The 576,716-nt window shown below is 41.6% G+C and overlaps 31 protein-coding genes and 1 long non-coding RNA gene across 40 annotated transcripts; 15 read left to right on the plus strand and 17 right to left on the minus strand.

The window, feature by feature from the left end:
- Positions 1-221: 221 nt before the first annotated feature.
- LOC126561546 (uncharacterized) lies at positions 222-4,578 on the minus strand. The gene is made up of 3 exons (XM_050217759.1): positions 4,479-4,578; positions 1,464-4,356; positions 222-264 (listed from the first exon to the last, which is right to left on the minus strand). Exons 2-3 carry the CDS (start codon positions 4,324-4,326, stop codon positions 236-238), a joined length of 2,892 nt encoding a protein of 963 aa, XP_050073716.1. The 5' UTR covers positions 4,327-4,356; positions 4,479-4,578; the 3' UTR covers positions 222-235.
- Positions 4,579-6,968: 2,390 nt separating this feature from the next.
- Positions 6,969-8,306, minus strand: LOC126562404 (RILP-like protein homolog). The gene is made up of 3 exons (XM_050218913.1): positions 8,033-8,306; positions 7,158-7,969; positions 6,969-7,086 (listed from the first exon to the last, which is right to left on the minus strand). The coding sequence occupies exons 1-3, from the start codon at positions 8,297-8,299 to the stop codon at positions 6,969-6,971; spliced, it is 1,197 nt and encodes a 398-aa protein (XP_050074870.1). The 5' UTR covers positions 8,300-8,306.
- A 2,921-nt stretch (positions 8,307-11,227) lies between these two features.
- LOC126562205 (ras guanine nucleotide exchange factor P-like) lies at positions 11,228-42,065 on the minus strand. The gene is made up of 5 exons (XM_050218648.1): positions 41,719-42,065; positions 25,703-25,925; positions 25,398-25,494; positions 11,928-12,082; positions 11,228-11,818 (listed from the first exon to the last, which is right to left on the minus strand). Exons 1-5 carry the CDS (start codon positions 42,048-42,050, stop codon positions 11,228-11,230), a joined length of 1,398 nt encoding a protein of 465 aa, XP_050074605.1. The 5' UTR covers positions 42,051-42,065.
- A 5,157-nt stretch (positions 42,066-47,222) lies between these two features.
- Positions 47,223-56,691, plus strand: LOC126561416 (JNK-interacting protein 3). 2 transcript variants are annotated; one of them, XM_050217547.1, is made up of 10 exons: positions 47,223-47,338; positions 47,903-48,842; positions 50,019-50,036; positions 50,178-50,235; positions 50,315-51,678; positions 51,860-52,074; positions 52,141-52,715; positions 52,805-52,965; positions 53,042-53,272; positions 56,588-56,691. In XM_050217547.1, exons 1-10 carry the CDS (start codon positions 47,261-47,263, stop codon positions 56,689-56,691), a joined length of 3,744 nt encoding a protein of 1,247 aa, XP_050073504.1. In that variant the 5' UTR covers positions 47,223-47,260. The 2 variants fall into 2 exon arrangements, with proteins under 2 accessions (XP_050073504.1, XP_050073505.1); XM_050217548.1 differs by lacking the exon at positions 56,588-56,691 and adding an exon at positions 54,324-54,475.
- Positions 56,692-65,228: 8,537 nt separating this feature from the next.
- On the minus strand, positions 65,229-78,165 carry LOC126561624 (dipeptidyl peptidase 4). Its single transcript, XM_050217884.1, has 17 exons — positions 78,109-78,165; positions 75,161-75,397; positions 74,960-75,063; positions 74,684-74,882; positions 74,531-74,605; positions 74,412-74,464; positions 73,946-74,160; positions 73,578-73,872; positions 73,356-73,485; positions 73,080-73,268; positions 72,894-73,018; positions 72,630-72,805; positions 72,351-72,561; positions 72,064-72,249; positions 71,058-71,215; positions 69,713-69,918; positions 65,229-65,380 (listed from the first exon to the last, which is right to left on the minus strand). Exons 2-17 carry the CDS (start codon positions 75,266-75,268, stop codon positions 65,243-65,245), a joined length of 2,568 nt encoding a protein of 855 aa, XP_050073841.1. The 5' UTR covers positions 75,269-75,397; positions 78,109-78,165; the 3' UTR covers positions 65,229-65,242.
- Positions 78,166-84,845: 6,680 nt separating this feature from the next.
- On the minus strand, positions 84,846-90,964 carry LOC126562488 (endoplasmic reticulum-Golgi intermediate compartment protein 2). The gene is made up of 6 exons (XM_050219006.1): positions 90,856-90,964; positions 90,635-90,790; positions 90,267-90,544; positions 89,982-90,168; positions 88,402-88,512; positions 84,846-85,111 (listed from the first exon to the last, which is right to left on the minus strand). Exons 1-6 carry the CDS (start codon positions 90,962-90,964, stop codon positions 84,846-84,848), a joined length of 1,107 nt encoding a protein of 368 aa, XP_050074963.1.
- On the plus strand, positions 86,594-88,007 carry LOC126563632 (uncharacterized). The gene is made up of 2 exons (XM_050220276.1): positions 86,594-86,883; positions 86,950-88,007. The coding sequence occupies exons 1-2, from the start codon at positions 86,595-86,597 to the stop codon at positions 88,005-88,007; spliced, it is 1,347 nt and encodes a 448-aa protein (XP_050076233.1). The 5' UTR covers position 86,594.
- Positions 90,965-91,708: 744 nt separating the features above from the next.
- LOC126563226 (60S ribosomal protein L22-like) lies at positions 91,709-92,776 on the plus strand. The gene is made up of 3 exons (XM_050219855.1): positions 91,709-91,799; positions 92,163-92,324; positions 92,425-92,776. The coding sequence occupies exons 1-3, from the start codon at positions 91,788-91,790 to the stop codon at positions 92,689-92,691; spliced, it is 441 nt and encodes a 146-aa protein (XP_050075812.1). The 5' UTR covers positions 91,709-91,787; the 3' UTR covers positions 92,692-92,776.
- Positions 92,777-95,054: 2,278 nt separating this feature from the next.
- Positions 95,055-96,825, minus strand: LOC126562405 (putative gustatory receptor 28a). The gene is made up of 8 exons (XM_050218914.1): positions 96,787-96,825; positions 96,520-96,706; positions 96,200-96,440; positions 96,009-96,128; positions 95,666-95,948; positions 95,459-95,584; positions 95,206-95,385; positions 95,055-95,142 (listed from the first exon to the last, which is right to left on the minus strand). The coding sequence occupies exons 1-8, from the start codon at positions 96,823-96,825 to the stop codon at positions 95,062-95,064; spliced, it is 1,257 nt and encodes a 418-aa protein (XP_050074871.1). The 3' UTR covers positions 95,055-95,061.
- A 4,927-nt stretch (positions 96,826-101,752) lies between these two features.
- Positions 101,753-106,106, plus strand: LOC126561378 (uncharacterized). The gene is made up of 3 exons (XM_050217488.1): positions 101,753-101,859; positions 101,936-105,254; positions 105,318-106,106. Exons 1-3 carry the CDS (start codon positions 101,753-101,755, stop codon positions 106,104-106,106), a joined length of 4,215 nt encoding a protein of 1,404 aa, XP_050073445.1.
- A 632-nt stretch (positions 106,107-106,738) lies between these two features.
- LOC126560798 (uncharacterized) lies at positions 106,739-114,380 on the minus strand. The gene is made up of 2 exons (XM_050216750.1): positions 109,389-114,380; positions 106,739-106,804 (listed from the first exon to the last, which is right to left on the minus strand). Exons 1-2 carry the CDS (start codon positions 114,378-114,380, stop codon positions 106,739-106,741), a joined length of 5,058 nt encoding a protein of 1,685 aa, XP_050072707.1.
- A 1,290-nt stretch (positions 114,381-115,670) lies between these two features.
- LOC126560799 (anaphase-promoting complex subunit 2) lies at positions 115,671-118,256 on the plus strand. The gene is made up of 3 exons (XM_050216751.1): positions 115,671-115,817; positions 115,879-117,730; positions 117,807-118,256. The coding sequence occupies exons 1-3, from the start codon at positions 115,671-115,673 to the stop codon at positions 118,253-118,255; spliced, it is 2,448 nt and encodes an 815-aa protein (XP_050072708.1). The 3' UTR covers position 118,256.
- Positions 118,257-119,924: 1,668 nt separating this feature from the next.
- Positions 119,925-120,481, minus strand: LOC126560801 (WASH complex subunit 3). The gene is made up of 2 exons (XM_050216752.1): positions 120,449-120,481; positions 119,925-120,398 (listed from the first exon to the last, which is right to left on the minus strand). The coding sequence occupies exons 1-2, from the start codon at positions 120,479-120,481 to the stop codon at positions 119,925-119,927; spliced, it is 507 nt and encodes a 168-aa protein (XP_050072709.1).
- Positions 120,482-121,054: 573 nt separating this feature from the next.
- On the plus strand, positions 121,055-121,978 carry LOC126560802 (RNA exonuclease 4). Its single transcript, XM_050216753.1, has 3 exons — positions 121,055-121,220; positions 121,289-121,667; positions 121,744-121,978. The coding sequence occupies exons 1-3, from the start codon at positions 121,055-121,057 to the stop codon at positions 121,976-121,978; spliced, it is 780 nt and encodes a 259-aa protein (XP_050072710.1).
- Positions 121,979-122,188: 210 nt separating this feature from the next.
- Positions 122,189-122,692, minus strand: LOC126563296 (DNA polymerase epsilon subunit 3). Its single transcript, XM_050219926.1, has 2 exons — positions 122,422-122,692; positions 122,189-122,352 (listed from the first exon to the last, which is right to left on the minus strand). Exons 1-2 carry the CDS (start codon positions 122,690-122,692, stop codon positions 122,234-122,236), a joined length of 390 nt encoding a protein of 129 aa, XP_050075883.1. The 3' UTR covers positions 122,189-122,233.
- Positions 122,693-123,326: 634 nt separating this feature from the next.
- Positions 123,327-124,887, plus strand: LOC126562055 (deoxyribodipyrimidine photo-lyase). Its single transcript, XM_050218466.1, has one exon. The coding sequence runs from the start codon at positions 123,327-123,329 to the stop codon at positions 124,884-124,886; it is 1,560 nt and encodes a 519-aa protein (XP_050074423.1). The 3' UTR covers position 124,887.
- A 3,203-nt stretch (positions 124,888-128,090) lies between these two features.
- LOC126563585 (E3 ubiquitin-protein ligase LRSAM1-like) lies at positions 128,091-131,861 on the minus strand. Its single transcript, XM_050220231.1, has 8 exons — positions 131,673-131,861; positions 131,218-131,460; positions 129,987-130,635; positions 129,437-129,924; positions 129,275-129,355; positions 128,470-128,887; positions 128,288-128,385; positions 128,091-128,213 (listed from the first exon to the last, which is right to left on the minus strand). The coding sequence occupies exons 1-8, from the start codon at positions 131,799-131,801 to the stop codon at positions 128,091-128,093; spliced, it is 2,229 nt and encodes a 742-aa protein (XP_050076188.1). The 5' UTR covers positions 131,802-131,861.
- Positions 131,862-133,111: 1,250 nt separating this feature from the next.
- LOC126562119 (uncharacterized) lies at positions 133,112-134,915 on the minus strand. Its single transcript, XM_050218542.1, has 6 exons — positions 134,910-134,915; positions 134,193-134,848; positions 133,875-134,136; positions 133,506-133,812; positions 133,284-133,445; positions 133,112-133,208 (listed from the first exon to the last, which is right to left on the minus strand). The coding sequence occupies exons 1-6, from the start codon at positions 134,913-134,915 to the stop codon at positions 133,120-133,122; spliced, it is 1,482 nt and encodes a 493-aa protein (XP_050074499.1). The 3' UTR covers positions 133,112-133,119.
- An 8,585-nt stretch (positions 134,916-143,500) lies between these two features.
- Positions 143,501-174,584, plus strand: LOC126563331 (ion transport peptide-like). Of its 5 annotated transcripts, none has more exons than XM_050219964.1 (3): positions 143,501-143,570; positions 170,853-171,070; positions 174,467-174,584. In XM_050219964.1, exons 1-3 carry the CDS (start codon positions 143,556-143,558, stop codon positions 174,576-174,578), a joined length of 345 nt encoding a protein of 114 aa, XP_050075921.1. In that variant the 5' UTR covers positions 143,501-143,555; the 3' UTR covers positions 174,579-174,584. The 5 variants fall into 5 exon arrangements, with proteins under 5 accessions (XP_050075921.1, XP_050075920.1, XP_050075922.1 ...); XM_050219963.1 differs by lacking the exon at positions 174,467-174,584 and adding an exon at positions 173,434-173,575; XM_050219965.1 differs by lacking the exons at positions 143,501-143,570; positions 174,467-174,584 and adding exons at positions 146,975-147,112; positions 173,434-173,561.
- A 4,779-nt stretch (positions 174,585-179,363) lies between these two features.
- LOC126562832 (cyclin-Q) lies at positions 179,364-180,657 on the minus strand. Its single transcript, XM_050219421.1, has 4 exons — positions 180,499-180,657; positions 180,274-180,418; positions 179,563-180,015; positions 179,364-179,487 (listed from the first exon to the last, which is right to left on the minus strand). Exons 1-4 carry the CDS (start codon positions 180,579-180,581, stop codon positions 179,392-179,394), a joined length of 777 nt encoding a protein of 258 aa, XP_050075378.1. The 5' UTR covers positions 180,582-180,657; the 3' UTR covers positions 179,364-179,391.
- Positions 180,658-185,094: 4,437 nt separating this feature from the next.
- Positions 185,095-208,392, plus strand: LOC126563504 (mucin-17-like). The gene is made up of 10 exons (XM_050220148.1): positions 185,095-185,347; positions 186,646-186,783; positions 187,192-187,334; positions 196,319-196,456; positions 196,639-196,762; positions 199,132-202,559; positions 207,494-207,826; positions 207,897-208,046; positions 208,116-208,200; positions 208,284-208,392. Exons 1-10 carry the CDS (start codon positions 185,170-185,172, stop codon positions 208,352-208,354), a joined length of 4,788 nt encoding a protein of 1,595 aa, XP_050076105.1. The 5' UTR covers positions 185,095-185,169; the 3' UTR covers positions 208,355-208,392.
- On the minus strand, positions 203,515-203,640 carry LOC126563704 (uncharacterized). The gene is made up of 2 exons (XR_007607075.1): positions 203,629-203,640; positions 203,515-203,574 (listed from the first exon to the last, which is right to left on the minus strand). It is a non-coding gene; the product is annotated as an uncharacterized LOC126563704 (long non-coding RNA).
- A 3,162-nt stretch (positions 208,393-211,554) lies between the features above and the next one.
- Positions 211,555-212,837, plus strand: LOC126560803 (uncharacterized). The gene is made up of 2 exons (XM_050216754.1): positions 211,555-212,574; positions 212,672-212,837. Exons 1-2 carry the CDS (start codon positions 211,555-211,557, stop codon positions 212,813-212,815), a joined length of 1,164 nt encoding a protein of 387 aa, XP_050072711.1. The 3' UTR covers positions 212,816-212,837.
- A 16,723-nt stretch (positions 212,838-229,560) lies between these two features.
- Positions 229,561-457,100, plus strand: LOC126563052 (40S ribosomal protein S9). 2 transcript variants are annotated; one of them, XM_050219662.1, is made up of 4 exons: positions 229,561-229,571; positions 454,246-454,493; positions 454,715-454,901; positions 456,902-457,100. In XM_050219662.1, exons 2-4 carry the CDS (start codon positions 454,271-454,273, stop codon positions 457,080-457,082), a joined length of 591 nt encoding a protein of 196 aa, XP_050075619.1. In that variant the 5' UTR covers positions 229,561-229,571; positions 454,246-454,270; the 3' UTR covers positions 457,083-457,100. The 2 variants fall into 2 exon arrangements, with proteins under 2 accessions (XP_050075619.1, XP_050075618.1); XM_050219661.1 differs by lacking the exon at positions 229,561-229,571 and having other exon boundaries at positions 454,189-454,493.
- LOC126562230 (protein rhomboid) lies at positions 310,527-350,677 on the plus strand. Of its 2 annotated transcripts, XM_050218676.1 has the most exons (9): positions 310,527-310,752; positions 310,901-310,924; positions 311,023-311,196; positions 343,614-343,726; positions 344,055-344,172; positions 349,625-349,767; positions 349,856-349,977; positions 350,090-350,236; positions 350,366-350,677. In XM_050218676.1, the coding sequence occupies exons 1-9, from the start codon at positions 310,528-310,530 to the stop codon at positions 350,674-350,676; spliced, it is 1,377 nt and encodes a 458-aa protein (XP_050074633.1). In that variant the 5' UTR covers position 310,527; the 3' UTR covers position 350,677. The 2 variants fall into 2 exon arrangements, with proteins under 2 accessions (XP_050074633.1, XP_050074634.1); XM_050218677.1 differs by lacking the exons at positions 310,527-310,752; positions 310,901-310,924; positions 311,023-311,196 and adding an exon at positions 329,211-329,233.
- Positions 439,490-440,161, minus strand: LOC126563277 (uncharacterized). Its single transcript, XM_050219908.1, has 3 exons — positions 439,936-440,161; positions 439,764-439,787; positions 439,490-439,665 (listed from the first exon to the last, which is right to left on the minus strand). Exons 1-3 carry the CDS (start codon positions 440,158-440,160, stop codon positions 439,507-439,509), a joined length of 408 nt encoding a protein of 135 aa, XP_050075865.1. The 5' UTR covers position 440,161; the 3' UTR covers positions 439,490-439,506.
- Positions 451,450-453,431, minus strand: LOC126561890 (transmembrane 7 superfamily member 3-like). The gene is made up of 3 exons (XM_050218252.1): positions 453,293-453,431; positions 452,095-453,195; positions 451,450-452,021 (listed from the first exon to the last, which is right to left on the minus strand). Exons 1-3 carry the CDS (start codon positions 453,429-453,431, stop codon positions 451,450-451,452), a joined length of 1,812 nt encoding a protein of 603 aa, XP_050074209.1.
- A 1,619-nt stretch (positions 457,101-458,719) lies between the features above and the next one.
- Positions 458,720-461,838, plus strand: LOC126561831 (cleavage and polyadenylation specificity factor subunit 6). Its single transcript, XM_050218162.1, has 6 exons — positions 458,720-458,850; positions 459,115-459,876; positions 459,948-460,094; positions 460,234-460,724; positions 460,821-461,126; positions 461,673-461,838. The coding sequence occupies exons 1-6, from the start codon at positions 458,785-458,787 to the stop codon at positions 461,836-461,838; spliced, it is 1,938 nt and encodes a 645-aa protein (XP_050074119.1). The 5' UTR covers positions 458,720-458,784.
- Positions 461,839-470,825: 8,987 nt separating this feature from the next.
- On the minus strand, positions 470,826-483,627 carry LOC126561822 (ran-binding protein 9). 2 transcript variants are annotated; one of them, XM_050218154.1, is made up of 9 exons: positions 483,218-483,627; positions 475,113-475,468; positions 474,746-475,043; positions 474,520-474,674; positions 474,299-474,429; positions 474,022-474,215; positions 473,732-473,889; positions 471,093-471,204; positions 470,826-471,013 (listed from the first exon to the last, which is right to left on the minus strand). In XM_050218154.1, the coding sequence occupies exons 1-9, from the start codon at positions 483,552-483,554 to the stop codon at positions 470,868-470,870; spliced, it is 1,887 nt and encodes a 628-aa protein (XP_050074111.1). In that variant the 5' UTR covers positions 483,555-483,627; the 3' UTR covers positions 470,826-470,867. The 2 variants fall into 2 exon arrangements, with proteins under 2 accessions (XP_050074111.1, XP_050074110.1); XM_050218153.1 differs by having other exon boundaries at positions 474,746-475,468.
- Positions 483,628-499,632: 16,005 nt separating this feature from the next.
- On the plus strand, positions 499,633-515,036 carry LOC126562172 (uncharacterized). Its single transcript, XM_050218606.1, has 3 exons — positions 499,633-499,699; positions 503,281-503,444; positions 513,825-515,036. Exons 1-3 carry the CDS (start codon positions 499,633-499,635, stop codon positions 515,022-515,024), a joined length of 1,431 nt encoding a protein of 476 aa, XP_050074563.1. The 3' UTR covers positions 515,025-515,036.
- A 1,621-nt stretch (positions 515,037-516,657) lies between these two features.
- LOC126562874 (serine protease SP24D-like) lies at positions 516,658-517,498 on the plus strand. Its single transcript, XM_050219469.1, has 2 exons — positions 516,658-516,887; positions 516,988-517,498. Exons 1-2 carry the CDS (start codon positions 516,658-516,660, stop codon positions 517,496-517,498), a joined length of 741 nt encoding a protein of 246 aa, XP_050075426.1.
- A 16,524-nt stretch (positions 517,499-534,022) lies between these two features.
- LOC126560804 (uncharacterized) lies at positions 534,023-534,979 on the minus strand. The gene has a single exon (XM_050216756.1). The coding sequence runs from the start codon at positions 534,977-534,979 to the stop codon at positions 534,023-534,025; it is 957 nt and encodes a 318-aa protein (XP_050072713.1).
- Positions 534,980-576,716: the final 41,737 nt, after the last annotated feature.

Here is a 576,716-nt window from a genome sequence, read left to right on the forward strand (position 1 = left end):
TAGTTTGTTTCTTATCGTTTTTTTTGTTTGTTTGTTTGCTGTGTATACATACACCTCCTCCCTAGCACTAGTTGCCTTTAGAATACTGTATATTGCTTTTTTGTTTTGCTATCTGCGTTATCACACGATCTTCTAAGCGAAGGTGTTACAATGTTTATATAGCGCCATGAAGAGGGGAAAGAAAGGAAGTAAAACAAAACCCCATGTAAGGGGCACCCATTGGTGAAATCTCATCTCAGCATTGTGTGGTTCTGTACTGGATACCTGCAAAAATCGGGGAGGAATATTGATAGGGGGGGATAAGATACGAGTGAGAACAAAAAATTACAAAAGCAATCAATATTATGGATTGAGGGACGCAAAGAGTTGTGAACCCTCCTCAAAACAAAACGAGATTTATATGGAAAACAAAAAGCATAAAAAGCAGAACTGAAATGCAAATTTAAGTGAAAGTATGATATGTAGAAGATATGAAAAAATAGGAAGAATTGAGATCCGGTTCAAGATGTAACTGAGAGCGGTAATTTTAAAATGTGGGATTCATTGGTTCCCCTTTTATCGGTTACCCAGTTCCAAAACCGAAACAAATGAAAACGAATTAGAAAAAATAAATAAATAAGTTCCAAAACACAATTAAAAGAGAGCCGTAAGGACGACAAGCGGCGCATTAGATAATGTAATAAATAAATAAATAAAGTCGAAAGCGTAGTAAGCAAGTCAAAAGGAAAACAAATAACCAGTTTGAAGAAACATATAGAACTAATTAAAGTGAGGTAGGTTGCATGACAAAACATAGACGAAATTAAACACGATCAAGCATTAAATGATTATGGGAACGGTGAAAAACACGTGTACATGTACGAGCAGCACTGTGTGTGAGTGTGTTGTGGACCCGACCATCACCTCTCCCAACAGTGGCATACACACGCAACAAGCTTACTTTCTGCTGCTCCAGCACGCTCTAAATAGTAAAAGCTGCCCAGGTAGGCCCATCTCTCTCTGTGTGTGTGTGCAAAGCAATATTCAATGTGAACCAATTCCGTATGTTAGTAGCCCTGCAACAAAGAAAGAAGTACCATTACTACTAGGCTGACCAGACGGAGTTAAGGAAACAAACGGGACATGGAGTATTTTTAAGGAAGACCAGAATTCATATTACAGTTTTCTATAGTTTTCAAAATATAACAAAAGCAATCGTACGAATGAGATCTGAGCTCGTAATTTTGTTGATTTAGAAGAGGACTTTCCGCAGTAATGAATGATTGTTTGATTTTATTTCCATAGAACTAAATACGGTACGTCTGGTCAGCCTAACCATTAGCAACAAGCAGAACCAACCACAACAGCTAATACCACACGGTGGGGTGATGTGCCAATTGTCTGACTTATCTTCCAAGGCGGTCCAACTTGCTTGCTTTAAAGATAGGACGATGGTATGAAACGGTTCCTCATGAATTGCTTACCATCTGGAGCACCGCGTATATTAACGTAGTCCGCCTCATCGATCCCATCCGGCTGTGGGGCCACGTGTCCTAGGCCATTGCTTGAAAATGTTACCCTGCGCAGGGTCGATGGAGCGGATGATTGTACCATCGATCGACGTCCGCTATGCTGCTGCTGCTCACCAGCAACACCGATCTGACCCATCTTTTTGTTCACAAAGGCGTAAATATTCTCAATATTACGCTCGTGCTGGTTTTGAGTTGGGCCAGTCGGAATTCGGCTGGGATAGTGACCGGGTGGTGGTTGTGGTGGTGGCGGTGCAGGTGAAACCGCTACCGCTCTGGTATAATTCGTCGAACGACCGACGTATGATCGTGGCGTGGTTAGGCTTTGTACTCGCTGCACACGCTGCCGTTCGATGGGAAACGATCCACTGGTGGGGACAATTTTCGAACCTGGACCACCGCTCTGGTACAGTGAGTGTGGTTCCGTTTGGTTCGAGTGCACACTCGTCCGGCTGCTGTTTCGTATCGATCGTCGACAGAAATCGTAGATTCGATGAAGGATTTGCTCACGATCGATCACATCGGAAGCGCGTCGCACCGGGGTCGATTGGGTAGACAGCGGAGAGGACACGTACAGTGGGCGTAAGCGACCGTACGTGCCACCATTCATCCCAGTAGTGATGACTCCTTCCTGCATACTGCTGTACGATCGACGGTCCTGTGGATGCCAACGATTCAGCTGTGTGTTGCTAAGGTAACCGATTTTACCATAAACCAGCTCACTTCGACGCAAATTATCTGGCGTTTGCTCGTAAATGTGATACCCGTTGTCCAATGCCGAACGGAATCCAGAGTCTGTTTCGTCCGGCACAACCATTGGTACTTCACGTAATGGTTCCGAGTAAAGCGGGGCGACCGTATTGGTGGAACCACCATAAAAACGAGCATCCGGTCGTTGGCGTAATGACTGATAAGCGACCTGATGCTGGTGCTTTAACGGGATTGTAGGCTCTTTGAGTGGTATAAAATCTTGATGCTGTTGTTGTTGCTGCTGCTGCTGCTGCTGCTGCTGCCACACACTGCTACTACTATGAGGTCTGGGAGGTTGTCGCATGGGAACTAATTGACTGTCACGTACCACTTGACTTCCTGATCCAATCGTAGCTAAGTTCACTTGTACTCCGGCATTTTTCACCGGACGCTTTAAAGAGTCCACCGAAGATAGGGACCTATTGGCAGGCTGTGTACGTAATTTCGGTCGTTCGAAATCATTCACCGATGCCGGACGACGGACAGGACCGACCGTATCATGCTTTGCTCCGTCATCTACCAACTGTTTAAAATTAACCTTTGGTTTACTACTACCGCCACCATCCGTCGTGAAGACGGATCTTTGTTTGTTGAGCGAACTGTCCCCATTAAAGCTACCATACCGTATTGGCGGGCGGACCAAACGAACGGGCGTGGAAGATCTACCGAACGTCGATCCCGAGTAGGCGGGATCGTTAGGCGTTTTGGGTGAGAAGAGACTGTTCTGAAAGAAGCGCGTTAGCACCGACGGTTTGATCTGCTGACGAGTGGATGCAGGTGAGCTACTGACAGAGATTCCTGACAGACGATGGACTTTCTCCTGCTCTTTCTTTTCAAGCGGCCCTTCGATCGCTTTCGGCTTGGCTGGCACCAGTGACAATCCTTTGCTTTGTAAATACTTCCGAAAGTCGGCACTTTTCACCGTGTTTGAGAAGGATTTCTTCACATCCTCGGCAAATGTCGTTTTTCGTCCACCTTCGTCCGGTTGATTCTTGCTCGGTGAAACGTTTTGCTGCTTTATCTGTTCCTCTATCACTACTGGACGCTTTTCTTGCTCCACCGTCTCACTATCAGGTTCCACCTGATCGCTTCCATCTTCTGTCCGTTCCGCAATCGAATCGATATCATCCTGGGAGCCAAATTCTACCTTCCTAAACCGGCTATCAAACTTGAGAGCATTCTGGACGACCTCGTTCGAATCGTACAGCGATTCTTCGGCTTCGGCCGATCCAACACGCACCTTCACCTCGGCATAATCACGCCGCGCACGAGGCACTGGTTTAGGATTACCACCGCGCTGTTCCATTTGCGGTGAACCATGTCTTCGGCTGTTGCTGTTGTGAACGGTCCGCGGTGCCGGTATTGGAGGTCTTACCGGCACCGGAGTAGTGTCAATCACCACCACATCGCGCACTTCGCGCCCTTTCGCTTTGAGTGCGTTCAATTTCTGGATTACACTTTTATCATAATTGAGCTGCTTATCGGGATTTTTAATGTAGGTCTTCACGTACTTCGACTGGCGCAATATCTCTTCCTTCGTTATGAACACGTTATCATCACCGTGATCGGTGTCGGAATCGTCCGCATCATTACCACCACCGCCATCGTAGTCGTCTTGCTCGATAAGAATCGCGGACTCGCTGCCGGGAAAGTATCTGTCAAACACTTCACGTTCGACGGTTCGGTCGTCTGGCTTGAACGGGTTCTTTTTGTCCAATATTTCCTCACCTTCGATAAACTTGCGCAGCGTGTCATCTGGGGTGGTGGTGCTGCCGGGTGGTGTTGTGGTTGTTGTTGTTTTCGTAGTGGTAGTCGTCGTAAATTGAACGCATTTTCGTTGCTTGACTTTTGTCGCTTCATGGTCATTCGATCGGTGTGCCTCCTCCGCACCAGTATCGTTCACTTCCGCTGGCTCTGTGTCTGGTTTCACGTTCACGCCTTCCGAAATCGGTTCACCCTTTTCGAGTTCTTGGAAGCCGACGGGTGACGACGATGATGATGCGGCCTCAACATTTGCGCAGCTTAATGACGGGGACACAGCTGCACATCGGGTATCATCGTCAGACATTTTCTTACTCACTCAGTTTGTGCGCAAATTCTGCCAATAACAAAACAGTTGAATCCAGTTAGCTAATTCTGATGCATAGGAAATCAATAAATCACGGCCTCAGCAGCACACGCGGACACCCAAAGCTAGTGAGAGGTTTCCTTCTGGCTTACCTTTACTTTGCGTAATATGTGTCCAGCGTTGCAGCGTCTAGAGTAAACCTTAATCGCAAATCGCTCGTACATTATACACCGCGGGGATTGCTATTTTTTCTCCATTCCATCGCGCACCACGGCACACTCATAACGTACAACCTTATCAGCGAACACCAGCACCAACAGAACAGAAGAAGTTTGCTAAAAGTCACACGAAAAATAAATAAACCATTTCCGATAACCGACTGCCTCCCACTTTGCGTGCTATCTCTATCTGGCACCGTTTAACAAACACATGTAACACTCTCGCATCTCCTCACACGCGTCGCTTGCTTTTGATGATTGCACAAACAGAACGCGCGCGCACACACACACACACACTTGCAGCGGCAGAAACACAACCGACAGGGCTGTACAACACCCAGTAGTAGAGAAGAGAGATATATATATTTTTTAAATATATGATACAGGATAAATTAAAATAAAATGTCAGAGCCTTGTAATCGTTCTGAAATAGACTTGTTTATTGTAAGATAACTGTATCAATTTTCGACAGGTTAGCAAAACAAGCATAATTATGATAAAAACTCGTGAAAGACAACGAGCGTATAAAAACCGATCAATCCTTTTGCACTTTGCCACCACTGATTGGAAGGATTGTTTGGAAAGGGGGAAATTGAAATTGAGAGCCGAAGGGGAGAAACGTCAGAAAACCAAGGTTATACACAACCACGGTATGACACAATTGCATCGCAGGCAGTTATGAACATGAAAAAATGAGGTAATTGCAATTAGCGAGTATAGCGCTCGCTGTTTCTGACCGGCAACGTTTCTGGTAGGGGGAGAGAACATCACTATTAATTGATACTGCGTTTACGTCATTTTCAACGACGACGAAGCATATGCCACACGTACGGTGTAGCCCAATTAGGCGGACAGTTTCAAACACTTTAGCAGTATCGCACGTGGAGGAGAATGAATGGAAGGGAACGGGCAGTCGCGATTTCTTTCACCTTTATGCTGGCATAACATGCAACTCACACTCAAACCAACTTTTCCTACATATGCTTGTTTGCTTTACTGCAAATTTATGATAGGTAGATTGGCTAAAAGTTTGGTTTTAATATAAGATTAAATTACAACATCGAATCCCCCCTCCTTTCCGTGTAATAATATCCTCTCTTCTAACACTGTAATAGTAATAGTACTGTCTGCTATTTTAGTTTGTCCTATTTGAGATAGAATAATCCTCACTAGATATGGGAGCTGCTAGAGCTAGAGGCTGCCTCTTTTGCATGGTGGTTAATAGTCGACAAAAACCGTCTACGACAATTCATCACATCATCACATCAGAAGTGTGGCATACAACTCATGTTTCAGTCATGTTTTTTTTTTCGAGAGGAAAGAGGGTATTTTATGTATCGGTAGAGAAGTCTGTAAAAAGAATCACCTAGTTAATTGATCATATTGTCTTGACCTTAATACTTGAGATGTGTGGTTCCCGCCTAGCCTTCCTTTTTCTGATTTCTGTGTAAATAAAGTTATTAGTGTTGTTGTAAGTGTTTTAAAAATACCCTAAATGTTTCGCTTCACTTTTTCACACACACACACACAAACCAGACTAATATTACCTGTTCCCAAACGTGTTTTATGATTAATTGCACCCTTTTTTCCTCTTTGTTTTACCGAGTTTCAAACTCAAATTTAACCTACAGTCTTAACGAAGGAAGTGTGCATGAAACTTAGATTACTGACAATTCGAGCTTGCGAGAGACAGTCTGTAAATGGAATGGAATGATATATTGGCTCCTGGCTAACAGCTACTAAATTGGCATCATGCTGCTACGCTTGGTAAACGATGACTAGAACGGGTCAAACATTCGAACCATATCCTTTCGCTCCTTTATCCCTCCTGGTTGGTCCTTAAAATGCTAATAGTAATGGAAGAGTTTGCAAATGTGGACTACGTATTTAATCGAAAAAAAGAGGTTTTCCTTTAAAAGTCTTGCTAATTCTTTAATCGCTGAGGGTAAAATATGTTTATGCTATAAAACAACGATCAAGTTTAGCTACGCGAAGATAACTGTACTGTATATATGCATTGCGCATTCTACTGGAAAGAACGGGTGGAAGAATTTGTAATTTGTTCGTGGTCCACCTGTGTGTACCTAACATACGCAACTGTTTCTTGCTAACACCGTCAAAACACAATGATTGTAAACATGACTACGAATTGGATAAGCTGTGTGTTGTTTGTAAAACAAGTTACAGCACACTGCACAGACTTTGCTAACAATATGCACTATATATGGCAATAAACGTTATTCTAATGCACGTGTTGTTCTCACCTGGTGTGTGACGACGTGGTTTATCAAAACTCTTGGTAAATCTAATCGATAAAACCGTTGTCCAGCTTCTGAAGACACGTGCTATCAATCCTTTGCCCAATCAATCCGCGGCGTATCATTGTAATGATCGTTTCCCGAAGCCACCAATTCTCTTACCAAATTAGATGGGTATATCACTGTGTGGTCCCGATGAGAGTGCCATTTTCGAGAGCGTTGACAACGAACGCTGCGAGAAGCTCGAACAATCAGACGAGGTTTCATTGAATAATTTGCGAAAGCTAAAATCAAAGTAGTCACTCAATTTCGATTCCTGTTGCAAGAAGGATTGCTTTTAACACGCCATACTTACAATTTTCTTATGCCACTTTCGTTGCTCTTTTTCCACGGTGCATCATCCGGTTCGTACGGCAATGGGCCTTGTACGGGTAGTTCGCTAAAATCAACCACCGGTCCCTCGTTGCTGCTGCTCGGCTCTTTTTCAAGCACACTCGCATTAACGTTACCGTTTTCCGCCCCAATTCCAACGGCTTGGCACGTCATTAACTCTTGCTCCAGATCACTTACACGCGCCTTCAGTTCATTTCGATCGGTAAGCATCTCTTTCAGCTCCACGGTCGAGAATCGGGGACGCTCGTCCTCGTTTACCCGATTCGCCAAATCTTCGTTTTCCTTTTCGGCCAATCCGAGCTTCATCCGGAGTGCCCGTATTTCGTGATGTTGGTCCTGTATTTGGGCCAGAAAATCGGCCCGCTCCTCGCACAGCGTAATGATTTGATTGTGCGAAAGCTTTTGCCGCCTGCGGCTTTCACTCACTACTTTCTTCAGGCGATCGTTCTGGCTAGACAAACTTTCTATTTCGGCCATCTTCTCGCACAGTTCCATCTCTTTGCGTTTCAGCTTTTCCTCCAGTTGCGATAGTTGCAGTTTGTATTCGGACTTTTTCAGCACACTCGTCTCCGTGTCTGACATGTTGGAACCGTTCGAAAAGTCATCGTTCGGTGCACCGTTTCGTGAACGTTGTTCGTCCGATTGATGGGTGTTTTCGCTGGCCGACTGTGCAATTCCTCGCTGTAGCTTACGATTTTCTTCCTGCAGCTTATCAATCACTTTGAACAGCTCTTTCGCCTCGGTGCGCCACTGATCTTCGATTGCCTCCAGTTCCTGCAACAAAAGAACAACTTTAAAGGTTTGGAGTTAAGCATGATAAATTTCTTTGTGTCATACCTTTTCGTAACGCGACCGCGATGCAGCCTTTTGCTCCTTTTCCGCTTCGAGCTGAGCGATCTTTTCCTGCAGTTCCTGCAGGGTAGCATTTACGGTCTCATTTTGGCATGTCAGCGTCTCCATCAACTCCAACGCATTGACCACTTTCGTAATCAAGCCCGAGACTGCGTTCACTCCATTCGCATCGATTATTGTTTCGAACTCTTTCCCAATTTCCAGTGCCAAATCATACACGTCCACTACGGTTAACTTTTCTGCTGCGTTCATTTTGCTGTGTTTTTTTAAATAGAAGCGTCTGCTGTTTGTTCAACTTTACTATCACAAGCACCTTGGTTTTGCAAATAATACGACAAACTCGTATCAATATGCGATAATGCACAAGCAATTTTTTTCTTTTTGTTGTGGAAATTTAATTTTCCCTTGGCACGAAATGACAAAAGCAGATGCCAAATGTCAAATGTATACAATGTGAACAGTGGGAGAAAGCGTTGCGAATATTGGTCAAATTTATTATGCACTTCTGAAGCAGCTGCTACACGTCGACATTTTTGAGTCGATTTCAAATTGAACGTTTGGAGTGCTTGGTAGTAAAATTCTATTTAATGTTTGTTGTTTATTTATTTACAATTGATTATTACGGTATTACGATGTTACCTTTAAAATGTGTTATATTATATTTTTACAACTATTTTACTTGCACTGCATCCGATACTGTTCAACTACGCACAGGGTGGCAAAGTTTTCAAGGCTGGAGTATTTGGAATCGAACTTTTTTAACATCGCTCAAAAAATACGTTTGTCTATTGATACTGATTTGTTGTTTTTGATTTATTCAAATGATCTTCACTTGTCGATTATTGAAAACATTACAACCTGCAGATCGCGAAACATGCAACACAGTAGCTTTCGGGTTCCAGCCAACAGATGCCGCCAGATGATTCAACCGTTTTCGTTCGCAGGCACCAATTCATGCGCATAATATTAGGTATACTAATAATATAATATTAGGTAAAATTCTGTATAACGTTCATCATCATCTGCACTATGTCAATAACTCGTCATGAAGAACAACTGCACGATCCATTTAAAAAATAGATTGTAACCATTTTTTAGAAATCCATCTTCCATCATGCGAGCTACTTAAAGACAAAAATGCATTGCATTATCAATTGATTTGCAGCACTTATGGTATACAACACGTATAGCGTCTAAAAATATTGTTTCCAAAATCAAATTTCGGTTGTATACTAGAAAGCGATTAGTGTAGTTGCTCAAAGCAGGATACTTTTTAAGGCCGCTTTTTATAGTTTAAGGCCACGATTATTCCCAATTTTTAAATTGCTGCTTGGAAAGCTGATCCGGCTGTTAAAGAACACCATGAACGGGGTGCAGTGCAGAGTGAGAGTATCGAACATGTTGTCGGAATCGTTTGAATCTCACAGGGGTCTCAGGCAAGGGGACGGACTCTCCTGTCTACTGTTCAATATAGCCTTGGAAGGTGTCATGCGAAGCGCGGGGTTTTTTTGGCTTCGCGGATGGCATTGATATCGTTGGCAAGTCGACAGCGAAGGTTTGTGCAAGAATTGGATATACCGCACACTGATTCGCTCGGAGGTCCTATATGGCCACGAGTCTTGGAGCATCGCTTCCTCCGGACCATCTTTGGCGAGCATGGAGTGTGGAGGAGAAGGATGAACCACGAGCTTGCTGAGCTATACGGAGCACCGGACATCCTGACGGTGGTAATGACCGGCAGGATACGATGGCTGGGGCATGTTATGAGGATGCCGTACTCATGCCACGCCAAGAAGGTATTCGTCAGCGACCCCCAGTTTGGCACGAGGCGTCGGGGAGCACAGCGAGTTCGTTGGCTGGATCCTATCCTCGATCCTGCAGCCAGGGATCGAGTTTCCTGGAGATCTATTGTTGACCAGGCCATGTCACGACGACGTGCTCTTTAAAAGAGCATGCCATAATGATGATGAAACTGCTGCTTTCGATAATAATATTAGGTATACTTTACAAAAATTTGGTATTACGTTCATCATCATCTGCACTATGTATATCAATTATGTTTTCGTCCATTATCTCCATATTTCATTGCGTAAGAATTAATAATCTACAACAAGTTTAAAATTTAGAGAATAAAAAAAGCTTTTTTTTATATCAGAGCTAACCAATTCTAGCATTGAAAAAAGTTAAATGGAAATGCCCAAAACAGCAAATTTTTTTGAATTTTAACATTAGTTTTTGGTCTTATTTTTGTTAGAACAGAGTAGTTTGAGGCGCGAAAAGATACGTGTAGTTAATACAAGGTTCTGATTTATTCTGATTTTATGAGCTTACTATGTTAATCATATAAACTCTTTTGGCTTCGTTGAATACTAGATGCTTCTATATCCAACAATTTTATGATCTTAAGTGGTTAGGTCATATTTTCTTTAGCATGGAAAAAAGAGATTAAGAATCGATTCAACGATTTATCTGATGACAGAAACATTTTCTCAAAATGTTTAAAATATGTTTAAAAACAAAAATAAAACAATTCGTTGAAAAATGGCTACTCAATCTTATTTTTTAAGTTATGTAAGTCTGCCGTGAATCTTAAACTATTGTCCATCACTGTACTTAATGATAATATCTTAATGATCAAGTTAAAATAATGTTAAAAAATAGAGACTGATTACAGGAACAGATTTAAAGTTTTAATTGCGTAGTTTCTTCAACATCACAAGGAGAAAATAAAAATTGGATAAACTTATTAAAATGAGATTAAATTTAACTTAAAGGGTTAAAGCTTCTTACAAAACTATTGATTGGCAGTCTAAAAAAGAGCTACTTCAAATAGTACATCAGCCAGTTATAATGCCAGTGTTTGCGTTATTTAAAAGAAACCTCAATCGATACTTACCATTTCACAAATAAATCCACTACACTACGTCCGGATCGGATCGTTTACCCGTTGTTAATCCGTCAAACTTAACAACTACAACGGAGTAAGTGGTTTCCAATCATGCTTTTATTTATCCACTTCTAACTTAATCCACCCTATCCTTAAATTTTCGTTTACCAAACGTCTCTGGTGGCCCGATTACCCCCCCCGACACACACAATCCCAAAGGATAGGTAGCTTACATTCTGTTTTACTCTTTTCCGTTCGTTTTACCGTGGGTTTTTTTTACATCTTTCCTTCGCTTACGTTACATAAGGCCGAAAACTTAAACCATTCGGTGGATCACATGCAAACAAAGCCGGTCCGACGCCAACGATGTCGTTGGGACTGGCCGCCCCACCACCACCACCACCGACCGTTTGAAACTGCTGATTGACAAAGAGGGCCGTCGTCGAGTGCTGTTTGCCGGTGATACTGCCGTCACGCTTATCCTTCGGATGATCCAGCAGGCAGGACAATTTGTCGCCCCGTCCCGGATCGCCAGCGGTTCGGCTGTGGTGGTGGTGATGGTGGTGCTCGGTGGTGGATGTTTTATTGGCACTTCCGAGCAATAGTGAACCACCACCACCGCTACCATTGGCAGCGTTTGCCGTAGCGTTGTTAGTGGTAACGTTACTCGACCCAAGCGTACCGTTACTATGGTTACTAATGTTACTACCGCTACTGTTAGTGCTGCTGTTACTGCTACTGTTGCTGCCACTGTTGGTGGTGGTGTTATTGTTATTATTGTTGTTGGAGCTGCTGTTGCCGCCATTGCTGCTGTACTTTTTCGACTCATTTACCTTCCGGGACCGTTTCCACTTCATGCGCCGATTTTGAAACCAAATTTTAACCTACAGCAAGCGGAGAAGGTGGAAAAATAGTAAACATACTTATCGTTTGCAAGTGACTAAAAATATCTTTCGCGAAGCCCGAGGTTCATTCGCAACGTTACCCGCCTACCTGTGTTTCGGAGAGCAGTAAATTGTTGGCCACCTCGTACCGTTTCGGGCGTGATAAATATTTGCTGACTTTAAACTGCTTTTCCAGCTCGAGCAGCTGTTGGGAGGTGAACGCCGTCCGGGGCCGTCGCGCCTTGCCGTATACTGAGTTTTGTCCTAAAAGTTAAACAAAAATACGCCGAAAATGAGGAACAAATAAAACACATCAACGGAAATGCTGGCAGGACTGGTGATGGTTTGTTGGTGTGCATTTTTGGTATGCTATTTTTACTATCTCTCCCTTCTCGCTGTGTTATGCTTTTTAGCACTTGGGACTAATTTTGTTTGCACATTAAAATGGCCGTCCGACACCAGCCGGAAGACCAGCCAGCGACTACTCCCCGTGGGCCATGGTATTTGCCGTGCTTGGGAAACAGTACGGGGTTAATGCACTGTTAATGTGGAGTGTTTAAATTGAACGATAATCACTTTATAATGCTATAGATATGCGCAAGGTGAAAACATGGCTCCAATGAGCGTTAGAATAAGAACAAAAGAGTTACATTTAAATGGTGATGAAAACCAAAATGTTAATCTCGATATTGGTTAGCGCTTACTTAAACTATTAACGTGCCTTTATTTCATTTGGTCTAAATTATAAAGCCAAACTGTAAGTATGGCCGGTGCGCATTTTTTCTCTCCTTCTCCAATTGACTTGCTGAAATATGCTGTATAAAAGACACACGCACAAACTTGTCATTTTACTTACTTCAATTACTATCACTAAAGAGCAATTACAAGTGCCACATATGAATAGAGCGATGCATTGCGTGCGGGCTAGACCGTCGGAAGTGATGCAGTCTGGAGATTGCGCCATAGCAATTCATTCGGCCACACCCACTTCATTTGTGATAGAAGACAATTGAAATGATCCATTCAGACTGCGCTTGTGCATGTGCAGCACATAGAGCCACTTGGTTCTTTTTGTACGGTTTGACTTTTTGCACGAGCGATGAAGTGCCGGTCGAAGAACGATTGTTAGTTTAAGAATATAATTCTTCTTCAAAAAGAAATATCTTAATACACATGAAAGATAATACATGAAAGATAAAACAACAGATGGTAAAAGGAAAAGGAATATCTGTTAATGTTAATTGCTTTGGTTTTTAAACAACTGCATGTAAATTCCAGTACGGTAGAGACGTTTTAAAATTAAATTTTAATCTATTCCGTATGTTGTTAGGAAATTTATTAAAAATACTCACACCTTATTATAGCGCTTTCGAGTGATTTGGAGCAATCTTGACCCAAAAGTGAAGGAAATTCTAAAGGGGGAAAATTTGTTCTAATGAGGCTTTGCACTGGGAATGTAGAAACGCCTCAAATTTTACGACGTTTATTTCCTTTCTGGAGAGAAAATACCTTCTAACCAATCAACCATGTTGTTTGACACTTCAAATGCTATTGAAACTGATGAAGAAATCTTAAGTCCCTATGATACTGTAAAACTTGTTCCCAGAACTCAAAGTTTTACTGGTTCAATGGTAAAGAAGATCCAGAACACGGCATACATTGCTATCGAAAATTCGATGTTAATGTCTAAGAATAAGTAGTTCATGTGAGAAACATATTTTTGACTGTGAGCGAATCAGCAATAGCCACGAGACTCCCAACTAACCTAAACCACAAGCTGTGTATTTTTTTTGGCAAAGCGCAATAACTTGTTTGGAAAATCATTTTAAAGAAAATGTATCAGATAATTGCCATAAAGTCACTAAAGACTGAAGGTCAGATATTTTTGAAGAAAGCCTCTTGGGTGTAGTATTCATGTACAGTGAGATGCTTGTGAGCTATCTTTGTATGTTTTATTCCTACTACCATTTAGTGGATAAGTGAATGACATAACAGGTTGGCTGATAAGTCCCCGGTCTAACAAAGAAAAACACATTTTTTTGTCAAAATTCGTTTTTATTATTCAACATTGTTCCCTTCAAGAGCGATACAACGATTATAACGACCTTCCAATTTTTTGATACCATTTTGGTAGTACTCCTTCGGTTTTGCCTCAAAATAGGCCTCAGTTTCGGCGACCACCTCTTCATTGCAGCCAATTTTTTTCCCTGCGAGCATCATTTTGAGGTCTGAGAACAAGAAAAAGTCGCTGGGGGCCAGATCTGGAGAATACGGTGGGTGGGGAAGCAATTCGAAGCCCAATTCATGAATTTTTGCCATCGTTCTCAATGACTTGTGGCACGGTGCGTTGTCTTGGTGGAACAACACTTTTTCTTCTTCGTTCTTTTTTCGTTCGTCAAGCAACCAAAAGTTGCTTGAAAAAAGACGCTCCGTCTCACAAACTAATTGACATACAGACGTCAAATTTTGACACGAATCATTTGAAGGCTGGTGCTATATAAAAATAATATGCATTTAATACTAGCGGTGCCATCTATGTGTCAGACCGGGGACTTATCAGCCAACCTGTTATTCAGTTCACTCAATTGAACAAGTATCTGCTCTGAAGATGTTTTTTTTACAGCTACGAGCAGAGAGAACTTGAATCTCACACTTTTTACTTCCTTAGTGCGGCAATGGTTTGTTAACCAGAAGAAGAATTGCATAATTTGCATGATTTTTTCAATTATTATGCATAAACAATAATAAAAAATCCGACGGCTATATCACAGCGTTTTGTCATTGATTTTCTAATATTTACTTCAATTTTCTTCAAACTGTGGTCTCAACGTTTGGTTTAATTATCCGTAGACTTCTCATATCATCTCATCTCATTTAATCTGCCTCCGGCAGTGTGTTCTGAATGATATTTCCCAACAACTTTGACTCTCTTCTTATCTACCATTAGGACATCCACCCAAATACGCATTAAAACCCAAAAGTAAGCTTTGGAGATTTTTCTTCTAGGCCTAAAGAGCTTCTAGGTCACGCCGGCCATCGTTCCTCCCTGGGAACGGTACGGGTAGGATTTACAACCCGGTCCTGCCGTGTAAAGACTGGCACCGCTGTCGCCTCTACCACTGAATTGCTCCGAGATTCATTTCACACTTTGCATCCTTATTTAATCACTTATATCATTTAAAAAAACAAACAATCTTCATCTTCAAATTATTTCCTCATCGTACCTTTTGATAGCATAGCAGATACATTTTTTTATTAATTAATACCATAATGTACAAAAGAAACACATATATTCTAGTGTTGGACAATAGTTTAAGACCACCTGCAGTTGTGCTTAACAAAAAAAAAAAAATATTTTGAAACTAATTTCCAACGAATCGACCTAATTTTTGTAGTTATAAAATTAAGTTGAACCTTTTGAGAAAACATTGAATCGATTCTCAAATTTCTTTTTTCATGTAGATGAAAATAAAGCCGTTTTACTACGGCCAAAACCATGAAATATGAGCACAATTTATTTATTTATTTACTTATTATTACATTGAGTTATTAACCCATTTTTGGCCTACAATGCTATCCTTATTTAACGTAATTAAAAAGAGGATCCCTAGCGAAACAAACAAAAATTACAAAATAACTTTATGAAGCACAATAAAAACCATAAATGAAAGACGAAAAAACAAGGATTCAATTGTCTCAATAGGTGCTACGCAAGATTAGTTTAAGATTATTAAACTTATAATCTTAAACGTTAAAAAAAAGTAAAAGTTCAAACACAAATTTCAGTATAGTTTTGAGCATCTCCATTTTACTTTTTCAATGGTAGAATTGGTCTTCTCTCATATTAAAGTAGTTGTAGTTGGGTGTAAAAATGTTTAAATTTTATGCAGATTATTAATTCTTCCGCAATTATTTATGAACTTATGGATGCAAAACATCATTATTATTAATAGTTCAGAAGTCGATGAACATTTTCATCAATTTTTCAAAAAATTATACTTAGTGGAAGTATCGAAAACAGCAGTATAAAAATCGGATATAAAAATGGTCTAAATCTATTGTTCGATTTTGTCGTAACTAATTCAAAATTTTGAAAATATCTTTTCAAGCAATTTCTATACGATTAAATGAAGTATGTAAGTATGCAAACGAAACTCGAAGCGATTAGCGATTCCAATATTAAATTCAGTATTTCAAAATACATTTCACTCATACGCCATTTGCATCAAAATGCACGGCTCTGTTTAAATATCGCCGATTTCCCTGTAGTATCATCGATGAACGTACAAATTAATTCAACACATAAAGTGTTAAGTGATACCACGCTCAAACTACTCTGCCACCAACTACAACTACTAACGATTTTACACACCATATCGAACACTAATCGATTCGCTGCAAACAAACAAACCCAACATGCGCAAAAGCCATTGGCAAAGTGCATCGGAGCTCGGGACGGCTCCGCAACAATTTAGTGCTTCAATGCATCATCATCATCGTCGTAAAATCGCTCCACTTGCGCTAACTTGGGTAGCTTTTGCTCACGTTCATCCCACCGGAGACGGTGATCCCCGGTGGACCGGTTTTATTTATCAAATTATCAAATTGATTGTAAACACTTAGGAAGCGCACCCCCTTAACTGTTAATTGGCGCAGACCAAATTTGCAGCATTCGATTGGATTCGATAAGGGAGAAAACGGGAGAATGCGAGGGGAGTGCGATAGTGAAGAAGATGGACAGACAGACAGGGACACAGGAGCGCTTGCCCACCCGTTCCCTTTACCAACACCCCTTAGAAACCCATGAATATAATTCAATTAGTACCTAATCAGATGATCAGTAATTTGTCTGTTAGCACATATGCGAGCAATTTTTGAAGCTACGCTTACCGACACCGAGTTGCGAACCCGGGGTGGGGTGGTTCGTGCGGTCGGAAGGCGCAAAATCGGAAGAAAACGGCATAAATCACAAACCGAAGAAGGGCACGGTGCGTTCGAGCATTCCAGCCCCGATGGTACGGTTGTAAGAGCAGGGAATCACGGAATCAACGGAATCGATTGCGGCCGAAAGAGATGCCCCGAATGCCCTCGACGCCTATCAGCGTGCAGAGTAAATAGAACAGATGTCATTGTACAAAGTTAATTTGTTTAATTTGATTGCTATCGTCTCTAATGGGAAGGGCGTTAAACGGCTACGGTGATACCTTTTTTTTTTTGTTCGTCCGAGTTTCCCGCTTTATTGGCGTGCGTGTTTTTGTGTTTGTGTTTGAGCGTTGTGCAATCAAAGAGCGCCGTGGCTTAAATGAGCACAGGCAAAAACATTCCCGGCATCCACGGCAGGGAAAGATTAGTGGCCCTAGTTAACTGCAATCAAATTATTGAAACCGAAAGTATTTACTTTGTGCGCCCTTACTCGGGGCGCCTGTGCTCTCTGGTCGGAACCAATTTTCCCCCTTGTGGTAGAAAACGTGTGAGTGTGTGTGAGCAGGGTTATCGAGGGACATGGTATTGAGGAACGCAAGGGCAAGCAGCTACATTGTGGCGTTGTCAAAAGAAATAAGTTTGTAGAAGATTTAATTAATATAAAATAAGAATAATTATCTTGACGAGTTTTACAATAATAGGAAAGCAAAGATATAGTCTCGATTAAACCAATTTAAATAAATAATTTTTATAAACAGTTATTCCATTTTATTGAGAGTATTTTCAAAAATAATTAAAAAAAAAAATCTTTCTATAAAATTTTCCAATACTAATAAATTATTTTCAAACACCAAACGCATTGCTTTCTGCTCCAGCAACTTATCAATTCACCCCACTACATTACTACCTACTTGCTGACATAAACGATGATGCTAAATGGGCGACAATAAAAGACCAAGTGGTCGTTTAAGTTTCCCCTGATTGTTGGGGATTGTCAACGAGGGATCAGTCTAGCAGAAAAAGGAAGCAAAAAAAAAAGGCAGAAACATCCCTTCTTTAGAGCAGGTTTTTCACCGCACTTGCTTAGCCGGTACAACCTCGCTGATACATAATCCCCGGGGTCGTTTTTCCCCTTTTTGTTGGAAATCTTTTTCCCTCTCGCTGGTTCACGCTGGCTTCAACGGATCGATGCTATATGGCGTACCATACCATGCCATACCGCAAAGATCGCAATACCTTATGGTTGAAATTTCTAAGCAACCACCAGCAGCAGCAGCAAACGCAACCATCGGCCCTCTTTGGGCGATTGGCGGTGATTAGCGGAACGGTTGTTTGTTTGGGCTCTCTGTGTGTGATAATCTAGTTGGCGATGATTTTCACGCAAACCTGCCACTTTTCACTTGATGCGTATGACGCGACGGCTAGCATGTGCATAAACGTAGGGTCTGTAGGGTGTACGATCAGAAAATAGTGTTTATAGTTTCCGTTTTATTTGTTTGTTTTTTTTTTTGCACGCATTTTGGTTCAATCGTCCTCCTACAGGCCAGGGGACTTGTAGGATGCGATTAATCGAAATCAATTAGTGTGAATTACGGATGAGTTGTGAATGGAAAACAAGCGACATGTGTGGCTGATGTACAGATGTGCTTACCAGTGCATATATTATCGTGAAATATGCAGCGTTTGCGGGAAAAGTAACTACAACTCCGATGTGGATTAATTCTTCGTTCACGTCTTACAAAGACCATTGAGATAATGTCTTGTATGACACATTTTGTTAAGGTGGAAAATGGAAACAACACTAGCTGTTATAGATTTTAAAAGCTGTTAAATGTTATATGTTATGACAATAGATTCTTGCCTGGCGCCCAACTGCACCTTAAGGCAATTGGCTGACGACGGTGTTGTTTCAGTCGCTAGCAACGACATCGTAGGTCTCCAAAGCCCTTTGCAAACCACACTTGACAATTTGCAGGTGCATCCTAGGTGCCGAGTTTTCGCCAGAGAAAACTGATATGCTTATTTTCTCGTTCCACTACGACACACCGAAAAACAGGTTTGTAAATTTATTCCAACCGAATTTTGACATATTTTTATATGGTAAAAGGATAAGAATTGCCCAAACTTTTAGATGCCTAAGCGTTTGGTTTGACACTAATAATGTGTGGAGGTCACATGTACAACAACTGGCAAAAAAGTGTGCCAAAAGAATCAACTTCCTCCGAACAGTCACAGGGTTCTGGTGGGGTGCTTATCCATCAGACCTTCTGCGACTGTATAAGACAACGATACTATCCGTCTTGGAATACGGATGCATCTGCTTCCATTGGGCTGCCAAGACGCACATACTAAAACTGAAACGAATTCAATATCGTTGTCTTAGGATTGCGCTGGGCAGTATGAAATCTACTCATACAATGTCCCTCGAAGTGATGTCCGGAGTGATGCCGCTAGAACTACGTTTTTAGCAGCTTCGCCTTCTACTGAGATCCAAAGTATCCAACCCACTAGTGATTGAAAACTTCAAATCGCTACTAGAGACAGGCTCTAAGTGCAAAATCATAAAATTATATCATGATATTGTATCTCTCAACAATACGGCACTGGACCGTCATAATTAATTATAAATAAAATATTGTATCTCTCCAGGCAAACCCTAGTACCACTAAAGCAACAAAGCGCGCCACTTCACCAGAGTCCTGCAATTTCCTGTTAGTAGTCGACACCTCCATGCGCGAAGACACGAAGAACATTCCAAATGATCTTCGCTGGAGGACAGTTCCCAGCATTTTTGTGGATAAGTATGGCCATCCAAATCCTCAACAGTACTACACAGACGGATCCTCTTCGAAGGCGGGCACGGGCTTCGGTGTATTTAACACGAGCACCGAAGCTTGCCGAAGGCGGCTTTACTGTTGGCGGAATGCGTGAGTTGGATGCTACTGTAGCTTCGCAAAGTTGCAGTGGCTTTCGGACTCGTGTGTTCTGCCGATGGTGGGGCCGCCAGCCACAACATCTAAATCCTTGCAACGACATGGAGTGGCGAATCACCACAAACTATCCGTAACAAAGGGGGTTTTCTTGGGAGCCAGTAGTCAGTCTCCACGGCACGATGCTCCAAAGAGGCGCTATCGGAAATAGCGAGGACAACATTTGAACCATACCTGGCAGTAACAACATCCACAACCGAGCTCACCCGAGATAAGATGCACTTGAATTGAGGGAGAAGGAAATGTCTACCCTCAAAATATTATCAAAATATTTAGATTTAAGATTAGATTTTAAGGAATACGGCCTGGCAGTCAATACGAAATAATAAAAAACCACAACATTTTATACCTCGGTTTGTATTTTTTTTGTACTATCAGCATTGCAGAAAATAGAGATCATCAGCTTCTTTTTTTTATTCATGAAGGACGGCCAGGCCGTATTGCTTACAAAAAAACTTAAAAGTAATATATCCCTTTCATCTTTGCTTGAAAGGGCACCATATCCCGGGTGTGCTCGGTTGAATAGAGATCACTTTATAGTCCATTGATTAAGGGAACCACCTACAGCCCCGTCGGCTGTATCGTATTCGAAGCAAAAGTTGATCTTGTCTCGCAAAAATTTATGATTTACAGAAAAAAAGGAAAAGCGCTGTTAAAAGTAAGTACTTTTGGAGAGTTAAACATTCCTGACTTAAGACCAACATTTGACGATTGTAAAAGTGTTTTCATCTGTCGGGGTAACTAAGTAAGGTTTGCAACTCTCTATTATCGCAAAAACAAAACAGTTATTTTATATTATTATACTAATTATGCTATCTTTAACTCCTGCGAATAAGATTTAAGTGAATTCGGCAAAAAGAACTAGCCGAAACTTTGATCGTGAGAAAGAAGTACTTCTGCCGGCCGCGAAACTAAGAACCTAAGGATCCGCCTTCCTCAACAGGGTCATCAGTAGGTCCCCTGTTGAATTAGGGCTCATTCCAATCTGGCCTCTGAAAGCCGTGATTTGCCAAAGAAATTTATCAATTCTGTCAAGACCTGGTTCTCCAGGATCTTGTGATTCTAATTCCAACTCGAGGTGTAATGATTTTACTTTTTCTTGAATGTACAAATATAATATTTATTTTACAAAAAATATTATTTAGTGTTTAGTGTTTACGTCGTAGTATTGTTTTTTTTTAATGTTCAAAAAATATGTCGATAGTACGCAATTTTTCTTGGACCAGATATTCCAAATGATAGCACAGAGCAGAAGTTAAACTGCCTTCATCAATGCAATTATGTTATACATTTTTTTGTGCTTATAGTTAATATATCTATCAATCCTATCTACACTATCTTACCAATTTTATGTTATGTACAACAAAGCAATGTTTACTAACAGGTTGGCTGATAAGTCCCCGGTCTGACACATAGATGGCACCGCTAGTATTAAATGCATATTATTTTTATATAGCACCAACCTTCAAATGATTCGTGTCAAAATTTGACGTCTGTATGTCAATTAGTTTGTGAGACAGAGCGTCTTTTGTCAAGCAACTTTTGTTATTGTGAAAAAAATGGAAAAAAGGAATTTCGTGTTTTGATAAAATACTGTTTTCTGAAGGGAAAAATACAGTGGAAGCAAAAACTTGGCTTGATAATGAGTTTCCGGACTCTGTCCCAGGGAAATCAACAATAATTGTGGACGCCCGAAAGAGGTGGTTACCGACGAAAACATAAAAAAAATCCACAAAATGATTTTGAATGACCGTAAAATGAAGTTGAGCGAGATAGCAGAGGCCTTAAAGATATCAAAGGAACGTGTTGGTCATATCATTCATCAATATTTGGATATGCGGAAGCTCTGTGCAAAATGGGTGCCGCGCGAGCTCACATTTGACCAAAAACACCAACGTGTTGATGATTCTGAGCGGTGTTTGCAGCTGTTAACTCGTAATACACCCGAGTTTCAGGGTTCAGGGTTTAAGGATCTCTACATTTTCCTGAATCTGATTGCTGATAAGAAGGCTCCCAGCTTCATTGTGAAGCTGTGCGATACCTTGACGGGTAGTTGGAGATCATTTTGAGAAATTTACTCGGAATCCTCAGTACATCAAGCATATTTCTGCAGGGGCATAACCATAGGCATAGGCTAAGTAGAAGGTCGTATGTTTTCGATTTTAAGTTTTAATGTGAGCTTTGAAGGCAAGGTAACGCCGAGATATCTTACAGCAGGGGTCCAGGGATTGTTGTTGAGTAGAACACAACACAGAACACACTTAGCATAGGTTTCACTTTACGTGAACCATTTGTTTTAATGTTGTTCATCAGTACCTTCCAGTCGTTTAAATATTTTATGTGACTGTCAACGCCTTTTTGAAGGAGGGATTGCATCGTTGCATAGACCGAAGGGTTATATTAAATTTTGCAGTTTTATCTGCATAAAGTGAAAGATGAGTATGCTCCTATAATTATTTGTTACGAATCACAATACAAATAAAACCTTGGTTGATTTTCTGACAGTTGAAGCCGAACAAAAGTTCTTGCACTCTACTCTAGAATGCTGAACTTATTTTTTCAGCGACAGTAAAAACGCCCTTCAATACTTTGGTGCTGCTCGAACCAAAATGGCAAAAAAGAAAAGAAAACCTGATACGTCGATAATGAATGGAAAATCAGAATCGAAACAAAAATTATACGATTACACATATTCCGGCCGCATTGTTTCCAATGCACGGTGGCAATCTCTTTGCACAAGCATACCAATGAGCTGGCATCAAATTTGCAATCACAACATTACGTGCCGCCCAAACGACAACAAGACTCCGCAAACAAACTTCTGGACCGATCGTTTCTTTTTGCAAACCGTTGGGAAAACAAGCCCACAGAAACCGTTTTTTCCTGCTTTTCTAGCTTGATTGTTGTTGTAGGCTTTGACCTACGATTGTCTCCCCAGCTTCCCTCGCCATACTCCCGATTCTCTTCTCTCACGTGTGTTGTCTATCTTGAAGATGAAACTACAAATAAAAAAACCTTCACAGAGCATCGCGTGGTGCCCTTTTTTTTCGTCAATTCCTTCCACCCCATCGAGTGACGGTCGGGTGGTGTCAACGAGAACGAATATCAATTCCTGAAGCGTGTGCCAGCACTGTTTGCGTTGGCGTTGGGTTGTTTGGAATCATGCTAACAAATTCGGAGATAACTCGATTTCTGTTCCCTCAACAGTGTAAAATCAATCACTCAACATTTTGCGTACCAGCAAAACAGGATGGCATGAAGAGAGAAAAATATATGCAAGGATAGATGGATGGAGGATCGAAAAATCGGCAATGCAAATAATATCACCGTCGTTGTTTCGTTACAAGCGTGCCTGATTGCGTTACAGGATTAGCTGGAGTTAATGGGTCTGAGTGAGGACGAGCGTGCTGTTTGGAAATACGAAAGGAAAACAATGCGTTGTTGCGTCGTTCAATAGAACGAAAGGATTCAGGGCTGGCTGTTCGGATTCTTGGATTAATAACACGGTAACTATGGATACATTCGCCATGAATGTTCGATTAAGACAGCTCGCACTGAGCGAAGCTAACAGATGTTCTCGATATCTCTTGTGGTTTGGCATGAAGGTCTGATCAACTTAATAAAAAATCCTGTATCAATCTGACAGATGCGTTGCAGGACCAGATCAATGTCACTTCATCCATGTGAACGGTCTAAAAGACTTAACGAAATGAGTCGTCCGGTGTCATTATCATTACATGACTAGTCCATTGTTCTCTTTCACACGGAAAAAAACCCTTCTGAGTATCATCGAATTGACTGCGGCTATGAGGGGCTTTGTGATTTTTCAACGATATCCATTTCTCGGCGGCTTGTGTGAACTTCTTCTTCTTGGCCTGCTTAGGATTGAGCACGTCGCGTCGACATGGCCAGGTCTCCAATTAGTTTCCAGGAAACTTGGTCTAGGGCTGCAGCCCTCCACGGCTCCATTCGATCTCCGACAGGTTAGACTCCACTTGATCCAGCCAACGAGCTCGCTGTACTCCTCTACGCCTCGTGCCGAACTCAGCTAGCTCGTGGTTCATTCTCAAAGATAGTCCTTAGCACCCGCCGTTCGAAAATGGCAAGTGCATTGGCGTCCTCCGTCAGCATAGTCCAAGACTCGTACCCGTTGGTGGACTACCGGACGTGTCAGGGTGCGGTAAATCGTGCATTTCGTGTGTTGTTGGAGTCTTCTGGATCGAAAGTGTTTGTGGAGTCCGTAGTAGACACAATTCCCCTGAACAATGCGCCTTCGCTGCGAACGTTGTCCGAAGTTACGATCGTACCAAGGTAGCAGAACTCCTCTACCACCTCGAGATCCTCGCCGTCAACTGATACTCTGCTTCCGAGTCGGGCTCTATCACGCTCAGAGCCTCCGGCAAGCAGGTATTTTGTGAACAGGCTTGTGTGAATATTTGAACTATAAATCTTCATTTGAACAGACTCCTCTTCGTCTATCGCGACCAGAGCTGTATTAAACCCTTCTGAGGTCCTAAGCGGAAATGGTGTCCCTTCAAAGAGGTTCTCCATCCCGCGACAGAGAGGGGGGGAGGGGGGGGGAATGGTTAGTGGCGAATCAAGCAGTTTGAAGGCCTTTCGCGGAATGGATCGGAACCCATCACTATCAAAATCAATAGTTGACCAGGAAGGGTGTGTTGGGATGGAGGGGGGGGGGTTGTCTTTTTGACAACCTGTGCAGAAATGTGACCGGGGGATGAGGATAGGGGGCTGCTTAGTTTCCTTCAACGGGATCCGTCGGGAACGGGAAGATCCACCTCTGATCACGACAGGTGTTTTGAGCGTAGAAGATCTGGATCTGGATTTGTAGGATCTGGATTGGCTTCTCTTCTATAAGTACCAAAAGTCTCTGACTCTGAGATAGTTCCTGCCTGCCATTTTGGTCATCGTTATTCTAACAAATCGATTAAACTTGTTCTATGCTGTCGTAGTTTTACAGGCTTTAGAGGAAAAAAGCCAAAGCAAGATCTGAACAGTTTTTGATTTTCTGTTTCAGAATCTTTACAGGCAGTTTCCAACTTTTATTTCAAAGCATGGAAAAAATCGTATGAAGGAACTTCAATGGCGTAACATCCTTGTAAATGCTGCATTTATCCTTTTCTTCAAAAGGTACCAATTTGCTATCAAATACTGTAAATCTTAATGACCAGTTGTTTTCTAAAATATACCATTTTAGATTGGCGTCTCTGTATCATTCCTAAATGTATAATTCAATCTGTGCTGAGCAGAAATCGTGTGAATGTAAGTTGAGTTTTTTATGTGTCTTCCAAGAGTACTTAAGCCTGTAACACATTCTCACAAGTATTTTCATGCGATATGTTTGCTTATATGCAAAATAATGTCGAAACATACCATCAATATGTATAAGCAGTTTATGGCCCTGTCGAGATTCAGAAAGTGTGAATATGTTTATATTTCCTTCATAAAAAGGAAATGCTAAAAAATCAAATCACTCAACAAGATTTACCAAATCAATTCGTCCTGTAGGAGCTGTTACAATGTACCTATGAGAACGTATCGCATAAAAATATGTAACGAACGAAGCCCATTGTGGTGGCCAATGTATGAAGACACAAGCGACTCGCCTATCTCGCTAGCGTAGCATAAATATTATAATTTTATCGTACCTGTAAGCTCCGTGATTCGAGGATAGTAGATGTTATGGTGCCTTAGAAGCTCTAGCTGAGGTAGCTGCATGAAATGGAACCGATTCCCAGCGTCGACCTGTTCGTTGGAACGAAAGCAAGAAAGACAGGTTTTTTTTCATTCCTTTTTGCTTGTGCCTCTGTTACCGTCATGTAGATATTATCATAATGTGCTCATGTGCTCGTACGCTTCGATTTGCATAATTATGTTTCGCACCCTACGCGTCCCTAATCTGGTGCAGAAGGAGGTGCGAATTGTGAGGGATTGTGGGTAAGGTTTAACCTACCGGTATGCTTTTATTACACACAGCAGGATGTGTGTCGAAGGTGGATGCGTTCGAGGTGAAGATCACCTGCGATGGGCAAAGATTGTAGAAGGGCAGATAGTCGTGTTGGTTGGGTGAAGACGATTTTGCCATTTGATTCATCGCACAGTCGTCTATATCCTGCGGTTCCACACTGCCCGGGTTGATCGATGAGCACGAGTCAGAGGAGAAGGTGGATTCGGATCTGAAATGAATAGAAGAATGGTGTAGGATGTAAGTTAGGAAATTCGTGTTGAAAGATTGCGATATGAGACATTTTATTTCTTGGGTTTTTCGTAAAGAAGTTCCCTAGAGCCTCGTTCAAACATTTAACGAATATTTTGTTGATAGTATGCGAAGCAGTGATACAAATGAATCCATAAAACCTGAACCTTAGGCATCTTCAATATTCAAGTTCAGTCAAGCATTAAACCCCTAAGCATAAACGGATCTGCATTAAGCTTAGTGATACACACGTAAATGCTTCTTTCAATAAATGAATCCTTGACCTACAACAATTCTCTAGAGTTTTTATTTATTTCATTTATTTCCAATATGACGGCTCTTGGCCGTATGGTCAATTCTTCACAGATAGTAGATGAAATAACAAAGCATTTGAATTAGAACAAGTAAATTATAGGCCCGGTAGTAAGGTGACAACAGCGCCGATCTTCATACGGCAGGACCGGGGTTCGAACCCAATCCAAACCGCTTCCCCGTAGCTACTGACCGACCATTCAACTACGTGGTTATCAGCAGTAGAGTAAGCAGCCGCGGGGGGCCCCGAGCTAGGTGATAAGGGGCCTTAAATTCGCCATGAATCAGCCAGGTCGGCAGATTCAATGTGATAGGGCCCCCTAACTTCTATTCCGCTCAGGGCCTCCGAGGGACTAAATCCGCCACTGGTGATCAGCAAGCCTTAGTAAGCCATTAGATGGCTGATGTGATCAAAGTAGGTCGTTAAGCTAAGGAGAAGAAGACTCTGAGGATAGAAATAAGGCCTGATTGTCAAAGCCAAACGGAAAACTTTCCGACGGAAAAATCTAACCAAACGGAAAGCAAATTCATATTACGGTTACCCGTTAGAGTCGACGAATCGACTTTTTGCATACATTCATCCAGCCATAGGTTGCTCAGTTCATACATTCAAAGATGATATCATTGGAATTAAATCCGTCCTTAAATTCTAATTTTTACTTAAATCAGTAACTAATGAATCAGTTTGATTTAATAATACACTTTTTGTATTGGAATTTTTTTCGTGGTTGACTCTCGTGGTTTTTGCTTCAGAACAATTCATGCAAACCACCAAATAAAATCACTAAAACGACTTCAAAACGATTGTCATAACATATCCACGTAAAATATGTACACTTTTCTATCGATTTACGCTTAAACATGGTTTTTATGAATGCAAACAACACTTTCCGTTGCACTTGACTGACGGAAAACTTTCGGTGTAACGCGCGTTTCCGTTTGGTTCAGGGCAATGCAAATTTTTGACTTTCCGTTCGACAAACATCTATCATCGACTTTTAAACGTCTGAGTTTGCCAAACGGAAAGTCATAACACCAAAGTGACAATTATGTGACGTTTGAGAAGACGTTTGTGTCCCACAATCAGGCCTATAAAATCAATCTAGCGAGAATGCCTTTATTTAAGCCATATGGAAAACAAATAATACAGTAAAAATGAAAAGATCAACATTATTATTTATTATAAATAACGAAGTTATTTAGAAAAATGAAAAATTACTTCGGGAAAAAGAGATGCAAAACTGAATATTAGAATGACCTATTGCTTTGACCACAGAAATGAGTCTTCTTTAAAAATAGTGGGTAGGATTCGCTTAAAGGCTAACACATGTGAAGTGCTGAAAATGCAAAAGAATGATCAAAATGTCAAAAGATTCAATTTTGATAAAATGATTTTTTGATTTATGAACAAATTATTTAATTTATCAATTCACTCTATACTCTACATAATCAACTACACTTTTTATGGTTTTTGAAGAACAATACTCAATACTTCAAAAGCTACCGAGAAGAGTCTTAAATGATCCTCTTAAGACAGAGAAACACTGTGCTTCAGATATATCCTAAGATGCTTTAAACTCCTTCACATAGGTCATCTTAGAGCGCCAGACGCAAAATATCCTACAGAGAATGTTTGTAAGTCTAAGATATTGTTTTTGAATAAAAAATACTTCATGGACACTAGCCACGATACTTGAAGGATCTGTGGATGATCAATGGAATCAGTGGAACGTTTAGAACACGCGGAACGCGAAAAACACTTATTATCCAAGGCATCAAAGATTAAAATTCTGATTCTGAAATCTGAAATGATTTCAAATGCATAATAAGATGCCTAAGCATGTGATAAACGAATCCTCATCGTACATTTTAAATTGGATATCCAAGTGTAAGATGTGGGATTGTAGAAAAGTTTTAGTTACTCTGCACGATCATGCACGTATCTGCACGTATCGTCTTCATGAGGGTGACAGAAAAACAATAATATCTATTTTATATTTGAATGTGAGTTAATGAGAAAAAGAAATTGTAAACAATTATTTTAGGTTGTAATCCCTTGATGTGTTATTAATAAAAAAGCTAAACTAAAATTCATTGAATTCTACGACTCCCCAATATCAATAAATACCTCCACAAAACATTTCATTCCTTCCTCCTTCTACGCTTCACAAGGGGTCATACAATCGATGTATCAAATTAGTTGCTGTGGTCAATCAAATCAAATCTGGTCATCCGATCGGTGACACAATTATAGCTCACTGTGATAGCGCCCAACAGCATTACATGGAAAACGGTCGTAATGTCCCCATCTGCTGGTGGTGACAGTGGTAGCAAATAGATAGCGTTTTTTGATAACAGCAAAGGTAAAGGGTTTTATTTGTACTGGTCGCGTGTGAGAAGCTGATACGCGTTGACATTCCTATCAAACTTGTAACATAACTACATATGAGTTGGCCCCGGGAAGGGGCCGTTCAGTTGGGTGGTTTGTTGATCAAGAATGTGTGTAAATTGTGGGGGGCTTTGCACCCGATTTTATAGTAGAAAATAAACTACAAATAACAAAAAATAAATAAGGTTTTATAATTGAAGGTTTCTAGAATCAAGATCTAAAATATAAGGACTCAATCCTACAAAAAATTAGCAACTGTTTTTAAAAAAGCAAATTACATTAGCTATAAGATTACATACTTGCCATAGAAACAAGTGCCTAGCGAAAATGGATCTAACAAAAACGGATTACACAAGATTTATCCTTTTCTGCTTCAATGCCACCTCCAGATATGCCTCCAGAAATAAGTCCAACAAACTCTCCAACTCGTTACGATCGATGTTTGCGATTACGTTTGCGATACTTGGCTCAACAAACAAATCACATTTTCTGATTGCGTTTGTCACGCTCCGGTTAGGCCAGTTTTGTTGATATGAAGAAAATTTAAACCGAAACACATTAGCTAAATCTCGAAATCAGATTTCGCTGAAGTGTTGTGTGTCTCGCTTACTCTCCCCAAGGGGCACAATACACAAACATAACACATTGAATCCAATTACCATCGATACGACTCCCCCCAAAACGTCGCCCATCGATCTTCGACCCGCAGTTCCGCTGTCACCATTACCACACCGTATAAACCGTTCGCTTCTAGTGGAGAAAACAATTGTTGATTGGCAAATGAAATATAGAAAGCACAGCAAGAGACATGAGACGTCAAACGAGCAGCTCCCCATCCCAACCATAAACGATATGGCGTCTTGATGCCGAAATCCGAAACCGAACACGAACAACGAACCGACGACGAGAATTGCAACAATCATCTTATGTGCCTCCGTTGAATTGCTTTCCTACCCGCCACTTCTTGCCAAAGGATGTGAAGCTCGTGTTGGTGGAACGAGCATCCGACTGCTCCAGCACCATACACGCCTACGCACGTACATAAAGTGGTCCATTGGCTGTGTTTCGAAGCTGCCTAACTGGCTTCCGGAAGCTTACCCACCGGAACGTAATCAAGCATCAAAGCACACAATCACAATGCGCATGTATCCGTTTATTGCGCAATGATTTGTTGAACTGTTTGTTGGTTGAATCGCTGTGTTCGATTCCCAACTTCCCAGGAGAGCCATTTTTCCTTTGCTGCTTCGGCGATACGTGATGGTTTATAGTGATTTTTTGGTGTGTGTGGATTTGGTGAAATAGTACAGGCGGATGGATGATGGCAGATTGACTACATACATAAATTGTTGACATGACGTGTACAGACGAATGAGTCGAACACAACAATGATATATGAGCACCGCTGTAAGCCAGATTAAATCACATAAAACGAATCTTTTTGGATGTTGGTATCCATTTGCAAGTTGATAAAGGTGTTAAAGTTATTAATAATTTGAAACAAGCAATATTTGAAACAGTTAGTGGATTTCATGCCTTTGTTGTTGACTCTTTTTAAACTTATTATAATTATTCATTAATCAAAATTGCTAAATAATTTGTTTTAATAATTCAATTGTTAAATATACAGTGATGAACAAAAGAATAAGTCCACTCTGATATACACTTTTGAACTACTTCTTTTGTTACTTATTTTAGTTATATGTTTTTTTCTGGGTATTAAAACATAATTAGCAAATCTTAAAGACTAGAAATCATTTTAAAAAATATTAAAAATTGTTACAAACTATACAAGTTTTAAAATAATACAGCTGGTCGGTGTTAAAGTAACAGGTTGGCTGATAAGTCCCCGGTCTAACAAAGAAAAACACATTTTTTTGTCAAAATTCGTTTTTATTATTCAACATAGTTCCCTTCAAGAGCGATACAACGATTATAACGACCTTCCAATTTTTTGATACCATTTTGGTAGTACTCCTTCGGTTTTGCCTCAAAATAGGCCTCAGTTTCGGCGACCACCTCTTCATTGCAGCCAAATTTTTTCCCTGCGAGCATCCTTCTGAGGTCTGGAGAATACGGTGGGTGGGGAAGCAATTCGAAGCCCAATTCATGAATTTTTGCCATCGTTCTCAATGACTTGTGGCACGGTGCGTTGTCTTGGTGGAACAACACTTTTTTCTTCTTCGTTCTTTTTTCGTTCGTCAAGCAACCAAAAGTTGCTTGACAAAAGACGCTCTGTCTCACAAACTAATTGACATACAGACGTCAAATTTTGACACGAATCATTTGAAGGTTGGTGCTATATAAAAATGATATGCATTTAATACTAGCGGCGCCATCTATGTGTCAGACCGGGGACTTATCAGCCAACCTGTTATGGGTGCCCAAATTAACATAAAATATTGTATAATAAATTTATGTTCATTAAGCATATAAGTAAGCACTTCAAAATAAGCAATAAGGCCAGGCCGTTCTACCAGAATACAAAATAATAAATAAATCTTCTTCTTGGCGTAACGAACTCTAAGGTCACGCCAGCCATCAAATGGCTTACAGTCCTCACTACGGGGTCTTGATGGGGTTTGAACCCCGGTCCTGCAGTATGAAGACCGGCGCCATTGTCGCCTAAACCAATAAGTAAATAAAGGGTTTTAGTATGTCGAAAACATATAATTACGTTGTGAACGATAACTAATAATAATAATTATTATAAAACACTACAGCAGCGATTCTGGCAACACGGCCAGAATCTTTCACAGCCTTCGAGGTCGACAGAACGGGCGAGCTCGCTCTCTTTGCTCTCAACTCTCGTGCGGTACACTTCGTGAGGAATATTTTGCATTAATTAGGTTTCTTTTAGGTTAGGTTTAGGTTAGTTTAGATGTAAAACAATTTAGTTAATAAATAAATTGTAATTGGCGCTGTAGACAGTTGAGGAAGTGCTTAAATACAGTGGAAAAGATTTGGATTAATAATCCATTCTTAAGTGGTTCCCGCATTTTGCACCGGCAGCTAAAGGATTACATCCGTTGTTTGGTTCGAGGACCCCCCGGCACAACCTTAAACTATTACCACACGTAAGTAAAACTTTTTTTATATTAAGTTTTACGTTCGCTAAATTGACACTACCAGATAGGCCGATTTTAGCAAAAGTGCGTAGCAGTGTTTTTACTTTCACTGAGAGCACGTGGTGTGAGACCTTGTATCGAGTCACGCATCACACATACATCCAATCAACACTACCAGATAGGTTGATAGGACGTTGATACTGTTATCAAATTTGAGAGTTACTGCCAAGCGAGAGTGTAAAAGAGAAAGAGAATTTGGATCAACGCAGCACCTAGCGTTCGAATACAACTTTTTCATACAGATTCGGCTTCGGAGAGTTTAGTAAACGCAGATACAATGGAATCGCAAATTTTGGATCAACTCAAACAGTTAAGCACTGGCTTGTTGGCCATAAACGAAAGATTAAATGTGCAAGAACAAGCAATTAAGTTTACACAAGAACAAATAATTGTTCAAAGTGACATCAAAGAACACGTGGAATCTAAGACGGGTATCAAGGTAGAAGATTTATTTAAGATACCCGACCCGATAAAATCGCTACCAAAGTACGATGGTAATAAAAAACAATTATCAGCGTGGCTTGAAACAGCTGATAGTACTTTGAACCTATTTAAAGAGAGAGTAGACAGAGAACTTTACGATGTATACGTAACCGCAGTTTTAAACAAAATAGAAGGAAAGGCCAAGGACGTTCTTTGTGTTGCTGGCAATCCAAAAACTTTTGATGAAGTAAAGGAAATTTTGATCGACGCCATAGGCGATAGAAGAGAACTTTCCACCTTTAAATGCCAATTGTGGCAAAATACAATGACGGAAGGTATGACCATACATAAATATTATCAAAAATCTAAGGAAATAATTCAAAATATAAAATCTATTGCAAAACAAGATCAGGATTACAGGGATAGTTGGACAGCAATCAGTAAGTTTATAGATGAGGATGGATTAGCCGCTTTTATAGCTGGTTTGAAAAAACCATATTTCGGTTATGTGCAAGCAGCACGGCCAAAAGATATTGAGGATGCTTATAATTTCCTATGCAAAATTAAAGCACAAGAGTTTAATTCACATAAAATGAATGGTCAACCACCTATTAATCATAACCCATCTTATAGTAAAAATGAACAGAGTAAAACAAATTTTGGAAACTCCTCACGAATACGTTATACGAATGTGGATAAAAATGATAAACAATATCCTACGCCGATGGAAGTTGATTCTTCACAAAGAAGTAAATTCACTTCAAATAACAGAACTATCAATAACACCGAAATCACTGCATGTAAAGAGAACAATACAAATTTTCGTCTGGGCAATTCAACCGAAAACCCGACATGATCAATTCGTTAGACTTCTTGCCATACTTAATCGTGTATGATAGCTCCAAAGACAAATCAATACGTTTGTTGATTGACAGTGGAGCAAATAAAAACATACTTAAGCCAGGCATTATTTCAAATAACGAAATGTGTTGTAATGCGAACATTGAAAATATTTTTGGTAAACAAACAACTAATAAAAAAATTAAATGTAACCTATTAGGACCTACATTTAAGGAGCAAGTTTATTACATTTTTGATTTCCATAACTTTTTCGACGGCCTTATAGGATCAAAATTTATGGCTGAAACCGACACCATTATAAATTATGCTGCTAATACTATCACTATTCAGGGTGTTGAAACACAATTCCACAAATACTACACTGGAAAATATTTTTGTCATACTGTCACAGTTATAACTGATCGTTGTGGAGATTGGTTTGTCCCAACCTACCAGCGCCTAAGTAATGATACGCTAATTGAACCAGGTGTTTACTCATCACAAAATAATAGATCAACTATAAACGTATTAACAACAAGTAAAATTACTCCTGAAATCCCCAAATTAAATATAATTGTCAATAATTTTGAAATTCTGGCACCAATTCCAGCTGATTCTAATACTGTGCCAAACAAAGAATTAATTCAACAACTTATACGAACTGAGCATTTATCAGCTTATGAAAAGGAAAAATTAATTGAAACTCTTATTGACCATCATAACGTACTACTGAAGAACAACGAAAAACTTACTAGCACAACAATTATAAAACACAGAATTAACACAAAAGATAATGAGCCAGTATTTACTAAGAGCTATAGATATCCACACATCTTCAAACAAGACGTCGAAGATCAAATAAAAGAAATGCTGGAAGCAAATATTATAAAACCATCAAAAAGCCCTTACGCTTCTCCAATTTGGGTAGTGCCAAAACGAAAAGATGCATCTGGCTTACAAAAGGTTAGAGTAGTTATTGATTTCCGTAAATTGAACGAGAAAACGGTAGGTGATAAATATCCCATACCAGAAATTGAAGACATTTTGGATAGCCTCGGAAAATCAAGTTATTTCACTACGTTGGATCTGAAATCTGGATTCCACCAGATCGAAATGCATCCGGAAGATCAGGAAAAAACTGCATTTTCAACTAATCAAGGCCACTTTGAATTCACAAGAATGCCATTCGGGCTCAAAAATGCACCGGCCACTTTCCAACGGGCTATGAACAATATCTTATCAGAATACATCGGCAATATCTGTTACGTTTATCTTGATGATATCATAATTGTTGGGAATAATCTCGAAAATCATTTAGATAATCTTTCCAAAATACTGAAACGACTTTCTGACTTTAACCTGAAAATACAAGTAGATAAATGTGAATTTCTAAAACGCGAAACGGAATTTTTAGGACACGTAATTTCTCCTGAAGGTATAAAACCAAATCCAGACAAAGTTAAAAAGATTTTGGATTGGAAATTACCAGAAAACGAAAAACAAATAAGACAATTCCTAGGACTATCTGGCTATTACCGTCGTTTCATTAGAGATTATTCAAGAATCACTAAACCTTTCACAAAATATCTGAAAAAAGGACAAAAAGTAAACCCAAACGACGCAGAGTACGTTGAAGCATTTTCTAAATTGAAACAGATTATAGCATCTGATCAAGTATTAGCTTACCCTGACTTTACTATCCCCTTCATATTAACAACCGATGCTAGCGACTATGCAATCGGAGCGGTTCTCTCGCAAATCCAAAATAATGTAGAGCGTCCTATTGCGTTTGGAAGCAGAACACTCAACAAAGCAGAGGAAAATTATTCTACCATTGAAAAGGAGGCACTAGCAATCATTTGGGCTATCAGAAAATACAAGCCATATTTATTTGGTAGAGAATTTAAGCTTTATACTGATCATAAACCTCTCACGTTTATTAAAACATCTCTCAAAAATAATAGAATATTACATTGGAGATTAGAACTCGAAAACTTTCAATACACAGTAGATTACAAACAAGGCAAAGCAAATGTAGTAGCAGATGCGCTAAGTCGAAAAACTAATGATACGGCTGACATTAACATCCACGACACCACAAACTTAGAAACAACACACTCAGCAGACACTTCAGATAGCTTCTATATCAAATCAACCGAAAGACCTATAAATTATTATAAAAACCAAATTATTTTCCGAGTGTCACAATCAGAAAACGATATCGAAGAATTGCCGTTTAAAAACTATAAAAGAACAGTAGTCACTAGGCAATATTATAACGAAAAAATAATAGAACATACAATCAGAAAATATCACAATGGAAAACAGACAGCTATTTTAGCCCCAGAAGAAATATTAGGTTTGATACAAGAATCTTACAGAAAGTATTTCACTAGTAGCGGATATTTCATAATTACACACTTACAAGTAAAAGATGTACCGAGCGAGGAACAGCAAGACTCATTGATTACGAAAGAACACGAAAGAGCTCATAGAGGCGTGGCCGAAGTAGAAAATCAACTAAAAAGGGCATATTTCTTCCCGAAAATGTACAACAAGATCGCAGCAGCAGTTAGAACTTGCACAATTTGCAACACTCACAAGTACGATCGCAAACCCTACAATATCAAAATATCTCCTAGACCTGTAACAGATCGACCAATGGAACGCGTCCACATGGATATTTTCTCCATAAACTCGAATAGTTTTCTGTCATTAGTGGATGCATTTTCAAAATTCGCACAAATGGTCCCAATAGAATCCAAAAGCCTCATTGACGTCAAAAATGCGTTAGCGAAATATTTTAGTAATTTCGGAACACCGACAGAAATAATTACCGATCATGAAACTACGTTCCGATCTATTCAACTGAAACAATTCCTAAGCAACTTAGGCACGTCGCTTAAATACGCATCGTCTTCCGAGAGCAACGGACAAGTGGAAAAGACACATTCTACTGTAATAGAAATGTATAACACGAATAAGCACAAATTTCCCGATACGAACACGGTTAATATGATACCAATATGCATCGCGTTATACAACAATACGGTACATTCCTCGACAGGCTATACGCCAAATGAGATCGTGTTTAACCAATGCAATATAACGAATCCGGAAGAGATAAATAGGCAAGCACAGGACATTTTCAACAACGTCAAAGTAAATCTGAACAGATCACTTCAAGCACAGACCAGAAGTAATCATAAGAAAGAGGATCCTCCAATAATAAATGATGGGGAAGAGGTTTACGTTAAACCCAATATTCGAAAGAAGTTGGACCCACGTGCTATCAGAACAACTGCTCATAACATAAAAGACAGAACATTCGAAAACACACGAAAAGTCAAACGTCACAAAAATAAGATCAACAGAAGGAGAATTTCGTAAACTGTATAGACAAACTCGAAAACAATCATACGGCCGGGGACGACCTTCCTTTACCCCCGGGAGGAATTACGTTGTGAACGATAACTAATAATAATAATTATTATAAAACACTACAGCAGCGATTCTGGCAACACGGCCAGAATCTTTCACAGCCTTCGAGGTCGACAGAACGGGCGAGCTCGCTCTCTTTGCTCTCAACTCTCGTGCGGTACACTTCGTGAGGAATATTTTGCATTAATTAGGTTTCTTTTAGGTTAGGTTTAGGTTAGTTTAGATGTAAAACAATTTAGTTAATAAATAAATTGTAATTATATGATAAAATGTAAATCATAATCAATTTCTTCATTAGAGTTTTCTCAAAATCGTAAAAAAAATAAAAAATAATTTTACTACATACTCGAGATTATACACTTTATGTTGTATTAGCTAGTCTTATTCTACAATCCGTCACTGTAAATCACTCGCTAGGGTTTCAAATCCCATCCAGACCATTCCACCGAAAAGAGGACTGACTTTACTATCCAATTACTTGGTGTATCATTGAGTCTAATAAACCACTAGTTGGCAGGCATGTCCTCGTATAGTACTTTAAAACAAAAAGGAGAAGACTTGCCTTGCTTTGTTTCTTTTCTCGATTGAAAAGTTTTTTCGTTCGATAGCTCTTTCGGCTTTCTTATTTTGATTAAGTTACGCTACAAATATGTAACATAGAAATAGATCACCTGCTCTAAAAAATGCCACACACTTTATTGCTCTTGGCACGATAATAGTGCACACAAATCACACCTTTCATCTGCACGGGCAGGGGCACCGATAAGCAGCACCGCTACACTTCATCGTCAATTAGTGTCGCCACACACGTTCTTATCAAATAGACTCATTAATTAGCGTAACCTGTGCGGTGGAAAAACATGATGATGCATATCGGGCGTCCGTGTGGAAATAATAAGCCAATCAAACTATCTGCCAAACATGGCCGTGTTTGCTGCTAGTCAGTCGGGCTAAACAGTGTCGCACCGGTACCATCGCTGATTGACGTGTGCGCCACATAATCAGCGTGTGGGTAAGGAAATTAATTTGGAATTGTCATGTAAGTGATTGCTACTGTCTACTGCACGATGATTAATCTGTACGATACGATGCTACGGTTATCTAGCTGTTCGGTAATTAAACGACTCAACACAACAACATTCATGCTGCTGTAGATGCAACGGTTTCCGTGTGGTTTGGTGATAAAAGCAAATACACTAAACTCATACACAAACACATTCCGACGTCATACCAAAATGTTTCGTCAGAAATGTTCCACTCCTGTGTAAGTGCGCGTGATGATGATATCGTTATGATTGGGAACTCTGGCGAATAAAGAGATGAAGTAAACTCATCACAACACTCAACGAATCGTAACATTCCGATAGTAGTTTTCTAATCTTCTTAATTAAAAATCACAATCATCGAAATATGGCATTGAAAATAATTTAATACATCCATCAGGCTATCTGCTGATAACATCAAATAATGGAGCTCGTGATTTACACTTATCAGATGGTAAAATGGAATTGAATTAATTATTTCGTCTATGATTTTAGTATTTTATAAATTTTACAACTATGTACAAATGAAAGGTGATAAATCGAAGGACTTCTAGTTTAAGGGTTTCTATTGATGTTTTAAGTGGGAACCGCAATTTGTGATCAAGAACTACCTTCTTGAAAAATCGCTATGTCATACCCTATATGACACCTGGCACAACCTAAACCTCACCAACAAACTCCGTCCCATCAAGCACTGAACACCGCTTCAAGGGAAGATACCGAATCCAGTCACAATCAACGAGATCAACACTCCTACCTCCTAGAAAAATCTAGTCCTCCACTCTGCAGCTTCTGTGGTGTTGACATCACCGTCCGCCACATCCTCACGGATTGTCATGGATACACGAAACACCGAGCCACCTGGCAACTAGATACCGATTTCACGACAATTCTATCACCCGACAAGCTTCATCAGAACAACCTCATTAGATTTTTACACATCAGTAATTTATACAAAGAAATTTAGGCAATAGTTTAAACTTATCCGATACCATAAACCACATATTTAAGCCACATATACGATAGTTTTGTATGAGATTAAACCATATTTTTTTATACAGGTAGAGAGGCGAATGTAGTCTCTAAGACTCAAAGCCTCTATAAATTAACGTAAAAAACCCTACATATATAGCCATAACGTCGTTTAAAACGTGTTTGTTGTTGTCGATGGATCTCTCCTGCAATTATTGCATGGCGTTGTAGAATAATGCTCATAATACACCCTACACTACCCTAAATTAGTCCCAATAAATACTCAGACTGATTTTCTCTCGCCATTTGTATTAGTAGTGCTTTTGGATGTTTTATATTGTTTAATATTTTTATTGTATTCTGTGTGGTTTTAATATCCCTTAATAGTTGGTATTTCTAATAAAACTAAGTAATTCCTTATTAAAAGAGAGTAATTCCTTATTAAAATCCTAATTTTTTGTGAAATAATGTTTTGAACAACTCGTAATAAGTCGTAGATTTGGAGGTCTTATTGTTATTTGAGATTTTATCCAGTCACGGTGTAGCAACGAACATTAATGTATGTTTTCAATAAAAAGACGGTTTTGGATTTGATAACACTGTGTCCAAATGATCCTGCCCATTTTTCATTGGATTTTGTGTAATTTTTGCTATGCACAGACAACTATCAAAAAATAGTTTAATAAATACTGTAATAACTGTTGTCTTTGGGACGAATCTGGGGTTTTTAGAATCCCATTAAGCCAATTGGCCCTTCCACGCAACCGAGGTGGACTCAATCTTCACATTCCCGCCATTACCACAACAGCATTGCTGGTGAATCGGTACGTTGCTGAGCAGGGATGCCTAAAAATCAATGCTCAGCACATTGATTGTGCTGGGAATCCCCAGAATATAGGCTCCAATGAAACAACGTATCCGTGCCTTCGGTCGGCAATCCAGCAGCTCGCATACCATCCGTTACCTACTGTCGCAACTAAAAGTTTGAGGCAATTGATGATCGGCAGACTTCCAGACTCCAAAGTGGCTATGGAGTCACCTTCCACGGATTGGCGATGGATCTGGGAAATCGTCACAAGCTATAGGCCTTCATTAAACCAACGCTTGATGCTTTATTTGCTGGTGGGCAACAAGGTGCCACACGAACTACTGCTCGACAGGATGAATTGGGATCCTTCAGCCTGCTCATTCTGCTCCCAGGCAGAGACTCTGGAGCACAAGTTTGCCCTGTGCTCTAGGGTGTCTAGTGCTTGGAGCATACTGATGCAGGTTATGGAAGCCATTGTTCCAAACCACAACCTCAACTTCCCTTCGCTCCTCTTACCTATTTTAAGTCAATTTAGCATAAGTACGAGGATTCCCATCCTACGTTTGTTTGCAAATTACATCATTCAAATTGTTGGAAACAACAATGCTGTGATTGATGAAAATATCCTTAAATGTTCTTTGTAAAACCTCTACGTCATCCCTAAGTGTACCCCACATTTCTTTTTTAAACTAGTTTTTTTTAAGTTGTTTTAAATAAACCATGTTTTATAAAAAGAAAAACTAGGTCTAGTTTTATGACACTTTCTGAAGATGCGCAAAAAATCGACAACGGGGATATCTATCCTCGTTGTCGAATTTATGGACACCCGAAAATGTTGCATGGCTTTTTAAATGCTGCAAAATCTGACGAGACTTTAATGGCTGTTGGTTTTACTGTCCCAAATCTTGGATATTGGATCATTGATCTGTCCAAATTTTGAAAAAAATTGTGAACAAAATGAAAATTACTGTACAAAAATCGGTCCTCATGTCTGTTTATGTCAGGAAATCGTAGAGATGATCAACACTCGAAATAAACAATCGGCGCTTAGACTTCCCAAACTTCCCTTTTGGAACTCCCAAATCCCAATAGTTAAGTAGTCTAGACAATGTAGCAACTGTTCGGCAAAGCACTGCTGGAAGCTTGTGTATTTATGACTTTTTTGGCTGAGTTCTAAGCGAACTTCCTAAGTGTCATTCGGGGTAATGTGTTCGGGGAAAATTTTTTATATTGTTATAGATCATCATCATCCTGTTGGCCTGCTCTTTTAAAGAGCACGTCGTCGTGACATGGCCCGGTCAACAATAGATCTCCAGGAAACTCGATCTCTGGCTGCAGCTTTCCATCCATGTAGGCAACCGATCTCCGACAGGTCTCCCTTGACCTGATCCAGCCAACGAACACGCTGTGATGTTGTTATAGAATATAGAACATTATTGATTTAAATATTTGATGCATTGCAAGACAAGAGTGCATTTTTCCAATGTATGCGGACAATCCAATAAAAACTGTTTACAAAATTCATACGTTTACATTGAATTGCTATCGATATGACTCTCTTGATCGATAAGATTGATAAAAAGATAACTTTTGTCGGGCACCAATTGATTTTAATCAATATTTGCAAACGACATAATTATCATTTTCTTACTACTAATACTAATATCTACTGATTTGTTCAATAAAGATAAGGTTAAGTTCTTAATATTGATCATCGACCAAGACAACATAAGTAATAATATCCACTCACAAGCCACCAAAAGTTCATTAATTTGTGCTGAATTGTGACGTTTCACAATTCCGTCAACTCCCCCACTCAAGCAACTCATAAACCTTTGGCTTCCGGGACACCCGTAAAGTGCAGCCATTTTGTGCCAATCAGCTAACATTCCGACAGCATTCCAAGCTCATTATTTACTACCAGCGAAAAGCACTAATCACCAATTAGTGCCAACACAGTTAGCGTGCCTTTTTCCCTTATATTCCGCCCTGAGTTTTCTTTCCCTCAACCAAGCCTCCTGGTATACCCTTCTTCCCTTCATATCGGTGAACCTCATTTCTCACTCTCTTATGTATTTGCTGGGTCTCTTTCGCATTTTCTTCACGAGAGTGATTAGGGAAGGATACGAAAAAATTGTAATTACATTCTATAATAGAAATAACTTTTTAGCCTCCGTAAGTTGTCTTTTGGGACACCGTTTCCCGTTTGACTCATCAATTTTGTTACGGAACATTAGCCAGGCCAGGCTTGGCGGGGCGATTATGATTATGACAAGAATATGAAACAATCAAGAGGAGCACCTTTTGTTGTTAACGTTTTTGTTGGTTCTCATCCAATATTATAAAATATATAATGATGCTTTATTATAGCGAATTCTTGAAGTGCAAAATAAAACTTTGTTTCAAATTGATTATCCTACCTTGAGTGGCGATCATCGCTCGCATTAAACCCATCTCCCCCATTCAAATCCACCGTGCTCGCCTTGGAACGTATCGGTGACAGATCCGTCCCTGTACTGTTGGTGTTTTCATGCTCCTTACTGGCTAGCAGTGCTTCAATCCGGAAGGAATTGGCATTGCTACTGGTTTTGGTACTTCTGCACACTACATCAGATCCCGTCGCTACTTCCACGCTGGACACAGCATTATTAATCCCCTCGCCACTATCCACCAAACGTCCAGCTGGAGCGTCTGGCGTTTCCATGTCAGCCATATTGTATGGCTGCAATTGCTGTTGCTCAACGCTGCTCATCACGCTAAGCCACTGCGCCGTTTACTTTAATTTGTTCACCACAACTAACGGAAATGTTTTCCAAAGACAATCTTCCGTTTTATCAATAACACACTGTCTCTATCACAAATGCACAATCTGCTACGGATACGATCAATCGTTGTATGTAAAGGTTAGCATTTTCTGTACCACTGCACTGCTTGTACGAATGCACATGGATCACGTGGTTGAAATGCTTGACACGCGCAATATTAGATAGAATAGTATCAGCCAATACACAGCAACTGCAACTATCACTGCTCCGTTCGACGACGTATACACTGTTCGGTGGTTAAAATGAACTGAAGGGTAACATTAAACACGACCTACTATGAACTGGATGCTTGATGCGATCCGAAATCTACCCTAATATTGTAGATAGCTGGATGAGAAGGATAGATACGGACGAGAGGGTGCTTCTCGCTCTATCGACGTTATTAACACAATACCAACCGGTATCTTTGCCTTTTCCATATCGTGGTTCATTCGATGGGGTTGAAAACATGTTCATTCAATATGGCACCGTTGTGGCACACACACTCAGTAGGCGTGTCGTTTGGTACATTTACATAACGTACATGCGTAGCGGTTAGTTTCGATCCACAGGAGAAGAACGATCCAAAACACCTTATTTTCCGGCATTTACATGCATTAAGGAGAAATTTCACGATCAAATGTTGGATCGAGATGGTCTTATACACTTCCATCATGCATTCTGCTCGTTATTTCCCCTAATTTTACTCAGAAAACAACGATCTTTCATGAGGAAAATCAAGGCTCTCCAGTTCTCTCCGGTGTTATTTACTAGTAAAAGCGAAACAGTGCTCGCCTCGAAACACAAGAGCAGTCGAAACAATTGGAATGGATTTTGAATGACCGAGAAAATGGGTTTTATGTAATGTTTTTCCTCCGTGCAATGTGGCTCATGTTACCGTAGTATGTGCCGCCTTCCTCATTTGTTCAGTCCTTTCTCTCGTGCAGGGTCGGAACATCGTTGCCAAACGATAAAGTCGCATGTGAAGCGCGTATATTGTCGATTAGCAGTTATTAGGGTTCCCGGAACTTGGCGCCGGAAGTGGGGCGGCTCGGGTTGTTGTGGTGGTTTTTATGATGGCAGGCTCGGGACGTATCGAGCTGGCTTACGTGCAGTTTGTAACAGGAGCTTGATTAAGATACAGACTGTTTGCTACTGCACACACACACACACATGGCCAGGCAAAATGGTTGCGAGCGGTGTGAGTAATTGGAAATAATCAAGTTTCGATACTTCGTAACAATTGTTGGAACAATTTGAGTTTAATGAGCGAATGCAATGGATAACAGTTGTCGTTTACGGGGGAGAAAGTTATCATTACGCACATAATAGCAAATTTGATACAAATGTTAAATCAGCTAAATGTATAAAAAATAGGTTTTACATCAAAATAGCTTTGAATTTAATAAATTCTATTTTATACTCATCAACACGATACGTATCTTAATATTTTTCTTTAGCAGAAAGCAGAATTGTTATACATCCTCGAATGTATATGGTTATTACATGTGACTTTTCTAAATACTTTGTTTATCTTATAATACCAGCCTAGCAGGTGATTTGATTAAAAAAAATAATACACTTCCGCTAGAGAATAGAAAATTTCATTATTAATAAGTCATGTTAGTTTTTTTTTTGCTGATAAAAACTTGTCTAAGACAACTGTTCTAACAATTCCTATATTTTATTCAAGGATTTCATAGCAAGTAGCCATGTATTCGTATGCACACAAAATGAGAAGTATAATGCAAGTAAAACGAATCTGAAAGAAATTGTTATTGTTATTGAATTATAACAAATATTTTTGTGCTGATTTTGCTCATATTCCTCAAGGCATTTTCTTATTACTTTTTTGCCTTATGCCTCGGTTAATTATCAAATCAAATAATTATCAAAGTAATTAGAATGGATTTTTAAAAATGCTTGATTGAACTAAGATTATATTTAGCGGCTTTTCCTTTACTTATCCATTCAGATCCTATATCTTGGATGATTGTAGAATGATTTGAAACTTTCCACAAATATTGGTTTGCAACGGAAATCTATTGTTTGCCACTGAATGGGTATTTCAACCTACAAAGTAATTTTTCTCCAGGATTACTCTTAGTTCCGGAATGTGCGATCACCAGAACTCACCAACCAGTTTTTAAATACAGCAGCATTTTATGTCTTACAAGACTGTTGTTTGGCTGGAACCTGAAGCCAATGCTTCTGGCCACTCAATACTGACCTGGCAATAACCTATCGACACAAAGACCCTTGCGATCTTGCACTTATCTATCGAAATAGGCTTATTTAACAAGTGCATGTTGAAGGTCAATGATTGATTAGTAGTTAATATTTAGCTCTCTTTATTATTATTACTTTTTGTTATCTTTGGCAACTACAGTACTATCATCACAAAATAATACTGAAAATACCCTAACTTTATGAGGCTCTTTGAAGATTTTAAGTGTATTTTGATGACTTAATTATTGTTCCCAAGTGTATTGAATTATTCTAAAATCTGGCCATTGTAAAATAAACCCATTTTTAATCGTGGTTTGCATAAATTTAAGCTAGTTATTAGAAGTCCAGTAGCCTTTAGCTAAATTATTAGTCCTGTTTAAGTGTTAAACGGTTGTGCCAATTTGTAAACCCAGTCGTTTCTACAGGTCTCTACATTTTAATAATCCGGATCCCTTGTCAATCTGTATAAAATGAATCTTTTCATTTTTTGTAACATACTCATATACAGAAATTGTTTCTTGTTATCAAGGAAAGCACACACAAATTATCGCTGTACATACATTTTCTGCTAATTTATGTATCGTATTATCGATTCATTTATGCACACTCCTCAAGCTTCAATATTGTAATGTTTTGTATCCTTTGTTCAATAAAAAATAATATAAAATTACAATTTTTGAGACATGAGTAAAACTGTAATGTAAAGCAATGAAGGTAAATGATAACTGTCTCTCCCGTAAACGACAACTGTTATCCATTGCATTCGCTCATTAAACTCAAATTGTTCCAACAATTGTTACGAAGTATCGAAACTTGATTATTTCCAATTACTCACACCGCTCGCAACCGTTTTGCCTGGCCATGTGTGTGTGTGTGCAGTAGCAAACAGTCTGTATCTTAATCAAGCTCCTGTTACGAACTGCACGTAAGCCAGCTCGATACGCCCCGAGCCTGCCATCATAAAAACCACCACAACAACCCGAGCCGCCCCACTTCCGGCGCCAAGTTCCGGGAACCCTAATAACTGCTAATCGACAATATACGCGCTTCACATGCGACTTTATCGTTTGGCAACGATGTTCCGACCCTGCACGAGAGAAAGGACTGAACAAATGAGGAAGGCGGCACATACTACGGTAACATGGGCCACATTGCACGGAGGAAAAACATTACATAAAACCCATTTTCTCGGTCATTCAAAATCCATTCCAATTGTTTCGACTGCCCTTGTGTTTCGAGGCGAGCACTGTTTCGCTTTTACTAGTAAATAACACCGGAGAGAACTGGAGAGCCTTGATTTTCCTCATGAAAGATCGTTGTTTTCTGAGTAAAATTAGGGGAAATAAAGCGCAGAATGCATGATGGAAGTATATAAGACCATATTGATCCAACATTTGATCGTGAAATTTCTCCTTAATGCATGTAAATGCCGGAAAATAAGGTGTTTTGGATCGTTCTTCTCCTGTCGATCGAAACTAACCGCTACGCTTGTACGTTATGTAAATGTACCAAACGACACGCCTACTGAGTGTGTGTGCCACAACGGTGCCATATTGAATGAACATGTGCTCAATCCCATAGAATGAATCACGCCATCTACGATACGGAACAGGCAAAGATGTCGGAGGTTGCGTAGTAGCCAAATTTCAATGTTGCTATTCAGTTTCTGTTTTCTGCTACTGTTTGAAGCAGTTATGATTGCAATATTATATCAAGAAGATACGTGACCTATGCTTTCAAGCAAATGAATTGGCTTACAAAATTATACTGATCCTCGGTTAGGTTTTTTATGTATCACACCAATGTTGTTTGTAGATTTTATTTACATGAAACAGTTTCATTTTATTTTGAGCATGACGATCTTCATCATGTCTGTCATACTGACTACCTACATTTGTTGATATCACGTGGTCGGAGAATCAGTCTTAAAAGGTATCAGTTTTTAAATGTTTGCATCAAAATCATCCCCATGTTGAAAACCTTCAATAAACAATGTAAATTAGCTTTAGTTTAAATTCTGTAGTGCGATACAATAGTTTTCCATTAAATGTTCAATAATTTTGTAAATTTCGCGCTTTTATTTTCGTCTTTGCATGGGTCATTACTATTGACAATAATGAATTATGAGAATGCTACCTAAACAGAAATCCGTAGTTTTTGAATTAGTTCCTAGTCCTATATCCAGTATTTTAATGCCGTTGCGAATCAACACTTCCAAAAATACATGCAAAATACGAATTTCCGTTGCAGAAACTGTTTGTTTACATCGGCAATTCAACCGCGCACTATGGAATGCTGCAAATCTCCCAATTGGTAAAATTTTGCTGACAGCTGTCAGTTTCCACTGTCAATACAAATTCCACATATGTCACTTCACGAGACGTGTGTGTGTTTGCGTGTGTGTGCGTGTTTTCTTCAAGGATGACGATGATAATAACGAGGGTGTTGTGAAAACGAAAAACGAATTACGGATTAAAATCTGCGTGTGGCGAGTTCTTCGCTGTTTGTGTCGTTTCTTTCTGTTGCTACTACATGTAGCAAAACAGTCATTCTTTCGTTAAATAGTGCAAAAGTCGCCCCTTTTTCCCGTGTACACAGTTCGCGACTGCGTCACATATTTGCTATGCGTGTATGATTTGTTCGTATTGAAGCGTAACTTTGTTCCAAAGCAAAGAAGTGTTTCGGAGCTGTGTGTGGCCACTCTGGTATCGGAGTGAAGAGAAAAAATGACAAAGGCGACGAAAGCTAGCACGGAACAGTTCGGGCAACAGCGATCGATTCCCGTGACCAACTTCCCGTCATGTTTCCCTCATTAAGGATGCAGCTCTGTGCGTAATCATCGTCAATCCATCTTCGTGTTTATTGTTGGTGCAAGCATAGGGTATAAAGGGGGACAAGGGCAAGTGGCAAACAGCATAACTCAGCAAGGATGGAGAGCAATCCGGGTGAATCGTCGGAGGTCGTGTACGGCACGCACGAAGACTCCGCAATGGTGATGTCAGAAAAGGTAATACATGAAACTCAATAACAAAAAGAACTAGACGGATAATGCCAAAAAGCATATGCAAGGGGACGACAAGTGCATTGGAAGATTGCATTGCAAGAGGAACACAACACGAAAGCATAGCAGCCTAGCTAGCTGGGTAAACGAGAATGACCGATTATGCGTTCCGGTTTGTGGACGTCTCCGAGCAGTTCCGCTTGGAGCATTGGCTAAAAGGAAAGTGTAGCTTAAATCTAATTAGCCTGCAACGTGCATATGCTTGGTCGGCTGACTTTTCGACTGCAATCTGGCACCAAACTGCTAGTGGACAGAACGGATATAGAATGAAATTGGACACCTTTACCGTGTTTTGTTGTTATGAATGCTGAATGACGTCCACAAATAACTTTAAATCAGTCTTTGGAAACGCTAAGCTTGCGTTTCAAATTCCTCCCCATTACAATATGGAATGGAAAACGAATTTTATATAATAAGCATATTATTCTAATAAGAGGCATCGTTTACTTGCCTAACATCTGGTAATGAATGAATGTTACTAATCTTTGTTTACCTTTCGATTTTGTGCAGGTGCAATCTTTAGCCGGGAGCATTTATCAAGAATTCGAACGTATGATTCAACGGTACGATGAGGATGTGGTGAAAACACTCATGCCACTGCTAGTGAACGTACTCGAATGTCTCGATTCGGCGTACCAAACGAACCAGGAACAGGATGTCGAACTGGAACTGCTTCGCGAAGACAACGAGCAGCTGGTAACGCAGTACGAGCGTGAAAAGAATGCTCGCAAACAGTCGGAACAGAAGCTGCTCGAGACGGAAGATTTGGCCGAGCAGGAGAACAAAGAGCTGGCCAGCCGTCTTGAGTCGCTGGAAAGCATCGTGCGCATGTTGGAGCTCAAGCACAAAAACAGCATGGACCATGCCAGCCGGTTGGAAGAACGCGAATCCGAGCTCAAGAAGGAGTACAGCAAACTGCACGAACGGTACACGGAACTGTTCAAAACGCACGTAGACTACATGGAGCGTACGAAGCTGATGATGGGCAATTCAACCCACTCGCAGGCGGGATCAGCCTCCGAACGGTTGGACGTTTCCCGATCCCGTCTAATGCCCATGATGCGCTCAACGGGACCCGTTTCGTACGGGTTTGCATCGTTGGAAAATTCTACCATGCTCGATACGGAAACACTTTGCAGCGAAGATGACAGCGGGCCCGATTCGGGACCACCTTCGCTGCAGAACGAAATCGAAACGAAGGCTACGGAAAAGGTGGAAGAGGTAGATTCGGCCACAACGACACCGGCCGATGGAATGGCAACGAGCTCAACCGCAAAGGTACTGCAGAGTCCATCCGGTGGCGGTGTGTCGGGTAAAACGACCACAAAGAAAGAGCAACGTTCGGCCAACACGCTTTATCAGGAGCTGTCGTTTCAAGATGATAATTTGGAAAGTGAAGAAAACGAAATTACCGGTGCCTGGGTACATCCCGGGGATTATGCGTCATCAGGTATGGATTGTTGCATGTTTGCATGGGTTGCAGTGTTGAGCAAATTGTGTGGAGAACAAAATTATTCATTGATTTCATGTTCACATACCATGCAGTATGTGGTGCGATAAGGGAAAAACCTGGAACAATAACGGCGTATGTATGATGGTTTCAGGCTCATTGCAATAATCAAATTCTTGGCATTTGTATCATAAATTTGAGCCTGAAAAAGGATACTGTTGAAACGGTTATTTAGTTTGCTGCTAATTCCAGAACATACCAATGAGATCAGCTAGTTCGTAAGAAGTCATTTGACCACAATTTATCGCATATCGCTCAAGGTCTCATGTGCTTCTTAAGTTTCCTCAGTTCCAAACACTGCCCGTACGGCAATTGCCAAAATAAGTTGTGAAAGAGACTAACATTTATTACAAATCTATACGGAGAAACTGGCGGCTCCACTATGAAACGACATTTGTCTAGAGAACTGATAATATGTAGTTTCAAGAAATTACTTCACCTGTTGAAAAAAGAAAAAGATATCTATCCTGTCTGTCTGTCCGATGAAAAGGCAACACAGATCGATTCAGAATAACAAATTAATTTTAGGATGTTTTGGAGTGTTGAAATTAGCATTGGTAGCATCCAGCATGAAGTTTATACCCAAAGGTGTGTCTCTCTTTGCCAAGCTATTTAGCTTCTGAAGCCTTTTCTAACGTACACATGACAGTCAATATTCTAGACTTCTTTATACTACAATTGAAAAACTTATTCGGGCGTTCGATGTCATCTGGCGAATACTTTTGATAAATGAAGCCCAAAATGTGGTTAATATTACATGCTACAATACTAAAGCTCATTGCAGTCCGGTTGAATATGGGAAACCTTTTATACAATTTAAATTTTCGCTGTTTTTTGTCCGCCGCACCACGTCATTCATCAAATTCTCATGATTGAAACATTAACAGTTCTTTCACATTCATATTGTGTGACTAATGTAATACGTTTTAGATAAGTTTCTTATTTTATCATGCGAAATAATATTCCATATTAAGCTCATTTTTGACCAAGAATCCGTCCTACTGATAATGTTCATGAAACACACATTAAAGTTCATTGCATGTCGCAAACCCTTTTAACGCTTTTCTTATTTTACTAATTGCTCCTTTTTTCATCCGCTTTTTTCTACCCTTGCAGCTAACGATAACTTTTTCGGTAAGTCACTCATTACACCTTATCTAATGTAAAAATTTATATATAGATAGATACATACACAAACACTAATAGAACCAAACATTATCGGTGAAGATCATTTAGTTCTATTTAAAAATGTGTTCTATTTCTAATTTCTCGCAGGTATGGGCAAAGAGGTTGAAAATTTGATCATGGAAAACAATGAGCTGTTAGCGACCAAGTGAGTGTGATAATGAGTATGATATTTTTTAAAAAAACATGATTTTTAATAATCATTTGTCTTTGTACTTTCCCCACAGGAATGCACTCAACATCGTGAAAGACGATCTAATAGTGAAAGTGGACGAGTTGACCGGTGAAATCGAAATCCTTCGAGAGGAGCTGAACGCGGTCATACTGGCACGCAACAAGCTCAAGGCAAAGGTAACCGAGCTAGAGGAGGAACTGAAAAAAACGAAAGCCCAAGTAAAGCAAGCCTCATCGTCGGCAACCGACCAAGAGGAGGAGGGTGACGTACCGATGGCACAGCGCAAACGATTCACCCGTGTCGAGATGGCGCGCGTGCTAATGGAGCGTAACCAGTACAAGGAGCGCTTTATGGAGCTACAGGATGCGGTACGCTGGACGGAAATGATGCGTGCCTCACGGGTCGAAAATCTGGACAAGAAATCCAAGCAAGGCATTTGGAAGTTTTTTAGTAATCTCTTTAGCTCCAACGATAGGCCAACGAATGAGTCCCCCGGGCGCCTTCATCAGCGCTATGGTGGCGTGAGTGCGCAATCGCAAGCGCACGGTGCCGCCACGCTGCTGCCTGCCATGCCCGAGGGACGAATGCTCATTGGGGCAGGCAATAGCGGCGGTGCGGGTGGTGGTGTAGGTGTTGGTATCGGTGGTCTCGGTGTGGTCGGTTCCTCGACTGCCCTTTTACGCAGTGGCCATGCAAGCAACATACTGGTGCTATCGAAAGAACCCGAACTGACGCAATCGGAGCGTGCGATGCAGCGGCGCCGGGACCAGTACCGGCAGGTGAGGGCACACGTACAGAAGGAGGATGGCCGGCTGCAAGCATACGGTTGGAGTTTACCTAGTCTTAAACCATCGAACGCGACAGGAGCGAACGGTGGCATTGGTGGTGGTGGTATTGGAGGTGTGGGGCGCCCGACCGGTAGTGGTGTGCCAGTTCCGGTTCCTGTATACTGTCGCCCATTGGCCGAGGCTAGTCCGCACATGAAGGTGTGGTGTGCAAGTGGCGTTAATCTGCAGGGCGGCTACACGAAGGATGGTGGCTGTATCGTTGGGGCGGCTAGCATTTTTTATTCAAAAGACACAACAACCGGCGGCGGCGGTGGTGCACAGATCACCGAGATAACGGGTGATGAGGCCACGGTAGAACCGAAAGATTTGGGTGAACTGTTGGAGCGAAAGCTTCTCGCGCTGGGCGGTCCAAACTCGCTCGATGCGGACAGTGAGCTTAGTTCGTACGTGTGGATCTGCACCAGCACCCATTCGGCCAGCACGGTAACGGTGATCGATGCTAAAAACCCGTCCGAAGTGCTGGACTCGTTCCCTGTGTGCCAGAATCATTTGCTGTGCATCTGTACGGTTCGTGGTGCACTTGAAATGGACTACGCAATGTTGGAAAACAGCGAAGTTACTAAATCGGGTGAGTGTATAACACATTTCGGAGACTTTTCTTTTTGTGCGATTCCTTATATTTTTTTAAATTCATCCCGTAATATTTTTAAAATGCTTTGTAATACACAACACGAACTCAAAATAGCGGAAAAATGGTATAAAATCTTACAGAAACATGTCTTTCTTTTGCAACAATCTTCCTTTTGTAGGCAAAATGCTTGAAAAACCCGGCGAATCTCCTGACGATATTGGTAAAGTATCGTATGAAAAGGTTGTCCGCACATCCGCCGAATCGGCGGCAGCTACTTCAGCAGACGAAAGTAAAGTTACAGAACAAGCTCAAGAAGCGGTACCACCATCCGATACAGGACCGGAACAAGCGACCGAAGCTAACAACGATCGTGATCTTAACCATAACAGTAAGGTAAGGCGATCGCTACTACTAACTACTGTTAAGCAAATTAATAATAAATAAATTCACACTTTTTAGCTGCCCTCGAATGAAACCGCCGACAGCCTCAACGTGGACACGAAAGAGATTGCGATCGCGGTGGACGGTAACGATAATACGATTGACGGTGAAACGACTTCCTCACCCAGCAGACAACAACAGTCTGCTGCTGCGATCGAAGAATCCATCTCTTCGATCGGACCGACGATGTGGCTCGGAGCACAGAACGGTATGCTGTACGTGCACAGTTCCGTCGCCCGATGGAACGTCTGCCTGCACAAGATCAAACTGCCCGACTCGGTGCTCTCGATCGTGCACGTAGAATCGCGTGTGATCGTAGCGCTTGCGAACGGCACGTTGGCAGTATTTCGACGACAGGTGAACGGTGAATGGGATCTAAACAGCTACCATCTGCTAACGCTCGGTTCGCCGAAATATTCGGTGCGTTGTTTGACGATTGTTGGCGATAAGGTTTGGGCCGCGCACCGTAACAAGATACATGTGATCGATCCAATCACGCTGTGCATACTGAAATCGTTCGAAGCACATCCACGGAAGGAAAGTCAGATCCGACAGATGGCAACAACGGGGCTGGGTGTGTGGGTATCCATAAGGTAGGTGATACGAGATAAAACAAAGGTGATCGTTTGTTTTTAATGCAACAATATAAATAATGGGTCAATTTGTATTCTTTGTTTACTAGATTGGACTCGACTTTAAGGCTGTTTTCGGCAGAAACGTACGATCATCTGGAAGACATCGACATCGATCCGTACGTGTCGAAGATGTTGGGAACGGGAAAGCTCGGCTTTTCCTTTGTACGTATTACCGCACTGCTGGTATCGTGCAACAGGCTGTGGATAGGTACGTCAAACTCCCTTTGAACCTCACGTGCTTTCTCATACACAAACGCTCATCTACCAACTGGGATTAATTTAAGGAACTGGCAACGGTGTGGTAATTTCCGTACCACTGACTGACGCTAGCGGCGCTTCCAATACACCGTACTCGCCGCGATTCGCAAATGCTCAACTATCGTTCCATGGGCACCGCGACGCAGTGAAGTTTTTCGTGTCCGTACCGATGAACCCACCCAACCAAGGGTTACCGACCACTTCGAAGGATATGCTGGTTATATCCGGTGGCGAAGGATACATTGATTTTCGGTTAGGTAAGTAGTGCGAGCGATGGTGTGCCGCTTTCCGGGAAACTCTTATTAGTTTAAGGCTTTCTACACAAATGAAATTATTAGGTCTGCTGACTTAATAGTTTGACTTTAATTTTGAGTTACTTAGGAACACAATCGTATACATCATTCGAAATAATCATCAATCAGGTTTTACGAGCTTTAGGTAGCATATTTACACTATCGCATGCGCGAAACTGTTTATGTTCATTTGTTAGAATAGTTTAAATGAATGATTATGACCATTTTAACTCAAAATAATGCTTGAATTATTTGCCACTACTACTAGGTGCATGCGTTAGTATGGAATGCTAATTATTTGTTATGTCCAATAACATGCCATACAACTTATAATTTAATTTTGTTGCAGTACAATCGAATTATATTGTTTTTTTTTACAAACGATTAATATTAAGTATCCTATTACCAAAATCTGCCTATTAGACACTATTTTGGCAGATTGGTATTGGCAAAAACCCTTAATAGTGTTGTTAAGGCAATTTTGACAATAGGGGAACTATGCTTGTTTGTGTGGATCGCACGGTAGTATATTTTTAAGCGGGTAGTACTCTCTGACAATAAGGTATTTTTGTGGATTTCTTTTAAGATAATGACATAAATACTATTCATAAGTATCTTCTGCCCTATTTGGGTCATTAAAAAATGTTGGGCCGTGAAGCTTCGAAAACATAGCACCGAGATAGTCATGTGCGATGTTTCCTATTGTTTAACTTGAGTGTAGTGTGCTACCCCCTTAAGTGCCTTTTCGTTTAAACTGTATGCTTGACTTGCATTAGATCAAACAATTAATTAGCACTGTGATCTATATATGAATTCGCTAATGATCAAATGAATGCAATGTGAACAATAGTCCTTATATTGAACGTATCCTGCGCACTTGTGGCGATTAATCGCAACATTGGCCACACAATGTACAACAACCTTAGTTCCACTCCATCACATTATTGTTCTCTTTTCCCTTTTCTCTCTTTTTTTCGTCTCTCTTTCTCTCTTTCTCTCTCTCTCTCTCTTCTAGAAGAAATAGTAGAAGATGTATGCGATGCCGCAACACACTTATTAGTTTGGCGTGTTAGTTCATCGTACGATGATTTATCTGTTTGTAGCTAAGGTTTATTGTATATTTTCTAAGAGAAAGAAAGTATAGAGCCACCTCCTACTACTCCCCTCACCCACCCAAATGCTACCGTTTCGGTTAAAACGGTCCATTGCGAATGTCCCAATTACGAAACAAACACGTATCGGCGCACGTGCCCCACTACCTATAGTTCTCGAACATATATTTGCGAAGGTATGTTGCTTTTAGTTTGTTTTTGTTTTTCTTTAATTGTTTTTTATAATGTATTTAATTTTTATTTTTTTGCTTATTGCTGGTTTTTCTTTACTCATTAGTGATTTCTCTTTAACAATACGGCACTGGACCGTCATAATTAATTATAAATAAATAGTGATTTCTCTTTATACGCTTAGTTAGTTTTTGCTTCATAATACAGTCCAAAAAGAACTTTGCTGTTTGCTTTCCTGATTTTTCTTTTGTGAAATTCCACTTTTTGTACATATGCTTTGTCTTCTAAAGTATTTGGGAGAAAGGGAAAATGGTATCGTGTTCGAGCGTATACAGCGTGCTTTTTTGGATTGGGCTGTGCAAGGTTTGGTTTGCGTTGTATTGTAGTAAAGTAAACAATGGTGTATTATATTTAAATTATTTTATGGGCAGAGGTTTATATCTTTTGTAGGCTTATTGACGTTCCGATTTATAATATTTGTAGTTTTTGGCTCAACGTTGATTATTGACAGAGAGACAATATCTAGAAGGATGAATTACTTTCATGTTTCATGGGCGAAACGGAGCAAAAGACAGCGACATGTCAGCCGAAATCAAGTTGTGTTGAAAAAGTTAGAAAAAATCCTCAAAAAATGGAAATTGTTAGCAGAGATCACGACAGGTATTTGGAACAGAGGAAAACTGAGAGACTTCAATCTACGCTACATATAATAAATAATTTAGCAAATACGGCCAGGGCGTGCTTAAAGAAGGAATCTCACGAGATTCTTTAATGCAGTACCTCCAGCAGCTTGCAAACTTTTAAAAAAAGTTTATTATATATTTATTATTAGAATATATTCTAATGTACGTAATAGTCTGCTGTGGAATCTACTTTAAGATTATTCTTGGGTCGTCAGTTCCAAGATACGAATCACGGTCATCACTACGACTGTACGAACATTTGCGACATGTTAAGCTTTTCAAGGTTTCAACAGCCAAACAGGATGCAAGAACTACACGCTATAGGCTAAGCATATCAAAAATGCGGTCTCAAAGGAAATTTAAACACCCCTCGCAAAGCAATATCGATGATTCGACATTGATTTTGGTGGATTTTTTGTTGTTGTCAAATACTCAAGAAGCGTATTTCTCAAAAAAAAAACCCTCGGATCAATAAATGTAGTAAGACCTAGTGATTAGATGGCCAGCATGACCTGTGGGACGTTAATGCAAGAAGAATATCTCATCTATTGCACATTATAGATCAAATTTTTGGTACTGTTCTGTTAAAATTTTAATCAGAGTTCCTTTAATCAGACCATCTCGGAACTGTTAGTTTATTTGCTTGAAAAAAAAATTAATTTAATTTTAAATCGGACTTTTGAACTTCAAGGTATATGTCGAGGGTGTCTGATCCAGCAGTTCTACGTAGTTAATGACTATAATATAATTAATGTGTGATATGTAGTAAATGGATGGGTGTCTTTTTCGATAATTGTATATCTGTAGGGAAAAATGACTGTTTTTTAAATTTTTTCTTTCATGATCGCTATTACAATGGAAGTAAAATAATGTCTTGCTTAATTTTTCATGAACTTTGCTTCGTTAGGAAGCACAGCAAATGGTTATTGATGATTAAGAAAGAAGCTTACCTTTATAGTAAAAATATTGATCTGTTATATTTTATCTTTCATTGCTCTACATTTACGAAATACTTTTATACTCAATTGAAGGACTTTTTTATCACTCGCATTTCCTTTCTATTCCACCATTTTACCGCTAATGTTCATATTCATTACAGGATTTTTTTTTTTGTATAAAATGTGCTCTACTTTCATAAATTAGATTGTGTTTGGCTTATTCTCTCAAATTCTTTTATAGTTAGTCGGATTTGTTGTGTTAGTTATATCTGTACATATGATGCTCTGAGTGAAATTAATCCTGTGCCGTGTGCACGCTTGATTAGCATACTGCTTCAATTTAATATTTTCTTATTGCGTTCCTTTACTTCTCAGGTGACGGCGACATGGAGGCCAGCGTCGAACTAGAACCGAACCAAACCATAGAGAATCGCAATGAAAAAAGCTACATAATCGTGTGGAAAGTCAGCAATCGCTGAGTCGGTACAGCCAATAAGCTCACACACCCCATGCCCCAACATGATCCATGCTTTGCTTTAGGCATTACCCTTTTTCCGAAAAGAGCGAGAACAAGTTTACTTACTTCTTCGTACTACAGATACACTAAACAACAACCAAAATCCATTAATCAGCAGCTGTGCATCGATGAATGGAAGACAAGCCGAAGAAAGCTACATAAAGATACATACAGCAGAAAGCATCCACATTGAAGTTAGCTCGAAGATAATGAAACAAGTATTCTAGTGTTCCAGGTTTGTGCCCGTTGTTCCTTTTAACGCGTTGTGTAGTAGTCAGTTCATTTTGCATAAAACAATACTGTACTAGGGAGTGGCTTACATCTCTCATGCGGTTAGCGATACACGATACACTACCGTAATACTTGTTTAATGAAACATTTCATGTACCAACTCTACCCGTGAAGTCCAACGCCGACCTCCAAGAGTTGTTTTGCGAAAGGATTTTGGCGATAGTTTTGTGTGAAGTTTTGCTTACGACAAGGTACGGAGGTTCATCATCGTATTATAGTAGCAAACGTGAAGCTAACTTAATTTTTATGTTTACCAGACATAAGACATGATGGTAACCCATCCATCCAACCAACCAACCAACCAATACTAATTCCCTGCCTCCCCGTTTCCTCCCCTAACACGCCAAAGAATAAGTTTAGTAGAGCGTTTTAGTCCCCTTTTTCGATATGATACGCCAAAAAAAAAATGAAAATACACTATTAATACACAAGTCAGACAAGCTATACACACTCATCATAACTATTATTACGAAGAAAACAACAACAAAAAAGTGGGATGGTTTTTGTTTTGTGTTATGAGTAACAACAATACCATTAATATTTATCACAAAAGCAGTAGTAATAGGGCGAAAGTAATTGCAAACAAAAACAAAATGGAACACACTTACACAAAGATGATTGCAAAAGCTAGCTTGTGCTACACAAATTAACAAAAAAAAAAACACGTAAAAAAGCATCGTTACTTCCTTTCCCGGGTTTAGTTAAGAAAAGTGATCCAATTTTAACTTGTGTGTACATATTGCAGTGTTACATATTAGTATGAGTTATATTTAATTTCTAGCGCCCGGTGTAAGTCGTTTGCACCTGCCGTCGCGTATCTTTAGTCATTTTAATGGTGTTATATTTTTAAGCTTGTTTTATTGTTTTATGTTTTATCTAGTTCTCAGAACCCTAAACACATAACATCGATCGTTCGATTAGAAAGAGAGAGAGAGAGAGAGTTTTAAAACACTGCAGTCAACAGGAGAGGTTAGCTAATTTTAAACCCTGTAAATGAATGTAGTAAGTGCAAAAAAAAAAGCCAACCAACAAACCACATTATTTAACAGTACACATATGTTTTAATGCCTTCAGTTGATGTCTGTTAACTTTCAACTTCCAAACTATAATAAATTCAACAGGTTAGGTAAGCCTCGTAAAATGTTGTTTGCTGCAGCGCCTTTACCAACGTTGCTGTGCTGCGTTAGCTGCTGCATGCATCCTTCTTCTAGCGGCAAGTTTTAATTGGTTCGAATATTACGTAAAATAGCGTTTGTTAGCGTACCGTACTCATGCGCATCCGAGACAAAAATGTAAAAAAATACCCTCCCCATTTGAAAGACAAAGCAAAATACAAGTAACCAATGCATTAATAATATTTTTTTTATGTATATTAATATTTGTTAATGGAATTTTTGTTTTACAGATATAGTAAAAGGTGTGTTCATGGTTTTTTAACGAAGGTTTGCCAACGATCACTTTCCTTGTTCGACTACGGACGGAGTCATAGAGTGCGTAAGTATTCATTATTCTAAAGTACTGTTCATTTAGAATTTAGTCACTCTATCTTATTTATAGTAGAGCCCCCAGTGGTGCTAAATGGAATTTGTTTACACCTATGAGTAGGTATTGGAGCACTCTTCCCTCTTATGGAGTGGTTTTGGCATGATCGTGCTTGTTTCAGTTATTGTTAACGATGGAGCTGCAACGTAGACAATTAATTGTGCACACCCACTTAGGAAATTCAGCTTGGTTCGTGAGAAAAATAGGAAAATCTTTAAAAACGCTTATTCTACCTTTGAATATGTTTTGAAATGGTTGCGGGAACGTCAAAGCATCACTAGATAGTTTCATCAAAAACGTCTTTCGGGAACAGTGGATCGTCAGCTGAGCTAGAAGGTGTTGAGAGCGTTACAGGCTAACCTTGGGCTTTCGGATAGTGATATTTCAGTGCAGAATACCGCTCTTTTCGTGCCTGAAAGCAACCAAACAGAACTCTGAAGCATAATTACATCGCACAAACCACGTGTTTCAAAAATTGTATGACCAGGTTCTAACGAGGTACGCGGGTTACGTTCTTATGGATGACGAAACGTACATAAAAATAGATTTAAGGCAGGATTCTGGCCAAAAAAAATTATGTTGCCACCGCGCCCCGTGCTATGATGTTCCCAACAATTATAAGTTCATTTTAGCTGACAAATTTGCCCTCAAACTCATGGTATTGCAAGCCATCTGCAGCAGTGGCTCGACAGCTTATGAAGATCAGTGTCTGGAAAAGTGTGTTTTGCTTTTTTAATAAAGCTCATAAAGGCTCAAATAAGCTCTCGCTAGATATGTTAACTGCCCAACACGCATACTATTGGAAAAAACAGCTACTGCAGTGGATAAACCAGTTAGCAATATATTTTTCTCGAAATTGTTATAAAAGAACAATGGAAAACCTTTCGTTTGAAGTAGAAGTTATATTTCTACGTTAAAAATGTCTCGTTTTACAGCCTGTGATGAGCGGCCGAATTCTAAATGAATGACACTTTATTTGTCTTTTTACCTTTAACAACTATACATGTAACATCCGAATGCTGGCGACACATGGTGTCTATAGCTCTTTCTGTGACTAAACAACAAAAATACTGTATTTCGGACACCTTCAGTGGTAGTGACACGCAAAGGTACCTGAACCTAACAGCAATCCGTGTACGACTCGTTGTGGGTTCGATTGCATACTCAACTTCAAAGTTTAAGCAAGTTCAACGCAATAATGCGATTCGAACTAGTTGCATCTTCTGCATTTATTATGGAAGTTCTTGTGAAGAAGTTACAGGACAGGATAATACTTAAGTTTCAGAGTTATGTTAACATTATGCTACTGTGCCCGGCAAATAAAGTGACTGCGTTTTTTTTTCTAAAATGTTTTTTGTTTTCATTAAGCCAAATGAAGGTCACCTTCGAAGTAATCCCCTTCCGATGCAATGCACCTTTTCCACCTCTTCTGCAACTCCTCGAAGCAGGTGGAAAACGCCGATACCGGGATGTCTTTTAGTTCCGCCGTCGCTGCGGCTTCTATTTCCTCGATGTGTGTCAAAACGGTGTCCCCGAAGCGGCAGTTTTAGCTTGTTGAACAGCCAGAAGTCGGCTGGTGCCAAATCTGCCGAATACGGCGGTTACGGAACAATACGCATGACAGTTGTTGCGAAGAACTCCCTCAAAATTTTGGCCGTATGTGGAAGGGCGCATTATCGTGGCGCAAAAACCAGCTGTTGTTTTTCCACGAATCTGTTGACCGAGGCTTTGGAAATCCCAATACTTTACGAAAGGTCTCGTATCGTCAACCGACGATTGTTGACCACCAAATCCTTGATTTGGACGACGTGGGCGTCGTCGGTCGAGGTGGATGGTTTCGCCGGACGGTCCTCGTCTTCGATCTTCTCACGGTCATTCTTGAAATCACTTTACCATTTGTACACATTTTTCTTCAACATAAATTCTTCCCCGAAGGCTATTTGTAACATCTGCAATGTTTCTTCAGCGTTTATTTCAAAATTTGATACATGCGCGCTGCTCCACAGACTTTGACATGGTCAATATGGACAAAAACACTTGGCGCAGCTCCGAAAACAAATTGTCACTCCTAACCGGGTTGATGTTATGACTTGACACGTATCAGTTCGGGTATCAGCTCGGTCGTACAGGTGTTTGAACACGATACGAGTAAAAAGTTGTTGTACCACTTCTACTCGTATGATCGAGGTCTGGTCAAGAACGGGAACGGGATGGTCAAGAACACAATACAGGGTTTTAAAACATGCAGGCTCCACTACCTGAGAGGTTAAGCCTGATCAGACCAAAGTATCTGTAAGAAGGGCTGACTATCCCCGAGACATGGTCATGAAACTAGTATTTGACGTCTAGGCACACTCCCAAGTCACGGACTAGATCAACTCTCTTGATCAGACAACCGTAGATTGTACGGAGGGAAGAGCAGTCACCACGACTATGGATAGGAAAGAGGATTTTGAGGTCATCGATGAAAAGCAAATGAAAGAGCAAATGAGCAAATGGAGGAAGGATTGAACATTCATCATTAAAAATAAGGAGGAAAAGGAGAAGACTAATCTCACATTTGTACATTGAAAGATAGGAATTCAGCCAGGACAATAAATCCTGGGAGAACCCCAACTTTCTTAGCTTTGCTACTAGAAGCGCATGGTAAACATCCGCTTAACCAGCATTCAACTTTTGCAGCACATTGGAGACGTAACTAATTCACTAATCTATCTAGAACTAATGCATGATTTTCAATTGAAAAAAGTGACTTAGTGGAAAGAGCTAGAAGATTGTGAGAACTGGCATTTTCTGGCTGGAAAGTAAAACTTTCTAAGGTCTTTGTATATAAGCCGCATGACTACGGAGTATAAGACACTGTACTGAGAACTGTTTTGTGGTAAAGCAAATAGTAGAATAAATATATCAATTAAGCACTTCAACAAAAAGCATGCGTACACTTATCAAGGACTCGTGGGAATGAGGCACCGAACTGATCGCCTTTAATTTCTTACCGAATCACACCCAAAACGGCACCGAAATCCAAATGTGTTAATGCGTTAATAAATTGGTATTTAGTTCATCCGGCAAAGATTAGGTCGCAGCAATAACACTTACCTGTCAGATCTGACTCGCGTTAAGCTTCCGGCCAGCATAAAAAAAAACTTGTTTGACGATTCCGTACTGTCTATATTTATTTAGCGAACACATTTCACCGCGGTTCTGTTCTGTGTTTTTGTTTACCTTCCCTTTTTTTAGTTGTTTCTTCCCCGTTTTTGTTTGTTTGTTTGTTTGTTTTTTCCTCTTCACTTTTGGACTATAAATATATTAACGTTTATTTACAAATATTAGTTGTTGTTTTGTAGTTTTTTTTGTTGTTGTAATTTTTGTTGCAGAATTTCTTCATCAGCTTTTTTCCTTTTTTTTAGATTTTACTGCTGCTGCTGCTGCTACTGCTAGCCTAGCCCTTTTGTTTAGCTAACAGTTCCACGATTTTTTTGTTTTGTTTTGTTTTTTTTTTCTCTCTCTCTCTCGTCTATTCTCAATTTCACAACCATTATGTAATGAAAACTTTGCTGGGAAGCATAAATTATGATTATCTTATTCCTTTTCTGTGGTTTTCTTCTCTTCCACTGTTCGCTCTTTCACTGCTTTTTTTCTTATTCTTTCATTGCTGTGTAATATCGTGTCGTGTGTTTTCGTTTGTTTCTTTTTCGGTGTATCGATTTAAAGTGTTGCATGTGTGTATATGTGTTTTTGACTGACGTGTCTAGGACTTTTCTAGTTTTTTTTTGTGTTACGCTCAAATGTTTACAATAGAATGGCACAACAATTATTTTCATTTCCTATGTGAGTGTGTTTTTTTTTTGCATTTTTGGTGTGCATGTTGTACGTGTACCTTCGTCCATCCTTCATTGTTTTACGTCTACTTTATTCGCTTGCTGATGTTACTGTTTTCATTATTGTTGTGTGAGTGTGAACCATCCTAATTCACACCATTTACTAGTATATCGAGAAGCATTTTTACCTCCTAGCTTCGTGATCGTATTGAATTCGTGGATTGCCGTTCAAAATTGAATGAAACACTTAAACTAGCACGTAATAGCGATTTTTAAAAAGGCAAAACAACCGAGAAAAAAGTCGACCACGTAAAAACAGGAACAGGAAGACGCGCAAGAATAATTTCGATGGAAGGAATACATTTTCTATTCACCTTTCTCACCTAGTGGAGAAATAACAGATGCAAAATTAACAACAAAAAAACCCCTACAAATGGAAAGCACCGGGGAAGCATTTGTTTCACAACATTTGCGAAGACTTCTGTGTGGCGGGGGGGGGGGGGGGGGGGGGAGTTTTTAGAGCTAATCGATCGATTTCGAAACTGACTAACACAAGGTAAACGGAAGAATCGGATTGCATTCGTTTGCTTGGATTTGTTTGGATCACACCGAACGTATTTAATTCAGTATCGTCACCCTAAACTACCATACAATTGCAGGCGCGCCCGAGCATCCTCGCCATGTATTTAAATATCTTCTTCTTTTATCTTTTTTTGTTGTTTTGTTTGTTTTGTTTGGGAACTTTTTTGGGCACCGTAACACGAAAAAAGTTATGACTTTTTGCACCATTCATTCCGATGACAAGTCATTTCGATGAATATATTTTACAACGTGTTAGCTGCACAATTTACACTATTTCAGTGCACCACGTGTATCCTTTTTTTCCCTCTCTTTTTTCCTACTTTCGTTTTTGCTTTTTTTGTTTGTTTTTTTTTTGTTTTGCAGACGGCCTCATTTCGACATAATTGCTTATTTAACTTTGTTATCTTTCTTTGTATTTTTTCCTCTTTTCTTTTCGTTTCTTTTTTTGTTTTTACTGCTGGATTGCTCTTCTTGCTGTAAGTAATTCTAACAACTATGACGTGAAATAACTATGAAAATTCCTCGATTTCCCCGTTGCACGCTCTAAAACGTTTTGTTCTTTTGTTGCCGTCTAACTGTCTGCTGCATCTTGCTGCAACGGACAACAAACACAATGCTTTTTTGCACCTACAGGACAAACACGCACACACACATAACCACATTTTTTATGCGTGTTACTTGTTAATGCTTGTTCTAACCATCTGAGTTCTTAATTGCAGTTGTTGTTGTTGTTGTTGTTGGTAAGTGTGGCTTCCGTTCGTTCATTCCTTCTTCCTGCCCGGTACCATGCTCACCATGCTTAATAAGTCGAATAACAATCGGGAAGAAGATTTGCTATGAGATACGCGAGCGCGCGCGTGTGTGTGTTTTGCTTCTTGCTGGGGATCCTTTTTGCGATTCATCTACATACTTCGTGGACTGCACGTGTGAGTGTTGGCATTGCCTTGAACGATTTGCACAGCTGTTTGTTTGTTTTTTTTAGCCTTTTACTTAGTTACTTAGCGAGAGAATAACGTTAAACTAAATCCCTAGTAGCTACCACTTGCTGTAGATACGTTTTGCGATGGGCGCAAATTTAAGAGCTATTTTGTTTTGTTTTGTTGTAAAGTTAAGTTACTATTAGTCGGTTGCTGTACTGTGTTGTGTGTTTTCAACAAATTTGCAATATGTTTTGGGTGGTGCCATGTGGTTGTTTTTTGATTCGCTGTTTTAGTTTTCGATTTTCATTGTTTGTTTTTGATTTGCTACAATTTTACACTTAAATAGAGACGTTAAAGGAGACGAAAAAACTCACTCATCAGTTTCGTTATTGTAAGTAGGACTGTTATTTTTTTCTCTTCTGTTTCTTCGTTTCATCAATTCGATTTGATTCGTTTGCTTTGCTATTTTAAATTCCGTATTTCACAATGCTTCTTATTTCGCTTTCTTCTCTTTTTTGTCTTCTTTTTGTTCATTGTTTTTAATCTTCCTGCATATACCCAGTTTGTTGCCATTGGATGACTTTAGTTTCAGTTTTTTTTTGTTGTGTGTTTTCTGTTTCATCTGTCTATTCCTTGCTTGCTTCTGCATGTGTTGTGTATATTTCTTTTTTTGGTTTTTTTGCAAACACGCATATGCGTCTATATTCATTGTCTTCCGAAAGCTCTCCTTTTAATTGTTGTTATCTCTTTGCCTTTACCTTTACCGGTAGCTCATTTTTTGCTCTTTATTTCTGCGCTTTGCTTGCTTTTACCATAACGATGTTCATAACGGCCCTCAGCAACAGAATTCGATGCATTTTCTACGCACACACACACACAGACAATTATAAAATGGAGCTTTGTGCCGCCATTGTATGTGTTTCCGCCATTTCTTCCACTTTTTGTGTGACGTTTTACTGTCTTCCGGGTGTTTTTAGCGGAGTGACATCGTTTATTTTCTTCGTGTGCTTTGTTCTGCGGTTGCGGATCTCTCCTGTTTTTTTTTACTATTTTTACCATACTTCTCTGATATGTCTATGTCTTTAGAACCTATCAGTTACTGTACGTCCATCTATAATGTGGTGAGAGAGTGAGAGAGAGATACACACACACATGGCAATCGAAGTCGTTAATAGCTAGCGCAATAAAGTTTTGCAAAATTCGGCCTAGGCGTGAAAACTATAACTATAACAACACAAAACACAACAACCTTTATGTTACCTAAACGCAGAGTGTAAACACAAGTCTCACAACATTTATATTCAATTTTCTGATTTGCCCGGTTTGGTTTTGCGGTCTGTTCTGCTGCCCTTGTGCTTTACTCATTGGGCACGTGAGATTCGGTTGGTTTGTCTTCGTCGGAATCGAGCGATAAACAGTTTCGCAGAAAGTCCTCCATCGAACGGTACACGTGCTCTATTACACCGGTCAGATCGTGACCCTCGTCGGCGTAGCTCTGGAAGGGAAGATGAGGAAAGTGTGATAGGAGAGAGAAGATGGTTATTTTTCAACCGTAGTGCAAACATATTTAATTTCATAACGGGAGGAAAATCTAATTAATCAAAGGCTGCACAAGATGCAAAAGAAAAACAGAAAGTTATTAAACTAGGTTTTTTGTTGTTGTTGTTTGGTTTTGTGAGTTGAAAATTGTTCAACAAAGTACTAAGGCTATTGTGGTTTTGTGTGTCCATAAATGTAGTGGAAATAGTAAAACATGCTCATCTCGTATGCTTGTAGTAGCTGTCAATCTTACAGTGACGGGCTTAATAAATGACCCACTGTTAATTATTTTCAATTCATCCCATATTTGTTGGTTACGAATGATGCCTACACTATGCAATATTTTTTATGTCTTCTTCTTCTTGGCGTAACGACCTCTAAGGTCATGCCGGCCATCGAAATGGCTTTTCTAGACTGCCGATACCACGTAAGTTGGATAGTCAGACCTCACTACTGGGGACGGTCCGGATGGGATTTGAACTCCGGTCCTGCCGTTTGAAAACCGGCGCCGCTATCGTCAAATATAGCAGTAAAAATAGTTTTATTTCAAAAATTCTAAATAAATGTCACAAAAAAACGAAGTGTTCACTTGAATTAGGATTTCTTGATCCTTGATAGTTATATAACAATTTTTTAAAAACGTTTTTATTATAATATTTTTTAATAAGTACTATATTGTTTATTTATTTGATTTATTTATCAAACCATTTTCGCCAAGGCTTCATATTACACTGCTCTTAACGTCTTAATATTGCATTTCCGAAAGAAAAAAGGCAATCAAATGCTCAAAGCGGAAATGAAGAGAAAATGGTCAATATTAATATTATGGTGGTATGGTTAATATTATGGTTGATATTTGACGCCCTTTCCATCTTATTCTTGCCATTCGTTCTCATATTCGTGGACAATGTTGCCATAGTTTCTCGAGTATAACCCACTATCATCGAGAATAGCTCACAAAATCTGCATTGGACATTGGACATTGGACAAACATGCATACTTGGATGTTTCACCACTGATTAAAACGTTATTTTTTAAGGAAGATTTCTCAAATGGTTTGCTAACGTTTTTCTAATGTCATTCGAATCTCTCTGTACAACAGTTAAGAACCATTTTAGAACATCCAAGTGCTTTTGACTTTTAATGCTGCTTTTTAATTTTAACTCGTTAATGAGGTATAGGATAGCGAATCGATGCCTTGCGATTGAACTCTTGGCATCATCTATCCCATATACAATAAGGGAGATATGTTGGACTGCAACAACTACAGGAGTATAACGGTGTTGAATACCGCCTGCAAAACGTTCTCCCTAATCTTTCAGGATAAGCTTGTACCATTCGTTGAACTGATAGTTGGAAACTAACAAAGAGGATTCCGAAACGGAAAATCTACCACTGACCAGATCTTCACCATGCGGTAAATCTTGGAGAATGAGCTCTTTTCGAATCCTGGACAAACTGATCACTGATCAGGCTTGTTAGAATGACCATGACCAACATCACGTGCCAGGTGAAGGTGGATGGAAAACTCTCAGGGTCCTTTGCTACCACCAAAGGCCTGCGTCAGGGAGATGGGCTCGCCTGTCTCCTATTCAACTTGGTGCTAGAGAGGGCCATCGGAGGTGGAGACTTCGGGAACCATCTTTTATAAGTTAACCCAAATCCATACGCTGATGGTATAGACATCATTGGTCTGGGGCTCTCCCAGGTAGCAGAGGCTTTCCAAAGGATCGAGCAGGCGGCAGAAAATTTCGGGTTGTAGATTAACGAGGCAAAGACCAAATTTATGGTGGCACCATCAGCGGCCCTACTAAGAAATCCGGAACTACGTGGGGGTGATGTACGGATAGGTGACCGCAAATTTGAAGTCGTCCAAAACTTCACCTATCTCGGGTCAAAAGTCAGCACCGAAAACAGCATAAAGACGGAGTTACGCGCTGGGATGCTGACGGCCTGCCGGTCATTCTTCAGCCTGAGGAAACATCTCACCTCAAAAAACCTGTCGCGACGATCGAAGCTGAGACTGTATCGTACCTTAAAAGTCCCAGTACTCACATACGCCTCTGAGACATGGACCCTGTCCAAAACAGACGAAGCCCTCTTAACCGCGTTCGAGAGGAAGATGCTCAGAAGGATCGTTGGTCCCGTATGTGTGGAAGGACAATGATGCAGCCGCTACAACGATGAGCTGTACAAACTTTATGACGACCTCACCGTCGTGCAGACCATGTTATACGCATGGCACCGGACGACCCAGCTCAGAAAGTCCTTTTAGGCCGTCCACACGGTCAGAGGAGGCGTGGTAGGCCCCCAGATTGTGGTGGGAGGATGGCGTACGCTCTTCTTACGCTTTTGAAAACGCTTGAAACTTGAAACGTTTCTTGAAAACTTCTACTTGCAAGTCCTGGCGTAAAAGCGAAATCGTTGCTAGCCGAACTTTGGACCTGGTTGACCCAGGAATAAGCCTATCCGTCTGATCCATGTAAATTAGATAACGCCAAGGAACTGCGCGATAGTTTAGGATTCGATCAGTCCTTCGCGTGGTCGATCCACCCAAAGGCGGATGCTTCGTTTTGTTCCCGTATGCAACACTATGCATTTTTTTTTTTTTCGTAAGCACGGCATGGCCGTATTGACTTATGAATACCACGTAGAGAGGTAAATCAGTCTTCACTACGAGAGGGACGGTCCAGATAGGATTTGAAGCCCGGTCCTGCCGTTTGAAGACCGGCGCCGCTGTCGCCTACATCACCATTTAATCTATTCTATTCTATTTCTGTATTTTAACTTTAAATAAGACGCTTATTTTTCACTGTTTTAGTTTTGCACCTTTAAGAGCACACCCAGAAATGAGTTATCAAAAAAAGTTGCACAGAAGCGGATTTTCTAATAAGCGGACTGAGCGGCGCTTGTCAGCAACATGTCTTCAAAAATATCAAAGGCACTCACTCCTACCCCACCGTTCAACACTTTCGGGTCCCGATATCCATTCCGTCAAAGGCCTTCAATTCAACTTTACACCCAGTCACAGGATGTTCAATTACAGAACACTCGACGAAAGGGTCATTTTCAGAACCATTTCCGCTTAGACTTAAGGGCTTAATCCGCCTCTGGTATTGCAATGTGATAGCTTCGTTTTCAACCAAAATTAAGTAGATAAATTGAAAAAATATGGGGGTTTTACTTTACCCGTCACTTGGAAATTGATGCAACATTGGAAATTTCAAAGAAGATTTTTTTAGTCAGTAATGGGACTTCACGCGGCATTATGATATCGTTTTGAGAAACTCCTTTGACAGCAACGTATGATGATGTTGTTACGATTCAGTGTTTCAGAATTGACTAAATATTTTGTCAGTATCTTGCAAAGGTCCTCCATTTTCGTCGAACTAAACTAATGTTGTGGAAACAAAACTGGGTTGTGAAAATAGTTGCTGCTATATTGAAAAAGAAGATAAATTAACCGGGCTAAAGCAAACTCATTCAAACTAGAGAAAAGCCTAGGGATAAGCACAACAAACTTAATAATTGATATGCACTAAAAACTATCAGAATCAAACGGATTTAGCTACCAAAAAGAGGGGAAAAAACAAAATCTAATAAAATGCCACCTATCGAAACACTACGGAATAGAAGAGGGGAAAAATGAAACAAAATGTAAGTGGCAGTTTAAAAAAGCAACGAAACAAAAAGAGCTTACACTGTCGGATAGAGCAATTAAACATTACCGAAAAATGATTCAACTTATGCATGTGATAGTTTAAAAACCGAAACAAAACAAAACTTGCGCTAAAATGTAATTAAGTCGCAACAGCTGCTGTGTGAGAGCATTGCGCGGACCTATGTTCGCACGTACACTAGTGAAAAATGTTGGCCAATTATCTAGAAACGCTAACTTGTTTGCTGTTGAAATGGTATCATCGTTTACGTATTTGGACTAAGGCTTTTGATAAAGGTTAACAAAATCTATTGCAATCGTATTGTTCACCTGCACCAGGAATCGGCAACACATTACGATGTCCTTGCCAAGCATTAAATTTCGAAGCAGTGCTCACGGTTACGCTTAATGGGGTCGCGTATGATGTAGAATTGAGTATCATTTCACTCAGAAGCTCGGTCAGTCATTATACTCAGTCTATAGCCGTACGTTATTACAAGCACGGTTTAACATTTGGTCGTATTAAAGGGGTAGCGACTCAAGTTATTTCCCAGTGGCGTGTACAGTTCGTTCAGTGGCAACCCTTAAAGGGACGCCGCGTCACTGCGGGACGGCAGCAAGCACACTTACCAAATATCGAAATATCGTCCCGGACTCGGAAAGGGAACGAGCCAGCTGGATACCGTGCTGGTACGGTGCAGTTACGTCGGCTAGGCCATGTATTAGGAAGTACGAATATGACGGGATTTGGCGCCCTTTTTGTGTGGCGTCCGCTTCGACGTACGCTTTATAGTTTTCGGCCGGCACGCCGAGAATTCGTTCGGTAAATATGGAATCTGGAATGAGAAAAATGTAGATTAGTTTTGCTGGACAAACAGAAAGGAAGTTTAACGTTCTAATGACGTATGACTTATGACATAAAATTGGTACAATTATCAGTTGGTTGGGCTAAACACAGTCTTTTATTTTGGTCATACAGAACAAAGAGATTAGAGATCCAGAAAAAAAACTGCGATAGCCATTGCAAATTTGGCTTTGGCAACATGTTTTCTCTTTTGCAAGAAAACAAATACATGGAGGGTTCTAGGTTTCCAGCAACTGATAATTTTGTATGATCGTAGAATTCAACGGAAGGGACGGAGTAGAAACTAGGATCTTGGTAACTGTAGTCTTTAGTGATGGGAAAGTACCGATGGACCTGGTGAATCGGAACCGTTACATTAAAGTAACGCACCTGACCAGGTCCAGAAATTTAAAAAACCTGGTTACATCAGGTACATGATCAGCACCAAAATTCCAAATAAAAAAAAAATCCAAAAGAAAACAGGTCCAAAAGTAACCAGTTACACTATAGATTTCAAGGCGACGACCAGGTCCAAAGTAACCAGCTACTTGTGCCTGGTAAAATAACACGTTTATCGTAAGCATCGGGTACAGAAGATCGATAGGATAGAAAATCTTTGGCCGAAATGTTCGTTTCCGAATAATAGACAATCATTTTCTGCTTGTATATTTGAAATTATTGCGTTATAAGTCAAAATATGACGCATTCGAGCAGAAAGCACGTAAATTTACACACCTCATTCTTCTTCTAGGCTAAATTATCTAAAATCTAGGTCGCACCGGCTATCGAATGAACTTACTAGACTTATTGATACCACGATAATCGAATAGTCTGCCATATAAAGACCAACGCCTCACCACCGAACCGCCGTTACAAACGTTATGCAATACATTTTATTTCGGCCAACCTCAATTGAACCTCCATTAACAATCATTTAATAGTCAGAAGTCAAGACAGAGCATTTAAATTGACTAATGCGCCAGCTAACGGCTGCAAGATCTGCAACATGAGTTTGGTACAACATACTTTTTTAACGAACAATTCGTCCAACACTAGCACCTCTAATTTGCTTTAAAAAGCATACTTTATATCGTTATTTCTGTGGCGTTACATGTTCAAATCAATACTTACTGTAGTACAGCCAATCGGTAATGGGCGATACCGAGATGCCACACTTGAAGACGTGCTGCTGGGAGCCGAGAATCATCGCTGTGACGTATCCCCCGTAGCCCCATCCCCACACTCCAACACGCGTTTCATCGAGGAATTTTAGCGTATCCAAGAGGTACCTGTAGATGTATGAAAGAGAGCAGGATTATGAAGAATATGTCAAACCATCTAGTTTTTGTCACTGAAAGAAATGTATTATTTGGTTTTGTATACCGGCCCAATGTCTAAAGGAAATGTATGTTACTGGAAAAAGTTATTAAGAATTAATGCAAAGTAGGATTCCCTTTTGGTTGTTTTCTAGTTTCGATCATAATAAATACAAGCTTAATAGATCTTCAAAATGTAGACCAATAATATTCTCATCCACAGTTTTACTCCACCACTTGCTCAAACCTTTACTTGTAAGAAGATTAGCTGCTAGTCGTGTAATTTATTTTTATTATAATAGTTGTCATCCATTCAACTCCAAACATTGCTTCAATGGCCATAGGTCTGAAAATGTCCTTCAAGATGTTGTTACGCATGTGCAGTAGCTGATCAATCCGTTTTTGAGGCCTAATGCGGATTGTATATCGAGGGCACTTCGTAACTGCTTTGGTTTAATTATTCTAGAACTAAATGGGTTTTCTGACCCGAGATTCCCCATAACTGGGGGGAAAAGCCACATGTCAACTACCACAGAACTAGTAATTCTTTAACATTTTTTTCTATCACAAGCAAATCAATATACTTTAGAATAATCCCAAAAAATAGATACCAACAATTGGTTAATGTTGGCGGGCTGTTTAATTTAAATTTCGCATCCTGTACGTTCAAAAAATCATTCGGACAAAGTTGTGTCACTACGCGGTATTAGCTTTTTCAGGTATTATTTCAACACAATCGACCATGGTTTCACGATAAAAAAATAAGTACAATCCAATTTGGTGCAAGTTAAAAATGTCCTCCACTGTATGTTCTCACTTACCTCAGCACTGCGATTTGATCTTGCACCTCAACACCGCCTAGATGGCGGTACAACGCCTGTTTGCCTTGTCCTCGGGCACCCCGCACGTCCAGCCGTATGTACACTACGTCGTTGTGGCTAGACATGTACGTACCCCAGTCAATTTTGAACTCTTCCGACACGGACGTCGATCCGGGCTTACCATTGCTAGCGATTGAAGGAAACAAAGAAGCGGACAAGGCAACACGTGAGACAATATTTTGCATTGCAGTGCCTCTCATCCGATGCACTCTGTCCTATGTACTTACACCTCAACCAGCACGGGAAAGGCGGCATCCCGAAGTTCTTCGCGCCAGCTCGGAGGCAATAGTAGCTGTACGGCCGCTCTCGTACCATGTGGTAGCGGTATTTCGAACGACCGTTGCGACGGCAATGCCAATTCTTGCAGCTTACTCGCGAAGAACGGTCTCGTGTCGTACAGGACTCGCATGAGCTTGTGATTGTGTGCGGCGTGTACCACTGCAAAAGGGATGCCAAGGCATAGTTAGGAGGTGGACTTTCGAGCAGTATCGAATTTCGCTACTCACCCGCTAGCGGAAGACCAGGGCCTTTACACTCGAGAATGTAGAAGGATATCCCAATGTGCTGCGAAACGTACGGTTGGGAGCTGACGAACGCATCAAAGAACGAACAGTTGCTGTAATAGTAACGACTGCCCCACAGAACATCACTAAGATCACACGTGATGCAGGTAGGTTCCGTCCTGAGTCACGGCAAAATGTAAACAAAAGATGGAGAATTCATTATTGCCATTTAACTGTTTCGAGCAGTGATCTGATCTGAACCAGTACCTTCGCACTTCTTCGCTGACAGGATCCTTCACCACGTACAGATGCTGCTGGCCGGGTTTCTTCTCGTGCGTACCTAGATAATAGACCAGGTGGTTGACCGTATCCCAGGCAAGAATGCGAATCACCTATCAAACGAAACATGATCGTTTAGTACCATTCAACGCCAATTTCATCAATGTGCCCCACCTCATAGCGGCCGTGGGAAATCACAGCCATGCGCTGCTGTGTGATTGTGATGTGCTTGATGTGGGTGAAGTGTTCCGTGCCCGTCTCCTGTATGCCCGCCATAAACAGAAAGCTGTCCCCATCGGGTGAGAATATCGGATGAGGTAATATATCCAGCCATTCGTTTTCTGGTGCCCGTTCCGAATGATGCTAGGAAGGAATGGACACGAACGATTCGTCACAGTTAGTTAGCATGTCATACAATGGGCAAACTCTGTCGTGTTTCACTTTACGCACCTCGACACATCTCCACGTGGGGCTGTAGCAGGAGGAAACGACCGTAATGTTCTGCGAGCGGGTCATCCACACCACCGACACGTGCTCGTTTAAGTTTCCTACCCAGCTAGCTGATATTAGATAGTGTTCTCTGCGTTCGGCGAAGGAAGGCACACGAAATTAACGGATATTAATCGACCGGAATAAGCGTTTCAATTGGAAAAGGAGTTGGGAGATACTTACTGTCCTTCGAGAGCAGCTGGACGGATTACTTCCCATTTTCGTATATTGCTTACATTACTTATATCCATCACCCACAGCGAAACTTCTGGATTGACCGAGCCCGGCGTTGGGTAGCGTATAGTTTTCGACACGGGGAAAAGCTCACGGTTGCCTTCGCCGCTTGCCGCAATGACGGTGTTCGACGTGAACCAAGGAAAAGTCATCATGCCAACTCGCGAGTCGTTAAACGTGGCGTACATGAGGTGCGTGCCATCTACTGAGGTCCATAAAGCACTAAAAGACTCAAAAATCTCCTCTGTGAAAGGGGAAGGTGGGAAGATCAAGTTTTTTTTTGTTTATGTGATTGAAGTTGTTGCAGCGTGCCGTACCTTGATATAACCAGTCAGGTACACCATTATAGACTCTGTTCTCTTCTCCAGTGAAAGTTAAGCGATAAACCTCTTCGTCTGATGGTGATTGTCTCAAGTATATATCGTTCTCGGCCACTATTATCATAGCGGTAGTGTTGCCAGCCCAGGACGCATGCTGAAGACGGGCACGTTGAACCTTGGGGGATTCTTTCAACCGCACCGGCATGTGATGGCTGCAAGATGTGGACATGATAAGATTCAATTCAATTCTTTCAAAACGATACCCTTCGCCACTGGGGGAGATTATGGAGGGTGAGTATAGAGGCAAAGCAATTGAAAATAAGAAGGTGGGCCAAACGAGGAGCATTATTGTTACCCTGTTCGGAACAACTCAGTAAGGGTATAGATAGTATGCGGGTATTATTGTTTCCAATAAGCAATTGCACCACCCTTATTTAAGTTAATCAAAAGGATTTATACTTACTCATTCGATACGTCATATACAGTATACAAAGCCGTAAAAGATAACCTATGATGCTGGAAATGGAAAACGAAGATTCGATTACAACACTCATTTACAGCTAATCCAATTATTTTGATTACCTTCTTTACATTGTGCTTAAACAAAACGTACTTCAAATCATGAGAACAGTGGTAGCCTTTAACGTTAATTTGTCTCTGCGGGTTAGAAGAATGGATAGAAGAAATTGTAAACTATACTGTACGCTTCAGACAAATGATCCTCCTAGGGCTTACCAAAGTATGATTTGTTACTAGCGTGGCTACACTGTTGGTGGCAGTGTCGAAAACAGCAAGGCCTCCATCATCCGCCTGGAATACAAATTTCTGATTGTTGATCCACACCGAAGGTAGCCTCTGAGGGGTAATATCTTTCTGCAGAAACTCGTCCAACTTCATCCGTCGCCCCGACCAGTAGAGTAGTTCGTCAACATAGCTGTCGTTGAAAGGCGTTAAGAATCAAGAATCAGCTCCCATTTGGCACCCATCCTATCAAGCCTGAACCCTTCTTACCCAAGCAGATATATTGCCGTTATTATACCGGTTATGACAAATCCTATCACTAGCAGCGAAAACACAATGCTTCTCCAATTGTGTCCTTCGGCAGGAAATAAATCCTAGGACAAAAGGAAAAAAAAAAACAGGCACACACGCACAAGATTCGTTTTAATAAAATTGGGTGCCTGACAGTGTCCATCTTCCGCAATCGCGTACCTGTTCTTCCTTCTGTTTCGGGTCGGCCACCTGCAATGTTTCATCTGGCGGCAGGCGCCACGATCCTCCGCCGCCCCCGGCCCGATCTGTATGCACATTTGCGTGCATTACAGAATTCCGAGGTGCTATAGTTTCGAAAACCCGCCACGATTTCTTCTTGCTTTGGTTTGATCGTCTTTGAATTCAGTCCTGTCGTACATTTATAAATTCTTCGTTTTTCCTACCGATTTGGTGACGCTAGAAGAGAGATGGGCAAGATGGGCAAACAAAAAAAAAGACAGCATTTAGGTTATTTAATGTGTTCCAATTTTAAAGGGCTAAGAAAACAGGATAAACAACGATTAAATAGAAGAGGTTTCTAATGGTGCTCGTTGTTGGAACGCATTGCATCGGTAAATAGCACACGTATATGGAGGATTTGCACCTGTCCAAAGTTTTTTGGACGAACGCCATCAGAAGAAGCAATTTTGGCCTAGCGCTGTGCTTGGATTTAAATAACTATTTAAAAACCCATGCTCCTACCATTTTCACCCATTCATTCTTCACACACTGGTTCTCACGTAAAAGACGAATGCAACCACACAACTTGCCTACTTTTGATCGATACTCTTATGCCACTCCAACTGGCCATTCTTGTCGCGAGGGTTATTGGAGAACTGATTCGGTCAAAAAGCATCACAAATTAAATTTAATGACACTCGACAGGCTTCTCTGCCGATTAGCACAGATTGTATTTCAACCTCTTTAATGTATAGCGCAAACATTTGCGTTTCCCTTAATGATATGTGCTAAGAGTTCCTTATCATTTGACGTAGACAAAGAAAAGAAGCAAATCAGAAGCGTGTTACCCAAGCAATTTTTTCCCTTTTCATTCATGCGCTTAGTCCACCAAAAACGGATGCACTTGGGAAAATAGGAAAACATTTTTTACGCGCACACATTCACTCATTTCCCATCTTACACAAGCATTCGCACAACGCTAATTAGCACCCGATAACAAATAACGATAAAAAGGGAGTCAAATGGATGTGTTAGTTTTGATAGGATTTGTTTATCACATTTTCTATATATATATATAGAATGTCCCGCGCATTAAGAACAAAGTCACCAACAATACACCACACACGTGCTCACGCAACTACGCTATTATGGGTCCACAAGCAAGAAGCAACTGTTTTCATAGCTCCGCATACCTCAGTAGGCTGGCTGCTCTCCTCCAACACACTAATAGAGCACCACCAAAAGGTTCCTTTACATAATATAAGCCTCGGTTTGTAATCTGTGTAAATTCGTCCATTTTCGGCAGGACATATGTGGAATTCCTATGGAGAACTTCAATGGCAAGTTTGTAATTTTTGCTCCAATGTTAAGAATATTACAGATAACAGTTGTCACATCTTCAATGAAATATGCACTAATTATACTTTGGAACTTGGTTAGCTTCATGGGTAACCACCGTTTGGGTTTCGTTCAGCTGGCTATGATGTGCTGGATGGAACCTTCTTTTTTAATGGTAGCCTTACGTTTGTAATTTATTGCTCGATTACCACCTTCGTAGCAGTCCTTCGTTGCTGGAGTATGGTGGCGGCGTCCGCGGTTCGCACCAAGTGAGAGGAGTGAAGTTTCCGCACGACTACGAACATCTCGGAAAGGAACGAGGCGAGGGAAAAATAATTAAAACTAAAATAGAACCAATTCCTATCGAAAACACCGTCCGCACCAGTCAGTCCACGTTGGGCACACACTGGTAACGCGCATAACTTCCCTTTACAATCCTGGCGCGATCAGGATTTATCGGCACTCGTTCGCATTAAAGAGCGGAGAATCCTCACTGGCAGAGAAAACCCCCGTACCAAAAAGAGTGGCAAACGGCAACTTCAGTGCCAAGCCGAGAGAAAGAATAAGGACAGAATGGGCCAGTCAGTCAATCACGCACTATATACACTTCTCAACAACGGGGATGGACATACACACACGCGCACGGTGAGAAAACAAATTTTCCCATCAATGTTGGCTGCTTCCCACAAGAACTCCGCACCTGTCACATACATATACACACGGTGAGCATAACTGGTTGGAGAGCAAATGTTGTCGTCGCCGAGCCGTCGTTGTTCAATGTCCGTTCCGTTTCGCCTAGGACAAAACGCCGTTCGGTATTTTCGACCCCCTCCCCCTCCCCTTCTCCCCTAACCACCTCGGCCCTTTGGTTCGGCTTTTGGGTACGTAGTTTAGGGTGATGGTGAAAGGGGGGGTTTGAGCTGAAGAGCACTAGAAGCACCGGACCTGCGCACTACACGCGGATAACCCCGAGTAAACCGACCCCAGCATAACGCGAAGAGAGCACTCCGGATTCGAGGACCGGGATATTCGCGGGACACACCACCTCGCTCCCATTTTCGACCGCTTTCTCGCACGTTAGCACGTTATTCTCTCCAGCTTGGGGAACGCTCTTGATGGAAAAATCGTAGTATCCTTTGGCTTCCTTGTGTCATCTGCACACCGTTTCCACACACCGTTTTCGTAGGCTGCGATATTTTCACTCTCTTCGCGCTTTGGAATCCTTATCGCTTTCTCGCTTGCACTCGCGTACGCAAAGCGGTGCCTCTCGTTTACTCAACAGGCAAAAGCAGCAGCTTGGAGTGTTCGTTTCTTTTTTTGTGGGGGGGGGGGGGGGGGGGGAACGATTACCGCAACCAAGCGAGGACCCTGGTGAAAGTAGATTTTTGCCCCTTTTCCTGAACACTAAATTTTCACACTGAACACAACACTTGCTTTACCTTGGTGTGGGACTTTGCGAACGTTAGCCAAAACTATCACTAATTTTCTTCACCCGAAACCCTGGGACATTGTGGGCCCAGGACCAAGCACGGCGTACGAAGGTCGGATGCAACAGAAAGAAATTCAAGGGGGAAGCACAACGTTTTTTCCATCACATTTTTTTCCTTTACCTTTCATGCAAGCACACAGCCAAAGATTGTTAGACCACGACCGCCAGCACCGTCATTCGGTCACCATTTAAAAAAAAAAAACCCGAACCCGACCGACAATTTCCCATCCACGGACTGCTCCGGCAAACGTAGCGACGTACGTCCGTCGATGGCCGGACCACTAAAAAGAATCACCTTCCTGCCAAAAAGGCCAACGGCGCGACTAACACTATACTACTACTGACACGCAACAAACAGCACGGCGGCCCTTTTGCCTCCTCAATCGGCTGAGTGTTGCTGCCACACTGGCTGCTGAGATGGATGATGGTGAGAAAATTTTCCCATTCCTCTCTGTACCGCCTGACCTCCATCCCTCCTCCAACCTCCCCCCTCCCCTCCCACTCACCTCCGTTGCCATCCGCAACCGAAGCCTAGCACTGGCTCCTGTCACATCCCGGGCACACACACACACATACACCAGCACACACACACAGCACGAACCGTTTTCGCCCCGGCATATAGCGTCGCTTGGTCGTGATGGTACTCCGCCAAGCGTGCGACTTTTTGTGGACAAATTTAAAATTGTCGCAGCGTCGCCTTGTGACGACACCAAGCAGCACCACCATCACTAGTCGGGATGTGTTTTTTTTTAACATATAAATGTGTGTGGTTTGGTTGTTTTAATGTTTGTGTCGTTCGTCTTCCAACGATGGTTCATGGTTCGTACAGCCCCGCAATAGGTCACACTCTCCAAGATAATGTTGACGTGCGAAGCGGCGAATGACGATGCTAAGTTGTGGCCGAGTACACACACCTTCCCGGTCTAAAAATATCCCCGTGACTCATCACGATCGCGATGACTGCCGGTTTAGATTTGACGCTTATTATCTAGTTTTATTATATACTTATTTTTTTCCTTTTGCCTTCCTTCTTTTTTTTATTTCTGTTTTGCACACAATAATATACAAAAAAAGTCAATGTTTCAAAATATGTCAATAAGACAAATACGGCACGGTTTTTTTTCGGTCCGTTTTGCGACATAAGACCACGTTCTAGCTTCTATAGTCGCATTACATCTAACAACAATAAGCGGTAAAATTAGAACAACCACCCCTCCCAAACCGCAGTCGAACATATATGCGAAAGGAGAAAAAAAAACGTATTACGGTCTGCAGTCATTATTCGTTTGTCCTCACACGCCACATACATTCGATTTCCTTAAGCTGGCAAAAATTATGGCATAAAGCAGCGAACGAAGCCAAACCACCTACAACTCCGACAGGCGACATTTCAAGTGGACCATTCATCCATCGGTAAGTTTTCTGCAGGTCACGCTGCAGAGAGAATGACCCCTCGGGACTGGCAATCGTAAAGAAACGGTGAACGTTTTTAAGCCCTCCGTACTGCGGTAATCGTAATGTTGAGTGGTATTTTCGAGTGGTACAAAAAAAAATTCTACAATTCTAAATAAAATTTTCCCCTAAATAATAGGTTAGCACGAGCATACGAAATTCGAATAAAAAAATCGTACACGTGCGTTTACACGTGGCACCACGTGGTGAATTTCAAATGGAGTGATCACTGTGTAACGGTTTTCTTACGGTTGCCAAGGTAACCAATGCACCGTGGAAGAATGATGGATTTCTTCTACAGTGCAACGAAAGAGGTTTCTCGCTTGCAAACTTCGGTTAAATTAACATGTTTTTAATTAAATCAAAAAGTTTCATAAACCTTCCTGAGTTGTGGGTGTTTAACAGGAATAACCTCTAATCCTCTCTCTCTCTCTCTCTCTCTCTCTCTCTCTCTCTCTCTTTCTCACTCTCTCCTATCCGTGTTGGGTAGGTGAAAAATCGTATGCCTATATTCCAATATACCTTCGCTATGGAGGCGCCTGGTATCTCATGTAGTGAATCATGCGAAAGATGAAGGAGGCGCCTGGTACTTCTGATAGTGTAGTAAAAAGGTGCTTTATTTCTAATGCTTGGAATTGTGGACTAGGCAGTGACTATAGTCAATTGTTTTTTTATAATGCTTTTCTTCACATGTTTCCATGACTTTATTGTACGCACTTTAATTATTAACGGTTGAGAGTGCAACTGAAGCAATAGAGTCAATAATTAACAGACAACAAATAATGTCGATCAGTTTCGGTAACGGCACACTTTGCTGACGGCAGTCCCAGATAAACTTGCACGTGATTAGCCCTACGTTATCTAGGCAATTTTATTTTTCCGTTGAGCATGTTTCATGCCGAATGGAAAGCACGTCTCAAAAAAAATACAAAAAAGTGGATTAGTTTGAAGCTAAAATTGTGTATCATCCTTATTTGGAATACTAATAAGACTATTTTCTTTTCAAAATTGCCCGATAGTTTAATCTCAGCCGGCATTGACTAAAATAGATACTTCAATCTCAGTAGACATTGAAAAAAAATATGTATAAAAGCTCGGATTGATGGGATTGGGAGTTAGTTGAATACAAGCTCTGATATTAAATAGTTAATCTGGTGTAGTGGGTCTGGTGCGTGATATTTAACAAAAAATTAGACATTAATCTTCTTGGTTGTGAAATATGTTATGCCTATTGTTCATTTTTGTTCAACCGCTAACCGTTGAATTACTTTGAATTACATCTTTTTTCAGCAGCGTTTTTTAAATCTAATACTTTATTTGAATTCTAATTTAAACAAAGAAAAACAGAGTTGTAATCAATGTTGATTTATTTGGTGTGTTTTAGACGAGATCCTATGCTCTTTGTGAGTGCGTACGCCAAAATGTAGGCAATCTTCATTACGGTGAGTCATTGAATTCGCGTGAATTGTTAGAGTAAGTTAGGAAATTAGACTACATAATAAACAAATACCACTGAACCTTTCATTGAAATACCGCAGACCCCTGGTGTAGTCTGGGCTCCTTCAACACTACTCTGGAATGCCAGAGTTGTGAAAGTGCAGCGGCTCTTTACTAGATGTTAGATGTGTTTAACAGGTTGGCTGATAAGTCCCCGGTCTAACAAAGAAAAACACATTTTTTTTGTCAAAATTCGTTTTTATTATTCAACATAGTTCCCTTCAAGAGCGATACAACGATTATAACGACCTTCCAATTTTTTGATACCATTTTGGTAGTACTCCTTCGGATTTGCCTCAAATTAGGCCTCAGTTTCGGCGACCACCTCTTCATTGCAGCCAAATTTTTTCCCTGCGAGCATCCTTTTGAGGTCTGAGAACAAGAAAAAGTCGCTGGGGGCTAGATCTGGAGAATACGGTGGGTGGGGAAGCAATTCGAAGCCCAATTCATGAATTCTTGCCATCGTTCTCAATGACTTGTGGCACGGTGCGTTGTCTTGGTGGAACAACACTTTTTTCTTCTTCGTTCTTTTTTCGTTCGTCAAGCAACCAAAAGTTGCTTGACAAAAGACGCTCTGTCTCACAAACTAATTGGCATACAGACGTCAAATTTTGACACAAATCATTTGAAGGTTGGTGCTATATTAAAATAATATGCATTTAATACTAGCGGCGCCATCTATGTGTCAGACCGGGGACTTATCAACCAACCTGTTAGACATTTATGAGGTTAATCTAATCGGTAGCTCCACCCTTACCACATTCAAGATTATGGGACACCACGGAACTCTAGCAAGCAGGCTAATTAGATTCCAGGTGTTATTCGTTGGTTCTTTCTTGATCAGAGAGACTGACGCACCACACCTACTATCCCGTGTTCTCTTGTATGTTCTACGATCGCGCGACCCTCGGTTTATCCCTGGTTGCGTCCCTCTAGATTCTCCCCGGGGCAACCGTTACACGTTAGTATGCGAAACTTTAATTCCCATTACTCTTGTTTTGATTTCAACACATCCTTAAATTTCTCCCGCTATCGATTTTCCTGTTCTATTTTAATCTTTATTTTCATTTATTTACTTTTTTCCACTCCCTATTCATTATGTTTCTTACAACCCCTTCGTTCGTTACTACTTTTCTGTAGATAATTGTTAAATGTGTCAGGATCAAATTTAAGTTTACTTTAGTTGAACACTGTGCTTAATTAGTATGTAGGATATTATATCCCTTAGTTACTTCACAAGATTTTTCAGCCTTTGCCTTATGTTTATCCTTAAGGCGGACATTTTTCAAATACAAATACGTATACAAATCATCATTATGATGTTGGCCTGCCCTTTTATAGAGCACGTCGTCGTGACACGGCCTGATCAACAATAGAGCTTCCCATCCATGTAGGCACCCGATCTCCAACAGGTCACCCTTCACCTGATCCAGCCAACAAACTCGCTGTGCTCCCCGACGCCTCGTGCCGCCTTTGCCACCGTCAAGATGTCTGGTTCTCCGTATTGCTAAGCAAGCTGGTGGTTCATCCTTCTCCTCCACACTCCATGCTCGAACACACCGCCAAAGATGGTCCGGAGGATGCCGACGCTCAAACACGCCAAGAGCGTTTGCGTCCTCCGCTCGGATGGTACAAAACTCGTGGCCATATAGAACCACCGGGCGATTCAGTGTGCGATATATCTCTCATTTCGTACGGTCTCGATGTCTTCTGGATCTCAGCAGACGGTGAAGGCCGTAGTAGCCACGATTCCCCTGTACAATCGTCTCCGGATTTCGCTGCTGACATCGTTATCCGAAGTTACGACAGTCTCAAGATAGCAGAACTCCTCTACTACCTCGAGGTTGTCGCCGTCGACTAACACGCTGCTTCCCACTCGGGCTCTATCACAATCAGAGCCTCCAGCAAGCAGGTATTTCGTCTTAGTCACATTGATTAACAATCCAATCTAATCCAATGTATACAACTAGAGAAAAAATTCAATAAATTCATTTTCATTTTATGAACCAAATTTAAATATGAGTTGTCACCAAAGTTTATATTGATTTATATTTGTAATTAGACTTAATAGTTAATCGGTGCACAGATAATAAACCCCTAATCTTTAAGAAAAATGAGTTTCATATCAACAATGGCCAATTGTGCAATGTTTCTGTCTGCATTTTAAAATTAGTCACTTGTAATAACGGAGTCTATTTTTGACGATGTATTTAATCGGTGCGAAAGGCTGTAATAATGATTTCTGCTGGCTGTATTTGTCCCTATCGGTGGTAGGTAGTGGGCAATCTGTTTGGCACGTTCCTTCTGATAAGGAGGGTTAGGGACAATAGATGCACCATTACTTCTGGTCAAGATCAATTTCTCAATCCCTCGTCACCACTTTTCGACACCATAGAAAGCTTCGCAAAACACGCGATACGCCGCAAACACACTCATAAGGGTAATGACACGTCGATTTAACGACTACTCAAGATACTTTGATTTTAACTAGATTTTCAGACTTTCATAAAATACTTTTTAAAGCAATTAAATTGTTCCATCCTCTGTCCAATTTTCTGCCAGCGAAGGAATGATCCAAACGGAATTCTGCACCCGATTAGTCTATGTGAAATACCGGAGCTGCTACAACTGGGACAACGGACTTCCTCATATTTGTTGTTAAATAGATATAAAACTAATTGAACATATTAAGCAAAATTAAGAGTAAATGAAAAGGAATGTATCATTTTCCATTCAAATGATTCGAAATTTCGCCAGAAAATGGATCATAAAAATAACCATAAAATGACCTCGACACTGTATTTCGACTGGGTCGATTGCATACAAACAATCAGAGTTGAAATGACTAAATGCACTAGCGCGGCCTAATCATTTGGAATTCTTTTCAGCCTTATCTTTTCGATACTATTCACAATATGATATCTACAAGATAAGCACCTATGATAAGGACAACGGACACAATGAACCTTTCGCCAAATCAATTTCTCATCCGGTGGCAAGCGTTGTTAAAGTCTTGCAATTATCCAATGAATCATATTTAACTTTTGTTTAAGTATCTTTTATTGTTTTTTTTTTTTTGTTAGATGCACTCGGTGAGCTCACAACGAGCTACAGCAGCTATATGATGTACTGGCTCTATTCAGCTTCTTCTTTTCCTAACGATCTACTGGGTTTGGACGGCCATCGGATGGCTCAGAGGAAGAGGTAACAACCGGGACGGTCTTCACATTTCGTAGTGAGCTCAGACTATCCAACTGCATGGTATTAACAAGTCAATTCAAATTCAATGATAATCGAAGCGAGCCGTTTAATCGAATATCTCGCACGTGGCTTAACGACCTGCTCTATTAATATACCTGAGAGTATTTTTTATCACATAAACATTCTTCTTCTTGGCTTAACGAGCTCTAAGGTCACGCCATCCATCGAATCCGGCTTACTTTTACTAGACTTGCCGTTACCACGTAGTTGGATAGTCAGTCCTCACTACGGGGTGACGGTCCGGATGGAATTTGAACTCCAGTGCTAACGTTTGAAGACAATAGTAATATAATAATAACTTAATTATTAATTTACAGATAATTTTACAAACGAAAATTATCTGACTACGGGGTCTCTTGAGCCAAAGGAAAAAAAATCTCCAAAAAAGTTGCAGGATTATGTTGTTCGTGATCGTGAATATAATAATAAGAATGTAAATGAGGATTGTGATATTTTTGCTTTGAAAGTAACCGTCCAAAATGAAAAACCAAATAGGTTCCCGCTGAATTAAGCATAAATATGTTTTACCGTCTATTATCTAAAACATTTATAGGAAGGTTACAGGAAAACAGTACCAAAGTTTACACATTACCACATCAATAAAATTTATTTCAGATCTCTATTCATTGACCCACCAAACCTTCCTCATCAGCTAATAATAACGGCCCCTTTACCCTTTCCGGACGTGTCATCGAGCACCAGCGGTTCGTGGCGCCGTCTGCAGCATGCATCCCCGATCAGATGCATACCCTTGCTCAGTAATCCTGAAATCACCACAATTCCAGCAATGATCGAGGAAAGGCGCACAATAAACTGAGCAATACTGTCCCGATCCTGCCGAACCAGCACCCGCAGCGCGGACATATCGTACTTGAAGTAGAGCCCCGCTACACCTTGCATTCCCTTATCGAGATCTGTGAAAGAAAAGAAGCGATACGAGCGGTGTGTTGTAATCTTTAAACCGTAATCTTCCTGCTACCGTCTGGTGCGTGGGGTCACCACCGAAAACGTGTCGCCCGCTCCTGCAACATGCGTCAATTGGTGGATAAAACAAAATAAAACGCGCAGGTCGTAAAATGCAAACGTGTGTAATGGGAATCGAAATGCGCTTTGTGCGGTACGGGGGTACGACGATGAAACCGATCGCGCGGCCCTTTAGCACTTGTTGCCACCGATGAGTTTATCATCAAAAAAACGAGCGATTCGCAATATCGATAGGGATTCGACCGAAAGCGCGACAGGGATTTGTCTTAAAGTTGGAGCAATGCGTGTGTGTGTGTGTGTGTGTGCATGTGCGTGTGCTTGTGTTTGTTTTTTTTCCTTTAAATGATGTAAAATTTATTTTTCTCTTCAACGTGCCGTCGTGTTCTTGCCCTTGCTCCGATATCTATCGGGCGGATAAAGATTAAAGAATAGATACGACGTTGTAGGCCATGCTTTTCATGCGCGTACGGTCGCTCCACCCTACCGAGGCCAACGCAGTTAGCTTCAGTGATCCGGTGGAGTTCATTCAGTCGTGTTCGTGCAGTGTACCGGTCCAGCATTGTAGTGTCGTTTTAATAAACCTGAAGAATCCCCCATTTTAAATAATGGCCGGGTTCGTAAAGCAACTGTCCTGCATTCTTTGCAGTGAGTGACATATAAAAAACCGTCCAGATCTACAGTGAACTCTCTCTAATCTGCTATCCGTTTGCAATTTGGAAAACGCGGCTTATTCGAACATTTTTAACAGTTCCTTCAATTTCAATGCATTTTTGTCTCTGAAATTTGGAAAACCTCTCTAATTCAATGGTGACAGGTCAATGGTGTTTCCATGGTGTTATTCTCATATGATTTTCTGGAATAGCAACCGACAGATATGAGCCTACTATATATGTTTAAATCCTGAGTCTTCAATAGTTATAAAGCAACGCATTTAAAAAAACTAAAATGAAGGAAATAGTAAGTTAATAAAACAATCCTTAATTGTGATTTGTGGTTGAAGAAATGGATGGAATATAGAATGGAATATTGCATTTAATTAGGGGAAAATTACAACACGACTGTGGAACTTTGCAATCAGCTGTCAATTTTCTGCCTCCCGTTAAACTGGCAAAATAAAAAAAAAAAGTTCAATAGTTTGTTTACATTAGTAGCATCCACATTTGAGAGGGTATTCCGCAAAAAGTTGGATTTTTTTTTATGCACCATGCAAATACACCTTCTTTAAACTGGAACCGATAACCAAATTCAACAGCCAATGGAATGATAATCTTCATTATATGCAGATTAGAGAGAGATAAATAAAATAGAGAGAGAGAGAGAGAGAGAGAGAGAGAGAGAGAAAGAGAGTTCACTGTAGTTTATATTATACCTCAAATACTCAAAAAGCGCATTACCACCCATCGGTTTCTAGGTATGATGCTTTTGTTTTGCGGAGGTATGCACATCGGTTGGAGCATAATGCATCTGTACATGAGCGGCAACAGATGGGCCGTAGGCATTTCAGTGGACGAGTTTCGGTTCGCAATCCTTTCCTTCTTTACCGGCTGTGGATTCATCATACTGATCGTAGCAGCCACGAAAACGCTGCTCCCGACACGCGTGTGGATAATGATGTCGGCATTCTTTTTCATGATCAATGGCGTCTTTTTCGTCGCCATGCCTACGTACTATGCAGCAACAGTGGCTACTAGGATAGTTGCGGGTATGTGTTTGGGTGGACCTTGCAAAGCACCATTTTAAAGTGACCATCTTTTTTTGTTTCACACAGGCTTTGGGCACGGAATCTGTCACGTCGTTTCGATCATTTACGTTGGCGAGATTGCATCCCGTAACCATCGTGGGAAATTGGTTGCCATACTTGTGTCTTCCATCATCGGTGGCATTGCGCTGTTTACCGTCCTTTCCATGGTAACGACCAATCCAATCTTCATCGTGGAACCAAACATGCATGCAAACCGTGCCGTCGGTATCGTGATTCTGTCGCTCAGCACCTTCGCCCTGCTTATGGCTTGGTTCCTGGTGATTGAATCTCCCCTCCATACGCTCACGACATCCGGCAACGAATCGCTCGCCCGTGCCAACTTGATCAAGCTGCGCGGACTGTCGATGGAATCGCCCTCCGTGATGGACGAGTTTGAGGACATGAAAACGCTCGCCTCGGAAAGCGAAAGTCTTTCGCCGTTCTTCCTTAGCCAGGGCAACTTTCCACCGTTCCAGCTGGTGCTGCTGGTAAAGCTGGCCAATCTGCTGTTTTTCAACTACTCCATGAACACGGCCAAGATGTCACTAATGTCGCTCATGTTTACGCTGACGGTATTTTCGCACAACTGGGCGCCTTCACTGCTGATGCTGAGCAAATTTGCTGGCTCGCTACTAGCAATCCTGATCATCGATCTCTTGCCGCGCCGATTCATGTACGGTATTTCATCCACATTTACCGGAACGTTCATGCTTGCACTCGGTATCATATTGGCCACGTACGATGTCGTTGAAACCTGGATACCACCCTTCCTCTACCTGGTGGCCGAAGTGTTCAATACGTTTGGCATGCTGCCCGTGTCGGAAATTATGCTCTCGGAAGCATTCCCACCTAAGAAGCGGGCCCTGTCCGTTTCGTCCATCCTTATTTGCGAGTACGTCGGTCACATGGTGGTGTACATCATCTACTTCAATGTGCCAAGCACGTTGACGAACACGTACATCAAGACGCTCGTGTTTTCGGGAGTGATTTTGCTCAAGTGTCTCATCGCGGTCCTGACGATACCGGACACAAGAAACAAATACCCGCGGGAGGCTGTTCATATGTACATGCATAAGAAAAAATAAAACACAAAAACTCCAAGTTCCAACCGAATGAATAACTTAGCACATTCTCAACGATAACATTCCATTTGTACCCCACTCCTTGTGTGTTCCAATAGTGTTTATCAATGTGAAAGCGGTTTCGGGTTTTTTTTTTGTGTAGCAAGATTAAATGGTAATGGTAAGTCTAGTCCAAAAGTCTATTTTCATGCGATTGCGTAGTTGTTATCGGCCGAATGCAACAAACAAATATCAGGGAACGGGCGAGCAAATCTGTTCTGGTTGTATAACGATAAAATTCAAACGAAGTAATGATAAACGAAACCCACCCCCACCCCACTGCTTCAAAATTGATGATGACGATGATGATAATGATGCATTATCACATTTATACGGCACGCGAATCGAACACACTTACCGATAAGTTGCAAATTTTCCCGCACGGTGTACTGGTACGTTTTGGAATGTGAGTAAAACTTCTGTACATCCGTCGGTACAACCTCTATGAAGTACTGCATCATCACTTGACCTCGGTGGGACGGACAGCAAAAAACGTACATTTAGCAACAAACAAAAAATACAGTCGTTTCCTTCCAAAATTTGGTCATAAGTCAGTGAAATTTTTGACTCAAAGGCAAGTATTTTTGACAAAGCGCATCCATTTTTGACTAAAAGGCAATAACTGTTGGCTCTTACCCATCGAATTTGAACACAGCATAAAATATAAACGTATGAAATATGAATATTTTCTTCACCGACATATAGTACTACAAATTGTACATAATACCAAATAAATTCAACATTACATCGGTCGATTTAAATCTTTCTAATGAATGACTTAAATAATCGTCTCACAAAGAGATGATGATAAGTTCCACCACGCACCCCACCATACGTTTGCGAAGGACAGAAATTATCGTTAATAACTCTAATCTTTCATAGACAAAGTAAGTCGAGAAGCGATGACATTACAAGGAACTGCTTAGAATCGATCGAATCCTACTTTTTCTCTAGTGTCCACGACATATGTCAACGCTTACCATTGATTGGTAGCGGTTTACTACTAATACGCCTAAGTGTGACCACGTACAAACACCAAAGAATTATTGTACAATGGCTTACCAGACTTGGAGAAAATTGATTCCAAGCGCACAATTTCTTACGATCTTACCGAACTCTTTTGGGATCCGAAACGCGGAGAGTGTTCCGAACTCTTTTGGGTACTGTTATTTTAAAACTCACTTCTAAGGAGTTTTGAGTGGCCAGAAGGACTCGAATCGCAGAGTTTTAAAACTCTTTCAAGAATCGAACCAACATAGATTTCTTTAAATTATTTTGGGGGTCGAAGCGCAGCAAGTTATGTTACACCGATTATGAGAAATGATACATCGTTATTAGAGGTATCGGTATCCCCGATCATTAAAAGTTAAATGAAGTTAAAAGTGGAAGTATGGAAGACATCTCCACATAATATCTTTAGCCCGCTCAGCACTTCAGTTTTGAGTTAGGGGCCACCTTCTGCCTTGTTATGATGACTTCCAAAAGAGTTACTTCTTTTTTATTTATTTAAGTATAATTTTTACGGCTCAGTGCCGTATTTTTAGCTCTTTTCGAGCATATTTTGTATACATTTCTGAAGGTTGTCTTTGTTTTTCCCTTATCCCAGAAATGCTCGATTCCACCCTAAAGAGTTGTCAAAGGAATTAAATACCAGCAAGGAGTTCATATGGATGATTGCATGAAACCCATTTTAGTTACGTTTTTGTGCTTCAATTTTCTTCAATCATTCCAATAATTTATGAAATTTTTCCTTTTTTTTTAGAGTCAATAACAGTTGATGAAGAGACAAAGATGTACGAAATAGAGACAAAATTTGATACCGCACGGACAAAAATTGATGAGTACTGTCCAAAATTCCTGACTTAATGACAACATTTAGCGGAAACGACTGTAACACCAAATACACACAAACACTCCTAATACACCAGCTGAACTTACCATTATCGAATATTTTTTCATCTCCTTCTAGTGGATGGATTACACCGGCGGTGTGATCTCCAAAACTAAATCGATTAATACGATGAGAAAAATTGGTCTGTGTGTTGGCAAAAATGCTATTTAGATGGATGTGACCGCGGGAGAAATGAATCGTTTTACCGACAGTGATATGGAAATTGCCTGCCACCTGTAAGTAAACCACAAACAGTGGAGGGAAGAAAGGTTAGCAGATGCTTTATTAGTAAATGGCACTAAAAGAGTTTTTCTTTTCTCTTTTAAGCAAACCTTGTTCAGTGTAAGCACACCATGAATGCGACATGCATCGTGCGGTTTGGCAGGAATTACTACACGCTCGGGCATGCTGTACACTACGGCATGATCCGATTTGTACAGTATCTCCGCTATCGAGTGATACTCATTCCGCAGATACGAGTTGTGATGCTGCATATAGTCAAAATGTACCCGTTGGCTAGGGCACAACTCAAACCAGGTGTCTTCCTCTTGCAGTATACCGAAGGAAAACACATTTTGATTGGTAGAATCTAAAATGTCCGCTCCGATCGCTAGAAAGTGAAATGCGTCCAAGTTTGAGCGATTTACTAACGTCACGCAAGACTGACCGTGTTGTATGCCAACGTGGCGATACCACTTACATTTGCATGGCATAGCGACTGTTAGATCGATGTGTACCTTTAGCTTCGATTGCAGATCCGTATCCGGTACGAAGGAAAATACAAGCCGAGAGTCCATGTAGTACGACACTTCATGGTAGATAAGAAACAAAATCATCAGTCGGCTGATCAACGATACTGTAACGAAAATACAAACATTACGTCCAAGGAAATCGTTTGCCGCCAGATCTCGTTATCATTACATGTTCCACCGACTCGTGTTGGTTGTACAAATTCTTCCTTTACTTTAGGAAAAGCATCCAGCCGCGATACAGCATCCAAAGCTTGTTTAACACCTCGGTAACGTAACATAGCGAACTTCAATACAGTTCTAATAAAGCTGCCGCCGTAAATTAGCGGCTTTTTCGCGCTATGTTTTGTTTTACAGCAATATATTGTTGGTTTGTTTATTTATGATCTTTGCGCTTGTCAGCTGTTAACAAGATACTTCAAAGCTATCTCTATACACCTTGGCTTTCTTCAATCAATTCGCATTGCTACCAACTGAACGAAACGTTCAACGATTTCCTTCTAGTGGTGGGGAAGCTTGTTTTTGGGTGAGGATTACATTCAAAATTCATATCCCAATGATTTTACAGATGTTCTGTGTAAATAACTTTTCAAATAAATTAAAGTATACCCCTTCATTACGGAAAATATTTGGTCTGTAAAAAAAAATAAGAAAAACTTAAGAAAAAGATTATTGCAAACGAAGCTCATCTTCAAGAACACAACAATCAATTCTTGAAAGATATTTGGTTGAAAATGTTTCTCTTGCATGGCAATGGTTTAATAAACAATTATTTTAAATTTAAGTTTCAATTTAACTTTTTCAAATTTATTTCTCAGCAGTTCGAAAAATTTAAAATTTTTGACAAATTTTTAAATTTTTGGTAATATTTTTTTCATGTTTGAACACAAAGATTTGTAATAAAAACATGCTACTTAATTACAAATCTTTGTTTTTTTAAATGTTTTAACCACCTTTTTACACAGAATCAAAATAATATGGAACAAACATTCCCAGGATGATGGGATGGGATCGATTTGAGTCGTTTGCTGGAACGGATGTACGATTCCGTGTTAGCATGCCCAACCCTAGCTCTTTCTTACTTCAACTATCACCGGAAAAGTCATGGCTCCCGTGGTAGGTTAAAATAAATATTGTAATTTAAACGATTTTTGCAATAATTTCGAAACAAAAAGTAGTTTTAATGAAGCGTGAATACGGGTGCAGCTCAACCTGTTGTGAAATGAATCGTTGCCGGTGCGCAAAGGGCGACAAATCGCACTTCTAATGTGCAACACGAATGCACGTGTCAATGTGTACAATTTTGCTTCACACGCTAGCAGCGGCGACACTGTCGCACTTTGTGTAAACCGCACGAATTCATAGGTTACGTTGTTGTGCGTTTTGTGTTTCGGAAGCGGAATGATGTTTGGAAAACAAAATTACAAAGAATGTATATGTTATGGCATTCCACTCATGGGAATTCTCTTTCGTTCATAGGATAAGGCAGCGAATGCGGTGAAAACCAAGCCTGGTGCACCGAAAGCAGGAAAGAATGTGCTTCGCGGCAAGAACCCCTTGAAGAAGAAGCGCGAGCACCTTCGATATGGAGTCGACTGCACCAACATCGCCGAGGATAACATCATGGATGTGTCCGACTTTGTAAGTATAATTCCACATAAATCAGATTAATCGAATACCAATGATGAACTTTTATTTAAACCTTTTTTGTGTACCTTCTTCTCTTCATCTCTTTCAACAGGAAAAGTTCCTGAAGGAACGCTTTAAGGTGAACGGTAAGGCCGGCAACTTGGGCACCAACGTTAGCTTCGAGCGTCAGAAGATGAAGGTGTACGTCAATTCGGATGTCCACTTCTCCAAGCGCTACCTCAAATACTTGACCAGGAAGTATTTGAAAAAGAACAGTCTGCGCGACTGGATCCGCGTCGTGTCCAACGACAAAGATCTGTACGAGCTGCGCTACTTCCGCATCAGCTCTAATGATGACGACGAGGAAGAGAACGAGTGAACCCTATCCGGGAGTGGAGTGATTGGTGAAAATATAATGTAAATCCATTTACGTGAAAACCAATATACGGAGGTGAATAATTGCAGGATGCAGGTGCAAATTTTATTCACTACAAAAAAACGACAACAATAGCAAGTTGAATGTATTTGTAAGAAATGTGAGCAGAGTCCGAAATAGTGTTTATGATTCTCTCTCTCTCTCTCTCTCTCTCATGTGTTGTGCGTTTGCTTTTTTCCCCCAAAGTTCGTTCGTTCCGTGTTTCTCAAGCCTCTGTGTCGACGGATTGTACTTAACGGTTGAGCTCTCCATAGGTGTTTACAGTGAGAAACGCGCGTTGTGGCCGAGGAATTGTTAGAAAAAAGTGCAGTTTTTTATACTCGTCCATACTAATCCTGTTGCATCAAATGGAATATATAGATTTACATTATCATAGAACTTCCTCGTTCGCTGGGAGTGCCTTCTTCTTCGTAGCCTTTCGATCTGCCAGGAAAAGGACAAGGATCGCCGACCAAAACCGCATGAATTTGTTCTAAATATACTCCAGATAGACATTGGCGCCAATCTTCAAACGGCAGGACCGAGGTTCAAATCCCATCCGGACGGCGATCCTTGTCCTTTTCCTGGCAGATCGAAAGGCTACGAAGAAGAAGGCACTCTGGATGGGTTTTTGAACCCCGGTCCTGCCGTATGAAGACCGGCGCCGTTGTCGCTTACACCGCCGGGCCACCCCAAATTGAATTGAAGCATCTGAACTTCAACTAACATTGGTGAAGCGCTGTCCGGTTCCGCATAAATTTATAGAGCAAAATCGGATGTTTGCTTCGATTGCTCTTTTATTTAATGCCTGTAGGATGATGATTTTTTGGAATGGTTGACAGAATTCAAAACGTTTTTATTGGTGTCTGTGTCCGACCAGGAACCTTGGAGTAGTCTATCTTGAGCAATATTACTTCCATGGCAAACTAGTCAACTTTCGCATATTGTTGCTATGGTTACCTGCCACGTACGTAGTGAGGATTGACTACCCAATTACGTGGTATCGGCAGTCTAGTAAGCCGCTTCGGCTTCGATGGCCTGCATGAGAGGTCGTTAAGCCAAGAAGAAGAAAAAGATGCTTCAATCTGGACGCATCGCATCGACGGGAATTCAGCGAAACAACGTGTTGGGCTGGAATCAAAGCAGCAAGGTAAGAAAACTTGTCATCACCCTACTGACAAATCGATACAAATCCGCCAACTTGCAACTTTATACGTACAAGATAAAAAACTTACATTCATTCACAGGAGAACAGCTGTACCACGCACAACGAACCGTTAACAATCTGAAACATCAGCCAATCTGCCACTCTACGAGTAACATAAAAAAAAAAACCTACAGTTAGTCAATCAATTTCGTTTACGAGCAAAAAAAAAGCTTTCCTTGCTACCTTCGGTGAACCGAGGGGAACTCCAAGCTTAAAATGCTGCAAGCGGCGCCTTCAATACCTTAAACAGTTGCGTAAAGCCGTGAACAACCTGGGTTCGTCCATAATTCGATGTTACAATTGTGCAGGAGCACATGGTTGTGAAGTTTTAGAGAAAAAAAACTCCTGTGAATGTAAAAATTGTTGTTCAAAAACACGAGATCTCAATTCGATCCGACCCGGGATTGTATCCCAGAATCAGATTCGTTTTTTTTTCATTAATAGATTATTACTAGATGGTGTGTACTTATAAGCGGAATACCTAAAGAAGGTGGGCAGCGGCTAGAATGGAATCTGCAGTGAGATTCGTGATTGAAAGGAGCACTTCGGTGGCAGAAACCGTTCAGCTGGACAGAACCGAAAGCTTATTGTAGTGTCTTCTTCGTCTTGGCCTGCTCACTTGAAAACTCGGTGTAGGACTACATTCCACCTTCCACGGCTGCATCTGATATCCGATAGATTTAACTTCCTAGTTAAAGCCACCGTTCTTGGCACCAATAATAAATAGCCTCTGATGAATTTCCAATCTTCTTCGTCAGTGACTGGGGGACCAGGGTTGGTATTGTATCAATTCACTTGGTTAACAGCAGCAAATAGGATATCTGGTCTGCAGGATATCTGGCACATTGAGAGCACCCCGTGGCCTCTTAATATGATTATATACTGATTTTATTACCAGACTGCAATACTTAGATTCTTTACATCACCAATTATAAAGATATAGACACATGTCGTAGTATGATTTCTTCAAATTAAGTTTGTTTTTTAATTTCAGCATTCAACTTAAACGTTCCAAAATGTGGCACACTATCGACTAGTTGCTCGAAGGACCGAGGTTATTTGCACGGCTTACTATGTTGACCAATCATAGCAATTGATGAATGATATCTTGGTTTTCCATCTCAACGTTAAACAACAGCCTTTTCTAAATCCTTTGTTAAGTCAAACTGAAGCAACACGATGAGATAAGATGTAGCAGCACTAAAAACCTGTACAATAAGAGGAAGGTAAAAAGGTCTTTCCCAACCAGAAAGCAAACGCAACGATTTTACCGAAAAGATAAAGGTAAAGTCCAGCCTAAACAAACCGCTACCATCGAACAGTGGGAATCGCTTCCTGTGCAACAGTTGCAGAGCGATCGCTTTCGATCGTTCAAACAGTGCCTGGTCGTCGATGAAATAGTTTGCCTTATACTGTAGCAGCTTGTGCAGCAGCGAGGCTGATTTGAAGAGCTGCAAAGATTGGAATATCGATTATGCGAATCAAGACATCTTCCCTAATACGTTGTTTTAGTGTTACTATTACCTCGGTGTGCGTCGCCGCACATACGACAAGCATGTTGTAGATCAGCAGACAGGCTGGGATGCACTCGAACGCATACCGGCAGGCGCGCAGTATTAGATCCAACATTTCGTAGTTCCAAAACAGAAGCTTTGGATGGATGAAAATCCAAACAAAACAAAAAATCAAGTTCAAATTCAAATCGAAAATCGGAAATCAATTGGCCAGTACCTTCGTTTCAATGAAAAATCCAAACAACGTGTTCACGAACGTCACCGTCACAATCGCAATAAGCTGAAGCGAATACGCTCGATTGATAAACTCGGCCAGCTTGGCTACGTTCTCGTGAATGACAAACAGATAGGTAAGCCGTTCGCCACTAATCAGCTCATGTTCCGATACGTACGGTCGACGGCTGATGGGGTACACCTTATTGAGGGCGTTCGTTTCACCCTTGGCCGGTACGATCGGGGTAGACTGCCTATGCAAACTCTCCAAGAAAGCGTCCAGCATCCTGCGAAATTCAAAAGAAATGTTGCTGAAATACCACGTTACCGCCTCCTTCAGCTATTACCAGTTTAGCTTCGTTACGATACACTCCGTTGATTTGACCAATGTAGTAAACTCCAATATAGTCACATGGAACATCCACAGAGGATACACGATTGCGATGATGGTGAAATAGTTCGACAGACTGCAACCAAACCGAGCAAGAAAATCCGTTGATCAACAAAACTTTACCAAGTCCGCTCTGGAAGTTCTTACTTGTACTGTGCATAGCCCTCACAGAGCGATAGAATAAAGAGCAACCCGATGGACAGTGGCACTAGGATGGATTGCTTGGCCGGTACCTGCATATTTCGAAATTGATAGTAACGATCGTTGATCTTCGTGTTGCTAGACTGAATTCCTTCAACGAAAACACATTTCATCCGATCAGTACGCCACAACGAAGCATAGCAGATGAACGTGCCAAGCACGCTCGAATAAATTTGTGTCATGTACGCTAGACAAAAAAAAAACACGACCAAATACTTCATCATGAGCAAACTGATGCCTTACAGACTACAGCCCAAGTTCCATACCGAATTTAAAAATGCTTGGACTGTTTGGATTAGGGTCGGGAAGCTCCATCATTTCGACTGTTTTATAGAAACCGACCAGATAACCACCGAATAAAATTATGCTGTACAGCAAACGTATGATGGAAAGCGAAGGTAAGCGACCGTCAGCATCCGCAGCGTACGAATTGTACAGCTGTAGTCCAATAATCTGTTGCGAAAAATTGAAACGCGTATGAGACTGAAATTGAAACTAAAAAGAAAAAAGATATAATCAATTGTTTTACAAACTTTAGACCAAACGGTCGTATGTGATGATGGCTTTTCCATGCTGAACGTAACTAACGCCGTTTACCGAACTGCTTTGAGGCGCACCGAATTGAGCCACTGGTCGTTATGCGAGAGCGGGACTACCAGTTGCATGATTAATGTACCCATTAGCTTATTGAATCATAAATAATTGTTCACATTCGTCTACTGTAGGTCGGTAGTGTGTGGCTAAGCCAAATGCTATGGGGAATCGTTAAATTAATTACACTAAATAAATGCTTGTACAGTTGCGGTTTTATTATGTAAGGGAGGGCTTGAATAAAAATTTGAATGAACTCCTTCACTAGACCAAGACAATAAACAGTTGGCTGACGATCAGTAAATAAATAGCTACGAGTAAGTAAAGCTTTGTGTGCGCTTGTTTAGCCAGTAAGTAATTGCCCGGGAAACAATCCCTTTTGGTGTTTTTCATTATCGAATAGAATTGTTTACTTTTCCGATCCAAATTCGCTCGATTCGGAAATGTTAAAATGTGTAAACATTTCAAAAAGAAAGGAGGAAGTGCTTACCGTTACCCTTATAGATGACCATTCTGTTTTTCTCCTAACCGGTGGAAAAAGCATCAATCAATCCTTTTCCTCCCTCCCGATCCTATCCTGCAGCTTCCCGATCCTATCGCCCGCTGATACTTGTTTTTGGACAACATATTAATAAAGAAAGAAACTGTAACCTGAGAAGCAAAGTTCGCTGGGAACAAAAATTAGTTTTGAGGACGAGACGAGAATCAGAGGTAGTTTTCTCTACAAGAAGTAAAAAGGAGAACAATTTCAATTAATAGTCTCGTAAGCCACTAGATGTTCGGCGTAACATTTAAACTGTTTCTAATCTGATCTGGTGTTATTTAGAGCATGTCTTGTAAAATTTATTATTTTGGTTATAAGCACAAAGCTTTGCCGGTGACAATGCAGTCCCAGTTAAACCGAGTGACCGAACCGAATTGTTCTTGAAGCATCAATTTGAATAGAATCGGAACGACCGCTGCTTGGGTTCTAGTTCTACATCCCGCTAGTAAGCGTACGATACAGGCTGCACACGTAACAATTGCACTGGTTCAGCTCTCGAGCGATTGGATTTTTAGGAAATTACACCTCACTCGACACAATGTGGAAAAATAACGTTCCATTAAAGATTTGGTATTAAAAATTAGCAAATCGGAATAGCTTTGAGGCAATTTTCCCAAACAAGTCTGGAACTGACTGCTAAAGGACATGTTAACTCGAGCGCAATCGGCACTTACTCGAGCTTTGCCGAAGACCCACGGTGATTTCGCGCAACAATCGGAGCAATATTTTGAATGCCACAGGAACGTAACGCTGGTAACGTTATTTGCAACCGATACGAAATGCTTGTAGCGGATCAGATAGCTTAAGACTTTAAGAAGGTAAGCTCGAGCCCAATCGATAATACCGAAAACTGTAAGTGAACCATAAACCATAAAGGACGTTAGTATTTGATAATTCACTACTAGCTTTTGGAAAAGTCTGGTTGAGAATTCAAATTAAACAGTTAATCCAATTAGAGTTGCTACATATTCGTGCGAAGGGAAAAGCAGGGAATAACTAAATTTATCACGAGAACGAATCAAAAACTAGGTTACGAGCTACTAAACACTTATATCAAGGAAATACTTAAATTAAATTCGGTAATAACTTAAATAATACAATAACAACTATTGAATGTGCCCGGATCAAGATTTTCGTCTTTCGTCTTGGGGCTAAAGAGTAATAAAGGCCCTCAAGTTGCACGCAGCAAACTTACATGCAAACTCCACAGTCGATTGTGAACATGGCTGAGTAGGACATATTAAAAATATTAAAAATTTTGGTTTATAAAATCCAAAAAAATCTTATTTTAACTAGTTTTAATAAATTTTTAGTAATTCAATAAATTTTCTACTCAAATCAAATGTTTAGATATTAATTTTTTCCGTTTCCGTGAGCCATTTAAATCAAAAAATATGACTCACTATACAGAATTATTTCAATTACAGTATGAACTGTCTCGTTTAAATGATGAAATAAGTTAGTGAAATGTTTTTATAAATTAGTTTTATTTAAATAATATTTTTATGTCCTACGCATAATGATTACAATCTACCGTGATTTTTCACACAAGCTTGCATGAGATGAATCCCGTACAACTTGAGGGCTTTTATTACTCTTTAGCCGGCAAAAAGCATTATTACTAGCGGCATCAGTTACTCACATGAAAGGGTTTTAAATCAACTTACTACCCAACTACATAATATTAGCAAGCCTAGTAAGCCATTAGATGACATTAGATGGATTGGTAAGCCCGTGTGACCTAGCAGATCGTTCGGATCTCATTTAGAACGCTTCTCCGTATGCACGACTCACGCAAAGAACTGTAAAAATTACGCCAAGATCTCTTAAAGTTGTAAAACCCAAGAAGCAGTAGGACCAACAAACTGAAATGAACTAAACGAAATGGTTTTTTGTACTGATTTAAGTACAGATTACAGCAAATGGATAGCACCGGACACAACTTAACGTACAAAAAAGCCATTATGAAAATTACTGAACAACTTCCAGCTAAATTTCATACAACCGTATTAATGCGCTAGAAAAAGTGCGATATATTTCATACATATTATTGGGCTATATCAGCTACAAGCGCCTACGAAATGTGCCAGTGAGTAAAAGAAAAAAAACCGGGTGATCCATGTTTTAAAAGCGGCTATCACTGAACCCGAAAGAAAGGAGATTTCGGTCAAAACGATGATATTTTAAGAGCAATTCTACGGCAACGGCTGCTTTATGGTTTATGTTCCCGTTTCCCGAGATCCGGTAGCACTCGAGAGCGAACGGGATGCTGTGCGGGAATGTGGGAAACGTTCCGTAAATCCAGGCACCAAATTAGCACCACCGAATGATTTGCTTGAAGATGTGTGGAGTCCGCACTACCGATACCTCCTTCGCACCAACCGCGATTAAATAGGTATGCATTTCCGTTAACGATTTGCAAGTGACACTTCACCTCTGAAAAAGGAAACGATACGATCGGTTCGGCGAATTACGGTTAAGTGTCCTCTCGCGTGCCTTGCGTGTAGTAGAGCAGGAGTGGGAAATTGGCCAGCTTGCTTTAAGCGGAAAGGGCACAGAGCACGGAAGCACTATTTCGCATTCGAATGGGCATCCCGCTGTCCCGTTCTAGACGAGACCATGCTTTCCAAGTTTCGAGCACGTATTGAGAGCCATAGTTTGGTGCGGATGGCGAATTGGATGGGGATGGTGCGACCCATGTGGAGAAAGCTTCACACCCATCGCGGAGCAGCAACATCGGAGAGCTCGTCGACTTTTATAGCGGGATGCCGGTCATCGAAACCGGTGGGAATTGATACAACGATTCATGCATAAATAAACCCGAACACCGAACCCCATCTCCCCCCGTTTACCGTGTGTTTTTTTTTTGTATGTGTGTGACTCACACACTACCATATAAGATCGAGGCGCGAGCATAAACGCCATCCGCTACACATGCTGGACGATCTTTTTTCTAGAGCACATGAGACTTTCTCAATGCGCGAATAGAAAGTGGCGAGCTCGATGAGATTACCTCGAAGAACGTGGACCAACACCACCTGTTCGGCCGCAGCGGGATGAGATCGAAACAAAATTGGGGGGGGGGGGGGGGGGGGGAGAAGATCTCTCCAGACTCGTGCGCCACCACGATCGTGCGGACGACTCCCGCGAAAGGTGGCTCTAGCGGCTGTTGGACGGCCAGCAGCGTGCTGGACGACGCACATGGGCAATGAGCGTGCGAGAGACTTTTACGTTCTCTTGCGTAGAGTGGATGCGTGAGCGCACATCTTAATCGGCAAGCATAGAATCGGTGGCCGCCCGAGAGTGTAGCATCCCCAGCAGTTCGGCCGTTTCAAGTTCAATGTCAGTAGCGTTGTGAGAGGTGATCGAGACAGAGGGTCGATTGGTTTTATCCGAACACTTTAGTAAGTGCACGCGAATTATATTTTAGTGGCTGAAGCTGGTCAAATTAAAATCGGATGGAAATACACGATTTTTTGCAAACACAGGCGCACACAAGTGCGATCAAGTTGCACCATTTGCGATCGTAACACTATAAAGTTCGGGGGCTATGGAAGTGGATTTTTTTTTATGGTTGATTGTCTTTTTGTCAACTTAATTTAATATTCAAAGAAGCCCCTAACGGGAACGCGAAGAGATTGGTCATTTAGGTGTATCGAAAAAGTGTGCCAAAGAAATCGCCGTTTGCGTCACGCGGAACTGCATCGATCGAATACAAAATTCCTCTGGGCGTTGTGTTTGTCCCCTGGGATCGTACCCACCTCACCGCGGTTCCATGTGTCCCGGGAAACATGCGCGCGACCCGAAGAACTCTACGACGCGGTTTGCGTTTAACGGTTTTTCCATTTTCTCATTCTGCCTGTCCACGTTTATCTGCCCACAAAAAAAAAAAAAGAATCTGACCTCGGCGGCAGAATTGTGCAGGGTGGGCATTATTTTACCGTTGCGAATGATCGTGTTCCTTGTTTTTCCTTCTTTTTTTGTTTTGTTGCTTCAATTATTTACTAAACGTTTCGTCGGAGGTTCAGAAGACGCTGGCGAAAAACGGCGAAACGAAGCGCGGTTTAGGAAATTAATGTAATTAAAAGTAAATATTCTTTTCTAGGCCGCCCTGAGAAACCGTGTGTGTATCTTTCCGTCTGCCCGTCTGTCGTGATAGCTGGCCGTGCCGAAGAGGAAGGCAAAAAAGGCGCTGAATGCAAGGTAAAGAGAAAGCTACTGGTCCGGAGGAGAACCTCTCCATATGTACTACATCGAACATAATCTTCACCGTCGGTGTTTTTGTCCGTTGCCATATTTTCTCTGCATTCTCAGCTTTCTTTTGAGTGTTTGTTTCGCCAATAACCTGTCCATTCGCAGCGGAAATGGGGCGGTCGGGAGGAATTATGTTGTTGATCTTTGCGCTGCTCTGCATACAGGCGCATGGTGGTTCCAAGCATGGCGGTGGTTCTTGCAAAAATTGTAAAAATAAGTAAGTTGGTGACGGTAGCGTTGCAGATAGACACGATTTCTGAATCCGACCTTTCTCTGATGCTCTTTCCATTTAGAAATCATATGGCTCACAACAGCCAACGGTTAATAGCGAGCCCCATTAATCTACTTAATCCCGACCGGTACGAGTTTTTCACGCTGGACGATAAAGGAAAAGTGGTTAAGCGTATCATGACGTTCAAGGAGATTCAGAGCATCGTAGCCGGAAGTGACATCACGGAGCTGAAGCTGTTTGCGAACAAAAACAACAACGATCGTATCGTATCTAGCGTCGTGTCGAACGTTAGAAACGTGCTGAACAATGAGCTGAACCTGATGAATGGGCACGATCATCTCGAACCTGCCGAGTTTCCGATATCGGACGTTATTAGTACACCGCAAGAACCCTCAGCTACCGCAACAATGTACGACGTGTTGAATAAGCTGGGCGAAAGTTTGGTGACGGCAACATCGAAAAGGACAACGATTAGACCAACGACGACGACGACGACGACGACCACTGAGCAAACGAGCGCAACTCCGGTGGAAGTCATTACGGCGAAACCGACCAAAACGACGGAACCGTTGACTACACGGTTGTCTCTTAAGACGACACCGAAACCTACTGAACGAACAACCCTACCAACGACAACGACAACCACGACGCTAAGACCGACAACAACCTCAACGGAACGAGCATCGGAGACAACAGCCAAACTGCGATCCTCAACTGCCCGACCTACGGAGCGATCAACAACCGAGCAGCCAGCTGTAAGGTCCACGATGCAGTACACACCTTCCAAAACTACCCAACAGCCAACGCTTACCACTACCTCCGTCCAAACGACCCGCCAGTCTACGATAAGTTCCAGTGCACAGCCAACAGAGACAACTGTCAGTGTGCAAACAAGCGTTACCCGTTCGACAACTACCGAAGCACCATTGCTTAAGTGGGCCGAAACATCCCTAGCTGCCGTACGCCGTACGACGGAAGCTCCAACAACGAAGCCTTCAACCACTTCGCCTCCAACAACGGAACAGCCAATGCTTAAAGAATCACAACCGACAGCTACCACAACGGTGGCACATACAACGGAAGCACCAATGTCCAGGACCTCGGAAATGTCGCTTCCGACCGTTAAGACAACAGCACCTACAGCTTTTACGAAACAGCCGACAAAAGCCCCATTACAACAGCTGCCAACATCAGTGATGGAAGTTACGGTGAAGCCTGTCGACCAGTCGGTGGTGGAACATTCTTCACAACGATCGGAGGAGGTATCGGAAAGTGATAACTTCGTTGAATATTCGACTGAACAATCGTCTGAAAAGTTGAGCGATAGTGGATCGAACGAATCGTACACAACGTCAGAGGAAGCATCCGCCGAAGGTACGACACAGAACGTACTAACTAAACTGGACGAAGATGAACTAGTGCCGACTGTTGACGCTGTGGTAGAAATAGTCACGACGGATGCATCAGGCAGCAGCAACGCAATTTTGTCGCTAGAATCGACCACCTCGAAGGAGGAGGATTCTGAGACAAGCGCAGACGACGAAAGTAGTTCGAACGAGGAACTGTACAAAACTACTGGTGGCTTAAGCACGTGGTTTATGGACCCTGTAACTCAGCTTACTACAACAGCACAAAAACCACAAGAGACAGCATCTAAACAACCGGAAACAACACTTGCCACGGGTAGTATGCTGGACGAGGATACACCAATTGCCACCACAACGTCGCTGGAAATCGATAGCTCAACAATTCAGCAGGATTCAGTTGGATATAGCGACGAACAGCAGCAGTTCGACGAAATGCCACTAACCACCCTGAATCTTTACAACAGTCAAGAATCGACGACTACATCCAACGGGGAGGAGGAATCCTTTATCTTGCAAAACGATCCGGAGCAGACGGTACCGCCGCAAGATACATCCACTATTCCTTCCGATGCACAGCACGCGATACATAAGATCATTGAGTCGCTTCAATCGATTAACGACGTTTCCGCAAGTGACGAGTCAGACGAAGCAGACTCGCAGGAAACCAACTACCCGGGAGATGTGCCCGGCATGAACTATGATGCACAGAGCTCGATCAACGCGATTATTCAATCGCTTGGACAGGGTGCATTGGGTGGTGGCGACAGTGCGATCTTTTCCATCACGACCGATACGATCACTACACCGGAAGAGGAGCTAACGACGGTAACGCTACCGGTTGTAAAAAATGATCCTACTACTGTGGTCATTGCTACGGAACAACCTTCGTCAACTAGTACTCTCTCAACGACGACATCTCAGTCATCTACTACTACTACTTCTACGACGACGACTACGTCGACGTCTACGACTTCACTTCCAGTGCTAAAAACATCCAAACCAGTCGTCGATGTGCCGGAGGAATCATCATCTGCCAGCAATATCAACTACAACACTAACATAATAGAAACGATTGAAAAGTTTCTAAGTTCTTTCGGCAGTCTTCCGAAGGAAAATACGTACTCAGCAAACCTTACGGATCTGAACATACTGAGCGACTACCCGTCAGAGCTCAACATGACCGATTACGTCGATCGTACGGCGACGGTTGCTTCAGTGCTTAAATTTCCCCAACCGAGCAGTCGGGAGGAACTGGCCGATGACGTTACGGGTGAGGTGGAATCGCTTGAAGATGCTGCAACTGAATCTGTGCTAATGCTGGCCGACCAGCCGCCGATCCTTAGTGATCCGATGGCTTCCTTTATGAAGCTCGGTGAAATGCTAACCATGGGTACGAAGCTCAGCTCTACCGAGATCCCGATACCGGTGCAGCTGGAGGTGAAAACCGTTGTCGATGAGGAGGAAACGGAACTGTTGCGTTTCTTATCGATCTGCAGCAATCTGGGCACGACCGTTTACGACTATCTTACAGACAGAGCGAACAGTGCCCGCTCGTCGATGAGTGGTCGAAGTTTGGTTTATTCTCCGTTTGCCACCATTACCACCCTATCGATGCTGTTTCTCGGTACACGAGGAACAACGGCGGAAAGCATCAACGGTGTGATTGGGCTAGACGAGATGACCTCGTTTAATCCGCACCTCTTTTTCAAATCGATTGCCGCAGACCTTACGCCCAAGTATCGTCGTACTTGGGCACGCGAGGGTAATGGTGGCATCACCGTTGCAGATTCAACGTTCTCGCGCACACTGTTAAGCGACGAGTCGCGTGGTGGATTGCAGCGTTTCTTTAAAGCACGCATACAGGAGATTTACTCCACGGTTGCGGAGACGGTAGACTTCCGGCAGAAGGACATGCTGCTGCGGCACATGAATGGTGACTTTCCGCGGGACTATGTGGACACACTGAAACAGTTGCGATCGCCACTGGTGTCGATCAGTCGGAATCGTTATCGGGTAAGCACGGCGTTAATGAGTCTTTAGTCCCTTAGCGTAACGGGTATATTCTCTATATTACAGCATGATTGCAATGGAGCTGCTACAACGTTTGGTACGATGCCGTTTAAACAACGATCCATTGGATCGATTGTTCCCAGTGTAACGTTCCGGTCCGGATTTTCAACCGGCTACTCGAAGGTGCTCGACGCCACCATCCTTGCGTTGCCCGGTTCGACCAGTAACGTGTCGGTGTACTTCATCAAACCGTCTACCTCTACCGATGTTTCCGAGCTGGAAACTCATCTTCGGAACCAGAGCATAGCGAACGTGCTCAAACTGTTCCCCGATGAAACGGTGCGGACCGCGTATGCGGAGGTACAGCTACCCTACTTTACTCAGACTACCATCTACAACATGACGGAAAGCATCCGGCAGTTGGGGCTACAGAATCTGTTCGAACCGAACGTGGCCAACTTTAATGGGCTGCAAGACTCGTCCACCTCGAACCTGCATCTGTCAGAATTCATACAGACCGATTCGTTTGCATTGTGTGGGGTGGCGGCTGGTGAAAATGCACCCAGAACAATTCCATTACGTAGCTTTTCTACCAATCTGGTGAAGCAGAGCGTGGAGCCTGTGTTCGCCAGTAGGATGAGCGACCGTACTGCGGGCAAATGGTTGCGGCCTAATGGCCGTAAATTAGCGCTTCGAAACAGGTCCACTTTCGATAGCGTGCCACGCATGGAAGAGAGCAGCAGCAGCAGTAGCAGTAACAGCAAGCTAGTATTTGATACACCGTTCTTGTATTTGGTTAGACATAATCCGACCGGAATGGTCCTGTACATGGGACGCTTTGTAGGTAATGCTTAATAATAGCTATAATAAATTATGCGTGTAAGATCTTATTTTTGAGTGAGGCTTACCCTTCGAAAGATAGATTCTCAGCGCAATATCACAGATGAAATGCGGATCACCTCGAATGGGACATGGATGCAGAGGCGAATTTTCCTCAAATCTTCTTCAAAATTACAGATTACTTCATGAAGGGCCTCAAACGCCATTTCCACTTAAGGGACCCAGATGGGTCTCTGGGCCCGCAGGATCCGGTAAAAGTCTTGCTAGCTGCTCCTTCTGTCTTTTTTAAGTTTTACTGTTGTATATTTCATCTTCTTTCATTGCTCCCACAAGTAAATCACAAAACCACGGTCACGGTAATTTCGATTTCGGCAACGTTGGTCACAAACAAGCACAATTGTACACGGTGAGCGGTTCCGTTCACTTTACCGCCAGTTGAATTTCAGCGACACAGGAACCGTTGACACATCTATCAGTGAGTGTGTTTGTATTTGCGCGTGTACGTTTGACAGTTGTTTGTTATTCTGCTGTCGGCAAGGGAAGGTGTCAAATAAAAAGAAATAAAGAGTGCAAATAGACTAATCTAGTGGAGCGTTTTAGTGCATATGGTGGTCCAGGATCCGGGAGGGGCCCCCCGTCAGTAATTACTACAGATCCTTGGAGTGGAGCGAGGAGCCAAAAAGAAAGATGGGGAAAAAATCTAGGCAGTTGGCCTACCAAGCGGCAGAACATCATGGAGAAGAGAGGTTTTTGATCATCCATTCAATAATCGAGGGCAAAGTAAAACTAGTAAAACTAACCCCTTCCTATTGTCCAAAATAATTGAAAACGCGATCAACCAAAAACACTTACAAGTAAATGGATTAAGAGGCGGAAAACTATTGGTAAAAGTGGCAAACATAAACAGCGCGATAAACCAAAAAAATAGTGCTTATCCCATACAATAAATGATATATCCTTGAAGAAACTACAGAACACGCGACACTCAACTCATCCAAGGTTATCATCAAGAGCCCTGATATTGAATTTATGGAAGAAAATGAAATTTTGGAAGGACTGAAAGGTCAAAAGGTGAGCGAAGTGAGAATTATCAAGAGAAGGATAAAGAAGAACACCCTCAATACCAGAGCAGCTATCATTACTTTCACTACCACTAAAGTGCCAAGGATGGTGAACTTTGGGCTTTACCCAATAAAGGTGGAATCATCGAAGAGACACCAAACTACAAAGGATTAAAATAATTGCTCTTGGAAAAATAGGAACGGAGCTAAATGACGTTCGCAATTTCAGAGTTAGATAATATAACAAATCAAGTCGAAAAACATTTTCTGCTGAAATTTACCAGTTTTGCCTTTAGAATGTACAAGTCTACAATAGAAGCAGTTGACTTACTGGTCAACATGATTAACAAGAACACAAGAAAGAAAAAGTACCCTGCGGTAATTTTCATAAACGTAAAAAAAGCCTGCAATAGTGTACTCACAAACAGTTTAATAGACATCATGCAGGCTCAACTGATAATCCAGGAGGATATTTGCTGGATAGGTAGCTTCCTAAAAACCGAAACCTGGAAATAAACGTTAACAAAGAAGTCATCAAAAGAAGGATATCAAATGTCCTACCACAGGGAAATCCACAACCACAGGGAAAACTAAAATCATCCAATATGCAGACGATATTGTCATTATAGAATCAGGTCATACCCTTAGAGCCGTTGAAATCCGCCGTTGAGCCGTCAATGCAACGCTCGACGGGCTGGCTAGCCAAAACATTAAACGCACTTAACCTAGAAGTTAACAAGCAAAAATGCATCTGTATGTCCTTTTCTAAAAATAAGTTTAAAGTAATAACAAGAACAAAAATTGACCAAACCAAAGAACATAAATTTCAAGGCAACCAACGCCTAGAAAACCAAAAAAGTAAAGCCATCAAAATACTAAATGCCATTAAAACCGTATGCAGTTATAGAAATCATATAGACCCCGAAAAAAAATTTAGGTGCACAGGGCAATTATCCGTGGGAGCATGGAGTATGGCATCGGGTTCAGTCTAAATGCTACAAAAACAAAACAAAAATCTTTTGAATCGATTTTAAATAAATCACTACGAAGAGTAACAGGATGCATTAAAACAATACCCATAAACAGTCTCTACGCAATCGTCTCAGAAATCCCGTTTCCCATCAGAAGAAAATACTTAGTAACCAAACAACTCGCTAAAACAATAGTATACACACCTGTGATAGCTCAAACTCTAGTTAAAGTACAAACCATAGGTGCTAAACTCTCCACCATAGAAACGACATATAAAGAAAACGCTGGCATGCTTAATCTAATCGCAAAGGCAAATTTTAATTGTTCCATAAGCAATTTTCAAAACATAGATATAAAAAGGGAGGTCCCAGGTCCCTGCTGCAGTAAAAAGGGTATAAATCTCGTAGCAGCCAGACAACTAAGTTTGGAACTTATAAAAAGCAAACAACTGGGAGCAAAAATGTTTTACAGACGGAAGTAGAAACAGCATAGAAATAGGTATCATCCATGAAAAAAAGGAGAACACAGATTTTCCTTCCAGCTAAAACACACGGTATCTATATGCATCACAATTTGCCCGAATAAAATAAAATAAAACACCCAACAACGGAATATTAAACAATTGCGAATATCTAGAAGCAAAAATCCAGTGGATTCCTAGTCATGTGAAAATTGATGGGAATGAGATAGCTGTTGTCACAACTTCCAAATGAATAGCACGGAGAATACTTGGTGATGGTTTTAGTTATTTATTTTGTCCAAAACTTTAAAACGGTGCCACCTATTCCCCGTTTATCTCGCTACTGCCGGGTTGACCCATCTTTGACAGCTACCTGTCCCAACCATTGTTCTGACAGCTGTCCCTCGTACGTCAGTTCCCCAACTGTCATTTTCCTTCCTAACATTCCCCCAGCCCGTGACCAACTATGTATGGTCACCCTGTATTTATGTCGAGTAATGCTAGTTTCGCTACCGGTCTTCTTAGCGTTCCTGTGGTGGTGCGAACCCACGCTTGTCGCACATGCCCATCAACTCCTGTAATAACTCCTTCTACCATACCCCTCTTCCAGTTGTTCCTAATTGTCCCTTCTACTATCAGTACCAAATCCCCTGTCCTTACCTCTCGGACATTTTCAAACCACTTACATCGACGCGTGATTACTGGAAGGTACTCCTTAATCCACCTTTTCCACATCCTATCTAGGATATGTTGCGCTAACTTCCAATTCCCCCTTAGGCTGTCTCTATAGTTAGTGGGTAGTACCGGCCGTTGTTTAACTCCCGAAGAACTTCCCAACAGGAAGTGATTTGGTGTAATCGCCTCTCGGTTCTCCGGATCTAACGGTACGTACGTCAACGGTCTAGAGTTGATCATGGCCTCAGCATCGTACAATATGGTCTCGAATGTCTCGTCATTCGGTAAATTCCTCACCTCCATTACCGTGCTGATCGCAGCCTTCACTGAGCGCACCATACGCTCCCATGCGCCTCCCATATGGGGAGCACCAGGCGGGTTGAAGTTCCAACGGGTGTGTTCATTGGTGAAAGTCGTTGCCAGGATTTCATTACGCTGCTCGATTTCTTTCCGAAGTTGTCTGCTAGCGCCCACGAAGTTGGTCCCGTTGTCACTGAAGATTTCTATCGGTGCACCTCGCCTCGCCACGAATCGCCTGACCGCCATTATGCATGATTCTGTCGCTAGGCTATGCACTACCTCCAAATGGATCGCTCGTATGGTCAAACAGGTGAATACGGCAACCCATCTCTTTTCATTCGACCTTCCTCTCTTTACCAATACCGGGCCAAAGTAGTCGAGTCCAACGAAGGTAAACGCCCGGACGAACGGTGCCAGTCTCTCCTTTGGTAGCGGTGCCATTGGTGGTACTTGTGGTAGTGCCCGCCGGATTGCACAGAACACACAATTCCTCACCGTTTTCGCAACCAACGCTCGCAGCCTCGGGATCTGGAACTGTTGTCGTACCTCGTTCACTACTGTTTCGTTATTGGCGTGGCGATAGACTCGATGATAACGCTCCACTATTAGCTCAGCCAATTTAGAGTTCCCCGGTAGAATTACTGGATACTTTGCGGAATAGGGTACTTCCGCCGCTTCTCCTATTCTTCCTCGCATCCGTAAAACGCCTTCTTCATCCAGAAATGGCAATAGCTTGTATATACGGCTTTGTTTAGCTACCGTCCCGCGGGGTACTTCATCGCCATTTTGGGTGCTCAGGACACGAATTTCCTCCGAGTAGAATGTCCACTGGGTCTGTTTCCACAAGATGATGTTAGCCTTATAGAGTTCCTCGTGGCTGAGAACTCCTCCCAGAACTGACTCGCTTCTCCTCTTCTTGTCCAGGTTGCCTACATAACGCACAAGCCACCCAATTGTCCGTTGCAGTCTCTCCAGCCTGCTAAACCGTTCATAAGGTATGAGTAACAGTCTGGTATCAGGGCCCTCGGTGTGAAGATTTACCCGCCGTATTTCTTCTCCCGTGCCTGTGTCGGTCGATCTTTGTTGCGGCCAGTCGTCCTCTCCGTTCAGCAAGAATTCCGGCCCTTGAAACCAGATTCCGTCGTAGTCGAAGTTCGGCCTACCCTTCCACTTCGTTGCCTCATCCGCTGGGTTGTGGTCTGTCGGCACCCATCGCCACTCATCCACTGCCGTGCTCTCCAGAATCTCGACTACTCTATGGGCAACGAAGGGTTTGTAGTTTCGGGGATCCGCTCTTATCCATGACAGAGCGACCGTGCTATCAGTCCAGAGCACTCGTCGTGTCACGCGAATTGGATGGTGTTCCTGCGTGTAGCGCAAGAACCGTGCGCCTAACACGCAACCTTGGAGTTCTAGCTTCGGTATCGTAAGGGGCTTTAATGGCGCCACCTTAGCCTTTCCTCCAACCAGGGTGCACTGCGGTTCACCGGACTCATCGATCGTGCGAAGATAAAGAGCGCATGCATATGCGTGCTGGCTGGCATCGACGAACACATGCCATTCGGCATTCTCGTACGTTTTCTTCGATGCTTCGGTAAAGTAACAACGCGGAATGCGTATGTCGCCAATCGTTGGGAGAAGTTCTATCCATCTGCGCCATTCGCTGTATTGGATGCCATTTATTTCTTCATCCCACTGCGTGCTGGTTCGCCATAGATCTTGTATCAGGATTTTGCCGTGAATCACGAATATCGCCAACAACCCAAGAGGATCATACAATGACATCACACATCGTAATACCTCTCTCTTCGTTGGAATCCGCTCTGCCTTTAGGAAGTCAGCTATCACCGTACACGCCCGTGTGCAGAATCCCAATGTATCGGATGCAGGATGCCAACGCATTCCTAATACGCGTTCGATATCATCCCCCATGGTTGATAAATATTTGATGTTTCCGCTGTTCTGCTCACCGAGGTGTTTAATTACCTCTGCACTATTCGAGCTCCAATTCCTTAGCTCGAATCCGCCATTGCTGAATACTTTCCGGACCTCGTTAGACACTCGACACGCCTCCTCCGTCGTCCCAAAGCTGTCTAAGAAATCGTCCACATATGTGCTCTCAAGGATTCCCTCAACCGCACGTGGGAATTTCTCGGCATGCTCTTTCGCGTTCCGGTTCTTGACATACTGCGCTGTCGCGGGTGAACATGTAGAGCCAAATGTCACAACGTCCACGATGTAGGTATCCAGCTCGTCCGAAGGATTGTACCGCCATAAGAAGCGCTGTGCATGCTTGTCCTCTCTCCGCACTCTTATCTGTAGAAACATCTCCTTTACGTCTGCACACACCGCCACTGCATACAGACGAAAACGGAATAGTACTCCAAGTAAAGACATAACCTCGTCAGGACCCTTAAGCAGCATGTCGTTAAGTGATGTGCCATGTGCCTTAGCTGCAGCGTCCCAAATCAAACGCACCTTTCCAGGTTTGTTTGGGTTAGTAACCACTCCTATTGGTAAATACCAAATTCGTTTCGGGTTAGCCTCCGACAGTTCCTGTTTCGTTGCCTTGTGCACATACTGTTTGTCCAGCAGCTCGCGAATCTGACGGTGTACCTGCAGCTTGAGCTGACCATCTCGTTCCATCCTTTTCTCCAAACAATCGAACCTACGTTTCGCCATAGCGAGGCTTGAAGGAAGCTCTGAATGATCCACCTTCCACAATAAACCCGACTCGAAACGTCTTCCAACACGAACCGTGGTAACCTCCAATAGATGTTGAGCACGTTGGGTATCCGGGTCATCCTGAACGTGTGTGTACGCCACCCCCATTTGCTCCAGTTCGTAGAATTTGCCAATCGCGTCGTGAAGATTGTTTGGGCTATTGCACTCGCAGATGTGCAGTAGTCTATCACCCCCCTGGTTCGTCGGCTTCCCGTAGATACACCATCCTAAACGCGTTTTGACTGCGATTGGATCACCATCTCCGCCCTCTACCGTCCTGAGGGAAACCGTCAGCCTCAGGTTGTCTAACCCAATAAGCATCTTGGGTTCCGCATCCTTATATTCCTGTATCGGCAGCTGCTTCAGATGTTCCCACCTCCCTTCGTCCTGTACGAAGGATTGCCGCGGTAGGTTCATGGCTGGAACCGTACGTACCGAATTGACCGCAAAACGCCTTGTAGAACCAATCGGACCCACCTCGAGATTTACGCGTCTGGACCCAGCCTCGACCCTTGTTGTATTGCCGGTCCAACGAATGCAAAGAGGCTCCACCACACCCTTGACACCTAATTTCTCTGCCAAATCCTCGTCAACCAACGTCATGGATGAACCTTCATCCAAAAAGGCAAACGTTGCCACCGCTCCAGCCGGACCATACACGGTGACAGGCACAATCCGGAAGAGTGCCTTCGACGAAGACGATGCGTACTGATGATGGTTGCTTTCCGCAATAGCACCACCATTGTTCCTTCCAACCCCGGGTTCCGAAGCGCCGATCTCATTGCTGACTCGCCGAGACTCCTCCACTCCGTGCAGCAACGCATGATGTCGGTACGTACACCCTTCTTTGCTACACACTGGCCTGTTGCGGCACGTCCGCCAGTTGTGCTTGCCCAGGCAGCCGAAGCACAAAGAATGTGCACGAGCCTTATTCCACCGTTCCTTAACCGACATTGCTACAAACTCAAAACATTTTCCCACATCGTGTCCCCTTTTATCGCAAATAAAACAACGCAATGATTTCCCTACCTGCGTTGAGTTATTCCCAGATGTTGTTGATTCCTGATGATCGACATGTGCGTGCACATAAGCCTTGGTGCTGGGCTTCTTCCTTTCCGCCGCCTTCCACGATGGTAACTCCCGGTTGGTTAACGTCTCCGCAGCGCTCTGCAACTCGGCCATGTACTCTGCAAACATCCGGAGGTCTGGTTCGTCGATGTGCCGTACAAATCGCACCCAATTATATTTCTCGGTCATCGGTAGCTTGTCCACGATCTCCTGTAGCAGCAACGGGTTAGTCAGATGCGCCTCTCGTCCAGCGGCCTTCATATGGTCCACCATGCTTTGCACCGCTTCACCGAACGCCACGATGGTGTCGGGCTTCTCCATGCAGGGTGCAGCCATCCTACGCACTTTCTCGATTAACGCCGAGATGAGATGCGTTGGCCGACCATAACGTGAGCGCAGCGTTGCTATCACTTGCGGTACCACTTCCGGCAAAAGTAAACGGCTACGCACTGCCTCTAGAGCGGGACCCTTCAGCGCCTTTTGCAAACGCAACATATTTTCCCAGTTGGAAAAGCCGAATTTGTCCGTAGTATACTCATAATGCGCGATGAATATTGGCCAGTCCGCCGGGTCCCCGGCAAACACGGGTAATTCGGTTGGTATGTTGCGATGCACATTCACCTCCTGCTGGGCATAACCGCGCTCCTCACGTCTCACACGTTCCATCGAACCACCCTCCGCACAGGATGGTATCACTGTCGATGTCTCAGCGGTCACTTGCACGCCCATTTCCTCAGCCAAAATCTGCTCCTCTTCCTTCACGAACCGCAGCTGCAACTCCAGTTCCACCCGTTTCTTCTCCGCTTCTTGCCGTCGCTTCATTATGGCTAGCCTGTTTGCCATACTGTCGGATCCCTTAGCAAGAGTGAGGTTAGAATTTGCCGCCACGCTGTCGGTTGTATTCCGTGAGTGCAGGTTGAAGCCTTCCGCCAAGCGTTTCGTAACCTCAACCAACTTGAGGTTAGGATTTTCCAACACGCTGTCGCTTGTTTCACGCGGAGAAAGATTGACGCTTTCTACCGTGGGCATCATAACCTCAACCCGTTTGAGGTTATGTGTTGCTGGACCTGTTGGTGCCGCCACGTGCTTGATCGGCGTCCTTTTTACCGCTCCAGAACGCTCTCTGCCCGTGCACGCGACGCACAACCACTTCCGCTTTTCCACGGCTTCCGGCGATTCCGTTATACCGACGCACGAAAAATGCCACCATGAGTCGCAACTATCACACGCCACAAAAGTTGCATCGTCCACTTGATCACTGCAAGCCTGGCAGCAATCCTTCCGATCCACTTCCATTTCACCTTTTTTTTACCGTTTTAAAGGCTTTTATGTTGTCACAACTTCCAAATGAATAGCACGGAGAATACTTGGTGATGGTTTTAGTTATTTATTTTGTCCAAAACTTTAAAACGGTGCCACCTATTCCCCGTTTATCTCGCTACTGCCGGGTTGACCCATCTTTGACAGCTACCTGTCCCAACCATTGTTCTGACAGCTGTCCCTCGTACGTCAGTTCCCCAACTGTCATTTTCCTTCCTAACAATAGCTGACAACCTAGTAAAAGAGGACACAAGTAGTACTCTAGTTGTAAATAATGCAATCCATTTAAAAGATGCCATGGGATTCATAGAGGAAATAACCAAAGATGCAGCCAACCAATGGTATACACAAATGTTTGTTGAGAAAGGTAAAAAATTTCAACAATACCGGGACAAATTCGAAAAAAAAGTGAACTAAATGAACCAAGCCCCTAAAGACATAAAACTATTAAATAGATTAATAGCAGGGCATGGTTATAGTAATTACTGGTTACATAAAATGAAAATAGTTGAACTACCAACAGAGGATGAACTTATAAAATGCTGGAAAAGAAAAAATAGAGATGGTATAAAAAATGACCAAGTTTATAATAGAATAATGTTAAAAAAAAATTAAAAAAGAAATAAAAATAACATCAAAGCCACAAAAAAAAGAAAAAACGGAAAATACTATAGAAAAATTCAAAGAAAAAAAACATCCAACTGCCAAATCAAAACCAAAACATAAACGTAGCTTACAACTACAAGGTATACACAGACAGCATAACACTCGGGAAAAACCAAAAGCAAGAAAGGTTCTGCAAGCTACCCTAGAAGCTGACTACAGATGAGTAGTAAAGTGATGTTAACTGGTAAAGAAAAGGACATATGGCCATAAGTAGTCGGTCCTGAAAGCTTTTAGAGGATCGTGTTTCACAACACGGAATAGTACCGGTGGACCCAGGAAGCTGTACCGAACTGGGGTATAGCCTCGAAAAGAAGAAGAAGAAAAAAAACCGGCATGGAAAGCATCCAAAACAACAGCAACACCATGTCGATCGACACGGATAGCTGGACTCAGCTAAAGTACCAGGATGAACCTCAACAAGGGATCGACACGGATTTACAGCCATTGGTGGACAAAGTTTTCCCCATTTTCCAGGATAATGTAAGTAAAGTTGTACAATATTTTCTTTACCAAATCATCGCGATTCATGTTTTTTTTTTAGCTTAAAGCCGAACCAGTTACTGACGACGAGCTGCACCACCTGCACCAAAGCCTGAAGAAGCAAAAGCAGTTGCTGTATGTGTACGAGTCATTTTTTGTGAAAACCGAGAGAATTATGCAACACATAGTAGTTCCGCAGTTTTGGGCCCGTTTTACATCATCCTCCTCGTCACCGAACGAGTTATCGCGGGCCAGCTTCGTACAGTTCCACAATGCCGTAAAAGAGCTGTACGAACAGTTTGCGTTCTTCCGGCGCCAGCTGAAGCGACTGGAACGGGTTTGTCCAGCGAAGGAAGTGCCGTACGCTAAAAGAAAACTACCGAGTGAAGTGTTTGTGTTTTGCAACCACCTGCACACTATGCTGCACTCTCAACTTCCGGATAATTTTTACGAAATCGTGTACCCGTTCTATGCGATCGCTTTCCGCGTCTTCATTTACAGCCACCTGCAGGAAGGGGAAGAGTATATGGAGGTGGCGGAAGCGAACCGCTGTATGGCATGCAGCATGCCGAACGGTGGCGATTGCCAGTGTCAGGCGATTGCGGACGCATTTACCAGCACGAACCGCTATTTGTCGATGATGGGAATTTTGGAAGAATTTTCAGGCTATACGCTAAACCAGCTGATACTGGAGCGTATCGATGCGAAGGTAAACGAGACGAAGGAAAATTACGCCACCTCGCACATGGAGCAGCTGGAACGCTGGCTTAATACAGTGGTAATGCAATGGTTGACGCGCATCTACAACAAAGGCTCGCTGCAGATCAATCCGGAGCAGACCAGTTTGCAGCGCAACATTGCCAAGATGCAGAGAAAGCTGTTGTTTTACACGTACGATAAGTATGCAAACATGATCGTCGATCAGTTCTTTCAGATTATTATCAATTTTCCGCTGTCCCAGCCTGCGGTGGATGATCTTAAGCTGTGCCTTAGTAAGATCAACATAAATCGTTGCTTTGTGAGCACCATACGTAATATGTTGTGCGAACGATTGTTACATACGGGCGTTGACACACCGGACATACTGACCGGATATGTGGCGGCACTGAAAACGTTGGCCCATTTCGACCCGAGCACAGTATTGCTACGCTCGATCACCAAACCGATCAAAGAGTATCTGCGGGGACGAAGCGATACGGTACGGTGTGTCGTTACCAGCTTTACCGGCGACGGAACATCCGATCTGGCGGAAGAACTAGCCAAAGGTGAAACGGTAAAGCCGAAACCACCCAGCACCGACCAGCTGGAAGATCCGGATTGGCGAAGATGGCAGCCGGATCCGGTTAATATGGCACCGGCTGCACTGAAATTCATCTCCTCCAACAGACGGGTGGACATTATATCGATGGTGGTCGACATCTATGGTAGCAAGGAAATATTCGTGAACGAGTATCGTAACCTGCTGGCGGAACGGCTGTTGTCCCAGGTGGAGCTGAGCATCGAGAAGGAAGTGAAGCAACTGGAGCTGCTAAAGTTGCGCTTTGGCGAAAGTTTGCTGCACAGCTGCGAAGTGATGCTGAAAGACATTACGGAATCAAAACGCATTAATGCACACATTCATTCACCGGAAGCGAGTGTCGGTGAGCTGGTGGTTCCGCACCAGGTGTCGGCGCTTATCGTTTCGTCCCAGTTTTGGCCAACGTTCCGGAAGGAAACGATGGAACTGCCCGACTCGATCAAAACAATGTTCGAGAAGTACACGAAAGCGTACGAATCGTACAAAGTGAACAGGACTCTGCAGTGGACGCCCTTGAACGGGAAGGTAACGATCGAGCTAGAGCACAATGGCAAGACTCAGGAGATGCAAGTAACGCCTGCCCAGGCCGCTATAATTATACACTTTAGCGAACAGCGTAAGTAGAGCTAAGACCTCGCCTTAACGCCTTTCAGCTAACGCTATGATAATCACTCTCCTCCTTTATTTTTCAGCGCAATGGGAACTGGATAGCTTAGGCCAGAAGATGAACATGCCACCGATTGTCCTACGCAAACGCATCGTATTCTGGCAATCCCATGGCCTAATACGCGAAACGAAGGAAAACGTGTTCGTGCTGATAGATAAAGGTGCGGAAAGCGAAACCGTCTCCGATACGATACAACCCCAACCGAACGACGTGTGCGAAGAAGAGGAAGCGGAAAGTGCGATGGAATCGGCCAGCGATCAGCGCGAGGAAGAGCTGCAAGTGTTCTGGTCGTACATTGAAGCCATGCTAACGAATCTCGATTCGTTGCCGCTGGACCGTATACATCAGATGCTGAAAATGTTCGCTTCCCAGGTGGACTTTACGCAGGACGAGCTGAAGCACATCCTGCAGCGGAAGGTCCGAGAGCACAAGCTCGTGTACGCGGGCGGTGTTTATCAGCTGCCAAAGTCGTAGACAAGGGGGGGGGGGGGGGTATGCCTGTTTTGGCATTGTCGTAAACTAAAGCGTCTTCGAAATCTAATATAAGGTCCGTGTTAGTATGATAGTTTGGGTGTATTTATTGCTTGTCGCTTTATGTGCCGCTCCCAATCTTGAGATCTGAGAGGAAATAGTTGGAAACTATTAGAAAGTATTCCGAAGCGGGAAATCTACCACTGATCAGGCCTTCACAACGTGCAGATCTTGGAGAAAATGGCGGAGCAGTTCCACTCTTTCCATCTCTTCATTAACTTCAAGGCAGCACTCCCAGAAAAAGAATCCGAGCTTACCATCCTAGTACGAAAGATAATGATCAACTTCACATGCCCGGTGATGGTGGAGAGACTCTCGCGGGGTTCTTAGCTACCACCAAGGATCTGCTTCAAGGAGATGGACTAGCCTGTCTACTCTTCAACGCTAGAGAGGGCCATCCACAATTCGGAGGTGGTAACTTCCGGGGCCATCTTCTACAAATCATTCCAGGTCCTGGCATACACTGATGGCCCACTGATAGACATTGGTTTAAAGCTCTCCTTATGTAGCGTAAGCTTATATGAGGAACGACCAGGCGGCGGAAAACCTCTGGTTGGAGACTGAGGCAAAAAGCAAATTGATGGTGGCACCACTGGCCGACTTACGCAGAAGTGACTTACGGATAGGTGACCGCTCCTTCGAGGGCGTCCAAAACTTCACCTAGTCTCGAGCTTCGAGTCTGCTAGCTGCCAACTTACTTACTTTAACTCCAAAAACCTGTCGTGACGATCGAAGCCGGGACGATATAGAACCGCCGAGTTCGAGAGGAAGATGCTCAGAAGGATTATTGGCCCCATGTGTTTGGAATGACAGTTGAAAGAGCCGCTACAGCATGCATTCACTATCGTACAGCAAATTAGATTCGTCACGGTAGAAGAGCCGTGGTTGGCCCAAATTGAGATGGTGTGTGAGATTTTAAAAATTGTCTCATGGTCAGTGATTTTGAGCTCTGGTTTGATTGAAGTTTCTAGTTTGCCAGCATTTGCTGAAAACTTGGTCTATTAGGGTACGATTCCGGTTGGTGATCCTAGTTGTAGTATTAACAGTATGATTTAAATTCACCGACTCCATCAGCAATCTAAATTTTTAAATCAGCTAATATTGAGATCTCTCATTATTACTGTTGTTTTATTTGAAATCATTCAACAGTTCAGCCCACTGTTCTAAAATTTCGATAAACCTAGCTTGTCTAGAGCTTGGAAAATGGTGCACTAACTCATATTTCCGTGCCATCATTCCCTTGGTAATCGAAATAGCAACAGCAACAAAACAGTTTCCCTTCAAGTTCTGCTCCAACGTAAGTTTAAATATAATAGATTCATGTACATATATTTCAACTCCGCCAGTATGACAAGAATGATGAGAGTCCCACGTTGTTACGTTAAGCCCGGTAATGTCCGGTTTTTTTCAAATTGTATATAATTAGTTGAAAATCCCGCAATAATCAATAAAACTGCAAAGCACTGCCTTTGTAAAATCAGCACAAGTATTCGCATTGGATTGATGATTCATCTTAGGCATTATGACCTAGGGGTGCAAAGTTTCTTTACAGCATTTTTATAACTTCTGTTGTTGGAGTACACGACGATTTATTTCTAACTTAAACTTATTACTATAAAAATTTATCGATATAGTTGGGGTCCAAGCCTTCGGAAGCGATTTTGTTTTTCACAGCACCGAGCGGCACACCGAAATGAAGCATCTTAAAGTACGGTTCGTACTTTGGATCTTTCTCTGGGGCAGATGGATTGGGTTGAGTCTTCTCTTCCGGTTGAGATTCTTTTTCTTCCACCAGCTGTACTGCCGTCTGTTGTTCGGTGGCCGGCGAAGGTTCACTTGTCCGTTTGTTATCCTCGATAGCGACCGAGCTATTGTCGGGATGTTGTTTTAGCACGTCAATAGAGGCCAATTTTGCTTCCACGATCATGAGCGAAGCTTCAAGGTTTTGTATTTTTTGCTCGTAAGCGACAAACCGCGTCTCGCAGTCGGATGCAAATTTGTTTAGGAATGTTACTGTGCTAACGATAAAATGGTTGATGAATGCTACCATACGTTTCTGATTGGTAGGTGGAAGCTGAAACGAAAGCTGTCGTTAGTTGTTGCTATCAAATTGAAGTTTTATGAGTTTCAAATTACTTCATGTTTTTGCACTGTATCCAACGTATCCATTCCCTATCGCTTGCTCTTTTGTTGCACTATCGCCGGTATTTTTAATGCCTACAGACAATTTCTACTGGAATGTAAACAACAACAGAGCATTCTACATCCAACAGCTGGGAACTGTCAAAACAGCTGTTTTTGGTGGATAGTGGTTGTTCAAACAGATTTACGACCATACAATTAGCCCAATAAAATTTGCAGTAACAGTTATAAACTTTTAAAATTAAACACATTAATCGAAGACATAAAAATAATCTACAAACATGTGATTCTTGTCCATTGGAATCATTTGAATGCAAATTATGCCATGTGTAGACGCGTACTGTTCATCCAAAATGATTAAACCCGTGAACTACACCATAAAAAAGCATCTGTGTTTGAGTTGACAGCAAAAATGTAAACAAATCCAGCATGGTTGTTTATTTGACAACATTCGTACAAATTCCGTGCGTAGAAAAATCTCCTATCATAACAATCGTGCATGGAATGGATCTAGCTCTTAGTATTTATCTTAACAATTACTAACTTTTTATGCCTGTAAGTAATGTTAATTTAGTATTGTGCCCTTCAGTGTTAACAGGCATGTCCAAGAAGCAGGAAGAAAAGGGTATGTATGTAGAATATGTGTCCCGAGCAGCCAACAACTTTGTTTACTGCAACACTTTTTTGTGTGTGTACTCTTTGATATGCTTTTCTTCCGATTTTATAGATATCTTGCAGAAACTAACCAAACTATCGTTAAAAGAATGTAAGTAAATTAATGGCAATGTTAACCCCGTTCCAACTCTGATGTCGTGGCTTTCTTTCGTCAAACAGCAAAACCACAATCGCGAAGAAATGGACAAAGTAAAAGCGGAAAACTTTCCCTACATAGTTTACCGGTGGAGGTAACGAACCGGATAGCGTTAGACTGTGAAATGGTTGGAATCGGACCGGGTGGCAAAGAGCACATGCTGGCACGGGTGTCCATCGTGAACGAGCGAGGCGAAATCATCATCGATCAGTATGTGCAACCGCAAGAACCCGTAACAGATTATAGAACCGAAATAAGCGGCATTCTGCCAGAACATATAACGCACGGTGTGGACTTTAAGACGATCCGTGAGCAAGTGCGACAGATTATACATAGCAAAATCCTGGTCGGTCATGCGTTGAAAAACGATCTTTTGGTACTAAACCTGCGACATCCCAAGTAGTATGTTGATGGCTTCCCTTTTGTTACAAACACGATAGCTTTTTTGGATTAACTGTTTTTTTGTTCTTTACTACAGTAACACTCGCGATACATCCCGTTTCCGTCCAATAGCGAAGAAAGCAGGCGCATTTGGGACTCCCAGTTTGAAAAGCATCGCGTATGCCCTTTTGGGCGAAGACATACAGGATGGTTCCCACGATTCGGTAGAAGATGCGCGAGCCGCTATGAAGATTTATATGCTTTTCGAGAAGGAATGGGAAAAGAACGCAATGCCGGCGTGGGTCCTGCAGTTTGATGAAGCGCAAGATTAACCGAAGATTACTACAAAACGATAGGTTTAAATATGTTTCTAGTTCTGGCCGCGTGAGACAATTAGCAGGTATTTGTCCATCTTTTTGTTATGGAATAATATTTCTATTACTTTTATATAAAACCCCGAATGTCATTATTGTGAATTTGTCGTATCCGAAAGATTGAGCGCACAGGGGCAGAAGCAGTAACTTACATGATAAAATAATACGTTTATTTCTTAAACATTAACCATGTTGCCCAGAGAGGACTTGTCGTTAGGTGGTTTGCATGCTTTCCAAATTTTCCAGATCAATTACCGCACCCTCGACCGTGGTATCCGTTTCCGCCTTGGCAGCTTTCTTATCCTTTTTCGATTTGATCATTTTTCTAAAATCTGGCAAAGGCACCCGAGAAGCTTAGTTCCTCCGGTTCAACTAAAACAACATTCCATTGTGCTACTTACTGTCTAGCTCCTCTTTTAACGGCTGAATGAAGCTTTCGAACTCAATTTCCTCCAATCCCTTGAGGACGTGATCAGCAGACAGGGATTTGTGGTTCTTTTGCTGGGCCGCCGCAGTGGCCGTCGAGGTAAGGTACAGCACGAACACCGATGTTGCCCGTGCCAACGCAATGCGACATTCGCTCGACACTTTTACATCCGCCGGTATGGCTTCCTTGATCAGCCTGGTCACTGACGTGTTGGGTAGATTTAAATCTTCAATTCTCTCTACCATTTTGGGGTCCGGGTGTGTTGCAAAAGTTAGTCAAACGTGTAATTTAGGTAGAAAAACGACGCCAACGCCAGCTGATGGTATTTTGTTTACATGCAAACAAAAAGCGCAATTTTGTTGAAATTGACGTTTTGAAAACGCGCGGCTTGAAGCAAACGGTGGGAAATATGGTGGACAAAATGTGAAGTTTTAATTATATAATTTTTAGGAATTTAAAATTACATTTGTTGGTTTGTTTGACACAAATTGTATTTAAAGCATTTTCAGCTCATCGCAAAATAATTTTAACCCTAAAAATACATAAAAAATGTTCGAAACGGATCATCGAACAAACCCGTAGTGACGCAATTTCATCACATGTTGAAAAGTGACAGTTAACGCGGAAAGGTGTTTGTACACAGAAACTGAACAAAACGCGCGCGCGTGTTTGGTTGAAAAGCAGCATTCACAGGTAGCATTTTTGTTGGTGCAATCTCCAGCGTTTATTTTATGTTTTGTGTAGCTTTACGTGCATCATCCTCATCGATTGTGTTCTCATTGAGTCCGGCCTGCTACAGGTTTGTTGCTCTGCGCTTATCAAAGTCGATCCAGCATTAATTGCTTCCCTGCTCCAAACAGATTCCTCCACCCAAGTAGCATGAAGAAATCGGCTAGCACCACTTCCAATTCTTCGGAACCAGCAGCTAAGAAACACAAACCAAACGATACGCCACCGAAACAAACAGTAGATAAGGGTGATGGTGGTGGTCACGAAGACTATGTGGCACTGTTCAAGGCAGATCGTAAAGCGACCGCAAAATCGATACTGGATTTTGATTTTAGCAAGAAACGTGTTCGCATTCTCTCGGACGCCAAAAGCGTTGAGGATGGCAAGTGTGGCGTGCTGTACTGGATGTCCCGTGACGTTCGGGTGCAGGATAATTGGGCGTTCCTTTTCGCCCAAAAGTTGGCCCTGAAGAACGATTTGCCGCTGCACGTTTGCTTTAATTTGGTGCCGAAATTTCTGGACGCCACCATTCGCCATTTCAAGTTCATGCTGAAGGGCCTGGAAGAGGTGGCCGACGAGTGCCGCAAGCTTAATATTCAGTTTCATCTGCTGCGCGGTAATGCCGGCGATAATGTGCCGGCATTCGTCAAGAAGCACAAGATCGGTGGGGTAGTGTGTGATTTTAGCCCGCTGCGTGTACCGATGAAGTGGGTTGACGATGTAAGGCAGGCACTCCCTGTGGAGGTGCCACTGTGTCAGGTTGATGCGCACAACATTGTGCCGGTGTGGGTGACGTCGGACAAGCTGGAGTATGCGGCCCGTACGATACGGAACAAGGTGAACAACAATCTTCCCACGTACCTGACACCATTTCCACCGTTAGTGAAGCATCCGTTTGCGGCCAAATTTGAGGCTGAACCAATAAATTGGACCAAAGTGCTGGATACGCTGCAGGTTGACCGATCCGTGGATGCTGTTGAATGGGCCACGCCGGGCTACGTCGGTGGTGTGAAAACGCTGCAAAGCTTCGTGGAAAAGCGTTTGGGCAAGTTTAACGACAAGCGTAACGATCCGACCGAGAACGCACTGTCGAATCTATCGCCTTGGTTTCACTTCGGCCAGATCTCGGTTCAGCGGGCCATTCTGACCGTGAAAAAGTTTGGAAAACGGTACAGCGAAAGTGTTGCATCCTTCTGCGAGGAAGCGATCGTTCGCCGCGAGCTGTCGGACAATTTCTGTTTCCATAACAAAAATTACGACAATCTGAAGGGCGCTTACGATTGGGCCCGCAAAACGTTGGACGATCATCGGAAAGATAAACGGGTGTATTGCTACACTAGGGAGGAGCTCGAAACGGCCAAAACGCACGATGATTTGTGGAACTCGGCACAGCTTCAGATGGTGAAGGAGGGTAAGATGCATGGCTTCTTACGAATGTACTGGGCCAAAAAGATACTGGAGTGGACCAAATCGCCAGAGGAAGCGCTTGAAACGGCCATCTATCTGAACGACCGGTACAGTCTGGATGGGCGCGATCCGAACGGGTACGTCGGTTGCATGTGGTCGATCGCAGGAATTCACGATCAAGGGTGGAAAGAGCGTGAGATTTTCGGAAAGATTCGGTACATGAACTATGAGGGATGTAAGCGCAAATTTAACGTCAACGCGTTTGTGGTGCGTCACGGAGGCAAAGTCCATCGTCGCAAGTGAACGACGAGTGCCGGCGCGGCCAAATTACTTATTTTGTGAAATTATTTGTTAGCTTAACAGGAGTAATATTGCCGTTTTTGTTTTGAACATTTGCTTTGTACTATTGACATTTGATTGTAATCTCGTCTCTCGTTGGAGATTTTGTTTTTGCGGTATTATGTTCGTTTTATAAAAACGTCTTTGTCTACCTCTGCAAATAGAGTAGTATTCACATCACTAGTAATTAAGGCAATTTAAGCACATTAAGTAAGAAACTTGTTGGACACCGAAAAACAGTACTTCAAATCGAACTTTGTTCGATGACGTACATCCACTTCGTGTTCAAGCAACTGCAGTACAATGAACAACTTGAATAAATTTTAAATTTATCTTATAAGGAATGATACTGTTTTGATTGCTAGAATGCTGATTTCAGATGTGATTGATGACTGGTGATGGCTTTCGGTATTAAATTGACGAGAGAAAAGGAGGAAACACGTGGACGACGTTAAATACGGCCTACAAAATCGGCCTTTGCCGGCTGGGTTTGGCCGTCCTGTGTGATTATGACATGACCAGTCCATTGGAGCCTGGAGAGAATAGTTCGTAAAACCTGAACTTGGGAGCTTATAGAGCTCTACATTGCAGCAGATGGTCCTAAAGGTTTCCACATCCGGGGATAACCCTTTCTTAACAGACTGAAGAGGAGACAGCTAAACATATTTTCCTGGCTCTGAAACAAAGGACCCTCGAGTATGTTTCATTCACCATCACCTAGGAAGGGGTTAGGACAAGAAGATGAATCGAGTGCTTTGAGTAATGGAATTAAATTGAGGCAAACGTAAGAGATTAAGTCTCGTTATAGACTAAACTTATAGGTCTGGATAACTCATGAGTATGCAACCGAACCCTCTGTTCGACGAGAGGGTTTAAAATGGATATGAAGAATCAGATCGGCCTGGTAGCATGGTCAAATACCAACATTTGAAGTATAAAACAACACTAGTACATCGAGATGGGTTTCAGATCACGTCACGATTCTATATTGATCAAGAACCTTGCAGGATATTGCGAACAACACGGGCGTATTGATTGCAAATTGAATATCTAAGGTCAGTTAAAATCAGACCAAGTCCTCTTGAGCATGTTGAGTCGAAGAAGATAAGGAAAATCCTTAGACTGTGCTGTCACTTCTGAATTTAACATTTTTACCTCAAATCCAATGCATGAATTTAGAGCTATGCGGTGTATGATCCAGTCGAACAGATCGGGATTAATAGCAAAACAAATATTTTTCAGTATTGAGGAAAAGCCTTTGGCTCACATATTGAAAATGAAAATGCATGTGTTTCGTACCTTATTTTGATTCATGAAACGTTTGGCGATATTCCGAGCAGCTTCAAAGGTTAAGATAATTTGTTTAAGCCCCCTGGCTTAAGCAAATGCAGTTGTTTCCGTGGTGATGGCCGGAGCATGCTTAACTCATTCTTACAAGAAATATCCCTCTATAAAATGGAAAGAAAAAATATTTTATTGATTAGGGCTGATAGCAACGATTAAAAATAAAACCCCGAATAAGTCCACCGTTAGTGCGATAAAACTTTATTTGAAACATTTTATATAACAAACCATAACACCATAATAACCCGAACAAATGCTTGCCAGCAAACAAACAAAAAAATGCAAGAGTCCTAGTAGTATATAAACTCCGAATATTTGTGATTGTAAGATATGAGTAATTTTTGTAATATATAAGTATAGATATATTTAAAAAATGTAAACGTGTGTTTGCTCTTACAGATTCATTGCAACCGTATCATTGCAATTGCACATAACTTTATGATTATATATTGCTGTTGTATGCAGCTGTAAATGCTTTGAATCCAATGTAAAAAAAAAGTAAACGACTTTTGCAATCGCAAAAATCTATTTTAAAAAGAAATTGATATTACAATTATGGTTATTATGTAGAATTGCCAGTATACATTCAAGTTTCTTTGCATTTTTATGTGTGTGTTTTTTTATGTTCTCGCCACAGATTAGACACTAGTGTTATTATTCGCGTGAAAGGCACTCTCCAAACAAATGTGAGTTAATTGCATTCTTTTGCACACGTGTGCCCTTTTCGTAGCGTGAAAAAGCAAACAATTGCACACGTTGATTTAAAATATTATTTTATAAACGAAACATAAACTTCATAATACACGCTTACTATCATGTCCGATAATCAGGCGTGAATAAAATGTTAAAATATCAACTTAACGATCATTATTTGTACGAGTTGTTAAGCTGTCGCCGAACGAATAACAATCAACGACTAACGATCCTCCGTAACGGGTTTTAAATTGGCTTCCTTTTCTTTTTTCTTTGATAAAGAAGATGTCTTTTCATTGGAATTTTGTTTCAATTTTGCTTATCATTAAAATTAACGCAGCAACAAAACAAAAACGCAAACACTCAATCGTTCATTGGCGATCTTGAAAACGTTACCGGCGATATGATTATCTTTGACAGAATGCAAAATTTCCTAGCCTATTCTATGTTCGTTTTGAACGATTATCAATTGGATAGATTTATCTTAAATGGCAAAACGTGTTTGGTGTTTTTTCTCTTATCTTACTGACTACGTATTGGGGGGAGGGTATGATTATTTTCGCATGGAGTAAATTGTGTTTTACGTTTTTTTTAGCTGTAAGCCAAAAGCGTTTCATGTAACATTACTTGGACACAGTTCGACCGTGTAGTGTGTGTGTTTGTGTGTAAGTTAGAGATGATTCTATGCGCGTAACGTAAATTTTGTTTTCGAACTTGTTACTGCCACAATTACCGTGTGCTGATAATTGATGATGATTTTGTCTAACAAGTCATTGCTAGTTGCTTTAGTTCTGGGTGCAAGAAAGAAAGAATCAGTTTCCATACCAGTGGATCGTATTTTTGACTAGAAGTGTAATATAAAATCGATGTTAATGTAACTAATATGCGGTAAATGGTTCAGCTACGATTTACTGCACATTTTTTACTGATTTCTTGATAATTGATTTATCGTTCTCCAATTCAACGTTCACTTATTGCCGTATTGGTGTGTATGTGTGACATCATCATCCTAAAAGTAAACGAAAAAATAAAAATAATGTATCACGAAACTCCAAAAATTGTGAAGCATTTTTCTTACACAAGTGGTTGTTAAAATTTGGACACTTCTCAAGCATCTTCCGACCCAGTACGCTAAGGCTGTATGACTTTGATTTTTCTCTCGATGTAGGCACGGCACATTGGACAATCGTGAATCTCCGTGTGGCATCCGGAGCAACAGCACATATGGCCGCATGGTATAAATATCACTTGTACCTTTGGAAATAGATTGAAAAGAGATACAATTTTAACAAACAATTTCACGTCGCAGTCGAAATAATATTTCCTACCATTTGTTCCATGCACACTACACATTCTGCATACTGTGCTACAGCTCCCGTACCGCTGCTTACAGGGCTGATCGGTTCATCCGAATCTGACACTTCACCTCTAGCAGGGACGCGCGACGACACGCTCGGCGAAACCGGTGTCGGTTCAACTTCCAAGCCCATCTCTATCGAGCTTCTTCTACGTGCTCGATCATCATCCTCCCCGTAGCTTTCATCGATCGGAGCATTCGCCATCGGTGTCACCGTGGATGATTCTCCTTCCGGATAGTCAATCTTACAATTCAAATAATCATAATAGTTTGCAATCGATTGCAGGATGCCTTGCCGATCAGTAGGGTTTTGAACGCCGGCATTCATCAAATCCTGCTCAGTTACGTTGCACAATTCCTTGTCCTTGTTTTGCCATATTTTCGACAGGAATGGTAAACAGTGCACCACACCGTTCACCAGGAACTGGTACCCCAGCACAGGATCGATTGAAGCCGTATCGTGTGAAACTTCTGCCGGCTGTCGATCAAGTAGCCGTTGGTACTGTAGCAGCCAGAAATCGGTTTGTTCACCTTCCTTTTGCTTTTCGATTATCTTGAGTGTATCCAGTAGCTGAAAGAAAATGAACGGGGTGAAATAAGAAAAGTGATACAGGGTTTTCACGATTTTCATTCAGCGATTTAATATAGCCACAGTCCACGAGAAGCGTAAACCCTAAATTTGACCACAAAATCTGCCAAAAACGTTAATGCTTAATGCGTACCGTGTACACCCAATTTTAGATAATTTATTGTTATTTTTCTGTCGAGGCTAATATTTGCAGTGGATCTGCATTTTCTTCGTTTCTCTTTATATTTGCTTTGGTAGCTCTCGGAGTTACACTTCAACAGTGCGAATAATCTGCTCGAGCGATTCTATAACTCGCAGAGTATGTCAATAAAATCCATAAAACCCCAGTAAAACTCAGCCAAACACCTGTTCCCTGTTGAAAATGCTTACCTGCTGTTTGCGTTGGTCCTGTTGCTTGAGCAAATCCGTCAGCACGTACGTTAAATTTATACGCTGTTCGGTCAAATTAATCTGTGTGTAGAATAAATCAAATCGTACCATGTATAAGTGTAAGCAACCAAAAGATGAAGTAAGAACATATTGCACACATACAATTTGATCGTCCTGGTTAACCTTCTTGCGCTCGATCTCGTACAGCGTTAGTGCGGCCAACTGCGATTCCACGATTCGCACCTGCTCCACCAAACCCCACGTGCGTGAATCATTGCGCGCAATCAGTGCTGCCACGGCACTCTTCTGTATATCCTCGTCGAACGTTATCTGGTCGATCACATCTTGCCGATTTTTGTCATAATTCAAAAACACATTGTTAAGCAAATTGTTCGTCTCGTACTCGCGCTCCAGAATGCTGCGTGAAGATTGGTCCCGCTGGTTGTGAAAGTTTTGGATGATGTTAATTTCATTTTCAAGCAGATTGGTCATCGCACCGAGTATTTCCTGTTTGCGCAGATCATTCTGCTGGATGTGTAGATTTTCGAGCAGCCGTTTCTGTTCCTCCCGCTCCTGCTCAAGGAACGCCGGATCGGGACCGTTCTTCAGCGCGAGCAGACTGTTTACCAGGTCGCTCGATTTTTGTTCATCTGTGGCAAAGAGAAAAATGATTACTAAAATGACCCACAACCGGATGGTATAAAATTCGTACCCTTTATGATGTTATCGATAAGCCGTTCCCGTTCGGTTTGCTTTTCCTGCTGCAGTTTGTGCACTTGTGTGTCGTTTTGGTTCTGCTGCTCGAGCAGCTGCTGAAGCAGCATCTGCTTTCTTAATTGTTGCTGTTCGTGCAGCTTGCTTTCCGTCAGCATATCCTTTTCGAATGCCAACCGTTCGCGTTCGAGCAGCTTACGCTCCTTCTCGTACCTTTCGCGGGCCTGTTCCTGTTGGCGCAGTTCGTTACGTTCGCTGCTGAGGAAGGTGGATGTGGTTGCCCTTTGTCGATCGATCGCTGAGGTACCGTCGACATTGGACGTCCCGCTTGGATCATGATGGATTTCACCCGTCGAAAGATATTTCACGATGGCGTACGTGCCGCCGGCCACTACATCTGCCGGCGGATTCCGGATTGTTTCCGGATCGAGCACAATATCTACGAGATTATCACACGTTGCCAGCTGGCTGGGCAGCTGAGAAAGACGTACATTTCCGCTAATGTCCAGTAATCTAAGATTGGTCATGAACGCTATCTGTTCTACGCTCGTTAGATTGTTCGCTGAAAGATTGAGCAGTTCCAACTTCTTTAGGCGTCCTATCGTAGTCGGTAGTTTTTCCAAGGCGTTGTTAGCTAAAAATAGTTCCTGCAAGAAGGGATGCGAATTAATTCCAGCTTCCTTTATTTCTTTACGACGGGCGCGGTTCCCAGAATGAACCTTAGGTGCGCGCCTTATCAGTCTTTAATTCTTTTGATGATTTGTTTGACCACAATGTATCCTTCCCTAATTTCCGTTTCCGCGTTCTGTCTACCTTTTTCTAACGTGTCTAATCGAAATTTTCCTCACGCTATTGTATTTTTTTGTGTTTTACTTGTGCTTGTGTTTTTTGTGTATTTTTGTAGCTTTTTGTATTTTTGAGTGTTTTTATTAGTATTTGTCATGTGTTTTGTGTGTCATAAAACAAGTGTTTTTTTATGTGTGGTTTTTCTTTGTGCTTTTGTGGTTATTTTCGTGTGTTTTTGAACGTGTTTTTTATGTGTTTTGTGTTGGTTTTTTTGTGTCTTTCTTTGCATACTTTTATATGTTTTTTATGTAAATTTTTGTGTTTTATGTCTTGCGTTTTATGTTTTCATTCGTTCATTCGGTTAGTAGCAGTTGTGCAGCCCTCGAGACAAACAATAATGAAATAAAAATAATAATAAACCACACAACACAAACACAACTAACCCTGAGGTTTTCTAGTTTGTATATATCTTCGGGCAGCTTCTTGAAACGATTGTATGAAAGGTTTAACGATTGCAGTAAGAGTAAGTCGTCCAGCGTGCCTCCCGCAGCCAGCGAGGAGAGCTTATTCTTCGCCAGCGTGAGGGCATCCTTCCGCAGCACCTTGCACAGCACGAACACACCGGCGGGCACATCTTTAAGATTGCAATCCTCCAAATCGTATATTGGTTCCGGTGTTTCTTTTGCCTTGTAGAAAACAGATGAAACAAAAGTAGGGCACCGAATTAAAATAAAATCAATAATTTTCGTCAAACAACGACGGCATGGGATGATGAAGCGGGAAAAGATGAGTAATGATGTTGATACTGTGTCAAACTATGCGCAGTTAGCGGTGAACAGATGACTAGCAAACAAAAAAAGGATACAAAACAACATAATCTTGTGTAATGCTTTTTTACCAGGCACTGCTTCCGTTCTAGGCGCGCTTTATAATCCACACTCGGTTGGTGGCTTGTAGTGGCCATATCACTGTCTTCTGCTGGTGTGAACAGGTTTTCATTGTTCGAAGATGAAATACGACAACCCATATAAAATAATTAAATCTAGTTGGCGTGTGCTTTTTTTCTTTCTCTCGCCTTTTTACTATACTTTTCCGTTTTGTGCGTTCCAGGATATTACGACGGAAAACCACTCTAACGGAGCCACACACTACAAGCGCAACATCTATTATGCGTGGGGGGATGTATCAATTACCGAGCTTTTGCACCTTTTTGGCATGCAGCACAATGTGACCCACAATTCGGGTAAATTGGTTTCAATTCACTACTGGGGGGACTAGGGCTATGAATCACGCGCGTTATTTACTGCAGCAGCTACCATCTATCCGCTGATTGCTCGATATGTTGCCAAGGGATTCCACACTACATACACACACAGACACTGCCCACTACGATATTGATACTACACGAACGCCTTGCTAGCCTAGCCAGAAGGGACGAAATCTACCATGCACAAGCTAATTATGAATGACCACCATCAGCTTCCGTGCCGATGGCTTGTTGTGTATGTTTGGACTTATGAAACCGACGCGGTACATGCTCTCGCGCTCTCTATTCCGCACGGACGTGTATTCGGTTTTAAGATTTTCCTTTGAAACGAGGAGTTTTCCGCGCGCGCATTTACCACCCAACACAGCCAGCAGCAAAAGCGTTCTACTGCCGAGTACCCCGTGTGCGTGCTTTCCCCACAATAAACACTCCTTTTACTCTATCCTGCTTTCACGCAATTCTTATTGCATCTTTCACAACATCGGTGGATTCTTTTTCACAAGGCAGAACGAAAAAGGCAGCGGCGCGAGTCACGAGCAACACCAAATGTTTTCAATCTTTTCGGTGATTTTTCTCGTAAACAAAGTGACGTTCGGTGACGGACCGTTGCACACTGAGATCGATGGTGGTGACGAGTTTCTGCGATCAACTACAGGATTCTATATTTTATGGAAATATTAAGCAAATATCAATTAAACTTTATCGAAAATAGATAAAGAATTTAAAATAGCAAGATTAGGTCTAGAATGAGATGATATCTGCTTTTTGTGGACATAATTTTGTCCAATGGTTTATACTTTAAACGATCACTGTGCGGATACTACGATCCAGCGTTTCTCCAGCTCGATTTCCAAAGTGGCGCGATTTCAACGGTCGTTTAGTATTTTGTAGAAGAGAAAATCCTTTATTTGAGTTTTTTGTAAGTTCTCACGATTAATTTTCCATTACGTGCAATTGTTTCTGATTTAATTATATTTTTTATTGTGAACCAATACCAAATAACCCATTTCCTATACCTTTTTAACCATCTGTATGAAAAATATATTAAATGCCCATCCTCGTAATATTGGTTGTGTCGCTATAGCTTATTTAAAATAACAGGACTCTTCAGCTTCCATTTCGATCGCACATTCCAATCAGCCTGCAAGTTTGCGAGTGATGATTTATCTAGTAAACAAATACAAAAAGATTGTAAATTTAAGTGACTTCCACTAAATTCACTTCACTGCATTTTATCATTACCACAGGTTTTTGAATAGTGTTCCAAAATGCTGTAAATATCTTTCACCGGAACGCACATGTTATGGCAATTGTAGATTAAATTATCTACAGAACTTTTGAAGTTTGAAACAGCGATCGCTATCAATAAACCATTCTCATCGAAAATTGGACCACCACTTTGCCCTGAAAGTGAAGCACCAAATTTAGTACAGACTGATGCAACAAGATGTACAATGCACTTACCACACTGAATGGAACAATCCGTGAATAGTATTCCCTCACTGTACTTTGTGGCATGGCCCGGGATGATGGTTGGCTTAAAGTTTGACTTGCTGGCCAACGATTTAAACACGGGAAAGCCGACAGCATACAACCGCTGACCAATGCGTGGAATGTAGTTTGCCAATTGACAGAACCAGTTTGACGGTTGCGCCTCTTCAAAGGAGGCTTCCATCAGTGCAATATCGTAAGCAGTATCGAAGATGGGATTTTTGTAGATAAGTTTCGGGTGCATTATTTTTCCATCCTCAAACACGCATGTAATGTTGTCCTGCAAAGTAGAACAATTGGAGGGTATGTTCTAGCTTTTCGCAATCTGTGAATTCTACATACCGTTACAAGCACGTGCGAGCAGGAAATAATGTAACGTTTATCGTTTAGTTCGAACGCACATCCGGTGCCCCAACATCCTTGGGAATCAATCATGCACACTGATCGGAACGCTGGCATAGGCAGTGTCATTGCTAAGCTTTGGCAAAGATTTCTTCTGTTTAAAACTATGCTCAAAATTTCATCCATATTGATCGCCAACGGAAAGCTTACGTTTTCATTGCGATACACGAAGGTGGAACCGATCAGGATACCTTGAATTTTCCTGCAAAGAAAACATAATAGTATTACTCATGCTGAAATGAAAATTCATCCTCATACCTGTTGGAACTGTAAACTGCTCCACCTTGGCAGCCAGAGCTGAGATGTGTGTCGAGCAGTAGCAAACAGTCTTGTTCACCGAAAATGTTGGAAACATGTCCTACATGAAACGTGTTGAAGAACGATTCATCTCCAAAGGGAGTGGACACCGTTACCACTTTATCCAGCAGTTTAAGCATTTCCCTGCCGGGTGATTGCAAACTTTCGAACACCACTTTAATCTGATCCAGCGAAATAGGTTCGCTCAGATTTGTAGTCATGATGAAGATGCTAGCAAAAAGGCTAGCATACAACCGGACAGGCTTCAGGTCGCCATTGATGCACACGTGCAAACCTTCTAGCATTTTTTCCATACACTCTTTCACCCGGCGAGAGTGTACTAAGTAACAGGCGCGTGCAGCTCGTTCTTGCAACACGTTGTCGTGCTTGCAAACAATGCGAAAATCCAGCTCAAAGATCTGCCTCAGTTCGCCGGATTTGTTACATTCCACAATGGGACTGTTTTTGACGGCATTGTTCAGCGTCTCTGCGTGGCTCTCATTATCACTCAAAATTAACCCCGAGGTGATAACAAGTTCATTGTCGAGGAAAATTGCCGACGCCTTATGGGAGCCGGTGGTGCAGAAAATGGTGCCATGCTTTACAATTGCTGGAAGCTGGAAAGAGAAAAAAGAACTGTAAGATATCAGCAGAATATTTGAATCGTTAACATCCTACCTTCATTTCACAGCATACACCTGCGGAAAGGGAAGAAATTACGATAAAATGTCCTGATTCAAATTCCAACACATTCCAGCACACAGCTGTGCTGCGAAATAAAAACAAAACAAACTTTGACAGTTGTCGAAAGCAAATGGCCCAAACGGCCCAATAAAGATATTGCACCAAAATTTGAATCGTGACCGTTGCGTAGCAGTATGTAACGAAACCTATCAATTCTACAAGATGGATGAGATTTTTGAAAGAATAGTGAAGCTGCTTGAATTTTGACTTCGAAAAATATGAAAAAAATGTGTGTGAAATAGATTTTACATGCATCCCAATTAAACCACGTGGTTGTTCATTACAGCCCTAAGGATAGCAAGAATTAATGCAATCTGCTCGTTTTTTAAGCATATAATTATTTTATTTATTGAAGAGTCTATTAGCAAGACCGGAGAATCATACACTACACGTTCCCTCATGCGCAACACGTACATGAATGTACGGAAAAATCACGTTAAAGAAGCCAGAGATGACAAGTCAACCCTTCTTGAGATTGTTGTGCAAACGAAGAATAAGATAAAAAATCTTAAATAATCCATATAAAGACGAAGATGACAGACAATTTGACGAAACTTTACTTGAGAGTTTCTACGTGTACTATTACTAATTCTAAGGATTATTTTCAGGTCCTGGGGAATCTTAATGTACTGTCCAGAAGTGGTAAATCATATCTTGAAGGCAAAGGAAGACTTGCTCGATTAGCTTCCACCAATACTAATCCAGCAAAAAATCTTCAAGCGGTTAGAGTTTTTAATCTCAAAAGTGCATGAATGCATGGAAATAAGTTAGCGCATACAGTTTGTAAGATTTATGCAAACAAACAATATCATTAAAAATAATATAACAGATTTAAAGTTACAGTTTTTTTTTTCAGTCGGTCCACCGATCAGTGGTCAATGTATACTAGTTGACTACATAATGTCGAAACTTGAGAGCTTTATCTCTCAATTTATATTAACTAGAACGAGAGCAGTAAATGTTCTTTACAAAAAAGTTTTTTTTTTTCGATCCGTTTGCATAATCCGGACTTGAGAAAAAGTTGGCCGTTATGTCACATTTCCTGTCGGCCGGATACGATCGGGCAAATATATATCAGATTTTTACCTTTATGGAGAAGGGAATGTTTATAGAGTGAGAACCTAGATCTGGCCATTCGGCCATTTTAGGTTCACAATCAATGAAAAATACGTCACATCCGTTTCATTTTCTCCAGGAATGGCATTGACCAAAGTGATTTATATTGCAAAGAGCACAAAGTACCATAAAGAAGTCGTAGTGGTGTTATTATCTACTCGAGGTGAGTGCGGGAAAAAAGGAGCGTTTGGGGATTCTGGGGGATGCTAAGTAGCCCAAACTAAGTGTGCTCTAGTACCGTCCGATCGCAATTTTATGGATCAATTTGAAGTCAAAGTCAAAGATGAATTGATTAAAAGAACTTTTCACAAGAAAAGGGTCCAAAAATTATTTTTTATGGTTTATGCAGTGTTGATGAAAAGCCGTATTTTTCTTATATTAAAGATTTCTTAAAAAAAACAAATCAATTCGATTGATTACAGTATCCTTTACTGTTCAATTTTCTGATGCATCTGAAAAAAGTCGCTTTTTTAAAGGAAATGTTACCCAAATAATAAATATACTTTATAGTACAAAAACACACTTAAATAACATCGTACCTACCAGAAGATATCTTTGCATACCACCTCGAGTTTGATCAACACTTCGCAGTTTCGTTGCGCAGCAAAACAATGTCTTATCAGATTTCTAAGCAAACTGTATTATCCGGCAATGAGGACTATTTGTTAATGCCGTTTGTTCATATGATCTTTTACGACACTGTTAGAGGAGAAGATTACATCACACTATGGATGTTTGACTAATTACCGTTGACGATCCTCAGCGACCAAGACAGCGCATATTGCAGTAACTCTTAACAGTCAAAGTAATAACAATCTTAAGTAATTCGAAAACCACCTGGTACGTCGGTAACAATGCGGATAACTTTCAGATCGCAATTAAAGATTTTTACGATCCAAACTTCAATTTAAGTCAAACTTGAACAGAACATTGCAGAATGAAAAAAGCATTTTTGTGCCAAATGAAATTGGTGTGTTTACTGTCGTTTAGTCCTCCTGTCCTTTAGTGACCATTTTGAGGTCAGTCTATCATACAATGGATTAATAGTTTTATTTTTACTACGTCATCTGAATAGTCATCAGTACATATTACGAGGATTCATCACGAATCCGAATTGACCTGCGACACTCGATTACACGAAGCATTACACGAAACCAACGGTGATATATGTTAAAAATACTTATATTCCTATGCAGTACTTTACTTAACAGTAAACCCGTCACACTTATTGGTGGGCTTGCAATAGCTGTACCGAAACAAGTAAACTATAAAAAAAGACATTCTAAGCGTTTGTACAATCGAAGATCTTGTTTTAATTTTTACCACACGCCAATTGATGTCAGCTAGTGGAATACGACGGTGCTGACAAGTGCACCACCGCAACAGCCACATGGCAAGCTGGCCTCCTTTTTTCCCGCTGCACGCGTGATTTATATTCATTTAGTGCAATCGCGATCTCCTGGCAGTCGCAAATTAATTGCCCCCGGATCGCCGAGCGGGGCTCACCAACACTTGTGGTGATCGCCGCCACACCGATAAACGTCGTGTGCACTGTCAGACAGCTTGGCGCACATCCGTCTTTTTAAGGCGAAGTAGCCGCCACAGCAGCAGCTGTTGAAGGAAACGTGAATCAATGGCACGCCATGAGAGGGAACACTGGTGTGTGTGTATACGGGTGTGAAACGTGAGAGTAGTAGCAGTGGCAGCATACCTCTCGTACAAGTATGTAGATCTTCGACAAAACAACTTATGAGTTAATGGATACCAGCGAAAACCGAGTGCGTGAACAACCAGTTCTCGTATGCAAAGTTTCATATCCATCTGGTAGCACCGTTCTGGTTCTGGCGGTATGTTGCCAGTGGTGTGATAAGTCAACCGTTTACCAACGCAATCAGCTTCGTTGTTCGACCACCGCAAGCGCGCTCAGAATGATATTTTGTGCTGCAGACCCTTGCTGGGAGGTCCTGGGAATTGCAGGACGCTTTGTGCTCGAGCGGCCGTGCACAGCAGCATACATATCGATTGATATATTGGTACTTCGCTGTCGATCGCCAATGGCTGCCAACCGTTGATCATTGTCCATATTTTACTAAATTGTACGCGTGTGGGAAGCATTCGATTACGTTGGCACGCCGTGTCACCCGGACAGTGTTTTGATTATGGCAAGTGCAAATATCGATTTGACATTTGCGCTTGTCGGTTTGTTTTGATCTTTGGTGGAGGTCGCGAATGTTTTTTGTTGTTGAATTTCGAACGGAGCGATCAAAGAAGCTGTCCACCGCCCTGAAGGTGGATGTTATGGATATTGTGGTGCAGGAAACAGTCGTACGAAGGATGTCGTCTGTTTCCTAGTCGAGTGTTTATCAAACTGGATATTTATGTGGGATATATGGTTTCCTATCAAAAAACTACCTTAATCTATATAAGTCCTATATGACAGAGGTGCCAGTCTTCACACGACAGGACCGGATCTCAAATCCCATCCGGATCGTCCCTCCGTTGTAAGAACTGACCATCCAACTACATGATATCAGCAAGTTTAGTAAGCCATTCGAGATGGCCGGCGTTACCTAGGTCCAAGAAAAAGAAGAAGAAGAAGAAGAAAAAATATATATAAGATTAAAAAAAAACCTACATACAAACACTGCTACATCTTTGATACAACACCAAATGTGATACGACGGATAGAAAAGATCCCAAAATGTATAAACCGAAAAAAACAAGATACCTGCTCCAGCGTAGATAATTGACTACACAAAAGCTACGTTGGTTCTGTGCTCTTTCTCAGCTCAGCAATCAATTCTAACATATTTTATTATGTAAACCATTTATGGTGATCGTATATGTTATTGCTGCGTTAGTTTGGTGTGTGAACAGCTTGACTTTGGGAGGTGGAGTTTGCCTCACCGACCACAGATTACTCGCTCAGAACGGTCTGGAAAAAAAAGGTTCTTGCCGATCTTCACTGCTCCACTCGCTCTCTCCTTCCCGGTGGGTCCGTCCAGCATCAAATTGATCATCAGCTGCTGCTTCATTCGCCAGCCGGACCACTTCCAAAGGATGCAAATGAATCAATCTAAATGCTTGCCGTGATCCTGGCGAAAGAGGCAAACTCATCGTTTGACCACCGCGCGGATCGGCCAACCGCCCGAACCGGTTCGCGGTCGCCGGTAAATTGTTTTTTGATTAATGATTTGTTGTTTTACCTGTTTTTCGCTGCGCGGTTTCCGGCGAACCGCGCTAAACGAGCACGATTAACATATAAGTTACGACGACAGGACCGAAAGTACGCCAGAAATATATTTGGCAGTGACTCACCGTGTCATCTCGGGCGGTGGGCACCTGGTGCCCGTCCGGTGCAATCATCACTACCTTGGCAAAGGCTCGGCTGGCTCCGGTTGGTTTGGTGCGCTGACTTTATTATTGCGGCCAGATCGGCCCGCGTTCTGGCGTGGCAGTCTCGTCGTTCACTGTCTTGCCCGGACGTTAATGGATCGGTTTGCCGGCGGCGTCGTGCCCGTCGACGTTTGAAGTGAAGTTGACTTTTGACAGTGGCCCGGGGCTAAAACCAGGGGTTCCACCATCACCACCACCACCACCGCCAGACGGGTTCGATCATCGATCGCCAAAATTGTGTGCAAGATCATCCCTCATCGGACGGTTTTGACCTCAATGGGAAGCTTTCGCGATGATCTTTCTAGAGGATCAGTGGCGCAGCAAGCAAATATAAACCCGGCAGGATGACAGGCGGCAAGCAAACAGGTGCGATTGCGTCGTGCCGGGTCCGAGATCGGGAGAGATCGGGTACCGGCACCACGGCAGACAACCTGGCACCGGTTTCGGAACGCTCCCGATACGAGAGATTCGTGCCCATAAATAGCGAAACGTCAAATCTGTATGCTAATCGAATGTTAATGAATATGGCCAGGGTCGGTTTATCAATGATAGCACCGCACTTTTTTCTTTTTTTTTTACACCGACTATAAGCGGTTTGCCTGTTTCGGAGCGAAGTTTAGCGAATGGACTGGGATAGCTCTTAAACTGCCGCCCCATCGCTGCGGCGGCCATTTTGCCCGCAAGGCACCGTCTTGATCCCGAACGACGCGACGATCGCGCCGAGCTTGTCTGGACGATTTTTTCGAACCTAATTGGAAGATGCCATAGTTGATTGCTGTTTATGAGTCATAAAGTCATCCAGCTGGAACCACACTGGCATAAATGTTACGCTGTTCGCAAAAAAAAAACGGGGTAGCGCATAACCATTGGAGAGTGATTAAAATTCCTTCCAAACATTTCACAGACTACGCGGCACCGGAGCCGCGAAAGAAAGGTAATCAGGGAAAGATTGGCCGTGTGTGTGTGTTTTTAAAGGAAGGGTTGCGATTTGTTTGAAGCCGAAGAAACCTTCTACTTTACAGGGCTATTTCAAGGCAATTCATAGATATACGAATAGAGATCTTGTCTATCTTGGACCGCCATAAGGCCGTGCAGACGAACGCTGACGTCAGCGGGACTGGACGTACAGTTACGTTTAATTGGAAAACGTAAGCCAGCGGGTTAGCTGACCATAAATTGTATCCTTGATACTACGCGCTGTGCCAGATGCGTTCAGTACCCTCCCCATTTACTAGCGCGACGCTCCACGCAATGCTAAAACCCAGCATCCGACGTCCACCGCTTCACCCGGGGAGCTATTTCTGTTGTCCTGTCTTGTCCTTTGACTTCCGGAAAACGGGGTGAAATGAGCAGGTTATAAAACCATAATTTTGTGCGTATTTGTTGTCCAACCGTACGATTACCATCACGTTGCACGTCGTCGCCCGTCTATTTCCAATGCCATCGTATGTGATTAGAATGGAATAGACACGAGATACGGGGTTCGCTGTCATTTCTAATTCTATGCACTGATGCGATAGCACGAAACGCTGGAAAATGTATAAAATTAAACTTAAATTACAAGCACAGTGCGGCATCAGGCAGCGCTGCACACTGCTGGGTAGGATCCGTGACTCTGGTGGCGCATGTACCAATAACAGTGGGACACTTCACAGTGGTTGTCTGAGCGATGAATGAGAGCGGTGGAAAATAAGTACCATTTTTCAGGACATCAAGCAAATTTGTTTTTACGACATATTTTTCCTATTTTTCTCGAACGTTACTTGAAATAGGTTAGGAATGTTAGTGAGCGAAATGACGTTTCTGGTTTTGCTTATATGAATCAACCTTAAGTGAGGGTATGGTTTGCTCGAATAAACTCAAATGGTCTTTGGGAATTTTTTAGCTATTGATAACAGTTTATGAGTTGTACAGCAGTATCATTGTATCTTACCTTGTGCTCAAATATAGAGGAGCTGTTAAAAGTATACACTTTTATCACCATAGTATACAAAGTTTTTTTGTGATTGTTCTTAAATTTTCTAGCTCTTCAGACTTCTTCAATTTGTTTTAGTGTTTTAATGTTAATTAGAAGATGTTTAAAGATATTACATTTTACACTCAGGGGCGGTCCGGACTTGAGGGGACAGTGGCACCGTGCTTCACAAGAGAGGACCTTGGTTCAAATCCCTTCCGGGCTGTTCCGGGATCCCGTAGTGAATTCCGACTATTCAACTACGTGGAATCAGCAAGTCTTGTATGCCATTCGATGGCCGGCGATGGACGACTTCAAACCAAGATCGTACGTTTAGTCAAGAAGAGCAACAAGAAAAAGAAAATATTTTACGCACGAAACATTGAAAAAATGTCTTTTCTTCGGCCTTTAACTTCGGGAGGTCTTGGGATGTTTCCTTGTTTTCCTGGATTTAATTTGAGCTTTTTTTTTGTTCAAGTCTCTAAAATCTCTTCAATCCAAATAAATATTCCAACACAAGAACAACGAAACAGATCTTCGTTCTTTCTGTATCCTTAATTATTGAAGTTATCTGGTAAATTAGCCCTACACAATGTTCATTGGGAAGTGCTCACTTAATATAAAGACTTTGCTAAATGTTAGAACGAAGAGGACCAACAAGAAATGCACCTAAAATCATTCTTGGTCTGGTTTGTTGCCGTGTTTACGGTCATTTGATCATTTAACAAATAAGAATTATATAAATGGTTTATTTATACGTTAGGATGATGTATCATATTATAGTAAATGTTTTAAAGGCGAACATTTCCGGTAACACGTTATTGCCCATTATTTTATTTATGAAACAAAAATTAGAAACCAACAATTTAAACATAGAAAACGTGCAAATAGTAAAACTCTTCATGACCCTGTAACGCCATAACTCTCTCTGACAAATTTTATGAGCAAATTTGAAGCAAGGAAATCTGTTTCCCCGTTTTATGGCAATCTAGAACGCAGATGGGTTTATTATCGTCTAATGAAGTAGTTGAGTGAGTAAATGAACACTAAAATGCGATGATTTGCTAGTTGCCTAACAGTTTCTATTTTTAAATTTTTAGCAATATTACGTTTAACGTGCTTGACTTCAATTTTACATGCCTTCCGGTGTTTAAATTAATATACAGAAGCATGCTGCGAGTTTGAAAAGATCACAAATAAACACACATAAGTAAAAAAAAAAACCCCAAAAGCACAATTATTTAACAAACAGAATAGGTAGAACGAAGTGGTTTAGTCGCCATCACAGTCAAGGCTTAGCTTAAACATTTCCTACAATGTAGCTCAGAAAAACTCCAACCGAATGTGCCGAGCTTTCATTTCCTTGCCTTCCCTTGCCGGGTTGCTTTATCCTCTTCGTGTGTGCGCAAACTCTACCAACATCTCTTTCACTCGCCAAAGCTTTTGCTTCCTTTTCTCGCTCTCCCGTAAAGCTTTTCTGCTCTTTCGCACCACTACTATGGATGTGCCCCATTCGCCACTATCAGTCGATGGCGAAAATCCCCTCACAATTGTCGCTGTTTCTGTCTCGCCGATTGTACATCTCCTTTCCACTGCCACTGACGGTCGGATGCTGCGGGAGGACTTTCGGCCAATTGAGGGATGCTTGTGCGTTGGTTGTTGTTGCTGCTGCCGCTGTTGCCGATGCTTTCGTTGTCGATGTTTTGTGTAGTGCTTGGGGAAGCGCAAGCCGTTATCCTCTATATATAAATGGGAAAACAATTTTGCCCACCACAAGTATTTCACTGTTAGTCCTAACAGTAGCAAGGGTAGCTCCGATCTTCTGTGCTGCTGTAGCATCCTCTGTGAATGCGTTGCACTTCGATTGTTGGATTGTGACAGTTCGGTCGTACTGCTTCAGTGCTTTCTTATTTCAAAGTTCATTCATAAAAAAAAAATTTGAATACAATTCTATTTGGTGAGGTGCCTAATAGTGCGAATAAAAAAAAAACGTGCTTGCGTATTAGCAAACGATCCTCCAGAGGCTCGAGATAGTTATCGCAACGCCAGTCTAAGCGGCTTCAAAGGAGACGCAACGCTTGCAGCTTGGATTTCAACCGCGCTAAGTGTAGCGCATGGATAGTATCAAGGTAAACAATATCATTTACAAATGTGACCGATCACGTGATGACGAATTTCTGATACGCCACCGTGAAAGCGTGGCGTGTAAAAAAAAAAACAGCGTGTCGATTTATTAGCGTCCTTAGGGTGTTATTAATCGTTGAACATTGATCGAATTGACCACCGGGCTTTGAAGTGTGGCAGGATCGCATGATCGTGTTCCGTATCGTATGATCTGCAGTTTGCCAAGTTAGTCGATTCTTGATTTGCATAATTGTATCATAATAGGTGTGGCGTGCCAGTCAATCGAGGTGTTTGCTGAGTTTGACGTACAGTTTCGAAATCCGTTCAATAGAGCTTGATTTCTTATTCTCTTGAATATCTTACTTTTATGTTGTGATGTTGGATTAAATTGTAACGATTCAAGATACGCTTCATGCCATATTAATGAAATTGGTAATGAAAAAAACCATGTCGTGAGCTTCGTAGTTATTCTTACAGTAAGTAGATATACTTTTTCTATTCCTGCCATTGGAACTACAACCTCGAACCTGGCATAGTGTTGGCTTCTTTTAACAGTTAATTCCCGTAATTCTAGTCCTATTTGTACATCAACGGCCCTTATGCGGCCCTTGACAATACATTAAAAAGGTTATTTTTACAAAAAATCTGGTTTCTATAGGATTCTGAATTATTTATTATGTTACGTTAAAGAATGTTATATTATTTATTTATTAATTTATAATTAATTATGACGGTCCAGTGCCGTATTGTCAACACCGCTTGTGTTGAATAAATTTTATAATCATATTGATAAGGCATTTCCTCCGTATTAAAGAATGTTATATGACTACATTTTTTTAAAAATAAATGTCTTATTTTAATTTTGAAACCCTTTTTTCCTTCAAAAATCAATTAAACTTAAAATAAGGGTAAAATTTAAAAATTCAGTTTATCTTTTTATTTAACATCGATTGATTGTTAAACCCCACCACTTTTCTACTTATCAAAGTGTATTTTTGTATGTAGAACGATGTATTTTCACATCCAGAGTAAAGATTTTTTAAACTTGTTATATCCTTGTGACGGTGTGAGCGAATCCGTCGTGTGCCACAATTGCCCCTAATACATCAATGTCACGCTCGTTAACAAAGACGTTCTGAAACCGTTTTCCCTCGGCGCCTTTTCTTCCCTAATCGAATGGTAATTAATGTAATGGAAAATTATTGCTTCATCTAAGATAAGTGGCAATAAAAACACACACACACACACATAACCTGCAACAGAACACTGTGCGCCAATTCGTTCCGAATGATCGTTGTTTGCTAGTGACAGCGGTAAGATTTCTATTGTATTTCAACCAGTTCGACCGCTCGTACAACCTGTTGCGCTGTTTGTCAATGCATTCGACGGTAACGGCTCAAAAGGCGGCAACATTTTCCACCTGAATGACGGATTGACGGGCTGTTGTATTTACACCCTTTACCTCCTCTCGGGTGGGAAGCGATTTTCCCCGTCGCTAGTATAGCAAGAACTGGTAAAGTCTTACCAGATTTGTGTAAGACACGGGGAAAGAATTCGCTAAAGATTTTCTTTTCCATTGGGTTGTTTAAGTGGCGAGGTTTCTTGTTAAATAGAAACAGCGAGACACATTTACGCAACCGGAAGAATCCGTAGCAACTGACACGAGGAATAAGTACAGACTGTTGCCCAAAGTGTCATATAACAGGATAATCCTAATAGAATGGCCGCTTTGCTGAATGAATGAATGAGTAATTGTTTCCATTAGAATGCACAGTGAATGACTAATTAATATAGTTTGTTAGATCGACGCTTAGATTAGTGGTACGGAAATGGAGTTTTTTTCATCGTATGTAATGCTTTTAATTGTGTCTTAAAAGCAAGGTGTTATTCGTTTATTTATTTTTTAAAATAATTTTTATTGACAGTCAATATTTTAAATTACATTAATTTAGTGTTGGATATTTCGTGATTTAGCTTTTCTAAAATTAAAGAACGTTTCTATATTATAACATAGTATTTTTATATTCATCAATCAAGGCCATTACTACAAGAAATATGTCTCCATTTTCTTAACATTTTTTTGAATCCAATTTTAAAAATTTATTTAAAATCCTTCAACATACTTCATACATTCAACATGCCTGATCCCGAAACGGATTGTACTAAAGTGTACTAAAACACAAAGCACACAGAGCAGAGTGCTTGCGCTGGGAAACAAAAACGCCAAGTGCCGCGTTACATGCGTGATGCACCGTTCCGCTACACTTAATTCAATTACCCAATGAAGCGACCCCGTACGCTAGTGTTGGTGATCAGATCTATTAACACGGGGCAAGGCAGACAAACTGTCGGATCCATCCTTAGCTACCGTGAGCAGGCCTTTTTTTTCCCCTGTTACCGCTGACCTACGTGAGATGGGCCAGTGCGATAGCGCCATTGCAGAACATCGGTATCAGTGGATCAAGAGTGGCACGAATTTCGTTTCGTTCCTAGCCCAAAACGACTTACCGTTTAACCGTACCGTGCAATACGAAATAAAGAGTCAAAAAGTGCAGAGTTTATGGTTGAAAGTTGCATAGAAAGTTTCGCAAATTTCGTTCAGTGTTTTTGCATTCAGAACGGGTGCTCCGTGTAGCATAATTTATCGACCCCCTCTCCACTCCCTCACAGCATAACCGTGGAAAAGTGTTTTGTTTGTCGCTGAGCATAATACAAGCTAGCAATAGGGCGGTCGCGTGTTCGGTGCCGAGTTGGTTGGGTGAGCTAATCAAGCAGGGTAGAGATTTGAGGAATTGTACTAAATCCGGTCACATCATCCGTTGGTAGCGGCGATTATAGTCGGCGGCTATTGGAGATTGTGGTTGTGGTCGGGTACACGGGTTAAGTGGGATTGAAGCTGTGCAGAACGTGGAAGGAAGTAGTAGTGATTGAGGGGGGAAAAAATGGAAGCCCACATCCGGTCGTCAAGGGAAAAGCAGCCAGTGCCCCGGGAAGCAGTGTTTTGTAAAACATGAAACCCCTGCAGCAACGTCTAGCGAGGTCAGCCGAGCCATAAACCATCGTCCGAACGATCTGTGCGCGGCGTTGTCCTTCGCAGGTGTGTTACTACGAAAGCCTTCCATGGTGTGATGGAATGCAGGTGCGTGCATGGTTGCAGATTGTTCGACCGAAGCGTAAAGATACAACTGACCGCAACGTTCGGTGGTGCGCGGGTGGAAAGGTATTACGACTGTTTGCCAGTGCGTAAAAAGTGGCCATCTTGCGACGGTAGTGACGGTACGAATATTCGGCATTTTAGTGACCGCGTTCCGGGGCGTTACGGGACGAAATTGTGCTAATTTACACGAGATTTTTTTTTTCGGCTCGTTTGCACATCGACAAAGGCGACCGTACGGCCAACGGTAACGGTCGACACCAATACAAGCGTGCCACCATTTGCACGGCAGGAACTCACACGTCGTATACGATCAGCTGCATCGCGATCGTTAGTAGCTGCAACTGAGCGGGGCCGCGTAGAGAATTGAGACTGTTACTTTCAATATTAAAAGTAAGTATCGTTGGGGCATCGTGGAAGCGATAATTGGGGCATGGTGGGCAGCGTAGATGAATTTATTTGTTTCTAAAGTATGCGTAAAATTATTCGGGAGTGTTGGAATTCGGGACGCTGGATGTTTGCAAACGTGTGTCCTAGAAATGTTCCTCTGATATGTGTCATTAAATTAATGAATTCACATTAATGGCAAGTACAGAATAAAAGTTTTCCATCATATGCGTGGGGGAACTTAATGGTATTGCGTTCAAAAATAAATCTATTCAAAGAATCACATTAAAGAATTATGCGCACGTGTCGTTACACGATGGCAAACACCGGATAATCATGGCAACATAAACGGAGTTGGAACTACATCTAGAAATCGTTAACAATTTCGTTTCTTGGTACGGCACATGTCGTTAATGTTCTAGCTTCTTGTCACTGGAGAACAGCTCTGAGATCTGTTGAGGTTTTTGTAAAAAATCGATAAAACCAAACCACACAAACTTGTTGTATAATAAGATAACAACTGTGTTTAAATATCGAACCTTTCCGCTATCGGTTACGAATCGTTCTTAATGAACGTTTAATGGTAAGGGAAGTAATTATTTTTCCGCTTCATCATCGTTCCTAACCACACGCGAACGGTATCACGAGCAACTTCGCGTATCGCTTGCCATATGAATCATTTTCTATCAAACCATATGCATTATTACCCCGATTAGGAAGGTCGTGGGAAAAGTGAACCAGACGATGGAGTATCCGATTCGCGGTGCTTCCTCCGAATGATAAAAATAACTCAACGATCGACGTCAAAGTCAAACCGTGTCCCGGTACGTTCTTCGGGTGCATGAGAAATTAATTCGCTATTCTCGATCACCGGGCCCGTCAATGCTACTGAGGGTGCACTTGTCAGCAGTGTGTCAGCGGCTTGGCAATACGATCCCGGGTCTGCTGGTCAGGTAGAGGGGTTGGGGGACCAATGCGTGCTGCCTCCAGCGAAGAAGGGGTTTGCCTCCCCCCCCCCCTCGGGCGGGTGTGTTACAATTTCAGCCGACGGAAGGTGATCGTTTGTCGATTATGTTTCCCAACACCGTGCAAGTGCACGTTGCGATTAGCGTTGAACTGTCCGCGGCACGGCGTAACGATTGACGGACCGGAATGCGACGAGCGAGGTGCACAAGTGTCCGGGGTTGTAGGGCGCGTACGTTTGCTGCAGATTAATTGCATCAGACTGCATCAAATGCACTATTAGATAATTATCATCAATTAGCTTGAAGTATGTAAACAGTGGCTAGATTGTTCTAGTTCGGAAGGCCACAACCGTTCAAGTGACTAGTGGATGATGATGGAATTGGTGAGCATTATTTCGTGTGCTTACCTTCAGCGCTGAAGGTTGCGCCCAGCTGCTGTCGGAAACGATTGGCACGGACAATTCCATTTGCGATTGATATGCGAGATGGAAATGTTCCCAAGCAGGTGAAAGGTAAAGGATACCGATTCCGGTATTATGTTTGGATTTTTCCATACTTTGTTCAACTAGGTGTTTTGCTACAGGTGGGATTTCCTGGATAATCAACCACCGTGATTCATGACAGATGACAACGTTCTGTAACTAAATTTGCTCTTAGATGCAGCAGAGGGTTCGGTGTCCGGTACGGTAGGAACGGGTATAGAATCCCTTCCAGACTCCGGACTCTCCATACATAGGACTTGGCAATCCAGTTATTGGTTTACCACACAGACAAGCTTCTCGAAGTTGTACAATCGAAGAAGATGCAAAAGAAGCAGAAGGAGATAACTTATATTTTATCTTTCAAATATTTTAGTTGAAAAGAATTTCAACAATTTCAAACACAGAACTAGAACCGAGCTCATCCGAGATAAGGTAGAGGATCACCTTTCGTGGATCGGAGTAGGATTGCTCCTGTGCATTGTCTCCCAACCAAAATGGAAAAAAAATACAAATGTTTATTGGTTTTAAGCAAGATGGCGAGGCCTTTCTATCAAAAGATAAAAATGAACAATTAACTGAACAATTTCTTCCTATTAGATTAATAATTTGAGTAATCCAAGGGCTCATTCATCTTATTTAAACAACACAGATAAAATACTATGCTCAATTTACCGGAGGACAGCCCATTCAGGATTCAATAACCGGTCCTGCCGTTTGAATCTCGGATCGCTTAACTTTCTTTGTATCAATTCTTCCTGTTCTAGTGGGTTAATAAGATCTAATTTATTCGCCCGTCTATCAAAGTTCTTAGACAATTTTTGGTCAGATTTTTTATGGTTTTTTTTTGTGGATTCTGATCCGGGGAATATTTCCCGCAAAATGTCTTCCACAGTTTAAAGATATATTTAATGAATCCAAAGTGTTTTAAATGAATCTCTTAATCTCTTGAGTCAATTAAAGATCTGTTTGATTAGTTGTTTGTACAAATTTTGGAAACAACGAAGCTAGTTATTTGGACCAAATCATATGTTGTAAACGTCATATTATACCATAATTTTACTAAGCTTTCATTATCGTTGCTTTCATTAAAATCTTTTAACTAAAAAATGAAAAGGGATTAAATTCTATACTCGCTTCCTGGGACGGTAAAATCCTTACAAAGTGTTTATTTAATGCTGTAGTTTTCTAATCACCTGTTGCACTGGAAGCATAAATGGGTTTGGAATGAACCTGGAGATCTGGATGGAGAAGACTTCCACGATCATGCGGAACAGCTGAAGCGTTCATTATATGTATTCATTCCACTCTAGAGCTTTAACGAAGCAGTGGAGTGGATCATCAACATCATCATCATCATTACTGCAAATCCAGCTTCACGCAGGTATAAATACACATACACACACACACACACACACACACACACACACACACACACACACACACACACACACACACACACACACACACACTACTATGCACCAACGGGACGTGCAAGTGCATTGTCATCTCACGCATTTACCTTGTGGTGGTGCAAACGGGTAGCCAAAAAAGAAAGCATATGATGAGCGAGAGCAAGAACGAGAGGAAAGAAGGCGAAATGCATTTCTCCTACCACATGATGCAGCGCTGCATTTGTGTGTGTAGCGTATTGGGATCGGTTTGGTTTGGTGTGTGCGTGCGTATTTTATGTGTCTCTTTACGAGTGATTATGATGCGTTCGACGTGATCGGAGGGAAAATGCATTTGTCTGAAAGCGCGCTGCGCGACAGTCCAAAGCGAAACAATCAGTGTTCTGCTAAAGTAACAGTGCAGAAGATTTATTTGACTACCTTTGCTGGGTATAAAACAAAGCAACGTGTAGACAGAGCCGTTTAGCAGTGGCACTGTAGTGAAGTGATCAAAGTGTTTTTTTTTTCTGGTTCTATTGCAACTGTGTGTACAGGTGTGTTTAGGTGTGTATTTGGGCGAAATTTGATGCGATTGTATTTTTACTTTCGGCGATACAATTATGTAGCATCCGTTTTTTTGGGATTTTATCATCACAGAGCAACATGTATCGCACACAATAAACCATTTTTAATAAAATGCTATTAATCTGGTCGTATGTAAACACTTGTGTTTCTCAGCTATCGTAGGGCAAAGGGCATTATGCGGGAAAGAAGAAGAAGGGAAGAAAATATATGTTTTGTTCTGCTATTTCTGAGCACACTCATCTCAACCATTCACGCAGTCTGGTGAATTATTGACTTAAAAAGATAATAATAAAAGAAAATAGTATTGATGTAGGCACTAGTGCAAGCATTAAAAATAATAAAATTGAAAAAAAAAACCGTTCAACTTTAAAGTTTCAACAAAAATGTTTAAGAAACGGTAAATATAAATTACCATTTCTTTTAACAATGGAAAATTCCGAAACACAAAGCATTACAATGTAGCGGAATAAGGGGCCTAATGCTTAGAATGCCGGTATAAATGCTGTTTGTAAAATCACAATACACTCAAAATAGTTTACAACCCATCAACTAATGCCTTGAATAGTAATGAACAAAATGTATGAAAACTGATTTAAAATGAGGTTTTTTTTTTTGTATTTTTTGTTAAACTCAAACTTAGCATGTCTGAAAAAGCATTTTTTTCTGACAAAAATATGTTTATTTATGTAAGCGTATATGAGTTTCAACAATTAATATTAAATGTTGCTCAAAACTTAAATCCTCTTTTCGTTTGATTAATTATTTTTATTTAAATGCTTTTCTCATATTTATAGATTAAATAAGACACGTTTGACAATTTTAAAAAAAATGCATAATCGCAAAAAAAAACAAAGAGGATTCTTGCCCTCTGCTACCTTACATTTTAAAAGCATGAATCGGCTCAAGACGTCCATTAGCATGTATGAGTGAATGATTTTCTTTTCTCTCACTTGAATTTTCACGGAGAGGAAATTCAATCATCCAGAGAAGGACGGAACACATGTGACGGGTGAAACATAAACCAATAACACTGTTAGCAAGATCATCCCGGCATATTTTATTGTAGGGCCCTGGGTACAAAAGACGTAATGTTGTGTTTTTTTTAGGAAACACGACGTGGCAAATAATTAAAGAACTACCCCTAATAATATTATGGGATAACCCAAAAAAAAGCACATTTTTAGGTAAGATAAGCACGTGCTTGTTGTGGGGAAAGCAAACAACGCAGAGTTGTTCGTTGCCATGTTTATTAGCGTATTTATTTACTTATGATAGTAATTAAAATTTATGTATTCCTGCCATCAAAAATGCTATCCGATCCAATGACACCACGCTTAGCTTATTAAGGGTCGCAGATGACCGTAACACCAGCTTTAAAAATTGACGATGCCAGTGTGTAGACGACCATTGGAAAGCCACGAGAGTAAACTCTCTTCGAATGTCTTCGGATGGCACCAACTGTTGCCATTGCCCTGGTGGCCGGTGGTGTGTGCTCACCCTCATGTGCGGATGTGTTGGGTCATCATGAAAGTCATGTTGCCTTTTTTGCATTGAGAACACACCGCAGCATACGCACAAAACATAGATTTATTTTTATGTTTATTTTTTACAGTAATAATTAAAATAAGCTTCTGGGACGCTTCTGTCTGATTTTTTAAAACTACAATTCAAAACACTTGTTAATAGCGTTGCAAGAGATTATCCAAAAAATGCTTTTAACAGTAAACGCGCTTTCTTATCCTTCTGCACAAAACGACAGGAATAAGCGAGCAATAAAAATGCAACGCCGTCCAATTTTTGTTTCTTCACACACGCCAAAAGCTTACATTGCTCTCGGGATAACCCAATTCTTATGTGCATTCGCTGAAGCCCGCGCGTACTTTAAATACCCGCTAACGTCGGAAAACGTTATTAAACGCGCAATCGTCAGTGTCGTCTCGTGGTTGCAGCAAGCGCGTGCCAGTTCGCGAATCGCGAAATCCGTTGTATTGTACACACACACACGCTTTAAAGGAAGAAGAAGAAAAAAACAACACCAAGTGCGTCTCTTTAAACCGATCTTACACCCGTGCGTTATTTCCGTCGCCGGGAAACAGTGACCAAGAGAAAAAAAGCAAAAGCGAAAGAAAAACAAAGTAAAGATTTTATTCGCAACGGCGAAATTAAATCCCTATCGTAGACGGAGTGCTAATTTGTGCCGTTCGGATTTTATTTGTTTGTTTGTTGTGTGCAAAACCATCTGGAGTGGTTAAAATTGCGTACCGAAATCGCTGGATCGTTGCTCGGGCAACCGGACGAATAAATCGTTAGAACCATCGCTGCGCTTAAGCACAACAACGCAGCGCAGATCGTTTTCGTACGCTTTTTCGCTCTGCAAGAAAGTGCAAAATTGTGTGCCCCGATAGCGGGCTTCTGTTTACAATCAATAGTAACGAAGCTACCGCACTGTTCCCTCTCGTTGTTTGTGTCCGGACCGTCCGGAAGATCGCACGATCCGCTGCCGATCGTAAGGAAATCAGGGAACGCTCCGAGCAGTAAGGAGGACACTCAATCCGGTGGAGTTGTTTTAAATATTACTTTCACAACAAGCCGTTCATGACTAACGGGCAAATGATAGTGTTTGTGTAGCATCCCAAGAGTACCGGTGAAGTCAGAATTATTTGCATTTGTTTTGTGTTCTTGGAGGGTGCATATGAAAACAAAAATTCGTGGCTTTAGGTCCACTAAGTGAAGATCGACTAGTGCATTGAAGTGCAAGTGCAATTATCTCGTGTGAGTGTGTGTGTGTGTGTGTGTATTGTGCTTAGCCGCACTTTCCCCCCAAAACAAACCAAGCATCTCAACAAGAGTTCCGATTCAAGCGATCATATCCAACCGTACCAGCATCCGCTTGCGGAGACTAATATTCTACCAGCCGCACCGTAGAGTTATTCTTCCGCCAAACGTGCCGCGGAGGATAGCCGAAACTGGCCGTGCTCGATACTGCCGAAGTGTGGTTTTATGTTGGCGTAATCGTGACTATCTCGCGCGAGATAGAGCGAGCAAAGTATAAGCGTAAAAGGTAAACCAAGTGGGGTGTCTTTCCTTCACCAAACGCCAAAAAAACTGACCAGACTGGGTGGCAAAAGCGTACCGCAACGGGACGGGAAGGTGAAAATAATCGCAGCATCCCTTTACGGGTGACGGCGCATGAGTGTGTGGGGTCCGAACGGTTTACTTACTTGCGCACCGCACCGCACCGGCGGCACACGCGGTGGCCGCGAACCCCATACCAAAATAAAACGAGTAAAAGCGTTTCGTAGCAATCTGTGGCACGCATTCGCACCGCCAAAAGGCAACTGCCGCCGCGGATAAAGCGACGGCACAGTGTGGAAAACTCTCAAGGGAAAAACGTGTGGAGTGTGGGGATTGGGGAAGCAAAAGCTACTTGAAATTTTTCAAGTATCAACCCCCATTTCGGGGCGGGTTGTGGGAACGGTCGAGAACGGGTGGCGGCAAAATGAAAACAAAACGAAACATTTGTCAAAAACTTGAAGAGAGGAGAAGCGAAAAGACACAAAGGCACACACGCACCCAGACGTACCCATTCAACACGAAGTGCATACAGGGCATGCGGGGCGATACGGGACGAGAATGAATGATCGCGATCACGATATTAGTGGACCCCGTTCGCTTGCCTGTCACTCTGCCTGTGTGTGTATTCGCGGCAGCAGAGATCTTAATCGCGATCGCGAGGCAAAAGGGCAGGAAATGAAATGCCATATCAAGCACACATACAGTTATGCTTCCTGTCATTCGTTATCTACTTTATCGTGGCAGTTTAGCGTTCGCCCTGTTCCGACAAATGAAGGCGATCGCGTGCAAATCGCACTCGCAAGATCGAAACGAAGTCGCGGTGAACGGGGGTTTGTTGGGGCGCCGTCAGGCTTTCCCTCTTAATTCCAGAGTGTGTCTGAGTGAGCGACTAGTTCCGAAAATCGATCAAGAGTTGCATCGACGAGATCGGGTCAATTTGAAATCAGAAAAGGAAATGTTTAGATTAGTCGAATGTATGATGACAAAGTTCGCATCAATTGCCGTCATTTGGTGATATTCGTTCCGAGCGTTTATTTCTTCATATTTTTTAACTAGAAGGTCTTTAAAATTCTCCCAGTCTCCAAGAAAGGAAAAGATGCATCAAATAACATTTTTATTCGCGTACATTTCAACTCCACCGAATCCAGACTGAATCGACGGTAACGGGAAGCAACGGAACTCTGCACCGTTGAAAACTGTTATCGAATAAATGGCGGAATGGGACCGGGGGCCTTTGAATGTGGCGGAAAATTGTGTTATAATGCTTCCGAGCAGTACCAAGGGAGGGAGGGGGGGTGGGGTCCAATCCAATCCTAAATGTAATGTGCTCACTTTTACTTTCGCGCTACAGCCCTTCTGAGAGTCCCCGTTGTCTCTGCTTCCCTGTGGTCGACGGACTTTCCTAACTCGTTGGATCATTTCCTCTTCTCGTGGACCGTCGATTCGCTCGCACATGCACACCGTTTGTCCACTAATACTGCCAGATAGCACACTCCCGCCGTCTCGTTTACACACACTTGGGCAAGGCGGACAAGGAAAGGAAGCGTTTGGGGAAGCGAGGGGCAGATCGTCTCAAATCGTGTCGATCTGACGTAACACACTGAGCCCACTTTCATCAAACAGTGTAACGCGCTGCAGTTAGCCGATGCAGCGGCATGCACCACCCGAATAGTCGATGATCACCAACACGAGCATGATCATCAGCGATCGTTCCCTTCCCAAACGATGTCAACCGGCTGGTATGATGACGCCGATGACGGCGAGGTGACGGGAAGCCAGGCAGTGTGGAAGTGTGTTGGAAAGTGGACACCAAACATACCGAATACATATACCGGTTTCGAAGCAATCGACGGATGATGGCAAGCCGCATAACACGCGCGGTGTGTGCCAGGCCAATGCGGTTCGCTGCCTCAGGACGCGACTGCTTTGGAAGGTCAGAAAGAATCGTTTGACAAACGTTTACCGCACGTCACCGATAAGGGTAGGGTGTGCTGAACGTAAAAAAGGGGCACGTCCTACTGCACCACAGCAAAAAAAAAAACAAACTTGTGGCTGGGAAAGCTCGCACGAAGTTCTCGCAAAAAGGATTGATCTTTTTGACAGCAGGGCGAGCACGCAGTTTTGAGGGTTTGAGGGGCACGTGGGGAAGCAGTGCACGGGGCTCAAATTACTGCAATGCTCAGCAGCCGGGTTTACGTCATACACTCCCGCAGTTTGGTGAGTAATCAGGCGGGTTGTAAAATGGCTGGTGGAATGCTGGAGAACGGAGGACCAGTTCTTGCGCTGCCCGAGCGCTGCCCCTAGCCGTTGAAATGGCCGCACACATTCTTTTTCAATTAACACCGCACTCGTGGAGAAGAAGCGCGCGCTGTTGTCGGGATGGGGAGCGAGCGGTAAACGATTAGTTAGCTGCCGTTATAAAAGGGAGAATGCGTTTAGGCAAAAACAAAACACACACAAGTACAGAAAGGAGCAAAACGAAAATTAATCAAGACACTGACACAAGACACAACATTCAGCTCGATTGGTTCCAGCAGGGGGTGCGGGCGGTGGAGAGATCGGTTGGACTGATAATTACCCAGTAGGCAAACTAGCCGCCATCGAACCCCCATCGGTGTGCGGTGGCACGGAGAACGAGTTAGACTCATTGGCGGCTGCCATCTTAGCGAGTGATCGTCACGAAGTCTACCGGATTTTGTGTGCGCCTGCTGCTACTAACAGGTTGTTGGGGATTTCTGGATTTTCCTTGGTGGTTGGAGTGGTTCATTACATATAGTGTGCTCTGATTCCAGTATTCCGTACTACTGATAAGAGCACTGGAGGTGGGACTGTGTGTAAGTGCTACGATTAGGTTACTTATGTTGGCTGTAGTTGTTGCGAGCAGTAATTTATGGAGCGTCATCTTGTGATGCGACAAAAAGTTAGCGTCCTAATTACACGTCTATTGCCAACATGTCTGTTTGATAGTTTTTGTCACATTATCTTTCTAGCTTTGAAAGCTGTTTGTCTGGTTTCAACTAAGTCAAACGTCATTTGCTGACAGTTTGGTGGTCAAAATTTGGGATGTCGCAAAAAACCATGGGGACTGCGTTTTTTTGTCACGGTTTTTGCACATCAAAGTCAAGTATATCGTCTCAACAAAAAAAGCCCTCGTCCTAACCGGGGTCGTGTTGTGCAAGATAAAAAAAAACACACACACACACCCCATCCTACAGGCCATCCCGAGGTTCGTTTGGGTCCATTTAGTCAGAATCTGATTATAGACCCCAGGATTCATGGAACTCGGCACGGAGACATAGTTTTGTGACAGTACCGAGAAACCGATTGTACTGACAAATGACTGACGGTCGGATTTGAAGATGTCTGCCCCATGGGTTTGGGCTGAAGCGATACAACAATTAGCAAAACAACCTTACCCTCCGTGTGCGCCAAAAATATATCCTTAGCCGACATTTTGTCGTTTCGTTTTGCGGACGTTGGAATAGCGTTGGAACCGGCATTCGGCGAACCTACAGAGCATCAGCCACGACAGTGCTCCATTCCTCTGGAGAGGATGCGAGAATCGTGCAGCTTGGTTTTTTTGTTGTTGTTTCGCAATGCTCTAATCCTACCCATCCGTTTCGTAACCTTTTTACGTAGAGAACTTACGCTTCCCAACACACGGACATTGCACAATGCCCCCGGCGCGTTATCCACATCGTTGCAAAGGAATGCGCGGCAAAATGACGAATTCTCGCAACTTGTCAGTCGATTTTCCGACAATGAATCGAGGACATCGTGGTGCCGACGGTCCCCGTTTGGCGAAACGGCCAAAAACTGTCGTTCCCTTTCGTGATGGCGCCATCCATTACTCTATACCCCCGTTTCGCACATGGAGGAAGACACATTCTCGATCCACATCAAACGATCGGTTGTTGAGCGCGAGCAACACAAGTGGCGCCAATTTTCGCAACAACAACAACACCATCAAGATGGCAAGGTCAACCTGCCACGGCACGGCGCAAACACGTGTCGGGGCGCTTTGGGTAGGGCGTGTTGAATCGCCGAAATAGAAACGCGAAGCACAAAGGTCGCCAACAAGATCCAAGCAGACGCGCAGGTCGCGCTGTCTGGTCGGGTGGTGCACCTTCTTATCCAGACCCGCCCGTGAAACGTGCCTCGGCCGCTGGAGGTGCGTGCGTCTGTGGGGACGCGTCTGCAACGCAGTTCATCGGTCTCCGCGTGCTCGTGGGCCGTAATCAGAAACCGAATGCGCATGGCGGGCCTTTGCGCAATCGGTCACGGAAAGTGTCTCGCGCAGTGTGTCGGCGACACGTTTTCTTATTCTTCTTCTTCTTCTCACCGTCCAAACATTCACGAATGCCGTAAGGGAATCCGTAATCCGCTGTTCAATGGCAGGTCAAGATTCTCCGGCCATAGATGAAGGCTACACGGTCAGGAAATAGCGCATCTAAAATGTTGCTACCCATTCTACCAACGGCACGTGTATGCGCGGTCTTGTGCGTGGTGTGTGGCAAGTGCAGAACTCCGCGACGCCGAAGAAAAGGGATTCCTTCGGGGAATGATATGTGCTACCGTTGTGTTTACTTCCTGCCATTTTTGCGGTGATCATAGAAATTAAATATGAATCACTGTGTTGGCTGGGAACATAAGACAGAAGAATGTCCGCTTGTGATCATAAAATTAGCTTAGCGAGATCGAGAAATTTATGACAAAAATGTAATCAAAAATCTGTTCCCTGCTTGTCTCAGCCTATCTCAGTTTGTATATTTCTTTTAAGAATTTCGTTGTTCTCTTGCAGTTTGAAGTGTAGAGCGAGAGCCAGTCAATGTTGCTCTCCCCTTTGCCAGTAAATTAAGTGACAAACCCCGAAGTGAAACATAACTCCAACGTACGCACACAACCACACTGGCTGACAATTGCTGGAGAAAATATGCTACGTGACACTTTTGAACTCGATGCATTTCTACTTCACTTTTCGCGCCCTTTCCGCTGTACGATCTCGTGTGTTTTCTCGTTGGCTTTACAACATGCTTCTTGTGACAAAAAAAAAAACTCGATCAACAAGATATCATTCTATCGCTTTCCAGTACGATCAGAAGAGTATTTTGCACTTGTTCCCACTTGTACTCCTGTGCCACGCGCTTGCGTCCCGAAGGAGCAGCAAGTTTTCTGCTTTCCCGGGGTTTTTTTTCTCGATCGCGCTTGGTGATGAGTGTGCCAAGACGAGAGACCTGGAGTGAGCGAGAGAAAGTGGGTACTGGATGTGGGGTCACACTTTGGTGGTGTAGTATGCGCAGCGCACCACACTTCTTTAATCAACACTTTGACATTTAAATTGTCCGCATTCCTTTTGGCACACGAATTTAAATACAATGGTCCCGGCCTCCACGGACGCAGTGAGTGCGCTCCGTTGCAGCAATCCACCGGCGCAAGTCCACTATGCCATGAGTGCATTTCCATTGTATCTGCCCCGCACGCCGGACCACCAGTTCCCGCCATTTCCCAGGCTACGTTCGAAAGCGTACGCGTACTTTCCCAGCCAACCGGGAGCCGAACCGATATTGCAGTCTGCTCAGTATTCCTGCCGAGTGCTGTACGGTGGTGCACGGTGCGTAGTGTAGCGAAAATTAAAAGGGAAAAAAAGGCTACACAAGCGAAGTAAGACGGCAAGCAACAGCAACAACAACAAAAAAAATGAGTGCAGCACCCCTTTTGTGGGACGCATTCCTTTGCAATCTGCAAAAACGACAGAAGACGACGTCGGCACAGCGCAAAACGCCGTGCGCGCAAGACGCGCAACCACGCGCAAGGTGAGCAACAACCGAAGGAAGGCTCACCCGTCACTAGAGGAGTTGCATCCAATCCCACCGGTCACGACACCGACCGTCGTCACGTTATGAAATGCGCGCCGCAAAAGGGGTGTGTCACGGCACGCAGCTGTAAACTGTCGTTGACACCGACACCGCATAGAGACCACGGGGAGGTCTCAAAGGTCTCCCCGGTTGCGGTTTGACGCAGCGCACTGCACCGGGTCGCACTAGGCGTTTGTTTTTTGTTTTTTTTTGTTTTGCACGCAGCAACGCCAAGATGTTCTTCCCACACCCTTTTTGCCAGGCTCGTTAAGTCCCTGTTGCAACAGCAGGGCATGGATCGGGCCTGCTTTGGTTATCGGGAACCCGGGATACGGGAGAGTGAATCAGCTTCATCGACCGAGCAACAGGCAGGAAGCAAGCAAAACGGTGGGATGATAAAAATGTATAATTATAAATAATTGATTTATTTATCTGACCGACGACGACCACCAACCGATCTTCACCGCGGGTCTCCCCCTACCCCGGTGTGCGGCGGCTTTAAGAGCCGGCAACTACTACTCACCCGGCGTCCCGGGAATGTACGCACATTAGCAAGAATGATGGTGCAAGCGACGCAGTGTGCAAAACTGCACACCGAAGGCGGCGATCATCGCTGGCGCTGGCTCATGATTAGCTCGAGAAGAGCACAGGACAGACCGGGTATATTGTGCGTAGTATGTGGTTTTTTTTTCTGCGATCTACCAAACCACACTGCTACTACGGGCCGCATCTCCGAAGGGAGCGAAGAAGTTATCGGACGCAATTTTTCTTTTCCTGCTGCGCCATTTCACTGGAGCTTTGCCGATGGAAATTGGCCGGCGAATCGGTGGCGTAATTGCATCCGGCTTCAGAATGGCTGCTATTTATACATCGAATCCAGCAAACCGTGTGATCGAGGTACCACTGCTGCTGGTAGCATTTCTAAGAAGCGGGTGTTGATTTCGTTACACTTATCCAAACCAGATTTCCGAGCAAGAAAAAGATGCAAAACGAGACGGGGGAACAAATTATCCTTCACTAATTACTCATTGTTGGGAAAATCCCCCATTCATACAGCGTCACGAGAGAGTCGATTAGTAGTGACATTACTGCGGCTCCCTTCCTGCAACGATAGTACTAATTAATTGGGAGCAAATCTACCAGGTCACGGCAAAAAAACCACATTCACCCGCATACTTAAGCGGTTAGTAATGCCGAGGAATGATTGAGTTTTGTTTGTCCAATCTCGGCACGTTTCCCGGCAAGGAACCATCCCCTTTGCTCCGCCAACGCAAATGAATCACGAACGCGATGGGGAGGGATTTCTAAGCCGGACCCTTGTTGCGTACACCCTGGACACTCATTTTCCCACGACGATCAATTACCCGGCGTGGGTGTGTACCGGGAATTTTCCGCCAACTCGCGAAGGGTTGTGATGCAGCTATTTTCAATCATTATCCTCCACCGGGTTCGGCACTTTCCACTGTCGCTTCTGGAAACATTGTTATTGGACACACACATACACTTCATTCCATGTGCTGATGTCAGGCGCATTCTAGGCCACCGTGACGCAGTTGTTTTCTCGCCAATTTAGGCTTCGGCAGTGGATCCGATCCGCAAGACAGGTGATTTGAGGTGCATTGAGAGCAGATCGGAGTATGACTCTTGCTGCTTGCTGCGATTGACGGGCAGTCCCGGTGCATTTTCCCAAATGGATAGTACACGGAAAACCCACGGCCCGACCGAACCAATCCCACGCGCGCCCGAATGTCTGGCGTACCGCTGTACAGTGTGTCGCTGGGGTGGGGTACGTTTCCAGCAAACGTATTGGTTCCGAGCACGATAGGAAACTAGCAGCAGCAGCTACAGCAGCATCACCACCACTATTATCGAGATCACTTTGCGCCACACACTACAGCGCGTACACGCACGCAGACAGTGGTAGGTGCTCGCTCGCGAGTAACACGCTCGAACGCCGTCTTCGGGGGGAGTGGGGAGTCTCCCACGATCGTGCTGGGGGGACGAATCATCATGATTGGATTAAGATCACCGATCAATCGGGCCGATCGGCTAGTCTTGTCTGAGACGGCGACCATCGAACACAAGCGATCTACGCGAATCGAGCAATAGCGCTGTTCCCGCGCCTCTGAGTGTCGCGATCACGAGCAAATAACCACTACCCTTGTGCGACTTATTCGAGCAACTTTCTCACTCACCGATCATACTGGCACTTGTGTGTGGTGCGCGTGCAATAAATCTCTAAAACACCAAGAAGTCCTGATTCGGAGGAGCGAATCAAAGTGGTGGATTTTTTGTTTGTTTATAGTTTGATAGTCCCTTAATCAAAACGTTGTGCCTGTGTGTTTACCAACTTTGACATCGTAGTAGTAAGCAGCATAAACAGTGATTGTGTGCAGTTTCGAGTGCCAGAATTCGAGCAGTTTCTTTCACAGTAAGTTTCGGGATTAAGCAGCAGAGCACTCGATGTGATGATGTAGTGAATCGGTGTGTGTGTAAGTGTGACTGTGGAAAGTAAGCGAATTCTCTACCAAATAAGCAATTTGACATCCAATCGCCAGCCGTTTCTTCCACTCTCGGTAGAAGGTGCGTCAAAATGATTCGAAATTGAAGTTCGTGAGCTTACAAATCCCTCGCCAACAGATGTTTTGGTCAACGTTAGCGTTCAGCTCAGTCATGCCTGGCACGCAGGCTGCTCGATTTAATGGACGATAGTGTGTGACCAGTGGCGATTAGTATGCACCTTGCGTACGTACCCCGCAAGCGGCCTACAGTGTACGATCCAACGATGATGACGTTTTTTTGTTGCCAAAAGCGTACTCTATCATCAGGTGACACTCGGGGCTCACATCGTCCCACTGCTCCGCGCACTTTCGTCGCCATCGAAATGCTGATCAGGCAGGCGATCAGTTAGCCAGTTCGTCGCTTCACAACCGTGAAACAAAATGTAAATCCGTCCGCTGCTATCGTGACCCGCCATGGGGAGACATTGCGGTGCCGGAATCGAGATCGTCTCTTTCGTTCCGTTTTCACACGCGCTCGCTCTCTCCGTCCCCGTCCGACGAAACTAGCGATCGAACGAGATTAAGTTTTGATCGGGTAGGGCACAACCGGGGCTGCGGGAATTCGGTGCCAACCGGGACGACGGAAAACATGCGGTAAATGCAAATGCAGACCAGCTTTTGTATTTACATATTGATTTGGTTTTATATACATTTATATGTATCAACGGCAGGTGATCGTATCAAAGGCGCACGATGCCGCGCGTGGTCCGATCGTATCCTTTCGTCTCCGTGCAGTCTTGCGCGCGAAAACTTGCACCACCGAACGGAGCTTTCTGCGCACTCCATGCCGTCGGCGTCGGATCGTTGAAGTCACTCGCTGTCACCAACCCTCGAATGACATAGTTTGCCAAGCGAAGCCCGGGCAGGTTGGACTCGGTGGGAATGTATTTTCTTTCGTGCGGCGCTACATACGCTGGTACCATACTGTCTGTCGCGATCGAAATTCAAGTTTTGAACGAGTCGCTGTATGCTGCCACATTTTGCGATCACCGCGTTAAGCAACCGGTTCCCTTTTGCTACTCAATTATTCAGCTTATTTTATTGAGACTGAGAGTTTTTGCGCACTGCGTTGGTGAGTTTGGCTTTGGGGAAATTATGTGACAGGAGCAGTTTGGTTGTTTATTGGATCGTATGTTTAGGACACATGTTAAATGCTTCGTGAATTTGATTAGCTTGCCCGATTGTTACACACTCTTTACGTTACAAAAGCACTAGCGTGTGTTCTAGATAGCACCGGTAATCTAGCTACGCATTAATTCTAATTAGAAGCTTTATATTCAAAGCATCGCATATTCACCGGCGCAGCTGTATGCGAACGAATCGTGCCTTCAACTATGCAAATCTTTTTGACGCAACAAATCAAACTGGACGAACTGTAAACGCGTGCCTGACGTTGTCCGGAAGGTGCGTTCTCGGGCACACAAACGCTAATTGTTTTATTTATGTTTTAAACTATCGGTCCGGCGATTCAAACAGTCAATAACGATCAAACACAATAGTCGATCAAACTCGACCCTACCGGTAGCATTGCTTCTAATTGGTAATGTCGTTAAAAATGTCGGCCGCCCAAAACATGGTGTGGTTATCGTCGTCAATCTCTCGTATTACGTATTAATCAACACTTTTCACTGTGGATGCTTGTGCTGGAGCAGTAAATGGTTCGGAAGTGTGCAGTGGCACACCGAAACGTAGTGCGAGAGAGGTGAAAGAAATTCCATTCGTTCCACATTCCTCCACGCAACGCAACGCAGCAACTACATGATTTGAACTCAATGTACCACGTCTAAGCCGACCCGTACTGCCGCCGCCCGTTTTAATCATGTGCCAATAGGCCCGTCCAGCAGCGGAACGTTGTTGAATAAACAGAATTCTTAAGTATCCCTCGAAACAAACAAACAAACACTCATCTCCCGATCCGCTTGCCGAGAAGCTGACGAGATAATGAATCATGAAATCGGATTTTGCGATCTCGTGATTAGATGCTTCCGAACCGGTACCCGTGTCGATCAATTTGTTAGTGTAGTATGTACAAAACAAATATTTTGCAAATACGCAACCTTCGCAAACGATCACGGCTCGAACGAACGGCAGCGTAACGGGTAGTGTGACAGAGGCGTAACTTGGCGTTGCTCGAGCGCACTAAAGTAGCTGATGATGAATGAGCATCCCACAATATCACGTGGTTAGCAATGTGGTTCGTACCGTGGAACGGGACTGGAATATGATATAGCTTTATCCCATCGAGCTCACACTATAGTGACGTTCACTGTTGGGTATACTTTGACGTAAGATTGTCATCCGTGACGGTTCAATCTGATGCTTCACTGTAAACATTTACAGCTTTTGTTTCCGTTCTTGTACATCCTCTAACAGATGATCGTGGCCACACTCATCGATCACACCATTAGCCACTCTATAATTACCTGTGACCTGAAGGATTCGTCCCTTTCCATCTGATAAGCTAAACTGCTCACCTGTCCACCCCTAAAGTATCCGTTCGGCCGGAATGCGATCGGAAATAAACGTACCTCCGTACAGAGACACACCTCGTAAAGCGGTCTCGCATGCCATTATAGTTCATCTATTTATGGACCTACCCGTCCGTCAATGGTGGCCATGTAAACAAATGCAGACTATTAATAGTCGTGCGCATCATGTTCCGCGACGTGGCGGTGGCTTTAGTTGTGATTACGCTTACCGTGCTTGAGATTTAGCTGTAGCAGCACGCGATGACACTGGTGATATGAGAGTGTCCAACGTGTGCCGGTGATTGATAGGCTTATGGAAGAACAAGTAGTTGACAAGCGCGCCCGATATTGACAGTGTGTCTTACCCACCGAGCGTCGCCATTATGTCAAACCGACAGGCGCTGAAATATGTGTCCGCTTGTCGTCGGACGGAGATATTCATTGATCTTCAATTGAATGCAAAACACTGAACAGAAACACTTCGAGCCGCGGTACAAATGAAAGGACTCGCCCTGTTCACCCTGTCGGTTGATTGAGTGCTTGAAATCCTTGCCGACTGTGCCTGGGTGTGAGCGCATACATTTCACCCGAATGGTACGCTGTGATGACATCATTTCGAACGGCGTGATCAGCCGCATGACCAAGACACCGGGACGACGGATGCTGCGGACCTATAATCGAAACTGTTTTAAATCGGTCAAAACAGTTCACCACCGTTTGATGGGTTGGAATGTGCGATAGAAATTCTTCCCTTCCGCCTTTCGACTTTCTTAAGCGCTCTTCCCCCGTTGGGTCGACCACTACCCGAACAGGGCAATGGCAAAGCGATGCAAATGTCGGGAGCCTGCGCATGCTTTTATGAATGTGTGGGCCATAAATCACAATCTCCTCCGTACCGGTTGACCGATTGTTTCGGTGCTTAGACCGCTGGAGACAGTGGGAGTTCGGCGCGGCACTGTCGGCATCTTATCCCGATGAACACATTCTAATCAACTCAATTGGCTGTGATGTTCAAAGTTCTTTCAATGAGCGCGCTTCACTGCATTCACACACCGACACCGGATCGGAGATGTGGTGGGAAACAAATCAATCAATATAGTTAAAGCAGAAGTACCAATTTGTCGCGATTCAAACCCGATCTCTAACAGCTGCTCTGCTGGGTCTGCTGGGGCGCCGACCGAGTCCGCTGGTTGGGCTGGGAAAGGGGGCTCGCCGCGGTAGCGACACAAGAAGGTGTTGAATTGCACTCTGCACCTCTCCTCCACTGGCGGCATTACTAACGGAGAGGCTGTAGCGAAACGGTTGAGCATTCTCTTCACTAGCCCCCGTCGGACCTCGCCCCGGCGCTGGAAGCTTAGGCCTTAGTTGAGGGGCTAAAAATAACCTAAACCACCAGCCGCATCATGCACACACTGGCCGGTTCACCTCCATTAGCCGGTGCGGAGTGATCCTGCGGAGTGTCTCTACTTTTGTGGCCGCGTGCGGTCGTTTTTATAGCGATATAATTGGTTTCCAATTACAAGCGTAAGAATAGCTAGACTACATCAGATGTCGGACCGTTTTCTTTTGAAATAGACGCACCACTCGGCATCCATGGTAGAAAACTGTCCACCGACAGAGAATGGCAGAAAGTTTGGACACCCTTGCCCGGATGGCATAAACTTTTTATGGTATATTTTACATGCTTTTTTTTAGCGGAGTTAGGTTTTAGGTGCTAATTGAAGCACAAACATTAAATCGGCTAGTGTTTAAGTTTTCAGATCTCTTCACGCACTGGACACATAGCTTGCCGGTGCAGAGATCGCAGATAACGTTTACGACGTCCCTTAAACGGTTAGACCGGTCGTGCTATAAATAGCACCACGCTATTGGAAAAGTGCAACAAAAAAAAAACAAAAAAGATGCTCACATGAAGAAGTGCTCGCTGGAAAGTGAAGAATGGCCATCATCTTCGTCGTCATCATCATACAACAATGATGACTTCCCTCTCCCGATTCCGGCCTGTACGCGCGGAATTGGACGTGGGAACGATCCGCCACTGATGGTGGGATAATTAGTGGTGGGTTGTATGCCTGTTTTTTTTTTTTAGAAGTCCACGGCTGAGCGTCCCCAACTGCTGCGTAGAGCGATGTGCGCCCCATGAGCTGTTGCAGTATCAGCAACAGTTGACGTAGAAGGTGTGCTTCGCTTTTTTTTTTCGCTAATCATTCGCTCGTTCTTGCGTGAAAGTGAGATGTTCGATGAACTACTACTCGCTTTACGCGGACACCATTTGACCATGTTTCCAATTGGCCTTGAAATGAGTATCGAGCACGGTACAACCCCCATTCCTCCCCCACCCAAACCGTACAAAGAGCCGGGGCGGGCTAATAAGTGGTGTGCAAGTAAGTGTGCTCTGCCCTGCCACAGTATGGCCACACAATACCACCAAGGTGGCAGTTTGCTCTCGCCGTAATCGTTCTGCAAACGCTCAGGGCCGGAAAGGGCACCCGTTGCGTTGGTGCGGTGATTTTTGCCGTGATTTGTGTTTTGTTAGTACGGTTTCGCTAGAGAACCGGTATTTCGTTGTTTCCTTTCTGTGAAAGCGTCCAGCACCAGCTCAGGGGCAGGAAGGTGCTCGCGAACTTCCATTGAAGGTTGCAATTGCACCGATTCCATACACATGCACACACAGACGGCACGCTCCCTCACCCCACATCTCGTTGGTGCGATTTGCAAACACACTGCAGCAACTGCTGGTCAATCGCCATCATTCTGTTGGCCTGTCCGGGCTGGCCGCGTACAGCCGATTGGTAATCATTGCGTATTTGCTGCAGGTAGCTGTTTATTTATAGTAAAAACCAGTCCGAAGGATCAAGGGCCATGACACGGTTCGTGGAATTCTTGACGCAGAGACGGCCAGCAACTGATCCTAACCCTTTCTTTCCGCTTCTGAACGGAAAGTTAATTGTTCTTACGTATCTTCGGGATTTTGTCCTCTTTCAAAGAGCCTTTTTAATGAAGCGTTGAAAGAGGAGAGTACATATCGTACAGGGCAGACTTCTCGGACAGAGGGCTGAAATTAAACAATCGTTCAAAGAATCAATTCCTCAAGGCATCGTTTGACGAACAACTCGTGGGAAGTCACGGTTGGATGGGTCCACGAGCAAAGGTTGTAGATGAATGCTGCTATATGCACGCGATACTACGGGATCATGTGATCGTGAATCCCGGATGATCGCATCTTCCAGCTCGTCTTTGACGTCAATACCTGCTGTTTTGCGATCTCTCGGATATCAGATACGTTACAAATTATGTACTGCTGGGCAAACGATAGGAACATGTAACATTTATGGTAGGTAATTGAGACTTTAAAAAAAGAATTCCGGAATTGCATTGTTGATCAATGTCGCTTAGGAGCAATTTCGTTGATGAAGTCATGATAAAATCTGGAGGACCTCCACAGTAACTGTTTTGAGTGATATAGTGAAATGGAAACACAGTCTCCTAGCACAAAACGCTTCCTACTTCCATACTGCTCTAACTGACACACACACACAAAAACTAACGACCACAACCTTCAAACTAGGTCACGTGAGCAGCACGATCAAGGATACTCCGCCACGGACACTAGTAGCACGCATCGGCAATTTGCGTTGCAGCTCAAATTTTGCACACCTTCAGTTCACTAACCTATTCGAACATAACAATAACAACAACCACAAAAAAACACCGTTTGTCTGTCAAGGGCGCAGAGAGTGTTTCGGTTTATGGTGGGTGCTCCCGGAAGTTTGTCCGGCCCAGCTAGTCACAAGACGCAGAACAGAGATTTGGTGTACGAACGGGCAACGGGCAAGCGGTGTTACGTGTTCGGCTTTAGCGTCGAAACATTAATAACGGTGGTTCGCCGAGTGTCGAGTGATTAATGGTTGATTCGGCTTATTTATTGTCGCATGGGAAGTGCGACGTTTGACAGCACCGGAGAGATCAAACGGAGCTGAGATCGTCCCGCGCACGCGATCACTTTGATGCGTAGGTTGCTTTCGGGGTGTGATTTTAGCTTAAATAATTAGCTACACATTAGCATGCCGCGTCGGTTCGCTTGCCACTGGCCTCTCGTCCGGTTTTCGATCGGCAGCTACTAAACTAAAGGCCACTTGTTTTGCTGAATGAGTTACTGTCGCACGACTATCGATGATAAATGTGTGCTGTTTTTGGGGTGAGAAAATGAGGGAAAATTAAGCCGTATGTGACGGAAGAGGAAGCACCAAAGTTGGTTGTCCAACACCAGACACGTTTCTCGGGATTAAATGTTTACACTTAGCGAAGACATTCATACCCGCGAAGTAGAAATCTCGCCCATTGGTTGGCTGCACCTGTGTGCCATATTTCAAAACTCCTGTCTGATATAGATGTCAAAGATTTCTTTGGAGTGTACGAGAGATCACTACTTCTTTTTTGGCGGATCACCTGTCTACTAGGTTCATCGAAAAAGGAGGGAAAAATATTAAGGGAAATTACATGTACAACTCTAGAGAATCACAGATCGCGGCTAGTGGTGATTTAGAACGCAGCGAACAAAACAAAACAACCGAAACAACACACGCGGCGTGGAACAGATGATGGTGCAAAAAAAACCCCCCCGAAGAGTGTAGTGAAATAAATAAATAACGACCACCGCACATGGGGCTGGTCAGAGGCTTATGGGGCGAGAATTAATGGGACAGTAAAGTCTCAGGTTTCAGGTTCGGGCACTGCCTGGTGCGATCCGTCGCCGATCGGCGGCAAATCGGCGTGAAATCTTTATGTGCGACTTTCGGTTTTTATTTATTTATCTTCATTTATTAATGTTAAAGGTGTGTGTTTCCTTTTTTTTCTGTGTGTGTGCGTTTTCTTCCCGTTGTCGTTCGCCGATCGGGCAGAGCCCGTTAGTGTGGCATTTAAATTCGATTTTATAACATCCTTCCACGAAACACCGGGTGGCTCCATAAAGTCACTTTGCAGCAGGGGTTTTGCCAACAGGTGGAAGGAAGTGGATTCAATAGCGAAGGGAGTTGCCCGAACCGGTTGCCGGTGCACAAAAAGGGGGTGGCTCGATGGATGTACGAAGGGTGGGAGGGTTAGGGTGGACCGAAAGAGGACGAATTAAAATAAAATGACATGACCACCCGGGGAAGATAAACTGGAAAAAAAGGAGACCGCTGCTTGCTCCAGTGCGATTTCCCAAACCGTCGAACCGGGTTTTTTGTTCGTGGGGACACGTTTTTAATAAGCGCATAAGCAAGCAGCAGATTTACAACGTTTCGCATGCGTAGAAGTTAACACACAAAAACAAAACGAAGCTACAACAAACGTTTCGCGAGGGGGTTCCTCGCTTTCCGTACGAGCAACCTACACGGCAGGTAGATCCAACCTACCGTTCTCGAGATCTGTCAGCTCCGAATGCATTCGTGGATTGCTTCTTTCTTTTCGTACACGGCAAAAGTAAATGTTGTATATTTTTGTGCTGTTCTGCGTTTCTTAATTTGCATTTTCTGTCGCATGTTGGATTTTTTTTTCGTATACCTCTTCTTCAGGCGTTGATTAACGCTGGGATCAACATTGCGCCCAATATATGCGTCGAAGATATGGTCCGCTCTCCCAGCGAACGGAGCAAACGTGTCGGCTTCGTTTGAAAATTTGGTGTTTCCGCTTCTCGTGACGTTATTTATGAGCAAGCGAATACTGCTCGTGTCCGAAGGGTTTCTTTAACACACCATCCCATTCGGGGAGGTTTTTTTTTATTATGGTAGAAGGGGCAGGTTTTTTGCAGAAGAACGATTAAATTAGCCTGCGATTTACATATGCTCGGTGCCGATGGAGACGCATGGTGCGGTGTAGAATGACAAAGGACACTGTGGGGAGATGGAGCGGTTGAGTCACAGAGAGTTTATGTCTTTATTAGTCTTTTTTCACCTCCTTATTCATGCGTCTTCGCTGCTGAAACCCATTCATAATTTGTGTTTCAGCATTCAGCAAAGCGAGATTTACGCAAATAGACCGTAAAGGTGGCTGGCAAAATGGTGAAGCACCGTCCACGTCAGCAAGCAGTTAGGAAAGTCCTCCCTCTCCCCGCAAATGACGCATTTACCGGTGCTAGCAAGCATGAAATGTTTGTTAAATGGAATACAATTAAATAAAAATAACCCGTGATAGAGAAATTTTTTAAATCCACTCAAAGATTACAAAAATGGTACTTCAAGTTAGCACGTACAAAAAAGTTCGTTTTTTTTTTCTTTTTGGACGTTTCTGCCGGGGATTTACGCTTGTTCGGGGTGTTACCTTGCTCGTATACAATCGGTTAATTGGTTTCTTTCGTGTCTGTTTCCCATTTCTCGCCTCTTTGCAGATGTGTTCCCGCAATCTAGCAATTTCGTTGGCATTGATTATCGCACTGGTACCACTGTCAACTGTAGCCTTACCTCACCACAGCATCGTGAAGCGCAGCTCTTTTTTTGACATAGAATGTAAAGGACAGTTCAACAAACAGATCTTCTACCGGTTGGACCGAATATGTGAAGACTGTTACTCGCTGTTCCGGGAGCCACAGATTCTGTCCTTCTGCAAGTAAGTGTACCACTGCTTTTTTATCATCTATTCCGCACATTAACAGCTCGACTAACTGCACAAGCATGGATTTCATCTCGTGGAAAAAGTAGCAATCGCTTAATAAATCACTGTACGTTACAACGTGCTGTAAATGTTTCATATTAATTCACAGTAAATGCATGCAGCGTAGATAAACGGTATAAACCGATTTATAATCCAACACATCGCCGTACATGATGAACAGACAACAACAGGTAGCGAGCCAAAAGCACTAATCGGAAGCGGCCACAAGCCGTACGAAACACATAAATTTTCCGTCCCATAAAAAGCCCATTTGTCTGCGATAGCTGATGCTAATTTCTAACCAGTTAATTGCTGCATACTAATTACCATTTGTTCGATTGCTAACGATCGCTTATTCATAGCGTAACGAGCTTGCTACACAAATCGGACCTGATACGTTGCAATCGAAATGCCGATCGCTACCGGAGATACGGCTTTACGCGATGAGCGCGAAGACAAAAGCGGCGAATCATCGTCCGGAGCTATAGTTTGTCTTATCTCTCCCGCGTGGTGATAGTAGTTTCCTTAGTGGTGGCTTAATGACTGCACAAGATGGACTAAATATAGCAATCGCAGTTACACAGGAAAGTCTAGCGCCAAACCTTACTGATCGGTATCATTTTTTAAAGATTTTTTTTCGATTAAAACCTAAGAAGCAAGCTCACCGTTTCGTTCACATATAGGTGTCCGGTTCGTGTGCCTACTACTGCTAGCGGCTTCATGGCTTTGATTCGCAGCTTCTAGAAATGCTTCACCACAAACAGACGCCCCGTTTAATTTATGCTCTTGTACGGTACTTGCCAGCAGCACCAGTGCAACAGTGCTCGGCGCAGGTTGTCTTATGCCAGATCCGCTTAAGCCCGCTGTTAAAAAGGGCATTAGGGTTTGGGTGGAACGGGGCAATCGTGAGTTTTTGCTTCTTCTACCTTCTGTTGCTTGCGGCACACATCGCTTACGTGCGAGAGTTGTGTGTGTATGTGCGCTCATGTACCGTTGACCTCGTACGCAATACGGCCCGTACGCAGTATGGCTGTTGCTATTGCGGAACTGAGATACACGACATCTTGTTCGGATGTTGGCAGACATCTTGGCGACGACGGTTCGCTTGTTTACGGCTGGGGGGGCAAATGTTTCCTCTACCACCGATACTTACGACCGTACACTAGACATGCGGTGGTAGTGTGTTGCAGACCTATTACCAATTGGTGTTTCTACCTTACATTTACTGCTTGGCTTGTAATGTTCGAAAACTGGTAACAGGCTACATTTGTTTACAAACAACAAGCTGTAATAAGGCGAACTGTTTATCACGATCGAATAAAATGCAAATTATTTCACAAACAAAAGCTTCACCAACTGTCCCTTTTGGGTCGTTCGCTAAACAATCAGTGATTTATCAAAGTGCAGCGCGTTGCGCATCGCGGCAAGGATCGGTTAAGTGGATTGATTGATTTTAATGAATGCAGAAAGAATGCAGGATTGCCTGCTTTCGACGCGTATCTATTGCGATGATATTGACAACTCCGGTTCGCTGTATTTTAACGACGGCAGAGTGCGAGGAATCTTTATGATTTATTGTAACTTTTTTTTGTACACTACTCGTTTGTGATATTTCTTCGTTAAATAACCATTCCAAAATACGTTTAAAGCATCATATACAGCTCAATTTTTTAACGCAATTTTAAGTTTGCCCAGAAACCACCGATTCATTAAAAATACCAAGCTGAAGTCCATGGTAAAGTAAGCAACAGAGATGAGAAGGTAATATTGGCTGTGCTTTGTATGAAAAAAAAAGGAAATCAAAATTACTATCCTGATTGTTTCAAGAATATTTGCATTTTATCAACAGAACTGGTCTTTTTATAACTTCTTTTATATTGTCCTTTGAGGCTATATTCAATGGGTGGTAGGATGACAGAGGAGTTGGTCTTCACACGGCAGGACCGGAGTTTAAACCCAACCCGGACCGTTCCCCCGTAGTGAGGACTAACTATCCAACTACGTTGTGTCAATAAGTCTAATAAGCCATTCGATGGCCGGCATGACCTTATTAGAAGGTCGTTAAGCCTTTACTGTAAATGTGTTATGTAAAAAGATGAACGTAAAACGTTAACAGCATTTGTTTTCACCAGCTAATCAACTAACCATCAATCTAATTTTATTCACATCTACCAGTCTAACCAATCACACAGCTTTGCAGCAACTCACTAACCAAGGAAAATTGAAAAAGCAAACCATAATTGCGTCACCATACTAAAGTTGACGTTACTAAACCATCTCCACTTGGTTTACCATCTTTGTTACCCTCATTTTTGCAGAAAGCAGTGTTTCACGACAGATTACTTCAAGGGCTGTATAGACGCGTTACAGCTAACGGATGAGATCGAAAACTTTAAACCGCTGATAAAAGTGCTAAACGGTGCTGATCCGAACACGTTATAAAACCTGCTGGTATAGCACACATAGTATACCAGGCTGACGTCTCTTTCGTGCCACAATTAACCCTCTCCTCTGACCTGAGATCCCAACATTACCCGCATCGACATAAAAAAGCATTTGTGACGAGCTGCAGAAGGATCTGCAGAAGGATACCGAAGAGAAGCACCCGAGCAGTAGAAGAGGAAGAACGATCGACGCCAGAGGGTCGAACGCGGAACCGCCCCGAGTTTTGTCATGGCACAGGAGAAGAAATGTTGATGCTGTTGAATGCATCGCTCGATTTAACTACCGAACACCGAAGACTACCACCAGTGGAACGATCGATCGCGCGGAACCCAGTACACCAAATATGTACCACCAGCAAACCCCCGTTTTATTTATGTTTCATGCATTTAGTTCTCTTGACTTAATGGTATGTTTATGTTTTATTTATTTTTTAGTTATAGTTTAGTTGTTTTTACTTAATTTTTTCATGGATCTTGTTTTTATAAAGATCTTTTGTATTTTGATAAATTTTAAATTTGATTTTGATTATTTTTTTGTGTTAAATAACGTTTTTGCTATGGGGCGTAGTGAGGATTAATCATCCAAGGCGTTAAGCCAACCAGCCAGAAGAAGAAAAATATTTTTGCATTGTACTTTGTTATTTTGGGAACGATTCTGGTAGCCTCTGGGCCGCTTGAATTTCGTCATTGTAAATAGTTCAAGCAAACATTTTTAATGTTTGAAGCTCATTAAGACAGAAAGAGAGAGCGTTTGGGCATATTTTTCAAAACAAATCCTATAAATGATGAATATTTTGAAATTTTTCAACATTGAACAAATTTTGTAATCTCTCAATTTTGCATCAATTTGTCATTTTTAAACTTTTAACTAAAACAATCCATTTTTCCATTATCTTCACCCTTTTAGGGAGGGCTGCTTCGGAACGGATTACTTCCTGGCATGCGTCGAAGCACTGTTTCTCGAGGAGGAGAAGGAAAAGTTCATGAAATGGCGCGAAATGTTGGGCAAAAAGAAGTAAAATGTGCCACCGTCGTCCCAATGAATTGAACGCCGCTAAAGCAGTTGAAAGTGTGGCGCACTTTTTGCTTCTTGTTTTGTGACCAAGCCAACGCTCCATCACCACCACCAAAAACCCCGGTCGTGTGTGGATCACACCATGCTCTCTACCGTTTGTGCAGGAATGAGGATCCGAGGAAGGATCTCTGGATGCTGGAGGTGTTTGTTTTGCAGTGCTGAAACGTTTTCCTTTCGCTTAAGTACTATTAGCGTGCCTGTAAAATATTGACCGATCGGTATCGATCCATCCTTTTCCCAACTGACCGAATATATAGATTATGCCACGTTAATGTTACGCGTTAAACAGCTTCCGTTTGCTTTTATTGTCAAGCATATGTTAGAAAACCAGATAGGAACGCTTTCGTTTTGCCCGCTGGGAAGTTACATTTTGTACATAATTATTTCACGAGTATCAAGCTAGTTAAAATTGAACAGGTTGCAAGCAGAGCTGGATTGGGCCGTGACGTGGTTGCGCGTGATGGCCATTAGAGTAGTTATAGCAGGAAGCAGGAGCATGAGACGAAAGGTATTCTAAAAAGGCAAGAAGAGTATGTGTATGTGTGTGTGTGTGTGCGTGTGTACGTATGTGTGAGTGAGTGGTAGGTTACCCCTGCTCGGGTTTAGAAAGGCTAAGCGAGGAGTATAGTATGTTCGAATGGACTAAAAAAGGTATTTATTTTAAATCCTTCACAAAAAAGGAAATAAGCAAATAATTATATAATTTTATTGTTCAGTTTACGATGCAACATGCAAACACTGCAAACAGCGAACGTTTAAACCTCCTTAATTATGTAAGTGTGCTAAAAGTGAGCAGATTAACTTATTTAGTTATCAGTTATCAGCATTACTAAGACATTTGAAACGGGGCCCGGACGGTAGTAACGAAGCGAAAGGCACACAGATGCGAGAATATGTGGGCAAAAAAAAAGGACAAGCAAACAACTAAAAGTGTGAAACATTGCTGTGAGGAACGACTAGTGAAGAGGCGTAGTAGCAAAAGTAAGCAACACGAACATTGATCGCACAAAACACAAGCCCCCGAAAAACGATGTTTAGCTAGTTGAGCTGAAAGGTGCAACACTGAATGAGGAACCTAGGTACGAGAGTTGAAAATGTGGCGTGTGGCGCTAAGTTGTGTCGGACGGGGAAGGTAATGGTTGTCGTCTTGATAGTCGGTTGGCCATTGCCATCCCCCAAAAACTAGTGCGACTGTCATACAAAAGCATGGACAAGTCCTGCCGATAATAGGACGCTAGGCCGCTTGCCACTGTTGTCGTTCACCATGATTGGTCGCCATTACTTTTGCTACGCGTGCTGACAGGTCCTGGTTTAGTTCCCCAGACAAGCAAAGCTTCTGTTAACGCAAGGTCTACCACCCTCTTCCCCTCCTACTAGTAGTGATCAACATCTTCTTATGTAAAATGTGTATTTATGTTTTCAGAGAAACACGGGAATGATGAAGTACGGCATACGTATGTTCTATTTTGAAATCTAGTCCAGAAAGCACACACACTATCTTTTAGTTTTTTTTATTATTATAATGATAATGATTTTGTAATAGAAGTGAAAGGAAATGGTGTGAACATATCGCAATGATCTGATCACACACAGGCACAAAGGCGTAGAGAGTAGCACAAAACATACGAAAGGGTAACGAAAACCAGACGCCTCATATTTTCCCGGCTACGGATTGGCATTGTTTCATCCAGCTTTATACGACGTGCCAAGTTGGCAGAAGTAATCAAAGATTATTTTATACATGTATAATGAAAATCGACAAAAAAAAACAAGGAAAATCAATCAAAATCATGCAACTATCCATTCAAATTTATTCGGTTTAAAGTCTTTGTGTTTGCTACGCAAAAAAAATAGTTTGGGCAAAACACACACACACCATACACTAGCTTCCGAATGAAACAAAACAAAACGGACAACTTTCCGTGGGTACCCGGACATCGCATATATAAATATAATACGTATATAAGTTTAATCACATCGTAATAGATATTGTTTTCTGCTAGAAAAAAAAATGTTTTAAACAACAGCGAAGGAAATCAATTTTGACATTCCTTTTTAGACAGTATTTTTTCCCCAACTATGAAGGAATAATTTTCGTTACGCTATTTTTATCGTTATGCACCGCTATCACTTAATTTTAGTTTTTCTTCCTTTAACAAACAAACAAAACAGTGTGCCAAAAAAGCAAAGTTTTATTACAATCGCAACGTCTTTTCTATCGATTCTTTTGTTTGCACAATCTCTAAAAAGAAGGTGAAATCTTATTCTTCTATAACATTAAGGCAACAAAAAAACGTGTGGATCCACATAAACGAGAATTTACAGAGATAGTTTGATGTATAGAAGAAAACAAACTTTCACACCACCAGTAAAACTAAAAGTGTAGATAACAAATGTCAATGCGTGCAGCAAAACGGCAGTCGCCGAGGCAGACAACCTAACGTGTATGTTAACGTATCTAAAAGATACATTTCAACCAATGCAGTGGACAGCTAAACATGATCCTGAACCAGTTGACTAGAACTAGTGCACAACAACAAAAAAAAAGGAGCCACTTCGTCGGGAGCAAATCGTTTCCCTCGAAAAGAAAAGAAAAAATCTGTTAGGCAGAAAGAAGCAGCAAGCACCATGAAAAAAATTTACAAAAAAAAGCAAAATGGAACAAAATCAATGTTTTAATCCCTTAACGCCCACCCACAGGTGCTGCGGCCAAAGCGGGGGGAATGGAATATAAGAAAATAGTATAAAAAGAACATTTGGTGTAAATTTAATGTAAACAACAGCAACGAAAAAGCCCAATAGCGATGGATGGAGGAAAACTGTATTGACCAACACAAAAAAAAAAAAAATTACGAATGCGGCTTTTGCAGTAGAAAGCAAAACTATGATACTAATATGATGGCAAAAATACTATGTTAAATAAAGTACAGTGGAAGAAATAATAAAATAGAGCCATTAATATGTGTACGATGTTGCTGATTGGGTATTGGGCGTAACAGAATGTCAACTGATAGTAGTATCACAATTTTTTCTAGTTATTATTAGATGGGATAGCGCGGATGGTGGTGGCCCGGTGTTAGAGACCCGACAATAGCGCGGTTCTTCGTATGGCAGGCAGGTACATCCAGCAACTTCAGAGTGATTATGGCATTGAATACAACCCTTATAAGATTTACTACATGAAAATTCACTCTACTATTAGTTTGACTTGTCAAGAAGATAGTTGAAAATTTTTAAAGCGATACGATACGGAAAGTTGGTCTCTGAACATTGCCACATGGTAATGTCAGTAGTCTTGGAGAAGATGACAGGAGAGCACCTGCACTCTTACCCAATTACGGTTCTTCCTATAAGCGTACTGAGCGGCCCCAAACAGAAGCTCAAAACGAATTGGTTGTTACTGGCGGATCTGATATATCGGATGGCCTCGTAGTAGGGGTCTTGTGTGCAATAGAAGCTTAGCAGCAGGGTGATGGAGCTGCAGCCGCAGCAACAAAAACGCAGGCTAACTTCTTCGATGATAACTCACGTGATCGCATTGACTTCGGCTACCTAATAGCTCTCTCCTCTTTACAGGATAATAGAGGGATAAATTCTGTTCTGGACCATCGAAATCGATGGAGTTGAATCGTGTTTGTGCCGTGTCATATATCATTGTAAAGAACCGTGTCCAATAAATCCTGTGTGTTGTTAAGTTATGTCCGTATTTTATTCCGGTCACCGCGTCCGGACGTAAATCGGGGAATCATATTCAGAGCCCCTGATGTTCGTGTTAGTTGATTTAGGTTGCAATTAACTCTCCTAATATCCCAGTCAAGTTTAGCAGATATGACTAAGTTCAACGTCACATGATAGGTTTTTTTATGCACAGGTATTTAGGATACGTTCTTTCGAAGTTGTCCTAAACTTCACCTATCATGTGCCAAATGTGCTGGCTGTATCCTACATCATCAGGAAATTACTTCGCTCAAAGGCCCTGTCGAACTCTATGAGCTATACCATCATCTTACTGTTATGCACCGAATCAGATTCATCAGTCTGATCAAGAATCGCACTGTACTACCAAACCCCCAATTTGGACAATACCTCTTTTTTGGCCTTGCACATGGATGCGGTAAATGCAAATTGGGATCGACGATGTCGCTAGACCGAGAGCGGTAACAAGTGGATTTTTGTAACCGCTTGAAAAATTAGTAACAAATTTTTATTGGGCGTACACTGGCCCCAAGCGTGACCCAAAGCATCTCGCCTGATACAAAGCCCTGACTAAATTTTGAGGAAATATTTACCAACATGCTTTTGAAATATAACATGCAATTGCTTTCTGTAACTGTTAAGATTATGCGACGAAATTCGGTAATCTGTCTTGCTGGATGTACTGAAAACAGATCACTCACAAGCTTCATTGTTACGCGATGTTGACAGAAAGTAATATTACGGATTTTTGAAGGACAAAACAATTCATGGTAGGAAGAATAAAGAAAAGTTTATTTACGCACCTCTTATTCAAGTGCTTTGCAATCAATACAAATATGCTTGCCTCTTTGATGCTTACACGCTATACCCATCCAGCTAGAATCGAAGCTGTTGAGCGAACATCACTATTTTGTCATTTAATATCACGAAAAAAATGGAGATTGTTTCGATGTCGTTAAACACGATGATGATGGCGATGAGGAAACTGGAAGAGTTGCTTCCAAAATACTTTTCCAATCATAGGAAGTGGCATCGAAGTAGCATGTCAATGAAATAGCATTTTAGTTCTCGTTCATTATGGTGTCAATATCGTACACGTCCATTACATTTTCCAATATTTCCCAGTACGTTTCGCGCGTAAGTTCCGGACAGAACACCTACCGAGAAATCAAGAATATACAGAGAGTTTATCAAAAGACCCTTACATAATTAGGATACGATATGATCCATACATTGTACCAATTGGTGGTCTCATCCGTCTCGTCCATCAACGGCACCTGCACGCCATACACTTGGAAGGCTAGTGCAAGACAGCAGACAGCAGTATGGGCTGGTTTGTAATCGAGAATTTTGCTACTATGGTGAAAGTCTTGCAAGAAAGCGGCAGCAGCCTTTGCAACAGGCATCGAGTGCCACTCCTTGGCACCGAACAGATCTTGTAGCGATTTCATATAGTGCAGCATGTACTTATGCGGATGCACAATCGTCATGTCGAACTTGAGCATGCGGGCAATAAACAGTTCGGCCTGCACTATCGTATCCCACATCGACCAATACTCGTCGCATGGTTCCAGTGGCGTGGCATCCCGGTTAATTGTGTTGTGGGCTACATTGATAACGTCTCGTTTCCTTACTTTGTCATCCTTTATTTTACCAGCCAGATACAGACATGAACAGGCGATCATCTGCAAGAAAAGACAACTTCCAGTTAGCTACTATCAATAGCAAGGTGGATTTTATCAGTTTGAACCGGTCTCTAACATTGTTATTATTCGCAGCCATAACTTAAACTGGTCGTTACATCGTAAAGCTTTGTTAGACAATCAATGTACTTGAAGGTCTGCCGCCAGTTAAGTCTTTGCACAAGCCTACCTCTTCAAGCCACTTAAACGCGCTAAGACCATAAACGAAAGAACACACACAAATTTTTTGCTGATACTCACATACGGATCATATTCTGTGTCGTCAAGTTCTCTGAAAAACCGATGATACAGGATTGCCGCCGTGGCAGAAGTGAGCGGTTTCATTTCCAGTTTTTGAGCGCATTCGAAAATAAATCTTGCAGGCATTTCCTTCTGCGTGGTGTATCTATGTTGAATAGCAATGGGTTGGTTGTAATGCAATTAGTTGAAATAATAGAATATCATTCAGAACGAAATTTGCCTTACTTGTAATTCACCGATGTCGGGCGCCGTGGAACATTTTCCCACGTCATGCTGTCGGTCAGGTTGATATTGTTCATTTGCATCATCGCTAGGCAGACTGTTTCGCGGAACTAGTTTGAATGAACTATGAAGAAGCACGCAACAGGCTACAAATCACTTAAAGTTCAACTTTCTAATCGAAGGCCAACTGGAGATATCTCAAGAAAACTTAAGTCCTTGAAGCGACTCACCGGTGCGGTTGTTGGTTGTAGAGATACGAATAACACTCTGCTATGCTCTGTACTACAATAATTGGTTGGCAACAACTTTGGAATGAACTCACTCAAATTTGCGCAACAAATTATGGTGCAAAATCACAGGAAAAGTATTAGTTTGTCGACTACGGCAGGCGAACGCAACGAACAGCTGCTCTTCTTAGCGGCTTTTTGTTTGTTTATTTGATTGGTCTAGGAAAGCTGTCAATATGAAACGTCTTGACGTTTGTCGAACGACCACTGTGCTGTATCGGTTTTAAGGAATAAGCTGTGGCCACAGCTAAATTGAATATGATTTTTTTCTCAGCAGTTCATCGCTCATCTATAGATCTTCTCACTTGTGTGAAAATAAGAATGAAATAAATATGAAATTTGCAGTAAAAATTAAGATAAGAACATAAACCTTTACCAATAAATATCGATGTATACTAATGAAAAATATGACGCAATTCAAAATATCGTTGGTTATTTGAATGAAATATGGTGCAAAGCAAAATTTCAAATAATTTTGGCATGCAAACTGTGACAGTATTTTACTAAAATTATATGAAAATTGAAGGAATCTGTTCCACAAACACAAAATTCACATAAAGGGGGAGTATTGTTAAGGACAAAAATGAAGATAAGCTCATAAATCTTACCAACTGACAAACAAACAAAAAATTGGTGAAATTAAAATATCATAGAGATTTTAAAAATGCTTATACAAAAGAGATATTATTCATTACAAAGAACAAAACACTTTAATTTTCATAATTTCCTTAACTTCTTATAAATAATTAAGTTTTCATTATTTCGATCTTAGATTTTTTTTGTCCAAGCCTAAATTTACCTAAATATTTCTAAATGTACTAATATATAGTAGTATTTCAACAAGTTCTCCATCAAATCCTATCCGGACTGACCGTCCCCCGTAGTGAGGAGAGACTAACTCCGCGGTATCGGCCATCCATTCGATGGCCGGCGTGACCTATAGAATGTCGTTAAGTTAAGCAGAAAGAGATGGTTGGTTGCATCTTTATTTTACTTCATTATTCCATTATTTTCTTTAAAAAATGTTAATTTTCATTACTTCTAATATTGACTCGTAAGAAATAGATTTTACACCCAAAAATTAATTTACGTGATAGTTAGAGCCGTTACACTCAAATAAAAATAAAACAAAATTTATTTCTCTGAATGTTTTGAAGCGTTTTGCTCCAAGAAAGTACTATCTTGATAACATTGCTCGTTATGCAAAAAAAAAACCTAAGCTAAGTCATACTAATGAAAACAAAAGTGAAATGCACATGCATGCTGTATACAGTGATGGAAAACAATTCAATATAGGATCATACTTTACCAATTTTATGTTTATTTAATTTGGAAAAGCTAATCCTCGTTTAACCAAACAATATCTAAACCATTGATATTTTTTTCAGATCTCATGGTTTAAATTAACAAACTTGGTTTAACGACCTAGGCAACTTATTGATATCACGTAATTGGAACGTTCCTCACTACAGTGTAACGGTCTTGTTGGAATTTTAGGTCAAATCCTAACGCATGAAGACCGGAGCTGCTATTCTCTCTATCAGATACTCAAGACGTATCCGAATGGGAAATCGTATCATTACTATAATCTGGAATGTATCATATTTTATCATTATTGTGTAATTTGAAACTGTATTCTATATAACTTGACAACGATATTTCGTTCAAATCGTTACTATTATAGTCTTCGAAAAGCCCAACCTTTGCGCAAACAGAATTGAACTTTAAATGGACATTAAGCAGAGGAAGTTTTAAAAACAAAAGCTTTTCCGCCGGCTACAAAAACCGGCCGTACAAATTCATGTTGTTTACATACAAAAATCATATGGATCATGGAATGGTACACAGCACATGCGCTTATGTACGGTCTCACAAACAATAAATTGGAGTATGATGCGCAAGCTCCAGATTCCTCACTGACATTTCTTGTGTGTGCTTTGAGACTGCGAAAAATTATTATTTGTTACAATCATTTTAGTGTAGCACTATTTCCCAACCCAGAATTAGTATACAATTAATCATTATATTACAGACTGTTAACTGTTTGAAGAAAGAAGAACGTGTTGGAAGTGTTTGCAAAGATTTAGTATGGTTAGAAGTTTGTGGCGAATGTTTCTTGTGGGCCACCAAATACTCGGGTGGGGTTCGTAGAGTATGCAAGCTTTGTAAGTTAATTCTAGTGTAATTAATAGCGTTTGCCAAGGCATGAGTAAGATTAAATAAAAGACCTTAAAGACAATTAAGGATGAATACGATTGATTGAAGTCATATAAAATTGTTTCCCAAAGAAAGTGAAAAATCTTGCTTGAACTGCAGTTTTGTAGTCACGCATTAGCGGTCATCTTGTTAGTTTATTCTGGTGTCACAGTGATTGAATAGTATGTGGGTCAATTCAATTAAAGATGTTTTCTCTAAAGATAACAATTTCGGAAGTATAGAAAATCGGAAGGACTGGAACTTGTACATAATTATCGAGTGTTAATCGAGTTGTTCTACTGATACGATGAACAAAAGCATAGGTTTAATATGATATCTCTCACTGTTATTTCTTGTGATGCTGCTGCTCTTACGAAAGATGCTGTGAGTGCTGAGAGTTTGGAGAGAACAAACAGCTGGCGTCGTTCCTTCAAAGAAAAAACAAAGTTTATTTGTGAATTTGTGAGAACGTTGCGCTACTTTGGATACTTCTAACAAGGTACCATATACTCTCAGACTGTTTACGGATTCCTTCCCTGCTCTAACAGGCCCCAATCTAGACATGATCACTGCTAACGCATGGTTTTCTGCGAGAGAGCCGATCATCGCCTTCCACGAGGAGATCGCACGCTTATTAGCAAACTTAAATAAGTGAAAAGCAAATTTAGTTCATCGGTGTGGCTTGACCGGTTCGATACATTGCTTTCCGCGTGCAGGGTGTTTCCCCTTTTTTTTGTTTCGTTCGATTTTCTGTTTCATTTCCGTCTCCGTTCGATCCTCAGTTTAAGTAGCGACGAATTTCAAACATTCGAAAATTAACGGGCAAAATCGAAGTTGTGCAAACATTAGTTAGAATATTTACAATCACGGGTTAGTTGCATTTTGGCTCACGTCTTTTAGCCTTTTCTCGATCGTTCCCTACGTTGCAGTTGCTAAAAAAAACTGGTAAAACATTTAACGTGCAACACAAAAACAGTTTTACCATTTGCAATTCGCGTCAAACTAGAGCACGCTCAGGGTACGGAAATAGAATTATTTGCATATTACCAGCAACGGTGCGGATGTTGTTGGAAAAAAAATACGCGAAAAACGTAATTTAAAGGCCACTGGGCGGAAAGGGAGGCAAAGAGGCAAAGGAAGCAAGCTTTTGGCCGGATAATTACGTTTACGAGATATTGTAGTACGTTCGTTAATCCTTTTTCGATCATCTAAACGTACACGATTCGTGTAGCCGCCAGCATCCCCACAGTGCAAAAGCAGTGTAGCAGCTTTCGGTACGGGAGGCAAAGATAAAACACATATGCATAAAATATCTCCTCCTATAAATAGGTGCTCACAGTCCAAAAATATAGCGATGTAACCTCAGCGAAAATTTGTCTTGACTTTGAACGTCTGTGGCGCTGGGTGCCGAAACCGCGACAGATGCGCAAACGGTTGGAGATTCGAAATCAACAAATCCCCGAAAGTCGACGGTTTATGTGAAGATCGATCGGAATCCATCCAAACCGTTGGTGGGCGATTTTGTCGAGCGATAACACGCGGAAAGATCACAGTAAAAAGCATCGGAAACGGAATAGTAAAGTGAAGTTGACAAATAGTTATTGCCCCGACCTGATTACGTTTCGTTTTGCCAAGCGTCAATCCGCTAGATAAACGAAAGTAAAATCAGCTTCTTGATGACATTCTCGTTGAGATCATAATCCAATTTTTTCATTCTATTTTTAACAAAAGGTTCATTAATATATTGCACGAAGAAGTGAAAAAGGAGTGGTGTAAGGCCATTGAGGTTGCGTGTTTATTGTAGTGCGAAAAATCATTCGTTATGTGTGAGTGAAAGAAAGTGAAGTAAAGTAAAAGTGATTCTTAAGATTTTAAAATCCTCCTTTCAACCAGAATTGTTCTGAGTGAGTGCATTGTGGGGCATATTGGTTGCAACGCAGGAAAATCCGAACGCACACCGGTCATCAAGCATCAAGTGTTACGTAAGAAGGTGTCAAACGTGTACGGACATTTCACTCTCCCCAAAAAAAAAACCCCCAAATCTCTTCCAACCGGGGAGTAGCGGGTTGCTTCATTGAGAAAAGTGTCGGAGTGGGTGGTTTTTTGGTAAGCTATTTGAGTGAGTGATTCTTTTCAACGTGACGTCACGTGCGGCCATCGTTGAGTGAGATCGCACCATACACCACTCACCATGGCCACGGCTACCGGGCATCGGATGGAGTCGAACAGCGGGATGGGGCCGCGCAAGACCATGATCATCATGGTGACGGTCGTCGGGTGCGTCGCCATACTGTGGCCCAAGGTTTTCTATCCCATGATGGTTGGCAACGGGCAGAACAAGAATGTCATCAAGGACCATCGAGGAGCCGGTAAGTTAACGCTTCCCACGACGGGGAAAGACACAGCAATATCAATTCTGTTTTCATGTTTTTAAAAGGACTTTCCTTTAGGCAGTATACGTTTGACATGTACAAATATAAATATTTTCTAATATATTTGGTGTTACATCTTTGAGGAAAAGCTAATGAATTCAATTTTACTTAGAAATCTATTGTATCTTATTAATGAATTTGATAAAATTTAAACCAAATGCGACGTTAAAGTATTTATATAAAAACTCATTTCATTTTCGTTTGAAAAATGTTTTTCATTTGAAAAATAATTTCTTTTCACCACTACACATTTAAATAAGAAATGGAAAATGGAATGGAACAAAAATATGGTGTTTGTTTGAGGAACAAAAAAAAATACACAGACGGGCGTAATAGAAAATGGGATCACTCAAATATCCTTTTTTTGAAATTAATGTATGCACCACTGTTACAAAACCTATCTGAAAAAAAAATCCTTTAAAAATGTTAAAAGTTAAATAAAAAAGTTACCATATATTATAACCAAGTTAGATTAAAGTTTGAAAATTGGCTTTTAATTTTAGATTTAATTGATTTTAGTTATTCGACAGTCGCACATATTTTGACAATGTTAGCAACAGAATAGCATAAATCAAAAGTATAATGATTGATTAAACGATATCCTCCTTTTTTTCGATATCTTAACATTAAATCTACAGAAATAAATTCTAATTCTGGCCTCTTAACTTCACTTACCATTAATTTATTGTCTGTCAGCGTATTAAATTGCATTTTTATTAAAGTTTAAGAAAATTCAACATAAAGACGGACATCATATTTGATGCATGAAAAGCTATTACTCGATGGACCCATTCATATACCGAAAAAAATTTCGTAAACTTCAGCGTATAATGAACGTAAAAACAAAAATGTTGGATGGGAAAACTTTGCACCACAAGTTCCCTTTCCGCGTGTAGATATAATGATTACATTCAACCAATGATTGGCTCGTTCAGCACCAAGATGCTACTTTCCAGCGTAAGAAGATCAGCATGGTTTGCCTTAACGGAGCAATTACTCAACGAAAGTGATAGTGTAAAGAGCTTTTTCCGACATTGGAGAGCTATTACAAAGCAATAAAATAACGCCTCCCGCAGCACGCATTATCAAATTTCTTACCACCGAGCACCGAAGTGGATATGCACGTGGAAAGGTTACAGTGGGGGAGGGGGATTGCAGCGGAGCCGTAATTGGCAGCTTTCGATCGATTTCATGCAGATACCTATATCATACTCTGTTCCAATCTGTGTGCCCAGGTTGCTGCGGCGTAGTCTTGGACCAGGAAACGTTCGCCAACGCATCGATCAGCTATGCCACCAGCCAGCAGCAGCAACAGCAGCAGGAGCAGAATCTATTCCGCAAGCGAAACTTTGCACCTTACGTCGACATTGACAGTAGGTTTCGTGGCATATGTGCGCTTTTGAGTGCTGCGTAAAATAATCTTGCTAATGCAATTGCGTGACGTGACACGCAATGCGAAACACTAACTAACCTCCCAAAATGTCATCTAACCGTTGGGACCTCCTTTCCAAAGTGAATGCACCCATCCCGGAAACGAGAACGAAACCTTTATCCCACTGTTTGTAACGCGATGCATCTCGTTGACATGGGCCGTTTGTCGCGGAAGGATCGTGTTCGGTTTGCTTCGAGTAACAAAAGCTTTCCGTTATGAAACTGTGTGTCCGCGTGTGTGGTGCTTTGTTTATGCATGCCTTTTATCGTGGCGCCATGACGGCGTCGAGAGACGTCCGTTGCTCGCATTCTGTGTCAGCAACACTACATCACTCGTGTTCGTCTTGCAGGTATACGACAGGAACGACCACCTCACTTGCGACCAGAAGCAATGCATCCTGCAATGCGCGAACGTGGTAGAGCGATTCCGCAGGCCGGCTCCATCCATGGCGGCGAACGTCCCCAGACACCACCCAGAATAGTGGAGGGCAGAGTAAGTATGTAGGCCGTAGGTGAAATGAGCACAAAAGTTACCTTCGCTAACTTCAGTAGATGACATAAGGTTATTGTATGGGATTTATGCACCATTCACTCTTTTTATCACGTTTTTCTTAAAGTAGTAGTGATTTTTTTGTCTTCTAAATCTAATAATTTAATAACACAAAAAGTTATTACATTCATAGCAGACCATACTAGTTGCTTTAAATGAATTGCAAATTGTACCTCACCAAAACAAACATCTTCTTTTCCAACAATCACAATAATTCATATACAACAGAGGTGCAAAATAGCGTGACGAATATGCGTTCTTCGGTTGGACGTTGCATCCAATTAGGATGATACTTTCGAATTCAGCCGCTATTTTTGAAGCTTTTAAATGTCATCACTAATTACGCATCCTGTTGTGCTCATTCATGCACACCGATCGGACATTTAAAGATGGCATGCTTTGTGCGGTAAAGGGTGCAACCATCCACGGAAAATCGCATACGATGCAAGTTTGTAAGTTTGAATTGGATTCGCATTCGTTTACATATCAAAGAAATGCTGAATGCTGAAGTGTCTTCAGGATGAAAGTGTGCCTTATATTGGGATAGTAACAGTTATGGAATTTTAAAATAATTTTTCATGCCATCCTGCGAAGTGCTTGAAACAATTACTTGTTCAAGGAAATAATTGGAAAATTGATTGGACTACATTTTTTTCGATCTCTTAATTTTATAAGCATTTTTTTTTTAAAGCATTAACTGTTTGATGCTTCTCCTTTTTTGCTATGCAGTGATGGCGGTCAGGCAGTAAGTAAAGGCAACAGCGACGCCGGTTTTCACCCGACAGAGCCTGGGTTCAAATCTCATCCGTTAAAATCCCTGTAGTGAGGGCTGACTATCCAACTACGTGGTATCAGTAAGTCTAGTAAGCCATTTCCTATGGTCGATGTGCTCTAGAAGTTCGTAAAGCCAAGAAAAATCACCTCGGGAATTCTCCATCAGGCATTTGTGGTTTTGTTGGCATGATTTTACACATACGTAGCTGGATAGTCAGTAAAAAATATGCTGGTAGACGATCCGATTGATTAAAATTTGATTAAAATTGATCAAAATTAAAAAAAAAAACTTACGCCATTACTCTGTGTATTCACAAATCCGTTAACTTATTGGAAGCTATTGAGTTGTAGAAGCCTACAAATAAACATCGAACCCTTTTCTTACTCACAAACAACTGCAACTGATTATATCGAAATAGAAAACCACAACCAAACACGAAGGCCACATGAACATTGATTGTTCGTGGCGCCGTTACAAGAAAAACAACAACAATCTTAATATACGTGTAGATCTTCACTAGTAATTAAATATTAAGCGCCAGTCGATACATTTTAAGCGTCCGCAGATAGCGGTATGTAGTAAGACTAATCGAAATATGTACATAAGCACGAACATTCACAAGAACAACGCATATGCTCATCGCACCAGACGGATGAACAGTGCGTAAGTAAAGCGGAATCGGTTCTATTAATATCACCAACAACACCGACGGATCATAGTTCGAAACGCCAACCGCACACACACTTGACTGTGACCTTCAACATTGTGCTCTCAATCATCCCTGGTTCGATGGTGCAATTATGCAACCTAAAACCGAAAGGCAAACAGATGCGTCCCACACGACTAATGCTTGCGGGCGTATGACGTATAGGGAACAAGCGGGTAGTATACATCTGCTAGCACTGAAAAGTGATTTGATCAATAGATGTGCAACTGTTTTTAAGTCTTGTCTATTAAAATAGCTTGAGCAGCAGTAATTGCTGACGAAACAATGATAAATTTTCACTGCAAAATGTGAACTACTTCGACATATAACTTATTTCTACTAACTTACATATCAATTTCTGATTTTAAAGATTAGTTGGTCTCTTATTGAACTTATTTGGAGCACTTGCAGGCCAATATGGTCGAGGAACTGTTATAGAAGATTTGTTTGTACATGTAAAAAAGTTGAAGATATTGAGTCCCTTCCTCGTGCTGACAAGCTAGCCAAAGCTGTACTCGACGATCCTATAAAACCAGACACACCATTCTTCAAGCATTACTTCATAGCTTTCAGCTAACAAAAAAAATTGGAGAAACATGGTCTCAACAATGGTTCCGCTCACAATCCACATTCCTCCGGATCAACAAATCCTCAACAAATAAATGGATCGACCTTGACAACATTTATTTATTTTAAGTATAACGACTTACGCCGGCTTTGTTCGAAAAACCCTGTCCCGATTGAGGATCGGACACACACGCCTGACACATCCATATCTCCTGAAAAATGTAGCCCACCTGTATGCAATTTTTTGTGGAGGTTTTTTACACAGTTCAAAATCTACTAATAGATTGTTAAGGATACACTTAAGAACGCTCTGATAACAAACTTTTAAAATAAAAGAACCACCAATCAACACATCATCTAACGAAAAACAGACGAAAATTGTTGAACACCACAAAGTTGGCCTGCTCTTTTAAAGAGCACGTCGTCGTGACACGGATCAACAATAGATCTCCAGGAAACTCGATTCCTGGCTGCAGCTTCCCAACCGTGTAGGCACCCGATTTCTGACAGGTCACCGTTTTCCTGATCCAGTCAACGCCTCGTGCCGAACTGGGGATCGCTGACGAATACCTTCTTGGCGAAGCATGAGTCCGGCATCCTCATAACATGCCACAGCCATCGTATCCTTCCGATATTTGCTACCGTCAGGATGTCCGGTTCTCCGTATAGCTCAGCAAGCTCATGGTTCATCCTTCTTCTCCACACTCCATGCTCGAACACACCGCCAAAGATGGTCCGGAGGATGCGACGTTCAAACACGCCAAGATCGTTTGCATCCTCCGTTCGGATGGTCCAAGACTCGTGGCCATATAGGACCACCGGGCGAATCAGTGTGCGATATATCTCACATTTCGTGCGGTGTCGAAGTCTTCTGGATCTCAACAGACGGCCGTAGTAGGAACAATTTCCCTGAACAATGCGTCTCCGAACAAAACCCGATAAAACCCAAGATAGCAGATCTCCTCTACTACCTCGAGGTTGTCGCCGTCGGCTAACACGCTGGTTCCCACTCGGGCTCTATCACGATCAGAGCCTCCGGCAAGCAGGTATTTCGTCTTCATCGCATTGATCATCAATCCAATTCTTGCTGCTTCACGTTTCAGTCGGGTGTACGCCTCACACACCTTCGCTGTCGTCTTGCCAACGATGTCGATGTCATCCGCGAAGCCAAAAAATTGAAGAGACTGGTAGAGAATCGTGCCACGGATATCGTTGTCTAGCCCCGCACCTCGTATGACACCTTCCAAGGCTATATTGAACAGTAGACAGGAGAGTCCGTCTCCTTGCCTCAGACCCCGGTGAGATTCGAAAGATTCCGACAACATGCTCGAAACTCTTACCTTGCACTGCACCCCATTCATGGTGACCTTTAACATCCGGATCAGCTTTCGAGGAAAGTGGTGCCGCTGCATTATGTTCCATAGCTCATTTCGATCTATGCTATCGTAGGCCGCTTTGAAATCGATCGAAGAGGTGGTGCGTAGGGATCTGGCGCTCTCGGCACTTCTTGAGGATCTGCCGAAGAGTGAAGATTTGGTCGGTGGTACCTCGAACAAACCCCGCTTGGTAGATGTCGACGAAATCTGTAGCAAGGGGGGCAAGTCTGCAGAACAAGATTTTCTTCAGGAGATTTTCGTCTGCGTCCCGGCACATCGCGGTTTTAGGAGCAAATCCACTCCGTGCCTCTTTCAACCTCCTGTAAAACGAGCGGGCGTCCCCCGACTGAGAGAGCTGCTCCAGCAGCTTTTCTTCTGACTCTTCAAAGCGGCGCTTCTTGCCCTGGAAGAGCAGGGTCTGCTGTCTCCTCAGTCGTTTGTAGTTTTCCACGTTCTGACGGGTTTCATGCTGAAGCATGAGGGCGCGTGCTGCATTCTTCTCGGATAGTGAACACAAAGTTACTGTAAGCCAATAACCCAACCAGCCAGCTTCCTGATGATCGTTTGTAACTCCAAGACAGCTTCTCGCTGTTGGAGCAAGACGAAAGTAGCTAATGGGGTAAGAATACCATCACCGAAGCTGATCGTCTCATGATCTTATAAATAAAAAAAAACTATAATCCAAGGGTCTGAGCATCTATCTAAATAGTAAAAAAAAATCCTGGCTTAGATGGATTATCAAACAAAACGTACCACCCATGTCTAAGATGAACCCGTGCGTTTGAAAAAAGCATCTTTTTGGTATAATGAACGATCGTAGAGGCTGAAGAGCTGAAAGAACGCGATCATTTTTTGGAACTTTTAATTTGTCGAAATGGTCAAAATTTCATCCATTTAGTTATCTATTTTAGTTTTCAATTAATTGCTATAAAGTAACTCAACCTTTTTATTGCAAACGTGCAAACGAAAAAGCTATTGTTTGGGTTGTTGGCATGTTATAAGATATGATAATCGAACGATAATTTAATTAACCTATAAATTACATTTTCACTTTGGTGCGATCACGAAAAAAATCGGTGAGGAAATCTGTGTTTTTATAATCAAAATTAATGGTGCATTCAATATGGGTTTCATAAGGTGCTTATTAAAATATCTTGTTTGATGTAACACTTGATAGTGGAATATTAAATTATCGTTGTAATTAATAAGCATACTTAATTGTTTCTTTTGCTCACAGTTTGAAACCTCTGATTTAAAATATTTTTCTTAATTTATTTTGGATATTTGAAATCTTCAAAGCAAACACACAAGATTTTGCTTTTACAACAGATTTTCGTCGATTAACTATTAAAGGAAATAGAAGCTCACAAACATTTGTACATCTGGCCATAAAACACTTACACTGCTGTTTTTGCACTATTACAAAAAAATGTCCAATAAGATTGTACTTAACGGTACACAAGATTAACAATTTCACAATCAACACACACGGCACACAAGATCAATAGTCAAACATTAGAAAACATGTCATGTTGACAGCATGGTACGCAAAATCGATTCGCGTGCTTTTCGTGTGTCAGATGGCACAGAGGCAATGCACCGGCTGCTGGCCCTCGTACACCGGAGGGAAGGAAATGATCAAAATTTCACCTATCGTGCCATAGGCGTGTCGTACTGCTGCGCTGAGGGGAGAAATGACGAATATTTTCGATTTCGTTTTCCACCCATGCTGTACCTTCTGGCTTTCGGCCGTCCATTCACCTTTCTCTTTGCAAGTCTGCCGGAACGTTTGGCCCAAAAAATTGGGTTAGAAAAGGCATGGCCCCATGGTACTGATAAATGTCGGTAGGCTTTTCCGATATTCCCCAAAATCTGTTTAAAGTTAATCTTGCAAAAGCTCCATGAAAAGCGATCGTTACGTATGATGGCGATACGATCGTTCGTAGCTGATACATTGGGCTGTGTTGGGCTGAGCAGCATATGCACAACTCTCTAGCTGCTGCACCAAAAGTTTATTAGCACGTGGTGACCAAATGGGTGCATTCATTCGTCATATTGGGTCGGGCGATAATAGGTAGCAATAAAAAATGACAGCACCGCACTCGGCTGCATTAACTGTCTGCAGCAAATGAATATACGCGCGGGCTCCAATCGATTGGAAACCAACGGTGTACGACGGTACACGTGTGGCTGCGAATGCGTTTCGGTTTTTATATTAGTTTTGAAAGTGGTACCGAAAACGAAACTGAATTAAAACGAGAGTAAATTGGATTTTTGCTTCCATGGTTTTCCAACTAAACTCCCTAAAAAAAAGCTTCGCAACGTACAGCACCGCAGCGGAAGAAATTGTTGCAACGGGGTGTAGGAAAAAAAGAGAGACGTTGACGGCCATGAGAGCACGAGGGCAACAGCATCCAACAGCCTAACTCGGCATGCCATTGACCGATCTGCAGTGCAGTGCAATGGAATCGACTCAATTCAGCACGATTTTCCACCCTCTTTTCGATAGCACCGAAGGTGTGTGTGTGTTTGTCGATTTCGGCTTCATTCAGTGGTCTGTAAGCACCATCAACACAACGATTGACAATTATAACAATTATTTATTAGCAATCAATCGTGAAATGGGTGGTGAAAAATTTGCAGCCGCATATTTCTCGCTGCTTTCATGTGCTCCTTAGAGCCGTGTGGTCAAAATCGATGGATTTAATTTTTTATTTTAGCGTGGTCGTTTTATAGAAATTCAATACATTTTGCTTATTTGATGCAATAAAGTTTGTTCTCCTATGTTTTTCTTATGACAATACGGCGCAAGCCGTCATACTTTTTTTTTTTATTCATAAAGGACGGCCAGGCCGTATTGCTAAGCCGTCATACTTAAAATAAATAAATAAATGTTTTCCTTAATTTAAAACTTAATTTCTTATTTTATTTGTTGAGCCAGGCCGTGCTTCACGAAATTTACAAAATCTATTTACCTCTGAATGCTCTTGTGCTCTCTTTTCAATCTCAAAGTAATTTTAACAGCACTATTCGACCAATTTTCGCATTGTAAAGCTCAGTAGAAGATTTCTTCTTATTCTTCTTCGTTTTCTTGGTTTAATGACCTTCTAAGGTCACGCCGGCTATCGAAATGGCTTACTAGTCTTGTCGATACCACATATACAGTTGGATAGTCAGTCCTCACTTCGGGAAAACGGCTCGGATGAGCTTTGAACTCCAGTAAAGCCGTGTGAAGACCGGCGGCGTTGTCGAATTATCACTGAGCTGACTCAAAGAAGCTTTAAACAATTAATTACTGTATTTTCTTTGCTTGACTTTGGTTGTATTGCATTGACTTTGACACAGATTTTGACATTTTGGTCAAATTTTATAATTTAGAACATATTCTTTTTGCTCTTTTGAAATTTCACATTTGTTTTAATAATAAGAATCGATAATTCGAATCGAACGAATACACAATTGCGATAGAACGTTCCTACATTTAGAGTGGTTATACCTAATATACATATGGAGCAGTAGTTTGTAAAGTGGAGAGTAATGTGGTCTTACTGGTTAAGCCATTGCCGTACCTCTTAATGATATATCACATTTTTTTTTTCAATTAACTTTTTGGTCAAAATTAATAAAAAATATTTTAATATTATTCATGACCGTTTCGCTCAAAAAAAAAATTACTCGTTAAATACATTTTCGTTAAATGCTCGTATTATTCCGTCTGCTCTTTCCAATCTCTCATAAACAGAAGCTCTAACAAAGAATCAACATAAAGACAATCATTGCATCGGCAAGATTGGTGTCGATCGCATTAATATTTTTAGCCATCTTTACCGATCCCGAAAAAGCCAATATAAAGCTGGAAGCTAAAACTGTGTGGTGCAAATCACACGACGAGAAAAAAAAAACATTTATCATCAACGGGTGGGCGGGTGGTTGGGCGGTGAATGGGTTCCAATCGTGGCCGTAGCGACTTTCGATCGGTTCCGCCAGATGGCTTTCATTTCCACTGGTGTTGGTGTTACCCGGTCGGCCATGCACATGCCGGCTTCTGCTTCATCCTCTCGCGCCTTCGCGTTCGGGCATTCGGCCACAAAACCAAACCGCTCACTCAAACTACCAACGCGGCAAATGGAAAACTGCACCGGTTGAGCGCAAAGCAAACAAGCAACCAACCCCGGAAAACCAGCTCGTCAATTGTGCGCGATCTTTTCCCGGTGACGGTACACTGCTACGGAGCTCGGAGTGAAAATCACGGTTTTTGGCTCGGTGGGGGCTGCAATTGGAATAGTGATCGTGCGTGTATACGTCGCTGGTGTGTTTGTAGTGACCGCGTCACGAAAAGCAGTGCTCGGTAGCGGTGAAGTTGTGGCGAAATTGTTGACTTTACTGATCGGAATCAAATCATAATATTACGTTTAGTGCAGGGCGAAGAAAGACTCTACATTACGATCGGCAACAGTAAGTTTTCCGTTTGGTTGTATGCTTTAGTGAAGAATTGGAGCTGCACACCTTCCGTATAAGAGCCGGATTTCAAAGATGAATGATTGATCTAACGGCTCAATTGTTTTCTTCGCGCTATGTGATTTCGTACCTAATGTTTCCACCCTCAAGCGTTTCTTCAAGCTGTGATAGGGTGGAAAAGCGAATGTAAAGTCGTGTACATCATGCTGTTAACAGGATGTTCAAGTAGATTCAACGGAGAGCAATAATTGATATAAACTAATGTGAAAACTCGAAAGCAAATGTAAAGTCGTGTAAACCATGATGTTTACACGATGCTCAAGTAAATTAAAACGATTGCAAAAAAATTCAAATAAGTGAAGACCCGGATGAGTGAAATGAAGAATCACGGGGGTTCATAATATCTTCTTCTTGGCTTAACGACCATCTAAGGTCCCGCCAGCCATCGAAAGGCTTACTAGACTTGCCGAAACCACGGAGTTGGATAGTCAGTCAATCCTCACTACGGAGGGACAGTCTGGATGGGATTTGAACCCCGGTCCTGCAATTTGAAGACGGGAGTCGCTGTTGCCTTCACCACCCGGCCACCCAAGGGATCATATTTTATGATCATATTTAGTATGAGTTGGTTTATGAGTCGATGTTCGTGATGAAATGAGGATCCAGTGATGGAATAGAAGTTGAAGTGATTTCCAATTTCACTGTTGAAACACTCATCCTAAGTATTTTTTTTTCTGGACTCAGAGTTTAGATATTTTAAAGAAATAACTCCATGTTTGACACCCTGGATTTCATGAAAACTTCCGTATAATTCAGGATCAAGATCATCTTCAGCACATGACACTACCATCCAGTTTATTCATGAGTTCTCATCTTTCGGACTGCACTATACACCTGAGTTTTCCTCTTTTTTTTAAGTAACTGCACCCTATTCCAAAACCTTTAATCATCTAGTTTTAATGCTCGTAAATAGAATAAAACTCTACTGCACTTGGCTCATAACATAACCGCATTTTCTGTCCGTTGTTTCTTTCTTCCTTTGCAGCCCGGTCCCATACCTGGTATGCGCCCACCTATGGGAGCTGGATCACATCAAGCAACAAAATCAGCCAACTCAATGGGTTTCATAATGCCACTCTATACCATCGGTATAGTTTCATTCTTCATCTACACCATCATGAAAGTAAGCACGCTTTCCTCTTTGCCAGCACACTGTCAAAATGTTGCGAAAACAGTTAGCAAACGGCAACAAAGCAGCAACGATCTACCGCTTGCGATCGTTTCTTATAACTTTCTCGACCGTCCACGCTCGATCGATGTTGCTAATCCGCGATTTTCTCTCCACGTCTCCTACGCCCGCTATAGCTAATCTTTAAGAAGACACCGGCGACACCGTATGCGGAGGTTAAGCCGGATCCGGCGTTCCGCAACGAAGTGTTTACCACCGAGCAGTACATCAAGCGACCAGACGACGGTACGACGAAACTGGGTAAGTTTGGTTCCATTTTGCTTCACTCCCACCCTCATACCAGTCGTGTCTCATTCTCATTTTGCTCCACCGTAAAACGCACACGTATCCCCCCCCCCCCCCCCTTGGCCCCGTAAGGGACCTACAACAGTTGAAGAAAATAATGAATATCGCGCCATCGCCAGTCCTCTCGCCTCCCAAAAAACAAAGATCACCACTGCTGGTCCTTTGCATCTTAACCATCATCATCCACATCATAGCACTTCGATCTTCATTACTCTTACTCTGCTTGATGCTAAATCTATTCTTCCGTCCCCTCAGTCTCAGGTCTCGGGCCTGTTTGCATATTTGCACTGTTCATTCGTTCATCTTCCTACACCTTACGTACTGGAATTTGTGAAGATTGCAAAATCTCTTCGCACTTCGAAGGCGGTTTGATTGGTTTTTTTTTTGGGTTTCTTTGCAAACCGACGAAGCGTATACTGCGGCGAGGGTTGGAAAATGTGGGAAAATTAGTTTTTTGACCCGTAATTTATTTTTTGCATTTTCCCATCTCTCATCGTACTGGGTGCTGTGGAAGGAAATTTCTCATCCAATCTACACCTTATGTGTGTGCCCGACATTCTTACAGCGGAAGCTTTCCTTCTTTTCTTCCATTACACGCTCGCAAAGCCTGGAAAGATCATGGCGCAAGTAAGATCGTAGCTCGCATATTCTTTAGCAATACACACCATACACACACTGAATTGTTTCCACTTCCTGTAGCGTGTCTATCGCAATGCACGTGGTACAGATACTACGCTAGGAACGGTTTTTTTTTTACAATTTTCTAGCAATAACACACGTCTAAAACTGTCTCACTTTCTCCATTTTGGCACACGCTATGAATACATTTTGATTTTGCTTTTCAAATCGTACTGTGGTCCATGGTCCTGCAATTCGTAGGATGCAAATTATCTACAAATATGTCCTTTTACCCACTGCACTGCGCATCGTAAACGTGGGCCATTTGTAATTTGGCAGTGCCTTTCTCAGCTTACTGTCTCGTGGATATCATGGCCCATTATAGGTGTGTTCGTCCTCTGTCAGCATCTGCACATCTCGTAGCTCACTCAATATGCTCTAACGCTAAATAAGCGAAAAGTGTAAGCCTACCCGTTTGTTTTCCATTTTTGTTGTTTGTTGGTTTGAGTGCTCTTTTGTTTTTAAACATTCCGGTAATATTTCCTTCGATTGGTTAAACTAAAAGTAATAGAAAAATTAGAAATATTAAATAAAAAACCCATACTCTGCTCACCACTAATCGTACCCGGGGGGTTTGGGGTTTGCACTCGCTTCTTCGAGTGTTCCAGTCCGCTAATTCCACGCGAACCATTTAATGCTAACGATTTCCCACCGACACCACGAAGTGTGTATTTGTGCGTTTTTTGTTCTCGTTTTGGTGGTTTGCTATGTGTGCGAATGTTGTGACTCTACACTGTTCAAATGCTTGCTAATTGGTAATTTAATTGCACCAACAAAAAAAAGACCCGTAAAGTAGATCAATTTTAGTGCCGTGCTGTTATAACGTTTTATTTCTGAAGGCACTGTGTGAGAAGAAATCTAACCTCAAGGTTACACCGGTGGGCTTCCGCGTGCATCACTGATTTTATAGCGAATTTAATTATTTGCGCTTTATTTTGACTTGGTATTGGGAGTGAAGGCATCCGCTCCAGAAAATGCATTATTGCAGTTTTTTTTTTTTTGCGTTACCCTTTTCTTCGTGGTACTTGATGGTAATGGTTTAATAGCGGTTTGCTTTATTGGATAGTTTCTTTTGCGAAATTAAATGATGCAATTGACCTAATCTTTAGTCAAATGGCCATTAAGCTTTGATTTGACTGTAGGCGTTGAAAACATTAAAACTTTTAGACATTAATTACTTTGGTGCTTTTGGCAATGCTTGCAAACCGATGAGGTTTCTTCCTTCCAAACACTTCCCAGAGGTACTTGTGGTACTGTTAATTTGTGAAAGGAACAATCTCTTTCTAACCCACCTTGTACGATTCCTCCCAATTAGTTTCGAAAGTCTCCCCGTTACGCCTCATTGGATCGGTAGTGCGTGTCCGATCTCCCGTTGCAGAGTGCATTTGTTATTTTTCTTTGCCCAGCATTTTTGCCCATCGGCACAACGTTCCGTTGAAGTTGGGTAGGCCCTGGGAGAGCTCACTCGTCTTCTTCTTCGTTTAAGATGATGTGCATCGTGCTCAAAATTATGACCCCCGGGGAGGCTCTACGAGCGGTGTGTGTGGTGTTTGTTGTTAGTTTTATTCTGATTTTTGTTGTATCCCTCACCCTTTTGTTTTGTTTGTTTTGTGTTGCTATTTTTGTTTGTATCATTTTATTTTTAGACCAACCGCAAGTAACGGCCGCCACGAATGGCGAGCTCGTAGTTCCGGTTGCCGTTTCGTCGGTCAGTAATGCAGTAGTCTCGGCCGAACCTTCTTCAGTGCAGTCTGAGCTTTCGATTGACTACGAGCAGCTGTCAAAGCAGAAGGAAATTACCAAACCTAATGCGAGCAATGCTCCCGAGCAAACCCCATTGGACGACGAACCCGCAAATCTGGAAACGACAGTGCAGGACGAGACTGTTGAAACAAGTGAAATTGTATCTGAGCAAAGTGCAGAAGAATTCTTCAGCGAACAGCAACCGACTCACGATCCCACTACCGAAAAGGTAGTCGATGGAATCGTTGTGCAAAAGGTTGTTGCAGTCGAAGAATCTGCTGAGCTGTCTCCAGAAGCAACCTTGGAAAATGTTGTTAAGGACAAACCCCAGGAGGAACACGACCTCAAAGAAGATAGTGCAGCTACAATTGCAGTAAAGGGCGTCATTGATGGCTTGTCCGATAATGGCGAAAGTGAAGTAGTCGCTCAACCTATTATCGAAGAAATAATCCTGGAGAAACAAATTACAACACAAAACTCAGCTATATTACCCATCATCATCCCCACTGACGACGTATCAGAACATCTTGAGAAAGAGCAGATGGAAAATGAAGTATTGGTTGAGCCTGCTGTTGAAGAAGAAATCCTAGTTCAACAAAAGTCATCGCAAAATGCAGCCATAGCATCCACTACGGACCAGGAATCGATCGCAGTAAGATCGTTAGATGAACCAGATGCAGCTTCATTTGTCACGGAAACCATTATAACTGATGAAACGACGAATCTTGAAACAGAAGAAAATGTTCAGAACGAACTTGTTACGGAAGCCTTAGCCGAGGAACTTGTGGAACCAATTGCTGAAAGCGTTTCTCCCAAAGAAATAAATGATAACATACAAGAACAGGCACCATTGCTCGAATCAAGTAATATTTCTGATGAACCAATCGTACAATCGCCAAGTGAACATGAAAAACAACCACAGATTCCTGAAGAATCCGCTTTAACTGCAAGTGCCGAACCAGCATCGGAACAAGTGGTATGTGAAATTTCTGAAGTTAACAACACGCCGATCGAACCTGTTGAACAAAAAGAGAAGCAAGAATCGTATGATGTTACTTATTCGAAACAAGAAAATGAACAATTTGATAACGTAACTGAAGAAGTTACTGGATCGGTTAGCACTGAAGCTGAAGGCGATAAGGAGAGTCAAAATATTGTATCCGAGAAGATTCCTCAAAACGACGCAGCTAATGCAGGAAACGAATCAAAACAAACCGATGACGAGACAGTTACGAAACAGCTGGACGCGATTGATCTGGACGCGGATACAGCGGATCTGGTTCACAATACTGTTGAAGATATTACTCTTACCGCCGAACAGCTTGTGCAGGAGGTACTGGAACAAGCAGAGGAGCTTGCTAAACAGCAAGAACAATACTCCGAGTTGCCAGAGTACGACCCTGCAACTCAAAAGCTCGTTGATGGTGTTGTAGTAGAGCGATTCGATCAGCAAAACGCACAGCAAACGGAAGCTATTGCGCCGACTGCGTCACAAGAAACGTCTGATGAAACAACCCATGTCACCGAGGAGCCGACAGTCGATGATATGGAGCTAGCAGCAGTTGTTGAGCAAACACTTACGGAAGAGGATGCTGGTGAAATGGATTCGATAAGCGAAGATACGTCATTAAGCGTAGCATCGGTTATCGAACAGCAACCCAAGGCGAAAGAATCAGATGATTCCAAAACCATCTCGGATGTGTTGCATACGACGGATGACACGACCGATAGCACTTCTGGTGATGTGACATTAGTCGAGACAAAGAATCTGCCAGTCCATGAGGCGTTGCTAGCTGCAACGGCTGTAGATCAAGTACCAATTGAGGCAACCGAGCCGGGAAACAAGTTTGGTGCAGCTGCAGTTGAAGGTGAACAGGTCGATGTTGTTATTGAACAACAACCTTCAACGAAAGCATCGGAAGAACCAGGTACCCTATCGGAAGCTTTAATTACGACAGAACTGTCGACCAGTTGCGCATCAAGTGAGCCCGTTTTTGTCGAACTGAACGATCAACCGACAGTAGAAGTTGAAACCGTACTTGAAGAAATTAATATGGTTGTCGAGGCGGGAAACCTATCTGGTGCAGCTGCACATGAAGCCGATGATAATAAGAGCGTTTCAATTGAAGAAGTACAGGACGTAGCGGCCACAGTCGATGAAGTGGTAGAAGGAAAGGTAATTGAGGAGCATATCATACGCATAAGCATCGAAAAAGCTAGCCTGCCCGATACGATGACCATAACAGAGGTTACCGGTGACGATGCGATCGTCGAATTGCCGAATATTTCAAAGACGGCCAGTAATTTGCCTAGTCCTTCAATCACAGCCGTCCCTGTGATGTATACAATTGATGAAAAGCAAGAAGCTGCTGAAGTAGGTCACGAAAAGCCGCACAATCTGGAGAAGCACTCTGAAATTCCACTCACCACGCTGGAGCACGTCACTAAGGAAGCTTTGGTGGAACGCACGCTAAATGAAGCTGCTGCTGTAGTGAACGAAATCGAATCGATCGTAGATCATATCATTACCGAAAAGCTTATTCACAGCGGAACATCCGATGCAATGGTTTCAGCAAATGGTTTGCAAGAATCCTCACCTCAAGAACCCCCCAGATTGGCCGCTTCCGCTGCACTGATCGTTGAAGCGATCGAGTCGAAATCATCCGGTGTGCACAGCATGGTTTCTAGTAGAGATAGCACTCAAAACATGCAGACCATTACCGTCACTAATGGGCTTACTACTAACCTGGACAAAACGATTGGCGATACTAATCTACCCGCTTCCAGCGACTCCCCGCCAACTGAATCACCATCATTCGCACCCGCACCGACACCATCATCTGAAGCATTTCCTGTTCCCGAACCAACGACGATGAGCCCTTCCGAAGTCGCACCCACACTTGCCAGTGCCAGTGAGACACAAAGTATCAATTTTGTCGCAGATGAACAACGACTGTCCCAGCCCAACGTTGCAGCTGGTCCTGGTGGACCGGATGCTGTTGAGCAGCGCAGTACCGTCGTCCCAGTCGCCGATCCGATGGGTGCAGCTACTTCAACTATTGGCCAAGTACCGACCAGTGTCAGCAACGTTACTAATCCCAAATTTCTCACCTTGAATCTAGCTAACTATAGCACTAGCGACAGTAGTGGTAACAATAGCAAAAGCTCGTCCTTGTCGATAGCTAATCTCTCACAGTCGGGCGCTTCGTTGGCTGGCGGCGACAGTGCCGATCAGCTGATGGAGCTCGAACTGTTGCGTAAAAAATTGGACGAAACGGAACGTGCTATGACTAAAATAATCGCCAATATGGGCAACATACCAAAGGGCCAGGTTAGCTAATTTGTTTCCTATTTTGTCCTTAGTTATTAAACACAGTTTTGTTTGTCTGTTGTTATACTTCATATCATTTGGTTTTTATTACACTATTTCATGCCGCTTTGTTTATCATTCTTTTTACATTTACTGTCAGTACGGATAACTGATAATTAAGGTTGGGTGGACTGGTGGATATGCAATCGTTAGCTCATTCGTTTACGGTATAGTTTTTGGTGTTTCAAAAGTTTAAATTTTTTTTTGAATATTGTAAAGTTATTGCACCAAATACTCTTTTCGCTAGTTTTTGCAATGACCCTAAAAAAACCTACGTATGAAACACATTCTTCATAAATACATAAAACAAATTAAAATTACACAATCCTTTACCAAGAGCACATCTTTTGTAGTTGTGATACTTTAATCGATTCTACTGAAAAGTAGTGCTGCTGTATAATGATCGCCCTCGATTAAAGCTCGATGGGTGATGAATCTTGTCTTATGTAGCGAGGTCACTTTAGAATCTTATTTCGGCTGTTTACTCAGGATCATCTGTTGTATGCGATGGCAACGAAGTTATAGTTGCATTCTCCGGATCATCTGTTGTATGCGACAGAAACGAAATAGTTTGTGGTGGTGCAGTCTCTTGTGGCGAGGTCACCTCTGGATCATCCGTTTCGGTTGCATTCTCCGGATCATCGGTAGAAGTTTCTGGTGCTTCAGTCACATGTGGCGAGCTCACCTCTGGATCATCCGTTTCGGTTATATACTCAGGATCATCGGTATTAGTTTCTGGTGCTTCAGTCTCATGTGGCGAGGTCACCTCAGGATCATCCGTTTCAGTTGTATACTCAGGATCATCGGTAGTAGTTTCTGGTGCTTCAGTCTCATGTGGTGAGGTCACCTCAGGATCATCCGTTTCAGTTGTATACTCAGGATCATCGGTTGTATAATCAGGATCATCGGTTGTAGCTTCTGGTGCTTCAGTCTCATGTGGCGAGGTCACCTCAGGATCATCCGTTTCAGTTGTATACTCAGGATCATCGGTAGTAGTTTCTGGTGCTTCAGTCTCATGTGGTGAGGTCACCTCTGGATCATCCGTTTCGGTTGTATACTCAGGATCATCGGTTGTAGTTTCTGGTGCTTCAGTCACATGTGGCGAGGTCACCTCAGGATCATCCGTTTCGGTTGCATTCTCCGGATCATTGGTTGTATACTCAGGATCATCGGTTGTAGCTTCTGGTGCTTCAGTCTCATGTGGTGAGGTCACCTCAGGATCATCCGTTTCAGTTGTATACTCAGGATCATCGGTTGTAGTTTCTGGTGCTTCAGTCACATGTGGCGAGGTCACCTCAGGATTATCCGTTTCGGTTGGATTCTCCGGATCATTGGTTGTATACTCAGGATCATCGGTTGTAGCTTCTGGTGCTTCAGTCTCATGTGGTGAGGTCACCTCAGGATCATCCGTTTCAGTTGTATACTCAGGATCATCGGTAGTAGTTTCTGGTGCTTCAGTCTCATGTGGTGAGGTCACCTCAAGATCATCCGTTTCAGTTGTATACTCAGGATCATCGGTTGTAGTTTCTGGTGCTTCAGTCACATGTGGCGAGGTCACCTCAGGATCATCCGTTTCGGTTGCATTCTCCGGATCATTGGTTGTATACTCAGGATCATCGGTTGTAGCTTCTGGTGCTTCAGTCTCATGTGGCGAGGTCACCTCAGGGTCATCCGTTTCGGTTGTATACTCCGGATCATCGGTTGTAGTTTCTGGTGCTTCAGTCTCATGTGGTGAGGTCACCTCTGGATCATCCGTTTCGGTTGTGTACTCAGGATCATCGGTAGTAGTTTCTGGTGCTTCAGTCTCATGTGGCGAGGTCACTTCAGGATCATCCGTTTCGGTTGCATTCTCCGGATCATCGGTTGTAGTTTCTGGTGCTTCAGTCTCATGTGGCGAGGTCACCTCAGGGTCATCCGTTTCGGTTGTATACTCCGGATCATCGGTTGTAGTTTCTGGTGCTTCAGTCTCATGTGGTGAGGTCACCTCTGGATCATCCGTTTCGGTTGTGTACTCAGGATCATCGGTAGTAGTTTCTGGTGCTTCAGTCTCATGTGGCGAGGTCACTTCAGGATCATCCGTTTCGGTTGCATTCTCCGGATCATTGGTAGTAGTTTCTGGTGCTTCAGTCTCATGTGGTGAGGTCACCTCAGGATCATCCGTTTCGGTTGTGTACTCAGGATCATCGGTAGTAGTTTCTGGTGCTTCAGTCTCATGTGGCGAGGTCACTTCAGGATCATCCGTTTCGGTTGCATTCTCCGGATCATCGGTAGAAGTTTCTGGTGCTTCAGTCTCATGTGGCGAGGTCACTTCAGGATCATCCGTTTCGGTTGCATTCTCCGGATCATTGGTAGTAGTTTCTGGTGCTTCAGTCTCATGTGGTGAGGTCACCTCAGGATCATCCGTTTCGGTTGTGTACTCAGGATCATCGGTAGTAGTTTCTGGTGCTTCAGTCTCATGTGGCGAGGTCACTTCAGGATCATCCGTTTCGGTTGCATTCTCCGGATCATCGGTAGAAGTTTCTGGTGCTTCAGTCTCATGTGGTGAGGTCACCTCAGGAACATCCGTTTCGGTTGTATACTCCGGATCATCGGTTGTAGTTTCCGGTGCTTCAGTCTCATGTGGCGAGGTCGCCTCAGGCTCATTCGTTTCGTCTGTGGCATGGGATGATAACGAAGAGGTAGTACCCGCTGCTTTATTCTGAAGTGGGGTTTCAAAACCTGCCGTTTTGCTCTTATCTTCCTGGTAATTTATCCTATACTGATCATCTGTTCTTGTACGCCTAAGACTCACTGTCGTTTGCTCTCCGGATGGAGTATTACCACTTGCTGCATTCGGTAAACTGGTCTGAACAAATGCAGACACATAATGCACTAAACTTTTAGTTTGGGTATAATTTTCCACAAAATTCACTGAGTTTAAAAAATATCCTTTGTCTTTGTAAAATGTTCTATGTGAGGGAAACGAATCCACCCGAAGTGCACAATACGCTAAAACAAGCACAGACAGTTTAAAATACACTACCATGATGAATTAACGTACTCGAAGTTATCCAAGAGGAAATGATTTGTAGAGCGTTTTTCACATGCCTTTTAATATGGCTGTTGCTTATCAAAGTACATCTAATCAATAGAAGTAAACACACGTGAGATTGAAATCGTCTACTTTCTATGACATGTGCGATTAAAGTCAAAAGCCGATAAAAGCATAATAGAGAAGGATTAGGAAAGCACTCGTGTTGATACTACAAGAGTACCGGAATGAAATCATCAAACGAGTGATCAGCTTGCTAGCAAAAATCCACCCGTCCAACCGAACTTATCTTGGCAAGCTCCATACACCATTTTCATTGAAGAACATGTTACGCTGCACATGATGCGCTACTGTTTCGAGGAGTTAGAAACAGTTGACGTTGGAATGGAGATTTAACGATAGCCACATTGAGAAGCACACGCATAAAGGGCATATTCGAGATAGTTTGCTTTCTGTTTTTCTTGCTATACGAAGCGCAGAACATGGCTCGTTAGTTGTAGTTTTGCTGATGTTTGCCGTTCTTTTGTTGACGATAGTTACAAGCAGGCAAATTCCTTTACACTGGTCGATTGTATCCTTCTCAGAACGCCAAACTAATTGTTATGAACTATCTTTCATTTCACGTTTTCTGCCAATCGTCCGGAATTTCAATAATGTTACAATAAACCACCATCGTCAACTAAATGCGCTACCGCCCCATACACACCTTATCCTTGTTTTTTTCTTGCCACAATCCACGCAAATAATGATTACGAACAACGTAAAATACAACACTAAACACTAATACACAAAAAAAAAATGTCCTACGCGTCACTCGGATGAATGAAACGAAACACACGCAACACTTAATTATACCATTACCACACACACGCATACCTGGCATACGTGTACGTTTTCTTCGCAATCTCTCCGCCAATACTTAATTAACAGTCGTCACGGCTATTCAAGGTCTAATTACTGCAGCAGACGAACAGTTGATGAAGATAGATAACATTAAGAAACAATCGATGAACAACACAAGCAAGGTTAGAGACAAAACTTCTTTCGTATCTGTGTATTTGTTACTGCATTTAATTAAATCGTTTTATTTATTTTTTTTTTGTAATTTTACCCTTTCCCTTACTAGCTCCGTTCAGTTTGCGTTTGCGTTGAAGTGATTATGATACACGTTTAATTTCGTAGCCCTACCCCAACAACCTCCTGCTATCGCTTGGCCACTTAGGGAAGATTGTAAAATTAAACAACAAAAACTAAAGTCACATACGGAGCCGAATGTGTTTTAAACTGTCGAGTCAATTTGATAAGCAGTGCAAACCAGTTAAGGTGACACTTGCTGCGGTCGTAACTAGCAGATGTGATTATTATTAACGATGTTTGAGACAAAAACCTACGGCTAATGATATTCAGGAGGGTCCATTTGGGGATCTAACACGATACAAACATGAAACACACAAAAAAAACCTCCCTTTACACAAGTTTTCACAAATATGAGTGATTTGTCTTGTTGTTACCACTACTCCAAATTTCAGTATAACATTTATTCTACATCTATCCTACCGTTTTATGATTTTGGAGCTTCTTTTTTCCGATTTGTGTTCCGCCTTTATGCTATACACGCCTTTTTTTCAAAGAGCCTTCTATACCAAATTTTCTCTAACACTATCTTTCGGTTTTGCAATTTTGGATTTTTCTTTTCCAAGTTTACGAGATAACATTACTGTGTTTTTTTTTGCTTTTGTTTCTTGACGACCTTCAGCTTGCCATAAACGTTTAGTAAGAGCAATATTATTCTAATGCTATTAATTTTGACACCATCTCCACCATACGCTGCTGATCAAAACGTCACGCGTACGCGACACGGCAGGAAACAAACGTGAACGAGGATGAACCCGCGACGGAAGTTAAAGAAACGGAAGTTAGCGCCGCAGAAGAAGACCATTCAAAGGTGTCCAATGGGCATGCGATTAAACCGGCCGATAGTGCGACCGATCACGAATCATCCGAAAAGGAAACGTCGGGCGGCGAATCTTCTAGCGCCAATAGCACACCCGAGAAGAAACCGAAAAAGCGCGATACCAGCACGGAACGTGGCACTGTTAAGGTTATGGCAATGGAGGTGACGGCACAGCGCGAAAATGGAAAGCGTCTCAGTCGGCCATCGACGCCGCTGCTGCCAATGGCAGGACATTCAGAAACGGTAAGAACAGTACGGAAACAGTCCCACCTAGGAAGTCCTAATGTGTGACCCTAACACGATTGTTTTGCAGGCAAACGCTCCTCCGACCGAAGAGCAAGAGACAAGGTCTATTGTTCTTGATGGACGATTACCGCACGATTCAAAGATTCTGGTGTCCGATGCTGAAACGGCTGTGGAAAAACTCGAACCGGAAAATTCCGAGGAAGAGGATGACGCACCGGTAAGTAGCAACGAGCTTTTTACGCCGTACGAAAGATCACTTGTATCGTTCGTCTCACTATCCTTGCAGGTGATACTGAGTGGCAAAATGACATTGTCATTGATCAACATGGATTTCATCGAAAAGGATGCAACCGGTACTGTTGCAGTTGGTGGTAAGAGATCAAATTTTGCTCTATGGCACTGTATCCGAAAAGCAGCCCATGTCCACATCTGTTTTCTCTGTACTTTACTCTAGAAATTGTAACGGAACTACACAAGCCCCAAGAAGAAGCACCTACGACAGCATCGTCCAAGGACGCCGAATAGGCATGCGTTTCGTTCGAGAAACTGCAACAAGTATAACGTATATAATGTATAAGTATATTTTTCTATTGCCGAATAACCTTCACTTCATCAGTGTAGACAGGCCGGGATGCGTGCGTCTAAGCGTAATAGTGGGTGGCCCAAGTCAATAAAGCTAACTTTAATAGCACACTTTTAAAAATTTCGTTTACAAACTAGCGCAATGTTGCTCAATGTTCGTTTTGTTGTTTTGGATGCTCATCCGAGATAAGACTTTACAGATGCCAAATTAAAAGAATCAAAAAAGAAAGCGAAAATGCTCAAACGCGCTCAAACTATCGTCAGTAAGCGTTCATTCGTGACAGACAGGTCTAGCCGCCGCTGTAAGTATATTTAAGCAAGCCACACAGATTCAGATGAGTTTTCTAGCAGACATTCGGTTGTTCGTTAGATTTTTCGTACACAGACTCTTTGAAGGGTTATCAGCGAGAAATTCGGACTCTTCACGTTTATGTTTGTTAACTTGCTTCAGTTATTCGTCTTCCCCAGACAGTACGGGAAGGATAATTTTGTACTCCCGAAGTTCGACTGATCGGAATGGATTCAGGCAAAACATATTTATTTTCCGTACAGTTTAGAGCTCCTCCATAACCGTCATCCAAGCGAGATCATAACGATAGCAAATAATAGAGAGTGTAGAAATGTAGAGCATTATCAAGCTAGCAGGAACATTATATTATTCTATTTTGTTCTGTTTCAATAAATGGACTATGAACAAGCTCTGGCTGTTTATGCGCTGCATGTAATGTCCACATTATTCTGCGTTAGCGAAACATATAACATTGAATGTATGAATTTATTATGAAGGCAAATGCAATAAAATGGTTTAAAATTGAATATAAAATGCAATTGTTTCCTCATTGAGAAAATGTAGATGAAATTACAGTGGTCGACAATATATGGTGCCATCTCCAGAGCCGATGAATCGGTCTGGCAAAACATTTGAAGTGCATCACCTTTAAGCCATCTCAAGAAAATCAAACAAACAGTGGCACCCTGGACTGATTATTGAGATCTATTCAGTGTTAGGCTCGAAATAAATAAAGATGAGATGAACAAAAGGATAGAAATATTTTGTTTTCAATTTTAAAATAGATCTGTAGAAATAGAGGTGTTGTTTTATAGTCTTATGTTTTATATGAAGTTTTAGAAACGAATTCATGATTAATCCCATGATAGGAACGTTTTCCAAAATGTGCAACAAAGTATTACAAAAAAAATTTAAATAAATAAATAAATAAGTGGATTTGAAGACTATTTCCTTTTTCAGGTTTTCTTTTTTTGTATGTGGGTTATGCAGCAAATGGTCCTAAACTTTTGTCATATCCTATATTTGAATTTTATGACACCGTTGACATAATTTAATTGTAGCACTCCTCGCACTTGTTAACTCATCATCTTTCAATCATTATCAAGTGCTGTTGGATACTGGACGAAATCATGTCTTCCGATCTCGGAATCCTGCTTTCAGATACCGCATCCCTGGTAATCATTCATTCAATCACTTGATCACAGGTGGTCGATCACAGGCCCTAGCCAGCGAGGCCCCTTGATCGATGAAGCTCCTTTCGCTGGCAAAGCCCCCCTGACCCGCAAGGTTCCAGGTCAATAAAAATGAGTAAAAAATAGACATTGCATTAAAATAACGTGAACAAACCATTTGTCAACTCAAGTTCGATTAATCCAATATTGAATATTCATCGGCTTGGCACGTTGTAACCGTCTATTTTGTAAAGCTCTACTCACATTCTGAAAAGCCCAAATTAGCTCTTAATGTGAACCAACTTATATCACCAATGTATGTTTCCAAAACCACCAATAAACTTTTGTGCGGCGAACCGGTGGTATAGAGGACAACGGCGACGGTCTTCACACGACAGGACCGAGGTTCAAATCCCATCCGGACCGTCCCCTCGTTGTGAGGACTGACTATCCAACTATATGGTATATCGGCAGTCTAGTAAAAGCCATTCGATGGTAGGCGTGACCTTAGAAGGTCCTTAAGCCAAGAAGAAAAAGAAGATATTTTATGTAAAGCTCTTTAAATTGGCACAGTTAATAGCATTTCGATCAATAAGCTTTCATTTGCCATTTTTGGCTTGTTTAATTTGCTTGTTCCCATAGCTGAATATTCAATAAGATGTGACGGCAGCCGACCGGATGGGATTTGATACCAATCAGTTCATGTTAGCAGCCATCGTCACTGTTACCGAATCAAAGGAACGTTGTTAAATATTTACAAAACATTGAATACTTTCTAATATTGAATTGTTGTAGAAAATTACGATATTGTGGATTTTGTTGATTTTGTGGAAAATGGTGACATAAAATTTAATATAAGAAAAAGGTGCGATTTTTAATGACAAACTTTTAGTACTTACCAATGTAGACGATGACAGTGTTGGTATTCGTGTGATAAGAATCTGTAGCACTATGCATTTGTATTGCAGCTCAGGATTGCAAAGGCTTCGATTACAGGTGTGTTAGTTATACCAAAATCAATCATACCTGTAAGTAGAGAGAGAGAAAGAGAGATGTTTGGAGACTCCAAGTTATAAAAAAAGTGAAGGATGTGATGGATAGAAAAAAGTTATCAGGTTTAAATCCAATCCTTATCATACGTACAGTGCTGAGCGAAAAAAATGGGTTGATAAAAAACCTTTTTTGTCAAAAAAATATAAAACTACATGCTATAATCCTTCGGTATTCCATCCACCATGAAATACATTAATTTTGGACTTATTATTTAAAATGATTTGGTTTCAACAATTCGTAATGAATTTTGTTTTTAACACTACTGTAGCTGTGGATGTGGTTGTGGGTAAATTTCCATTTAATTCACACCAGCAAACCGCGGCACGAGTGTAGATCGTTATGTACTGTTATTACCTAGAACAACAGGTTATTCGGCGGAACTGTCTATGATAACGCTTGTTTATTGGCTGGACGAAGAAGAACAGAAAGAATCGATTGTGAATTCACGCCACACTCTCGCTGAGCACAATATTATTTGATTTTCAGTAGTTTCAAGCGTAGTTTCAAACGACTTGGTGGTGCTTTTTTAATCGAAAATCGAACGTATTGTGTTAAAGTGACGTGAATTTACGCAGAGCCATCAGCATAATATCGTGATGGAAAGTGACGATAACATGCCCTTACTAAGGATGCTAACCTATCCAAACCATGCATCAACACCAATACCGAAAAAGCGGAGTGCTCCGGTACCGCTGATGAATCTGGAAAATGGTTCAGAAGTCTCGGCTGCTAAAAAGAAGCTCGTACTGGAATGTGACACAACGCCGTTGGCATCTTCCCGCACATGTCTGTCAACTTCAACATTATCGACACCTGGCCGAATGGTATCTACATCTCGGATACATATCACGCGTGGAATACAGACGATTCGGCCGGAAACGACGAACCGCTACTGTCAGGTGTCGGTTGCTCGCATCCGCAAACCGACCACTACCCAACACGTGCAAACGGAGGAATGGATAGCACCACCAGCGGTATCCTTTAATGAAATGGGGTGTCAAACAGATGGACCACTACTTCTGCCTAACACTTGTGTAGCCACAACGCAAACCGATTCGATACCGAATCGAGACCCGGTACAGCGTGATGAAGCCAGCTGCCAGACGGACATGCTGGAAGAACAGCCAGAAGAGCATCAGGAACAGCTTAAGCCTGTTGAGCTGGATGAACCGGAGAGGCATGGAACCGCGCGCGAATCCATAACAAACATGTTGAACGATTTTGCCAAACAATACGGTATCGATCTGCAGTCACCTGCCAAGAAGAAGAAAGCGAAATCCAACAGCAAGAAGAAAGAGATTGAGCATCTTCAGGAATGTCTGGCGAACAAAACGTACAAGGCGATGGCATCGAAAGTGGATGAAAAAATGGGACAAATTCTAGAGCAGCATATGGCGCAGTACGGGCGTGAGACGGTGGCCAGTCGCGAACGATTGATCAGATGGACGAAGTCCTTCATACGACGCCAGCAACAACAAAACCGAGCGGCAGCGAGCACCGCTCCCTCGCGTAAGATTGTATTGGTTCGCAAAATTGTCACGCCCGCTTCGAAGCGACCATCGGTGGAGGACAAAGGTGTGCAGTGCGTAGCGGAAGTAGAAACGATTAGGATTACTGTCGGTACGCAGTGGCAGCGGCAAAAACCAATGGTAACAAAGAAAAAACCGGTGTCGAGTCGTAACACTCGGTCCAAAGCAATTTCTACTATTAAGCCTACCTCTACTGATTCTAAAACTTGCTCCGCAGGTTCCAGAGATTCGATGCGCCAAACGAAACTGTCCAGCTACGCCAAAGAACTGGCCGCTGGCGAAAACATCCAAGGAAGGCAACCACGGCAACGAAAACAACAAGGAGAATATTCCTCCAAATCACCAAAATCAGCCACTGTAACAGCAAATCCTTCCTCATCGTCTTCCAAAACGACGAATAATGCACCACCAAAACCACCTCCAGCTCCACCGGCGGCCAAAAAGAAGACGCGCAACCAAAGTAAAGCTCCGAAAGAAACGGCAGAAATCTGCATCGAGGAAACGCCACCATCATCACCACCACTTCAACGGTCATATCCGGAGCTGGAAAGAAAGCACGTTCCGTACCGTTCACCGCCAACCTATCCAACACAGTGTTCCAAAGCGACGGAAACTTCCTTCCTGACTCCTTCCAGAATAAGAAATCTGGCCCCAGAACTGATGGACAACGATCGACAACCACTTAACTACATCACAACGAACGACAATCGATCGTTTAATCCAGCAGTACTACTTAGTCCGCTGGAGCGCATGTACGTGGAGCCCACGACAACGGCGCGAACAAATCGACCCCAGTACAACACGTTTCTTGTCCCGTTACAATCCAACGAAAGTGTTCCTCCAACACCGCAAAGCATCGTGTATTTGAACCCAACGGAGCGTCGAGTGTTGTTGCGCTCCGGTCCTAGCAATGGAGGCTCGGTTCGGGAAAAACCGCCCGAAATAAGCATCATCACTAGCCAGCAGCTTTACTCGCAGATCGGAATGGCGGTGGAGAAAGCGCTTAAGAACCAATCATTGCCCTCATTGGCCAACATGTACGGTGAACCGTTTATTGAAGTATTTAACGGATGTGGACCAGTTACGCAGGGAGCAGCGAGCGATGGCCTTCGTCTAGAAGAGGCACGCAGCAATGAACAAGCAACCAAGCAGCAACAAGTGAAGAAGGACCAATTTGTGTGCAGCAGTGGCAAGGAGGATGCGAATTTTCAAGGCTCGCAACAGCGCTTTGTAAGACCACCGTTCCATACCGAACGTTCACCGAGTCTCTCTCCTATCGTTTACGACGATGAAAACAGTGGTGACGAGATGATTCTGTAATGAAGCCCAACTACAGCAAATGGATCGTTGATCGCTTTTCCTTACAAGTCAAATGCGTTGTAACGGACTTAGCTTTTTTTTGTACGGGGTAGTAGAGCTTAGCGAATATTTTCCTTGTTACGATTAAATCTGTTTTGGCACACATGTGCCATGGTACATGACAATTTTTTTTACACCTTACTGCTTGGTTCGCTTTTAGTTGCAATCATAATATTCTATATAATTCTTTAATAACTGCATCAGAATAGTTGAATTGATTTTTTTCTCTCTTTTTTTGTTTAAATTACTTGTAGGCGCCACTCGTAACAATGTGTTGGAGAATGAACTATTAACGTCAACATAGGTTATTTATCCAAAGTTGTTAGTACATTCATAAATTTTGTAAAATTAAATTTTTATACAATATAAAAACAAAGTTCATATTTCTGTAAGAATACTAATAACACACAATACTCTTTATCCCGAATTAAGCCCAAAGGTTGAATGCAGAAGCTTGAATATTTTGGTTTAATTTTGTATCTCATCGTTCGAAGCTAATTGAAGTACACTTTATATTTTTTTTATTATTTACATGTGAAAATAAAAATATGATATGACTCAAGTTTTTATGTATAATTTATTTATTTGATGAAGGATTTTTTTTTATTATGATGGAATAAGTAAATAAAACTGACTGAAAGCAGAACTTGTTTTCATTTAATTAGAAAATCTGGTATGGATGAAACCAATAAAGTATCGGTTAATAAGGCCGATTTTTCACACCCAAAAACCCAACATCTTTCAAAATATTTCCATTCTAAGCTTGCACAAACGAACGTAATTCCGACTGGTTCATGAGAACTAAAATTGCAGTGTGGCGTATTTTTATGATGTAGTATATGAATTTTATCCATATTGATGCAAACTATTATTTAACAAATTGCTATTGGTTAATTTTATGTGATTAATTCGTGACAATAAAAGTATTACATACGTTATTTCGGAACAGAAAACTGTTTGTATTTGATTTGAATGCTTCTTAACGAAAGTATTGACTGCTGGAAGGATTTTTTACAGCAACATTTTATTGCATACATTTGGGCGCAATATCAATAATGTCAACGAAGTCAAGTTTTACTCCTATCTGTAGGCAAACCAGATACATGTGTAACGCGCAAAACGGCGTTGCGTGTTTTTTTTTTAAATATTGTTTTATAACATTCATCTATTTAAATCTGTATTGTTATTATGGGATTTCTTCTTCTCCTCCACACCAGCCATCGAATGTCTCGCTAGGATTGTGGGTATTAAATAGTTGGATAGTCAGTTCTCAAAACGGGGGAATGATCCAGATAAGTTTTGAATGTATTTGAGTTGGATTTACTTTAAAAATCAACCATATCCACCTACACAGCCGGAATCCTAAGCATTTTGTAACGTGTAAATTTGGATAAAAATAGCATATGGAAGCCTCTCCGGGTAGGAACTTTTGGATCTTTCGAGCTACAACAAGGCACAATGAGGAGCACTTTGAACACGGAAGCCTCCAGATAGCCGAGTTTTCTCACTGTGCTCATTTTTGAGTCCGCCACTGCGTTTTAAATCTATGTATAGTGTAATCTCTGTTTTTCCGCTTCCGCTCTCCAGTTATTAAAGTTATCCAACTATTCCGCAGGAAGTCATAGATATTTGGACCAATTGATTCATTCGAAAAGGATTGATTAAAAGAAAAAAGCTACTGAAAGCTTCTATTATGACGTCTGTTCTTTACACGCGACGTGTCAATCTCGATTGACAAAATCCAATTTAAGCGGATTGTTCACTTGTATAGAAGTGTCGAAAGCTAAATTCTGATTGAAGCGATCCCGCCGCAAAAGCTATTTGTTGTACAGGTAGAGGAGTAAGATCAAATGCGGTAAGCAGTGTGGGATTAAACACAATTAATCCTTGTTGAAACTTCGAAGCAGGATCAGTGTCAGCTAGCAGTTACATCTGCTAAAGCAAACAACAAAAAGTCTGGGATAGGGGAGACGGTCAGAAAAAATGACGAACATGGATTAAAGTTTATGATGCTGACATGACGTGATTTAAAATTGGGATTGAAAAATATTTGTTCAGATACAAGCCTTGCCCTAATAAAAATTACTTTTAGGAATTTATGTAAAATTAGAAAATCTAGAAAAGAAAATCTAGATCTAGAAAATCTTGGTGATATGATACTGGAGATGCTTGAGATGGGTCGTGTGCCGGTCAAGTTGGGCCAATAAACAGAAAAGCGAGCTTCTGAAGTCCCACATTGTGATCAAATTTCACATTATTTATCTGTCGTGACCGATTTCGTTTCATTGTTTGGAAGTCATGTAACATCTGAGCTACCCGTGAAAGGATTTTGGTAGCTTTTGCAAATGTGTATGCAAGTGTAAATTTAGCTGAAATAAAACAAGAAACAAATCAAATATGTCCTCATGTTATCGATCATTTACACTAGAACATTATTCCGAATAAACAATAGTCTCGGGCCGACACACAGTAGCAGCATGCGAACGTACGAACTCATGCCATGAAGATAACTGATCATGGCAAGGTTAAACGAACACCGGCTGACCTCTGGTTATCGTGCATCCATAAATCAACATAACTGTCTGATGCATCAGACGACCACAGTGTTACCTATTTGCCTCGCTCAAACCGGGAAATGTTCACTGTTTAGTGGTCCGACACATGCGGAGCCTTCCCAATAAATCATCGCCCACACCCAAATCGCAAACCAAGGCTCGACTCAAGCACCTTCAACTAGTTCGCCAAACGGAACATGGGAGTGTTCGGGATGTTAATTGTAGACGCGACCGACTATGGTGTGGATGGGACGGTGCAAGCGTTGGTGTGATTATCTTTCAACGTAAGTGCTTCATGCCTCGTGGCTGATGTTGCAAACAGGTGCAGACAGGAAGCATACAGTGTTGTATGTTTAAAGGTTTGTACTAAAGGTAGGGTTACGTTAGGAAAAGTAGAACCTTAGGAAGGAAGTCAGTGGAACTAGCCATTTCTTAATCGAGTACAAACTTCGAGTGTAACGAGAATGTTTGCTTTTTTCTATGGGATTATTCACTTATCATTTACTAATGCTATGTCCTTCCTGTCTGGTAGAATAGCATTTGGATTCTAATGCGGATATCAGTTACACTCTAATCTGAAAGACTTAATAGAACAGTACTGTGCCCTGCATTCTACAAGTATCTGTTAACTATAACTCCACTCACTAATAAGATCTCTAATCACGATCGCCATTCTTTACGCTAACAGGACGAAAGTTTTTCTTCATTTTTAATTTTCGCCTTAATAGGGCTGTTGCCCTATAAACTTATCCCATAGTGTGTGTGGCATACGTTTACTTAATATTCTTCAGCATATCATGACCCTGCTGTAGTTTAAGGTCCAAGACCAAGGTAGCCGTGCGCCCCTCGTGTAAGAAAAAACCGAAGGTTAAAAAAAGGTTTAATAATTTTTCAATTTTTAAACATTTCAAAAAGACGCAATGCGAAAAAGCTTACAAGAAAGAAATGCATTGCGAAAATTGTACACAATCAGTTCAAGAAGAACTGAGAATATGCCACCGAGCTGTATAACATAAATTAAAATTAAATTGTATTGTAATAAAATTGTACACAATCAGTTCAAGAAGAACTGAGAATATGCCACCGAGCTGTATAACATAAATTAAAATTAAAAAAAAAAATGCAAAATGACTGATCAATGCATGTATTATTTATATGGCTCATCTCACGACAAGTGTTTATTCAAAGCAAAACTGTTGAAAAAAAAATTAATCTAAAAATCGATGGCTGGTCTTCACGCACCTTAGCTAACCCTTGCATTTTTCAGGACAGCAGATATTCTAGTTTGGCGTGTGAAATTGCGTAGGTAATTGAGAAGATTTATCATTCTCCGAAGTCTAGTACTGTCTAATATTATTACAATTTATAATACACATTATAAATTGAAATATTATATTTATTATCGGCATAAAAAACAGCAATTTGACTTCAAGATCATCAAATACAAAAAAATAAATGCTTGAAGCTTTTGCTTTTTTTTTTGTAAATTTTGTTTAATGTCTACTTCAAATAGAAGAAAATTGAATTCCTCTTCCAGTTTTGTACCTTTACAAAAATATTATGGAGATGTTAGAAATGAATTGAGGTGAAGTAGTTATTTTAAGCTATCTAATACGTTTTTTTTTCATAAAATACCACCTTTTTACTTGGATCTACGTTCTACAAACGGTTTAAGAAATGCATGAATAGCAAGATCTCCCTATTTACCAACAGCAGAAAGAAACGAAGAACACAAACCACAGAATGAACACCTAATAAAACAATGCTGTCGACAGATTCAAGACGTTAGCCGGTGTTTGCCGTGAAACAGCTGCATCGTGACGGAATGAATACCGCGCCAGTAGTAGTAAACCCAAACCATAGCCCATCAACATTCCGATCCGCCCCGAAAATGTTGATGCACACAAAACCCGATCCGTGCGCGTGGTATGGTTCTTTGGCCAAACGATGTAACCCCTTCGATCTCAATACCAATTTTGCGTGCGAAAACGGCGATTTTTGTTCGGCGGAAACACCCGGTAAGGAATATGGAAGTGCCAGCGCGGTACACAGTGATTCATTCCTCAGACATAAACTATTTTTCCGCAGCCACATTTTGACATTTGGCGGAGCATTATTACAGTTTTGAATATCGGTCTGGACCCTGTGCCCTTTGGTGATATTGTGCCGCTTGCTCTCATATACCCACAGGTAAACGGATCGGCAACCTGTAGGCTCCCAGTTTTTTTTCTCGCAGTATTCTGGACATTTGATGGTATGGGACGATGATTTGTATTCCTTGTTACTTATGATTACAAACGCGGTGGGGCTGTACTGGTGAGCGAGCCCATTTTAATTTGAATTTTTGCTGCTTTTTCAAAGTACATTTTGTGCCGAGTGACGAGCCTGAAATGGAGAGGTAATATCGTACCGGTAACACCCACTTTATCACTGTTATTGAAATATTTGTGAAGCTGAGACGACGGTTGCAGTTTTTTCATTCTTTTTTTTGTGTGTGCTCCCACCGGATTATGCTTTTTTCCTTCTCATAATTGTAGGAACGAAGCTTTGGAAATATGCAAAAAAAAGGAACCAAAAATTGCAGTGAATAATTATTCGCAAGCATTTTCGCCGGTAAAAAAACGGTTAAAGCATTTCGTGGTACAGTTTGTTCTCGCTGCAGTTGTAGTAGAAGATGAAGCGCGAACCAATTTATATATGGCTTAATTTATATTCATCAGCATTCGAAACACGAATCCACCCCGATCGACCATGTTGTGGTCGTGTGCATTGTATCGAACTCTTTGCACGCTCCATCGAGCGCGTTAGTATTTCGAATGGTGGAATAGTTACTTTCGTGCGTTTCGGGCTCTCGGAGCCGTTGTGTGAACCAATAAATTATTCGACCCCCGAAACACCGAATTTTTTCAGAACAAAATCGATGGCGTAATGAGTGGAGACGGACGAACAGTGAGGAATTTCCCTAAAAGGATGTGCCATGAGATTATAATGCGATTCGTCATGTGATCCTTTCCGCGTCGGGACCTTTCGTATTGGAACAACTTTGAAACGGAGAAAAAAAAACAAGCAAGATGCGAGCAAGTTTCATTTGTCGCCTTGTTTGGAATCTGGATTAAACTCGTTTAACATTTGGATTTGGTTTGTGGTTCGCTTTGATTTAGGTTTACTCACCTCGGACATGACGAGGTGACGAGAAAAATAACTTCAATTTGCAACAGAACAAAATGAAAGAAAAATTCTCACGCTGGTATAACAATTGGTAAACAACCGGACTTGGCGCTTAATTAAATAGTTGCGCCTTGAAAGTCCCTAAAAAGCCTCTGAGTCTTATCAAGCCTTGGATGTATGATCTACTCCAAAAATTATGATACAAATAGTCTTAGAACTAATCATTTATCATTATTTGTGTTTTATCTAAAGTTACCTGTATTTAAGTATTGAAATAAAACATGACATACCTTTTGCATTGTCCTGTCGGCACATTCGGTGTCTCCTACATCTTACCAGAATCAGTGGTTTTCAATTTCAGCGATAGTATTGGAACACATTTGGGATCACTTAATTGGATGCCTCTTTTACCATAACACCTCCAAACAGTTAGGGATTTGAACTTAAGTAGAATCGATCAGCAAATTGAAAATAGTATTGGCACATTCTGATGGAAGGCTACCGACGGGGTATTTTTAACGAACGAACGAACTGAAGTACCGTTAGATTACAGCTCACGGTTGCCTTTGGATCCTTTGCACCATCGCATTCAAGACACATTTCGAATGTAGCGAAGCAATGTTGCAACAGGACGTTTGTTTTGTACTTGGTTGCTGAAGTCAGATCGCGGCACGTCCTTTGTTATTCGCCTCCGTACAATCCATAATAAATGCATGCAATTCTTCAAAGCGCAATGTGCTCTCTTGTATCAGGCATTTTTTTCTTTTCGTAAAGCATCCACCAACCACAGACGTGTACATGTTGGTCAAAGAGTAATCGTTTGAATTGTTCGCACTCCAGTTATCCCTTTTCCCAAGCATTCGCTACGGCATCTGTCTACGGTTTTACTTTCGCTTCACGATCGTTGTTGAAAAACGAGGACCCGAACCGATAAAAGGGCACTGTATTTCACATCCGAATGCACTTGTTAAAATATGCGATATTCATCAAACTTCAAGAAAATCTCACATCACTTGGAATCTGGAAAGAGAAAGAAGGAAAATTGTACAAATGAACTGAAATTGTGAACACTGAAAGGGAGAGGGTATCGATTTTCTGAGGAGTAGCAACGACAGGATGACAGTAGTGGATTAGGTCGCTCGGAGGCCCTAAGCGGTGCTCACATTCGGAGCTCCTTGCAAGCTCGGGGGCTTCCGCGACAGCGCAGTCCGCGTACCGTTAAACCCTGTGCTATAGGATGGCGTACCTTTGACATCATTTTTCTTCTCCATCAAATTATTTTCTCACGCAAATGTTTTCGCAGCAACTTATTATAAGCCAAAATCGACACTTTTTACGTTATTTATGTATACTTTAGATAAAATACCACATTTAGCACGACTCCACTATTGCAATAAATAAACTAGGAAGCAAAACTAGACCTGAACCACCGGAAAAGTAAACAAAGGATGAAAGGTGTCAAGGTAAAGTGATCAAGGTTGAAATATGTATCCACCTTGGTAAAAGAATTAAATATATCTTAAAATGAAACTACAATAATTTCAGCGGTCCTGTATTGCTAAACATAATCTATTTTCGTATTATATTTGGTAAACTTCACAGATATGTGAGTAATATCCATTATTTGTAGTTGTATTCTGGTACACTGCAATCATTTGGAATATTTGAAAAACACGATGAAGACGTGTAGACGGAGCTTATGTTCCATTTACTACTGTCATCAGAATCTTCAAAACATGGTAATCTTTGGAATTGTACGGCAAAATTCCGCAGCGGAATAAAAACTTTAACAATTTCGTAGTTTATACTGTTTCCTGTCGAGAACATCTTTCGAGTTTTGAGTTTTTGCAGTGCAAGTTTATGTGCATCTGATAGTGATAGTGTATGTGGCGATTGAAGTGATAAAACTCGGTTATTACCTATCAATTGTAGCTGGTCAATCAGATCGCATTGGAATCTAGATATTTTGGTAAGTTGCACTCATTCTTATACTCATTTACTTATAAGACGCTAACACTGCTTTCATATCTTTGGTCTGCTGCAATACTTGATACCCTCACGGTCTTCCCTCGTCGTCTGAAAATCACGCTTGCACGCTACTAGGCCGTCATTTGATGTCGATGATCGAATCTTTTCGTGACATGGCCAACTCACAGAACCTAACGATTCTTGTTTCATCCTCAATAGTACTTTAGCACAGTTTGTAGAGCTTATCATTGCAGCGGGTCTTCTCCTAGTTCTCCTAGAGCAGCTTCTCCTAGTTCTTTTATTTGCATAATATTCTACAAGGTGCTAATCATCATACGATCAAATTGTTGCTTTGTGTCTGTTTTGGGTCAGGTGAGCCTGTGGCCATATCGAGGCCCAACACCACCCAGTAGCGGATCTCTATCTAAATTGAAATTGTGGAGAAGAGGTTGAAATGACATTCTGAACCTAGACTCATGCTCATCTTCGTCATAATCGTCAAACCGAACCGAGGCCCCTTCATCCTCAAAATCAAATGTGTTGGTCGAGGGAGGGTTACAATTCTAATGGTTGCTTCAGTACAACTTACTTTACATCATAGGCACAGTTCCAGCTCTTGATTCGGAAGCATATAAAGGAACATAAACTATTTGATTGCATAAAAATATAAGTTCCAAAAACATTTCTAATCAATGGGATTAATGCACTTAAATGTAATACGTTGATTTTATTGGTTTTAAAGTTTGCGGTATATTATTTGCTTCTCTAGATGTAAGTTGCTTTACGAATACCCTTCGAAGAGGCATAAATTGCTGCAGCTACATACACTGCGTATCGTACGATCGTGCTAATGCATGCAATTCAAGACGTTCCATGGGCATAATTTGAAACCCTTAAATTATCCTTCCATAAAATGTTACTATTCATTAAAATTTACGCAAACGATCTCAGTAACACCCTGCGCTTCGTCTAACGTTTCGTTCAGGACATGCAATGTTCTGTTTCATGGTGTCCGGTGCCTGACTTTACATGAGCATGCCTTATTATGAGCTCGGTACATGGCTGCTATGCAGACTGCAGAATACTACACATTCCACGAGCTTCTGAAAAAAGAAAAAAAACAAAAAGGTGGCCACAGATTGAACATGCAAACCTGGCCTGGATCTGTCTGCGAGGTTGTGTGTAGAGTGTTTCGTGGTTCGGCATTCGGTTCCCAAAATCCCATCAGCAGGAAAATGTACAAACCGAATCGTAAAATTGCCCAAGGGTATCTCATCATATGACTATGGTATTGTATCGGCGCTCGTAAATTGCGATGGATTGCTGCCGTTGCTTCTGCTGATCCTCTCAAAGTTCGAGTAGAACTTCCAGATGTCCAGGTTCGAATTGCATGGCTCGTCCTGCTCTGGATAACTTGCAGATGGGCTGTTGCTGCAGTAAACCTTACTACAGGTGTTGTACCATAGCAATACGCATTTGTCGAATGCGGTCAATTATACGGTATGAAAGCTTATAATATGGTATTACGAGGCTAGAACAAACCTTCAACTTATTGTTTATCAAAATAGGTGGTGTGTATATATTAAATTGGAATAATTAAATGATTTACTATCTGCGATATTTGTCACCCGTGCTTTCTAAATTTGAAAGTTTGAGTCATAATCATGCTCTCATTCGCTATTCAGTAGTCGCAAAGTCTACATAATTGTTGAATTTACTGTAAATAAAGTTTGCGTTTTTGTTTATAAATTAGGCAAATAACGAAGTGTTTGTAACTGTTCGACTTATACCTTACATTTTTCTTCTTTATGGCATTATATTCAGATCGTTAATTGGCCAATGCCTGTCATCTTATGTTTACAAGACTGTTTTATATTACGTAACCTCATTACGGAAATACCTTACCTTACATCTTGAGCTTAATACTACAACAACCGCAGTTTTGGCGCGTGCATCCCAACTGCGACCAGTCAAATGATGACATTTTTATATATATTTTTTTAGTTATAGTTATAGATAAATTGCAAGGAATACGTTTGTTGGTTATACATAATCATCTTTTTGTGAGTATTTTACATTGAAATACGCTGTTCATCGTTCCACAAATCACCAGTCAAAATGACTGGTTGAGCAAGAATCGCTCATGACGTAACATAGTATCAATATTAGATTAGATTTTATGTTTTTAAATTCATAGAAATGAACATCCTTCTTCGACCTCTAAGGTCATGCCGGCCATCGAAATGGCTTACCAGACTGCCGATACCACGTAGTTGGTAAGTAAGCCCTCACTACGGAGGGACGGCCCGTATGGGATTTGAAGACCGGCGCCGCTGTCGCCTACAACACCGGGCCGCCCCTGAACATCCTACTGAATGTGTAAAAGTCATGCATCAACATCGACAGAATACTCTAATTATAAAAAATAAATCCACTTGAAAGCTTATGGGGAACAGTCAAAATGACTGCTACGGTAGTTCTAGTGTTAAGGAGTTTTTGGGTTACCCTATGTTTTCCTTAAGCTTTGGTTTAAATGGTTCAACATAATTTTTACTATATGACTAATTCCCATTCAATTTAAAAACCCAAGCCAAAAATTGCTTGATTGTCATGCTTGATTTCATTTTTAACTAGCAAATGTTGTCTCTAAAAGCTAAGGTGCAAAACTGAGGTCAATTTATGGTGTTTAAAGCATACACTACTGTCAGTAGCCAGGTGTTGCTAACTGTACCAATATTCAGAATAACTACGCTTCTGGACTAAAGGACATCTCGCAGCAGATGAAGTGATCATTTTATGACTTGATTGTATGTTCTGTGATAAACTTGATGTTGGTAAAATGTGGAAACGAAAGACGACACAAGGAACTGTTGAACATTGTTCATGGTGCGATCGTAGCATATAATTTGTGACGCAGTTATGCAATCATATGCTTTCATTTCACGGTTGCACGTGCCTCAGATGTTTCATCATGTATGCAACCAGTATAAAATATCAGAATACGGAGAAAGCTGTTGAGAATTACCCAAAAATAAAATAAATTTCGTTTCTCGAGAATTATTAAGCGAATTATTACGATGGAATTTTGTATTAGAAAGAGCTACCTAGCTTGCAAAATCTCCCAAAAAATCTGGAACAAATTATCTTTTACAGACACAACAAAATAAGATTATTTTCGTACCCTCTACGTTAGAAGTATATTTCAAATGATACCGTTCATGCAAACATGCCGATGGAAAAAGCTGGATCCCCTCAAAATGACCTCTTATACCGAGTTAAGTACAAGAACAAACAATAAAATCTTTCTCTCTACCTGGCAAAAAAAAGTATCGTGTTCGTGGTTCGAGTCACAATTCCTGCTCAACAATACAAGAACTGGCGGCAAGAACAGCAATCTCAAACCCTTGTGTAAGGGCACGAGGGCAAATATTTAAAATTAAGAACGCAAATAACATACGGCACGCGTTCAGGACCTCAGAGCTACCAGGATTCGGTGGGCCGTACAGACGCCACCGTCCATTGTCTAGGACACGGCTGCCACTTCCTGGTTTTGTAGCACAGCAGACGGCTTTGAACAAGCAAACACCGGTTGGTTTAAGTAATTGAAGTGTAGAATATCAACACACATGCCCCGGATGCAATGTGCACGCGAAGCTAAACATGGATGTTGTTTCGTTGAATCAAACAAGTCGCGCGGTATCAACTATTGCCTCTTACGCTCGACTCGGATAATAAGCGAGAAAGAACTTTAATGGGCGGGAAGCAACTTCGCTGACGCACAGTGTGCGTATATACAAGCAAATTTCTTTACCGTATGACGCCAAACAAAAGATTTGAATGCCGATACACAGAACCAGAACGATGGGCCGTGTAGCGCACATTGCCTGCGATTCCCTCCCTTCAATTATTCGGTAGCGACAGGCAGAGGGGCGAATGATCTTGAAGAAATTGTCCTTTCAGTGCATACCCTACAATTAGCGTGTGCAGCTTGCACGGTTCCGGTTATTACCGTTTGTGTGATGTATAAGTGTATGAATAAGTTCACGGGGTTATTTCCGAAGTTTGTTGAGTCGATGCGCGTGTGCTGTTCAGTCCAAGGACCGTCGATAAATTTGGAAGTGCTTGTGATAGAGATTCCTCTCAATTGCTTTCTTATTGTTGGATAGCAAGTCATTGAAATAGAAGATTGAAAACGAACCATTGTTGTATGAACTCTACCAAAACATTGTCGGTTGCAGTTCTTTCGTTAGTAGGTTTTGTTTATGAAGTATGCGCCTGTTTCAGGCAGAGCCGATAGCTGGTCTTTCATACAGCAGAAGTTAGAATCAGTTTTAAACTCATACACAGGACTCTGAGTGTCAGGTTCGGTTGAAATCATGTGAAAAAACATTTTGTCAAACATTTTGGACATGCAGTGAGCACATTTATGTTCGCAGTGTCTACATTAGTAATAAAACCTGGAAAAAATGGCCATATTTGTTTGCGATAGTTAGGAACTGGATCCGCTTTGCTATTTTTATTTGTTGCAGAAGTCCACAGATACGTTAACGCCATCTATTGTCAATTCAAGATGTCAGCCTTCCGGACGCACGCAACAACAGTATCTCTCCATCTTAACCGGGATCTATCAGGATTCCTCTGCCCCATTCCAATGCCTGTGGACGGCATTAACATTATTTCTGGGATGGTTTGCCCGATGCCATTCTTATCAAATTGGGTCGCCCACCGGAACCTGACGAGTCCGATTCACTACACGGTGAAATCACCGTACCATTGTTCTTCTACTCATACGGGGTCCAAAATTGCTATAAGCCATTTCCACTCGAACACAACTAACAGATAATTGTTTTAGACAGAGTCCAAGTATCAATGATGGGGGGCGGCCCGGTGGTGTAGGCGACAGCGGCGTCGGTCTTTACACGGCAGGACCGTGGTTCAAATCCCATCTGGGGACCGTCCCCCCGTAGTGAGGACTGATTATCCAACTACGTGGTATCGGTAAGTCAAGTAAGCCATTCGGTGGTCGGCGATAAGCCAAGAAGAAGAATCAGAGACGTATGCGAGTCCTAGTTGAAATATTCTATACAATTTCAAATGTGGTGGGGCAGAAGAATTGCATACATGGTCGCCATGTGATGGCGAAGAAGAAACTCGGACTTGTAATCGTGACGAGAACCGGAACAACGTGATTGCTAGCTGTGCGAACCAATATCCTTCTTTTATTTGACTGTCCAGGCAATCTGAAGATTCTAGATGAGAATCTTCCTTACTGGAACGTTGGAGACATCGAGGCCTTAACTTTGGTAGGGGGACTCTCGATGCTCATCGGCGGAGCAAGTCCAGGCGTCTTTGGATGTTCAGAAGGAATGTCCCTTAGAGGCATGTTGGAGGTTTGAATTGTACCCAGAAGACGATTTCACTTGCCGGAAATGTATCGCCATTTTTGAACTAATCGGTCGCGGTCGCACCGATTGTCGATTGCTAAGTCTGCATAAGATGTACCGGATATCACTCATATCACGAATATCACAGGCATGCGCTTGGTCAAAATAGCTGTATGTACATTTCATATGTTCTTGGTTAAAGCAGGTTATTTGTTAATTTGGTTACATTCTGCTCACCTTATAATGCTACGTAACTCTCGTTGTATGCGAGATAATGTATACTCTAGTGAGATGTTTAGCAGATATGCTACACAACCGTTGCGTTAGCTATTTTGAGTGGAGAAGTATCCTCATAATAAAGGACACGTTCCCCAAAATAGAAAGCAAACCACATACATGGTACGTAAATTTAAGGGCTTCTGAATAACAATAAAATAATTTGGAGGTTTTTACTAATAATTGTCTATTTTTATTTCATATTTATTTTAAGTATGACGTTGTATGTGATGACTATGTATATAATCTTGATTACTGGGACATTTCCTCCCTGCATTTTTGGCCTTATCCTGGGCATGCAATAATTGTCTTTTATTAAAATACTTTTCTCTTTCATGATACGAGGGTTGGTTTAGTGTAAAAGATCGCATCAAACACAACTGCTAATTAGATAGTAAGAGTCATAATATCGAGATTCTGTTATTTGGTACAAGAATTGACAGACTGGATGAATCCGACGACCATTACATGTTTGGGTGGTCCTCCAATATTATTGGTACCGCTCCATGAACATAAACCAACGCGTGTATTGCGGGTAGGAGAATTGTGGATTAAAAATAAAATAACGAAAAATCAAGGGAAACTTCACCGGCGCTGATTAGTTAGTTTTTGTTCTCAGCGTTGCTAACATTTTCATTTCATCGTTTCCTTTAACTTCTCCAGCAATGCTGGATCATCTGTGGTGGTCAGGCGACCAAAGAATGGTTAGTTTAGTTCTAATTTGACCACACCAGTAGCGTTATTGATGATCGATAAAATCCGTAAACGCAGGCCACACGATGGTGATTGTATTTGATCTTTGTATTGGTGAACGAAGTAAACAGATCGTTCGTGATACTTCTCCTATGAGCAGCGTTCCCATGACGAATCACGTTTGGATTAAATGATTCGAGTTTTGCTAGCAGATCAAATCCCTTTTCGGCTTCGACGTAAGATGCAACTTCATCGACGATTCTTGAAAGATTAATTTAAATGTCATAATTAGATTAGTGTTTAGTGAAAGCTTAAGTGGTAAAACTTATTGAACATGAAAAATAAATAATTGTTAGACTAAATTTATTAGCGATTGGTTTTTCGTAAAAATGTTTGTAATAAATAAAAGGATGCAAAAATCACTTTCACTCTTGTGGTTTCCCCAACCGACCTGGAATTTCGATGTTCTTTCCATGTTGTGTCACCGATTTGCTTCAGACCATTGCTTTTAAGATGCTATACAAATATGCACACAAATTTATGTTATTACTGAGAATCAACAAACGCAGCATGTCTATCCTGCAAAGTAAATGTTCGACCCTGGGGAAGCAGACGAAGGCTCTTAACGAAAACATTGTAGTGGAGAATCGAAAAAGCTGAGATAATAGGAGTTGAAAAATGATTACGAACATGGTTTGGAAACCAAGAGACAACGGAACGTACCCGCGCGGTAGGTAGCAGGTGTTGTCAGTTCGAAGAGAAGCTGCGAGAAAAGTCGTATACAACACGGGCTTGACAAACAAAACTCTTAAACAAACGAAGCCGCCTGCTGCGGTAGAAATAAGGCAGAGATAGAGGGAGGATCAAAATGACCGTACCGAATGCGCTGGGTGGGATGATCAAAACGGCCAAGTCACCGGTGCACACTGGTCGAGAAATTGGCCTTAGCCATCAGCGCATCAGGCCGGAGGGTTTTCCGTCTGTAAACGCCATCTCCAGCATGCGCTGCGGTCATTTGCCGTTTGTTTTTCAATAATTAGAAGGCGGACGGACGGTGTTTGCTTATGCTTTGTTGTTGTTGTTTTTTTCTTCTGCTTCTTCCGAACGCTTTGCTTTGAACCTTACCGTGTCGACGAGATTCTGGGCGGCAGAAACACACAAAACGATCGATGACGAAAGCCGCCACCGCGTGTCGATTGCCCGATGGTTTCCATAATTATATTGTCTACCGACCCTTGTTTGATGGTTAGATGGTTTGACAAAGGGATGCTTTAGGTTGTGGGGAAGAGAAACAACCCCACATCGGTGGATCGTTTATTGTGGCCTGGAGGATTTGATGTCTGATGGCCTTCGGCTGAAGGTTTCGGGATTCGGCAAGGAAGGAGCAAACATAGTTAGCAATATCATCGATTCAAATCTTCCTACCAATGACACCGATTTTAAATACGGCATTTAACTGTCTCTTTTGTACATTCAGGACATAAATGAATTATGGGATTGGGGTTGGTTGTAAAAAGACCGTTCTTTTTGGAATTCTGATCAAATTAGGCCACCATGAGTGTGTCGGTTGCTTTAATCAGTGATCAATGGGAGGGTTTGATTATTATGTGATAAAGCGCGATCCTTAATTTTGATGAATGATAGCCCGATACATGTCCAGTGACAACGACATGTAGAAAGTTTATGTAATCCAGTATAAAATGCACAACACGCGGTTTTTCAGTTTTCTTTTACCCGTGCTATGATTTTTTGCATCATTATGTGGCGTCCCGTGAAGTGACACAGTATTAACTTCTAGTTTTATCACGTTAATCGTTTCTGAAAGATTTCCAATAAGCTTACGCTCGAAGTTAAAATGTCGGATAACGATCGGCACGATTCCTGATGTTATTTATGAGGTTTCTAAAATTATCTTCTATTAGATGATAATTTGTGTGCGGAAACATCAGCGTAATCCGACTGTTCTCGAATGTTTTGCTTGTTGACGAACAACAAGAGCCCAGAATATTACAGCATAGTATAAAATCACGTGCATGCAAAGTATTCGTCTTCTTCTAGGTTTAAGGACCTACTAGGTCACGCCGACCATCGAATGGCTTATTAGATTTACTGATGCCATGTATGTATGCGGGGCAACCCAACCCCTTGGGAGGATGGGTTATATGGTTATTTGGGGGGGAGGGGGGGTTGGTTGGCTTGGCTCCAGGTAAGGGGCGGTTGGTTGGCTCAATCTGGATCGGCTGAGGCAAGCTGATGTGGCAGAGGGGTATGCGGCAGCGCTCGTGCACAATCCGAGAAGAATGCGGCACGCGCCCCCATGCGTCAGCATGAAACCCGTCAGAACGTGGAAAACTACAAACGACTGAGGAAACAGCAGACCCTGCTCTTCCAGGACAAGAAGCGCCGCTTTGAATAGTCTGATGAAAAGCTGCTGGAGCAGCTCTCTCAGTCGGGGGATGCCCGCTCGTTTTACAGGAGGTTGAATGAGGCACGGAGTGGATTTGCTCCTAAAACCGCGATGTGCCGGAACGCAGTCGGATACCTCCTGACAGACGACCGGAAGGTGATCGAAGGACAACTGAACGGAGCAGAGACAGGAGAGATTGATGCAAGTAGCAGAACGAGCCAACAGCAGCAGCAACACAGCACCAACAACATCAGTGACAGCATCAGTGCAGAAGACGAAGTGCCTCTGCCTCATCTCTGGATGAGGTTGCCAGCGCCATCAAGCAGCTTAAAAGCAACAAGGCTGCTGGTAGTGATGGACTGGCGGCCGAGCTCTTCAAGATGGGGCCGGAGAGGCTTACCGTCGAAATGTACAAGCTGATCACGAGAAGTCTGGCACGAGGCGTCGGGGAGTACAGCGAGTTCGTTGGCTGGATCAGATGAAGGGAGACCTGTCGGAGATCGGGTGATCACTACGGGAGAATGATTTGGATGGGATTTGAATCCTGGTCCTGCCGTGTTTTGAACCCATTGTTGAATCACCACCGGCCCGGTGGTGGGGCCAAAGTATCCACAGCCTTCAGATATACTTGTATGGCAAGGTGCTCTATACAATATAGTTGATAAATATTCTGGGGCGGCCCGGTGATGTAGGCGACAGCGGAGCAGGACCGGGGTTCAAATCCCATCCGGACCGCCCCCCCCCCCCCCCCGCAATCAGGACTGACTAAACAACTACGTGGTATCGGAGAGTCTGGTAAGTTATTTGTTGGCCGGTGAGACTTTATAGGTCGTTAAGCCAAGAAGAAATATTCTGTTAGATAATTGAGGTTATTATTTCTTGCCATACCTGCTCTATCATAAGTCAGCAGACTCACCCTTCCAATGATTTTCATTATATCGAAGATAGATTATTGACCCGTTATTATCACTCTATAAAACATAATTTAATTAGCTTTTTATTATCTTAGGCTACGAATTGTGTTGTATCATAACTGATTTACTTTTTAGTACTTTGCTGGCTTGGCTTTACTTAGCTTTGTATTTGAGCATATTATTTTTAATACACTTTTTTTAAAATAACGGAGTTCAATCCCATATCAATCACCCATGACAATGAACCGTTACTATTGGAACAATCAAACAGGCTTTTATGAGACATTGCTGTGTGATTGGAAACCGGCGATGAACCGAAAAACAGAAGACCAACATCTGACCAACATTCGACCCCATCTGATCTCAAGGTCTCGGAAGGATATTATTAAAAGCACGAACGAGACAACAGCCAACGACGCCCCGAATGCCAAAAGTGCATCTGGTGAAGTCTACTGTTTCGTGGCCATGGACCATAAAACAAGGGATTGTCTGGCATTTAAGGTACCCAATTAGCTTCTAAGTTTGGAGGGAAAAATGGCACACACACACACAATCATCACCACCAAAAACTTGCATGCATGCGGCAGAGGCCGTTTACATGGATGAAAATGCAGTATGTCTTGGTTTGCCAAATCACGGACGCTTCCCTGGTGCTGAAAGTGATCAAAAGGCACCGAAGGGAATTAGGACGATTCACAGTGGCTGTGGAGAAGTGTGTCTTTAAACCGAAGAATGTTCCATTAGCATTCAGGGCCACCACTGTTCGGTGGAGCAGAGCTAAATCACCGGCTCGGTTTCTAACCTTTTCTTTTCGCCTTTTTTCCGTCTGATCGCTGTGGCGATCGCGTTTCGTGAAGGTTCCTGGTGCTTTGAGGTCCATAATTTTGGCCTCACTTTTGCCGTATCGGGTGGTGCTGTTGATGGTCTGGAAGATGCGCTTTTTTGCGATCTGATTTTGTGTCCGTTTCTATTGCAAAGTCTTTTCGGACATGAGCGACTAAGGTAACAAAGGTTTCGCTTTTGGAATGGTATTTCGGTGAGCCACATACTTGCAAACTTTTATCCTGAGCTTTTTAGATACAAGAGAGAAAGAGAGGAGGAGGTAAATTGTGGAAGGTTACTTCTGTTGCTTCTACAGATGGATATAATTACAGTGTTGAGCAAAGCCAATCATAAGTCAACGAATAGCACGAGTCTGGCACGGATCGTCGATCGCAGGATCTTTTTAGCCGCACAAACTATGCATCACAGTTGCAACCGTGGTGTGTTTGGTGCATTATTATGAACATTCCTTGATAATTGGTGGCTCCTTAGACCGAAACGAAAAAAAAGTGTCTTTACGGTAATCGCTACTGCAAGTGTATTGTTACGGGCAAAAATTCACATGTCTAATGAAAATGAAGTGAAAAGACATTAGTGGCAAGACGGAATGCACAACTATGTTTGATCGATAAATATGGAGATATAAACCATTTTTAAAATTATTTACAGTTATTTGAAATTTGCCTAAAGTATAGTATTATATTTGTAATATAATATAGTGTTAAAACAGTCCTTAAATATATATTTTTAATTATGACAGAGTAAGCTGTACGTCGGATGCTATCGCAGACTTCAGATGTGGAACCTACAATGGAACGTATTGCGAAAAAAATGTATTTATTTATAGAAACTTAGAACTTGAAAATCCAAGATCGCATCTTCGAATCGCCTTTCACATACTGGGTAAAAACAATCTCCGATGCCAAAATTATAGATATATTAATATTTTACAGGTGAGGCTCATGGCCAATGTGGTGTAAATATTTTCTAGTTGGAATATCTCCAAGAGAGTAAAATAGTCATTAATTTATTCATACCTTCAGACAATGATCCTTCTCATGCCTTGTGCTCTAAGATAAGTCGTTCTTGTGCTACACCCTTTTAAAGGATCAATGCTAAGATGAGATTTATGAGTTTCAGATCTTTCTCTGATCTCCTTTTTCATTCAATCAAATCCTATTACATTATTTCTGACTATCACCACATTCGTATTAAAAAAATATACTTTTCTTTTGCTTCTAACTGATTAAGTTAAAGCGAGTTAGTTTTTTGCTTTTTGCTCGAAAGCAATAAATTTTCTTTTACCACCCCTCGATTTCATATTTTGACAGCAAAAGTCAAACCGCTAACTAAGCGGCAAGCATCCTTTTTTTTTTGTCGGATTCATCGGATGTACATCACTTATGGTACACGTGCAAGCTGTCACTTTGGTTTTTACAATTTTTCCTTCCGACCTCGTAACCGACGGGGCAAACGATGTAAAAAAAAAAGATTCTTCCGAGCGACTTAAAAAATGAAACATAAAAAAGTGTTTATTTACTAAAGAGCAGTTTGTTTTGATTGTTGTTCCTCGTTCGTATTTTTTTTTATGTAACACGTCGGAGAGTAAAGCTGTTCTTAGGGTATCCGTTTTTTGAAAAGAGATTTTACTAGTTTTTTGTTGCAATCCTCATGTCTCCTTTCAGACAATGCTGTCGTCGTAGAGCTTTACGGTTTATTAAGTCGTCTTGTTCCCTGTTGAAGGATGTGCTTGTATGTAGGTTGGGTTGCGCATGTAAAAAATTACCATTGATTTACGATGTGAATTTCGAAAATTAAAAACATGTCTTTCCGACAATTGTATGAAAAATGTTTCGAAAATTGTGAGCTTCTTATGGATGCGGTTTTTTAAGGCTGGTTTTAGAGACAGAGAAGTACAAGTTTATTAATGTATCATTTGAATAAGAAATCATGTTTGAATACCTATTTTTACCTTTTGTTTACAATATAGTTGTTCAACTTTGTCAACAACAACCTTTATAGAAGACTATCAAGTATCTTTCTAATGCTTCTATACAAATGATTTGAGGACCCATTGCCATCATCTGCTCTTCCGCAGTTTTGCACATGGAAAGTATAAAATGCATCATGTTAATATCAACAACACAAACCATTCTTCTGCTACCTATACGTGAGCGAAATCCAACTCCAATATCCGGAGACCAGACGGCACCGGTTGGCCTCCCAGGAGCTTCCTAGCAAAAGGTGTCTTTAACCGTTTGGAAATATGATCTCCGACCTCTTAGCGAACAAGGTACCGTGTAGGGCGTGCGTGTTTCTTCCGCAAGGATATGGATTTCCCTTTTTGCTCTGTATCCCGTGTTGTTCGTTCCGATCGCTTTGCTGTAGGTCGAACAAAAAAAAAAAATAATAAAGCAAAGGAGACAATTCCGTCTCCGATCGCCGGAAGGTTTGAGTGCATTTAATGGATGAGTCTGGCAAGCACCATGTACGTGACATGTGTGACGTTTGCATTTTATGATGTACTTTTTGTCTGCTTTTGTCATTTTATTGCAACCATTCGGTTTATTGACAATGATGGAATCTGTGCGATCTGGAATTATTTATAAAAGTTTGTACATATTTAAGGTTTTTCATTTCAATTTAAATGCTTCAGTTTAAAAGCATTATCGAACGTTTAGTTGAGGTATTAGAAATTAGACGTTTCTGCTATATATTCTTTTTTGTTCTTCTTCTTGGCTTGACGATCAGCTAGGTCACGCTGGCTATTTAATGGTTTATGAGATTTATTGAGACTACGTAGTTGTGTAGTCAGTCCACAATTCTGGGGGAACGGTACGGGTAGGATTTGAATTCTGGTCCTGCTGTGTGAAAATCGGTCCCGCTATCGCCACCCACAGGGCATAACGCAGAATATACTATAGAAAAATAAGAAAAGATATTCATCTGAATTCACTCTCAGCTTCGAGAACAGAATAGCCGTGTGGAAGGAATGACAAGAAAATTCTTAAATCTTCTTAAAAGAGAGATATCTGCTTCTGTTAACCTCAATCCTTCGTCACACGTGTTGAGTCTCGAAATAACAGCCAACGGTCGTGCTCACCCTTCAGTTCGAATGACGGAAACTGAGATAACTCCTCAGATCTAACGAGCACCCCAAGTATATGTGAAAAGCATCATTGAGGTTCGTTTTAAAAACAAACAGTTTTCAAACATTGCATCCACAGTGCTGTCGTGCCCTTGTACTTAACCTCTAACCCTATCTATTTCCATCAGAACCTACATAAGCTACCTTTCGTCTAATTGCCATCACTTTACAGCAATTTTCTTCTGTTTTAATTTGCCGGCGAGTATTTCTGACTGTGTAGCAATGCGGCCAAGTCGTTCTTTTTGGATTTGTTTTTTTTATTGCTCTTAACTGCGTTAAGATATTTTTAGTAGAAATGTAAAAAATGGACTGTTCTACAATAAAAGAATTTCCAGAAACCTTGTCTTGAAAATTAATTATGAATTTCAACTAATCTTTGCATCTCTCATACTTAGTTGAATGTCCTATTAAATGGGATTTGATCCAAGTTGAAACTATTTGTTGAATGAGATATCAGAAACCAGTCGATTTAATTCCCTTAAAGGTTTGTTGTATTCGGAAGGTTCGAACTCAACCCTCCTGATACAAATAACACAATCCAAACTCCTTTTCCACGTGAACCCTTTCACCCGAAATAGCGCCAGTTACGGTCGCACAGTCACCACGCAGATGACTTCATTTAGCCATGTGGTTTTCCATCGTCTGAAAAAGATGGCTCTTAGCGAAGCGACAAATTTTCCTCCGTGGATCTGTGGAAATTCGACACTATCTCCAGTTACTGTTAACACAGCGACAAAAGCACTCGAAGCTCGTTCTAATCCCTGAAGTGAATAACGAATGCGGGGCGCGTATGTGTAGAGGCCTGAGTGGGAACCAATTATGCATCAATTAGGGTGTCTTTATTTTCGGAAAACATTCACCGCCAGCAACTCTTTCCTTGGTCTTGAAAGGTGAGTCGCATTTGTCACTTGAGAACACACACATCGGTGAGATGCGTTAAACACTCCGTGTGTGGATTTTAGTTCAATGAACAGTTTGAAAAGGAGTAGAATGGACGTTGAAAGCTATCGAACTTTTTTCTATATTTATATTGTATTTATACAGGGTTTCAAATAATATTTCTATATTTATTAAGGTATAATATTGCGTACAAGAAGCACAGAAATTCTAACGAAACATATCTTCTTATAACATACCTTTGGTTTGTCAATTTAAATTCTCTTGCTTATTTCAAGTGAACGAATTATTTAAACTGTCATCGAATAATAATATTTTTGAAAGTTTACCAAATATCTACCCTCATTATTTTTGGAATTTAATTTTGAACAAGAATGTCCAGTTTTACATCAACACGGTGTGCACGATAAATTTGACACTTGGCCATTTCGTTAATACTTTGTGATTGAGTTATCATATCAAAACAAACGATACGTCATTCGAAAGTCACAAGTGTTTGAAAACAGTGAAAAAAATGTCGAGAGAACTTAATAAGTGGAACCTGTTGGATGGATGCATGGAAGTGAATTATGATGATCCGCGCCGGACACACAATCCTGAGGTGTTGAGGCTGTTGTACAACGGAAGGATCATACCAGGCGGTCGGATTGCTTACGGAACGACGAGTTCTTCGACATTTCTTCAAGCAAGGCCTAAGGCTTAACGCGGACGGCTATGTGAAGCTGCTGGCCGTATGTGTGGCAACAAGATCCGACACCTTGTCATTCGGTCGCGAAATCGCAAAAATGACTTAAAGACAATTTTTACGACTTTACCACCCCCAATTTTTGGCCTTCCAGCTACCCGGACCTTAATCCGATGGACTATTTCGTGTGGGGCATGGTTGATAGGGACACCAACCAAACGTTCTGCAACACAAAAGCAGAATTAGTGCAAAAAATTAAGAAAGTTTTTGCGGCCCTACCCAGGGTTATGGTAGTCCGGGCTAGCTTCAGGTTCTGGAAGCGGATACAGACGTTCATCGATGCCGAGGGTGGTTACTTTGAGTAATTTGAGCAGCCAACATGGTAAGCTAAACTTCGTAGAAAAACATTTTTTTCTAATTTGCTTCATTAAAACAACAACAAAAATTCAATTACCACAGAAACTGTCAAATTTATCGTGCACACCATGTATTATTTATCATTCTAATAATACCAAGAGTTTTTGTTTATGAATTACTATTAATTATTTGTTTATTAAATTAATTTAATTAGAAGCTTTTTTATTTCAAATCTCCAAAATCCTATTAGCAACATTAAATGTGATGAAGGCGAATTATTCACTTACATCACATTTAATGTTGTATGACGTTGCCATTTCAACGATTCTACAAATTTTGGTCAGCATATTCGAAACTGTTATGCTGTTTTGTCCCGAAACCTGTTTCGCTTAAGCGTAATGGTTACTCTGGAAGCATATTATATAAAAGTTGATTTATGTCCCATTTTGGAAGTTTCTTTGGGACGAAAAATTCGTTTTAAGTTACCTTTTCTGCAATTCGGATTTGTCGAACCTGACAGAATTGGTTGATTGATTGCTAAATAACCATTGGATTGCAACAACTTTCCCTTCTGCACAATTTCTCTTGTGATAATATCCTTAGTTTTTTTTTTATTTCATGATCCTGTGTTGCATCTCTATTGATTAATTTGGTTATTTTCCAATAAAGTTTAGGAACATAAAAGAAAAAACGCAAACAAAAATGCCTTTCCACAAGTTTGCATTACCATTTCATTTTTGGAATATGTTTTCTTCCTGTTATCACTTCATTTCGGGACTTTCCCTGTTTTGTACCAATCGTCTGCAAGAGTTTATTGTATTGATCTCATCCAATTTGTGGGTAACTACACAATACTGCACCGAAAGCTGTGCGGATAATTTTCAAACAAAGCAGTTTAATGTGCATCCCAGCTAAGCAGATTGTTCAAAGCACTCTGTTATGAAGGTTTAAAAGCCCCGTGCAAAGCAGGGACTGCTGTCGGTAAATAGAGGATAAATAAACATAAATTGAGACACTGTTGTGAACAAAACGGTTGACTGAAGAAAAGGGCAAAAGAGGACGATCAAATCATGTATTGATGTATTTGTGCTCGCTGTCGCTAAACTATTCGCCAGGCGCATATGCTTCGTACAAGCTTTTGCAACCAAAACACCGGAGGGAAGGAAAGCAAAGGGTCGGCAATTTTCTGCCCACAAATTTTACACCCGGAAACCGAAGCTAATTCCGGGTGTGTCTGGTAAAAGGTACACAAACGGGCTCCTGCCAGCTATGGAGATAAATTATCACCATGAATTAACATCTTACTGTGGACCCAGCCCAGGAGTGAACGGATGCTGTGAATGTGATCATTCGGGGACATACGGAAAAAGCACCCTATGAAATGTACGGTGGACCATCTGCATGCTCTGCATGAAAGTAAGATACGAAGCAGTAGTGCAAATTCTGCAACCTTTTGCCCCGATCGTGCACACTTTGTACACGCAGCCAAAATGCATTGCAGCCATACAACGTACAGGCTTCGTGTGTCTTCGTGTGGTAGCTGACGGTAGACGGAAAATGAATTGTTTTTGCGTGCGAATAAGTTGTGCTCATTTGCAGTTTGCTTACTATAAAAGTACAGAAATGTGGCGTTTTCTTGGAATAATTATGATGAATATTTTTTTAAATCACAGTCTGCACAAGATGCTTTGTAAATTGTTATTTCCGTGCGTTCCTTGAGTTTGTTGCGGAAAAGAGGTATTAATCGCTACAAAAGGTACTTACTTTAGTGATTGTTATAATTTCATGCTATCAAGCCATGATGTTTGACGTTTCCTGTTGTTATGACACTGTCATTAGCTGTCGGAAAAATTTATTAGATCTCTGACTTCAACAGAATCATTATTCGGTATGAAAAGAATACGAATTCACTTGACATGGTTCGTTATTCCAATTATCGTCTTATTTGTCTGAATATGTTACTTCATTAGTAATAGCTGAATAGGGTTACATATTTTGTAATCCTTTGTAAATATTACATACCCTTTCATATGGTGGATAAGAATTACTCACCAAAACCTGTTTCTCGTAACTAATGTAAGGGAATTACGTGGAAATTTATGTCGTGTTTATCGCCTTCTACAGACAACCCGGACTCATCCCCAACCGCTATCAACAACACATTAATGTAGGGTTTCGGTTTAGTCGGTGGTTTTCTCTCCCTGGTGGATTTAATATGGTTCGTGGGTGATCAAATAGAAACATAAAAACATTATACGCCCAAAAGCCAGTTTCATGCTAAGGACAAACTCCGTCAGTCGTTAGCGAGCTCATGGTCAATATGTCACCTACATTTATATCGCTTTAACGCAATACCGATCAGCCGAGTCTTTTGTCGCTTGTTAGTTTATCTGGAAAATTACTTTGGCCATTATCGTAATCAGCACTTCACCGGACTGTTAACATTGCTTACTTTAGAGAGATCAAACCCGAGTCGCTTGTCTGCAAATTTAGATATAGGAATTTTTGGAGCACGAATGAGACATAGATTAGCAATTAGAAACCTCATACATCCCTAGAAAGAGTGTGGATTTTTTCTCGTGTCTGTATGTATGTTGCTTACATTTAGTTTTCAGGTTTTAGCTTCTTCTTCTTCTCGGCCTGCTCAGGGTTAAGCACGTTGTGTCGACATGGCCAGGTCTCCAATCAGTTTCCAGTAAACTCGGCCTAAGACTGCAGTCCTCCATCCACGGCTGCATCCGATCTTCGACACTTGACTCCACTTGTTAGACTCCACTTGATCCAGCCAACGAGCTCGATGTGTTTCACTACGCCTCGTGCCGAACGGGTCGCTGACGAGCACCTTCTTGGTGGGGCATGAGTCCGGCATCCTCATCACGTGCCCCAGCCAACGTATCATTCCGGCCTTTCGAAAATGGCGAATGCATTGGCGTCCTCCGTCAGCATAGTCCAAGACTCGTACCCGTAGAGAACTACCGGACGTATCAAGGTGCGGTAAATCGTGCATTTCGTGTGTTGTTGGAGTCTTCTGGATTGAAAGAGTTTGTGGAGTCCGTAGTAGACACGATTCCCCTGAACAATGCGCCTTCCGATATCGCTGCTTACGTTGTTGTCCGAAGTTACGATCGTATCAAGCTAGCAGAACTCTTCTACCACCTCGAGATCGTAGCCGTCAACTGATACTCTGCTTCCGAGTCGGGCTCTATCACGGTCAGAGCCTCCGGCAAGCAGGTATTTTGTCTTCGCCCCATTGATGCTCAATCCAATTCTATTGGCCTCGCGTTTCAGTCGGGTGTACGCCTCGCACACCGCTGCAGTTGTTCGTCCGATGATGTCGATATTATGCGCAAAGCCAAGAAATTGGATAGATCGGGTGAAAATCGTGCCCCGGATGTCGAAGCCCGCGCTTCGCATGACACCCGAAATCCCGCTTCATGTACTTGTACCCTGGGTGGCCTGTTGATTAAAGGTAATACAGCAGACACTTAGGAGACACTATTAATATGCTACTCCTCTATTAGATCTCTTCTTATTCTTCTCTATCATCTATTCATATGCTATGTCTCTTTTCTCTATTTTATATTCTCCATACGTCACTAGCATCAAGCACTAAAGCATGTGAGGAAAATACTTAAGTGAATGGCAATAAACCGGTTAGTAAGTCACATGTCAAAAGAAGGTTCATAAAACCCAATCATCACCTTTTACGACGGACATGCCGGGATGCTGTCCCAGATGCTATTAGTCATGTGACGCTAACAAAAGGACCATATGTTTCGCCAAACATCTGCATGTTGTGAATGATCGTTTGGAAAAACGTGGATATACAAATCACTGCAGGACCATTCGGTCGGATTTGCAAGAAGAGGATGTGACCGCGCTGTTTGTTTTGGGAACTACAGCATATTATTGCGGCAGCTTCCTTAAAAGTTTTCCTTCACTGCGATGTTCCGGTTCGAGAAGATAGTGTGAAGTAAAGCAAGCGATAATACACAAGCAACCAATTTAATAGACGCTCCTCCAGCCGTAAAAAGAGACGCCTTGCCAACAGAGGCAATGTGACCTAGTTTTAACTGCTTTAAGCCATCTACTGTCGCTGCCCCTGCCTTGTAAGTTTGGCCAGCTTGAGATGGGTCTAAGGGTTTCCAATCGGCAGCATGACGTAGCAGACGCCAGATCGCGACGATACGACGGGTGCTCCGGTGGTGTTTCCCAACAGTTTGATCATCCGTGTGTAACCTGATCTCGGGCAACAGAGTCGCACGTGTTTGAGGCTTCCGAGTCGGGAACAGTTGGGCTCGATGATCCCCACAAAAACACTCCTGCGGCACACAGGCGACAACACGGTGCCCTCAGGAGCAGTTAATGCTTCCGTTTTTATGGAACGGTTTTTAACACACTACATGCGTTTTGTAAGGCAGAAAGGAATGGAAATAGCGATCAACTGTGCAACATTCTTCCAGTGGTATTGGCGCGAGCATCGGCGACATAAATGAGTGAAGTGCTTTGCTTACGTCTAAGTGGGTAAGAACATTATTTTTGTCCCGCAAGAATGCATCAGACTTGAAAGAATGTGCAGCATACCACGGCAAACACATTAGCTTTGCGTGAACGAAGTTTAAGTAGGAAAACGACAGTAAGGAACGATACGATACGATTTTTATACAACGGATGTTGAAAAATAGGATAAATTCTACTAACATTAGGCGGTAAACCCTATGAGATGGTCACTGCATATCCAAAACATTCAGATATTTATTAGTTCTCAACACTTTGCTCGTCCAGATCCCAGAGGTCACCATAAGGAGTGAGTTTGATATGCTTTGTTTAATTAATTTAAGGACAGTGACAGAATTTTCGAAAATTTAAGAGACAAATAAGTGTAATGGTAAAGCTGAGCTGACATCGACTTTGAAATTATATAAGAGACGAATGTCAGCCAACAGGTCCACAGACTCTGCTTTTTGGCTTAACGACCTTCTAAGATCATGCCGGTTATCGAATGGCTTACTAACTAGACCGCCAATGCAACGCAGTTGGATGGTCTGTGTTCACTAAAGATGGCATCCTGATTTTTGAAGATCGGCGCCGCTGTCGCCTACACCATCAGCCTCTAAACCTAAAGCCTCTAGAAGTCTAAAGCCTTCAGAGGTCCAAAGTCTCCATAGGTCCAAAGCCTTCAGAGGTCCAAAGCCTCCAAAGGTCCAAAGCCTTCAGAGGTTCAAAGCCTCCATAAAACGAATAAAAAAAAATCTCTACTATTATGTTGCAGCTACTGTGATCTTCTAAGGTTACGGATACAACGTAGTTGGATAGTCAGTCCACACTACGGGAGAACGGTCCGGATGGGATTTGAACCCCGGTCCTGTCCTTTGTGCCCCGCAGCTTAGATCTTGACGACAAAAAAACTTTAACATTTGAAATATATTATTTGTCATACATTACTTGTATGACTTGTAGAACTTGTGATACATTTACATCTTTTGCACGCTATTATGGGTTTTATCATATCAATTCCCTTAAGCCTTGATTACGATCATAAAGATTGTTAAAAAAGTGTAATATGAAATATTCAAATTGATCATATCTCCATCTAATATGACAAAAGTTAATCAAAAGGAAGCTTTTTTTGTTGAATTTCTCGTTGTTTAAGCATTGCCATGCGATATACTGTGCACACATCAGTTGCAGCTGTTTGACGCAACAGGGATAGAATTAGTCATGCATAAACCTGTCACCTAAAGGATGCGGCTTGTACGTGACACACGACTAGAATGCAATAAAAATTAGCTATTTATTGTTATAGGTTGTGACATCCGTTCGGCACTCGTCAAGAGTTCAACGAATGGAATCATAAAAATGCATGCTTTACATTTATGTTTATGTTCCAGTCAAGTAGTGAGTATGTTTCGGAAGTTACTTAAAATTTTGAGCAATCAAAAACATGGTTTGTGTAAAGCTGAAATTAGATACTCTAATAACTTGTCATAAACTAAAATTACTTGCATATTTTCTGATATTTTTACTACTAATTACTGGTTAATACTAAACATCATATGCACTGCCATAGTGCCATATGTACTTTGACTGTATGTGCTACTTTCTACGATTTTATACATTTAACTAAAAACATATAAAAGCTTCACACCTGAGGAGCACATTTCAACGTGTCAATCGATGCGGTTCGTCGTCGAATTTACGTTAATCCGTCCGCAACAGTCAAAACCACAGTCCACAGACCTGCTTATGTATAGAAATCTCAAACGTTATGCTGCGGCTCATCTCCCTTTTTCCATCCATTATGACTCATTTCAGTGGAAAAACTGTGTCGGCAAACTGTGCTTGTTTGTTGACACAATGGCCCGCATCGACCTCAGATCATTACGGCCAGACAGATGCACATCAAACGGTTTTGGGGTACAGTTTTTCCGGCCATAAAAACGCCGAGTTACGATTATCCAGAAAACCTATAAAAGAGTATGTCAGAGCTCATGATCTTCCGCCAGCGGATGGCCTGTGTATGCACGCGCCTGAAAAGACGATTGATAGACAAAAGACAAACTGGTTAAATGGTCGGCATCAGTCATCCGCGAGTAAAAGGATTGTTTGTAAACGATTAGTTCCACCGAATAGGATGTCTTTGATGGGAAGTAATTACCTTTAATTATGCTTCAGCAGTAACTGCTTCGATAACTGGTCTGACACTTTCCGAGCTTCACGCGCCCTCCCTTTTGGAAAATGAATCCTCTCGTGAAAGTGAACCGTGAAAGGGTTCATGAATGGTTGATTGATTGACTGATTGATTGATAGTAGTGACTGAAGGGTATCATCGCCTCATTGATTTGTGTTGCGTGTGGGAAATGTGTAAGCTGTTCTTGAGCCTTGGAAACGTTTTCACTCACCATATGGCACAGGTCAAGAGGAAATTATTATTGCCAATGGTATAAAGGAACCTTGGTGTAATTCAATTCGCGTTTGTTCAACATTCATATCATTAGGCAAAACGTTGGTTGAGAATAAAAACATCCGTGGTTGTAAACTTTAATAAATTCAACTGCTCAATATGTCTTGCAAAAGCTGCGTCTTGAAATGATTCAAAAATGGCTATTGTTCGTGAAGTTTTATTAAATTTTTCACAGTGAGTTTGACAACAGCCGCAAACGAAAAGTTCAATAATTAAAACACCCAGATGCTTTCTATTTAACATTTATAATTAGACGGAAAACAATTGTTTTATTTGACTTCTTTCTGAATGTTAAAAAACATGCACCAAAGCACGAGCATGTTTCATCACATAAAAAAATAATATAACATAAATTGTTATGTCGCATTTATAAAAAAACGGAAAACAGTAACAGTCCTCTTGTTGAAAATAAACGTTCATACCACAAACAATGCCATCATTTTGCTTGGTGAAAAAAAGCATCTGTTTTGTTCGAAAGATAATTAAAAACCAGTTAACTCGAACCATTGAAATCGATCCTCTCGTCCGATAAATGAAATAAAAAAAAAGATTTTTGCTTGTTTCGAAAAGATTTCGAACCTGATGTTCGGTTTGTTTAACCTCTTTTTAATGTTTGTCGAAGCATTACTGGTGGAAAAATGCAGCGCACGGGACAACACACTTGCTCCATTATTCATGTTTCTTCGCAGTTTGGCGCTATCGACAGTTAACAATCATCCGGGGAAATGGTATTTGATGCAATGCATGTCAGGCTTTTATGCATTTATGTGCACAATCGATCAGCAATCAGTGGTGGTAGAGAAAATGATCTTGCGCACGTGTTCAATCGAAATAATTAAAAATGATGGTAAAGGTGGTTGTAGACCAACTGATGATAAATATCTTACGATCGCGTGGTGTGAGGGATTTTGCTTTTGATTTACTCCATGCTTTCAAGAAGCGTGTTGGAAATTTGAAAAAGAAAAAATCTAGTCAATTGAATCGCAAATCTAAAATGTGACGCAGTTAGATAATTCTTTTCTATATATTGAGCTTTTACTTTAGAATGCAATCGTAAAGCTCGAAAATACTTCACATCTGCTTGCCTTCGTATAGCAGTACCATCAAGTACAATTAATCGATTTACGAATTTTACCCCAAAACAATGTTAAACATCGGCAACTTTTGTTTTAAACAACTTACCGCTCACACTTCAACCGGAACGATTATCCGTTACCGTTCACCGTTCAGCAACAACATTCGATGCGTTGCTTGTTCGGATCCAACAAAACATTTGTTGCAAGTATTCTTAAGCAAATTCTTCCCGAAAATGAGACTTTTCCCTCCAGAAAATTAATGCAGTTCATCCCCCATCCGAAAATAAAAAAAAACAGGCCCACAGGTGTTCAAGTTCAACCGGTGGTGACCTTTTTCGGAAGTGATGAGCTCCTCACAGTTTGACTTTCGGAACAATGCAGAAACATCAAACGGCGGTTTTTTTTCAGGGGTGGATGAAATATCTCCTCCAGCCGAACATGTTGTCAAAATATCTGATCTTATTAACACACAATTCGAAAATGCGGGGGGGAATAAATTGTTTTCGCATTTGCGTTCAAATGTGTCGGTATATTTTATTTTTGTTTCCTTTTTTTAATTGGTTGCGAAATGTTTCAGTACGTCCTTTCCGTCTCGTACACAGTTTACCACATCTATCAATATGTTTTTCCTCCCATCGTAATTGTGCTTTTAAATTGGGGTGCAATTTAACGGTTTGTTCATGGCTTGAAGGTTTTTCTTCTTCTTGGCTTAAAGACCTGTTAAGGTTATGCCAGCCATCAAACAGTTTACTAGACTCTCTGATACCACGTAGTTGGAAAGTCAGTCCTCAACTACGAGGGGAGGACCCGGATGGGATTTGAAACCCTGTCCTGCCATGTAAAGACCGGCGCCGCTGTCACAAACATCATCAGGCCGCCCCTAAAAGATTAAAAGAGGTTAAGGATAAAAGGTTTAGATGGTGCATAAAATATCGTTTCTTGTCACTATCTGAATTTTTTGGAGCATTCGTATTGCAGAATTTTGTAAGGTAGTTCTCATCCACGTGGCCGTTCGGGAGCGGCCCGGTGGTATAGGCGACAACGGCGCCAGCCTTCAAACGGCAGGACCGGGGTTCAAATCCCATCCGGATCGTTCCCCCGTGGTAAGGACTGACTAACCAACTACGTGGTATCGGCAGTCTAGAAAGTCATTTCGATGGCCGGCATGACCTTAGTGGTCGTTAAGCCAAAGAAGAAGAACAAGTTCTCATCCAGTGGAAGCATGCTATGAGACAAAAAGTTCAAAGTTCAGATTCAAACTGAAGTATAGAATCCTAAATCAATCAATAATCAATACACGATACTTACAACTACACGATGATTTAGAAGCAAAACCAAATGAAGCACGAATGGAAGCCACTCTGGATCATTACACCGGAAAACAAAACAGTCCGACACCGCGGCATCACAGAAACCAGAACATCGAAGCAAAGATGAAAAACTGGCGCACAACTCGCGCTCCAGAAGTGTGGGAAAATGTCAGTTCCTCATTCCACCCAAAGCGGAAGACGGAATTCCTTTCCGATCGTAGCTTCCGTATTACCACACTCCCACCTCTAAGGGTGGCACCACCTTATAGACCAACCAGCAATGGACGGATAATAACGAACGGCCGGGGACGGAGCTGGCTAGGAGAGCAAAACACACAACAAACGCACATTGAGCATAACGCAGCTTGCAAGAAGCGTACTTTAAAGTATTTGTTGAATGAAATCAAATGATGCCGGTTCAATTAAATGTTATTACATACTTATGCCCATCATTATACATTTCGTACACCTTGCGCGTAGTGGTCGGATCCGAGCAGAGTAGCAGTAGCAGTAAAGGATAATCATGAACTCTGAAGGCTGACGAAACTGAACTGTTTGAATGAAAGGTGCAATTTGTTCTTTAAGAATAGCTCAATATGTTAGAAAATTGTTTAATGGTTTTGATGTCATTTTTGAGTATTTAAAAATGTCTCCTTTGTCTTCTGCTTTTCAGGTTTCACAACCCCCGAATGTCTTGGTCGGACATAACTAACTTCCTTCCTTCTAGAGACTTAGTTCTTTGGACTTAAGGGAAGACGGGTCTGGACGAGATCCAATAGCAGGTCCTGCTGTTTGACTGCACCGCTGCTACACCTTAGTCTTTGACAATGTGATGTGAGAAAATTAGGTCGGTTTTGTTTGCAGCTTTCCGAAATTAGATATCAAAATATTGGAAATAGCCCTAGAAATTGTATTGTAAAAATGTTCGCTTTACAAACCAAAATAGCATCTGGACAATTGGACCTAAATCCGTTCTAAACTTCAAACATGAGCCCGTGCGAGTTGATTGAAACGTCAAAGCCGTAATTGAAACTAATGGTGGCGTAAAATTGTATGTTCGAGAAGCGCTATTCCTGTACATGAATTTTGCCATTTGGTCATTGGCAGCCGCAATGGTGGTCAATAAAACAGTGATTTTTCAGCATTTACACCCGCATGGATCAGATTTGGCTGGATTTGATGTTAGTTCCTGGGAAAAGGTTTTGTTTTGTAGAATGTCTATGGGAGAATTATTTGATGAGTCGTTAATACTGTTTTATACAGGATTTTATTCAAAATTATATTTTGCAATAAATTTCTGCATTTCTTCAATTTTGCTGAGGGCATTACAGCTTTCAATATCTATTAAAACATACTTTAATCTCTAGCGCGTCTTACAGTGTGTAAAAACACACGTCAATCCAACCTTCAATGGGGTTGGTTAGTCTAGACTGAAAACAAACAAAGAGAAACATAATCCTTTTTGCTATCTACGAGCTTGTAACTTGTTTGTGTTCCACATGTCTTCTTGTAAAAGCAGTCGAAGTGGAGATTTGATGATGGATTACCCATTAAAAAGTACATGTTTTTCTGTTGTTAAATCATAAATTATTTTTACAAAAACTTTTGAATTTTTATCAAATCTTAGTATTTGGCAAAATTTGCAAAATTGGTAATTCAGTTTAATCTTGTAGAGCTTTCTAGTAAATTGCATCATAAGCATATTGGAGTTGACCACCTACCAACCAAATCATCGTAGGTGTACCAAGCAGAAGGAACCGAACCGATCATTCGGTAAATTGTAAAGTATGATCGATGAAACCATTCCACACCGATAAAAAGCACGTTCACACGCACAAGGAGGCGTTCGTTTGGGAAAAAGGTTATGAAATAAAAATAAAACACGAAAAAAACCAAGAAAAGCATTTTAGCTTCCAATTCCGACTGCGTGTGGAATGTGTCCCAACTATGCAAAGGTTTAAAGAGAAACGGGAACTATGCACAGACCATATTCCACTTACCAGAAGGACAGGTAAATCAATTAGTCGCTCGGAACGTGTTTGTTTAAGGTTATGGCTTATTCCCATTGCTATTGCTGCTGAAAGGATCCGATTCTTATCTTCCGACCCGGTCACAATTTTCTCAGTCCAGTGTGTTGGGTTTTTCGGCAAACGTATCTTCCGACTTGGTGTGTGTCATCGTTGTATGTATGGATTGAGCTTAGGTTAAGCATTTTCTTTTGGGTTTGGTCGGATTTTTGGTCTTCAAGCCGCTTCCTACAGTCAGTTGTTTATGGGTTTTTCTTTTTACCAAACTTTGAAGTTGATCTATTTTGAGTACTGGCTGCTGAGCTCTGTAGATCCTTAACACAATTACTGTGCGGTTATGAGCGGAATGTTAATGAACTTATTAGCAACGGATGTGTTCGGGTGAACGGTCAATCTGAGGATTAGCCGGGTTTAAACTATTTGCTAAAAAAATACGATTTGTCTAAGCATAAACTTAAGCTGTGACTATGAATTTGCTTCTATGAGAGCTTCCATATGAGTAACAAAAGTTAATTTTAAATCATCTTACAGAATCCAGTCGTTTTATATTCATGTTTCCGTTTTATTTTATGGTGTTTACCAAATTATTTGCTTGGTTGGTAGCTTGTTATTACCTGTGCAAAGAGTTTGAGTCCTCCGACATTAGTCTCGTTTTGAAATATTTTCACCTTTTTATAACCACTCCTTGAAACGAATTCAATAATTTTTATTTAATTTTATTTATTTCAGTTTTATCCTAGCCCTTAGCATTTCGTTTAGTCCTTAGTTAACGTCGTGCGTTAATCTTGACTCGCAACATTAGCTACAATGTAGTTAAGAATGAACTCATAACGATCCAACGTAACCTTCAAAGAAAAGTCAATTGTGGGTGGAGTTATGTTGCGTCTTGCATGCTGTCGGCACTTCTCCTCTATGTTGTGTTTCAAGAGAGCATAAGATTTCCGAAGCAACATCAGACAGCTGAAGGAAAATCTTGCCGGGCCGGTTAAGATGTAGCATGACAAGAACTTCCCCTTAAAAGCATCGAATGAACATTTCTCTCGCAATGCGCCTATTTTGCTCTTTCAACATACTATGCTCCCGCATTCAAGCCGGCCACTTTCGTACTGGGCGCGAGTAAAACCAAACAGTATGTTGCCAGACATTGGTCAACATTGACGGAAGGCCGCTAGCGTTTGCTTGAAAAGCTTGTGTCGAGGCCGTTGTTTCGTAGTTCCGCAATACTCCAGCCACCGTTTCTAAAGCAACATAGTTTCGTGTGCCTTTGGCTAGAAAAAAAAAGCTCAGAAAAAAACACAGCAAAGTGTTTATTTTTATTTGTAAATTTTTTTAGATGGATTTTTTCCGTTTTAGTCTTGGATAATTCTGTATCAACCAATTAAATTTTCATTGCTTTTCGTGTAATCTTGGTGATATATTTTATTGATTTTCTTGGCGAGTGAGAGTTTGTATAAATGAATGGGGATGAGGTAGAACTTGACATTGTAAAGGAAAGAATAATGAGGGTGGAACATTCTTCCTGTCCAGCAAATTATCTCTTGCGTGTAGCTTGCATTTGTCTTAGCGATGCTTGAGTTGGGTAGCATTAGGTGGGGTTGTAGTTTATTACATTCAGCGAAGGCTACTCAATGTAACTTATGGTAGAACATAATTTTACAAGGATACGTAGGTTATGTTGATAGTGTACTCAGAAGATAACATCTGTTATCTTCTATCTGCTATTTTTTTCCAGTTCATGTTCTATGTTGCTTTAAGTGTCATTCGTAATTGGTGACCAAGTTCAGCTTACGAAAAAAAACACGCTGTCATTGCCTAATGTCATTTTTCCATAGCTGTATTGCATCATATTCCTTCGGCGCCCTACACTTAAGCACCGTTTTCGGCAATGTACTACTTTTGTCGATCTCCATTAAATTGACAAGTGCTTCATTTAGTCATGCATGCTCCCGGTAAACATTGCCAAGAATGTTACAATCGTTAGTCACTGTCTGGGGATTTGCGATGCATGGCGTCGCGCATCTTATCGAAAGTAATTACAAAAACAAAAATAAAAACACAGAACGTGTGAGAACATCCGCCAACCCTTTGGCCCCAATTGACGTGCCTGTTGGGAAAGTGAGGCGAAAAAAATGGGTGTGTTACGTACGTAGGTGGCAAGAAAGTGAACGATTATTCTTATCAGTTTCACACCCTAATGTTAAGACAACTAAATACACACCCATCAATGCAAAGCGTGGTACGTGACTACGTGGTACAGGTGACGGAAGTAGACGCCACCACGATTCATTACGTTTTTTGGCGCGCATGTGAAATTCTTTGCATTGCATCACTAGTTGCATTAGTTTGACTTTTATCCAACAAACTGATGAGTTGTGATAACGTCATATTAGTGACTAAAGAACTACACGTGAATATGACATCTGTTTTTTGAAGAAAAAAAAACATAGAAATCACTTCTGTCATGGCAGTTTTGACAGATACATTCGAAGGTTACACAGTTTAGTCCCTGGTGGTTATGGTTAGCTCGAATAATAATATAAAATATGGTCAATGAGATCAAAACTATGCTATAGACACAAATTAGTCTTTCAGTTTGTCTTCTTCTTGGCTTAACGACATTCAATCAAGGTCACACCTGTCATCCAGTAGCTTACCAGGCTTGCTGATAACCACACATCGTTGGACAGTCCAGTCTCTCCTTACTACGAGGGAACGGTCTGAATGAGATTTGGTCCTGCCGTTTGAAGATTGATGTCGCTGTCGCCTCTGCCACCGGGCTGTCCCTAATCAGCTAATCTCAGTTAACCATTGACTTAAATTGCGGTGGGCGCCAATGGCAATTTATTAGGACAATGCACAAGAACTGCGTTTTAACTTTCTTCAGGAAAACTTAAGTTGAGCTTACTGCCTTTGCTTTAAATTTCTGTCATAACGGAAAAGGGGTTAAGTTTGTCGCGTGAAGACCGAAACCGCTGCCTGGGTCCTCTACCACCGGACCGCCATCCCACGATATCCCACCAAGCTATAATGTACAAGCCTTAGTACCAGCGGATAAGTCGGAAATAAGATTTTCCTGCCCTTTTAGTTAAGGATTTAGTAAATTCATGTGATTTGTTACGTCTGCCGAAAATCCCATTTTTTATAACCAATGAAGTCAACGAAGCAATGGTCCTGTTTGATCTATTCGTGGTCTTCTAAATATTTTACTTAGTTAGTTCTAATTACGGGGGAATGGTACGGATAAGATTCAATCCCCGTTCCAGCCGCCTGAAGACTGGCACCGGTATAGGACACCGGACACCCGGAAACCGGATTAGAATGCAGTGCTTGGTATAGCTGTCTTGTACTGTAATGTTATGCCAAAATTATTCAATTTTACATTTAACGCACTTGTTCTAAGTGTCATTATTTGTCTCCCATTATCTTCAAAAAGAAAATCCTACTATAAAATTGCCAATAACAATAATTGTGTTATGCATCCATTGAAAATTTAAATTCTTCACCTGGTACAGCAGCTTTACTCACAAAATAAACCTAAAATGTCAACAGATTTAGTTCCATCCGAAAGAAAAATAAGTGAGTAAAGCTCTTGAAATTCCACGACTTACACAGTTTTGTTACAAGCATTACAATGCTGGCGAATCGTAAAGAATGTATATGATCAAGCAAGCATTCGGAAAGCAACTGTAATTACGCGCACACTATTGCTTCGCATCAGATTCATCGAGTTTGTTCGACAACGTTTCACGGAATGCACTTTCACCGGTTTTGCCGCCTCGCGGCAACCGAACGAAGGTGCAGAATAGAGTCACGCGATTGAAAGATGTGCGAAAACCACCCATGACTGAACGGGCAGAAGTATGATTAAACAGGGACAAACAGGGCAGACAGCAGAGGGGGAAATGGATGGAGGAGGTCGGCATTTACCTTCTAGTTGCATCTGCATGTCCCGTGCAGCGTGTGTGCGTGTGCAAGATGAACGAGATCGCGAATCGCACGAGACCACCAGGTGATGCTCATTACTCAAGCGAAGTCGTTTGCGAAACAGACAGATGATAATGATGATGTAAGAAAGCGACAGCAAGCTAGGGACAAGGGAGCCGCAGGAATGTCCGGTACCATCCGTAGCCGCCGCACAAGGATCAACCCGTACGCGTACAGAGAGAGAGGGGGTGGTACGCGCGCAGTGTGATATCGTTTTTGGGGCCAGGGAAAACCTGATTTTGTGGCCAGCAGCAGCAATCGGCTGGTTATTTGTTGTGCCATTCTATACGGAATGGAGATACATCTTTGCTTCGTGCATCGATGATAAGAACGTAGGTGGTCGATCTTTCTTTTATTGTGCAAAAAATTTGTATCGGAATTGAAAAATTGATTCAAGAGATAAAATGTGTCACGAACAGAGAATTTGTATCTTTTTATGTCAAGTGATCTTATTTGACGTTTTGTGCATTTGTAGTTGGTTCTACTTTTAGATTTTGAATGACTTGATACTCTTGCACTACATGCAGACGGCGGCCCGGCAGTGTAGGTGACATCGGCACCATTCTTCAAATGGCAGGACCGGAGTTCAAATCCCATCCGGAGCGGAGCGTGTACTCCCCGTAATCTGAGGATTCTGAGTATCCAATTACATGGTATCAGCAGGTCTAGTAAGTCAATTTAGATTATAGATGGCCTGCGTGATCTACTTACTGATCGTTAAACCAAGAAAAAGAACAAAAAGAAACGCAGCAGACTATAATAAGGCACTCGTTTCCAGAATCTCTGAAAAGTCTGGATCCCAGACTGCTAGAACATTCTGTTTACCATGGCTAAAAACACAAAATTTCTCAAATTAGACTTTCACCCCTTTGGTTCAAACAAAGAATACGCAAATATTTACACACAAAGCGAAAGCGATAATCGTACCTTAATGATTTGTAGTAGTGTCACGGTACACTGAACGGGACCATATGTAGGGAAAAAGTTCAAGATGGCAGTGATTAAATAATACACATTAATTACCGACCGTTAACGTAATCCAATAACGACAAATCTGTGCGATACAACCTGAAACCCCGAAAACCAGCGCCGAAAATCTTCAAAAAAGCGTAGAAATATATCTGACATTTTCTCAGGTTACTGTCCTTATGGCTCAGCTGAGCGCAGGTCGTTGTTTGTTTCACGAATGTCAGGTTAAGCGGCTGGATTGGACGTTGTACAGGTTTTTGTGGCTTGGTGCACGTAGACGGCTGTGCGGTCCCTTTCAATCACTTAGGGTGCTGGATCTTCTGGATAAACTGTGGAAGGAAGTGTTGGATCTTTGCCCTCCGTTTTTTTTTTTTGCTCATTTTTCACCTCTTGGAGACATTCGTTTGGAATGGAAACATGCACATGAGAGGGAGCCGTAAATGGATAATTAATTGTTGGATGATTTATACTGACCTCCCGGTGTGCTGTTTCTCACGAGTCCCGTTCAATGCCGCGCGAGAAAGCTTGCTTCTCATGGGATGGGCTGTATGATTTCTTTTTTCTCTCGCTCCTCCCGGTGTTTCGGGGGGGTATTGTTTGTTTATTTGTGAGAGGAACTATTGGACAGACTTCGGTACGGATCATTAGTGTGGATGGGGGTATACTTTATTTTGTCGGGGATGCAATCCTCTGTTTTAGAGAATTTTCATGAGAAAAATTAAGCATAATTGTGTCTTATTTCGTACGAAAACTGTATCGCAGTCGCAGTTGTGTACGATCGGATAGGCAAAATGAAAGTTGGGCTAGTGTTGATTGTTTCATTTATCTAACGATTTTGCTTTCCTATTGCAATCTATATTTTCCGTTCCATTTCCGAACAGAAAGATTTATCATGAAAAGGAAATATGTTCTCTGTATGAAAATAGAGAACTTCAAGGCAACGCTCGTTGAAAATATTTCGCAAACGCAAGACGAAACTTGCAAAAGCATTTGAGGTAACTCAGCCAGCCATTTGCCAACGTTTAAAAACTTTGGGGATGATCTGCAAGATAGGACATTGGGTGCCTTACGAACTGAACCCAAGGGATCATCGAGACCCAGGCCAATATTCAAGAAATACTCGACCACAACTGGTAGCACAGGTTGAAACATATTAGCTGAAATCGCATATTTTCTAAAACCTGCCGTAAAGCTAAGACATTTCACCTTCTCATTATCATCTTTTCGGATCGATGTAACATGGCCTAGCAGAGCAACTCTTCTTCAATTTTGGAGAAGTGAAAAAATGGATCGATGAATGCATAGCGTCTAAAGAATCCTCCCTTTTTCTCGATGAAATCCGTACTATGTCAAAAACGTGGAAAAAAGTTGTAATCGATGATAGAAAATACATTGGAAATTGATAGAGTTATCAAATCCTTCATAATAACGCTTTCAATTTCGAAAAAAATTCCACATGAATTTTAAAAAAGTCCTGATAGTTACTGGAAGTCGAGCTGAACGCCAAAAGTTCAATTCGTGCAGATTTTTCAAGTTTGCGTCTTGGTTTTAGTTTTCGCTTGGTGTTGGTATGTCATGTATGACCTACAGTTGGATTATTATTTTAATTTGAAATTCACTTTACTATCGAGTAACATCAATCCTATATAATTCAATCATTTCATAAGGTCGATATCCACAAATTATTGGAATCAAAAATTGACATTCTCATGAGTAAAAATTACTTTTCTTTACAGATTAAAAAAATAACTCTCTTTTGTGACTGAGTTTGTTCCATCCATTTTACTAATTTTCAAAAATTAGTCGTATGTGGTGCCATTGCTAAGTAAAAGTTTATCCGTGCAGTAAAATGCGTGTGCTACTTGAAGGCATATTCTGTCAAAATACAGTATTCGTTTGGAAATTTATTATTAGAACCCAATTCTTACAATCGTATAGGAATAGCATCGTAATCGCTAACCCAGAATTTATTATTAACGAAGCGTTTCTTTTCACTTTCTTTGAAGTTAAAGCTTTACTGATCAACCAATAATAGATTATGATTCTGCTGCACTGATTCCTTAATCAGAAAACAATGTTCTGAACTATGCACACAATTCAATAAGTTTTCCAGCATGCAAAATTTTTGGAAAAAAATTATGCTTTATCAAAGCTAGTCAACTGTCAATTTCCTACAGTAACATAATTTAGTAGAGTAGTCCGTACAGCCATATGTGTTGACTCTCTCATTCATTCAATTAATTCATGCAGAATTTATCCCTCTCAAGACTAGTGAAGAAGCCATGTGGTAGTAATTATCCTCCCATCCAACGTAAAATGGTTAATGTGCTACTGTGTGACCGGAAAACAATGTGACAGGTTAAGCGAGTGTGTTATACGACTGGAAAGAACTTTCCGCTTGTTGAATCTGTTTCACTGTTTTTTTTCCTCGCTTACATATGTATGTGAGACTGGTTAGAAAATTTACAATTATAATGGCAACATGTAAGTAGCCAGCTGTAGTTTCGTTGCACCGGTTTTTATAACTCTTTTTATAGTATGTTATCCGCTACACCTCGCTGTTGGTATTCATGTAAGTCGAAAGTCATCTGACGTACTCGAGAATCTTTTCCACATATCTATTCCATGCTAGTTTGACGGACTGTCGGCATGTTGTAAGATCACTATATTAAGAATTAGCATGTGCATTCTATTCTAATGTTATGCCTTTATCGTTTGTAACTGTTCGTCTTCATATCTGCTTGGATTGATGACCTACGATTGGCTTACTAGAGATGCCGATACACGTGGTTGGGTGTCAGTCCTCACTATGGGGCAACGATCCGATTGGGATTTGGATCTTGATCCTGCCGTATGAAGCCCAGTGCCACTGTTGAATCTACCACCAGGCCGCCCCGTTTGTCTTAGTGTGTTTTCCGCTTTTTATGTCGATTTGTACTCAATGATTGCCATATTTTTTCATCCAGCGTCTATGTTTCACTATTCATGGATAATACATCTGCATTTGTTTTAATGTGTTAAATAGAAAACAAATTTAAAATGTATGGACTGCAAACTGATCGGGGGACTAGCAGCATTCAAGCTCCTTTTTTCCGTTCGTACTTGATGAAGACAGGGCTAGTGTTGTTTGGGCTTGGGCTTGCTTTGTGCGATTATGTCCTTTCAAAAGACTGTCGCTCATCTGTGAACTATTTAAAACTTACCGCCCAACAAATGGGCAGTACGAACCACTTTGGCAATCACTTATAAACACTATTATAGTGCCTTCCCTTATTACTTTTTCGAGAATTTCGAAACAATTTCGAAAGTATCCGAGCATGCCTGGGATAAGGCAAAGAATTAGGAGGAAATGCCATATTGATATGTTAATTGTTTTAGTCGTCGCAGGTAGTATTGACAACACGGCAACGTGCAGTCATAGTATATAATAAAAGAAAAAAATATAGAAGTTTTTAAGTAGAATTTTAACTTACTTAATGCTGTAAGTTTTGCTAAAAAAATATGTAGCTAGAACGTACATATTTGTTCCACAATCATCGATCATTTCTGTTACTATTTAATCCAGTCAATATCAAAAAAAAAAAGTTGTTTTGACGCTACAAAAATTCATTCAAATCGTATTACGATTACGGTTCCTTTGAATAAAGCAGGAACGTACTCTGAGGATTAAAAGGAGAGATTTGTACAGCCTTTTCTTCTCCATATCCTCTACATCAACGATGTATTTCTGCATCATAAATCACCGTCTCTGTTCGTGATGAGGTTGTGGGTAAAAAAGCAACATCAGTGAATACTTTAAGATCACGCCCCTTCACCACAAGCACATTGTAAATACACATTCACACACATGAAGTGTAATGTCTAAACATCCACAACAAACATATGCAAAATTATGTTGAGGAGAGATTTTTTTTTCTGTTTGGAAGAAAATACATCAGAAGATTCGTTTTCCCACGAACATTCGTTCATTCTAAAATTAGAGTCATTACGAGGGTGGGAACTGTAGTTAAAAAGGAAAAAAACCCCCAAGTGTAATCCATAAAAAAATCAACACAAATGACAACAAACAGCAACCTATTGCAGGTTGAGAAATGTATGTGGATCGAATGGTAAGCGAAGACGATTTGTGTATTGTCATGCTATGGGGGTGAATTCCATAATAAATTGGTATCGTATTGTGTTTCAGTAGCATATTTCTCCGAAACATGTAATTGTATCGGAAAAATTTAAAAATCACTATAAAAACAACTGAGTTTAAAAATTGATTGACTATTTTGTCATTTTAGTCAGAGAGAGTAAAAAAATAATTTAACAAACCATGCAAATCCAGATTCAGAATCAAATAGATTCTCATTTTTTGAACGATATTACGTGCTATGATATTTTACAATAAGTTTACATCGAGAATCCAATCGATTGAAAGGATGGCTTTCAATTCACGTGAAAAGAACATTTTCACGATAGCAGGAAATTTTTTGCAAGATTTTTTGGATGTAAGCGAAGGAGGCATGTAAGCGAAGGACGATCTTTATCTATAAAAAATCATACGCAAAATAAAATAGGAGAAGCATGAGAAAATTTATGGCAAGATCCGGATGATCCGAATTTTAAAACATATGGAAGTCCATCCAGTCGTAAATGTTCTTTTAAAATCTTGTTCATAAAACAAAAAAGGTTCTCCAATTAGTTTGAGGATAATATATTTTAATAAAAAAAATTGTGCAAATTTGTCATCAATTTTTGTTTTGTTTTTTGTGAGTGTTGGTCGTCCGTAAATTTCATTTTTTTATTCGATAAGAACATCGTGACCGTATTGCTTCATATGTTCGAATTAATGTACGTAGAGACATGAAGAAAATACTCCCATGTAATGAAGCTGTAATCTCTGCGATCATAGCAAAATTTTCATTGATGATTTTCTAGTCATATTCTGCGCACGGAAATTTCCACGCTGTTCAATGAATTGGCGGTTTCTGGTTTTACGAATCGATCGCAAGTTTACAAGTTTCGGCAAATGAGTTCGCGCGATTGTGCGTTCATTAACTCGTACGATTTAGCCGTGCGTTGCGTAGGAGGCCATTGCCTTTTTCCTGTATCTGGCTTTAGTGCGTTTACTCTTTGTAGCCGTTTCTATTTTCTGCTGATCCAGTTTCACGTTGTTTATCAGATGGTGGAATTTATGCAATCCTAATTTTAGCTCGAATTACCTTTTCGATTTCCGCTTTGCGGGGTTGCAGCGAGTGGTTCTACCTCCGTCGATGTTAGGAAATGGCTTTAAACTGGGGCAAATGGGGTTGTTCCGAGTTTCGTTTGTGATGGTGATATTTATGTTAAGCACACTTGCACACCTCATTCAACGATCGTTTCAAACGAAACCAGTATGATGTAATCGAAGGTGCAAATAAGTGTACATGTTTTTAGTTACATTCCACTCAGCTACCATTCTATATCCAGCTGGATGATCAGCCATTCATCCGATTGGATCCGATTGGATGAATCATGTGGATGAATTTTTATGCTTGACTTTAGTATTGTTGTTTATTTAAAAGAAGAGATGTTGGTATAAAACTTTACTTTCGAAATCGTATATTAAATGGCTAATATTAGCTTAAACAAATAGCAATAATTCCATAAGTTGCATGATCCGTTAAGCTCATATTTAGATGTAGTCCACTCACACACACACAGGCATGGCCACACACAAACGTTATGGTCATTCCAGCTTTTTGACTTATTTTCTTTGGAACATAATTTAATCTGTGTCAATTCAACACCATCAATCAAAGATATTAAAGCTTCTTGGGTAGCGAAAGGTAAGCGGATGAATAAGTTGCGTTGTCAGCTTACACCAGAGATATGTTTTTTTCACAAAATGAGTGCATCTGTGTTGGTCATCAATCCGTGAGTCGGTTTTGATGATCTAATCGGTTTACGCCTCTCATCTTAACCTCATCGAGTGGTCTGGCAAGAAATTTGTTATTATCTGGTAAGCTACAAACAGTAATCTCCTTTAGATAAAATTTGATGTTGTTGTATCACGAGCATACCAATGCCAAATATAAAGTATTATATATTATGTATATCGTATATTATGTATCGTTCAACATGGTCTATTAATCACATTTTCTCATATTTGATTCTGGGTGGTCGTGTGAGAAGCTTTACTTTGATGCATTCTGGATAAAAAGCAAACGAATGAGAAATCGCTAAAAATGAACATGTTGCATGTTAATAACATTAAACTAGGATGCGATTCATGAATCGTTCGCATGATACGTAATAAGTTTTTATTTTTAAAAAATAGCTGCGTTTTTGTTCCGATGAACGGTCATATAGCCGTAAAATAGCTACTTACATTGCGTCTATGGGAGTCTTTAGAAATTTAAAATTAAATTAATTTAAATGGGACATTTGGGGATTCCAGAAGTACCCCAAAATGGTGCTAGAATAGGATTAAAACATGGAGAGCACTGTATAACCCGCTAATAATTCATGAACACAACTTCATGACAAAATGAACTGTAAGTAATGAACTATTGAACAGATATACAGTACTAAATCGATTACTGAGGCGTGTTCACTCTTTCGACTACAAAATCAATATCACATAAAGTTTACTTTCTGAATATAATTCCCAATATACATACGATTTATCCCATTAGTTAATATGTGTTAAATTTAATTTCCATTAGCTGCAAGACCTTTAACCCATATCAAATTAACGCTCTAACTAGACGTGAGCACACAATGATTTAACCACAGTTTACGTTCGTGCAAGCTTCCCGTTGAAGCAGGTGTGTCTACACCGTTTGCAATTAGAAACACGCTTTCGCTTTTGCGGCTCGCAGCCAAAAGATTATTACACTCTCACTTTATTTTGCCTATCATTTCCCTTACAAAAACGGTACACTGTGCGTTTGAGGTTAATTTTACTTCTGTGAGAAATAAGGCACAATTAGTGTGTGTTTGGTGTGCCCTATGATGTACGGGATCGGTCTAAGTCGGCGGCAGATTCGTTCGTTCGGCGAAGGGGTAATTAAAATTGAAAGTAGGTAAATTTGTGGTGAAATTTGATGTTTTTTTTTGTTTAGTTTTGCATCTACATTACGAGACTTTCGCTGTTCGTGACTACGATGATTATAGTACTGGGCATGACGTATTGTTGGTTAAAAAGTATGTACAGTATATAATGGTTCATTAGCATAAGACCTATTGATACGAAAATGCATAGTATTTAGGACGAGTTTCCAACCAAAAGATTATTTTTATATAGAAGAAGAAGGAATTTTTCGGCACTGGACCGTCATAATCAATTGTAAATAAAAATAAATAAGTTGGATTTTTTTTACTTATTTCTTCATAAAAGTCTTCAATTTTTCTTCATAGAAGCCTCTCTTTTTTCTCGGATCAACGTAGCAGCAGTAATAAATATGGCTTTACTCAGTTGTGGCAGACAAATAGACATTAAAACAAGGAAGGTCGGTGACGGCAAATAATTCAAAATGAAGCTTGAGAAGATTTCTCCACTCATAGCACCTGTTAACGACAGGCAAATCTGACACTTACAGCCATGACAGGAGACATAATATCTGTTCAAAACTGACTACAACTCCTTTAGCCACGTTTGAAAGGAAGATAAATAGAATATATTGGACCCCACGTGTGGAAGGACAATGGAGAAGGCACTACAATGTTTCGATATTTTGATGAAAATTTACGAAGAGAGATTACAGTTTACAATCATGTGTCCTTCAAGTGTTATACAGAAGGAGAAAATTTTCTATCATTCCTATCGATCGAACGATTCTATAATTCTTCTACTTCCTGACTGAACGATCTTCTAAGGTCTCGCCGGCCCAGCTAGACTTAGTGGCTAACTAGACTTGTTGAAACCACGTAGCTGGATAATCAACTCTCATTACGAGGGAACGGTCCGGATGGGATTTGAACTCCGTACCTGCCATCTGAAGACCGGTGCCGTTGTCGTATCGCCACTGGAGTTCTATCGCCCTCTATACTATAATTACGAATGTCTAAAATAGATTTGTATGATAGATGTACCAATTCCACTGATAAAACTACGATGAGAAAATATTGTTCCATGATTTATTAGCATTTTAAACTCTTGGTTTCGTTGAAATTGTAATGGTGAACCCAATGAACTATATTTCTTTATTTCGCTAAAGTAAGTTGTCGTATCTTTAATCCTTGCCTTTCACTCGTTGTGTAATATTTTGAAAAAATTTTTATACATGTTCTGTTACTTACATGTCTGTTTTATGTATGAAGGTCATAACTTTGTTGAAATAGTTTAATGAAACCAGTTAAAAATATAATTTATAAACATATCCCGAAAGATCTTGCGGCACTGCTTGTCTGATTGTACGAATGACTAGCTGTCAATTCGATGGACACGTTTTAAAATTGTCCAACACAGAGTGACTTGGTTGTGACAGTGTGCTCAGTAAATGTAGATCATGTTCTTGTTCAGCAAACGAGTTTATTACAGGAGTTCTAGCCGGCGGTTATGTATTGTAGGCGTGGGAAAAAGTCATCCGTGCTTGATGGATAACTACTTTGTTTCCTGCGAGTTCCCTGCTGAGATGTCTTTCGCGTGAAGTATAACTCACCGGTGGGTTTCATGATTAACTGATTTATAGATGAAATGGGTCTCCACGGCGACGGGTAAAATAGTAGCATTCATATTTTTATTGCACGATTTTATTTAATTTCATCCAACTGGATTGAGTTACGCAGCAAGGTTATTGACCGCCTGTTTATGAAGGCTGTTCAAGGTTACGTCTGTACGACAGATTCAAAGAAATGAAATACTTCTCGTCATTTTACGTCACAAACTGATTGATCTAGAAACAGCAATTTGTCTGATGTTGAGAAGGATTTTGTGACACGTTTCCTAGCAGCATCGCTTTTAGGGTTGTATGAATTAGGATTTTAAATGGTTGCACACATGTGCCAACTAAACGGTTCTCCAATTATCTATTTAATGTATTATTTGCTTTGTGCTGAACGGATTCGAAACCTTCATCATCTCGGTAGAGAGTGAAAGGAATACAAGCGCACGCCGCTAACTAAAGTGAGCAAAATTTGGCGAATTTCCCAATCGGTTTTAGGCGTTCGATCGTTCGAGGGTAATTGCGAGTGACGAGGAATTATTGCACCCAACGATCGGCGCTATAATTAATTAAACACCCATAACTATGGTACCTCGAACGATGGCCAATTTTTCACCCGTAACCGTTGCCGCTTCCACACGCTTCCCCCAATAATGCGTGTAAGAAAGCCGACAAAGTCTGTGAAGGTGGAACGGACCACGATATAATGTGCGTTTCACGATTGCATCGCTTTCCGTAGCGTTCGCTTTTTTTCCTGCCAGTTTTTTTTTTTGTTTTCAATTTTCCCGTTTGTTGGTTGATGCAAGCCGACAAAATACACCCGTGAAGCCAATTTACAGCAATTTATAGGTCTACGCAACGCGATTGCGTATGTGAACATGATTGCTATCGAATCGGTTAACGATTTCGTTCGGTGCCGAGGTGCTGGGGTGGAAATTGGAAAATACGTCCCCACTGTTAGCAACGTTTCGATTCAATCGACTTTGTTAGCGCCGAAAATTTCGGAAGTCATTTTGGGAGATTTGCTTCTACCGTTGGAGGTTCCATGTGTGTGTGATGCACTTGATGGTAGTTTCTTAGATGCATGTATGTGTAGGGCTTAGGCGATGCAAAGTCAAGTAACGAACAAAATTTTTTCGATAGGTTACAGCTGTTGTTTAATGGAATTGACATTTATTGGGCCAACATTTGGATTATCTTTTTTCTCATTTTTGTTTCAATAGTCCAAAAAAGCTATCTAATATCTCTGCAAATAATTAGTACATCATGTATTGCAACCAAACGATCGTTGCCAGCAACACATGCTGCTTTTTTAAACTTTCAAGATCAAGATTTATAAAGCATAGGATTCCCTAGTGACAAAATTGCTTGAATGGCCACTACTAGGGCTCTTTTCAATACAAATTTGCTTTGGGAGTACCATAACTTGCGGATTTATATCGATTTTGTCAATAGGGATAGTGCTTTATCATTATGTTTGTATAAATTAGTTTATATAATTAACTAAATATAATCAGGTAAGGAGTTGATCACTGTTTTGCCCGAGGATATTTTACCGAGCCCCTCCATATAAGTCTATAGGGTTATTCGTGTTCGATGCCTTGTTCAATGCTTGACAGAGCACAGCCTCAGACGGAGTTTTCGATATTTGAACTAAAAAAATTAATTGTAAACTATTGTAGCGAAAAGGAATGAAACCGAATCTAAAATTTAGAAATGTTATCGGGACAGCCCGGTGGTGTAGACGAGAGCGGCGCCGGTCTTCAAATGACAAGACCCGTCAGGATAGGCTGGAGGTTTAAATTCCATCAGGACCATCCCCCCGTAAGGAGGATTGGATATCCCACTACGTGGTATCGGCAAATCATGTAAGCCATTTGATGGCTGGCTTAAAGACCTTAAAAGGTAGTTAAGTTAAGAAGATGAAATTTTATCATTACTATGGAAAGATCAGCTGTGGACCAGCTGATCGCTACTGAGTATTGTAGAGGTTCTTAAAGAGTACAAAATGGACAGCATTGCAGTAAATACTGCTCTAAGAAGCGTTTATCTTTGAAAGAAGAGTTGGAGTTCTGAATATTCTCTTTTTAACTTGCTGCTATCACTCCTCACATCCAAACATCCACATCTATCAATGTTTTAACTTACCTCGTACTTAACATACTCAAATGTACAGCTTATACTTAACATACTCAAATTTACAGACTATTTTTGATCTTTTGACAGTACACATATCTTTGCACATAAAACGCATTGTGTTGGGCATAACTCATTTTCTAATTTATATCTCAGTTCTATTAATTTCATAATTGAACAAAAATTGCGCAGTTTTTAAAGTGACAGCTACAAATTATAGGTTACGTTACCTCGAAACCTCAAAATTTACTGGGCTGCTGATGAGCTCTATCGTGAATATTTAATCGACAAGTCCTACTCATCATTCCGTTCAGTTGACTCACTTACATAATTTAACAGGAAAACACAGTTAACACCTCAGCAGACATTAAATCATTCGTGTCCATGTCGAGACTTAATTTATCGACGGCGCATACAATCGCCGCTGCGTTCTTCTTTTCTAGGGTAAGCTTCCAACCGTCCACCGTCTTTTCCCAACCACAGTTTGCGAGCGTTGTTTCGACCCCATGATCAAACTGAGTCGACTATCAAGCGACTAAGCGATGATGGCTCAGACACACCACAAACTCAGCTGGTCGTTAATTTCAATTAACCAAATCAATTAAGTTTAAATTATGCAAATGTTGGCAAAGCGCCTTTCACCCGTGCGTTGGACTAATTTTTTGACAATTAGCTCGCGGTATGTTTTGCTTCCTTCCTATTCGCTCCACGGATTCGGCTTTTTCATGCTAGTTTCCCGTCAAATGATTCAAAATGTTGGTCTGCACGATTTTCCCACACTATCATGGTCACCTGACGACTTTCACGTGCTGCTTACCGATGGGGAAATTGTCAAAACAGTGCACGCTGGTTGCAGTATAAAGCATTGACATTTTTAGCACGATTTCGCGAAAAATTGAGCCCGCAACAACATGGGTTGGCGTGGCAGCAGGCGCTACGTTGGTTAATGAATTAATACAATTTGTGATCATTTGACTTAAGTCGCTCGTTCAATTGACCCTCGCACGTTCTCACAGACGCTCGCGAACATTGGCAGAAAAATAGTCAACCGGTCTCATTGTCTAAACTACTTCATTCGTCGTTAGTAGATGCGGGGCGGTGAAGGTATCGGAGGTGTAGTTTGCCTAATGCTGCCCGCGGACCAACGTTGCAAACAGTTCAGCCAGTAAAGATTTATGCGACGCTAAATACTTGCAAGTGTTAGTTTGTGTAGGGAAGGAAAAAAAACACAGAAAGACGACGAATAAACAAATGCAAACATTTCAAATTAGTCGTAATGAGCTGGAGCGCAAGTTATCCCATTACTGGTCGGGAAAGAAATAAATTATCAGGTCTGTTGGATGAGAAAAGTACACAACAACAAACAGCGCAGGTTTTGTTTGACAAATTTACAGCGTTATTTATCTTTTCTTTGAATCTTGTTGGTAAAATAGCTACCTTTTCAACCTTGACTAAATATGTAGTATCTACCTTTTGGCTTAGACATTTATGCCAGTAACGGAGAGCTAATTTATTGCTTTACTTGCACCTAACCAGCCACCAGAGAGATTTATTTTAAATTTAAATAAGTTTAATTCCTTTGCAGTCACAGTAATTGGATTGAAATATCAAGTGTAAAATGTTGGTCAAGTTTGGCACTAATACGCAAAGAGTATGTAACATGTCTCTGATCGTGATAGAGCCCGACTCGGAAGTAGTGTATCAGTTGACGACGACGATCTCGAGGTGGTAGAGGAGCTCTGCTACCTTGGTACGATCGTAATTTCGGACAACAACGTAAGCAGCGAAATCCGAAGACGCATTGTTCAGGGGAATCGTGTCTACTACGGACTCCACTAACTCTTTCGATCCAGAAGACTCCAACAACACACGAAATGCACGATTTACCGCGCTTTGATACGTCCGGTAGTCCGCTACGGGTACGAGTCTTGGACTATGTTTGACGGAAGACGCCAATGCACTCGCCATTTTCGAACGGCGGGTGCTAAGGACTATCTTTGGTACGAGGCGTAGAGGAGCACAGCGAGCTCGTGGGCTGGATCTCGTGGAGTCTAACCTGTCGGACATCGGATGCAGCCGTGGATGGAGGACTGCAGCCCTAGACCGAGTTTATTGGAAACGGATTGGCAATCTGGCCATGTCTACACAACGTGCTCAACCCCGAGCAGGCTAAGAAGAAGAATATGATAATAGCTGTAAGTAAGCTGCAGTAATAGCTGTTTTTCGAGATCGAAATTCAAATCTGGTTCCATCTAAAATCTTATTCAGATTTTCAATCTGGTTTAGCTTTTCCAACAAGCAACTTGCTCGGGAAGCTCGCCTTCAAGTACAGATATTTGTTTATTTGTTTATAGCCCCTGGTTCGAAGTTTAAATTTTCAGCATTATTCTTATTGCTTGTTCTTTGATTTTGAACTTGTACAAAGATTTATAGTGGTGCTTAGTTTTATTATTCTTCAGTATTTTCGGCGCTATATCCCTTGGTGGTCTCATCGTGGGATTGGGTTCTATGAGGACATAACCCAGTTATTTATATGTTTTATGACATTAAGAGGCTGAAATTCTGCTTTCTCTCTGCGTCAAATAGTTTGGATTTTCGAGCAAAAAAATGAAAAAAATAGATTTTGCAGATACCAGAAAAATCGTTATTTAAAAAAAAATATTTTAGAACTTCTTTGACAGGGTCAGCAGATGTCAACGATGCACATGAAGTGCAAACAAAAGATGATTTGGAAATTAAGATTATACAAAGTTTATTTCACCTCAATATGCATTTCACACAGTGATATAGTCTGTAAAATTGATACATCAAATGACAAACGCTTCGAGATGTGTTTATCCGTCTCGGTTAAACTGTTTATGACTGTTCTACTGTTTGAGAGAAGACGACTAAAATTTCCTAATGTTCAGGCTGAGGTCACCATAAACCCCATTTCTTGCTTTTTTAACGGGTGCTTTAATTCAAACCTCAAAGTAGATCATAAAAAGCTTTTGATTAAAATAAAGCCTTAAGAATGGCATTCTTATGAATTTACCAAAAACTGTGTTTTTCTACTTGGTCTACTAATTAATTGCGATAGCCATTGGGCAGCCAAATCGAATGGCTTACTTGACTTTTTAACACCACATGCAAAAGATCCAGAACGGATCTGTTTCCCATTCCTACCGTATGAAGACCGGCGCCGTAATCGCCAAGTGATGGCTTAATTCACTCAATCTTCAAAAAACCCTAATTTTAACCATCAGTTTTCGTAGGGTTCCAGGTTTCGAAAAAAAGTTCTCACCCGAACTTATTGCTTCCATGTGTGGTCATTTTTATTTGCTACGTGTAGGTGTGCTGTATAAAAGGTGTGCTGTGATAAATTTACATTCTCTCCAAAAGGGCAGGGCACATGAGTGTGTAAAGAGATAATATGTAGTGTCGTAAAGAGGCACGTGAGAAGCTTGTGAGCCGAGGGCCCATGCAGTCACGATCACTTCAGCCGACAGTAAGTGGCTGCGATCGTAGGCAGAAGTGTGGCAGTGAAGAGCGATTTTGACGGCTTGTTTTGAACGATACCACTTCATTCTGGTTGCTGAAAATTCTTCGTCGGACCGTCCTGCACGAGTAAAAAAAATCTTCGTTACCTTTTTGATGAACCCAAAACCTGGGAGATCTCATCACAGCTCCCCCGTTTCGAAATGAAAGTGGTAGAAAAACAGTTTCCCTTCTTTTCGCCGCCCACACAGCAAATCCGTTTATCGTCGTTTGGCGCTATCGTCACTGTGTTCGCGGTTGTTGGTTGTGAGATGTGACCGATCTTTCAAGATGATACGATTTTTCTTTCGGAAGCAGTGTGAGCCCTCACACCGCCAAGATGATCGACGAAGTAGTAGTGCCGAGGAAGGGAAAAAATGCTGTTAAACTTCTTTTTTTTATTGATCTCATTACCTCACCCTTTTGGGGTGATATGCGATTTGAAAGAAGATGTAAAAAAGAGCGTACAAACGAGACAGAATGGAAAAATTGTATGGGAAGATCGATATGGGAAGTAACAAGTTTGATTGGATTGTTCTGTTGTATGGATGTGTGTGTGTGCACTAAAGAAAGAAGTTTAAACAAACTTAGAAGCAATCCCAGGAATGAAGATGTGGAAGAAGAGCGAGAGAAAAAAAACAGATCAATGCACGATTAAGCTGTTCTTGGGTGATCTTTTATTCCCGCGTAGCAGCAACATGCGCTGGTCGCATTGCACACCAATGGAACGTCATTAATTTATGCAGATTAACGCAAGAAGCAAGAAAGGAGGTGGCCAATCTTGCTATGTAATCGCGAAAAAGCCGAGACTGTAGGTGAGACACGATAAAAGACGCCTTTTAAACGTCAAGACAGTGTCAGAATAGGCTGCGAAAGGGAGAAGTGAGGCTGGAATGGTGGGACCTTATGCAAGTCCTACCTGGTGGTCATTTGATTCGATTCCTTCTGCAGCGAATGTGGCCAAAGAAAGAATTACGCTCGCGCTTGCTGCGGCATTCGTCGCTCTCTTCCGGATGAATCTTTTGGGTGGAGGGGGGGGGGGGGGGAGGCTTGCGTCTGTAGAATGACTTAATTAATTCGGCCGGCCGCACTGTCGGCTGTCCAACTAGCCGAGGACGAGAGTCAAGGACACTGAATTTGGCAGAGTTGACGATCAATTAAAGCCTCCATTTGGGGTGGCCGTGTACAGCGGAACGAAAACATCCCAGACATGGAGAAGGAGGTGCAGGTTACAAATGCCAGGAATTTCGCCAGACACGACGACCACGCACCGCACGACCACGTAGGTGATGGCGAATCTGTCGTTCGACACCGTGAGTCACCAGACAGGAGACTGCAGTTCTCGTAAGGTGAACAATAGTATCAATTGAGCATTATCGTGTGATGTTTGTAGAAAAGTTTGTGATTTATTTATTTATTTATTAAATTTAATGTTTTTAAATTATATTTTAATATTTTCGGCTTACTGTTAGATATTAATTTATCTATTTATTTATTTATGTATTTTTCTGCTTATTAATTTAAATTAATAATTATTAACATAATTATTTAATTATGTTCTAGGGATTGGCCATTTTAAATATACAAACTCTTTTGAATTTTTCGAGAACTTGCTATAATAGTTATTATAATGTTCCTTGTAACCAGATTCGTGTCAATTTCTGAATTTTCGAGTAAAGTAAACGCCAGGAAGCTTAGCGCTCAAATGTCTGTGAAGTTTTTCTGACAGCCTCTCTAATGTATAGGCTTTCTGGGTATGAAATTCAAAATAGCCGCTTCTTTCGTTAATAGCCCAGTGTGTGACTGCTGACCGTTCCATGCCATAGGGCTGGATGTCCCGAAGTATGACAACGCCGAATCTCTGAACGCCGACTATGGCGGATAGAATGCTAAACAAATACATACCAACAATTTTATTGTTATTACTATATTTTATAGTGTTATAAAAGCTTGGTTGGTCATGTTTATCGAAGAAGATGCTTGTTTTGGGATACCTGGACCGATTAGTTCTGTCCCAAAACAGCGATTTGCTCTTGCTGCTGCTTCTCTGCCTTTGCTTCCGAAAGGAATTAGATGTTTCTGCGGAAAAGAGAGTTACAAATCTGATGTCTTTGAGGTTTATAATATCTGGTTGGAGATAACAGCCAAGTAAATGATGGTTATAATATAGACAGATAAAAAACTTTTTGGATATTCACGGAAGTCTTGTCGAATGACAACACCGAAATTCTCTTAAAAATTATATCACACAATATGTATTGGGCTAGTGGTTAAGAATGCCGTCCGAAGTCTTACAATCTGATATACTCAAGTAAGCCACATCACACGAGACCTCAGGAGTAGCAGGACCCAAGTAAGCAGAACAACAAAACACGCTGTGGGATGTAAATAAAAGACCTCCGCAGGGCGATAATCATCGTCGTTGACCATCTTATGTGGTTGAGAAAATAAACACCGCACAGAATTGAACGACTACGAAAGCGCCCTCAAAAACAACAACAACAACAACAACTTATCGAATGCTGCAGGGCACACCACACATGTATTCTGGATCCATCCATCCTTTCATTCTTCTGCGGCCTGTTGTCTTCATTGCTGCGTTACAGGCAGCAGAGGGCACTCCTACAGGAGTCTCTCTCTCTCGCATCACGCGAACGCCTCCCGTACGGGTGTAACCTACAATCATTAGCAGCAGAAGCAGCAATACCGATCGGGATGGCGAGATCAAAGTTGCTGGGAGGGCAAAATGCAACGACTCTAGACGCGTCTAGTCGAGGGGCACGAGAAAGAAAATATTTACTGAAAAAAAAAACCCTTGGCGTAAACCGGGCGTCGAATAATTCGAAAGGTGTTAATTAGACGAAAAATGTGTATATTCACACCTTTGCCGAACGGTTTGTTGTGTTGTGACTGCTGTCTTCCATCCGCGCTGCTGCCACCTTCGATGCGGTTTCGGTACTACATTTCCCACATGGGTTTGGTTGTTGTTGTTGTTGTTGTTGTGGGCCTGGGAGTTCTGTTCAGAAGTACAGTGCACCATCACCACCAGCGTGACGGGTGGGCGCGTGAGAAATGCAAAGAAGTGAGAGTTTGTTGACATGCGGACAGCATATATGCCGAGATGGGCAGCCCGCTCTACCGTCAGCCGTAGGGTGGGAAGAAAAATGCATAAGCATGCACTTTGCATCGCATAAACTCGTCTACAGGTTCCGTAAAGATAACATTTCGGAAGACTTGAACGGGAAAGAGAGCGAAGCGTTACGAAACGCAGGATTTATTCCGGTGGCGAGGTTGATGTTTTGTGCAGTTTTTTTTAATGTTTCACAGCAGTGGATTGTTGCGTTGGTTGGAGTGCTGAAGTGTGAGAAGTGATTGTACCACATACACATTATCATTCAAATGATATACCAGGACGATATTGTAAAGGAGACACTTTTTATCTTGTTTTGAGAAAATTGTAAACATGTGTAAAAACTTTCTTAAATTTTTTTAACTAAATTCAAGCTTGAAAGAATGTATGATGCTTTCTTTTTTCTTGTCATTCGTCATGAATCTGATTGTTAAGAGCAATATATTCTGAGGTTTTCAATAACTTTATGGTAGTTGAGATTTGATATTAAAAGATTAGATATTTAATTGATTTAAACATAGTATCTAAGCGAGTCTAAACGTGTATAAACTAGCAATCAAATGACTTATGTGAGGTAAGATTCTCAGTTGGAAACATTAGATTGAGAACAATTAGAACAAATTGAGAACATTAGAAACATATTGATGAGAAATCAGGTCACGGCTATCTTGTCTTAAGAATAAAAAACCAAAGATCGAACACAAATTCTATTGGTGATTGAAACAAAACAGTAATCCGTAATAAAAATACAGGGTTTCAATCCATATGGATCTATTAAATCACTCAGTGGAATTTTTCAAATAAATAGTTGAATATTGCAAACTCGTCTTAGAACTTTGCAGTCATATAATAGAATCTTATATTAAATTAGTAAAAATTTAAATCTTATAGTGAAATTTATCGTGAGCGTTTCGTTCTCTTCTGTTAAAAAAGACAAAACGAAAAATTGTCTTCAATAGATTACATTACATTTACACCATCACCGTTGCAATCATTTAAACGGGTTTAATACAAAAAAAAATAGTAGAAAAGTTGTTCTAATTTGTGCTTCTTTTAACCATAACTAAATGCTAAATTTAACCGAGTATGCCCGGGATAAGGCTAACGACAGGGAGGAAATGCCTTATGGCATTTTTGTAAAAAAATAATTGTTGTTTATTACGCAGTCAACACAAGCGGTGTCGACAATACGGCGTACAGCCATCATACTAAATTAAATAATAAATAATAATTGTAAAATTCCATAGCAGCTATGACAATTTTCACTCAATGAATGCATAATTCCATTGTATGATTGCAAAGTTCGATTTGCAGTGTTCATATACTCATTTGAAATATTCCCCTAGGGGGCGGCTCGATGGTGTAGGCGACAGCGGCATCGGTCTTCAAACGGCAGGACCGGGGTTCAAATCACAAATCCCTCCGTAGAAAACCTATTCCACTATGTAGTATATCGGCAGTCTAGTAAAAGCCATTCGATGGCCGGCGTGACCTTTAGAAGGCCGTTAAGCTGAAAAAAAGAAGATTCCCATAGGTGATTCTACAATTCGATTATATATGGATCGAAACCCTGTAATAAAAGTCTATTTTAAATGAGCTTTAAAAGACTAAGAATTAGAACAATAGATTAATTAAGCATACAGAATAATTAGGTAGTTAATCTTATGAGGTCATTGAAATGAACTACTTGAAAATCTCGAAGCATGGAAACTGTCACAAATACCATCAATAGCTGGTATTTGGTCCCAATGATGTCATAAGTGTAGCACCATAGTGACTGCACATCCAGATTCGACACCGATGTGTCGAAACGCCAAAGCTGTGCTTGTTGTGCATTATTTTTAGGCATTCGACGTGGGTATTTGAAAATCAACCAATCTTCGATGATTCACCTGCCCTACCCTTCTCTCCTCACTCACGCACCGTGCTTGTTTGGACATGCATTTTAATCAAGCCCGTCGGTTTGGGGCAAAGGTGGGTGAGTTTGTTATTCTGAAAAAGGTAACTGTTTAGAAAGTAAAAACAATTTTCGTACGTCATCGGATTGATCGGTGCCGTTTTTGGAAAGAGTTGTTGTTTTTTTTTTCTCTCCTTCACTTCCATTAGATGAGCGTTGAAGTTGAACAATTATTGGAGCATATTTACCGAGTCAATAAAGTAACGGCTGTTTCGCCTCATCTGCTTTGAGTTACTTTGACCGTTTGAATGATTCATATTTACGGGCGCTTTACCTTACAAGAATTAAATTTGGGACCGATGTGTGTTTTAGGCAACGTTGTCTTTAGAAACATTGCATGAATGTCCTAACCGTAATGCTAGAAATGGTGCTTTCATATAGCAAATTCTTTATCACTCACTAGTTCCACTTTCCTTTAGGTTCTTCGTTGAAACTATCCAACACACCCTGCACAGTTTAAAGCTGGTGTATTGTCACTTTCGTCGTTCCAATTCCACTGCCTTCTATTAACGTTGCTGCGGCTTGTTGCGTCCTTCAGCTTCAGCGCGGCATGTTCGCTCAAATCAAGATCACTATATTTTATCGGAGCAGGTCGACAATTCTAAGCCTTCCATCATTTATCATTTTAAACTTTGCCTTTTCGGTGACATGCTTCCAGGGCGATATCCCGTAGTGTGTGGTATGATTGTTACCCCACATTCTCGAGTAGATTAGAGCATTTGTGGACATTATATAAATTTCTCTAACTCACCACCGCACACAAGAGCAAAGCTGTACACCCGGAGAATGACAGTTATTAATCTAGGATGGAGTTTTTATTTTTCGTTGGTTAAATCTTGCTGCGTTTCTTGCTTTACACGATCCTTGTTTGGTTTATCTTGTTTCAAAACCTGTCCGAGTGAGGTGTATGGGTAGTGAAATTCCCTCAAAAAAGGGGATTGTATGCATAAAGAAAAAGAGGCAGTTCCACTAATGTCGTTTTGTATTCCTATTGCCTCGATTTCTCAGCTTTAGGACAGAATCAAACAACATCTCCCGAATACAATTTATAAAGTACTTGAATTCTTTACACAATTTCTCCAACATTCTTCTTCTCATTGGCTTAACTACCTTGTACTAGGTCACACCGGCCATCTTATAGCTTACAAGACTTGCAGATACCACGTAGTTGGACAGGGGGATTTGAACCCCGGAACTGCCGTGTGACGGCCATCGCCGTTGTCTTCCTACCACCGGCTCGCCCTCAAATTTCTCCAACATATTCTTGCTAAATGATTAAAACAAGTGAACATATGTACAAAAGCTGTGCAATCGATCATTCGATTTATTCATGCACTTAATGATCTCTAATATTTCCATAAAGCTGACTTTGTACAGTAGCGTTAATTTATGGACGGAAATGGCGTTCGCGGTTTCCGGTTCATTGCTAGTGTCATTACTATAGCATTCATGAGTTAAATTGCACTGACTGCAGTGTCTTGGCGGACCTTGGCGAGGAAGAAGCTCCAAATCCGCTTCATGCCTGTCAAATGCCGGGTTGGTTTGTCTTTTTTTTTTCGCCGATATGTGTGTCTGTAACTGCCAAGGTTTAACGCCATCCTCTTTAGCCACAACGATCACAGCACAATTAAATCATACAGATACGCTCGCTGCTCGTGTGCCCTGTACCATACACACCGAGCATCTGTGTCACGCACTCATTCATGACGGCGAAAAGAAGAATGGTGAAAGACGCTGCCGAAAGTGGCAGCAGCATTACCGTCTGGAGGACAGGTCCGACGTGCAATTGATGTTAATTCACGGCGACTGGCGCTAAATTGTCGGCACTGGTCTCGTTTACTAAAAGCAAGAAAGAAAAAAAAAACACATGCATACACCCGTGCCCTCGTTGGACGCGATCGCATTATGCACAACCCGGTCGGAGTGTGGCATACGCCACGCGCGCTCGACGCCAACCGCAACAGACAATGCACGTGCGGAACGGTCTGGCTCTTAGTGGCGGAAATTGTGGCTTAAGAGGAGAATCTCAACAATGTTCCACTGCCAGGCACCATCCGGTGTTCTTGCACCGCGGTTGAACCGACCTTCAGTTGGTACTACGTTGGTTAGGGGCACGAGGCTCTAGGCAGCAACAGCAGGGCATTAGGGGGAAAAATGCAGACGACACAGCTGAGAGCTGCGCTGATCCACATCTTTTTCCAGCGCGCGGTGCGATGCGCGGGAATGCAACATTGTTAGATTTGTTTTGGGTCTTTTTTAAGCCGCTCGTGGAGGTCACAGAACCGTAAGGAAAATACGAAATACTTTTCCACTGAAGCAAGGCGGTACATTTCCTTTCATGAATGTGACGTTGCGCTGCCCGCCACACTGCCAACCGGCACACACTACTGGATTCCTGTTTATCTGCAGACATTTGGAAATTAATCTTATTTGTATCCTTCCCACTCGGCAATGTACTCCGTTCCGTTCTATGACACCAAAGCTATCTGTACGCTTTCAAAGCAGCAACTACTACTGTTGTGCGGAATTTTTCCTCCACACGTTTGGGTCCGTTTTTCGCCGTTTTTCCAACTTGAGCTAATAGAGTGGGGGCAAGTATATCCGGACGAAAGTCACTTCCCGAAACAGACGAGTTCTCACTTGTTGGAGAACCATATGATGACGTTAAAATGGATCATTGCCAAAATGAAAGAAGTTGTCCTAGAGGTGACAATTCTCTTACAAGAAATCTTTTTAAAATATTAAAAAATTTGTGCAAAAAAATATTTGCATTAATTTTAGCATAACTTGTGCGCTAGAATTTTTCTTACATTGATCTTTTTATTCTGCATTTGATTAACTTCATTCTTTTAAAGATGAATATGCAGACCTAAATTACAAATTAATGTGTGCAGATTATTAAACTTTTGTTCTACTTTTCTTCAACTTTTTATTGGATAATACAAAACTGTATAACCAAGATAAAAAAGCTTTTCCTGTAACTAGCCGCACTTCCAACAATAATAACTATTAATGGCTTGAAGTTCAAAGTCAACTGACAAGGCATTTCCTGCGTCGGATGTCAGCAACTTTCACTTGTTGGAGTTTGGAGGCAGGCACGTGTCCCTGTCCCCAAATGTCTGGAATACAGCACAAAAATGCAAGCAGAAGACAACAAAAAAAAAAAAGAAATAACGTAAAAACGTGCGCGGAAAACGACACGAGGAACGATGCGATGTTTTATGAGTTTCCCGACGATTGGCGGAGTATCTCCCTACACCCTGCAAGAGATCTGCATGGTTTCGCCGGCTGCAAATGACGTCATCGGTTTACAAAATTTCCCATTTACCAGACGATTTGTCAGATTTATTTTATTTTATTTGTTTAAATGCTGGTGTCTCTTTTGCTTTAGTTCAGCAAATACCGGGAGACTATTCCAGACGCGTCGCTTCCAGCCGGGTTCCACGGGTAGGGAAAAAGTTGTACGAAGTAGTCGACAAATCAGACGACTTATCCGGATGTGTGAAATTTATTTTGGTCGCGTCGTATTTATGGAGCCAGCCGATGGAACGCTTGGAGCTGAGTGACGTATTTTTTTTTCTTCTTGTCTGTCTGATGTTGTTGCCCAAAACATTATGTGATTGTAATGCAGCAGCATGATGGTACGATTGGGTTTTGGAAAAATAAGGAGTACATCAACTGAAGGATGTTGGATTGCACTTTAAAGATATGGTTTTTGTATTTGTAAAAGCAGCCGGAAATGGCAATTCGATTTTTAACATCGCCGTAAAAATAAAACGAACTGATTCTAACAACATATCAATTTATTTTATTTAACTTTGACCTTTTTCAACTCGGTCTTTGTAATAATTTTATGCCTGATATCCCTATCAGAGTTTTTCACACTATTTTCAGACATTTTGCTTAAGTTTTTTAGAGGTAGCTCGTAATATATTTCAGATTTAACGTAACATAGTTTTGTTTTGTTCATAAAACATGCAAATAAAAAAGCAGGGGTAATGGTGAATACGTCCCTGCTTTTGCTGTTGGTACCATAAGTGCTGCAAATAATTAATATTACGAGGTGTTAAACGGTTTCGCTACTCCCTTTTTTTTAAATAGTGTGAATCCGAAGCGTACCGCGGACAGTCAACGGAGGTTTCTGTTAAATTAATTATTTATAAGCCACAGTAGAACGGTACTGTAGTTGTTGGAAGTTATTTAAGCGTAACATTTTTTTTATAACTTTTTCATTGTCGGTACCGTCTTCGTAGTGTTGTGAAAAAGATGATAGACGTAATTGAAGGAATAAATAATTACATAAACTACCGAGCGATGGGAGAAAACTGATTATGGCATAATGTTGTTCATTATTTACGCGATATCATCGCTCTATATGAATTGTTTTTTGTTTAATAATTAGCTTTTTTAAGATTTTTTTGTCAAGTTTTTCTGTAAATGTTTTAACTAGAATGTGTTGTACATTGTTATTTCAGTCAAATTTATTTTTTAGCTGCTTGGAATCAAATTAAGTGAAAAACAAAACACGAAAATTGTAAATGAAAAAATATCTCTTCATGTAGGGCATCCAATGACATACTAGGCTTTCTGATACCACGTAAGATGATAGTCAATCCTGACCAGGGGCTAAACAAAACACAGACCGTGCTTACGGTTTTGTTTTTATTTTATAGTCTCTTTGGGTCTTTAAGACCTCATTCGCCTCTTTCCGGTGTATGGTTACATGTAGGGCTACAAATTATTGCAAATATGGCTTAATTTTGGACACTACGGCAACGTGCCGTCATGCTTAATACTAAATTAATAAATGGCTTAATTTTTAAGACTACCGAGTGGCCCGTTGGTCCGAGGAAACACAATTATAATTCTTGAACAGCATGAACACATGAGAAAATGAGAGCATCAGAAATGCTTTGAAAATTACAAGATATGCATTGCGATAAAAACGAAGATTATAATGTAATGTAAACATCGCATTAAATCTGAATCCCGGACTCCAATCTTGACAAATCCGAATCTGAGATCTGGATTGTTGTTTTGGAACCCCATCCCTGAAGGTTCCGAATTAGGACTTTTGTTTTGGATCCCAATCCGGACTCAGAATCCAGGCATATCCAAGATTTGGGGATTGAATCCGGATTGATCAGAGGAAAGATCGAATCCCAAAATCCGATCCGGATCCGATTGCCCAACGCTAGTGTAGACGACAGCGGCGCCGATCTTCAAACGGCAGTACCGGGGTACAAATCCCCTCTGGATCGCCTCCTCGTAGTGAGGACTGATTATCCAACTACGTGATATCAGACTAGACTCTCTTAGTCATTCTATGGCTCACGTGACCTTAAGGAGATCCTCAAGCCAAGAAGAAGAAGAGATAAAATTAAAAGTATGACTTTCCCTGATATGGTTAGTTTATTGTGAAAGCTATTACGATAAAAAGAAGGTTTCGGATGGGATTTGTATTACGAAAGATTTATTTTACGAGGCTTTTATTTTTATTTAAAAAAAAAAAAAATTAATATGCATTCATCAGTAATCTTCGTTACATATTTAAAGGATATTCATTATGAAACGATATACTGAGCAATATTATTCATCTTTAGCATGACTCGTTATCAAAAGAAGTTCAGCAGCAAAATAGATAGCTTATTCATGTAGATTCTTTCAAATACTGGTTATTTGTTGTAAGATAAAAAAAATTCTCCCCATAAAAGATCGTGCGAGCTCAACATTGAGAGCACACAGCAATAATGCAAAAGAATCTGTCAGCTTCATTGTAAAGTAAAGCCTTGTTGATCGGAAGCGAAGAATATTAAAGCATAATTTTATTGCATCGTTTCGTTGAACTTTTAATGAGCGTCTGTCTTTTCTAAGAACTAATGAAATAATTGTTCCGTAGCATGGAAGGCATTTATTCCCGTAGCGTCGCGTTATACAATGCAGTTTCAATAAACTTTATATACGGTTGTTTCCGGTCTAGTTGGTACTGGGAAAGACTGACGCTATCGCTGGTCGGTTGAGTAAGAAAAGCGATGAGAACATGAAACATTCTTTTTGCGAGACGAAGCAGAACGCCCATGACCGTGAAATGGTATTTTCAAGAGTAGACGAAGTCATCTACCTTCGTTGGGTAATTGTACAAGGATATGCAAAACTTGTGACCCTTTGAAGCATTGGAGTGACTGGATTATGAGATCGTGCAAAAAAAAAGACACAAAATAAGTGGAAAGAACTGTCAAATTAAACTGACATGTACAAATTCGTCTAGAAACTCTAGCGTTTATTTGCAGTCCGGCAGGTGCCAGCAAAGTTGCGTAAAACATGACATTTGTCTGTACAAAGCATTTATTCAACAGCTTTCGCTTCCTCGAAACACTTGATGTTTATACAGTGTCAGTCCCGTAACCTACAGTTCACAGAACACTGTCACCTGGAACCAATTGCCATGGATGATTAGGTCCTGCGAAGATCAACGAAAGCAATTATCCTAGCGTCCACTTAGGAGGATTCACTGTAGATGGTTTTGTGTGTTCTTATTTTCACGAGTGCAACAAGATGCGCCTTGCACGGTCCCGAAAAGATGTCAGTTGTCCAAGCGTTACCGGCCAATGAACGGACTAACGGAACCATCTGTCAAAAAGCATAAGCGGAAGAACGCTTTGAACCTCGATCACGCTTATGTGCTATTTTGCTTACTTTCGTCAGCCAATTATCTTGCAAAGGCCAGCTGGGAGGAGGTAATGTTTACTGTGAGGTTTGGTTCGTACTGCAGATGGTGTGTAAGAGTGGATTCGGGGTTGAAGTATTTATTTTGTGTACCAGACTTAAAAGAAATACACAAAATAAAGGTTTATGATGTCACCAGCTTCGCATGTGACAGGGTCCTTTGAGAGTACTGATAGAACTCAATTCAATTCAATATTTGAATAACTGAAGACATACTTTTAGAATAAAATTATGATTTGTTTGGACATTATCAAACATAATAAAATTTGTATTAAAATGTCTGTAAATAATCTATTTATTCTGTATTCCTGATTCGCATTGCAAAACAAACCGTTCTTAATTCATTATTTAATGAGTGCCTACTTTTAGAATTATTTCAAGTAACGCATGCTTGAAACATATGAGTTTTGTTAATAGGTTTTGTGGCAATGTTTTGATGTTTTTATAAATGAATATCCCCAAACAGTGGTGGTATGGCCCGAAATTCATCGTTTACAGTTTATGTGGTGTATGATTGCGCAATTCAATCCAACATGTGCCTTTGCCTGTTATTATTACAGAATGGAATCAGAATTTTACTTTCATTCACTTTAACCCATCCGTTCACGATGTGTGCCGTATACACGAGTGGGTGGAACTCCATTGCGAAATTATAAACCACTAGGCTGCTCCACCACCACCCCACGGGGCGCTCCCGCCCAATCCGGCAGGAGGTGTTTATTTCAATTGAACATGGTTTACATTCCAGCAGTCAGTTCGCGTAAAATGTTTACGTTCAATGCATCAGATATCAAGTACCACCCTCTTTTTTTTTGTGCTGGAATTAACGCAAAAGGGATAATATTTATACGTTGGTGCAGGTTTGGTCATTATCATGAGTGCCAGAAACGTAGTGCAATAATCATGCTGCAGGATGAGAGTCATTATGTGGATGGGGCTGTTAATTACTGAATGGTCCTTAGTGGGCGATTGTGCAACGTCTAAACTAGTCAGCGCTGAAATGCATTAAACAGAGCTAGATTATGACACATGCTTTAAAAATGGCAGAACACAATTGTTTCGTAATACCTTCAACTGCAAATGCTCAGAGTAGTTGTTTGGATAGCTTTGTGGAAAATTTTATGTCTTAGGTATTCTTTCGTCTTTTGGTTTGATAAGATTTATCAATATACGTTTTTGATTCATTTGGGCTATCTATCAATACTTTTTTAGATAAAAAACAGGCAAGTGACGCTCGAAGTATTAATAAATATCACAACGCACTTAAACGATCACCATTGGATGTGAAAGGGATCCAATGGTCGATGTTCACAGCTAATCGAACTCTAAACCTAGGATGATACTATGTAAGTTTCTACTCTGCAATGGTCGGCAGCCAATGACAGAGCAAATGTACACAAGCAGAGAAACCCCAGTTACTGGAATTGGAAAACCTTCGATTGTTTCACCAGCACCTGCCATCGAACGGTAATCGATAATTTCACAACTTCCTTTCCAATTTTAAGCTCATTTCATGGTATGAAGAAGCGGCCAATTAACAATGCATTGCGACCGGCCCGAGCGCCATTGAACCGTACCTGGAAGAAAAGGAACCGTGGTAAAAACGGTTTACGGGCCGATCGATCTATGCTTCGATGACAGCATGACGGATGCGGTTCACCGGCGCTGGATTTGACGCATTGGATTGTCCTGTGGTGCCGTTAACGTGTTTGTGGTCATCGTGGATATTTGTGAGGCGTATCGAGCCAATTTTCTGGAACAGATGTCCCCCAAGTTGAATAACCTCAAACGGTTTAGCTCGGCATGTCGTTCCATACTCTGCAGTGTACTGAGAATACAGAGCCGCTGTCGTTGAATTTGATCTTATGTTAGCAACGTATGGCTGCGTTAAGCAATTTTCTACCTTTGTATGGGTAAGTCACCAATTTTTGATAGAGAACATCATATCTTGACTTGAAGGCAACAAGTTTTAGACATAAAATTTTACCACATGGGAATCAATCAATTTGTGTACGGATTTTACATAGAATATTACACACTATAACGTATAACAAAACATAATAAGTATTGCTTAAATCACATTTGGCTCTATTAATTATTCTTCTTCTTGGCTTAACGACCGTAGGGTTAAACCGGCCATCGAATAATGGCTTTCTAGACTCCCGATACCACATAGTTGGTTAGTCAGTCCTCACACTACGGGAGAACGGTCCGGATGGGATTTGAACCCCAGTCCTGTCGTTTGAAGACCGGCGCTGCTGTCACCTATACCACCGGGCCGTCCCGTCGTGAATTAGTTATACATGGGGAATAACTGTGCCCACATGATGGAATCCTACCAACTATTAGCCTAGTTTTATTAACTCTTTAATTAACTTATTTTTTTCACTTATTTGGTACTGGGAACTAATTTATAAGGCATTGATTGATGTCAACCGTCCGAAAAATATATATAATTTGTCCTGTTCCTGTTAGATATCAAAATATTTTATTTTTATTTATTTATTTATTTATTTATTTATTTATTTATAATTAATAATGACGGTCCAGTGCCGTATTGTCAACACCGCTTGTGTTGAAAAAAAAAACAAAATTACAATCATATTGATAAGGCATTTCCTCCCTATTATTTGCCTTATCCCGGGCATACTCGGTTGTGGATGGTTGTGGTGATGGTGTTGATGATGCTGATGATGATGATGATGATGATGATGATGATGATGATGATGATGATGTATTCGTGGATGATGGTCCGGTTCTATTGCGGTGGCTATTGTAATGATGGTGGTTGGTTGCATCCGAATTCCGGCTATTGTGGTGTTGTGGCTGATCTATTGTTGATCATTTTGTTATGGTCTGGACTGTAACGAACAAATAAACATCGTTAAGACAGCACGAACATTTATTTGTCTGCGTACAGTGCTCTCCAGTGCATTCCAGCAATGACATTCCAAGCTCAATCTAGTCAACGTCCAATCAAAGGATGATCGACAAGCTCTATCCCGCAGCAGCGAAAGCGACTTCACTACTCCCGAGACTGAGCCCGCCAAACACCCCGAACCCGACGCCAACGCTGTCAAACTCAATGTGCCAAAACTGGACTGGAGTGGAGAACACTGCACTTTCAACAACGCCTGCCTCCCTTTTACGGCAGTGTTGGAACCGCCCTCGAGTGCTGCTGCCCAGTCATCGGATTACCCGTGGCACTACAAAAGATACACTTAAAACATAGACAACACAACATTTAACAAAAAAGGAATGGGGAAATACGAATATGGATTGGAAGGATACTTGGGATGTGGAATCATAGGACAAGACCGTTGTCTCTGGCGAATCGGTGAATGATCCTCATGTAGGAAAGGTCCTTGGTAGCCAACAGTTCTCTAATTTCTGTACCCGGTCGTCTGCCGATATTCTCGACTGCGCTCAACAAGGAGGGTCTTGCGGTTTCAAACTCCACGCAAGACCACAGAAGGTGATCCACATCGTGGAATCCGTCACCGCAGCCACATACTTTTGTCTGAGCCAGAGTTATACGCTGTAGATGAGCATTCAACGCAAAATGATTCGACATCAGTCGAGACATCATCCGTATGAACGCCCGGTCCACAGAGAGCCCATCGAACCAAGGCCGCAGGGACACTTGCGGAGAGATCGAGAAGAGAAAACGCCCGAGTTCATCCGCCTCCCACATGCTCTGCCAGCGAGACAGGAAAAGTTGCTGTGGGAAACGAAGGAACTCCTGGGCCGAGATAGGTCGGTCGTAAAAAGCGCCTTCTTGGACGCCTGTTTTGGCCAGTGAGTCTGCCTTCTCATTGCCGGGAATTCCACAATGAGAAGGGACCCAAATTAGCGAGATCCTATACGCCTTATCGAACATTGAGCCAAGCAGTTCAATGATTTTGATGGTGAGGAAATCCTGACTCTTAACAGCCTTCGGAGATCTCAGAGCTTCAATGGCATTAAGGCTATCAGTGAAGATGAAGTACTGGTCCGAAGGTCTCGCTGCTATCATCGATAGTGCGTAAAATATTGCGGCTAGCTCTGCGGTGTAAACACTACATGGCTGCCTCAATTTGAAAGAAGCTTCGGTGAACTCGCTAAAAACACCGAAGCCAGTGCCCTCCTCAGAGGATGATCCATCAGTGTAGTACTGGCTTATTTGGTCTAAATGACCATACTTATTCATGAAAATACCCGGAACTACCCTCGGGCGAAGATCATTAGGTATGGTCTTAATTTCCTCGTGCAATGAGGAATCTGTTATTAAAATGGAACTGTAGTTCTCAGGGAGGGCAGCACGATTTAATGCCTGTGGAGCGCTAGGATGCACTTGTAGGGCAACAAAATCTTCATAAATCTTGAGGATTTTGCTCTTAGAACCTGTCTCTAGAAGCGCTTCAAAATTTTCTATTATCAAGGGATTTGATACTGAACAACGGACTAGAAGGCGAAGCGACAGCATTTCAAAACGTAGTTTGAGCGGCATCACTCCGGTCATCACTTCTAGGGACATGTTGTGTGTAGATTTCATGCTCCCTAGTGCGAGTCTAAGACAGCGGTACTGTAGCCTTTCGAGCTTGAGTATCAACGTATTGGATGCCCAATGGAAGCATATGCTTCCATATTCCAATACGGATAGTACCGTTGTCTTATACAGTCTCAGGACGTCTGATGGATGTGCGCCCCACCAGAATCCTGTGACTGTCCTTAGAAAGTTGATTCTTTTACTGCATTTTTGCACCAGACGGGTGAAGTGAGTACTCCAGTTTAGCCTAGAATTGAACCATACACCAAGGTATCGAAAATTGTCGGTAATTGATATCTTTTCACCATACAGAAAGACATCAATTTTCGGGTCATATAGCCTTTTCTCCCTGTTTTTTCCCGTATCGCTAAAAGGAGAAAAGACTACCATCTCAGTTTTCGTTGCAGAGAACTTGATACCAAGGTTTTCAGACCACTCGGAAAGATTGTCCAGAGTGGTTTGTAAAGCCAGTTGTATTTCATCGGCGTCTCTGCTTGCAACAGATATAACGCCGTCGTCTGCCAATTGTCTAAGACTGCAGTTTGGCGCTAGACATGAGTCTATCTCACTAACATAAAAGTTATATAACAGTGGGCTCAAGCAGGACCCTTGTGCTAGTCCATGGAAACTGGTCCGTTTTAACTGCACGTGACCATTGTTGAAATTCATAGCTTTTTCCGACAAAAGGTTGAATAACAAGTTATTCAACTTTGGTCCCAGGCCCGCATTTTCTAACTTTTGACTCAGTTTGTATGGAGAAACTGAGTCAAATGCCCCCTGTATGTCAAGGAAGATAGACCCCATGTTCTGCTTGCGTGCACGGGCAAGCTCTATTTCAGTCACCAAAAGCGCTAAACAGTCATTAGTACCCCTGGCTTTACGAAAACCAAACTGAGTACTTGAGAGAAGGTTGTTGGTTTCCAACCATTCTTCTAACCGTAAAAGAATCATCCTTTCAAGGAGTTTCCTCAGACACGAAAGTAATGATATCGGCCGATATGAATCGTGTCTTGATGGCGGTTTGCCAGGCTTCAAAATAGTGACAACTTTCACTTCCCTCCATTCTTGCGGGACGCTGTTGAACTCCAACATATCGTTGAAGATTCTTAACAGACGTTTCTTGCCCATGTCGGGAAGATTTTGCAGCAGTTTGCTGTTGATCTGATCCAGGCCTGGGGAAGAATTTTTGCTTGAAAGGAGAGCAAGCGATAGCTCAACCATAGTGAACGGTGAGTCCATGATAGGGTCACTGCCAGGCGCATTTTGATGAAAGTTCTGCGCAGGAACGAAATCAGGGCAAAGCTTGTGGGCAAATTCATTTAGCCACTCGCCAGAAAAGCTTTCGCTCTCGTTGATGTTGTTGCTGTTTCGCATCCTTCTAGCCATCCTCCAAAGCGAATTAAGTGATGCGGAAGGGTCTAGGTTATTGACGTATCTACGCCAATAACCCTTTTTCTTCGCCTTCAACAGGTTTTTACACGATCTCTCCAGTCCTTTATATTTTTCATATAAAGACCTTGAGCCCGTGTCCCGGAATGCTTTAAACGCCTCCCGCTTCTTGTTAAAAGCCGCTTGACAATCCTTGTCCCACCAAGGAGTGGGAGGTTTTTTGAATGTCCTTGCTTGGTGGGAGCGCCTTGTTTGGGCTTCAAGAGCGCACTTGTTTATAATTGAAACAAGTTTTTCGTACTCCTGTACTGGAGACAAATCTTCCAAGTCAAGAGAAAGCGAAGCGGCTACTAATTCACCGTATCTCGTCCAGTCGATGTTCCTCGTTAAGTCACATTTAACGGGGATTCCACCTCCTGGACATCCTCCCTTGATGTAGGAAATTTCTATCGGCAAGTGATCACTGCCGATAGGGTCCTGGATCACCTTCCAACTAAAATCCAGGGCCATCGCTGATGGACATAGAGACAGGTCCAGTGCACTCGCCCTACTCTTCGGTGTGTGCATCCTAGTTGCCTCTCCTGAGTTGAGGATTGAAAGCCCAAATCTGTCGCAGATGTCTCGGATAATTGGAGCGCGAATGTCATCCTTATCGCAACCCCAGTCGATTCCATGGGAGTTGAAATCTCCCAGGATCAAAAGTGGTCCAGGCAAGACCGCTGCTAAATTTCCAAGATCCTCTTTGATCTTTTCAATTTTTTCTTTTTCATTGTTGGCTATCGGGGGGATATAAATAGATGCAATTGTCACGTGAAGATCGCTAATTTTTGCCTTGACTGCGACAGTTTCGATCATTTCTTGCCTAGGGGTAGGTATTCTGTTGAAAGCGTGACTCTTTCGAACACCAATTAGTACTCCCCCACCCCTTGTAATGCGATCTTCACAGATTATATTATATCCAGGGAAGGTAAGATTGATTTCTTCCGATAGCCAAGTTTCACAGAGGGCGAACACATCGCAGTTGTGCTCGCCCACTAATGCTTTAAAGGAGTCTAGCTTGCCAAGCAAACTCCTACAGTTCCACTGTAAGATGGTGGCCCTTGGAGGAATTAATCGTCCAATCGGACCATCATGCTTAAGCATGGCCATTGGGCCAGCCACTGTTTGATCATCCCCTTCAGGAAAGGAAGGGCCCAAGTAGCGATCATGTGCAGGTGCTGCGGGAGGTTGAGGGTCATGAGGAGGGACTCTAGGATCTCGGAAAGGGACGGGGTAGGGGTTTTCGGTAAACCCCCGGTTGGAAAAGCCAAGCTTTCCAGAGGGGCTTCGGTCCGGGGAGATCGCTTTTTCTTAGGCTCCTTCCTGGTAATTTGGGGAGCGGGAATGGGATGTTCAGTATCTCGTTTTTGGACTGGGGTGGTAGCGTTAGCTTTGGCGAGACGCTGTTGTGCCAAGGATTTAGTTTTTGTCCTTAGGACTTTCCTTTGTACCTTTTTATAAGGTACTCTCTTCACCGGTCTCAATGGCACCTGTTCGAGTGCAGTCGGGCTGGACTTGCCATTTGCATCTGTACCCAAAACAGCAAAAGGGTTTGATGCGTTTGCTCCCTTTAGAGCATCGCTGTACGATCCGCGTGCCCTTTCGGATATTGTTTTCGTCTGCTCCTTTTGGAGTTTTCGGTACACGGGGCACAAAGCTACCTCGTGCCACTCGTCCCGGCAATGCGAACATTTTTGGGAGGGAGCTTTGCACTCCTCGGTGGCATGTGCCCCTCTACATTTACCACAGCATGTTTTACGGGTGCAAAACGGTTCAGCGTGTCCAATCTGACTGCACTTGGAACAGGTTGCCACCCTTGGTACGTACGGCCGGTTAATGGGTATCCGGAGGCCTTCTAGAATGAGGGCCTGCGGGAGTACCGTACCCTCAAACGTAACCCGGATTGAGGAGGTCGGGACATATTTTTTTTCTGGCTTGCTTGAAGCATCAAGCTTGAAGAGCTTTTTTGCTTCAAGCACTTTTATCTTGGGCGAGTTTGGGGTTTGAAAAACCCCAAAGCCCAATTGCACCACTTCCTCCTCAGGGTAATCGAAATCCTCGATTACGCCGGAAACCTCAACCAGACTACCGGGAATATAAACTCGGTAGTGCTCCGTATATTCTGGGTCAGCCGCAATGACGTTGGCTTGAGCCCGGTCCTTTGCGGTAACCCTGATCTTGTTTGGGCGCATCCGAAAAACATCGGCAACGCCCGGGTACTTTTTGAATAACGATGCCGCGATCGTCCTTACATCGAGTTGTTTAACTCGCGGCATAAAATATACTATTGGCTTACCCTCCCACGACGGCGGGTAAGCACGCGCTCGGTGTTCTGATAGCGGCTCGTTAGTTGCTACCAGCGGGGCACTCTTTGTCTGCGGGGCACTTTTTGTCACCTGGGCACTCTTTGCCAAAGTGACACTACTACAAGTGGCCTTCGATGTCGAAGGCCTTTCGTCCAAGGCAATTTTTTTTGCCGCTGGTGCAGCCTTGGGACGCCCTGGCTTTCTTTTCACTTCTTTCGAGTGATCATTCTCCCGATCAGAATCGGAAGCATCCTGCTCTACCGCCATGGTAGGGCCGGAGACAACGGAACGGGTAAAGAAAAAGGGTAACACTTACCGTATCACACGATGCACAAATAAACACACACCGACACACACACACACTAACTTGTAGCAGCGCCGATCAAAGCGATAGCGTTGCGTTGATACGCTTGCTTATCGCTACGATCAGCAGACACACACACTAACACCACAGGAGCACACGTCGATCGCCAGTCGATCGATAGGGATAACGGGACACTCTCCGCACGAATATCGGAGTAAGACGGAGACACCGATAGGTGCGTTACGGGTAATCGCGTTGACTACGCATCCGCACTCGAGAACAATAGCCACTCTCTGCCGTATGCAAAATCGACAATGACGCTTCCGAGCGGAATACGTCCTCTCACTACGGAAGCTGGAGGCAGACTGATATTTTATTTTTATTTATTTATTTTTTTATTCATAAAGGACGGCCAGGCCGTTTTGCTATATCAAAATATTTTATTATGGAACAAAAATATTTTATCAAAATATTTTATTATAGAACAAAAATGTATGAGGTGCCTTCGAGCCACAGATTGATGGGATTTGTCCAAAATATGCGGCTCAATATCAAAAATCTTATCTGGAGTTTGTATCACACAAAGTTACTTTATGTTATATTTAACTCGATTATTACGCTTATACTCGATGAATAAAACGTAAACTTTAGTTTTGCTCTCGCTATCATAACAACTTGAGATGAATCTTGAGTCTGTATGATAGAGCGGATTAGTAGAATTAAAGAGCGTTGTATCGAAGGGCATTAAGTTAAGTCAAATAACGCTTAGAGAACGTTTAAAACGTTGAAAAATCTATTCTCAAAAAGATTTGCTGTTAATTGAACTATTTCTAACGTACTATTTTTAATTTAAAATTTATATAATATGTAATTTAAAAAAAAAAATTAAAAAATTTTAATTGACAAGAAAGTGAATATACCTTATTTGCTGGTAATTGTAAACGATGGTAAAATTTTTCATTATTTTTTATGTACGATTTGCCCATAGTGAGGACTAACTATCCAACCACGTGATAATCAGCAATTATAGTAAGCCAATCGATGGCCGATATGACCGAGTAGGTTGTTAAGTCACAAAGAAGAATAACTCAGTTATAGATATCTTAGAATACCAGCTTTAGTAAATAATTACTTCGCCCAGCCATTCCTCAAAATAGATATTGTTTTGTGGAATTTATGCTTTACAGTAGGTCAACATTTTGGTAGGAATAATCATTCAAAGGTAGCCCATGCAAACTCTTTAAATGTTGGGTGGTCTTCTGAATAGCGAAAACTTCAAATAAAACCTAAAATGGTTATCATCCTCTGCGATCTCAATCTTAAAATGAATGCATTTTGCCTACATTAAAAGGATCATAATCTTGATCATTAACGTGTCTGTGGTATGGTCCCTTTGGTTCTAACCAAATTTCTTTCCCTCCTATCTACGGGATCAGTAATGGGTGTCCAGTCTTTAAATAATCAAACAATCGACCACCGCTGCCTGATCAGGATTGGTGCAACACGCGGCACAATCTTTTTGCCTCTCGGTAAAGTGTTTCGAAAACTTAAACGGCACATGACTTATGACTTTTCGCCAGACGCCGAATGAGTGTCACTGCCCACACTCTCGCTGCATTTTCAAAAAGGCGCTTCCCTTTTTGTCTCGATCCGTCCTCGTTAGGTGGGTCCATCCGTGGCTAATTAGGTAATTAGTGGGTCGAGGAAGAAAAATCCATGACTGTGCGCTGGCGTGGAGTGGATTAAAGAGCAAACACACAACCACTTCTTTTTTGCCGAATTTTGCCTCCGAGGGTTGCCAAGGAACTAACGATCCTTTCGTCGTTTAGGACCGCTTGTAGCGATAAAGGCAATTTTCAAAATGATGCCGTCCCTCTTTATGTGCCGAAAGGTTCCATTTGTTCCGATGCCGCCACAAATCAAACAAACAAGCCGTAAATCTCGGCAACGTGTGTTTTTCTGGAGGAATCATTAATGTTTTGAACATTTATAATACTCCTTAGGAACTATTAGTTTCGGAGAAGAAATTGGTCAATAAAATCGTTGGATTTTATTATTTTCATCAATGCTGCAAGATTTGTTGTTTTATGGGTGATTTGATGTTTGTGAAGTTAGGTGAAGCTTTTCATAATTCTATTCAATTTACACAAGGCACGCGTGGGTGGTGTAAAGGTTTCGATTAGCAAGGACTTAAGTTAAACTTCTTCTATTCGAGAATTCTACAAATTTTCAATAACTTCAATACTGATATCCGTTCATCCGTTCTAGTTTGTCAACGAGATCATGCGCTTTTTATTGTCCTGCTTTCGCCGAATCTTAGACTACATATAGGCAAAGCCTAATCGTTTAGCGATGCAAAATATTCCCAAGCGTAAGCAGTTATCCACATTTAACTTTAGCCCACCCAAAAATTATTCCGCTGTACTGTAGTCCCAGCGGTAACTAAAAGAATCGGCAACTATTTGAACATCTGTGGCCCACCTTGAATCGTTGTTCTTAATCGATTATCGTCGTAAGAACTCCATTTGCTTTGGTTGTACCAAAAAACCGAGCGCGGTGCGTTTCTCATCAGTCAAGCCTCAATGAGAACTTCGACGATGATTCGGAAATGCTTAGCATGATTCATACCTTTTCCTATAGTTTCTCTATCAAGATGAAGACAGTGTTTCTCGGGAATGTCACACTCGCCTGTAGAAAAACACTCATTCTCACGCCCATTGATTTAAAAAAAGCACACCACACGGAAGGATCGCCTTTATGTAGCGGCATAAGGCAAAGCAAGAGCCAAAACTTAATTGGAATTTTGGGATCGGACACAACTAATCAGTAATTGGCGCGAAAAAATGGTCCATTCCATAGGTCGAACGAACAGGGATCAGCTTTTTGGGTGGTCGTAGTCGAATCGATCTCCCCTTCCGAAACAATCTCTACTAACGCAAGCATGAATTAATAATCCAATGGAAACTTTAAGGCGAGAGCTAGCGAGAGGCAGAGAAGAACAACTAGTGCAGGATGGAAAGAAAGCATCAACAGTATTTGGAGTGATTTCATCGCCTGATTATCTCTCAATAAATGTTTCACTCTCCTACGGGCGTTTGTTTTACGTTGCCCCTACCAAATGTAACCGATCGCTGTTCTTTTTATAATGCTTCAGGAAACGTTCTCTTCTTTTCATTGCTTGGCGCTGTACACCCAAAAATCTTTGATCATCCAAGGTGGTCAGGTTATGATTTAATTCGTACCTGACCGCACCGGTAGCGTTATTAATGATCGTTCAAAGCTTCAAACACCAGAAACAGATTTCTGATTATATTTCATCCTTCTACTGCCCAGCACCGTATCCAATACGATGTATTAAACACAACAAGATCACGTAAAAAAGACGCTCCCACGACGAATTGTGTGAAGTAGAGCTGTAGTTGTTGGATCTTTCTTCTGTTTTGAAATGTGTGGAGATGTCGGTCAATTTGAAGAAGCAGAATGTACGCGATGCTTTACTGTAGGTAGCCACGATAAATCGTCCGTTGATTGATTGAGTTCAACTGCTGGACTCTTGATCATCTTTATTGGAAAAGCGTTAGCTCTGCTCTATTAGATTGAGGAATGAATTTTGTTTTCTAAGAAGTAACTACTGTGTTCTATCTGAAGCATTTGTTTGAAAGACGATTTTGTATTTTTATTATCAATATTGTGAGGCATTGTGGGTTCCAATTCTAGCGGGGCAGTTAAAACCTCCACTTGACTGTAAAGTAGCATAGAAAGCCTATTAAATTGGAAATTGACTGGGACAGCAGAATAGCCGACCAACTGATGCTGTCCACTTCTAAAATATACAACAAAACAGCAAGAAGCACAAAGGAACAAAAAAAAACATGCAGCAACCAGAAGAAACGTTCGTAACATTGACAGCAGGTGCTGCCTACACATCAGTCAACAAAAAAGTGATGAGAGCAGCCATTTGGCTCCAAATCGAATGCACAATGCATCCCATAAATGTGAACTGGAAGTGTATGATTAGGCGATTTTCTCTTCACTCATCGCCGACACCACCCTGAAGCTTTAGGGTCATTATCACTCGACTTCGGTAATTATCACCCTAATGTTTTGGCCATTTGCCGTTTGTTTTTCTGATAATTAGAAGGCAGGTTGGCCGTGTATGCTGGGTTCATGATTTACAAACGATGACTCGGGACCGAGACAATAGAATTAGTTTCGTTTTCTACTTGATGAGCTATCATCGAACGTTTCCTGCCTAGTGCTTGCAATATTTAATATGGCTGAAAAAATAGAGTCTAGCCGTTCCTTTTTGACTAAAAAAAAAGATCATTTTTGGTTTTCAAATCTGAACTAAGTTGATTTTAGAACAGTGTGTTATTCGGAACGACGCTTACTTTTTGTGACGAAAGCATTGGAGTAGCATGCACAAAATATTATATTATATCTTTGTACAACGTATTGAAATTTTTGAAGTTTTTGAAGGATTTTTGTGGATGGAAATGCTGTGGTCAATAAGAAAGAAAAAAAAATTCTTTTACATTAATTTCAATACTAACATGCAATATCATAGATGAGTATTAATGCGAGATCATGGGATCTTAATATAAGCTAACGAGTCTTAATTCGGGCAACCCGGTGATATAGGCGACAACGGCGCCAGCCTTCAAACGGCAGGACCGGGGTTCAAATCCCATTCGGATCGTTCCCCCGTGGTAAGGACTGACTAACCAACTACGTGGTATCGGGAGTCTAGAAAGCCATTTCGATGGCCGGCAAGACCTTTAGAGGTCGTTAAGCCAAGAAGAAGAACGAATCTTATTTAAATATCAGGAAGCTCAATTTAGAATTAACAGTACGTTTATGGTTCCAACATATTTAAATTGCCTGTTCCAATAACTATGTCTTCTCTGGGCTTCAATCCAGGACTTGTGCGATTTTGGCGAACAGTTGGTGAACGATCCTCCTCTCGTATCCTTGTAAATGGAAACCTTTCCCTGTCGTTTCCCATACGCTGCTCTGTCAGACAGGACGATCCTTTATACATGCACCTGTTTGTCCTTTACCTTAATCCGCTCATCTCCAGATTAGAAAGTATTTGTTGCGATCAGGATGACCTGATCAACGCATATGCTGACGACATCTCGCTGGCGACAACCTCCCTTACCAAACTCGAGGAGGTTAAAACAACAATAGAAGCGTTTGGCAGAACCGCTGGGGCGAAGCTGATCGTGGAAAAAACAACGGCACTAGACATAGGACACATCACACCCCCAACCACCCCGATGCATGTTCCATGGCTGCGGGGAGTAGAAAGATTGCGCCTGCTTGGCATATTGGTCACGTAAAATATACGGGAGGCCAAAATGTAATCCAACAGTTCCGCCATTTGGTCAGATTGCACCGTGTTAGAGACCTCAATTTGGCGCAAAAGGTGGTGCTTTTGAACACTTTCCTTCTGCCCAAGCTTTGGTTTGTTGCATCGGTGTGTGGCGCACGATCGATGGGTATCGATTTGGCCTTCAAGACGGTGCGGTCTTACCTGTGGGACGGATCTGTGACGGTGCGGTCTTACCTGTGGGACGGATCAAGTTTGAGGCAATTGATGATCGGCAGACTTCCAGACTATAAAGTGGCTATGGAGTCACCTTCCACGGATTGGCGATGGATCTGGAAAATCGTCACCAGCTACAGACTTTCATTCGACCAACGCTCGATACTGTATCTGCTGGTGCACCACAAGGTGCCACACGAACTACTGCTTGACGGGATGAATCGGTCTCCTTCAGCCTGTTCATTCTGCTCCCAGCAAGAGACTCTGGAGCACAAGTTTGCCCTGTGCGCTAGGGTGTCTAGTGCTTCGAGCATACTGATGCAGGCTATGGAAGCCATTGTTCCAAACCACAACCTCAACTTCCCTTCCCTCCTCTTACCTATTTTAAGTCAATTTAGCATAAGTAAGAGGATTCCTATCCTACGTTTGTTTGCAAACTACATCATCCACATTGTTGGAAACAACAATGCTGTGATTGATGAAAATATCCTTAAGTGTTCTTTGTAAAACCTGTACGTCGTCCCTACATGTACTCCACTTTTCTTTTGTTAGCTAGTTTTTAAGTTGTTTAAAATTAACAATGTTTTATACTAAAAATCAAGGAATAACGGCGATTCCTTTAACGATTTTTGGAGATAAAATTTCAATTACAATTTCCTGTTACTATATTGAGAATATTGACGGTATTTTGAGAATCCGCGATTTTTAAACCTCACCATATGCGTTAGGGGTCAACCCATGTTTATTTTATACGAAAAAAATAATTTGCTCAAACGAATAATAATTCTGACATTAGTTTTGAACCATTCAGCCTGGTGTAAAGATAACAAAGAATATACAGCACACTTAGTATTAAGCGTAGCAACTAATGTTCGGCTAACAAAAGCGATGCTAAAAATTTTAATTTCACGGTCAACTTTGTTAGTCCTGGATTGACGTGTCATCCAAACTCCATAGCAACATACATCGAGCATAAAAATAAGGTGCCGAATTCTCAACCACACAGACGCACAAACCGTCAGCGTGTTCCTGCCGAATGGAGTAAAGTTTTTTGTTGGCCCTCGCAACGATGCAAAATTGCACCAACACCAAAGCGCCGGTAAATAATCGCTCAATCTCATTCGCTGTGGGGTCCCTACAGGGACCCTCCGGCGTGTCGCATTCTCAAGGCTATTCTTGCTGGTGCGAGATCTTGTTTGCTGTTGTGTGGCTGTGTCGCGCAGCGATTTGTGCGGAGACTCGGTCTCTCGCGTTCTTCTTTAAATCACTCCTGAAAACTCTGCGAGATCATTAGTTTATTATAATCAGATTTATATTAACTCGCTTTATCCACGGCAAGGAGCAGTTTTTTGTTTGTTTGTTTGCTTGATGTTTGTCCGTTGCATTCATGGCGCTGCCTTCAATCGTTGCCCTTGCAACTGCGCTTAACGGTATGCCGAACGTACCAGACCACCAGGAACCTTTTTGCATTTATTTTACCTCCCAATCGGTTCGATGCTAAACCATGCGAAACAAAAACTCTCAATTTAATTTAATTGTGGGAACTTCTGGACCAACCTTGACGTTTTGTGGCCTGTAATGTGTGTACCCCGGTGCACGTAGTTCTTAAGTCACCTTTTGTGTTTGCTCTCGTTTTTTTTTTTTTTGCACCGTGCTTAAGATTTTCGCTTTGTGTTATGCTTCTGCTCCTGTCGTACTGCTTTCTGCATGCAAAGGCTATGGAAAGTGTGGAAGGGTTTGGGCGATGTCTTCATCATGGTTCCACGGTTGGAATAAGTTTTATTGTCAGAACACCAGAACCAATGCAATCCTAGCAAAACATCTTCGCGTATACAATTCCCTAGGGGTTAACTTTTTGTAGGGTAATCGTATCGGTGCGGTTTAAAATTTGAAATGCATGAGAATCAAAAATAAAATCAACAAAACAACAGGATCACAAGATGTCGTCCCTCATAGAGAACGATCAAACGTCGATGTAACAACAACAAAAAAAGTCTTTTGTCTTTCTGATGGTGTTACTTGCACACTCTAAAAGCGTGATCGTATGTTGTCCATGATTTCGCTTCCGGTATCATAAATTTTCCAGCAACACTCTTACTTTCGAATTCTAACAAGCATAACAAACCTAAGGATTACAAAAAACTCTAGTTTCTCTATTTTTTTATCCCTTTTTCAAGTTGAAGCTGCATGTCCCAAGCACGTGCAAGCTGTTGCTAGTTGTTTTTTCCCCTCTATCCAGATCTTCGGCAGTTGTATTTAAAGTGATCGTTTTAGATCGTTGTAGAAAAAAAACCAAGTGTTTGCTTTCTAAAAAGCATGTTGTTTTGATTGTTCCGGCACATTGAAGGTATTGTTTTGATCTTGGGACGTTTTCGTTTTCATTGCATTTTTTCAATACTAGTTGTAGGGTTTATTTTATTCTTTTATCTTTCTTCACATAATCTTGTCATCGTTTATTTATGAACCATTAAGTCATCTCGTTCCGGTGTTTTAGGGTTTGAAGAATGTTGTGTCCACATGTCAGTAATTGGGTTGCTTCCGTCTGAAAATTGTAGCTCAAAGCGTTAAAAGTGAAAAAAAAAAAATTTTACACGGTTAATTTTTTTTTGGTACCAAAGGTTTTATGAGATCATATTGGGCTAGATTTCTGGTATATTCACAAGATGTGTTAAGTTATCAAAATAACACTCCAAATTTATACTGAAACTTACCACTTTTACTTGTAGCGAAGACTCTTTGCAAAAAAAAATCTCAAGAACCAAAATCCACCCGTAATATAGAACTCCTAAATGATTGTTTGACCTTTAAATAGCTTAGGATAATGTATCGAAAAGGAATACATTTCATTTGTACCGCTTCCTTTTCAACTACTATGTTCAGATAAAATTGCTAGAACATTGGACGTCACATTATGCTACGATTAATGCACAAATCCTATTAATGCACCCATCCGCTCGTGTTTCATTACAACTAGAAGGTAGGTTCAACGAGGTCTCATCAAATTACTACCAATTAATTACGCAATCCGTAACGTGTTGAGTGATCCTTGCCATGCTCAGTTTCGGTGGCACTATCTTCACCGTCATCCTTCTGCTGTCATACCGCACTCTATCCTTGGCGTGTGTTTGCTTTACCAGTTTTTATACGATTGTATTCCTCGTACAATGCCACGCGTAGGCAAAAATGGCTCGAATTACAAAATTCGACTGCTGGGTCGGAGGCACAAGGTATACGGCTCGCGCCAGTACGTACCTTCTGTATCGCACCTGCTAAGCATTTCATGGGCTTTTCTATTTCAACAGATGTAAAGCCTTACGGAATGCACTATGGATCGAATGCAAGAGGACAGAATTTAGAAAAAAAAAATGCCGACATGTAGAAAATTGGATGCATTTTGTCTTGGTTCATAGTGTAAAATCGTCGTTGTGTGTACATAACAACAACAAAAATTACATAAATACTATGACAGCTCGAAAATTTTGACGACTCTTTTATAATAGAGGTAGTATGTCTCTGATTATAAACTGTCAAGTTTCGTAGGAGAATATAACCTACACACATAAAAGAATAAATCGTTGAGTACGGCAACTGCTCTACATATATTTTTGAGTAAAAATTAATGCTTTGATGCTTTAAAACTTCATTAACTCTATTGAGTATGAACTTTTTTATTCGAAATTCAGCAAATCTTAAACTTCAATATACGGAAAGATAATAAAATAAATTTGTACTTCATTTATTTGTTTAAATATATGAGGATTTGTAGCGTTCAAAAATTGTTTCGAGAATATTATTGGGCATACATTTATTTGCTATCCTGTTATATTTTTGATGTTATTCCATGATAACCGAGAGCCGAATGTAGTCTCAGAAACTCACGTCTCTATAAATAAACGAACAAAAAACCCCTGATAACCCATAGTGCAAAATAAACTAACAACAATGTGATCTCTTTTAGATCCTAAAGCTATATAAACAATGCACAAATATTCGAATGGCACATGGAACGTGCTCGGACCATGAACAGGAAGAACACGGAACGGACAGAAAAGGCCATTGTCATCACCTGCGCTTCCGAAATTCGGTTCATGCGTGCAGCACAAACTGCAGCAATATGCCAAAAATCAACAACACCCTGCGCCGGTTCGCTATGTGAGGTTCCCCGTGTGCGTATAGGCGTAATCCAACTCCGATATCCGGAGACCGATCGGCATCGGTTGCCATCCCCCAAGGAGCTTCCTATTAAAGGTGTCTTTCGATGCACGGAAACATGATCTGCGTCCTGGGCACAATGCACGAAGGGCATGCGTGGCTCCTTCCGTAAGGATATGAATTTCCTTTTTTGCGCTCGAAACCTGGTGCCGTTGGTGCCGATCAATTCGTCGTTGCTGTGCTGTAGGTCGAAACCAATAATAAAGCATGAAAAACTGCCGCCTCCAGTCTGGAAGGGTGCCGGTGCATTAATGGGCGATCCGGGAAGCACCTTGTACGTGACATGTGCGTCGTTTGTGGTCTTTCCGTGCACATTTGCTCGTTCCTTTTTTCATTGTTGTGGCACAGGACTGCTGGGTGACAAAATTTGTTTTTGGAAGAGGGTGCATGCATTACAGAGAAGTCCGGAATGCGTAGGAGCGTCATGGAATGATATTTTATTTTATGAAGTTTTTTTTTCTCTTGGTATGGAATTTTCTATATATCATGTGCAATTTGTGGTGAGCGTTTTGTCTGCATGTCTGGTATATTTGTTTTGTTATTGTGTTTCACCCTGAAAGAAAAATGATACAAGCCAAACCTTCCAGTGAGTTTGCAGTTTTCTGTTTCAATAATCCGTAATCCTTCGGTTTAGCGTAAAGCACGTAAAATTGATACTGAAAGCAATAACACTGATAAGCCGAAGCCTAAAGAGTGTTTTCTACGGGGGGTTTTCTACTTTAGTTAATGCCATTTTTTTACGCAAGATTATAAAATTGCTCGAAAATTTAACAACTCTTCTCAGATGTTGAATAACTTGAGAAGCAATAAAAAAACTGATCTGTATTCTTCATTACAATTATTATTATCTAATTCAACTGCTAAAAGGCATTAAGTAATAGCTCATACTGGATCTGCATTATAATGCCGGTGCAATTACCGAAAGTTTTCGCACAGTTTCATTATATTTGCATCCTACACGTTTCCCGCAAGAATCACTGTGTCATATTGCATGACAATCCATCTGGTCAGTGAGGAAATTTTATTATGGAAGTAGTTTTCCTCTAACTCTCTTTGCATTTTGAGCTCATTTGGATGCTTTCGTGCTAGGGTAAAAGTCACGCAAACTCAGCTATTCTAGACCACATCCAAACACGCAATCTTTTTTCTTCTTCTTCAACGATTCTTACATAGGCACTGGCACACGTTGTAAGAGAATGTAAATTTACATCATGTTTTTATAACACTTTTATTCAGCAAAACTATTACCGGCTGCTTTTACCCCCAATCAACCCCATTTTTGACCACCAATGAAATCACAGAGCTGGTGGTGAAAACGGTATTGAAGATATTTCATACACGATAGCAAACAAACGGCAGCTGGGGGATTTTCGATGGAGTTTTCCAGCCGAGCTCAATCGGGGAAAAATGGAAAACGAGTCGCGTGGCAGTGCCATGTGCATGTTGTGCTGCTTGACTACTTTAACCCCAGCAACTTGACTACGCGGCAAGACTAAGGACTTTATCGACTGCATAATTACATTCTACACAAATACCTGAAAAAGAAATTAACGCAGGCGGGTCAACAAACTTAACACAGCTCTTACTGTTAAGGCTTAAGAATTGAAGCTGAAGAATTGCCTAACGAAATTTATCGGATAAGTGGCAGGGCCGAAGGTGATTATTTGGCCTTATATATTCACAAAAATGCATTCTTGGGAGTTACAGTTGATAAGGTAAAATCATCATTTCTTATTCCCCATCGTTAAAAGTCTTACTAGAGCCAGAGGGTCTTTCAGATCTGCCGTAGGCTCCAGTTATCAATGCCAAACAACAATGATCATTTTCAAGGTAGTTATCTTGCCGTAGGTAACGTACGCGGCACCAGTTTAGGACTCATGTGCGAGGATTCACCTCGTCAGACTCCAGGATATGCTTAACAAAATGTTGCGCATGATTACTGACACAAACCGTTTCGCTCGAAACACGGAAGTACACGCGATAGTCGATGTGAAACCTCTAAACGCAATATTGGAAACACTATCAGCAAAATTTTTGGGATTGTTGTAGGAATTCTACCTTCACGCTTATTCATAGCCTAATCCAGGCGCAGTAGCGATAGTTCAGATAGTCTAAAGTAGGGCTAGTACCATTAGTAGTAGTATAGAATATTGCAGAAAAAAACCCTGCTGGTAACGCATCATCAATGTCCATGCACAACATGCGACTTCATATTAACGTCTGTAGGGCAAAAAAAATCATTCTTTTAAACGGATCGGATAAACGGATTGGTCTTTATGAAACCCTTATTATGTATGGATTATGCTCCGAATCAATAAGAATAAGAATTCTTGAATAAATTTTATATATCTTCTTGTTGGCTTAACGACCTGTAAGGTCATGCCGGCCATCGAAATGGCTTTCTAGATTGCCGATACCACGTAGTTGGTTAGTCAGTCCTCATGGGTCCGGTCCTGACGGTCTAGATGGGATTTGAACCCCGGTCCCGCCATTTGAAGACCGGCGCTGTTTTCGCCCACACCACCGGGCCGCCCTTTTTAAATATATAATTTCTTATGTTCATGGTGATTGATGTTACCTCAACACACAATCTGCAGAAATGCCCAACTCAAATCGCTACTATATCGAGTCGTGATTTTACACTAAAAGATTTAAATATGAGTGACGATATTTCTTACGGGAAGAATTTCTTTTACGGCAATGCGTGATCATTGGAAACAATAGCCAAAAGCTATTGTTAGCATCAGTTTAGGAGGGAGCACTTCGTAATATTAATGCCCTACAACTAAGGAGACATGATTTGCATACCCTACAAGTCACGATTGGAATTTTTAGTGATCGGACATTACCGGAACTATCGGTTGGGGTGGCGTTATATGGCACCCATGAATCATCACGATCAAAGTTGATTTTATTTTTATTTTAATTATATTCGTAGATGATCTATTCAATTAAGCTAACTGGCAATTGTTTGATCCGGGCCGCAACAATGCTAACTGCGTGCAAACGTTCAAACGATCACAGCATACAAGAACATTCCTGCTTTGTTCGGGCACGGTATGTGAGCTTTTATTAAACAAGCAGAAAAACAGCGTTCAAATATGAATACAAATAAAATAGCAAAAGTGACCGAAGAAGATAAGTTTTACACACACCTGGCGTATCGCCCAAGCGCACCATATGCGTTTCTTATTTCTCTTCTCCACCACACATATTTTTCATTTCCTGTTCCTCTTTATGATGCCGCCCGAATGTTGGTGCCGGCTGGTAACAGGAAGTCAGCAAGGAATATGGTACTGAAGCTTCTGACTCACTGAAGGATGGAAGCAACAACGGGCTGCGTATGTCGGATAAGTTTGGGCAAAGGACGGAAGAAAAAAAACACACAGCTGGCAAGTGATGTAAGAGGAGATGTGGTGCATCGTGCGCGAAGGCACGCGCTAAGGGAAACACCCGATGACGACGATCAGGTTGCGCCGTAACGCTTCTGCTTGTTTTCAGTTTATTGTAGCGCTTCTGCCGAGATCGGTTTAACTACTGGGATGCGTCGAAAAGTTTTGAGTAGATCAAAGATGATAGGATAATACAAGCATGGAATAAAACACTGATCATTTAGAATTGCTCTCATGAAAACATTATTTTGTAATCCACCAAAACAACACCCTCGCACTTTATTGATATGTTTCCCATTCGAAAAATATCCTTCGTAAAACGTTAAGGATATATGTACATATTTGTCTTACTTTTTACACTTACGTTTTCTCTTAATGAATTATTCATCAAAATAACTATAAACATTGAAAGAAGTTTGTCTGATATGCATATAGAAATGGTGGACAGCCGTGAGGCATTGTTGCTCAAAAATCTACCGCAATTCTTGAGTAGCCAAAGGCTAGATATCTTGATAAAACTACGGTTACCATCCAACAGAACCCTAAGAAAAGGATATTCGAACCAATGCAGGAGCTACAGAAACATAAACCTGAAACACCTCCCATCGTTATTGATATACGAGATATATCACCCCACATCCGTCACATGTGAAGGTGAGGGGCGATAATGTGTGTGAGCAGATCCATCACACCGATCTTTTATCCTTCCAGAAGTAGCTTTCTCCCTTACCTTCGCTAATCTCTTCCATCGTTTGCCAGCGAAACGAAACAAACAAAGAAATGGTTTATCCCAAATTCGTACCTTTTTCCCTATCCAGCTCCCGTCGTTCAGAAGTAAAAGGGAAAAGATCAACTTCAAAAAGATAAGTGTAAAACTCGAAAAGCGATCGAGTACACAAGTTCGCAGCAACCATCTGTTATTCCGAAGACGCGTGGTGCGTGCCTTCACTTTCGGGGGTTTTTCTAATCATACACAAAGCCTTCGATCGTAGCTGGAACGTTTGCGCGAGTGGATCAGAACAAACCCCATTCGATAACACACCATATTGCCGGGACTAGTTTGGTAAATGAATGATGCATCGGTAGTTGTGGTAGCAAAAGCTACCACTTCTGTGGTAGCGCACTTAATGCTGATGCTGCCTTGCAACCGTTCTTCAGTTATGATCTGTCTTATAAGCGCCTCTGTACAGGATCACTGGAGGCAGTGGGCTGCTTCTTAATGGAATAGCTGTCGATGTAAGGTCATTAATCAAAATATCCTTATTTTACCACTGAATATCCTTTTTGATTACATTTATCTCGTTTATAATAGTTAGGGTCATTTTGATTGCTGAATCAAGGATCTCCGTTACAGATGATGAAATATTTCTTCTTCTGGTACAACCTCGAGCTATCTTGGGATGCCATTTCTAGGATTCTTGAGTGAATTTCCACTTATATGAATGATCAGGCCTAGTTATGTTTATTTCTTTCTAAATCTTTCTTCTTTATGTTTCGCTTAAAAAGCGACAGAAATTGGTTTAGGAGATCTAAAGTCGTAACTGGCGTCCTTGCCGTTGGTGGAATGTCTGGGTTCGATGCTGCTGTAAACTTACAAGATTATCGTGGCTTTCGGCTCTATGCGTTTTGTAGGCCTCAATGTCGCCAAGATCACTGAAACAATGAATTAGGTTTGGGTCATAATGACGTTATGTCTGGCGGCCATTCTGTAGCTTCACAAAATTGTAGTGGCTTTCAAACTCATGCAGCCACAACAACTAAATGCTGGCAACGAAATGCATTACTCGCAACCAAGGGGGTCATCTCGGGAACCAGTGCCAAATCTCCAAGGTACGACGCTCCAAACACGCGTTAATCCCCTGGATGCATATTGGACAACAACATCAGAACGATACCTGGCATCAAAATCATCCATAACCGAGCTCACCCGGGATAAGGTGCACTTAAACTGAGGGACAAGGAAATTTATATCCTGGACTGGATTCTAAAGCTGGACATAAGATTAGATTGTAAGGAAGACGTTTTTGCCGTAATCACGAAATAAAAACATCAAAACAAAGGATACTGTCCAGATAAGTTATTATTCTCGATGAATCCATGAATATATGGCACATGTATGAAATAAATCAAATCAAAGGTAATCTTTGATCATTGAGCGCAAGTTTTCCATCCACATGTTGTCAAGCAGTAAAAACAACTAAAATTATTATTACTTTCTTTGACCCTTGTTTTCACACAAACTCGTGGTATGGTTTTATCAGTGGATTGTGGTTTTTATTTTTATTTAACTTTTCCTGAATATAAGCTGCTAAAACAATAAAAATATTTCAAATATTCAATATCATAACAGCAATTAGGACGTTCTTTCGATATGTTTCTTCGTGATTAATTCTTTGACAATTTTATGAGATGTAAACATGTGTACGAATCGTATACAATAGATTGTATTGGATGTCCTGATAGCTTTTTCTTTAAAAAAAATCTACAAATTCAACCATCTCTCAAATAAGCTGCCGCTGTTAAACGTGAGAAATTCCTGGTCTCGTGAAATAAAATATGCAAATCACACCGTATGTCGCGCTGTCCTGCAAGCATCGGCTAAGAGTCCTTCGGTGTTGCTCCTTAAGATGAAATCGTCACGTACCTACCTGTCCCACGGGCGTGGGAGATCTGTTCGGATTTTCCCAATCGTAAAACATATCTTTTTTTTCTGTAGACTTTAGCCCTCACATCATTACTGAACGGTACTGATTTTACGAGGGTTTCACGCCAGAAGTTTATGGCAAACGAGCGAACCTTTAAACAGTTCCCACGGTTTAAGATAACTTTCGTGCGATCGTCTCGGGACATTCCCAAGTCAGAGCGTTTCCCTGACTTTCATGCGATCGTTTCGGGACATTCCCAAGTCAGAGCTTTCCTTTGGCAAACAGGCCACAATAGCGGTGAGGTTTCGACTCTGTACATATCCTTCCTGTGTGTGTTAATAACCGAAGGCAATACTTTGAGAGAAAAGCAAATCCAAAACAAATGTGCGCACACGAAACAACCGGCACAAATGTCCCATCTTAGGCACCGAAGATCCAATTTGACCGGACATAAATTAATTGTCTTATCCCCCAGGATTAGTTACGGGTGAGGACAAACGGTTTGTCGGTAAGGAATTTGCATTAGTTGCACTATTTCGAAATGGCTAACCCCCGGGTTGCTGCGAAACTGTCAACCGAGTGCAGCTTGCTTTATGTTGTGGCATGCGGTTGTACGCGTTAATGTATTAATCACGAACAATTTGAGCACAGGCACACACATACACACATAATGCAAAAAGGAATTGTTTGGACCCATTTTCAAACAAATCACCGAATTGTGCCGGACAGGCAGACAAAATCTTTTGAAGCATTTTCTTGCTGAGCCCCTGCTAAACGGTACCAAATGTCGGCAAATAGAGAACAAATAAATAAAAATAAATTGAGACACCATTCGTGATGGGTAGCCTCGGTGCCTGTTAAAGAAAGGGAAAAAAAGGGACAATCGAAACGGTATCGGTGAAACCCGGAAACCCGGGGCATGCATTATGGTTTGTGGTGGGTCCAACACAAGCCGGCAAGCGCATTTGCACAAATGTGCTTAGGAGAATTAAGCACAAAAGCGACGAAGAAACGAAACGGAATCGGCAAAACGTTCTACCCACAAATGCTAACCAGCAAACCGAAACAAATGTCATGTTGTGCCGAATAAAAAGGACATGCTGGACACAACCGGTTGACCAAATAAATCTTGTGTGTTACTTTAGTTGGATAGAATAATCTTCACAATTTAAGGTTTTGTGTAACATTTAAATCATAATAAATGTTCAACGGAACTCCTCGTGTCGAAATATTTCAATCGAAATGTTTCAACCCCACGGTTTTTGGACAGGTATTTTCGTTTCCCATTTAAACACATGCGCAGTCGACACTGTTAGCGTCCTGTCATTTCGTCTATCAAAATGTGTTCCTTTCCACTGCAGAGTCCTCTCTCACCCTTCGGGATGCGTTTTTGTAAGTGACTAGATGCGGACAAAACGACAACAAAAAGCGTAAACACGTCGGTTAAATGCAAGTTAACAGTAGTAAACCTCGAGGTTTGACTGAGTGCGTGCCGCTTAAATGTTCGGTAGTGTGTGGTGAGGTTTTTTGGTGTGATTAAGTTTAGGTTCAGTGTGACATTATTTAAAGAGGGCACATTTCTAGGACACCACCGCGTCATAAAGCCTTCGAAGTTGTGCTATCAGTGAGTGCATGTGTTAGTCAAAACAAATGTGTAGCGTGTTGTTTACGTCCATCTGGAGAAGAATTAGCTTCCACAATTCTAGTTCAATAAACTAAATTTAGTGTTCAACTCAAAGTCACAGAAAATTTCAGTTTGAAAAATTGTGTGCCACCATTTACTATAACTCGTACGCGGTTCCTAGTTCTAACGACAGTAGCTTTAGGGGTGAATTTTTTGTGTGTGATGGTATAGGTGTAGGCGCGCTTGTTTCTTAATGCCGTGGGGTGGGTCGGTTCACCGTTTACTATTGTGATAAAATAGAAATGCCTAATGCGCGTGTCGTTGTGTGCGTGCAGTGAGTCATGCCGACACAGAACGTGCGGAATTTGTGATGTTTTAGCTATCGGGGGAATAAATATGTAATGCAATTTAATCAACGACAAACGTAGAATATTACTAACTCAGGGGTGTTGTTCATTGCCGACGACCGCTGCGCGAGGATTTGTTGCCAGAAGTGTTAAAACAGTAGCGTGTTTTGGAGAGGATGTCGGTTTACGTATATATTTACCAGAGGAATTGACTTGCATGAAAGAATCGTACAAAATAATTGCGAAACACTGCCAGTATTTTATCGACGCGGTATGTTGTGCAAGGTAAAGTATTTAATTGGAATCATATAATTTACTAAATTTTTTATTTTCAATTTTTTTATGAGTGAAATTCAAATGAAATTATATTAAAATAATATTCTCCTAAAATTCTCACAAAATATCATCGCTGAATTGATTCCTTGAATAAAAAAACTGAAGAAAAAATACTCACAGTAGGAAAAATTTCCAATAAGTACCATCGCGAATAGGTCGTTGCAAAATGTGTTCATGATAACGGGTTATAAAATATGCAAAGTGAGCAACATATTTATTACTCTGCATGCTATCGTACAAGCCATCCAAAGCCCTCATTTATTCATGGCCAGTCAAACCCTATCTATGGTTCGGGATTGGCTCAAATTTACCAAGACTCGAAGAAAGTTTAAGGTCCTCTATGTATGTGTGTGTGTGTGTGTCGGGTTATGTTGAGGGAGTAGGGCCGGTCGAAGGTTGTAATTTATTCATTGCAGTGTTGACTGCAACAGAATGCAGCTTACCGCATTGTGTCTGCAAATGTCGAGCTGATTATATGTAACAGGCGATATTAGTGGACTTGGTTTAGCGTGTATTGATGTTCTATTCATGATTGGTTGATTGATGACCACGTACCATGATTACAATGGCAAGGTGTTAAATTGAAACGCGGTGCATCTAATGAAAAGAACATAATAATTTGAGCAAAAAATTACATTGTGGTGTACACTAAGCGTGATTATGATTTAAATAAGCGAAAAATAAAATGTAAAACTTAAACTGTCGAGGAAATTAACTTCAACTGACTGAACACCGAACGCAAAAGTTACAAAAAGAAAATTTGAGCAGAATGATGCTATTTTTTTCTCATTCTTTTTCATTGTTTTTACACAATTACAGGTATTCTTTATTTAAGTCTCCCTCCCCCAGGTATTCCCGCACGGGCTTTCCCTATGGGGGTTTGTTCTTACACTGCGTGGTTTTTCATCAAAGAACTAATGTATAACTAATTAAAAACCAAGTATAACAACGACACCGCTGATAGCTTCGTACTTCACTGACGCTTGCACGCTTAGCGTTCCGAAGTGTTGTCCTCTAAAAGTGAGGCTTCTTCCGCTGGGGTAAGGGACAGCCTCCTCTCGGTGTTAGCTTGGGGAAACTCGCGGACTCTGTGAGTTTCTCCAACTCTCTCGAGCATTGGCCCTACGATTCCTTCTGGACCGAATCAAATCCGCCGCTGATGGAGGCGCTCGACGGCGGCGTCTCCTTCCGGGAGGAACAGGTGGTAGTGATCCCTCCCTGATCCTTCCTCTCCATACCCTCTGCATGTAGATTCGGCGTTCATGCCTAAGTCGCAACGTTTCGGGGGAAGGTGTTCGCCCACGGCAACGTCTGGGAATGGGAGGTGGAGCTGTTCCTGCACGCTCTGCCTCCGCTGCTGCCCGCAGAATATCATCTTCCCTGGCCGTCGATACTCCTACGACATCAGCTGCTAGCCTTTGCGCGTTCCTCCACCCTGGGCCGTCCACGTCTGCTGCGAGCTCACTGTTGCCGTGCTGCTCGTGCCTCGTTGACCCGTCTTGTAATGTCTAGCAAGACCTCCTCTTCGATCTCCTCGGCAAAGAGAGCAGCCACACTCTCCAGCCCAATCACTTCGTTCTCTGTGAAGGCAGCATTCGTCCTTCCGCTTAATATCTCTTCCTCGTCCCCCCACATCTGCTGAAGCACCGTGGGTGATCGACTTTGCCGCACGTTGTATGCGATCCCACCACTCTGGACTCTCAAGCAATTCCATTGATAAATTGTCTGAGTGGATTGGATCGCTCGTCCCCCAGCCCAACAATTCTCGCCGGACGTCGTCGAACACTGGACACTCAAACATGACATGCGCCACTGACTCGACCAAGCCTATGCACCGTGGCCACTCAGGGGACGTAGTGAAGCCGCACTGATGCACTGATGTGAGCCCATGCCACGTACCGATTGGCGGTTGGCTGCCACTACTGGATAATGGCCATTCGTTCCGACATCCGGATCTCCCTCCTGCTGATTCTTATGTTAGCTAAAAGTCTTCTGTGGCACCTTGCGTACTAAGCCACTATTAAGCGATACGGCAGCAGGTTGGCTACCACCACCGACACCTCGTACGAGACCGAGCGGAACGAGCTGGAGATCGCCCGTGCCAGCGGCCTTTGCACCTGCGCCAGCTTCATTTGGCACCACTTCAGGTCTGTTGCTTCAGCAAATGTGGGTGAGGCGTAGCAAATGACCGATTCCGCCATTCATGCCAGCAGACGCCGCTTTGCCACCTGGGGGCCGCTGTGATTCCTCATCACCGAGGTGACCACTGAACACGTATCGGAACCTCTAGCAAACCCCGAGGCAGGCAAACCTCGACACCAAGACCGCCTCGGTCTTTAGCGGAGCAAGTTGAAGATGGCGCCCTCGTAACCAAGCCAAGTCAATTGCCGCTCCAGCAACCGACGCCGCCTCCTCTGGTGTGTAGCCTTCTGCGAGTATCGCCAAATCATCAGCAAAACCGACAATACTGGAACCTTCAGGGAGCAGGACCTGCAACATGCGGTCATACATGGCGTTAGGCTAAGAATTTACCCCTGTACCCTTGCAGTCACCCGACGTGTCATCGGTATCATTTTTTTTTTTTCGTTAGAACGGCCTGGCCGTTTTGACTTATGAATACCATGTAGTGAGGTAATTCAGTCTTCACTACGGAGGTACGGTCCGGATGGGATTTGAACCCCGGTCCTACCGTTTGAAGACCGGCGCCGCTGCCTACACCACCGGGCCGCCCCTTCATCGGTTTATTTCTTTTTCATGATTTTTTGGCTTGAGTTTAAATGATACGCAAAAATTTCAAAGCAAAATTTCGAAAATGTTTGAAATAGTTTGGTTTAAACATTCTTTACTAATAAAAGGAAAAATCGCTCCAAAGCATGAGGCTGCGTCCTCGGATACCATGATATAGATCATCTTCTCTGGTCTTGTGCGAAGTACGAATCTGCTCGTCCCACGTTATTGGACGCAGTTCGGGGCATTGAAAGATCGCCATAATTTCCTATTAGAAATCTGCTGGAGGGCAGGAATGATGTCTACCTAAGAATTATTTGTTTGCCGAACAAATGGGTTGGTAGTTTGATACCTTTCCTCCCTTCCCTCCTTACCTACTGATGGTCTGCCTATTAAATGTTGTACCTCGCTTAAATGTATGATGATGGACGAATGAGGATGAATTAATGAATTAATGACCGAGTGCGAAATGAAAAAAGGCTTGGTGCGTCAGTTACGTACATTTTGGAGGATCCAGAAGGAATACATCGTTATACAGTGTTTCTCAGATCATTTGAGCAGGTTTGGAATGTTTGGAACAGTGTGTGATTCTAGATTGTTTTGTTTCAAGATGGAGTCAATTGTTATGTAACCTGAGAAACACTCTAAGGACTACAACGACCAACAACTATACAGATCAGACAGATCTATGGAGGAACAACGACCCTGAAAACCCATCAAAATCACCTGGATGGTGATTGGGGATGGTGAATGGTGATCTCAAGCACTCCCGGGATGTGATGTCCTCTCGTGGAATGATACTGACTCACAAGCTATAAACTGGACTTAATACTTGGATGAGATAAGGTGCCCTTTGACGGTTTGGAGAAGGAAATATCTCCAAACCAATCTGAATTGTAGCTAGCCTGTAAATTAGATTTAACTAGTACGTTCAGGCCGTCCTTCTCGAAATAAAAAAAGAAAAATCGATTCAAAAATTTTTGAAAATATTTTTAAAGAGCATAGCTGTGGTATCCTTATTTCCGCTCAATGTATATCGTTTTTTTTACGTAACTTAATTTTATTTTTTAATCGTAACTTAAGACGCAACATCATCTGCGCAGACTTAATATGACAATTTTTCTCATCTCCAAATCCATACTCGTGTTTAAGCAACTTTTTGTATATTGAGGAGGACATAATATGGTTTGAACTATTGTTAAGCTCCGATAACTTTAACGTGATATTAAAATATTTGACTGTTTTTTTTTATTAATCTTTCGCAGATCACTAGACGCAGTATGTACCTCACGAATTCTATGGTTTTAAAATCCTACTCTACGAGAAAAGTTTGAGATAACTGTATCATTTAACGGATGGCCAATTGGTGGATGCGTTTCTGGATGGCTTACAACAAAATTAATATTACAAAGGGCGGTCGTAGCCGCAGATGACAACCGAAGTGATAACATCTGTGAACGAAAATTTTTGAGCAACGATCCTGAGACATCTTTATGAACAGGCCTCCAAAAAAGATACATTCTATTCTAAAGCATTCCCTAAAATTCTACGGCTGAGGTGACTCACAGCTCATCTGTAGAGTTCGATACGTTCAGCCCATGCCAACCAGCACGTCATGTGGTCCGGCTATGAAAGGGGCAGTGGCAAGCTTGATGCTGCCAGCAACAGTCAACAAGAAACTTTGGCCGATATCGAGCACATTTCCACGATTGCCGGTTCTCTCGGCAGCATCGGGACCATCTCGCAGTCCGGTGACGGAGAACCAGTTTATGAGACGGACCACACAGACCTCAACTCGGAGTATGACGAAGTCGAGCTACGCCGGGAACTCATGAAGGATGTAAGTACACCGTTGATGCTCTTGCTGATGAATGTCGTTATCCTTGAGGAAAGGAAACGCGTTGGTGTTCTTCCCAAATTGCATTCACACAGCATGCTTGTACAATTGTTAACTTACGCTTCGATCTTCAATTCTTGCATTTCCACAGAAATGGCGTCAATTATTCGATGCGGTAAGCATGGCCCACCACAAAAACGGACGATCCTTTCCCCACCAGCGTTGCGCACTCGTGTGCTCTGTCAACTGCAATTGCATTTTTCTCTTCTGCAGTTCGATCCCGAAGGATTTGGCGAAATTCCTGTGGACGATTTTGTCGCAGCACTCAAATCACCAGAATTTCTCGCCAACGTACCGCCTAATAAACGTGACATACTGTTCGACCGTGCACTGAAAGCCAAGACCTCCAAGGTGGAGGCAATCTCTTTTCAGGACTTTGTGAACGTGGTAAGTGGAGAGCGTGATTTATTATTTTTATTATACTTAATACTGATCTTTCAACTTTATATTTTTCATATAACTTTGTACATAAGAGATTTACTGTTTGACCATCTATTAAGAATTGTAATATTAACATACAACAGCCATTTTAATGATTATGTGTAAATAGATTTGTAAAAACTAATACTTCATGCATGATTGCAATGTTCCATGTCTTATTTTGACTCTATTAACCCTCATTTGCCTCACCCAACTTCCAAACAATTTGAATCCTCGCCACGGAGCGCCATCAATAACCCATTAATGGAGTGTCGCTATGCTTCTCGTTCTACAGCTGATTTGTTTGTTCTATGGCTGAATACACAGTCAGCGACCTCTTGACCACCAAATAACTACACAAAGATAAAATCCTCTCGACATCCATACATCCCAAAACCGAAGGCAAGGGTGAACCCGGCTGAACATTACATTTCGTTCGCGTTCAATATGTCACTCTCGTTTACAAGCCTTTGACGGTTTGGATGGAGAAGGTTGCGTTCTGTATCATTAGATAGTTTATCTAGAAAATTACAACACCGCCATCATCATTATCATTATTACCATCCACATCGGACGTTACCGCCATGGCCATTTGATCGGCTCTGTAAAACAAGGAAGAAAACCCAGCGGCCACCCCTCTCGAATCAATATCATTAGTTTTTTTCGGGACACTTTATCCGCCGCTTTTTTTAATAAAGACGCAACGCGAAGAGCAATCTTCTTGCTGGAGGTCTGACTGGGATCCAGAATAGGTTGCGGCAGGTTGGAAATAAATTAGCCATAATCAGTCTGTGTCCTTCGAGTGACATTCGACTTTTTTTTCAGTCTGTTTGTTTTTGGATGATTACCACCAGGCCTTTTCTCAACATGGGCGGTAGGTGTGATCAGGACGTGTGATCTTTTGTAGAAGCTGCGTGAAACATGTATTTCCAACAAGAAAAAACGATCCACACTCCGATCTTTTTTTGCCATTTCGGGGCGATGAGACGACAATGAAACGTTACTTAAAGGACCACCGCTGATTTGTGTTCTTTGGAAGGAATCCGGAAATGCGGCCGGGACCTTTAATCTTACAGCAACATGAACTACTGCACTGTCAGTTATTGAACAGTTTTCCAAGAAATTTTAGCTTCAATTGATGCTATTCCTGGTGACGGGACAAGACGCATTTCAGGGTGGTTTGTTTGGTCAATTTTACTTATTTGTTAAGTAAACATTATCTAGAAAAAGACGGACAACGAATAGAAGCAAATAGGAATAGAGACTACCCAAAAAATTACGACAGCAGTTAGAAAAAACCCCAAGAATAGCTGTAACGTGTCTAGGATCCGAGACCTAACGCCGAGATAGCTCAGGTAGTGAAAGGACACAGACATTCCCAGTGTTGTGTGAGGAAAGCGTTGTGCACAAATGCAATCGAATGGCCTGAAAATTAAGATAATAAATCTGAGACACCGGTCACCGTACCGACCAAATCACCCAGATTCTGAGCACCATCGGTATGAATGATCACCGATAAACGGCATCAATTCCCGTTGGAAGAGAAGGTAAAGATACTGAGATCCAAAGTCGGCAGGGTTCAAAGTTATTTAGGTACTGTAGTTTACAGAAGGTTGACAGATTGTAGGCAATTTTTAATTGGACGTTGGGCTTTTTCTTGTTCTTTTTTTTCTTGGTAACCTTCTACGTGCATGAGAGAGCACCAACTATTCTGTCTTCGTTCCTCTTTGTACGTCTTCCTACGGTAAAAGTCACGGCGACACAACCTACGGATCGTCAACTGTCAAACTTCACACCAAATTGGAGCAACTAGCTAACGAAATACGATCCTTGACGGACAAATGCTATCACCAAAATTCTTTAGATTACGCACACAATCACACATAGATTGAAGAGCGCACTTAAGGATCTTTGAAGGAACTTTGAGTCAGCTGCTCTTGGCTAGATTCAAGCAAGTCTGAACATTATAGCTCAGGGCTAAAGGGAAAGTATAAAACCTTCAGGAGAACGTTTTTAGAGGAATGATATATCGATTTTCTTGTAGATATTTTTGGGATTATTTTCGGAATGCACGGAACAAGCTGATAATGAAGTGTTCAACTGTAAATTTTCTACTTTCCCGACCCTTAGCTGTTAAAACCATATCGTTAAAATCATATTACGCTGAGCTAAATGTTCTGTATTGCTTTTAAGGTAGACATATGCAAACAAACTAGAATACTTTATACTAGAATATGTATTCTATATAAACTCGCAACTATCCTTGTCAAAACCGAATTAAAAAAAATTCTTTTGAATATAATCAATCCATCCACATCTGGAAAAACATATTCCTTCCAAAGTTAGTGAAGTTGGTATGAAAAATTCAAAAGCAAAAATTGTACTGTCTTGCTAAACATTTAGAGCTACCGGTAACAGCCGCTTTCTTCATACGATTCCGCACGGGTAAACCCCAAAAAAACATGCTTGCCTGCTGTTGCCGTTCAGCATGCTTTAACCTGCCTTCGATTGTCAGCGCCAATTCGTTTGTCAAAAATCATGCACAACACACCAAATGCTACCATTTTAATTGTTCCCGTGCTACCGATCTTCAAACTTATGAACGCTCCCTTAGGTCGCGGATGTGCCTTTCTGCGCTGTTCGCTGCAACAGTTGCTTCGAATGATCAGCTATTTAGACTGCACAGCCAGCAGCCCTGCTGGGTCATTGTGTGGCAAAACCATCGTTCGAAGGATCAGGGTCAGGTCACCTTTATTGTGGTACCCAAAATCCGCGGTAAAACCTTATACGCCATATGGTGGTAGCAAGCGTGTCTGTCGTGTGCCAAAAACTCATCTCGTGCCGGAACATGTGGTAGCTATAGATTTTCTCTCGATTGGAAGATTGTTTCCTTACAATGTTGGTCTGTTCTCCTTCAACATTGTTACATTCGTGATAGTAACGTGATAATTAATGCCTCACATTTGCAGAAGTTCTATTGTATTTCTCCGTTTTATATGTCCTTACACTAAATTCATATCCTGTCTTTGATATTTCCTCACCGGAGAGTTATAATTCTTGAGAATTCTTAAGGCACATGTTATCTGCTTTCCCACAAAGTTTTTAAATTTTGTTTTAAATTTCTAAATAGATTCAAAATGAATTTTAATCTGTTGGTTTAGTCTGTTGGTACATTTCTTGTTTATACAAAAAAAATGTCTTATTTTGTATCAAGATATTACCGATTGTCATGCCTTCCATTCGTCCTAAACCTCTCGAAACGAAGAAGCGAAGCTGTTTTTTTTTTGTACAGAAAAGTAGAATGAATAATTATACGGATGCAAAAATTTCAAACAAGCGTGATTGAACCGTGTAAAACACCCGCCACTAACCCGATGTGCAATATGAACTGGTTTTACTCACCATGGTCCCTTCTCTTCAGCGATGCTCCTTACCTACCGTGGCTAGGCTTCTGCAAACGGTCCGGAACGTGATCCTGGACATAATTCCATGTTCTGTGCGCCGGTGCGGTGCATCAGACGCCTGTCTCTCGGGCCGTCATAAGTCGATGTAATGTGGCCTGGTGGCCGATGTGTTTCAACCGGCCAACTGCTTGCTGATCCTGCCTGTGTAACCTGATCTTCTGAAACGGCGGTCGCACGTGTCTGCGGAACAGTTGGGCTCGCTCGGCAGTCCGTGTCAGAGGACTGTTTTCGGGCTTCGCAGGATCTAGCGCACGTATTTAATGTTGCATCCTAGCCGGGCGCATTTCTGGCCGGAGCCGAAGCATTTGGCAGGAGGTGGCGGTCCCGAAAGTGCAGTTAATGCTTCCGTTTTTACTTGAAAAATAGTTTTTAACACATTTGTTGTGTTCGCCTGAGTGGAAAGATGTTTGTGACAGGAAGGAAAGGGAAAATATTACACCCAGCTGCCCAGCCTTGTTGTTACACGATGCATACTTTGCAAATGAATTTGAGTCTTTTGGGTGCATTGGTAAGCGAAGCGATGCCTCAAGTAGTGATGTACACTTAAGCCAAGTGTGATGCATAGTCACAAATTAACAAACATTTTTTCAAAAGCTTATTAACTTTCGTTGTCTAAAAGCCTATTAATTGATCCATAATACAGGCCGTTCTATCGGAGTAAAAAAAGGTGTTTTTTCTTCAGATTTTATTAACCTTCCTTTTAATTTTTTACGCCAACACCATTTTCTAAGTTTAACACTTACAAATTAGCCGGATGGCAGACGAACCAAACTTTCCCAAAGCTAGCGCCTCACTGAATATGGCTATCTTTTGTTCGATCATCGGCGAAGATATCAAGGGATCTTAAGGGACGTTCCCTGAGAAGGCATTACAATAGACAGGATTCAAATAGCCCTTATTAGACAGAAGCATCAAACCAAAGCTTCAGGTTTAATCCAGCTTGTTTGAAACACTAAGCTGGACGGAATCTGAAACCTTTTCCCTTTAAGGAATCTTCCGATCTTAATCTAGGTCAAATAGTTTGCACTGTGTTACCTTCTGATATTTCGTGCACATGGCGATGAAATGTTTACTGATACCCTTTTTTGATGTTTACTTTCTTTACAAAATAAATGAAAATGTCAACGGTTCCACAGTTCTTGATGATGTATGTCAATTTAATAAGTTTCAATGTCGAAATTTATTCAAATTGCCTAAACTTTATATAAACCTAAACCTAACGGACGACGGCGCGAGACCGTTATACCGGCCTTGATGGCGGATGATTCCATGCCAGCCTCCCACCTCAATCTGGGCCATGCCATTCGTATAACATGGCCAGCCCATTGGGTCCGGGCGAGACTTATTCGCTGCACGACGGTGAGGTCAGTTGTACAGTTCGTACAACTTGTCGTTGTGGTGGCTCCTCCATGGCCCTTCAACACATACGGGGCCAACGATCCTTCTGAGCATCTTCCTCTCCAACGCGGCTAAGAAGGTTTCGTCTGTTTTGAACAGGGTCCATGTATCAGAGGCGTATGTGAATGCTGGGACTGGAAAGGTACGATAAAGTCCCAGCTTCGACACAGGTTTTTTGAGGTGAGATGTTTCCTCAGGATGGCCGCCAGTATCCTAGCGCGCAACTCCGTCTCTATGCTATTTTTTGTTGCTGGTCACCTTTCGTACATCATCACCACGTAGTTCCTTAAAACTTGACCTAGAACGGATATAAACAAAACACATCGATTTGTCATCTTCGCAATATTTTCTACGGAAAAATTATGTAAGTTTCGACCCATTTGATGCTCGGTTATTTTTTCTTAAGCTGTCAGGTTTGAGATTCTGCGTTAGACGACGGGACGTTCTCCGTAGCCGCCTATGCAAGTATCGGCAGCGATGAAACCCTCGTCGCCAAATGTAATAAACTAACATTTTTTATTGCAAGTTAGCGTAGCCGACAACTCATAAACGCCACATGACGGCAATGGTTTGAAACTTTTGCCTTCTGGTTGAATATTGTGAATTTAAAAAAAAAAAAACATTGGCATTGGCCTCCTATCGCTGAATCTAGAGATACCTTACTTTTTTTTTATTCATAAAGGACGGCCAGGACGTATTGCTTACTTTAATGTTTGAGATACCTTACTTTAATGTTTGAGAAATTCCAGAGGTCGTCTCAGCGCATCAATATCAAAATGTTCTATTTATGTTTTGTTCCTTGGTAATTTTCAGTTTTCATTCTGTGATGTTAATCCGGGCTTAATCAGAACAGTAAGCACGTAGAAAAACTTTTTTTTTCGCTAAATTGTCACTTGCGATTTTGAACGTTGATCCAAGTTTTGCTTAACCCAAGTATTCTAACACGTTGTATTATACTTTTCAAACCTTTCTTGCTTAACCTGCTTGCCTTCTGGCGCCGAAAGTTGAAACAAATATGGCATATGTGTGCTTTACCTTTCGTACCAGCGGGGAAAGTTCATAAAAAAGGTCCTATAACTTTCTACTGGAGCCCTTGTGTCGGCGTCATCCGCCACACATAAAGAAAATGAAAAAGGATACAACTGGCGTGTGCTGCAGCAAACGATGTGCAATAAAAATTAATTATTGCGCCTTATTAGTTTCGTGTTTCTTACTTTACGACATTTGACGGATCGGAGAAGGATAGATTTAGTCAAACATAACTCCGCCTCGGAGATTATGGGCGCATGCAATAAATGCTGTCAAACATGTGTTCGTACTGTACGGTCAGAGATCAGAATGAAATTTGTATTCCTTACCCTCTTGCACAGTACAACAGTCTTCTACAGTCGGTAATATAATATAGGTTGTCCCAGAGAGTCTAAGCACTATTACAAATCGCTTTTACTAGTAACAGACGACGTTTGTTTAGAGCAAATTGTAACACGGTTTGATAGTATATGTCGCTCTATGCCATAAAGCAACGACGCGACTGTTTACGGACCGTAAGCGTTATCGTTGGTTTCCAATGTTTGCCGCGAGAGGGCCTAGTGCGATCCACTTCTACGAACGGACCCGAAGAGTGACGTGGTGATAGCCGACGGTCGGTCCCACATGAACGAGATCCGGTCTTTTTGATCCTGACCGGCCGAGCAAGTGGGCGAATTTTTAGTCTTACTTAAAGACTAATAATTCTTACTAATTTCTAATAAAGAAATTAGATTTAAAAAAACCGCGTTTATCGCACTTTAAAATAGTCGGTCAGGAGTTGCGTACAGTATAGTAAGGAGCAACTTTAACACATTTACACATTTAAGGAGCAACATTTAACACATAAAAAATCTGAACGTAATCCTTCGTATTATAGAGTGTAACTTACTGGTATGTGTTTCCTTCATTATATGCTTGCATTTGATCTATGCTAAAAAACAGAAGTTGAAGAAGAATGAAGAAAATAAATCTTTGGTAAAAACTGCATTTGAGTGGCAATGTATGTTAGGAACAATAGGCGACTTGAAAATTATTTAATGGATAAAAATTATGGGTTCTAGGGTGTTAGATTTTTCAGTTACATACACTTCACTTGACCAGCTTACCAGAACCTGACGTGACTGCTTAATAGTAAGATGATACAGTTCGTAGAGTTCGTCAGTATGGCAACTCCTCCATTATCCTTTCACATATACTACTGTGCCCGGAAAATAAAGTGACTAAAGTGAATGGTTTTTATTTTCACTAAGCCAAAGGAAGGTCCTCCCGATGCAATGCCCCTCTTCCACCTTCTCCTTCTTCCTTCCTTCTTCTCCCACTACTCGAAGCAGGTGGAACACACTGATGCTGGGATGTTCTTTAGTTCCGCCATCGCTGCGCCTTCTATCTTCTCGATAGTGTCAAAACGGTGTCCCCGAAGCGGCCGTTTTAGCTTGTTTACAATGTAAGCTGCCAGGGTGCCAGTTGTTGCGAAAAACTCCCTCAAACTGATGGCCGTATGGGAGGGCTCATTATCGTGGTGCAAAAACCAACTGTTGTTTTTCCACAAACCCGGCCGGTTTCGCCGGATGGAGGTCCGCAACCGCCGCATTACGCTTAGATAGTACTTTTTGATCACCGTTTGGCCCTTCGGAGGAAATTCCTTGTGAACCACCCCACGGTAATCAAAGAATACCGTCAGCATCACCTTGATTTTCGATCTGCTTTGGCGTGACGTCCGTTGTTTCCGGGTCGAATGCGTAAATCCACGTTTCGTTGCTAGTTAAAAATCGATTTCAGCTTTCCAGCGTAGTCTGCCAGCATCGTTTGACAGACTTCGGCGCGATGCCGCTTTTCGAGCAGGTTCAGACATTTCGGCACCAGGCGAGACTTCACCCGCTTCAACCCCAAAACATCTCTCAGGATGGTGTTGTTCGAGGCTTTGGAAATCCCAACACTTCCCGAAACGTCTCGTATCGTCAACCGACGATTGTTGACCACCAAATCCTTGATTTGAACGACGTAGGCGTTGTCGGTCGAGGTGGATGATCTCCCTGGACGGTCCTCGTCTTCGACCTTCTCACGGCTATTCTTGAAATCACTGTATCATTTGTACACATTTTTATTCGACATAGATTTTTCTCCGAAAGCTTTTTGTAACATCTGCAATGTTTCCGCAGCGTTTATTTTATTGCACAAACAAAATTTGATACATGCGCGCTGCTCCACAAACGTGAACATCAATATGAAGGAAAACAATTGGCGCAGCTCCGAAAACAAATTGTCACTCCTAGCCGGATTGATGTAGTGACTTGAAACGTCACATAAAGTCACTCAAAAACATACATATTGTCAAACGAAAAATAACAACAAGGGACTTCTCTTGGCGCTCGAAATTTGACATCCAATGTCACCTTACTTTTCGGAGACAGTAGTACACATGCCAAAATCATTCTGTGCATCTACCTCGCAAACGAAGAAGAGAGGGTTTCGTCAATTTTGAACAGAGTTTATGTATTGCAAATGATCAATGACACTGGGATTACTCATGATTAATATAGTCCTTGGTTTGTTTCGTTGTCTTGAGAACGACCAGGCAGGGATTTGAATCCCGGTGCTACCCTGTGAAGAGCCGTGTTGTCACCTCGCAACTGGGTCTCCGATTTTGCTGCCGGTGTTAACTATTGAGCCCAGATAAGTGAGATTTTGGAACTGTCCGAACTGTCTTCTAGTATGAAGATCCGACTGTCCAGAAATGACAAGTCTTCTTTGCCAAGATCTCAGAGTCAAATAAAAATAAAAAAGTATTTACAATCACCTGGTAAATGCTACGAACAATGTTTGTAAGTAAAAACTCAGCATAAAACTGATTCCCACGCAGAAGAAAATTAAGCATTTTTTTTTAATATGACAATTTAAACGTTTTCGTCCTCTCATTCCTAAGACCGTTTCCCGTTCATGGTACAGACGCTTGATCGCAATTTAACCCTTTTTTGAGTATTTAGTGTCAAATGAACAGTTCAGAGCCGGTAGCACCACCATTCGCCAGCAACCTGTTGCGATCGTTTCGATACGGAACACATCTTCAATCAAAGTTGCCGCCATCAATAATTGTCATTACACGCATGGGGCGTAAGAAATCGGTTCGGTTTCGATTCCCCCGTCAAAGGAGTTGCTGTTCTGGTTCCCACACGAAAGCAAGTGGTTCCCCGCTGCACTACGCCTTTAGTTTTTTTTTTCTCTCTGTTTCAGCCTGAAAGCCGCTAATGCAGACGAGTGAGTGTTTTATGCTAAAGCGCCCACGAGGAAAGTTGGGATAAAACGAAACGAAAACAATCACATGTGTGTATACATAATCAAAACAATAGGAAGCCAGGAAGCAGACAGTGCCGGATCGCGTTTGGCGGCGGCCGGTTTGCAAAAAAAAAACCTCTCCGAAAACAATCGTAGAAGTTGGTGAAAGGTTGCTCCTTGCTAAGCAGAAGATTGACCATTGGTCGAATGTAATAATCGCTCCCAAATCGTCGACTACGGGGCACAGAGGGCCCGTTTGGTCGGCGTAATGGTTTCTGCCGGCGAATGAGCGATAATTTCTGTCGGCGGCATTTCGAAACTCATCATACATCATCATCATCATTGGCAACGAAATTCAAGATTGATTGGAAGCCGAAATCAATCAGTGCAAGGTAAACACACTTACATGATTTGGGGGAGAGTCAATCAAGTGGGAGAACGATCAAGCCACACCGGAACAATACACTGGCACTACTGGAAGGTAAAACAAAACAAAAAAAAAAAAAAAAAAAAACAGTCCGACACCGCGGCATCACAGAAACCAGAACATCGAAGCAAAGATGAAAAACTGGCGCACAGCTCGCGCTCCAGAAGTGTGGGAAAATGTCAGTTCCTCATTCCACCCAAAGCGGAAGACGGAATTCCTTTCCGATCGCAGCTTCCGTATTACCACACTCCCACCTCTAAGGGTGGCACCACCTTATAGACCAACCAGCAATGGACGGATAATAACGAACGGCCGGGGACGGAGCTGGCTAGGAGAGCAAAACACACAACAAACGCACATTGAGCATAACGCAGCTTGAAAGAAGCGTACTTTAAAGTATTTGTTGAATGAAATCAAATGATGCCGGTTCAATTAAATGTTATTACATACTTATGCCCATCATTATACATTTCGTACACCTTGCGAGTCCGGTCCGGTTGCAGCACGGAACCGAACTTAGTCTCAGCAGCAAAGGACAACGGGTTGCTGCTAGCAATACCGATACCGAATAAAAGAAAATATGTTCCTCCAAGACGTACCCCCACGATCGATGAAGATGTGAGCTTGGTGTAGGCTGGCTAGCTGATTGATTCTGGCAGGGTACCCTCTGGGGCTCTGCTGGATGGTAAGGCATGATCAAAGCCCGAACGGGGACGGTGCCGAACGAAAGTAGCTGCTAAAGGAAGATAAGGAACCGTGAAGGTACCTCCGTATGCCGATGCTGGTTCGATTGTGTTCGCACAACACAAAGTATGAACGCGTGTGATTTTCTGCGTTTACAATGAAGCCTTTTTGGGCACGATGCTGATGAAACACACCACCACCACCACCACCAGCACACCAAAAACCAGTGGCTAATATTGGATTTCATCAATTAATTCGAATGAATTTGGACGAATTCCTGTTGATGGTGCCGTGAAGATGATTGATTGAATTTCGACACTCTGGCCGGGCAAAAGGGTTTCTCGGCGTTCTCACCTTATTAATGTGGCTTATTAATTTCTTCCACTTTACGCTTTGGTCCCACAATCGCTCTTGTTCTTGGGTCGGTAGTGTTCAACATACTCGACTTTTGAGGCATTGATTATTTCCTTGCAATGCAGGCAGATTGAATACCACCCGATCTCATTTGAAAGTATCCCATTCTTGGAGGTTTTTTTGAACGGCTTTTTTTTGCATCACCAAGGAATGTAAATTGCTTTATACAATCGAAAAGATGTGATGCTTTGAGGAACGTTTTTTATGCGGTTATTGCGTACCATAACGCAAGAAGTTTAAGTAAAAGATTTTCATTTGATGGAATTATTTTCTGTCTGTATGAAACTTGAAACTATATTTAAACAGTTTATATGCTTATGAAAACATTTCATTTCCAAATTGAATGAACGTTTCTCAAACGGTAAAACGAGCATGTTCTTATTTACGTTTAATAAAAACCTCCAAATATGAAACGACTGGTTCTGTTGGAGTTTCTTAGCGATACGCTTCTTTAGATTAATAGCTATAACGCTGTTTTTATTGCCTATTCTATAGTTAATATCTCTACCAGTTTTCCGAGCGGTATAGTTGTTTGATCTGATTTATCTTAATAAGCAAAACTGTATAACCGGATCATAACGATTTCTTGAGAAGTAAGCAAATCGTACTGCATTTCGGACAAAATGCAACGAAGTATGACGAAATTTTGTCTTCTGACGACGGAATCGTTTACTTGGCCAAAGAAACTAGGCAAGGGAGATGTTTCCAAGTTAATGATTGCCATAAAGATTGTATGGATCTGAATCATAGACTTATTGTTTATGTAAATACACAGACGCTATAGATAAAGAAGTTTTGTTAATTAACCACACAACCGACCGCAACAAGACTTCCGCTTATAAAAACAATGCTTTAAACGTTTAAGGGTGGGTTAGCTTCTCGATTTTTGAGCCATCCATGTGTTCTACAAGAAATATAACAATAATAAACCTATGATAACACCAAAACAAACGTCAAATCCTTAATCCCCACAACAGCAACATATAACATCGCACAACAAAGAAGTAGTTGTATTGTTTTATAAGATATTTGGATCTATGATGAATATTTATACAAAAAGAATAATATTTACCTGAATAGCAACACATCAAAATAAAATACATTTATTTTATTTTCGGGTACATTTTTTGCTTAAAGAAATCTCAAGAAATTGTTTTACTTTTAGAAATATCGTTCACGGGGTTCCTTTTGATGGAGTTCTTTCTATTCATAGCGTTCTGTGTACAGACAAGAGATTCCTTCGTAATCAGTAGCTTCATCATCGTTGTCAGGAATGGTCAGGAGATGGCATTAGGTCCATCGAAATAATAAAAGAAATAAAATGTTGCGAATATTAAGGCTAATCGAGATCCCAAAACGTTGATGAAGCCGTCGAAGAAACCGTCTAAAACTCGAAGAATATTCTTTATTAAATGGACATTGTTGTATAAAATCCGCTCTTCGTGCTTTTGACGAAGTCGTGCAAGTAATAGTAACTCAGACTCATCAGCTAACGGATCTTCTAAACAAAATGCTATCGATGGCTATGGCTCTCTACTAACCTCAGCAGGCATAAATTGGTTTCTTTTGGCCACACGTCTATTTGAGGATCTAATCCAATCACTCCATCGCCAAGATGAAGGATCAAATAATCGTCAAGGCCCAAAGAAGGAAAAGGAAGGATCATTATAACCACTAGAAATATGCAGTAGAGTTGTGCGCGTTTCTTAGTAAAATCTTATTAGTTCTAGTGTTAAGAAGAATATCGATAGTTACTTAAGTATCGAATGGCTACTCAGGAAAGGTTAACAATATTTTTGTAGACTGCTTCTTTGATGTGTGATTTAAACAATGACTCAATGCATTAAGTTATACATCAATACTATAGATTCATTTTAATAATACAATAATTCAATTTTAAATCCGACAGAAGTCTATTTTTAGAGAGCATATGTTTCAAGCAGTGACAGTAATTCCTGCCCTCCTTGACTTGATCATATACCCGGAAGCAGGTGAATTTCCAACATAACGAACGATACGTCATTTAGTCATATGAAGGACCGACTCCACTATCAGTGCTTTAGCCGATCCAACAAATTGCACTGATACCCGCATATTGCTAAACCCGCAAGCATTCTAAATCTCAAATCATCCCATTGTGAGCAAAGTTAGTCAACACCAACAGAAATTTCTAATATGACTATGATGAATGGTTCCTTGTCAAGAGTGTCTTGCAGCAATTATTATTTGCTATTTTTCTTCGACCAGCAGTAATATATCACTTCCTATTTATTGATATTTTAAATTGCTCAAACATATGCAGCAATGCATAACATCAACAAAAAACGCATTCCTACAAACGTAAATGATCTGACGGCTGTTTGAAAGATTCGACTTGTAGAAGGCTAACCGCACCAAAGTAGATGCGTTACCAATTATGGGAAATTTTCTTTTCCCACTGCTGGTGAGACTATTGGGAAAATTGCGCCCAAAACGATCGATGAAGTGTATTTGTGTCGGTTTTTTTTTTTTTGGAGTCAGAAGCAAAAGCTGATTATTGAGACATCATCAGGGACGCCGCTATTGCTGCGTAATTGAAACTAATGGCAGCAACGTTCAGTAGAATACCCATGTACGTAGGGGTGCTTTTACGTCGTCTGTAGCGATGCACTTGGTAGTAGCATTGACGATGTTCAATCAAATAGTGATTTTTCTACATTTACAGCCACTTTGAGGTTAATTGATTTCTGAGATTGTTTTCCCCGCTAATAGGGAAAATGTTATGCGGCTCGGAGAGGTATCAAAGGGCCACCAAAGACAATGCGCAATGTACGTTTGAGTAGTATCGAGTTTAAGTGGAGCAATTTTGAAACAAATGTAAAATTATTGCATCAGGAGTCTTGTAACCGCCGCAGGATAGCTTCATGGTATGACATGTTTAGTTATTTAAGTGTTGTTTGTTTACAAAATCGAATCTCGGGAGTATGCAAACATTTTTGATGCTCCAGTGAGAAGCAGTTTAGAAAGCAAGAATTAGAAAGCACATCCGTAGTTCGTGACAAAAGGAAAAACAATTGAAGGATCTTAATTTCGGTCCGGGTGGAAAAGTTCTTTAATGCACTATTAAACAATAAACGCAAGTAGCTAACGAGCTCTTAGGCAGAGCTAATGAGTAAGCTTCAATTTCCCAAGCCAACACAAAAACAAACGGCTCAAGCCGCTCAATCCAACCGAAAAAATCGAGATTATCCTGTTACATCCTGTGGGAAACAAAAGCGTGAGATTCGTTAAAAACCAGCAAAGCCTAACCCTAAACTTCTGGTTTCCAACAAACAACAGCAAAAAGGAAACCTTTTCTCGCACTTGCTTTCAGTGTTCCGTTTCCACTTCAAACAAATATTTGTGATAATTAATCGCATTAGAAGAGTGAGTCGGTGAGAAGAGTGTGCTTTGGCCGGTTTTCATAACAGTTCGGTTCGTTGGTTACTTACCGGTTGACGGTGGTTATATTGTTTTGTTGTTTGAAATGTTCCAACAAATGTTTTGAGCTTGGGACGCGTACTTTTACCGTAAATCATACAATTATCTTGTTTCGCTTTCGCCAGCCTTCTCTGTCGCACTTTTTGAAATTGTCCGTCATCCTTGCAGTCGGGGCTTGTTGGCAGGACTGCAAAATGGAAACTACGATCCTTTGCGCTTGTTCGTAGGGTGTACATTTCTTACTTTCGAGGTAGATTGGTTCCTTCGGGTTAAATGTCTTCAAAAGCACGTACCGATGATGGTGCCCGCAAAGATCCTTTCGGATCTTGATGGTGGGACGAGAATTGACCGTGATCTACAAACAAAACAATGCAATGCCAAAGGGTAGCCTAATCCTTGTTGTTGTCATCACGTCCGGAACAACACCGACACGTATTCTGCAGCAGCAGAACATTTCCCAGCAGGAGGACTTGGCTTTTTGGTCGGTTTTTTAGTCTTTCGTTTTGGGAAAGATAGAATTCGTTTTCTGTCTTTTACAGGGTGGTCGTTGACGCTATTTGTAGCTAACGACTCTGCTTAGGAGATACTTTTAACACTTTTTACACACTTTTAACACCAGTTTGTCTAAGTTTCTTCTTGGCTTAACGGCCTTTAAAAGGTCACGACGGCCATCTAATGGCTTACAAGACTCTCCGATACCACGTAGTTGGACAGTTAAGTCCTAACCTCCGGGCGAATGGGTACGGATGGGATTTGAACCCCGGACACCACCGGGCCTTCTTAATTTTTCATCCTTTATTTTTTAATTAATCAGTAGTATTGACGCCATGTTTTTTATATCTTTTCAATACGTTATGATCGTGTTAATATCATCGGACTTAGAAAAATTTGCTTTTAATTTCGGCAGCTAATAAGCTGCCGAGACATAAAAGAAATCATGGCTCCTAAAATTCTTGTCTCTTTGTACGTGCTTCGGTATAAGTAGCTCGTCAGATTCGTTCTTTTAACAAAAAAAAATGATGATTATAAAACAATCTTCACCAACCAACAAAAAAAAAACGGATTCAAGTGAGGCAAAGGGATAAAAAGCGATGCAATAAAGCAAACAGATCCTCTGGGAAATAACTAATGAAACAAAAACAGTACCACCCATGCAGGAAACCTCCTACATAAACAGCATGGCTTCGCAACCGAAAACGGAACTATGCGACTATGTAGTTTTGACAGTGGATAAAGGCGGAAACTGTGCGAACCGAATCACCGGCCAGGTCTGCAGCAGGTCAGGTAAACCGAGTTGTCGAACGTGTTTCGTTTGAGGTTATGGCTCATTTCATTGTGTTGACATGTACGCAGTCTAGCCTTTCGGACACGTTTTGTCACGGATCGTTTTATGAGTTCCGAAATAGTGTTCTAGGAACCTGGAAGCTCTGGCAAGCTGCAAAAGAATTTTCGAACGCTGGACGTGATTTGAAAGGTTTTCAGTTTTTCAGACAAATTTGAAAGACTTTTAGTTCCGAAACACGTACAACCTATACTATTTTGCAATAGATTTTTACAGCTTTTTATGATGGAATCATCAATTTATGATGGATTAGATCAATCAACATACGATAGTTATAAAGATAGTTAGTGAACATATCAGGAAACCCTGTCAAATGTAACATCATTACCCTAGAACTGATATTTCTAGGGGATGTAAGGGACACAGGTTACTTGTCAAAACTTAGATACTATCGCTTTAAGTAAACCTTGTTCAAGACATATTCTTTGGGCCTGATTCTTCCTCTTGTTTTTACTCATCAGCCTCAACAAGTCTAACTCTGATCAAGAGTCTGTCTGAGAAATACTCTGTCTGAGAGGCAGAGTATTTCGTAACGATTACAAGATTTCATTGAACTACTGTTAAAAAAGACATTTTTATTGCATGGCTTGGTATCAATTGAACATTTTCCAGTTTTTAGATTTATTTAAGATTGTTCGTAAAATGATCTTCAATGTCCGTTTGATTTGTTGTACAATTGATCACAGTGACAGATCGCACAATGCCCACAGCAGCGTCTAGAGTGGGTGGAGTTATGTTGTATTTTTATGCTTTCCCAAATCTTTTCTTCATCGTTATGTTCATGCTGGACTTAAGATTAACCGAGTGCAAAAAGAAAAAAAAATCCAGCAAACCCCGCACCAAAAAGCCATCAAAGCAACGAAAATTCAGCCACCAAAATGTTGCATGAGAATTTTCCCCCTACCACAATTTCAAATGAACACGTTCCCGCACGCATTTCGAATGAACCTCGCTCTCTCGCTCTCTGATTCCGATGAACCGCGCGTGCAGCACGCTGTTCTCTCTCTCGCATGATGTTCGCCGCTCTCGCTCGCATATTTCGAACCGCACCGGCACACGTTCGGTGCATGTTTGCTGTAACCGAACTCGTCAGTTTTTTTCCAGACATCGAAGGAAGCGTGTGTGCTACGACAAGACCCGCACGCTTCAGCTCTCGAGCATATAATCACACTAGAGTCGGTTCGGTGTGCAGTCTACGATCCACTACCGCGCACATCATTATAAACGTGCGTGTTGCTGCCGGTGTGCTGGTTTTCACCGGTGTACTGCAAGTCGGAAAACAACTAAACGTACACAGGCAGAAACTCGGTAAAGCGTTAGGATCTTAATATTGAGTGAAGAAAATAAAAACTCGTGTCTGCATTCAACCACGCGCTAAAGGAATAAAAATACCACTACACGCCGGTACCAGCTAATCGATCACCTGATAGGAAAAAGTGTAGAGCAGTGTGTGTTTGTGTGGTGCGGTTTTTTTTTTGGTTCTACATAAAAACACGTGGTTCGTCGTGGTTTCGGGTTTTGAAGTGACAAAAGTTTGGCCCCGGTCCCCGCAGGTTTTCTGCAGAAGGCTGGAGTAAAAATTATCACAATCTTTGGTGACAAAGCGCAAATCCCCCCACATACTGGCAGGATTTGTTCTGATGTGTAGTGTGAAATGTGTGTAGTGTTGTTTGGGAGTCATTTTGTTGTGCCAAGGGAGCCGCGATAACAAGTGAGAATAATTGGGAGCGCATGTAGAAAAGCCGCGGCATACCGCGAATCAATAGCAGGTAAAAATAAAATACCTGCTCCAATATTCCCAGAGTTACCCATCCGCCGCCGTGGCCGTGTGTACTCTGTTCAGTGCAGTTTTTTTTATCGTTGTGTTTAGTGTCATTTTGAAGCGTATTGCGCTTCTTTTGTGTCCTCTCTGCATTCGCCCGAAGCCGTTGTGTGTTTGTTTCGTTTTCTGTGTTTCTGCGTGCCTTTTGCTGTGTTCCGTGTTCCGTTTGTTTGCGTGTGAAACGTTGTGGTGTGTGCATTGTCCTTCGTGGTCAGATCAGCTCCAACACACACACACACATCCAGGAAGGAAATAATTTAACCGTTGGCAACATAGCAACATAAGGCGATACCATAGCAACAACATACGATCGGAAGGAGGTTTATGGTGCTGGCTTGTGTGTGATCATCCTACGAAGCGATTGGTAAAAGTGTGTGCCGTGCCGCGTGTGCATTTAGCACATTCTCGGTGATCAGCTTGTTGTTATTCTGTGGTGAGCAAATTGTGTTTTACGCATGAAATGAGAAAAGTGTCCTCATCTCACTGATATTTGAAGTTGCGCTAAGAGAGAGTGAGAGAGAGAGAGGAATGAATGTTCACGTGAAGCTGTGCGAAAAAAAGCGTTCCTAAATAGCTATTGTTGTATTGTTGGTGGGTTAATGCGTAACGATAAGGAATCGAATAGTCCTCTTGTTGTAGAAAGCACCACCCTCCACCGTACACGACAATCCCACGTTCAGTGACAATGTTAGGTAAGTTTAGGAATTGCCATCCTTAAGAAAAGTGATCCGCATCATTGGGGGAAGGGAAAAATTGTTATCTCATCCCGAGAAATTGGTTGAGTTGTGCAATGATTGTTCCTTATACCTAATGGAGGGGGTGTTTTCCGGATACCGGTAACCCTGGTCTGACAGAGTCTGTCTGTCTGTCCGTCTGGAAAGTTTCATTTATTTTCTTGCCAACGTGGAAAACTAATTCCGCTTTCTTGTTGCGTGAGAGGGTGGTAAAGATTACGCGAGAAGAGGGAGCGCATTGGATTGATAAGTACATCCGGAAGGATATTTGCACGAAGCCATGGTAGAAGGAAGGAGTTTTTATGTGCTGTACACGAAACCAACCACTGATGGCGGAGTTTTCCCCCATCGGTGTGGTGTGGCGTTGTGGTGGAGAGAGGGAGTTGAAATTTATTACATCTAGTAGAGTAGAGCCCCGTAGCCAGACTGAAATATTGTGGCAAGGAAAAAATATTCTTTAGCAGTGGATTTAGTGGCCGAGGGACGCCGGAAGTCAAGAGTATGTGTGTCCCACCCCCGTGTAAACTCCTGGAAAGTTGGGAAAATTGATGATTGTCGAGTGTACACTACTGTCAAGGATTATTGCTGCTTCCCTTGAAGGGAAAACAACGTTCTTTAGGGGCAACGCGGGGCGCGTATTATTGCATGTTTTCGATGATGCGCCAAATTGTTGGTGTAATTTTACCGTAAATAATAACTCTCTTCTTCCAAACTTTTGGGACCATATTTTGTTCAAAAGTTTTTCGCTTTTTTTTTCTTCAACGATTACAATCAATTTCCACCTCGGCAGCAGACTTTCTCCTCAGCGATCGAGCGGTTTGCGTGTTTTTTTATCTTTTACCCCGCGACGAGCCCTACAAAAGCTGCTATTTTTTCGTGGTTTCGTAATCGTCGTGGGATTGTTTGGGGATGGGCAATGGCACAAACGGAATTGTCTCAAGTTTCTTTCCATCTTCCTTTTTTTTTTTACTCGCTTTCCTCTGCGAAAAAAGCATTGTGTTAAGCGGGTTTCGGTTTTTATTTCCGAATCAAGTGCAACACCACAAAAACACAACATAGCCCAAAACTTCACGGCACCTCATCATCACGTTCTCTTGGAACTTCGTCCTCCCGCGTGTGTGTGTGTGTGCGTGCGCGGAAGATGAGGTTAGGAAACAGTTGTCAACTTTCTTTCCATTTCTACTGTGATGGGAACTAAACGTCATCTAGTCGATCTCGGAGTAGCGATTTACAATTATCGTGAGAAATTTTGTGGCGTGATTTGAGGACGTACCTTTGACGGAAATGGTATTTATTTTCAAAATACGTTGCGGAAGCTGCTTTTTTTTGTGTAAGAGATGGAAAAGAATTGTGGATTCAACTTTAAAAAATGTTCCAATAATGTTCTATGGTTTATTCTTGAAAATTTTTACTGAAATTTTACTGCTCCAAAATATCCACCAAAAACACGTTTTTCAAGGAAAATAATAATTAATAAATGTAAGGGTTTTCAGTAAAGTTCGTGCACAAATACAACCTTAAGCTGAAAAAGGGTGACTTTCCAAGAAAAATAGAAAATTGTACCAAACACACACACATAGGCGCCGCTCGCATGTCAAAACCGCACGAAAGCGCCACACCACCGCCGTATACAGGGTGTTCAATATATTCGAAGACACTTTAAAAAGAAGCTCAAACAATGTAAACAAAAGATATAATTTTTTGAGTATTTTTTTTTTTCTTGAAGCCATGTTTATTTACACCTGTTCCATCGGCATTTCGTCCCAGATCTTGGAAATAACGTTCTTGAATTGGTCGACTGTATTCACTTTATACTCGCTTTGCTTGGCCAGCATGTAAAACCATACATAGTAATCAAGGGGATTGTGATCAGGGGAATTGGGGTGCCATATGACAATCTTATGTAGAAATCCCATCAAATTCTCCTGACACCACGCTTGGACGATATTCTTCGCCGTGTGGACCGGAGCGCAGTCTTGTTGGAAAATGTAAAGACCCACTTCCCGTAGAGACCCTGAAACGCCGGAGCCACAACCTTCTCCAGAACCTCGGTTTTGTAGTACGCAGCGTTAGTTTTGACATATTTCTCAATAAAACCAGTTGGAGCTTCCCACGCCTCTGGATAATATTGGACACAGAATACATCATAGAGTGCACAACTACAAAGCGATGAAAAGTTGTATTTGAACTTTTTGAACACCCTGTAGGTATACACGGTGTTTCTCCCACACGTTGTTTCTTCCGGTTCCGGTTCGTTGCACAATGCACATGTAAGTGCACACACCTACGTATAGATGTGTTGGTGTATTTGTGTGTGGTCCAAAAGATATTGAGCTACATATTTACGTGGAAGTGAAGGTTTGTTTTTTAATTGCATTGCATTGCTGTCGGTGACCCTATGAGAGGGAAGGGAAGGGACAAGCAGTATAGTGGCATATAACCCCCCCCCCCTCCCCCCCTATCCGCAGTCTTCGTGCATTGTACTTTGAACGTTCGAGGCGAATTTGTACTCGTGGTTAATTCTCACGGAATATGTTTCAGCTTTGGTTCAAATTTTATTTTTTGTTCTTTTTAAAATAGTTTCGCTTTTCCACATTTTACATACCAATATTAGACATAAGGCCTGATTGCCACATACAAATTGTCAAGACAAGTTGTCAAAAACGGGAAGATTCGTATTATGATCATAATGAAAACTTAACGAAAGGCTAACTTTACAAGTACACTGTCAAGAATTTGTATCCTCCAACACAAACGGCGACTCGCATTTGTCAAACTGTTTTCTGCCAGCTATTCGAAACGGAAAGTCGCCAAACTCACTTAGTCCAGTGTGTTTTCTTAAGCAATTCCAACCAAAATGCGAGTATTTTACTTCACAAAGGATATTCTCGAAGAAAAGGACGGTAAAAAGTATCGTCAGGCATCTTGCTGCTTATTTGGTTCCATTTCTGATGAAATGTTTTTGGGTGGCAACGTTTTTTTCCAAAACATTTAAACACTTGGTAAATGCCACGGAGAAAGTTGGTTGAGCAATTGCTATATTAAAAGCTTTCCCGGTTCTATTTTGGTAACTCCCCTCCATTTTTTTTCGCGTGAGTCCTTGTGCTCTTACAGGCGGAAACTTTGGCTCAATCTCATCTCAGTTGGTTTCATCACTTTGACAGATTGATTTTGAAGATTTAACGACAAAATTGCTTTTAACGAAACGTTTCATAATGCAAATTTATTTTCCGTTTGTATTAACAAGCTTGTCTTGAAACTTTTCCTTTTGTAAGAGATAATCAGGCCTCTATAGACTTACGTCAAAACGTCATCACGGGACATCCTGAAACGAATGAGAATTTCATTCCCAACATTGGTGAGGAGTAAAATTCCATTCCAACGTGGATGACTGTGTCGACGTATTACACTCAAACACGTCAGACTCTAGCCGGTGATACATCTTAAGCTGCCAGTCGAAAGTGGTTTGGTAAGCGAATTGAGCAGGTATGTTGTCCGCCTTTTGCTGATCGGTTACGACAGACGACCTTGTGATTCATGCACGTGCAATCGAACGCACATGACTCACACGGCTTCGATGAAACGCTTTCGTCCGATCACAGTCGGGGAATTCCGCCATTCTTGACCTAGTGCAACACACACACACACACACATGCACAGCTCTGTTGGAGAAATATGAAAAGAAAGATAGCTGAAAGCACTTTTTTTAACAGCGTGTTTCAAACGGCCAGCAACACGTGCATGGACCCCCCGAAAGCCGCCCGACGGCGGTAACTTTTTATTTCTATCCGTCGTTTCTCGCTCGGTGCGGATCTCTTTGATAATGATCATCTTTAACGGCGTCGATCCTCGTTTTTTTTTTTCAACCTAAGCGCGGGCGCGCGCCCTTCGCGGTGGCTTGATATTCGATAGGCTTTTTTTTTGTTTTGGTTTGGTGGGCTGGTCAGCTCTCCTCCCGCAGGAGCTAATAGGTCGAGATCATCGTCAAGATCGTAAAAAGAGAGAAAAAGGTGTGTGTGTGTGTGTGTGCGTCTGTAGCGTTTACAATTAAGACCCAGCACCATCGGTCGAGAAAAGGGGCTGTGGTGGTTCGCGTGTCCGGATCACGTCCGCGTTTCTGACCCGCGGGTGTGTGTTAGCATTTGCTTAGGGAAACTGTCGATCGCGCGCTCGCCCACAGGGGTCAAGGCGGTGATGAAGATGAAGAAGGGAGGCGAATTTTCACGCCCATTTTCTTCACTTCTCCCTGCCAAGCAGTAGAGAGTGTCTGATCGTGTGTGTGTGTGTTGCTACTCAATCCCAATCACTCAATCATGATGATCACGATCGTATGGCGGGCGCGTATAGAAAGCACGCGCGTGGCCAATACGCGTGGGGAGAGGGAAATAAGGGTTTTACTTTCTGGACTTTTGCTGGCTTATTTTATGAATGAACTTGCGCTGAAGCTGGGTTCTACACCCCCCCCCCACCACGTGGGTAGTGGGTTCGTTTTTGGCCTTGGTTTTTTTTTTACTAGCAAGCACGACCGACCGGTCTGTGGGGACCACAACCACCGACACACTCCTTTCTATCGCATAAAACGCGCATGCTGCGGAAAGTGGTAGCGCCAATGACTTTGAGCGTTAAAGCGGGTGGTGTGTGCGGTTTGAGAGGCGCCGCTTTTTGAGCACTCTCTTCGTTACACACGGCTTTAGATCTTAATGCCCGGAACCAGAAGGTTTTTTTTGTTGGTACTACTGTTTGGTGGTTGTTTGATTTAAACGCCAAATTAAGCAGCTCCGACCGTTTAGGAGTTCCCCCAGTTTGCGTCCACTTAATGGGGGTGTCATTATTCATTCCACCAACCTCTAGACAACCACTACACAACGCCACAGTAGTACGTCAGCAACAACAACTTTGCTTCTACGCCAACGTTAATTTGATTTTCATCCCCTGCGGGGGGGTACTGTCTGTTCGAAGGTTTGCAAATTATTTTTGTAAGCGCTGTGCGCGACCACACGACTGTTTTCTTCGACCTTTTTCCTAAATTGATGTTTAACGGTAATAAGAAGAAATCGTCGTTAGAATGTAACTAAAACTGCAATTAAATTTGGTTGCGTTGTTTTTACTTCCTGCATCAAGACATCTCTTGCGACAAGGTCTCTCTGGGGGAGGTAAAGTTTTCTTATGATAAGACCCCTTGTCCCATCGGCGAGATCTCTTGCACTGCACTTGCACAACGAAACCTCACCGACTGGGAAGCAGCATAGCATAAGCCCCCGCGTTGGTCGACGAAACCCCTCAGGATTCCGGCGTTCCTGGCTTTTAGTTCTCTACTCCACCCACTGTTTTTTAAACCCCCGTCGCTGCTGACTTGCTGAAGGTGTGAAAGCATATCACAGACCGGCGGGGCCCCCCTGCCTGCCCTGCTCTACTATTTTGCGCTCTGATTCATACGGCTTTCTGTTTTGTTTTATCTCCCATTTTCTTACTTATTTACGTTTTGCAAAGTTAATAAAAAAAAACCTCGACCCCGCATCCGATCCAGTTCGCGAGCTATATTGGTCGAAGTGTGGAAAACCGTAACGGCAAAAGTAAATACTGTTCGCTTTATTTTTTGTTTTCTTATTCCTCATTAACAAAACAGAAAACACAGGCGAACCAGCACCGGCAATGCAACAATTCCCGTTGGTGTGCGCGCGGGCACGCTTCGTGCTTTCGCGCGTTGATTGATGCGCTCGGTTGGCGGATGCACCTGTGCGCCGTTGTCGTGTGCAGAGAGATGAGATTGTTTTGGTTGTGTGACCACATTTTGCCCAAATAAAGTTCGCATGTTTTTGCGTTAGAATTTTGATTAATTCATTCGATGAACGGTTCTCAAACTGTTGCTGCTGCGAAATGCTTATTCGTTGGGTACGTTGGGATGCGTTTAGTAGCACCATCGAAGTTTGGTGAAGCCAGCCACAGTCAGGCTGTAATTGTAATAATTTCCGTACCGTTACACCGCTTTCAGTGAGTGTTTAGTATTTTGCAGTGGCATGAAAAATAATGCGAAACGACACCTCCTATTGTGTGTGTGCGCGCGATTTTGTATTGTGCCTTTGCCAGCCATTTTCCCGCCCCGGCTGCCGGTGCACATATCGTGCTTTAAACGTGTTGCATTCCATTAAAGCTTTACTCCCTTTTCTTTACCCCTTTGACGCTGTGTGTTTGAGCGGTGGAAAAATAGAATGCTCAAGCGCTTTTGATCGCTAGTTTTCATCACACGGCGCAGCAGATCGCTGGGTTTTTGTTGTTGGTGGATGCACACTCCATTTACTGCCGCCTCGCATTCTTTTGTGAACGATGCATTTTGCTTTAGTTTTCGTTGTTGTGCTTGTTACGCTTTAGTTCCCATCAATGCGAGGGTATTGCGACCGACGCGTTGGAGAAGAGAGTTCAGCAGTGAGCCTGCTGCTGCTTTGGGCAATGGCGTTTCATTACGATTAACATTTTTAATTTATGCTGGCGCAACCCTGATGATTATGGGGGGGGAATAGCCTTTGCCAACTGGTCAACCGGGGGGACTACTGGTAGAGTTAATTGTGCTCGCTGGAGAATGAATGTTTTCAATCTCGTTCCTAGCTATTAACCAACATTCTACGGATTTATTACAATTGAGGCAGACGCGCGCGCGCGCTCTCTTCTCCATCTCCTGTGTTTGACGCCCAAAGTTTCTCTGTGGAGATGTGCTCGAGACACAACACCTCTCGATGAGGGAGAAGGAGGAGGTGGTGGTGACGCGCGTCGTCTGCAAAGTTCACAAGATGTCATTGTAGGTCGTGTGTTTTGCTGCTTGTGGCCTACCTTTTCCGGTGTGGTTTAAACCGTTTTTGAAGCGTACCAGACGACAGGCGCCGACCGAGAACAAGCAATGGGAAAATAAGCAACACCCAGCCAGAGATAGAGAAGTGCTTTAGTGAGTAGGTGATCGCTACATGCTGTGCTCATATTGTCGTACTTTTTTTACGAATGATCTAAGATCGGGGTACATGGGGAGTACATCGAGTAAGGAACACGTTTTTAATGTGTGTGGGCCATGCATTGCGTGGAAGGATGAATCATTCCTGAAGTTATACTCTTGGAAAACTCTTCGCTTTTGATGCTGAATGTGTTTCAAAAACATTCATTGCAAATGAATGCCCAAATCTGTCAAAACAAATGTCTTCGAAGACGGCATGAAACGTGGAAATTGGATCAACTTTTCCACAAGAGATTTCGGTTCATTAAATTTTACTATTATTTGTACGGTATGACGATAAACACAACGTTAACGATGCAACGAATACAGATTCTCAGCGCTCTAATTTTGCTTCGCCAATTAGTTTACCTTGTTCCTGGGCTTGTTCCCGTGTAAGTTTACAGGGTTTGTGAGTAGAACTTAAGGCAAGTGCGAGGCATTTCTAGACAATGATCAAAATGAACTGAACAAACACTAGGTTGAAGTGGACAAACGTCAAGTAGCACTGGACAGTGTCATATTTGAAATGTTTAATCAAACGGTTGGAAGCGTTTCGGAAACGATTAGCAAATTTTAAAATGAAAAAATAACTGCTGAAATACACATTTTTTCTAATTTCCAATTCTAAATAATTCCCAAACGTACGTATACTTTCACACCGAATAACATTCGAATTACAATCAGAATGCATGGTTTTATTTAAAAATGTGAGGTAGAAATAAAATATTTGCAATACCTGTTCATAATTTTATCTTTTGACAGAAGATGACAGAAGTCGTTTCTGTTTATAATCACTGAATCGAGTTCTTGTAGCTATTGTCATGGATATTTTATATAATCAAAAATTTTAAATAGGACGTAAAAAAATTCATACACATTTGTTTTGCCGCTTTCAAACATGCTCAAAGTACAAACTATATTGATGTTATTATGTGTATTTCAACGTTTACTTTTCAAATGTATGCCAAGTGTTTCCGAAACGCTTATAACCGTTTCACCAAACATTTCAAATATGACTGTCCAGTTCTACTTGACGATTGTTCACTTCAACCTAGCGTTTGTCCAGTTCATCTTGAGCGTTATCTAGAAATGCCTCGCACTTGCCTCTAGTTTTTCTCACAAACCCTGTATTGTTAGGCCTGAACGATGCATTTATGCCATGGCTAATCGATTGTCCAAGTCAACTTGCGATATGATCTTCGCATTCCGTTACGGTTATCATTTTTACCGTTAATAAATAAGCAGACGATTCAAAATCCTACCAAAGCACAGAAGAAAATGAAGTGCGAAACTCTAAAAATTTGGTCACAGTTTGCCGTATTATGAAAGCTAACTGAGGTGACGTGAATGTGCTGCAACACAACTAAATTTAATAACAGACGCAAAGACGTCAGGAAAATGTTTGAAGCAATGACAGTTCAAGTTTTCCGCCCTGAAAGAAAACTGAATTTAACAGAGGAATTATTATGGGAAGCAGCTAGAAGCATCGTACTTTGTTTTATATTTTCCTTCAAGATCACAGTTTAGACGGTGTTTTGATGGTAAACAGTAGATAGATGACGAAGCAGTTCTCTTTTTCCACTAGAGGGAATGGGGGCCCCGTAATGGGGAGTTCTTTTTTCTTCCGTTTTTTGTCTTTAACATCTTTTCGACTCGGTTATTAGAGACTCCGATTAGAGCGTATAAGACTCTGTTGGTAAGGCGTGAAATTGTTTCGTTGGTGTCGGCATCTTTGCCGGTTTCGTTATTACTGCTCTGAATTGAGATGATAGGCCTGATTGTCAAAGCCAAACGGAAAAATTTCCGACTGAAAGACTCTAACCAAACGGAAAACAAATTTGTATTATGAGGCTTGATTGTGAAACCCAAACGTCTTCTCAAACGTCACATAATTGTCGCTTTGGTATTAAAATATAATCACTTTTCTATAGATTTACGCTTAAATATGGTTTTTATGAATGCAAACTATACTTTCCGTTGCGCTTGGCTGACGGAAAACTTTTGGTCTAACGCGCGTTTCCGTTTGGCTCAGGCAATGCCATTTTTTTACTTACCGTTTGACAAAAATCTGTCATCGACTTTTAAACGTCTGATTTAGCCAAACGGAAAGTCATAATACCAAAGTGACAATTATGTGACGTTTGAGAAGACGTTTGAGTTTTTCACCATCAGGTCTAATGTGTCTCTGGAACATAACTATCATCCATTATCCCTAATGCATACGTACCGTCGTGTACGCTAATCCTGGGAAAAGCGATTAAATGGAGGGGTGTATTTGTTACACTTGGGTGGTCGGTAGTCCTTGCCCCGTTTTCAGATGGCGTGGTCAAGGAAAAATTTGAATCCACACGAATGTCGCTTGTTTCACTTTTGGAAGTCTGATAGGAATACATTTCGAGCGTTTTGTTAGGTCCTTCGGATCCCTCCGTTTGATTTGCTACAATTTGCACTATAATAAAAAAAAAATTGTTACAAATAATGCGACGTAACTTCAAGGGTCAACAGACTCATCGAATTACCAAAGAAGACCCAACAGTGAGCGATGTGCTGTGGAAAGTGTGTACAACGGAACACACCTGTCTGCCCCGGGACCTTGACGGCGTTGGGCATTGTCAGGTCAGCGTGTGCTCAATAAGTTAGGTCGCACGTGTGTGTGTGTGTGTGCTGGTGATAATATATCAAATTATGTTGCAGTTACGCTGCCGTCGCCAGGATACGTTTGACAGTCGAACGTGATCGAACCGTAGAAAAGCGACAAAACTAAGCTATTTGGGGCCCGAAAATGCTCGAATGCACCGGTTCAAATTATCAACACGTCGAAGTTGGAGCTGTCTACTCGTGAAGTTTGTGTGTAATTATCCTGTTTTTACGGAGCCCCTGCCTCTTCTGTTGTCCCTTGACACACATACAGACACATGTACACAGTTCGTGCTCAGAGCTTTTGACTTATGTCAGGGAATTTCGATAATTGGTCCTAATTTGACCGCCAGAACTCAACGAGAGAGACCCCTCGAAAATCGAAATTTTCCAATCCGGAAGTATGAAGGTATTGGTGCTTCCTCTACTGAGGAATCTTTTGATGAAGGTAAACCGCGCGCGCCGTTGTGTTTGATGTAGATAAGAAGGCGCTCTTTGAGGTTTAATGTGAATTTCCTGTTCTACATTTCGCCGTACGGAGCATTTCCAATGGAGGTAGTCAACATTTCTCACCTTCCCAACCGAAGGCTTCCCTGCGAAATGTTTCGACATTTCAAAATTTCCATTTTTCACTATGCATTTTTTTAAAATAAAACACTTAGTCCTTCAAAACTGACAAAAAAAAAACAAGCAAAAAGAAAAATACTTTGCACAGAGTTGACCAGTTTTATTGAATGTTCATAAAGCGGTAAACACGTCCGGGCCACAACGCATCCCGCTTCCAGCACACCTTTCTCAACCTCCAGATCGGCACCGCTTGGCGTCGATGTTTTACTTATTGAATGATTCTGATACAACACCGCCTTGTGTTCCGTAAGGGTAGGGCGCGCATCGCAAGTGAATGAGAGAATTATTATGTGCGGAAAATCTCTTCGCTTACGGTTTCATAGCTCCAATTATAGGCTTTGTTTATCTCACCCGTAGATTGAGGCAGTTAATAATAGCTGGTAAAGAAAATAAACTATTCCATCGGTGGTAAGGGCTGCCGTATGGCGGCGGCTGGCGGGTGGGTGGTGATGGGTGGCCCGTTACCCTTGGCACCGCGAGCACAGAAGCCAATGCGTTTGCAAGAGGAAGGCCAGAAAGCAGCAAGTATTAAAGAGCGCGAGTTGCACACATTTCCCCCCTGAATGTGCCTGTGGGTGGATGTATGTATAACTTGAAGATGATCAGCTGAAGGTGACTAACACACACTGGTCAAGCAAGCAGCAGCAAGGCAGAGCTGTGCTGGGCTTTTGCTTCTGAACCCCGTTCATCGACGATCGAAGAGTGAATTCAAATCCCCCCACATCATTAATCAGGTCCAGACGGCGGCGCGCGTGCTAGGTGCGAGGTGATATGAAACATGTAAATATTTTAGGCTTATGTGTGGATTTGATCTTTCAATTGGTTATTTATTTAGGGCATTTTTATGGATGCTCCCACATGGGTAGTCCCGTGGTAAGAAGATTGATTTTTTTTTATTCGTGTAGAAAACTTCTGTTGGCTTGTGAACAGCAGCATGTTGGGTTTAATTTATTTGTCTTATTGCTCAATTATGAAATGATGATTAGCTAAGGTTTGCTGCTTTGAAGCTTCGGGTTTGATAGTAAATTGCAAAATTATGAACACTTCTTCAAGGACAGATAAATCTCCTTTTAGAGAAGCTTTTCCCTTGCTCACAAGATTCTACCGCTTTGGAGTTGGAGTAAAATGGGTTTTGGACTGCGAAAATTTGGCTTCGACGTTTCCGTTTTGCTTGTTTTTCGTGTCCGGTGTGTAATTTTACGCAATCTACCACCAGTGCGGTTGACGTGTCTCGTCCGTCGTGGACGTCGCAGCCGCGCGCGTGTGTACAGAAGATAACCCAATTTGCAATTAATTTCAGGAATTCCTTTTTCGGTGAACTTCTTTTCAGAATTCAGCAGGCACCTACTTCGCCTGCGAAAGAGGGAAAGAGCAAACATGTTGAGGGTGTCGCGCTCGCTGCAAGCCAACCTCTAAAGCATGCAAATGTCGCCCATTTCAGCGCAGAAACAACGCGAATCCGCGTTGTTTGTCCGCGATGATCATAAAATATATTTAAATTCAACATTATAGAACGTTCAAAAAATACACACACACACACACACGAGAGAGAAGGTCCTGGCCGAAGAAGGAGACGACCACCACAGCCCATCCCACAGTCACTTTTCCCAATTGATCTTCGCTCGTATCGCGAGAAGAGAGATGGGACGGTGGTGTGGTGTAAATAACCAAAAGCAGGTTTCGAGTGTCCAGTGTAAACCATCTCTTACTTTGCGTGTGTATTTTTAAAGGCGCCGCTCGTTTTTCTTCTGTTTGTATCAACACACATTTGCGAGTTTCCGCGCGAAGGTTTTTTTCGCGCTTTACTTCCTCCACGCGCGAAGGACAAACGCGCCTTGTTTTACCCATCAGCTGTCAAATGTGTGTGTGTGTGTGTATTAAGGGGGAGATCCTGCACCCCCGGCAGCTTACCGAAACTGTACTGCCGCCTACTGAATTTCGGGTTTTCTTTCCATTCTTTTGATGGCATCGTTTTTCTTTTCTGTGGTCACAACTCGCCGGTGAAATGCAGTTTCTCTCATCAACTCCGGCCGGCCCTGTTGAGTGCTTTGAATTATTACAGTTTGATAATACACAGGAGAGGGGACGGGTCATTGGCTTTTTGTATGAACCCCCCCCCCCCACCTCCCCCATGTATATGGAGACGTTACTATTCGGCAATAGGGGAGCATTATTTGAACGGGGCGCCGCGCAGTGTGTTGGTGCAACGGTTGTCATTGCTAATGACCGTTTTGCATGCACAGGATCTGAAAACGACGCATTTGGTGTTGCTTTGCAACCAGGAACAAGTTGAAATGCCACGAAGAATGGACGGAATGTGGGATATCCACATTCCTAACTCTCGTGAAAGTCGAGACATGAATGCGTATCTAAAGAAAAGGTGCATTCGCGAGGCGGAACGATAAGCCCATAGGGGCTATATTATCATTAAATAATTGAATGCGCCTTTCTAGCATACAAATGTCTATTTTTCATAACATTAGTTTTGAACTTTGAACGTTAGTTTGTTAAAATTTTAACGAAACGTTCGCCCCGTTAAGTATGCAATCCTCTTCGTGTGCCATCAATCATTACTTCGCTCCTGGCTATCAGAATCAAACAGAGACGCTAAACCAGCGCGTGGTAAAATGAAAAACTGCATTTTTATTGCTTCTTCTCACTACATCTCATTCTCCATTTTGTCGATGTTGGTCGTTGGAGTTGGGTGGCGTACGGAAAACTGTGCGCTTTGTTGCCACCTTTAAAAATGTGGTCAATATTTGCCACCATTTTCTTGTTCGTATCGTCGTCGTTTTAATCCGGCAAATTCAAGACGTACCCTCAGAAATGAGTCTTTTCGGACATCAAATTGAATCATTCGTTTTTAGATGAAGCAATGCAGCAACTCTTCTACGTCTTGTCAATGTAGTTCCTGGGGTCTTTTCTGCTCCCACGTCATCAAACACCACCAAAATGTCAAATTGTATCACGAATTTGCGCGGCACTCTCTCACAACAAACTCCAAAATCTGAACACAAAAATTGACAATAGCGCCTGAATCCGGATTATTTTCTTCTTGTATTGCTGCTAGACTCCCCCTTCTTACTGTTCTCCCTGACTCGACCCATGCGCGGCTAGTGGAGCGTGAGGTAAACTAAAATAATCTAGTAAATCGCACTGTTATTTTTTTTTTTTAGAGTGATCCCCGCGGTAGGTCCTAGCCCCCCCGTCAATTGTCAGCCACAGCCTAGCCATTGGACACGAGACAAAATGGAATCGAAAAACTTGTTAGGGGATTGACATTTAGGTGAGCTGATGATGTCACGGTTTCGTGATGTTTGTCGCTGGTTGTATTTTCATACACGCACCGCGTAATTTTTGCTGCGAAGATGTTGTTAGAATGTGTGGCGTAGATTGCAAGGTGCTGCTGCTTGCTGGCTAGAATTTATAGACTCGCTCTTTTCGGGGTCAATATACTCCCCCCCCCACGGTAACGATTATGAATCGGTCCGTCGTCTAGGCAAACCGACTGCTGCTAGAGACATTATCTCATTCGTCGTATGACAAAACTTCTTGAGCAGCACTTATTCTTATGGGTGATGATTGCAGTTGTGCGTGGGATCTTTTCTGGGGCTCGATCACTGTGTTTACTGCGTCAATCGCTCGCAGTAAACAAACAAATATGACACAGTTATTTTAGCGCAGACATTTCCGATCTTTGTCGTAGCGCTGTGACAATAAGAGCCCCAGAGAGAGGTTAATATTTTAATTTGCCTTAATTTATACTTTCTCTAAACTTGTGTGAAACCGTGTACTATTCTTACGGGCAAAAGAATACTAGTGTCTGGTGTAAAGAGTCACAGCTTTTCCACGCATGTTACCATTCTGAAACGAGCTTGGTGAGAAATGCGAGCCAGCAAGATGATAAGGAAAAATGAAAACAAACAGCTACGGATGTGTGCTAAACGGGACTTGGGGCCCTGGCCAATGTTTTGTAACGTGGGAATCAGAGTTGTCTTATGCACTGCTGCTCCGCACCGAGACGCCGGATGTTTGTTTCTGCAGACAATCAATCTAATCAGCGATTGTTTCCCCTCTCCTCTTTTCTTTCCACAGATGAGCGGCAAGCGTTCACGTAGCTTCAAGTGTGCAGTACATCATCGCGATCGTGAGGTTTGTTCCGAGAACGATTTTCATCTGATATTTGAGGATCCACCACTATTCCGCAGGTAAGCAAAAAGGGGTTTCTCGCTCGCTCTTCTAGCGCCGTGCACTTTTACTTGGTGGTTGAATTAAATGTGCACAGGACACCCATCACCACCGCACACCATCAACCCCATTCGATCTCCGCGACTTGGTTTGTGGTGTATGGTGGGCGTTTGATCGTTGTGGATTGAATCGAATAATCGTAATGCGTTGCTGTTTTGTTCCATGGTTGAACGCGCCGTGGGGACACATATGCTAATTCGTACAAAAAGCCAGTTTGATTTAATTTTATTTTCTTCTCTATCTCTTTCTCTTTCTTCCGCTCTACCTTTTCCATCTTGTTCTATCTAGAATGGTGCACGTAATTGCAATGGAAGTGCTCCCCGAGGAGCGGGATCGAAAATATTATGCAGACAATTATTCATGCTGTCCGCCTCCGTTATTTGTGATACTAGTTACAATCGTCGAGGTATGTATCATTTCTTTTTTTTTTTTTTGTACACCAATGTTTCAGCAAGAGCTTTTAAGGGTGATCGAAGTGAAGGAAGACAACAGGGCACCGCATTCTTCTGTTATGTTGTGTCGTATCGCGCAATAGCAGCATTGAATATTAGTTCGTTTTTAAATGTTTTGTCCTCAACCTCGTACGTTTCATTGTTGGTGGTTGGTTGGAAGAAAAAAAAAAGCATTAAAGTATTCTCTGTCAAATAGGCTCGTCGCTTAACCATTCGTTGAAGTCGTTCGTTTTCCGATTCTATGTTTTTTATTTGCATTTTAAGAAATTCCTTGAAAACTCGATTTCTTAAGCTCTTTTGAAGAAACAATAATCATCTTTAACTGTTTATCGCTGTCCTTAACGTCATGAATCACTCATGTACTGGTTGCCTATGCGATACCTGTGTGTTTGCCTTTCTCACGTTTCATTTCAAAGCACAACAGTTCTCTTCACTGTTGACAGCAAAGGGGTTTTGTCTAACATTTTAAATTAGCACACAAAACCAACAAACGCTTCCATTCATTCATACAACATATTTTATAAAAATATTCTAATAAATTTCGTATTAATTCCTTGTCGACAAATTTTGTATGATAACATTTTAATATTCCGTTGGAATTCTTCAACAAAGGTGGCATATTTAGCTGTGGCATCGTGCCTTCCGCTCGACAACACCACACCACACACACACTGGATTTGAACGACAACCGGATGTTGTCCCGCTTTCCTAACGCTTCTTTCCTTTCCGATGCTATTCATCATTGCAGGCGCGCGCACTGTTGAAGCATATGATGATCATCGAAATCCCATAAAGATTTCAGTGCATCACGCAAGCACGTTTAAAAATTCCGAAACTTCGTTGCGCGTTTTTCTCTTCCATGAGCTGTAAAAAGCGGCAATACTGCACCGCGGAACGCGGATGGAAAATAAAACATCAGAAAAATAGAGATGAAGCTCCAGTCCGAAGACCTGACCTGTTCTTTCTTGTCGCGTGATTTGTGATGAATAGCATCAAACCTCGGTGGTGATCGTCGGTATGTTGCTGAGGATCCTTTTTTTTTCTCCTCTCCTGTCACCGTTCTTAGAACCAGCCACCAGAATATGATCATAATGGAAGTAGCTGTGGGCAAATGAGTTGATGGCAAGACACATAAAACCCACCTGTCAGCTGTGCTACCCTTAGAGAAGGTTTGGTGGCGATTTGGATTATGACGAATAGAAATACTTCCGTTTTCCGTAGCTTTGCCTCACACTTTTCATGCTTCCACACACGCCTCTTCCTTCCGATCGATTGTTCTTCCGTTTTCGTTTGAACATTATGTTGCTCGGCAGTGCACCACCAAAAAACAGCTGTTCTATCTGTGCGATGTGTGTGTGTTTGCCATGTGCAATTTTTCCTTTTGAAGATTCGTCCTGTTTTGTTGAAGGACCCACAAAACCCGGTAAAGGGATAGTGTAGAAAAGGTGCAGACCCAAAAAAAGGTGTAAAATGCTCAAACAATGCGGAGAGAGCCTGTTAATCCAACAGTAAAAGACGAAACAAAGTACGAAGCAGAAGGATAAGTGCTGAATCGTGATATACCAATCATAATTTCAGCAGAAGCAGCTACAAACAGCGGCAAGAAACTGCCGAGATTCGCCTGCTGATTGTTTCGTTCCACTTGGTTTCGCTGGACACACGGTGCACTCTCTCTCTCTCTTCTCCGGCTTGGTTTGTGGCCAAACCGGATGAAGATGCACCTGCGCACCCGAGTAATGAAGGGCACGCGACCAGTACAAACGCTGCAGCACATTGCTTTAGTTGTTTTTACTCCGCGTGCTGGAATGAAGGAGGTTGATCATGAGCCAGTAAAGTTCTTACGTTCCGTCGCGTCGTGTGATCATCCGTGGATCGTGTGGTGCGGCAGTCGAATTTTATTGTGGCAACATCCGGAAGCATGTCTCCTCGTTTCTCGCAGGTAATTTGATTACCGCGAATGAGGGCGCTTTTAACGTTCGAGAGGTGTTTAAACGATCCCTTGGTTACATATCGGCGCTTAAAATTCTATTTTAAAAATTGTTTTCAATCCCAATATTTATAAATATAATGTGGCTTCCTAATTTAGGGAGAATTTATGCAACAATGATGGCCCAAAGTTACAGTTGGTTGGTTGTACAGGCGCAAAAAATGCTGAAACCGAACATCTGTTGGTGGAGTTTACATTTTCTGGACAATGCATGCCCATTTTTTCGTGATATTCAATATGTAGCCTCTGTAATCGTAAGAAAGACCGGATTACAGACCATCTTTTACGAACTAATTTCTGAAATCTCTTAAAGTGTGTTCAATATGTACCAAAAATGAAACAATTTATGAAGTTACCTAAAGAAGCTTATTTGTATCTAACAATTTGTGGATTTGTGAACGGCAAACGACTGGGAGAACATGTGAAATTTTTGTAAAAAATAATTCTTGTTTGTAACGCATTTAACACAAGCGGTGTCGACAATATGGCGTAGAGCCGTCATACTAAATTAAATAATAAATATAAATAATTTGTGGATTTTATTTTTTATGGTAACAATAATTATTGGTTTTACTGTTAGCCTTAATTTTACACAAAACATTTTTATAGGTCGTTTTGTTTAATACTGTAAAATCAATCCTGCCTTTGCTACCGTTTGATCGACATTGTTCAGCAAAATCCGCCACACACGACTTTTATTCGAAACTGAAACAGGAAAAGGTGTTGAATGCATGAGGCACACATCTGCTCGTTTATAGCGGGACACGAACATCCTGCGTCCGGATGCAACCTTACGAGCAAGAATTCAGGATGCACAATAAAAACGGAACTCTACTGAACGAAATTCGGAAGTTCATTGTAAACAGCGATCACGCATAGCTGCACTACAGCGTAGAGAAAGAGGGGGCCGAACCACCCTTATGCAGTGCTACTTGCTACCTACAGCACTGTTTCCTTTCTCTGTTTTCACATTGAATCCTGACAAATTTATATTGCCTTACAACAACAAAATATTATAATTTAGTTTAGATTTAAAATCGGTGACAATTCATATGTTTTCGATAGACGTTTCGCTTCGCAAGATTTGCATTTTGCGCTTTTTTAACAAAACCTCTAAACCTAAAACAACGTGTATTGGCGTTCCAAATGACCAACCTTTTCGGTAGAGGGAAGCATGTGTTTTTGGAAAAGTTATTAATGATTTTTACAGCTCCATGATCACCAGCACAACACAGCGCTCACATCAGTGTGGCCACCCTTCATGAAATTCTACGCAAAGCAAAGTTTAGGAGTGGGGGCTTAAAAAAGCTAATTAAAAAGCGAACGTTTGCGCGCGCTAGTTCAGATTGTGTTTTCTTTCCACCATAGTTACTCCGAAGGGATTGGGCGGAACCGCTAACTCTATCCAATACTTCTACGTGGTAAATTGAAGATATTAATTAATTTTAATTAGACATTATATGGTTCCGGCTAAAATTGGGTTTTGTTCTTGATCGAGTTATCAATTTAATTAAATAACCTGGTGAAGGTATGAAACATGCTTAGAGAATACACGACTTTGATTCAACTGTTGGAGGATTTTTCTCTCGAAGCATTCATGGTTGAGAATATCTTTTTTTTTTTTTGGTTTACTTCGAAAACATTTCACTGCTTTCGGGAAGAAACCTTTCAGATTTTCTCACTGCCCTTTTTTGTATTGTTGGTTGTGGAGACACGACACGATGAAGGAGCAGGTGGACCATAACAAATGATTCAGTCAAGCCAAAACCAACCTGTGTGGACGCGACCGGACCTCTGTCTGTCCATATTCCATTCGGCGAAAAGAAGCTTTTCATGCTGTACGGCGGTGGTCGTGTGAGATTTTCCGTGGCCACCACCAACACGATGGGTTTTTCGAACGACCGGTGGGGTAACGGTTAGGAGCCAGCGCGCAGTGGATGGATTAAGAACAATAATTTTACCACGCTTTCGGAAGTCTCTTGAGGAAACCGTGCGGCTTATGTGGTGCGCGGGGGCGGCGCACAGACAATTAGTTCCGTGCGGATTGAAATCATCATCAACCGTTGCGATCCCGCGCGCACACACACACACTTGGTGGTAAAAATGGGCGAAATGCGATGGAGTGGCGAGCTGTTGGATGGGAACCCGAAAAAGCAGAGGAGCGCGGGCCTTCTTTACTTAGTTTTATAGAGCATCTAGAAGAAGTGGAAAGAACGTGTGCGTTAGTTGAGTACATTAGGCCGTTGTTAAGCGTACGGTACCTGTGTTGCTTCAATTGTTTTTGGGGCCATGTTCTGGATTTTCGGCACGGCTTCCATTGGTTCCGCCGTCTGTCGCTGTTCAGCCTAAGAGGTGGAGGAGGAGGAGGAGAGATTCTCGGTGATGCTTTTGGCGTGAAACGGATCATGGATGGGAGGGAGGGATGGAGGAGGATCTCAGGCCAATGTCTAGTAGTAGACACAGATCAATAATGCTACTTGTGAAGCTTTCAACACGGCCCATCGTGCTGTGTGCGGTATTCTTCTGGGCGTCTCGAACGCGTCGAATTTCGAACAAATTATTGCAATTATTCCCGTAATACATACTATTAGCGGGGATAATTGCTGTTTGCTATCGAATTTGAGGCATGGTTGGCATGTGTTTATCCATAGAACACAAGTACTATCACTACTATTTCTCTTGAATGAAAAAGAAGTAATGCTCAACATCTTTATAAGATCATTCGTGGCAATGTATTTGCCTTGACCGGGAAGATTATTAAGCGGATGCAGTAATTAAACTACAAACATATGCAATAGAATGAAGCGTGGTGCGTCTTATTGAAAGTCAATGTCAATCAACATGGGCATGGGTGCATTATTCAACAATTGATGATAATTTCGATCAATTCTCCGTCACTACTCTACAGCATTTAAGTGCGTCAATATAGGGGGGAAGCCATACATCACAAACAGCTATATTCTTTAAATTAAAAATTGATCTATCCTATCTTCGAAATAATCAAAAATACAGACGTACGTATCCGATTCCCCTGTTCGGAAAGGGCATCTGGAGGCTTAAATTGATTTGCAAGTTTATTTAAAGTAATCACAGAGCCAAATCAAGCGTTCATTCACACGATCGAGTTCACGATTCTCCACCAACCGTATAATCGATCCATTGGTCTGGTTTTGCGTGTTTGTTTATCAGAAATGCAACAGTTTATGCAATCCTAAATATAGCTTCTACCGTCTAACGTTTCATTCATGGTTAGTACAAGGAAGCAAGTATTCACCTTACACCGGATAAGGAAACGTACGTCAAACACATGCGGGGAACATACATTATTTGATCTACTTATTTGAACACTTTTGGAATATACAGAAGAGCAACACAAATAATAAATATGGTTTTTCTCTCTCTCTCTCTCTCATTTCCAGCTCGGGTTCTTCATCTATCACTCAGTAACGCTAGGTCCAGCGGATCCGGCGGGTCCGGTTCCGATCGATTCGATGTTCATTTACCGACCAGACAAACGACAGGAAGTGTGGCGATTTCTATTCTATATGGTCCTACATGCAGGGTAAGTTTTGTTTATTTGAAATGTTCGTTTGCAAATGAAGAAACTAAACACATCAATTTCACATTTTTTTCTGATTTTTCTCAAACAGATGGTTTCATTTAGGCTTCAATCTAATCATACAACTCCTCGTTGGGCTACCATTAGAGATGGTACACGGATCAGCAAGGATAGGTTGTGTTTATCTAGCGGGTGTACTAGCCGGTTCATTAGGTAGGTTTTGAAGACTTTGATTTGGTCAAAAAAATGTACACATAACAATTCCCTTAAGTTTTTACTGTTGTCTAACGTCACATTTATGTTTTCTCTTCCCGTTTTCAATTAGGTACAAGCGTATTCGACCCGGAAGTATACCTCGTAGGAGCCAGTGGGGGTGTGTATGCCCTTCTCGCGGCCCATTTAGCCAACGTAATGCTCAATTATCGCAATATGCAGTATGGCATTCTAAGGTTACTAGCGATATTTCTATTTGGTAAGTGAATTTCCGTCTCATTGCTTAACATTAACGGTTTTTCTTCCTATTTTATGTCACGTAACAATCAATTTCTCACTTATTAATGTGTCCGAAATTCTGTTCTTTCTATTTTGCTTCATAAAACAGCGTCCTGTGATGTAGGTTTCGCCATCTATTCCCGATACTCGGTGGAACCTGCCAGTGGGGCACCTTCCGTATCGTATGTGGCGCATCTAACGGGCGCCCTGGCCGGGCTTACGATCGGTCTGCTTGTGTTGAAAAACTTTGAGCAGAAGTTGCACGAGCAGCTACTCTGGTGGGTGGCGCTCGGTGTTTACGCTGCCTGTACGATCTTCGCCATCGTGTTCAACCTGCTCAACACAGTCACCGTGCAGAGGCTCGAGGAAGAAAGTGAAGAGGTATTCAAGCAGCATCTATTCACCAACTTCGGTTTCTAGTGTGCGTGTGTGCGCGCGCCCTCCAGCCAATAGAGGAGGAAACACGACGTGACCTCCGCTCCGGATCCTTCGATAACGACCGAGGATCCTCATTCCTTCCACTATATCCAGTGTGACATCGCGCACTGGGTTGGCACACACACATACACCACATCCTGAAAGTGCGTTCAAAACGCCGTCTACCGTTCCCACCTGTGCTTCTCTCATTGCGTCGTAAAACGAGAATAAGGCCCACAGTGTCGATTACACAACAACACTTCTCCAATGGATGGTCGGATATTCCAAAAAGCCTTAGCGCAGCCGCCAATAACTCTCACGGTGTGAAGCCTTTCGGGAGTGGGTGCTGGTGAGGCTTTAGTGTGAATTAAGTATGCTGTGACCAGCAAAATAACGTCCAAAGAGTCGATTGTGCGTGCGTGTGAAGCTGTTAGAAAACAAAAACGGGAAAACCACTGTTGCTCTCTCTCTTGCTCGAGGATATGGGGCCACACGGGAGAGTGATTGGGTCTATCAAAACACACGGGTATCAGCTTATAATGCACACACAGACACGTCGCCGTACACACACGTTCTATCTCTCCGCATCGGACAACTCTGGGAAACTCAACACAACTCAGCGAGAAACTGCAAACTGAATGGAACGTGGAGGAGGAAGTGCATACCTAAATGTGATTGTACATAGACTTTATATTTTATTGATAAAACAACAACTACGCCCTGCATCCATCACCACGGGGGGAAGGATCATCGCACTCAAACATTGTTCTTCCTCTCTCGTGAAAGAAGAAGGTGCGAGCACCCACCTCCCTCACTACTTAGCAGCACGGTGGGCCGTGTGCGTGTGCGTTAGGATTTTCGGCCAGCATGCAAAGCTGGCCAATCGAAATCCAAACTAAAATACCAGTATACCAAAGACTGCGCAAGGGGAGAACGACGCAACGAATAGCCTCCAAATCATCCTATCCACTGGTGCTACTGCTGCTGCTGCTGTTGCTTGCTGACGAACTCCCCCGGACTCCCGGCTTCTTCGGCACCCACCAACACACCTTGGCCCGTCCGTTTTTTTATCTTCACATCATTTCATCAATCAATCAAACAGCGAGCAAATAGGAGTTATACATGCGCCCGCCGGCCATCACACATAAATCGCTCGTTATCATCCTTTGAGTTCCTTTCCCACTTACTGTATATCCAAACTGCCAAACGAAATGCAAATCGGATCGGATCGATGCGGGGGCGCCTGTTCGTTGTTTTGTGGATGATGGACTGTGCATTGCAACTGCCCTAAGTAAGTACGCCCATTAACCACACGTACAATATACACACATACATACGCAATCAACTAACAACCGTCCGTGTGATGAAAGAGGAAAAAAAACAAAATACAAACATACACATACACTGCCGCCGAAGAGTGAAACATTGAACCGCGGTCGCCTTCAACCTCTTTTCGAATTAATAGATAGATAGCCAGAAAGCCAAATGTAAGTGAAATTAATACCATAAACGCTGTACCACTCGCAAGGTATGTAGAGCTCGGATAATGACGTATTAATGTTGTTGAAGGAAGTAGGGACGACGCACACCCAAATAACCCCCGACCCGACGATCGGTCGGGACAGTCCAGAAATTCTTGAACTCGAAAAGGACACCCAACAACGACTGTGTTGCGTGTTACGTGAACATTTATTTATTTTGAAATAAAAATTGACTCTCTGAAGAGGCTGCTGTGTAACGACTTGTAGTAAGCGAAACGGCAGCAACTACGCTGTGTAATTATTGCACGTGCAGAAATGGAAGCGAGTGCTGTGCTGTGAACAGAAATTGGAGTTAGAAATTTGACAAAATAAAGGGTTTCTTCGGAAGGTGTTTGTGTGTGTGTGTGTACCTCTCGCATACAAGCACGCTGCCTTGTAACCTGATTGTAGCAATATTGTTGTTGTCCGGGGGGTTGTAGTGTGTAGGAGATGAGTCCCATAGTGCCCGGAGTACTATGGTGGAATGAAAGACTAATCCGCAGAGTGTGACAAAGATTTAGAGAGGAGAAGGGGAAGCGTTAGGAAAAAAAATCAAATGGAACAACCGAAATAAGAGCTAGAGAGAAGAAGAAAAAAAACACGATAAGATAATATTCAATAATACGGAAAATCACCAAGTCTAGTCAAATCTCTACGGAAATATTCTAATTATTGTATTGTATTCTAATTATTATTATTATTATTATTATATTATTATTATTACTATAATTAAATTACATTAACTTAACATAGCTCTTTTTGCTTTTTCCCTACACACGCAAAAGGGCAAAAGAAAAAAAAAAGAACAAAAGCGGCGCGACTATGTATGTAGGAGAGAAAAAGGAATGAAAAAAGAAAACAACAACACAGCAAATAAATCAAAACAGAGTTATAATCTTGGTAAATCAGATCAAAAGCGGACCCACCCCACTGACGAATGGAGTTATGAACAATCCAAAAGAAATTCTCATCCTTCTTTATTGAAATCGATGTTGTGATGCGTGGGGATCGATGGCATTATTTGATAGTTGACGAAAGAGCGATAGAGCGGAAACAAAGAGGACAATTAAGAAATGCATGCGATCTACTACATCTTACTACTCATTTTCTCGCAAAGATTACATAGGGAAGAAGATGAAACCGAAACCACAAAAACTAAAAACCTATCTATACCGAATCAGCAGTAGTAGAGTAGAAGAAGGCAAGAAGTCGTTGAGCTATCCAACACTGCAGTAGGTAAATATTTTATTTATTACACTTGTATATGCAGTTCTCTATTATCGAACTCTGTTGTGCCCTTCTTACCTCCCGCGTCACTATTTTCGCTTTGACGTCGTTTAATTTAACATGTCTGGCTCATGGCTCGAGAGCGCCACAGACACATTATTTCATAGCAATGATGCAAATGAAAGAAAAAACGATAAACCTTCCCGTTTCAGCAAACGCGGGAGGTTTGTGTTTCCTTTCTGTTCCCCACGATCCCCGCAGGTAAACGATCTCACTAATTAAATGAAGTCCAAAAAATCGATAACATAGTAACAAAAAGAGTAAGGCACACATTTTTATTCTTCGTTGATAGAAACAGAGCGAGTAAAGGAGACAGAGGGGAGCATAAAAGAAACAGGTGACTGGGTACAGGGGGTGGGTCACATCTAGCATTGGTGATGATTTGGCTTCGGCTCACGACAATATCACAACCAATAGAATCCGACCTCGAATTCCGCTAGTATATGAATGCATCTCTAGTTTGTTTTTTGTTTTGTTTTTCAAAGGACACACCAAAGATTATTAAACTTCAGAAGAGTTGCGGGGGTACGAACGTTATGCTAGCTAGCGGGAATATACAAACTTACGGCACGGGGCAGGGCTTATTTATTTTTCGTATAGAACAAAGAAAGGGATGTTTCTTTCCAATTTCGAACACTGACGTGATCATCATCATCGGATAAATGTAGAAAAATACCCGTCCACAAAATTCTACTTTTCACATCACACCACGGTATTACCCACAGAAGAAAAGTTCAAATATCCATCACCATCATCCCTCCATACCAAAATGGCCTTTTGCAGCGAACAAAACAAAACGAAAATGAATGGAAACTTTTGCAATAGTACTAACAGAACAAAATAATGGATAAACTGGGCAGCTGGAATGTAAAAACAAAGAATACAACCAAAATCGATTCACTTAACTACAATCAACCACTACTACGACTACTACTACTACTACGCAATCCTTCCCATTCGACTATAATCCATCTCGAGGTGAGATTTGTCGACTGAAAGTATTTAAAACTAGAAACTGTTTGTGCTGCTGTTGTTGTACAACTCACACTCACACATACAAAACTAAAATGCAGTAAATAGGGTTTTGAAATTAGTCACAAAATAGAATTCAAATTGACAACTACATCAAATGAACCTTATACCAATGGGAAAAAATGGTGCATAGAAGACGTGTTTTTTTTTTCAAGAAAATAATAAACAAAAGCGAATGAATTGTAAAAAATTAAATACATTTGCATTTTTTTTTAAATCGCATGAAAATATCACATGAATATTATTTAAGTAAAATTTACGAAAGTAAGTGAATAATGCGACGCTAAATTGTATTACGATGCAGATTTTTGTTTGGTTTTATCACATGTTTATGACTATTATTTTTCTTATTAGTAGTATCTATTATTTTTGAACTTTTTTTCTGTTAAATATTGATCTTTGTTAATGCTTTATTAGTTTGATAAAGGCTTTCGTACAATCCTCATAAAGTACCATTTATGGAAAATCATATCCTTTACAGGGGTTTCGAGCTGAGCTGGCAATGCTCGTGTCATTTCTTGACTGTGTTTATGATGAGGTGGAGCCTTTTCATGTCGGACAAACGCACTATGATGCATTTTGTTTTCGTTAAAGTTAAAGCTTGCAAGAATGTGCATAAGGATGCTTTTCCACCTTTGAAATATTTCCACTCCACCTTCAAGAAGTTCTACTACTTTAGTGTCCTAATCAAAATAAAAGTAGAAAAACGGCTGAAAAGCTGTTCTGCATGCATAAAACAACCCAAACATCCGGTTGTTTATCTGGCCGCCTAATGAGCATAAATTTTGTATTTAAATTTAGAGCCCCGGCAGGACCCGGATCTCCTATATCTGGGAAGTAGAAAAACGGAAGGATATTTCATTCAAACGTTGAACATCAAAACATTGGCAAAAGCCTTATGCCACTGTTCTTATGTTTCTGTCGACATGTGTTTCCGTTGAACGAACTGAATACGAGTACGTAGAATGCACCTCATGAGAGAACATGTTTGATTGCAAATGCTAAATTTAGGATTTTACAAATCGATGCATTTCCTATAAACAAAACCGAACGAAACCAGTTCGACTATAGAGGAATGGATTTTCATACGTGCCAAGTGTGTTTCCTTAACACCCTGTGCGTTACCACTTTATTTCGTTAAGGCATTTTGTTGAAGTGAAGAACTCACACTCGTATCCGAGGCATGCGGACTCCGATCATAACCGACGAATCTCTCTTGATTACGTTCAAGAGGGAAGGTATTCAAGAGGAAGGATCATGGGACAGAGGTGGATCGTCTTATAATCGGTCGGGCTGATCAGCCGCGTGGGGCCCCCCGGCTCGAAAGAGGTCCTGAGCTGAAACCCAAAAAGAAATGGTAAGGACGGATGGAATGGGTCCTGTCTCAAGAGAGCACCCTCACCCTCTCCCGGTCACACGATCAGATACAGGAACAAATGAACCCTCAACCCTTTAGTTTTGATACTGATCTGGCCCGATATTCAATTCACCCCTCCACGAATGGTCCTCAAAACCATTTCCGCTTAGGTCGTCAGAAGGGCTAAATTAGCCTCTCATCATAGGCATCAAATGATACTTTCCAGCCCGTAAAGTCTTATTGTATTTGGGCCATTAGGTTCAATATCAAATTGAGATGTAGTGATGTATCTGATGCCTCCGCATAAAGGTCAAAATATTGTATAGGCAACTGAAACGATTTTTGCTTGGGACGGTCCACATAACAAGATCCTGATGATCGTTGGCATGTTTCTTTGCGGTCTCGGCTAACTATAGAAGATCTTTATCTCGGTCCAGCGTCGTCTTCTGTCAATCGCAGTTTGTTCGATAATATAAGCTCACTTGAACCTGGGCAGTCAAATCCTTATTACAATCATGAGATCATACGAGAATAATTCGTTTATTTTGAACATAGTGTCCATGACATGTAAGTGATTCTTCTTCTTCTTGGCCTGTTCAAGATTGAGCACGTCGTGCCGACATGGCCAGGTCTCCAATCAGTTTCCAGGAAACTCGATCTAGGGCTGCAGTCCTCCATCCACGGTTGCATCCGATCTCCGACAGGTTAGACTCCACTTAATCCAGCCAACGAGCTCGCTGTGCTACTCTACGCCTTGTGCCGAACGGGTCGCTGACGAGCACCTTCTTGGTGGGGCATGAGTCCAGCATCCACATCACGTGCCCCAGCCAACGTATCCTTCCGGATTTGACTACCGATAGGATATCAGCACCGCCAAACAGCTCAGCTAGCTTATAGTCCATTCTCCTTCGCCATACGCCCTGCTCCCACATACCGCAAAAGATAGTCCTTAGCACCCGCCGTTCGAAAATGGCGAGTGCATCGGCGTCCTCCGTCAACATAGTCCAAGACTCGTACCCGTAGACTACCGGACGTATCAAGGTGCGGTAAATCGTACATTTCGTTTGTTGTTGGAGTCTTCGGGATCGCAGGAGTTTGTGGAGTCCGTAGTAGGCTCGATTCCCTTGAACAATGCGCCTTCGGATTCCGCTGCTTACGTTGTTGTCCGAAGCTACAATCCTATCAAGGTAGCAAAACACCTCTACCACCTCGAGATCGTCGCCGTCAACTGATAATCGGCTTCCGATTCGGGTTCTATCTCGGTCAGAGCCTCCAGCGAGCACGTATTTGGTCTTCGTCGCATGGATCGTCGCAGTGCTTAGTAAGGTGTCTGTCGAAGTAGCACTTCCACCTGTTGATCACCTCTCACTCGTCCTACAGGATATCTCCTTCCTCGCTGCGGCACATAGCGATCATGGGAGTAAAACCGGCCCGTGCCGCATTCAACATCCTGTAGAACTTGCGAGTTTCCCCCGACTGGGATAACTGCTGCATCAGTTGCTCGTCCGACTCTTCGAAACTCCCCATCTTAGCCTGGAAGCGCCGGATTTGCTGCCTCCTCAGTCTTCTGTAGTGTTCCACGTTCTACCGGGTCCCGCGCTGCAGCATACGGGTACGCACTGCGTTCTTCTCGGATAAGTGCTCGCCTGCACTCATCATCAAACCATTCCTTCTTCTGGTTACGTGTCACGCGGCCAATTGTTCGCTCGGTGGTCATTGAGGGACATCGCCTCGGTGGTGGTGTCCTCCGGCAGCGCTTCCCCCATCGCGTTTGCGAAGTCCCTTGAGCCTTGGGGTAGGCTGAAAGCGCAGCTTATAGGCGACGCAGAGCTTTTGACGTAACTTAATCATGACCAGGAAATGATTTGAGTCGACGTTTGCTCCTCTATAGGTCCGTAGGCGTAACAGGTTGGCTGATAAGTCCCCGGTCTAACAAAGAAAAACACATTTTTTTGTCAAAATTCGTTTTTATTATTCAACATAGTTCCCTTCAAGAGCGATACAACGATTATAACGACCTTCCAATTTTTTGATACCATTTTGGTAGTACTCCTTCGGTTTTGCCTCAAAATAGGCCTCAGTTTCGGCGACCACCTCTTCATTGGAGCCAAATTTTTTCCCTGCGAGCATCCTTTTGAGGTCTGAGAACAAGAAAAAGTCGCTGGGGGCCAGCTCTGGAGAATACGGTGGGTGGGGAAGCAATTCGAAGCCCAATTCATGAATTTTTGCCATCGTTCTCAATGACTTGTGGCACGGTGCGTTGTCTTGGTGGAACAACACTTTTTTCTTCTTCGTTCTTTTTTCGTTCGTCAAGCAACCAAAAGTTGCTTGACAAAAGACGGTCCATCTCACAAACTAATTGACATACAGACGTCAAATTTTGACACGAATCATTTGAAGGTTGGTGCTATATAAAAATAATATGCATTTAATACTAGCTGCGCCATCTATGTGTCAGACCGGGGACTTATCAGCCAACCTGTTAAGTGATTACTGGGCTTATAAAGATTCTTTACAATACCAGCTTCGTCTGTCATATAATAATTATGAGCTAATAATAACTAGAAAGAGGAAATTTCATACAATTTTATAATATATAATATATTTCACGTTGTGCGTTGTACTATTTTTTGTATGAAATCTTCACAAGCTCATCTTGAAAAGCTAGTCAAACCGCGATATTATATTGCAAATACAATTTTCGCAACATAAAAGCGAAATATGACGCACACTTCCTTTCCGGCCAAGATTGGCACAACATTGCGGTTGATCGGTTGTCTCCCTACGCTACGATATCAATTTAAATATTTTAGTCATAATCTTTGCGGTACCATCGGGAGTATACCAACCCATGCATTGGTCAACTGTTTCGGAGACCTATGCACGCACGCACAGCTCTCCGGTCATTAGAAGCGTTGTCACGTACAAAGATTTGCAGTAACCAGCATCGAATACTGAGCAGTTCTTGCATGCCGCCGCCGAACGAATTTGCAAAAAACGGAAGAAGCTAGCGCGGTTCGTCGTTCGGCTGCTTTCGATGGTGCTTTTGTAATCGTTTCCTGTCTAGGAATCGCTGTGCTTATGCTTGCAAGTAAGTACAGTACGCACATGATCATATTTGCTTGCTATGTGGTGTGATTGTTCTGCGTAAAGTGCAATTCGGTTGGTTGTCGATTGGCATGACCTTTTGCGGTGCTGCTTTGCTAGTTTATGAATGTCTTTTTCTATCATAATAATAGTGGAAGGTCCATGTTTGTTCGTCTGGTTAAGTATTTACGATCTATTGAAATTTTAATTATAATTTTAAACATTTTTTTTTCCAGCCGGAAACGTAGACAATTCACGATCACATGTACAACTGTTTATCAAAATGTTCATGTAATTACAACTGAATGTGCTGAATACACACAATGTTTATGTTAAATGCAGCCAGCCAGGACGTAATGATATAAATAAATAATTCTAGGATTAAGTCACAAGGCATCGATACATCTCTTACCACTCCTCACTCGCTATTAACTATTTGATTAATTTCATTTCAGTGAACAACATACCCATATTTGATCGATGAGAGGCAGCATCACCCAACAAACCCGCATTCTAGCAAATTGCACTTCACCCGGACAGCACCGAACCCTCCGAACCTTTCCGAATGCAAATGGCATAGATGATTAAGAAATGAACGTAGGAAAGGCCAATACACCTCTCCTGTACTGAAGAAAATGAAAAAAAAAAATCGGTTGATTACTTTCTAATTTGCCCAATTATCAGTGCATTAGCAAACATTCTTTGCTTTTTGGACTGGCTTTGCCCAGCTGTGTGTGGGCCCGAAAACAACAAAGCTCTCAGCGAACAACAAAGCAACATTAACTAATCGCATGGACAGGACGGATTCGGTATGATACCACGGTTTCTAAACCAAATATTGGATTTCAAAATCAGAACACACATAACAGAACGCTCGGACGAATCGCGTGGTGTGTGGGGACCGGCGGGTCGGTGGTTTCAATTGCAGCGCCAGAGCATTTGCAACTGACAGGTGTTTTGGCCAAGGCGCGGCTGGACTGGACGCATTAACCGAAAAACACAGCGCCGATATCCACTGAGTGTGTGGTACCGTTCCTATAGCGATTGGGCTGGCCTGGCGCCGCCGCCGCCATACCGCACACGGTGGTCGGTTTATGATGGCGCCTCTTTGTTCCTTTTTGTGGGCCGGAGAAGTTCTCGAACTCTGTAAAATAGAAAAAGACAGATGAGTTTAATGAGTTTTTCTTTAGCCACCGCATTTCATGGCCCACGATCGACACCGGGCTCGGGATAGCTCAAATCCGATAGCAAACAGCAATTATCCCCGCTAATAGTATGTATTACGGGAATAATTGCAATAATTTGTTCGAAATTCGACGCGTTCGAGACGCCCAGAAGAATACCGCACACACCACGATGGGCCGTGTTGAAAGCTTCACAAGTAGCATTATTGATCTGTGTCTACTACTAGACATTGGCCTGAGATCTTCCTCCATCCCTCCCTCCCATCTATGATCCGTTTCACGCCAAAAGCATCACCGAGAATCTCTCCTCCTCCTCCTCCACCTCTTAGGCTGAACAGCGACAGACGGCGGAACCAATGGAAGCCGTGCCGAAAATCCAGAACATGGCCCCAAAAACAATTGAAGCAACACAGGTACCGTACGCTTAACAACGGCCTAATGTACTCAACTAACGCACACGTTCTTTCCACTTCTTCTAGATGCTCTATAAAACTAAGTAAAGAAGGCCCGCTCTCCTCTGCTTTTACGGGTTCCCATCCAACAGCTCGCCACTCCATCGCATTTCGCCCATTTTTACCACCAAGTGTGTGTGTGTGTGCGCGCGGGATCTCAACGGTTGATGATGATTTCAATCCGCACGGAACTAATTGTCTGTGCGCCGCCCCCGCGCATCACATAAGCCGCACGGTTTCCTCAAGAGACTTCCGAAAGCGTGGTAAAATTATTGTTCTTAATCCATCCACTGCGCGCTGGCTCCTAACCGTTACCCCACCGGTCGTTCGAAAAACCCATCGTGTTGGTGGTGGCCACGGAAAATCTCACACGACCACCGCCGTACAGCATGAAAAGCTTCTTTTCGCCGAATGGAATATGGACAGACAGAGGTCCGGTCGCGTCCACACAGGTTGGTTTTGGCTTGACTGAATCATTTGTTATGGTCCACCTGCTCCTTCATCGTGTCGTGTCTCCACAACCACACGAAATAAGGGCAGTGAGAAAATCTGGCGAAAGGGGCTTCTTCAAAAAAAAAAAAAAAAATGGAAAAAACCCCTAAAAATAACAGCTCTGAACTCACCGCAAAGAGTGGCCACACAGAGACAGGCGTTCGAACCTGCGCAAGAGTTATATTACACCGTGCTGATTGTCAATCGCCTTTCAACACAATGTGCTTTCAATTATTTGCCTTCCATCATTAAGCCTGTAATAAGCTTGCGCTCTGAGAGCGAGAGCGGCCTTCTCATTAAATCTTAACTCGCTTTGGCTTCGCTGCAGCAATGCACTAAATTCTTCCAGATCATATAATAAGCAATTAAAAAGGTTTTAATATGCCTTACCGAACGCACAACCTGCTCCAGACCGGGAGACCGGTGTTAAAACACAATGGCATACTTTTAATTACCTTCGCTTTTCCTGATTTCCGAAAGCAGTCCGATAGGTTGTTTTGAGATCGGGGGACTGCATACTAATAACGATAACGGAAGGGAAACCGCTGTCCACCGTTTACCAAGGACGGGGGAGGATTATTAACCTCGAGAACGTTACGGTAGTTGTTGTTAGCAGTAAAAATATTAATCTCTCTTTTTTTTATACGCTCGAGACGAAATGTTCATCCCGAACAATTGAAGTTGATATGTGCTTTAGATCTGCCGTGCATTTATCCGTGCTTGAATGAGGAAGAAATTCAGAATCTCCCACTACCAACTTTGAATTTCAATCTATTTGAATGTCTATAATAAGCTAGATTAATGACGCAATGAATGTAGACGATCGTGTCTTGTACCTTGCTAGAAATTACTCGCTAGACACAACAGAAAGCAAACAAAGAGAGTAAACGTTTCGAATTAATCATCTTTATAGAGTATTAGAGCATAAACAATACTCCAATCAAAACATTCAAATACTTTCTTCCATCGTGCTAAATGAAATCAGAACTTCGTGTTTAAGAATCTTCTCGAGTTACGTACATAACTTGGAGGAAGTTTTGAACAAATTTTTCGAATGGATCCGTTCCTCCAATGGATGGTTACTAGCGTCTGTTCTCCTCTGTCTGATGTTAAGAGCAGCTGGCCGTTCTTCTGTCCTGGCATCCTGCGGGACTCTTACCAGCTAAGCGTAGGCAGGCCCTCCGACGAGACAGGAGGTTGAGGGAGAAACCTTGCAAGCCACCTCCAATATCATTGCAAAACGAAAGGACGACGAGAAATTTCTAATCGGAAAAGCACCCGATCTCTCCAATTTCTTGGCTTCGCGGTTGACATTAACATAATCGGACGGACGAAGGACACCCGACTGATCAATAGAACTGAAGGCTCTGACCGTAATAGAGCCCGTCTCGGAAGTTAGGACACCAGTTAACGCCGTCGGTCTGGAGGTGGTAGAGGAATTCTTCTATTTTAATACGATTGTAACTTCGGACTTAGCCTTTGCCACTGATTGCATTGAACTTTGCCATCGCTACAAGAAATTAATGAGAAAAACTTCTCCATTTTGACACGTTTTGGCTTCGTAGGGCCTTCGGGGACTACTCCTTTAGGGGCCCTGAGTATCCGTCAAAATGATAAAGAAGATTTTAAACAATATGGACATCATTATTGACAGGAATGCTATGTTCCCTGCTTAGGAGTTTGGCGTTGATCGCAAATCAGTCTCCTACATGATCTTCCTCAAGAAGTTTTCCGAATATGGTTCTGCTTCTACGATTTTTAACGACGTTTGATGTATATGGGGGCAGCTTCCTCTTCTCTTGTTCCTCTTCATGATTTAACGATCTACCAGGCCGCGTCGGTCATCGATTGGCTTACTTCTTTTTAATGGCTTAACGATCTTCTTAGGTCATGCCGGCCATCGAAATGGCTTACTAGACTGCCAATATCACGTAGTTGGTTAGTCAGTCCTCACTACGGGGGGCACAGTCCGGATGGGATTCGAACCCCGGTCCTACTGTTTGAAGACCTTCGGGTCCGCCTCCATCACATTCTACAGTACAAAGTCTCTGACTCTGGGGACAAGTCTCTGTCGGAAGCTGTAGATTTCATCAAAAAGAATCAAGCCAAAAAATGTTGTGATTATTAGGTCCTGGTCTATGAACACTATACACCCCCATTCTCCCGTGAGGACTGGTTATCCAAGTACTTGGTGTCAGCAAGCCATACGATGGCCTTTGTGACCTGGTAAAGCCGTTAAGCCAAGAAAAAGAACTATGCGCTCTTTGCTAAAAGATCACTAAAGTCATCTCTTTAACCAGCAAAGGGCAAAGTTCTAGGAAGTATATCCTAGCCGAAAGAACGTCCATCAACAATGGTCATTAGTTTTTGTCACAAATTCAAAACATTACTTTATTACAGAACCAAACACCAAAAATAGTATTTTTATTGTTAAAAAGTTTCATTTAAATTTAAAGTTAATCAAAATTGGTGCTGAATTCGTCTTAATTTTTATTTTTGTGTGGTAAATAAATATAATTAAATAATCAACCATGTTTTTCCATCCCAAGTTTGGGACACAAATGTCAGCGAATGTCAGCGAAGTGCATCGGATCAGTAAGAAAGAACCAATGAAATTAATTAAAAAACAAAATGCATCATTTTTGGCTCCAGCTCATCATCAACACTCACAAATAATATCATTAACCACTTAAGCAATCCATCATTAGCAGCAATCTGAGACGCAATAAACCTTCCCATTTGCGGTAATCAGATCACCTGCCCAAGATTTAAGTGTGTGGTTTGGAACATCCTGCACCAAACGAAAACATGCCTGAAAACACGTGCCTTACTGTGTTGGTACATAAAAAAACGCAACCTCCACACGATCCACGGATGATCACAAGACGCGACGGAACGTAAGAACTTTACTGGCTCATGATCAACCTCCTTCATTCCAGCACGCGGAGTAAAAACAACTAAAGCAATGTGCTGCAGCGTTTGTACTGGTCGCGTGCCCTTCATTACTCGGATGCGCAGGTGCATCTTCATCCGTTTTGGCCACAAACCAAGCCGGAGAAGAGAGAGAGAGAGTGCACCGTGTGTCCAGCGAAACCAAGTGGAACGAAACAATCAGCAGACGAATCTCGGCAGTTTCTTGCCGCTGTTTGTAGCTGCTTCTGCTGAAATTATGATTGGTATATCACGATTCAGCACTTATCCTTCTGCTTCGTACTTTGTTTCGTCTTTTACTGTTGGATTAACAGGCTCTTTCCGCATTGTTTGAGCATTTTACACCTTTTTTTTGTGTCTGCACCTTCCCTACACTATCCCTTTACCGGGTTTTGTGGGTCCTTCAACAAAACAGGACGAATCTTCAAAAGGAAAAATTGCACATGGCAAACACACACACCGCACAGATAGAACAGCTGTTTTTTTGGTGATGCACTGTCGAGCAACATAATGTTCCAAAAATGCTATTCAAACGAAAACGGAAGAACAATCGATCGGAAGGAAGAGGCGTGTGTGGAAGCATGAAAAGTGTGAGGCAAAGCTACGGAAAACGGAAGTATTTCTATTCGTCATAATCCAAATCGCCATCGAACCTTCTCTAAGGGTAGCACAGCTGACAGGTGGGTTTTATGTGTCTTGCCATCAAATCATTTGCCCACAGCTACTTCCATTATGATCATATTCTGGTGGCTGGTTCTAAGAACGGTGACAGGAGAGAGAGAGAAAAAAGGATCCTCAGCAACATACCGACGATCACCACCGAGGTTTGATGCTATTCATCACAAATCACGCGACAAGAAAGAACAGGTCAGGTCTTCGGACTGGTGCTTCATCTCTATTTTTCTGATTTTTATTTTCCATCCGCGTTCCGCGGTGCAGTATTGCCGCTTTACAGCTCATGGAAGAGAAAAACGCGCAACGAAGTTTCGGAATTTTTAAACGTGCTTGCGCGATGCACAGGAAGTGAACCAAACCAACCAACCTACCCACTTGTGGTGCAGCGATGCAACGAACCATGGCTACGATTTCAATCAGCATATGCATCACGCCAGCGCCAATGGATGATGAATGGTTTGCTGTGCTGCGAGGGACGTGAGGACGGAACGAAGCGGCGGAAGGAGTGACAACATCCGCTTCCGTAAAATCGCGGCGTGTGCGTGAGTGGAAGAACAAACCGAAACACTCGGCGTGTGACGATTGATTCAATCGCCGCAGCATGAATGAAACGAGCGCCAGTGAGTGAGTCATACCGCGACCCGTGATGAATGGAATTTAAACGCTTCCCCACGACACTTTTAATGCTCGCGCATTGGTGGGGTTGTGTTTAGTTAACGAACGGCATAACCAACTGCATTGGATAATTTATTTGGCTTCCTAAAACACTTATGATACAGCATAAAGCATATCGATTTTGCAGACATTACATTTCTTCTATATTTCTATATTTTTCAATTCTTTGTAAATTTTACGTGATTGACATTATGTCAGATCTCCCCTGCTCTTGTCCCGTATTCCTATTTTTTCCAAAGTTGTCTTTTCAATGCAAGCAACAGAGTGCATTACCACGATGAATGGGACCGATTGTGGATTGAAATTGTAAGGTGAAATGCTTCTTGCGACTTTCGATGGTGGCAACTGGAACGCACGGACGGCTTGAAACTATGTTGCTCTTGCTTGCTTGAACGTGAGAAAAGTAAACAGTACCGGTATCACATCAGCGATTGTGATGCTGACAGTTGACATACACTCGCACACACACACACGTACACACATAAAGCGATCTCATAAGATATGTTGCTGCTGATCATTTGCATTTCATGCTTGTCTATTTGAATTGACAAGTATGATTAAAGTTTGCTTCATTATACATTTATTATATTATGTTGAAGTGTTTGCTTATTCTGATGTCATTCACCTCTTGCATCAAATGTCCATTTATGAGGTTCAATTACAGTAGGAGTAAAACATTTTTTTTAAATTCCATTTTTTCATACCACTGTTGTGTTGTAATCAAAAGACTGCGTTGCATGTTCAAGCGACGAACCCCACGATGTACTGATATTGAGGATATTAGGTATAGACAGTTTTTACATTGAATGCTGCTCAAATTAGCGTTACATTAAACCAATTTATGTATGTTGTGATGCTCCTGTTTTCCTCAGGTTTCAACCGTTTAAAATATCGCAATAAAATAAACGCCAAATTCTGTTAGGAATTTTATTTATTTATTTATTTATTTATTTATTTATTGATTTATTTAATTCAAACTGTCTGCCTCTCCGGGCTACACAATGTATATCCTTAATGTAGGGTAGGGTAGGGGGGGGGGGGGGAATAATGTTGAGGAGTCATGATGAGGCGTCATTTAAGGGGTAAAGGTAGTGGACTCTAGAAGGCGTGTTCGGAAGTGGGAAATAGGAAAGTTGAAGTCGAACAGCTCGTGATCTCTGTTGAAAGAGACGAAACATCTTAACCAAGGATCATTCTGGCCAAAAACCGAACGTGCGGGAAGGGATGAATATGGGTGGTCTATAACGAAGTCGACGAGAGGGGACATTCAGAGATATAGAAGATAGAAGTGAAGGAACGTCGAGTTCAGAGGAAAGGATACAGGCGATGAAGTAGGACTGCGCGTGCGAATGGCGGAATCTAATATCTATTAGAGCCAACATACGGCACGCAGAAAATAAGAGGGCACAGGAACGGTGTAACCCCTGTGAATTTCCTCTGAACCCTCTCTATTCTCTGCATAGCGGTTTCTCCGGCTGAGGTCCACACTACGCTTGTATAATCCAGAACGGAGCGAACCCAGCAACAGTACAGTGCCTTTAAACGTAAAGGATCCCTGATCTCAGAAGCCATGCGGAAAATTAGGCCTAGTGCTCTAGTAGATTTTTTAACTACATGGTTAATGTGTTCATCGAGAGACACAACATTTAAGGGGGAGGCAGAGCACCAACCCATTTTTCAAACACCAAACAGAAAAGTCACCACTAAAAGAGCGTTGGAGAGATCGACAGTCGGAAGACGAAGACACGGGGAGAAAGATTTTGATATCATCAGCAAAAAGAAGGTGTCCATCAGTTGGAAGAACATTGATGCAGTCATAGATGACTAGGGTAAAAAGGATAGGACTAAGTGCACTTCTCTGAGGAACGCCATAATGAATGAATGAATGTCTCAAGGCAACATTCAAATGAAAAACTTTTCTTGCTGAAGTGTATTTATTTCTGAAACTTATAGTCAGTGTTTCAAAAACAAAAACCAAAATTTGTTTTCAACATTTTCCCAAGCCTTTTGTGATAATCTTAGTAATATTTAATGAATCCTTTGAATGAATAATCCTGCGATTAATGCCTTACAGCAATTTTGTTATCTTTATATATTCATCCACAAAAGATGAATAAACAAATATATTTTTAACAGCAGAGTTTTTAAAGATAGACTCGTCCCAACTATATTCAAACAGCGCACCTACACACAAACTAAAACTGCAAAGATCGCAAAGCTAAGTTTTAAAGGTTCTTCTTAAAGTCCCTCCTTGGTACAAAACGTATACTCTACATCATATCTAATACAAAATATAATATAGATGTGATAGAGAAAACATTAGAAAAACAAAAATCGGCATACAATGCCAAGTGCTCATCCAGCACGTGGAAAATCCTGAGAGAACTGCTCCGAATATACCGATGAGGAGTGAACCTGTCTTCGAACCCAGCAATTATAATCTATCAAACCACTATTGTATGAAAACAACTTAATAACAGAAAATAAATTAACTAACTAACTGACATAACAGCAGACTTTTCCCTTTAAGGGCGTTCGGGATAATTTTGACAGTCACCTACGGAGAAAGAAAATTTTTTTTATGGCAAAATTAATCATCGGGGAATTTTTTTTTTGTTTTAGAAATAGTAGCTTACCATGTATTTTATTCATTTTATTCAAAATATCCGCCCTCGGCTTCTATTACGGCCTCCACCCGTCTCCGGAACCGGCAACAAGCCCTGGCGACAGTTTCGCGGGATAGGGCCGCGAAAACGGACCTGAGCTCCGCCTTGGTGTTGCTGGAGGTTCTGTTGGTGTCCCGTTCCACCGCGCCCCACACGAAATAATCCATTGGATTAAGATCCGGGGAGCTGGGAGGCCACACATTCGGCGCGGTGAAGTCGTTGAAATTGGTCGCCAACCACTTTATCGTTTTGGAGGCTGTATGGCACGGAGCGGCATCCTGCTGGAACACGTACGGTCTGCCGTTGGCCACTCTCGAGATCCAAGGCTTTACGACGGTGTCCAGCATGGAAATGTACCCGTCCGCGTTCAGCCTCAGACCCTGCTCGAAAAAGTGGGGCGGCCTCACGTCCCCTTCCGATGACACGCAGGAAAACACCACTTCCGGAGGCACACGTGGCACGTCCGCCGGGCAGTAAGCCAGCCACCGGTTGTTCTGGGTGTTAACCGTGTCGGCGGTTGTCGCGTCCGGCGCGGATCATCATGATGCATGTGATCCGTGGCATTTTTTTATCACGGAATGTTTTCGCTGCTTCTTCCGTACACTTTTAGCTGTCGAATGACGTATTGCTTGTTTTCCTATGCCAACTCCATCACGAGTTATAAACAAAAATGTAACTGTCAAAATTATCCCGAACGCCCCGAATTATATTATGCCTTAAAGATGCTACGATATTTAAAATTAGATGAAGAAAACGTTCTTCTACATTGGCTTTCATTAATCGTAAGTCCCGAATGGAACGATTTTAAAGTAGAAAATTCCAAATTTCATATCTACTTTTGAAACCTGCAGTTGAATGCTTGAACGTTCACATTTTGAACGCAATGCAATTTTGATAAATCATTAATTACCGAGCAAAAAAGCCACATTTCCATTCGCTGGAAAATTTCCCAATTAACACTGTCTGCATTACTTAAAGCAATCAAAATAGTTATCATTGCTGCTAGTCTGTTGGCATTTCTCCCGTCACTCACAATCGCATTCAATGGCAGAGCTTGTCAATGAGCCCAACACAAGCGAAACGTAATAGGCCACTCAATGACACATTTACAATGGACAAAAATAAATAAAGAAAAGAATGTTGTTCCCACCGAAAAGCAAAGCACAATAACATTTTTTTACCGCTTACCATGAAATGTCACAACAGAGCAATAAATATTGAAGTTCCTAAACTAGCCAAACCAAACCAAACCAAAATTGTATCTTAGCTAGCTTACGGGGTGGAATAAATCTTCCGGCAAGAAGAAAGAGCAAAAACAAGTAATTGCAACAATTTAAACCTTTGTATAAAGCGTCCAACAATTAAAACTGTTGAACTGATTCACACAAATTGACTTGCATTGCTGAAGTGCCGAAAGCATTGTTTTAATTAACTTTCAAAACGATACACTCAAAGCTGTGTAAAACTGGTGTGCGAAAAGGGAAAGTGAAGCGTTAAACCGTAAAAAGTCATTCTTCAATAAAAATATAATCGATTTCTACTAATGAACGAGAAAAAATAAGCCAAAGCGCTGTTAAAAGATTACGGCTTATCCTTAGGGCAAGAGGAGAAACGTCCTTCAGTTGTGATTTTTTTGTATTTCATATAGCTAAAGTACATTTGGAGCAGTCAGGGTTACAACACAGGTGTAATAAAGCGAAAGAACAAGTTACAGGAATGCGGCAGTTAAACATTCAAGTTGTTGCCACTCCAAAACATTTTGCGGGAACGATTTCATCGCTCAACACTAATGATGCCCGAAAGACAGCTCTAGGCTTCGGTCAAACTAGTTGTTACAGTTGGTTGTGTTTGAATTTCTCGATCCAACGTATTTATTAATTGCTTCAAAATTCCTATATCGATCTGAAGGTCTGATCCATTTGCGCCGTAACGACTTTTCCTTAATATTGATATGACTTTCGTGAAACGTGATCATTACACGTGATTACCAATATGTAGTGCACTAAATGGGTTTGATGCAACTCTATCCAATAGCCGGCCGTACTTTATCGCCATTATCGATCATCGGCCCTGCCCTACATAATCTCAAACGCTCTCGCATCCAGAGCGCAAGAAAAAATCAGCTTAATCGGTGACGCCTATAAGCTTGCGACAGATCAGATCAAAAGGATCCTCATCTTGGTCGCAAATTAAACGCAACTCCACTCAACGAAACTAGCTATCATCGTTTGATGTGTGTTGTTTTGTTGCAGCAGGAGCATTCCTCAATCCACCTTCATCATCAGAGCTTGAAATGCAAAACGTTTAACGCTAACGATAGGAAAAGCTGGGTACAGGAAAAAAAAACTGGGGAGAAAAAATATTGAAGAGCTGCCGCAATGGCCGTGGGGCATTAAGTTTTACTACATTGCGGCAATCTCGCGTGCATATGCATTTATATATTTGGAGCAACTCGCACACAACACAATTCTCCGACAATGAGGAAAGACTTCTGCACGACAGTTTGCAGGACGATGCTACACTTGGGATGCATGTAATCAAGCCGGGTTACAGTTTTTTTCTTCTTCTCAATCTCGTCACCGTCCACCAGCAGCACGGCTAAAGGCAGGCGATCGTTGCAAGAATAGCTTCCAATATAGTCTACCGAACAGGTGACCGACAGTGAACACTCTGACGGGGCATCCCAGCGTTTGCCCATCCCAAGGGTTTGTATGTGTGTTTGCGTGTATGGCTCACGAAGGCACGAACCCGTAGGGATAGAAGGAAGGCGAAAGAAAGGAGAGGATATAATAACCACATATTTCACTCGACCATTCTCGTGCTGCTCAGGCTGCAGAACAGGATCATCGAGATAATGATTGATGATGCGCGAGAAGACCGGCATCCCTTTAATTTTCGCAATCGGTACCTTGGCCGTTTGCCTTCCAGTTTGTTGGTGTAGCGGTGAAGAAAAGGAAGCCGCCCAAAACATCAGGCGCCTTCTTGTACCCTCCCTCGAACCCCACCACGCCCTCCGCTCTTCCACCTGCTTCTTGTAGGCTTCCGAAAGCCGGGGAGGGCTACTCGTGACCCAAACAATCCAACCAGGAGCTAAGCGAATCGATTTTCCCCAAGCGACGGGGTTGATAAAATTTAACGACAGTTACGACGCGTCGAACGTTTTGCACTTGGCCGGTCAGGCTTCCGACGCTCAGAACCATTTTGTGTGGTGTGCTTTGGTTTTACTGTTCTAGCAGCTCCCTCACCCAGTGTCAATGGTCTAATTTGATTAGATGTTCGTGGCGACTAGTTCATCGACCGGCATGTACCGTCTAAGGCAGGCTCAACACTTGCCGGTCGGTAGGAAATCGTTACAAGCCAATAAAAGTGGGTGGCGCCTGCTGGAAAAGCTTCACTGATTAGTGTTGTAAGCGATGTGAAGGAATGGAAGTGTATTAAAGAGGAACCTTGCCATACCGTGTGCTTGAGACGGTAGAACGTGCTGTGTATCAATCGAAAAATTTATGACCCACAAAAAATACAAACGAATGTCTAATTTAGATTTTGGGTTATCTTTATACGATACACGCAAGAAAAATGCTATCAATTTAATTCGCGTTGATTGAGACTTCCACAGTCATAAGTTGTGTGTTGGTTTTTATCCATCGATCATCTAAATGTTGGATGGTCGATTATCTTAGGCGCTAAGTGATGTTTAAAAATTTCAAATAAAATCTAAACTTTCATCTTTGAGCTACAAAATACAATTTTCTAATTGTTAAAACTTAAATGGAAATTGTGTTATACTTTAAAGGCATAAAGATTAAACCCCGGACAAACAGCCCAAATAGCCAAATCATCTTAAGCAGCCAAATGTAGCATGCTAAAGGTCGCTGCTCTAATACGCATTTTGCAGTAGATAAGCAGCGCCAAAGTTCGTCGTACTTTTAATCGGCTCCTAAGCAGCCTCCGTACGTCAAACTCTAAAAGAAAATTTTTATGCGCATTTAAATTTTTAGCAAGACAGAAAAAAAACATGTGGTCCTTGTCTGACTTGTGGTTTCATGCTTGTGGTTGTATTGTTATATGTGCGGCTGATGAGCTTGCTTAGGACAGTTTGTTTTGTAGTAGGCATGATTTTTAGGTGCGGTAGTCTTGTATGGATGAATGTTTTATTCTGTATGTCTGATTTATTAAAAATCAAACTGCAGTTTTCCTGTTTAACAGAGTGATACTTTGTCAATGATACCTATTTGTCTGTTGTTGGACAGTGTGAAACAAGCACAGAAAAAAGTACTCTAGCTCCAAGCAAGAAATATAAAGTATGTGTGAAGTTTTACTTTCTTTTTAATTGTTTTGAGTGTACAATCATTGAGGGGACAATCTTTCTATATATGAGCTGAACGGCCACAACCGGATGAAAAGTGGGGGCGATCAAAATAGGCCCCAGCTTGAAGTAGCAAAAATAATACTTAATTAAAATCTGATCAATTAGCCCTCCTCAGCTTAACATTGTAATTCGCCACCGAGCAGAGATGTGAATCACATTCATTTGATAGAATGTGCAAACAATGTTGATGAGAGGAGGAGGATGAGGGGAGGGGAAGGAGGGGGGGGGGTTGAACTGTAGTTGATTAGGAAAATGTTGCAACCATTCGACGAGGTACCTTCGGCTTGGTCTTTTTTACGACGGAACACTTGAAGGTCACTCATTTTGCTCATGGGTAAACCCGTCTCTGATTGTGAATTTTTATGTGTGCTGTTGCATCTGAATATTTGTGGTGAGTACTAGTTGAAGACACGAAAAATTCAGAACATATTGATCATAACTGTTGAATAAAAAATAAACATATTTTATTCGTAGGGAACGGCCTGATCGCATTCCTAAATGTACATTCTTTGTTATGTTATTGTTTTCCAACATAATCTATAATTTAGTTTTTATCGGAAAAAAATGTTCGACCAACATTTACTAAGCCGTTTTTCTCCATTGAACAACCACAAAGTTCCTCACAGTTCTAAAGTTCTTAAGAAGCCTCACGGTTCCATGAAGTACCATGCTTCGTTTGCAAACAAGCCTCATAGTTCCATCGAGTTCTAGGTGCAAGTAGAAAAGCTTCACAGTTCCACTGAGTTCCAGGTGTAAGTAGAAAAGCTTCATAGTTCAACTGTGGTTCGATTTTTCCTTAAGAAGCCTACAAACAGCTAGAGGGTTCGATTCATTTGTTTTTGGCTATTTGAGCCCTAGTGGGCCCTTATTTAGTGGGCCCTAAATTTGCTCAACAACCTCCTAAGTTATTTCTAAGTTCCCAAGAGAACTTACGAGGGCTGACAATAAAGTAAGGTCTCCAATTTTTTTTTTTTTTTCATAGAAAATGACATTTATTTACAAAAAGCGATACACCGTTGGAAAGGCCAAGGTCTTGGCTACTTTTCTACATAATCCATTTTTTTCCAACACCTTCCGCACGATGAACTTGTCTATGCCGGCAGAATACCGCTCTCCGTAGGTAGTCATGTGGTAGTCACTTGGGGCTACGTCGGGACTATGGGGAGGGTAATCGATGATGTCCCAGCCAAATTTCTTGAGCAGGTCAAGGGTAACGTTGGCTGTGTGCGGGCGCGCGTTGTCGTGGTGAAATTTCACTCCTTTGCTGTTTCGGCACCCATCGGGCAGAAACTTTAAGATACTGCAAGTTGTTCACAAGGATACGACGGATTGTTTCGCTGCTACACACTCCTCCAAGCATCTCTTCTAAGTCCCTAATTGTCGCACGGCGGTTTTTGAACATTTCTGCCTCCACTGCTTGAACAATCGCATCCGAGATCGACGGTCGGCCACTTCTCTCCTCGTCATGAACATTAGTGCGCCCGGAATTGATTGCCCCTTTTTCGCACTCAAAAAACGTATTACAGAACGCAATTCTCACTTGAACGCTGACGCGAGGGGTACCTCCATCGTTGACGGCTGCTCAGCCAAGACTGAGCGGTCGGGGAAGCTTCACCCAGCAGCATAGTGGTAGTGTGGGAACCAAGGAACACGGCAGTGTTGCCAGATTTCGCCTAGCGCGTGATCCGGCGAAGTTGCAGCGTTGGAGACCTTACTTTATTGTTTGCCCTCGTACATTGGGGTATGATAGATCTTCAGTATCAGACAATAAATTTCAAGTAAAATAAACGATTCCTACATTAAAATTGTGCTTTCGCCTGTTTGAATGTGTCTATATTCTGCAACATGATTTTAATTGGTAGCGACGCTAGCAGCACACATAAATGTATCCTTATTCAATAGCAAGGCAAGACTATTTAATTAGTGAAATGAATCTTAAGTCGAGAATGTCTGAATCGACGATCCTTCCTGATGCCAATTAAGTAGAAAAATATCCTGGCATCATCTTATGTACTATACCTTTAGCTGAAACATGAGTTTAGAACAGTGTATCTGGAGTCTGGGCGATGAGGTGTATTGTGGGGTTTGGGCCTAGGACGAAAAGGGGCCTAAGCCTAAGGCCGGCCGGCCGCCTAAGCCGGCCTTCCGGAATACATAAATCTTGTAAGTAATGGCCATCATAACTTCGTCAGTCGTGACACTTCTTCTTTTTGGCCTGCTCAGGGTTGACCACGATACTTGAACATGGGCAGGTCGTCAATCCAGGAAACTCGGTCTAGGGCTGTACGGCTACATCCGATCTCCGACAGGTTAGACTCCCCTTGATCCAGCCAACGAGGTCGCTGTGCTCCTCTACGCCTCGTGCCAAACGGGTCGCTGACGAGCACCTTCCTGGTGGAGCATGTGTCCGGAATCCTCATCACGTGCCCCATCCAACGTATCCTTCCGGGTTTGACTACCGTCAGGATATCAGCACCACGAAACAGCTCAGCTTAGCTCGTGGTTCATTTTGTTTCGCCACACGCCTTGCTCGCACACACCGCCAAAGATAGTCATTAATTCCCGCCGTTCGAAAATGGCGAGTGCATAGGCGTCCTCCGTCAGGATAGTCCACGTACCCGCAGAGAACTACCGGACGTACGGGTAGTCGTAATACTAATGAGAAGAAAGATGCTTTTCTACTATGGCACGGTATTGTCGCTAATATATTTAAGTATTGCCAAAAATCCATATCTCACTGATGATTGTGTTGCAGTTAGCAGCAACGTTTTTGCTTTCGAAAATTTAATACAAATAATATGGGTTCATGTTTTCTTTTTCGTCGTCAATCCACTGGTATGCAACACTAGTAGTAGCGGAGCTGTCTCTGCCTCGTGTAAAGGGCCTCGTAACAGGGGCTCCACGTTCAGAACCTTGCGGTAGTAGCTCCGTAATAGGGAATTGTACTCGGGTCCCCTGACGTACATGTTGGGGCCCCTTTGAAGGAAAGCAAGACACCCCACCCTTCCCACCACTTTTGATTTGGATGGTGATGGGTCCCGAAAAATTACTCCGGGTCTCCAACAGCATGGTTTGCCAGTGAACACTAGGTGACACGATTGCACCGTGGGACTGATTATAAGCTGTTGAAGCATTAGAAAAATACCGTATAACTGTAGAGAGTTATAGAGAATAAAAGTATAAAAAGAAGTCTCTGCAAGCCTAACTGTCAAACTCAAACGGCACGGTTCTTCAAAGCTTCAAAGTTCTTAGCGACTAGCTTCAAAGCTAGTCGTATGAAGAACTTTTAAAAACTGTACAAAATCCGGGCACACAGTTATTTTGTTCATTCTTATTTTACTACGCTGATCACACAGAAAGCAAAAACATTACTGCAAAGTATGTATTTTTGATAGATTGCCTCCAAGAATTGCAAGATAAAACGAACTCGAATAATAAAATCGCATCAAAAGAAGACACCAACAACAAACACCAGTAGGTAGTGTGTGGTGACTCCCGAAGCGGATCCTTTCATACATCTGACAGCTGACTGGGGACGACAAGCCGCGTGCTAAGGCTAAGCAACGCCAACACCAAAAGGAAGCCAGCCAGTGTCCAGCGAGTGTATCGAAGCCGACAACCCGACACCGAAACCATTCCTCTACAACACTTTCCCTCGCAGCGATTGTTTCCGACTCACGATTGCGCGATCGCAAAAGACCGAAAAAGAAACAAAAGCCCAGAAAAGGTGATCGTGGCGCGGCGCCTTTTAAAAGCACGCAGAGTCCTGAAACCGTCACCGCTCGCGACTCTCAACCCCGCTTCCGAATCCCTGCCCGCCCTCAGCTACATTCTGGCATGAAAATGCTTCGGGACATTTGTGCCACCGTCACAACACGGTGTCGAGATTGCGGGAGAACTGGACGGCCCAACCAGTTTTCGCAACACTTTTCTGCTCTGTTGGGCAGTTCTTGCCGTAAAGATGCATTCTTTCGTATCTGCCAAACCGAAAAGGTCCTTAGGTGCCGTAACCGAACCGAGCTGGAATCATCGGTGCTGGTGTGTGTGAGTGTGTGTTGATAAATATTGTAATATTAAATGAAATATTTCATTGCTCTTCACTTTGTCCCTTTTTGGTTGGTTTGTTGCTTCGCACCCACTTCCCGAGCTCGACATATTACACTTAGCGCCAAGTTCCCGATGACCATCGTTCAAACATCTCACACCCATGCGAACCTCATCCACATGTTACAAATATTTGGTGGGCACGTTTGGAAGTTTGGAAATAAATAACAGAAACAAGATCAATGACAGAAAGCGTACAAGTATGTGCTCTTCTGTCCTGTCCCTTATATCGCACCACAAGCGCACACCTCCAGTAATGCAAAAAGGCACAGAGATTGGGATTTTTTTTATCTGCTCCAGGCCCCAGACACCACCAACGCCTGACATATAAATTCGTTAGTCGGGGATTCCGATCGAACGCGTTCCGCGTGGCACTTTGGGGGTGCAACATATTTGCATGCTTTCTTTTTCTTTCGGTCTGCAATTCTCAACCTTCCTTTTTTTATTATTATTTTTGGGCCCCACATAACACATGTGCTTTTGCGAAGAAGAACTTTGGCAAAGGGAATTCTTGAAATTAATTGCTAATTGGGTTATCTTTGGTACACGCGTGGCAGTAATGGCAGACACGTATAGTCGTGTAAAAAGCAAAGTTTCGAAAAACAAAACCAGAAAACCTCCGCCCAAGAGTGTGTCCCAGGGCGGGAGGATGGCAAGCCTGTCTCGCGAATATGCGCCAGCCAGCGACGAAAGATGCAAACGAATCACGAGACGGATTGAAGTGATCGGTAACAGAAACGCTCAAAACTGGAACTGTTATTCTTGTCCGAAAACCGGACGAAAAAAAAAATGAGGCAAAGAATTAAATTCGGAGTTGGCAAGCATCCAAGGAAGGTGTCATTTTTGCACCCTTTTAATCAGTGCTTAATAATATAAATGAGATGAACTTTGCGTTTGTGGAGGATCAAGCCATTTCACTAGTCACCCTTCTTGGGTGAGTGCGTTGAACTACACAGCACGGTGCATTAATGCTACGGCACGTGTGAAACTTTGCTAATACGCCCCATCATTGTCTTCCATCCACCTTCGGCTAAGTGACACATTGGTGCAAGCGTTGCAATTCTTCTTCGATTGCACCGACCTCTGTTCCAGCCAAATAAATAAAAAAAAAACAGGAGCACCGACAATAAGCGCCGAAGGGGTCAAGGACAGTGGCAGTGTGTACGTAGCTTGACATGGTGAAAGCATGCCACTTAATGTGCCACACAAACAAAAACAATCGCACAATGGATCGTACAGATTGCATACAGCCACAAGCATTCCTCCTTTACTTTACCGTGGCGGCGGCTTTTCTTTTCTTTGGGCAAATGTTGCATTTTTTGCAGAAAATAATAGCCCGCTAGTCGTCGGTGACTGGCGTGAGAAGGAGGAAACGGTTATCTGCCCCTTGTAAAGAGACGGGGGAAAATTTTATAATAGAAAAGCACTGCCAGCTGCAAAAGCAAACATAGAAATGGCTGGAATTAAAAGCACACCATTCCCAGGTCATTCTTTGGTAAGCTTTGGCGGGTCGCTTGTGCGCTCCACACATGCCCGAGCCGTCTGGAAACTGGGAGGAGGTGGATGAGTGTCTCATCCCGTCTTATGCTTGTTGCGAATTATAATTGTAAATATTGCAAATCGAGCAGACACAACACAATGGACAGCGGAGAGTTTCACAGCGCGCCCGTGCGGCCAGCCAGCCAGAAGAAAGTCGCTTTACAAAAACGATTCTACTAAGTAATGTGAGAAGTAGTGGATGAAACGTTGGTCGCGTAAGATCGAAGTAGATCATCTAGATCAGTGTTCTACAAAATGGTCTTTTATTATTAGCGTTTGAAATTATGCTACTTCTTTTTAAGTAAATCAGTTCGATACTGATCTACACATCCTTTACAGCGACAAGATCATGATCCAAAAATGATCCAAAAACTCTTTGTAAGTGTAAATCATCTAATAATCGAATTGCAGCAAAAAAAAAAAATAAAATTTTGAATTACCAACTTGAGCTTCATTTACTTCTTCTTCTTGGCTTAACGACCTCTAAGGATACGCCGGCCATTGAAATGGCTTACTAGACTTGCCGAAACCACGTAGTTGGACAGTCAGTCCATACTACGGAGGAACGGTCCGGATGGGTTTTGAACCCCGGTCCTGCCGTTTGAAGACCTCCGCCGCTGTCGCTTATACCACCGGGCCGCCCTGTGCGTTCAGGAGCACCCTGAACCTTGCGTTCACTGTGTCCGATTGAGCAAAAGTAGTCTTGAAGTAGAAAAACAGACCACGTGACATACTATCCTCAAGCTTAATACTGTATGATCGATCAGCTAGATAGGATTTGATCCATTTGACCATGCTATTGTCAAAACCTAGCTTCTGTAATTTTGCCACAAGAATAGGATGAGACAGCGAATCAAAAGCCGCCTTCAGGACAGTATAGATGGCATCAACCTGGTAACCGGAGTCTAAATTTCTCTTGCAGAAACTGACGAATACAACTAGATTTGTGGACGTAGAACGTTTTGGTACGAATCCATCTTGAGCAGGGCATAAGTAATGCTTTGCAACAGCAAGCATTGAGTGGTGGAGAATAAGCTCGAACACCTTCGACACAGCACAAGGAGAAAACACGCCCCGGTAATTTTCTGTGTTTGTGCGGTCGCCTTTTTTGTGGGTAAGTGCTGATTTCCAACTACTGGGGAATATTCCCGTTTGAAGAGAGGCGTTAAAGACGTTTGCCAAAATTGGCGCGTTAGCATTGCAGCATCGAACGAGGACAATGGCCGGTACACCGTCAGGGCCAGGATTCGTAGTCGGTTTAAGGCGATTAATAAATGTAACCACTATAGATGCATCGACATGTGGAAGATTGAAGTCTAGCTCATTGGCCAGTGTGTCTGCGATTGCTTCAGCGACAGCAGTTGGAACAGGCGCCAGATTGACAAATTGACTCTCAAATCTTTTTGCAAATAATTCACTGTTGGCTGCAGGAGAAGTACTGTCGGTCTCATCAAAAGATACGACATTAGGAATCGAGTTGGTACGAGTTTTGTTTTTTAATAACATTCCAAAAACTGCGTGGATTAGACGAAAGGTTACGTTCAATCGATGCGATGTGTCTAGCATAGCAAAAGCGATTGTACCGACGATATATATTTGATGCTACTCCACATCGGATCCTTGTATGGATCGTGGATAATTGGATCGTATGTACGGATCGTGGATATGAATAATTATGTTCTGCACCTATATTATTAATGTTGGTTGAAACGTAAAATATGTAGGCAAACGGTATTTAATGCGGCGAAGTGATTCTAAGTCTCATTTATATCCTGCTTAAGGAATGCTTTCAGGTGAGGTGGTTTCATTTGGTTCGCTGTTATTTTTACTTATTGGGTTTGGTTTCGTTTTATCTCATTCTTATGGTATTGGTGTATGAGAACTAGCTAGAGTTCAATGACTTCCGGACAATAGTATGATATACGTATTAGAGCATTTTTATATATTATACTTACTAACGTAGTTATACAACAACCCTGTTCGCAGTCTTGGCCAGTTGTAGAATTCCTCTAAACCGCTCACAGTCTTATCGCCATCGTCTGCCAATCGACTATCTTGAGCTCGCCTTAGATGCGACTGCTCCATTGCCCTTTTACACATCCAGGGTGTGCGGGCTAAATTTGACACCTGGCCTTTGGGTTTATATCTCAGGGTTGAGTTGACGTATCGAAATGATTGATATGTCATTCGATTGCTAAAAGTTGTGCGAATAAGTGTAAAAAATGTCTAGCTCCGTAGATATGTGGAACCCGTCCGAATTGTACAAGCGCGTAACGTGTGTTATGATGGTTCGTGCCGGCCATACGAATGCCGAAATTCGGAAGGTGGCGATGTGTTCGCTGAACACCGTAAAAACAATACACGTACTGCTCGAGAAGTGTGGTGAAGACGTGGATAGTGTTATTGTTCGCAAACAGCATAGCAGGCGGTCGGATTGTGTGCGGACCGACGCGTTCCTGGCTGGATTGCAGCAGCGGGCGACGGCCGATCCCGGCGTCGGCATCCGGGCCCTGGCGCGAGACGTTGGCGTGGCCCCGAGCACCGTCAAGGTGGCGTTAAATGAGGACCTGCGGTACGCGTCGTACAAGCGACGTAGGGGACAGCTCATAACAGCAAAAACGCGCGAAAAGCGGCTTGCCAACGCTAATCGCTTGCTGAGCTGGCTGAAGCACCCGGCGCAGCCAGGCACGTTGTGGTTCTTCTCTGACGAGAAGAACTTTTGTCAAGACCAGAAGCACAACGTGCAGAACATCCGCTAGCTTGCTTACTGTGCTGCTGATGTGCCCCGTGTGCCGCAGACGAAGTTTCCTCAGACGGTGATGGTGTTCGGGTGCGTCTCGTCGAAGGGAGACGTGATGCCGCCTCACATCTTCCCCCAGGGCCTGCGACTGAATGCTGACGGGTACATTGACCTGCTGGCCACCGTGGTGAAGCCGTGGATTGAGACGGTGGCCAATGGGTGGCCGTACGTTTGGCAGCAGGATTCTGCACCATGCCATACGGCCAAAAAGCACGCCAATGGCTCACTGCCAATTTCGACCGATACACCAGCACCGACGTTTGGCCACCCAGCTCCCCTGACCTTAATCCTATGGATTACTTTGTGTGGGGCACAGTTGAGCGGGACACCAACAGGGCGTCCTGCAATACCAAAACGGAGCTGGTGGCCAGAATAAAGGCTGTGTTTACGGCCAGAGACATGGTTGTCCGGGCTTGCGCGCGGTTCCGGAACCGGGTGCAGGCGGCCATCGACGCGGAGGGGGGGGGGGGGGTACTTCGAATAAAAAATGCGGCAAACATGGTAAGCTAAACTTTGTAGAATTTTTTTTTAATATTTAACATAAATTTGATAAAAATTCCTTTCCTATTCCCTCAGAAACTGTCAAATTTATCTCGAACACCCTGTAGAAGGCCAAAAATCCTTCTGAGCATTTTCTTCTCAAACACAGACCCTACATAACTAAGTCAAGTGTTGGACGACTTCACTACCATCATATTGGTTTCCTCCTTTAAGATTATCTATAAACCAAGGTTTTGCGCCACTTACTTAATCTTTTGCTAAGCTTCTGCTAAGTAGGAGAGCCTCAAACACATAACGTTCATGTCATTAGCCTAAGACTAAGACCTAAGACGATATAATTTCATTCAAAGTTTTCGAAAATTATGAAACAGAATAATGTATTCTGAGTATTACTAATTATTGGCAAGCATAACTGATATCCGTTCACGTTCTACTTCATATCGAGGTCTGATTTTTCAGCTCTTCATCTGCAGAACTGGTTGAGCCTCATGACTTCCTACCCTTGTCGGATCAAAAAAGGTAACGGGTACATCGCAAAAAAAAGAACAGCAAATAGAACACATTATCGATATGCAAAGTACGCACAACTCCGTGCAGATTTTTCCAACGAATCGGCTCGTGCCATATTTTCCGTTTAAAACCTCACCTCGTACCGTTTCACGCACATCCCGTTTCGATGTATTTTTGGACCAAGGCAATAATTTTCCTATGTGTTTCACTAGGCTAAAGTCATTTCCGATTTCCCCCTTCCCAAGATCACCGCTCTCTTACCACCGGCGAAACCTTTGCCGTTAGGGCCTTTTAGGGTGAACCGTTGCAACCACGCGCTCAGTGGCATTAAAGTGGCCGGGCAAAGATACAAGCGAGAATGGATGGAAATGCCACAATTTGGCTATTTAGGTGTTTCCACCTGCCTCACCGGTCGACCTAATGGGCTTCAATCGTAATCATGGTGTTTGAGCAGCCGGATTGCGGACCGTTGTGGGGGAGTGAAATTATTAACTGCCGGTGGTGGTGTGCTGGTTGTTTGGTGAAAAAAGGTTGACCTTAAAGGTAAGCAGGTTGGTGCTTAAAATGCCACATTTTGCATGTAGAACAGGAAGTTGGTTTCCAAATAAACCTTCCTCCGTTAAGCACAACGCTTCTCGATCTTTTCCTAATATAAATGCAAGAGAGTTTGCAGTATAGCAGCTCGCTTTTTAACCCGAAGGTCTCTTCAAATGTACCCTAACCAATAAAAATGGCAGAAGAAAACGTGTGATCGTACGCAAGAGAGTCTTCCACCGGTAACTCCAACATATTCACCCACAGGCATGATAATTTATTCCACCAGCGTGTGTGTGTGTGTGTGTGGTGGCGCGCAAAAAACAGACCTTCGTGTGGGGCTCAAGATTTGCCTTGAATTTCATGGTACAAGGGCATCCTAGCGCTGGCCGATGCTCTCTACCAATGCAAAAAGGGAAGAAGGTGTGTACGTTGTTGTGACCAGCGAAGTGTAGCAGATTCCACGCCAAAGTCACTGCTGTTTTTCCCCTCATTTATATAGGGGTGCAAGCTGCACACGTGTTCCTAGCGCGCGTAGTAAAGTTTTTACTGTTTCCTAGTTTCGAAGAAGACTAGGGTGCACTTGCGCGTTTAAGAATGCACTTTTGTTCCGGCGTACTGCAGCGAATGCATTTGGTGTGGCATGTGTGGGATAGAGTTAATCTGCGGTGGATAGTTTTTGACATACGTTTGTTCTGCACATGACATAACGCAGAGCAGCGCCGACAACCACAGCAAAACAACAACAAAAAAGCCAAGGACGAGCAAAAAGCGGGACATTAAAATGCAAAATAATATTTTTTCTATGTAGAGTACGCATCGTAACTTTAACCCCTCTGCTGGAAAATGGGACAGGTTCAAGGAACTTTTCTGCGCAGCACATGCGTGTGTATGCAAAGCGTGGCTTGGTGGCTTTCGGGGAAGCAAACATGGGGCGCAAAGAGGGCGCGCACTGTCACTGGTATGAAATTGCTGGTTCAGCTGGTGTGGCTGTCCAAGTGTGCAACAGTTGTCTGCAAGGAGGAACCCTTTTGGAGCTTACTTTCGTCTTCGTCTTCGTCTGCTCCCCGTTTTCCTTTAGACGGCTTGCGGTTCCCATATTGTGTTTGGTTCTCCCTCTGCTTTTTTTTTGGCGGTAATAAGGTTCTAACGTGAACCTCGAGACATTGACGAGGTGCCGACGACACCTGCTGCCTTAAAAGTGGGTTTGGGAAGCAGCCGGTTTCTTCTTGCTTGGTGTACCCATTGCCTAACCAGTTTTCCGATAGACGTATCCTTCTTTTTTCCCATGCGCCGTCTAGACCCTCGGCCATCGCAGCAGCACGTGTGCACACGCTTATTCGTCCTTTTTTGCCCCTTTTTATGCTTCCAAAGATGCATGCTGCGCTCTCTGTTTGCCTGGGTCCTTCCTGGGTTGGTGTGGTGGTGTACGCTTCCAACAAAGGTCGACGACACGGTTTCCGGAAAGTTAATTTCGTTGGTAATTTCATCACGCCATGCGCATGAAACCCGCCGGCCTCGGTTAATGCCGCCGGCTGACTTACTGACCGGCTGATAGTGACCTACAAGTCTCGGAGAGTGTTTGGGAAAAGAAAAACAAAAACGGCCTCTGTCTGTCTGTGTTTGTTCCTCTCACATGTTACAGAAGGGCCGATCAGAACTCTCACTGAAGTTCGATAATGAGCTACAGACTCTTTGAATAACATTCTTCTATCGGAGTTTTTCGACCTAATATCGCCAATCTAAATTCAAGCGCTTACTGCTATTAAACTGTTTTTTCGTTACTATATCTGATGAAAAGCCTTTTCAAACGCATGAGAAGCAAAACGTGAATGTCAACAAAATCATTTTACGGTTTGCTACACCCCAAACGGCCAACCGGAAAAAAAGCGAGCATACCTACTTATGCAATTACCGGAAGAAAAATAAGCCCGAAGGGTAACGAGGCCACTTCAGCAACATGAAAAACAACCGCTTTGTCATCTATCTATCGCTCTTCGCTATCAAAATGTGGCCAATCTGTCTTCAGCGCAAAATGGTTTCCCCTCTGGGTTCGATTTGACGGTTTTACCCGAAAAAGTTTCGTAGTAAAGACAGACAGTGAATTGTCACTCTCGCCGGCAGCTTTGTGCTGCTGCCCAGCACACATTAGTTGACACCTTAATCGGTACTGGGACATCCAGCGACCCGGGCGGCAGAACCATTACCGGGCGTCAGGCAAGCGGTGAAACAGAACGACGGTGCCGAATAAATGTGACGGTGAGGATTGCTTCCTTCTGGCCGAAAAACCCCCGATGGGGGGAATGATCGGACACTACCCCCGGGGGTAATCATCATCATCATCCACAGTCACATTTTCTTCTAACGATTTTCCGTTTTTTTTTTAAATAGGCCCGACTGAAGATTACCGTTCGTCAAGCTTCACCTATTTCTGGGTCTGACGAAAAGAGACACACATTCGTGTGTGAGAAACTTTTCTCAAAAGTGTTGTGTTTTGTGGTGGGATAATCATGAATCTCAACAATCAACTAAACTTAGTTGTTTTTTTGCTAATCAGGCGGTGACTGATTTATTCTATCGACATTCTTGATTCAGTATTTTTCAGAATTATAGTGTTTTTTAATCATTTAAAAACATCTTCACATATGAGTATAACAAACTCTAGAATTTTCTTTAAGATAATAACTTTTAAGTATATAGCAAAAAAATATAAAAACAAAGTAAAATATATAGAAGAACAAAAACGAACCAACAAACAAAAACTACCCTCGAAAGTTAATTATTCAATAAAGCGGTTATCGTGAATTTCAATCGCACCAGTGACATGGATTATGTTTGGATTGTGGTTGTAGTTTTACCGCCCTGGTTTCCCTTGACCATGACTTAAACAAGCTTTAAATACCCGTATAAAACGTTGTATCAGATGTAAACCATGTAAAACTACTGTTCCTTAACTTGCCCGGTGGTAATGAAGGGTTCGGTCAAATATTACGGTTCTAGACGAGAGTAATGCCCTTGATTTCATAAGCTCATGGTGTCGTTATGGTTTGGTTGTATTAAAAGAGAGAATGAGTTTAATATAAATTGATGGACACGCTATAAAGTCTGTGTAAACGTTATCTTATAGTACAAAAAATGCTCCGGAAATTTGCTCATTTGCTTTCACTTACTTTTAGAGTTTGTATTCCTTTTTATAGCTTCAAGTAAAATTTTTAAATTAACTAATAAGCTCTAACCCTAATGATGCTAAATGTATGTATTTTTTTCAATTATTTCAGGGCTAAACTATACAAAACTTAGTTTACCTATCCATTTTACCCACTTTGTCACATTGGTACATCGCTCGCTAGTGTAGGCACAGGCATGGCCACTGAATAATTAATGAATATAAATTAATCATTGCCGTCTTTAGCTCCCTTTTAGTTTTCCTCCATGAAAATGGTTCCTATTGCCCGCTATTGTAATGTGACAAATCAGTCACACGCTCGCATGTTGGCGGCTTTCTTTCTGTTCTCGAACACGAAATTCTAGAGCACTGGAAGGCGGGTGGATTTTGCTTTCGAGAAGGCAACGATATAATTCAAGGTAAGGGTTAATGTTACAACGCCCCTCAAAGCGAACAATTCGAACCATCTACAACACCCTGAATGTGGGGCTGAGTGTGCGCTGGTTAAAGTTTTGGTGATATTATTAGGTGATTCTAAATTTTCCTTTTACGAGACTTACATAGCGTTTCAACATTAATCTAGGCCGTGAGCAATAAATTACGAGAATGAGAGTGCAGTGTATGAACTGAAAAGTTAAGATAAACCCTTCAAAACTGTTTGTTTTCGAATGATCAACTTTTGGTCTTTAGGTGAAAGGAGAGCGATCAGCAAAGCAATAATCTAAATATCTTAAATATTTCACCGATTCTTTGTGTTTCTATCGCGCATTTGCGTACCTCAAAAAAAAAAAAAAGGCAAGACACGATAGCAGCTGTTCTTGCCAGCAAATCAGGTTTTTTTTTGTGGCTTAAAACAATATTACAAAGCGCCTTTTTTTGCGTCGTCGATCCTTGTACGCATGTGTGTGGCAAACAACAACATTCCAGCAGTTCCTTCGACCTGTGGCCGCTGTCTTGTCATCAACATCATCATGATCATCAGTGGCTGCTCTCCTCTGAAAACTGGTTCGCTTGAGTAATGAGCATCACCTGGTGGTCTCGCGATTCGCGATCTCGTGCTTCTTAACTGCACATGCTACACCAGACGGACAGATGCAACCAAACGGACAAGATGCAACAATCTTCCTTACTTTTCCATTCTGCCCGTTAGAGGATGTGTGCACTGGTAGGTAGAATATGGCTACCAAATGGTTAAATGGCTTGAATTATGTAACATTCTTCGAGATTTCTTTATGTAAAGTGTAAAATACTTAGACCCTTAAACCTCAATTCTATGTAACTTGGTACACACCCTATACAGTAAGCGATATTCTACCACAATTTACGGCGTTTCGTGCAACAGAAAACAAGCTTATTCAGAATAAAGCCGAAAAAGAATAACACCATACAACTACCCACCATCCATACTTACTTGCACAAGTGCTCACTTTTCTTCCACTTAGTGTCTACCACTCTCACTTTCATTGGTGGCGAGTGCATCTGTCGGCGACGATAGTTCAGAAGGTTATTTGCTTCTGGTGCCGTTCAAACCGAGATGTTTATGTTTATCGTTTCACCCAGATGCACTTCTTTGCCACGATCGTTTGTGGAACGTTTTGTGTTGCCTTTACCGAAACCAACGCTCTGGATGGTATCAATTCCGGTGTGTATGCTGTAAGCAGCGCGATCGGTAGTTGTGTTAAAACAAACAAAGTCGCATAAGCACGGTAAACTCTTTGCCCACCTTCTCTTTTCTGTCTTTTTTTTCTGCTGGGATGATCATTTCGAGCAGAGTTGTCAAACTCGATTGGAAGTTGTGGCGGCAGTCAAACGCGTTTCAGTCTAGTTTTTAATTTAATTAAGTGCAATAGCCATCTAAAATTGCTACATGCATGATCGAGAGCATTTGTTGAACACATCATTGGCAAAAAGAATTGGCTTAGGTTCCGCCAGTAAGCGAAACAATCTATCCGGTGTTCCTCTTTGCGAGTAATCTTCACCGAAAATGATTCAATAAATCTGTAACTCTAAGCATGAGAATAGCCCCAGTTCGGCTTTATGAATTTATGACGCATTTCAATATTCACAACTAAGTAGAACTAATGAACTAGGCAGTATGTTATAGACGATTACTCAACTCTTGTGTCTCCAATCGACCTCCAGCGTTGGAGGTCATTCTCACGGGTCTGCGGTATTTGCAAAGTATGTCTAGTTAAAGAACAAAAAACACTAAAGTTGAGCTGAAGGAAATGATCTTAACATAACATGATCTAATTTATCGCTTGACCAGGAGGAAAATCGAATTAACTTAAGTACAATAAAAAACCGCTTCCAATAAAACCGGCACCGAAAAATCATGGAACTGATCCAGCAAATTAAACCGTTCGAAAGAGACCATTTTTTCTGCGTTCCATTTCTTTGGTTCATGTTCGTCTTCTTCTGATATGTGTTTCTATTTTTTGTCTCATCCAAGTCGTTTTCTGTAGATAGATTTTTGTTTTCTTCTGATATTTGCAAATTGTACGCTTTTTCGGTAATATTTTATAATATTTGTTCTCACAATTAGGAACATGAGAGTATACTATCGATTATTATTGGATATTCTCTTCTCTTCTTTTTGGCTTAACAAACTCCAAGGTCTTGTTTTTCGGTCATGCCGCGTAGTTGGATGGTCAATTCGCACTACAGAGGAATTCATCATCAGCCCGATTAACTCCCTCCTCTGCGAAAGCGGCCTCCTTCCTATGCAACACATCATCACCAACCGACTAGTCGCAGCTGCAGCTCGGATCCTTGAGAAAGGACTCGACGTAACTGCACTCATCACCAGAGCAAACGCAGAACTACAAACACTCACCAACCAACAGTTACCACCGATCATCCAATTCTCCCGCCGGGGAATTCGTCCCTGGTACCACCGTACACCTGCCATAGACTGGGAACTTCAAAGCTCTCTCTGGGGAACCGGAAAAAGCAGCCACATCGCCAATAGTACTTTTACTCACTTAATTAGACTAAATACAAACATTTTCATCATATCATTACAGACAGCTCCGTTCCTCTGGACTCAGCCGGATGTGGGATTCACTCCACCAATGATAACTGCGCCATCAGACTCCCTAACAACACTTCCATCTTCTCCGTCGAAGCAATAGCGATTCAATTAGCCGCCATCGAAGGACTACAGACCGACCGACCAAACGTCATCCAAAGACCCTCACATGCAACTCCTTGACAACATCCCTTCCTAACCCGAATTCGTTTTATGTTGAATTCCGGGTCACTCCGGAATTCACGGTAACGAAAAAGCTGATCAATTTGCCAACAATGGTCGACCCCGCCCGGATGAACCTCACAACACCCTTTCACACCGAGATGCCATCCGCTTCACCAACACCCTGATCTCCCAACACTGGAACTCCACATGGCACAACCTGGACCTAAGCAACAAACTTAGTCCCAACAAGCACAACACCGATTCATGGGAAGATACCAAATCCAGTCACATCCAACGAGTCCTGTCCCACCTTCTTATAGGTCTAGGTCTTATAGGCCTTACACACTCCTACCTCCTAGAAAAATCCAGTCCTCCACTCTGTAGCTTCTGTGGTGTTGACCGTCCGCCACATCCTTACCGATTGCCATGGATACACGACACACCGAGCCACGTGCCAACTAGAAACTGATTTAACGACAATCCTATCATCCGACAAACTCCAGCAGAACCGTCTCATTAGATTTTTACGCATCAGCCACAAAGAAATTTAAACAATAGTTTTAAGAATAGAGGCGAATGCAGTCCGTAAGACTCAAAGCCTCTATAAATAAACGAAGAAGAAAAACTACAAAGGAATAGTCCTGCCATACCTTTGACATGCCATGGAGTCCTGCGCCGCTGTCATCTAACTACCGGACTGCCCATTCTAATTTCTCTTTTTCCACTAATATTGAATTTCTTTAAGCTTATTCAGGTGTAAAAAAAATCGATTTATTGTCTTTGCTGTTAATTATTGCAATTTTATGCTCAAAACATTAAATCTATACCTTATCACGGATTGCTTTTATTAAATTTAATTTCAGAGCTTCTAAACCCAGGTTTCTGGCAAGCCGTACAAGCCCTTAAACCTACGTCCAGCAACATGTTAGCCATGTGAAATTTGCCATATTTGAATAGTTAATGCCAACATGCTTTCCAAGGTAAAAACGCATGCGCAGCCAAGCGCATCAATCAACGCGAAAGCACGAGCTTCATGCTTCGCACAATAAGGCAGCTTGCATGGCGTGTTGTGTATTTTGTGTTATTTGACCAACGAAAAAAAGGAAAAAATTGGTATTTACATTTGCTGTTACAATTTTTACACCCTTTTTCCATCCTCAACCACAAATCCGTCGCAAGCTGAGCCGACGAAATGCCTAGCCCGCCACAAATCAAAGTGAAATGTAAGGTGAATCAGAGCGCAAAATAGTAGGGTAGCAGGGAAAGCTATACTTTCGCACTTCCGAACAGTGCATTGTTTACGATGGAGGAAATTTTTTGGCAGCCTAGGAAAGAAATACGCACAAACGAACCGAGAGGGGTCATGCGCTTAACAGTTCCTACCTGCGTGCTGGTCCGAGGGTATTTGGTAGCTACATTTTCGGAGGTAACTGACAGCCACTGGCAGCGTAGGGAAAGCTTTTGATTCAGCAACATGATTCCACCGTACGGGAAGTGTTCGTGTTAAACGTGAAGATGTGTAAACATGGTCATTATTTAAAAGGGGTTAGTAATTGATAGTAATGCTTTACGAGTGGACAAAAAACCCGTACGGCTAAGTAAAATGGTTAATTTTGGACTCGATTCTGGTTGTAGATGATACACGTATTATGTGGCATCTCGGTAAGATCTGTATTAACAGTGGCGTTAATTAAACATTTATCTTCTTGCGGTTTAAAATCTTTTGTGGATCTACAGGTTATTAGAGACACACATATTAAAGAAATCATATGAAGACAAAAAGTGTTACTAACATCATCAATAGTATTTTATGATTAGGTATAATAATGCTCAAATTTTTGGTAATTCTTCACGAACTCTTTACGATCATGATTTGATGAGTTATAAATTAACACCTTAAATCAGGTGATTCTCTGACTAATGAAGTGAAAATAAGCGTAACATTTCACTTTTCCTCTTCAGCAAGACTTCAAACAGTAGGTTCTAATTTAATAGATGCTCTGCCAAATGTAGCGAAGCATTGTTATCTTCGTTATCTTAAGTTTTATTTATTATCTTACCCCATTACGCTGCGATCAAGTCGCATCAAGTCGACGAAAATGTGCTCCGAAGTCTATCAATTAATGTGTGAAGAAGCAACACGAGTTTGTTTGAGCCATATTAGATAATACAAACAAACCTAACCTTGAACGTAATAAACCACGTTAGACTAGGTCGTGAACCGTAAAAATTCCCTTCCATCCGTTGAACCAACTTTGCATATTGTTAGTCATCGCAAAACGCGAACCAACACGTATTTCATAACCCGCGCTGGGTGGACAAACCACTACACCGGATATGAAAACCACTCTCCGGGGTAGTACGGCACCAATATACGTCACGGATGTATCGTAAACTTGCGCTTAGTAATCGCTGTCAACCCTGATGTGATCATACGGCCCTCTTGAACGCATGCTTCTCTTGGCTTAAAAATTGAAATGACGAATAAATGAATTCCCATGTGGCCCCCAAGGAATGCGGTGCGAAAGCCCGTGGCGTCACTTGTCGTCGCGTGTCCATTCATGAATAAACACGTCTACATCGCAAGCATGTGAGGTGGCAACCTGATAAGAACAGTTGCAGCACACCTTCACCGCACCTACACGGAGAGCACAGCTTTTGGGGGTGAGGGGGGGGGGGGGGTGGTTTCTGTCCCCTGCACGGCTTTCGCATGTAGATAAGAGCAAATCGATCAGGGTGCGATTTTTTCTACATTTGTCTTTTATTATTGCTTATTTGTGACTTGTACTTCCGATAAGATGTCTGACGCCACCTGTTTTGCAGTGATTAACGCGAGTGGAGAATTACTTTCGCACTCGTCATGCCTGTGACTAAGTTTGTTTATGTGGGTTGACACAGATAAACATTGACCGCAATTTTAAGGAGGAGAAGGGGAGGGGGGTTGCTTGTAGGGGCGAGCTTATGCACATCTATTTCGGTTGAGATGATATCATTCATTGAAATCTTGATTAAATTACTCGTTTTAAAACGATTCGATTCGACACGGGGCGGCCCGGTGGTTTAGGCGACAGCAGCGCCGGTCTTCAAACAGTGAGGACTGACTGTCCAACTTGCGTGGTTTCGGCAAGCCTGGTAGGCCATTCGATGGCCGGCGTGACATTTCGATGCAATGTACTGTAGATGTAGATGTAGATCACTTCCTGTAGCATGTGATAAAAATAAATGCAATAAGTAGACAGCCATGACCGTGGAAGTCTTAAAATGATTTAAAAAAAAAACACGATGATATTGGCAAATACAATTGGCCCAGTTTATTTTAGGAACTTTCAAGGTGATCTGGAGATGCATATGCAACAAATCTGTGAACTCTGTTCAACATGACGTGACGTCTTTGGAATAAAGATTGCTAAAAAAATGATGCCTCAGCTATGCTTGGCATACTAAATTATTTCGCTCCAAAAATGTCTAAAATTGTTCTATTTCATCTAAATAAATGTGAAGGAAGTCAGAGTCAATTACGACCAACACATTTTCTGCATAAATTTGACCTGAATACAAAAATAGATCGAAGTATGCTGGATAATTCCGAAAAAAATTGCCTAAAACTAAATACAACATACAGTACTGGACAAAATAAATCAAACGCGCAAAGTAAAACTGCTCTTTGAGTAGTATTTTCTTTATTTTTCAGATAGAATCATTATTTTTTCGGAAGAATTTAGTATTTTCATAACAGTTTTAAGTATTGCAGAGAAAAATATTAAAAATAGCTTTTTATGCATACAAGAAGTTGTTATAGCCAACAGTTGGTTTTTAAGTATGGACAAAATAAAACATACACTTACAAAATAATTTTTCTTGACGTGATTACTAACTAACGTTCAGGCACCACTGCAAAACTAACAGCCCTGTGGCTTATTTGACCGTTCTTTTACTGGAAAGCTAGTGGATCAAAATATTGCGTCGTATGAAAAGTGTAAAATATCAGGAAAACAAATTTCTGAAAAGTATTCATATCTGGAAAAAAACACGAAACCTTTCGAATTGTGCGCAACTTATCTGGACAAGGACGTCATCGCACAACGACCCGTCGTGATGATGCGAGAATATTCGGATGGCGAAGCAAAACCCTAAGTTGTCTTCCAGGAAAATTAAGGAAACGATGAATCTGGATGTCGATCGCCGTACCATAGGCCGGCACCTCAACGCGAGTGGTTTGAAAAGTTGTTTGGCATCGAAGCGCCCTTTCATAAGCATGCAAAACAAACGGAAGAGATGAGAATTAATCAAAAAGTACGCCGGGATTTTCATAGACTTTCGGAAATGCGTTTTGTGGAGCAATGAGAGCAAGTATGAGCGCAGATGTGTAAATTAACTTTTTGAATGAAAATTTGGAGGATTCACTATTGAATACTGGCCTAGAAACAAATTACATTTTTCAACAAAACAACGACCCCAAACAAACTGCCAAAAAACAACTGCGTTCTTCAAATTTAACCGAATTAAGGTGCTCGAATGGCCACCACAAATTCCCGACTTGAATCCGATAAAGAATCTGTGGTGTTATTTGGACGATAAAGTGGACAAAACATCGATCTCCAACCAAGACGACTATTTTGATGTTTTGAAAACAGTGTGGGAGAAAATTGATCCTCTTTGAAAGTATGCCTCGTCGATTGGAAACGGTGCTGAAGGCAAAGGTTGGTCATACTAAATATTAAGGGTTCAAAAATAAAAGGAGATATTTGATATAAGCATAACTTATGAATAATGCCGATCCTCATCCTTTCCTGAAAGATAGCATATATTTAGAAAGTCATACATAATTCTAATAACTTCACTTCTAAAACATTATTGCCTGATAATAGGGCAACAACTTTCCTAAAGATAGCATTGTTGTAACCATTTGCCATTTTTTATTCATAAAGGACGGCCAGGCCGTATTGCTATTTTTGTACCCATTACATTGAAGGAAATATTGAGCTTGTAGAAAGAATAGTTAAGGCGTATGAATTATTTTGTCCAGTACTGTAAAGCAGCAGTGGAAAGCAATTCATATTAAGCACTACAAAATTTAAATAAATCGTATTGGAAAATATTGGATTGTTAAACTAATGCTTTGGATTGCTTCTAACGAAAAAACCAACAAAATTGGTAAAAGAATTATCAACATTAATTTTTTTATCAAATTATAATAAGCTCCAAACTATAAAAGATTTCCTTAAATCCTCAACTAGGGCTGGCAATATTAGGCGATTTCATTCTATTGTCCATCACTGTAGTTATCTGAGAATAAAAATCACACTCGTAGTTTAGAGCACCACACAGAAAAATCTTCATTACGCTGTAAATTTTGTTCCAACCCATTGATATGCTGGCTGGGCCAAATATATCATCCTCTTCGGCTGGCAAAATCTTCACATGCAAATGCATATATTTTACATAACAGTCCCGATGCACTGGAATACACACTTGGGGGCGGCACACCTTGCAGAGTAGCACCGGAAACAGACGATAACCTTCCAACGAGGTGCAGAGCTACAAATCGCTTGCGAATTGGAAAATGTGTCGTGGGAATTCACCTTCAGCACTAAACCGAACCCTACCCGTTGCCCTTGCCCCAGGCGTTCATACCAAGGTAGCAGCAACAAACGCAGCTTCTATCCTGTGTACGTGGAGTTCGTGTGTGTGTGTGTGAGTGTTTGAGTGTTTTTTCCTGCCATAGTTTGACTGCACAAAAGTACAGTACATTAAAAAAAACCCCTAACTACAGTACACGTTCCCAATGTGTGTGAGTTTGTCTGGTTCTTTTTGTACCACCTAAACATAGAAACACACACACACACACACACACACACACACACACATGTTATTGGGCAACGAACCGGAACTGGAAGGTGCGTGTGGGAGATTTTACGACTGCCGAAGGTGCGCGTAGTTTATTTCCTTCCTCTCGGTACCGGTTCTTCTCTGCTCATGGCAATTGTTTTTGGTTCTCTGCTTTGTGTGTGTGTGTGTGTTTGTGTGTTTTTTCCAACCCCAAACTACCCGCCGTGCCATAAGAGAAGAAAAACATAATTCCAAACCTTCGGTGATACCTACGGACTGGAGGACACTGCAATGTGATTTGTTCTCATTTATTTCGAGCGAACGAAATTGCTACTAGCGCAAAGCGATAAAAATATCTAGGCCATAAAGAAATATTATGTCAGCGTTGGGAGGTATCCGAACGAAAGAAAAAAAAAATGGCTCCAAGATTCTTGCACCTTAGTCCCGTAGCCACCGTTAATGTATTTTTGTTTTGTAAAAATAAATGAAAACATACGTGAAATAATCAAAAAACCTAACTTCAGTAGATGCATTCGAGGGAATAGAATTTAAAATGTACTGTCAAGTTAGTTGCAAATGGTCTCATCAAGTTCAATTCACTATTAAAACTTAAAGTCATCAAATACAAAGTAGAAACTGTATTTTCCAATAATCCAATAATCAAAATTACATCTTCCTCACTCGATTACATCATAATTAGATTCAAATATACATTTTTGTCTGTTCCAGAGAAAATGAAAGAAAGAGTTTTACCCACTCGTTGGTGTGGACTTTTCTTCTGTGTATTAAAACCCATTTTCCAGTTCATTTCCCGTGCCAATTTTACGTTTTCTTCGCTCTATCTCTACCCTCGTCTCACTGCCATCGCTTCGTAGTGATTCATTTGGACAATGGATCATGGTGTGATAAATTTTTCACTCCATCTCCCAAATCCGGATGTACGGCGAAAACATACGCAACCGTGGAAATTCAAAACAAAACTCAACCCGGGCCCCGAGAACAATACCCGTTTCACCATGATACCAGCCGTGAGAAACGAAAAGGGAGATAAATGAGTTTCTTTTTTTGGTCGCAATAATGAATTCCCACCAAAAGACAAAACAGAAAAAAAAACATCTCACGACGATTACGAAAATCACATTAGACTACACACTTTCTTGTCTCGGCGGATGACAGTGGTGTAGGAAAATGATAAAACTTTACCTGACGGTGCTGCACATGTGGAGCAATGCTGGTGTTCCGTGCCAAATTTAGAAGCACCGGAACTCATTAAGAAGTAATTATAAATGGATGTCATACTTGTGGAATGAGTTTATTTTACAAACACAGGAAACATAACTGTGCTTTCTGGTGTGGCTTGTGAGGCGGTTTGCTTCTATCCGATAAAGTTTAGTTCGATGTCCATCAAATGGCAATAATTATGAAAAATTATATCAATTAATCTTAAAACAAAATTTTGGATTAGGAATAAAATCGTGTTTGTATTGTTGTAAGAATTAAAGCAGTTGGAGAAATCAAATATCGCAGTTACAGTCAATTTTGAGGAAATATTCAATCACAAACAATCAATTGATTAAATTGAAAAACTGTTAAAAGAAATTGAATGTGCCAGGGATGTTGGACCCTGAACAGGCTGAATTATAGAAATAGTAGTAATAAAGCTCGAATGTGAGAAGGTCACGAAAAGAACCTAAGTCGAGTTAGCGAGTTAAGAAAAAAAATACGGTTCCGAACCGGCCCTCAGTGCGAAGGCGTACACTATCGATCGGGGAAAATGGAACAGAATCCTCGGACAGGAGCAGTATGTACTTTGCTGGATTGATTCCGAAGCCATAGTCGTAATCGTGCCGTCCAGAACCACACAACTCATTCCAGCTTTCTCCTTCTGTAAGCACAAACAAATGTGAAGTCCTGATGTATGCTGATGAGAAATAAATTGGTGCTGGATTTTGAATCCTGTTCCTTCACGCCCGCCCACTTCACCCGGTAAACAAATGTCTTCCTGTCAAACACGTAGATTGTTGATGCAGTATCACACAACAACACGCCTAAACTGCACAAGGTCGAGCTTATTCGTGTACCAATCCCCATCACTCTGGTAGACAACATCAACTTCGTCCGTAGATCTTCATGCATCCTCTTTGCATGGACGGATGGCCAAAAAATACTTTAACGACTGGATCGTCCGGTGCCAATAACATGACATGACCAATGAACTGGAGTCTAACGAGGCTAACTCATTGAACAGTAATAAGGGAATTATATGGATAATGGGTCCCGACATTGTAGTGGCTCCGCTTTTGATCTTCCATACATTACTTAGGAGCAGTTAGTTAGTTTTTTATCTCTTCTAAATTACGTGGTCGCAGCTTCATTAAACCATGAAGAGAAGAGTGTCTCAATGTTTTTTACATTTGTATCTTTCTAAGGATCCTTGTCTCACATTAGAGCTTCTCGTTCAAGAGGCAAACCCTTCGTAGCACAAAGCCTTGTGTACTAAGCGATCTTGTCATCGATAGGGCTATGCCTCCCATGAGACTTCATCTACCAAAAGATCCTGTAGTCCATGAAGCTTTACAAAATAGTCCTTTATCATTGATGAAACATAATCTTTCAAAGGGGCCCCAAATTTAAGGGATTTTGTCATAAGGCTGTACTACCCAGAATGAACCGCGAAACTAACTCTATTAATACAATTCCACCGATAAAGGTTACAAACTATTCATTAAGGTAATTACTTACCGAAGCAATAATATACTTGCCTAGCTTGCTCATAGTGACTACAAGGAGTAGAACGCAAAGGAGGAGGAATCTATCTATTTTAAGGCATTTGATGCCGTTCGTTAAACGCATTCTTCGGAAATATTTATTTCTTCCGTTACCTAAATGACCTTCTAAGGTCACGCCGGCCCTCTAAAGGCTTACTAGACTTGCTGCTGATACCACGTAGTTGGATAGTCAGTCCTCACTACGGGGGAACGGTCCGGATAGGTTTTGAAACCCCGGTCCTGCCATGTGCAGACCGGCGGCGACAGTTTACGAGTTTCTACCTCAAGATGAATTGAGTTTCCTTAGAGAAACAATCAATAAAGTTACAGCTTGGCCGTCTTTTTCTTCTTTGGCTTTTACATCTTCGAGATGTCTTGGCCAGCCATTACTGGTTTTCCTTGACATAGTTTTAGTCGTAGCTGGTTAGTTGGTAAAAATGGGATTTCATACCAGTTCCTGTCGTGTCTATTTGTTGTGGGAAGTACTAAAAATGTTATATTTAATATTCATGCCGCACAAATCAGTGCTCCTGGTGGTCGTTCGGAAACCGACAATAGCACAATTTGACAACTACTGGCAACAGGAAGTTCTCGTAAACAACAGCTCTGTTGCACCACCTCCACCACCATAACAAATAATGGACGACCACGGCATCGTATGTTGTTATGCTGTGCTCGCTACGTCACTATGTTGCTAATTTCTTCCTTCCACGTGCTACAACGTCTAGTACATCCGAGACAGACAGATTAATGTAGTTGGTCGTTTCCGACCTCAGAAGGGACCTACGAACAAACAAAACATACTAAGATCGACACACAAACGTACCACTCTGCCACAGAAACGACACTAGCAATGATTGTGCATTAGAAACGAAACGATTCAAAAACGGACAGTCTATGTATGGAGTAACCTGCAGGCTTGTTGTCGTTTTCTTTTACAGGGTTTGGCATTTTTTGTCTGTTCCCGTAACTGCCATTAGTTTATCCTTTCCTGGCACACATAAATCGGTACATTTAATTACATTACAACGTTAAATCCTTCATTTGCGTGAGGTTTGAGGATTCTATTTTGCAAAGCAACTCCTGTTGGGAATCGTTCTCAATAAATACAATAAAATAAGTAATGCTACCATGCTTTCCGTGGAATGTCGATACCGCAAAAGTCTGCAAATGAACACTCAATACATTCTGGTAGCAGACACACTGACACAAACACATATTTCGTCGGGATAGGAACGCACGTGGAGGAGAATTGGTGCGTGGTCGGTCGAGTTGAATGCATTCGATCTTGGGTCTGGACCGCACAATTCCGTGGAAGTCAGACGATGTCTGGCAAAGGAACTGTCAATTTTACGCACATGAAGTACGCGAAGATGCAGAGGTGAGGTACGCGAATGTGTGAGATTGCATTCAAGTGAGAGAGTAGAAAATCTGGATGAAATTTGAGCGAGAGAATTCAGCTCGTGCACGGTTGAGGAGTTCATCTGTCGTAAGATAAGGGGAAATTTGCTCGTGCAACATCTTCAACTTGACGGATTTCCTACGGAATAGACTTGAGTATGGATTTATCTTTTTGTATATTGGTAGGAAGGAAGGTAGTCCTAAATGATCATAAGCGCCACATTACGAAGCTTCATATAACTCCAAACATTATCACCCGCTTCTGACGGTTAATTATAATGGTTTTATATTCATTAGTTGGGTCCTGTGGGATGTTCTTGAATGCTTTACGATGTTGGTCCTTACAATCTACTCGAGACGCAGTTAGTGACTTTTTCCCAGAGAACCTGTTGAAGGACCTCGTCGGGACAAATCTACGTAGAGTTTTTTTCTTAGTTATTAAATGACAATAAATTATTTCCTCTTTTTTTACTGTCAAACATATTGGATTGTGCCATCATTAAAATATTTTGTCACATAACAAAAATTAAATAGACAGTGTCTTCCGAAAAATAAGTCATATACTTTAAAAAATCAATTGAAATGTTAGCCCATAACCGTTGTTTTTGTTTTATCTTGTACCATGCTCATTGGCTGCTAAACAGAACCAACCCGAGCCAACAAAAACAGTTAAATTCTTCATTTAAAAGGATACGCTTCAAAGACGCTATAGAACGTATGGCAAACAGCGAACCAGGTATATACAGACGTTCATGAAGATCAGTTCTCCATTAGACCATATCCAATTAGCGAGTTTTACCATCCATTCCTTTCCTTCATTATCGTTGCATAATCCACCGATGAATCCAAAATTAGCTTTTCAGCCTCAATATAACGATTGCACCCGATAGCTGTTTGGACGGAAAAGTATCCAAACTCACACGTCCTATTACGCTAATCTCTCTACAGTGCATGATTTGGTCCGATCTTTCGTTACGCTTTGATGCGTGCCATAATTCAGTCTTTCTTTTGTTCTGTAATATGCCTTATCTACATGCATTTTAGAGGATGAGCTGGATGTGTGATCAGAAACAACGATACATTCGTTTTCGCTTCAGAAAAGTAATAGAAAATATCGACAACACGATCAACGTTGCGGCTGGTTGCGATAGAAAAAAAAGTTTTTATGCAGACAGTTTAAAGGTTTAATTTAGTTTTGAGAGGTACTATTCAGACAGTTAGTCAACTTTCTGAGTTACTATTCTGCCAGAGTTGACGCAGCTTGACTCACAATTGATAAAAATATTATTCGGTCGATTTAATCAGGACTTGAAATTGAAAGCTTCATTATGAAGGATTCGATAATTCTTTCAATTTCCAAAGTATTTTCTTTCGTTGATTATTCCTTTTTCCCATCTTTTTGGCAAATTACGGATTCCGCCGAGAAAAAGGCAGGGTTCTTTGGACGTTATGCATTCATCGATCCATTTTTTAACTTCTACAAAATTGGAGAAGTGCTGCTCAGTTAGGCCATGTTGCATTGATCGAAAAAGATGATAATCATAAAGCGCTTTGTCTGGGTTGTACGGCGGGTATGGTGGGACATTGCATTTCAGGCACCCAATGTCCTATTTTGCGGATCATCTTCATGGTGTTTTAAACGGTGGCAAATGGTGGTGGCTGAGTTACCTCAAACGCATTTGCAAGTTTCGTTTTGCTTTTGCGAAGGATCTTCTACGAGCGTTGCCTTGAAGTTCTCTTTGTTCATATTTCACGGAATAGCCGGAGCTAATCTTCGTTCTCCAAAGAAAAATTGCTACTTATTGATAGAGCATGGTCTTCATAAACTTTTTCTAATATACGATGACTTTCGGTAGCCGACTTGTTGATGCAGTGGCAATGAAGCAAAGCTCCCCGACACACTCCCCCGACAAATACACTGTTTTTTTATACAAATGGTGGCATTTTAGGACGCTCATGGAGACTACTTAATTTATACTTCAGCAAAATGACACTCAGGAACAAAGAAAGCCTGAAGACGACACTTCAAAATGTCAGTGTTGCAAGATTCGCAGATCTTGTTCTGCAGACTTGCCCCCCTTGCTAGAGATTTCGTCGGCAGCTACCAAGCTGGCTTTGTTGGAGGCAAATCCACCACCGACCAAATCTTCACTCTTCGGCAGATCCTCCAGAAGTCCGAGAGCGCCAGATCCCAACGCACCACCTGTTTATCGATTTCAAGGCGGCCTACGATACCATAGATCGATCCAAACTTTGGAACACCATGCAGCTGTACGGATTCCCTGAGAAGCTGGTGCAGCTGCTAAAGGCCAGTTTGGACGGGGTGCAGTGCAAGGTGAGAGTATCGAACATGCTGTCGGAATCGTTCGAATCTCACAGGAGTCCGAGGCAAGGGAACGGACTCTCCTGTCTACTGTTCAATATAGCCTTAGAAGTTGTCATACGAAATACCTGCTTGCCGGAGGCTCTCATAGATCCCGAGTGGGAAGCAGCGTGTTAGTCGACAGCGGCAACCTCGAGGTAGTAGAGGAGTTCTGCTATCTTAGGACTGTCGTAATATCGGATAACAATGTCAGCAGCGAAATCCGGAGACACAGACGCAGGGGAATCGTGCCTACTACGGCCTTCACCGTCTGCTGAGATCCAGAAGAATTCGAGACCAAACAAAATGTGAGATATATCTCACACTGATTCGCCCGGAGGTCCTATATGGCCACGGCAACGCTCTTGGCGTGTTTGAGCGTCGCATCCTCCGGACCATATTTGGCGGTGTGTTCGAGCATGGAGTGTGGAGAAGAAGAATGAACCACGAGCTTTCTGAACTATACGGAGAACCGGACATCCTGACGGTAGCAAAGACCGGCAGGATACGATGGCTGGGGCATGTTATGAGGATGCCGGACTCATGCCCCGCCATGAAGGTATTCGTCAGCGACCTCCAGTTCGGCACGAGGCGTCGGGGAGCACAGCGAGTTCGTTGGCTAGATCAGGTGAAGGGTAACATGACGGAGATCTGGTGCCTACATGGATGGGAAGCTGCAGCCAGGGATAATGTTTCCCGGGGATCTATTGTTGACCGGGTCATGTCACGACGACGTGCTCTGTAGAAGAGCAGGCCTGCATGAGAGAGAGAGAGAGAGAGAGAGAGTTCGATCAACCGTCGTGGATCTGTCAACCCTGCCTCCAGATCCTTAGTGATCTTGGCGCTACTAACCTTTGTCCATTAAATGTCGCTGATAGAAGTGAAATGAGTTAGAACTCATCCGAACAAAGCGAAATTTTTGGATAGCCAACATCAGGATTTAATAACCCTGTCAAGAAATAAAATTCCCTAATAATCCTGCTTAGGATATTTTCGGAAACATTTTTGTAATTTATACCCAGTCGCTTGTATCGAATATTTTTCCGTATGAATGATTACAGACATTATTTACTGTAAGCGCCAGCTACAAAATAGCTTTTAAAGTTTATTCATTATCTTCACCAAGCATGTGCTATACATTGATGATGATTGCATTAAATGTAACGACTCGCTTGTGATAGCATCAGATTTGAACCGGTTAGGATTTTTTCATCATCCTTTTTTTTTTCTCTATGCTATCACAAAACATCGCACTACCGTAGCACGCGCTTGGTAGCGTTGGTTCTGCACAGCACGGTATCTGCTCATCATCGTTACTTTCCTTTCGATCTGCATTTTATCGCTTTTATTACACTTCCAATCGGCATCATTAAATGCACCTTTGAGCCTTTTTGTCCTTGCGCATGTACTTTTGTCTGCGCACACATTCCGACGACATCAGATGCCAAAAAGAGTATTTAATTCCGTCCGTCCGTCCATCCGTTCGTGCACACACACACACCCATACGCGCACCGCACAACGAACCTTATGTAACAAGGGCTCGAAGAATGCAGCAGTTTTAAAATTCATTAGTTTTTGGCTCGTGTTCTGCCGTGCTCCACCTGGAATCTGCTGCAGGATTCTGCACTTCGACACTGGAACCTGTCTGCAGGAGAGAGGATAACATCAGACACACACACACCCGTCAATTGCCAGGTGGCCGCATGCATTCGGCATGCGCGTTGCCACCCGATGTATAATTGAAGCAAAAGCGGTAAACCAACGTTTACAACACGCGGGTAACACAATTGCACGGGTTGGCGAAAGAAGCCAAGAAAACACACAGCTCACATCCCATTCTTCACGCAAACAAAAAAAAACCTTTTTCGATTGATTCGAACACGTGCGAGTGATCATTCCATCGCCGCGGGCGGTTTATGACTGCACACTGCTGTGAGCTGCTGTGGGCAAAACGTGGCAGCGAACGGCGGCCGGGTTAATACCGACGTCATCTGCCTGACAACATGAATTATGGAACAAGTGCATTGTCTCGTGCGGTGCATTTTCAATTGGTGCTAAAGCAAATCATTGGCCAGATCGGCCAGAGACGGTGCTGCGCAGCCAAACGCACGGTTAGGTTTTGCACAGATATATCAGGTGGCAACGAGAATCTAGTGTGTGTGTGCCGTGCGCCTCCTGCGAACAGGACCAATGCGACGAGCATGCGATCGCAATCGTCAACTGGTTTTTAATTATCTTCCGGGAAAAGATTTTTTCCGTTGCTTTGTCCGCTAGAGCACACAACAAGCAGGGGGAGGTGGACGCGAGACAAGATTTGAAGGAATATTTCCATAGGTAATGCCGAGCGCAGAAAATCGTTGCTTTCTCCCCGCTTTTGCTTGGAGAACCCTATTGATTTATACTTGTTTTAAAACAGTTTGTCATACATCACATTCGCTGAATTTTAGATCTACCGAGACGCACGGGCTTGCGAGGATTCGTGGTGCTTCATATTTTTTGATGGTACAATGCAGGGCCAGGTTTTATTTCGCTGCTGCTTGTTTCGCCCTTTGGTATGCTGGATGTGCAATGGATCGTAATGTTTTTGTGAAGTGAAAATATTTCGTTTGATTGTCTGGTGAGTCGAATAAATTAACGTGCTTCCATACAATGGTATGCTGTTTTTGGCAAAGTACCGTTATCTGTGGCCAGTTTTCAATGCTTTTTTATTTGGTGTTACTGTCGAGTGGTAGTACAACTTAGAAGATTAAATTCTAAGGTTGATATTAGACGGCGTTTTGAATTATATTTCCTTTGCCCATTTTTGATCGAAATAACAAATTGAAGCATTTAATTGCTTTATGAAGCAAACCACCTATAGCACTCACTATTGTTCACTTTGATGGTGTAAGCAACGTTAAACCATCCATTAGTCCTTTCAAGGATTGACGAAACCTCGATAGAACAGCAATGGCAACTGACCAGAGCGCTCCATGCATAACGCATAAGGCAATGAGAAAATTGGAAAAAGACGTGTAAATGGAAGAGCCTTCAGCGCTACTATTAGCTACCAGGCAAACTGTACCAGAATGACACGTGGTTGCAATTGATATCAGTGCTTAAGGAACAGATTTTCCGGTTCCCAGACATCGCAAGGATCAACGAGCGGCGATACTTACGTCAATCCGTCAATCAATCAATCAATCCATCAGACAATCAATGATCCAATCCATTCGCAACCTCGTCTTAGGATTCTTTTCTTTCCTAGGAGGGCTAGCCCGCAGTTAGGTCCAAATGTATTATGTCTGGATTAGGTTGTCGTTCGAACTTGACCGATAAATGAGAAAACCAGGAAGGTTCCTTCGAGAGGAATTTTATTGGGTACAATTATTTTGTGTTTATTATGTTCTTTGAGCGACGATTTTAATTTTTTTTACCTCGCCTCCATATCATTTGAAGAGTATTAATATCATTTAAAGTAAAATAAAAGTATATATACTGTCTAATTTTTAAACAGAATTTTAAACGGTGCTTTTAGTAGCACTTCCTCTGCTCCTGTTTTTATGCAATATATTTTTACACCAGCTACGGAACAATTTCCTTCCCTTTCACTGTAAATAAAATATTGCAAATAAATCAAAGCATTTTCCTATTGACTGTTGGCACATTGGTACCCTCTAATAAACGTCCACCAACTGAACGCCTTGGTCAACCACTATCATAAATTATGCAGCTAAATTGCGGAACGCTGCATATTGGTGCTACCAACGGCAGTGTGATAAATAAATTACTTTAAAATGAGACTCTTTGCACCTATAAGTATTTCGTGTCGAGTGCTTTAAATATTTTCACATCTCTTATAACCACCGTATAGCGATGACCGTGAACAATAAGTGCTTATTTTGCAAAACAGAAGGTGCAGAGTAATAAATATGTTGGCCTATTATGCATATTTCAACAACCTATTAGCCGATGCTGTAGCATAGTTAGTATCCAATTTGAAAACTCCTGGTTATTCAACCTACAATAACTGCTTGTTTTTATTGTTTAAGCGATATAAAAGCAAAAGCATATTGTACAATTTTTATGTCAGACGTAGATTCTTGCCTGGCGCCCAACTGCACCTTAAGGCAATTGGCTGACGACGGTGTTGTTTCAGTCGCTAGCAACAAAATCGTAGGTCTCCAAAGCCCTTTGCAAACCACACTTGACCATTTACAGGTGTGGTCAAACAACTTAGGTATCGAGTTTTCGCCAGAGAAAACTGAAATTCTTGTTTTCCCGTTTCACTACGACACACCGAAAAACAGGCTTGCAAATTTATTCCAACCGAAGTTTGACATATTTTTATATGGCAAAAGGATAAGAATTGCCCAAACTTTTAGATACCTAGGCGTTTGGTTTGATATTAAAAATGTGTGGAGGTCGCATATAGAACAACTGGCAAAAAAGTGTGCCAAAAGAATCAATTTCCTCCGAACAGTCACAGGGTTCTGGTGGGGTGCACATCCATCAGACCTTCTGCGACTGTATACGATTCTATCCGTCTTGGAATACGGATGCATCTGCTTCCATTGGCTGTATAAGACAGGCTCTAAGTGCAAAACCATGAAATTATATCATGAAATTGTATCTCTCCAGGCAAACCCTAGTACCACTAAAGCAATAAACCGCGCCAGTTTACCAGAGTCCTACAATTCTCTTTTAGTAGTCGACACCTCCATGCGAGAGGACACAAAGAACATTCCAAATGATCTTCGCTGGAGGACAGTTCCCAGCATTTTTGTGGATAAGTATGGCCATCCAAATCCTCAACAGTACTACACTGACGGATCCTCTTCGGAGGCGGGCACGGGCTTCGGTGTATTTAACACATGCACCGAAGCTTTCCACAAGCTTAGACAGCCATGCTCTATATATGTAGCTAAACTGGCTACTATTTTTTACGCACTGCTGCATTATAAGCGCGAATCCTCCGGACTAGTATTTTATATTTACTGATAGCCTCAGCGCTGTCGAAGCACTGAAATCCGTCGAGGCATTAAATAGCTCTGATTACTTTATACAAAAAATACTGAATATTCTAAGCTCTTTGTTCAATAAAGCGTTCTGAATATCGCTTATATGGCTGCCTGCTCATTGCGGGATCCCCGGCAATGAAAAAGCAGACTCCTTGGCCAAACGAGGTGCCTCCGATGGCAGCATTTTTGAGATGTCGATTCCTGCTCACAAGTTTCTTCGCAGCCCACAAAAGCCGTGCATGGCCCGCTTGCAGAGCATATGGGATGAGGACGAACTCTGGAGGTTCCTGCATTCCATCTCACCACAGGTTTCCCTGCGTCTCTGGTTTCATGGGATCCCGGTATATCGGGCGTTTATTCGCATGATGTCGAGACTAATGTCCAACCATTATGCGCCGACTCGCCAAAGTTTGTAGCTGTAGCAACGGATACCACGACATTGACCACATCTTCTGGTCAAGTGTGGAGTTCGATGTGGCTAGACCCGGACTCTTAGCAGCCGTTCGGGCATCAGGAAGGTCCCCGGCGGTGCCGATGCGCGATATCCTGGGACAGAAGGACTACGAATATGCACGGATTCTGTTTGACTCCGCCAAAGAGATGGGAATCGTTCTTGGATCCCATCCCGTAGATTGTACGCACTATCGTCCTATTAGCGGATTGTAGTTTGTTATGTTTATTTGTTCTTTTGTTTTCGTCCTTTGTTTATTACACTTTCGCAACGGTAGCGTCGACATGCGCCAGTCGCTATTTAGGAACCAGATCTAAGGTCGTAACTGGCGACCTTGTCGTTGCTGGAATTTCTGAAATCTATTATTCAGTAGCCTTACAAGGTTATTGTGGCTATCGGCTCCATACGTTTTGCAGGTGTTAGGGTCGCCAGCGACCACATTGGATCTCTGAACCAATTGAATTAGGTTTGGACTACGTGAAGTTGTGACTAGCGGCCTTAATGTTGGCGGAGTTAGATGCTACTATAGCTTCACAAAATTGTAGTGGCTTTCGGACTAGTGCGTTCTGCCGATGGTGGGGCCGCCAGCCACAACATCCAAATGCTGGCAACGAAATGGAGTTGCAAACACCACAAAGTATCCGCAGCAAAGGGGGTTTTCTTTGGTGCCAGTTGTTAGTCCCCACAGCACGATCCTCCAAAGAGGCGCTAACCCCTTAGCGGATCTAGAGAGGACAACTTTAGAACCATAGAAACAACATCCACAACCGAGCTCATCCGAGATAAGGTGCACTTGAATTTAGGGAGAAGGAAATGTCTACCCTTCAAATACGATATAAAATTGATGAATTGTAAGCTAGATTTAAGATTAGATTGCAAGGAATACTGCCTGGCCGTCATTACGAAATAAAGAATAATAATAAAAACAATAGCACAAATTAGTTCAACAAAAAAGATTTTCCCTGTATGCTATTTGACGTTTACCGTTGCGTTACGGTCTAACAACTCACCTCCCTGCCGGAGTTCTCCATTTGCTCCTGGGTATTGAAACGTCTCAAGCATTATTTTTCGCAGGTGTCATATGTGGCACCATTGATGCCCCCCGATTTATTAGAAAACATGATCAGCAACACAAAATTAACGAATTATTTGTTGAGAGCTTGGACTACTCTATTCATTACCTTTTTTGCAGATGCGATTTTGAAGCAAATTTTATGATAATACTATGGGGTAGCACATATGGAATGATTGACAAGAATTATAGAACTTGACAAATATCACAGAATAATGTCAAGCCTTTTACTACTTTTAAGCGACAGATATTTTTGAATAGGGTAATCCCAATTCACTCACAACGGTCTGACAGCTCGCTTTTTAGGGGCATGGTTTAAAAATGCTTCAAAAAGAAAGGGGTAAACTTCAATTCTAAAGAACTTTGAATCTATGACATGTCACAAAATTTAATAGGCATTCAAGAAAACAACAATAATCGCACTTAAGCTTGAAAAAATCACACTGTCAATCAATTAAGAAAGCAAAAAAAACGATATGGTATGGTTTGCTTTTGAGCTATTGATTATTCTTGTTTAAATCTTTTATTCAATTTTACTTTTACTTTTCTTGTTTAAACGGCCGTTTTACTGTTTATTATGGTTTTATACCCCATAACAATAAAATAAAAGCATTTATTAATAATATTTCACACTTAAAACTTATTGCTACTAAGAAGTAACTAACGAAAACATAACATTGGGCAAAATAATAAAACTGAAATCTGACTTTTGAATCATCTTATTTAATTGAAATTGCACAAAATAATCAATTGAAAAGGAACAGTGATTTCTTAAAATTACAGTCAAACAAATATAAAAGCATAAGCCGTCTTTAAACAAAGAATATAAAATAATAATTGGTGACGAAATATTTACGAACAAACCAACGTAACCAAAATTCTTACAATTCCAATGCGTGCTAATGATATTTGCGTGCTTCAAAATGGCTAACTATATTTGAAAAGGGTCTTTGACGGCAACTTGTGACCTTCTAGCCTGTGTTTTTGGAAATCGTAGTGTTACGTGTCGAAGGACAATCAATCTTGCATTTGGTTTGGCACCTTTTGTGGTTTGCTTTCCGCTAATGTAAAACATAAATACTTTCCGATCTTACGAATACTGTCGCTCCTGGTCCCGAAGAAACACCTTTGTACAAATTCCTTAAACTCTTATTCACATCAACAAGTAGTGCCGTATAAGAGCCGTAGGAACCGCAGTTAATTTGACCAACAGTCGTATTATTTATTATGTATAACTTGATAAAAATGTTTCTGCACGACTCCAACTCGATCCAGATAGACCTTTTCGTGTTCTAACTGACATTTTTGTGTTTCGACCGTCCTGCGCATTTAAATTTGATGGAAAAAAAATTAATCTATATTATTATTCTTTGAATGACACAAATGTTGTAGCAGAATGCTTATAATAGAGTCCATAATGTATTATGAATATCCCAATCACCATTAGCAGCGATCGAATGGAAGCCAGGATTGCCAATCGATGGATACTTTGTCTGGGACTTTTAATGAGCATCCCAGGTTGACTCACGGTCAGAGCGGATTTGCTTTGACCGAAAGCGTGCTCCAAAAGCATCCCTTTTACTCACCATCCACCTAAAGGACGGCAATTATACAGGAATGTACATAATAATGCACAAAATGCACCATAGACCTTCAGGTGGATGGCACGCTTGATGTAAGCACAAAAAACAAAACTCCTGCATACGGCTATCCGTGCCAGACTCGTGCTATACGTTGGCTTATGATTGGTTTTCCCGTACCCTATAATTATCTCCATCAGCAGCAACAGCGGGAGCAACTGAAGTCACCGTCGTTCCTGTGCTGTTACTGATCTGGCCAGTAGATCCGTCGGTTATATTGGGGCCATCGTTTGCCTCGTCCAGGAAGGATCAGGTGGTCTGGAATGTGATTTTAGTCACAAAAACGCTCCCCGAAAATCATCATCACTACTGCACCAGAATCACGAACTACCGAGAAACGATTGCTAAATTATGGCTCTAAAGCGAGTGCCCACTGGAGGAAGGATGGCCGTGCCGTGCCAGTGTAAAAAACGAAAGTGAAGTTGAAGCTTAACTGCAACGAGCCGAATGGTTTATCTGTCATGAAGCATGTTTTGATTGTAAAACACATTTATGCTGAAGTTTTGAAGCCTATCTAAATTACAGATCATTACAGGGATCTTAGGACTTTTAGGAGTACTTTAGGAGCGCATTTCTTAAGCATCTCTAAGAGCAAACATCATTCACCGGCATACAAATTCTAAATGCTAATTAATTTAAAGGTTTAAGTAGAGTTGCTCCAGGTAGATAATTCTAACCAGATGTGGACAAGTCATTTAATTAATTGCTTTCTATTACTGCTGAGATTGTTGTTGTCCCCCGAGATGGTAGGAGTCCAAGATGGTACGGTGCCGATCGGTAGAACCGTCAGAACAGGATCGCTTCCCCGTACGTTTCCTTTCCTTCCTTTTCTGTAATATTTAAATATTTTGTAACGTTTTTTTCCGTTCGTTTTCGGATGTCCTTCCCATTTACAATGCGAAAAATAAGCTTCAGGCGTACCTGATTTAAAAATGATTCAATCAAAAGCGTCAGAGTCGAACCCAAGTCTATCTGTTAACAATCAACAATCGTGAAAACTTTAAACCATCTATGCTAATGTAACAAGCAATTGGAAGCACAAAGGTCACCTCTGCTGCACCCGACTGTGAAGTCTACAACACCTGGAGTAAAAGCATGATGTAAATGCCACCCCGTTTTGGCATCTTTTTGAGAACAAACGAAAAAAAAAAGCAAACGCAGCCGCAGTCCATTTTAAAAACATACCCTTCAAGCTACGTTCTACATCTGGCAACGGCAGCCAACCAATCATCCCAATTTACGAACAACGATACGACGCCACAACCATTTGGCTCAAGTATCCTTAGGCGATTCGGCTGCTTTTTTTTTTTTGGGGGTTTTCTTTTACATTTCGGAGCTTTCGTTTTCGGTGGCAGAAAAGTGTGGGTCAAAAATATGCATTAAGATTCACTCCGGGCAGGCAGGGCTTTGCTTAAACATTCCACCAGACGGTACGTGCGTGGCTTTTGGATGTTCGAGTTCTGCAGCACCGTCGCTGTGTTTTTGTGGCGTTGGAAGCGTCCTCTTAAGCCAAAAACCCGAACATAATATCGTTCCGTGCAAAACGAAAAAAACCAAACGTCACATTACTCCAGATATTCGGTAGTGCTGCAAACTGGCCAAAGCGAATGCCGGTGTTGCCTCGGTTGTTGCGTTAAAACTAATGAATAGTAACATTTTATGGAAGGCTAATTTTAGGCTTTCAAATTATGCCCATGGATCATCTCTTGCGCTCCCTGTCTCTGTCCCCGATTGCATCCTGCTGGCATTCCGTGCCAATTCTGCTGGCGCATGGCAAGCAGCAGCTTCGATTGGTACAATTTTCCCCGTCGGTCGGTGTCTCTCAGAAGGGCATTTTCGTGGTGCTTCTTCATTGCCATCGTCCTTCCGACGAATGGACGATTGGTAAAACGCCTCTATAACGGCATAGCAAGCCTACAACACTCGCTATAATTTGCGTTTCGTGTTGAACTTCACCTCGATTGATTATTCGGCTTCTTCAGAATACGTGTGCAAATCGCTTCTGGATCGTAGACGATCTATATGTTTTATCAAGCGAGAAGTATAACAATTACAAGGAAGATGAGACGGTCGATCTAAATTGCTTCGCTGGTCGGGATAGTATTATCAAAGCTTTACTCGTTTTTTTTTGTAAGTCTGTCGATGCTCGAGGCGATTCTGATGAACCAATTGATAAAAGCAAGACTGACGAGCAACCGTGATTTATGAATGTTTTGTATGATATGATCGTATCTAATGCGACGTGAAAGATATCTTTTTTTTAAGTATTTTTGTGCAGTGTGAGGTGGTACCAAGAATTAACGTTTGTATCCTGCAGTCTTGAAGATAAATTCCATGTTTCATGATAAATACTTTCAAAAAATTCTACAACAAACTGCAAAGTCTTAGATTTTTTGTGTAAATCTGAACCTAAAAATGTAGTGTTCACAATTTTCTTTAATAAATACATTTACCATCAACAGTCCAAGCTTCGATACACTGCAAATTGTAACAATATAGCTCAAACTTATCATAATCTACTCGAAACTATATGAAGAAACATAAGTAAAAAATATTAAATCATAACAAGTCCTTGTTTCGGTAGAAAACTAATATCCTAACGAAACAATGGAGATAAAATTGAAGACATTGCTCATTTAGCTTTAAATCGTGGCACACAAAATTACAATTGCATACTACAAAAAGAGCTTAGCACGAACGTTACTCAGAACGCGACTAATTTAACGCTTCGCGCCAATGTTTAACAAGACCACAAGCAGCGCACACTTACTAAACCACGAACAGAACCACCGGCAAAAAGCTAGCGCCCCAAAAAGCAGTGAATCGTAACCGTCATGCCAGCAGCAGCAACCATCATCATCCCATTCCACCTCATTGTTAATTGCCAGCTTCTTCAAACCATGAAATGAGCCCAAAATTGGAAAGGAAGTTGTGAAATTATCGATTACCGTTCGGTGGCAGGTGCGATTTCTGCCACAATCCTTCCACCAAGCAGCCACCTTGTGCGGTTCAATGCCCATCTTCTTGCGATGTGTGTGTGTGTGTGACGGTTTGTTTTTTTTTTGCCGACCGAAACTATTTGGCGCACGTTCTGTCAATGGAACCATTCAGGCGGAAAGCGTGCATTGTGTTGTACCATATAATTCACATGTAAAAGGACAAAAGCCGCTTGACTTTGGAACTGAACGATCAGAATCCCCGCTGTTAGGAGGGTTGCAGCAACAAACATTGAAACACTCGTTCCGGTTGAATAGCTGAAGTCAATGAGGCTGTGTTTTGATGTGAATTAATGTTTACTAAAATTTTAATTATATATTGTTTAAATTCCAGAGGCTTTTTTTTAAATGCTGGACGTACCAAAAATAAAGCTCAAATCCATTTATCGAAATTAAACCTTCAACGGTGTTTGACGTTCGGGCTGGTGGAGCTGCCTGGTAGTTTGTGGCCATCATCAGTAACACCATACAGGCATAAAGTGAAGGAAAACTTTCACAGGTTGCGTTCGGTTGACTTGACTCTTGGCTCTACCTACGTTCGGTGCACCAATTTGTTCCACAATTTTTCGCTGTTTGCCTGTAATCGCATGCTCAGCCACCATTAACCGTGTCAAGAAATCAGCAAAAGTGTTTCTTTTACCCTCTTTATGTGCGGTTCAAGTAAGAAATTTTGCAAGATTCAATAGATCAACGCTCAACCAACTATCAAACAATACGGCCTTGTTTGTTTCTTGTTGCTAAATCGATAGTTTCATGCCTCGGCTACTGAACTTACGGAACACAAGTGATTACATCAGAAACATGAAAATACAGACATTCGGGCCCCTTTCCCCTCCGGTCACCCCACCCCGCTCAACACTTACTTGTCACACATTACCGTGTACCGATGGTTCCATCCTTGTCCTCGTTTCGGTTGTGGTCGTGCATGTTTGTTTTATCCTTGGATCATATTTTTTACGCAACCCTGACAGCTGGATTCATGGGTTTGGCCGTTTTTTTTCCTCCCCCTTTCGCTCTTGCTGTACACAGCGCGACAACTCATGGAGTTTTTATCAACTTTATTTATTATCGCACAACTTTAACCACGGTTCTGGTTGACGAGCCTGGGTTGGGTGGTTGGTTGGTAATATTTGTTGGTTATTGTTTGATTGACACCACACACGAACCACTAAAAGGGAACGAAAACAAATCTGATGTAAGGATCTGGGTAAAATCGATAAAGGAGAAAAGTGTTTGGTAACTGTGACTTATGGTTGCGAAAGCAGGTGTAGAGTGTTTGGTGATATTAATTTATAGTTGTTTAGTTGATGTTGGGTAAAAATTGCAGCTAGTTTCAAAGCATTTTCAGGATCTGTGCAACAACGAACAGCTTTCATAAAATAATGTCAAATAATTACGTTTTGATAGTAAATCATATAGTAAGCATTCTGCTCCAGAATTTCGTCAATCGTATGCCATAGTTATCAGTCTTTTCAGACTTCTATTAATCTCTATTTGCGACGAATTATCAAGTTCGGTTTCATAACATTGGTTATGAAAAGTCTAGATCAATACCACGCAGATGGATAATCAGTTCTCACTACGGTTTATTTCTCAATCCCTGGCACTGCCGTGTGAAGACCGTTATAGCCTCGGCCTCCAGCCGGCAAATCGATGCTTTGTGATTGAATTTTTGACATCATCCATCTTACGAACAACCTGTCCGATTTGTTGGAAAAAAGGTTACAAACAAATAACGATTCTATCTTCAGTGTGCAGCGTGAAAATCTTGAAAACGATGGCGTAGTTGCAAGCCCAGCTTATCAGCTTACCAGATGGGGCTTACCAGGCCACCATAATTTAAGTTTGAACTTCTGGTTAACGAACCTCTACTAACATTCATCTCAAGATCTTTCCGTGCGTGATCTGGTGTTCCTCAGGGCAATAATCTTCAGCCACTGTTGCTAGTGCTATACATCAACGACCTGTCCTGATGGTCCTGATGACAATTTTCTACATAAAATTTTCTGTCAAATCCGTACGCCAGATGGCCACCTAACTACTCGAACCACACGATGTGAGTTTGGCTCCTGATGTAAGCAGTTTGCTTTAATTATATGCTCCGACAAATGGGTCACATTCACCTTTAGTCGATCGAGAGACCCTACACTCTTCAGATATGAACTAAATGGACAGATCCTTGTACGGATCCTAGCACAGTGTGGAGGTCTTTCTCGACCCAATCCTTAACGAGGCTCCAGTCCATTAAACTTAGAACTACGAGCCTCGCCCTACGCTGCTGGAATCGTTCCCTGGACTATAGGTCCAGTTGTCTGCTGCTTGGGTTGAGAAACGCATTCAACACGCCAGACTTGCCTTCATCTTTGGACTTCTCAACGGTACCATCGATTGTCCAGCGCACTTCTCGTCGGTGCCAGCCAGGACGATCCGGTATCGGGCAATGAAACTTTCGCTTGCAAATGTCGCCTCCTCAACTCAATGCGAGTAACTGTGTCGAGTGGGAACCTATCTTTTGTCCATTAAAATGTGATTTAAATGTAAATAATTATTAAATTAATGTCGCCCACAGCATCGAGAGGGCTAGTCAGTCCTGTCTTCTTTTCAACATGGCGCTTAAGAGGACACTCCAAAACTCGGAGTGGGAAACTTCATGTACCATCTTCTTTCAAGCAATCAATATCTGTTACAATTCATCCAGATATGTGCATGGTAATACCGTAGAAAATACTAGTTTGAGGGTCTCCAATGTAGCAGAAGCTTACCAAAGGGTTGAACAAAGGACAAAAACTCTGACGCTGAAGATGATCGCTCATTTGAAAATATTACAGCAGACTTCTTGGCCAAACGAGGTGCCTTCGATGGCAACATTTTTGATTGGTCTATTCTCCCTCACGAATTTCTTCGCACCCCACAACAGCTGTGCATGGCCCCCTGGCAAAGCATGTGGGATGAGGACGAACTCTGGAGGTTCCTGCATTTCTTCTCACCACAGGTTTCCCTCCGTTCCTGCTTTCGCGGGCTCCCAGTAGATCGTGCGTTTATTCGCATGATGTCGAGACTAATGTCGAATCATTATGCGCCGCCTCCAAGGTTTGTAGCTGTAGCAACGGATACCACGACATTGAGGACATTCTCTGGTCATGTGTGGAGTTCGATGTGGCTAGACCCGGACTCTTAGCAGCCGTTCGGGCATCAGGAAGGTCCCCGGTGGTGCCGATGCGCAATATCCTGGGACAGAAGGACTACGAATATGCGTGGATTCTATTTGACTTCGCCAAAGAGGTGGGAATAGTCATTTGATCCCTTCCACTCTCCCTTCCCGTAGATTGTACGCACTATCGTCCTATTAGCGGATTGTAGTTCCTTTACCCAGAGATTGTTTGCCCCAGAGTCGATAAAAATTGGTTTAGGAGAGCTAAGGTTGTAACTAGCGACCTTGTCGTTACTGGAATGTCTGGGTTCGATTCTGCAGTAACCTTACAAGGTTATTGTGGCTATCGGCTCCATACGTTTTGCAGGCGTCAGAGTCGCCAGCGACCACATTGGATCTCTGAACCAATTGAATTAGGTTTGGACTACGTGAAGTTGTGACTAGCGGCCTTAATGCTGGCGGTGTTAGATGCTACTGTAGCTTCAAAAAATTGTAGTGGCTTTCGGACTAGTGCGTTCTGCCGATGGTGGGGCCGCCAGCCACAACATCCAAATGCTGGCAAAAGGAGTAGCGAACACCACAAAGTATCCGCAACAAAGGGGGTTTTCTTTGGTGCCAGTTCTTAGTCTCCACAGCACGATCCTCCAAAGAGGCGCTAACCCCTTAGCGGATTTAGAGAGGACAACAACATCGGAACCATACCTGGCAGCAAAATCATCCATAACCGAGCTCACCCGGGATAAGGTGCACTTGAATTGAGGGAAAAGGAAATAGGATATAAGTTAAATGAGTTGTAAAGCTAGACATAAGATTAGATCTTAAGGGTCTGGCCGTCATTATGACTTAAAAAAACTTTATAAAATATAAATAAGGAAACATAATATCAAACGAGAAAGTGAATTCTTCTCACGCCACTGATACCTTAATGTACTTTACAATTTGGTGGTTTAGTGTCATTCCAAGCAACAGCTTTATGCAACGCTTCTTTCACAACCAAGAACGAAAACACATTTAATCCAGTTTCCGTAAAAGGTGTTAAAGGTAGAAATGCAGCACTGCAATCCTCGATCCTCTTCCCAACACAACCTGCTCCGTCACCAAACGACACATTTCATGCACATCCTTTTAGGGGGAGCACATGAGCAGTTAGCACAGCCGATTTTTTTGTTCCTTCCCCAAAGAATGGAAAAGAGTTTTGAAACAAAATAGGTAGAGCGCATTTTGTGCTGGCATGTTGCGGTTGAATAATTTATTTTCTGCACCAAAAGAAAAAACACAATGGCGCCGACAGAACCGTTTTCTCATCCGCGTTTCTTTTTCGAATTAATAAAAAAAAGAAACAACAAGAAACCAGATTCAATGCACCTAACCTTGACCGGCCGGGCGTTTTGTATCCGTGCCTCAGAATTGGATGCATATAAATTAAGTCATATATAAATTGGTTCACGCCTTTTACGCGAACGATGCCAAACAGAATCGGTCAGTGATCACCACCGCATCAAGCATGTTTCAAATGATTATTCACACAAAATTTTTGGCTTTTTCAATATTGCCATTTTAATGGTTTCATATTTGAGAGATGTTCAAACAACAAATCAAAACCACCAACGTCTCAGAAAAGAGTGTTGATGAAGAGGTGGTTAATTAATTGATACTACACATTTGTACTGTTTGTATCAGATTTGTTGAGGTTGAAGGAGATTTTTGTTAATGAAATAAGTGCAAAAAAACAAAATCGTTAATGATGATGATAATAACCGCTTTTGATTTCGAAAAACAAACAAAACTGTCATAGAAATCATCAGAAATCCAAAAATCCTTTTCTATTAATCTTCAATGTACTCAAGTTTTAACGGAACTAAATTTAAAAAATGAAATATCTGCAAATAAATACTCATCATTCACGTAAGAAGCTCTCGCTTTTTGGTGTTCCTTGCAAGTCTTCTCGTTTCTAAACTCTGCAAGATTTGAAGATGCTGGAAGAAAATATTTGGGGCGGATCGGAATGTTGATGAATTTCTGGCCAAAATACCAATAATTCAGAATTCGTGCGCGATTCTGGAACTCAATACCGGTCTTGTGCTGTTAAACACTGCCAGCTGTTTAAATTTCGATTTATTTTGTTTATGTTCAAAGCAGCCGTTCGACTTAAAAGGCCAGTGTATATATGAATAATATTTAATAGAATTATTATGCCTATTGTAATTGTTTTTTGTGCATTTTGGTGTAAGTTTCCATACTAATCTCCTTTTCTCTTTCTTTTCTCTACCCCACAACCGATAATCATTCTAAAAGCAGCAGCTTTTTTTCTCTGAATAAGCCATTTATTTCATAGTGACCCACACAATCCACACATCTAGTCGATTACAACACCCATCGGAGGGTTTGATCTTTTTTTAACACTTTCAAAAAGCGATTGAATCCGACCACCGACGGTCTGCCCCATCCACAATGCAGGCGGCAATCCTATAGGTCACCGATAAAAATTCTTTCGAGAAATTGTGGGGACATTTTAACTGCACGCCGCATCAAACCGACAGCCGCTGTGTCTGGCAGAGAAGAAACGAAGCCGATCACCATCATCATCATCGGTGGTCAGACAAAAATAAAAAAAGGAAACAGATAATCGTGCTAACTAAACAACTTCCCGGTGCGATGCCAGCGTCCTACTCAAGAGCGGTAAAGCAAAGGACAAGCGCGAAGAGAAGAATCGAGGAACCGATCTGTTCAACACCCGCTAGACGACCGAAATCATGGTACGGATTCAGATCTCAGAGCTCCACGAGGTCCATAAACAGAAGAATCACTTTTTTTATAATGCTATAAAATATAGTAATAGCAATAAAAAGCTAATATTTATTTATTCACCATTCTCTCACTTTTTCGAGAGCTCATCGGCTCATGGGCAGTTTGGTAATAAAGATCTACCGCATTCATGGCATCATGGGATCTACACTGGTTGGCGTGTAAGTCAAGCAAAGCCGATCACCGATTGATGGGACTCATTTCTCGAGCTTGATCTAGTATCGGATCATCAGACACCTATCAAAACAGTGGAATAGAAGTGAAAGCTAAATTGTGTCAATCAATTACAACACCGGTTGGGCTGGTAATTCCATGTAGAAGAATCCATTTAACACTGCTAACAACGGCTAGAATGATTCTGGTTTTGACTGGGTTTAAAAATCCGGAGGAAAGGAAGGGAATTCAATATTTTTCATAGAAAAATCATTCCAAAGCAGTAAAAAAGGCTTTCTATTTTAAGTTTTCTCCACATAAACCAATACTCCTGATTAACTTGGCTGCGTTCAGACGTACTCATGCAGTTACTTTAATACCCATTTAAATCTCTCAAATTTTAATTACCATTACAAGACACTACCTCTTTTTCTAGTCAATAAGCGACCAATTGTGCGTACGCTCTAACGTACTTTAATGGCAACTTGTTTCCCGGAACAAAAAGGCCTAAATTAAACCTCGGATCCATACCAATCACTCTTAAAAGAAATTTAATCCACACCGAGCGAAAGTGTGCGGTTGCTTTACATAAAAACTGAAAATGTAAAAGCGAAAGCGATCTGCTAATTATAACTGAAGAATACTCACGTGCACGCATTAACTAGTTGTTGGCAACCCTCTACTTTTACGGTACGGTACCATATACCAATCTCAATCGGTTTTTGAGTGTAAAAGAGCATTAGATAATTCATTACCAGCGAACAGGGAAAGATCTAATGAAGCTTTAGCTCGTTGTTTGTTAATTAAATTTACGAGCGAAAACAAGCTTTTTATCGCGATATTGTTAGATGCGTACCGGATATGAGGCATGATCCGCAGATCGATACCAAAGATCTAGTGCTACAAGTGAAAAACAATAACTAGACACTAGTTTGAACTAGCCAATCAAGTTGTAATTGTGCAAAGAATAAATCTTCGACCGATTCATTTTCTATTGGAGTAGTTAACAGTTTATGGTTTTGGCTCATTTAGTTAGGCTTTGACGTAGGGATGAGTATTTTTTTTTTCGTTCATAAGGGACAGCCAGGCCGTATTGCTTGATGAGTAATAGTATTAGGTCCGCAGATAAATAACGGCCGTTTTGAAATCGATGGAACCACTGTGGACTGTGGCGCGATTTTGACGTTTACAAACGTTATAAATCATGTTCGGGAATGACATAATCAAACGATGTAAACAGATTAGTGATTATTTCGATCGAGTAAAAGTTCCTCGTTCATGAAAATGTCTGATTTTGAGCCGGATAAGCGCCATATGCGGGAGGTGTTGCTGTTTTTGTTTTGAGCGAAGAAAACGGCATCCGGAGTGCATCGACAGCTTTTGAGTGTTTCCGGCGCTGCTGCTCTAATCGAAACAAGGTGTCGGGATTGTTTTCGACGCTTTTGAAGCTGTGATTTCGCCGTAGAGGATGCTCAACGTGAAGGAAGGCCCAAAACATTCGCCGACGAAGAATTGTGTAAATTGCTGGTCCAGCGGCACAACGGAAAGGTTTCTTTCACAGAATCGTGACGGGAGACGAGAAGTAGATTTTGTTCAGCAATCCTAAGCGCAAAAAATCGTGGTGATCCCCCGGACATACCCCAACATCATCAGCTCGGCCAAACATACATAGCTCGAAAGTAATGCTGAGTATTTGGTGGGACCAGCTCGGCGTCATCTACTACGAACCTCTGAAACTGGGAGAAACAAACACTAGTGAACAATTGATGAGTTGAAGCCGAGCACTGCGTGAAAAACGGCCAGAATACTCATCACGCCACGACAAAGTTATCCTCATGCATGACAATGCTCGGCCACATGTAGCGTAATCTGTGAAAAACTACCTTAATACCCTGAAATGGGATGTTTTACCATCCAAATGGGATCTGGCACCATCGGATTTCCATCTGTTCCGATCCATGGCACATGGATTGACTGCCCAACAGTTCTCATCCTATAAACAGATCCAGAATTGGTTCATGGTCATATTTTCCGAAAAGGAATCCGCGATTTACCCGTTAGGTTGAAGAAATAATAAATAATAATGGCCAATACTTTGATTGACCCAATTTATTTACAATTGAATATGACGGTCCAGTGCCGTATTGTCCGATTGACCCAATTACTACCAATAAAAATGCCACGAGTAAGTATAAACTTACGGAAAAAACATTGATTATTTTGTGTTTAAATCTAGCTGTTTTTCCAAATTTCACAGTAATTACAAAGTGAAGATACACGATTCGAAACATTCAGACCAAAAATTCAAAACAACCTGTGTGTTCCTTAGCAAATCACAACTTCCTCATGGTATTTTGTAACTCTACATGATACAATTCCGTTAAAAAAAACACCATTCGAGATGACAATTCTCTGGAGGAATCCGGTATCAGCCGCATTTCCGTCCAGTATCGCATCGCAGAAAGGTTTGGTACGGCACTGGTGCAAGTTTAAACATGTTCACGCGTGTTACGCTTTTGCGCATTCGCGATGCACACCCTTTTGTGTTTGGTTGTGAGGCTAGTTCCCTCCAGCCAGACGTAATATAATAATAGAGTTCATTAAGTGACCGCGACGGAAGCGACAGTGGCGTTCAGTGTTCTTTTTTTTAAATATATTTTGCCGTTTGAGCTAATCGTCTGACGAAAAGTAAACATTTGTTTCATCATGTTTCATCTGTATGCATGCAGCTAGTGGGTAAAATTCGCGATCAGCGTCTACAAAACAGCTGTCTGAGAGGAGATACCAGCGATTGGTTGTGATGATGTCAGTTTAGTTGGGAGTTCGATTAAAATTTTTTGGTTTTTTAACGAACAGATTTTGGAATTCACGATCATGCAATTTTTTAGTTGGGATATATGATATAGATTCAGCAGATTTAATTGAAATTATTTACAAGATTTCCGTATTGCTTTTTGGTCATTACTATAACCTTTTTTCTTACAAAAATTTAGAATTTTTCTCTCATTACTTTTTCCTACAAAATATTGTCTATTGGTCGGAAATTTGCTACACGTATTATCATGTTTTTAAAACCCAAACAAACAAATCGTATCGTATCGCATTCAGCAACCAAAACATAAAAAGCAAAACAGAACCACAACTGATCGGTGATCGTGGTAGTCTTCTTTTTCGAGGGTTTTACTGACACTTCCGATTAGGGACTCATGTTCGCGTCACCCTGAAAAGCGAGGGTCTCAAATTTTGAGACCTATTTTAAGAAGGTTTTTCAATGCTGTTGCAGGGGAGTTAATGTCTTCAGCAACGATACGTGTTCATACACGAATTGTCGAATTGCATGCGTTTTGACAGTGAAGACAAGATCAGAATGGAACAAGCGCAAAAACCGTGGGAAAGCGTCTTTTTTGATTCATTTTTGTAAAACCAGTATGGTTTCGATTTCGTTTGAAAATAAAAATTATTAATATTGTAGCATTGAACCAAAAACCATAAATATGAAATCTGCAATGCCAGTTTACAAATGTTTAAATATTCAAACAATTATAAATTAAATTGTTATTAATTGCACCACATGTTATAATTAATAACAACAGGTGTTTTACAGACTGTTGAAGTGAAAAATAAATTATAATTTCACGGTGTGATGGTATTCTTCAATCAGGATTTCTTTTATGCATAGAAGCCATCTCCTTCCTCTATTTTTCATCCTCCCCATAGTACCATCGTCCCATAATTAAACTCAATAATGCATAAAGTAAACGACATATGGGTAGAACGTGGTGCAGTGTAATGAGTTTCCACACTACATTAAAAATCAAATCGAAAATTGAAGTAGCAATTAGCATTTAATAGCATATGATACGTGCTAATTGGAAAAATTTATTCAGTTGCATTTACAAAATTTCAAACGAAGTACGAGGAGCATTTTGTTGATTAGTTTGAACTGTACCAGTCTTATGGACAATTTTGAGATTGCTTTATTATAAATATTAACAAGTTGCAATTAGTTACAAGTTTGAATTTGTTAACAAAATATATTAGTGCAATGGATGACATAAAATAAATCTGATAAAGACCGCAAGACTGATTATTGAACAAATAATTAATTAAGTTGAATATAAACGAGGTAGAATAATAATTTTTTTTAAATAATATAACACGATCGATGCTGTGCCTCGTTAATGCTACAAATCGTTGCATATGCTAAACGGAATTCATATTTAAGTTTCAAGCAATTCAATGTTTCTATTTTAACTTTTATCCTCATTTAAAACAGACACCGTTCGGAACTATCAACTACCATTGTCCATACTGCTTTACCCATTTTGCCCTTACCGTACCGTGCTCACTTTACACTGCCACCTCTATATTTAGGGTACGATATAATTTACCTATCTGTTTCACTGGGTTAAAGTCATTTCCGATTGTTAAAAAAAGTTAAGCGAATGCCACAATCTTGCGAGTGGAATCGCCAAACCTTAAGGGTGGCTCTCTCGGTCGGTATAAACCATTGCCGTTAGATGATGATGATGATGATGATGATGCGTTCGACGGTAGAAAACTAAACTATTCCCGTCTTAATGAAGGAACGATGAGAAGCCTCCAATCTGACCGTTTTCAACCTGCTTCGTCCAACAGTTTTGGGCCTGATTTGGCGAGCAATGTGCAGCCTTTGGGTGGGTGGATTGGAGTTGAGAAATTCACACAACACTCCCGCTCAAGATGGGAAATTGCGATCAGGCTTGACCTACAGGTAAAAGCTTTTTTTTTTTTGTCGGTGCGATGGGCAAATGTAGAACAGGAAATTCACATTTAACCCTAACTTGCGTTTTCTCAACTGGATCATCGTTCGCTCTGCGCATCTGAATTGGTGTCAAATTATATTCAATTATCGGAGCTCGATGGAAAAGCGAGACTCCCAGTGGCATCGATCCACCGTCATTGTTTAACCAGAACAAGAACGGTAGAGTTGAAAGTGTATGGCGCAAAATTATCAGCAAACTTGAAAGGTGGATGATGGGGACAGTATGTGCTAGGACACCTGCCTCCAACATGGACTGTAATTTTTCTCACATTTCTTAATTTTTGTGCAGCGTGCACGGGCACCAACGTTGGTGCCAAACTCATGCAGAAAATGGCCAGCAAATTGAACGTAATTTGAGGCCTATACGTTCTTGGACAGGGTACTGCGCTGACATATTGATCACTTCTTTTTCCGATATTTATTGTTTCGCCAACGGAGTGCGCTTTCGGCAACGTAATACACACCATTTCGTTTCGATAAATTGTTTTCTGCATTATTGAAACAGAAAATGATCTATATGATTATTCTTTGAATAAATTTCTAGTGGTTATCTAAACATCTTCAAGCAGAAGTTTTAAATGTTTAAAAGGGGGAACGTAATTTATTGCATCATGTCCTTCCAAACATCCAAACTTAACCTTCGTGTGAGGTTCTAAGCTCTTATGGAACATCGACTGCATCCACGACGACGACGATATCACGAGGGTGAACGCGCTCATGCCATGACTACCGAAGTGTGACAATACCTTCGTTTAATGATTATTCTCTCGAACAACTCACTGGACACATAAGTGTGGACCGAAGATGTCAAAACGTTAGCTTTCCTCCTAAACAGACATTGGCATTTGAGAGGAAGATCGTTCGCTGTCGAATTAGTAAGCTTACTAACAAAAATTCTATTTGACATTTCCGCACTCCAGAACAATAATATGCCAATTTAAAATACTTCGAAGGCAGTGTTATTTACACGTCTAGCCGAGGCAACATGCCCTCCCTGCCAACAAGTACAATAATGAAAAGGTAAAGATGCCGACCAACAGAAATAATTTCACGCCTTGCTAACTCGTGTGTGGACGCTCCGCCTGCAAAGCTCGAAGCACAGACCTAGATGTTGACGGTGAAAAACGAACCGTTCAACTATTGCAAGAATAAACGCCTTCCCGGGCGTACATCTTTTCACCTGTTCAAAACAGAGAACCGCTTCGTCATCTATCTAGTGTTTGTCATCAAAACGCCGCCAAAACTGTGATCTGTGAGGAAAACGCATCAAAGATCTAGCGCGTCCGTCACCCTCCCCGCCCTGACCGCCTAGCGGTGGTGTCCCCCTTTTCACACGCCATTCCAGTTTCGGTCGGACGGCGGAAAAGTTGGCCAGTCACTGTGGCCATACTTTTCCTCGCGAACCTTTTTTTTTTTTGTTCTTTGACACTTTAATCGACACGGAGTTTAATCGACTGTGCGGAACCATCACAGAACGGATATGAATAATCAGCCCTGTGGCGGCGGTGACGGTGTTTGTTTCCTAGTGGCCGGTAAAAGGAGCAAGCCAATTATTTCCGAATGTTGTTTTGCTTTTGATTTTAATTTCAATTTTCTTTTCCCTGTGTCACATGTCACAAGGCTCGTTGAAGCAAATACTCTAAAGGCTTTTTGGGTGAACAACCAAATTTGATGAAAGTTGTGTAAGATGCTGTTGTTGTTTGGCCGTTTGAAAAACGATGGCTTAACATCATAATTGTCAGCCATTACGGTAAAATACAACTTTAAAGAATAGGGAGTAAAAAAGAGGGAATCATTAAGATGCTTCGCGTACTAATGTGCCCCTCCGAAACGGTGTACGAAAATCTAAAGTCTCTTGCTAGCTCGTGCCGCTAGCCTGGCCACAAAACTACAAAAGAACGTCGCTTAATGTTGGCCTGTACCGTGGGACCTGTTATCATGATTTTAAAACGCATTTTGTGGCAGCAGACTGGATCGCACGTTTAGCAGATCTACGGCACTGGCTTTGGTTTTGAAGTGCAACGTTCAAACGAACTTGAAACGGAAAAACGCGCCGATGTAATGCTAAACCGGGAGAAATGTTAATGCTGAAACTATGATTATTCTAGCCCTTCCAGACACGTGAACGTGTCTATCATAGCGTAAAGCAGGAGTGTCGGTCTGGTTGCCCGGCAAATTATTGTGACGCTGGCGTGTAAGGATGACATGACACAACATGATTTCTATGTCATGGTGAAATCAGATAAAATTGACGTGTGAATAACATATAAAAACACCATATACAACTGAACCAGGAAAGATGAAAACAAATAATTCAAATTTTTATTTTGTATTGTACTTTCAGCAAAATAATATTTCGAACACAACTGTTTAGTTTACAACCAAACATATCACCCTTTCCATCGAGAACTAAAAGTGTGAGAAATAACACACTTGTTGGGTAGCATAATTTATTTACCAATTAATTATGTATTGTGCATCTTCCTTCTTGGTGCAATTTATTTTGTCTCGTAAAACTTCATGGATCGATCATCATCTAAAATATGATTTACTTTGTTGCTTTTGCCTCTTTCATGCAAAGTGACTTTGCACACCTTTATTCTAAGCATTCATACCGGTCCTTGGTTATACTAATCCTCCTTCCTCTATTCTACTTGTGGTCCTTAGCAATATCCTTGTAAAGATATGGTAGAACCAACGTATTGAGACCTTGACATCGTAACGTCGGTGATTTTAGGTCAACGAAAGTATAACTAAACTATTGGGGGGGTCTGCTCAGCGCTGACCTAAGGTAATCTATTTAACCTCATTTACCAACGACGTAGGTTGACAAATATTGCTAGACGTCTTTCTATCAACCAAAGGACTGGTTATGGCTTTCTCTTAATATTTAACACTCCTTTAACACTAGAACCGCCGAAGCGACTTTTTTGTCCCTTCGCACTCAAAAAAAGGTGTGTTATTCCGCTTGCCGGCGTGACCACCCATTGAAATTTTCTGACTTTTATTTATTTTTACAAAATTGTGTATTCCATACGGTACTTTACTAAAATCATTTCCAACCTAGAACCGCCATATGGGACATTTTTGTCCCAAAGGCAAACTACGTTGTAATGGCTGGTATCCCTGCTGAGAAGGAGTGACCGATTTAGAGGGATTCAATGCTTATGCTTTGTAAAAAGAACTTACAATAGAAAAGCTATCTACACACGATTTTCTTTTCAAGCTAGGCGAAGAACTTGCCAAAGAGCACGCTGAAAATGAGAGCGCCAAAGCTAACTTACTTGTGTCAGGAGCTTGTGCTGGTGGTTCTCGTCGGCGCTGCCAGGTTCAAATGTCTTGTCACGAGGGCAAAAGTGCTAAAAATGTGGCAAAAGTTTCGTACGTATGCGTTTCAAGTGAGCCAGGTTATGATGCAGCAATGTAATATTTTTTATCTTAAAGATATGTTATAGATACTTTAAATAATTAATGTAAGCGTTCCTTTAGCTTTCGAAGCTTTGTCTTCTTCTTTTGGCAATTTAAAACTGTATTGACATCAAATTTTTGTAACGTTTCTAAAGGGAGTCACAGACGCCCGCGTAGACCCAAACAGTTTAGAACAAAAAATTTGTTTTATTATCAAAAAAACCCTACTTATCACTTGATTGTTTAAATAATTTATAGCTCAAAACCAAGATTAATTGTCGTTCAACCCTGCAAAGCATAATTATAAGCGTTCATAACTAAATGTCCTAATTATGATGTTTATTAATTATTGTACTACAAGAAACCCTTAGGTAGTAATAAAAATCTCTAAATATGTATACATAACGAATGGGACAAAATTGTCTCATATGGCGGTTCTAGTAAGGTTGAAAAGCCCGGCAGTTCTAGTGTTAATGGATCGTTATTTGGAACTGAAATGCCCAAAAAACATTCCCTATGTGATGTATCAAAGTTTTATCCTCAAACGATCTTAATAAGTTGTCGGGGAAGATCTATTGAACCTAATGCAACCTCAACTACCTTTATTTACACGATTATCAAAGCTGTGTTCAATATTTGTTAGCCATATTGATGCAGCAATCAAGTGTTGCATGGCTTTGTACGTGGAAAAGAAGATTTTAATATTGTATGAGCCGTTTTCCTTTCATGAGAAGGTCGGTGAAGGCCTATAACAACTTTTTTAATTGAGTTGAAGGTATGTTGAATATAAATGCATATTAGATTATTTGCGAAACAAACTGTAACTCGTTTTTCAGAAGATAATTGCGGCAATTTGTAATATTTCGAGGTACAAAGTTGCATTAACCATTTGAGGTACCAAATTGAAGGTGGCACCATCAGCGGGCCTACTAAGAAATCCGGAACTACGTGGGAGTGATGTACGGATAGGTGATCGCAAATTTGAAGTCGTCCAAAACTTCACCTTGTCCAAAACCCTGGATCCTGTCCAAAACGAACGACTGGACGTCTTAGCCGCGTTCGAGAGGAAGATGCTCAGATGGATCGTTGGCCCTGTATGTGTGGAAGGGCAATGGAGGAGCCGCTACAACGGCGAGCTGTACGAACTGATGACTCATAACTCACCGTCGTGCAGCGAGTTATGCTCGCTAGGCTCCGATGGGCTGGCCAGAAAGTCCTTTTAGGCCGTCTACACGGACAGAGGAGGCATGGTAAGCCCAGATTGAGGTGGGAGCATGGTGTGGAATCACCCGCCATCAAGGCCGGGATAACGGATTGGCGTACGACAGCGCGGGACAGTTAGCGGTTCCGGACTCTGCTGCCGTAGGCCAAGACCGCAAAGTGGTTGTATCACCTGATAAGACGTAAGACGAAGACCAAGTTGCATTTCACTACAAAATTTTCATGGCATCAGGTTGACCTCATACGTAACGAAATTAATTTGATCTTAAACCAAAATCGAATCAGCTGACATATCGGATGACATATCAATGGTAAACATTCAGAGTGATTGTAAGAGAGAATCGAGAAGTGTAGATCGAAGTATCTTTCTAGATCGAAGTATCGAAGTCTACACATGGTTTTAAGAAACAGTTTTAACATCATTCTATATACAGGATTAGTTTTAACAGAGCTGTAATCCGGTATTATTACGGTATTGATAAAAAAGAGCTTTAGCAATACGGCCTAACCGTTCTTTATGATTAAAAAAAAGGCTTTTTAAAGTTAGGAATTGAAATAACAGCATTGTAACAATTATGATAAAACTTCGGATAAAACCAGGAATCCCAGTGGTGATGGGAAAAAGGCGCCTGTCTTCAGGCGGCAGATCCGGAGTTCAAATCCCATCCGGACCGTTCCCCCGTAGTGAGGACTGTCTATCCAACTACTTGGTTTCAGCAAGTCTACTAAGCGATTCGATGTCCGGCGTGACCTTAGAAGGTCGTTAAGCCAAGAATAAGAGAATATAAAACATAAAATGTTTCTTGGGGGTATTTTTTATTTATTTATTAAGAATGACGGTGCGTCGCCATATTATCAAAATGAAATGTTTGCAACTGATAATTTTAAATGTACTTTTTACGATGTTCGTCATTAGAGGAAATATACCAAGCAAGCAGTGTTTTTTTAACAATATAGTGAGACTTGATGACCATTGCGTCATATTGGATATCTCATAAACTTAAGCTTAAAGTATAGCTAATTCTTTTACTTCTTGGCTATACAATCTCCAACTTCACGCCGGCCATTGAAGCCAATTGATGGACTTACTGATATCACGTAGTTGTATAATCAGTCCTCAACTAAGGGCGAACGGTCCGGATGGAATCCATCCGGACCAGGGTTCAATAGCAGGACCAGGGTTCAACCCTGGTACTGCTATTTGAAGACTGGAGCCGCTGTCATCTCCACCACCGGGCCGCTACAATATATCTAAAAAGCGCACCTAAATGAAGTCATGCAACAATCAGAGTAAAAGACATGAATTACACTTAATGTTCTCACCTATCATGCTTTAGCTCGAGTAAAAGTGGAAATAAATGTAGCAAGTCATTCGTCCTTTTTTTTCTTTCTCCTTACAACCTCCAAGCTGACGGATTGGTCCAGATGGTATATGATACCGGTCCTGTCTTGCTAACAACCTTCTCCATTTCATCTATGCTGTGCTTTGTTGCCACGAGGGAAGAATGATTAAATATTCATGTTACGAAATATAGTACTTATCCAGTACCACAACCGCTTTAGGGTTTTGGCCTTTTCAAAATGCGAATGAGGAAAGGCTTTGCTTAAAATTCATAGCTTCTGCAATCTCAGGCTACAAGGAAGTTAGGGCATATTAGGCCAAGCTCTCCAGAAACTATAATGTCAAATAAGAAGTTCTAAATTAAAGAGCCCAAGAAAAAAAGAAAAAAGTACTTCACATGGCACAAATTCCATCAGAACACGTGGATCAAACAGCGCGATTGCAAACATTGATATCATTTCAAAGTTACTTTACTGGCAAGTTCTCACACCAATCACCAGCAAAACCGCAAACGAACCTTTTTTGTTTTCAATTTTTATTTTTCCTTTCGATTTTCTTTCCCCTGATCATTCCACTTTTTTACTTAGGTGCAGCATGGAAATCTACTTAACGTTACCAAATCAGATGATCTTCACGAAAATTGTTTCGAACAATCAATTAGCTATGGATCAAATTTAATTTGCTCCAAGCTGAAAGAAAACTGACTGAAAACAAGTGCCCCGGCGCAGTCAAAAACATAAAAAAAACGAGACATTAACGAAGCAAATTGAAACACCAAAAGGAAAAACTATTCAAAAACAACCGAAAAGCAACAATACGATGTGTATCGATATTTAGATAATCGTGAAAGCTATTTGATGTCTTTTCTTACCGTTGTCTCGCTGATTTTTATAGCATCTTCAACTTGTCTGTCTTCATTCTTCGCATGACAGATGCTTCTGGTAATGCTTTTGGCCTGCAAGCAACTTCGTCTCTTTGCACACAATTGGAACCAATACAGGCAATGCTAAACTCAGCATGGATTAACGGAAAACAAACAGTAATGTTGCTGTAGTGACCTAATTTTTGGACCGGGAAAAAAGGGACAGACCATAAAGTCTGTGGTTAACTTTTCCGTTTAATTTAAATAATAAATACACTTCAGGCGTGTCTGGCTCGTCGGCGAAGCTGGTCCACTTTGCAACCAAACGAGACTTTGTTTATCATTGTTGCTCATGGTCGTTGGTACGATGTGTCATTTGTTTACATTAGTTTACAGGGGCAAAAAAAAACGTGTCGCCACTTCGTTTGCAAATGCGTTCGCATGATAAGAAAATTAAATTGCGTAGCAAATAATTTTACTAAATTTCAATACTTTGCTAAAAACTTGTTCATTAGGAAACCAAATAAAGCATAATGAAGTGCAATATGGTCAGGCTGTTCTATCTGAATTTAAACAAAAACCCATAAGCAATTTATGGGAAAGCAGAAAAAATCAGTTCTTGATTTGGATGACTCATATCTTCACACGATCGGCCCACACGCATATATTACCGGATCTCGTTAACTGCACACCATGAACCTTCGATCATTTCGCCCAAGAGCGTGGCATGTCGCGATCACCTACACACAAAATTGTTTCCCTTACCTTTTTTTTTACCGGCGCCTGCGTGTGTGCTCGCCACGCAGACGATCGGAACACATGATCCGCGATCCAACCCGGAAAAGGTAGGCCAAAGTTACACGACCTGCAGTGACATCTTCTGAACGCATCAACGCCTAGCTGGAAAAGACGGCAGACGGCGCAAGCGACTGTGTCTGCTTGCACACCTCCGCATAAATTATGGGAGGTTCTCGCTAGCGAACAGAATCGTTTGCTACAATTATTATTAAAAAAAAAGGTGAACCAAAGCGAAAGGGGGTAGATGAAACGGGGAGGGAAGGGAAAAAGGTTCAAAACAGTACATTACGCTAAACTCCCGGCTGACCAGATGCATCCACCATAACCATTTCATTTGGTGGCCAGCATAAATTACAAATGTTAATCATAATGAACGCGGACCACTTAAAGCTCGCTTCCGACGCGTTCCATTGATGGGAAGTAAAGCGTAGCTAAAAGCAAAATGCATCGTTTCATACAATAGAATGCACGGCGACCGGAATGAGGTGCATTCACTTCAGATCTGTGCGATTAAAGTTCGCGATCGTGCATTATTTTCTAACCGACCCGAAAGCACAATCCAACGGTTGAATGGGAGAAACCATGGGAGACTTTTAATGCAAAAGCTTCAGTTTTTCATGTGCGAAGATGATGGGATTATAGTTTTTAGATAAAGATAATACGTTAAGCATTTGTTTTGGAGGGAAAGAAAAAAAAACGATCAACAATATTTCACAGAATGTTGAAACTTAAAAAAAAAAAAAACAAATTTCGATGCACTCAGGCGACAGAAAAAAAAAGTTCTCCCCATTGTACAAACACATCATCTGCAGCCAACCGCATCAATCAACTGAAAAACACTGAGCGTGTTCGCACAAAAAGGGAATTGCAAAAAAACGCATACACACACATATATGCAAACACATGCCTACTATTTAAATATACTGTTACGGTTGTTCACGCTTCTTTTGAACCCTTTTTCGTTTATCCAACCCCCCCGGCACCACACTCATTCACTGTACTGCATAGTTAACGTTAAACAACTTGCCACAAATGAAAACAACAACGAAACAACAAAAAAATGCACGAAACATTTAAAAAATGTGAATCAGAGCGCAAAATAGTGGGCTGAGTGTGCCAGAGCTACGCTTTCACGCCTCCCCACACCCACGAAAAGCCACATGTTGATAGTTTTGTTTACGAAAAAGCCAAACGACACGTGATTCTACTGCTGCTGGGAGTAGAAACACGAAAATTTGCTAGAAGGCGTTAAGCTTTAATCCATATCCAAATCCAAGCAAAAAAAAAAAATGAACATGCAAGACTTAAAATAAAATTTGTAAATTTACTTTCAATAACCATTAAGCGATTTAGAAATTGTGCTAGGGTCAGATCTGATCTTCACCTATTTTCATTCAACATTGTGAAAACTTGTGAGACTTAACATTAACTTTTTTACGCATTGTTGCATAGTAATTTATGTTTATTTATGAAACGTGTTAAATTTTAATGTTTACTAAAGCACATGAGCACGTTAGGACACGTTTCTACTAAAAACAATATTTTTTTCCTAGTTTATGTTTGTGCCAGCATAAAAAATCCTTTTTCACGTATGGAATGATAAATTAAATTCTATGTGCTGGCCACATCTTAAAACATAATTACTTACAAGACACTGCAACCTGCGGCTCGATGCCACTGAAAGATGTTGTGAGTATGGTCGTACGGTTTCATTCTCATGACGTGATCCACAGCCGTTGTCGAAGCGGTACCAAGAGGAGTTTGTCAATTTTGACTAATCTCAGAGGCGGATGTGAGTACTGGAAGTATAAATGTTTGTTAGAGGATCAGCTCAATTAGATGGTACCCCCTCCGTACCCTAAATCTGTCTGATTATTCAATAAAAAACAATGTACATTTTTCAACTAATATTTAAATGACTAAGAACCAGCGATTTTTATTTTAAAACTAAACAGCTAAACTTACTGTTGCTCCAATTTTGAGATTCACACGTTACATTTCATCTTTTTTCTGTTCTTTTCGGTACATATAAACTCCATTTACTTGTTTAGTCTCAGTGTCCTCGTACTTAAATATTTCTCACGGTAGCGTTTATGTTTATAAATCTAAGACAAAAAAAGTCATTCAACTCATTGCTCCAACAAGTGCGCTAATGCGTGGAAGACAAAACTGAATGTTTCGTGTTTGCCTTTAGTAAAGATAAATAACGGTTGCGTGAAAACAGCTGTGCAGTTGTGTTTTGATAAACAGTTTGGTGTGGCTTATTTGCTTCCGAAACTGATGAGTGTCCAACGAGACCAGTGCTGCACATCTTTAAGGAGTTTTCCCCAGTGAGTGTACGATTATTGTATTACCCCTTTTTTACGCACGTAATATAGTAAAGCATTTTTTCTTGAGCAGTCGTTCTTTTGCATTCAACTCACTAATACTACGTGGTTGACTGGATAATTGAACTTAAATATGGACGTTGTCAGAAACATAACTTTCCTGTGTGTCCTCGTTGCTTGTCCTTAGAACTTAGACTTAGAATAGTGGATAATTTAAGATTTTAACCTTAAACAATAACAATTTAGTTGATATCATGTGCTAACGTCTTTTTAAATTATATTTCAAAATACCGATACCAGTAATTCGATTCTTCCGACCTAAACTTTACGTTTATTTGCAGTCTTTCAGATTAAATTCACTGTAGACAATAGTATTAGCAATACCGTCTGTAAAATTCAAAATATGTGGCAAAACAATTCACTGCCTTTGGCACCGTAACCTCACTTTGCCCGGATAGAAACCAATGTCGAGAAGATGTGCAACTGCAACACGAACAAGGAAAATGTTATGTAGGACCAAAAGCATGCGATCTTGGCATTGGAACGCACGTTGCCGTGCATGTCAGCTGATGAGTCGGGAAAAAAAACTGTCGATTTTTTTTTTGACGCGGAGTACGCAGAACGGAGGTGTTTGGCACGAATGCGTGAGACTGAAGCCAACTGGGAGAGGAAAAAATGCCGGCTTATGTTGGAGAGAGCCAATGAATGCGGGAGAGGGATGGCAAAGTTCATGTAACGAGAGAGAATATGTTCATTCGAGGCATGGCTCAGGGGAGGTTGTCTCATGCAACATTTTGTGCTTTACGCGGGGCAATCCAACGTGTTTCTAGCATTTGTGAAGATGGCTTTTACGTTATAATGAATCTCAGTTTAAGCATATATATAGACGAACAAAAAATATATTTTACAACATCACTCCACCGGAGGTTAAACTTGTTACTGTGTTAATGTGAGTTCGGATCTGTGGGTTTTCGACACTTCAATAGTGAAACCAAAAAAATCGCCGTTGAATTGTTTCTTGTATTTTCTTCGTGATCGTGATCACTCCTTTTACATGTGTCTAACCGATCTTTTTACATGTGTGTAATCTGTCAGTTAGAAACGCGCCCACACCGTAACTAAGGACACTAAGATAGTGCAAATATAGCGCACAGTGGGAACGCCTCATCATCACAACTAATTGTAACATAACACGTTAACATACTGTTTGTTTATTGTTAGTCTACGGATAATGTACTGCGTTTGTGTTCTATGCTCTATTTATCTCTATGAAACCGATAATTTAATATTGTTGTATGTAAAACGAGAACCCAAAAACATTGAAATTAACATAAAAAATGCATGGTAAAACGACGAAACAAAAAATTTGTGAAACTGAAACAGAAACTCAAAATTAACTTTCACCGATCTTCAGAAATAAACGAATCCTTCCTATCGAACAGTTAGAAAAAAAAAACATGCTGAAAATGTGTTCAACAGAGGGATAAAGATCAAAACATGAACGATAATTGAACCGTAACAAACATGCTTCTATTGGCAAACTGATTTACCTGGTCTTCTAATTTGAGGGCGCTAGCTTAATGCTTTGGCCATATTTTCGACCTTTTCAGTATTTTTGAAGCATTTGTACAGTGCGGATTTATTGTCGGTTTTGTTTTTTTTTTTCCTTTTATTATTTCAATTTTGATACGTTTCTACGAGCAATATTCTTTGAGGATTTTATGGCATCAAACATATAACACTGATAATAAGGGAGGCCGGATGGCCACAGGTTGATTCATTTCATTGGTTTGGTTCTCTCAGTCGACCATAACTAATTAAGCAATTGTTTTATTTTTCCTCTTTTTTAAACTAACCTTTTTTATCACAATTCATTATAATTTTATCATAATTCTGATACCTCAAAGCTTCATGTGGCATTTCATATCCTGTTGATTAACGAAAACTTGTTAATGCATAAATTAATAAACCCATACAGCGGTCATCATTATTTGTTTATGGTAGCAAGCCCTTCATTAGAAGTGCTATTTTGAGAGGCGAATGTAGTCTTAGAAACTCAAAGTCTCTATAAATAAACGAAAATGCTTGAATTTTCATTCACTACAGCTTGTTTCACTGCAGTAATTAAGAAAACAAGTTGCTGCTTATTCTCCTTACTGTCGTACACACGAAAGGTCTGGGGTTCAAATCCCATTCGCACCTTTCCCACGTAGTAAGGACTGACTATCCAACTACGTAGTATCAATAATTCTAGTAAACCATTAGGTGCATGACCTAGCAGACCTCGTTAAGTCAAGAAGAATACTTTCGTGGACAATACTTCATCACGCATATAACACAAAATTGATATTCAATCTCAGATATCATAAAAATATAATAAAACATACGACAGCGTTACAATCTTCGTGATAAGTTTAAACTCGTGAGATTGATCATTTCTTGAATTTTTAGGGAGGGTTTGCCATCCAATCGAGTGCAGTTACTGTTTAACAACATGAATTATGGAACAAGTGTATGATCGTAGCATAAATATGCAGTATACTGGGAAACAACCATTTGTGAAGAGCAAAGGAAACATGCTGTTTGTCGTGTTGAAATAATAGTACGAATGAAAGATCTGATAGCAATCTGTAACAAGTTGTTAATTAGTGAAACTTTCAGCAGAAATATGCAAGCACGTGTTCCGAAGTCCTTTCTGCTTGAGGACTTTTCTTCATCATATTGTAAAACATGATCCATCTATTTGCAATAACCTTAAAATTTTTTATGTTTTCCAAGATCAATGCAACAAATTTCATGGTAAATTTGTCAATATTCAGCAGTTTGCAACTGTCTTATTTTAGGCGGACAGCAAACGGAAGCATCAGCTTGCTCCTTGCAGAAACGATCCGGATGCAATATGAAACAAAGAAAGCCTCCAAGGTTATACAGTCCGGGAAACTTTTGCCCAACACGGTGCAGACGAGACCAACTGTTACAAAGTTGATCGCGCAGCACGTGCGGCCGATGGGTTTGAGCGATCAAGTTACAGCGCGAAGGACCAGCAGTTGGTCGGTTGAAACATGACCGGACACATTGCTTCGTCTTGAGGCGTCCCCGGGACAGTCAATCTTTGCGCCTTACTACCGGTTTGCTAATGAAACGCAGAATTGTGCCCAAGCGCAGGTTCTGGTTCGTGAAGGGAGGCTAAATGATGTTTTGAGAAAAGGCGTTACGCACAATCAGCTATGAAGATCACATAGTTTTATTTAGATTCCGATACAGAAGCATTCTTTTTCTTAATAACCTATACTGCTTCCTGAAAAAAGGACCATTTCTGGGACTTACTACCACATGCTGCAGGAAGAGATGATTTTTTGGCACACGATAGACACGCTTGCTCTACCATATGGCATACATGACACGGATGTTGGATACTGGAATAAAGAAAACTTGACCTAGATCTTTCGCCACACAAAAACACAGCACGGTTGCCTTCTGAGCAGTTTCAATAGGTCTGCCATTTTACCAACTGTTGTGATGTGTGCTTCTGAAGTTGTTTCTCTGTGATCTTAAAAAATGATCGATAGTTGGAAAATCGGTAGCACGAAATAATTTAAACAGGTATCATTCGGTGTGCCTTGCTTGCTTTTGGGCAACGAAATTAGTGCCTGTAAGAGGATAAGGTCAAAATGCCACATTTTTAAGGCCATATTTTTCTTATAGCCCTCTACTACTCGATGGGATACTCTATTACAAAATATGTAAAAACGCATCAAATTCCTAAAGCACACAATGGACAACTGCAGAACGGAAACTGCAAAGGTCTGGTTTAAATTAACTTTAACATATTTCCGTTGATCTAACACATCCTGCGACGAACGATGTAGAAAATGATACATCATTAATACTTGTCAAATCCATTTTAACACCCAGAAATCTTTAAACCACCACGTCCGCCTTCCGGACGATCCGGTTACACGTGGCCACTGTGACCGTAGCGCACGCACAGGCTAAGAACCTTGAACCTTGAACCAGAACCGCACCATCCGCCGTCTTTGGAGAAAGGCGTACGCTTCTGTAACAAATAATTAAAAATAGGTCGTGCCAACGGTTCCAGGAAGAATTTATCTTTCCCAACCAGCTGCACCACGGCGATTCACTGACGCATGGGCTACCCCACCCGGTAGTGCGTCCAGCAAATTCGTTCGAGCTCATAATGTTCGTGTGCAGTGATCTTTGACGGGAACGGGAAAAAAAAGTAAGGTTCAGCATCTTCCAGTGCAGCTACACGTTAATCACTTCATTATCAGCTTGTTTTGCCGACATGCCAGACACCTCCATCGAAGAATGCACGCAACGCACGTTAGCGCATTTTCTCTATCTCGTTACTCTCTAGATCTCGAGGAATTTGTGATTTCTTTTCCTGCCGCTTTGTACGGTGAAGTTTTTGAGACCTTTGTCAAACCTCAGCAGCTGATTCTAACCGATCGGTATTGCGTGTGTTCCGTTTGTGGAAGCAATTCTTCGATGCTCGTTTTTCATCTACCGTTTTGGCTCGATTTGGTTTCACGGTTAACAGTTGTCGGTGCACAAGTTACGCACACATTACTTTTGTCCACAGCCTGAAATTCTGATTTCTGACGTGCCTTATGTGGATTAAACGGGCAAAGAAAGGGCCCTAAAAGACCAATTAAAAATTGCCTACAATCTGTCAACCTTCTGTACCGAGCTACAGTACGAAAACTATTTATTCTTTGAACACTGCCGACTCTAGACTCACTGTCCTTACCTTCTCTTCGTAAGGAAGTCGTTGCCGTTTATCGGTGATCATTCATAGCGAAGGTGCTCGACAGAATCGGAGTCATTTGGTCGGCACGGTGACCGGTGTCTCAGATTTATTATCTTAATTTTCCGTCCATTCGATTGCATTTGTGCACAACGCTTTCCTCACACAACACTGGGAATGTCTGTGTCCTTTCACTACCTGAGCTGTCTCGGCGTTAGGTCTCGAATCCTAGACACGTCACAGTTATTCTTGGGTTTTTTTTCTAACTGCTGTCGTAATTTTTTGGGTAGTCTCTATTCCTATTTGCTTCTATTCGTTGTCCGTCTTTTTTTCGATGATGTTTACTTAACAAATAAGTAAAATTGACCAAACAAACCACCCTGAAATGCGTCTTCTCCCGTCACCAGGAATAGCATCAATTGAAGCTGAAATTTCTTGGAAAACTGTTCAATAACTGACAGTGCAGTAGTTCATGTTGCTGTAGGATTAAAGGTCCCGGCCGCATTTCCGGATTGCTTCCAAAGAACACAAATCAGCGGTGGTCCTTTAAGTAACGTCTCATTGTCGTCTCATCGCCTCGAAATGGCAAAAAACATCGGAGTGTGGATCGTTTTTTCTTGTTAAAAATACATGTTTCACGCAGCTTCTACAAAAGATCACACGTCCTGATCACACCTACCGCCCAGGTTGAGAAAAGGCCTGGTGGTAATCATCCAAAAACAAACACACTGAAAAAAAAGTCGAATGTCACTCGAAGGACACAGACTGATTATGGCTAATTTATTTCAAACCTGCCGCAACCTATTCTGGATCCCAGTCAGACCTCCAGCAAGAAGAGTGCTCTTCGCGTTGCGTCTTTATTCGAAAGCGGCGGATAAAGTGTCCCGAAAAAAGCTAATGATATTGATTCGAGAGGGGTGGCCGCTGGCTTTTCTTCCTTGTTTTACAGAGCCGATCAAATGGCCATGGCGGTAACGTCCGATGTGGAAGGTAATAATGATAATGATGATGGCGGTGTTGTAATTTTCTAGATAAACTATCTAATGATACAGAACGCAACCTTCTCCATCCAAACCGTCAAAGGCTTGTAAACGAGAGTGACATATTGAACGCGAACGCAATGTAATGTTCAGCCGGGTTCACCCTTGCCTTCGGTTTTGGGATGTTTGGATGTTGAGAGGATTTTATCGTTGTGTAGTTATTTGGTGGTCAAGAGGTCGCTGACTGTGTATTCAGCCATAGAACAAACAAATCAGCTGTAGAACGAGAAGCATAGCGACACTCCATTAATGGGTTATTGATGGCGCTCCGTGGCGAGGATTCAAATTGTTTGGAAGTTGGGTGAGGCAAATGAGGGTTAATAGAGTCAAAATAAGACATGGAACATTGCAATCATACATGAAGTATTAGTTTTTACAAATCTATTTACACATAATCATTAAAATGGCTGTTATATGTTAATATTACAATTCTTAACAGATGGTCAAACAGTAAATCTCTTATGTACAAAGTTATATGAAAAATATAAATTTAAAAGATCAGTTAAATATTATAGCAAGAATAAATCACGCTCGCCACTTACCACGTTCACAAAGTCCTAAAAAGAGATTGCCTCCACCTTGGAGGTCTTGGCTTTCAGTGCACGATCGAACAGTATGTCACGTTTATTAGGCGGTACGTTGGCGAGAAATTCTGGTGATTTGAGTGCTGCGACAAAATCGTCCACAGGAATTTCGCCAAATCCTTCGGGATCGAACTGCAGAAGAGAAAAATGCAATTGCAGTTGACAGAGCACACGAGTGCGCAACGCTGGTGGGGAAAGGATCGTCCGTTTTTGTGGTGGGCCATGCTTACCGCATCGAATAATTGACGCCATTTCTGTGGAAATGCAAGAATTGAAGATCGAAGCGTAAGTTAACAATTGTACAAGCATGCTGTGTGAATGCAATTTGGGAAGAACACCAACGCGTTTCCTTTCCTCAAGGATAACGACATTCATCAGCAAGAGCATCAACGGTGTACTTACATCCTTCATGAGTTCCCGGCGTAGCTCGACTTCGTCATACTCCGAGTTGAGGTCTGTGTGGTCCGTCTCATAAACTGGTTCTCCGTCACCGGACTGCGAGATGGTCCCGATGCTGCCGAGAGAACCGGCAATCGTGGAAATGTGCTCGATATCGGCCAAAGTTTCTTGTTGACTGTTGCTGGCAGCATCAAGCTTGCCACTGCCCCTTTCATAGCCGGACCACATGACGTGCTGGTTGGCATGGGCTGAACGCAACGAACTCTACAGATGAGCTGTGAGTCACCTCAACCGTAGAATTTTAGGGAATGCTTTAGAATAGAATGTATCTTTTTTGGAGGCCTGTTCATAAAGATGTCTCAGGATCGTTGCCTCAAAAATTCTCGCTCACAGAGGTTATCACTTTGGTTATCATCTCTGGCTACCCTCGTTTGTTTTATATTAATGTCTTCTGTAAGCCTTTTAGAATGGCTTCCACCAAATTTCATATTTGTTTTTTAATAGTGCCTGGTTTCAGAATGGTCGACCATACAAAATGAAAACCACTGCGGTAATCAGAAAAAGATTTATGGTAGAAAGTGCAATAAAATTAGGTAGCAGAACACGTTAAAAATATTCAATAATATTGTCATGCCATCGAACCAACCTGGTAGACCACCATGACAAAGACCTCAAGCACCGTTACGGAACGGTTTCAAAATATTATTGCTTTACAGAGAAAATCCTTCTCCTTTCACATCAAAGGACAATACAATGAAATTACTTGCGATTGCATCGCAAGATTAGGTACTGACGAGATTCTCCTTTGTAATGGCTTACTCAAGTGAAATGTTGGTATTGTCCAATACTTTCTAATGGAAGCAACAGGATGGCGCTTCGGTAGAATCGATTGGAAAGTTAGATCTCTATTTTTCCACCATCCCGTTAGGTTTTCTGTGATCTAATCTTACAGAAACATGTTACCATGCCTGACCATCATGCCAAACGAATAACCCAACCAGACACAAAAGCTAGAAAAACGGTCAATCACGCCTGTTCCCCGTTTTCGGCTTCTGAAAGCAGGCACGATGTTTATAAATCATCATCAATGCTGCCTGCCTGTCCCGTCTCAGCTACAGGACTCAACGCCATCATCAGCAGGACCCCTGGGGTTATGTTGAATTATTTCGGTAGAACGCAAAACCGAACGCTTTTGGTTGCTGCGTGATGACGCGCGATGGTAGTTCGTGATAACGCGCGATGGAAAAGGTCGTAAATTTGTTTAGAAAGGCATGAGATTGTAAATTTTTGCTTATGAAAGGTGTTAATTTTATAGGATGTGAGTGATGCACGGTTGATTTTTTGGAAATGTCTATGATACATGTCCCATAACGTACAAGCATGATTCAGGGGTATCAATTTCTATACATTTTGTGTACAGTATATCGGATGATACAAAATTTACAATAAAAACAGATGTATAAGTCTTTTAGTATCTTAATAAGTTTGAAGGGGAACGGTCCGAATATTATTTGAATCTCGGTCCTATCGTGTGATCGAGATTCAAATAATTTTTTTCTTCCTTTTAGCTGTGCTGAGCAATCTCTGTGTACAAAGGATTTATATGAATTTAATCTTCCTCTTTCATTTCTAGCCCGAATATGATGCATGCCAACCCTTGTTAGTCTCAATTATCATGCGTAGGAATGACTATTTGGCTCACGACTAACGAGGATCGTCTATGGGTAAATCAAGTCTAGGAAGCCAACTGGTTGCAAATCCCATTCGAACCGTTTTGAAGTGGCAAGGACGGGCTATCAATCAATGTGATATAAAATAAGTTCAGTGATCTTTAATATGGCCGGCATAACAAAGAAGATCTGTGTTACTCTATATATGTTAAAATCAAATGTATGTAATTTTTTTATGTCTATCTATTTCTTTGTGACTTTTAGATCATAAATGACATCATCGCTTAGTTGACGAAGCAACTATTTCTCTATCATTTTAATCAGTTATTAAAAGAGGATCTAATTTAATAACTGCCAGCAACTATGGCAGCTTCGTTTTCACTGCAATACATGCATTCACAGCATTCTATGCAGATCCTCAAGATGATTCCTCCAAAATCATGGCAAACAAATAAAGAGTTCAATAGGTACAGAACTACAACCGAGTATACCCGGGCTAAGGCAAGGATGCGCCTTATCATTATGTTTATATAACAAAGTCATCAGTAGCAATACGGCCAGGCCGTCCCTCATGAATAAAAAAAAAAAAAAAAAAAAAAGTCATCAGTAGTGGTGTTAACAGTAAGCGTTGTACCGTAATAATTAATTATAAATATATATGTTTCTTCTTGGCTTAACGACCTCTTTCTAGACTGCCGATACCACGTAGTTGGTTAGTAAGTCCTCACTACGGGAGTACGGTCCGGATGGGATTTGAACCCCGCTCCTGCCGTTTGAAGACCGGCGCCGCTGTTGCCAATACCACCGGGCCGCCGCAATATAAATAAATAAATTAGGGACAAAACTATATTGACAACTTGGAAAGATCTTCACCACGACAGTATCGTATCGAATCCAATCAGGATCTTTCCCCTGTAGCAAGGTCTAACTACCCGTTTCTTCGTCTTCACGACTTATCCTGCAGGCTATCTTCATCTAATTGAACAGTCAGTCCTCACGGATCTGATTCTATCCCCCATCTGTGAAGTGCCACTATCTTCTCGGCCAATTCAACAGCTTATCCGGTTAATTGGTGTAAACAAGTGTAGTAAAGTAGTTTAGCTATTCTATTTGTCAATAAACGCTAAGGCTATCTTAATAGATCCTTTCAAAATAATCTACTTAACACTAGAACTACCGCAATTTTGACGCGTGCAACACTGTCGCGACCAGTCAAAATGACTTGTGGTTACCAAGTAAATATTTTTTTTATTATCTGACTAACATACTCATATTTCTTTAAGTTCGTATGCTTATCCTAATACACATTTGATTGGTTGTTTCTTACACCAGCATTGAAAATCGTTTCAAATCGTTTACAGCAAAATGATCAAAGCATCATCCTTGTGACTCATAAAATTGTTAAACTATACTTTATTTCCTGTATATTATAAATTATGTGAGTTATATTGCAAGGAATAAGTCTGTTGGTTGTACGTAATCACCTTTTGGTGAATATTTTGCGCTTAAATCGGCTGTTCATCGATCCACAAACCACCAGTCAAAATGACTGGTTAGGTAGAATTGACCATTGCCCAGTTTATATCTATTTTCAATTAGAGTTTTTATTTTTAAATTCATAAAACTGAATATCCTATTGAATGTGTAATAGTCATGCATTCATATCGGAAGAATAGTTTAACTATAAAAATATCCACTAAGTATGCGACCTGTCAAAATCAATGATCCGATAGTTCTAGTGTTAATAAACATTTTCGAACTCAAACACTTAAACCAGAATCCGCAAACACCCTACTAACAGGCAACTGCAACTGGGCTGAGATTTTACAAACCCGAGAGCCCTAAAGGCGGGTCGAAAATTTCCCACAATTAAATTAAATTGAGTTTTCGGTTTGCTTTACCTTCCCTTTTTACCATTCTGGACCGGACTGGACTGTACACCGATGAGCCAAAACAAAGCAAAACAACAACAAAAAAATACATCAACAAACCCCTGGTGGTCTGGACGGTTCGCTCGTTTCGCTCGTGCAGGTTAACTGCAGTCACACGACAAGGATTGAAGGCGACAGTTATCCGTGAAGACGAAGCAGAAGCTCCTATGCCGTGGCTAAAGCCAGTTAATATAAATCTGATTATAATAAACTAATGATCCTTCAGATGCAGTCTCACGGGTCGTTTTGAGCAGTGCAAATACAGCATCGTTGGACATGAAGCCAGCGACGAGTGACATAAGCAGAACGACGACATCTCGCGCTCGCCTCAAAGCTGGCGATCTCTCACGGCAAGGTCTTCTTTGTGCGGACCCCACAGCGGGTTTGGGATTGAGAGATGAGTGATTATTTAGCCGGCGCTCTGGAAGCAACTTAATTTCGAGCCGTTTGCTTTGTTTTCACTGCTTCTTCTGCTTCTTGTTTGTTGGCCACCCTTTTTTTTTAATTTTTCGCTAAAGGATGCGGATATCTGCGGGATGTTTCTTGACCTCTTTTGTCCCTGTGCTTTTTTGCAAGCCCTGTTCTGGTTTGGCATGTTTTGGGTTCACGCTGAGTTAGATGTGAAATTAAAATTTAAACATGTCTTTATTATCCCTGCCGTAAGGTCCCCCAAAAACGCAACACTTTGTTGCGCCACCGTCGGTTTTTTTTTTAATACTCTTGGGACTTGGAATGGGACTTTATTTGTCTTTTCGGGTAGGTTCTCAGACATGCACGATCGACGACGACGACTATTAACACCTCCTTACGGGCTTGTCAGATCGCGGAAAGATTACACTGCCACGGTATGTGGACGAGAGTGAGAGGAGCAATGGGAGGTCTCCGTACCGCCAGCAGGCATAATCAGACTGCTTGACGAAAGCGGAAATGAATACCGCTTGATGTTTGCTACAAATTACACGAATCAACCGAGTCGACCTAAGCGAGCTTTGCCGCGGCAAGAACCGTTGGTGGAAAAGCGCTGTATTGAATATTGAGGTGAAACAAATCATGATCATTAACAATGATGTGAAACAGATCTTTGATGTGCCGCTGGGAAAGAAGCTACTCTGAATAGATTTGTTGTCATACCACGTGAGAATGTGTGTTCCTGGCAGGTCGAAAGTTTTCCCACATGTTTTACTAAGGTGAATGATAATTCGTTTTTAAATTTATTATCACTTTTGATTTTTTGCGCGCTTCACGATCGTAGAGCATGTGCGATTACCCTTGACTAAAATACGCAAACATATAAATCCACTGTGGCTATCGTGGTGTTTGATCTTAAATCAAACATTTTATTCTTTGATTTTAATCATTTAATATCAATAAAAAATTCCATTAAAGTTGCCAGAAAAATGTCTTTTTGTATAAAACTTTCAAAAAAGCTCCAAATCTTTTTACGATACATAAAGAAGTTGTGCACATTTGCTTTTGTAAAGCCAGTGGAACGCCAAACGGTGGAGTGCACAATTTAAAAGGATGATTAAACTTCATCATCCATTTAAAAAGCTCATTTCATCGTTCGGGACCCCCCTCAGACCTCAAGGCTCGATTCTTTGAGCGTTGTATTCTTTTCACATCTTCTTTCATCGATCGCTTAGCAGGATTTTGTATGCCACCAAAAGCACGTCTCATCATTCGTTTCGTTTACGATCTTGCTTGATGCGTCGTCGTGTGGAAAGGATATTTTTGAGATGAAGCTTAGAAGCTAATTGGACACCGCGATGCATAACAAAAGCCTGTTTCGACGCTTCAAAGCAGGTCGCTGAACCAAATGCAATATGTAGGCATTTGCCGTATTGTTGTCGGCCTGCAATTTGTAGGAATTCTGGTTTCGTTATTAATTAACCCATTTGTTAAGATTGTTTAAAGGTGAAGTTTTGTATTTAAAATGCGAAAGCTTCAAGCGGCGTTTCAGTGCTATTTAAACCCTTTTATGGGTTGCCTTTCAACGCCAAACTACGGGTAACTTTTGCAAAATATAGTGGCGTAAGAAAAGTGTCCATCTTGCTATTTTCAATTATTTTCAGTTATCATAATGTTATTTCATTTCTTTAAATTGTGTTTTATTTTATAAAACTAAGCTTTCTGCTGGGGAAATATTTTTAATTTTTCGATTTTAGTTCAACATTTTGCAAATAAAACCATGGTTTCTGTTTCTGGTTCAATCTGGTTCATCTCCTAATTCCTGTCTTAACAACCTACTAGACCACGCCGTCGACCAACGAATAGCTAACCATACTTATCGGTATTTGGATACTAAGTCCTCACTACTGGGGAACGGTTCGGATGGGATTTGAAAAAAGGACCGAGCTGGGTCGTCCGGTGCTCAGCTCTTCAGTTAACGATTACGAAAACTATCTCGTGTAGCTCGTTCTAACGGCTATAGTTAAGTTCAATAAAGCCCTTGTGTACATCCTGAACTTAATGTATGCCTAGCTAAACATGTTCTACTGACAATCCTCACAGACGATCCACTACTTGTCATTTGCACTCTCGTCAACTTTTTTGTATGAAAATCACTCAACGGAATCTGTCACGTACAAAAGCTTGCAGACGAGAAGACAAACAAATCATTGATTTAATTAAACCGTAAGCACTATAATGTGATCGCACTAAAACTATAAAGTGTTGCACTTCGTTTGCCGGATGGTCAAATGACATGGCGAATGATATGCGAAAGATAGGGCAAAAATCAAATTATGTGATTTATTTATTTAATTTTTTATTTATTTTATTTTAGGTTGATATTTTGTCTGCCTCATGGGCTACACAAATATTGTCTTAATAACTAAGGGTGGTGAGGAGGACATTGGGGGGATTGTAAAAATTGCACACGACACTAACGAGGATGCAAAGAAGAGGAGTCACGTAGACGAGAACGAAAATGGGCTACAGAGACATTGTAGTCGAACAGGTGGTACGCGTTGTTGAAGGCCGATAGCGCTCTTAAAAAAGGTTCGTTTGAACCGTATCGCGTATGGCGGGATGGGATGTGTAAGGGAGGTCTATCGCGTAGACGGCGGGATGGGGCAAAAAGGGGGATGGCTGACAGAAGAGAAGGAACATCCAGATCATTTGAGAGGAGACTGGCGATAAAGCATGATCGGAGGTGGGAGTGTCAGGCTTCTATAGAGTCCAGCCCAAGAAGCCAGACAGCGAACAGGATAGGTTGCATTGCAGTCGAGCCTGGGGGAGACCAGACAACGGCGGCGTACAAACAAAACAAAGCCTTGAGGCATAAGGGGTCTCTAAGTTCTGAGGACAGTCTAACAATCAGATCCAGAGCTTTGTTGGACTTGGCCACAACATGATCAACATGTACGTTAAAAGAGATAGTCTCGTCCAGCCACAGCATATTAATCCAGTTTCAGCTAACATATTACTCTGACCTGGTCGCCCTCGGCCAAAATCCGCATAGAACGCCTCGGACGGGTGCAGAGATCCTTTACTAGGTTTGCCGCCAGGAAAATCTTAGTAGAGCAAGCCTCTGCACTACCTTGTTACGAGGTCAGATGTCGGATCCTTATCGCATCCATCATGCTAGATTGTACTGATGCTCCGAGTCTGCTTTCCTCAATCCTTGTTTATGTATCCCTCCTCCCTCTCGTAACCTTCGTACTCGCCCCTCCCCTCCCTTTTCTCATTCCTTCGAGGCTCACAGCAGCGATGCGAAAGGATCCTTTATTGCGTGCGGTGCAAGCCTTTAACTCGCCTTTCACCTTTCCTTTATATCCTTTTGTTCCCTCCTATCCTCATCCTTATAAGTATCCATCGTGTTTTCGTTCAGTTAAGCTAGGTTAAGTCAAGTAATGTTAGGGTATTCTTAAGTTGCAATATTTTTTAAACCAATGTTGTAAAGCCACTAGGCAAACAAATAAATTGAATTGAAATTAAAATTAAAATTAAGATACAGGTAGGCCTCGGTTGCAATCGTCAGCTATTGACCAGTACACAGACATCCTCTATTGACCGTTTTTCAACCAATGTTGTTGAACAAGCTTGAAAAATAATTTTGTTAGTTTACAATCTATGTCCGGATGCTAATTTTATTTCATTGCAGATTATTTGTGATGTTGCTTCTTCATAAAATAGTGCTTATGTTAAACAAAATAGCATAAACTCCTCAATGGAGCTGCCTGGTAGTTTACACAATTTTCAAACTTTCTTATGTTATTCTACGTACTCTAGATGATATTATTGCCCTCTGAAGCAAAACCGTAATCCAATATTATTTATTGTTGAAATATTTATGCGCAAATGATTTGCAACAAATTATGAAAAGAATCGAATATAGTGTATCGGTGTTGTGTAGCATATTAAATTTGGTTTCTTTAGCGATTATTTGACTTTCGATCATTATTCATCCAAAATAACTTGATATATTAGATGTTTCTTACATTTTTGTATACTTTAAAACCATTTCTCTTTACATGATAAATGCCAATGATACTCTTCTTAAACGTTCGAGATGACCAATATAACATAAACGGATTATCCGAGTGATAGTTATAGCAAATTCTTATTAATATTGCAATTCTACTGATAATATCAAACATAAAAAAATACATGAATCACTAAAACAACTATTATTATAATCATTCGTATTCGATCATCAACTGATCGCATGAAATGTTTAACGTGGAACTTGCAAAAAATCAGCAATGTTATCGTTATCTTTGCATTCGCTTATTTATGCAGTCGATGTTTTCTTCGATGACCGATGTCTGGCGTGCATTTTTGCTGTGGTAAAGCATGTACACAAAAAAAAAAAAGAATGATTATCGTTGTGCACCGAACCGAACACGGAAATTGTGATAAAGTACGGACAATGCAGCAAACATCAAGAATCGAAGGAACGTTTCAAACAGTACCGAAAATAATGCAATGAAATGCAACCGATGCTGACACCGCACCGCAAAGCCCCGATCAAACAATGCAGACAGACCGGCAAAGAAAGCGCATTGTCCCACTATCGTTTGAATTGTCGCCTAACGGTACATTTTGGCTCAGACTTAGAAGCATTCCGAAGGTCACTGCAGATCGACGACAGATGCAACCGTCGGGAAAAATGCGCCAATCGTTCGTTGCCCACGTTGGAGCCCGCCTTCGTTCAACCTTCTCCCTGCTCGCGCAACGTCTAACGTCTGCCGATTGTTTTAGAGGATTTTTTTTTGTTTTTCGGTGTTTCGTCGTTCTGTTTTCGATTTCGATCGAGTTTATTTTGATTATTACCTACCACGTTCGGTCTAAAAAATTTGAAAAACAATCACATTCGGTGGGAAGAGGCTGTGCCAAGCGGACTCCTTTTATGGACAACAAAAGGACAAACGCAGACGATGTGAAAAAAGAACATAAATATGTTGCGCCGGCACTGTTGGCACTTCTGTTCGTTTGTGAACTGTTGTGAACATATGCCACCAGGCATGTTTTGTACAGTGGTTTATACCACGAAGAAGGAAAATGCCATCGCAATGTGAAGGTATTCCTTGCAATCGCGCAATTTTTTCAGCAAGGAGTGAGTTGCTTCTATCATTAAAATAAATATTTTGAACCACAATTTGTGTAATTGTTTACTGTCTAACTAACTTCATGAATTAAGACCTAAGATCCTTGTACCGGTCGGACCAGCAGTGGCGCTAAAGGATCTGTTTCAAATCCCTTTCGGATTGTCCCTTTATATGCAGGACTTCACACCTGTAGGTTAAATCAAGGAAGCTAGAAATGATATTATGGCATGACTAAAACGAGATTGACAAACAATTAGTATCGAGAGTATCTGAAGGAATTCCACAAGATTCCTCAAAAAAGTGGTGTCAACCTACACCGTCTTCCTCTTCGCAAGTAACGATCGGATTTTAGGACGATTAACGAAGTAAAAGGCTTATTGCTCAGTTATGTATAATTGAAGCATTTACACAAGCAACCGTCGGAGATAGTGATGAGCGGAGTTGAGAAAGGACTCGACGTAACTGCACTCGTCACCAGAGCAAACGCAGAACTACAAACACTCACCAACCAACAATTACCACCGATAATCCTATCCACCCGCCGGGGAATTCGTCCCTGGTACCACCGTACACCTGCCATAGACTGGGAACTCAAACGCTCTCTCCGAGGAACCGGAAAAAAGCAGCCACATCGCCAATAGTGTCTTTACCCACTTAGTACAGAATAAATACATTTTCATCATATCATTACAGACAGCTCCGTTCCTCTGGACTCAGCCGGCTGTGGGATTCACTCCACCAATGATAACTGCGCCATCAGACTCCCTAACAACACTTCCATCTTCTCCGTCGAAGCAATAGCGATTCAATTAGCCGCCATCGAAGGACTACAGACCGACCGACCAAACGTCATCCAAAGACCCGCACATTCAACTTCTTGACGACATCCCTTTCTAACCCGAAATCGTTTTATGTTGAATTCTGGGTCACTCCGGAATTCACGGTAACGAAAAAGCCGATCAATTTGCCAACAATGGTCGACCCCGCCCGGATGAACCACACAACACCCTTTCACGCCGAGATGCCATCCGCATCTCCAAATCCAGTCACATCCAACGAGTCCTGTCCCACCTTCTTATAGGTCTAGGTCTTATAGGCCTTACACACTCCTACCTCCTAGAAAAATCAAGTCCTCCACTCTGCAGCTTCTGTGGTGTTGACATCACCGTTCGCCACATCCTCACCGATTGCCATGAATACACGACACACCGAGCCACCTGCCAACTAGACACCGATTACACAACAATTCCAGCATCCGACAAACTTCATCAGAGACGTCTTATTCGATTCTTACGGATCAGTATTTTTAAATAGAGACATTTAAGCAAAAGTTTTAACTTATCCATTATCATATGCCATAATCGCAATAGTGTTCCATAATATTTAAGAAACACCTGCAATAGTTTTGTATTGGATTATACAACTTATTTATACAGTAGAGTGGCGAGTGTAGTCTCTAAGCTCAAAGCCTCTTTAAATAAACAACATAAAAAAGATAGTGGAGTGGCAAGTAGCGACTCCGTTCAAACGCAAGTGAGTAACAAATTTGTCACCGAAAAATGAGTTCGATAGTAATTGGTAAAGCCATCAAAAACACAACAATCAAATTTCTTCTAAATATGCAAATACCACGAGGAGATAAACCAATACGGTGGCTAGGCCGTCCTTGCTAGGAAAAAAAAACGACGAGCATATCGAATTATAATAGCTTTACAATCCGGAAAAAATAATTTACAACTGTTAAGAGAGCATGCCCGGGATAAAGCAAAAAAAACAAGGAGGAAATACATTAAGAAATTTGAACCAAATCAGCTCAAAAAGAGTTGGGAATACAGCACATAATACAAAAAACTACTAAAATAAAAAAAGAAACAAAAACAGTTTTAAACTATATCTCAAAAAAGAAATGAACTACATATTTCTATAGGCATTGAATTTCGGGTCTGTTAAATTAAATATGTAAAAGAATAAAAGGGCATAGCTAAATCATGTATAACAGAGCTAAGCCGTTACAGGTTTCATAATTTAATGTACACATTTGATATATTTATTTTACTGTATAAAAAAGTGTATCACAACAATTACGAAGGTATTGGATAGATTGTATATTTTGTTGTTTGGAAGATGTATTACGGAAACATACGGCATTAGCGCCAGTTAAGCTTACATGTCCCTTTGTTTTATGTTATGTCAAAAGTACATATATGTATATATCGCACAAAATTCTTATGGTACCAATATCATTTGTAAGACATTTTATTCTTTTCCGAGATTCACCCGATAAGAAATAAATAACGAGATACGGATGCATAAGGCCATGTTAACCTTAATACAGAGCCGTTCTAGCAGAAATGCTAGAAAGTTTTACCTTCTAGCATTGCGCCTTAACAGCCGGTAAAACCTTGAATTGCTTTCGGGAGATTCAAACACATCATCATCACCATTTGTCCACCGTGTAATGATTGGCTGCTCGTTTACGAAACGCTGATAAGCGGCTGTATCGTCTGCCGCAATTACCGTACTTCTTTCAATGCGATCCTCGTCATCACCATTCGCAGGACGCCCCTGACAGGGAAATACGATACGCGAGTAATCGTCCTGTACCTCGTCCGGCTGATACCGGGAGCGCAGGAACAGTGTCACCGCCATCGTGATGGTAAATGCCGCAAATGCAACAAAATCATTCTCATCCAGGGCCGGGTACGCGTACACACGTTCGTAGTTTTCCACGTACAATCGGCGTACGAAGTGATGCAAGGGATAATCCAACCGTGCACCGACGATGGCATTTACTCCGTAGAAAATGCAAATGGTTCCAAAAATGAAAGAACGCGTTATCAGTATGATGGGAAGGGCCACACTCAGGATGGCGCCGACTAGCAAACCTCCCAACGCGATGTACCACGAAACATTCGGTAAGGTGTAAATGTTTCCATCTGTAAGAAAATGAACGGAACGAATGGATTTTATTTAACTTGACCGTTACCAGTCCGATTCTAGCATACTTACTTATCATACCGAACAGGGTCAAGCAGATGAGGTAGCCGGTCAAAAACGAGCAGGATATCCTGCCAGCTACGGGTGCAAATAATCCCAGCATAAGCCCAACTAGAGCTCCTACAATAGCTCCTCCAACGAGATACAGTGCAATCCATTCCTGTGCTAATGGTTTATCAAGGAAGTTTAAAATCTCCACTGTGGCCAACAGTCCTATCGCACACCCCGTACCGAGACATTTGACGACGAGCGGTAACCATCCCATGATCACTTCCAGCACCGCTAAAAAGGTCAGTATAATGGCAAACAAACGTAGCGGGATATTTAAACCATAACATCCGGCGAGATTAAGGAACGGTTTGCACGAGTATGTGTGTGCTGGAACATACAGTGCAAATCCTCTGTGTACGGGATCAATGACCGCAGTTACAAACACCATCCCCCGGCCGGTAATGCGACCGTATTTGTGCCTGTTCGGTAACAGTGGTGCGTGCAAGGTATTCTGGTGTCCCGACAGCTTTGCCGACGTGTAGCTTAAGAGCTGATTAATTGCGGAAAAATAAGACCTTTGGGAGAAATCGTGCACAGGCATAATGTAATAGTACGATTCATATTCCAATCGGGCCTTTCCACACCCATTCGGTGATCCCTGGAATGGTTTGGCAACCGAGGCTGCAGGCGTATCGACGATGACAATTTCCGGCGTAAGTGTCAAATTAAGAATGGGCGATATTTCGACCGGGAACTCCAGATTGCAACCGCCCGGAATCGGTGCGGAAGTGTTATACAGCATCAGCACCAACGATGCCCACACTGCTTGATGAGGATGCAGGTTAAACGCGTACAGGTCACCATCACCGTACATCAGCAGACCGACATTCTGTCCGGTAAGATGTCCTCCGTCCACGATGGAACTGTTGTAGCTGAGCGTAACATTGTACTCGAACGCATTCAACTGTACTATTGCGTAGCCGATGTTTTGGGCGGCATTTTTCGTATAGTTTGCCAGGTGGATACGGGTGTTCGAGTACGGCTGCAGGACGATTTCGCGATAATCGTTGATGTCGTTCGGCTTCAGCGCCACCGGGACGGTCAACTCAACGACCTCTCGAACTGTTATCACCCGACCAAAATGAGCATTTATTTTAGCAGAGCAGATAGAAAACAAAATAAGTGCCAACGGTAGGCAGATGCAACACATACGGCTTACCTAGTTCCAACTTGGTCTGCTCGGTTCCGGGAATGTATGTCGGAACATTGTTGCAAATAGAAGTGGACAGGGTTATGGCCAAAAATACAAATATACATTGAAACGAAACGAAACACCAAACTCCGTTGCGGGACATCATTCGTTATGCTGTCTTCAGAAATATGGAATTGTTTTGATTTGTTCATTACTTCACGACAGTGTTGCCAGTTGTATCAATCGACTCGTTTTGTTGAATCAAATTAAAGGCGGTACATAAATTACGTAACAATCAAAAATCAGGATTAGATCTCTCCTGCAGAGGATCCCCCTACAAAATATTAAGTAACGCTAATGCAACCCAACATCCCCTATCTTCCCAAATTTCACTTAAATATAAGTTTTTGAATAAAATTTCGCTTTTTATCGCAAGTATTACGAAAGCGCTTGATTCAGCGGTAGAAGTAACAGCAGCGTCGGACTTCACACGATAGGAAGTTGTAATTTTTTACTGTAACGATGAAATATGATGCAAAAAATGATGAGACATTGGACAAAGGATCATAAAATGGATTATTATGAAATAACGTTATTATTTCCCCTGGTATAACAAAAAATAACGCCAGGGAGAATTTCTACCAAATTGTTGAAGCAGCTTGTAACTTATGGATGCCCTCTTTAAAAACATTCAAATAAATATACATGATCAAATAACGTGATCAAGGCAAATTTGAATACAATAAGAATGTTTTTCTAAAATAATACAAGTTGGAATTTTATATGAATGAAGATAAAGCGATTATAATATAAACTATCAGGGCGCTGGAACACAGAATTCCACGAATCGGAGCGGAATGGAATCACATCAGTCGCAAACATTCAGAATGACAGCTGTCAGTTGCCCTTGCCAAGCTGGTTCCGGTTTGCGGCTGCTCGTTCTCTTTCCGTGTTAGAAGTTCAACGAGGCAACACGCTAGTGCGTTTGGCCCGCTGTGAGCAAAGATGGTGAACCACCGTATTCCTTCGGTCTTCTCGAAGACCTACGTTACCCCGCGTCGTCCGTTCGAAAAGCCGCGTCTCGATGCGGAATTGAAGATTATTGGCCAGTACGGTCTGCGCAACAAGCGCGAGGTATGGCGTGTAAAGTACACGCTTGCCAAGATCCGCAAGGCTGCCCGTGAGTTGCTCACGCTGGAAGAGAAGGATGAGAAGCGTCTGTTCCAAGGTAAGAAAAAAACCATGCGGTTCCTGGGCTAGTGTTTTCCGAACATTTCTTTTTATGATGATTTAATTTTTTCTGACACTTCTTGGCAGAATATTTCTTGTTGAAAGCAAAATGTCCGCATTAGCGGAACTGATTAAAAATTTACCAACACCGTTAAGCTATGAATAGCTTGCTTCCGCCGGTCACACATAGTGTTAATCCATCAATGTTGATCTCCACAGGTAATGCCTTGTTGCGCCGTCTGGTGCGTATCGGTGTGCTGGATGAATCCCGCATGAAGCTCGATTACGTTCTCGGTCTGCGAATTGAGGATTTCCTTGAACGTCGTCTGCAGACGCAAGTGTTCAAGCTGGGATTAGCCAAGTCGTACCATCACGCACGCGTTCTTATCCGCCAGAGACACATTCGGTAAGTGTAGCCAACGATCTGATGATGGGTGAACAAATAGAAAAGTAGTCGGATGATCGTGCGGAGACAGAGAGAACGTAAAGCTCATCGAAATACGCTTTTATTATGTGTTCAGTTCTGTAGAGAGATTTTGCATTGGTTTCGAACCGTTGCAAATGATCGTGAGTGCCACTTAGATTCTGGTTTGGTCTGATGGCCTATTGGTTTCTAACGCCTCACATTAATTTCAATTCCCTTGGCACTACTGGTCGATGGTTTTGGTCCCCATTTGAGGTAACTCAAAGCCCACACAAAAAAGGGTTAAAGGGGCCAAATCCCGACACAATCGCCAATGTGAATGTGAACGCTCTCTACTGAGATGTCTGCCCTCGGAAGCAAGAAAGAGAAATGTTTCTCCGACGAGCACGATGCTGGTACGCATCATCATGGGCCGATGGATAATCGCACATTTATAACCGTATGGATGAGGTAAACTTAAGCTAAGAAAATAAGTTTAATTTCATGTTCATGGCGAATTTCATAGCGTAAATGAATATTTTGCATTTAGCCATAAATTTCAAGCGGCGTAATTTTTGTAATGAAACAGGCAATTGCTTCGTAACCTTTTGTAACTTCGATCATAATTTTATTGAAGGTTTCATTGGAATCAATTTCTTATCACTGACAGACGATTATATCTTGCTAGTACCACGCGATTATTTTAATTTCTCAACAGATATCCTCTCCTTGTAAAGTTCAACATTTCAATAACATTAGCAATCAGCTTAAACTACAATTGGTATATGAATTTTGATATCAAAAAGTTGTTCTCTTTACTTTAGTGAGTTTAATTTTGCGTTTTCTCCCCTAAGTCCGGCGACCACGCTTTTACTGAGATACAATTCAGTTAGAAGTGCCATTTATAATACGGGGTATATTATTTCATATATGATAGGAATCCCATGATGCCAAAACTCATGCATTAAATGGGTGCCGAATTTATATTGAAACATTAAATAAAATTACTATTTAGAAAACGATAGCGATCAGCAAAATGAATGCATTCTACTCTTGAAAACACCAAGGATGGATGAATTTTGATACAAGTTGCGTTTAACCCCCATCTAGGATCACACTTTGACTGATATACAATTCAGTTGTAAGTGCTTATTTATTTATTCGGGGAATATTAATTCATATATGATAGGAATCCCATGATGCCAACACTCATGCATTAAATGGGTGCCGAATTTATATTGAAACATTAAATAAAATTACTATTTAGAAAACGATAGCGATCAGCAAAATGAATGCATTCTACTCTTTTGAAAACACCAAGGATGGATGAATTTTGATACAAGTTGCGTTTAACCCCCATCTAGGATCACACTTTGACTGATATACAATTCAGTTGAAAGTGCTTATTTATTTATTCGGGGAACATTAATTCATATATGATAGGAATCCCATGATGCCAATACTCATGCATTAAATGGGTGCCGAATTTATATTGAAACATTTAACTAAAATACTATTTAAAACAACTGTTGCAATCAGTTAAACGAATGCATTCTACTGCTTAAACCACAAAGGATGGATGAATTTTGATATTAAAATTATCATGTTTAGTTTACCCATGCTAATGTTGCATTTTCCCCAATGTCTGGCGACCACGCTTCATCTGAGATACTAATCAATTCAGTTAGGAGTGCCTATTTTATCTGGGGTATATTAATTCAAATTAGGAACCTCATTATGCCAATACTCATGCGTAAATGGGGGCCGTAACAATATTGAAACAATTTTATATTTGACCAACAAGGTATAATTTTCACGTCTGCACTTGCATGTTACATTTATATAGGTCCGAAGCAGTCGTCCTTCATTTCTGTGCAATTTTATGTCGCCTGTTTAATTTGTTCAAGGTTAATTGCAAATTTTTATACCTACCAACGAGCGAGCTGTATTTGTACACAAAAAATCTCACTGGTTAATAATTCGTATCAATTTTTCTTTCACAGTGTCCGTAAGCAGGTCGTGAACATTCCCTCGTTCATCGTCCGTCTGGATTCGCAGAAGCACATTGACTTTTCGCTCAAGTCACCGTTCGGTGGTGGCCGTCCGGGTCGCGTCAAGAGGAAGAACCTGAAGAAGGGCCAGGGCGGTAGCGGCGGTGGTGCTGAAGAAGAAGAAGAAGATTAAACTTTCGCGGTTTCTCCTGCATAAAACACACCATGCTGTTGTTGCTGCTACTTTGCGTAATGCAATAAAACATAAATTAACAAGAGACCTGAAACGATAGGAAAGAAAATTATTTTATCAAAGATTCATCCGACAACTAGGCTAATCCTGCAGCAATGTTATTCTTTTGCAACTACAGCCTCGAGTGGGTTTACGTCTCAAAATCCTGGGCACTCTATTGAATAGTAGTTGGTAGCTGAATAATTCTGTCCTTACGGGGAAGATGTTCCTGGGCAGGATTCGATGCTTGATTTTAGGTCCTGCGAGAATTTAGCGATTCATTAACACGTTATATTCGCAACCTACACTTAATATAAACTCATCTCTATTTACAAACCAACTTACAGGATCATCTGTGGGATTAACCGTCAATTGGGAATCGGCGACATTGAATGGGGGTTTTGCGGATGGCTGGGTTTGGGCATTTTACTATCTTTATAGAATCCGAACTCGACCCTATTAGATGTATTTATTTTTCTTCAGCAGGGCGAACCTGAAAAACTTTTTTTTTTATTTCCTGAAGGACGGCCTGGTCGTATTGCTAATCTAAAAAACATGACAAACTATATTAATTAAGTTTTATGGGTCCCATGTACACATGGTTATCAGTTCTTTTTTATAAAAAAATAGTATGTTAATTATGTTTAAACCTTTTAGCTCGTTCATGAAAAAATGCATTGTAACCGTTAAAGGTAATGTTGAATGGTATCAGACTGTACGACAATAATTCAAAGTTTAAATTCGACCTAGTCGACTTGGCTCTTCCTAGAAGTTTATACTAACCGCTAAAATGCTAATTACCGTATGTAAATTATTTTGATGTTTGTTTGAATTAATTATTGTAAACGAAATCGAGTTTGGTCGAATAAAATTGTCCTTGGAATATTACGTTGAAGATTGATCATCGATTGGGGGCGCTTAATGGGTCAACATTATTTTCGACTTGAAAGCAATCTAGAGAAAGTTAATGGAAATCTAATACTTAAAACAAATTATATTATTTGGGGATCGGGTTTCTAATCCCGTTATACCATGGACTTGTGGATCCCGCGAACCTGTGGACGTTCCGATTATGATAAAATCGAATAAAAAACATAGAAACACCAGACCAATGAGCTCTCGAGTGCAAAACAAACAGAAAATTTTTAATAATCAAAATGTAGACCAATTTAGGATGGGAACGTTACTGTTCCACAAACGGAACGGAGTAGATCTTACTCTTTTCCCTATGTCTGTTTCTATCCAATCCGGACGCACATCACTACCCCCAGACGGAGCGGCTTGCCGAAGTGTGAGAAACGTCGAACAACCGTGGGCAAAGAAAATTCAGTTTATCAACGTTACTTAGCACCGCTTTCCAAGCGTTGGTGCAGCCAAACGTTTCAGCTTACTTCAACGTGCAAGTAAAGCATGCAAGACATTGTAGTGCGTGAATATTTTGCCCTTAAAGTGAGTGCAAATTAACGCCTGGCCTTCGGACGTAAAACCGGCGAAGCACCGAAAGCGTGAAGCTGGTTTTTGTATCGCGTAGTGTGATAGTGTGGTAGAGAGAGAGAGAAAAGGAGATAGTGGCTGCCTGTATTCTTCCTTCCCGTTGTGTGTTGGTGTCGTCGTCCGTGTAAAAGAGCTTACACAGTCGCGCTGACTGAAGGCGAGAAGAAAGATGGCCGAAAGCGTAGAGATAGATCTGTACGCCGACGATTTAGATCAGGATTATGGGCAAAATAACGTAAGTAGCAGTGAAAAGCATGGACTGCTTTAATTGTAGCACAGGTTGGTTGTATGCTGAGAATGCAAAGAATAATCCCACAGGCGTTTGCTTCAAATCGAAGGCGCTTGTGAGTTTTGTACGTGTGTTTGCGTGTGTATGTGTCCCCACTATGAAGAAGCTAGTGTTGTTTGTGCAGAATGAAATGAAAATTTGGAATTGTCCATAAGTCAGGATTTGGTTTATTTTTCTCAGATTGCGTGTGTGTGCTTCTTTCGTTTTCAGGATGATTTTGGAGCAGATAGTGGCGACCTGTACGACGATGTAATCGTACCTTCCGGTGACCGCAACAATGCGGGCAGAGGGCCGTCTATCGATCGCGGGGAAGGAGTCGATACGAATGGGTCGTATCACCATCATCCTGGCGCTTGGTCAATCAGCCACATTCCACGCCGTCATCAGCTGTACGTGGGCAATCTACCCTGGTGGACAACGGACCAGGACATAACAGATTCGCTGGCGGACTTGGGGGTCAATGACTTTCAGGAGGTGAAATTTTTCGAGAACCGGGCCAATGGGCAATCGAAGGGTTTCTGTGTGATTTCGCTCGGTTCGGAGAATAGTTTGCGTTTGGTGATGGATCGGCTGCCGAAGAAGGAACTGCACGGCCAGAATCCGGTCGTGACAATGCCCACGAAGCAAGCGCTCAATCAGTTTGAGAGCCAACAAAAGACGAGACCGACGCCTCCGGCACCGGGACAAACAAATGGGCCACGACCACCCGTACCGGGCATGCCGATGGGTGGTCCAGGCGGTCCTGGGGGTCCTGGCGGCGGTCACGGTGGGCCAGGTATGGGTGGTCCAGGAGGACCGGGACCAGGTGGACCGGGAGGTCCGGGAGGTATGGGAGGTGGTCCCGGTGGTCCACAACCGCGCATGATGAATCCGAACATGCCTCCAGGAATGCGTCCACCACATCCACACATGTCAGGGCCGATGCATATGCAAGGGCCGCACGGCGGTCCGGGCGGTCCACCAAGACCACAGGTAAGTGTACTCCGTGGTGTGAGAGAGTTCGATGAGTAAGTTTCATCACCCACCGCAAACGTTTCTCGTAGGGACCACCAATGCATCAAGGGAATGGACCACCGCAGCAACCGCCTCGATTCCAGAATCAAAACCAATGGAATGGTCCACCACGTATGAACGGTCCACGACCAGGCGGCCCGGGGGGTCCAGGCCCAATGCAGCACAGGCCGCAAATGGCAAGTTATTCATAGCCTTTTGGTCTTGCTCGCGTCATTTTATCATCATCTCACTACTAGCAGCTAGCACCAGCGGATCCTGGTCAGTGGAGTTATATTAACGATTCGGTTTTCCTTTTTCCCCTGCTTTTATTTATAGTTCCAAGGACCTCCGAATGGTATGCCACGCGGACCTCGTCCCGAATGGAACAGACCCCCGATGCACGGTGGTTATCCGCCCGGGCATCCGGGCGGCCCTGGTCAGGGTCCGCCGCATATGCAGGGAGGTCCACATGGGCCCCGTGCTCCACACCATGGCTCGATGGGAGGTCCACCGGGACCGCAAGGTCCGGCACCGCACGTAAACCCCGCGTTCTTTAATCAAGGTGGTGGGCCACCGAATCATCCGAATGGTGGTGGCCCAGTTGGACCACCGCATGGACCCCAAGGACAGGGCGGAGGACCACCACAACATTTTAACCCACAGGGTGGTGGTGCTCCACGCGGTGGTCCGTGGCCGGTACAGGGCGGTAAGCCTCCGGGTGCGCCGGGCGGTTTTCCGGAGCATCCCATCACACCGCAGCTGAGCGAAGCAGAGTTTGAAGAGATTATGACCAGAAATCGTACAGTGAGCAGTTCTGCCATCGCCAGGTATGCGCTAGTTGCTTCGGCAATCTATCGGCCAGAGTACATTGCTTGCCATGTTCTCATTGGATACCCCTTTTTTCCTGTCGTCAAACGTTTCAGAGCCGTATCGGATGCCGCCGCTGGGGAATATTCCAGCGCAACGGAAACGCTCGAGACTGCGATCTCGCTTATCAAACAGTCTAAGGTTGCACAAGATGAACGGTGCAAAATATTGATCGTTTCACTGCAGGACACGCTGCATGGCATCGAGACAAAAAGCTACACTCGGCGGGAGCGATCCCGTTCGCGTGAACGCTCGCACAGACGCCAGCGCCGAGAGCGTTCCACCTCACGCTACCGGGAAAGATCGCGCGATCGCGAACGGGACCGTGAGCGTGATCGGGATCGTGATCGCGAGCGTGACGGGTAGGTACACACTCAACAGCAGCAGGCCAGCTTTACAGGGTTTAACGGCGCTGTTTTGTGAATGTCCAAGGGAAATTTTTCATTTCTGTAAAGGATTATTTTGATCAATGCGATCAATTGAACAAGCAATGCTACGAAATAGTTTTTACAGAAAATGGAAAATACTGTCGACATTTACAGAGAAATGCAGTTGATAGAATGCGGCGAACCAACTCTAGAGGATAGCTAAAGCGTATATGAAATCCTTGAACATTGTTCTAGAAACATCGAATACATTAGCGAATCAGTAGAAATAGTTATGGAAGCGGGTGCCATTGATGTGGAAAACGAATTAAACCACCTGTCAAAATTCATTTTCATGACTATTTTTGTTTATTCGCTTATGTATTGGGTGTTTGGGTAAAGTTGGCTCGCCGCCGCACCCTATCACTTGGATTTCTCTGCAAATATAAGTCATACTGGCCTGTAACGTGGTTCTTTCCCTGGATGTAACCAATCGCTAAGCTTTTTTTCTCTAAAATTTCTTCATATGTTCGCTTACCCTAGCTCTCGCCGTTCCCGCCCTAGAAAATCTCCCGAACCGGCCACCGATAATGCGACGGAGAGTTCCTCCAAACGCTATTACAACGACGACCGTTATCGTTCGTCGGACCGCGAGCGGGAACGCGATCGTGATCGTGAGCGCCGCGAAGATCACCGGTCCAGGCATTAAAGTAGTACTAAATTTATTATTTTTGTCTCCATCCTTTCACACACGCTATTTTTGTGTTTCGGTTTCTAATTGAAAATGGAAACCGGTCCATGTTTCATGCAGCAAATATTTAAGGCTGTAATCGTAAGATACAGTTCCGTGCGTCCGCTATCCTTTTTTTAATTGAACTCTACTATTTAGCCGCTCTTAATGATTGCATTGATTCTAAAAATGTTTCAAGCTGCACAGTTTATTGAAAAGTTTTCCGCCTATTATTTTTTGAACAAATGGAACAATTGAATTCTTTTTTTTACGTATTTTTACATTTTTTTTGGATTTATAATGGAAAAACGTGGGTGAACTGAGAAAGCAATTTGTTATCCACGTTACAATGGATGGAGTTGCCTTTTCTCGCAAGTGCTCACGAACAAGAATCTTTTGGTTGCTCGGGATAAACCCGAAGAAGCAAGTTGTATGTGTGGTTTGTCTGTATTCAGTGAGGTGGTGAACAAAGAAGCAACTTTTAATTCCAAATAAATTATGACTATTATACGCAAGAGAGAGAGAGAGAGAGAGAGAGAGAGAGAGATAAACAAACACAAAGATGAACAAGGGGAAGAAGAAACATCTAGCATGCTGCTGCTGCTGCTATTACTAACTAGGAAAATTAAATGCAAAATAGCGGCGGAGAGTGGTTCCAGTTCCATATTCGTATTTGGCGTATGGTGACAAAGATTTGTAGCGAGAAAGTAAAAACAACAACACACATACACACACTCACTCACCTCTCCCAAAACGAACAACCGATAATCCTCCCGTGGGAGTGCTGTCTGCGTGCCTGGTCCTGGAGAATCATAGCTTCTCGTCAGTGAGTTTGCAGAACACAAGAACATCGTCCAGGCTTCCGGTGGCTTCTGCACACAACGATCGATCGACCGGAGAGCGAAAGCGTAGCAGTGAGTGGAGTCCCGGAACGGAAAGCCGGCCCCCGTACCACAGCCGCCATACTACCATCGCTACAGATCCGCAAAGAAGATTGTAACTCACAAAACCCCCCTTTTTAAGTCAATAATTATAAACGTAATCAGAGAGAACAAAAAAAAAATCAAAAAAAGTAACAAAAAAATCATTGTTCAAACTTTGTGTATCGTGTTGTGTTGTATTCTGTCCCCTACCTATTTTATTACCTACCTACAAATACCGATTATACTTAGAAAGACAGCAAGAGAACTTAAAACGATGTATTATTATTGTACATTTAGACCATTTACCTACTCTAAGCCAAATGGGGTATGTAGCGTAAACGTAGCCTATTTATTAATTTATACACAGTGTCCAACGTTGATTTTTTTAAAAACTTATTTGTATTTAGTTTGAATTGTGATAGACTGCGCATCGCACACAATGTGTGCGCTAAAATATTTTCCTATTCACAAGCCACAACGAGAAGAAGTATATTTGTAATGCGCGATAGACGTAGTTGTAAAGTATGTAATCGAAGCGAGGGAAAATTGTAAAGCTCCTATGGATATTTACCTGGAGCCGACACGAAACGGAAACGAATATCATGTGTAAAATATCTCGACATTTAAGGCGTAGTCCAGAGACGGTGGCGCAAATAGAACTGTGTTGACCGTTTCTTTCGCCACTTGTATTGTATGCTGTCCAGCGTCCAATTGTGGACAATGTTAAACTCGCTACTATGTAACGAAATTGTTCTGAACTACTGTTTTCTCGATATCTTTCGAGAGCTTTTCGTACAGCCTAAAAAACGACATGACGGCGCGTGCTGTTAACAGAACGAACGTAGGTATCACAGTTTTCTTAAAGAATCTATTTTTGTTACATGGTTCTTTGAGGCAAAAATTGTTACTTTCGAATCGACAGAAGACTTTTATTGAAATTGCGTTATGCGATGCTCGTCTATCCAACATAGCATAAAGAATTGTAAACAAAAAATTGTAAAATTGATAGCTTCGAAAGACTGTTTGATGAGCGTCCCCGTCAGCTATGAATGATTAGGTTCCACACTGGGGACCTTCCTACGAGAAACATTCGCAACAATTCTATGTAAAGGAGGAATATTGTTTCCTTTCTAGATTTAACACTTATTTGTACCAACCGTTTGAAAGAACACAGAACTTCCTAGCCTAGTAAGGACTAGGGCTGAACCTGTAAGACTGAACTTTGTATCTTAATACTCATTTTGAAGCACTAATCGATGGATGTTTGTTATATCGAATGGTGGAAACATTGTTGGCGCATACGTAGTTTAGCAAATCTTGTACCTTTCTTGCATAAGCTAATGCAAAACAAATATTTATATACGCAAGAAAACAAACAGAAAACAAAGGTAAATCCGATAAATTTGCATTGCTTCGTTTGATTAGAATTAATATTAGAGAAACTGTCATATACGCGGTACCTGTCACTCAATACCGGACACTTGAAAATACAAGCGTTTTCCAGCACTTTGCGTGCCGAGAAACGTCGAATTGGCACGAAATCATGCCTATCGTTCCGTCTATCTCTCCTTCGCGCCAACATGTAAAAAACACCCCATGGAACTTCTGGTTCAAATTCGCGAAAGGTCAGTATCAAATGCAATCAAAGTATATCAAATGACCAGCAGCAAATTTATATCCGTTTGTCGCTCTAAAATTGTATCATGAGTAAAGACATATCTGTAAAAGCGCGAAAACTTTTAATTAATAATAAGATTAGAAAAAAAAAGTGTTGCAGAGAGATACAAGGCGTTGGATCCATATAAACGAATTGTAAATTCATTTAGAGGAATATTCCAAATGAATATTAGAATTTTGCAAGCACAGCACAATCATGTAATGGAATTATGCATTCACTGAGGGGAACTCGGCATCGCTGTTATGAAATTTTGCAATTACAGCTATTTTTGCTAATATTTTTTTTGCGTAAACCCGTTCAAATGACTGATAAGGTGCTGTTGTAAAAAATCCTATTGAAGAGACATTTATTCATTTTGCTAGTTTAATAGAGGAGAAAGAAAAGCTCAGCTGAAAATTCCACTATATGATTGCAATTGTTCTCTAATTTAATGTAATATTTCACTATTTGATTGCAAAGTTGCCCAAGAAGCTTGTAATATCGCTCTATCCATTTCGAATCCATCTCACTACGCATAACAACAAACGTGAGAAGTCTACCGTTTATGACACAATTAAAAGGTTTAATCTTGTTGGACAGAAGCGTGTAAAGCGTCCGTAATTGAGTGACAAGTAGTACTGTACATAAACATTATTTGCTGTGATTTAGGTGATGAATATTTGAAATCTCACTGTTCAAAACCATCGAATGTGAAAATTTGTTTTATTTATTGCATTGCAAATGTCTCTCCGATATTGTTAAAGGTTAGATGTGGGGACTACTTTTATTCAGTAATAATTTTGAAACCATTGGTTTTCCATCATCTTCCTTTATTTGCATGTAGCAGGAAGTGCGATTGATATACCGTTTCTTCCACAAAGTGTAAGATGTAGTATTAAGCACTGTAAAACCTACGGACACGAAAAGAAATGTGTCTAGCAATAATATTCTTTTCACATGAAAAAGAGAATATTATCCCATTTTTACTACGGGCATGTCAAAGAATCTTCTATATTGATCTATATCAACAGAAATTTAAGGGTATTAAAGGAGAACATCATCAAACAATCGATACTTACCTTTAATTCTTAGTAAACTAGTAAACGCAAGGTAAGGCTAATGCAACCAAGTAACAAAATTATGTGAGATAGTTTGTGCAGTATACAAAAAGGAAGAAAAACTAGAATTTTAAATTTATTTTTAATAGAATGCTGCATTGCAACGATAGAACGATAGAAAAAAAGTCAATTATTTTAATAACTTTTTGTGCGATATAGGTATTAATATCATGTAAAGTCTTCCTTTAAAGATATACCAAGAAGTGGAGAATTTTGTAAATCTTGTTGCCGAAGCAGCATTTAAAAATATTTTAAAATGCCTATGAAACATAAATTTAGCGTAAAAGTACAACGTCCGGCGGCCTGAAGAAACGCTTGGAACTAAACTCTTAAAAATACTGTGATATAGTAGTAACAATCAAGCGCAAAAGTTTTAACAACAGTTGAATTTTCCTGCAAAATATGTAGCACTACCGAATAACACAGCCTCGAAAAGAACAAAAACCGCCCAAACTACACCGTTCGTTTTAAAATTAAATGTTTATTTTACTTTTCCGGTTTCTCGGTTTTTTATCTGTTTCTCTGTTCTCATCATCTCTGTTTTGTATCTTTTGTTTTCGTTTGTTTCTTATCCCATTTGTCTGTCCATAATATATTCTCATTCACTGTTTCCTTTTCACTTGTTACACTTTGCTCTCTTTACGTTTGGTGGGACACCGCCCCATCCCAAGCCACAACACCGTCCTCGCTCTCAATAATTATTCACAGTGATTTCACAAAATTTAGCCTAAACACAATCGCTTCCTTATGTATGCGCGCCTTTTTCCCTCCCTTTGCTTACCTTTTTTTTCTACTTTTGCATCGATCACACACTTGCTTGTTCTTACTTTACAAACTATTTCTTCGTTTCTTCCTTTTGCTTTTCATTTTGTTTCCACCAGACATAAACTTAAAGCATTTAAATCCGGACTTCCGGTGTTTCTGTGTTTCTCTGTCTTCGTACCCGCGACAGTTGTGAGAAGAGTGATAAAAAGCGAGAGAAAAAGAGAGACGGAAGAGGGTTTTTTTTCTGCTGTTGTTAATTGTTAGAAAGTTATTATTATTATTTCCGAATTATTGTGCACTTTTGCTGTTTTGTCGGGATGAAGACGACGGTCCTGACTCACACCAGTTAGCCACAACGTTTGAAGAGGATTTTTAAGTGGCAGGACAAAACAAAGAAAAGGGCATTTGTCGAAGATGTCACGATCGGTCCAGCCACTTCTCGTTCTGCACCTTCACTATCGAACTACTACACTCGCTTATTATCGTTTTTGGATGCTTCTTTCGCTTTTTCTTCCCCTCAAACTTAACTATCGATTGGATCTCTTACGTACTAAGGGGGAGTTGTTTTCTTGCTTTTTCACCAACCGGGTTCATCATTATTACACACATTTCGTTTCACTTTGATAAGTTGTGTCCTGTTTGTGTGTTTCCGTATTTCAATGTTCGATTAGTTGATCTCTTCTGCTGCGTCGCTACCACTATATGATCCTTAATCCCGCTTTAGGTCACTCTTCGCCATCATCCTACTACTATACCACAGTCCGCCCGTCAACTAGTTGCTCCCCTCGTTCGACACCCTTTACAAGGGATGTGTGGAACAATCCGCAGCAAAAAAAAAAGAAAGATAATCGTACAAAGTCGACGGATTTCGGGCAGCACTATTAACCTATTTTTATGGAACACAGTAACAATTTACAGTTTCGTAACGAGAGATGAAAAAAAAAATGTAGCCAGCAGTAGTACACGTTTACAGACGAACGAATGGGTGCACAGAAAGCCGGGATCGACTCGATATATAAGAAGCACAAAAGCATCCTCTGTCGGTGCATTGTGGCCATTGTGTAGTATAATGTACAAAAGCGAGCGATCGATCGGCATGGAAAAATAGACACACACAAAGCTATTGCGAACATATCTTTCCTCCCCTATCCAAATAAGGTGAACCTGCCGCTGTCGAAGAATCTATTGCTTATTGTGGTGTCGTGTCGTGTTTCTCCCTTTTCCCTGCCTGTTTCGCCAGAAAAAAAACCCTCCTCCTTAACACTACTAATCACGCGCGTCTTTCTTTTTGTACAGACTTCCCCCCTTCCTGGTGCCGATCACGTACCACTAACCAGATCATCAGAGCCAGAGACATTCAACATTGAACTAAATAATGTAGACAATAACAAACAATTTAAATTTTGTAGAGAAAGAAATACATCTAACGTTTTTTTCTTCACTGATAACACCTGATGATAATAAGCTGAGCTCTTCGGCACATGCACCGGGGGTGTGTATTGGTGTGTGAAGAAAAAATTGGATTGAAATATCTGTTTTAAACCTAAAGATGCGCGCCCACCATTGGCACAATGAAATCAGATTTATACCATCATGATGGGGTATGTTTGTGTGAATGGGTTTCCTATTGTTTAAAGGGGGGAATTGAAGGTAAAAAGGCAAAAAAGATTGATTACGCTGGTAACATTAGTTCGTGTTCTGTTGTGTTGTGTCCTGCTCGATTGCTAAGACATTCTCTTAGCAAAAGAAATAACAATAGCCTTACCTCAAGGCTTAAGTTAGGGGTTTATCCTGTTTATGTGGAGGTAAGGGATTCTTGTACGGTGGTTGCAAACGTTGCAAGTTGCTTTGGGACAAGAAATTTGAAACAATCGAGATCAGCAAGAGTAACTCAAACAACTTCTTTATGAACACAGTGAGCAGACACAAAAAGTCATATTATTGCTGTGTGGCGAACTGCTCAAAGCATCAGGACATTGTCTTTAACCAGCGAAGAAACATCTTGTCCGTTATGATGTATTTCCCGGCGGCTAGAGAAAATGTGCTTATATGATGGGAAGTTTCATTCTTCGAAAGTGAAGTCGAATCGGAGCAGAACTTCCGCCTTTAAGCGCTCATCATGAATGAACTGACTGCGCAGGATCAATTCAAGTGCTAGGTTAAAGGATAAATGTTTTATGGCAACAACGGTGTAGAGATGTGGTTGGTTGTGTACGAATACCTGGGAAGATGAATGAGCTGAGCTCTAGTTTCAGCTCATTCCGACACTTAAGTGGACTGTGCTTTTTATGTTGCGATTTACACGAAATAATATAATTTAATTGTAAAATCGCTTCGACGAATGTTTCAAACTAGAAGGTAATATTCCACAAAGCCCTGCAATCATGTAATGGAATTTTGCATTCAATGAGGGGAAATAAGCATCAAGTATGTGGAATTTGGCATTAAACAGGTCTTAAAAAAAGCAGTAGTTAACATCACTTTTGCAACTAATTTATGCGTAAAATCCATTTAAATATTAATGATACGATGGAAACAAACGATTAGACGACAGCTAATCCACTATTCATTCCTGAAAAATTTCACTGAAACATCTGAAAGTTCCATTACATGGATCGAAACGCTGTAAGGGCTTTCGTGAAGGATTGCCAGACGTAATATTGGCTAGTTGTGAGCTTATGACATTGATGCCTCAATCTCAACAAACCGAGAGGATTCAGCATACTCTTCCAGAAGAAGTAGCTCCGACTCACTGTGACATATCATTCTCTGCTGCTATGAAGCTCTATCCTGTTTTGTTTTAAGTTTAAAGTTTTCTCCTTGAATTATTCGAGGTCTGGTCTGCTTAAAACGACCATTTTTTAAACAATTTTCGTCGAAATCTCATCTTGAAGTATACGAATTTTTGTCTCAACTTTAAAGCCCAAAAACATTCGGAATTATGTTCATGAAAAATGTACCGAACGTCACAGAACAACCCATCCATCAAAAGGATTGCATCCTTTTGGATGGTCCGCTGTTAATAACCACCGTACACAAACACTTTGAGCAGTACTCCACAATTTAAAGCCAGACTTACGTAGAAAAAAAAGACTTAACCAAAACCAAACATCTTTGTTTATGTTTAAACCACTCTATTATGTTTTCCTGTTGCTATTGCTCTTCATTCTTGATTAATTTCCTTTCTCAGTAACTTGTCGTTGCAATAATCGGTCCCCCATATAATAAGACTGGTGTTGCGTCCGATTTCTGCTTGTTTTATGTGTCGTTCCAATCACGAATCTACTTTTAGATATTTCGAAGTTTGTCAGAGGACTTCCTCAACTATACACACGCACGCACAAACAGAGCAGTCGCGCTTACTTGCTAACTGATCGTACGCGTGTTGCTATTACGCTCCCTTACATACATGCTTACTAACGACGTTCTTTTTACTTGCTTATTACCACAATCTCCTACTTACTGACGGGTGCCTCTTCTAATCGGGTTGCGGGTTTACTCTAACGGCTAAATATTAGTACTTCCTTTTACACTTTACATTCATACACACACACACGCACTCCACACATGCTGTTTTGACCTTTCACAGTATTGCATTCGGTTCGTGACTGACTGCCGCTTGCTGTGTGTGCTTACTTATTATCAAACTCACGTGAGCTACTGCATAACTCGTGCTTTTCGCTTTTCCCTACATATCAACAACTCCTTTGGACCACACACACACAATCCAAACTCTCTCTCTCTCTCTCTGTGCTTTCGGCTACGAAACATTCCTTTATCCGTCGCAAATCGTGCAATTTTGAAATAACAAACCGCCACGTACACACAGACCACACAGACCGAGAGAGGAAGGAAAGCAAAGATCGTTCCATTACCAGATCACCCGGACCCGGGACAGTTGTGTAGAGGAAGGAAATATTGAACAGATTACTTACTATAGGAGCAGCGTGCTGCATTCTGCTTTGTTTCACATACAGACTGAGACTGACTTTCTTGAACAATTTGCTTGCTGTACCCTTATTGAGAGAGGGTCAAATGAATTTATAGTTCTTTTAGCTGCTTCGTTTGTTGTGGGATCTAAGGGGGCGCGTCCGTCGCCTGACCGTTGCATGTGATGCATGAATTGTTAATTTTAAAAGAAACAACTAAAAGAAAGCTGTACATTAAAAAAAACGGGAGCGGAAATCATACATTCAGATGATCCGGAAACTATCGTTCCACTAGTCCCCGCAAGGGGACGTCTGATGTTGGATTGCGAAATTTCGTTTTAAATTTCCACCGTCAGAACTCACTCTAAAGTGCGGCCAGCCAGCTACCTTCTCTCTTCATCGTATTCTTATTTTGAAGGGAGTTTTCTTTATGGAGAGATCGGATGCAGATGCAGAAGTAATAGGTCGGTATGTGTGAGTGTGTTGGGGGGGGGAGGGGGGTTGCAAACATTGCAAACGAAAATCGTGGAAAAGAGGGAAGGAGGGATGGATGCTGCCCGCGATGTTTCTTCCATTAGAAATTGAAGTAAGGCGCTAGCTGAAGTATTAGACGTAGTCAATGTTGCTGATGTTGAGCAAGTATATCGTCCACGCTGACGAACGCGCACGCACCGAGGGATGTGCTCGACATGAGACGTAGCAGCTCGCAGGCATGCGCTATACACACCTCCAGCGGTGGTCGCCATGAGTAATTCATTGATTCTACAAAACGCGGTCAAACGGAGAGAGAGAGAGAGAAATTAGCTTAAAAGACGCTGAAAAAGGCGGTGACTTAACGTACCTAATATGGCAGAGTTTAGAGCAGCACATACAGCTTCACGACGCGATGGGCACAGCTGCCAACCGAGCGGGCTTGCCCAGGGATTAGAATAGGCTAATAAACTAAATGCATCCTGGGAAATGAAGAAAGGTAATAGAACTGTTAATGAATCAAAGATATTAAATTCCATGAGATATGATTTTATATGTATATTTTGGCCGTTACTCATGAATAAAAAATATCTGCTTAAGGTATATACTTCAACTGATTATTTTAAATTATCGCATCGTACATACATAGGTTAAATTGGCATTTTTCTGCATAGTTTTAGAACAGAACTATAAAGCACTAGGGCATCAATTTATTAGGTCCGCGAAGTCAGTGCGGTCACTGCCTCCGCGGACCTAAAAAAATATGTCTCTTGAGACGCCCTCAAAGGTGGCTTTACCCAGGAATTGTACTATCGACTTCTAGACTTTTAGGCTAGTGCCTTTGACGGGTGTCAATTCGATTAATTCGGCTATGACTTTTTGACGCCATGTTTTTAAATGATCCATCTGTCCATGTTGATCGTGCTACAAGTCTTTTATAAATTATTCAAATAATAATAATAATAATTTGAATTGAATTTCTAATTCAGTTTTCCAATCTCAATGAATGGGAAATATCCCGCGCGCCTTATAGGCGTTAAATGTAAATTGTTTCATTGAACATGTTCCTTCTTCCAATGCTTTGTCGTTCTAATGCATATGTTGTTGGAAAGTAAATTAAGTTTTAGTAAATTTCAAACATTTTTCATACGGTTGATCTTGCCTCCTTGTGATCGATCGACTTTTATGTCAAATGTTTTTGAAGCTCAGCCAAAATTTTACAGCATCATGACTTGATTTGGAGCAGCTATTTCCATTCGTTAAACTACTTTCGAAGATTATTGCTCACTATCTGTTCGATTTCTGAGCCATTTATCTTTCAATAAAAATTGGTCAATATCGTAATCACCTAACAAGTTCAGTCAAGACAGTCAAACGCTCCAGAAGCTGATGATGAAAAATGTGGCCGTGGACCATTGTCGGTATTGTAGCAGGGTTACTTCTAGCACCCTTCACAAAAAAACAGGCAGAAGAATAGTACAAATAATGAAGAACTCGAGATACACAACAAGACTTTCGACTTTTACACACATTACATCATCAATTTCCGATTATTTTAGAACATTTTCAAACTCGACCCTGGACAAAAGCTATGTTCAAAACAATACAAGAGTCTTGATAAGTGAATCATAAATGTTAAACGGAACATCCGAACCGTTCCGAATCCAATCCAATGACCATGATCAAGGTATAGAAAAAAGTTCCAGATTTGACGGCGTTCTAAAATAAAGTTGTGCTATCTGATGTTAGGTTGAACAACAAACTGATGTAATTTGTGTTCCAGTCGGTAAATGTTGTGCTGTATCTGAGCACTAGATAATTAATTAGAATGACTGACTGATAGATCATCGTTCTCTTCTTTTTTTTTATTCATAAAGGACGGCCAATCGTTCTCTTCTTAATAACAAAAAAATCCAGTCGAGTAAACTCTGGTAAAATAAAAAAAAAATAAAAAATAAATAAATAAAAATAAATAAAATAAAATATAAATGCTGGTTATGTATGTATTGATCCGACGTTCCATACGATCCTTGCGTGATTCTATTTTTATATTTGCTGATTCGCTAATGTATTGGATATTCGGGCTAAAGAGTAATAAAGACATACATGTTGTATGGGATTCATCTCATACAAGCTTGTGTGAAAAATCACGGTAGATTGTGACCATTATACGTAGGACAAAAAAATATGTTTTTAATAAATCATTATCACAATGCGGGAAAGTTATTTGAAATTGTTGTTAAGTGTCGCAAAAGCTAGCTTATGTATAAGACTAATTTATAAAAAACATTTCACTAACTTATTTCATCAATTAAACGATACAGTTCATACTCTAATTGAAATAATTCTATACTGAGCCATATATTTTAATTTAAATGGCTCATTTTACGGAATAAATTATATTTAAACATGATTTGAGTAGAAAGTTGATTGAATTACTAAAATTTTATTAAAACTAATCAAAATAAGATTTTTTGGATTTTATAAACCAATAGTTTTAATATCTTCAATATGTCCTACTCAGCCATATTCAAAAACGACTGTGGAGCTTGCATGTGAGTTTGCTGCGTGCAACTTGTAGGCCTATATTACTCTTTAGCCAATCTTACTTATCTGTAAATTAGTGTTAACCAATACGGCAAGGCCTTTCTACATAAATAAAAAAAAACCACGTTGGGTGGAAGATTGAGGATTAACTCTCATTAGAAATTCCTAGTAGAAAATAACGACCTCCGGAAAAAATAGTGTCCAGAGAACCATTTAATTGCTACCATGATCTATAAGGTTGTCAGTGCAATACCGACCAAACTTGTTATATGGCATTATATAATCAAATTGCACGACCATCAATCCGATTCAATATTAGCGTATTAGAGTTAGTGTCTCCCACAAGAATTTCGCGAATTGTAGCCTCAATTTATACTTGTATTGAATCTAGGGCACAAACATTAAAATGATCTCATTGATATGAAAACAAAAGCAAAAAAAAACGCTCTATCGTTCATTTACCTCCAACATTTTTTGATTAGTTTCATTAACACCATGTTCCTTCTCCAGGCGTTGGCTCATTTGGAACAGCTCCCGGCCGAATTCTAGCATCCGCTCGACACCGGACTTTCCCGTGGCACTCGTCGATTTACAGTTTGGCGATAGCGATGAGTCCACATCTGGGTTGACATACAGATGAAGCAAAAAAGAAAGAAAAGAAAACAGAACATGCATAAGAGATTTTGATGAATTGTTGATGCGCGACGAAACACGCAAACATAGATGATGTGCATTATTGCAAATGTTTATACCCATATCTTCATCCCTGCCGGCGTCCTCCGGTTCCTCCTCTTCCTCCTCTACCGATTCGTTTGTATTCGTTCGATTAGCGTTTCCATTTTTGTAACCATTCGTGGCGCTATTATTGCTGTGTCCGTTCTCCATCTCAACGTCGTTCGAGTAGTCGTCTTCGATGCAGTTGCCATTATTGTTGTTGGTGTTATTACTGCAATATTGGGGACGGAGTATGTGTAAGTGTAACCTTATCCTTCCCCAGTCGGATTTCGTTCCAGTGTCTGACATCCTTACCTGAGGACGTTATTTTTTAAGTATCCCTGATTGTCAACGTTATCCGGAATAATGGTGCTACCGTTTTGATAACTTTTTGTTGATTGTATCACCGATGTTTGCACTGGGCTCGTACGCGACGAAGGAGTACCCTAGAGGTAGTGGCAAATGCAAAAAAGAAAGGTCACACGTGATTTGATGATTCGACAGTGAGAAGTATAACACACCCAGTAGCCACTTACTAGGTCAAAGTCAGATCCGTTCACCATCTCGATAAACTGGCGGCACTTCAGCATAAAAAGCAGATTTTGATTCGACTCTAGCAGACCCGGATAGAGACGAATGGTTTGTTCGATTGCTTGTCCCATGCGACCGGAAAGCACTAGTTTGATAATTTCTGCAAAACAGAACCACCAGAACGAATCGATTACAACCATCATCAAATGCAAAGGGACAAAAATCACTTACTTTGTCGATTTTTAATCGATGTCATGTCTTCCTGTAATGTTTGACCCGTGGTCCGTGCGAACGTTTCCGCCGTCGAGCTGTACCCGTGGTGGACCAGATAGGAGGAAACCATTTTGTGCAAGATCACCGTCCAATCGCCCTGATCATCCGGCAGTGGGAAGTTGTAGATCGTGGCCTTCGTGCTGGCCCGCAGCTCCTTCAGCATGTCCTCGATGTCAAACTTGAACGGTTCCTGACCGAAGTTCGCATCGACCACCTCGCCGGGTGTCTGTAGTCCCACCGTCGGGTATAACCGGGGCTGGTAATAAACATATCGATAGAAAACATTAGCCAACGTCTGGTGTGTTATACCGGTCGATAATCTTACCGGTAGATCTTTGAAAGCGATGCCCAGATGGTGGCCATTCTTTGTGTAGAAACAAGTATTGTCGACCAGATTGACGCCACAACCAATAATATCACCGGTGGTAAAGGTGGGACCGTACGGTTGCCCATTGCCGGACGAGCAGAACGAGTGGCCATCGTCACCGTGATAGCCGTACGATTGCTTATCCCAACCGGGCAAGCGATTCATCTTGAAGTTTGTATGGGTCAGCCCGATGCCCATGTATCCATCGCGGCCCTTGGAGATGATCTTCACCTCGAAGTAGTACAGTCCGCAGGCGGCCGGTATCGGATAGGCCGTACGCACTGAGGCTGCATCTGTGTGTGATTTGCCAATTCCTGTGTCGTGGTGAGATGAAATCAAATAGAAAACAGAAAATAAATTATCTAATACTTTGTTGGATTGTGCATTAAAGTTTGTAAAACAAAAAGTAGAAATGATTACAAGAAGCTTTGCTCTTAGAGGAATTTCCAATTATTTTTTGCGTTACACGGTTTCCGAGAACATCCACGAGACACTTCTCGATGATGGGCAAGTTGATCGATGAAGCGTTTCGGGGTAACGCTTGGCAAATATTTGAAAGATAATCGTTGAAATACACTTTTTTTTTGTAATTTCCAATTCACCCGTAAACCCCGTCAATTGTGTAGTAAAGAAATGATTACAAATTTCCCTCACTGAATACAAAACTCTCCTGCATCTCTCTCTACGATTGGAAAAACTCTCTATGATTGCAACGCTTCACAAGAAGCCTGCAATATTCCATTATCCATTTCAAAAATTCTACTAAGTGATCCAAACGCTTTACTACATGCATCGGAGCCACGTAAGCTTGCTTTAGAACACCCATATTTAGTGGCGGAAAAAGGCAACGATTAAGTAGATCTAAACTTAGACCACCAAACTCCGATTGTTAACCAGACTGTGAAATTTTAAACCCTATTTTTATTCATTTATTACACTACTTCGGTACGTTTCATTAATTTTCTCCCAATGTGACTCATACATTGTCTAGAGCTTTTACATTTGAAATACAATACTCGCTCCACGTGAATGACGCTTGGTTTGAATCTCTTGTCCTTCAGTAAGAGTCGAGTTTTCCACCACGGTTGGCGGGAACGGTGCAAACCAGCAACATCGAACCTTTTACTCTCTTCCTCAACTCTAAGCTTGCTGCTAGAAGTTGCCCACACTGGTGCGTCTGCTCGTCAGGCGCAGTGGCCTTAGAGTGGCCCACTCGCGTTTCACATTGTAGCGGACGCGAGCCGCCAACACCATCACCCGCCAGTGTTCAAAGTCATGGAAAATCGTTGCTAAACGCTGCTGACCCACTTTGGCCGTGCGTCGTCTGTTGGAGTACGACCCTGACAACACGGTTGGTTCGTTCGTTCGTTTATTTCCCCGTTTTTTTTTTTTTTTTTTTGGGGGTTTTGTCGTAATCGTCATATTGAGCGATTCCTCCTTCACGTCCGCGTTGCTTCAGTGGGCTTTGGCGTGCCTGGCGTGCTCCATGTTACGCTAACATTTTGTCGCTTTCAATATCCAAAACTCGTGTGCCGTCTCGTAAGGGCACACTACAAAGTGCCTTGAGGTCTCTCCTCGTTCGTGAGGGTGGGGTGTGTGTTATAGAAATGCTCTTTTTAGATTTGTGTGTTTGCTAAAACAACTCTAAACAACTGGTCCAGTACAAAAATATTAAACCATGGCATGCAAGCTGGGTGCTGGGTGCAGGTATGTTAATTAAAACATACAGAGCAAATCGAACAAATCGAGCAAAAAACTTTATAAAAGTAAAAGCTCATTTAACCACAAGAACAGTTAAATTAAAATTTAAAAATTTAAATACTTTAACAAATGTTAAAAAAGTAAAAGATAACTAAGAAGGCAAGAGCTAATTGTACCAAAACAAGGCAACAAAAAAAGACAACAAATAAATGCAAAAGTGAATCAAAATCAAACACCAAGTTGCATGAATTTTATTCGAACACGTCGCGGCGGTCGTCATCATCGTCGTCACCCTCGGGGCTCACAGTTTTAGCTGTTGCGAGTGGTGATTTGGTTTCGAGAAAGTGTGCTCCGTCTGCCGTCGGGCCACCGCCGACCGATGCTTTCGATGCTTATATTACCAAACAACATGCCTTCCTGCTGGCTTGTGTCCGCGTTCGCGTTCGTTGGAGGAGCCCGTCTCTCGCGTAACCAAGTCGAACATTTTTATTTCCTTTTGCACGTCTTTGCCCAGTGGCGTGTCGTTTGCTGATAGTAGTGTGCCTTCACCAATCATCAACCGAAACCTACCAAACAGGAGGGTAAAGCAACATACAGAGATCGTGGACGCGGGGCGTCGATCCAACGATCCCATCATCCATTCCTTTGAAAATTGCAATCGAAAGTGCTTGGCGCAGTTTTGGTTTTGGTTTTTTTTTCTTCTCTCTGCTGTTATTCATCCCCTAACGACTCACACACATCGCTTTGTCGCTCTTAATCGCTGCAAAATGCTGGTGTAAAAGCTGATAAGGGCGAGAGGCACACAAAAAGGTAAACAGCATATGAGAGGAGGCTCTAACATGACTTCTGACTTCAAAAGTTTAACCCAAACAGAAGGGAATACTAAATTCTCCAACATGGACGTCGAAGGTTAGTCTCTATACTCAGATGGGATGTATGGAGAGGAAGATTCGTACCCCATCTTGGGTAGTTGATTCTTTCTGGCCCATTGAAGTAGAGCGTACGATTTGCTGACCCAGTATTAATAGGTTTGCTCACTGTGCAACACTCACACCACGCCAGAGCACCTGAAGCTTCAAGCACCCACACATTCCCTTCGTCGCGGTTCCAAGTTTAATCGGTTACAACCAACCAGTGGCAAGCTGCTTGGCCATTTGTTCGTGCTGCTCTCATGCCATCTCGTCGAGGTGACTGACGCGATTCACAGATACAAGTTGTAAATCCGATACCTCGAAGCAGCTCGAGAGCTCGAGATACATACACGGGAGCTCTGTGTTCAAAACAAAAATGCCAAGTAAACAAAGACAATCAGCCAAGCTACATGGGATAAAAACTGCCCTCGAGGAGACGAACAACAAGTCTCCGTAAGGTTCTGAACGGAAACAAAGACGTTATCGATGCGGTTTGCCACCACCATCATCAGCTGGTGTGGTGGAGGTTCGTTGCTTGAAGCTTGAACATGAGCAACGTTTGAATGGGTGTAAAATTTCGGCACGGTCGTATTCACGTAAATATGATCGTGAACAACTCTTGTTACATATATGCACATTGATGCAGTCGTAGAAACAACTGCAAGCTTAGGGCGCAAACGACGCAATATGCACTCAAAGACAAGAGTGTCAATTCTTCGCGTTCTGTTGAAAGGGGTAAATAAAGAAAATTGTCCTTTAGGATTGAGGTTTTGTATACTTAATTATCTCGTGGCCCGTGGCCTTAAGGCATGTGACTTGCCCATCTATAGGCCAACAGTTCATAAGCATCGTTCAAGATTCGATTCTTGACATGGTTTAGTTGTTCAGTTGTTTGGAACAAATTTTTAGGTTTTATTAATTGACTAAAAAACCATTTTTTATGATTTTCAATCAGTGGAATATATTGAAGAAATAGCAACAAGCATAAACGGAACAAATAAACAGAGAGAGAGAGATATTGCCACAAATCATAAAACGGTTAGGTCAGGAGCGATCCTTCACACAGTAGGATCGGGTTCAAATCCCGTTCGAACAATAGAAAGATATGTTTAAACCGCTGCGAGTTTAACCATAAAAACCATCTTCCAGGCAAGCGGCTACCCGTGTAACCAAACCGTTTTTAATTGCTTTTTTCTCCCGAATCCGATGGATTTTAAAATTCTTCTATGTGAGCAAGCAACTTACAGCTAATTTTATCTGTAAATTTTCTTAAATATATTTGAATTATTTTTTTCCTGTACCTCTACTCTAGGCAACCAGCAGTTTTGGAGTATGATAAATTTTATTTTATACGTAATTGAATTGTTGTGCTGTACTCTAGTCAAAATTAAATTAACTTTTCTTCTTTCTATTGATACAAATAGGCCACATCTACTCTTAGTCGTTTTCCTGTTATGAATAATCAAAGATGACAGAAGATGATGTTTTTTCCCAAAATGGAAAAACGTTAAAAATAATTATTGAAGTGCGTTGCACAATTTTAAAAACAATATACTTCTTACAGCTATTGCACGATTATATCACAAGTCTAATGTGCATTTTTCAGAATTTAACTAGTAGTAAATAAGAAGTTAAAGGTGTATTACTAAAAACCCTTGCTGAAGAGCCGTCTACGTTATTTATGGAATTTAACTGTGTTTAAAACTAATTCTACTGTAATTTTCTTTTCATTAATAAACCACCTCTGGCTTTTAACCTATTCGTATATAATTCAAATTATATTCGTAAAGGAACCTTACATTTCTGTTATTGTTTATTAAAAAAAAAAAAACCGTTTGCCTCTTGCGTTATATATCCGTAAAAATCAAATAATATCCGTGGTTCACAGTTGTATAAAAACTTAGAGGCTTTTTGTCGTCAAATTTTGTTGAAGTACTCAAATAATATTTTTAATGGCGGCATAGAGCCGTCATACTAAAATAAAAAAAAAACAATTCTTTTAGATTTCTATAAATCGGAAAAATTAAAGTACGACGCAAGCCGTCATACTTCAAATAAATGAAATAAATCGAAGAAAACAACTTTGAAGATCATTAACATAGAAATTACTTAGAATTGAGGCAGCATATATAATGTAATAGAAAGAAGAAGAATAAGCTAAACTTTCACTAGAATATCGTACTGATATTCGATTACATATAAACAAGTTATTAGCCACCAAAGTTGCTGGCTTCCCGAGTAGCCCTTTTGAATGGAGTATGAAGTTTTTCTGGTTACTCGGGACAGGGTAAAAACGGTATAAAAATATAAAAATATCGAAATTAGTAGTTTGAAAATCGTGTATAAAGATAATCCTAGTCCATCGTACGTCTTTTTGTAAAGCATTTAGTTTGAGCACGTAACCGTTCCACTTCTTATACAAAAATTAAAAAGATTGTGCAATTTTTAAAGACTTTTTCAAAATGACCAATTATTGCAAAATAATTAAATAAAACGCGTAATATTAACAGCATTATCGATATCTTCCGAAACAGAAGCAGAAAAGTATAAAAGTGAAACGCAATAAAACACACAGAAAAGGAGAAGCACGATAGAGACCAGCCCTACGTGTGTAAACAGCACAGCAACAGAGCGTACCAAATAAATGTACACACATTTTCGCACAGTGCTGCCTGTGTTGTTGCTGCGTACATCGGATTTTCTTCGTACACACTTTTTGTACAAGCGAAAGGGAACGCGGAACACAAAGGAAAAAAGTGGCAGCAGGCGATGGGTGGGTGTGTGCGTGCGTGTGTGTAAAGGAGAATACGCACATCGAAATGTTATTCATCCCAGCAACACACGCGGAGGGCCACAAAAACCACTCCCACCACCCGTTCAACCCAACACTCCCCTCCCTCCATCTAAATCACACGGCTTTGGTCGTTGAAATCGGGGTCGTGTCTCTGTCCGTTTCCTTGTTGTGTTGGCCCCCAACTCTTCCTCTCTTAGCAGGCGCATTATGTTGTTCGTTTCCGATTTATGCTCAACGGGTTTTATGCTTATGCGCGAATGTCCCCTTGCGTGTGTATGTATGCGTGTGCTTGAGGTACGTTAGCTAGAGACGCCGGGTTGCGCTGGGAGAAGGGAGCTGCTGCTGCTGATTTGGAACAGCTGGAGCGATGTATTCGTGTGCGCACGACGGTACTGTCATTCTGTCTCATTGTTTTGATCTAAGCTGACACGCACATTGTGACGCATTCGAACGTGCCGTGACGTGTGTTTTGCAGGCGAACGGTAGTATTGGTGTTGTGTACATTAAATTGGTCACTAGCTGGTTCGCTCGCAGCTAGATCAACATCGCCCATCAAAACATGACAAAGAAAAGCTCGAAGCAAATTGTCTTTCCACACGAACACGAAAGGTGTTCGTGTCGATGTCTTTATGGAACTAAAAATTAAAAACAACTTGAAAACTGTTAGAAAATATGATTGCACAAATAAACGATTTTACGTATTTTAATCAAAATAAAAAGTAAGGTAAAATGTTTAATTTTGTGCTATAAAACTATTTCTTCTAGTCTCTTGGTGTTTAATGCCACAACTTCTCATTTGACCTTTCTAGAAAAGTACGACACATACACACAAACACTTGCCAATATCAACCACAGTATCATTAGTTACATTTACGTACATTGTTTCTTGCAGTCACCAAGCGATTGTGATTGAATAATTAAAAGGTCATTTTAAGCGAGTTGTTCACACTACTGCGCTCAAAGCGTTCGTTAACAACAAAACAAAATATAAAATTATTTCATTATCAGCCAGCAATGCGCACCGTCATATTTACACATGACGCATTGCATGTAAATCAGCAGCTTTACTGTATTGCAATCACACTTTACCACATGCAATCAATTAATCGCGTCGCGTTGCTATGTGTGGCTGGGGCATTAAATTTTGTACCAAGTGTAACGTTGTTGAAAAAAGCTTTTCCACACACTGCCTCCGTACGTATCCACAAGGTAGCAAAAAAAGGCAAAGCCAGCAAAAGCACAGGTTCCCATCCGTCACCGAAACGTCAAAACCTGCTGATTTCTGTTTCTTCCTGGCTGCTTCTTTGTGCGCTGTCTGAGGATCGTCGTATCATCGCACACAATCTCTTGGTCTCTTTCGCACCGAAAAACACTGTTCACCCTCACTCGCTCAGGCGCACGCACTTTTGCTCCCTTTCTAACGGCATAACTGTGTGTGTTGTAGGGAGGGGGAGCATGTGTATACATAGTAGGCCATTGTAGCTGCTTCTGTGTTGTGTTATTTGTGAGCTACTACACACTATTTGCGCAATACACAGCGCACATACAAAAACACAAACGCACACACACACATAAAGAGCAGACGTCAAACAGTGTGTGCCACAATTCCCATCGGGTGATGGAGCATTTCGTACATTAAATACACGCACACAAACACACACTTTCATCGTTGTTTTTGAACACTCAAGTTTGCAAGTCGATAAAGGAAAAATGCCAGCAATGGAGGAAGCGTACGGGAAAATCGGAAAATCGAGAGTTGATTTCGTTGCACGATTACGACGAATCGTTACGATAATGGAAGCGTCGTTTTCCGAAGCAAAAAAAAAGGGTTGTGGTTCTTAGTCTTTTGGCCCCAAGAAGACGAACCATCATGATTTGGAAGAAAGGTTCACAAGCAATAAGGGTGTAAACACATTCCACTAGAGGCGATAAAGCGCAAAGTAGGCATTGGATTACCTCGACCAATAGTTCAGGGTACATAGGAAAATGACGATTTTGGTGTAGCAAATTCCTCCAAAAGAAAGAAGACCTGATTGCACGCCATCATGGCCATTATTAATGCGTAATAGAAGGGGTGGGGAAGGGAGGGTAGGTTAACAATGCGGAGGGCTAAATGATGATTTAGTTCATTGACGAACAAAGTAATGTTGTGTACTTCCTCGAAGCCTTCAAAACGGTACGATTTGTGTACGGTTTTGGTAGCAAGGGTGAGGCATGTGGCTGCCGGGTGGGGTGGGGGGGAATTTTCGTCTTTCCCTGCGCTGTATGTGGTGTATGATGTGAGTACAAAACACTGCTGCATACACAAACACACATACACACACCCCTAGACGGCGGCCAGGATAGAGAGCGCGTGCACGGGAGCCAGAGAAGACCCTGTGACACCGAGACACCACAGGAAGAAAAGGGCAGCAAAAAAGGGACGCACAAGATGGCGATGCAGGAAAATCAGTGTAAGTCGCACACACAACAGAGTGTCGGACTAAATTTAGATATATGTAATACACTGAGCAACTATAGGCGGCCGAGCAAACCAAACGGTGTGTGTTGTTCTCGCGGACCGACCCAGACTGAAAATGCAAACAAATTGGTTATAAAAGCGGAACGGAAGGGGGATCAACAGGGGACCATCTTCCGCGGCGGAACGATATAAAAACCTTTGTAGTGAACACGTAGATTGTTTTGCGTTAGTCCAATGGTGCTGCACTTGTCCTGCAGGCTCCAGGAGCGGGGCAGCGGGTCGACTGCTTCGTTGACATTCGGATACAGCATCCGGAGACGGTCGATCGGACCGGCCGTTGCATTGGTACCACCGGGGGCACCACTGTTGGTGCCGTTCGTTCCGCTTCCGCCGCTGCCACTGGCACCACCCTGGACGTTCGGGTTGTTTGGGTTGAACATTTTTTTCGAGGATTTTAGCGAACTGTCGAGAGGCTGACCACCATCACCACACTTCACACTACTTGCAGCGGCTGCAGGCGCATTGTCGGCCATCAGCGGGGACAGCAAGCGCGTGTCTGTGTGTGTGTGGGAGTGTATCTGACCGAGGGAAAGCGGTTCACTGACAGAAGCTTCCTGTACTTTTCTTTAAAGGTAGACACACAACACGGTAATCCTTGGCAAATATTCACTGCTTCTTCAAATTACTGCTGCTGTGACCCATGCATTCGAGCGAATTGTGATGAAGGCCACACGCACACATCCGTACACACAAAAAACACTCGGACGTCGTCTGCTGCTGCTGCAATTCCTCTTCGTTCTATTGTTCTCGCTCTGTCTCGCTCTTCTTAACACGTACGCGCGCCCCCGTCGTTTCGAACGTTTTGAAGTTCGCGAACCGACTGCGGATTGCACTTTGCTTTTGTCCTCTGAGCGTGTAGAATGATGATATTCCTGCTGACAGCGAAACACCCACCATCAAAACCACTTTACTTGTTGGCTCTTTCTAACACACTCGCACACATACTCTATCACTATTTCTCTCTCGTTCTTTCTATGCACGTACAACACACACTGAGTAGCCAGTCCACCAACACACACTAGCAATGTTGAACTGTAAGCACACACACGCACACATTCGCAGAATCGCCTAACTACACGAACTGGACGGTGATGGTTGTTTTTCTCGCTTATGATTTGTTTCCCTTTTTTCGTTGGGAGCAAAGTTTAACTACTTTTTCACTAACTGCAACAATTAATTTCCCGACCAGCCTTATTTAAGCCGTCACACAAACGATCCACAACTTGCTGCTACCACGAACAACCTGTCTCGCGGAATGGCCCACTACGATTATCATTAGCAGCGATGTGTGTTGTGTTGTTGGTGTGGTGGTAGTAGTATTAGTAGTAGTGTTGGGCTTTTGTCTCCCTCTTAGTCCGTGGCACCTTTACCTCACACAAAAGTCTCTCCACCCGTCGGGCTGGCTTTTCGAGCCGTCGTGATCGAAAGCAAAACTGAAACCGAAATGACCGCGGTCAGTTGCGTTGGTCAGGGGACAGCACCCTCCCCCCGTAGGAGGTGATGGGTGTGAACGAGATCGAACGTAACCCTTTGCACCTTTCGAACGGTTGCTACTGTTTGCTACGGGCAAGACAAAAGAAGGGAAAGAAAAACAACCAGCCGTAAGGGCCCTTGATGGGTGCTCCCTCTGCCCCGTGAGATGATTCTTTGGCGATCTTTTGCTCCACAATTCTCACACTGCTTAACGCTTTTCAGTAAAGTGTTTTGATTTGTAGGCTCTTCACAACGAGGTGATTCGCAATTCCGCAACGAAGAGGGTTAAGTAGCAGCAAATCTACGTTCCACACCAGATCAGCAAGAAGATGGAGTTGATGATGATGGTAGTACTCCTGACTGTAAATTGTGTGTGTCCGTCCGTTCGTCCGATTGCGACGTGCTTTTTTATCCCTGGCAGCACGCTATCTCACTTGCACCAACGCGTTCGCTCTATCTTTGTCTCACGTTTTTGCATAACGTCTTTTGGCGTTGTATTGTGTGCTGAAAAAGTGGAAACATTGCACACATACCAACGCATTTACGAAGAAATTGTTCTTGGAGCTGTTGGGGTGGTGGTAGTTGTGCGCAACAATATCAGATGAGTTTTGTTTACTACACCGGGTGGAATTCTCGTCGGTATCGTTGGCTTGATTTGAAATACACCGAGGACAATAGGAATGAGAATTTTAATTTTTATTTGTGTTCACGTAGGAAATTCAATAGTTATCAGATAGCAGCGAACTAAGGAAGACGAAGAACTATAGAATGTGGAAAGTTGCCTAGTTTTGTATCGTTTTCAATAGAACTTGTTATGGCAAAATATTGACCGTTACCACTTGTTGTGGTAACGGTCAATATTTGAATAAGCAGTTCGTTTTTTAAATAAACATTTTTTTAACGCAATGTTAGTTACTCATACTTTTCAAAAGTTTTTTTAGATTTATTTGTCCATAGTTTATAATCAACACACTGCATTTCTACTACATTTTCTACGAAAATTGGTTCCTTCTGTTGTTTGAAAGCTTGTGGAACAAGAAATTCCCAAGTCGAGCAAGGCGTATAAACGAAAAGTTTCGCCTTTATAAACAAAATTGACAGACGGAGGATTCCACTTCATCGAATCAAAACAAAATAAACGGCAATCAAGTTTACTCGTGCTTTAGCTAAAATCAAAAGAAATGAACGAAATGTGATTATTTGCTGTGATTGTATACTGTAATTATGTCGTGTTTCTCCTATTGATCATAAGTACATGTTAATAGCAGTTTGGAAATTCAGTTAAAATGTGACGGACCGTCCGGAACTCAACCACATACACTGAAGGTAAAATTATTTGCTAATTATAACATAAAATACAAACCTAATTTCGTTTTTGACTATTTTTAGGAGTTGATTATGTTCCAGACGAAAGCGAAAGTTTTATATATTATAGTCGTGAGTATATATATATATATATATATATTATACTCACTAATCAATCGTGTGTCGATTAGAGCTTATTACTATTTATAATTTGATGATTACATTTAAGTTAGAAACAATAATATTAACGAGAAAGCGAGCTGCTTTCCGACTATATAAATTTTATTAGCAAACGTGCAATTACTTGTCAAGCCTTGTTGCTCGAATAGTAGGATTTCAGGAACAGATGTAAATAAGCTCATTACCGCTAGGTTAAGAGCGCCAGCCGTTCAGGGTATCAAAATAAGAAGTTTTAATACACGCGTATGTTAAAAGTACCTATCAGGGCGCCTCAAGAATCAGCTGGTTGGTTTAAGCTGTGGGTGACAGAGGCTCACGCTACGGGTCTGGATACAGGTCTGACGAACTTCTCGGTCTGATGTTACTGGCATCTTCTACGTGGATTACACGGCGATGGGCAAACTGGGAATCCGGTGACCAAGAGGGGTAGTCACCCATGCGATACGGGAGGTATATCTTGATGGGATTTGATATCGATCTTTCCGTGTTAGTAACTAACCGCTAGTGAGGTTAAACTGCTGGATGTAAATTGTTGGGTTCGGATTTTGGGTCAAGTAGAAATACAAACTTCTTCACACTTGTTACAACGATGACGATAAGCGATCATAGTAAAGCAGGAACATTAGCTTCGAGAAAGACATTGAATGTTTTTTGGCAATTAAGTACGAATGCTATTTATTTATTCAATCTCAAATAAAAACAACAATTCCAATGTTGGTCGTACATTGGAATACAATTATTTTCGAGTAATATGTCTTTCCTCTCTCAAATGGTTAAATTCAATTTTGTTTTATTTCATTTTTTATTGCGTATAACGGCACGTCAGCGTATTTTTGGCATTTCTTCTTTATTCTTTGCCTAATCCTGGGCATTCTCGGTTAGATAAAATTAAGTATTGAGAAACTATTTCACAACAATAACGTCATCATACGATGTAAAATTCTTACCAAAGCAAGTCGATCTGAGTTTTTAAGCCATGTTGGCAAAAAAAAAGTTGTTGACACAATTTTGCACTATCGGTCTTCAAATACTTTGATAAATATTCACTACCAAACACGAGTAACTCTTTTGCTTTTGGACATATAGGTCTACAAGAACAAGAGGCACAAACTTTTCTCAGGGACAAATGTTCATTGAATACATATTATGTTTTTTCGCTTTCTGATCACACAAACCTTTTATTTACTGGTTTCATTTTATTTTACGGTTTTATACCTCGTTGTTCAGAAGTCCACAGCGTTATGCATCATATGACACCAATTACCAAATTCAATTAATCTAAATAACGTGTCATTATTAGTTATTTTATTGTTAAGGAGGGATTTCCTAAAATTGTTGGAACCCCCAAAAGCAGGGCGTTGCTAATTGAAAATTAAATGATGAAAAAGATAGCTAATCTTTGGGCGGTTTAAGTACAAATTTGTTAACATCACTTTGTATATGTAAGATAGAGCTGTATTTAAATTGGATAGGTTCAATAAATATTTGCATTATCTTTAAGGGAAACAAACATCCATTATCTTTAAGGTAAAGTACATTACATCTACTTTTTCGAAAGAAAACAATATTTTTAATTCATTTAAAAGCTTTATCAACATTTTAAAATAACTCATTTTTTCTCAGTTTATTTTGCGCTGAGTAATTGAGTTGCACTGAATGGAATGTTCGGCCTGGCCGCTCGCCATACACCAACTTTCTATAAACAGTTATGATATTACGTTTTGAGAATGCTTCAAAAGTTGGCTCGTTCCAATCTTTTGATGATGTTCGTTTTTTTTATGAGCCTCCCCTACTTTTGCATCTGGAATAGATTCTCTTGTTCATCGTTTATGGTACGCATCGTTTGCTAAACGGTACTACGAATACCATGTGCGATGTTTAAGGTAGTGCTTATGAAAGAAACAACGACTCGACGACGGTTAGACAAAGATGGCAATGGCACACTACGAAGGGGACCAGGGAGTCTCGATGGTAGAAGCCGTACATAAAAGTGATCCATCGCGATCGAGTGCGTCGGAAGGGCCGGTCGGAAAAGGGGTGTACAGGCAGAAATGGTTGAAGATTGCGCTACGCTCGAGAGTACGGACGAGAGTACGGGAAACTAGACTATCGTCAGCCCCGTAGTCTCGTAACAATAACTAACGTTGAGTAATGGAATAACTGTTCACAACTGTTTCAAAAAAGGAAAGTCATTTATGGCGTTTTTTTACCCTCTTCTTTTGTACGCTGCTCGGTTTCTCATCTCGCGTCGTTTGCCATCTTGTGTTTGCCTTGCCGGTGGGTTGTGTTCAAGCTGTGAATCAATGGTTGCCGTTATTTGGTGGAAAAAGTTTGATTTTTGGTTTTAGGATAAGTTGGAGATACCACCATCCATATTTATGTTGTGAGAAATTTTGTCCTACATTGATTAGTGATTTGTGCATTCAGTAGCAGTAATTGAATTTTCCTGCTCCTTTGAAAATGTTGAGTAGAGCTTTAGAAGAAAAAAAAGGAAAATGAAGTTTAGAGTATTTGCATCATGAATAAACAACGCATTACTCTCCGATTGGGTTTTCACGAAGCAAAAGTCATAAATTGCACCAATTAAATTCTAGTAAATTTAAAGAAAATCCTTTTGCAATAGTCATATCTACAGTTATTACAAGAAAGAAAGAGCTATTTATTACTGCCACTTAGATTTTCTTGTCTTGTTCGAGTTTTTCTTTAACATTACCGTGATTTTAAAACATGCAACTCTGCCGCGACTAGTCACAATGACTGGCGGTTACCGAAATAATATTTTGTATGATCTGACTAACATTTTCATATCTTTTGGGGGTTTGTACATTTGGCTCAATGCAAACAGAACATCAGTCAATAGTTTATCCTGTTGTGTTGCAACCTCGAAGCTTCTTCTAATCGTTTACAACAAAATGATCAAAGCATCAGCCTTATTACTCATAAAATCGTTAAACGATATTTTATTTCTTATATGTTATGTATTATCTTCTTCTTATTGGCTTAACAATCTCTAAGATCACGCCGGTCATCAGATGGCTTCTTAAGACTTGCCGATACTACGTAATTGGATAGTCAAGTCCTCACTACGGGAGGACGGTGCGGATGGGATTTGTACCCCGGTTCTTCCGTTTGAAGACCGACGCCACTGTCGCTTACACCACCGGGCCGATTGAATGTGTAAAAGTGAATGTGTATGAACATCGACTTATTTATTTACCTACAAAAAAAATCTACTTGAAAGGTCTGATGTCCGAAGGAAAAAAAGCTTGTCTGGTAGTTAAAGTGTTAATCAAATGTTTCATGTTGCTTTTGAAGATTGTATATAACGTTTAAAACTTTAAACGTTACACTTTACATCGACATTACGTTTATGGCAGTTGAATAAATCATTTAAAATATCAACATAGATACTAAGGAATAGATAACAAAGCAGAGGAGTCCTCTAACTGCGGCCGGTGAGCCAAGCCAATGTCCTCAAAGCTATTTTTACGTTTAAGTGTTTAACAGAGGCTTTGGGCTGTGTCACTTGCAGAGCACGCGAAGTTCGGTTAACTTATATTAACTAATAATCTACTTGGATTTTTTGTGTTACCTATAAAACCTATATTTTTTACTTTTTATTAATTCTGATGGCACGTCGCCGTATAGTTCAAAATCAATATTTCTTCGATTAATAATGAGTTTTTGGAATAGACCAAAAATTGTGGAAAATATAGTTTACGAGCGAATATCTGGACAGCACTTGGATAGGGAATCAATTTTATCAATACTTTTTAAATCTAACTAAGTTGGAGCAAATATATTAATTGCGCAATATTTTACGGGCGATTCGGCGGTAGAGGCGCTTTATTTCACATAACAGATCAGTCTAGTAAGCCAATTTGGATGGCCGGCGCTCCGAGGTCGTTTAGATAATAAGAGGAAATAATGAACTATTTTTAATAAAATAAAGGATCTATTAAAAGTTATAAAACAATTCTCATTTATGAAAAAAAAAATCGTAGCCTAACTCAATGCAGAAAATGGAGCAAAAAATCACTTGAACCGTTCTTAACCGATGTAACTCGGAATACCAGAGCATAAGTTTACAATTTAAAATCGTGTTTAATTTGATTGGATTGCTGACTGTTGTACGATGCTTTTTATCATTAAAATAATCTAGAACCATATCCAAAGACTGTGAGATTAACATTTGTGAGCATAAAAATGGCTATTGCATTACAATCAAATAAAATTAAAGGGTTTTACGATACATATTGGTATTTCTTTTGTATGTGAGACACCTTTTATAATTCCTTATGCAGTTTTTTTTGTTCTTATAAATTCTTCTTCTTCTTGGCTTAACGACCTTTAAGGTCATCGAAAATGGCTTTCTAGACTGCCGATACCACGTAGTTGGTTAGTCAGACCTCACTACGGGATGGGATTTTGAACCCCGGTCCTGCCGTTTGAAGACCAGCACCGCTGTCGCCTGCACCACCGGGCCGCCCCAATCTTATAAGTTATCAGAACCAAACTAGTGCGTCTGTTCGTTCTTTTCATAACCTCCGGACTCGCGCCGGCCATCAAACGGCTTAATAGACTTGTTCATAGTTCGTAGATGAATACACAGTCCTCGTTACGGTTGAGATCTATCGGCGAGCTCCAGATGGACTAAAATAGATCCTGAATAGAGAATATAAAAGCTGAACGAACACCATTGAGCCGAGCAATCATTGAAAGCGATCCTTCCGCTTAATACTTTTCATGAGAAGACCGACCCGCGGTCTTCACCCACAAATGATTAAGAACCTCTGACGATGTGCATTAATTAGAGCTGTACAGATGCTAGTATTTAAGTATAAGTATTTGATTTATATATTTTTATTTTTCACTCCTCGAAAAAAGGTATTAAATGCAGCTTTAAACTGCATACAAAAACATATACTTTAAGAAGCAGAACAAACCCAAGTACAGAACAAGTACAGAGATTGTTTTTTTTTCTTCTACTCAAAACTAGAACAAATCGTACCTCAACACAATATTCTCTATTACACTACCCTGTAAATGATGTAAAAGTGCATAGCTGGCAATAAATAGCTTCCTACCAGCGAACCTAGTCATTTACTTCTCCAATGATCGTGCACCGTCTTACTTATTTTCATTTAAACCCAATGCAACACAACAAAAAAAAAATAATGGCAAAGAGAAAAAATAAAATACTGATGAGTTTGCATTTTGTACGATGAATCCGACGGGTGGTGGTGTTTCGGTAAAAATTTTCCATCGGCCACCCTGCACCGCCTGCCACACTGTGCTGACTGCAGTTCAATTAAAATAAATATTCGCCTAGCGTGTGGTGTGTGGTGGAATTTTCTTTGTGCCATATGGCCTTCCTTCCACGGGGAAGAGCGTAGCTTCCAGCGAAAACCGGCCTGCCAGCGAGCTCCGAGTTTTAGTGTCTTGGGAAAGCTGAAAAACAAATATTCAATTATTTTGCTACACAGTTACTGGGCCTTTTTTTGTTGTTTTGCACCAATGTTTGTTTATGGTGCTGTCACGATTTGCAGTACGGATAGCAAGAAGAGACAAAAAAAAAACGGATAAATTGTAGTAAAAGGTACGAAAAACATTCAACCACACACTAGGAGGAAAAATGTGTCATCGATTTTGGTGTCAGAGCTGAAAAATCTAGTGAAAACAACTGGAACGTTTTGGTTTCTGTAAATTGCGCCGTACTGCAATCGCTGCCGAAGCTTTACCGTCACACAATGCGACAAGTTTTGTGTGACTTTTTGCTGTAGAAAACCATGTTGAAACTTTTCCTTCAATATGGCTTGCCTGGGAAAATAAATAGTAATAAAAAAAAGGCTAGTAATCTTCACCCGCAAAAGCCTTCGTCCTTCACCGACCGACCGACCCAGTGTTAAGCGGAAACAAGCGTTAACTGGAAGTGGTGTGCAATTTTTACCATGCAAAGCACCATTTACCACCAGTTTGCTAATCGTGGTTGTTCGTAAGAAACCCAACTACTCGCCTGGTTTTAGTGTATGATTATGTGGCGCAATGCATATTTCGCTATAATTTTATGTAACCACGCAAACTCCACAGTCGCCGCCCTCTACCACCTTCCCTTCCCCCACGGGTCGACAGAATGGCTTAGCAAAACAAGCCGTTAAACAAAGCGAAGGAAAAACGGCCCGCCACGGCAAATGGTAACCGATGTGCGGCTCCGAATGTGACGCGTGAGCAAACTCATGCTGCACATGGGAAAGTGCAACGCGCCGATGCACTACGGCTGCATCGGATTGCCTATGATGGTGGTGGTGGTGGTCCATGTGGTCTACCAGAGGATGGTCCTCGACTGCGTCGCTCTGAATGTCGCTCTGACTGTACGTTGTTTAGGAAACCGGAATGACTAACCATCTTCCTACAACAAACAAACAGCTCCAATCCCAAAGCATGTTCTCCGGTTCACAATTTTTTTGACAAAACGACGACTTTCGAAGCATTTTGTCCCCCCCCCTCCCCTCGCAAAAATAAAACCAACTAACTCTTCACCCCAAGGAGTGAGTAAACGCGCAAATAAAAGAATAATTTGAACCGCAGCTGACTGTGAAACACTACTCATGCCATGCTCCAGTTTTTATTGCCCGTACGGCGACGACACTTTGGCGTCCGCTGAGTCATGTGCGCACGTTTCCGTTACAGGTAAGATGGGCTGAATTACACTCGAACTACGGTGACGACTTCCACCACCTTCGTACGGTTAAAGAACGATAGTCCGTGGCAGTTCCCTATCGGTGACGAGGCTGTAGTTTTGAGGCCCGCCGGGTTAATGCGTTACGACTTTGTGTGTGTGTGTGTGTGTCTTGTTGCTGTGCCCTTATGCCCATCGGCAAGCAGGGCGGAATCCGTCAGTTGGGGTGGGTGGTTCGGAAACAAAGAGAATGTCTGTTTTTATTTTGTGCATAATGGAAGACTACATTTGGCGATAATTTTGCATGTACTTGTGGTTGGATGTGGGCTTCAAGGACTGTTATCGCTTCTGTTTTCTTCTGCTTGTACTTGGAATATAATTTTTGCTTTAAATTACTCTTTCTGATTATTCAATACAGCTTTTACTTCTTTGTTGTATGGCTGTAGGGGAACATGTTTTCCAATTATTTTTTCAATTAGTTTTTGTTTGCATCGTTCGGTACATTCCCGAAACCGTATTTATTTTTGTACAATCACTATCTTAACTACCCATGTCATGACTACAAGCTACATTTGTTTTGTAGCAAAATCAAAGAAGTTTTGTTTTTATTTTGGTAATTTGCATACAATTAAATTTTAATATTTGTTACAAGTGAGCTTTAGCTTTTGTTTGTAAATAACTTTTTATTAGCGTACGAGCGATAATTAGAGTTTAATCACATTTAAACTAGATTTTCTATATTTTCTCTGGTTGCACATTCCGTGTGTGCTTCTCTCGAAGTTTTGCTCTAGAAACTACGTTTGCTCTGGTAAAATATCTCCTTACCTGTGGTTTCTGACCCATGACCTTCTGTGCCATGTCTATAACTTAAAAACGCTCTACCAGATTTATGTCTGCCACGCAATCGAATGATCATGCCTCATTACATCGACTTTGCGCTTCATTGGAGATGATCATACGAAAGTTATAGGTAGTTTGGAGTTTTAATAGTCGATAGCACATGTACTAATATTAATGAATTCAATTGATATGTTTCCATCGTTTCAATTCGTTACCTATGGGACGAATCTGGGGGTCTTCGGATTCTATTAATCCAATTGGCCCTTCCACGCAATCGAGATGGACTCAATCCTCACATTATCGCCATTACCATAACAGCGTTGCTGGTCGGTATCGGTACGTTGCAGAGCAGGGATGCCTACAAATCGGGGCTCAGCACATTGATTATGCTGGGAATCTCCAGAATATAGGCTCCATTGCCACAACGTGCCTCCGTGCCTTTGGACGGCAATCCAGCAGCTCGTATACCATCCGGTATACGGTACCCGTAGTCGCAACCAAAAGTTTGCGGCAAATGATGGTCGGCAGACTTCCAGACTCCAAAGTGGCTATGAGTTCACCTTCCACAGATTGGCGCTGGATCTGAAGAAACGTCACCAGCTACAGACTTTCATCCGACCAACGCTCGATACTGTATTTGCTGGTGCACAACAAGGTGCCACACGAACTGCTGCTTGACAGGATGAATCGGTCTCCTTTAGCCTGTTCATTCTGCTCCCAGCCAGAGACTCTGGAGCACAAGTTTGCCCTGTGCTCCAGGGTGTCTAGTGCTTGGAGCACACTGATGCAGGCTATGGAAGCCATTGTTCCAAACCACAACCTCAACTTCCCTTCCCTCCTCTTACCTATTTTAAGTCACATTAGCATAAGTAAGAGGAGTCCCATCCTACGTTTGTTTGCTTAGTACCCCATCCACATTGTTGGAAACAACGGTGCTTTGATTGATGAAAAGAGTGAGAGTGTGTTTGACAACTGTGTTTGAGTGAGTGTGTTAACCAAAGGCCTGCGTCAGGGAGATGGGCTCGTCTGTCTCCTATTAACCTTGACTCAAGTTGGCGCTAGGATGTTGGCGGCCAGCCGGTCATTCTACAGCCTGAGGAAACATCTCACCTCAAGAACCTGGGACTGGATCGTACCTTTCCAGTCCTAGTACTCACATACGCCTTTGAGACATGAATCCTGTCCAAAACAGACGAAACCCTCTTAGTTGCGTTCGAGAGGAAGATGCTCAGAAGGATCGTTGGTCCCGTATGTGTGGAAGGACAATGGAGGAACCGCTACAACGACGAGCTGCGATGGGTTGGCCATGTTATACGCATGGCATCGGACGAAACAGGTCAGAAAGTCCTTTCGGCCGTCCACACGAACAGAGGATGCTTGGTAGGCCCAGATTGAAGTGGGAGAATGGCGTAGAATCATCCGCCATCAAGGCCCGGATAACGGATTGGCGAACGACGGCGCGGGACCGTGAGCGGTTCCGGACTCTACTGCGGCAGGGTAAGACCGCAAAGCGGCTGTAGCGCCTGATAAAAAAAAGTGTTTGACAAGATGTACTACATTTATTGCACTATAACGCTTCAATGCTATTTTTATGAGGTCCTGCATGCATTAAGTCACATGCAGATGTTTCAATAAATGCTTCAAAAGCTCCTTCAGATTTAAGGGAGTAAATAAAGTATACGATACCAATATAAATGCAATAACCATTTAATCGAAGAGGGGTTTTTTTTTTTAAATTGGTAAAGCTAAGCAATAGGGAATTATTATTAGAGTAAATCCCGTGACCGAGTGTCAGAGGTGGCAGTCTTTCACTTAGCGGGGTTGTTCTATATATTGTTTGAATTATACGATTACTCTTGTCTAATCAATTCATCATTAATGGGGCCGCCCGGTTGCGAAGCGGTGGTGGCAACGGTGCCGGTCTTAACACGCCTCAACTGGGGTTCAAATCTCATCCGGGACCGTATCAGCAAGTCTAGTAAGTCATTACATGACCAGCATGACCCACTAGGAGGTCTTTAAGTCAAGAAGAAGAATAATCAATGCATGGCCCTTTAAAATGCGTTGAGTTGCCCTTATTTTGTCGTTGATTTAATTTAGAAAAGATTTTTTTAAATTTTATTCTTGATTTTGCAGCTCGATCCCTTATTTAAAATTGGAAAACTAACTATTCAGTTTTCCTACCATATTTTCTTCAATTTCAATATATATTCAGCTCATTACAAATAAATCAAAAATATTCCAAGACTTTTAATCAAATTTGTACGTTTATTGACATGACGGTTCACGATTTGCAACCTCCTATTGCCATAAAACACGCTGTGGCTATTCAAAGTGTAGGCTTCCGACGTACCGTTTTGCAATGAAAATGGCTCGAAATCTAGCTGTAACCTAGTGCGTGTACGTACAGGCCTTAATTGTGGTGTCGATAAATGCCGTGTCATGGTTGCGGGCGGGTGGTGGGTCGTCGTAGGACGAGGTAATACGGTGTAGGACGAACGAATCGTAGGTCTGTCTTGCGCGGTACAAGATTACGCGTTACACTCATGCACTTATTCAAACACGGCATTTCGTTGTGTTGCAGCAGTGTGCACTTATTCTCGGCATCTTGAACGAATTTGGAAAGTGTGCCGAAGGTTGGCCCATTGTGGAACACCGTCGATCGTCGAGCCGGTCGATCTAGTCTAGATGCGTGATGTACGTGCGTTATGCGCCAATCCCCGCGAAAGGGATTCAAGGCATGAGCGTGAAGCATTTCGGCGGAGAAGAAGCTATGAAATTACATAATAAAGAGCATTTTAGTAGTGAGAGACGCCAAAACAAAACTGAGTGTCAAGTAACAGGTATGAATATTTTTCGATAGATTATTTTCGATAGTAGTTTTTATCAATATGAACAGCCTGGACTGGGTATAATGGGTTTAAAAATCTCTCTATCATTGAGGAATAAAACTCCAACGTTGGCATTTAAAGTACTCAATGTTTGCGAGTCTTAAATCCTAATCGATACCCTTACCAATCGATACAACTTATTTATAGACTCTTTTCAACAATGGGCAGTATCTCAAGCCGATGGATTAATGAATAAGTTTGATGTGTCATCAGAACTGTCCTACTAAAGCCGTCCAATCCATCCTGAATATAGCTGAACAAGAGTGACAAGTTTTAAAAATATTTTTGTTTTGCTTTTCCTGCGGCAAACGGTCGAGGACAGCTGGTATGTGGCCTGCATTTGGAAATCAAATCAAATGGGAGAAGTCAAATTATTTCGATACACAAACAATCGATAATAATTCCACTCCGGGCTATACGAAGTTGGCCAGTGAAAAGAAATATATAGCCAGCAGCATATGTGTCCAATTAATAAACGATGATTTGACACGTTTTGATGACATTTTTTTTTGTGTTGTGCATAAAAACAACCAAACAGGATTGTATTGTAAAATAGAACGCTCGATCGAATAATTAATTTTAAAATGATATGACATTGGCGAACGGCAAAACTAGCGCACAGAAAAACGGTTAGCCAGCTGTTTTTCCGTGAGTTTTTGTGCGAGAGAGTCCCACGATGGAGAGCGTAACTGGATGGTAGAAAGGAGATAACCGAATGAGTAGAAAACATGCGTCAAAGTGCAGGACAGGTGGTTTTAATTGATTAAAATAAGGTTTTGTACGACGGTGCTAAAGGGGGAGAGTTTGGCAAAATTTTCTTTCTCTCCTTTATGTTGGAGCATAGAGAGAGAGAGAGAGAGCGATTGTTTATTTACAATCTCTTACCGGTTTGTGAAGATTGTATGCGCAGCACGTGTTGCACGCAACGTTTCTTGGATAAATGGGGTGGTGGTCTTTGCGAGTGTATGGGTGCATCGGCTCGCTCTCAGCACAGGTTGTTGGGCATGCAAAGCTACGATGCGTAGACCCTTAAAAGTCAGGGATCGGCAAACTGCAAATTCTTGGAGGGTGGATCCATTTACGATTTTTGTGGTCAAACTGTTAGAGTGAATTGATTCTCCTTACAGTAATACATTTAGGATTGCACCGAAAGGAAGCATATTTCCTATTGCTTTCGAATGCCACTGTGGACATTTTGAACGGTGTTGAGCCTTTGAAGGTATTTTTACCGCTAGGGAGGTATATTTATGATTTTCCCCATCAATTCTTTTCCGGGTCTTTTGGCTAGAGATTGTATAAAAAATAAGTTAAAAAAGAATGTGAAAATACGGCGTAAAGCCGTGATAATCACATATAAATAAATACAACAATAAAAAAAACAGTGCAGATTCTTCTATCAAAAGTTTAGGAAAGATAATATATTTCACCCTAGACTGATATGTTCAATTAGTTGATGATTGTATGGGTTGATTTTGAGGTTTGGTTTATTTTATACTTTATTATACACTGTTTTTTTTACAATGCTGAGACATAAGTTCTTATTTATCGCATATTTTCTAGTTTTGATTTTCTATTCACTTGTAATCGTTTCTTATGCATTTTATTAATGGCAGTTGATTTAATATTGGTGAGGGTTTTTGGGTTGTTTACGCTTAGTTTCTAGATTTTTATTTTATCTCATTTCCTTCTTTCTTTAGAAGAAATTTTATTTCGTTCGTTTGGTTTTAGATATCTTGGGCTTTGTCATTTTGGTCATTCGCATTCTGTTTAGATCATGGGTTGTGTTTAATGCCGTTTCTATTCTGTCCGTTAGCTTTGTTTGATTTGACTTGTGCCTGGGTTTGGTACATTTACTTTTATCAGTTTTAATGTGTTATTTAAGATTAAATGTTTAACAGATATGCTGTAACAGTTTCAGTTATTAGTTATTCAATAAATTATTGCTATAATGGTTCTTGGATCCCTTACAAGGAGAATTTCACATTGTCTGATGAGATATAGGGGCGGCCCGGTAGTATAGGCCGGGGTTCAAATCCCATCCGGACCGCCCCCCCCCCCCCCCCCCCCGTATAGAGGCCTGACTAAACAACTACGTGGTATCGGCAGTCTAGAAAGCCATTTCGATCGCCGGCATGACCTTACAGGTCGTTAAGACAATAAGAAGATGAGATATTAATTATTATCTTCTATATCTAAAAGGTAAACATCGATATACACAGGCGATGAATGGCGATGAAGAGAATTAACAACTTAACTAAGTAGGTTTTGTTTTCCAGCCCCACATCCATCCATTGACAAAATCGTTATAAATTCGCCAACTAAGGCACTACTAAGGCAAATTTGTATAGAAAAAACCCTTAGTAGTGGTTAATAAGTTAATTTTATCAATAGGGGCTTATCATGTGTAGTTACCGGATTGCTCACAACCATCCCCACATCGCGTCAAACAGTTTGCCAAGCCCTGCAACAACAGCCCAAACAGCCCAGTACGAATGCGTAGCTTGTAAAGGGAGAAACATTTAGTCTCTCGTTTTACAAATTTTCGCTCGCTCTCTCTCTCTCTCCTATTCTCTCTTTCTCTAGCTGGAGTAGTGCAACAAGCACTTGGATCTAGTAAGGGAAGTAAAAAAAAAAGTTTAGTTCCAAAGGAGAAACCACCCCGAGTGGTAGCATTGTTGCGGTGTGTCACCGCGTTGTCATCGCGTGCAATTGTGCTGCGGGAACCGCCGTGGACGCATTCCTTCAGCATAACGCTAGTTCCGGTGCTGGTTCACCGTCTCCGTACGAAGTTCCTGTTTTTTTTTTGCAACCCGCGTCGCCCATGTGTTCCGCGCTTGTGGAAAATCTTTCACGGCAAGTTTGATGCTTGATCAACGACTATGTTCGCTAGTGTTGCAATAGGCCATTGTGGTGGGAATCGGTTTGTGAAATGTGACAAGTGATTGTGAAACTGCAGTCCTAGTAAAAGCAGTCTAAAAGGCAATCGTGAAGAGAAAAAAGGTTTTAAAAGTACAGTAAGCGCAAACACCATCCCAAGTGTATGCAGAATCAAAACAAAGTGCAGTAATTTGCTTTCACTGCGTTTCCTCGCTCGTTCTCCTTCGAAACTCTTCGGTGTCACGACCGTCATCAGCGCATCATCAATAAAATCATCATCATTGCTGCCCTGCGTCAAACACAGCCATGGATACGTATGTTAAAAATCTGCTCAACGGTTGGAACATGCCGGAACTGATAAAAGTGTTTCAAGGTAAGGTTGGTAGTAGTACGAAAAAGTACGCTGCTGCTAAACAACAGTCCCATCCATTTCCCATTTCCGGTTGCGCAGGAAGTGCACAAGTGAAAGAGCATTACGAGCGATAAGGGAGAGCGTGAGCGAAATGGCGAGGAAAAAGAGAGGATCCGTCTCCGTGCTTATCAGTGGAGTTGAATGCTAGTTTTGGAGTGAAATGGAAAACAAAACAAACAAAAAAGTGGATAAAAAATCGTCGTGAAAAATTGTTTGAACCTCAACAACAGCCACAAAATAAGTTTACTCTCACGTTTCCTTTTTTTCCCATCAATAATGGCACGTAAAAGGGAACAAGTTGTTTGTTGGTGTGACAGTACACATACACTACTGTTTAATGTTTGGTTGCGTTCAACATGTTTGCTGCGGCCCGAATGTTTCTCTCTCCCGTAAATAAGCTATCATCATAGCTTTTTATGATATCATAACACCCGTTTGTGTGTGAATTGAAGGGGGTTTTCATAGCCAATCATAATTGATAAGTGTCTGTAAGCGAACTGTTTGTGAACGGTGCTGTATGTCACAACTGTGTCACATTTCCCTATAGATTTATCAAAAAATAGAATGTGTTTTGCATCCATTTATGCTTACTTGCTCACTTAAATAGTACTGAAGTTCAAGATGAACAAAAAAATACAATTAAATTTAATATTATTCATTCGAAGTTTGCATTGCAAAACTCTCGCGACTGAAGGGCAAAATTTCATTCGCAAAGCTTAATTACGTGGAAACTTTTGAAAATGTGTTGCAATATCTTCCACATTCAGTTCTCTCTCGCTTCTCTGTCCTCTCTTCCCCACACACACACACACACACAGACACACACAAACACAAACTAAAATTCCTTCAAGTTGGTAAATAACGCAATTGTTCGTCTTTGACGGCGCCACCACAATTTCCACCGCACCGCAATTCTCCCCGACCGGTCGTCCGGTCCAGGGCAAGACCATCGGAACGTTACGACAGCTAGGACGGTCGGTGTTTCACTACTAGCGTGGAGTGAAATTTAATTTGAATTGCAATGAGAATTATATCTTATTTCCCCTGCGCTTCTTTACCGCCCGTTAACTAACATTTTCCTTCGTGCAGTTCCGCTGTCTTCCACGACCTTGCCACGAAACTATAGTGTTTCGCTGTGTTCTTCATTTGCCGTAGTTCCCTTCTGTCCCATGGCCCGTCCCAAAATTGTTCAGCTCGCCTCGCCGAAAGGGCCCCAGCACTATTGGGTATTTTCGGCGGTGGGTATTGTAGGTTTCGACGCTTGTACTGCCCTGGTGTAACAGTATTCTGCGGACTGGTTTGTTTGGCTGGGATGAATGCATCGGTCGGAAATATTGTGTTGATGTAATCCGAACGATCCGAATATAATCCAGTTCCCCTTACGTTAGCTCGTTGTTGTTCGTTTGCTCGAGCGGAATGTTATGTTGTTGAGCATAGGTTTAGACCGATGTGCTTACCTAACACACGGTGCTCATCACGACCATTGTTTTCTTGCACCAGCCGTGAACCGACTCTACCGCTTAATATTTTATTGATCTTGTTGTTTGAACATCGGACAACTGACGCCTTGTGCGAATGTTGGCTTACGAAACGATGAAGATTCTTGATGTTTCTTTGGAAAATGCAAAGAGCAACCGGTTTACTTGTACATTTTCCATTGAAAATATTTGTATATTTTTAATTTTGTGATAGATTTTTGTAGTATTGCTTAATGTTCCAGCGAATTATTCATAAAAATGTAACGCCCAGAGAGGCCTAGAAATCACAATGCTCTCTTAAAAAATACTCATTTTGTCGCATGTATCCATTTAGTTCCATTAGACCTCGAATGAGGCCTCGAATGTTTACTCTGTTTTTCCTTTGATTTAATTGCCGAATGTTGAATTATGGCAAGATTCGATGGAATATTGCCAGATATTCAATATTAGTCGCGTCTCTCTGTATGTGTCTTTGCTGGCGCATCCAAGGCACTACGGCAAAATTGTTTTCAATCGAGCGTCTTTTACTCTCGCTGGCTCCCTAAAAGCTCATGACTCCCCCCCCTCCCCCCCTTCCCAGCAGCGCACATGGTTACCAGTTTGCTTAATGGTCTTCGTGCCCATTTTAGGACGCAAAAAAACTCACCAGCAATCGGTGAGGAGCATGCGCCGTACCATGAAAATGACGGCTATTATCATTTATTGCGAGAAAAAAGAGGCAAATTGTGTTGAATTCGTCCCGAGCCCTTTACGTTAGACCCCGGCTGCACTTGCCGAAACTTCGGACCCTTATCTTCGCTCCCGGTTGCTGCAATTCGGTTCGCGTGCGCTAACAGCTTGCACTTGTATGCGGAGACAGGAAGCTTTTTTCACTGACGACCTGGCTGTGCTTAGACACAGTTTCGTTTTGTTTATTTCTTTCGATTCATTTTGCAGACGACTGCCCCGCCGGGTTAGAAAAGGGCTACGGAAAGGGTGATTGATCACGAAATTGCACAGAACATGCAGCTACTTGCACACACGACGAAGCCGTGGCGCGATGTGCACACTTTTTATGCGATATGCTGTGGCACGGTTAGTATTACCGCTGCTTGCGTAAGCTTGGGCCAATACTTCCTAGGGCAGCCTCCTTCCCCCCCGTTTCATTGCAATTGGTGTAATTTTCCGTATGTGTGATCGCGCACAATCGAGCGCGTCTCGAAGCTAATGGTGGAAGTTCCACCGCTTGCAACGAGACAACTTGAGCAGAGATACCCAGGTTTGACAACTTAGGGGAACCATAATCGTATCACCATCAGCAGCAGGCAATAGATACCACCGCAGCCTGATTCACCATCACTTTCGGCGTGCCGCTTCGGGAAATACGAGCGCGATCTGCTGCTCTGCAACCATTATTACGGTTCGACGTCTCCTCATGCATCTCCGAACGGGGTGGTTTCTTGTGTTTCTTCCAGCTGGTTCATATTATGTGTGTACTACTACGACTACTACTACTACTACTGCAGGGTGCCCACTGTATGGTCCCATTTCCAGCGTAGATAATACTCACTTAAGCCAACAACAACCACCACTACCAACCGACTCGGCACCCCATGTTTAATGCCTTCCCTATATGCGAGTAATACTAAAATAAATATGCGTCCCTTGTATCCTCCAGTCACATGGCCCGCGCTCTCGGCCCATTGCACTACTTCAAAACTGAGCCAACACTCTGTTTGTGGCGAACGTCTTGTCATGCTGCTGTGCTGTGTAGTATCGGTTTGCTTACACTCCGTCTTCCGTCAAACTCGTTAATGCGATGCCCTGCTTTTTACAGATCTTTCCCTCCGCTCTGTGCTCACTTAACCGTTTCATATTTTATCCATCTCTCGCTATCTTTCTCTCTGTGTCTTTTCATGGTACCACCACGTATCTACGTGGCACTGGATGGCCAACTGGATGTGTATTCCACTGTATGCCGTGTGCCGCAATTTATTCCGTAATGCTGGGGGAATATCTGTTTCACTTCCCGATGACTTATTCGTCACAAATTGATGCACACACACACGCACGCACACTAAGCAGAGGAGGAAATCGATGAAGCTGCCTTCAAGTGCCTCAAGTACGACATGATCAAGGAGATAATACCACGCATTGGTAAGCGGGCCAAGTTCCTGCAGCGGTACGAGGAGTACAAGGAGAACCTAACGGAACGACCCGCCTTTGCGGAGCTGCAGATCGACGATAAGGTAAGCGATGGGGTGGGGAATGGCAGTTGATCTGATGTGGAAAACATATGCGGTATTTGGTTATGATTTGGTGGATTTATGGGTTCATGGATTCACGAGTGGAATTTTGCCGAGAAATTCAGATTGAAAAACAAGATGTTTGGAAAATTTTGTATTAGTAATACTTCATTCATTACTGTTTATTTTTAAATTAATTGCATTTTTTTGCAATACACTTAGGCCACTGTAAATTATTCTTTGACAAAACAGTGCTGTAATAGGTTAATAAATAGCAATGACATCAATTTATTATGTCGGTAACTTGAACGTTTTATCATTGCTATGAATACAATCGATTGTATAAATTATGCAAGCGATAGCTGTTCAGTAATGTCCCATTGAAATGTTTTTTTTTTATTTCTTTGTGAGATGTTATTGACGAAACAGATGGCCATTTCCGTCATAATTTAACGTTTTGCACGAACGTTCTAAAGTATATGGTGATGGATTAATGTTTTCCGGGGATTCGTCCCATATGAAATGTGTAATGTTTTGGGAAACATTATATGAAATATTCTTTAATATTAAATTATCAGAAACAATCGTATTTATTGTTATTATTTTTCATTAATTACTGGTGCAATTATCCCATATAACGAATAATTGTTTGTTTTTATTGTTTACTTACTGTTTCTAGTAGGGCTACGGAATTACAACATTCACACTTTTTTATTTTCTTTTGAGACAAATTACTTGTTTAATCGTTCATTTGGATCTATTTTTTGTATATTTTATACAGGCTTTGAGCCTTTAAGACCTATTTCGCCACTTTACGGTATTTGGGTACTTGTTGTGGTACAATTATTGCAGATATTGCTTAAGATTAATCTATAGATAATTTATTGCTAAAGCCATTGCAATTGCAAACTTAAATCTCTTTGTATAGGCTGCTGATGGGAAGAAAATGAATAAGTTTTTACTGCTGTTGCTTGTCGTGCGATACAATATTTCCATCAAGGTGCTGTATGTGAGGATCTCTGGAGATTCACTGTTCGAGGGCGGATAAGAACACTGGTACTGTCGTTGTGAAGATGAGGTTGAGTTTGTCGGCACGGAGTCCTTCTTTGGTGACTGGTTGAATGGCTATTGTTTCGGCAGAAATTATGGATCTGTGATTCGGTAGTTTGATAGCACAGTTGTCCAGGCTAGAATGGATCACACAGCCGGCTGAGTCTTGATGAGCCGAGCCTTCTGTAAAGATATGGTGAATGTCTTTATATTTGTCCCGGTATTGATCTCAAGAGCCTTTAACCTGGTTGTACAGCGTGAGATGAAAAAAACAGCAACCAAATTCAGGCTGCTGTTAATTCTGAACCGCTCGTCTGGCAGCTTCTTCCAGTTATATTTTATTGTTGAATTAATCTCAAAAAATATTCGTACTAGAGTTTAAGCGTGATAGTGTAATTGCTTTATATTTTGGCTGGAAACCCCTATCGTGGCTATCGTTAGAACCCTCCAGCTTTTAATTGTAATAAATCTTTTATGTCTCGTGGCATCGCTCGTTACTGTGATACTCTTAGCGTAACCCGACATCCAGGAAGTGGACGAAAAAAACTGCAAAACCGCCAGATATGGTCCGAAAAGTGAAGAAGCGGCTCGAACAAAATTCGCGTTACCGTGACCGACAAATGGCAATATTGAAAAATGAGCTTGGACTAAAACCTATCTGAGTCTGGACGGGGGTGATTCGATGGGGTAGGTGACACCGGCGCCGGTCTTCAATCGGCAGGACCGGGGTTCAAATCCCATCCGGACCGCGTTCCTCCGCAGTGAGGACTTAGCTATCCAACTACGTGGTATCTGCAAGTCTAGAAATCCATTTGATGGGCGGCGTGACTTTAGAGTTCGTTAGAAGACTTATACCTTTGAAGATCCAAAAAGTATAAGATCTTACCGATGCACAAAAAAAGTTCGACTCACAAGAGCCAAAGAACTGCTTCGGTTGGCCCGAAAGTGATGAACTACCAAATTTGATCTTCTCCGATTAGAAATCATTCGTTATCCAGCAGTTTGTGAATAAAGAAAATGATCGAGTTTGATTGCCAGAGAGTTAAGCAGAAAATTTGCAACTTCGGTTGGCCTCCAGAACTCCAAACCATAACTGCCGATCGTCGCTCACCGCTCGTTACCATCGACCGTGGGGTGAAAATAGATACGTAAATCTATCGCGAAAATATTTTGGAGGAAGCTCTGAAGCCCTTGAACATTCCAACAGGACTCACCACCATCGCACTTAGCACGCGCCACCCAAGAATGGTTACGAAATGAGGTTCCTCGCATCTTTTCCACCGCACAAAGGCTACCAAAATCAACCGGATACCAATCCGTTGGACTGTTGTGGCTGTGGTATTTTGGGGAGTAAGTTTGGAACCTAAAAAATACTGTCGAAATAAGTGTCGATCAGCTCAAGCGCAAGCGCTTCGTCGAGAATGGCCCAAAATACCGCAGAGCCACTTTCGGGCTGCATGTGATGTCCATACTTCGTGTCAAAGGTGGCCAATTCGAACAAACCAGAATTGATGATGAAATTTGATGTTATTTCCGACATTTTTTGCTTTCGTACAGTAAAATTGAAAAAAAAGGAAGTTAACAAAGAATTTGCTGTTGTTTTTCATCTCACCCTGTATTTGTTTTGACAAAGATCTCAAGAGCCATTAACCTGATTGTATACAATTTAGAGATTGCAAGAGACGAATGAAGCCAAATATCTTAAAGTTTCTATAAATAAATTAACAACCATTTATTGATTTATCATTAAGCTGTATGATAGCTTGACGCTTCACTGTTAACACCATACGTAACTGATATAATACTCACAAAATTAACAAGGCATTTCATATCACCTTATCCTGGGTATGATCTATTGCAATTAAGGGCTGTAAAAGGACTATTTTCCGTCCAATTTTCACGATGTAAAAATGTTCTTTTCTTAGCTAAACGACGTACGACGACGTCATGGCGGTCATATGATGGAGTACTAGACTTATTGATAAAACGTAGCACGTCCGTAAGGTGTATCCTGGTTCTGCTGTGTAAAGGCTGATATTTCAAGTATTTCTTCCAGATGTTATGTACAGATAGAAACAGATTTGATGATAAGCAACTCTTCTCAATGGCATAGGATTGTATGTCTATCCCAACAAAAACATCGATGTATGCATTTTACAAAAAAATAATGCGCAATACCCATCTATTTCGGTTACAATCAATTTGCTACAAAGACCGACTGGAAAATGTCTGATAGATCAAGCAAATGGTAGTACTTAAGTGACACACAATAGCACAACAAGCTGAAGATAAGAACTACAAGGGGGAAACACTCACGATGCCGGGAATATTGAAATGACATTCTTGTTCATATTATCGGCACATGGTGGTCTGAAGTGCTGAGCAAAGTGCGGGAAAAAAGTAACAACGCTTCAAAGGAAACCACACGATATTACGAGCCAGCCCAGGAGGGGTCGCTTATCGCGAAAGTGCGTACCGGGTCTATGGCATGGTTCGGGACGGATGTGACGGCGTCACCCGAATATGTATGCCCCGGCGATAAGCAGGAAACGTTGGTCCGAGCAGACGTCTGAAGCTTCCAAAAAAATACGCGCCAAGAGGCTACTACTTTACCATCATTACTATTCACACATACCCAGCGGGTCAACCATATTTCGGGCTTGTTGTCTGTAAAACCGGAGGGGCCAGCAAGTTAAGCGTATTCGGAATACATTTTCAAAGATTCCTGCACCGGCGATGGGTGTGTGCGCGAGTCCAAAACACACACACACACACACAGAGCAGATAAGTCGATTGCGCCAACCTTTTTAGACCTTGACGGACGGCAAGCAGTTTAGACGCGAAGAATAGTGATGGAGTGATGGAGTAGATTTTCTTCAATATCCCCACACGGACAACCATGAAACGTGCGTTTGCCCATTTATGCTGCACCGTGTGCTGCTTTGTGGCCCTTTTTTTTTTAAAAAAAAGCTCTTTACACTTCTACCCGAGGCGCATTGTGCCAGCTCAGCGGTTTCTCATTTATCATTGGGAGGAATAGGAATAGTTTCTTGCGCCCGCAAGCGAATAATGCAAGCGCGCCTTTTCCCGGGAGGGAGATAGAGGTCCCCGCCGGGTGGCCTGGTTTCGACGCGTTCGGTGGCGCGATTCCGCATTTATTATGATTATATTTCCACCAAACTGTCTCTTGCGACGACGTTGCTTGGCGGGCAGCGCTGGAGTATTCTTGGAGGCCCAATAGTCGGGTTGCGTACATGTACTTTGCCGTTTGGTCTATTGGTTGGTTGGCCTCATTATGGTGGGTAGTTTTGTTGTTGTGTTGTTTTTATTATTACTGTTGTAATACACATTACAAGGGGGGGGGGGGGGGGGGAAGGAGAAGTGCAGTGTTGGGATGCCGAGGGCCCTATTACGGTAGGCCCCGTTGGTGGGATAACACTTTCCCACTACTTCTACTACTACCGTTTTCTACTATTATATTACTACGAACGAATACTCTGGCGGCTGGCGTAGCGCTGCGCTCGCGCTAGGCCTGTGGAGGGCCTTGGGCAACTTCACTAGTGGCCCATTGTGTGGTATTTTTCGTTCCGAGTGCTTGGCGTATTTCGAAATTGGTTCGCGCATATTCACACACAATCGTTCGTGGCGGCTAGTTGGCCACGACGGCGGTGCGCACGCCACTTCTTGCCGGTGCTACACAGCTTTTGATGCTTTGTTGAAGTTTTAATTTGCGTCTTTTTTTCTCCCCCCCCCTTTCGCATACCCCACTTACCCCTTACATGCGCCGCTGGTAGGTATGTTTTTCTTTCGATTTTGTATATTTTTAAACACTCAAACTTTCCTGCAAACCGTGGATATATGAACGTTCTCGGGGCACTTGACTGGGGCTGAATATTTCTTGTGCGATTGTGCTGAATCGTTACTTTTGTGCTGAAAATACACCAAACCGTTTCCTCGGTGGCGGCGGTCACAGTGGTGTGCCACGTCGCACGGGAAAAAAATTAGCATTTGCTGGGGCAAAATATAAAGCAATATATTCATTGCACTTTCAGTACATCGAAGTACTGGCGTGTAACGTACCGGTTGGAAAATACCCTTCAACCTGGCGAACAATCGTACGTTCCTGTGCAATAAGACACGCGGCGGCTGTTGAAAAGGTAGTTTTCATTCGGTATTTTTTCGGCTAAAGGCTAAAGATTGCACACAAAGCAATGCTTTGATGGAGAAGTTGATATTTTTAAAGATGGAAATGTGTTGTTATTTAGCACCAAGAAGCCCAGAGCAAACTTGGAAAGACAAGACGAGCAAATGAAAAAGAAAAGAACGACTATAAAGCTATGGTTTATAATAATTTTAATGGATCTTAAAGGAACTTAAAGAGCAAACATTTGAGTATAAAATGTAGGCTTAAAACAAGCATGCTCTTTTGTGAGTAACGTGTTGTGCTCCTGTTTAGCCTAGAGCCTTCTAAAAGTTTTCTACAGCAACTCACAAACAATACAAGAATAAACCGCAAACACACACACGCGCTTATTGAATGCTGTTTAACATAAGCTCATTATTTTCAAACATGATCGTTGATGCTGGGCCGTTTTCCGTGCATTAACTTTTGTTATGTTTTACGGCAAAGACGACTTTCGACCTGGTTGAACATGAAAATCGATTTACACCACAAGTCTCAGGGTCGTAAACTTAGCGCATTTTAAACGTAAACTAGCGAAAAGTAACGCTCTAAGCCTAGCAGAGAAGATATGAGAAGTACAAGTTTTGGGCGCCATAATGAACGCGAGCATAATAAATCGCGAGACGCTCGTTACATGTCCACATGCATATTGCCATTTAAATTGGTGCATAAAGTAGGTTCTCCAGCAATAATACCTAGGTACGGTTTGTTCTGAACCGCTGTTGGGCCGCTGTTCCGAAATTAATGTTTCGCACCAGAGCAAAAGCTAAAGCCCATAGCTTTTATTGCCCATGATTGACAGACTGTGGCAAGCGAACAGCACCGTGTGTCTTGGTTCGGCTTTTCGAAGTACCTTATTTAGAGGTTTCGAGCCAGCCGAGAAGTACAATGCACAGGCCTCGCGCTGTCTCGCAGTCTCGCGCCCCTTTACACGGCCCCGCAGCGTACCGCAGCGACACCATATGGCAAGGGCGGTGTTCAATAAAACATTATGCCAATGGAGCTCATGTCTAGCCCCGTGCGCGCCCGTCCACACGGTAAATGCAGATGTATTTATTCCACCTCCAGGGGAACTTCCACTTCGCGCCGGGTCTATGTCTTGACATAGTTTTGCTTTTTTTTTTTTGTATTCCCTTGCTGGCCGTTGCTGTAGCTGTTTGTTGAGTGTGTGCTGTTTCCTTTCGGGGCGTTTGAAAGAGTGCTTGTTGCTTTGGATGTTGCGATCCGAGCGTCTTTCCTGACCAGCTTTTCGGGTGGCCTGTGTGCTATGCTCTTCCCGCTCCCCGATGCGCCTGACGACGGGTGAGCTTCTTGCTTTTCTTCGGGTGAGAATTTTTAATGAGAAAAGCTTCAGAGACTCAAATAATGAAATGCATTGTTGTAATAATAATATCATTGAGTTCGGTTGGATCTGCCGCTTGCTTCACGAGCTGTGCGTTTGTTACACGGTACGAAATACAACGTGAGTAGCAGAATATTATGTATTTTTACATTTTGGGAATAAAGTGCAGTCAGCGGCACGTTGCGATACACCGCATACATCAGTTGGACTTCTCAAAATCGAAGGGAACGTTTTTTGAATTTGATGCAACCGGAAGTGAGAAGGAGAAACAGGACAAATTGTCAGCAATTTCAGGCACGAGATTTCTGTATATCATTTTCTATACATTTGCGAATGATACTGTACTGCAAACTGTGGTGATGCTGCTGGAGATTAAAAACTATGAATATTGATAGGTACGGTGAATTTGTGCAGTACATAAATGTATGTTTATTGCGAGATGAGAAATTTACATATCGCTTCGGTAGGATCGAATAGCACAAATTAGTTTTCAGTTTTTTGTATAATCAAATCATGACTAGCAAATTTGATTATGCTGAAAAGGAATGGCGCTAGATGTGGAAGGTTTGATGGTGAACAGTGCATAAGGCAGGGGAAAGTTGGCGGTAGTGAGACAAAATCAACGTTTAATTGTTGTGTTATATGTACAGTTATAGTCTACAGACAAAAATGGACGAGTTTTGTTCAATAAATCCGTTATCAATAGTTGAAACATTTAAGATGAGCACTTTAATGACTGGAGCTAATAAGAAACTTATATTATATTCTGCAAAATACATATTTTTCGTCTGAAACATTACGCTTGGCTGCTGATTATTTTGAAAATGTTTGTTTCTTTAACTCATAAAGCATGATATTGATGCATGAATATGCAGCCTGACAATTTAAAATTGTAGAAGACTACCTTACACGCTAGGTAACGGTCTCAGCCATCACTGTTTGCTCTAAAAACACTAAAACTTTCCAACAGTGCTTGTCCTGATGGAATCCCTTCGATAGTCTTATTGAAGTGCGCTAATGTGCTATGTGTCCCATTAATGAACCTTCTTCGTACGTCACCAACCAACGTCCAACGAACCAACGTCAGAAGTTCCCAGAAGCATGGAAATGTTCATTTATAACTCCAATCCACAAAAAAGGTTCTAAAAAGATTTGAACAACTACTCCAGAGAAAGTACATCTTCATGATTGTGTGCTCAAGTTTTTAAAATCGGTTTATACCGATTTCAAAGCGGCATTCCATTCAATAAGTCATTGCTTACTTCTGACCAAACTTACCCAATTAAGCATATCAGTTGAGGGTATCGAAGGGCTCACATCATACCTAACTGACCAGAAATATCGTGTGCAAATTGACAATAATATCTCCGATGTCGGATGTCCCACAAGCTAGTAATCTATGGCCTTTGCTATTTCTACTGCTCATAAATGATGTTAAGTTTTCCATACCAGGCCAGCTTATGTACGCTGGCGTCATACAAATATACCGTGTGATAAATAGTAGTAGTGACTGCAAAAATATGCAACTTTCGTGTCAGGAAGAGCAGTACAATAAGTTTGTATCATCAAATAAGACTGATACTTTATAACTACACAATTGACAACTACCCTCTTGTTCTAAATTCTTGACCTTGGAACCATTCTTGACTGTAAAATAGCTAAAAATTGTGATAGACAAAGGTAATCGAATGTTAGGGTTTATAACAAGAAATACTGAAGAAATCAACAATCCTACCTGGCTTAAAGCTATATATTTCTCGCTAGTTCAATCAACTTTAGAATTTAACGCCGTGACTTGGTCGCCCCATTCAGCAGTCTGGACAAGTAGACTGAAGTCGATATACTAGGTTTACTAGACTAGTACTTATTGATGTACCGTGGTTTCGTCCTACTAGAGATGTAAGTTATGTTGACCGCTGTTAGGCTTAAAACCCTTATTTCATAGAAGACAAGTAGCTCAACCACCAGAACACTTAGAATAAAAGAATCTTCAGGAATACCTCACATAAATGTTCCAGAAATGCCCCACTGACAGCGATGTTCAAACAATTCAATGATTTTAGTGCCCAACAGTGACTTCAATACCGCTATGTTCCAGAACAACATTTTACTTGAAATAATAGGGAGGCAGTGAAGAGCATTTTAATCTGTACGTGAAAGTTTAACTATACTTTTTTTGTCCATCGAACTGATTTCAGATGAGTGAATAAATAATAACGAAATCCTTTCAAAAACCATTTTGAAAGGATGTTAGTTAATACCAAACTTTTTGGATATAGCAATGTCACCAGTATACAAAGGAGCGACGTAGAAAAAATATGTATGTTTAGTGTTTTACATTCACATGCGGCCATACTATAAACGTTTTCGAGTTAATTTAGGATTCAAAGATGCTTTCGGAAGAAATTTCTCTTTGAGTAATCCGTTTTCCGGATGACATTGTCCAGACGACTGAAGAAGCTAGAACATGTAGTTGAAAAGTAATTCTTCGACATCGATTTTTTTTTCGTTTAGTTATAGAGGCTTCCGCCTACATTCGACTACATTCGGACTACATTCGCCTCTCTCTTCCACATCGATGGCCACGTGCGTCCGAATAGAAAAAATCCAACAGATAAAGGGACTGTTAGGTAGCCAGAAATATTTGGAAAACTTCTTACAGATGCATATAGAGTTCACTTTAAAACCAGTATCAATGAAAACAAATCACATTTACGACGGATGCTTGGTTTGACACGTAGTTTTCATATATTCTGGAATATCCGAGTGAAATGAAATGATCTGCTACTCAAGATACTTTCAATACTGAAGTGCTTTTGGTCGGTGAACAGGATTATCATGTATCCAGCAGGATCCATGTATTCAGATCCTTCAACAAATAAGAGCAATTTTTTCGAATGAGTCACTTTGAATGACGTTCCACTGTGGTCGTAAACGATGGGTGTAATTCTTCTTCGTTGATACTCTGTACAGATTTTTCTAAATCTTAGCATTCTTGGAAACTACTCTGATTGAATGTAGCAAACTGCGACCAACCAATTTGCGTGTGTCATGTTCTTAACGTTTTTCAGAGGCATAGTCGTTGAGGCTCCATTTCGCGACTTTCGTTGCTCTATGGCTTTCCGTAGTGACTTTTTGATATTTGTTAAAGTTTTGATAAACTTTAGTCTTATCCCTTATATCTTATGCCCCTAATGGTCTCACAAGAGTTGTTTTTTTGAAGAAACGGCAAACTAGTAACCATTTATTGTGCGTTAATTTTCTTTAACTCTTCAATTCGGTCGTTCTAGTGTAGTACAGCACTGATATGGGTATGGATCCGATTCCTCTTTAAGGACATCATAGGCTCTCCATACTCTACTCCGACGCAATATGTCCAAGGCGTATAGAACGGTAACATATCTCTTCAAATATCTAAGCTTGGGTATACGGGGAAAATCGACCCCTTTGGGAAGATGAGTTATATAGACAATATAAGAGAGGGAGGGATAACTAGCGTCTGTTCTCCCTGTTAAAGGCGGCCTTCTGTCCTGGCATTCTACGGGACACTAATCAGCTGCGCAGCGTAGGCCCTCCACCGAGACAGGGAGTTTTGAGTGAGGCCTTGCAAGCCACCCGCGTTGCAACGAACCAGCATTGCAACGAAAGGTAACCAAAGCATTTCGAATCGGATTAACGAACATGCCAAGAAGAAGAAGAAGATGGACGATTTAGTTTATCGTCTGATTGCACTATAATCAGCATATTTGTAGTTGAATATAATTATCTAAATAATATACTAACAAATTGTTTTTTTCTTCTATTTTAGGATCGTTTCCCACCAGCCTCACCACAAAAACCATCCCGCATAGACTGGGGTCGAATAGAGAAAGTGTGTGGTCCGGTACCGATCTACCTAAAGAATCTGCTCAAGATGTGCGGTTACGAGGCGGAAAGCAGTCTACGCAATTTGAACGACGACGACTTTATCGACATGGAACGATTTGCCCGGGAAGAACTCATCCATCTCGTCCCAGCAACGCAGTTCTATTTTCACATCTTCTGCAGTGACCCGGCGCGCGAATTTCGGCTCGTTCCAGGCCACCGTAAGCTGCTGCTGCAGATTAGTGCCTATCTGAACTACACCAAGGTGGCTAGTGAAATTCAACGGCCAGAACCAGCGCTGCGCATACCCGCTAACGAACTTACAATTCAGCGGGAACGCGAGCGTGAACATCGATTGTTAATCGCGCAGCAACAGCAACAGAAGGAACACCATCAGCAGCAGCAGAAAGAGCAACAGCAGCAGAAAGAGCACCAGCAGCAACAACTCCTACAGCAGCAACAGCAATTGCTACAAGAGGTGGTACGGATGCATCAGCAACCACTCTCCGACATGCATGAGCAGATGCTGAGCGATATAAAAATTTCGCACAAAAACTCTCCGCTCGCGTTCGAGCAGGCCACGGTGTTCCCACCGCTAAGCGACGAGGAGCGCATCAAGAAGATTCAGGGCTGCATCGTGAAGCTGATCGATATGTGGAGCGAAAAGCAACCGATCAAGCTACAGATCTCGGAGGAAATGATCAACGTGACGTACGAGAGCAATGGCTACAACGCATTCATCAAGTGTCCCATGTGTGCGGTACAGATAAAGGTGTCGAAACTGCCGACGAAGAAGGGCGATCGGTTTGTGATCTCCAACTTCTCGAAGCACATAATCAAGATGCATTTTTCTCAGCTTAGCGAGGGTGCCGGTGGTGGTGGCGGCGGGGGCGGTGTAGGAGGCGGCGGTGTTGGTGGTGGACACGGCGGGACGGTTGGTTCCGAGCGACATATAAGCATGGACAATGTGTCCTCGTACTATGGTGGGGAGAACTCGGATAGCAACACCTACCCGTACGATGATTATGGATCGGGCAAAAGGCAAAAGCTGGAAGAGGACGATGACGAGATGGACCCATTGCCACCACACTTGCTACATCCGTTTGTTAGCATTAAGGACGAAATCATCGATCTGGATGCGTAGCTGACGAGGTCCGTTTGTACGCCGTTTGCAAAGCGAACAATCGTGCCGAAAGGAAACGAAACGTGCAGGAGGGACGATGCACAAACGATACGAATAGCTAGAAGAAACCGTGAGCCAATTTTTCCATTCCTCAATCAAACCAAATAGCCTCTCTAAGCTTGTTGACTCTCATAGATTTACGACACTACATGCGGTTAGAGTATAAGGATAGGTTGTTACATTTTAAACTGTACGAAGGGGTTTAACTTAACGCACGGTCGGCAGGATGCAGGTTGCCGAGAAAAGGTGTTTTATTTACTGGCAAATTATATTACACAGCCAAGTCAAGCTATGTGTACTATAGATGCATAGTGTGGCATGAGAAAAGACTTAATTTTTGGAACTGATTTGTGGCTGAATTGTGAATATGCCGTTTTTTACGGGACAGTAGCGAACGTTAGATAGGTTGATAGTAAACGGTGTACATAAGGAGGTATAATTTAATTATGCTAGCAAATGCTCTGAGAATAAATGGAAAATGTTAACTTTCGAGTATTTCTTTCGTTTCGTGTTGATTGGAGCTAAAAGGCGGATCAAAGTATAAGCAATTTAAGCAGATGCTTGGGTCCTCCTTCAGGCCATAAATTTCTACAGAGCCGGAAACCTCGTGTAAGCAGGCTGATTGGTCACGAATTGATCAGAAGGAGCTACCCTTTCTCGGAAGAGGATCCTTGTTGTAAACAGATACTCCGAAATAGTTCACGTCCAAAGGATCTACTTTACACAGATCGCAGTTGCAGTTTTCTGCGTGTAGTCCGAAAGGCACCGTAAGTTGATGAATTACCAGAAAAAGAAGGCGAACAGCAACGAACCCTTCACACAAGACAGCATACAAGTTGCATACGAGCATACTACTTGTGTGTAATTGAGCTTTCACATGTAAGTTTACGTTCGTATTACTTTGCTAAGAGAACTTAAAACTGCAAAATTTCCCAACAAAACTTATGGAAATTATAGAAATTGCTTTAATTGTTTAATTTTTTTAGAATTAGTTAAAAATCTTATTCATTTTGGGAAAAATAAAAAGTGCTGCATAAACTTGCAATGGATGAAGCTTTATTGCACACAAGCTTTCGGTAAATTGGCTGCATTTCTGCCGTCTTTATTCGCCGTTTTTGTAATTTTAACTTTTAATTATCAAAATATTTTACATATTTCTTGACTGAGGCATATTTCTAAGGACGTGAGGTGTAAACTATTCTTTATTAATCTATAAATACATTGAGATGCTCCATTAATCTTATCATGTCATCCAATCATCTAAAGTGTGCTGTGTAAATCTTGTCTTGTTGATAGAAATGGTTTTAATATTTTACCCCCAAAAACACTTTAAACTAGTAATGCTGCAATGCCTTTACCGGCAGCAGATAATTGCTACCACGGTTTACGGCACTACTGCAAAGGCACTTGAAAAGGTTGGGTATGTTAAACTTTGGAGTACCGTTTGGAGGGCGTGGGAAAAAGCAGACAAGTGGAATTCCTCCCACTGATGACGATTGCTTATCAGCTTCACCGAAACTGCAAGGAGGGATATAAAAAAGGTCTAGCGCTCCGAACAAAATCATTCCCTTACCTCAAAGTACATCCATCAAGAATGGTCCGTTGTTTGGTTGTGGTTTCTCTAGTGCTGGTGGCGTCGCTGGTCGACACCGGACTGTCCGCATCGATCTGGAACCGCATCGTTGGCGGCCAGTATGCGGAAGACACCCAAATACCGTACCAGATTGCACTCTTCTACAACGGTGACTTCCGGTGCGGTGGCTCGATTATTGGCGCTCGGCTCGTCCTGACGGCGGCCCACTGCGTGGTAAACGGAGATACGGTGTAAGTGCTCCATCGATGAACATGAGCGAGGGATGTGGGTACCGGCTACACCCTCGAAGATAGATTCGATTTAATTGTAATGATGGAAACCTTTTTGCAGCCTCGATGCCAAGCGGTTTGCCGTACACGCCGGGTCAGCAAACTTGGTGTTCGGCGGCAGTCTGTTCGAGGTCGAAGCGGTGCACGCACACGAGTTCTACGGATCGCCCCAGAACGATATCGCCGTGCTAGAGATGAAAGAGCCGTTCCAGTATAGCAAGTACATCCAACCAATCGAGCTGATGGAGGAAGAGGTGCCGCTTGGCAGTGAAGTGGTGATTTCGGGATACGGACGCGTTGCCAGTGGACAGCAAGCATCGCCAGATCTGCTGTACACCTCGATGTTTGTGGTGAACGACGAAAACTGCCACAGCGTAAGTCCCGGTCTGCTTTGCATCGACAAGGAGGGCAGCTATGGTGCGTGCAACGGTGACTCTGGTGGTCCGGCTGTGTACGATGGAAAGCTGGTCGGTGTGGCCAATTTTATCCTTGACTACTGTGGTGGCGACTATGCCGATGGTTACGCAAAGGTGTCATACTATCTTGACTGGATTCGTAAATTCATGAAGTAAAGATTGAAATTCTTTTGATGAAAGATTAAAGCTAACTAAAAGGAAAATGTGGTTTTCTAAAAAGTGTAATAATATTTGAATACGCCTTTATTATGGTCAAAATTACCCGTGGCGAGTTTAAGCGAAAGAAATCCTTTTAAAAGTAAAGGAACGAAAATTAAACCATTTTAATTTATAACAGCAAAATGATGTTTTATACCCAGAATTTCATCTATGCTAGAAGATCAAATAGTTTTGAATGTGAAGCATTTTTCGATAGAGTAATTGCAATGTGCTGGTGAAACATTCACTTTTGGCTTGATAATTGAGCGATTCCGTTTCGGAGAAGGTACGCTGTCGAATGAATAGTCGTAAAACACAAAGGGAAAAATTTGCTTCTGAGAAGGCTGATTGGGAATTGGGTTAGAAACGAGCTTGCATAGCGAACAAAAAATGGTTTCATCTTTTTACAACTTTTCTCGAACCATCGTTTAAATTGTACTTTTTTAGCATTACGTTAAAAATTTTTTAAAAGTTTTTTGAGCTAGCCCTGGGCTAGCAATTTCAAGTTCGCAACTACAATTTATCGATACCTTTCAGGCAAATGGATTTTTTATAGTTTTATACAAAACAATATACTTGCTTTTATTATACATGAACGGTTTCTTTTCAACCGGAGGTGGTCAAAGTTGACAACATTTACAAAACAGTGTATGTCTAGCCTAGCCAGACCACTTCAAAGGCAAGCAATTCCGAAATCGGAAGAAGAGGCACATTGCCTTTGGCCGGTTTGATACAGCAGGGATTGTTCCAACGAATAAACTTCAAAGTATCTGCAGCCACAATTCTTAGCTCGATTGTGGTGAAGTTTATCAGTCATGGGAAGACATTTTCATCGCTGAGCAATTGCACAAAATATAACTAACAAAACCCGTAACAGGTTGGCTGATAAGTCCCCGGTCTAACAAAGAAAAACACATTTTTTTGTCAAAATTCGTTATTATTATTCAACATAGTTCCCTTCAAGAGCGATACAACGATTATAACGACCTTCCAATTTTTTGATACCATTTTGGTAATACTCCTTCGGTTTTGCCTCAAAATAGGCCTCAGTTTCGGCGACCACCTCTTCATTGGAGCCAAATTTTTTCCCTGCGAGCATCCTTTTGAGGTCTGAGAACAAGAAAAAGTCGCTGGGGGCCAGATCTGGAGAATACGGTGGGTGGGGAAGCAATTCGAAGCCCAATTCATGAATTTTTGCCATCGTTCTCAATGACTTGTGGCACGGTGCGTTGTCTTGGTGGAACAACACTTTTTTCTTCTTCGTTCTTTTTTCGTTCGTCAAGCAACCAAAAGTTGCTTGACAAAAGACGCTCTGTCTCACAAACTAATTGACATACAGACGTCAAATTTTGACACAAATCATTTGAAGGTTGGTGCTATATAAAAATAATATGCATTTAATACTAGCGGCGCCATCTATGTGTCAGACCGGGGACTTATCAGCCAACCTGTTACGTCCTCATTACAGTGATTTATTTCGTATGCAGAGTGCAATTATTAGACTTTGTCAGTGAGATGAAGGTGAGAGAATTGAGATGAAAACATTTGCTTCATTCGAAATATGGAATTTGTGACATTAACTGGGTTAGTTCAAGTTTACACAGTTCTTAAAGTGTGATAGTAAAGTCCTTCTAGGATACATGTTGCTGCGCCTATATAAATATGCTGCTCCTGATCAATCGGAATAGTTTGAAGTCATACATAACTAATGCAGAATCACGATTTCACCACCCGAAGCAACTCTGTAGAACGGTATGTAGGTATCGTGACCGATTGAACGATGGTCTTTTAAAGAGCCATGTGTCACACACATTAAGAATATACGCTTTTATGAGTTTTTATTCCCAAATTCATCCACATATAATCGGTTGTACACGTTTTCCGAGAAATTTTGGGGCAACTGACAAGCGCCTTCTTGGTAGGACATACACCTGGCATCACGTGCCAGAAGTCAGCGTATCCCTTGGGCGTTCACTATGGAGATTGCGGGGTTATTCGCCTTTTTCACGCTTTCACTTCACATGTACTGTAAAGTGTTATTCTCAGAGCTAAAAAAATTCGAAATCATTGATCTCAAATCTTTAATCAAAAGTATCGAATGAATCGGCAGACATAATGCATAACGCACAACGATTGTACAAAAAAGTAAGTCAAGGTAGAAGTAACCCCTTTAATCATCACGAGCTGATATTTCCCCCGGTTTAGATGGATTCTTCAACATACTACTTAAATATCTCCACTTACCCTGTTGACTAACATATTTGATAAGTGTCTTGTGCTGGGTTACTTCCCTTGTGCTTGAAAGAGTGCCAACTTGGAGCCCATTCTCAAACCCGGTAAGGATCCTACTCTTCCTGAGAGCTACCGGCCAATCAGTTTACTCTGTGCGTTTGGGTAAACTGTTTGAGAGGATAATCCTAGTTCGTCTCCAGGACCGGGTGTCTGAGCTGGATCTCATCTTTTCAGTACAGTTTGGCTTTCGATCAGACCATTCTACTGTCCAACAGTTGCTCAGGCTCAAATATGACATTGAGGAAAATAAATTTACATGTAGGTCCACCGCTGTTGCCTTTTTAGACGTTGAAAAGGCTTTAGACAACGTTTAGCTCAGTGGAATTATCCATAAGCTTATAGGCTATGATCTTCCAATGTATCTGATAAAGATCGTCAGTAGCTACTTGGACGGGAGAACATTCAGGGTAACCTCGGCGATGTCTGCACACTTACCCATCCCGGCCGGTGTACTACAGGGTTAACTTGGACCCTTGTTGTATATCTTATACACAGCAGATATACCTATCCTTCCCTGTGACGGCAAGTTGTTTCTGTGAGACTGCCATTGCGGCAAAGGGGAAAAACGTGGTAGAACTGAGGAGGGGCAGGGCCCAACGATTCCTCGAGGTTTTTCTCAAATATGCCGTAAACTGGAAGATTAAAATAAATTCAACATTATTAGGAAGTCTTCTTCTTCTTGGCCTAACAACCTCTAAGGTCATGTCGGCTATCGAAATGGGTTATTAAGACTTGCCGGTACTACATAGTTGGATAGCCAAGTCCTCACTACGGGGGGACGGTCCGGATGGGATTTGCCGTACTATTCATTAAAAATTAAAAATTAAAAAATAATAAATCCATCAGCTACATCTTTCAAACTTACACGCAATAGCAAAAGCATTGGCAATTCAACGTTTCACATTAAGTAGAAAAGAACGTTTCACATAGAAGTTCAGAAAAGCGCATAGGGACGCTGCATATCGTCAGTCGCGTGAGTGGCACTCAAATAGAAAATTATAAATAGGGCCGATCTAGAAAATATCTAGATCTAGAAGCTAGAAGCTTTCCGGTAGCTATTTGCCCACAATTATCAATGCATATTACGTTACAAAGACAATTATCAATACATATTCTACTTTTAAATGGTACTCTTTTTATCTACGTACATGCATTTTTTTTGTAGAATCAAAGAACAAAAAGCTTAAGAAGTACTCGGAAAAGAAAAGCCTGGACAAAACGAATTAACTTATTCTACACGCTTCGTTAATTGTTTCACGCTTCGATTCTGCACAACTGCCATTCTGCCATTCTTGTGAGTTTTCTTGCCCACTCTGTAACATATTGATGAAAGAAAGAAGATGTTAGTTGTTTAGACTAGCACCGTTAACCAAAAGCCATAATCAGTTCAAGGAAATAGAGCAGACAAAATTGTTAGCAGGTGAAAATCGATATACCGCTTCGACTTGAAGTTCACAGGCATAAAGATTTCTCCGAATTTATTCAAGGCTGTCTCAATGATCAGAGACATAACATCATTTATGCATGACCGAATGAAAAACAGCTCGTAACTGTAAATCAAAATTATTCGGAAAATTATTTTCACACACGAATAAATCGAGTGAGGCGTTGTATTTTTACCACAACTAAAGATGTTTGTGGTTTGTATCGTTGTCCTAACAAGAATAGTAATGAAAATCAGCAAGTATATAGACATGTTCTTGAAATAGCGATCCAACCAAGGAAATGTACAAACTCAGGAGAAAACTATTATTCATCTGCATGACTAGCAAAGCATTTTGAAAGAGAGTTTAGTATCAACATGCGTGCTAATCAAACATGTGATGAATGGGATCCAGCAGCAAACAGAACACAAAATAACTGTAGCTTGCAGTGTGATGCAACTAAATATTTGTACATCGGCCCATTCTGGAACGGACAACACCTTGCCACTCACATCTGGCACACCCGTCACAGGCACACGGCCAAGAAACATTCAAAATTACTGCAAAGAGCGTACCGAGCGTCCCTTCCCATCCGGTCCTATTATACAACCCCCGGGTCTGTTCCAATTAACGCATCTAAAATGTACGTTTCATGTTTCTCAGGGTTGAAGAAATTTTCGACGCATGTGCATTCCAGACGCACGCGGATGTATAGTGGCCATACTTTGCAAAAAGGGAACATTTTCACGCCATGGTTAGCAACCGGACCCGGTGTCCAACATTTATTAGCTACTTAAAACGCTCCTCGTCCGGACCACCGATGAAGGAAACATCTTGAAGCTCTTGCTACATTGGACAATGGACATTGTGTTGTTCATCTTGTTTCAGTAACGTTCCGCTTGCTCGAGTACTGCTCGAGATCTCGAAGATAGCAGAGTAAAACAGCGCCTCGAACCGAAGAGTGGGAAATAACTTAAACAACGGCACGGTGTGAAAGAGCAAACAATAAAGTATTTGCATATAATATTCAAATGAATGTTAGCAAACCTTCGTACCTTTTGCCGCTGTTGCCGGAATGCTTTAGTTACGCTTGTTTCGCCTTCCGGGTGGTGGTACAATTGGGCCCGATCGGCAAATGAAAATTCGAATGCATAGGTGAGTACGTGCGCCGGAAGACATTCACGTACACAGACGTTCACCCCGGCGGTCCGGTGGTATGTTGATGAAAGTGCATTCTGCATTCGACCACGTGCGAACCGCAGTTGCAGCAAGGTAACACGAACGTTTTAATTTAGCACAACATTCACCATTTTGTTCCTGCCTCGTTTATGCATGTCGGGTTTTCTCCTTTCATGCTGCAACCGTTGTTTGTTGTGGTGCCGTGTCTTTGTGTCGAGCATTTCCTTGTCTAAGATTTATTTCTAGTTGCTTCGTGTCTGGTGGCAATTTCGGGGAGCCTGGGTTAGGAAAAGATTTTTAAATTAAAAAACCAGAATCTTTATAATAGAAGTTTGAAATTAAATCATGTGTTAGCTAGAATGTCGTTCATCGGTGTCTAGTGACCATACCCTTCATAAAACACCACACCACATGCAGGTCCTTTTTTCTCTTTACCGTTTATAGCTTTAGAAAGTTTTAAAAACCCAACGGAGCGTTACCAAAGCGCAAACCAAATATTGAATTTATTGCTGTTCAGAAAATGTGACAGCATTTGTGTTTTGTTTCTTTGTTTTGCAACTCGCTTTTGTTTTCATTGATGCAACCAACCATTTAATCCGATAAACCATCGATATCCATTTGCATTCGTTCGCTTCCGCTTGGTTTGGTTGTTGCTCGATGCCCACCCAACCCTAGGCTGGACTCCGTTGCTTAATCTTGTCATCGATGACGATTCAACATGAGCCGGATTTGAGCGGACTAAAAATTGTGTTAGCTGCAAACGAGGCCTTACGACGGACGGGTGGACCCGGGGCGGAGGCTTGTTGTTGGCACCGTACTGATGCGTAAGAAAAGATGCCGAAGAAAATTCAATTTCCGAAAACAATCCTAAGCTGCTCGGTTTTTTTGCGAATAAGCAATAATGGGCAGACACGGTGACAGCACATGCTGCCGGCCAGCTCCCGTAAAACAATCCGAGGCAGCGATTCGAAGGCTTACAAGCTTAGATGCTGTGTGTCATAACGAAGGCAAACGAAGAATGCTCTTGCCTGCTGCCTTTTGTGTGTGCGTTCTTGCTTGCAGACTAACAGTGACTACACACACAAACTCTCTCTCTCTCTCTCTCTCTCTCTCTCTCTCTCTCTCTTTCTTTCTCTCTGTGCGTTGCCACGATACCAACGAGCTGCGAAAGGAATAAAAAATTTCCACCAGAACAACCACCGGATCAGATCATCGGTCGGTGGCAAAGGCCGCTGGATCGGTGGCAATGAAGTGGAAAAACGAAGAACATGTTAATTAGATTACCTTCTCCTTGATTTGACACATGATGTTTTACATTCTTCGTAACGCCAACAACGCAGCCCGCCAAGCCTGGGGAACGAAGGCTTGGCGGGCTGCGTACTGTGTCTGCGCTTGTTGTAGTATCGCGGGAGATTTTTTAATTTATTCCACTCGCTGATCGAAAAGTGTGTAGTAAGTGCACCGGTGCGCACCGTAATACCATTTTCTCTGGAGATTGTTAAAAATACATTTCCCGGAGTACACGGGAAGAGGAAGGCGGCTGGGTGGTACGGGCCAGGGTGTGTCGGTTGTTTAGATATTCTGTTGAAAATTAGGCAACACGTGGCAAATTTGTGGGATTTGTGTAACGAACGCTTCAAACCAAATATGACACGATGCTTATATGGAATGCTGGCTGCGTGAGGTGTGACACTTATGGTGGGTGATACTTCATGTTGTCGTAATTGTGGTGGATTTGTACGTGCTCTCTTCGCAAGCATGCCAATTGTTGATGTTAATGCGGAAAAAATGTTTGCCAAGTCGGGGTTCGAGAAAGATCGTGAAGTGTTCAACAATCCACTTCGATGGAGGCGCATGGTTGACGGTGTTTATGGTCAGATTCAAGGAATCATTTTCTGTGTAGGCCAAGAAAAACATTTCAAGAGCTCAGAAGTTTAAAACTTGCGAGCTTTAACCGCAACGTTTGATTTGCTCAACCGGAATGGTTTTCTTAGTTTTCTGTTTGATGTGAGAAAACTCAGGAAAATGTACTTTTAGGTGGCTTTCAGGCTTGACAGGCTTGGAAAGTCAAAAAACAAAACAGTAGTGGACTTGTCTTACGATGTTTAACTTGATCTAACTTATGCGAGTAGCTGCCGAAGTTCTGCAGTAAGTCCGTCAGTCAATAACACAGTCAGTTTATCTTGAGGATGGGAGTTGCATTGATCAATTTGACCGTGTTTCATTGGTTAAGGATTTAGTTGTATGGCAAGACAGTGAGCTCCCCTTCACATGTATCCATTGTTTCCAAAGCCTGGTGTAATCCCTTGTATTTGAAAGCGCTCTCCGGTTCGCTGGTTAGATCTTTGCTAGAATATTGCTGTGTATTCTGGTGTCCCTTGGCTCGAGACCAGTTTGATCGCATCGAGCGAGTGCAGAGGTCTTTCAACAGGTTTGCAGTTCGCAGAGTTCATCGTGGACCTCTCTTCAACTTTGCCTGATTATTATTCTAGGTTTCAACTGCTTAGATTCGAAACTTTTGAGGATTGCGCCTTCAAATCCCTGGTTCTTTTTATTGCTGCCCTGTGATTTGATCATATTGTTGCTCCAGTCATTACTCTGATCGATCCCTTTTTATGTTTCCGACCGTATCCTTCGTATCTGTCCACCCTTAATCATCCCTAGTTGTCGTACCTTAGATGGTCGATCTTTTGCTCCGTGATTTGTCTTCTTTCAACTCTTTTATCTCATTTGTTTTTGATTTCCATCTTATTTCTCCTGTTTTTTCTGCTCTTCTTCTTATTCTTGGCTTAACCGGTACCGTTGTCGCCTATACCACCGGGCCACCCACCGGACGAGCGACCCCTTCCACTCAGACAATTTATCAACGAAATTGCTTGAGAGTCCAGAGTGGTGGGATCGCATACAACGCGCGGCAAAGTCGATCACCACGGTGCTCCAGCAGCTATGGCGAGACGAGGAAGCGATAATAAGCGGGAGGACGAATGCTGCCTTAACAGAGAACGACGAGGTTGGGCTGGACAGTGTGGCTGCTCTGGACAGTGTGGCTTTGCCGAGGAGATCGAAGAGGAGGTCTTGCTAGACATCACAAGACGGGTCAACGAGGCACGAGCACCTCAGGAGTTCCTCAGAGCAGCATTCTGGGACCAGTGCTGTTTATTTTATACAAAAACGACGTATGCTCTCTTCTACCTGACAACTGCTATTTGCTATACGCTGACGTTGTCAAACTGTTTATGCCCGTAAAATCGACCAAAGGTTGTGCTAAACTACAGCAAGATGTTTCGGTGTTCAACAACTGGTGCGTCCTCAACTGTTTGTCTCTATGTACCGAAAAGTGTTTCGTTTTGTCCTTTACGCGTGCGAAATCAATGGTTAATTATGATTATTATATAAATGGCGTATGCGTTTCAAGAACTGCACAAATGCGCGACCTAGGTGTTTTCCTAGATCAAAAATTGTCTCTCGGACTTCATTACGACAACGTTATCAACCGCGCCAATAGAACTCTAGGATTAATATTCAAACTGACTCGTGACTTTGACGAATCCCGGTGTTTCAAAGCTCTGTATCGCTCGCTGGTTCGATAGTTAGTTATAGTCGATAGTTCCTCCCTCCCATCATACACTGAGCTTTGTCAACCGTTAGGCTTCGAGTCTCTGGAACATCGGCGATATTTGCATCAAGACACATTCATAGCAGGACTTTTTTTAGGAACTATCGCCGATCTCTAATTATTGGGAGAACTTAGATTTAATGTCCCCAGACTATCAGCCAGACATCACCTAAAGTTGATTGTTACGCGCTCGCGCACGGAGTATGGAGATATTGCTCCCCTAAAATCCATGATACGGTGATTCAATACGCATTCGCACATGTTTGACTTTAATATGCCTCTTTCCACGTTTAAAAATCTGTTACGCATCCGTCTAACTACGAACTAATTATCTGTACATTACGTATGTTTTAACTTATAAGTCTTGTAAACCTGTAATCCTCCTGCTTCGTTAAGCCGTAAACGTCGGACGATCAATAAACAATAATAATGAATTGAACGGTCATCTTTATTTGATGGATACGTAAGAGCTATCTTGGCCTTACCATGGTTAGAAATTTCTCGATGCTCATCTTTCGGAATGTTCGATTAGGCACCTATGATTATTATAAAGGAGAGAACAACATGATGTGGTAGAGACATTAAGGCTCCATTAAGCCATTGTACAAAACGAATTCGGACAAGACAGCGACCTTGAGGAACACTAGTACATGACCTCAAAAACCTTAAGCAGAATAGACGAATAAAGTCAAATGGCTCATAGTTTTTATAAACTAAATGTGATCGAACAACCTGGAATTGTAAGACAAACTTCAATAGCCTCTCCCGATTTTGCTAGGAACACGATGATTTTGGATGTCAGAATAATATGATAAGATGTCTGACTCCTTCCGAAACCGTTTTGAAGAGAAAATACCAACAAAATTAATTGTTTGAGATGGAAATTTACGCTGGTTAGATCCATGGAAGATGTTTTACGATACGTTGGTTTCATATAAAATCATGAATGAATGCGTCGTTGTAAAAATTCTAGCCAAAAATCTGACCAACAAAATTATAAAAAAACAGTTAGTGAAAGATACATAACAGGGAGGAAAGGCCTTGTTAATTTTGTTGTATATTACACAGTCATAACAAATCACGTAGTCGAGAGTATAATTATTTCTGGTAGTTGAATAACATAAGAGAGCCGAAAACCATTCAATATTTGAAATAAAAAAATACAAAAAGACGCTAGAAACTTATCTTCGCACCCCATGATTAACATAGGCTAATAGTTTGTAGCAAAACTTTACGACCAGCAACAAGAATAAATTGAATAAATCATCATCTCCTGCTTTAGAATGAGTTTGAGTCAATTGAAATGTATTCTGCAGTCTATGCAACCCGCTGCACATGCACGAGCTCCAAACCATTCGTCAAGTTTCGTACAAACAAAAGTTGCTTTGCGGGGATTTTAATATATTCCTATGCTACAGTTCAATCCATACGAGCGAAACTTTGTTTCAACTCATGCCATTGCCACTCCAGCTGGTACAACAACCAACATTTTACATGATGCCACTGCCATACATACTCTTACCCCGTGCCAGACGTCAGCAGCAACGGTATTGGCAATGCAATAATCATCTTCGTGCAATGAACTGCATCACCAGCGGCTGATTGACTTTTAACACAATGCATAGGAAAAGCGAACCTCCCTGTAAGATGGTTCCGTTTGCAAGATGCAGCATCCTGCAATGGAGCTCGGTGCATGTCACAAGATGCACCCTGATAGGTTTGGCTAGCCAATATTGGAAGGTAACTGTATTAGAGAGAAAATTAGTTACACCATGCTACAGTTTGTTTAGCAGACGATCTTTTCATCTTTGATGTTTGCCTTTTACTATGAAGAGTGTGTAATGGAATATCGGAACACTACGGAAGGATGCGCTTCACAGAGGACCGTGGGGCATTTTCTGTTGGAAGCTCTTGGGCCTTTTACTTTAATTTTTCGGTGTTGGTTTTTGGCGCAGTCAATGCTTCCTTTTGAAACAACACATTACTGAAACAAAAATAGCAAAACGTTCCATCGAATTAAATTTTTTCCCTTCGCCACGATACTCACCATAATTCGTTTGACGCCAATAATATCGTTGGTAACTTAGGTCACTTTTGTTACGCATGCTGGCAAGGTTAACGTGTCACCGACACATTCTCCTCACCCCAGATCATCATTATCCTTCGTTCTCGTCAATGTCTAACATACAAAGCCTCGTCGTTGGCAATACATTGGCACGACATCCTTGTGGGACGGATGGCTGGGCTGTTCGGAGTGTCCCGTACCTTTTTTACGGGCGGTCGGATTTGGATTTAGGTTCGAAGGCTTCCGACGACACGCTCATTTGTTTGCACGAGCTGTCAACGTCTCTAAAGATGAAGCACCATCGTTGTTGATTTCTTTCATTTTCTTCCCTTTCCGATCAAAATCCAGGCCACATAAAATATGTATAGACGGCGTCAAGTGTTTTCTTTCCCCACGCACAGCGGCAGGTTTACGGTTCCGACTCCTCCGAAGACATGGTTCGATATTCATCACAAGGCAATGCCATGAAATACGCTTTGTCTGCTTCATTTACCAGGCCAGCAGCGTATGCCAGCACGTGACAGACGGGAACGTGAGGTATCAAGCGTCTTAGGGCTTCACATTTTAATCTTCATGACCTATCGAAAGCAACAAGATTTAGGAAGCGTTTTTCGCTTCATCTTGTGGGAGTATTTAAGGCAATGATGACATGAACACCCGAGGGGCATGATCCGTTATCTGCACTAGCGATTTGAAAATGAAGTGTTGTCGAGTCTTACGTAGATCCTATGTTGGTTGATTAATATTTGGTTTTATTCATGAGAAAAAGGCAGAATTACATTTGACAGATTGTGTTTGAGAGTGGTTTTATGCGCAAACTAAATGCACTACTAAATTTTATAGAAACCCAGATTTGCATTAAAGTTTTTGGAAATAACATGACACAACGCGCAAGCTGAATCCTTTGTTCGTGTTTCGTTAGTCACAGCGCATTCATGAATTCAATGTTAACGGTGATGGTTTTTGGGTGAGCATAAATGCAGCTACAGTGGTGGATTTGGATAAAGTATAGAACAGCAAATCGTAGAACCTCACTGATGAAATGCGGAGATGGCAGCTATGGGGTGGGCAAATGTTTTCTGTATCCGATTATTGAATTAACTAGCAAGCTCGATATACCTAACCTGGGCGGTCAAATGTTGTCTTCATTGGCTCGCTTTTTTCGTGGATTGATTTTTTTTTTGGCATACAAGGATTCGGTCAAAAGTGTGCTGCCGTAAGATGTATTGTTAACAACTATTCTGCTGTTAGGCTCTTGAACTAGCATTGGACAGTTACAGAATCCAGTGAACTTCTTCTTCATCGTCTTGGCTTGACGATCTTGTAGGTTACGTCAACCATCGATAGCTTACTCGTCTTCTTCATACCACGTAGATGGATAGTAAGTTCTCATTACGGGATTTGAATCCCGGACCTTCTGTGTGAAGACCACCGGGACGCCAACCAGGCCACCGGAGATGATGCATTTATTAATATCAGCAGCAACAATACGGGGCATTGGGAAAAGTTTTCGTAGATATTTTCAGTTTTATCATAAACATTTTAACATCCTAGTATATTCCAGTGGTTGCCAAAAAGTTCTGAAAAAGTATTCGTCGTATGAAAGAAGGTAATTGAAGATTAATTCTTCCAGTATGTAAAATTGCAGAAGCTGTTGGGTGCCATGTAGCCACTGTATACTTCTACTTCAAGGGTGATTGGATCCGTGAAAGAAAAACTGAAGTGAAACTCAATGCGATCTACTCGACAGTTGACAATAGAGGTCAATATCTCCAAAACTTCAATGTAAGGATTGGTCAAATTTGACTTAGATTCAAAGTTCATGGCACGAGCTTTACGGCTGAAACGATCGAAGATGATGTTGAACATGCTCAATCAGAAGCATCCGATCGTCGTGTTCTCTGTTGAGACTTATTCTTCTTCTTCTTTGCGAGGATATATCCCGGTTCGGTACAAGAGTTCAGCTTCCTGGGCCCTCCGGTACTATTCCGTGATTGTGAAATACGATCCCCTTAAAGCTTTCAGGACCGGTTACTTATGGCCATATGTTCTAAAATATGGCTACTTATGGCCATATGTCTGATGAGACTCTTTTCACTATCGATCCTGTGTCAAATTCACGCACCGATAGGTTTATTTCGTCGCAGAAGCTTGAGGATGTTCCAGAGAAGAAAAAGTTTAAGTTCAACCACTAAACATCTCGCCGGAGTCATGGTTTTCGGAGCAGTTGCCTCTAACTGACTAAAAATGTCTCCGGTTTTCATCAAAACTGGTTTGATGTGGATATCTATTTGGGCATTTTAAAAGGAGAAGGTTGAATCACAGAGAACTTCGATGAACATCGTCCTGGTCACTTGTCATCAGGACGAAGCGCCATGTCACACCTCTAAGATAACACAAGAACGTAGAATTAATCATCTAGATAATCTTCTAGATTCTAGATTCTAGATTAATCTTCTTGAAAGAATAACATGTCTATTTGGTCAAAAGATGTTTGGCCTCCTATCAGCCCAGATGTAAACCCCCTCGATTACTCCGTATGGGCGAATGGTCAGACAAAAGACTGTATTTAATACCACTCCAGCATTGACACCCTGAAAACCCATTACAAAAGAATGGAGCTTGATATCCGGTTATTAAGGTATTTAATGTATTTTGCAGATTCCGATCACGCCTGGAGAAAGTGATCGAAAACAGCGGGGGGCCATATCGAATAATGTGAAGTATGAAGGAGGAGTCAACATATCCATAAACTTCAATTTTTAAAGCTATTCATTAACCCAACTGAAAATGGTCTTACAAAGTAGAATATAGATGTAAGAGTAAACTTATCGAAGTGAGGTACCGCTGTACTCGTACCGCGGTACAAAGGATAACGAAACGGAGCGGAGAGCGGAGAGCGGGAGAACTTATAAAAGCGTGAACTCAACAATAAAAGGGAGAATTGATCGCGATAACGCCAAGGTGATCAGACGTGTGACAATTTAGTCTAATCCGAAACTCGACGTAATTATAACCTTTGCACGTTCTTCTACCTTACATAGATTTTCACTTTTTTTTTATGAGCCATATTTATTTATGGGTCCATATTTATGGGCTAAGTACCATCTTTAAAATTCGAGCAAATTGTCGATTTGTCGAATAGTCGGATTGCTCACCCGAACGGTTGTCTAAAAATTCTTTCGCACCTTGAATTTATTCACAACTCGGGTATTAATATTTATTTTTAGTTTTAGTCGCATTTCAAAGAATGATTTTTGTGTAGCATATTAATCAGAACTATCAGCCGTAGGATTGTGGTTTTTTAAATTTTATTTCTTGTTATTGTTTTGCAGTATCGCAGATAGAAAATACACTCCGTGTCTGCTGTTTTCATATTAAGTATGTTATTTACTTATTCCTTTTTTAATATGTGAATTAAAATAATAAAGTTTAACAAAAAAAAGAAAATAAAACCAAATACAACAAATCCGGTTGCCGTACACTGTGAATCGAATGTTACAATAATCACTGTGTACAGTCGTGCTAAAAATTAAAGTTTCAGAGTATTATTGTGATGCTCGTTAACTATAACAATATCGTTTGCAAGCAAAACAACCGCTAGTAACGAATTGGTGTCAATTCACACCCTGCTGCACTCCAATCAGTGACACACCGTATTAGTTAGCAAGATGTTTTCCATATATACGATGTCAATTGTGCCTACTGGTTCAGTACTTTTTAGGCCGACAAACTGTAAATGGATCGTTGTATCGAGTGGTTTGTGAGCAACGGGCGAAGGTTTTACCAGCGGTTTTTGAAATATTTCTATTTGACCCAAGCTAAAACGATCACTCCTCTTCTAGCTTCGTCGTGGTGAGCTTGCTTTTAATTTCGAGTGATGCATTTTCCTTTAATTGCAATATAGAGCTGAGAAATTGTACACTCAATCATTGGAACCCGAACCAGGAAGGATACTTTGTGCTGCAGCATGTGCCGGTGAATAACAGTGTGCTTAAAATGGTAGACTATTTGTCCACCAGTATCGACGGACGCCTTTTCGATGAACTGCAAAGCTTTAGCAGCTTAGAGATCTGCGCGTCAGTGAACGTGAAACGGTTACTACTGCCGGGAAACAGTACCATCACCAGTTTGTCGCTGCTCAAGACTGGGCTGTCGTGGGCGTACTTCGAGCAAAACTTCTTTCTGCAGTACTTATCTATCGCTGATAGTCCGTTGCAGGTAGTGCCACCGTCTGTAATCAATTTAAAAAACCTTAAAGAACTTAAGCTGCGTAAAAACGGTATTGCAAACATTAATTTCGATTCGTTGTGCAGCGAACTTCCACAGCTCGAAGTATTAGAAATCGATCAAAACCAAATATCTTTAATTGTTGATAGGGGTGATCAGCAGTATAGCACCAGTTTGAAAATGTTTACAATGCGCAATAATCTGTTGAGTAGCATCAATTTGCTTGATTTCGATGCTTTCACCAAGCTGCAAGATTTCAACATTGCCTACAACCAGATAGAAAGCATCTCCGATCGGTTAGAAAGTGAAGAGGTAAGCCATTTAGGGTTGGCAGGAAATCGGCTGAAAACCATTGAATTTTGCCATTGGAAAATCTCGCGCGATATGGCAGAGATTAGCGTTGCGTTGAATAAACTGGTAAAAATGCCATTCTGCTTAAAGAGATTTCCGAATCTATCGATGCTCTACTTGCAAGGAAATGAAATTAAGAGCGTTGACATGGCCGATCTGATGAAGCTTAATAATCTGCGGGTGCTTAATTTAGCTGGAAACAAAATAACCAGCTTTCGTGCCGTGACATTTCCTCCCAAACTAGTTCAACTATTTTTACACGATAATTGCATGTGCAATGTGATGGTTTCGAATAAAAGTTTGGTACCTTTCACAAATTTAACTATCTACTTGAACAAGCTATATGGCAATGTTTTGAATATAAACGAATTTCAATGTAAAACTTGTTAACTACTGTTTGATATTAAAGGGAAATAAAGATGTTTTCACTATAGACCTTTCGCTTTTTTATAATGCTTCCAGGCTGTCACCAATGAATGCAGAAATGGTTTGAAGTTTAATAGCCACACATAAATAACATTTACTTATTTGATACGATGATGCTATGTTCGATGTCATTATCACACTTTGATGATTATTAATTATTAATTTATTACGTTCAATTGTCCGCCAACAATAACTTAACAAAAATGTATTCTTAAGCAGCTAATGGGAAGAGGAGGTAGAGGGTGCTAGGAAGGATTGTGAAGAAAGGAAGAAAGATTCACGAAGACGACCACGAAAGCGTGACAGCCGTACAGTTTGGCCATCGCGGTTGAGCCTGGAGGAGATCAGATTACAACTGCGTTTTCCAGGGAAGATCGAACCCCTCGGGCGATTGCCTCGTGCGACCTTGCAATTAAGCTCAGTGATTTGTTAGCTTTGCTGATAATATAATTATTGTGGGTTTAGTGTTCTTTCCACTACTTTAGTTTTCTACGTTTTTCGAATTGCGGAAGGGAGGAAGAATTAGTTGTGGCTGCGTTAAAGGTTCGATTGAGACTAAAACTTTTTTATTATTAAAGATAAAATTAGCGTAGCGTAAGTGTGGTACACCAAGTGAGTACCGCTCTGTTAGTGTAAGTGTCGCATCGGATCGTTAGTACTTTAGCACCTTGCGAGTACAATTTTTTTATTGCTGATCGTCTTCGGAACTGCAATTGGATTTTATCGCGCGAGTTGGTCTGATCGCTTGGACGTACCGGGAACGAATAAATTTTTTATCCGGTGCGCCACCGAACGTCTAACGTCTAACGTCTGATGTTACCTGCCTCACAACGGTGGCTGGTAACGGTCATCTAACCGCTAACCCGAGGTCGCTACATTACCCCCCTCTTAGACCGGTGTCATCGGTAGCGCAAAGGGATGGTTACCTTCCGCTGTGATCTGGTGACACTGCTCGATACGCACTTGTCCTTGTGTCGTAAGATAGGCGGTGGTGGGGCGTTGCTGGTGGTTGTGTCGGTGCGTTGTAGCGACGGCGTGCATGTTGGCGGCGTGCGTGTTAGCGGCATGCGTTTACGGGACGTTACCGGTTGCTCGGGTAATGGCATTCGGGACGTCGAAGGGTGCTCTGAAAGCGGCGTCAGAGACGTCGGCGTGTCGTGTCCAAGGTTGGTTAGTAGCTGCTCGTCGCGGGGAAGATGCTGCAGGGTTGAACCAACATCATCGCTCGTATATGCCGGCTTCAGGCAGTCGATGGAAATCAATGCAGGCTGGCCATGTAGGAGTATCTGAAATGACTTAGGATTTCGTGTAAGGATCTGATACGGACCGTGGTAGGGTGTTGTTAGTGCAGGTCGGACGGTGTCGTTGCGAACGAAAACATGTGTGCATTTGCTCAGATCCGGGGAAACAAACACGGTTCGGTAGGAGTGCCAGGCGGTTCTCGTTGGTCGGATGCTGTTCATCGCTTCCCGTAGCGTTCTGACGAATTCGGACTGATCAGATACTAATGGTAGCGGCTTCTCGTTGAAGAACTCCGCTGGTATGGTGAGTGTCGTTCCATATACTAGTTCGGCTGGCGAGGCACTGATGTCACTTATGAAGGTAGTCCGTAGCCCGAGAAGAATTAGTGGCAGATACTCGCTCCAACGAGAGGTGTCCTTGCAGCATATTGCAGCTTTCAGGGTACGGTGCCATCCCTCGATTAACCCGTTCGCCTGCGGGTGGTAGGCGATCGTCCGGATATGTTTGGTCCCAAAGGCATTCGCTAGCACTTTGAACAGCGAGGACTCAAACTGTCGTCCCTGGTCGGTGGTGATGTTGGACGGAACTCCGAATCGAGCGATCCAATTGTACATCAGCGCTGATACAATAGTAGACGCGGTGATGTCCGGGATCGGCACTGCCTCGGGCCAGCGAGTAAAACGGTCTATGATCGTCAGGCAGTAACGGTTGCCGTTGCTAATAGGAAATGGTCCGATGAGGTCGACATTTATGTGGCTGAACCTCGACGTCGTCGCGGGATATGGCAACAACGGACTTTTCGTGTGCCTCCCTACCTTCGCTCGTTGGCAGGCGAGGCAATTCCTGGCAAACTCTTGAGCGTCTTTGTTGATCCCCAGCCAAACGAATCGTTCAGTCATCAGCTTGGCTGTAGAGCGCGTTCCCGGATGGTTCAGATCGTGCACGGCTTGCAGTATTTGTTTCCGGAATGATTTCGTGATATAGGGCAGAATAATCCCACCAGGGCCGTCTGCGTAGAGCGAGTTTCGGCTTCCTGGAATAGAAATCTTCTGCAGAAACAGGTCCGTCCCTTTCTTTCCATCGAGTATCTCGGTGAGTTCAGGATCTCGGCGACGTGTCGGATGTCTGTGGAAAACTGCGCAATGAAGTCTAACTGCTTAGCTCTGCGGAGCGAGGTATCGTTGTGTATCTGTCGGAAAGCGTAGGTAGGAAAGGAGGTTTGTGGTCCGTATAAATGCAGAACTCGCGTTTAGCCGTATTGATGGTCAAATGAGGCTTTTCCAACCGCTGAAACAATTGGCGAAGATGCTCGTGATGCTCTGCTGCAGACGGCGAAGTGCCGATCATGTCATCGATGTATGGGAAGACAAAATCAAGCCCACGTAGAACGTCGTGGATGAGGCGTTGGAACGTTTGTGCGGAATTTCTCAATCCGAAGGGCATGGTTTTGAACTCGAACAAACCGAAAGGCGTTGTAATTGCCGTTTTCGGTATGTCATCCGGGTGTATTGGGATTTGGTGATAGGCCTTATGAAGGTCAACCTTCGAAACGACGGTATTCCCCTGTAGATGCATAGTAAAGTCCTGTAAGAACGGTAGCGGATAACGGTCAGGAATTGTCTTCGCGTTTAAGGCAAGGTAGTCGCCGCAAGGACGCCATGTTCCGTCGGCCTTCTTTGTCATATGGAGAGGGCTGGCCCAGCTACTGTTCGAGGGGCGGCACACTCCAAGTTGCACCAAACACTCGAATTCTGCCCGAGCTGCGGCGTACTTCTCCGGGGACAGTCTTCGAGGTCGTGCGAAGGTCGGTTGCCAGATGATCTCGATACGATGCGTGATCTCCGATTGTAGAAGGGTCCCAGGTGTAGTCAACGCGGTTAATCTGGAGAATTCCTTCAACAGGGTAGCGATGGGCGACGTCGAATCGCACACTTTAACGGTTGGCACCTGAAGAGTTCGGTCCGTAACACCAGGGGTTCGTAGTATGGTTAGTGCGTCCACGAGACACTGGTTCCGAAGATCAACCAAGAGGTGAAAATGCTGGAAGAAATCGGCTCCGATGATCGCGGTTCCTACGTCAGCGATCACGAAGTTCCACATAAAGGCTCGTCGGAGACCAAGGTCGAGGGTGTAAAGAGATTCTCCATAAACTTGGATCGGAGTGCTGTTTGCGGCGAACAATCTTACAGTGGTTGGTTTACACAAAATAGAGCTGTGCTGTCGGGAAATCACGGAGACGTCGGCGCCGGTGTCGATGAGAAACTGCTTATTCGTCATGTGGTCCTTTACCATGAGCCGATAGCATGGAGACGCGAGAGCATGGACCTTCTGCCCGGCCTCCCCGTCGGCTAGTCACGAGGAGGTGGATGGCGTGGTCTTGAAGGAGCAAGGAGCTCGGCAGTTGCGCGCTACATGACCGTACCGCTCGTGGTAGTAGCACAGCTTGATCAGATGGATTAACGGAACGGTTCACCTGGCGTGGGCGAGAACGTGCACGAGGTCGTACGCGCACCGGGTTATTGTCTCGGCTAAGCACCTCCTCCAATCGGTGGCTCAACTCAGCTACCTGTCGTGAGAGCCGCTCCACTTCCTCGTTACGCACTTCGGATACGGTTTGGTAAGGGCCGGTGCGGTGATACGAGGGTTGACAATAAAGTAAGGTCTCCAACGCTGCAACTTCGCCGGATCACGCGCTAGGCGAAATCTGGCAACACCGCCGTGTTCCTTGGTTCCCCCACTACCACTTTGCTGCTGGGTGAGGCTTCCCCGACCGCTCAGTCTTGGCTGAGCAGCCTTCAACGATGGAGGTACCCCTCGCGTCAGCGTCCAAGTGCGAATTGCGTTCTGTAATACGTTTTTTGAGTGCGAAAAAGGTGACACCTATTGAAATCCATCGTCAACTAGTTGAAGTTTACGGGGAATAGTGTATAGATATAAAAAACGTGCGTAAGTGGAGCCGCGAGTTCAATTCCGGGCGCACTAATGTTCACGACGAGGCGAGAAGTGGCCGACCGTCGGTCTCGGATGCGAATGTCCAAGCAGTGGAGGCAGAAATGCTCAAAAACCGCCGTGCGACAATTAGGGACTTGGAAGATAAGCTTAGAGGAGTGTGTAGCAGCGAAACAATCCGTCGTATCCTTGTGAACAACTTGCAGTGTCACAAAGTTTCTGCCCGATGGGTGCCGAAACAGCTGACCGAAGACCACGTGAAGCGGCGCGTGGAATGTGCGACCAAAGTTGTGGCTCGTTTTGAAGAGGAAGGCGATGATTTTTTGGAAGGGTTTGTTACGGGGGATGAAACGTGAATCACCCTCCCTATAGTCCCGACGTGGCCCCAAGTGACTACCACATGTTCCCCGCCCTGAAAAAAACATCTCGGAGGGAAGAAGTTTGAAAATGACGCGGAGGTTCAGAAAGAGGTCAACACCTGGCTGCCCGAGGCGGACGGAGAGTGGTATTCTGCCGGCATAGACAAGTTCATCGTGCGGATGCGCAATGTGTTGGAAAAAATGGCGATTATGTAGAAAAGTAGCCAAGACCTTGGCCTTTCCAACTGTGTATCGCTTTTTGTAAATAAAAGTCATTTTCTATGAAAAAAAAAAATTGGATACCTTACTTTATTGTCAGCCCTCGTATAACGCGATGGAGTCCATTACTGAGTCGGCTACTCTCACCTTCTCTTCGATGTTTGATGAAGCAGCGATTACCACAGACTGCACATAAGGTGGCAGTCTTCCAACCCAGAGGTCTACTAGCATGGAGTCTTTCATCGCTTCGTGTGCGGTGCGTCGCATCTCGGACAGTAGTTGGGACGGTTTCCGATCCCCAAGACTGGGGATCGGAAGACTGGGAGGTGTTAACAGTAGGAAACTTACATGATGTCACAAAAAATTAAAACACACTTTTTTATGTCAGTTTTGAGCCTCGAAAAGATACAGGTATAAAGTTTCAAAACTACTAAACAGACTGGAGAGGCCCGGTAGTATAGGCAACAATGGCACCGGTCCTCAAACGGCAGGACCGGGGCTCAAATCTCATCCGGACCGTCCTCTCGTAGTGAGGATTGACTATCCAGCTACGTGGTATCGGCAGTCTAGAAAGCCATTTCGATGGCCGGCATGACCTTTAAGATTGTTAAAGCCAAAGTTAAGATGACAGCGCAGCACAACAAAAGCAACGCAGCAAAACGCGCCACCCAGCATCGCAACATGAGAACCTGCAACGAAGCTAAATAAACAAACAAACAACCGAGCAGCGCGCACAACATTATCAGCAACGCAGCATAATTCAGCACGGACCAGCGCACCAGCATCAATCCAAACCAAACCAAATTTAGTTGATATTCAGACGCTAATCCGAACGGTATCTAACTCCGCCGGTCGATGGTAATAAAGTTAAGTTTTTTTTTTAAAAACACTTCTCCCGGACACCGTACGTTAACTCCAATAATAATAATAATAAGAAGAAGAAGTCTCCCACTGAGTTATACAGCCTTTTGTGTCGATCAATTTTTGTTATTTAAAAACAATGGCAGAAAACGAAATTCCCCGATCAGTGTTCCCATTTTGTCATTCAAGTTTGATAGGAATAAACACAGTAAAAATCAAAAACAAGTTTGATTAATGTTATTCAGCGGTAAAGTTGCTGCTGGCTAAAAAGACATCGACTAAACAGACACCAATTTCGAGCTGAATGACAAATCACGCTGCCGTGTTACTACATCATCGGGGACGGCCAGGTGCGGCGCTGGTCTTCGTATGACAGGACCCGAGGTTCAACTACTTGGTATCAGCAAGTCTAGTAAGCCATTTGATGGCCGGCGTGACCTAGAAGCTCGCGAAGAAGAAGATGAAATTATATAGTAAAAAAAAAGAAAAAGAACCGTAAAAAAATCAAATCTACAACAACAATATTGCAACATAAAATTGATTATTTATAAATTTTTTGTCATAGAATTGATTAGAAATTGTGTGTAGCGTTTCAATTTAGTAGGACCAGATAAATCTGCAGACAGCAGTTTGTTGATGTATTGTCTTTAAAAAATAGCAAAATTCTTAGCATTTGCATAGTTATAAAAATATAAAATAAAAGTATGTAAAAATACTTGAATGGATGTGTAATTTTTTTAAATAATTGAAATTAAAAATACTCTCATTCCATGTACCTGTAGCTAGCAGTTCTGCAGCAATATTGCATCGCAATAATTAACCGTTCCTCAAACATATTTAAATGAAAATAATCAATTGTAAACAGGCAAACTGAAAACAACGCAGGGATTCTTTCTCATCCAATTATCTCGTACGTGTGACATCAATGTTCTACGTGCCGCAGGCAGAATGCGATGTGCATTTGCATGACGATGTGCAATTACATCAATATACCATTACCGTTCGCTGTAACCGACTCCGTACCGAAAGACGATGCAGTCCGCGGAATGTACCGATACTAACAAACGCGCACCAAGCGAAACGAGCGAAAAAGGAGTGCACATAAAAAGGCACACAAATAGATTACGTGATTAATACTCTTATGAAAAGAGAGATGACATTTCAATAACTGCAGTGCTCTGCATGCACAAATCAATTCCAACTAATCAACAATTATCATGCATCACCTATCCGTTTTGACATGCGGATGCGATGATACGTAATGTGAATTCGTTTGGCGTGCATTATTTTACACCAAAGTTAATAAAAAACCTTAAAAGGTGTATGTTTGTGTGTTCGTGCAGTTAACAAAAAACACAAAAAAGCTTACAAATTTTTATTCCTTTTCAGTTTGAACCGTTTCGCACTGCATCAATGTCGACCGTCTGGTTGCATGGCTTGTGTGTGTGTGCATCGGAACGTAATGAAAATATTTCTACCCCCCCCCCCCCCTCCCCCTGCCGATTCCCGAATCTCGGCTGGATCAATTGATGTGCCGATGAGGTCTAGGTTATAAATTCTTGTCATTTTGCTCGAAGCTGACGAAGCTGGGTCATAAATTTTGGTGCTAGTTTTTCACAGTACGGACAACTGGTCGTCGCATGATTTGTCAAGCGTGTGAATTAGTTTATCGCTGGACACTTTATGGTTTTGACATTGACCCATGGATACAGACAATCAAAAATGTAATTTTCTTCTTCGGAGTTTCGTTTTTATTATTTCGGGGAAAGAACACACAAACACATGTGCTTGAGTGGCTGATGGAAAAAGCTTTAATTTTTTATGTGTCCCATTAACAGTGTGTATATGGAGAGTTTACTTCGTTTGTGATACGTTTATTTGTACAGATTTAGATAAAAGGGTTTAGATTTTCAAGGCTCGTAATTTATTTTCGTTGCTACACGTTTATTATTTTGTTTAATTAGTTTAAGGAGACTTTAAAGCTACACGTTACATTTAATATTTGATGTAAATAAAACCATGTTTAATTGTAGTATTTTGTACGTCAAAAGGTAATAAATATTACCTTGCCAACCTGATACATAAAAATAGTTTTTCTGACATATTTTCTGTCATAAAATTGATAACATTAGGACATCATGAGTATTGGCAAAGGTCGCATTTTAACACGTTTTCCAATCGAACATCATTAATCCTTCCAATCGGCTGGGGACCCGACACATTAGCCATTTGCCAGCAAAGAAACAATCGATTGCCATTGAACCGTACTTTCGCATGGTAAATCAATTAGAGCGTAAGTCACCCGTAAAACGACACACGTTGCCACTCCCAAACATTAAACTATTTGAACCCATCGACCCTTTTCGTGCGTCACGTTGCCCTGTCAGCACCCATGTCATGTGCTGATGAAAGCTGGTGGCGGTCGTAGGTTTAACATACTTGTTCAAAGCGACACGTGTATTATTTCTCAGCCCGTCACGAAGATCACACGTGGCGAAGATCTCTTGTGACAGAAGGTTTTGATGATAAAAAAAAAACATCCATAAAATTGCTTCTTCAGACGATTAAGACGATAGCGAGATGATTGTTTTTTTTTTTTATTTTAATCAATTGTTTCAGTAAATCATAGATAAATGAATAGTCAGTCAAGTTTAAATACGCCAAAACAAAATTCTAACTTTACAATATTTACAAAGACGCGTCACAACCCAATTTTCTTCGTGAAATTTGCATGATCGCTCGCAGCGATGTTTTGCGAAACAGGCAAAAGTCAGCTCACTGACATGATAATTTAAACGAAACATACCCTCGCCCAACAAAACAAGTGATGAAAAGTATGTTCTACTTTAACCGAACCAAAGCTTAATGCTTTCGCCACTATCTGCCGCGTAGCGAAGAAATAAATTTACGTCAGCTGATGCCACCGCACGGGCATCAAACAGCAACAGCACCAAAGACAAATGTGCTCCAATCTCCAAGCGAGAACTTTTGAGAACTTTGAGCGTCTCGGCAGCGGCCGGAAACAATGAGAAAAAATCTCGTTTGAAACCACTTGTGTAACAGCCCGGATGAGACTCATTTACAACGAGCGTTTCGCAAATTTTCACCTTTTTCGCCCCCTTCGTCTGAGGTGGTTAGTGTACTGTAACGATTGCTTCGGTTTTAACAAGACGTCTGTTGGCATACGGCGCACACCAGCGACTCTTTCGTAACAAAGTAGTTACACAGCAGTCAGAAACACGTGCCGGTGTGTGTGTGTGTCTTTGCATACAATTGGTTGTGTACAGTGAGTTATTGAAAGGTAGCAACCAAAGATAAATTATTCAGCACCAACTAGTGGCACTTTCACTGACGCAGCACCAAATCGGCCCCACCCATCTGCCGGTGGCATTACTTTTCTATCCCCAAAACAAATCCTCGCAGGATTTTTCCAACAACCAAACAACATGCACCGAAGATGGATGGAACGATGGGGCGCTGGGAACCGTACTCCAAGAAACCAGCCCGGCCCCGCGTTGCACTTGAACGAAACAATTTATTTCAATTTCCTACACGTCACCAGGACCGGGGAGGATTCCGTTCCAAGTATGTTTCGGATGTAAATAATGCAACCCGCGTGGACGAGATTACAAGCAAAACTGTAACGCTGTTTATTGTAATGTTGCTGTGTCAATGTGATACATACACCGACATGGTGCGTAATGTTCAAATAATTCATACTTTCTATTTTTAATCCTACACACATCAACCCAATCCGGCAAAATGCTCATAATTTTAAGAAGCATCCTACGGCCAAAAAGAAGCCCTGGGCGCCATTAATTTTATCTCCACTGGTACACCTTTTGAATTGGGGCTGTGGTGCCAAAACGGAACAACACCAACACTTTATGACTGCAAATTCAAAGGTTCAAAGATAAAGAAACAAAAAAGTCATTTGTCCCGCCGGGCGACGAACCGGCGATCGGGACTCCTGGACCCCGAGTGTTTGATTAATATTTATGATGTGCTAGCATTTCAATTTGTCACTGGGTCATTTTATGCCCGCAAAATGTGACCGATGCCACCAGCACCACCACGGTATGGTGCCACGGTCCCACTGTGCAGTGGCAGTGGCTAGTAATCGGATCATAAATTCCACCCAATACATCCGAATAATGCCCCCCAGTGGCACTGTTTTGATGTTTGTTTTGCGTATGCAAAAGTCTTTTCGGCAAGGCACAAAAGGCAAGTCCGTTTATCTTTTGAATGCATGCTTTATAGTACCACTGTAAAGCGGATCATGTTTAGAAAGAAAAAGGCGAACGCACAATCGCCCACCCACCCTACTGCTGCAGATTATCATCAAGGCAAAAACAAAGGAACAACAGAAGAACGCCACGAAAGTATCAACTTTGGAGAGGGAGAAAAAAAAGGTAAACGCGAACTTTTACACAGACTTCTGCTAGATCGATTACAGTCCATAAGCTACTGTTGAGTGAGATTGTGTGTTGGCTAAATATTCTCGTCACACGCGCTTTAAACGTTAATGCGTTTTTTTTTTGCTGCGGAAGCACGACCGTAAATTGAATTTGGATTGATTGTGCCAAATGCTTATTAACCACGTACCAATTTCAATTAAAATGTTTGCGTTCGAAATGTCGATTAACATTCACAGCCCATCGCTGCTTTCCGATGCGTTCTGTTGTAAATGAATAGCTAAATCATTTGCATGCTGCCGATTGTTCGATGTGATAAATGTATCGATTTCAGTCTAAAACCTACGCAAAAGCATGGGCTTTGTGTGAATGAAACTATCAAACAATAAGCTACACAACAACAAATACTAATAAAATGTTTAATCTGCTTGACGTCCGAGCGGTGCTTGTTTTCTGTGAAATTATCAAATCAAAAGTATTATGTCCGTTGCAGTGGGCACGGCCAAGCATCCCTCTGTCCGTCTGTACGATATTAATTAACTCCATTGAATTTATAACAGCATTATCAAACCATCAGCGTATGCAGAGATTTTACCGACCGATGTTCTTGGTTCCGAGAAACACAGATTGCGGAAGCACTTGCCCGCATAACCACAATCCATCGTCCGAGCAAACACTTGGCCCCGGTAATAACTGCTTGAGACGGAGCAACGGTCTGGTCGGGTCGTGTAATTTCTACCCCAATTGTGTAATGAAGGCGTATCTAAAACTCTGATCTCCTCTTCACCGATATAACATATCCACTAAGCTGAGCTTAGCAGAAAACTGTGCTTAGCTTCTGTTAATGCTACGTCGAACATCATCAATGGTCATCTTGGTGGGCCATAATGGTGCAGTAAACCGTAACCGGGTAACAACCCGGTAACTGTGGTCGTTGAAAGGATTATCTAGCCCATTCGTGATTATAACGGGGAAATGATCTTGAGATACACCGTATCGCTGAGCCAATGCACAGCAGCGTGGCATCTTTGCTTCGTATTTCGAGCTAACAGCATGGCTACTTTCGTTAATCAATTCACCGACATTATTTTTCGTTACGGAGAGGGAGAACGGTTAGTGGTTGGCCGTGGTGGTCATGCTTAAAATTTATTTCAATACATTTCAACTCATATGTATATTTTCCATTTTCTAAAGCAGCGTAATGAGGAGCGTATGAGAGTAAGGTTTGAAAAATACTACACATTTTGTAGAATAATGTTTGACTTTATTGATCTGTGCTTATCGTATGTTGATCTATTTTCATTTATCAGATACGGCTTGATTTTATATCTTGCTAATTAAAATAATTTTGATTTTAATGTGATCGTCTATAAACCTCATAGTTTCATTCTAATTTATATATTTTTAATTTATATATTTAATGGCTAGAAGCCCCACGGATTTTTAATAATTCAAGAGGATGTTTCCCGTATCCTCGTATAGCTACTATTGACACTAACCTAGCCTGTTCGTATCGCAACAGATTCTACGGATTAAAGCTGTCAAAACTAGAGTCAAAATCGAAATGATAATAATATTTGTTCAAACCTTACTTAACTCTCATAGAGGAAGCGTTCCTGGTAGTCGAATGAATTGTTCTAAATGAATCATTTTTTCGGGTGCATTTAACTTGATATTCCCGAGTAGGGTGATGGCTTCGACTTCTCCTTGTAATTTTTTTTAAAGAAAATAATTCCAGTAGTAAACATCTACCATCTCTAGCATTCTCACCAACATTCTGGCATTTCACCGCGCCAAGACAGATGCCTAAGAGCCAAACGGGTAAATCGTCTATGTCCTGATTCAATTTTCTTTACCAGATACGGTGGTAAGGACTTCATGTGATGCAGTGGAATTCTATGATAGGACTAACTAGAGCTATAAATATGGCCTTAAAACACATGGGGTCATTAAAATTATTTCCTTGTTTTGTCTTGTCAAATATCCTAGCATTTTGTTTGCTTTCTTTACGGTGTTAAAGTAATGGTCATCGAAGGTTATCTTATGGTCAACCAGTGTACCGAGATTGCGAGCAGTTTAAAATCTATCTTATTTTTTGTTACAGGTATAAAAGTAATGTTTCAACGGGCGTAATTTACATGAAAAACTTGTGCAGTAAAATTCATCGATCGAAAGCGTCATATCATTAAGAAAACACAAATTATGAAAGTAATTGATAGCCGTCTAAACACGTGTAAAATCAACAAGATTTTTAACAATTTTGCGAAACTTAATATCATCAGCTTAACACAGGATTTGAGAGTCTTTAGTTAGCTGTGTGATGTCATTAAATAAACGTGATTCTAAGAAACTTCTTTCTGAGCTGGGTCGTCCAGTGCCATAAGAAGGCTTCGTCATGCCGGCTGGTCGCCTGTATCCTAGCGCGCAGCTCTGTCTCTATGCTGTTTTTGGTGTTGTCTTTTGACCCGAGATAGGTGAAGTTTTGGACGACCTCAAATTTGCGGTCACCTATCCGTACATCACCCCCACGTAGTTCCGGATTTCTTAGTACGGCCACTGATGGTGCCACCATCGAGGTTTTTTGCCGCCTTCTCGACCCTGATATCCTTGGAGAGCTGCAGACCAATGATGTCTAGATCATCAGCGTATGCCAAGATCTGGGTTGACTCATAGAAGATGGTTCCCGAAGTCTCCACCTCCGAGTCACGGATGGTCCTCTCTAGCGCCAAGTTGAACAGGAGACAGGCGAGCCCATCTACCTGACGCAGACCTTTGGTGGTAGCAAAGGACCCTGAGAGATTTCCATCCACCTTCACCTGGCATGTGACGTTGGTCATGGTCATTCTAAAAAGCCTGATCAGTTTGACGGGGAGTTCAAAAGAGTTCGTTCTCCAAGATTTGCCGCATGGTGAAGATCTGGTCAGTGGTAGATTTTCCGTTACGGAATTCTCTTTGTTAGTTTCCAACTATCAGTTCAACGAATGGTACAAGCTTATACTGAAGGATTAGGGAGAATATTTTGTATGCGGTATTCAACACCCTCTTCAACCCCTGTAGTTGTTGCAGTCCAACATATCTCCCTTCTTGTATATGGGACAGATGACGCCGAGATTCTAATCACAAGGCATCGATTCGCTATCCCATACCTCAGAAACAAATTGATGAACCTACCTTTTCTAGAGAGATACCCCCGTTTTTTTACCAGGTCGGCTACGATTCCGTCAGTTTCGGCCGCCATATTGTTCTTTAACCGACGGATAGCTTTTCGTGTGTCCTCGATGTCAGGTTGGGACGGTACATCGGGGCCGTCTGCTAGTGGAGCCTCTACCTGTTCTTTGAACTGATCGCTAAGTAGTTCATCAAAGTACTTAGCCCATCGCGAGGGGACCTCTGGCTGGTTACTGACCAGTTCACCATCTTTGTTGCGACAGCAGGTCGCCTTAGGTATGAAGTTGTTTTGGTGGCCTACTATCGCTTGGTAAAACTTTCTGGTGGGACCGTACGCCTCTGTGATCTGTTCGAGTTCCCGCATTCCCTGCTCTTCACTGCTTGCTGAATGCTGTTCTCCGCACCTTTTCTACCTCTACCGCACCTTTTTCGGACACAGCAGTATAAAAATGAATAAATGATTGGTATCTACAATATGAAAAATAATAATCGAAGTCGTTATGATGGAACGGGCGAGGAATATGTCACTACATTGTAATAGGGGGAAAGGATTTATATTTTTGATCTTGAAACTTTGAAGTAGGTAATCTAAAGTTATGAACCTATTTCATTATTAGACAAGAAAGGTCTGGGCGTATTGCTTTTTGAATAAACAAAAAGTCGTTTTTCGTGGAGGACAAGAAAATAAATGTAGAGCTTCCCTGATATTAACCACACACTATCGAACAAATATCAAACGACGTTTTCGTATGTTGCGTATGTAGTTCTATGAACTTTAAGGTTCAGGTTGAAATTTCAGTATTCGTTTAAATAGCCTTCGAGTAGTCTTAGCAGTTACATTCGTATTAAATCAGCTTTGCAAGTAAATGTGAATTATCTGGGCTTCACATACTCATCTCACCCAGTGCATATCTCACGAAGCGCCCATAAACTCCGTCCGTTTTCACTAGACGATAGCATTTAAAATTGCTGTACGCTGCTGTTCACCAAGGACTATCAAAAGTTTTTTACTTCTTTCGAATCTACAGCAAAAATACCCTGTCTGCGGATGTGCCAGTTTTAAAACTTCTTCGGCGTCCCTTAGACGGTGCGAGCCAGAGCGAACCGTCAATCCCCCAAAATAGCGCTGCTGCTCAAACACACAAACTAGCGCACGGTTGTTGAACGTAATCGGTGATAACGATGCAGTAAAATAAAAATTGTAACTTTTTCGACCATCTTGACGGGGAGCAAGGATCGGGCGATTATCCTTGTTTGGCTACGTTCGGCAAGCAGCGACCGAGCCCGAAACGATAAACATGTCGTAAAGCGCGCAGAACCAAAGCCCCCGAGGCGGAAGCAGCCAAGGACCTTTCCGAATTGAAAATCACTTCTCTTTAGTCACTCGCTATGATCGTCCCCGGCACTAAAGCTCAAACTATTGCACGGTCGTGCACGGGCAAGGTAAGAACGAATGGCAGGTACGATAATAAACTGAGCAATTTATTGTGTGCCTCACGCTTCCCCGGGACCGGTTGGACACAGTGCATAAGCGAAGAAAGCATCTGTTTTAGCGATTTAAAGGCTTGAAAGTCTGAGTCCATCTTTTTTGCTTTTGTCGGGCGTTCTTTGGAGCGTTTTGGTCGAGCAGAAGGAGAAGAGTGCTAGAAAATGGAAGAATTTGCCGAAACAGGGCGTAAAATGTGGACCATTATTAGACCATGCTGTGGAATGTTTGCAGATAATAAAGATCTTTGCTCGTGGTTGCCACATTTTCTTATTTTTTTATAGGAAAATGTTTAATATATTTTGCTTGTTTTAAAAAAAGTTACAAGATTCAAATTAAAATTTACTCAAATACGATATTAAATTTAACATCAAAATTCTATTTTCACTCAATAATATTGAAAGGCGGCTTCGGCTTTAAAACGGGCCCCTTTTTTGCTTCTGCCAACCCTACTTATACGCTTTGCATAGTTGTGCTACACTATCGTTCTTCGCATCGAAATATATAATTGTTTACCATGGGTCGAGATGTCGTTAATAGATAATATAGCAATTTCCGGATGGCGCAGTAAAAGCTCTGCTTTCGTTGTTGTGTGTTCCGTTCGTTCGGCTCACATGATCGACAAGTTCCTGCACCGGGTTGGGTTTCATTCACAAGTTTACGCCAGGGAATGGTTGTCTGCTTCTTCTTTTCATAAAATTTGATTCGATGTGTGATTCTGCTCGCTTTCGAATTATTTCAATGATTGGTTAATTTTTTTAAAGAAATATGGTTATTAAATGCACCAAAGAATTACATTAAAATTCGTTCAAAAAATGGTAGTAAAATCAATTAAATAAGAGCTGCAGGAGAGAAAAGAGTTTAGTGTGAAGAGAGGATGGTCAGAAGTTATTGAAACAGAGATTAAACATGTAAACGGAAGCTTAAATTGAAGCTGCTGTAAAATCACTGCAACTTCACAGTTCATTTCAATTCAATTCATATCCTCAAATAGCTAAATCAAATAGAAAGGAAAAGCTTACGATAATTTTCTCCACATACTGTCCCTCCAATATCTTTGGGACGTTTCCCTTGAAAAGTTACTTGTGGCTTGTAAACCAGAAAATATCACTTCAGTGAAAGCGCACCCGGCTCGTAAAAAAGTCGGGCAAAACAAAAATGTATGACCAAAGTGCCGTCCCCGTCCCATTCCATACGTGCCATCTGTTCCCCGTACAAGGTGTACATTTGTAATCGTAAAAATCACTTCCTTCGTGCCTATGGCGACAGAGGCAGGGCTACCACGACGACGACGACGCCAGGCCGAGGCGAGTCGAGCATTTTCTGCTATACACCTGGCAGTCGCAACCATTACTTTGTTAAGGTAAAGGTAGAAGTTTATGCGAGCGTGTGTCTTGCGGTTGTGGTGGCAGCCGGTTCTAGGAGTAATTTTCTGCCCAACTAAACATTCCACCACCTAGCAGTGCGTAGATTCTGGCGGCTTGAAAGCGATTCCTGTTAGCTGTCGCAACCAGTCATCCAAGTCCGGGAGGCGGAAGGGGACCGCACTCGGCAAAATGGAGAAATAATGGTGGGGACGTGTTAATTATTGACATTGGTTGCATCGTAAACATGTTTGCACTTCAACGTTTTCGCAATGGCACGTTGACATGGACCACGGCGATAGACACGGTACCTTTACCTCAACTCATCGGTAAAGGATTATATTGAACAGTTCCTTTTATTTCTAACGGATGGCGTGCGTGCCACAAATGAGGACGAAGTAGCCAATGCCTGCCACAGCAAACATTTGCAACGACTGCAATGCTACGCAAACATCTGCAATCATCGTTGCTGATTGTGTCTGGCCTGGCGCCCCGTATAAGCAAACAAACCGACAACGTTTGACTTACAAGATCGTACGGTAATGAATGCTAATGACGATGGTTTCCAGCCAATGCACCGCCGTGAGAGCGAAACAGAGCAATACGCTTACAATCACAGTAATGCATCCGGCGGAGTCATGTAGATGATGACGTTCGGAATTTAAGGACATCACAACATTAGCGTCATTGCATTAATGTCTGTTCGAAACTGAAACTGAAGGACTAATAATTCTTAAAATCTTGTTATTTGGATGTATTTATTTAAACTATTTTTGAACTCATTAAAAATCTAGTGATGTTTGGTAGCAAAAGCTCACTTCAAGAAAATATTTAAAATCCACTATAACTAGCGCAAAGTAAAGAAATATCATATCATCGCACCAATATCCGCTAACAACCTTTCAAAGCATTCGACAGCTCATCCGCAAGAACTGCGAGGAACAAATCTGTGACGTAAAGCGTACAATAGCTTCACACCTTTTCTGCTTCCATAGCCCGATGCTTAGCTATTCATAACGCGATGAAAACTGCCATGAGATTTAAGCCAGCTTCACCAGGGCCAGCAGTCGAGTGATGTGCGAGTCCAAACACGTTCGGTAGCGAAGTTTTACATCAAATGCTTGGCTCAACAGCGATTGGAAATTGAGGGAAAAAGGCTAGCCGTAACTATGAAGTGAAATTCTCTCGTGTCGATTATGTGCAGCAGCGTAGAATCAAGCCAACCAGCAAGCATCACCGCCACCAACTCCGGCAATGATATGGTTCGATAGAACGTGACGTGATTTTATACTCTATATTACTTTCATGAAATGTTCCACCGATCACCGAACAACATAGTTTATTCGCTACTCCCAACTGCGGCACTGGGTTAATAAAGATTTAAATCATGCTTTTGTGAGGGGCTGCCACTTTACACTACGTGTGTCTTGTTCTAATGTCTTCAGTTAGTCACGTAAGAATTGCTATGCTGTCTGCAACGTTGTCTTAAAACGTCAGTTTCAGTTTAAGTTCCACGTTACCTCTACACCAACAGTTTAAATGACATTATTATCTCCAGAATTCGAAAGCTAGTTTATGTAAAGTAACAAGCCCTAAATCAAATACAGAGCGCCTTTGATGTATCTACAGCTCGAAGGGTTAAAACATCTTCCTAAGCACTAAACGTGACAACATCCATTCCGATGCAAATGAGTGCTGACCTAGTTGCTTCATCGACCTTTAACCGAGCGTGCATGTAGTAAGCGGCAACGAACGCTTTAATGTAGCAGAACCGAGCATTGGCTGCCTCCTGCACGGATGCAATACCATCTCGTATTATTGTACCAGTTTGCTGTGTATGTGTGTTCTTCTTCTTTCTGACAGCCCTTTTCTTTTTTTTCGTCCGACCTTTTCAAAGGTTTAATCTCTGCTGGGCATCACTAATAATCCTTGGTCACACTAGACAGCACCAGACTAATTACTCGCCTATTTTTTAGCTCCCCATTTCGTGGACGATTTTCACTACGAAAAACTGCTCGCACGAAGACTCGTCTAATGGTGGATGGTTCTGCCGAGTGAGGGAAATTTTTCGTTCCAGCTTCTGGATTTCGCAAGCTGCAGTAGCAGCAGCGCTAGCAGTAGATGGAGGTAAGCATGATAGAGGTAGATTAAATATGGACTGCATTCGATGATAGTACCCATGCCGTGGCTGGGGTACGTCCCAAGAAGTGCTTACGTACGACCCAGTTTAAACAATACTTCGCTTCACTTTTATCCTATGAGTTATTTCTTCACAGCGGATCGCTCTCGCTGGACGTAAGTTCGCCTTCCCTCATTAACCAGCACGATCGAGCGCCATCAAAGTTGTATGTGTGTGTGTGTGCTTCTTCTTCTTTTGCTGTCCAAGAGCTTACTTTATTAGCTTAAACTTTTACTCCACACTTTCCGGGGGACCGTTTTAGTTCGGTCTCACCGGGAAAACACGAGATGGATGTGAGTAATTGATTCAATTACGGATAATTAGACTCGTTTCAATTTTTTACCCACGGTGTTTCTTTAATTTTGTCTTTCCTTAGTGGGGGCCAGCTATTACGTTAACTTTTTCTGAGATTAAAATAATATCACAAGAAATGGGTTCCGTTTTGATGGGATTGCGACTAACGAGAAGCGTTATTAGATTTTATTTCATATCTTCTTTTCATTCGTGCAGGCCAGCCAAATAATTACAGTGAGATTGTATGTGCTGTTTAAACAAGTTGGCAGCTCTTCTGAAATGAAAAAAGAGAGTTTCTAAATGTTTTATTAGTTTTTTGTGTGTAGTATTTCTGGAATGATAAATTTCAAAATGACATAATTATCTATCGTGCGTAATAGTATAACGGTACAGATACATAAATTGGGTTTTGCATGTCCTTTTAACAGATGTTTTGATCATTTATAACTACTTAAATGCTTTCATAGGGAATAGATTAGCCTTAGTGATCCTCTGGTTATTTAATTTATGAAACGTTCAAATTAGTGTTGTGCGTACTGAGTGAGAGTGAATGAATGATTTAAATCTTTGTAATGAATCAATTGAATAAACTCTTCACAAAGAGTTTTAACGACTCATTTGAGATTCGGATCGCAAAAAAATCCGAACCGAATCCTGCTGCCAACTAGCAATTAACTCAGAGTGAGTTCAACTATAACGACTGTCAAAAGAGTTGTTATAAGAATTGAATTGAAAATATTATCCTGGCCTCGTCTTCTCGTTCCGCTTGCAAATCCCGTAAACTGCCAAACAGGGGTTGGCAGGATGCGACAGTGGTCGAAAAAGACGGGTTATTAAATTTCCCACACTAAATCCAAAATCCTCCACATTTGTAAACACACTCCTTATACATATCGACGACCGATCAAATACAACAACACACAAATACCCAACGCACTGACTGCCGACATACTCGGTGTAACTTTCGACACTCGCCTTTCCTTTATTTCTCATTCTAATAGGGTTAAGAAGGAAGCAAACAACCAGCTGAACCTGTTCCGGATGCTTGGAACTGGCAAAGCTCGGGCCTCCCGTATAACACAAAACCGCATCATCAAAGCCTGGCTCCTACCCAAACTGCTCTACGGGATCGAGATTGTTTCACGTGAACGAGCAACCATCGAGAAGAGAGTAGCACCTATTTACCACACAGCCATCCGCTATGCCACTGGAGCATTTGTCACCAGTCCAATCAACTCCCTCCTCTGCGAAAGCAGCCTCCTTCCTAAGGAACATGTCATCTTCAACCGACTAGTGGAAGCTGCAGCTCGGATCCTTGAAAAAGGATTCGACGTAACTGCACTCATCACCAGAGCAAACGCAGAACTACAAACACTCACCAACCATCAATTACCACCGATCCTCCAATCCACCCGCCGGGGGATTCGTCCCTGGTACCACCGTACACCTAGACTGACTGGGAACTTAAAAGCTCTCTTCGGGGAACCGAAAAAAACAGCCACATCGCCAATAATACCTTTACTCACTTAATTCAGACTAAATATAAACATTTACATCATATCTTTACAGACGGTTCCGTTCATCTGGACTCAGCCGGCTGAGGGATTCACTCCACCACAGACAACTGCGCCACCAAACTTCTTAATCACACCTCCATCTTTTCCGTCGAAGGAATAGCAATTCAACTAGCCGCCGACGAAGGATTACAGAATGACCGACCGAACATGGTATCTCCAAAGACCCCCACATTCAACTCCTTGACGAAGGGTCACTCCCGATTTCACGGTAATGAAAAAACCGATCAGCTTGTCAACAATGGTCGACTCTGCCCTGTCTAGCTACATCCAACGAGTCCTTTCCCGCCTTCGAATAGGTCATACCCGGCTTACACATTCTTACCTAGAACCTAGAAAAATCTAGTCTTCCACTCTGCAGCTTCTGTGGTGTTGACATCACCGTCCGCCACATCCTCATCGATTGCCATGGATACACGACACACCGAGCCACTTGCCAACTAGAAACTGATTTCACGACAATCTTATCACCCGAAAATTTTCATCGCCTTATTAGATTTTTACGCATCAGTTACTTATACAAAGAAAATTAAGCAATAGTTTAAACTTATCCGATACCATATTCCATAATCGCAATAATTTTCCATAATATTTGAGGCACATATACGATAGTTTTTAATAGATTAAACCTTTTTTTATACAGTAGAGAGGCGAATGTAGTCTCTAAGACTCAAAGCCTCTATAAATAAAAAAAGAAAAAAATTGAATCGCAAAGGGGAAGGAGTAAGATTGATTTAATTCTTTTAAAGTAGTAGTTATTCTCATCACTAGTTCAAACCCATTCCGGAGCGTTCCCCCGTAAAGAGGACCCACTATCCAACTATAAGATAACTTTGTCTAGTAAGCCATTCTACGAGTGGCGTGGCCTAGTAGGTCATAACGTCAAGAAGAAGGAGAAGTAGAAAAGGAAAACGTAGTCCTTCTCGGTTAATTTCAATTTACATAGCAACGTCCCTACGATCTCGTCGCGGACAGGAACTGTCTGTTGTGTTAGATACTCACTATCCTGATCCTATCTCACTATCCTGACAAGCTCTTTGATAAGATATGTGGTTAAGATAAACAGATAACAGTGAAAGAGAGAAAGCGAGATAGAGAGTTGGTAATGCTGGCCCGTTGGAAAAAAGTATCTTTTCCCAACCGAAACGTTCCCCCGTAGAGGGAGCTCACTATCCTTCGTGGTATTAGCAAGGACTTGCAAGCCACTAGTCGGCAGATATGAAGGATAAGAAGAAGAAGAAAAAGAACACGAAGACCTATGTGAAATATCTGAATACTAGCAACATTGTACGCTGTTAGAGAACAAATTACAAACAACTACTAATCATATTTTTGTCGTTACAAGGATAATGACATTTATTTAGAGTCATAACGAAATGTACTTTTGGTGACCTATAACTAGAAACATGAATACAATAAAGTTTGCCCTATTCCCAAAATGTATATTGAACATTGCTTCCTGGCTTTGTATATTGAACATTGCTTCCAAGTATGTCGAATCGATTTTTAAGGTCTTAAATAAGGATATCAAGTTTCTATGAACATGTATCGTAGATGTATAGTAATTCCAGCGTACGGAGAGAAGGTCTGGATGGGACTCATTATCTGCCGTGATAAGCCCAGCGCTTATCATCGCTTCTGCCACTGGAGCGTATTGCAGAGCTCAAATGAAGAATTAGCAGCCTTTTATTCAAAATAATAGTCTACAAGATTATTTAAACAACAATCGAGTGTGTAATTTTAGTAACAAAACATGACCCAATTCTGGGTGACCCGTTGGTGAAGGCGACAACGGCGCCAGTCTTCACACGGAAGGAACACGGTTAAAATCCCATTCTCGGACCGTTCCCCTGTCCTTGACTATCCAACAGCAAGGTATCATCGACAAGTCTAAGTAAGCAATTCGATGGTCTGCGTGACCTTAGAAGGACGTTAAATCAAGAAGATGTGCTCTAAGCTGGATGAATTAAGTGGGAGACAAAAAAAGAATAAGAGGAAAAAATATTAACGATAAACAACCATGCGTAGAGGATGGAGACGCCCAGTACTTGAAGGAATGCCAGTTACCAGAGTAAAAATTATATAGTTCCTAAACATAACTCATAACTGTTGTTGTTTAATGAATCAGCAGTTATTTACATGCAACAGAATGAAATAGAATCCTTTCAATGAAAGTTCCTACGCTGACAAGTATTTAACAAAATACTTCAAATAGTTTGATTTACAAAATATATGTCACAAAACTCAAACACATTGAGAAGGAATCGTTCTAAACGACAATCCGTTGGAACACATCTTAGAATGTGTATCCTTGTGTCAGGGAAAATTGTCGCTCGTCATTCTGTTTGGATGAACAATTCTTGCGACGGTTTGGGTAATACCGTACCGAGACAGTTTGGCGCCGGTTTTTGTTTTTATTTATGTTACAGGCTTATCGTGATAATAGCTTTGACTCTCATTTCTTTCCGTATCGTACCGTAAGCTATAAAACGGATGAAAGCCGAAGAGATAGTAGCAGCTAGCGGGAAAGACAAGCACCCTTGTTGTCTGATAATTAGCGCACACTACACGTTGACAAGCTATTTTATTGTATTTCGTTTTGCCATTTGTTTTCTTTTCCGTGTATCTTATTTGTTTGCGAAAAATAAAGGCATCGAACGAAATCTAATAACGCTAGCATTGATTACATCTAGGAATATATGAAAATCTAATGCTAAAGAAATCCTAAACGAAAGTATTTCTTTTCTTTAAAGTATTTTCTGTTTTAAGTATTTTCTAGATAATTTCTGGTAAAAACAATCATTGTTTATATTAACGAGTTCCTAAAGAAAATTCTATTGAAACGAAATAAACCTGAAGATCACCTGCCTCGCAGGAAAATTAATTCATTCTTATAACGTTCAAGAACCACTCCGACAGCACATTGCGGTAAGATGATTGCCGGCGCTGGTTGTGGCAAACCGATACGTGGTCTTGAGCATTTCCTCGTTGAATGTCATCACTAGCATCATCCTTTAGGAGCACTTCAAACCAAAGACAGCTAACACGAGATTCTTGTTCATCCTTTCCGTCCTCCAGTGGATGAACTTGAACAACGCCGTCCTTGATCAACGTTGACCCACGATGGGCATAGAAAGATAAGGGAAGAAACCACCCATGTTCCAAGTGAGGCCAGCAGCGCAATGAAGCAAATAAATTTCAATGCCCGTCACGTTGGCATGACTCATTTTCTTATTTCATCATTTCCCACAAGATTCAACCGTTGCCACTACTTCTTGTGACTCTCTCGTGCTATCCTGGTAGGTGAACAACAATGGACAGCGCCGATGAACTTTTCTCGTTCGAACGAACATCAAGCTGAGAAGTTTTTGTCTGCCGTACATGTATAAAACTAAATCCGCTTTTGGGTGAGGACATGCAATGAGCTTCATCAGAATCTTTGTGTCTTGAAGTCTGTAGAGAAATAGAGGATCTGCGGTTCTCGTTCTACGAAAGCGTATGATGTGTTCGCTAGAAATCTTTAATTGTGAAATAAATTACAAAATTGAGGTTGTTTCCAAGTCTTAGAATGTTGGTGCGCCAGTTGCGTGAAATTTATCGACTGAATAATATGTAGTGTGGGTGCTTACAAAAACTGAATTTAATTTAGAATCCAAATGGGAAGCTTCCATAGCACGTGGCACAGAAGTTTTAAAATTAATAGTAGACTTTATCCTAAATACCAGCAATATAAGCTCGTTTCATGTTGATTAACATAGTATCTTCAGATTCAATTAATACTTCATGCCCTTAAAAATCGAACGATCAACCTTTCCTGCTTGACACCGTACACCTGAAATGTCTAAACAATTTATCTTTCAAATTTAAGACGAGCATCAACAGTTGGTTCGCTTACGTACGAACCTCCGCCGTGACTTTGTGACGATGACTTGAATTTAAATGGGAAAAGTTTCAATGCGATAAGTTCGTCCGCGTACTGGGTGCTTGCGCTTGTAGCGTTACTTTTTTATGTTTCGCCGGAATACCATTAATGACATTAATGATCATAAATTTTGCACATCGATTAAACCTTCGACCTTTTTGCAGCGTTGGAGGGAAGAAGTTGCAAATAGTTTAGCCAGAACAGTTAATTACAATTATTTGACCGTGTGCGGTGGCATCCATTATGAAATTGATTGGCAAAGACTTACTGCACGTCATGTTTTGGGACGGTCTGCGCATATTGAGCGATGATCATTCGGCAAATGGCCTGTTCATTCGTCCAGCAAAAAAAAAAAAAAAAAATCACACGGCCATTTCATTCATTTGCATTACTCATTGAAGAGTGCTTTGAGAAAAATTCCATTCGACCGAATCTTGTCGAATAACGAGACCGAGAAATGATCAGATCATTTTCGATATTACCATGAAAATTTAAATTTGACAGTTTTGCACATCATTGGCAAAACTGCCAACATACAAACCGCATTCCAAGTAAACATGTTTCTAAACATAATACGCAGCAAAACATCTTTTTGCGTTACATGACGCTATTCAACTTCTTTTTATCATTGCGCAGGTTTGATTTTATTTTTACTTTTTGATTCGCACTAGTTGCTCTACATGATGGTGTGTTCATTGTAGGCATTTTCGGTAAGCAGAAATGAAGAAAAGGAATTTTTTGCTAGTCATGTTTCAATGTATTTTTGCTTTCTTTTGATTAGCTAGCTATGTTTAAAGCGTTTTTTCTTGTAGGAAACTCAATTAGTCATGGTTTGTTTATCATCTCTTTATCAATGCCTACAATCTGAGAATCTGAGAAGCAGATTTATTTCTTTTCAACCTCCTATTAGTGATGCATAAATGCGACATGATAAATGGTTAAGAAAATTATGCGTAGCAAACAAATGGGGAAAGAGGGAACGAAGGACTGATATCATAATTGTATTAGAAGTAGATTATTTGGCAATAAAAATAAATTTGAATTTAGCAGTGGTCATGTCATTAACTAGTTTAATCCATGTTCAAATAAATGACAATTTAAGTTGTCTTTTTAACTAACCATTAAATAAGCTATAATGCCAAGCTATTGGCATTCTCCCTTATTTATTCTGGCCCTGCTACATTTCTAGTTTAGAAGATAAAATCCGAGAAAGTTTTCCTTCCATCAATTATTACAGGGTTTACCGTCTTAGTTTGGACTGGCTTCCCCTTTTTTTTACAAAGCAAAGTTTTTGACTGACCGCAATCGGTTTTAGATTGGCTGTGTATATTTTTGAATACAAGCATCGGATTCTTGAATGGGAGCGTTGATGTTCACCCACTCGATTTGTGAAAGCTTGGAAGGGCGCATGTTTATGACCATGTTTGATTGTTGTTTAATGCGCATGTTTAATTGTTTCATAAGTATCATTTTGTTAATAGTTAAAATAAATTAAAGGTCTTAAAATTTTAAAAAGTTCCACGCTGTGCAAAACGTATTCCACTGTAGTTTCCCTAACAACAATGAATGCACTAGCGGCCGTCCTTCATTTCCTCTCTTTATACGAGCATCAATCCCATTGAGAAAGGTTCAACTCCATGGTTTCGCTACTACACATTTCAACAAATCTCTTACGTACATTTAATTCACACAACTTATCGTGATAAAAATAACCCACCCAATGCATGTAAATTAGCATGAAGATTCAAAAATATACATTAGAAAAAAAAGTCTTCTGATAACTTAAAAAAGCTGTTTGTTTTTTCAGTTATTTATTTATTTAGTCATAATTAATAAGAAATAAATAAAAAAAAAATTGAAAAACCAAACCTGTTTGCATATAAATGACAGTGCACAGTTCAAAGCAATCATTCATAGGAGTTGCGGTCATGTCAAACATGCGGTCTTAAAAGCTATCTTAATTCGTTCGGATGAAAATGAATGCTCCCAATCAAAAATCCGATGCTTACATTCAAAAATATAAACACCGATTGCGGCAAGTCAAAAACCAAAGGTGGCAAGACAAAAATCGAATGTGGCAAGTCAAAACATATGGGCAGCCAGTCACAACTAAGATGGTAAACCCTGTATTATGCTCATGCCAGACATATGCATGAATTCATTGAATTGTTTTGGAACTGCAAAGCAACTTGTCATAACTCAACTAAAATAATTCTTTATAGCTATTTAGAGACCTATTAATAATAAAACTTGAATCATTACTTTTCTCTTGATATTTTTCCTTCCGTATGCGAGGGACCAACATGTGGTAGCTTTTCGCAAGTATTGTCTTTCATCGATCATGTAATATCATAAATTTAATGCTTTCTGGTTGTCTTGCAGGCTTCGGAATAAATACTCAACTTATAAAGGTGTAAGACTCTTAGCGTAAAAGCTACCTAAGCTATTTTCCGTCCTCTCAATATATGACTCCTAAGAATCCTACAACGCCATAGCCCAATAGTTTCTACTCTCCTTTTGTTATTTTTCACAATATTCTTAACAATATATGGAAAGCTTCAAACCATCGATAAAATCCACACAATCATATTGACTTGCAAATATCTGTAACAAATCCATCAGCGCCAACATCATCGTCGCTGGAGTATTCCAACGCTGCGCTACAGGAAAGTTTTTTAACAGCCTGTTGAATACACGCAAATAGCAATATTATGGATCCTTCCAATCCTTCTGAGAAGCATAAAAATAGTTGCCAATACAGCTCTATAAAACTGCTATTTTAGATGGATATGTGTGTAATATCCCTGGCAACAAAACCGATCGCATAGTTCATCCATGTTCAATTTTACTTTCACCTCTTTCCCACAACCATGGTAGTGTTTTATTGGCTGTGCAGCATCCCTTTGCGATCCCTTTCGCCCGGCATGTTTTATTTGAGAAGTCTTACGGATGTAGCATGTTCCGAAAACTTGTGCTTTGTTAAAAACAACAGAACCTTCCGGGATGGGTTTTATTTTCTAGCTAACCAAACATAGAGCGCGTGTTCGAACAGCATTCGAACACTTTTTTTTTAATTTGAATGCATAGTTATTTGATACCATTCTGCTAAGGATTTGGGATGCTATACTGCGTATCAGAAATGTTATAACTTTATTACAAATGCTAGCCGGATGAGGTAATTTGCTGTGAAAATTTAATTCATCGATGCATGAATTCTGTAAATCGTTCGATTCAAGCCAGTTTTATGATAAATTTAAACAATTTTCTACGTATAGATCGTGGCGGAAGGTAAAGTTTTGAATCATAATCTTTTATTTTGCACATAATTTACACTCGAGAGTTAACAGTTCTATTGTGTCCAAACCTAATATTTCTCGTTCAGTCCACAACCATTTGTTTCTCGTCTTTTTTCCGAGTCACCCGCAACGGCACGGCACTGACTATATTTATGATCACTTTTATTACGCTCGTTCTGCTGCTTCTGCTGCTGCTGGTAAAAAAAAAGAAAGAAATAGAAACCCCAACTACAACCATTTCCCAAAATCTACGATCAACGGCTACACAAATCTTTTACTGCGCACTAACGTAGTTTAGGTTTTATCCCTTTCATAATCGGAACGCCTTGGATTTGCAAATCTAAAAGAGAGTAGCGTTGTTTTTTTCTTTTTTTTTTGGTATTTTACACACGCATTTCCCACGAGACGTTCGTAAATAAAAAGCAAAACTTTATTTTCTATTACGCCACAGAACCGAGCAAGGGATCGAGCATGGGTAAGCGTTTTCGGTGACCCGCTCTCTCTCTATTGTTTCCGCCGTCAAAGATTGCTTAATTTTTTCCTGGTTCCATGGTTCTTCTCTCGGCTTGTCTAAAACTTTAAACTAGAAAGAACAGTTTACCGAGCCGAATCTACGAATCTACATTTCGATGCTTACGCTTCGCATAAATGAATAGCAATGGAGACAGGACAAGAAATGCCGGGGACAGTTTTCATGCATCTAGAACTCAATTTGAATCTTGTTTTTGGTTTGGTCAAAGTTGTGTTCTGATTTTAAAATAGTGGAACTATTTTAACACAAATTTCTGCTGTAGTGAATTTACGCTGTTAGTTCCAAATGAGGCAACATTTTAAAAGAAGTTTACTTGGTATAAGTTTGGTCAGCATACATTATACACACAATTGAAACTAGATGAATGCTAAATGTCCTTCAAATCTTGATATCTTGGAGTATGATACACAAATGACATTATAAATATTGTTAAAAAGTTTTAGGTTGACAGTCACGGTTTGCACAAAGCCGAACACGAAGACTTGTTTTTACACATGGTTAGTTTAATAAAACAGGGTTTACCGTCTTAGTTTGGATTGGCCGCCTTCCGTTTTTGACTTACCGCATTCGCTTTTTGACTGGCCGCAATCGGGTTTTTACCAACTGTATATTAAGTCCGCATTAAAAAACGGCCGAAAATCTTGAACACGATGGGGCCAATGTGGACTGTGGCGCAATTTTGACGTTTAAGAACGTCATAAATCAAGTTAGGGAATGACTGTGTCAACAGATTAGTGATTAGTGATGAAATTTCCTAGTTCTTAAAAATGTCTGATAATGAGCCGGATAAGCGCCATACTCGGGAGGTGTTGCTGTTTTTGTTTCGAGCGAAGAAAACGGCGATGCTGCTCTAAGCGAAACAAGGTGTCGGGATTGGTTTCAACGCTTTCAAAGCGGTGATTTTGCCGTGGAGGATGCTCAACGTGAAGGAGGACCCAAAACGTTCGCCAACGAAGAATTGACGGCTTTACTGGAGGAAAATCACTGCCAAACGCAAGAAGAGCTTGCAGCCGTGCTAGGTGTAACTCGTCAGGCCATATCATCACGGCTGAACGCGTTAGGCATGATACAAAAGGAGGCCAAATGGACACCACACGACTTGAAGCCGCGGGACATTGAACGCAGACACTTCATGTGTAAATTGCTGGTCCAGCGGCACAACAGAAAAGGTTTCCTTCACAGAATCATGAAGGAAGACGAGAAGTAAATTTTGTTCAGCAATCCTAGGCGCAAAAAATCATGGGGATCCCTCGGTCATACCCCAACATCATCAACTCGGCCGAACACCCATAGCTCGAACGTAATGCTGAGTATTTGGTGGGACCAGCTCGGCGTCATCTACTACGAATTTCTGAAGCCGAGAGAAAAAATCACTGGTAAACGCTACCGGAAACAATTGATGAGTTTAAGCCGAACACTGCGTGAAAAACGTCCAGAATAGTCATCACGCCACAACAAAGTTATTCTGCTGCATAACAATGCTCGGCCACATGTTGCGCAACCTGTGAAAAAACTACCTTAATACCCTCAAACGGGATGTTTTACCACACCCGACGTATTCACTGGATCTGGCACCAACGGATTTCCATCTGTTCCGATCCATGGCGCATGGATTGGCTGACCAGCAGTTCTCCTTCATTGAACAGATCCAGAATTGGTTGGATACCTGGATTGCGTCGAAAAACGTATCATTTTTCCGAAAAGGTATCCGCGATTTATCCGAAAGGTGGAAGAAAGTAATAAATAATAATGGCCAATACTTTGATTGACCCAATTTCTAGAAATAAAAATGCCACGAGTAAAAATAAACTTGTGAAAAAAGGGCCGTTTTTTATTTGCACACCTAATATATTTTTGAATGCAAACGTTTTATTTTGCGTTGGGAGCATTGATTTTCATTCGCCCGATTTATGACAGCTTGCCGTCGCATTGTTCGTTACGCGGCACCATCGTGGGGACGTACACTTCTACAGAGAGACATCCATCACACCACCGTTCAGAGGACACACCGCACAGGAGTACTTCGAGTAGCCAGCGCCTTCTAGACGGTTTCCTACGATGCAGCTTGCTAGGATGCGAGTACCATCTCGCTAGTGCTCCTCCTAGAGGAGGATATTCGTTGCCATGACGATAAGGCAGCGAGGGGAAATGCTCGACCAGTCATACGAAAGCGTCGCAGAGAAGAGACCATGGAACGCTGGCAACAACAGTGGTCCGCCGGAGCAGAGCAGCAGGGATGAAGGCGAGGAGACTTATCCAGGACATTATGACCTGGGTAATCCGTAAGCACGGAGAAATTGATGTTTATCTCTCTCAACTCTTTACAGGTGTTGACAAATTGCACGTCCACATCAAACGCTTGACAACTGACGTGTGGAGTACGCAGCCGCGCGATGGTCATCGAGGCTGATCGTAAGGACGCAGCCGAAGAGGGAGAAAGGGCGATGACCGGGGGAAAACGCGATGGCAGTAGCGACCACAAACGGAGAACGAAAACGTTAAAATTTTTATCCAGCGAATAGAACCGACCAGCTGATCGAAGAAAGTACGATAGTTGGAAGGAATAAAGGAAAATTGGATGTAGAAAAGGCGTTTCGCGTTATTGTGTGTGTTGCTATCTGATGCTTTGCAACAACAGGGCATGAGTTTCTCCGGAGCTACTTAGTCGAGAAAGGCATCCCCGACGGCTCGCCAAACTGCCCGGTGTGAACATGACGTGGAAGATATCGACCACGTAATGTTCCACTGTTCACGGTTTGCTCGGATCCAACAAGAGATGCAGCAGCAGAGCCACACCCGCCTGACGATGGACAATCTGGCGGCGGAAATGTGTGCCAACCGCGACATATGGGAAACAGTCCGGACTGCCGTTCGGACCATCTTCAGAAACCTCCAAGTGAGGTGGAATGAGGAAAGTCCACCAAAGGCAAGACGGAGGCGACAACAACAACGGCGGAACACGGAACAAACAAGGCAGCAACAGCTGCCGCCGTAACCGCCCACGAAGGACTACAACGACAACTGAAGCAGCAGCAGCAGCGACGAGTAACCAGAGCAGCAGCAGGAGCTTAGACCCAACCGGGAGTAACGGCAACGGATCGACGGATCTGAGCAGCAGCAGCGGAAAGGAAGGCACGAAGCAGCAGCAGCTGAGACAACAAGGACGAATAACGCAGCAGCCGCGCGTCAACGGCATGAGTGCATCGCACAAACGATCCTGCATGGAGTACTACGTACATCATCATCAGGTTTCGGATCAGGTCGAGGAGTGGTGTAGTTGGGTCGCATCGGCTGCCGGGTCCGCTTAACGGGCGTCACGATAAATCCCACATACCCCAACTTGAGGGATGGTTTGTAGCCGCAGACCACCTTCCGAGATGAGGACCTTTTGAAGGTTCCCCTTCAAAGGTTGGTTAGTCATTCCTCACCACGTAGGGGCGGTCCAGATGGGATTTGAACCACGGTCTTGCCGTTTGAAGAACGGAGCCGCTATCGCCTACACCACCGGGCCGCCCCAACACTATTCCCCTTTATTCGAATCGACCGTTAAGCTCGAACACTAAGCCATAAATATAATGTTTAATTTAGTAAGCACAATAATTCCAACAATTATTTCTAAATAAGTTCGACGACGATTCTTCGCTAGCTTTTGCAATTTCCTTTATGAAGTCAACGAAGTTACAATTGATTTCTTGAAGGTTTTATTTAATTTGAAGCATCCTTTTTTATGCATCTATCAAACACAATTTCGCAAACGGCGTCCTTCCATCACGATTAATCTGTCACCTGATTAAGCGCGAGTGGTGTGTACAGATCCGGTAACAACCTTCTACAGTTTTTCCATTCTTCTTCACAACAAGTTAATTGGTGGTTTTGGGGTAAGAGTGACGCGGTAGTCCAACATTGATGAAACGGTCATTCTAGTGCTTTTGTTCTTTTTTTTTCGTTTATTGGTTTTCGTTTCGCTATGTTTTCCTCTTAAAAGCTTAATTGTGTCCGCTCGTTCGATATTCCATATTCACAAAGAGTTTTTTTTTCTCCTGCGTGGGAAATTGCAATCCGAAATTGCCCGTCCTTAAGTGAAAACTCCAAGCGAAGCAAAAACACCTTACGGTGGAGAAGAAATAACATCACACCGCACACGGCAAAAAAAAAGGATGGCTAACAATTACGTCAAACAGCCGGCAAGCCGTTTTGGCGAGAATGGAATGATTTGTTATGCAAATTGAAGTATGTTTGCTTTCAATAGAATAAAAGTCTTGAATTGATTGAATTCACGAAATGTGAAAGTAGCAGTAAAAAAGAAATAACAATGTGTATGTGTGTGTGTGTGTGTGTCTGGGCATACTAATTGCAATTTCGAAAAAGCGAAGAAAATGCCAAGGTCCAGCATTCAAATTCATTATCGAGAGGCACCCAAATCGATACCGGTTTGCATCAGTTTGATTTATTGAATGATTTTCAATCCTTAGAAATTTGTTACCCGGGCGTAGATATTTGATATGATTGATTGAAGTTATTTTGATAATCACTTGAAATTGTAGGAATCAAAAGATTAGGATTCGGTTCTAGTTCTCAAAATGGGAGTTTTATTTCGGGACCAGACAAGAATAAGGACTAATCCATATTTACTTTAAAGCTTCTGGCGAAAACACTCTTGCTAAAATCAAGCATCCAACTCGTGAGAGGTTTCATATTTAATCCATCAATTTCTAACCCAGCCGGTGAATACTTCCGTTCATCTACGAACTACGACTCTTATTTCTCTCCCTCGCTGATTTCAGTTTTGCTGGAGCATGATTGAAAAGATTATGTTTGATTAAATGTGAATTTCTTAATAAATGAGCAAAAGCTTGCCATTTGACGGAAAAGATAGAAAAACGTGGAAGAAGGAAAAGGTTGCAAGCTTCACAGCGACATTGGAAGGGAATTGACAAGGGACATTTGACTAGGACGTTTCGAAATAGAGAGACTGCAGACAATGATTGAGGGATTAAAGTATTGACTTTACCGTGCTTGACTTGATTTGGCCGGTGCTTTGTTTTGTCAGGTAACGAATAAACGAACCGAATTTCTAGCAAACCCTATCTTGTGCTTCCAGTCCTTGAAAATCTAGTTACAAATCTCTTGTATCAACATACCTGTCCCGAGCACGGGTAGCCGGGTGAATGCAAATATGTACAAAACTAAACGAGTGTTTTCGTTTGATAATGGCCGAAAACATTGATGTTGGTACAGCATGTTCCAAATTTCATGGATTTTTTTTTTATTCCTACGTCTTGCTTATTTTACTATTAGTCTAACTGTTAGGTAAGATAATTCTGTTAGACTGTAAGCGTTAAGCAGATGGGTTTCTTTCATGAAAGGGCCAAAAATTTGAAGCGTAATAGTCGAAAAAACTATGTTTCCTGACATTCTAATATGTTTTCCTTTCATGTATGATGCAGTACGGTATTGCACTTCACGAACTTATTGCGAACCATTTAAAATGTACAGCTTGGTTGGGACCAATATTTACATTTGATCAATATGTTTCTCCCTCTCAAGTTTTTTTGCTTTATCTTTTTCCTCTTTGAGTGCACGCGGTTGCTAGCTCAGAACACATCTGGAGGGTTCCCTAAAGTGGCAACATTCATACGGTGTTTAAATATAAATCATGAACCATGCGGATGGAGAAATCTAATGCGCACGCTAGTAATATTTCTTGCATTCAATGCACTTAAAAGAGAGGTCCGTTGACAACGTTCGCTCGGATAGCGATATATTCGTTTACGTTTGGGTTTGCCTGGTAACCAGGTGTAATCGATGGAAAACAAGTTTAAAAAAAGTTTGCCAGAGTTGTTTGAATGATGCAATATTTTCAAACAAAAATGTTATTTTCAGGGACAATATATGATAGATTAATGGTTTTTTGTGTCAATATTTTAAGAAGTATAAATGCTTGATAAACTCACTTTAAAGTATTGTTAAAAGAGGTACCTATCGTTTTAATACTACGATGTCCTATCTATGTTTTGATACTGCAATGAAAAAACTAAGCTAACACTACGCTCCTATGCTTTCACAATTCTTGGAAGTGTTGACTTGGTTTAAAGTCTCAAAAACGGCTAAGGTGCGTTTAAAGAAAGGTGTTAAAGGAATAAGTACTGCGTTGGGAGCTACGGAACACAGGATTAAAAAGTGCACCTTTAATCTTTTTTCGGGGAATATTTTATATTGTCGTAATACAACGATTGAACATGTTTCAAACAATATTTGGTCTGAAGTTGGGCAAGTCGTTTTTACAACTAGGATTGCTATTATTTTTAACTCTATGATGGTGTAAACATTGTACACTTGTTTTACGACCTGAATATATTGTATGGAGGCGCCCAGTACTTCACTAGATTGCTATTGAAAAGGACACACAAACTTTTTAGTATTTAGTATATGGGTCAATGCACCAATCAGTGATATTTATAATTTTAACTTGAAAAAGACTTATAATTGAAAAAACTTATGATTATGATTACAACAATACTAGACAGTGGTATAGCGCTGCTTTTAGTCACTAAATTTCAGTTCTGTTCCATGCCGTGTGATTCCCGTTCCGATTCCGGAGATATGAAATCGAAAACTCCATCCGGAATTGTCTGAAATCGTCTGAGGTCGTCATACAGTTCGTAAAGCTCGTTGCTGTAGCGGCTCCTCCATGGCCCTTCCACACATACGGGACCAACGCTCCTTCTGAGCATCTTCCTCTCGAACGCGGCTAAGAGGGCTTCGTCTGTTTTGGACAGGGTCCATGTCTCAGAGGCGTATGTGAGTGCTGGGACTGGAAAGGTACGATAAAGTCCCATCTTCGATCGTCGTGACAGGTTATTTTTAGGTTTGTTTGGTGTTTAGGTAAGTTTTGGACGACTTCAAATTTGCGGTCACCTATCCGTACATCACCCCCACGTAGTTCCGGATTTCTTAGAAGGGCCGCTGATGGTGCCATCATCAACTTGGTCTTCGCCTCGTTAATCTGCAACCCGAGGTTTTCGGCCGCCTGCTCGATCCTTTGGTAGGCCTCTACTACCAGGAGAGCCGCAGACCAATGATGTCTAGATCATCATCGTATGTCAGTAACTGGGTTGACTTATAGAAGATGGTTCCCGAAGTTTTCACCTCTGAGTCACGGATGGCCCTCTCTAGGGCCAAGTTTATCACGCAGGCCTTTGATGGGAGTAAAGGACCCTGAGAGTTTTCCATCCACCTTCACCTGGCATGTGACGTTGGTCATGGTCATTCTAACAAGCCTGATCAGTTTCGCCAGGATTTCAAAAGGGCTCGTTCTCCAAGATTTGCCGCATGGTGAAGATCTGGTTAGTGGTAGATTTTCCGTTACGGAATACTCTTTGTTAGTTTCCAACTATCAGTTCGACGAATGGGACAAGCTTATCCTGAAAGATTAGGGAGAATATTTTGTAGGCGGTATTCAACACCCTCTTCAACCCCTGTAGTTGTTGCAGTCCAACATATCTCCCTTCTTGTATATGGGATAGATGATGCCGAGATTCTAATCACAAGGCATCGATTCGCTATCCCATACCTCAGAAACAAATTGATGAACCTCCTTTTCTAGAGAGACACCCCCGTTTTTTACCAGTTCGGCTACGATTCCGTCGGTTCCGGGCGCTTTATTGTTCTTTAACCGACGGATAGCTTTTCGTGTGTCCTCGATGTCAGGTGGGGAAGGTACATTCATACATTACGCTTCGTATTCGAAAATGATACTGAGAACATTAATCTGTTGATATGGTATCTTTGAATTTACATACTTACGTGAACGATGTCATAATGATGAAAGTAAAACTCACTAAACTGACACACTTCAGTAGACTGCAGTTTCGAAGATATCACGCGTACGCGTTGTAACAATATTCATTCATTTCCTTCGCTATCAATGCAGGAAGATGCTTCACCATATCGTACGATTTGACGCTGGCGGCGTAAATCCTTACAGCACGGATGCCATCCACGAATGGAGCGATGTTTTTCGTTGCTTTTTACCGTGCGATCGTGACGTTTTGACTCAGGAACCCACACGCAAGGCACGGTCGACTCAACATCAACCAGATATGCAGATGGATTTTAAAAGACTGTGCCATTTTGCGTACGCCAACGAAAGACGTTCAACGGCAGAAAACGTAATGAGTCCATCAATTCGTCTATCACCAACCGAAATCGTTCGACGGAAAACGACTTATTCTCGGTACGATCGGTCCGTGTTTTTCGTATGGTGGTATGGTCGTTTGAGTTTGTCGTCGCATCATCAGCTGCCGATACCGAAGAAGCACTCCGGCGGTAATGTGCTCCGTCCAGACATCAACCGGAATGTGCCTGATGTGCGTCGTTATCTGCGCAAACGACACGCGGGCTACGAACGCCAACGCCCGTTCATTCCGATAGCATCTTAATTATCTATCAGCCTGTCGTTAGCCAGTCGACAAAGCAGAAGCTTTCGTTGCTTTCAAGTTTGCTGTACGGGCGGGATGTTTCATCTTCCGCAGACAACGGCTGGCCCAGCCAAGGTACGACTTGTCGAAAAGGATAAAGTCTTCCGTTTGAGCAGGTGGTACACCGATGCACTGCTCTATCAGACGGTAGAACTAGAAGGATAGAAACTTTTACCAAAAGTAAACTACGGTACATCGCTCAGGCTCTACTGTCTATGCCCTACTGCACACTAGGACAGGGTTTCGTAATGATAGTATCGCTTTCTAATTGGCCACAACGATTTTATTTAAGTGGCCCCGGTAAACCACTAATTGTACCAATTTCCCATTAAATCTCTCCCTGCACATTTTAACGGGGACAAACGGATATCACGTTCTTGCTACGGAAATTGCTTGTTTAAATAGAAAACTATTGAAAACAGAAATTAAAATGTAATTTGTTTGTCTCCCCGCACGGGATAAAGATCTTTCCGGGAAGGTTGATGATGATACAGATTTTTGGTTTTATTTGTTTACTTTATACTTTTAATTACTACCATGATACTTATTTAAACCTGTGAAAATCTAAAGAAATCAAGCTCTAGTTGCTAAACTTTATTATTTAACTTTATTTTTCAACTAAATTTATATAACTTTATGTTGAACTAAAGACGCGCAAAGCCTCGTATGTGGCATGATTCCTTCGCTGCACTACAGTACAATCACCGAACAAATAAATTTCAATGCAAGCGAACACGGATTTGCCCAGCAAAAACCAGGTCTAGTTTTGCAACTAGTTCCGATCATAAATTGTGCTCCCTTAATCCCACGCTCAGATGAAGCATGATATTTGTCGGTATAAATGAAATGATTACTACATGTTCTCCATAAATTGTACGTTGTTTATTTGTGCTCTTTTCATCTGTGGCAGCCCAGCATCCGACAACCTGCGCTGCCTGCACTCACGGCACCGCACACTTTTGGGACGGTTCGGTTCGGTCCCTGTAACGGTGGCCTAGGATTTCGAATAAATTATATCCGCTCTCCGCTACACAAAAGCATATGCAGAGCAGAACGGAAAAGCACCGGGAACTGCTACCTGATTTTGCCGATGCACAAAACACACTGCCATGAGTGTGTTTTGTGCATCGGCTTCACGTTTGCGGTTCGTCGCAATCATTGCACGACTCACCTGCACGGTACGATAAAGTTTCTTCGTTTCATAATCTGGCTGTGATGTATATTACCGCAAACCTACAAGGAAAAACTAAATTAAACAGAAATACTCATCCGCAGTACCTATCAGTTTGCATGTAAGAAAAAGTTTGACAGGGAGAAAAACTTTGCTCGTTTTTTTTTGTTTGTTTGAAAACTGACAAAAACTAACGATATGTATTGACGGAGTAGTAAACAAAAAATGGAAAATTTACATGTGACTGTGTGCTCACATCTGCAAAATGTTACTAGACGGAGGAAAACGTATGGAACATGCAAAAAACTGTGAGTGATGTTGAAGTTTATGTGTAGTATAAATGAAATTGTCAAACAACAATATCTTTTCCTTTTAATATTTCATCATTTATTGTTCTGTTTCATGGAAATTTATTATTTATATGAAGACAAGAAGCGGAAGAGGACTTGAAAATCATAAAACTAAATCTAATGGCTGGGCAACTGCATTGATTTTATAAGAGTATGAAGAAAAATAAACAAATTATATTATTAACTATCGAAATAGATTCCTCGCTTTATTAGACTTACTGCATTACAGCACTAAAACAATCATGAGCTTTTGTCTAATCCTTGGAGCATTGAAGCCGTTGTATCAGTTTGAAATAAAAGGCATGTATCAAAATAAAACGAGCCTTAATACTTCGAAAGACACGCCTTGGCGCTGTGTCTTGATCTTAGCCATATTAAGGTACTTTGACGTTAGAGAAAGAGAGCAAATGGGATCTTCTTTCCATCAATGGTGATCTCCTGCTTGCAACAATTACCATCATTTAAAAAATTTTAAACAAACTTTAAGAGGACATGTTCAGGTGGCTTTTTGTCGACTGCTTATTCCAAATACTGCATCTCTAGTTTAAGCTTTATCAGACGTATCAGGTGTAAGTAGGCGATTACCAAGTGTTTACCGGGAACATTACACTGGAAACATAGATGAGCCGATTACAGATAATGACGTTAAGGTATTACAACGTTTGAATTGGTTCTGCTATTGCTCTTCCAGGCGTAAACTACTGAACGGGAGTTTGGAGATTGATGCAGACGTCGGTTCTTGTGCAAACTGGAATTAACACTTTATCTGCAATCTCTGCTCATGTCTGTTGTAATACGGCGCATAGACTCCCTGTAAATGACGTTATTCCACTAAAATGGATTTTAAGGCGTACGAGCGAAGACCCATCAACTAGCCAGGCCATGTAAATAACTTTCCGTTTTGCTATCGAGAACTCAATGTCTACAATAAAATTATCGATTCCTTGTGTTGTTCACTACGTTATGTGGAAGATAAGAGGCAGCTGCTGACACCAATAGAGCATACTTTTAATTTCGGAAATCTTGTAAAAATTACCTACATCTTGGACACATCTTGAAGCATTACAGACATAAACTGATAGTTTATATCCCTGACGTATCCATAAAAGCAAAAGTGAGAAACCTTAGTTGTTTGTGGTTGTAGTTGTAAGGCATTAAGGTGATCTACGGTGGAAGGTGGTTTGGATTGAAAAATTTCGACCAGCAAATAAATTAAAAAAGGTGGATTCCTCAGTCTGCAAATGTAGAAATTCTGTAATTATAGTTTGACAAGTGTGCTCAACTCAACCAATGAGTGAGTTAAATGCTCGAAGCTGAAAAGAGGCTTGAGCGTCCACAAAAAGGAACAACATCTATGTCTTCCTTGGAAACTGGCAGCAAGAAGGAGAGACGATCCAAAGAGAAAATCCTCACCACAACAACCAGTGAAAGACATAATTCAAATGGTGGAGGAAGGAAATATTTTTCATCCAGCCGTATTTTAATAAATTGTAAGATGTAAGCTTAGTTTTTAAATTAAAGGGCCAGGCCGATCTTCAGTGGGTAAAAGAGTGTGGTCGAATGACTTCCATTTGGCCGTAAATGTCGCAAACAAAACACTCTCTCACTTATGTTTGGATGACTTAAACCCTAAAATATCAATATATGCATCTAAAACTATCACAACTTTTACTATTATGTAGTTTATCGTTTTTGTATAATCGAAGTGTTGATAGTTGTTGTAACCTTTTAAAGTCATCCTTTCTTAGTTCGACGTCGGTTGAGTGTCGTGAAAGGAGCATGAACGATTTAAAGAAAACAACTGCTTATTTTTCTTAACTGACCTGCCGGGCGACAGCAACCACTTACGGCAAAAATATTTGTTTTTGTATATTTTGCCAATCCCATGCGCTGAGCTTCCAAAGCCTGACCTCGCCTGTGTCGGTGCAACCGATCAAATAACTTCTTCAAAAGTGAGCAGCCCAAGCTCACTTCACCAGTTTAATTAAAGGTCTTCACCGTTTCTTTCGTTATCCCATTTTGCCTTCAAGCACACGACTCAACCTCATTTCCGGCCGGTCTCGGAGCGTTTTGCACGGTAGCGTTATTTTCTGCAACATGAAAACACACTTTACAATTCCTTATCATTTTCCCACGGCTACAGTGCTCGCCCATTCATGACCTATTGTGCCGGGCGGTGTGGTTCGAGTTTTCCTTGCATCGAATCCTTACTGCTCGCCCCGGCTGTATCACACCCGCCCCGTACGATCTATGATTTGTTCGTGCCTGCTTCCGGTTCCGGTGTCCGAAAGGGAGTGTTCATTTTTGTAAGACGAGATTAAAAGTGGCAAAAAATAGCAAAACGGCGCTCCCATTGAAACGCTGCCCTGTCTCACCGGTAACGCAACCTTTTGATTTCCATTAGTTTACCTGATCTTTGTGTGCCTTATTGCCTTTAGTTTGGAGCTAACGGTAGACTTTTGTAGACATTTATCTATTGTTACAGTGTGCTTCTAAAGGATGATTTTTTTTTCTTTTGCTTGAGCTCAGGGTGTGGTCGTTGATAGAAAACTTTCACAACTCGCATCAGTTGAAACACACTTAGAAATTGTGCATCTTATCCAATGATTATTCAATGGAATTCAATGAACACATCTTAAAGCAGCTGGTTGGAAGAGTTTTGGTAATAATTATAAATTCAAGCTTCACATCCAGCCACCGATTAACTCAGACTTCCCGGACTCGGACCTCCACCCCCTACAGAAACTCGCCCTACGGTAAGTAATGGTTTTCCAATCCTCTCCTAAATCGTCTTAAAAGTTTCTGTTCAGTTCTTTGATAAGACCACATGTCACCCGCGAGCTTTGGCAGCTTTGTACAAAATCTCAAACTCCAAATGGACCGTGCCGTTCCGTGTAATTCCTATTCATGGTATTTCTTGCACATTCGTATTCTGGTCGCGCGCGCTTGTATGCACGATGTAAGTTTCGGCAAAGTTTTCTAATCGGCTTTAATCTGCGGTGTCACAAAAGTTTTGCCTTGCCTACATCTACCTGCAGGTAGAGGCAGATAGGAGCCAGTTCCAGGAGAAAGTTAGGCCAGTCCGCGGAGGAAAAAAGTCTACTCAAGTTGTAAGTCGCGACGGTGCCTGAGCCATTTAAATTTATGTCCCAGGAGATAGTTAAATGTGTCTACTCGTTTGAATTTATTGAAACAAGAGGGAAATACAAATTTGTTGAACAGATCCGAAAGACATCTCCACGTCCTAAGCTGGATGAAGTTTAAATGTTTCAAAAGGTGCTAAACAATCATTACCATTTAATCAAGGAGCGACGATTACAATTTAACAATACTTTAAGTAAAAGCTTTATAGAACCCAGTTAGTGACAGCATTTTCCTTGCTTTTTTTCATGCGAGCAATTCGTCAAAAAAGCTATAAACCCCGTTTTATTAAAACATACTTCAAAAATTTCCAAACAATCCCATCAGATTCTCCGCACTCAACCAGTATCACGAAGCATGTCAATGCTGACAATGGTTTTGTACGATCATACACCATTTATGTCACAGTTTGACGACCACTATTGTCCATTCTTATCCCAGTTACTGCTGTTACGGCCTGGGGGAGAACATGTACCGACGGATGAGTTGAGCGCTCAAACACTATGCAAAAGCATGCATCAAACCGTGCCGCAGCAAGTATCGAATGTCCTCCGGGCTGGGCATCCGTTAGGCTATGAGGTTGACTGATACCGACGGTCGATTGAGCACCAACATGCTCAATTACACTGCTCACCAGCCGAGCTTTCATCTCAATGTCCGGCAAAATGTCACCGGTACATCACTGCTGGAACCGCTCCCGATTGCTCACGTTGACAAGGAAATGGACCGTACCGGATCTGCCCCGGTAGCATCAGTTTGGAAATATAAACTGTCCCAGCACAATCCACCGGGGACGGTAAATAATGGGCTTTTCTGTATAAACACTAATAAGGATCGGGCTCATGCTGCTGGCCAGAACGCTGCTGCAAACCAGGTACTGCATCCCGGACATGTAGCCCATCCCTGCCGGTGATACCTGTTTGCATAAAGCAATCATACAAGATTGGCATCAATATGCATGAGACCGTGCTCGATGGGGTTGCTTGCCGCTGTTGGTGCTGGGTGGTGCGGGCGCTCTCCTAGGGAAATCTTCACGCAACATGCAAATAATGTAGGATAAAATTGCCCGAAATGCAACACCTGCCTCTAAATGGTGAGTAAAAGCGAATGAAAACAGCTATTTAACATCAAGATGTTAGATTTAATTGCAAATCCATTCACAGGCCAGTAAGGAGGTACTTCTATTCGTTCCTGGTTGACAGCATAAATGCCAACACGTTCAAATGGGGGAGTACAAATTGCCAGAAGAAGTGTACCAATTCTGATGTAAACAATTATCTCCCTCTTTTGAGTTGAAGTCTTATACGAGCTATGAATACTTGGGTTTGAAGTGGAAATTAAATTTGGAGCATCTTTTCGTTGAGTCTTTATTTTAGTTATCAAATTTTATACTTTCATTTAAGGAGGAGTGTTAATCAAACTTTAGGAATCCAAGCATGATTTTTCTAAATAATATAGTTTGTAGTATACCACGACACGGTAAGAGGGGTACACATGGAAATCGATTGACCAAATAACGTGGAAACTTATGCTGAATTTATTCTACCAATTTTATAAAATTATGAAAAGGAATATTACTTTATTTAATACTATTGAAAAAACTTTAAAATTGTTTAATACTGGCAATAAGGTATCGCAACACGGAGGCTTCGAGCTCGTAATAACGGACGAGCTCGAACTCTTCCTTCGCCAGCTCTGATGCAGCATCCATTGTAAATTTACTTCAGTTTATTTTTTATAAATTTAAATTAGGGTTTTAAGGTAAAGTTTAGTAAGTTTAAATGCAGTGGTAATATAACTTTTACGGGGCCTCCGAACCTCTTGTGACTTTTCACATAATGCTTAGCAAACGAAGTTCTTTTGGTCCATGTTTGGTGGCTGCGAACCACTACAAACGTTTAACACAAACTTGCAGTCTAAAGGAACGTCTTAAATAAGAGCTATAGTTTTATCGGCACAGAAAAATAAATTATTTTATCATGAAAATAATAGCAAATTATTATAAATTATAAATATTTAACGGGTTATTCTTCTGAATTGAAAACCTGAATTATAACCATTTTACCATAGATGTATTAACTGATATCAATGATGTATATAAAATTCTATTATTTCTTCAAGTTGTCATTAAATGTGCTTTATACTTCCTAATCCTATGGGTAAAATAGCATAAATCAATTCAAGCAGTGTATGAAATCGAACGCGAAGTGAATTCTTCTGCTTATTCTTCTTGTCCTAACTATCCCCAAAGGCTTTCTAGACTTGCATATCTTAGAGTGGCCCGGTGGTCACACCTTCACACGGCTGGACCGGGGTTCAAATCCCATCTGGACTGTTGCCTTATAGTGAGGACTTGACTGTCCAACTGCGTGGTATCTGCAAGTCTTGTAAGCCATTAGATGGCCGGCGTGACTAAGAAGGTTGTTAAGCCAAGAAGAAGTAAAAGAAGAAGATTCGAAGATATCAAGTAGATGAATAGTTCTCACTGCGGGGGAACGATACGAATGGGATTTGAACCCCTGTCTTTCCATGTGGAAACCGGCGCCGTTGTCGCTTCTACAACCGGACGGTTCCGAGTGGATTAATTTTAT

The sequence above is a fragment of the Anopheles maculipalpis genome, chromosome 3RL, assembly GCF_943734695.1.
Source record: "Anopheles maculipalpis chromosome 3RL, idAnoMacuDA_375_x, whole genome shotgun sequence".
Classification (NCBI taxonomy): domain Eukaryota; kingdom Metazoa; phylum Arthropoda; class Insecta; order Diptera; family Culicidae; genus Anopheles; species Anopheles maculipalpis.

Bases quoted from the DNA above. Each gene is read 5' to 3' on its own strand.
- LOC126563632 (XM_050220276.1), top strand. From the start codon at position 86,595: ATGATGCTTTTGTTTTGCGGAGGTATGCACATCGGTTGGAGCATAATG. The intron at 86,884-86,949 runs GTATGTGTTTGG...TGTTTCACACAG, and splicing joins GGCTACTAGGATAGTTGCGG to GCTTTGGGCACGGAATCTGT.
- LOC126563331 (XM_050219963.1), top strand. The intron at 171,071-173,433 runs GTAAGTGTACCA...TCATTTTTGCAG, and splicing joins CAGATTCTGTCCTTCTGCAA to AAAGCAGTGTTTCACGACAG.
- LOC126561624 (XM_050217884.1), bottom strand. From the start codon at position 75,268: ATGCACGCAAATGTGCATACAGATCGGGCCGGGGGCGGCGGAGGATCG. The intron at 73,019-73,079 runs GTGGGGCACATT...TTCGTTTGATAG, and splicing joins TTTCCCACGGCCGCTATGAG to GTGATTCGCATTCTTGCCTG. The intron at 72,562-72,629 runs GTGAGTAGCGAA...TCCCTTTTGCAG, and splicing joins CCCTGGTCTTCCGCTAGCGG to TGGTACACGCCGCACACAAT.
- LOC126562055 (XM_050218466.1), top strand. From the start codon at position 123,327: ATGAAGAAATCGGCTAGCACCACTTCCAATTCTTCGGAACCAGCAGCT.
- LOC126561378 (XM_050217488.1), top strand. From the start codon at position 101,753: ATGGGGCGGTCGGGAGGAATTATGTTGTTGATCTTTGCGCTGCTCTGC. The intron at 101,860-101,935 runs GTAAGTTGGTGA...CTTTCCATTTAG, and splicing joins TGCAAAAATTGTAAAAATAA to AAATCATATGGCTCACAACA. The intron at 105,255-105,317 runs GTAAGCACGGCG...TCTATATTACAG, and splicing joins TCAGTCGGAATCGTTATCGG to CATGATTGCAATGGAGCTGC.
- LOC126562172 (XM_050218606.1), top strand. From the start codon at position 499,633: ATGGATACGTATGTTAAAAATCTGCTCAACGGTTGGAACATGCCGGAA. The intron at 499,700-503,280 runs GTAAGGTTGGTA...CACACTAAGCAG, and splicing joins ACTGATAAAAGTGTTTCAAG to AGGAGGAAATCGATGAAGCT. The intron at 503,445-513,824 runs GTAAGCGATGGG...CTTCTATTTTAG, and splicing joins AGCTGCAGATCGACGATAAG to GATCGTTTCCCACCAGCCTC.
- LOC126563052 (XM_050219662.1), top strand. From the start codon at position 454,271: ATGGTGAACCACCGTATTCCTTCGGTCTTCTCGAAGACCTACGTTACC. The intron at 454,494-454,714 runs GTAAGAAAAAAA...TGATCTCCACAG, and splicing joins TGAGAAGCGTCTGTTCCAAG to GTAATGCCTTGTTGCGCCGT. The intron at 454,902-456,901 runs GTAAGTGTAGCC...TTTCTTTCACAG, and splicing joins ATCCGCCAGAGACACATTCG to TGTCCGTAAGCAGGTCGTGA.
- LOC126562404 (XM_050218913.1), bottom strand. From the start codon at position 8,299: ATGAACGCAGCAGAAAAGTTAACCGTAGTGGACGTGTATGATTTGGCA. The intron at 7,970-8,032 runs GTATGACACAAA...CTTTTGTTGCAG, and splicing joins CGCGGTCGCGTTACGAAAAG to GAACTGGAGGCAATCGAAGA. The intron at 7,087-7,157 runs GTAAGTATGGCG...CTTTGATTTTAG, and splicing joins GAAAGTGGCATAAGAAAATT to CTTTCGCAAATTATTCAATG.
- LOC126560804 (XM_050216756.1), bottom strand. From the start codon at position 534,979: ATGTACAATTGGATCGCTCGATTCGGAGTTCCGTCCAACATCACCACC.
- LOC126560801 (XM_050216752.1), bottom strand. From the start codon at position 120,481: ATGGATACGTTGGATACAGTGCAAAAACATGAA. The intron at 120,399-120,448 runs GTAATTTGAAAC...AACTAACGACAG, and splicing joins ATACAGTGCAAAAACATGAA to CTTTCGTTTCAGCTTCCACC.
- LOC126562405 (XM_050218914.1), bottom strand. From the start codon at position 96,825: ATGGAAAAGCCATCATCACATACGACCGTTTGGTCTAAA. The intron at 95,949-96,008 runs GTAATAGCTGAA...TGAATTTCGCAG, and splicing joins ATCGTAACGAAGCTAAACTG to GATGCTGGACGCTTTCTTGG. The intron at 95,143-95,205 runs GTAAAATCGTTG...CTTATTGTACAG, and splicing joins ACTTTACCTTTATCTTTTCG to GTTTTTAGTGCTGCTACATC.
- LOC126563504 (XM_050220148.1), top strand. From the start codon at position 185,170: ATGGCCACGGCTACCGGGCATCGGATGGAGTCGAACAGCGGGATGGGG. The intron at 186,784-187,191 runs GTAGGTTTCGTG...TTCGTCTTGCAG, and splicing joins ACCTTACGTCGACATTGACA to GTATACGACAGGAACGACCA. The intron at 196,763-199,131 runs GTAAGTTTGGTT...TTTTATTTTTAG, and splicing joins CGACGGTACGACGAAACTGG to ACCAACCGCAAGTAACGGCC.
- LOC126563277 (XM_050219908.1), bottom strand. From the start codon at position 440,160: ATGTGGTCCGGCTATGAAAGGGGCAGTGGCAAGCTTGATGCTGCCAGC. The intron at 439,788-439,935 runs GTAAGTACACCG...GCATTTCCACAG, and splicing joins GCCGGGAACTCATGAAGGAT to AAATGGCGTCAATTATTCGA. The intron at 439,666-439,763 runs GTAAGCATGGCC...TCTCTTCTGCAG, and splicing joins GGCGTCAATTATTCGATGCG to TTCGATCCCGAAGGATTTGG.
- LOC126560798 (XM_050216750.1), bottom strand. From the start codon at position 114,380: ATGCCCACGGTAGAAAGCGTCAATCTTTCTCCGCGTGAAACAAGCGAC. The intron at 106,805-109,388 runs GTACTACCCACT...GCCGCTTGGTAG, and splicing joins CGGGAGTTAAACAACGGCCG to GCCAACTGCCTAGATTTTTT.
- LOC126560803 (XM_050216754.1), top strand. From the start codon at position 211,555: ATGCTAACCTATCCAAACCATGCATCAACACCAATACCGAAAAAGCGG. The intron at 212,575-212,671 runs GTAACAAAGAAA...CTTGCTCCGCAG, and splicing joins GGCAGCGGCAAAAACCAATG to GTTCCAGAGATTCGATGCGC.
- LOC126562488 (XM_050219006.1), bottom strand. From the start codon at position 90,964: ATGTTACGTTACCGAGGTGTTAAACAAGCTTTGGATGCTGTATCGCGG. The intron at 90,545-90,634 runs GTAAGTGGTATC...TTCACTTTCTAG, and splicing joins AGTCGCTATGCCATGCAAAT to CGATCGGAGCGGACATTTTA. The intron at 85,112-88,401 runs GTAAGTGTGTTC...TTTCTTTCACAG, and splicing joins GGAAAATTTGCAACTTATCG to ATCTCGATAAGGGAATGCAA.
- LOC126562874 (XM_050219469.1), top strand. From the start codon at position 516,658: ATGGTCCGTTGTTTGGTTGTGGTTTCTCTAGTGCTGGTGGCGTCGCTG. The intron at 516,888-516,987 runs GTAAGTGCTCCA...ACCTTTTTGCAG, and splicing joins GTGGTAAACGGAGATACGGT to CCTCGATGCCAAGCGGTTTG.
- LOC126563226 (XM_050219855.1), top strand. The intron at 92,325-92,424 runs GTAAGTATAATT...CTCTTTCAACAG, and splicing joins TCATGGATGTGTCCGACTTT to GAAAAGTTCCTGAAGGAACG.
- LOC126561416 (XM_050217547.1), top strand. From the start codon at position 47,261: ATGGAGAGCAATCCGGGTGAATCGTCGGAGGTCGTGTACGGCACGCAC. The intron at 51,679-51,859 runs GTGAGTGTATAA...TTCCTTTTGTAG, and splicing joins CAGCGAAGTTACTAAATCGG to GCAAAATGCTTGAAAAACCC. The intron at 53,273-56,587 runs GTAAGTAGTGCG...TTTACTTCTCAG, and splicing joins ATACATTGATTTTCGGTTAG to GTGACGGCGACATGGAGGCC.
- LOC126562205 (XM_050218648.1), bottom strand. From the start codon at position 42,050: ATGAGCAGCGTTGAGCAACAGCAATTGCAGCCATACAATATGGCTGAC. The intron at 12,083-25,397 runs GTACGATAAAAT...TTTAACTTTTAG, and splicing joins TCGAATCACGGAGCTTACAG to GACAAAACTCAGTATACGGC. The intron at 11,819-11,927 runs GTAGGCGGGTAA...CGCTTGCTGTAG, and splicing joins TACTGCTCTCCGAAACACAG to GTTAAAATTTGGTTTCAAAA.
- LOC126561822 (XM_050218153.1), bottom strand. From the start codon at position 483,554: ATGGCCGACAATGCGCCTGCAGCCGCTGCAAGTAGTGTGAAGTGTGGT. The intron at 474,675-474,745 runs GTAAGTGATTTT...TCTGTTTTGCAG, and splicing joins ATCGATTAAAAATCGACAAA to AAATTATCAAACTAGTGCTT. The intron at 474,216-474,298 runs GTAAGGATGTCA...CCAATATTGCAG, and splicing joins TTAAAAAATAACGTCCTCAG to TAATAACACCAACAACAATA.
- LOC126562119 (XM_050218542.1), bottom strand. The intron at 134,137-134,192 runs GTATGAGGATGA...TTTTCTTTGCAG, and splicing joins GCAGTTTACAGTTCCAACAG to GAAAATTCAAGGTATCCTGA. The intron at 133,446-133,505 runs GTAAGTGCATTG...CTTCACTTTCAG, and splicing joins GGATTGTTCCATTCAGTGTG to GGCAAAGTGGTGGTCCAATT.
- LOC126561831 (XM_050218162.1), top strand. From the start codon at position 458,785: ATGGCCGAAAGCGTAGAGATAGATCTGTACGCCGACGATTTAGATCAG. The intron at 458,851-459,114 runs GTAAGTAGCAGT...TTTCGTTTTCAG, and splicing joins AGGATTATGGGCAAAATAAC to GATGATTTTGGAGCAGATAG. The intron at 461,127-461,672 runs GTAGGTACACAC...CGCTTACCCTAG, and splicing joins CGTGATCGCGAGCGTGACGG to CTCTCGCCGTTCCCGCCCTA.
- LOC126562832 (XM_050219421.1), bottom strand. From the start codon at position 180,581: ATGATGCAAATGAACAATATCAACCTGACCGACAGCATGACGTGGGAA. The intron at 180,016-180,273 runs GTGAGTATCAGC...CTTTTCTTGCAG, and splicing joins ACACAGAATATGATCCGTAT to ATGATCGCCTGTTCATGTCT. The intron at 179,488-179,562 runs GTATGGATCATA...ATTTCTCGGTAG, and splicing joins AGACCACCAATTGGTACAAT to GTGTTCTGTCCGGAACTTAC.
- LOC126562230 (XM_050218676.1), top strand. From the start codon at position 310,528: ATGTGGTCCGGCTATGAAAGGGGCAGTGGCAAGCTTGATGCTGCCAGC. The intron at 311,197-343,613 runs GTAAGTGGAGAG...TTCTTTCCACAG, and splicing joins TTCAGGACTTTGTGAACGTG to ATGAGCGGCAAGCGTTCACG. The intron at 344,173-349,624 runs GTATGTATCATT...TCTCATTTCCAG, and splicing joins TACTAGTTACAATCGTCGAG to CTCGGGTTCTTCATCTATCA.
- LOC126561546 (XM_050217759.1), bottom strand. From the start codon at position 4,326: ATGTCTGACGATGATACCCGATGTGCAGCTGTGTCCCCGTCATTAAGC. The intron at 265-1,463 runs GTAAGCAATTCA...CGATTTTTGCAG, and splicing joins TATACGCGGTGCTCCAGATG to GTATCCAGTACAGAACCACA.
- LOC126563585 (XM_050220231.1), bottom strand. From the start codon at position 131,801: ATGGGTTGTCGTATTTCATCTTCGAACAATGAAAACCTGTTCACACCA. The intron at 129,925-129,986 runs GTACGAATTTTA...TCTTTGCCACAG, and splicing joins TATCGATAACATCATAAAGG to ATGAACAAAAATCGAGCGAC. The intron at 128,888-129,274 runs GTAAGCATTTTC...ATTTTCTTTCAG, and splicing joins AGGACCAACGCAAACAGCAG to CTACTGGATACACTCAAGAT.
- LOC126561890 (XM_050218252.1), bottom strand. From the start codon at position 453,431: ATGATGTCCCGCAACGGAGTTTGGTGTTTCGTTTCGTTTCAATGTATA. The intron at 453,196-453,292 runs GTAAGCCGTATG...GGGTGATAACAG, and splicing joins GCAGACCAAGTTGGAACTAG to TTCGAGAGGTCGTTGAGTTG. The intron at 452,022-452,094 runs GTAAGTATGCTA...ATTTTCTTACAG, and splicing joins GACCCTGTTCGGTATGATAA to ATGGAAACATTTACACCTTA.
- LOC126563296 (XM_050219926.1), bottom strand. From the start codon at position 122,692: ATGGTAGAGAGAATTGAAGATTTAAATCTACCCAACACGTCAGTGACC. The intron at 122,353-122,421 runs GTAAGTAGCACA...TGCCTTTGCCAG, and splicing joins GTTAAAAGAGGAGCTAGACA to ATTTTAGAAAAATGATCAAA.
- LOC126560799 (XM_050216751.1), top strand. From the start codon at position 115,671: ATGGAAAGCATCCAAAACAACAGCAACACCATGTCGATCGACACGGAT. The intron at 115,818-115,878 runs GTAAGTAAAGTT...TTTTTTTTTTAG, and splicing joins TCCCCATTTTCCAGGATAAT to CTTAAAGCCGAACCAGTTAC. The intron at 117,731-117,806 runs GTAAGTAGAGCT...TTTATTTTTCAG, and splicing joins TATACACTTTAGCGAACAGC to CGCAATGGGAACTGGATAGC.
- LOC126560802 (XM_050216753.1), top strand. From the start codon at position 121,055: ATGTCCAAGAAGCAGGAAGAAAAGGGTATGTATGTAGAATATGTGTCC. The intron at 121,221-121,288 runs GTAAGTAAATTA...TTCGTCAAACAG, and splicing joins CAAACTATCGTTAAAAGAAT to CAAAACCACAATCGCGAAGA. The intron at 121,668-121,743 runs GTATGTTGATGG...TCTTTACTACAG, and splicing joins AACCTGCGACATCCCAAGTA to TAACACTCGCGATACATCCC.